The sequence below is a fragment of the Anabrus simplex genome, chromosome 1 (assembly GCF_040414725.1).
Source record: "Anabrus simplex isolate iqAnaSimp1 chromosome 1, ASM4041472v1, whole genome shotgun sequence".
In the NCBI taxonomy this organism is placed as follows: domain Eukaryota; kingdom Metazoa; phylum Arthropoda; class Insecta; order Orthoptera; family Tettigoniidae; genus Anabrus; species Anabrus simplex.
The window spans coordinates 1,477,267,682-1,477,691,917 of NC_090265.1; the positions used below are offsets into that span (position 1 = coordinate 1,477,267,682).

Sequence of the window (424,236 nt, forward strand, 5' to 3'; positions counted from 1 at the left end):
TACTTCTCTGACATAGATCACAAGTGGCAAGAACCTTTCTGATTTCTCTTCCCATCTTGTCCCAGATAAAATTCTGTTGGATTTCAAACAGAACATTATTAGCACCATAATGTCCTAATTCCCTGTGGATGAACCAAATTAACTCCACACGTAGCGATTTGGGTACACATATAGCCCATTAATGTTCGCTACATTTCCTAGCTAGAAATCCGTCTAACAATTTAAAAACGTGTCTACCGCGAGTCACAGTAACCTGCTCACCTCCCTGAAGTACAGACAAAGGTTCCCTACATTCTTCGTCCACAGACTGTTCCACCAACAGGTTGCGTAATCTGTTTAGAGAAGGCTTATTGTCCTTACTAAGGCATGCACAAATTAAAATGCCTTCCTGTGTTTTCAGGAAACTTCCTTCATCACACAGTTTCTCATCTCTGGACAACAGATCAGCAAGGACATTGTCTTTTCCTTTTATATGCACTACAGAAAAATCGTACTCCTGTAAGGCCAGTATCCACCTACTAACCCTATTGGATGATAGCTTACATGTAGGTATAAATGAAAGAGCATGGTGATCAGTCCTAATCTCAAATTTTACACCTAAAACATACATCATAAATTTACTTAAGGAATACACAATAGCTAAGAATTCAAGCTCGTTAATAGAATACCGTTTCTCCGGTCCACTTAAACCTCTAGACGCTAATGACACAATTCCTAAGTCTCCTTTGTCATCCTCTTGACATAATACTCCAGCCAGACCATAGTGAGATGCGTCAGTGAGTAACACATACTTTTTATTTGCCACGGGGTACTTAAGAACAACTGCTTGCCTGAAACCTTCCTTTAAATCATTAAAAGCTTTGTGGTGACCTTCTGTCCACTTCCACTTACTGGCGGCTTTTAACAAGTCTCTAAACGGCTGAAGTAAGTTTGCAAATCTTAGTACGTAGCGTCTAAGGAAATTGCATAATCCAATATACGACCTTAATTCCTTGATATTTCAAGGGGTACTGGTATTCAATATCTTCTCAATGCTTGTACTCTCAGGCGTAACCCCTATCGCAGATACACGGAGTCCCAAAAATGCAACCTCCTGTCTACCAAAAACACACTTATCTAACTTCAAAGTACGCTCTAACTTAGTAAACACCTTCTCTAAGTGACACAAGTGCTCTTCAAAGGTCCTAGACGCAATCACAAGATCATCTGATACAACTGATACAAGCTGTACTTATGACTAAATGCTGTCAGAGGCCTGTCCTCCACTCTCAAAGGAATCTGCCAAAAACTACTTAAATCAACAGATGAAAACAATTTTTTACCCTCAAAGCCCTGAATTAACACTTCAATAGTCTGTGATTTTAACTGGTCAGCACAAATACGTCTATTCATATCTCTCCCATCAATACAAAGTCTGACGCTCCCATCACTCTTAGGCACAACGATTAAAGAATTTACATACTGGCTATGACACTTCAATTATCCCATCAGCTAACATAGCTTGTATGTGATCGTCAACTGCCTTGGCATATTTGTGTGGGATAGCATACCGTGGCCCGCTGAAAGGACTGTCATCCAGCACTGAAAAAGAATGTTCATAAACATGTGTTTTACCGGGTTTCTTAGAAAAAATCTCAGCGTGTTCACATAACACTGCCAACAATTCGTCCCTCTGGACTTCCTCTAATTTACTGTTACTCGCAGCTTCAAATAAGGCATCCTTCTGATCCTTTTTCAACCACAACTGGCATAAATTAAACCCCTCACTGGGTTTCTCCTCATATCTAGAAACCTCAATGACACTCCACATAGCACAAACATTCGTTTTCCTCTGAATTTCATTTTTCAGTTCGAGTTTGACATACTTATTTTCCCACTTCAGATTTACTGTAGCATCATCGTAATCTAACTGAGCCGATTTTAAAGTCAGCCAGTCACATCCCAAGATGAGATCAAATACAAGGTGAGGAATAACCAAACATACCTGTACTGAAATAAAACCCTCTATACAAATCAGCACCGCAACCTGCTTGCATATTTGTTTCGACTTTTTACCAATAGCAGTAATAATGAATGTAGACTTAACAGGCATCTCTTCTACCAAAATACTCTGTTTAACTAAAGAGTCATACCATTCTGAACTAATACATGATTTCTGACTTCCAGTATCAATTAACGCGTTAACATACGCCCCCCAAACTTCTAATTGAACCACAGGATTCACCACTTCATCACCCGAATCTAAATAATTATTATCTGGTTCACACATAAGATCTTCCTTAACATCTAGGTCATACGGCAATAGTTTCATAACACAATTCCTAACTACTTCCTGGTAAGGCTGGAATTCTGACCCATCATTACAGCCTGCATTTAGTTTAAAGGTTGCGATCGTGTACCTACACTTGGCTCGTTAGTAACTTGTCCCCTGACTTGTTGGGCATTTCCCGTTCTATTTTCAGGTGCTCCACCCCTACCGTTATTCCTTGGCTGAAACTGATTACGATTCTCGTAGTTTGGCTGTCGCCTATTGTCCCTTGGTTCACTATGAGGAACAAAATTATGTGAGTTTCCTGTTATATGCCAAATGTTTCCTAGTGCATCAAAACTCCCTAATAATTGGTCCATCTCCTGAATAGTTTTAATACTTTGCATACTCGCTGCTTCGCGTACCCTGTCTGGAAAATGTCGTAACAGTAATCTGACCACATCTGAATCAGCCGTCATTCCGTCTAAAATCAAATCATAACATGTGACAAAAAATACTCAGTCATAGAGACCCCTTCATTATGTTTGAATTTCCCAAATACTACCCTTTCTCTTTCACGGCTTTGAACGTTTTCGTTCCAGTATTTGTCTGTGAACTTCGTCTTAAATTCCTTCAGACTTTTCGTGTTACTTTTATAGACTGAAAACCAGGAACGCGTCTCTCCCGCAAAAGCATGATCAATAATATCGATCGCCTCTTCCCAGTCCATAAACCCTTCCTCAATCCGTTTCCCAAACCGTTTTCCTACTATTTTCAGAAATTCTAGTGGGTTAGTTTGTTTCCCATTGAACTTCGGTAATACGATTTCCTTACTGTAAATCCCTCCATGACTTTGCCTCTCAGTGTTACCTTGCTTTTCTCTTACTTCTCGTCGTATGCGTGCTTCTGCCATCGCTATGCGGTTCTCTACATCTTTATCTCTTCTTTCAGTTTCATTCACTACAGTGTTCTGTTTTTCTTTCAATGTCTTAATTTCCACTGTATTGCCTTCTACCATCGCAAACTTTTATCTTTGTTCCCTAGTGTTGTCTTCTATTATACACTTAACCGTATCGATATTGCTTTGTACCTGATCTTTAAATTCTTTTATTTCTTCCGTTTGGGTATCAACTTTATTATTAATACTTGTCACCTGTGTCTCTAACTCCTTTCTGGTGTTGTTGCTTTCTTTTTCCATTAATCCCAACAATTCACTCCTTTGTTCTACAAATTTCTTTTCTACCTCTTGTTTGTTTTGCTTAGTTGTCTCTTTCTGTTCCTCTATCTGCTTGTTAATTTTTCATTTTGTTTAAGTAATTCTTGTAACTGCTTGCTATGTTCGTCCATCCTTTTATTGGCTTCGACCTTGTGTTCATTCAATGCCTTACTTAATTCTCGTTTAGTTTGTTCTACTTTATTTTTAAGTTCTGATTTAGTTTGTTCTACTTCATTTTTAATTTCTGATTTAGTTTGTTCTACATCTGTTTTAATTTGTTCCAGTTCATTTTTTTATTTCAGATGTACTGTCCTCTATCTTACTCAACATTAACTGCATCATTTCAAGTAACTGAGCATTATTACTCTCAATGTTAGGGCTAACCTCCGCCTCGCCCCCCATCGTACTATCGTCTGAATCTAACGTAACTTCGTCATTCCTACTCTTATTTCCTTCGCTATCTTCGATCCTAATATCAGTTTCCTCCTCTACACATTTATCTACCTCTTAGAATTACTTACAGTACTACCCTTCAGCACGTGTCCACTACGCAGCGTCATGTCTTTCTCCTCTTGCTCAGCCATGTTACCCCCAAAATCAAACACACAAGAAAAATATACTGTGGATACACAACAGTTATCCCCAAACTACTGATTTTATCCTTCTATACCAGTACTTAATGATTTACGAGCCCCTCAGTTGTGGCGACAATATGTGACGTACCCACTTGGCCCACAGATGTATGACAAAATTATAACGTGGCGGGTCACTTTAATATTAAACTAAATAAATGATATGTCATTGTTTCTCCATAAACAGTATCCCAAGGGCGCCAGTCTTCAAGCTTATGGCTTGAAAACAAAAGTAGATAATTAATAATAATAATAATAATAATAATAATAATAATAATAATAATAATAATACGTAATGAGACTCAAAAAACTCCCAGGGGTGGGGTGACGGGACACAAATTCATTAAGTACACTAACTTGGAATTTAAGGATCATTAATAATCATTTCATAAAATACAAATTAAAATAGCTATTTATTAAGATGAAAAACGTGACGTAACGGCGTTTTAACGAAATCTGAACTTACGGAAGCAAAAGAAAAATTGAATGAGATTAATTTTTAAAAATGAACTGTTGCGCGAAGACTTGCAGTAACTTATGCCTTTAGCTCACCAATTGTAGACTGTTGTCTTGAAGCTGAAGATGGGTGGATCTCTCGTGCCGGCTGCTTCCTCTGCTGTTGGATTCCAGTCCTACTTCCTGTCTTTAACACATCCTACTGTACTCCTTACATAAAGTCGTAATGAGTCCTAATTTTAAATGCAAAACCACCATGGGTTATGTTCATGGAGAGAATACACTCGTATTCTTCCGTATTACGGAACAGTAGCGTAGCTAAATTCATAATAAAAGCTCTCCTCCCCTAACTAGTCAAAACCGGTCTCCCGTTGACTACCTCTCGTCGTTGAGATAACAAGTCCCAATGAGAGTAACTTTTGAGTAGAATATACTCAGATGCGAAGTGAACTAAGTTAAAATCTTCTCCGACGTGCAGACGTAGAATCGTAGTAAGAGTCTCTTCCAAGAGTGAGAATCAGAATGTCCAATAAGAATGTGAATGTGAATCTCAATGTGAATAAGAGTGCTAATGTCCTCTTCAGCTCTTGTCGGTGGTATATATCGGTTCAAGAGTCTCCTTTCATCAGCCATATCACATGGTCCAGTAAGATTCGAGGTCTCATCCCTTCTCCGATGTATTGCTGTGAATCCATCACGTTGCTTCATTTCGTTCATTCACATAGGCTGAACTTTCCCGCTGAAATAAAGCGTCCCGAAACGGAGTTTGAAAAGTGGGTGTTAATAATGTCTCAACTGTCTCTTCATGAGGTGGAGGGGGTAATATCTCTCGTAAACTCGATGACGTACTTTTCCTGGAACTGGGCTGAAATTAGCCTGCTGACTCTAGTCACCTCACAACGGCTATTGGAAAATTTACTGCAAGTTATAAATATGCATGATGTTGAAATACTTTACCCAATAATTTGTTCGTTCAGAATATTTTATAGCCGCGATACAAAGAAATGAAATGATGATTGAAATGGATGATATATACATATTAATTTAAACATGACCTATCAGTGATTAAATATACACATCTTATCAATTAATTACATAGTTCAATAATTAAAAACATGCAGTGATGTCCCAAACATCACACTGTAAGGTCTATACATTTCGGAGAAAGGTAAATTTTCAAGCAGGTTTTAGAAGAGGAATAATAGTACAAACGTATTGAAAAATTAAAATATGCTTCCGTAGGGGACCTAAAAATACGAGATGGAAATTGTAAGAAAATTATATGTGCACTTTTATCAGTTGTAGGAAGTGTATGACGGATTATACACACTGTAAATATATACAGCAATGATTTTTATAAGCATACAGTATATGTAGGGAAGGAAAAAACACGGAATTCAGCCATGCGCGGGCATCAGTACCGGTGGTAACAAAAATGTTGTCCAACATAATCTAACCGAACATAACAAAACAGGAAAAGAAAATGAAATTCACCTCTGGTATGTTCAGCTCCTTGATTGAATGGTCAGTATAGTTGCCTTCGGTTCGGAGGGCCCCGGGTTCGATTCCCGTCCGGATCGGAGATTTAAACCTTAAATGATTATTAAATGAGTGTGTATTTGTACTGTCCGAAAAATTCCTGAAACTCACACACAATACTATCGTTCACCACAAAAGCACGCAGTTTCCTGTACATGGCAGATGCCGCCCGACCTCGTAGGAGGGTCTGTCTTACAAAGGTTGGACCAGGATAGGAATAGTCACATGGAATTATTACCTCTACTGCGTTATTTAAAGGTCCAGGGTGCATGTCTACCGGAGGGATCGGGAAGCGCTACAAGGCCCTATGAATCTGAATAGTCTTCTGTGCATATTTTCATCTGGCCTATATACTTGCACGGTTTACACAATATTTGCGACTATTTATAGTTGTCCGTTGTTTCTAGGTGTCCAGTGAAAGGCGATCGCATCTTAGTCAACATGTCCAGGGGATTAAACATCAGGAAAATCTGCAAAGAAAAATCTTAAACAAAGATTATTAATAACGGAATCGCTAAATAAGGGAAGCAAAGACGAATTCCATGCGGACTTATGCAGAACTCTTGTGTCGGCAAATATTCCTTCAACTCACTTGAAAATTCTTCCTTCAAAAGTTGTTTACGAAAATATTGTCATTGGAATATTCCATCCGAATGAACTTTAAGAAAAAACTACCTGGACACTCTTTACGAAGACACAGTCAGGCGGATAAGGGAAGATACAGGAGACTCATACATCTCGATCTCTGTCGATCAGACTACTGACACTCTAGGTCATTATATTGCCATCCTGCCCACTTGATAGTCGAAAAATTACACCTCGACACGCCGTGATCGCCATATTTGATCTGCAGCAGACAGTTAAGTAAACCAATCAGGAGACAGTTGCTCAGTTTGTAAAAAAGGTCTCAAGGTGCTTTTCCCCAATAACATGGACGAAAATAAGGTGATTCTTATATTTACTGATGCAGCCGCCTACATGATTGCTACTGTTGAGTTGCTGAAAGTATTTTACCCTGCTTTGATCCACGTCACTTGTCTTGCTCATGCTATGAATCGCGTGGCTGAGCAGATACATGCCGAATTTCCTCGAGTCAACGAAAGATGATCTCCTCCACTAAGAAAATTTCCGTAAAGGCTCCCACACGAATCCAGTTGTTCCGCAATGAATTACCTGATGTTCCACTGCCACCAGAACCCATCCTTACGCGCTGGAGGACTTGGCTTCAGGCCATTTTGTATTACAGCGAACATTTTGATGTAATCAGAAGTTTTGTTCTCCCCCTAAATGAAGATGCCATGTGCATCACTTCGGCCAAAATGTTCTAAAGGATGTAAACATTTTTCAAGAAATTGCCTACATCAGATCCCATTATACTTTTTTATCCCTGTCATTTCTGCACTTGAGTCTTCCGGGAAACCTGTTGTTAGAAGAGGTGAAAGAAAAAATCAGCTTAGCTCCAGGCCCCGCTGGGGATAGTATTCGGAACAAGCTTAATAAAGTACTACAGAAGAACTCAGGACTGTCAAGGCTTCATGCTGTGGCTGATGTTTTGATTGGCAAAAATAACGTTGAATGTGACATCTCCCCACGTCTTGTGCCAAAATTCAAATACAGCCCTGTAACGGCTGTTGATTTTGAGCGTACTTTCTCAGCGTACAAGCTAGTGTTGTCAGACAAGCGGTGTAGTTTCACAACAGAAAATCTAGAAAAGTGCTAGTGATTTACTGTGCATCAAATTATGGGCAGTAACGTGCTTGTAATTCAATGTTTTTAATTGTTTAGGGATAAAATCTCAAAAATGTGGTGAACCATTGTGTATGTGAAATATTATATTAACTTGTTATTTCCTTATTGCTTGTATGCATTTAGAGTTATTATCAATTTAGAAAAATACAAATGGTATTTTGATTGATAAGTGCTCATTAAAGTACGTAAAATTGAAGCTGCCTAAAACATATTTTAGAACCTATTTTTACAAATTTTAGAGCCTATTTTAGGCACCTGAAATACAAATTTTAACTCCTAAAAATCCGAGGTGTATTGATCTGCTATTTCTCGATGTCTTTTAACTACTCTCCACTTGTCGCGTTCATTTCGATGAGAATGATGCAGAATGTGATCGCAACCGTGCATCCTCAAGTCTGGCTGAACATTGATCTGGTGCTTCCTCGGCATATATTTGAGCAATTCCTTCTCTGTTTCGCTCGTTCGCTAATGCCCGTTCTTCCTCAGATTGATTTGCAAGTACTCGTCGCACTGCTTTCGCTCCGCGAGTACGACTACCTAAGTTTGATTTTCTGCGAGGCATTATTTTGATGGAGTAAAGCAGATCGATTGCACTGAAAGAAACGAATTATAACAAAAACTCATTTTAAAACACGAACAAAGAAACAAAAATGAGAAATACTAACGAAATATTCAATTGAAACGCAGATGAATCGACACAGCTCAATTCCATGGCCAATTGCACTTAAAAAAACAGTTAAAAACGAAATGAAAGGGAAAATTGAACGGATGAAAACCATAACGGTATAAGTAGCATTTTGTTCATTAAGAGAAAAAGGAATTTAAACATCTTCAACACTCACATAAAGCATGCTATTTGTAGTTATACCAACCATCGCTAGAGCGCAGAATATTACCGCTATCACTTGTATCTCTTTGCTGGTGAAAGGATACATCTTCCCGGAGTTACACACTGCACTACCTCATTTTTTTAACAAACGTCACTTATACCGTTATGGTTTTCATCCATTCAATTGAAGAGATCCGATACTGCGAAAACTGAAGATATCGGCCAAAGAAAGACAAGAGCCACGAAGGACATGAGAATGATCGACTCCCTAGGCCTGAATACCTAATACCGTCGGGGTCGAAAAAGAACAAGGGTTGACCAAGGGAGGTCGGATAGGATAGATGAAAGTGAGGAGCCTGGCACAAGTAAGTGGAAGCAACGCCAGGGCTCAGCTAAGAGCTCCGTAATCGCCAACCTACGCTCCCAAGTAAAGAGCCCCTGGGGCCATTTACGTCCCCTCTTACGACAGACAGGGAGTATCGTGGGCGGTATTCTACCGCCCCTACTCACAGGGGGAGGCATAGTACATACGCACTTAGATCGACGCATTGTGTGAGCTGCGGGGGTCGACCGAACAATTTCCAGGAACGAAATCCGGTCACATGTTGCACACGAGTACGGCGTAGATCTGGTGAGAGGCCTATTCCAGAGTCCATTCGTCCATGACACTCACGTCCCACCCGAAGCTTCTTGGTGTGGGATGCCATCAGTTACAACTCGTGGTCACAGTTGTTTTTGCAGGGTAACGTAACCAGTGCCCGCTACCCTGCACATGTAGTTCTCCCCGTGCTACTGCAATTTCTTCGACAGGAAGGTGATGTGCTTATTCAACAGGACAGTGCACGTCCACAAACAGCTCCTGCAACGCAATCTTCTCTACGTGGTGTACAACAACTGCCCTGGCCACCATGATCACCGGATCTCTCTCCAATTGAACATGTATGGGACATGATGAAGAGGGAACTTACGCGTTCTCCAGAGCCTGCAAGAGCCATTGCCGAATTGGATCAAAAAGGTGCAAGATGCTTCGGAAAATCTGTCGCGAATACACGCCTGAATCGCCCTATCCAATACTGTGTATTGATGCAACTGTTTGGGACTCTTCGCTGTGACGTGCGTTTCATTTTGTCTAAATTTGTAATTATATACTCCTGTAGTGATGAACTACCTGTCATATCGCTTATGAATAAACTGATGTTGTTATTGAGAATGTTGCATGTTTTCTTCAGCTGCGTACATGTTTTATTAAGGTTTGGAAAGAGAAGCTGCAATTAAAGAAGAGGAATTTTAGTCCTTTATTTTGTTCACTATTTCTCCCTCATTCATCCTTCGCTATGGTCGATCTCCCCAGACTATACAGGAATTCACTTCACTCTGCTATGATGTGACAATATCACTACACTGAAAAACAGGAGGTAATACGATCCGCCTTGCCAATACTATACAGAAAAAACTGTTTAATACATATCATCTATTCGTATATGTTCTCTTCTTCAGTGAAAAAATATTTATCAAAATCCAATTACCTGATTTTAATGACAGAATTAATTAGATGTTCGGCTACCGGTATTACTAAAAACAAACAATTGAAATAAAATATATTACGCTAATAAAAGATTCCATTCAGATAACACTATACAATTGTTATCCAGTATGTTGTTGCTAATTAAAAGAATGCTTGTTGATCCAATGTTCTTATAGGACTGTGAATGTAGATCAGCTGTGGCTAGCAATGTATAAGAGGCGATCAAAATGTTTCCGTTCGACGAGCGTACAGTCCTGAATTGGGACGCCAATCAGGAAAAATCGCCATGAGCGCTGAGGAACTCGCCCCACCGACAAACCAGGTTGAAGATCGCCGTATGGTCAAACACTGTATCCTACTGGGTAAAGAAAACCGTAACCGCCTGCTGCACATCTTCGTTCGACAGGAAGCGTCGACAATTCAAGGCCTCTTCGAGGGGATCGAAGGCGTGATAATCGCATGGGGAGATATCAGGGTCATAGGGCGGGTGCTCGAGTGTCTCCACAACCCGCTTGTTGTTGTTGTCCGTAATGGATGAGGCAGGCCTCCCAGATCGACCCGCGTCGTGTGTCAAAATGCGACCCGCACGGAATTTGGTGCACCAGTCCACACCGGTGGTTTTCGACAGACATATTATTCTATACACAGTCCTCATTCTTCGGTGGGTGTACACCAGTGTTTGCCCTTCAGCAGCCAACAGAATAACAACACACTGGTCCGGTTTGGACGCATTTGGTAATAACATTGCCATATATCACGTGGCCGCATTTAACGCACGCACCTGGGCACGACACGACTGCCACACTAATCCTTTTGCCTCCATGTCCGGGCTTATATACCAGCATCGCAGTCGCTGCAGCAACGCCCTCCAACGGAAACTTTTGATCAAGCCTTATGTTACAGGTAACGAAAAAGTAGTAAGGTTGTGACCTATTTACACTTATTGGAAGAGTGTTCAAAACCTTGATAGAGAGAAAGGTCGCAGATTCATTATTGTTTAACATGTTCAAAAAGTAATTAATATATTCTCTTTCTCCCCATCAAGAGAAAAAATATTATTGGTTTTATGTCCCACTAACAACTCAGTATTTGACTGATTTCTTAATGTAAAGGGCATAGCTAATCAGAAGGTAACCTCACTATTAAATCTAAACCCTACCCGGCGTTCTCAGGTTTATTATTAAATACCGTACTTCACAAAGTTTTAATTTTAAGACTTCAGTGTAACTTTTATTTCATGTCTGATTGTGAGATTGCAAAAGAATATTATACTTCCAAAATGAGTTTACAAAACAATGAAGTATTAGCTATAGTAGAGTTGAGACGTCAAGGAATATGTATACTTACATGGCATAGCCCTCTTCAGGAATCCTACATACTCCCACCTTTGAGTCGTGACTAATTTCCAACGACTCAAACTAAAACAATAAATCAGAATAAAACACATGAGTAAAATTAAACAAAATGAAACAGTCACTGAAAGTCAATCACAATCATGTCGAAATCTAGTAGGTAGTTGCATTTTACGTCCACACCTAGTTCGAACACGTCCAATTACCCTACTACCTTCCACACTATTTTGGACAGTTGTCCCAACTCCACCACTCTTGCCGACTAAAAGTTCATCTTTTATAGATGCCTCCTTTGTACGAATTTCCAAAGGATATATCCTCTGGACTGGTCGGAAAAGGATCCCTGCTGCAATCTTCAGCCTCACCAGACGAATTTCTCCATCACGTCCTGGAATAAGCTGTGCCACTACAGCTAAAGGCCAATCGATTCTTTTGAGGTTGTCTGCTCCAATAAGAACAACTTCTCCTAGAAGCAATTAACGACTGTTCCTTAGGGCAGTTAATGCTAATTGACCTAAATATTATCTCCTAAATCGCTGACGAAAGCTATCTCTTATCCTTTGACAATTTCTGTTCCGTCGGTTAAGATGATCAGAATCCATGACATCATAGTCAGGCACGCCCATTTCTTTCATATCTAACAAAAACATATTAGGCGAGATAGGGGCTAGATCAGCACTGTCTTCTGATACATACGTGAGCGGTCGAGAGTTCATCACGGCTTCGCAATCACATAACACTGTTTCCAAGTCTTCATAGGATAGTGAAGCTTCGCCAAGAGTTCTCCTTAGCAGCTGTTTCAGCAGCCTTATTAGGCGCTCCCACGATCCTCCCCACCATGCTGCTGTGGGAGGATTGAATGCCAGTCAATCTGATAAGCATTGCTGTATTTGGAAATCTTGTTCCAGTCCAATAGACTGAAAGCATTGTGTGTCCCAACAAAATTTCTACCTTTATCTGTATATACAATCGAAGGTCTACCTCGGCGAGCTACAAATCGTCTGAGAGTTCGTAGGAATGAATCAACGGAGAGTGACGAGGTCAGCTCAAGGTGGACTGCATGGTACACCGCACAAGTGTATAGACATATCCACACTTTGCGATTGTTTCTCAAAAACAATGGACCAGCTAAGTCAATACCAGTAGTCTCGAAAGCAACTGCATCCCGCACTCGTGGCTCAGGTAAAGCAGGTATACAAACACTTCTCGCCTCATGTCTCCGATAGACAACACAACCAGCTAGAATGGCTCGAATAGTTTTTCTTCCTTTGAGGGACCAAAATCTTTCCATTAAATGGCTTAGAAGACCTTGTACTCCTACATGACAAGAACTGATATGTGTCCAGAGCAAAATCTTGTCAACAACAGGATGTTTAGAAGGCAGCACTGCAGGTATCCTGAAGTCCTCTAAATCTCTTCTTTCGGCTATCTTCGTTTTTAGTCTAATCATACCGTCGACATACATAAATACATACATTCATAAAGGGACACAACGTAGATAATTTATCATATTCTACTCCACTGAAAATCTCTTGTTGCACCAAACGAACAAGGTATTTCTCTGCCACATTGAACTCCTTCAGTTGAAGTTCACTTTGTTTCACCACATCTCTCCTTCTACATGAATTAATGAATCGTAATAGCCAAGCAATGACCCTTACAATTCTATAATAATCATTGGAGAAGTTGTAGAGTCGATCAGAATCACCGTCGTGGCATAGAAGTATTGAAGTGATAACCTTCCTTCTCTCCTGTCGTATAATTTCTTCATCCGGTTCTGGTGCTTCTGAAGGCCATTCTCCAAGTGGCAGTTTCAGCCATGGTGGGCCCTCCCACCATCTAGACTCAATCAACCGTACAGCAGAGCATCCACGACTAGGAAGATCAGCAGGATTCATATTGCCTGGTATGTGTCTCCAAGCTTCCTTCACCGTCAGACTTCTGATCTCCTGAACCCGGTTCCACACAAAGACTCCCCAGTTATCTTCTCTCTGTATCCACGTGTTGACAGTAGTAGAGTCACTCCAGAAGAAAGATTCTATGTCTATTTGTTCAAACTCCTTCTTCAAAGATGCAGTTAACCGCGCTCCGATGTTTGCAGCTAATAACTCCAGCCTCGGAATTGTCGTTCCTTTGAGTGGTGACACTCTAAATTTTGCTTTATCAGCTGTACATGTACACAGGAATTATATTCTAAACGCAAAAACACTGCTGCGGCATATGCAAACTTACTGGCATCACAAATGGTATGCACCGAACAACTTATTTTCATATCACTCATTCCCATGAGCCAGCGAGGTATCTTCACTTCTTCAAGTAAATGTTCTTGTAACCATGCCAAGAACGCGTTTTTCACATCATCTGGAACTTCTTCCTCCCATCCCCTTTCATGGCCCAGCATCGCTGCAACAAAAGCTTTGGACAAAGTGGCACAGGACACGTGAATCCAATAGGGTCAAATATTCTCTGTGCTATTGACAGTATAGCTCTTCGAGTGATCAACTTTATGTCTACAGATTTGTGGCCACTCACGGCTAGAGTATCAGATCTTCTGTCCCAAATAAGGCCTAGAAGAGGAATAGTAGTCTTATCTTTTAGGTTAAAGTCTGAATACTCCCAACCTCTCAAATCAAATTTGGCCTGTGCATATTTTCTCGTTGCTTCTTCCTGAAAACCGTGTAGATCATCAGCTGATTGTAAACTGGTTACGCAATTATCAACGTAAAAGCTTTTTCTAAGCTTCTTGATGGTAGCTGGAGAATACCTTCCATCTTCCATTCTTTCAATACGTTTCAGATGAAAAATCAATCACAGCACTCAATAAGAACGGGCTGCTTGTCACCCCAAACACAACACAGGTATGACGGAATATTTTCATTTCTCCCTCCATGTCAACCCAAAGAAATCTAAGGAAGTACCTATCCTCTTCACATAGACTAATTTGCAAGAATGCTTTTCTTATATCTGCTATCACCCCAATTTGGTAAAACCTAAAATGGAGAAGTAATGTAGGTATAATTTCAATTAGATTAATCCCTTTCTCCAAGCATTGATTCAGCGAAGGATAGCCACACTCTCTAGAAGACGCGTCGAAAACAGGTCTGACTCTTGTTGTACTGTTCCCCGTAAATACAGGTCGATGTGGCAAATAGTGCCCTTCATTCCACTGGGAGACAGGTACTTCTTCCATGATACCTTCTTGTACCCATTCATTTAGAATTTCATCATACATTGCTTTAGAACCATTTTCTTCTAGTTTTTTGAGGGTATGTTCCATTCTTCTTTTCCCCAAATTAAAGTTTCTAGGAACTGGTGGATGTCCTTCAATCCATGGTAATCTCACTTCATAATGGCCCTCTTCATTTACCTTAACAGTATCGAGAAAATAATCTAGTATCTAGCTCCCAAAGTTTGCTCACAGAATCAGTGTGAACGAACATAGACAGTGCTGTCATAGAGTTTGAAGATTTGTGTCCCTTTATCTTCCCTGTAATAATCCGTCCTAGATAAGTCTCAAGTGCGACAAGTCCACACCGTAGAATCTCTCTTCTTCCAGTGAGAAGTTTCCCTATATATATCCGCTCCAACTAAAACTTCAACTGGCTTACCTTCATCGTAGAGTTACAAAACTTCTTAACCTCACCTTGCAAGCGAGGTGTGTTTCTGGATTCATTACCTTATCCCCGAACAAACCATAAATCAGTGTCTCATCTCCGATGGGTTCATATCCCATACACCGAGCAGTGCTTTTCCTAATGTAAGAACGTTATGATCCAGGATCCATGAGAACACGTACTTGTTTTACCTTTTCTCCTATTATGTTCACTAAGAGAGTTTGTAGAAAAACCTGACTACAGTTCACGTTCGATAGAGAATTCTCAACTGTTACATTTTCTTTTAAAGTTGGTTGCTTATAAGTTCTGGGTCACATAACTGGGAAATGCTTTCCTTCACAAATTATGCATTTCAGAATAGTTTTACACTTCCTACTGACATGACCATTCTTAAAACAAGCAAAACAACAGTTCTTTCTATTTAAAATGCTCCTATTTTCATCAAACTCCATTTTCTGTGCTTTAAAACAAGCATTGCCTAAGTGATTCCCTTCACAAAATACACATGGTTTTTTGTTAGGCTTAACCCTCTTGGAGCCAAGAGCCGATCTGGTCGGCCGCTCCCCATCAGCTGGAAGAGGCCAGAGCTCCGCCTCCACTCTACTACTGTAAAGTGCCAGGCCTTTTTCAGTGGATATTCATGTATTTAAAAATTCGCGTATATCTACCCGTGTATAGCAAATACCGGCATGAAATTTTCTACATATCGACTACGTAGAATAAGAAACTGGTTTGGAGTGATATGAAGAGTCAAAGACGTTTTATTGTTGATTTATAGTTGTCGATAACGTTTATTTTTAGGAAGAGAAAAATATATTCGCACTTTATCTCTCAATGTCTACTTTGAAAAAACAATTTACGATACAAAGGAATATACGTAATTATGTACAATGTATTTCTAAATACAATTCTATAGAATAACTAATTTGAGAAAATATGAGAAAAATGAAAACGTAAAAAATAAAAATTCAAACATATGTGTTTGAGTCATCAGTCCATAGACTGGTTTGATGCAGCCCTCAGTGCCACCTTATCCTGTGCTAAACTTTTCATTTCTACGTAACTATTGCATCCTACATCTGCTCTAATCTGTTTGTCATATTCATACTTTGGTCTACCCCTACCGTTCTTGCCACCTACACTTCCTTCAAAAACCAACTAAACAAGTCCTGGGTGTCTTAAGATATGTCCTATCATTCTATCTCTTCTTTTCGTCAAATTTGGCCAAATCGATCTCCTCTCACCAATTCGATTCAGTATCTCTTCATTCGTGATTCGATCTATCCATCTCACCTTCAGCATTCTTCTGTAACACCACATTTCAAAAGCTTCTATTCTCTTTCTTTCTGAGCTAGTTATCGTCCATGTTTCACTTCCATACAATGCCACGCTCCACACAAAAGTCTTCAAAAACATCTTTCTAATTCCGATATCAATGTTTGAAGTGAGAAAATTTCTTTTCTTAAGAAAGCTCTTCCTTGCTTGTGCTAGTCTGTATTTTATGTCCTTCTTACTTCTGCCATCGTTAGTTATTTTACTACCCAAGTAACAATATTCATCTACTTCCTTTAAGACTTCGTTTCCTAATCTAATATTTCCTACATCACCTGCCTTCGTTCCACTGCACTCCATTACTTTTGTTTTGGACTTATTTATTTTCATCTTGTACTCCTTACCTAAGACTTCATCCATACCATTCAGCAACTTATCGAGATCTTCTCCATTCTCAGATAAAATAACAATATCATCGGCAAATCTCAAGGTTTTGATTTCCTCTCCTTGGACTGTGATTCCCTTTCCAAATTTCTCTTTGATTTCCTTTACTGCCTGTTCTATGTAAACATTGAAAAGGAGAGGGGACAAACTGCAGCCTTGCCTCACTCCTTTCTGGATTGCTGCTTCTTTTTCAAAGCCCTCGATTCTTATCACTGCAGACTGATTTTTATACAGGTTGTAGATAATTCTTCGTTCTCGGTATCTGATCCCTATCATCTTCAGAATCATAAATAGCTTGGTCCAATCAACATTATCGAATGCCTTTTCTAGATCTACGAATGCCATGTACGTGGGCTTGTCCTTCTTGATTCGATCCTCTATGGTCAGACGTAAAGTCAGAATTGCTTCACGTGTTCCTACATTTCTTCTGAAGCCAAATTGATCTTCCCCCAACTCAGCTTCAACTTGTTTTTCCATTCTTCTGTAAATAATACGTGTTAAAATTTTGTAGGCATGAGATACTAAACTAATGGTGCGGTAGTTTTTACACCTGTCAGCACCGGCTTTCTTGGGAATAGGTATAAGAACATTCTGCCGAAAATCGGATGGGACTTCTCCTGTCTCATACATCTTGCACACTAAATGAAATAACCTTGCCATGCTGGTTTCTCCTAAGGCAGTCAGTAATTCAGAGGGAATATCATCAATTCCAGGTGCCTTGTTCCTATTTAGGTCACTCACAGCTCTGTCAAACTCTGACCTCAAAATTGGGTCTCCCATTTCATCAGCATCAACAGCCTCTTCATGTTCCAGAAACAAATTATCTACATCGTTACCTTGATACAACTGTTGGATATGCTCCTGCCATCTTTCTGCTTTGTCTTCTTTCCCTAGAAGTGGCTTTCCATCTGAGCTCTTAATATTCATGCACCTAGATTTCCTTTCTCCAAAGGTTTCCTTGATTTTCCTGTATGCAGCATCTACCTTTCCCAGGACCATACAGCCTTCGACATCCTTGCACTTCTCCTTCAGCCATTCTTCCTTAGCTACCTTGCACTTTCTATCCACTTCATTCTTTAATCGCCTGTATTCTTTTCTGCCCTCTTCATTTCTAGCATTCTTGTATTTTCGTCGTTCATCAATCAGGTCTAGTATCTCCTGAGTTATCCACTGATTCTTAGTTGATCTTTTCTTCCTTCCTAACATTTCTTCAGCAGCCCTACTGACTTCATTTTTCATGACTCTCCACTCTTCCTCTACTGTGTTTCCTTCGGCCTTTTCATTTAGTCCTTGTGCAACATGTTCCTTGAAACAATCCCTCACACTCTTTTCTTTCAACTTGTCTAGATCCCATCTTTTTGCATTCTTTCCTTTCTTCAATTTCTTCAACTTCAGATGGCATTTCATGACCAACAAGTTGTGGTCAGAGTCCACGTCTGCTCCTGGGAAAGTTTTGCAATCCAACACCTGGTTTCTGAATCTCTGCCTAATCATAATGAAATCTATTTGATACCTTCCAGTGTCTCCAGGTCTCGTCCACGTATACAGCCGTCGTTTGTGGTGTTTGAACCAAGTATTGGCGAGGACTAAATTATGATCAGTGCAGAATTCAACCAGCCGACTTCCTCTTTCGTTCCTTTGTCCCAATCCAAATTCTCCTACTGTGCTACCTTCTCTTCCTTGGCCTACCACTGCATTCCAGTCTCCCATCACAATTAGATTCTCGTCACCTTTAACATATTGTATTAAATCTTCTATCTCCTCATATATTCTTTCAATTTCTTCATCATCCGCTGAACTAGTAGGCATATAGACCTGCACTATTGTGGTGGGCATTGGTTTGGTGTCTATCTTGGCGACAATAATTCTTTCACTATGCTGGTCGTAGTAGCTTATCCGCTGTCCTATTTTCTTATTCATTATTACACCAACTCCTGCATTTCCCCTGTTTGATTTCGTGTTGATAATTCGGTAGTCGCCTGACCAAAAATCCTGTTCTTCCTGCCAACGTACTTCACTTATACGAACTACATCTAACTTTAGCCTATCCATCTCCCTTTTCAGATTCTCTAACCTACCACAACAATTCAAACTTGTAACATTCCACGCTCCGACTCGCAGAATGTCAGTATCCATCTTCCTGATGATCGCCCCCTCTCGTGTAGTCCCCACCCGGAGATCCGAATGGGGGACTAGTTTAACCTCCGGAATATTTTACCCGGGAGGAAGCCATCATCAGTACATCCTTCATACAGAGAGACCTGCATGTCCTCGGGAGGTAGTTACGGCTGTAGTTTCCTGTTGCTTTCAGCCGTGTAGCAGTATCAACACAGCTAAGCCATGTTGAGTATTATTACAAGGCCGTATCAGTCAATCATCTAGACTGCCGCCCTTGCAACTACCGAAAGGCTGCTACCCCCCTTTCGATGAACCATTCGTTAGTCTGGCCTCTTAACAGATACCCATCCGATATGGTTGCACCTGCAGCTCGGCTATCTGCATCATTGGGACACGCAAGCCTCCCCACCGCAGCAAGGTCACATGGTTCGCAGAGGAGGAATTCAAACATATGTCACTAGTAAAAACAAGATAATTTTACTCACCGACAAAATTCGCGTGTATGTATCGATGTTTAGCAAATACTGACAAGAAATTTTCTACGTGCGGACAACACAGTATTAAAATAATTCTGAATTATTAAATAAGTAAAAAAATAGTAGTTGATATTATAATTTTTTGTTTTCAGAAAAAATAGTTCCTCGTTTTCGGTTGTAGTATAATAGAAAAATAATTTTACAATACAACAGAATTTACGAAATTAAGAAATGTATGGCACTAAAGCCGTGATTTGCTTTGACCTACTAAGCGACCGCTGCTCAGTTCGATACCTGCAGTTTACGAGGTGAATCATGGACAGTGAGACGGATTCTCTTAGTAATTATTCTTGATTTTCCAGACCGGGGTCGCCCTCTCACCCTCAGATATCTCCTCGATTGCAATCACTTAGTGTCACTTAGATTGAGTGAACCTCGAACCAACCCTCAGGACCAGGCGAAAATTCTTGACCTGGGCGGGAATCGAACCCATGACCTCCGGGTGAGAGGCAGGCACGTTATACTTGGCCCGCGGAGACCGGCATTTAGGTAATGATAGAGGACTATATGTGAATATAAGGTTTAGCAGAGAGTAAGTGAAAAGAAAATTGAAGTATGATATGGTCGGAGAATCAGACGGTAGGGCATGTTTATGTCCAAGAACATCCTTTAAGGAGACAGGAGGTTGAGGAATTTTGTCGGGTTCATTGGGACAAATTTCCACAAAATGTTCTCCAGAGAAATCATCATCATCAAATTCGTTACCACTAGTTTCATCTACCACCATATCAGAATAGCATTAGTCTGTTAGACACATTTAAACGTCTCTTCTTTAGCTGCGGTGATTCCGCGGACGTGTCCGGTATAATTTCGTCGCTACTCTCTGAACTAAATTCCCTATCGCTATCCGATAAATCATCCGCGTTAACTTCGCACTGTTCCAAATACTGCATTAATTTATTGTTATCAATACCTGCTGAAAAAATATCACGTGAACAATGTGCCATTTTCCTGTCACAAATCCGCTCACTGCAAGGAGCAATCTCTTACTGACCGGTTAGCGATATTTGTAAACACAGGAAACGGCTCTTGCGAAAGGTATAACACCCTCTTAGAACTGTCAAAGCAAGGCCAGGCACACAATAACGTGTAGCCCCTTTACTACAGGTTGTAACAAAAGTATGCACGTCACTATAGGTTGCCTCAAAATTATGTATATCACAGAAATTTAAGCCGGCCGATGTAATCGGCTCTGGCAACTTCCGACTGGATTGTTAAAGGCCGACCAGATCGGCTCTGGCAATTTAAAGGGCGGGTTCTCGCACTACCGCCTGGCACTAAGAGACTTAAATTAACGTGACCAGCTGCTGTCGGAATAGCATTATTATGACTGCTTGACTCTGCTCCTAATGCTTTGGTACTGCCTTTGGAACTACTTTCTATCCTAAACCCTTGGACTGCCATAGTGATGCGTTCCTCATTTTCAAATTCGCATTTCAGAAAATCTATTTGTCTATCAAGTCTGGTTTTACCATCAGGTTGAGCTGAGTTGATGTTACAGCTCTTTGCCAAGCTCGTAAGACTTCTTCAGTGAGACTCGATTCAACTAGTGGAAAGAGCATTTCAGTGTATTTCTCTTTGATTACCGGTACTCCTAGGGTTTCTAGAGCCGTTATGTGAGTCTCAATTTTGTCATAGAGAGAGGAAAGACTGACCTGCTTGTGTTTAGAATTCATAGTTAAAATCAATTTAAGTAGTTCCCTGACATAGAACTCTACTAACGCATCATCCCGACCAAACCTAGATCTCAAGCACTACATAGCCTTGCTATAGTTACAGCCTATAGAGGGAAAACTTTTCACCACTTCCCTAGCTCTAGTGTTTGGCTCCATGGCTTGTAACAAATATTGAAACTTATTGGAATCGCCTATGTCAGGATCATTTATTTTCTTAAATTGTCCCCAAAAGTTTAGCCAGCCCTTAATTTCACCACCGAACTTCTTTAACTCAAGAGCAGGCAATTTAAATTTCCTCTTGGTTACGTTTGGGTCAGAAATAGAATAATCAATAGCATTTAGAGACTTTTGCAAATAAAGGCTTATTCTCTTGTACTTGCCTGAGTATTCATCCGCGGCCTGCATCTTAGTAACCAAATCTAGTGCTTTAGTAGCTAGATTTTGTATCAGCAATTCTAAAATGTCTGCATCCAAGCTCGCCAGCTCCTCGAATTTCTCACGTAGCAATTCCAGATCAGCCATAATCTCCACATCGTCTTGAGCTTTGTCATTTACTCTAGAACTTCGTCTTTCTTCCAATATATTATATACACGAGTAAATGCCGCCCGTACTATCGCTCGTTTCTTCTTCAACGTATCCATATGCCTACAGATGGGCACTATCGACTGAAAACCACTATCGACTAGTCGGGCGATAGTCCCGTCAAACTATCGACTGAGTAGTCGAATGTTTTCAGTCGAACAAAAGTATTCATTACTCCCTGTCGAAAAGACTGAACAGTCGAATGATTTCAGTCGAATGAAAGTATTCATATAACGCAAGTAGTCAGTCCATGAAAAACATTCGAATGTTTGCAGTCGAAACTCTCCATATCAGAAGTGGAGAGCCGTACTTTTACGAATTCGACTCATTTTAACGCAATTTAACAACAATTAGAAATCACTTGTATAGACACCCATTAGAACAAAATTAATGTTATACTGAGTGACGTACAAATTTATTCAGAGGGACCCACGTTGAAAGCGGAGGAGTCCACTCCGCTCCTCATTAGGAATAAGAAGCTGCACCACCTGGATATCCCAGGTTCGTATTCCATTCACTGACAGCGGATATCTATCCTTAATGAAGTTTTCCATGGGGTTTTCTACATTCATTCCTGGCAAATGTCACAATGGTACTCTACATTGGGTGCATACCCCAATCGCGGACTTATATAATCACACTATCGAGGAATTCACAGTTGCGAAGGTTAAAATCCGATATACGCACCCGTTCGCACACGGGGCTAATAAATAGAGATGCCCTTAATGCGAATCAACATCATACGATTGGCCTTTCTTGGTGCTAAATGGACAGTGAAACGTAGAGAGACGACAATGAGGCTTTATTCCCGAACAATGCTAACAATAATAATATGTAAAACTTGTTGCTGTAGTACACAATCAAGATATACCGGTATATGAGAATAGCCCCAAACACACTACTACGCTACTACTACCGGTATATTTTCTAGATTATTATTATTATTATTATTATTATTATTATTATTATTATTATTATTATTATTATTATTATTATTATTATTATTATTATTATGCCTTATTTATGAATAACGTAATTAATATAAACACATATGCAACGGAATAAAAGAGCTCATAAACGACAAGAGAAAATCGCCATATTAAGTAGGTACATATAAAGTTAACATATATATTACATATCCGAAGTGACCATAAACCGATAGTTCCATTCGCTTCCGCGTCGCTGTGACGGTAATGCGACTGAATTCAGTCGACTTGTTTTGTGCTGACTGGACAGTGAAGCTTGGAGAGATCCGTGACGGGGAATGCGACTGAATTCAGTCGACTTGTTTTTTAAAATAGTCGACTGTTACGATAGTTTAAACTATCGACTAGTTCGATAGTTATCAGTCGATAGTGCCCATCTCTACATATGCCTGTACCGTTACGCATCAACTGGGGATGGATATGTTCCCAATATACGCAAGGTATGTTGCAACCTACAATTTTATAGAATCCTGTCGCGGTCGCCATATATTAAATCTAAAGCCTACCCGGCGTTCTCACGTTTATTATTAAACTAACTGATGTACCCGTGCTTCGCTACGGAATTCTAAATTTTATACAGAATTCTAGGTTAGGTAGTGTAAACGTTGTGAGCAAGATTATATTAAGTTGCATAGCTCTTAACGTTGCCCTAGAAACACGACGGGGAAGTCACCAACGTCTGTTCTCCTATGAAGACTGGGTTAGGGAAATTTCATTGTAATGGTAGGCCAGCTTGCCTACCGTCAGTCACAATCAAGTTGGGGAGTTTTCATTATAATGGCAGTCACTCACTCTCCACCTGCCTTAATAGATTCTCAGAAAGACTCTCTTAGTGGTTTTCCCAAATGAAATGAACATGGGTCATTACAATGACGTCAGTAGGAATGGCGCGATTAAAAGCAATACTTTCATATGAAATACTTGATCAAATGAAAAACACACATTTTCTCACTTTTAACGAACAGTACTACGCTGCCGAACTAACAGTCCAAAGCTACAGAGCTGAAATCACCAAGTCGCAGACATCTGTGATCCGTGAGCAATCTTCGTCCTTTTTCCGGTGGGGAAGTTCGAAGAGTGGATAGTCCCAGGGCAAAAACTACGCCCGTTTACTTATCTGTTTCCTGGGAGTAACCGATGAGTCGGAAAATCTCAATTCACTACACTGGGGGGAAAAGAACTATCTGACGTGGAGGCAATTTTTCCTCCAAGCCAGAGAAGAAACCACATCTTCGCTGCTAATTTGGAATAAAATGAATGTAGATTTAATAAAGGTGAAGGGGAAGAAGCTTTTCTTAAGAAACGTCTCTTTTCAGGGTTCATTTTTGAGTTATTTATTGAATTGTGGTACTATAATTTGGAAAAGGTCTAAATTGTAGTTCTAGACCAGTTCATACTACTACTACTACTACTACTACTACTACTACTACTACTACTAACTGAGCCTCTGACTTAAGTGCGCTCACTGCTCATTCAAAACAACGCGTCAGAGTAGGTATCGCATAGCTGGAATACTATGATGAACCAGTATGTTACGTACCAGCAGTATCAGAAAATGTATGAACCAGAGGACTGGCATGCTAAAGAAGAAAGTTATCTAACTCCTCAGCTATTTCCTGCCAATACTCGGTTAGGCTGTTATACTCGGTGTGCAGCAGTAATCCCATCTATCGGCGTTGAATGTCAGCATAATAGACAAAGGACATTACAACAAACAACGGTTAGTGTAATGTTATTGTTGATAAATTTTACGCGCTTTCGATATTGTAGGCCTTCACATTATTGTCTACCGGTCCTGAAATACCACTCTTATCATAGTCGGTACGGTATAACTGAATAAAACATAAGTGATCGGAAATTGTATTCCCTGCAACTTTTGTTATGTAGTACGTTTCCATAGGACCAAGAATATAGGTATTTAAAAATTAAATTTTAGGTGCCCTCCCCTAAACTACCATTTCACCCAAGGTGAATAACATTGTTTATAGTTTAAACTATAGTTTCTTATTCGCTGACTCTATATACCGATGTTCATTAAATTCTGTTTACCCATTTTCTCGGGGCTCGGCGTTGATATGGACTAAGCAACAAAAATCCAAATTCATGAATATCTGTGTTATCATAGCCGGTACGGTAAAAATGCATAAGACGTAAATGAAATAAAATTATTTATAGCCTAGATTGTAGCGACTCACTAACCGACTTTACATACCGGTTTGTATTAAATTCTCTACAGCCGTTTTCCCGTGATGCGTGTACATATATACAGACAGGCAAACAGACAGACAGACAGACAGACAGAAATTAAGGAAAAGTAAAAACTGCATTTTCTCGTTACTGTGGACATGATCGATACAGAAATACCATTATTTTCAAATTCTGAGCAATGTACAGACAAAACTCTTATTTTATATATGTATAGTTAGATACCGTACTTCACACTCACCAAAGATGTGGGCATGATTTTTAATACTCACCGAGTTCGATGGCTACAATCGCTTAAGTGCGGCCAGTATGCAGTATTCGGAAGATAGTGGGTTCGAACCACACTGTCGGCAGCCCTGAAGATTGTTTCCCATGTTCACACCTTACTTAAGGCTACGGTCACTTGCTTCCCATTCCTAGCCTTTTCTTGTCCTGTAGTTGCCATAAGACCAGTCTGTGTCGGTGCGACTTAAGCCAACTTGTAAAAAAAATTAAAAAATAATACTTGCGGTCCATATCTGTTCCCATGTCATCTTGCAGGTTATTTGGTCAGCGCTTAACTTTTTTCATAGAACATCACTTCAAAACAAGAATAATTAATTATTGATCAATTATAAACAACACACTAGTGTACCAGGAATCATACAAGTGGCAACGTGCTATCGCTGAGTTCACCACACTGTGCCGTGTAGGTAGCAGCACTATTGACTGTCTCGCTGAAAACCTCAAGCTGTCTGGTATTATAATAGACAAGTATTTGGTAACAGGAACTACAGTATACAGGAGCTCGAGGAATTCCTGGTAGAATAACTATAATGTTGTAACTGAGCGCTTGTATTCGGGAGATAGTGGGTTCGAACTCCGCTGTCAGCAGCCCTGAAATGATTTTAAGTGGTTTTCCATTTTTCCACCAGGAAAATGCTAGGGCTGTGCCTTAATTGAGGCCATGATCACTCTCTTTCTAGTCATTTCCTATCTCAACATCACCATAAAGAACTATCTATCTTGGTGCAATGTAGAGCAAATTGCAGATAAAAATAGTGTTGTGACCAAAATTAGTCTGAAAACGTGGAAAGTATTGAGAATAGAAGAAAGACATAAAAGAAAATAAGATGTGTATAACAAAAAATAGTCTGTTCAATACAGAGTATAAAGTTGTCTTATAGAGTGAAGAAGCATGTCTGATCGGATAGCTGTAAATGAAAAATGTAACATAAAAACTTCCCAGTCTGTCAAAAACACAACAATTGCAATAAAAATTATAACACTACCAACATATCTGTAGAGGCATGATTTTTTCGCATTAATTTTTGAACGAATTTGCGAGAAGGATACTAATTTTCGCGTTATATCGCGAAAAAGATATTGCTGTATCTCTTTAATTTCGCTTTAATGAAATTATAAAATTAATCATTAAAGGTTTCATTATTGTGGTTCTGAATTATTTATGTGAATGGTAGATGTATAAATTACTAGTAAGCATCCAATAATATTTAATTTTTTTGATTATGATTACATAGCACTTACATTACAGTATCATTGGGCCATCCTACCCATTCCTTACTTTGTGGAAAGATAACATAGCACATGTTACAATGCAGCTCTCTTTCATTAGACGTCTCCGCTCATTGACAATCAAATTGTACTTCAAAAGAATCGCTCTGCATCAACGGATAAACAGGGAACCCAAATAGACTTTAAAACAGAATTTGCAAATTTCAGGTGCATTAATTTTAATGCTAGCAGTGACTGAATTATTTCAATTTGTTGACCGGGATATTCTTCAATTTGTTTTCGCAGAATATCTTTAAGAGCAAGGTACCCAGCAATAATATCAGACTGCTTCAACATTTTAAAGCCAAATAATTTTTGTACTTTTTCACTCAGTGACGAAACATTTGTATAGTTTGATTGAGCTACATTAGTGGATGAAAAAAGTCATTCAAAAGTCCAAATAAAATGTGGGAAGGTCTCCGGATCTTAACCAATAGAAAAAAGAAAAGTATTTATCAGAAAGAGGTCTTATAAAACCTAGTCTTACTATCACTGATCGTTGAACGTGGAGGTTTAATTGATAGACTGTACATACCTGGTACATATTTTTGAAGCCATTTACGGTCTGCAGGGTCGTCTTCCTTCTCCAGCGAGATGTTGGCTTTGAGGAGCATCGCTGTTGCTTCGTGAATAAATTCTATTTTTTCACTCTTAGCTTTCTTTTGCATATCTAATGAGAGTTCTATTGTTGGATGCCGTTTCACTGTTGGAGTGCTGAATTTACGTCCTGAATGTTCCTTATTTTTTAAACAATGTTTTGAGACAGTACCCTTTCTCTCCCACTCGATACGAACATTACAAAATTTATACATTAAAATATTGCTTTCCGAAACGTATAAACCTTTACTCGCAAATTGTTTAGCTCTGCTGTGCACCTTAACACTTGTCGAGCGAACCATCTTCGCTACTGTCTGTGATCAATTTCTTAATTTTACCTGACCACGAAGCCGAAATACACCAGTCAATTGTGCTGCTTGTAGACGTCATTAGGGATTTCAGGATTGCACACTGCTGTGAGGAGACAGACTGGGGTGGGATTACCAGCCACCACAAGAACAACATTCCAAACATTTCCTTTGGCAAGAAACCTGGAGCCAACCCCTTTTCTCTGAAGCCATGTCTTATAGAGATTTTCCAGAACATTAATGATAACATATTTCTTTCCTGTTGATGAACATTTGTTCGCTCTTCCTTTTCTTTTCATTCATAATGGTGGAACGAAATGTCAAGTTCGTTATTCACTATAGATTTCGCTGTAATGACGCGCTTATCGCGAAATACGTTAATTTCGCTTTAAAATGGCCTCATCGCTTTAATTCACAAACATTATATCCGTATTTTCTTAACCAGAAACATATGATTCGTAAATATATCGCAAAATCGTTTCAAAATATTTTTGTCGCGTTTATCGTTAATGCGAAAAGTCATGCCTCTACATGTCTGTAAAAATTACACACAATTATACAAAGAATGGCATTTTTTTATCTACAAGGACATCTTCAGATTCTATCAAATCACTTAAATCATGGGTATGTATGTACAGGAAGTATTGTTTACGTCGCGTAAACTAGTCAGTGATTGAGAGTTAGGTGATAATATGAACAAGTATTGACAAATAATGATTTACAAGTATTAAAAGAATGAAGAAACTTCTGTACACTTATGTACTTATCTAGACTGCCGATGCTGAGTCCGTTGTCACCGATCATTATTTGTCAATACTTGTTAATATTATCGCCTGACTCAATCATTGACAAGTTTACGCAACGTAAACAATACTGTACACAAATACGCATGTTTTAAGTAATTTAATAGAATCTGAGGATGTTCTTATAGAACGAAACATGTCATTCTTTGTATAATAGTGTGTATTTTTACAGGTATGTTTATAGTGTTATAATTTATATTGAAATTGTTGTGGGTTCGACATACTGGAAAGTTTTTATGTTACATTTTACATTTTACGAAGTCGACAATGGAAAGTATGGCTCCCCTCCTAACCAGAAAAGGAAAGCTGTAAATGAGGTAACTGACGGTGAGTACCGTAAAATCCTCTTAAAGAATAATGTCATTGCGTGTAGAAAAACTATGTGATAATATTTCAGCTTAGCAGAACGGTTCTGTCTTATAAGGTTCAGTATTGCATTTACTATATCAATGAACTAGCTGATGTACCCCTGCTTCGCTACAGAACTCTCAGGAATACTGTCTTTGCGGCTTTCCCATCTGAAGTCAACATAGATCATTACAATTACGTCAGTAGGAATGTAGCGATTAAAAAGAATGTTTTAATATAAAATACTCGATCAAAAGAAAAGCCGCACATTTTCTCACTTTTAACAAACAGTACTACGGTGTCGATTTAACAGTCCAAAGTCTCAGTGCTGGAATGACCAGGCCGAAGACAGCTGTGAACACTCCTCTGCCATTATTCCGTTAAATGTGCACACGGCTCAGCCCAATCAATGCCTCAGCGAAGGGATTGAATAGCTGGAATGCTATGATGAACCACTGTGTTACGTACCTGTAGTATCAGAAAATGTACGAACCAGAGGAATAGCATGCTAAATAAGAGATGTAATTCCCCAAACCCCATCTACTTCCCGCCAGTATTCAGGGTAGGCTGTTACGCAGCAGTAATCTCATCTATCGGAGATGAGTGTCAACAGACGATAAAAAGCCCATCACAACAAACGATAAGGAATATTAAAATCTTTGCAAACGATGGTCATGTATGCTATTGTTGATTAATTTTATGAGCTTTCTCTATTGTAGGCCATCACATTCGGTTTTCTTTCGACTCTGTAATATTAGGGCTTCTTATAAAATTATTTATAGTGTACATACCGATTTTCATTAGATTCTGTTTACCTATTTTCTCGTGACTCGGAGCTGATATGGACTTAGCAACGAAAATCCAAATACATGAATATCTCTGACATCATAGCCGGTACGGTAAAAATGTAAAAGACATAAATGATCGTAAATGTATTACTATATAACTAAAGTTATTTGTTCCTCGCGTCGCAAGACTTAAAATGAGATTTGCCTCCTCCTTGTTCAACAAAATTGATGCTATTGTGGCAATTGGCCTAAATCTAGGGAAGAACCTGAATTTTGAAAACTTCGTTCTTGATGCTATTCTAGGGCAAAAGATGCACCTCTATGTTCTGGATTTCAGCTTTCTAGGTCTTTTAGATATGGAGATTTTATGACTAGTGAGTGGTATTTGGTTTTTATTATTAATGCAGAAGCGTACAATATACAAAAGAATTACATCAAGTTGGCAAGAAATAGTTCTAGCAAGAGCATCTCTGCTCAGCACTGATTGCTATGAGTTCATTTAAAAAAACTTTGTATGTATTTGGTCCTCTTATATACCGGACTATTTCTAAAATTAACAATTGGTCTAATACGAATTTCTTGTCATGAATTTTTGGTAGTGTCCTTAAATGAGGTATTTCTGGGCTCATATTAACTAGACAGTTAGTATATTTGGAGTCTAATAAAAAAGTTATGTTATTGAGAATTTGTTTAATTTTTTCTGCATAGATGACATGGGATCTTTTTTATCAATTCAAAATTATTGCTAGTTAGAAAATTCTTAGTCTTTCCAATACAATCTTGTCTTCCTATCAGCACAATAGTATTACCTTTATCAGCTTTTGTCACAACATTATTATTATTATCTATCTTATTCTTCAATAAGAGGAACTTGTTCACCAACTGGTACGTTAGCTATGGCCACTTCAGTTTCAGCTATTAACTTTACCAAATCTTTCCTATTACCATAATTCTCCTTTTCCCAATTGAATTTAGGCCCTTTACTTAATATGTTCAGTTCATTAATATCAAATTTAACTTGAGTTAAATTTCTAACAGGTTCAAAGAACTTGTGATTATTACACGGAATATTTACCTTCTTACTACCTTTAAAATGATTTTCTTTATTATCAAGTAAATTTTGGAACTTACCCAATGTCACTTGTTCCTTGCTCAAAATATTATACACTGAATTTTCTATGTTCTTCTGTAACCAGTCCCACTCTATTTTTGATGCTGTTTTGGCTATCATTAGATCTATTAAATTGTGAAATGTTGCCTTTTTATGTTGACCTGGATGACTGGAATCGTTTCTGATAGTAGTATCTGTTTGAGAAGCTTTTCTGAAATTGTTATTAACAGAGCTATAACATACCAATGTCTAAGAAGAATGATAATAGAGAGATAAATTTAATCCATCAAATCGCTCGTAACAACGGATATTCCAAAAGATTAATAAATAGAATGATAAATAAAGTGAAAATGAACCAAAAACAACTTTAATTAAAGATCGAAAAGAGAAAAAGATCTGCAGTTCTAACTTTTCGAAATAAGCACTCTTATCAACTGGCTAAAATTTTCGGAAAAAAGAACATCAATGTCGCATACAAAACGGATAATAATACTAATAAGGTAATTTTCAATTCAGATAAGATAGAGAATAAATGTATATTTAATAAATCAGGAATTTACAAATTAACATGCCAAGCATGTAAACAACGATACATAGGACAGTCTGGAATAAGTTTGGCTATAAGGTACAAAGAATATGTGAATGCAGTCAAAAATAAAAGATAATCGGCAACGGGAGAACAAATAGTTGAAAAGAATCATAAATTCACAGACATTTCTAATGATATGAAATGATTACATTCGGCCAAAAAGGGAAAATTAATGACTCTTTTGGAAAGCTAGAAATTTATCTTACACAAAAAAATAATTTTGAATCAAGTTTAAATGAGAGAAGTACGGAAGATAACCCACTGTATAGACTAGCATATGATCATTTAAGAAATGAAAAGAAGAAAAACTTGATCTTAAATTTATATAGTATTCTCATTCAGTTCAACAAAGCTTAATGTATTGATAATTATAAATATTATAAATATTAGAAAAATATTTCATAAGTTTTCTTTACTCATTGACATGGTATATTAGGACACAATACTTCTTTGAATTGTAAAAACAAAAGATTGTGTTATGTTGTTTCATTCTTTGATCTGGCCACTGATGAAGGGAATGGTTGAATTCCCGAAACGTGTTTGGTTGAATAAATAATTTCCTTTCATTAATAAGTGTATTGACAAGGCTGATTCAAATATAACTATTTTAAATATTTCTGTACTACATATAATTAGACACTTCGGTATATGTCAGTACAAAGTGTAATTGTGTCTAACTGTACGCGACAATTTTAAGACAATCTCCAAACGCAACGAGAGTGGAAGACTTGGGATTATTTTGAAGAGATGCCATGCAGCAGTTACACATAACATCACTGAAGGAGAATCACACATAGAACACCTTTGGACCGGTTTGCATCACAAGAAGTTACCCTGTCGACAACAATTGCAAGGTGTACAGGTAGGTGTGCATCCTATCTACAGTTATTAACAAACTATATAAGGTTATTAAGCTAAGATATCCATGTCAAATAACTCGTGAACAGTTTTAAAATACTGATATTCTGTTTTCACTTTCGTTAATGGTATTAGAGGGCTCATAATTGAACATACAGTACTTTTTATGCTTTTGATAGAATTAATTGGCACATACGTTTCCACATGACAACATTATTTTGAACCATATGATATGCTTCAATTTATTTATAATAACACTGTGACATAACTTTATTTAGCGCGCCATAGTGTCGCGAGGAGTAAAGGAAGGAACCCTGGATGGCCGTGCCATAGGCCGTGAGAACTATGTATTGCTCCGGAAGGAACGAATTCCTCGAGTTGGAATTGTGCCGCAAGCCGTGATTTCATTCATGTAGACCCCTACTACACAACAAGCCCAAGCGCAGCAACCTGGAGGGGTGTTACAAAGGAGAACGGTTTGTTAGACGAGGGTTCCCTCGAGGCTAGCATCCCCTTGAGATTATACATTCTGCCACAAGAAAGGAAGCGCTTTCACTTGACTCTAATTCTGTTAGTTGATTCTCACTCGCAGACTCGCTTGTACCTTACTTGACATTCGAAAATCGTGTCAGTCGCGCACTCAATGCCGCAATGTGTTATTAACTCGCTGTTTTGAAACGCCAAGTGGCGTAATTCGCAAGTATATTAGACATATGTATATGTGAAACTGTTGTCAGACCAATGTACAATCACCGTGAGTTAGCTCACAAGAGCTAGTGACGATATTAAGTATTATAAATATTTATAACGGTTCATGGATTAGGGTATTAACGTGTGCGAGCCGTGTAAGATATAACCGCTGTCAAGGACTGATTACAACCGGGATGGATCCCGTAATTAGTTCCGCACAGGCGGGACTCATCTCTGAGCTATAGTCACTAGTAGCCAAACACTAAGGTTGTAGTTGAGTGTACGATTACGCTAACCGGTGAAGTAGATATTCTGAATTAAATCCAAAAAATTCCAGACACGACCAGGATCAAGCAGACAGCCACCAGGATGTATCCAGAACTCGAGGAGAGGACCTTCATCCCTGTGCTATGTGCCGTCATCATGGGCTAGGTACGCATAACATAGCGGTCATGTGATTCGTCGTTGATGAAGAGATGGCTGCTAAGTTAAGTTCTTTTGTTCTATAAGCATGTGAAGTAATATTTGAAGAACTAGTTTAGGCCATTCTTAAACAAGTTAATTGTTACGTTTGAGCCAGTGCGGCATTTGCTTTGCTCAGTTTAATTAAAATTAAATACGTTCAGGTCTGTATGTATGATTAAGGTCCCAAGCTAAGTGCTATATATAAATCAGATGGGAACAACGGACAGAATAGGTTAGATATAGGTGTGTGCATTAGTTATTAGCATTTTATTCCTGTTTGAGTTGCTTCTTGATGGAGATGTTGGGGAAGATTCTTCATAATACCTAATGGGCTGCGCGCCAACAGCGTGACGATAGTAAACGGATAAGAGTAGAGACAGTATAGGTCAGGATGTTTTTATGCATGACGCATAATTTTCAGCTCGAAGGCGGTGTAATGGGAGAGCGTTCAACGTCGAAAATAGAACAGGGGTCTTAAAATGTGGTGGCAGGCAAGTTCATGTATGTAGCGTCATCCAACCAAGGGTCCTTTATATGTGAGGCCAGAATTGCCATGAGATGTTTACGGGACTGAAATGATAAGAGAAAGGCTATGAAAGCCATGATGATATATATGATTTATACGCCAGCCTGTTGTTATAAGATTAAATGTATGGGCTGTGAGCTATATTTGTCAGTGAGAACTTTGTGCCATTATGCGCATCAACAAGGTCGGCCAAGCCCCGTGGAGATAATTGTCTCCCAGGTAGGGAGAAAACCCCAAGTCAGCTGTAGGCTGAGGGCCGAGTTTACTGAGTGAAAGTCTTTAAAATGAATACCGTTATTTCCATGAATTGCCACCCGCAAACTCCAATTATTTAAATGTTTCTTGCTAACGATCTGATGTCCCCTGTCGTGTCGAGGTATATTGTAATGCTGTGTGAGACATGCAATCTTCGGAGCCTGAATATGTTGGGATCGACCTCCGGCGCCTCCATTAACTTCAGTGCATATTCTGTGTGTTTTATTTCGCAGGTGTGATTTATATATTTATCTTGTGTTTATTATTGTGTCCAGTGTATTTATTTCTGTGCTGTGATGTTTTCCTTTCTTGATTAACGGGGAAACATTGGTCCGATGGCTAATTTCGGAGAAGCGATGTTCTGTCCTTATCATCATGTGTACGGACCCGTATGATTAGAGTGTGTGTTGTTATGGAAGGGTAATTAAGATGCAGAACTGAACAAGTTGTTTGATATACTGTATATTTGTGTCCGAGTGATCGGAATGTATATGTGTAAATTAGGCCAGTTATTAGTGTATCGGATATTATTTTTGCATTTCATGGACGGTTTGAGATCGAATCATCGAGCAAAGAACTAGGGACTTAACGAGGTAGTCAACATAATGAAATAATGTAACCCATACATATTCCACGTAACATTTAAAGTTCCTCGGGTTCGTTACCCGTTTTCTAATTTGTAAACGTTTGTTAAAAATGTCAATTCATGTATATGTATCACTTTTTTTTACCAACATTATGGTCGGTTCTTCGCTTTGTTTGACAAATTGTTATTTAATTACTATGATTTTAATTCAGGTTTTTAGTTAAATAAATCTATCATACCCGATAACCTGCGTTCTCATTCACTAGTTTTATATGTACGTATTTCCTGTCCATATAGCCTACTTTTCGTATACTTTAGTAAGTAGAGATTTTAATAGTCCACATCCGGACGTAACACGCATTTCTACCCCGAGCTACGCCGAATGTAAAACAGGATACGGTGCAATTTCATACAATAACTGCTGATAATATACTATCAAGTTTAAGCTCGTAGTTACTGCTACCTCGCATAGATCGCAGCACAAGAGAAACGGTATCGAGTCTCAAGTGAGAGTCTTGCCCATCACTAGTTACCACTACATCCACTTTCATTATGATACAAAATATAGAACAGAAAAAAGAATACACAGAACAGAACATAAAGGTCCAATAATATTGCCTGAGGATTTTACACTCCATGTATCATCTGTCCACAATTTTTTATCGATATTTCTCCTCCTAACATCACTAAAAGTGATGAACATGGAATTCTGTTTGGTTGCCTTCTTACCAATTTTGTGAGAACAACACACGGGAAGTAACTTTCTTTCTTCGTACTCTTTTTAAAATGCACAAATTGTGACCTACCACCTTTTTCCAGGATATTTGAATGCAGTGGCGAAACTACTTGGAGTCATTTGAGGCAATGCCTACCCTAAAAAATAAGATTAAATTATATAAATATCGTATAAATTGTATTTGCTGTTGTTATTGTGTTAAAACTACAATAATGTCTATTTAATATGTATTACATGGTTTACAGCAGCAGGCTATGTACTTCGTTGATCGCCCGCTAGATGGTAACAGCGGGCTACTTGTTCTGACACGGAGGCAGCATACAACTTGACTCACCCAGGATGTTTTGTTTTGTTTGCGTTTCGCCAGTTTGTTGATTGGGAGTGGAGATGACACAGGAAGGTTAGGTTACCGCCCACGCCCCTCTTTCACCAAAGTCTATGGCCCGATGAGGCAAGCCTCTTCTGCTAATTTGGCTGTGTAGAAATTCCTAGCGCGAAGGCGACAAAGAAGTTCGTATTGTTAATTGTGTAAGTGCGCTCGGTATTATTTTGAGTTAGTAAACAATCAGTGCATTATTGGCAATATATGTGACAATTCAGACATGGAAAAGACCAATTCAATTTCTGAGATTCTGTTGTGTAAAACAAGACTGACACCATCTGGTTGAAACTCGCATTTAAATAATGAGTGAAGCAGGCCCCTGCGGGAACTTCACGAGGTTTCGGAACTCGGTAATGGATTTACGAAGAGAATTGTGAAGCCAAAAACGAAGGATGTATGCATAATTTAGATATTAAGTATTTTGACAGTAAAGTAGCTAGAAAATTTCAATTTTCTTGGTGTATACGATATTCTTGGTTTGTTGAAAGGTTTACGTGTTTTTTGTTTCGTGGTAAAAAGGAATGGACTTCAAATGGGATAATTGTTACAAAAACGTTCTTAGAAAAGCGGAGAAGCTTCTAATTGAAATAAACATATTCAGAATGAAGAGAAATTCTGTTTACTGGGGCGCTGAGGGATAGAACGTACTTTATCTGAAGGTGCAAGATTTCAAGCCGTTAAACATAACGAAGTCATAAAACAAAATCGGCTTGTGGTTGAGAGACTTGGTATTGTGTGTTTTCTTGGGAAACAAGAACTTGGATTTCAAGGTCTTTTTGACGGGGAAGACTTGATCAATAGGAGCAGTTACCTGAAGTTTTTAGATCTTCTTTCAAAACTGGGACAGTACATTCGAGATTATCTGCAGTTAACGTCGGTCTTTTACCACTACTAATAATAAAAGTAATAATGGTATTTGATTTACGTCCCATTAACTACTTTTATGGTTCTCGGAGACGCCAAGATGCTGGAATTTAGTCCCGCAGCAGTTCTTTTACGTGCCAGTAAATCTACCGACACGAGGCTGACGTATTTGAACACCTTCAAGTACCACCGGACTAAGCCAGGATCGAAACTGCCAAATTGGGATCAGAAAACCAGTGCTTCAACCTTCTGAGCCATTCAGCCCGGCACATCGGGCTTTAAAGGGACATCAAGCGAAATACAGAATGTTAGGTCTTATAGCGACGATGGGACAGGAAAGGCCTAGGAATGGGAAGGAAGACGCCGTGGCCTTAATTAAGGTACAGCCCCAGCATTTGCCTGGTGTGAAAATGGGAAACCACGAAAACCATCTCCAGGGCTGCCGACAGTAGGGTTCGAACCCACTATCTCCCGGTTGTGAGCTGACAGCTGCGCACTCCTTACCGCACGGCCAACTCGCCCGGTAAATGCAGAATGAATTGAGTCTGTAACTACCGTAATTCAGGAGATAATGATAGCAGAGTTAGATTCATGTGATTTCATTGGTATTCAAGCGGATCAGGCTTTAAATGTATCAAATAGATCTCAAGTCTGTGTACTTTTCCGGTTATGCTCAAAACAGGATCTCACAGAAAGATTCACAGGCTTTTCCGATTGATAAGACTGCATCGGACTTATTAATTGTTGATATTCTGCGAAAGTGAGCAGTAATTGATAAAATCGTATGTCAAACATTTGACGGGTGCTGCACAATGGCAGGATAGCATGGGGGAGGGTGTTCAGCATTACTTTAAGCAAGTTGCCGACGGGAAATATTTCTACACTGCTCACCAATTATACCTTGTTCTTCTCCATTGCTGCAAAACAATAAAATTAGTCAGGCTCTTCACTGATAAGCTGACAGCGTTTCATTCATTTTGGCAGATCCTCAAAGAGAGCTCGCCTTCTGGAATCCAAAGGATTCAGACTTTTGTACTACCCGTAGGAGCTTTCATTATAGAGCAGTCCACACATTGTATTTTCACACTATAATGATTTAAGCCAGGTTTTTGAAGATATTGCACAGAATGATGAGGGTTGGGACAGTGAGTCATACACTTCTGCTTCTGGGTTGGTAAACATACTCAGGAAGGCCCAATTCATTTATTTGCTCTGTCTCTATAGATTTGTTTTATTTATACAGACCATCTCCTTGTTCTACTGCAACATAAAACCACATCTGATGTAAATCTGTGCAATACTGAAATCAGGAAAACCACTGGTAACCTCAAGGAAATGCGATCACAAAACACAATATTCCTCTTGCGTTGAAAATGTCGTAAAATAAATAGTGAAATGTGGATGTCAGGACATTCCAAACACTCAAAATTCTAACAGTGAAGTCCTTGACACTTTAATTATTTAAATGGAAATATGGTTTGACGATTTTGAAAGCATTCAGTTTGTTGAATTGTTGGATCCAACTCGCTTCATAGTATACAAATAGAGCTTCCTTGCTATTAAACTGAACAATCTTATAAAAATATAGCCCTTTTTAATAGAGAAATACTGGAAAATCAATTGATAAATATTTGCTCCGACATAGAAGACCATTTGTCACCTCAACTGTGGAGAGACCGAGTGATTGACCATTTTGCAACCAAGAAAACTCGACATTTGGAACTGCTCTTCAAGAAGCTTTAAGCTAACATTTCCCGCCTACCCATTCTCTAACTAATAGCTTCGCCACTGGTTGAATGTAATTTTCAGTGGTCACATTTTTCAAATGACTGTATCTGTGCTGCTACACTGGATAATTCATACTCTGGAGCTGCGCTATGGTGGCAGCCCTAAATGCAGATGAATGCTTGATTGATAAGGAAGAAAAACGTGGCATATCCTTTCACCAAACAGTTGAGGTTGTTTAGTTTCTTCCTTATAATTAATGTTTACAGATACGTCTGCATCTTAAGATTTCTTATTCACAGATTACAGGGATATGAGAGCACTAACATCGCTCATTTGTGACAAGTGTATCAGAACTCAGAATTTGTTATTTTTGAGTTGTTGGCATGGAAGGAACTGCCTTGAGGAGCACTTTGATATGGTACAGCATCAGAACTCTATTTGCGATACACACCAGTAAAGAGCAGGCGTAATGTAAAACAAAAGCTTTTTACATTATATTGCTCTTCAATACGGAATTAAATTTATTACCTATGAAAGAGCACGTGTCGCTGTCGTATGCTTGAAATCTAGCTGCTCGGCTACTAGCAACATTGGCACATTTCAATTGCGCTGTGGCCAACATCGTGTTATCATCACAGGATTTTCATTAAGAATGTTACATTTCGTGTTAGAACGTTTGAGCTCCAGAAGAGTGACAGTTAATAATATTGCTGTTTGCATCAATAATGCACAACAGCTGAATTCTAAATGCAAGATAGCCATAAATTAAAATATGGTGCTCTTGCAACTAAGATTGTCCCAAGCCAAACGATCCTATTTTAAAATGTCACCTTCTTGCAGCAAATTATCTCTCACTTCTGCTGTACCATCTTTACTTATGACGTTAAGCCAACAAATATATATTATACGAAGACTTAGATTTGAACTATACATAAATATGACACTTTTGCTGAAAAAGAAATTATGGACTTACAAAAAAATGTAATATCTTGATGTGTGACATTGTTAAAATTAGAAAACACTACTTCCACATAAAACGAGGTTTATCAGAAGATGTATTTGCACTATTTCAGGATTCCTATGTAATCATGACAGGCCGAGGAGGGAAGATGGTAACTCTTGCCCTGGAATCCGTTTTAGATGAAAAACCTTCACAAGATATGCCCAGTACAATCAATGTTATCAACTATAATTTCTATGGCGATAATTGACCAACACGTTTATATTACAATGAAGTTTCTCCCTTTCTTAGAAAATGTTGCATATTTTGGCCAGGAAGTTAATGACGGCTTCATTCATGATGGAAACACAGAAATTTCAGCTTCAGGGAGTAAACATTTCATGGTACCTACCAGTGCTATTTCCTCCTCATCATCATCACCATCCGGTTCTTCGTCCTCAGACGGTGATAGTAGCAGCAGTCAATCATCATATGAAGACCGCGACAATGTAATTGGTGATGCGACATACAACCCACAAGAAGACAGTGATTTTGGTGAAGAAATTGGTCTTGGTGTTGATACCATAATGAATGGTATACTGGTCGCTTTTGACAGTGGGCCTTCTTCCTCATCTTGTACACAACCCTGGAGGAAATTTGATTCCATTGTGAGAGGAAGTCGTGCGAAGATTTTGACTAGTCCATTAAAAAAGGGCAACAAACGCAAACATAATGCAAAAACTTGGCGCAGGACAGGAATATTTTAAAGATGCTAGAAATTCTGAGAAGGCATACAAAATGGGATCAAAGGACAAAAAAGAGCAAAGAAAAATAGAAAACCCGCATGTTTGGATAAATGTAGGTTAAGATGTTCAACAAAGTTTAAGGAAGATCATTTGAAACTGTTTTCTGAATAATAGGGAATGTACAACATTGATAACATTGATAAGCAGAGATAATTTATTAAGAACAGTATGCAGGATATCATTCCCAGATATCGATATTGTACCAGGAAAGCCTAGGTCCTGGTCCATATCAATCGAAAGAAACGTTATTCCAGCACAAAAGATCCGACCGACGTACGAACATCTATGTAAAGAATGTTCCAGTATGTGCCAGACCCCACGAGTGCACTAGGCGGAGTCAAGTGACGTCACCTGTCGCTCGAAGCTCACCTCCCCTAGAGATATTTCTCGAAAAGAATTTTCTTTTACCAGCTTTTCAACGCCTTAACCAATTTCAACGGGACAAACGCCGAATCATAGCGGACGTCATAAAAGTTAATCCCTGTGAATTTCGAATTAATTCATCCCATGGTTGTTGAGTTATAATAATTTAAAGTTTAAAGAAATTACGCACTCACGATCACATGGCCAAGAGATGCTACCCCTTCCAGCGCTGGTATCTATATATGTCAAGGCCAGCTAGCAAGCAAGCCAGTACAAGGACGAGTATACAGCTGTGTGTGAGTGAGACAGAGGAGAGACCGACCCGCGTACAGTATGTTCGCGCAGTCACGGTGAAAGTACATGCCGTCGCATGTCCGGAACACGAAGTTATATCGCCGACAGAATTATAAAAGACGTCGCACTGTATTTAGTACATCGCGTCGCACATACAGTCTAATCCTAAAGACATTTAAGAATATAATACGAGTGAACTTATTGAAGTGCAAATATCAACTATTTAACGTTCACAGAATATGTCATTACGTGTAGACTTAGGTTACTTCAAATGATATTGAACTTCTACAGAAACTAATGTGTAGAATCACCAGAACTCATTTCTTTTCGAGTATTGAACTGTATTTCTTTATTCACGCCACATCAGTATACGACTTACAGTAGTAATTTGAGTGAAAACTAAGAACTTTTTCTGAGGTAATATGACGTTATAATAACAAGATAAGCAGAAAATAATCCTTAGTTACTTAATGACTGTGTTCAAAGACTGTGATTATCGACTATGATTTGCCTTTTCAAGTGTGAACTGTGTAATTATGAACGTTTCAGTAACGACTTTAAATAGTATTTCATACAGGAAGGACTGTGATTCTTTATTTAACGTCTTGAAATACAATTACGCCATAAATAGTGTTCAACAGTAAATGACAGTGTCAGTGATAACTACTCGCACTAAGTGAATTTTTCGTGTGCGAAAAATCAGCCTAACAAGCTGCAATTCTACATGATCCAGTTCCAGCCGTCATCACCTCATCGGGAACGTCAACATGGTGTGTTAAGGGAACATCGCCGATCCTGATTCTCCACGGAACATTCCAGATGTCCATCCTTCGACATTTTGTAGCAACATTTCTTTCCGTAAGTGAGTAGTAACAAACTGACTAAAATTTTTTCATTAATTTTGAACAGTGGAAACTTCAGTGCCGCGTGTGAACAAATATTTCAGAGTTCTCAGAATTTCTCAGAAGTGATTAATTTAATTTCAAATTTCATTTTTATATCTCACAGAAAGACTTTAGGCTTTTCTAGTGTGCTATATATCAAGGTTTACAAACTGAAAACTGAAAACTTTTAACAGAAATTTAATTTCTCATATCCACTTACAATTACAAGTGTGTGCTTAGGTTTAGAAAGACTTTAGGTGGAAATTCAATACCTCATATTCTCACATATGAAAGACTTTGGAATCAGTGATATTTATTCCATATTCATGAACAGAATTCAGGAAGATTACGTTCAAACTTTTAATTTCAATGCAAGATTTGAGTCCAATAATCATATCGCAGGGTGAAGAATTAATAAATTGTTTTGAAAAAAATTTTTAACCATCTATTATTCGCTCTGCGAGTCTATCCTACTCTGTATCGGCTCCAAAACCAAGTTCCACTCCCTGAGGTCCTACTCATGCCCTTTGCCCAAAAACTTTTCCTGGTACAATATATACATGTAGGTGAGAACAGGCCTCAGCGCAGAAACAATATGGCGTTTTATTTTCATCTAAATTAAAAACCTGTCCGGGTCTGCAAGCTAATCTTTATGAATAGTTTAGACATAAAGAGTCATCCACTGCATACAGTGCGTGAGAAACAGAACAAGGCTGCAAATGTTCTTATGGAAGGAGATAAAGGAGAGAAGTATCGTAAGCAACCAAAAATCAACAAAAGTACAACAGCAGGAATCAGGCAATTCATCGACTCCACACCAAAAATTGAGGGCCACTACACCAGAGCAAGTATATCCCAATACTTCATCAATGGGAGTAAGAAATTCATAAAGAATATGTAGCTCATTGTCGAGACAAAAATGTTGAGTATAGGAATTACACAATGCTTTATCATTTGTTTAACATTTATCTACCCAAGTTTAAAATTTCAGTTTTCATGCTAAAGAAAGATCAATGCAGACTCTGTACTGCTTACAACAATGCTGAGGGAAAGGAAAAGAATTAGAAGAAGAGTATAAACAACTCTTGGCTGAAAAATAACTATCTCAGGCTGAAAAGAGAACAGATAAAGAAGTGGTGACAGAAGATACCATTATTGCAGTTTGTGATTTGCAAGGTGTTATGCAACTGCCAAAAGGCGATATATCAGTCTTCTATTATGAATCAAAATTTAAAATTTTTAACTTCACTATCAACAATTTACAAAACAACTCCTGTCAGTGTTATGTCCGGGATGAGAGCAACGGACATGGAGGTGTAAAAGAACAGGTGACGTGTGTACTTTGATAGTTCAGAGAGAAATCTAGCAAAAATAAGGAGAAGTCCTTAATTTTTTATGATTTTTAACTTTTTACTTAAATGGTTCAGAAATTTCCATAAAAGGTATACTTCAGTGTTATTATATCAACACAACTTGAAGTAAATGAATTTTGTCTAATGACAATAACAACATCCTATCAGAAAATAATACTTAGCTTATATGTGGATTTCAGCAGCAAAACTGTCACAAGTCTGACAGAGAGCATTATAAAGGACTCTAGGAGATGACAGCTATTTACAGAGCTATTATTGTGTAGAATAATATTTGTAAATCTCCATTCTGTAAAAATTATTCAACAAAAGTATTCTAAAATATCCACCTAATTAAGTCACAGCACTTGTAAACTTTTGAACGTCTCTCCTGAACAATCATGACAGAGTTGTGACACATTTGTCACACATCTGTATATATATATCAGAATTTTAAAAGGATGGTATTTCTGTATCAGTCATGTCCACTGTAACAAGGAAATGCACTTTTTAATGTTCCGTAATGTCTGTCTGTCTGTCTGTCTGTCTGTCTGTCTGTCTGTCTGTCTGTCTGTCTGTCTGTCTGTCTGTCTGTCTGTCTGTCTGTCTGTCTGTCTGTCTGTATGCACGCGCATCAAGAGAAAACAACTGAAGAGAATTTAATGAAAATCGGTATGCAAAGTCGGGGAATAAATCACTACAATCTAGGCAAAAATAATTATATTCACGCTGAGTGAAATGGTAGGTTAGGGGAAGGACTAAAATTTAATTCTCAAATAGGGTAAACCATACAGTGATGGGCACTTTAAGAGGGCTCGAATAGTTTTATTTCACATACACCGAATAATTATGAAGATACACATTTCATTCATTGCAAGAGAATAGTGAATTGTTCCTAGATTTATGAGAATGTTATGTTAGATATTTATTGTCGCGGCCACCAAATTAGGCGGGTCAGAGAAATTACGCTGTTGCCAAGGCTATGTAGCAACTGGCGAAGAAATGTCCAACTGAACACATCATTCCTGAGCGCGGGGCAAGTTGATCTCTCTCAAGCTCCTGATGTTACTTCATACAATGCTTCAAAACAAATTATACTACAAGCTTCAGAAAAGACTGCTGATTTCAGCGGTATAAATATTTTCCAAATAAACCACTTCAAATAGTTATTAAAAATAAAAGCTTGAACGAGTAAATTTAAATCCGTAGAATCATGTATTGAATTTTTCAGTAAGCGGCTAAGTTTTTATTTCTTGAGCCAATAAAATTTTGTCTGCGGGAAAAATGTAAAAAATTGCCTTACTTATATTTTTTATCTGAAACATATTTCCGTGAGTCTTGTAATTTTCCTGGAAAATGGCCCGGAAAGCGATCATGTAAATTTCGCTGGCTGAGGTAATTCGGGGCGCGCGCGCCAGCACAGGCTGCTTGACGCCGTAAATACTTTCGGATTACATATTAATCAGTATCAGTTTTATTGCATTATAACTTTAAATATTTGAATACTGTATATTGTACTGAGTAATATGGGAAAAGAACTACTTTAAAGAATAGGTTAACATTAATTTACAATGAATTAAGAATCGGTTTCTTGCTTCAAGGCAGTCTAAGATTTCTTAGTCACTGTCATCACTCATCTCACTATCTGTCGAGTCGTCATTTACACTGATGATGAATGGCTCCATTCTTTCGTCCCTTACTATTTCCTTAGCCCAATCGTCTGTTTGAAAATTTTCCGCGCGATTGAATCACTTTTCCCAATCTGCAGCAGTCACACAGTCGATTGCTTCTGACGTGAGTTTTTCTACGTCCTTTATTTTGAATGTCTTGGTCATCTCTGCCACTTCTCTCTTGACTTGAGCCCAAATCAATTCACATTCACTATCCATTTTAACTGCACTTATGGTGCGAGCTCAACAGCTGCATGACAGGGAATGACTCGGGTAATGTGGCCTGGAGCGAATGGGCTTAAACTAGACAGCACTGCACGATCAGCGTTGCCAATCCGTGCTCGGAGGTAGGCGACCCTCAACCATCTGTCGCTTTATCGTTCCCATATCTGACGACAGCGCAATTTTTCTCACCCGCCTAATTTGGTGGCCGCGACAATAGTATTAATTGCTGACTTTCTATGAAATATTAATTTCAGAAATTCATTAAATGTCAGTGATGGGCACTTTGAAACACAGTGATGGGCACAGAGAAAAATACCTCCTAAGGAGTCGCAAAACCTATTATCTCCTTAGTTTAATCACTTCACTATAATCTACTATGTCCAAATAATTTATGCAGAAGAAAATATTCTCATCCTGTGATTAAATTCTGCTGGGTGCAAATCGTTTTCCACGGGAAGGCATTTCTTGTGGAATATCTTCTAACATATTTGACAGGAAACTCCTTGTATATTAGTATTAAGACTACCACCACACTGGAAACAAAGTCCAAAAGAAAATATTTCGGTGGATTTCTGAAGGGAATTGTTAGTTTTGCTCTCCAGCAAGAAGTTACTTGTTGACGCCCCGTAGAAACATCTTCCCGTGTTAATTTCGCCTGTACTCGTAGAAGTACTGCCTTGTTTACAATCAGGTACTCCTTTCCCCTCAGCCTGACTTTGCGTGTTCTGTTTCAAGTGTTCGTCACCATGATTCCTCTCACTAGATTGTTCATTGCGATTCTCAAATAGCAAGATCTTTTTACAGATGTAGCTGCAGTCATGTTGAGGTCATTGCTCTCTCGTATGAAGGCAAAATAGCTTTCCTTTTCTTGTTTCCCCTTTTATTCATCTTTATTTGGAAATTTTCTCCTCTCTTTTTCTCTTTCCGTCTTCCTTCTTCCTCTCCTCATTTGCTTTCGTGTCTTCCTTTTCTTTATGGATGTCTTTCCATTGCTTGGAAGTTATCAAATAAGGCATGCATTGCACATTCCGTAGATTTTTCCTTTTGCGAGTTTCAGGCCATACAAGACAGTTTTCCGTTTATTTAACATCCGAACGCTTCAACACACTGCTTGACGATGGTGTTCGTGGCTGAGGCGATTCATTAATGTGTAAAGGAGCTGTATTGAGTGTCCCGATACGTAGACAAACACACAACCACTACGATAACGGCAGTAAAATAAATGAAAACAAACTAGCTGGTACACAACTGAGCTAGTTCATAAGGAAAAATAGAAATCGTAATCAGACACCCTCATATATCACCCAAAGAAACAGAAAGAAACTTACCTGAACTGATGGAAGAGTGTCTCATCAAAACCCGTGGAAAATTATAAAGGTACCTGGTATCAAATTCTCAACTATTTGAAAGAAGAACAACATGTGTTTTCAACAAAAAAGGATAAATAGGATTTATTTATTAAATAAAATGAATTGAAATGGTAACAGGGAAAGCGTCAACGCAGGAAAATTAAAAAAGAAACAGTCAAAAATTAAGTTAAGTTAGCATACCAAAGGAAAAGTTAACATGACAAATCGTGGTTAACCAACGCAAAAGGAAAATGAACTAGTCATAACATTAATAAATATCTTGGACGCCTCATCATACTATAGTAAATAGGGTAATTCAAATAATTATTTGTTTATAATTATTCTTTAAAATATTACTACTTTAACCACGGAGTTCTCTCCAACAGGAAGGATTACAGGCAGTCCAGATAGAATTATCACAACGACGCTTCACACAGGTAGAAATTAAAACAGAATTTTAAAATTAAATAGCTCAAACCCGAGCTCAAAATTCCAAAGAACCAGGGAAATCATACAATAAAATAGAATCGTCACACAAGATAGTTAGTCCCCGAGAAAGCAGAAAAACATCAACATCCACCCTTTTTTTATCACCAATAACAATAATCACACGTCGTCATAGCAACGCACGAACACCGTGTACCAAGCATAACCAAAGGTTACAATGGGAACAATAGCCCGAACAACGAAAGAGAAAAGCATAATTTTTCACGAAAAGAACCAAGAATGAATCAAGAAAATTAAAATAAAGACAGAGATAAATTAAATAAAACCTCCGTCCTCTTGGTTAGAACTTAAATGGTTCAAAACTCAACCTAGTTGGGGTGATTTGATAAAGATAAAAAATGTAAATATTACATGATCTTAAAAAAATTTCTGCATGATTAATTTGATCCATCAGCTTCACCCCAGATCCATTTGGGAAATAATTTAACAACAAACTGAATAATACATTGCCTGTTAGTAATTCTGTTTTTTTTAATCCGAGATTATTACGACGGAAAGCAACTTGGAGTCCCACACGCCACATAATCCAGTAAATTTTGAAAGTAGATCCATACCCAAGAAATTCCATTTCATGAAGAGGCGGAAGGAAATCCAGAACTTGAGATGACGCCATAGCGCCATTTTAATACTCGCATAGATGATGAAATCTTCAAAATTTAAATAAACATACAGTCTGGTGACGCTCCCGTGAAGATGGAATTTACATTAGAAACATATTGAGGGCGAGAGAAGGAGCCCTCTCACAATTTTCTTCAGCCGTAGCCCATGATGCACGCCGAAATCCTCTTGCACATGAGACACACGGAACACAGGTCCATCTCCTACTACTCACAACACTATAATGGCCGCACTCACACTTAGCAAGGATGAACAAGGAAGAGCTCTTCCCGCAGAGGGCTCTAATTGGTTAGGGGGCGGAGCATCGTAGTACAAACACTCCGTGTAGAGGTCAGCACATACAAAAAGCTTTACTTGCCGTAGATTCAATGAAGATAATGAGCGCGATGCTCAGAGTACAGGTGTATTAAACTAAACAGAAGTAGGAAAGAAAAGGAATGAAGATAGTTTGACACAAATTTCAACGGCGATTGGCCCACAACCAAAACGTTTGGGGGGGGGGGAAGACGAATAAATATGACACCTCGGTGTCACTGAGGATAGGTTGTTTTTGTTTTATATATATACTTTCTCCTAAGTAGTTTGTTCCGCATTTGTTTCTCTGGTTTGCAGTTCTATATCCTGTCCATCAAACTCCGAATTTTGATCATTTCTCGCAGAAAATTCCTCATACAATCTGTACAATACAAAAAGTTCTTCACTATGTTGTTCTTCTTCAGTTACCTTCTCAATATTCTTGAACTGCCCAATTCTCTTCTCTCCAACAATACTGCAGAATTTTTGAAATGTCAGTAATTTGTTCTTCTCATCCGAATTATTCACATTTTTGTTAATATCGGTTGGAGTGGCAACACTGTACTTTCTTCCAATATATTTAGTGAAGTCTATGTTGTATGGGTTCCATAGAACAAAAACACAAACTCTAAAACCACTTTTCAAGGTTTCTGGCTTCATTATCTCATTCACAATCTTTTCCAGCACTGGAGCAAAGTCCTTTCTCGTGAGACCATCAGAAGGATGTTCACGACGTCAATTTAGCACTCCCTCTTCCCACTCACTCTTGACTGGCTGAAAAACAGCAAAAACCGCTGGTTGGAGAATTGTTGTGGCGTTCGGATATAACGCTATAAGAATTATCTGAAGTTTAATACAGAGCTCGCTAAACTGAAATGTAAGATGGTTCTTGTGACCATCCACAAAGAGTATCACTGGAAATTTCACTTGTGTTTTCACTAAATGGTGATGAAGGACGTTTGCGACAAATTCGAAGAACACTTCGGATCTCATCCAGGCCGAGTCACTGCAGCCTATGCCCCATGAATCTGGAACAGACTGTACAATCTCATTAAGCAGTCTTTTATAGTTAACACTATCATTGGAGGGTAGACTGAACTTTCGGCTCCAAATGCATACCTGCCAACTTTCCCGATTTAGGCGGGAGACTCCCGATTTTTACCGTTTTTCCCGCCTCCCGATTATTCTATTATTTCTCCCGATTTTAGCTTACTTTTTGGTGAACTTCAAACATTTTTCAAATCCCGCCCTTTCAGAATTTTTACGCCAGTGGCCGGAAGTCGATCACTCATTGGCCGCTTTCAAACGAAACATCGACGTTTATGAATGCGAGAAATGTTCGCGAATGTACGATGTTTATTGAAAACTTTATATCACGACGCGTGTATCGATTGTCAATCTCTCGTTCTCGCATTCTATGTTGGTGTTCGTTCACATCAGTCTAGTCGATTCCATTCTCTTTGGTCGATTCTAGAGACTCGTCGCTAGATATTAAGTGTTTCTTAGTAATTTAGGGACAGAATTTCAATGATAACTACTGATTCAAGATGGCGACTACTGTGTGTGAGTCTGTGATATCCGTAGTAGATAATGGTGTAAGATGCAGTGAAAAATGTGGCAAATGCAGAAGAGTTGTTAAAAATGGGATTCTGTGTCGTAAGTGTGATGAATGGTACCATTTTCGTTGTGCAAATGTTGTAAATAGGACTGATATTGAAGAAAGTGAGTGGCTGTGTCCCGAGTGTAAACAAACTGATAGTGAGGCAGAACAACAAGAAAGAGAGACTTACGAAACTATAATTAAGATTTTAGGAGTGCTACAAGAGGACTTATGCGCTCTGAAACATGAAAATGAAAGCTTAAAGGACAGAATAAAGAAACTGGAAGATAAAGAAGACATTGGAGAAGAAAGATCGCCGTGGACGGAAGTGACGCGTGGCCATTTTAGGCCTAATGTTAAACATATGGGAGAAACTACGTACAACTTAAAACCGGGAAAAAACTATTTGCAGTGCCAAAATAGATTTCAGTTATTGCAGCAAGTTCCAGAAGACACACCAAGTTTTCCAAATAATTTTAAATCCAGTGGAGGTAAGCCACAGAAGAAGAAAACCAACCGAAGGTCAAGATCGCCAAAGATTCATCTCTACGCAGACAGTCAAGGGCGGGGTATGGCAGAAGGCATCAAGGATGAGCTGCAGAATCCAGAGACTGAGGTTTTAGGACTAATAAAACCAGGTGCCAAAACTGAAGACGTCCTTTCAAGTTGTGATCCTGTGTTAGAGAAGGACAATTATGTGGTGATTGTGAGTGGTACAAATGACATTGCTGCAAATGAAGGTGAGGAATTAATTACGACTCTCAGGGGTAAGATTTCCAAACTACCTGACTCAAAAGTAATTGTAGTAAATGTGCCACCCAGGTATGACCTTTTAGAGGACTCATGTGTGAACAAAGCTGTACATGATGTAAATATAAAAATCAAGAGATTAAGTAAGAGTTTTAGAAATGTCTATGTAGTAGATACTTTAGGTCTTGGCAGGCAAATGTTCACTAGACATGGGTTACATCTAAATGGTAATGGAAAAGCAACTCTCTGTAGACAAATTACTACAATTATCAACAGAGATTTGCAAACTAATCTGTACTTAAGAAAACCCATACCACTAAACTGGCCAATACAGGGAAACTTGCCAGAAAACCCAGACTCTTAAATCAAGATTTATGTACAAGGATCTGGGTTCCAGGGAAGTTCTCAACTCATGAGTCAAACGTTACCCAATTGCAACAGTCAAGTTTTAGGGAGGAAGGAGGTCTGAGATTGCTCTTGGTAAACTGTCAGAGTGTAGTAAATAAACAATTAAAATTCGTTACATTGATGGAATCTTATGAGACGGATGTGGTGATAGGAGTAGAATCGTGGTTGAGAGAAGGGGTGGGTAATAGAGAAGTATTTCCAGAAGGGTATACAGTCTATCGTAGAGACCGAGGAGATAAAAAGGGAAGAGGGGTATTTATTCTGGTGAAGGAAACTTATTGTTCGCATGAATGGTTTACTGATGAAAGGGATGAAATATTAGGGATAAAATTAGTTTGTGATAATATGAAGGAGGTGGGAATTATAGCAACATATAGGCCTGGAAGAGAGGAAAGAGACATGGAAATATTTGAGAAAAAAATAGATTATACTCATAAAAACAATAATGATACGGTAATAATTGGGGGAGATCTAAACTTGCCTGAAGTTGAATGGAATGGAGCTGCAAGTGAAGCTCATGAATAGAAACTGGCAAATAAGTTAATTTGGGAGGGAGGATTTACACAAGTAGTACAAGAACCAACTCGTCTCAATAACTTGCTAGATGTATTCTTGGTTAAACCATGGGAAATTGTTGATAAAACTGAGGTAATTGAAGGAATAGGTGACCATAAGGCTGTAATAATGGATGTAGGACTTGTACCAAAAATGATAAATAAGAGGGTCACAAAAGACAAGAAATTATACAGAAAAACTAAAGTTGATGAATTTGGGACTTACCTTAAATCACAATTCAGTTGTTGGATAAGTGAAGGGAATAATGTGGATACACTTTGGGCTAAATTTAAAGGAATCATTTGGGAAGGAGAGAAGAGATTTGTACCTATTAAGAAGGGTAAAATGACCTCAGACCCTGTTTATTACACAAGGGAAATAAGAAAATTAAAAAGAAAATGTAGAATAGTAAACAGGAAAATCAAAGAAGGTAGGGAGAATAGAGAAATTAGAAAACAGCTAATGAGGGAACTGAATAGAGTGAAAAAGGAAGCAAAAGAGAATTATATGAATGGCATTCTTCAAGAGGGTAATGACCACAAAGGGAAATGGAAAAAGCTGTATTCATATATTAGGAATCAAAAAGGAAAAGGAATCCAAATTCCTACAATGGTGGGAGAAGGGGGTGAACACTATTTAACAGATACTGAGAAAGCAAACCTCTTTAGTAGGGAATTCCGAGATTCAGTAGAAGATTGTCAGGACTTGGAAACCGTAACAGAAGATAGAGAGGGAGAGACACAGAGGGAAACAAGAAGCTTCTCATTCACAAATGAAGATATTTTCAGAGAAATCCAACTGCTTCAGCAAGGAAAAGCAGCAGGAAGTGATCAAATTACTGGGGAGGTATTAAAGACAATGGGGTGGTATATAGTGCCTTATTTAAAATTTCTCTTTGACTATGTCATAAATAATAGTGTGATACCAAAGGAATGGAAGGAATCTATAATAATACCAATTTATAAAGGAAAGGGTGATAAAAGGAAACCAGAGAACTACAGACCAATCAGCCTGACCAGTATAGTTTGTAAAATACTGGAGAGTTTAATATCAAAGTACATCAGAGGGATATGTGATGATAAAAATTGGTTCATGCGGAGCCAGTATGGATTTAGAAAGAAATTTTCTTGCGAGGCACAACTGGTGGGATTTCAGCAGGACATATCAGATCAGTTAGATTCAGGAGGCCAGTTAGATTGCATAACCATAGATCTTTCCAAAGCCTTTGATAGAGTGGAACATGGAATATTATTAAAGAAATTGGAGGGAATAGGATTGGACGTAAGGGTTATACGTTGGATAAGAACATTTCTAAATTCAAGGGTTCAGAAAGTCAAAGTAGGAAATAATATATCACAGGAAGAGAAAGTCTGGAAGGGAATTGCACAGGGTAGTATAATCGGTCCGTTAATTTTCTTAATATACGCAAATGATTTAGGGAACAATATAACATCGAAAATAAGATTGTATGCAGATGATATAATTGTTTATAGGGAAATAAATAACATTGATTATTGTTCAGAATTACAAAGGGACCTTGACAGTATCCAAGAATGGGTTGAAGAAAATAATATGAAGATTAATGGAGGCAAATCAACTGTTACAACATTTACAAACAGGAGCTTTAAAACTGAATTTGAATATACTTTCGATGAGGTAGTTATCCCAAAAGATGGCAAATGCAAATACTTAGGTGTGAGATTTGAAAGTAATTTGCACTGGAAGGGTCATGTTGATGACATTGTTGAGAAAGCATACAGATCGTTACATGTCATAATGAGACTACTTAAAGGATGCAACAAAGAATTAAAAGAAAAAAGTTACTTAACTATGGTTCGCCCATTATTGGAATATGCAAACAGTGTTTGGGATCCTCACCAAGAATACCTAATAAAAGAACTAGATGGTGTGCAGAGGAAAGCAGCAAGGTTTGTAACAGGGGATTTCAGGAGAAAGAGTAGTGTATCAGAAATGTTAAAGGAACTTGGGTGGGAAACTTTAAGTAAGAGAAGGGAGAAAACTAGACTTATAGGATTATATAGAGCCTATACAGGAGAAGAAGCATGGGGAGATATCCGTGAGAGGCTTCGGTTGGAAAATAATTATATTGGTAGAACTGACCACAAGTACAAAATTAGATGGAATTTTAGCAGAAACGATTGGGGTAAATTTTCTTTCATTGGGAAGGGCGTGAAGGAGTGGAACAGTTTACCAGGGGTAGTGTTTGATCCTTTTCCAAAATCTGTACAGATATTCAAGAAGAGAATAAACAACAGAGATAATAAATTAAATGTTAGAGGGCATTCGACCAGTGCAGGATATTGTAAATAATAAATGTGTGTGATTAAATTAATTCCATCCCCTGGTCTAAGGAGTTTGGACAGCCCAAGTAGGGGACTACCTGTAGGGGTGAAGTACAGTGGGGACTTCGAGGGCCCTGGGACCGCTACGGTAGTTGTGAAGGCCCTTCAGGAACTCTGAAAAATGGTGGCAAAAGGGGCTCTGGTTAAGACGCAGCAGGTCGTTATGCTACTTAGGTTCCAGAATGGGTAAAATATAAATATGTAAATAAATTCAGTGTTAACTTTAATCTTATACCAGTTGTATAGTATTATTAGAAGTATTTTCACATACCGTACTGTATATGAGTTGACTATGTTTGTAAGATATTATAAGTAGAATTTTGTAAACAATATAAATTTGTTAAGGATGATGTGTGTGTTTAATAGAAAAAATTATTAGCGTAAATTGTATAATATTGTATTCTAGGAAAATTTTCTGCGTCTCCTGTTAATTTAAAATTTAGTGCTTGACAATAATGTATTTTAGTGTACCATTTGCCACCGAGGTAGACACCTCATTTGCAAATAAAGAGATTTTGATTTGATTTTGAACTACTAGTGACTTTTCTAGAGAATTTACGAGCCATTTGGAGACAATTCAGACTAATTTTTATTTATCTCAATATAAATAAAACAAGAGCTTTGTCCGTACATTGCTCAGAATTTAAAAAGAATGATATTTGCGTGCCGGTCGCGACCATCCATAGTAACAAGGGTATATGCACGTTTTAATTTTCCGTAATTTTTGTCTGTCTGTACATACGTGCGTACGCACGCTCATCGCGAGAAAACGGCTAAAGAAAATTTAATGAAAGTCGGTATATAACGTCGGGGAATAAGTCGCTACAATCTAGGCCATAAATAATTTTATTCACGCTGAGTGAAATGGTATGTTAGGGGATGGCCTAAAATTTAATTCTCAAATATTTGTTATTATTGGCCCTATCGATAAATACTACATAACTAAAGTTATATATTATAAAATTTCCTATCATTTACGTCTTATACATTTTTACCGTACCAGCTATGATGATATATTCATGGATTCGGATTTTTTTGCTAAGTCCATATCAGCGTCGGGGTACGTGAAAATTGGTGAACAGATTTTTATGTAAAGACGCGGAATATGAAACTACAGTCTACGCTATAAATAATTTTATTCACTCTGTTCAAAATGGTAGCTTAGGGGAAGGTGCCAAAAATTTAATTTTTAATTACCTATCTTACTGGGCACATTGAAAAGTACTACATAACAAAAGTTACAGAGAATACAATTTCCGATTATTTATGTGTTATTAAGTTTTAGCGTACCGACTACAATAATATTGGTGGTGATCGTGATTAAATTGTGAAGATAATTATAAGAATGAGAAAAAGTCATGAAAGAACAATTGCTTAAATAACACAAGTGGCTGTCATGAAAGAAAGGAGGACTCACTTGACATTAGATGCTCTAAATCACAGATTTGGAAGAAAACTAAGTGTGAAGGCCTCCAATATAGAAAGCTCATAAAATTGATCAGCAATAACATTACATTGACCATTGTTTGTTGTGATGTGCTTTGTGTAGTCTGCTGCCATTTATCTTCGATAGATAGGATTACTACTGCGTATTGAGTATAACAGCCTGCCTGAATATTGGCGGGAATTAGCTGGGAAGTAGGGAGTTAGATCTCTCTCTTCTTTAGCATGCCATTCCTCTGGTTTATTAATTTTCTGATACTACTGGTACGTTACACACTGGATCAGCATAGTATTCCAGCTATTCAATCCCTACTCTGAGGCAGTGATACGAATGAACAGTGTGCACACATAAACGGAATAATTACACAGGAGTATTCGCGGCTGTCTGCAGCCTAGTCATTCTAGCTCTGAAACTTTTGAACTGTTAGATCGACACTGTAGTACATTTCGTTAAAAGTGAGAAAATGTGCTGTTTTCATTTTATCGAATATTTCATATGACAACATTGCTTTTTAATACCAATATAAATGGTCCGTTATTGGACATTATAAATTTTCCAGCTAACTCATTCCTGGTTGCCAGCGTTTCGCCCTCGTGTGCTAGGCTGGGCTCATCAGTTGGTACCTAGCACACCTACCAAGACGCTGGCTAGTGCATACCATGGAGGCCATTGCATAGGCTAATTGTAGCCACCGGCAATGCCAATGCACTATGAGAGACTTTCTCATTATCAAAAATTGATGCCTGCTTGGCCTTCAGATAATATAGATGTTGATGCCCATAGGGAATCTGAAATATTTGTTCCGAATGAGTAAATTTATAATACCAACATAAGTGGTCCGTTATTGGACATTATAAATTTTCCAGCTAACTCATTCCTGGTTGCCAGCGTTTCGCCCTCGTGTGCTAGGCTGGGCTCATCAGTTGGTACCTAGCACACCTACCAAGACGCTGGCTAGTGCATACCATGGAGGCCACTGCATGGGCTAATTGTAGCCACCGGCAGTGCCAATGCACTATGAGAGACTGTCTCATTATCAAAAATTGATGCCTGCTTGGCCATCAGATGATATAGATGTTGATTCCCATAGCGAAACGCTGGCAACCAGGAATGAGTTAGCTGGAAAATTTATAATGTCCAATAACGGACCATTTATATTGGTATTATAAATTTACTCATTCGGAACAAATATTTCAGATTCCCTATGGGAATCAACATCTATATCAACATTGCTTTTTATCGCAACATTCATACTGGCGTCATTGTAATGACCTATGTTGACTCTAGTTGGGAAAACTATAAGGACAGTCTTTCTGAGAATTCCGTAGCGAAGCACGGGTTCATCAGCTATTTATTTGATCCAAATAGCATTGCGCTTTACATAATCGCACGGGCACTTGGTGCAATATATTAATCTATGCATTTGCTAAGTAGCCTAATGGCATCTAAATGCATGACTGATTCACACATGCGTTCATACTATTTTCAGCAGGATTATGATGGACCGATCATCGCACATACTTTCCGTGAGGGAATATAGGTGTAATTTTTAGCCTTATAGCCTCGTATAGCTAAAATCGGGCTTTGAGACAATAAGTATTATAAATATATTGTAGTACTGTATTGTGCAAGACATGTAGAATACGCAGTTTTGATCAATTGTATCTCCTGATTTCTCCTGATTTTTCCTGATTTTCATATCAAAATCTCCTGATGTTTGGTTTTGTAAAGTTGGCAGGTATGCAAATGTGAACATAACTGTCAAGGTTTCTTTTTCATTTCCCATTGAAACTTCATAAACATTTTTGAACTTCTTGGAACAATGACGTTTTGATTCTTTGGGCACAGTTGAAAGTGTGTTTCATTTGAATTAAACACTCTTGATGGGTCTTGGAGTATATCAAGCAAATTTTCTGATTTCAAATATGTTTCAATCTCTTTAAACTATCTTCTAATATCTGCTTCACTTACAGTATATTAGCACTAGCCTTCGTTACAGTCTCAGATGTTCTTTCTAATAGGACCGGATATCTCCGAAGGAAAGCTTTGTACCACCCAATTCCTGGTAGGTTATCCTTGTAAGGAGTTCTCCTTTCGTTTGATTTTCATAAATTCCTGCACACTGAGTTGAACATCTTTTCTTCGCCTAGGGAAACCTTTCTTGCTCAAGTCTATTCGCCAGTTAACCAAACTTTCTCTTCATTGTCGGTAAGGATTGGATTGGGACCAAATGTAGACTTAGGTTGTCCTTTAAGGTAACGCTGAAGTGTGGACCTAGGAACACAGAAGTTTCTTGCTGCAGTTTTTATCTTCTCTCCATCGTGTACCGCAGTAACTGCAGCCATGAGTCTTTCTTTTCTACAGGACTGCTTACATTTATTTGGAATTTTGGAGCTGGAATAAAACAAACAAACCTACGGAACTGAAGTAAAAAACTATAGTGAAAGACTTTATGAATAAAAATATATTACATCTTTTGCATTCAGTTAGCCTTATTTATGATGCTTACGCCCTTAAAGTACGTCTTTAGTGGAATAATATCCGCTTAAATAATCTGTTAGGATGATTCTCTTGATAAACTTAACGAAATATAAAAATAAGAGAGAATCACAGCGATGGGCACTGCCAAAATACCATTTTATATGTGTTCTATTGTTAAAATGCATACACTGAGGTCATAGTGAAAACATTGATGAAATAAAAATTTATAATGCTCAAAGGTTCATAAACTACACTGGGGGGCACCCAATGCCCATCACTGATTTCTCAGTTGCAAACAGTCACAGTTATGGGCACTGCGATTTGTAGGTTATTATTAGTTGGTTGAAGTTCAATAAGTATATCAAAACATAATTATAACTCACGATAATGTACTTAAACAGCAGATTCGGAATATATGATAGCATATTTGCTTACCTCCTTAATAACTGGATACACTCTTCTTAACAATTTGATAAGGATTCAGTATCAAACCAAAATGGATTCCACAACACTAACAAACAAATCATGCTTGTGCTCACTGCGTGGCCACAGACCATGGAGATTGCATAGGAATATACCTAAGAGTACTTTTGACACAGAGGAACAAATAATGGATGGATACCGCTGCCAGAAGGCTTACTTTTACATTCCTTGTAGTTACGGTGCCCATTACTATATTAATGCCCATTAGAGGCGGCAAACTATCGATAGTAATCGCCATCGAGATTTTCCGATATTATGAGCCCTACTATCGATAGCAATCGATAGTTTTCAAAAAGTGGAACGAATCATATCATTATGCATGAAAATAAAACATTCATTGAACACAATCCACAAAAAAATCAGTAGGAATTACAACTATTTCATTCTATGTAATTTCTGAAATTCAAATCGGAGTCACTCGTAAATCTTTTTAGCGGCACGTCCGAGACATTCTCGAGCCGCACGCGCTTGCCCATAACGTGACCGCCCGAGAAATTCTCGTTCAGCTGCAGTGTTCATTTTTGCGATCGCCCGACATTTTCTCGTGTACAGTAATATATTTGGAAAACTGTTTTACAGCATTCTCAACGGATGGCAGAAGAGTTTTCAATTGCTTTCGTGAAGCCTTTGGCGGAAAATTTGCCTTATTTTCTTTCGCCTATACGTTATACAATCTCTGACTCGCCAGCTGTCAAGGTAAACAGAAATGGCGAGCGCGAAACGGAAGAAATGTTTGTCTGACGACAAAATAAGTGTGAAAAATAAGCCATTATCAGGGTTGCCACCGGGAAAAATATTTTCGTACTAAATTTTCCCCTAAAAAATTACTAGATATGGAAAAAGTACTAAATATTTATTAACAATGGAATAGGGGTATTCATAAAGGAAGTAAGTTATATAAATCAAAGTATACTTATCAAAAATACACATTTAATAAATGAGAACAGAACCTACCGGTTTTCATCTTCATATTTTACTCTTCTCTTAATCCTTGGAAAACAATGCCAAAGCAATAAACTGTTTTGAAATGTGAAAATTATGTGCAGACGAATGTTTTAGTTTCTCCTTTGTCAGAAGGAGCCCATTCATCACACAGGATTGGAGTTTGTTTCTCAACTTGGTCTTATTTTGAGATGGGCACTATCGACTGATAACTATCGAACTAGTCGATAGTTTAAACTATCGTAACAGTCGACTACTTTAAAAAACTAGTCGACTGAATTCAGTCGCATTCCCGTCACGGATCTCCCGCGTTTTGCTCTCCAGTCAGCACTACTAAACAAGTCGACTGAATTCAGTCGCACTCCCGTCACAGCGAATGGAACTATCGGTTTATGGTCACTTCGGACATGTAATTTATAATATGTTAACTTTATAAGTACCTACTTAATATGGCGATTTTCTCTTGTCGTTTATGTGCTCTTTATTTCGTTGCATATTTGTTTATATTAATTACGTTATTCATTTATCATAACTATAATAATAATCTAGAAAATACAGTAGTACAATAGTGTGTTTGGCTATTCTCATATATATCTTGATTGTGTACTAGCCTACAGCAACAAGTTTTACATATTAATGTTAGCATTGTTTAGGAATAGAGCCTCATTGTCGTCTTTCTACGTTTCACTGTCCATTTAGCACCAAGAAAGGCCATTCGTATGATGTTGGTTCGTATTAAGGGCATCTCTATATTTGTTAGCCCCGTGTACGGACGAGTGCGTAAACCGGATTTTAATCTGCGCAACTGTGAATTCCTCGATAGTGTGATTATATAATCCGGGATTGGGGTATGTGCCCAAGGTTCAGTACTATTGTGGCATTTGCCAGGAATGAATGTAGAAACCCCCATGGAAAACTGGTATCCGCTGTCCGTGAATGGAATACGGAACTGGGATATCCAGGTGGTGCAGCTTCTTATTCCTAATGTGGAGCGGAGTGGACTTCTCAGCTGCGAACCTGGGTCCCTTTGAATAAATTTGTAAGTCACTCAATATAACATTAATTTTTTTCTAATGGGTGTCTATACAAGTGATTTCTAATTATTGGTAAATTGCGTTAAATTGAGTCAAATTCGTAAAATTACGACTCTCCACTTTTGATACGGAGAGTTTCGACTGGAAACATTCGAATATTTTTCATGGAATGACTACTTGCGTGATATGAATACTTTCATTCGACTGAAATCATTCGACTGTTCAGTCTTCTCAACAGGAAGTAATGAATACTTTTGTTCGACTGAAAACATTCGACTATTCAGTCGATAGTTCGAAGGGACTATCGCCCGAGTAGTCGATAGTGGTTTTCAGTCGATAGTGCCCATCTCTAGTCTTATTGGTAGTAACAGCAGAAAAAAACCGTTCTGTTGCATCAGAAGAATGTAGTGTAATAGGTTCCTAACTCTCTTACTAAATTTATAAACATATAAAAGTGTATTTAACTTGGAAAATATGAATATCTGCATTTAACATGAAAATTATGAAAATTAACATTCATTAAATAAAATACACAATCGTCGAACCCTGGACTCACACTTACTTCTTACCTGCTTACTTACACATACGTTATTTGAAGGGCGCCAGCTAACACTCAGTGCAGCAATAATAGAATGAGAATCTTGACTATCTCTAGGGTGTGGGGTAATAAGCTTACTTTTGACAACATACCATATAAGTTCTGGGAAAAGGAGATTGGCGTTCGGTTTCCCCATTAAATTTGAGGTTATCTAATTCTGTCATTGAAATAAAACTATGAATTCGTTTGATAGAACAAAATATATTCTTTAAATAATATATAAAAAATAGTGAGTCTTGTTGCGATAAAACAGATGAGAATATGAAATTATGACATTGCAACTGAAAGAAACTAGGCATGAATTTGAATTCTTCTTGACCGGACATTTAACAATTTATACGAAATATTTCCCTCACTGATTCACTTGACTGTACCTTCAACACTTTGAGTGTAATTACGACGTATTCCTTAAATCTGGTGTTAACTGTAGATGTGTCACGCCTAATCTGGGAATGTAACCATGTGACTGCTTCTTCTCCATATCATATGACCTCTTTGTAAGTCTGTATGGTATTACTTCTTTGCAAGTGTGTCCATCAGTTCACCATCCACTTCTTCTCTCTATATCTTCCGTTTAACTATTGACTCCCGTTGACTGACTGAGGCCACTCCATCTTCGTTCACTCCCCTTCACTGTGCAGCTTCCGTTTAACTAATGACTGTTCACTTATCTATTTTGACTTCTTCACTGTACTGCTTCCGTTAAATAATGACTGACGCTACAAGATGTAGCCACCTTTTATAGACGTTAGTTGACACAGCTACTGTTACGTCGAACCCGAAAATCTACCCGATAAAACGGAATTCGTCTGATAGTCACACAGGTGATGACTTTTATTATTTTTCACAAACTTAAAACTTTATTTACATCGTTATTTCTCGTACAAATACAGAAAACTGTTCTCAAAACCAAAGAGTACAAAATCTGGTGAGTGCATTCCACTTAGTCTCTGGATGTAACATACCTCCCACCTTTTGGTTTTCTTTATTCCCGTTACCAGAAAACCAAAATGAACCAATAAAATAATCTGACAGTCATTTCACCTTCACAGTTTAACAAGACAAGAACTTATCACAAAACTTAAGTCCTATATCGTGCAGGGAGTTTCACCAAACGTCCACTTTTCGTTTTCACTTCATCTTTTACAGCAGAAATAACACTTTCTTGCTCATTATCTCCATCATCTTCCACGTGTAAGGTATCCTGCGATGAAGTAATCTCCAGTGGGTACAAACGTTGAATGGGCCTGATGATGTCCCGTCCAGCAGTCTGCACTCGAACCACTCTTGTGTTACCATCTTTACCAGGAAACATCTCAATCACTTTACCCAAAGGCCAATCGAGTCTTTTCCTTTGATCAGAGCCTACTAACACAATGTCACCAATCTTTAGCATGCTTCGACACTTTCCTTTAACTTGCGGATGTACTAAAAGGCTCAGGTAATCATCACGGAACCTTTTCCTCAATTCCTCCCGTAAACGCTGCAGGTACTTGGCCCGTCTTCTGAGATCAGTCTTGTCAAGGCAATCCAGATCAGGGACTCCAATCGACCGGTTGTCCTGCAGGAACATTGCAGGAGTCAGTGGCACTAAGTCGCTTGGATCCTCAGACAGGTACGTCAAAGGCCTAGAATTTACCACAGACTCCACATCGCATAAGACAGTCAAAGCCTCTTCGTAGGTGAGAGAGGCTCTTCCCAATGTCCTCTTCAACAACTTCTTGACCATTTGAATGATCCTCTCCCACCATCCACCCCACCAAGCAGCCGTGGGTGGAATGAATTTCCACTGGATCCTCCTTGAAGATGTTTCCTCTTCTATCTTATGCCAGTCCAAAGAGTCAAAGGAATTCACAGCTCCTGTGAAGTTGGTCCCATTGTCACTGTATATAACTCTGGGTCGTCCCCGCCTTGCAATAAATCGTCTAAGTCCTTGAAGAAATGCTTCTGTAGAAAGGTTTAACACCAGATCAATATGTACAGCTCGATACACAGCACAAGTAAACAACAAAATCCAAGCTTTCTCTCCACCCCTTAAAATCAGCGGCCCAGCAAGATCAACCCCACTGACCTCGAAGACGGACGAATCCTTCACTCTATCTTCTGGCAATGGAGCAGGTTCTACATCAATTTTCTTTGACTCAAATCGTCGACATTTGACACATTTTGTGATCACCCTTCGTACTGTCTTCCGACCTCTTAAGATCCAGTATTCTTCCCTTAATATTCTAAGTAACACCCCAACACCCGCATGAGAATATTGTATGTGGTAGTCTCTGATTAGAATCTCTACAAGTTTGTGACTGGAAGGCAGAAGAATGGGATATTTAAAATTTTCCTCATCTTCTCTTTGAACAATTTTAGTCTTCAGCCTCAGAAGACCATCTTGGTCCACAAAGGTGCAAAGGGAGTTCAGTCGTCGTCTTTCAGTTTCGTCCAGAATCCTTGTCTGGACAAGACGCAGGAGTCTTCTCTCCGCCTGTGCTAGTTCTGAAGTAGAGAGATCACCCCCGCTTTCACAACTGCTACGTTTCAATGATTTTCCAACAAATCGCAGCATCCATCCTATGAGCCTGACAATTTGAAAAACTTGGAAAATCTTCTTAAGTACCAGGCATCTCCATTCTCCGCTGAGGAATTGATCAGTGATGGAGATATTTTTCTTCTCTCTTGTTTGATGATGTCATCATCCACGTTGACTTCTGATGTCGGCCATTCCCCTTCTGCCAACTTCAACCAGTGGGGCCCCTCCCACCATTTGGAGTCTATCAGGACTTCTACGGAACAGCCTCGAGATGGAAGGTCAGCTGGATTCTGCTCCCCAGGAACATGCCTCCAGTCTTCTTGTCTTGTCAGAGATCTAATCTCCTTCACTCGATTGTTCACAAATACTCCCCACGACTCATCTCTCTTGATCCAATACAATGCCGCTGAAGAGTCCGTCCAATAAAACTCGGAGATGTTCAAGTTCAGACTTTCTCTGACCAAGTTTGCTAGTCGACTACCAATACAGCATGCCAGGAGCTCCAATCGCGGCATTGAAATTTCCTTCAGTGGTGAAACTCTTGTCTTTGCCATGACCAGCTGAACAGAAACAATCCCTTCAGTACCGGCACAGCTTTGTATGAAGACAGCTGCAGCATAAGCACTCCGACTGGCATCACAAAATGTATGTAAACTCCAGGTTTGTTCAGACCTGCTTACTACGAAATGTCTCGGTATTTTCACTTCAGAAAGTCGCCAAACTTCAGCTTCCCATTTTCTAAACTTCTTCTGTACATCCTCTGGCAATGGATCATCCCACCCCATCTTCGAATTCCAGCTATCCTGAATGAGAAGTTTAGGGAATAAGGTCAGAGGACATGAAAAACCAATGGGATCAAAAATCCTCTGAGCAGATGACAAGATTTTTCTTCGTGTAACACATCCAGTCTCATTTTGAGGCCTCACATCACAGTACAATACATCTTCTTCCTTGTCCCATAATAATCCAAGAACAGGAGAAATCTTCTCAAACGTATTCTCTTTTCCCCTTGAGGTGTATTCCCAGCCACGTAGTTCAAATCTGGCTCCTGAAAGTAGTTTCATAGATTTCTCAACAAATTGGGTCGTATCCTCCTCTGTATGAAGGGATGTTACGCAGTTGTCGACATAGAATGAGCTTTTTAATAGTTGTGCTGTTTCTTGCAGTTCAGGAGGGCTGTTTTCTAAATGGAGATCGAGAACAGCACCCAACAAGAATGGACTACACTTGAGCCCAAATACAACTCGTCGATGTCGGAATATCTTGAATTTCTTCATGGAAGAATCCTCCCACCATAGGAATCTCAAGAAATCTCTGTCTGAAGGAGCAATAGAAATTTGCAGAAAGGCCCTTTTTATGTCCGAAATTACTCCAATTTCACGACGGCGAAACCTGATCAGAATAGGTGGAATTTGTTCCAGCAGATTTGGTCCTTTCTCCAGGCACTCATTCAGAGATGGACTTTCCTTCCCCCTGCAAGAAGCATCAAATACGGGTCTTAACGGTGTGGTTGAATTTTCTTTGAATACACATCTGTGAGGTAAATAGTGACATTTATTCTCAAGGTCTAGAAAGGGTACCTCTTCAATCACCCCTTCTTGAAGCCAATCCTGAAACACAACATTGTATTCCTGATACTTGTTGCTACTCAACAGTTTGTTAGTTGTCGTCCTGCACCTCTTCTCAGCAATTTCCAAATTGTCGCGGAGCTCCTCAGATACCTCATTCCATGGTAGATGGACTTCGTAACGGCCTTCCTCGTCGATTGAGACAGTCTTCTTAAAATGATCCAAGGTAGCCATTTCTATTTCTTTCTTCGATGTCTTCTCAGCAGGATCTCTAATTCCCAGGGTGTCCAACTTCCATAAATCAGTGATTGCAGTGTTCAAAGTCAACATCGACGATACCACCATACTGGATGAGTCTGAGAGACTGTTCAGAGATAGCCTCCCCATAACAACCCACCCAAGTCGAGTCTCAACAGCCACTGGTCCACATTCCATGCTTTTTATTCTTCCAGTGAGAAGTGTTCCGTAGGTGTCCGCTCCTAAAAGAAGTTCAGTTTCAGGCGTCCCTTCTCCAGAATCAGAGAGAAAGATTCTATTTTTTTCGAGTTCTTTCATCCAAGGACCACTTTGGATTCTAGGGACAGTACCACAAATAATCGGTTGATCCAATACAGGGATCTTACATGTGTACCTGCCATCTAAACTGCTCAACTGTATTTGATAATTAAAATGTAGATACCGGTACTCTTTTGATTCAGTTCCTCCAAACAGAGCATGAATCATGTTTTCAGATCCCGACGGTTCCAGTCCGATGGTATCTACCAGTTTCTTTAATATGTATGATCGTTGTGATCCACTATCTATGAGTGCTCTTACTACCCGATCCCCTTTTATTCCTGTGATCTTCACCAACAAGGTCTGCAGAAGAACATCCTGACTACAGTTTTGGTTACCCAAGGTAGCACTGGCACCTTCCTTTTCGTCTTGTGTTTCTTCCACATTTTCCTTGGAAATATTTGAAGGTAATGTTGGGCACATTAGAATAACATGTTTCTTTCCACAGAAGTGACACAGTACATTACCCTTACAGATCTTGGCAACATGACCAGGTTTCAAGCACTGAAAACAATACCCTGCTTTCATCAAAATATTCTTTCTTTCCACTAGAGTCATCTTCTGTGCCCTGAAGCACTCTTTGCTCTCATGAGATTTTCTGCAGAATACACATACATTTCCAAGATCTTTAATGTCTCCTGTGAACAGACTACTAGCAGTGGCCATGTTTTCCACTTCGTTTAACCTAGGTTTCTGCTTTGTAGGCTTCTGATTTGCTGTATTAAATCCTCCTTGGGCAAGTGCTACCCTCTGTTCACCTTCCACTTCATTCTTTAGTTGCGAGAGTTTGTCACAGTATAAATCCTCGGTAGAGTCACTAACAGGGTGATGGACAGAATTTCTAAGCCATATTCTCAGCAGGTCTTCTGGTAGAGATGACTCAACTAACGGAAACAAGAATGCTGCGTACTTGTCAGCAGTCATGCCCAGAGATTCAAGGGATCGAAGGTGGGATTCTAAGCGATCATAGAGCTTTAGGAGAGTTAGTCTTTGTGTTGAAGAAACATTTTGAATCACAAGTCCAAGTAGTTCACGAACATAAAATTCTACGAGTAATTCTTCTTTTCCAAATCTACTTTTAAGGCACTGAACTGCACTATCATAATTTTTAGCTGTTGGAGGGAAACTAGTTACCACCTCCCTAGCTCTACTTCCTTCAACAGTACATTGGATCAAATATTGAAATTTATCTTCCTTTTCTATGTCTGAGTCGTCATGAATTCGACGAAACTGACTCCAAAACCCTAACCAGTCCCTAACCTCTCCGGAAAATTTTCGAAGTTCGATTTTCGGCAGTTTGAGCTTTTTCTGTGAGAAACCTACGAAACCATCACTCGATATTTGATTTCCTTCATTGGTACGTTGTGTTAATACAACACACTCCATTCTCTGACGAGCTTCATCTACTTTATCACGATATTCATTCACTTTGTCGTATTCATTTGTGTATCGTTCTTCGTCACTGTCGTCGAGAAGCACTTCTAATATTTTCTCATCAGCATCCTTGAGTTCATTTTCTAGTCGTTCTAGTTTAGTGAACTGCAATCTTACCTTGTTGGGGTCTGTTTCCGCCATCACCGCATCGTATGTTTTCGTGAACATCGCACGTATTGGTTTTCGCGATTTAGTCAACTTATCCATTTCAAATTACTGCTTTGTTCACGTCCTGTCACGGTCGCCACTAATGTTACGTCGAACCCGAAAATCTACCCGATAAAACGGAATTCGTCTGATAGTCACACAGGTGATGACTTTTATTATTTTCCACAAACTTAAAACTTTATTTACATCGTTATTTCTCGTACAAATACAAAAAACTGTTCTCAAAACCAAAGAGTACAAAATCTGGTGAGTGCATTCCACTTAGTCTCTGGATGTAACAGCTACGTAATCTCCAGAAATAACAATGACATACTCCCACAACGCCTCAAACTGTTGCATGTACTGGTGAAATCCCCTGGGGCGGCTGAGTCTCTGAGCGCATTGCTAAAAGCTCACGATGACGTAGCCATGACGTAGCAATGACTTGGCAGAATAGCCAGCATTATTGCACAATGTAACGATGCCATATCCAACATCTGATATATAACAATTCTCACTGTACATGTATTGAGTGTTATTTTACACACACGTATATATGCATACATCTAAGTACAATCCTGCAAGCTACAAGCATTGCAAAATTGAATTGAATACGAATTATAACAAAATAACAGTAATCTCACAGATAAAATAATAATAATACGGACATAATTAATAATAACAATAATAATAATAATAATAATAATAATAATAATAATAATAATAATAATAAAATACAGATATTACCTTGTAACGGGATTTGAACTGTTACAGTAGTAAACATAAAATTCGTCAAATTTGGAAAGGTGTAGTCGCCTACAGGATTTTTAATTTCAAAAACACCGGGCGAATTGGCTGTGCGGTTAGAGGCGCGCACCTGTGAGTTTGCATCCGGGAGATAGTGGGTTCGAACCCCATTGTCGGCAGCCCTGAAGATGGTTTTCCGTGGTTTCCCATTTTCACACCCTGCTGAAAATCTTTTAAGTTTCTGTGGACTTAGTTAACCACTATTTCCTATCTAATTTCATTAACACTTTCTGTAATTACAGTCGGGAAATATATAGCTAACGGGATTATACTGATGAAACTGCCACCTCATTAGTAATTTTCCAGGTTCGCCATGTACAGATTTCTTAAAATAGGATCATGAAAATCCACCGTCCAAAAAATCTGTTTACAAACTTCAACATGGCTCTGAAGCTTCTTATCAATTTCTTTCTTGTTCTTTTGCTGCACTAGAAGAGTTTATAGGCTACTCTACCCCCGTAAAAGGTACTAGATTTCCATAAAAAGAACTAATGTACTAAAAATGATCAAGAAGTACTAAATCTAGTACTAAAGTACTAAAGGTGGCAACCCTGGCCATTATGGAAAAAGAAACTATCGTTGACTGTCGATAGTAGGCAACTATCGATGTCAGACGATAGTGGTCGCTATCGATAGTTTTCTGCCTCTAATGCCCATCACTGTATGGTTTACCCTATATATGTTATTAGTATGTATGTATGTTCAGTCCGTCAGTGATGCCGCTGGTGGGGTCCTCAACAGCTCTGCCATCAGCTGTCATAGATGGCCTAGGCATCACTGAAGAGGCATACTGGGGAAATGAGGAGTGAGGTAGTTTCCCGTTGCTTTCCTCACCGAGCCAGAGTTGCTATTACATATCAGTCTGCCAAGCCCACTGTAATGCATACACCAACCGGACCGGCCCTATGAGCAACATTTTCACACCATTCATAGCAGGGACTGGCTGCATAAGGATTGGCATTACTAGCATTGCTCATACCTCAGTCACTTTGATATTGTCAAAGCCAAGGATAAGACAGAGACAAATCTATGAAAGTAACAAAATTGATCTGGCCTATACCAGAAGACATAGTACACTGTAAACACTAGGTCCTGCCAGCAAAGGCGGATGATATTAGTGGCCGTATCTTAATGAAAATTGGTATGAAAAGTCTAAAATTAAGTTGCTATAATATAGCCCTTAAATAATTGTATTCACGCTAAGAAAAAAAGGTAGTTTAGGGGAAGGCCTAAAATTTAATTCTCAAATATTTATGTTATTAATGAAAATCAGTATGCCAAGTCGGGGAATAAGTAGCTATAATCTAGGCCATAAATAATTGTATTCACGCTGAGTGAAAGTGTAGTTTAGGGGAAGGCCTAAAATTTAATTCTCAAATATTTGTTATTAATGGTCGTATTGTTAATACTACATAACTAAAGTTATATAGTATTAAATTTCCGATCACTTATGTCTTATACATTGTTACCATACTGGCTATGATCACAGAGATATTCATGAATTTGGATATTTGTTACTAAGTCTATATCAGCGCTGAGTCATGAGAAAATCGGTGAAGAGAATTTAATTAAAATTGGTATGTAAAGTCAGAGAATACAAACTACAGTCTACGCTATAAATCATTTTATAAGGCACCTTAATATCACAGTAAAAAAAAACTACATGTGAAGGCCTGCAATATAGAAAGCTCACAAAATTGATCAACAATAACATTACATTGACCGTTGTTTGTTGTGATGTGCTTTGTGTCTTCTGTCACCACTCATCTCTGATAGATATGATTACTGCTGCGTACCGAGTATTTTTTTTTTTAAATTCTTTTACGTCACACCGACACAGATAGGTCTTATAGCAACGATGGGATAGAAAAGGGCTAGGAGTGTGAAGGAAGCGGCCTTGGCCTTAATTAAGGTACAGCCCCAGCATTTGCCTCGTGTAAAAATGGGAAACCATGGAATACCATCTCCAGGGCTGCCAACAGTCGGGTTCGAATCCACTATCCCGCGGATGCAAGCTCACAACTGCACGCCCCTAACCACACGGCCAACTCACCCGGTCGTACCGAGCGTAACAGCATGCCTGAATATTGGCGGGAGGTATTTGGGGAGTTGAATAACTTTCTTCTTTAGTATGCCATTCCTCTGGTTCATAAATTTTCTGATACTACTGGTACATAACACACTGGTTCATCATAGCATTCCAGCTATTCAATCCCTACTCTGAGGCACTGGTTGGAATAAGCAGTGTGCATATTTAACAAAATAATGTCAGAGGAGTGTTCACGGCTGTCTGCGGCCTGGTCATTCCAGCTCTGGAACTTTGGACTGTTAGATCGGTACCATAGTATTGTTCGTTAAAAGTGAGAAAATGTGCGGTTTTTCATTTGATCAAGTATTTTATATGAGAACATTCCTTTTAATTGCTACATTCCTACTGATAATTTTGTAATGACCTAAGCTGACTTCATTTAGAAAAACTACAAAGTTAGTCTTTCTGAGAATCCCGTAGCGAAGCATGGGTACATGAGCTTGTGATCTCCTCCCAGACCACCTTCCCAACACTTTGAGAATCATCCCTACTGCTTCCAGCTGTTCTGCGTGATGTATATACTACTTCTTCTCAGAAATGAATGTTTCAGAAATGGAAGCAGCAGTACGATGGCATGATTACCTCACTGAAGTAGCTGCTAGCTTCCTGTCCAGAAAGCTGAGGTTTGAATCCCGGTCTATTCTGGGTTGAGATTTTCATCTCAAAAATCGCATGGTGTCAGGAAGAGCATCAGCCTCTAAACTCCCTGCCAAAACCAAAATGAGCCTGAGTGGCTCCAGCAACCCCAGAAATAACTGGGATGAGCTGAAGAAAGTTTAAGGTTTAGAACCAGTTGTAGTCATCATCCTCCTACAAACCTTACACATTTTTAAGTAACAATCTGATGTCTTTTTCAAGATATTAAACTCGTCCTAGATGATACCAGCATAATCTTTACGAAGCATGTATGACAGTTACCTCTTACAACGCCCGCCTTCATAGCAAAACAGTTAGCACTATAAGTTGCCGTCCTCATAAGCCAGGGTTCGATTCCTGGTACTGTCAGAGATTTAAGAATGGCAAGAGGGCCGGTATGTGGTTAAGTGGTACATGCAGCTCAACTCCATTGGGGGTGTACCTGAAAAGAGCTGCACCACCTCAGGATGAGGACACGAGTTTATTTTACTTACCTCTTACAACAAGATAATTTATTATAATCCACCTATTCAAGTTATCATCTAATAACATGAAGTTATTGTCTAAACATTTCTTCAACTCTGTTGAGTTCAACCATCAATACGGAATGAAGTTCTTAGGGTGGCTAAGATAATGCACAATAACAAGAAAGTTAAAGAGTCGTGCAATAAATCACGAACCATATAGAAGGTTATCAAGGGAGAAACCAACAGACACGCAGTTGGAAATAAAGTTGCTGCCATAAAAAATAATAAGGGAATACAAATGAATGACCCTCATCATTTGGCTAATTATATAAATTATTTCTTTCTATCCCTACCATACCGTACAAACTTGAAAATGCAAATAAATCAGATGTATTACCAGAACTCCCAACCTTTGTGCAAAACTCTATGCAGTTAATTCCAGTAACAGAACTGGAAGTTTTTAAAATCATACAATCTTTGAAGAACAAAACTTCCACAGGTGTAGATGAAGTTCCCACAAAACTCATTAAAAAATGTGCTCCCTATCTGGTACAGCCTTTAACTTATCTCATCAATGAATCATTTTCTAGTGGTCAGTTTCCTAATCTCCTAAAAATAGCTAAAGTTATCCCAGTCTTTAAAAGTGGAAACTTATATGATTTACATAACTACAGACCAATATCAATACTTACTGTTATTTCAAAAATGTGCTATGAAAAATCGGCTTACTAAATTTTTAATCAAATATAACTTGTTAAATAATGCACAACACGGGTTCAGAGCTGGCAGAAGTACTTTGTCTGCTTTATCACATTTTACACAGTTGGCCGTAAATGCTCTTGATAATGATGAAACTGATAGGACTATTTCTTGACCTTTCAAAGGCATTTGATACTGTTGATCATGAAATATTGTTGCACAAATTATATCAGATAGGAGTTAGAGGAATTGTTAATGACTGGTTTAGATCATACCTGGATAAACGATCCCAGTTTGTTGAAATTACACATTGTAACAGTAAAGGGCATAATGAGACATATCACTCTCAGGTAAAAAGTATAGACTTAGGTATTCCGCAGGGTAGTATTTTGGGGCCTGTTCTTTTCTTGATCTATGTGAATGATCTTCCTCACAATAATCAAGTAGAAACAGCAGTTCTGTATGCTGATGATACAAACATAATTATTAATAATCCTGACCCTACGTCTATAGAAACTATAGCAAATACAGTCCTGTCTAGGTTAGAATCATGGTTCAGAAAAAACAAATTAACATTGAACTTTAAAAAGACCCAATACATGGAATTCAAGGCATCTAACCACAATGACAAAACTGCAAAAAAACACAACCTTATATTAAATGCAAATGCAATTGAAAATACGTTGACCACAAAATTTTTAGGTGTCCATATAGATGAAAAATTAAGATGGGATTGTCATATTAAAAAAATTGGGAAGTCTCTGAGTTCTGTTTGTTTTGCCTTAAGGATTTTGTCTAATAGTTGTAGTGAAGAATATGTTAGAATAGCATATTTTGGATATTTCCATTGAGTCATCACTTATGCTATTGGTCTCTGGGGCTGCTACAAATCAAATCTTGATGTTATTTTTCGAATACAGAAACGAGCTATCAGAATTATATTGAGACGTAACAGGTTAGATCATTGCAGACCATTATTTAAGAGACTAAGGATACTCCCAGTACCAAGCATATACATCATGCAATGCATTCTACACGTGAAAAAAAAATATTGATCACTTCAGAAAGAATTTTGACAATCACAATTACCAGACGCGAACAAGAAATAATATTTTTATCGAGCACAAGAGTAAAACCATTGCCTTGAGGCATGTAGACTGTTGGAATCAGATTGTATAATAAGCTTCCAAGTAAGATTAAAGTTATTAGTCCAGTCAGTTCATTTACCACAGCTTTAAAAAATCTCCTGCCGAGTAGCTGCTTCTACAGTACAGAAGAATAGCCTGCATGATGAAGTGCTGGTAATGATGCTACTACTTATTAACTTGTAAACTTTCTTAATATCTAGTATATAGCCTTAAAAATATGTTAATGTCACAATGACTATGTTCATGTTATTAACACCACACCAATATATTTTTATTTTGCCTTGTAAATATTGGTTATTAATATTATTTTAATAAATTAAGATGTGCTGTCCTAACATTGAGGTATTTGGTGTTTCTGTTTTTCTTCTTTTTCAAAATGTTCATTGTTGTGCATATATTATTGTTAGTATTAGGAAATCACTTGACAACTCCTATACTGTTGGCATATTTCAAAATATGTAATTGTACAGTCTATGGAAGCTAAATAAATGAATGAATAACCAGTAATGACAGTTACCTTTGTATCCACTTTCATTATGAGACAAAATACAGAAAAGAATTGGAAGTATATGAAGGCTATGATGATTCAGTATGTTGATTTACTTTTATGCTTTTCTTACAATTTACTTTATGTTGCACAAACACAGATACGTCTCATGACGATGATGGGATAGGAAAGGGCTAGAAGTGGGAAGTAAGCGGCCATGGCCTTAATTAAGGTACAGAACCAGCATTTGCTTGGTGTGAAAATGGGAAACCACTGAAAATCATCTTCAGGGATGCCGATGTGGGGTTCAAACCCATTATTTCCTGAATGCAAGTTCACAGCTGCGTGACCCTAACAGCATGGTCAGCTTGCTCGGTTGATTTAGAAACAGCAGTAGGACGGCATGATTACCTCGATGTAGCTGCTAGCGCCTTGCCCAGAAAGCTGAAGTTTGATTCTCGGTCTATTCTGGGTTGAAATCTTCATATCAAAAATCACATGGTGTCAGGAAGAGGAACGGTAAAACATTCACAGACAATGAAAACAAACCACCTGACAGATTTGAAATATAATCCTTACTTCAGTCACAATATAATGTTATAAAACAGCTATGATTATTTATTGTATTTATGTTGTACAGGCAATCACATAATACCTGTTTTGATACACAGTACTTAAATATCAAAGTCCTATTGTAGGAGGAGTTTCATACTGGTAGAGAATCTCTCAGTTCTCTCTTGATTTTCTATCATTTTATTGTTAGCCACACCTGCCAGAAATTTCAGATACTGTAACAAATGAAAATTATAACATTAATGTATCATCATCAGCATAATGTTGACAGTGAAATCACAGTTAAGAAATATTACAAGCAACTGAAGACTCAAAATACAGAAAACCTAAAAATGGTGGATATCCTTGAGACATAAACCCAAATTCTCCAGGTTCTTAGAATTGGAAAAGACTATTTGTTAGACTCCAATCAAAATACTTATTATTTTCTATGTCCAGATGGATATAAAGTCTTAACTAATCATTTTTACAAGTTGCTTTACGTTGCACCGACAGAGATAGGTCCATGGTGATGATGGGATAAGAAAGGGCTAGGAGTGGGAAGGAAGCAGCCGTGGCTCTAATTAAGGTTCGGTCCCAGCTTTTGCCTAGTGTGAAAATGGAAACCAGGAAAACCATCTTCAGGGCTGCCGACAGTGGGTTCGAACTCACTACCTCCCGAATGCAAGTTCACAGCTGCGCACCCATAACCGCATGGCCAAATCGCTCAGTAATTATTTCTTCATTAGTTAAAAAGACTGCTTAATGTTGGTGGTGATCATATCCAAGTATCCCTAAATGTTGGAAGTGCTCCATAATGAAGCACCCATATTAGCTTCATCACTGACTGTAGTGAAGGTTTCAAGTTGAGTTTATGATCTTGAATTGCACCAACATCACATTCAGCATTCTGTGTATAATCCCATCTTTTGAGTGTAGCCTTGGTTCTCAGCATTCCAATTCTTATCCTGCTGGGTCTTCCAGACAGGCTAAGAGAAACTTAAATGGCATTAAGTATGGTTTCTCCACAGCTAAGCTATGAGACACACAATGGGATGTAACAGCTCTCCACTCAACAATCAAGCGAAGTACCTATCTGTAATGAACAATGGAGTCTCTCACATCAGCAACTCTGAACATTGCTGGAAGGGGAATAACACAGGTATGACTGTTAGTTTCAATGTTGTGTTCATCTTTAAAAATGTGCTGCTTGCAGCTCCAATGTCCCACTAGGCAATATCTTCCCAGCTAATATCACGGCTGTCTTCAGCCACTGCTTAAGGGTCGCATACTTAGAGTGGGATGGCAGATGATTCAAACAAACTAATGAGGTCATCATGAAAGAGACCTGTAAGTCTGGTCATCATAAATTTCCATGAGGGAGATGTCTGCTCTGGAGATGACAATATGTAGGCCTGCCAGGTGGTACGACTCTGTGGATGACACTTTTGTCCTATGGCCACATGTTGCAGAAAAGCGGATCAAGTTTCTTCAGCATCCCGACAATATTCACACAAAAATCCAGTTCACATTAGAGAGAGAAAAGAGGAGGGAAAATTATCATTCCTGGACATGCTTGTGAGGAGGGAATCCCAAACTTCCATCCCACACAGTGTTTTTTCTTTTTTAAATTGGCTTTACGTCGCAATGACACAGATAGGTCTCATGACGATGATGGGACAGGAAAGGGCTAGGAGTGGAAAGGAAGCAGCTGTGGCCTTAATTAAGGTACAGCCCCAGCATTTGCCTGGTGTGAAAATGGGAAAACCACGATAGCCTCACATTGGTAGATTCACCAGCACATAAAAGAACTCCTGCGGGATAAAATCCAGCACCTCAGTGTCTTCAAAACCCATAAAAGTAGTTAGACGTGTTAGTTATGTTTCTGTCTGAAATTTTTATTTTACAAATATTCATGTTTTGTTCTGTTATAGGTCATACTGTACAGAAGAAACTTGCTTTTCATAACACATTATATTATTCTATCAGGCTTCTATTTCCATTATAAGATGTAATGTGCTCGGTAAGTTACGAGCTAGCTTGGATCATATGATGATATTAAAGAGTGACAAAATTATGCAGTGCAGCAGGCTGAACTGATGGGCCATGATGAACAAGAAGGGAAAGGGTGTTAGTAGGGAGGGGGGAGTGAAAAGTAATGGGAAACAGGACAACACTATGGCGGTACAAATCAGTCATAACAACACATGTTTATTCAGTTCAGATGGGATGGAAAAAAAAGCAAGTGGCATCATAATATTCCACACATTTGTAACAACAACCACCAAAAGAAATGTCCAGTGAAACAAATGATATGTGGTGTGATAACCACGAAACCAAGATAAAAGTGAGTTAATTTTCAACAAATGGGGGCAAGAAAGCCCAAAATAACATACTTAGGCTAATTACAACAGTGAGATTTTCTGATCCCATAATAAAAGGAAAATTTAAAAACAAGAGATTACACGTGATACCTAGACAAAAGGAGAAACAAGTCAGTTTGTGAACTAGCAAGCAGGCACAATTGAAGCCTGTTGAATCTTTCTCATAACAATCCAGACTCAAACAATGAGTGACCCTGTGCCAGTTGATAACAGTCTTAAAACATGGCTATCAAACGTGGCAAACTAAGCATGCTATATAATTGCTCGCAAGTTAATCTTAAGTCTTCTGAAAACAAAATCGATGTCCACACAACAGTTCCCAAAGATTTTTAATAAACAAGCATATTACCTTGGCTGACATGAGGGAGGGCAATTAGAATTCAAAGTCTTTGTCGGTCCATAAATACCTTTAAAAAAATCATGTGCTGGTTTCCAAAACAAACTAGCAGATTGTTCCAAGGTTGTATAAGATTACAACGTACACCTTTAGCTGGGAAAAGTCCCCAAAGTTTTAAAAAAGAACAAACCAGCTGCGCAGGCCAAGCAAAGCCATGGGATTTTGAGATAAAATTCTAATCTAGTCATTTGGACATTGGTGTGATGGAACTTCGGACAGTCATACCTAGGTTATCTACGTCTGCTAGAACTTGTCAAATTTTGTGGTGAATAACTTTTATTCAACTTGGGACCGGTTTTGACACATATAAAGTCATCATCAGCCACAAAATGAATCACACATATATATAAGCAAAGACATAATCAAAACTATTGTGGATACATATTGAAATATGATCATTAAAAATCTTTAACCATCCATTCACATCATGTTAAGAGAAAAGTTATTAGTAATATCAACACATAATTAGTATTGAATAGGTGGAACCTGACAGATATCTCATCTCTCTGATCTGAGTTCATTACAGAAACATCAATGCAGCCCATATCTTTGAGTACAAATACTGGGCAAGAATTCACCTCGTTTTATAGCGACCATGACATACACAAATTCGCCAATCACAGAGAGCTCATTTTCTGGAAAAAAGTAGATGGATTGATGCTTGTGGCATAAAAGTCAAATGATAGTACTTCCACATGAGGCGACAAGGTGGGTAAGGTCATTCGACCGCATTATAATGAAAGATTTGAAGTTGCCAGCAGACAATGGCAGACAATGCAGCACCTGTACTTGGAAGGAGCTGTTAAAGGAGTCTGTACTCTAGAGGAGCAGCCTTATTCAACACTTGGAAGTAGGTATAAAATGCACCTGCTGTCTTGCACTCTCACTGGCATGAAAAACACAACACACATTAAATGCTGAAGAAATTACTGTACATGTAATTATCTATTTAATCACAGTTTAGTACTTCATCCAATATTTTTAGGCAGGGGAGGTTGTTGGCTTTGTTTTGTTGGTTCACATAACAGCAACTGGTTATATAATAGGGGCACAAACATTAACACTAGTGCATGATTTGAGAGTTTATTTTTCCTGTGTTCTTGGGTGTGTTGTCCAAATCACATGCTCTTCACTTTCACTTTACCCCTTGACGCCGACCTCCATACGTCGTAGAGACCTCCTCATTTTCACACGCGGATGATCTCCATGCGTGGTATAGACCCATATAGGCCTGACTTCATTTTGTTCTAGCTTGTAAAGTTTTAAAGTTGTCGAGATGGAAATGGTATACCTCTACCTTCCTTGTGTGTATGAATCAGCCCAAATCAGTGCTCCTTTTTCTCTTTCTTGAAAGTTTGAAATAGTCTGACCTATTTCCACTTGACAGCATATAGGCTTAAATTTCTGCTGCATTCTAGCAAAAGTATGTTTCATTACAGGATGTTTTCTTATGTAGATTAATAGTATAAATCACCATCTTTTTCACTAATATGAATGTTGATGATATCTGGTGAGAATTCCCATCATTCTTTCAATGCCTTGAAACATCTTATGACACTTAATTACTTTGAAATCACTTTAATCACTTTGAAATATGATACTGATTGGTGTAGAAGCATTGCACTGTGCAGTTTGAATGTAAGAGAAGTAATTAAGTTTTAATAAATCAGACGATAACAGTACTACACCAGACTGAACTGAGCAAAGAAAGATTGGATGCATAACATAAGGAATGGGAGGAAATGGTGCACGTGACCAAATAATGAATGACAAAACACGGCAAATTATATGCTCTCTTCCTCATGAACTAATCGTCCCATTAACCTGAGATTTGTGCTAAATGAATCTTTGAACTATTATTCCTGGTTCCTCCACTCAAAGTTCCCGAGGTAACGATTATCCTAGTTTTCATTTCATTGTGAAACAACCCATGCACATACAAGAACGTCACTTTCATTCCGTATAAAATGTGGAAGGTCTGTTCTCCATTAGTAGACTATAAGGTAAATATAAAGTCACTGAATGTAAATTACATTCTTTAATAATAATAGTAATGTTATTTTTTACGTCTCACTAACTACTTTTATGACGGTTTTCAGATATGCTCAGGTGCTAGAACTTTGTCCCGAGGATTCTTTTACATGCCAGTAAATCTACTGACATGAGGCCGACATATTTGAGCACCTTCAAATACCACCGGACTGAGCCACTCAGCCCGGCTACTACATTCTTTTGCCTCTCTACTGTAAACATTTAAAAATAATCTGAGCCAAACTGTTGTAACAGTGAATTTTTAGAGAGATTGCTGCATTTTCCTAATGTTCACATCTGAATCACCTCCATTCGCAGGGTAAAGTGGCACTCAATTGTTCGTCGCTGAGGGGTTAACAATAACACACGACTCTAGGTTTTTGCCTTCACAGAACAACACTAGTGAACTTAAACATATTGCATTTACAGTGCTGCCTCTAGTCGACAAGTTCAATAGTAAACAACATAAGAGCTCACACTGCCTTTTCTACTTGCAATGCGGGTAAATCTACTGACATGAGGCCGACATATTTGAGCACCTTCAAATACCACCGGACTGAGCCACTCAGCCCAGCCACTACAGCATTGTTGTTATAATGAAGTATTGTTCCCCTTTCAATCACGTGTTTGTAAGACGTTTCTGTCATTAACGCAACTAGTTTTCTCCAGTAAACATGCCGTTCAGTCTTGAAGATGCTGCAAAAAGCTGTTGTTTTGGTGGAAGATGGAAACAGCATGCATTATGTTCAAAAGTGTTGTGAACTACACCTTCTTCATTAATTTGAGCATCATTAATCCGGACTTTGCTTAATCTGGACAGTCATTTAATAATAATAATAATAATAATAATAATAATAATAATAATAATAATAATTACATAAATGCAATTACAGTATAAAGCTGAGTTACGAGTGCAATGTTGTAAACTACGCAGAGGAGGAGATCGTTGAAAGTGTGATTGCTGCAGAAAACTCTGAAATGGACGCGAATATGACCAGGATGAAGCAGGTGATATTATCAACACTAAGCCGAAAATTAGTGAAATTAAAGGCCATCCAAACCTGTTATTAAATACATTGAAGATAACAATGATGAAAACACATCTGCATATCACAAACATTTGAGGCATCTGCATGAGTTAATTATTACAGAAATTAATATCAAAGGAAGACAACAAAAGATCAGCAGTTTCTTCAAACCAGTAAGCGTGTCAAGTGTGGTCAATGTTCTAATTCTGCACTCCACTAGTTATTCTGTATTTTGTAGGGTCTAATACTGTATTGCATTATATCTTGTATACTAAATAACATTTGTATTTCTTAAATTTAAAATATTGTACTGTACCCATTCTTTTTACTGAACAGTGTGTTTAAATATGTACCTTGGCTCATTTTGTAAGTTATTTTGTTTAATCCAGACTTTCATTAATACGGACAACCCAGAGCCCCAATTAGGCCAGATTAATGAGATTCTACTGTACTACCGTCACTGACTACATAGCAAAAATATGCTGAAGAAATCCTGTGGTTAACATTCCTGGCCAAGTGCTCAGTATTACAGACTATTAATCTCATGTTAAATCCCTATTGATGGTTGAACTTCTTACAAAATTGTACAAAACTATTTTAATCCTCCCAGTCAATACTATATTGAACCATTCTGTTCATGGTCAGAATGTGGTGATTCAATGATAATTATGATAAATATGTGAGACCACAAAGAAAGGACACTTGGTGGCATTTTATTGTGCAACATTATCTAACATTGCGCACTTTCCAGAAGAACTTGGCGTCAGAAGCGAGCTAAAGTTCCCCAAGATGCTTATTGAAATTTATTATCCCAAGCGAACCTCTTGAAGATAGCATGGAACGCGTGCAACTCTGTGAGAAGCCGCGTGGAAATTTATATTGGAGGGAAACTAATTACGCTGCTCACCCGTTACGTTGAGGCAGTAATTTGGAGCGGCGCTGCCAAACATCCTTCACGGCATGGAGGTGCGAACGTGGACCATCAGCATCATCCGGTCAGCACAACGACCACATCAAGGAGGGGGCAATCAAGTCATCAGAACGAGTTGCAGTTGACCATCACAGCAGACCAGGATGTCACCAGTCATCAAACTACAATTGCTGTCACCTATCCACAACGTTAACATGATGGCTTAAGTTAACCACGTCCATAGGGGAACTGTTCAGTATGATATCACACGACACAGGTCAGAACTTCCTATTTTTAGCATGCAACAACTCGCAGAATGATAGGTCCGTCATAGATAAATTTGGCCTTCCGCCAATATGTAAATACTTAGGTGTGACGGCACATGTGTAAATAGAGTTTATGTCCAGAACTCAAGCTTAGAAGGTTAGTTAAGGCTTGCATGGTGGTGTTCTCATTTATATTTTTGTTAGCGTCATAATTGTGTAGATGCAGTGTTTTTTATATCTGGAAGTTAAGGTCACGTACTTTCATTTATCCGAGACTTGAGCAGTCTCATTTGAATATTGGCAGGACAGACTGTTTAGGTATTAGCTTAGTGCATGAGCATGGTAGAATGTAAGGGTAGTTTGTGAGAAGAAGAATGGCATAAGATCTTCTATACTTCTTTAATGCACTCGGACTAATGTATTAAGGGGAACAGGTCATGTCTTGAGAAGCCCAGAATAACTGAGGAATATGTCCGTAATGCCCATAGTCTGGAGATAAGGCCCATGAGTAGCGTGATGAATAAGGATTACGTGGTAATTTGAATATGTGAGTGCCAGTCAGAGCACTAGGCTGGATTTACGTGAGAGTGCTAGTAACAGCACCAGGGTGAAGTAATGAAAGGGCCAATTGTATTTGAGTCTTAACTGGATTAGAACAGTGAATTTGAACTCTAAGGAATGCGTTGGCATGTAATAGTTATTATATAATAAGAGGGCAAAAATGGAAGAGTAGAGTAATGGGCTGAACGATGGGAGTGTTGACCCATGGTTTTGTTTACGAGATGTCGGCCGAGTGAAAGATTTATGGGATAGAAACATGGCTGCTCCTCTCGTACAAGAGCCGAGGGTGTTGAAGACTGAATGTAGGTCGTTCTGATGTCACGACACGAATGTCTGCTTTTGGGGGAAGAATACGGTTTATGTCAAGGGAGAACGGAGAGCGGTGACCTTTCTATTTGTTTAAATACTGCTGTCTGCAGGATAAAATCTCATACGTGATTACATGTGTGTCATTCAGATGTGTGCGTAACCATTCATATGTATCTGCACAGTGTAAATCATGTTTTCTCATAAGATCTGATGTCAGATTGTTGTTGGAGGTGAGAGTAGTCTCGTGTTCGATTCCCAGACGGTATAGTGTTTATTGCATGTGTAGTTTAGAGCTTATATTATTGTGAGTACTGTGGCATAGATTCACGTTAGGAACAGGTTAAGTGCCATATAAATATAATTTGGCCATTATCGGGCCTATGATTCAGTTTATTTCTTTTGACAGAGACAATGTGCTGGCTGTTGCAGTGTCAGGTGTTTCCACGAGGTCAGAAATCTCCTCCACAGGGACATCAATGCAAGGCGGGGTGCCTCTTTACCTCAAGAATGTATTTGATTTATTTTCTTTATGTCAATTTATGTCCATTATGTAATTATCATCGAGGATTTGATTTATATCAAAGTAATGTTATTGTAATAAATTGTTTGTGATACCGAATTTGCAGCTCAGTGATAGTTATTTCGGCTAGAGTTAGTTCACACCTTGCATATTTTACTCCTCTTCATTCATATTTTATTTGTCACGTTGACCCTTATGGTACCCAATATCCCCTGATCATGCTGTTGCGGCCGGAGCTGATGAAGAGGACAGTTGTGCAAGGTAAGCTATGTGCCATAGTGATTCACCTGGCGGTGAGTGTATTGTTCACTATAATGCACTTGGTCAGATCTCAGCATTGGCTTGACATTGACAAGGGCATTATAGGGCACAATATATTTTACGTCCAATTAAGATGAAACTTCACACATAAATATTTTATGTCCAATTAAGACTAAACTTCACATATAAATAGAAAAGTTTCAACCCGGCATTGGGTCATCCTCAATAAGACATCTATAATGAATTAAAAAACACACAAAATGAAACGTTAGTTAAAAACTTTTTAAAAAGCATGATGAAAGTTAAAAAACTCTGAAATGTATCACATCCGGGTCGAAGTATTTGTGTTTCCAAGCAAATCTGCCACAGGATAACATTTAATGACTACCTTTAATGATGAAAGTTATAAAACTCTGAAATGTTTCACCTAATTTGTCAATGAATATTTGTTAGACCAGATGGGACCCCAGCTTCCTCAAGGTCGAAGTGTTTATGTTTCCAAGCAAATCTGCCACAGGATAACATTTAATTACTTAATTAATTTAATTAATTATACATGTCTTACTGAGGATGATGAAAGTTAAAAAAACTCTGAAATGTTTCATCATCCTTTCTTAAAAAAATTAACAAACATTTCATTTTGTATGTTTCTATGTTTTTTAATTCATTATACATGTCTTACTGAGGATGATGAAAGTTAAAAAACTCTGAAATATTTCACCTGATTTGTCAATGAATATTTGTTAGACCAGATGGGACTAGGAGGATTAAAATAGTTTTGTACAATTTTGTAAGAATCATGGGAGACTACTGGCAAAAATGAGTGCAATTGGACTAGACAAAAGAGTGACTGAATGGATTGCTATATTTCTAGAAAATAGATCTCAGAGAATTAGAGTAGGCAAAGCTTTATCTGACCCTGTAATAATTAAGAGGGGAATTACTCAAGGCAGTATTATTGGACCTTTATGTTTTCTTATATATATAAATGATATGAGTAAAGGAGTGGAATCGGAGGTAAGGATTTTTGCGGATGATGTTATTCTCTATAGAGTGATAAATAAGCTACAAGATTGTGAGCAACTGCAACGTGACCTCGAAAATGTTGTGAGATGGACAGCAGGCAATGGTATGTTGATAAACGGGGTTAAAAGTCAGGTTGTGAGTTTCACAAATAGGAAAAGTCCTCTCAGTTTTAATTACTGCGTTGATGGGGTGAAAGTTCCTTTTGGGGATCATTGTAAGTATCTAGGTGTTAATATAAGGAAAGATCTTCATTGGGGTAATCACATAAATGAGATTGTAAATAAAGGGTACAGATCTCTGCACATGGTTATGAGGGTGTTTAGGGGTTGTAGTAAGGATGTAAAGGAGAGTGCATATAAGTCTCTGGTAAGACCCCAACTAGAGTGTGGTTCCAGTGTATGGGACCCTCACCAGGATTACCTGATTCAAGAACTGGAAAAAATCCAAAGAAAAGCAGCTCGATTTGTTCTGGGTGATTTCCGACAAAAGAGTAGCGTTACAAAAATGTTGCAATGTTTGGGTTGGGAAGAATTGAGAGAAAGAAGAAGAGCTGCTCGACTAAGTGGTATGTTCCGAGCTGTCAGCGGAGAGATGGCGTGGAATGACATTAGTAGACGAATAAGTTTGAATGGCGTTTATAAAAGTAGGAAAGATCACAATATGAAGATAAAGTTGGAATTCAAGAGGACAAACTGGGGCAAATATTCATTTATAGGATTGGAATAACTTACCAAGGGAGATGTTCAATAAATTTCCAATTTCTTTGAAATCATTTAGGAAAAGGTTAGGAAAGCAACAGATAGGGAATCTGCCACCTGGGCGACTGCCCTAAATGCAGATCAGTATTGATTGATTGATTTGATTGATTTGAAGAAGTGCTTAGTAGGCAGCCTTGGTGGCAAAGTCACGTTAGTCATTGCCCTTCTGTTCCCATGATGGTAGGTTCAATCCAGACTGAGGACAGTTGTATTTGAGGGTTTTTAAATGGGACAACTCCATGTCATTGGCTCCTGAAATGTCGAACTTTTGCAGGAAAACATTCTGACAGCCCAGAATCCCTGACAATCTATAGCAACTGACAGGATATTAACCAAATAACTTTATTATGAGTGCCCAGGAGTCCTTTCTCAGCAAGATAATGCTTGCCTGAACATAGCTCAGCTTAGCTAGCAGTGTTTATAACATGTTTCAGCATTTACTTGGCCTACTTGGTCACCTGATTTGTCAATGAATATTTGTTAGACCAGATGGGACCCCAGCTTCCTCAAGGTCGAAGTGTTTGTGTTTCCAAGCAAATCTGCTACAGGATAATATTTAATGACTGCTTGATTCCATGTTTGAGCATATCAGTGCATGTATCCAGGCACGAAGAATTCCAGCACTGTAGTAAAAGTAACCTCATTATGCATCACAGATGTGTGGTACGTTGTCATGATGCAATAATATTGAGCAATCACTTTTGTCTGTCCCTTCACAGAAATGAAATTTAGTTTGATTCTGACTGTTTTCTCTTGATACACAAATTTATCGTAGATGGTTACATGAATCATTTACTGAAAGACAAAATAGCAAGGTAGCATTCAGCTGGGTGGAAAAGATGAAAGCAGTTAGTCTTATGCTAATGGCATGGTCTTACTGGCAGATTATGTTAAAAACCTACAATCTCACCTCTTGGAAATAGAAAGAAATACAAGTATGATATGCAAACCAGCACTTCTAAGATTAAAGTTATTTATTTTGGGAAGGAACCTAGGAAGGGAATACAAAAATGAAGCATGAGGACTATTTTGAGAAATATTAAGTGTATGTAGGAGAAGTTGTATACTGAGCAGTAAGCTCTTAGCATCATACGGAGTAGTGACTTTGAAGACGAGAAGAATTTAACTCTGCCAGTGCCATGTCCAAAGCCACTGATGTAAAAGGAGGAGGTGAAGCTTTGCAAAAATGAAAATGGCTAAAATATACACAGTGATATTTGACTGAGCTGTATATTTTTTAAATATCAACCTATTGTGTTTAAACAACTTGAACAAATGCTAGCAATAAAGCAGAGACCGGAAAGTATCCGGGATAGCAGGCAGGGCTAGCTGCCCCAGGCTCTCGTCTTCAAGACCATGCTTTCACTCTCACTTTACTGGAGTGAAAAGGTTAAATAAAGACTAACTTATGAATGAACACATCTTATACAACTGCGAGTATGCACTCGGTTTAGTAATAGGCTTACATTGAAGCAACTAGAGAAGGATAGGTTACCTAGAAGATGACAGTAGAAACAAACAATCGATCTGCTTTACGTCGCACCAAAACAGATAGGTCTTATGGCAACAATGTATGGCAACAAAGGCTAGGAGTGGGAAGGAAACGATCGTGACTTTAATTAAGGTACAGTCCCAGCATTTGCCTGGTGTAAAAATAGAAAGCACAGAAAACCTCTACAGGGCTGCCCACAGTGAGGGTTCAAACTCACCATCTCCCAAATGCAAGCCGATAATTGAGTGACCAAAACTGCACACCACTTGCTCAGTCAGTAGAAACAGAAGAATTCACAATGTTGGTTACAAATAGAGGTGCTCTGTTCATTCAAGCACTACTACCGGTCACAGAGCTGACTGAACCCAGCATCAGTTCCACTTCCTTGTACTAGGTTTTCACTGTAATCTCTCTTATGAGACCACTTCGGTCATTTTTTAAATTTTTTTTCCCTTATATCAAGGTTTTTGAAGACTAAGGTGTCTCAATTTAGTCTAATTTGCAGTATTCCAAATTCTGTACCCTGTGAAGAAACATAAATTAGTTGTTCAAAGATACTTGCAACTAGATGCTGAGTCTCTTCACTGATTTACAACCTTCCAAAGTCAAGTTTGAAATGAAACAAGTATTGCCAGAATAAGTTCACACGTAGTAAACATAAAAGACAGGAGCATATCACAACATTGCTCTTTAGAAGGAGAATATATCTTCAGTTCTTCATAAAACACGCTAAAGGAGGGTGTTAACTATTGTCCACTTCCAATGAGCCAAGAAACAAAGTGATGAGAATCTTAAACTAATTTATTTCAAGAGGTCCACATACAATATTACAAATAATTTAGTTAAATTCAATAAGACACATCTTCATACCTCATCTGATACCATTAATCTTCCATCAGACGACAAAGGTACTTCCAATCCCATGCAGCTTCGTACAGCTACAATTATTTTGTGGTGCTTCCCCACAGATATACCAGAGTTACGAAATCCAGATTGAACGGCACACACGTGCTAAAATTAAAATAATAAATACAATACCATGTAAAGATTATAGTCCATACGTACCTCTCATACATTATCCACAAAAAAAAAAAAAAAAAAAAAAAAAAAAAAAAAATGCTAATTACCACAGACTTTGCTTTCTCAAGCGAAATGCACTGTATGTGAAGAATCATTGGTTCAAATTTAAGAACAAGGTCCCCTTCTGTAGAATCTACTTTACTCAAAAACTCCTCTACATTTACCAAATCATGGGTTGTGTACAGCCATTTGCATCCCTTTTTGCGACCTTCCACTGCACTCTGAAAAAGAAATGAATACTATCACTGCCAAATAACATGAGATGGTTAAAAAAAGAAAGATAAAAAACTATAGGCTTTTTATGCCAAACAATTTACTTAATGGGGCATATCAGGTGTATGTATAAGTCTTTTCTGGTTTCACTAAGAACAGCGAACAGTACGCGGCGTACGAATTTGACACATACGTCAGTTTGTTCACCTGACATTTACCTACCAATACACATGAGTTGAGGCCGCCAAACACTAGCGTCTGTGTTGTATTGTTCAGCGATCATGTCGACGTTTGTGTGGATGATAGGAAAACTTAAAACGGTCCACCTTTTCAATACAAAAATGTTATAGTTTATTTATAACATGTATTTGCACTTGGAACTAGTTTCAACGCTGTTTTGCGTCATCATCAGCCAAAATGTGGAAAATAGGCCAGCATGTAGGCATTTATATTACACAAGGCATTACATTAAACAACACACATCTTACAAGGAGATAAAAACAGGGACGAATATAGAAACAAATGAATCGTTGAGAAAGCAAAAGTTATACATATTAAAAATAACCTTAACCACACATCTTGCAGTGCGAAAGTGTTCTTCTTGAATGATTCCTGAATATAAAACACACGCGCACACATTTCTGAAGAGCCAGCAGGCAGGACAAAGTAAAGTGAAACCTGGAGAGTGAAGGAGAATTTCCTGCTGTGTATGTTTATCAGGAACTCAAGGGAGACTTCATTAGTTAGTCGGAACATAGGAAAAAAAATAAAAAAAATGATGAACTCTTCTCAGAAGAACTCTTAAGGTTTCACTTTACTTTTTCCTGCCTGCTGGCTCTTCAGAAATGGTGCCTGTGTGTTTTGTATTCAGGAATCATTCAAGACGAATATTTTCACACTACAAGATGTGTGGTTAAGGTTATTTTTAATATGTATAACTTTCCCTGTTTTTATCTCCTTGTAAGATGTGTATTGTTTAATTTCCTGTTGTGTATGTTTATCAGGAACTCAAGGGAGACTTCATTAGTTAGTCGGAACATAGAAAAAATGATGAACTCTTCTCAGAAGAACTCTTAAGGTTTCACTTTACTTTGTCCTGCCTGCTGGCTCTTCAGAAATGTGTGCGCGTGTGTTTTAGATTAAGGAATCATTCAAGAAGAACACTTTCGCACTGCAAGATGTGTGGTTAAGGTTATTTTTAATATGTATAACTTTTGCTTTCTCAACGATTCATTTGTTTCTATATTCGTCCCTGTTTTTATCTCCTTGTAAGATGTGTATTGTTTAATGTAACGCCTTGTGTAATATAAATGCCTACATGCTGGCCTATTTTCCACATTTTGGCTGATGACGACGCAAAACAGCGTTGAAACTAGTTCCAAGTGCAAATACATGTTATAAATAAACTATAACATTTTTGTATTGAAAAGGTGGACCATTTTAAGTTTTCCTATCATCCATTCTCAGTTCAATACGGACAAAAATGAAATTCTTAGGTTTAAATGACGTTTGTGTCTGAAAAAGAACATTTGCGGCACGCATTGCTTTTCTTATTTAATCAAAAGAAAAAGGCTGTGGAAAGTCATTGTTTGCTGCTAGAAACATATGGTGAACATGCTCCATCAATTAGAACATGTGAGACATGGTTTTGACAATTTGAACGTGGTGATTTCAATGTGAAAGACAGTGCACGCTCTGGACTCAAACTCAACAGCAAATGGCACAAGCATTAAATGTGTCACAAGAAACAATCAGCAGATGTTTACGATCAATGTGGAAAATCAATAAACTCAGTAAACGGGTTCCACGTAATTAGAATGAACGGCAAATGGAAAATTGCAAAGTCACTCGTGAAATGCTGTTTCAACGCCATGAAAGAAAATAATTTCTGTACCGAATTGTGACGTGTGACAAAAAAACAGATTTGATGATTGATTGATGTTTGTTGTTTAAAGGCGCCTAACATCGAGGTCATTGGCCCCTAATGGTACGAAATGAGACAAAATGAAATGACAACTTAAAAGTCCAAACTCCTCCGCTGACCAGAATTCAAAACATGAGGACAAAGAATGAATGGCTGGACGGATTTGCAGGCAACAAAAACCTATAAAGGCAAGCAAACCTATGGCGTTCCTCACATAAGTGGACCAACCACAGGGACTCGTACTATCCTGTGGAATTTCTCACATAGTGGGAACTGAGCATAGGTAAGGCAGAACCATGGTGTCGCTCATATATGGGTACGAATCACAGGTACTGTAGGACCCACCTCCTGATTCACACACAGCCGCTACTAATCACAAACCTATTGCGTACCTAACATAGTGGTACTACGCGCAAGTAAATGCAACCCAGGGTGTTCCCAGCGTGATGGTACTAATTACAAGTTTGTAGTTTCATGGTTCAATTGGATCATCCCTTGGTCGCCCCTTTCAGTCGCCTCTTACGACAGGTAGGGGATACCGTGGGTGAATTCTTCGTCTGCCTCCCCCACCCACAGGGGGTGCGTGTTTGGTCCGTGAGAGGTATTTTATTTCCCTCAAGTCCACTGGCAAGCCAGTTAGGACCACCCTATCCGCCACCTGGGACACACCATGTGGGAGTATCACCTCTCCCCCTGCTACACCAGCGTAGCAGGTTCATGGAAAAACAGATTTATTTTGAAAGCACGAAGCATAAAAAATCATGGCTGTTACCTGGCAAAGCTGGTCCTTCAACACCAAGGCCAAACTGCTTCGGCAAGAAGACCATGCTTTGTGTCTGGTGGGACCAGAATGGTATTGTGTATTATGAACTCTTGAAGCCCGGCGAAACCATTAATGCACAACACTACTGCCAACAAATTATTAATTTAAATCATGCATTGATTGAAAGACGACTGGAATGGGGCAGAATACATGGCAAAGTGATTTTGTTACATGACAATGCCCTGTCTCACACAGCAAAAGCAGTGAAAGACACTTTGAAATCGCTTGGATAGGACATCCTTCCGCACCCGTTGTACTACCCCAACCTGGCGCCATCTGACTATCACCTCTTTGCATCAATGGGGCACGCACTTGCAGAGCAGCACTTCAGCAATTTCGAGGAAGTTGGAAAACGGCTCGACGAATGGTTTGCAACAAAAGACAAACAGTTTTTCTGGCATGGTATTCATAACTTACCTGAAAGATGGACGAAGTGTGTAGAAGCTGATGGCCAATACAGTGGAACCTTGGATTGCGAGTATAATTCGTTCTGGCAACATGCTTGTAATCCAAAGCGCTCGTATATCAAAGCAAGTTTTCCCATAAGAAACAATTGAAACACGGATGATTCATCCACAACACAAAAATATTTACTCACATACCATTTCCGAAACAAAATATAACTTAAAACAAATTAAACTGCACTTTACCTTACAACAGAATAATTGTTGGTATGAGGTAGACGAGAGATGACATGAGAAGAGTTACTGTGTAGCACAAATTCCACTAATGGAATCACTGGTCTCTGTTGTCTCACTGGAATTGTTTCCTTTTCGTGCAACTTTAACGAGGAACCTGTCCAATGACTGTTGCTTTTGCCTTCTTTTTTTTTTTAAAGGATTTCATGAAAATGTTACTTTGCATTGTCATTGAACTGATTCATCGCTCGTACTGCTACAGCCTTATTCGGGTGGTGTTTTTCTACAAAATTCTGCACCGTTTCCCACATTTTGCACTTCTCCCAAATCTCATTTGAAGTGAGAGATTCCACTGACTTTTCCTCCTCCACTTCCCCGCACGAGACCTCCTCCTGTTGCTCGCGATGCAGGTCCATCAGTTCGTTGGTGGACAGTTCCTGGCAATGTTCTTCCACCAGCTCTCGAATGTTTACATCATTTATATCCCACCCCATAGTCTTCCCCAAAGATGCAATTTCATCGACAATCGGCGGCTCATTTTCACTAACAATCCCCTCAGAGTCATGTCCAAGAACACGGTCAGGCCACAGCTTTCCACAAGCGGAAGTGAAAGTTCTCTTGGTGACTCCATCCCAGGCTTGATGATATTCAAGCAGTTCACGATGGAGAAATGATTTCTCCCATACTCTCGGAGGGTAAGATTTGTTCCTTCGGTCACTTCGAAGCATCGCTGAAATAGTGCTTTGGTGTATAGCTTCTTGAAGTTTGAAATGACTCGCTGATCCATAGGCTGGAGTAGTGTTGGGAGGAAGGATCTTAACTTTAACGAACTTGAATTCCTCCAGTAAGTCGTCCTCAAGGCCTCAAGGCCTGGAGGATGAGCAGGAGCATTGTCTATAACTAACAAGACTTTGAGCAGCAGATTATTTTCTGAAAGGTATTTCTTCACTACAGGACCAAAGACCTCGTTCATCCGTTCAACAAAGGCACAGGGGAGGGGAAAAAGTAGGCACGCGTGACACTCGTATTGCGAAACCTCACTCGCTTATCAAGTTACAAAATCTATTTAAAATGTTTGCTCGTCTTGCAAAACACTCGTAGACCAAGTTACTCTCATTCTGAGGTTTCACTGTATTTTGAATAAACAAAAAATGAATTTCCCTTGAAAATGACGTGTTTTCTTTACCACAAAAACTGGCAAAAACTTATGCATACATCTGGTAATAGTTCAGTGAAAGTCACTGGCTTACCCAATGCAGCCACAGTTCAAGTCCCAGCAAATGCAAGTGGGATTTTTGATATGAAAAATCATGTTCCTATCATTTACTGTAGAATCCATAAAAAACAGAAGGTCCCATGGCTATGATCAAAATTTTGACACTCATACAACACTGAGTTTGCTAGCTTGCTTGCTTGTTTTAGATTTACTTAAAAGTTTTACACCTCAGTCCCCCCTCAAAGTTTGAGTATTTGAGACTTGTGCCTGTAAACTTTTGGGTAAAAATTAGGAGGAAAGTAAATGATTCCCAACAGTAACATTAGTAATTCTGCACCTTTTCCAGGTCAACAAACCTCACCAAAACATTTAAGTTTCTAAGGAACTCAAAGTACATCCGTAATAAAATTTAATAAAGCCTTGCCTCGAAGAGAGAATTTTGAATACTGGCTAATCACCTTATCATTTTTTAATTTTTTTTTTTTTTCAGCTGACAATTCTTTTCACTTACGAATGACTAAATGAAGTGAGATGTAGTTATCAGCAGTTCTCCATTGTTTACACAATTATAAATATGAAAAGACTTCCACCTTATCAATACTATTTATTGTAATTATTTACTACAGTACCGGTTTCGACCCCCTTTTTGGGTATCTTCAACTGAACAATACATTCACATATAGATCATGAAGCAATGATTAAAATTACTTTGGCTGGGGAATGCCATATGTTAACAAATGTTTGGTTACGTCCAAATGGGGCATGTCAAAACGGGAACTGACATGTATGTCACTATGTGTGACAATGCAATTATGTTGTTGTTTGAGTCATCAGTCCATAGACTGGTTTGATGCAGCTCTCCATGCCACCCTATCCTGTGCTAACCTTTTCATTTCTACGTAACTATTGCATCCTACATCTGGTCTAATCTGCTTGTCATATTCATACCTTGGTCTACCCCTACCATTCTTACCACCTACACTTCCTTCAAAAACCAACTGAACAAGTCCTGGGTGTCTTAAGATGTGTCCTATCATTCTATCTCTTCTTCTCGTCAAATTTAGCCAAATCGATCTCCTCTCACCAATTCGATTCAGTATCTCTTCATTCGTGATTCGATCTATCCATCTCACCTTCAGCATTCTTCTGTAACACCACATTTCAAAAGCTTCTATTCTCTTTCTTTCTGAGCTAGTTATCGTCCATGTTTCACTTCCATACAATGCCACGCTCCACACAAAAGTCTTCAAAAACATCTTTCTAATTCCGATATCAATGTTTGAAGTGAGCAAATTTCTTTTCTTAAGAAAGCTCTTCCTTGCTTGTGCTAGTCTGCATTTTATGTCCTCCTTACTTCTGCCATCGTTAGTTATTTTACTACCCAAGTGACAATATTCATCTACTTCCTTTAAGACTTCATTTCCTAATCTAATATTTCCTACATCACCTGCCTTCGTTCGACTGCACTCCATTACTTTTGTTTTGGACTTATTTATTTTCATCTTGTACTCCTTACCCAAGACTTCATCCATACCATTCAGCAACTTCTCGAGATCTTCTGCAGTCTCAGATAAAATAACAATATCATCGGCAAATCTCAAGCTTTTGATTTCCTCCCCTTGGACTGTGATTCCCTTTCCAAATTTCTCTTTGATTTCCTTTACTGCCTGTTCTATGTAAACATTGAAAAGGAGAGGGGACAAACTGCAGCCTTGCCTCACTCCTTTCTGGATTGCTGCTTCTTTTTCAAAGCCCTCGATTCTTATCACTGCAGACTGATTTTTATACAGATTGTAGATAATTCTTTGTTCCCGGTATCTGATCCCTATCATCTTCAGAATCATAAATAGCTTGGTCCAATCAACATTATCGAATGCCTTTTCTAGATCTACGAATGCCATGTACGTGGGCTTGTCCTTCTTGATTCGATCCTCTAAGATCAGACGTAAAGTCAGGATTGCTTCACGTGTTCCTACATTTCTTCTGAAGCCAAATTGATCTTCTCCCAACTCAGCTTCAACTTGTTTTTCCATTCTTCTGTAAATAATACGTGTTAAAATTTTGTAGGCATGAGATACTAAACTAATGGTGCGGTAGTTTTCACACCTGTCAGCACCGGCTTTCTTGGGAATAGGTATAACAACATTCTTCCGAAAATCGGATGGGACTTCTCCTGTCTCATACATCTTGCACACTAAATGAAATAACCTTGCCATGCTGGTTTCTCCTAAGGCAGTCAGTAATTCAGAGGGAATATCATCAATTCCAGGTGCCTTGTTCCTATTTAGGTCACTTACAGCTCTGTCAAACTCTGACCTCAAAATTGGGTCTCCCATTTCATCAGCATCAACAGCCTCTTCATGTTCCAGAACCAAATTATTTACACCTTTACCTTGATACAACTGTTGGATATGCTCCTGCCATCTTTCTGCTTTGCCTTCTTTCCCTAGAAGTGGCTTTCCATCTGAGCTCTTAATATTCATGCACCTAGATTTCCTTTCTCCAAAGGTTTCCTTGATTTTCCTGTATGCAGCATCTACCTTTCCCAGGACCATACAGCCTTCGACATCCTTGCACTTCTCCTTCAGCCATTCTTCCTTAGCTACCTTGCACTTTCTATCCACTTGATTCTTTAATCACCTGTATTCTTTTCTGCCCTCTTCATTTCTAGCATTCTTGTATTTTCGTCGTTCATCAATCAGGTCTAGTATCTCCTGAGTTATCCACTGATTCTTAGTTGATCTTTTCTTCCTTCCTAACATTTCTTCAGCAGCCTTACTGACTTCATTTTTCATGACTCTCCACTCTTCCCCTATAGTGTTTCCTTCAGCCTTTTCAATTAGTCCTTGTGCAACATGTTCCTTGAAACAATCCCTCACACCCTTTTCTTTCAACTTGTCTAGATCCCATCTCATTGCATTCTTTCCTTTCTTCAATTTCTTCAACTTCAGATGGCATTTCATGACCAACAAGTTGTGGTCAGAGTCCACGTCTGCTCCTGGGAAAGTTTTGCAATCCAACACCTGGTTTCTGAATCTCTGCCTAATCATAATGAAGTCGATTTGATACCTTCCAGTGTCTCCAGGTCTCGTCCACGTATACAGCCGTCGTTTGTGGTGCTTGAACCAAGTATTGGCAAGGACTAAATTATGATCAGTGCAGAATTCAACCAGCCGACTTCCTCTTTCGTTCCTTTGTCCCAATCCAAATTCTCCTACTGTACTACCTTCTCTTCCTTGGCCTAGCACTGCATTCCAGTCTCCCATCACAATTAGATTCTCATCACCTTTTAGATATTGTATTAAATCTTCTATCTCCTCATATATTCTTTCAATTTCTTCATCATCCGCTGAACTAGTAGGCATATAGACCTGCACTATTGTGGTGGGCATTGGTTTGGTGTCTATCTTGACGACAATAATTTTTTCACTATGCTGGTCGTAGTAGTTTACCCGCTGCCCTATTTTCTTATTCATTATTAAACCAACCCCTGCATTTCCCCTGTTTGATTTCGTGTTGATAATTCGGTAGTCGCCTGACCAGAAATCCTGTTCTTCCTGCCAACGTACTTCACTTATACCAACTACATCTAACTTTAGCCTATCCATCTCCCTTTTCAGATTCTCTAACCTACCACAACGATTCAAACGTCTAACATTCCACGCTCCGACTCGCAGAATGTCAGTATCCATCTTCCTGATGATCGCCCCCTCTCGTGTAGTCCCCACCCGGAGATCCGAATGGGGGACTAGTTTAACCTCCGGAATATTTTACCCGGGAGGAAGGCATCATCAGTACATCATTCATACAGAGAGAGCTGCACGTCCTCGGGAGGTAGTTACGGCTGTAGTTTCCCGTTGCTTTCAGCCGTGTAGCAGTATCAACACAGTTAAGCCATGTTGAGTATTATTACAAGGCCGTATCAGTCAATCATCTAGACTGCCGCCCTTGCAACTACCGAAAGGCTGCTACCCCCCTTTCGATGAACCATTCGTTAGTCTGGTCTCTCAACAGATACCCATCCGATATGGTTGCACCTGCGGCTCGGCTATCTGTATCATTGGGACACGCAAGCCTCCCCACCGCGGCAAGGTCACATGGTTCGCAGAGGAGGAATGCAATTATATGTCTATAATAATATGCTTTAAATCTTAAAATTAGTTTATAAAACACTATGTCCACTTAAAAATAACTTATAAGTATATGTAACAAAAGCAATATATGTCGGAACTCTTCATGCACATGAACGTTCGTGTCTTGCGTATTATTCAGTTCATCAGTTGACTTCTGTGCTCAAGTCTTTTTTCATAGTTGTACACTTGGTTGATGCTTTAGAGCTTGAATAATGTGATTTGCTTGTAAAATTATCTTATTATTGTATAAAAAATGTTGTCTTCCTATATGTACATAGAATAAAACATTTCCCAAATTTAAAAAGAGTACCAGGTGTATAGACACAATTAGGATAAAATGTATATATTCAGCTCTGCTGTGTGTTGAATCTTGTTGTTTTATGTTAATATATGTATTATGAACTCTTGAAGCCCGGCAAAACCATTAATGCACAACGCTATTGCTATTTGTAAAATTTGAGTAGCATTAGACTCAAAGTGGTGGCTCCTTTCCCATCTGTAGCTGTGCAGATGTGCTGAATATATACAATATAAAAGTTGCATGAAATATAATATCTGATCTTTTATGTTTTATGCACTTTTACTTTTTGAATAAAGATAACAGAGATATTTGCTATTATATTTTTCACAAACTTCCAAATATCTCTGGAAATATTTGTTCCATCTAAAACCTGTACAAAGCACACATTTTTATTTCACAGTATAATATTCATGAAAAATCTATTTAGTACCAAGTCCATCACCGACAAACATTCCTGACATGGAATGGTAACAAAAAAAATGGTGATGAAGGCTGTCATTGTTGTAATTGTCTTTATTAGGTGCAAACATATGAGGTGTTCAGCCCATACTGATCCGGAATATGATCAAGGTGACTATCAAAATGAGAACGAAAATGTGTAGAGAAGAAGAACAAATATTGCCAAACTGGAAAAAAACTAAATGTGATGTCTGCAATGACCTAAGGCCACAAAACTGATCAACAATAACATTATACTAACTGCTGTCACCTAGCCTACCACTCATCTCAACGGGTTGCAATTTTATAAAAACTACAGTAACCTGTCAACGTCAAGTACAAAAGCTACTACAGTCATATCAAATCACATGAGGCAATAAAAACAACTGTTGTGTTTACATATAATTAACTTGTCAATGCAACCAAGCTGAAATGATATGAAATGGTATGCGCATATTATACAAATAGGAAAATAAGCTTTGGGAAAACAATATTTCTGATTATATTAGACATGTTTGCGAAATGAATAACTGGTTTGATTGAAGGCAGTTTGGATTTAGGAAAGGTTACTCCACTGAAGCTCAACTTGTAGGATTCCAGCAAGATATAGGAGATATCTTAGATTCGGGAGGTCAAATGGGCTGTGTTGCGATTGACCTATTCGAGGCATTTGACAGGGTAGTGTAATATAACAAACGTTATGGACTTGTTTGTTTGAACTTGAATTTTGGGATGAAAAGAAATTGTATTCTGTTTTGTATTATTTCTATCGTTTTACAAAGATGGACACTAACATTGATTGCTATCCCCTCTGAATCTTAATTGTGGAGAAAAGAAAGGTATTATGAATGGTTGTAATATTTTTTGATGAATACTGATAAATATAAATATGAATAAAAATATATAAATAAAATTACTCAAAAACTTAATAAAATTAATAAGCATAATTAACCGAAATGTCCGTAGTATGGGCGCCAGAGTTCACCAGAATGGATCCCTCGAATTTAGATAAGAGCATGATAGACTTTATATCCCAGGGCGTGTACATAATGCTGCGTACTGGTACATCTGCTGCAGGTCTTACCTAACCTCCTGAAAACGACTAATTAGGTAGGAACTGCACCTAGGTTCATCAATAACACTGATTCTAAAATAGCTAACTATATTCTTAACAAATTTCGTGCATGAGCACCTCATCAACATACAGCATTATACATATAATACACACACAAAATATTGCTGGAAGACTCCATATTTACAACAACAACAACAATAATGAAAATCGTGGGAAAACGAAAGCGAGAACTAAGCTACCATTTGTAGATAGTCCGATGAACAATGTACATGTATGAAGATAAATACCCTTCACTGTCTCTATATCAATTCGATTTACCGATTCTCATAATCGGCAGTTATCACATCACACAGATACTGTACCTTGTACTACTATGTTCACATATTTTAACACACGTCTGTCGATCCTCAACATATAAATTTATGGAAAGTCTGAGATAGCTTTCACCAACATATAATGCTAGGCCGCCACAAGTGCTACAATACTTAATGTGCAAGCACTTTCCACAATCAGCCACTTTCCACAAACATAACAAGACTACGCTCTACGAACGTTTGAAGTCCAGTCCATTGCAGCCGTGTCACTCCAGTACCGTGTATCAGCACCACTTCCTTCCCGTACAGTGCGTCAGTTGTAGTTGTAGTTATCTTCCTTCTCGTTCCTTTACAATCACCTCTACAATCACCCTTACAATGTTTCTCATAATAATGTTCTAGGTTGCCGCCGTATGATCAACCTTTATAGACATCAACATCCCCCTCCTCTCAGATGATACGTCAGGATTGGTGCTTGCCCGCCAATCATGAGTGATCTCTAGTCAAGACCAAGCCCTGAACTACTTCTTCCTCCCAAGACAACAACAAACTCTCGGGAGTTTTACATGAATCACCAAACTTCCCTGGTACAACAACAAGCTCATTTCATCAGGCTGGGATATATACATGACTAATGTAATTTCCTGACACAAGTACATCACAACACACACTGGGGTAGCCAGATGACTCATTCAAATTACCCGAGTTATTAAAGCAATGTTTTCCCACTCGTGTAAAACAAATTACTCATACCTACATATGTGGATATCTTCCAGCTTACCAATATAAATGGCAAAATATATAAATGAAATAATAATAATAATAATAATAATAATAATAATAATAATAATAATAATAATAATAATAATAATAATAAATCGAATACTGACAATAATATCTCTAACTTCTACATATAATTCGGGGGTGTGATATATGTACTATCACATAAAGCCCTCTTGGTGAATCGATGATATCACATATTATGATTTACCATAAAACAGAACTTCATACATAACCTTATAATGGCATAACTGAACACATAATTTACTGTAATAATGATATATACATTGCGTCTACTGCATTGTATTCACACACACGAAATACAATTTGTCCAAACAATAATAATAATAATAATAATAATAATATGGCTATATACACACAACTCCGATTGTTTCATATACCATTGAACACAATCCCTTCTTGCTACTGTACACATAACTCATAATTGATAATATATACATCCAAGGTGCAGATCCTATCTCTTATATCTGCGAAGGCTATAGATATTAAATGTCCCAAGAACCTTATTTTCAGCGGTTAGGAGCCTATAAGCACACTTGCCTATTCTACTGTCCACAGTATACGGACCCTAATATAAATGAAAAACACTATACATTAACTTAACATTGGCATCGATAGACGAGGAATGCGTACCGCAATAAAATCTAACTACGTCTAGAATCCACTCTATCTCACACACAAACATTCATCCCATTCGGTTACACAAGAATTATACAAACTTTCATTCGGAACATTCATAACCAAGAAATCCCTCTTTCTGAAATGCGCGGGAATCTCACTACGTTTACTCTTCCACAAAACCATAATTAATGCAAGCAAACAAATCACATACCGTTTCATACATTCCACATCGATGTCACCCAGCACGTCGTTCAAATCATTCATACAACTCTCAGAATTAAATAAAACATTACACACTCGCTTTAACAGTCTTTCTTTCATCTCACGCACACTTCCATTCTCACTCACGTTCACTCCATTACTGAAATTCTTACCATAATACACTTTGAAATTGCTGTCATTACTACTTAATGACCCAACAATTAATCCATCTTCACCACCTTCCATATCAGCTCCTACTTGCACCACTTTCATGCCAACAACACTGCTACTTTCGACTCTCTTATCAGAAGTTTCATTAATCTCAAAGTCACCATTTTCACACATAATGGTCCTAACTTTACTCTCCTCACGTACACTTAAATCAACAAAAACATCCTCATGATGTATACTCCGTGAACACTCTTCACTCACAAAACAACCTTCATCAACTTCACAAAAAACTTCACTTTCAATTTCAGAAACTTCCACAAGATTATCGATCGCAACACCGCTATTACCATCACCACTAGCACAAAGTAAGTCATCCGACACATCATTCTTACCTTCATCACGCCCCCTATTCTCAAAATCTCCCTGAACACAAAACACATGGTCATACAATAATTCCTCTTTCACGTCTACCTCGTAACTTACCTGTTTCATTGCGTGAATAGGAATTTTGGTATCGGACTGCCTATCTGACCCAACTAAGAAGTCCGATTCCGGTTTAAATTACTTGACGTAGCTTGTTCACTGTTATCATTTCTCGGCACTTGATCTGGAGGTCTTTGATCCGTACGCCCCCTACTTTCTGATTCCCCTTGATTAGGTCTTCTGTCAAAATATTCCTGGTGATTAACTCCCTGATTAGACTGTCCGTTTCCCCTTCCGGAATTACCACCCTGATTCCCTTGCGTAGAATGACTGAAATTCTGATTATTCCTATCTCCCGCTACCTGATTACCTTGTCTCCCATTATCCCCGTAATTTTTACCTTCACTCTGCCTAGTCCTCCCCTGCCCTTCCAAAGCATCAAACCTCTCTAACAGCTGCTCTAATTCCTTGATCGTAACAATATTCTGCATACATGCAGCTAATCCGACCTTCTCAGGAAAATGCCTCAACATCTGGCGGACTGTATCTCTCTCCGATGCTAGACCTTCAATATTCTGGCTGATCAGAACATGCGCCAAGAAATATTCCGTCATAGACACACCTTCCTGAGGTCTATATTTGCCAAATAGCACGCGATCTCTTTCCCTTCCCTGAATAGCTTCACTCCAAAATTTAGAACTAAATTTCTCCCTAAATTCCTCCAAACTCGAAATACCCTGTCTATAAACTTGAAACCAGGATCTCGCTTCTCCAACAAATGCAATATCCAACATCTCATCAACCATACTCCACTCGATCAAACCATCGTCAAGATTCTTGGAAAACCGTTTCTCCACCGTTTTCAAGAATTCCATCGGATTAAACTGCCGACCATTAAACTTGGGTAATTCAGAGTCCTTCGTACAAGATACGTACCTATTACATATATTGCTACCTACTTGGATTTGACTGATCTCCTGCCTTAACTTTACATGACATGCTTTAATTCCTTCTTCAACTACCATTCTGGCATTTCCTTCTACTGACTTTAGGTCTTTCTCCAATTTCTCAGTCTTTTCATCTATTCGCCTCGCTAAAACATTCTGACTGGTTTTAATACTATCTGTTTCTTCGACTTTATCTTCCACTATTTTTATTCTCTTATCACATTCCTTGCTGTTTTCAACAAATTCTTTCCTAACTACATTAAATCGGCATTCAATTTTCTCAGTCAATTCCAAGCATTGAGCTTCTACCTTATTATTGACTTCCTGAATTTCCCTGCTTTGATGGTCAAATTTCTGGTTTAATTCATCTATTCTACCATTCACAGCACTGCTTAAACTATCAATTTTACTAGACAATTCAACACTAGCTAAATTTAACTCTGCACTCTGCTTCTCAATCTTACTGGACAATTCCGTACTAACTGAATTTAATTCACTATTAATACTGTATATTTCATTACTTAAAAAACTCAATTCACTCTTCAATTCTTTACTCTGACTATCAATCTTACTGGACAATTCAATATTATTATTATCGATTTTACTGGACAGTTCAACACTCACTGAATTTAGTTCAACACTCTGATTATCAATTTTACTAGACAATTCAACCTTCAACTCTTCATTCTTACTGTTTAATTCACCCTTCAATTCATTAAGTAGCGATTTAAGCATAATGAGCATTGAAGCCTCGCCTTGATCTCCTACGTTCTGAGTTTGAGACGGGTTACTCGGTTCCTCACCTATCGTTACCGATTGATCTTTCCTACTATCAGCCATTTCGCTTTTCTCACTTAGATAAACTCAATGTGGTGGAATTCTTTTGACTTCTCTTATCCTGATTCATAGTACTAGCAACTTTAACAACCTCTCTATTTCTCAGTCTTATAATACTCGACTCGCTACAACATTTCTTCATACTCCCACATACATATCACGTACATATAAAACACTTCACTGACATAGTTTGTAGAATTCCATCCACACCTGACAAGTGCACCTACGCTTATAAGCCTAACAGATGTACCAATCATTCAGCCACACGTTGGGAAGCCAATTGTAATATTTTTTGATGAATACTGATAAATATAAATATGAATAAAAATATATAAATAAAATTACTCAAAAACTTAATAAAATTAATAAGCATAATTAACCGAAATGTCCGTAGTATGGGCGCCAGAGTTCACCAGAATGGATCCCTCGAATTTAGATAAGAGCATGATAGACTTTATATCCCAGGGCGTGTACATAATGCTGCGTACTGGTACATCTGCTGCAGGTCTTACCTAACCTCCTGAAAACGACTAATTAGGTAGGAACTGCACCTAGGTTCATCAATAACACTGATTCTAAAATAGCTAACTATATTCTTAACAAATTTCGTGCATGAGCACCTCATCAACATACAGCATTATACATATAATACACACACAAAATATTGCTGGAAGACTCCATATTTACAACAACAACAACAATAATGAAAATCGTGGGAAAACGAAAGCGAGAACTCAGCTACCATTTGTAGATAGTCCGATGAACAATGTACATGTATGAAGATAAATACCCTTCACTGTCTCTATATCAATTCGATTTACCGATTCTCATAATCAGCAGTTATCACATCACACAGATACTGTACCTTGTACTACTATGTTCACATATTTTAACACACGTCTGTCGATCCTCAACATATAAATTTATGGAAAGTCTGAGATAGCTTTCACCAACATATAATGCTAGGCCGCCACAAGTGCTACAATACTTAATGCGCAAGCACTCTCCACAATCAGCCACTTTCCACAAACATAACAAGACTACGCTCCACGAACGTTTGAAGTCCAGTCCATTGCAGCCGTGTCACTCCAGTACCGTGTATCAGCACCACTTCCTTCCCGTACAGTGCGTCAGTTGTAGTTGTAGTTGTAGTTATCTTCCTTCTCGTTCCTTTACAATCACCTCTACAATCACCCTTACAATGTTTCTCATAATAATGTTCTAGGTTGCCGCCGTATGATCAACCTTTATAGACATCAACATCCCCCTCCTCTCAGATGATACGTCAGGATTGGTGCTTGCCCGCCAATCATGAGTGATCTCTAGTCAAGACCAAGCCCTGAACTACTTCTTCCTCCCAAGACAACAACAAACTCTCGGGAGTTTTACATGAATCACCAAACTTCCCTGGTACAACAACAAGCTCATTTCATCAGGCTGGGATATATACATGACTAATGTAATTTCCTGACACAAGTACATCACAACACACACTGGGGTAGCCAGATGACTCATTCAAATTACCCGAGTTATTAAAGCAATGTTTTCCCACTCGTGCAAAACAAATTACTCATACCTACATATGTGGATATCTTCCAGCTTACCAATATAAATGGCAAAATATATAAATGAAATACTAATAATAATAATAATAATAATAAATTGAATACTGACAATAATATCTCTAACTTCTACATATAATTCGGGGGTGTGATATATGTACTATCACATGGTTAAATAACTCTACTGATTACATAAAGTCTACCTCAGTGCATTCTATTACTCTGCTTGGGTACTACGGTAATTTGAGAAGCTCACTGTCTGTAACTTCTGAGTGGAGCGTGTTACTTGATTATGGACTCCTACATCATCTACTAATGAATCTGATAACTATTGCCCAGTGGCTGATAGCACACACGACTCTTGCCAGTGTGCATTTCATTCATTCTACGCAACTGTTCTTCCGCTGACTGTTCTTGTGACTGGTGATCATCACATATGACGCGGTGTCTTTTATGCTAGTCCTTCGACGAGGGCAGATGTGTCCAGTCATGCCTTGTCAACTAACAGTTAAAATGAAACTTACTAGTGCACTTCGTCCAGCTGGTGTTGAATGAGACTTGTACTTTAACGTATCCCTCTATTAGGGATCATTTTAAATTAAAATATGTAGTCTTAATTTTACGTAGCAATGCAAATGATGATTTGCAGTGGGTAGTAACATGCAGTAAGTCACTATGGAATTTTTCACCCACTTGCAAGTATCCTGTCCATTTTATTTTTTGTCATGAAATTTTATCCTTTTGTGCTTCTTATTGTTTCTAAGTTTATGTGAGGGTAGTGGAATGCATTTTTTAGGTTCCTCCCCTAGTGATGCCTGTGAGCGCCATATTGTTTTTAAATTGTGATACTGTATTATTATGATTTGGCATTTGAAATTTATTCTACTTAACTAATATTCCTTCTACATTTTAATTCTGTCTTTGCTTGATTATCCGCGACTTCCTTATATTTTTCTGCCTTCTGATGTAGTATTTCTTGATGTATTTACCGGTATGGTATTCCTTGCACTCGTGTCCCCAGTTTTATACCTTTTCTTCCTGCCTTGTTTTGGATTTTATTGCTAATTCTTCCCTCATTCTTGGTGCTGTACCTTGTATTTTGCACTGCTTAATCATAATTTGTATCCCATACTAAGCTTTTAAGATGTATTATTATTATTATTATTATTATTATTATTATTATTATTATTATTATTATTATTATTACCACCATTTTGGTTTCCTCTATCTTGGTTTATCTGGTTTCTCAGGGATCTTAAACCTTATTTCGATTTTACTTATCCCTGGTCTTACTTATTAATGTTTCACTTCATTATTTCTTATTGGGTTACGTAACCTTAATTGCCCGTACTGTACTATGTTTGAATGTGTTTTAATTATTTAAAAGAATTTTCCTTTGGTCTATTTGGGATTTTAAATTTTATCGATTCAACCTTGTCATTCTATTTGACATTTTAGTGTATACTGTAACCTCTACTGTTCAGAAAAGGGTGAAATTTATGTATTTACAATTGTAATTGCGTATGGATTTGTCATAGTTTTTGATGAAGCTCTGACACGTTTAAATTCCTTTAATTTGGTCTTACACTGCTGCTTCTTCTCTACGTTCTTTTGTTCATGCGTGTTTCGGTTTCTGTTCCTTGACTTTGACGTTCATTTTTCTTATGTGGGGATGTGGCTTCTGTTCTGTTTTTTGGGGGAAATTGTTACTGTTCTGGGGAACGAAAAGATTGATTTTTGATTTGCTGCATGAATTATTATTAATTTCTCCGTTCATATGATGTAATATTACCAGATATCAGTTGGTTCTGATGTAATATTTTTCTGTGTAAATTTGTTTGATTTATAAGTAATTATGACTTTTCTTCGTCACTTTTCTTTGGTTTCTGTCTCATTTATGTAGTAAGATCTTGCATCCCTACTTAGTATTTCTGTTTCTTTCTTTTTTGGTTTACCCTTATTGCGATATTATTTCTGCTAAAGTAAAAATTAATAGGTTTTAGGTACTAATTGTTTTTAAAATGCATGTCTTTCACATAAGTTCTAACAGTTATATGGTCTTGCTGACACTAATGTAAAGGAAATAAGTCATAGACATAAAGTAAGCAAATTAAAAACATATCATTGGATGAACTTCAAGTAGAGGTCTGAGATACTGAAGGCAAGTGCCGTGCGTAAAGGTCGAAAAAATGTTTGTAAGAAGACTGATGAAGATTTCTCAGTTCATGCGGAGCAATTGGACCTAATAAACAATAAGAAAAAATCCAATGTTAGCGCAAAGATTAAAGAAGAAAGGGGAGGACTGAACAACAAAGTAAAGGTTACTCACACTGTGCAGCATATAAATGCCATACTCTGAAGCATTTAAGCTTGTTTACGTCATGTGTATAACTTAACAGCGTTAAGCAAGGTCATACAATCACCAGAACTTATATGAAAGATACGCTTTTTAAAACAATTAGTACCTAGAAATACATTAGCACTTCTCCAACAGCATGTTCTGAAGCACTTATTTTACGAACCTTTATCATATTTGTAACGGCATTCAATTTGCCATAATACTAAAATACATGTGCTTTTATCATCTCTGTGTCTCATCATCATCTAACTTTTAAGCTTGACAATGTCATATTTGTTTATTTTAACTAAAATGTCATGTTAAAAATGTATTGTTTTAGGACCTATCGATTTAATTGTATAATTGAATGTTTATGGCTGAACAGCGTCGAAACTAGTTCGTTCGTAATCTGTTTACCCTCCAGGGTCGGTTTTTCCCTCGGACTCAGCAAGGGATCCCACCTCTACCGCATCAAGGGCAGTGTCCTGGAGATTCAGACTCTGGGTCGGGGAGAATGACCAGTACCTCGCCCAGGCGGCCTCACCTGCTATGCTGAACAGGGGCCTTATGGAGGGATGGGAAGATTGGATGGGACAGGCAAGGAAGAGGGAAGGAAGCGGCCGTGGCCTCAAGTTAGGTACCATCCCGGCATTTGCCTGGAGGAGAAGTGGGAAACCACGGAAAACCACTTCCAGGATGGCTGAGGTGGGAATCGAACCCACCTCTATTCATTTGACCTCCCGAGGCTAAGTGGACCCCGTTCCAGCCCTCGTACCACTTTTCAAATTTCGTGGCAGAGCCGGGAATCGAACCCGGACCTCCGGAGGTGGCAGCTAATCACGCTAACCACTACACCACAGAGGCGGACGTCGAAACTAGTACCAAATAAATTTTAAACCGTAATGTAAAAAACTGCATTGCAAAAGTATACTGTATTGAACAGGTGAAATCGTAAATTTTACTTAAATAAATATATATGTATTCTCTGTTCAATACGGACCAATCAAAATTAAGTTTCTAACCCTTAATTAATACAATATGTAAAAGGTGACGAGAATTTAATTGTGATGGGAGACTGGAATACAGTGGTAGGCCAAGGAAGAGAATTCAGATTGGGACAAAGGAATGAAAGAGGAAGCTGGCTGGTTGAATTCTGCACCGATTATAATTTAATCCTTGCTACACTTAGTTCAAACATAACAAACACCAGCTATATACATGAATGAGACCTGGACACACTGGAAGGTATCGAATAGACTTCATTATGATTAGGCAGAGATTCAGAAACCAGGTGTTTGATTGTAAGACTTTCTCAGGAGCAGACATGGACTCTGACCACAATCTGTTGGTCATGAAATGCCATCTGAAGTTGAAAATATTAAAGAAAGGAAGGAATGCAAGGAGATGGGATCTAGACAGGTTGAAAGAAAAGAGTATGAGGGATTGTTTCAAGGAACATGTAACACAAGGACTAAATGAAAAGGCTGAAGGAAACACAGTGGAGGAAGAACGGACAGCCGTAAAGAATGAGATCAGTAAGGCAGCTGAAGAAAAGTTAGGAACAAAGGAAAGATCAACTAAGACTCAATGGATAACAAGAATGCAAAAAATTAGGAGGGCAGAAAAGAATACAGGCAAATAAAGAATGAAGTAGACAGAAACTGCAGGACAGGTAAGGAAGAATTGCTGAAAGAGAAGTACAAGGATGTTGAAGGTTGTATGGTCTTAAGAAAGGTTGATGCTGCATACAGAAAAATCAAGGAAACCTTTGGAGAAAGGAAATCTAGGTGTATGAATATTAAGAGCACAGATGGAAAACCACTTCTAGGGAAAGAAGAGAAGTCAGACAGATGGCAGGAACATATCCAACAGTTGTATCAAGGTAAAGATGTAGATAATTTTGAGTATGAGTAAATATTCCATGAGATGTAGATAATTTGGTTCTGGAACAAGAAGACGCTGTTAATGCTGATGAAATAGGAGACCCAATTTTGAGGTCAGAGTTTGACAGAGCTGTGAGCGACCTAAATAGGAACAAGGCACCTGGAATCGATGACATTCCCTCTGAATTACTGACTGCCTTACGAGAAACCAGCATGGCAAGGTTATTCCATTTAGTGTGTAAGATGTATATGAGACAGGAGAAGTGCCATCTGATTTTCAGCAGAATGTTGTTATACCCATTCCCAAGAAAGCCAGTGCTGACAAGTGTGAAAACTACCGCACCATTAGTTTAGTGTCTCATGCCTCCTGCAAAATTTGAACACATATTATTTACAGAAGAATGGAAAGACAAGTTAAAACTGAGTTGGGAGAAGATCAATTTGGCTTCAGAAGAATTGCGGGAACACGTGAAGCAATCCTGACTTTACGTCTGATGTTACAGGACCAAATTAAGAAAGACAAGCCCACGTACATGGCGTTTGTAAATCTAGGAAAGGCATTCAATAATGTTCATTGGACCACGCTATTTGAGATTCTGAAGGTGATCGGGATCAGATACAGAGAAAGGAGAATTATCTACAATCGGTACAAACGTAAAAGAGGTAGCAATCCAGAAAGGAGTGAGGCAAGGTTGCAGTTTGGCCCCTCTCCTTGTCAATGTTTACATAGAACAGGTGATAAAAGAAATCAAAGGGGAGTTTGGAAAGGGAATTGAAGTCCAAGGAGATGAAATCGAAACATTGAGATTTAATACCAATATAGTTCGTCTGTTATTGGACATTATAAATTTTCCAGTTAACTCATTCCTGGTTGCCAGAGTTTTGCCACAGTGTGCTAAATTGGGCTCATCAGTTGGTAAACAGCACACCTCCCAAAGACGCATGGCTAGCGTATACCATGGAGGCCCCTGCATAGGCTACTTGGAGCCACCATCAGTGCCAATGCACTATGAGAGACTTTGTCTCATTTTTAAAAATTGATGCCTGCCTGGCCATCAGATGATATAGATGTTGATTCCCATAGGGAACCTGAAATATTTGTGATTCTTAGATCTGCTGCTGTATTTCACGAGTGATAAAGCCTCTGACAGGAGATGTAAACTTCCAAAACCAGTGGCGTATACTGAGGACTACCAAGGCTATCGGTGAAGCCCAAACCTCAAATGAGAATGATGGAAATCTAAAGCACATTATAATGTAAGCATCTGACACTTTGGTCCATTTACAAAACTTGAAACCAATGAGAAAAAACATCACACGTATTTCTGAGAGCAGGGCATCGGAGACTGATATCGAGTCCAAGCGCTGTGTCTCTCTCCTCCTCGCCTCACCTCGTGCGTCTGCTACTGGACGTCCGATAGGTGCGGGGACCGGGAGGGGGGATACGTGTGCTAGGCTTCGGTCCATCAGATCACCACTGCTAGCTATTAATCATGCGTTCATCATAGTATATACTTCCTCAGCTCATACTCTTAGATAACAGAGTGGCGGTATTTCCATCCCGTTTACTTCTACATCCTTGTAGGAAGACACTGCAGGTCTGCTGTTATAGGAGTAAAATAGTTTTCTTTTTATAGGTAGATCTGCTAAAATGAAATGCAATCTTTCAGGTTTACTGTTCTCTTGTGTTGGTTGAAATCGAACCCATAATCATGGAATTGATTACTTTCACCATGTTGGTTAATCCTGTCCGTATTGACTTATATTCAAATTTCTATAGAACACTTTCCCGCCTTGTCAATACTTTACATAATTACCTTTTTTTCTTACATGTTTCTAGAGCTAACTACTCTCTTCTTCAGCGGTGCCAAAACATCAATAACCTTTGGACTTGGTACATTGGTACATATACACTTATCAACAGAACAATTATATACAAATCTTGAAATTGTTAAAATGAGACGTCTAGTATCAAAACCGGCCAAGTCACTGAAGGCATATTTTTCAGCATGGAGGAAATACCTGTAGAGACAATGCAATAGACAATGCAATGATAGTCACAAAAGGTTTTTTCATAGTTATATCCTTGATGGTTTAATATTTAAGTTCTGCTGTTTTGAGAAATCTGACTGATAATGAACCCCTCTTTTCTGTTAATATAAATTTTGACTTGGCCGTTTTTATTGCAATTTTGTATAATTTTGGGCTTTTTTCTGAAACTGCATTCAATTTAAATTCCAAACCCTTGTGAAAAAAGGCAATTTAATGAAAATAAATTGACATTGTAGTTACCCTTCTTTATTGCAATTTTTTTTAAAAAACATTTCAGCATACATGGGATAATAATATATGAAGAAGAACATCAGAAAGCTGAGGAGAATACAAAATAGGATTTCTCTCACTACAATTTTGTAGTTCACTTACATCTTGACCAGAGTAAAAGAAAATGAATAGCAATAATAGTCACTTATATTAACAGAATCATTATTAAGATAGGTACTGTTCACACTACCAAGTAATATTGTTGTTTTAAGTCTTCAATTTGATGTTATTTATAACACAATGTCAGGCATTCCATGTGGACTGTTGATTCAGACTTCAGAGACAGTGTTGGAACTCTCATGACTAGGGCCCAGATTTTTAGTTTCTTAAAAACCACGTTTTAGTTTTTTTTAATAGCTCAAAATAGTTTTTTTGTTTTTGTCCTCCTGAAATAGTTTTTAATGATCATTTCAATCATTACTAAAGTTATACTATTCATTCAAATTTTTTGTACTTTATTGTAACCTTCACGCCTCTCTAGTACAAAACTATACCACTCATTTCAAAATATGGGACAGAATGGCTTAATGAAAGCACTTCAAACACATCATACCAACTGAAATTAAAAATAACAAAGAATATTTATGCGCAAATACAATAACTGGTTCATGTAGGTTAAATTTTTGTCACTTCCAGTGCATCAAAAAACATTGTTAATAAACTTAACCATGATAGGTTAATATTGTGTTTGGTCCATATTGACTAGTCTAAATGCCAGCCGGCAAAGAAATTGTTTAATAGATTTAGAATTTTTACCACTGAGGAAGGGAATGGTTGAGATTTCCCTAAACATGTTTGGTTTAATAAATAGTTTTTCTTTCATTTAATGAGTGTATTGATCAAGGTGGATTAAATAAACTATTTTAAATAGTTATATTATACATACAAGAAACATTTTCAGAAGCATAGAACACAGTTTTCACTTGCTGTTACATTGTACAACTAAATGCATTTCGAGATTTTTCAGAGTAAAACTTTTTCTGTTATCTCTCAAAATATTCTTATAGCAGGAAAATGTACGCTCCACACAACAAGAAGTCATTGGAGCAAGCGTCATTGAAGCAATAGCTCTCAGTCGCCATGGTACCTCGTCAGTAATTTCTTCTCCCTGAAGTACTGTATTGCAGACACACTGTTCATTGTTGAAAATCCAGGGTTCCGCTGTAGAATTTTGGTGAGCTTGAGTAAATAGGCTTCACCCACCTGTCCTGGTATTTCCTTCTTCGAAATGTAGTCCACAACTTCTATTGAATCGTTTAATGGCAACGATACCGACTCAACACGCTCAATAGCTGCAGGAATATCAGCAAAGTGTGCCCTAATGAAGGCAAGTGAAACAGCGTTCTTGTTCGTGAAAGCTGTTTTAGCCTTCACTATGCAGAGTGCATCATTGACATCAAAAGAATTTATAACATTTTTAATGTCTTCAGAGTGATTGGCATTTGTATAGGGCTGCATTGAGCCATGTCCCCCAACGAGTGATGATGGGTTTGGGAGGAAGAGGAGGTTGAGGCAACATTTCCTTGAATGTGAGAATGCGGCTAGGAGCTTTAAGAAACAACTTTCTCACAGAAGAAACAATACTGTTTACTCATGGAAAATTATTTCTAACCTCTTCAGCCAATCTGTGTAAGCCATGGGCTATGAAAGTTACATGCAGCATGTTAGGGTAGAAACTCTTCAAAACTTCACCAGCTTTGATCATATATGCCGCACTATCACTCAAAAGAAGTAAAAACTTGCCATCCTGTTTTTCTCTTGGCCAAAGAATGCGAAGAGCATCTCGCACAGTGCAAGCTATGGTCAGCGTATTCCACGACATGTTTGCGGAAACCAGCGCTTCACATAAACGGATATTACCGAGCTCGATAGCTGCAGTCACTTAAGTGCGGACAGTATCCAGTAATCGGGGAATAGTGGGTTCAAACCCCACTGTCAGCAGCCCTGAAGATAGTTTTTCCGTGGTTTCCCATTTTCAGACCAGGCAAATGCCGGGGCTGTACCTTAATTAAGCCTTTCCTATCCCATCGTCGCCGTAAGACATATCTGTGTCGGTGCGGCGTAAAGCAAATAGCAAAAAAAAAAAAAAACCAGACTTGACAAAATATAATTTTGCCATCTGTAGTAAAGTTCGGATCATTACCAATCCACTGGCGAATCAACCAACTTCGAGATGACTTGCCTTTAGGCATCGCTACTTCTGAGATGTGTAAGCTTCTTAAACTGCCTTCAATAATAAATTGATTTATAGGGAAAATTAATTTTAGTCTGTCGCATAATAATGTGTATAGAGCTAAACAGTGAACAGCGCCGTAGCTGGCGGTAGTCGACCGTTCACAATGAGAGATGCACTGAAGCTGGCAAGTTAGGCGGGCTTGTACCTGCTAGATACAGGTCAGTGAATGCCAGGGGGTTGTCTCTTGATTTGTGCTGTACGCTAGTGGAATAGTATCGTATCACCTTGTTTCGCTCGCACTAGTTATACTTACAAACCACTTCCAGTTCCAAACCATGAAGTCATTTCAAAAACTCGTGCATAATGTTTATTTTTTTTTAAAAATCATTCAATTTCATTAATATTTGGTACTTCTATTTCAAAATAACATAATACTGTCTTGAATAGCCCATCTAGTTTTTTTTAGGTTTTATAAGATTCGCGTAATTTACTCCAATGGTAATGAAATGGATAAGTAAGTTAAAATACTGCAGTTAACTAGCAAGGAATAAAATAGTTTAAAACCTAAAAATCCGGGCCCTACTCATGACCAATGAAAGCTGTTTCACTTGCTAACATAGTTTTATAAAACTGCAGTGATGAATGATTTTGCCATGTTGAGCCAAAGTGGTTCTCCAGGAGATTTGTTATGTCTTCTATTTTAGACACATTAAGAGTAATGCCTTTGATCACTGTGTGAGGTGTCATTTGAGCCAGTGATTTTCCTCTTTTACACAGACTTCAGTACTTCCCAAGATCATAATTGTAACATACCTCAACATTTACACAAACAGAATTTTGCACGAGAAACTTTAATAATCTGTAGTAAAATAAAATGAAATATTATTCTTACCACTCTCACTTTCGTTGTGATTTCCACTGTGATGTATCTCTTCTTCTTTTTCTCGCACTTGATGTGGAGGTTTCATCTATTGATTCCATTTTGTAGGACAAGGTATGAAAATAAATTTTTCAGTTCACAACTCAGAAAAATATACATGTGGTATTATGCAATAATGAGAAAGTACAAGCACACAGGGAATAGGATTGCTTTCGCACAAATGACATAAGAAGCCTGTGAATACGGAAATCAGTGTTGCAAACGAACAAAATATGAAATATTATGACTTCAAAGAATATATAAGGAACTATTTTGCCTACTGACATTATCACATTGTTGCGTAATGTAACAACACAAGATTCCAGACGATAATGCTGCAACATGACATGGCCAGTTATGAATTCACTGCCTGCATGACTTGGCCCATTCTGTTGCACGACCAAAAATTTGGTGCTCTGTAACATGAAGACATGGACAATTTTAAAGCATATTCTTGTTTCACCTGATAGTGCTATAGTTCTACTTCAAACTGATAACCTTAACTCATTTTCGTAAATTTTGTGACTTGGCCGGTTTTGATACTAGACGCCTCAAATATTTCTTTGTGTTTCAACTTACTTACTATGTCATTTATTACAGACTTTAAAATAGAAATTTTCAAATCATAAATGAATAAAATCTATTAAATTAGTCACTATATGCTAAAATTTTAAATCGGTAATTAAGTATAAGAAAATATGTAAAGTACTGACAAGGCGGGAAAGTGTTCTATAGAAATTCTCATAATCATGGGTAGCACACCTCCTCTGATCTCCCAAGGAAGCTAATAAACCAGAGAACGATGGGTACAACCTATTTTTTGCTAATTTGCTTCACGTCGCACCAACACAGATAGGTCTTATGGCGACGATGGGACAGGAAAGGCCTAGGAGTGGGAAGGAAGTGGCCGTGGCGTTAATTAAGGTACGGCCCCAGCATTTGTCCCCCTGTGGGTGGGGGCGGTAGAATAACACCCACGGTATCCCCTGCCTGTCGTAAGAGGCGACTAAAAGGGGCCCCAGGGGCTCTGAACTTTGAAGCTGGGTTGGCGACCACGGGGCCCTTAGCTGAGTCCTGGCATTGCTTCCACTTACTTATGCCAGGCTCCTCACTTTCATCTATCCTACCCGACCTCCCTTGGTCAACTCTTGTTTTGTTTTGTTTTCTGACCCTGACGCTATTAGGTTCGCGAGGGCTAGGGAGTCTTTCATTTTCATGCCCTTCGTGGCCCTCGACTTCCTTTGGCCGATATCTTCATTTTTCGAAGTGTCGGACCCCTTCCATTTTTCTCTCTGATTAGTGTTATATAGAGGATGGTTGCTTAGTTGTACTTCCTCTTAAAACAAAAATCACCACCACCACCACCACCACCCCAGCATTTGCCTGGTGTGAAAATGGGAAACCATGGAAAACCATCTTCAGGGCTGCCAACAGTAGGGTTCGAACCCACTATCTCCCGGATGCAAGCTCACAGTTGCGTGACAGTAACCGCACAGCCAACTCGCCCGGTATGGGTACGACCACTGGTAATGCTGTAAAATTAAAAATTTAATAATAATAATCCACAGCCTGTTTCCAATCATTTGACCAGGTCAGGAATGGAATGAATTAAGAGTACCCAGAGAAAAACCTGTCCTCCCTCCATTTTGTCCAGCACAAATCTCACATGGAGTGACTGGGATTTGAACCACGGTATCCAGCTGCAAGAGGCCAACGCACTGCCGCCTGAGCCACGGAGGCTAATAATAATAATAATAATAATAATAATAATAATAATAATAATAATAATAATAATAATAATAATAATAATGGTGACCTAATGAGGATGAAATGAATGAATGGCAAAGACATCATAAACACCCAGTCCCCAAGCCATGGGAATTAAGAGTACGAGGGGATTGATTCTGAGTATTGAACCGTGGCCATCAGATCAAAGGCAAGCATTCTATCCATTTAGCCACTAAGCCGGACTTCAGCTAAGGACTTTATTTTGTTAAACCTTAGACCATCATTTCCACCGATCAGGTGTTGATTATTGACAGTAGCTTGTGAAGCAGTCTTAACAACACAGCAGGCTACTCCATTGGCTATTGGCTGCAGCTCTAAACACTTAAGACTTGCCGTTCACTAAACCAACCATCGAAAAGGGGTAACCTACTGTAAGTCTAGTGGTAGTCCACATCTTGATCCGAGCATACACAACTGCCCAAAACACCAGATACTCATCAACAAACAATCCCTATATAATTCATGAGGAGCCTCTTCAAAATTAAAAAATTGAATGCAATGAGGTGTGTCTGCAAGTCTGATTGTGGGTTCCATATATTTTTTTAAAATAATAGCAAACACTGATATGTACGGTATATGAGAATCTTTGAGGAATTTTACACAGAGCTGATGCCCCACGGATGCTTTTTTGCTGCTTTCAACAGGATGTGGCTACCTGTCCCACTTCACGCAAGTCAATCTCACAAATTCATGAAAGAAGGGAAAAAAAGGACTGCCACCAAATGAATGTGGCCGCCAGGATCACCGCACCTAAAAACTTGTGACTTTTGTGACTTGTAGTCTGAAGTGATAAATGCACATAAATAATCCAGGAACATTAGGACTTGAGAATTGATGTGGCAGAATTATGCAAAGTGTACAATAACATGTTAAGGCACGTACAACAGTCCACTGAAGCACAAGGAATTCATTTTCAGCACCTATCATACAAGACAAGAACATTTCAGTGTGTGAAGACTTTTGCATTCGCTTTTCTTTAAATCTGCGGTTTGTATCTGCTCGTGGTGGGCCGGTTTTCTGTGCGCCACCCTGTAGGTCAATAGTACATGTTACAGTTCAAAATAAGGAGAGATTTTATCCTGTTACTGGTCACGTGCATTATGGAGGACTACGTAAACAGAACCACTAAATTGTGAGATACCTGGTGATAGTGTACAATTGTAAATTGTGTTCAAAATAAATATTTTGTTCTGCATACGTTCTGTACATAGCAAGTGATAGTCATTTCTTAACATTTCTTTTGAGGAGCTACTAACACAGTGGCACATTTTCCATAAGGTACTGGGAAATAACATATAGTGAGATACTCTTGTTTAGTATAGTATTTTTATCAGATTCAAAAAGTACAGAATATGTATCAAGCTGTCAAAAATGATCATAGTACGAAGGGCAAGGCATCTGGCTCGCTGAGGAAAGCAACGGGAACTTACAATGAGATACTTTTAATTGGTCTGGTATTTTCATCAGGTTTAAAAACACAAAGTTTCACTATCAAGCTATTAAAATGATTACAGTACCAAGGGCTAAGGTAGAGAATCTGACTCAGTGAGTAAAGCAACAGGAAACCTACAATAATATAATCTTGTGTAGTCAAGTATTTTATCAAATTTTAAAAATACACACTCATTATAAACTTACCAAAAATTATTACAGTTCCAAGGAAGCCTCCATAGTAAAGTTCAGTCAAGGCATTACATTACTAACTCTTCTTCAGATAAAATATTTACAGGATAAAACAAATTGTCTTAGGTATTATGACCACAGCACTTATTCTCTACTTTACAATACTTTATTTGTATTCGTCAATCTTGAAGCATTGCTTCCACTTCCGTAAATGTAGTCCTCAGAAGTCCACAACTGTGTGGTAACGCTGGAAGCAAGGTGCGGCGCACAGGGCTACTTTGCAATCTTCACACTCCTACCTAGATTCTCGTCCCTGTCCCATTTGGTAACACACAACACACCGCCGAGTAGGGTTTTCCTTACACACTATTGCAACAATATATGAGGGATAGTGAGGGGCATTGATTTCTGTTGGGGGAGGAGTCTTCGAAGGTCTGCCTGGCTGCGGTCTTTCATGTTTGTTGTACTTCATTATGTTCTCAATAAGTCTCATCTGGAATTCTTATCAGGTATTCTGACCTCCTGATTTCTTGTACAACAAGTAAGCATTTAGGCAGCATATGTCCAGCATATGACGGAAGTGCTTCTGGTTGTACTTCAGTTTTTTACGAGTACTTCAATAGATCACGAGATATGCATCACTCAGATTAACTACGCCCATCTGACAGTTGTAGTCAATAGCTAACTTTGGTTTTGTGGTTTCTTTCTCTCTCTCCCTACACGACACCATAGTATCATCATGTGTAGTGCTTATGAGGCACACATCCTTTTTATCCTTCCACTCCATTATCACGAGTTTCCCATTATAAACTGCCACTTTTTCTCCCTTCCTGAGTGTGCTGCTTTTTTATTTTTGACGGAAAGCCCTGTCAATTTTGACGCAACGTACCCACTGCATCTGTCTCCTTATCACACAGCTTTATCACACAACTTGTTGTACCAATCTGGGCTCGAGAACCAGTTATCCATTGTTACGCGATACCCTTTGTTTAGAAGTGGTGCCATGAGTTGCAAAACAACTTTTGAACCATATGGTTCATTTTTCAGACAGTCATCAAACAGGGTGTCTTTTCCTATATACATAAAAAAATTCCACACGTACTCAGACTTAGATTTGCACAGTTCAAATGATTTGATACCGAATCTTAAGTGCTTGGACGGTATGAAAACTTTCAATGACAAACGTCCCTTCCACAACATAAAAGACTCATCTACAGACACATCGCTTTCGGGTGTGTACACACTTCGGAATCTGCTATTCAAGTGGTCCAGAATAGGTTTCAATTTGTAGAGTTCTTCGGACCTCACATGGCTTCATTGTATGCTTTGTTATCAACCAAGTGTAAGAATTTGAGAAGGAGATAAAATCTTCTTTCAGAGAACACCTCCAAAAATATTGGGGTCTCTAATATCTATGAGAAAAGTAGCTCTTCTTGTCAGGTAATTGTTGAATGCCTTGTGAGAGAAAGAATGCAAGTAAAGTTATAATTTCATCTTTATTCATGTCAGTCCACTGATTCACTCTGGAATATAGTTTCAAGGTTGGTGTACTTTCTAAAAACTGTGGAGCATACCGGTTGGTTTCCCTACTTATTAGTTCCACTAATTCAGGAGTGATAAACAATTGAAAATATTCTAGCAGATTATTTAAGTCTTCAATTTGTACATTTAGTCCAGGTTGCACTATAAATGTAAATCTTGGCTGTTCAGATCCTACCTTTGTCCATACACTGAGCTGAATATCACTGCTAGTGCTACCGTCACATTCACTTGAGTCGCTTTCATCATTGCACTCGCTATCTCTTGACATCTCAACATTAGCCTCACTATCAGATGATACATCACTCTCTGAATTGTCACAATGTAATAAATCAAACAGTTGTTCTTCTCACAGACGTTTGCAAAATCGGCTTTCACCTGCCATAATGCATTATCTACCACTCTCAGCAGCCTGGCGGCCGGTACTGACTGGCTGCCAGCTGGGCACAGAACGAAAGCATTTCACCTGGTCACGTGGTTTTAGGAGAGTGCTACTGTAGGCAAAGCTCAAAACTAACATACATGCACAAAGGAAAGCAATCTCGGATCCTACGACGGAGTAAGTCGTCATACCCATCGCCAAAAGACATTTACAATGTGATGACAGAATATTCCATCATGGACACTTAGGAAGCCATGCGGATATGATGATTTATTCCATCATTACTGCTTGAAAGGTTAAGTGTGCTTACAAAATCAAATTGTAGTTTTGTATTATTACATGTTATATTAGCTTTGAGTAATGAAACTTTAATAAGTGAAACAACATGCAGATTTGGACCAGCACATGAAAGCAACTGTCCTCTAGCCAGCTGATTCAATCTGGCAATGCGCCTCAGCTGTTATACTCTTGCAGCATATCTGTCACATTCTATCTTACTAAATTCTTACTATAGCTGAATGGCTTTATTTAGTTCAAAAATTCTTACCTTTAACTAATTGAAAACAGAATCTAACCACTGCCACATTAGTATCTCTCTCTCTTTTTCTCTTACCCTCCATAGCCAACCCTATTATTCTCCTTTATTCACTCCGCTACCGAAACTAGTTAATAAGCACAGGGTGAAACTAGTTATTGAGCACCGGGTAAAGCTTCCAATGACCCTTTGCAAAGAATAATGTTACGTGCCAGCCATGTGGTAACCCCTTTTGGCACTTCCAGGAAGGGACCAGTGAGTCAGCAAATGGGGAGCTCCCAGCTGAAATGGAGGTCATGGCTGTTCTTTTCTTGTATTGTTCTTTTCGTCTGGTTTCCCCGCGAGACTCTATGAGTTGCATTGAGAATGTTCCATCTCTAGCCATATTGCGAATATTCCAGTACACATCACCCGAGCTATAAAAAGGAGACTAGCTATGAACAGTCAGTGAGTCAGTGTGGGACTCAGAGGTGGAGTTAGTGTTTGACTCAGTGTATTGGTGTTGTGTGTTTTTTTTGCTAGTTGTTTTACATCGCACCGACACAGATAGGTCTTATGGGGACGATGGGATAGGAAAGGCCTAGGAGTTGGAAGGAAGTGGCTGTGGCCTTAATTAAGGTACAGCCCCAGCATTTGCCTGGTGTGAAAATGGGAAACCACGGAAAACCATTTTCAGGGCTGCCGACAGTGGGATTTGAACCCACTATCTCCCGGATGCAAGCTCACAGCCGCATGCCCCTGACCGCATGGCCAACTCGACCGGTGTGTGTGTGTGTGCGTGTGCGTGCGTGCGTGCGTGTGTGTGTGTGTGTGTGTGTGTGTGTGTGTGTGTGTGTGTGTGTGTGTTGGTGTGTTGGTGTGTTGGTGTGTTGGTGTGTTGGTGTTTGATGGCTGGGCTGAGGGCGATAGCAGTGTGGGCTGTCGCTAGTGTTTCACCTAAGTCTGAACGAGGAGTGGAAATTGCTTTGGAGTGTCAAGTGAGCAGCGGACTGAAGATAATATAAACATGCTTTTATAGACCAGTTTGCATATGTATTGATGCTTCACCTTCTCAAGCACTTTGATTGTAAGAAGAATATTTTAGGAGGCGCATCCATTTACAATGGGAGCCACCGTGGCTCAGGTGGCAGTATGTCGGCCTCTCACCACTGGGTTCCGTGGTTCAAATCCTGGTCACTCCTTGTGAGATTTGTGCTGGACAAAGCGGAGGCGGGACAAATATACAAAAAAACCAAAAGTACATAGGTAAAACATAATATTAAAAACAACTTGTCCTTGACCAGATAAAAGGTTTAAATGTCTAAAGAGTCAATGGTTTTCTCTTCGTTGTCACTGTTTGGCACCTCTTGTACAAGATGCACTCATGGAAAGCCACTTAAAAAACTATCCTAAAATAAAGGGATCTTAAAATTTCTTAATAAATAATTAAAACAGTAGTGTGTAGCTATGCAAGTTCTTGTAACATTCAACCTTGATGTGATGGAAAGTGGAATTTCTTGCCAGATGAAATGGACTAGGCCTAATTGTGTTCAAGAAGGAAAGCAACTCTTTGTGATGTGGTTGCGTCCAAATCACCTGACACCCCTCACGGCTGCCTCACACCAGGCCTCCTACTGCGCTCAATGCTGCTTTCCTCCTAGTGTTGTTACTGTCCCCGCAGACGACAGCTAATAGTGCTAACCATTACACTACAGAGGCAGACATCAATTAGTGTGTGTGGTCAGTCATGGTTGAATAGAGTTGTGTATATGAGTGTGTGCATTTATTGGGTGATCCTGAAATAAATAAGAGTAATAAAACAGATAGTGTTTTATTCATAACCATAGTGTTATAACTTATATAATAACTCACCATGGATCAACATAAAATTTATTACTGTATTTGTAATAAGCAGAATGTTTAGAGCTATCAGTGATGAGACATGAAATTATATTGGTAGATGAATGTCTGCCCCCGCAGCATAATGGTTAGCACTATTAGCTGCCGTCTTCAGGGACCCAGCTTCGATTCCCGGTACTGTCAAGAATCTAAGAATGTGGTTAAAATGGTACATGCAGCTCACCTCCGTTAGGGGTGTGCTTAAAATGAGCTTCGGAACCTCGAGATAAGGATACAAGTTTACCTTTCCTTTTTTAATAGAGGAATAAGCTTGAAAGGAGTTTTTAAAATTAGGAAAGATAATATGAAGGCAAAGTTGGAATTCAAGAGGACAAATTGGAACAAAATTTTTTATAGGAAGACGATTAAGGATTTAAATAATTTTCCAAGGGAGATGTTCGATAAATTTTCAAGTTCTTTGAAATTGTTTACGAAAATACTATGTAAATAACTGATAGGGAATCTGCCAACCTGGGTGACAGCCCAGAATGCAGATCAGTGGCGTGTGTGTGGGGGGGGTGGACTGAGGTCCACCGGACATTGTTGAGAAGAATATTTAATGAAGAACAAATTAATAAGCATACCAGAAATTTAAGATTTTATTAATGTTTTAGAATTTGTGTTAAATCAAAATTATTTTATGTTTAATAATAAAATTTACTGGCAAAAATGACTCAATGGGTGCCCCAGCATCAGGAATATTGGCTAACATAAATTTAGACTATTTGGAACACACAAAGATTATCAATCAAATAGAGGGATTGGATTTTTGGACACGATATGTGGATGATGTTTACGCTATAATAGATAACAGACTCACCGATAGTAAAATTTTTAAAAATATATTGAATAATTTGAATTCCAATAGAAAATTCACTTTAGAAGAAGAAAGATCAGTGAATTTCTTAGACATAGTCACAACGAGAGAAGAAAAAGGATATTCTTTCAAAATACACAGAAAATCCCCTTTCACACCGACCACTATCAGGAATAACTTGTTACAGCCTCAGGCACAGAAAAGATCAGCATATTACAGTTACGTTAACAGATCGTTTAGTATACCATTGCCCAAATCAGAAAGGAATAAAGAACTATTGTTTGTCCGACAACAAGCCCTACTGAATGGTTTCAACAATAACATGATGGATAAAATAATTAATAAATTTTCGGAGAAGCAACAATCTAAATTAGCAATCGAACCTAGTAAAACTGATAAATACATCAAATTCACATATAATAATCCAAACATACATGTAATAACAAATTTATTTAAGAGAAAAATTTCAAAATCGCATTTTCCACCAATAACAACATGAAATAGAGTATTTTCAACCATGATACAGTAAATCTCTCTGAAAAAGATAATTTTTTATTCGAGAATATATAAACTTACATGCTTTGAATGCAAGAATACATACATAGGACAATCCAGCTGCAATTTTAAAGTAAGATATTTAGAACATGTGAATGCTGAAAAACATAGATGATTCTCAGCTATGGGAACACATAGTACCACAGGTCATAAATTTACCAACACAGGACAAGACCTCACCATCATAAAAAAATTTAAAAAGGGCAGCTTAATGAACACATATGAAGAACTGAACATTCATCTAGACCAACTTGTAAAGAAAAATGATAACCTTAATGAGGCTATAGAGTATAAGAACCCGTTATATGATCAAATTCTGGTGTATTTGAAAATACTTGAAAAAGATTACAAAATAAGAATTGGAATCTCTCCACCTCCAGATAGCCCTACGACGTGTTCCTCCCCCTTTGAAGCAGAAGGTAACAACAAGGAAATTAATGATACACCAATATCCCCTGCTCCTCCACCTCCTCAAGTATGTGAACAAGAAAGAACACATCACTACTACACCAGACAAAGACCATAAAAAAGACAAGAGATACTGTTCCAGAGGAAAGCAGGTTTAAAAATAATTGACAACTAGGAATTAGTGATATTATCATCTCCAATAGTAATAACAGCCACATTATGACAACAATTAGTAAAAAAATGTATAATTTTTAATTTATAAATTGGCTTAATTTTTAAAAAAATCTTTAACATGAACTTTTTAAGAAAAGAATATTCATTAGGACATATTCTCTATGGACTATTGTACAAGTGTTTCCTTGAAAACCGCTTTCAATTGTAAAAAGAATTTATATATTTTCTCATGAGTATTTTGTTTTTAATATTGTCATTTTATCTTCTTGTGCTATTTTTAAGGACACTTTCCCTCAAAGCATTGATACTTTGTCAATATATTAATTTTTCATCTAAACAGTGTTATGTGGCTGAAGATGTTAATAATATATGAAACATGTACCACTTTTAACCAATAAGTTGCCTTAAGCAACTAATGTATTGACAAGGTGGAAAAAAAAAAAAAAGGACAGAGAAAAGTCAACAAGGGTCTCCACGAGAAGAAGCATGTTTTGCAGATCAATGCTCTGTCCCAAAGACCCTGTCCATAAGACTGCAAGTTCTGTTTCAAGAGAGAGGCCAAACATGAAGAATCCTGCCAAGTGACCACGATGGGGTTCAAAGGAAACTGGAGCCATGATGCCTCTATGGAAACACAGAAGGATGGGGATCGTCACCTCCCTCTAGTTTTCCTGGCTTACCAGTCTGTAGTGCACAAGCCTACAGGATCCACACCAGCAAGAACATCGACTGAAGGAAAACTGTGCCTTCCAGGAGATTTAGCGTTTGGGCAACCTGAGGATTATCCTACCCCGACCAGTGGATACTGCCTGGATCTAATAAGGAGACCAGAGGATCTACATGCCGCTGTCCAGAAGAATTCAAGCATAGCGAGCGACCAGTTGAACGCGCCATACGACCAACAAATGGACACCATCAGAAATCATGAGAACGACCTAGGATGGCTGTAAAGAAGAGAGGTTTATATCTCAAGCTACAGAGGACGTGAAAAGACCCTTACCACATTCTGAGGGGATTACAAGACTTCACCTACCGAGTACGACGAAGGCCAAGATACAACATAAAGGTGGTAATCTAGACCAACAGGCACGATCAGGGGCGATCAGTTCTCGAAGGGGGTCAATGTTACGTGCCAGCCCTCTGGTAGCCTCTTTCGGTAATTCCAGTGAGTCAGCCGACCAGTGAGCTCCCAGCCAACTAAAGGCCATGGTTGGCCTTTCCAAGCATTGTTCTTTTCATCTGGTTTCCCCACAAGACTCTGAGAGTTGCACTAAGAATGTTCTGTCTCTAGCTGCACTGCAAATATTCTGGTACATATCACCTGAGCTATAGAAAGGAGGCTAGCCGTGAACAGTCAGTCAGTGGTGGAGCCGGCTGTCGCTAGTGTCTCACCGAAGTCTGAACAAGGAGTGGTAGTTGCAACGGAGTGTAGAGTTGTGTAGCTGGACTGAAGACAGTTGTTGGCTGCCATCGGGGTATCGTCGGGTATGGGGAGAGAGAAGGGGGTAGTGCACGCGCACACACTTCTGTAGACTAAGGACTACCATCATCAGCGACTGGAACATCTATTGTAACTGTAATTGGATCCATGTCAATGGACGTTGTTCGTTGTGAGTAGTATTGTCCTGCTGGTTAGCAATGTTAAGCTGTTGCCTTTTAGTTGTTCACTGTGTTTGAATGTGTGAATTACTGGACTGTCTCTGGAGTAAAACCAAGGAACAGTCACTGTGTGTTGTGTGGCCAGTAGCCTGTGTTCAAACTTAGATATCTGCATGCACCTGCAGAGTGTGGTGACTGGACTTTCTAGTGAAAGGCCTGCAATCAGGATTATCATGTAACGACTGTCCAACTGGAGGCCTGATGTGAGAGACTTATAAATAGGCATCAATTAGTGAGTGTGGTCAGTCATGGTTGAACAGAGTTGTCTGTGTATATAATGGTCTCCCATAAATCCAACCCCTTGTCCACGCCATGGGAGATGGGCAAGGTCATAAACGATGGTGATAATGCTTGTTGTTTAAAGGGGCCAACATCTAGGTCATAGGCCCCTAAAGGTACAAAATGAGACAAAATATAATGACAATTTAAAAGTCCAAAATCATCCACTGACCAAAATTCAAAACGTGATGATGAAGAATGAACGGGTGAATATGAATTTAAAACAATCAGTGGATCCGACCCGCAATGCCCCACATTCCCAGAAACTATCGTAAAAGAATATTATTATTGACCAAGGGACTGCTTCTAAAGCACAATCCGAATCGATGATGCTTCAAGGTCTGTCTAGGGAGGTCAAGTCACGAATGCTTCTTATGGAGCCGCCATATTGGGTCTTTACGCGAGCATAACCAAAGGCAAGTGTATTCGAATTTAGAGGATTTTGGTGCCGTACATTGAAATAAAAACAAAATACCAACTATTTTTAATAAAGAATTGAATTAGGCATCTACTTTTCATGTATATATAACTATAACTCTATAACACCCAAATGATATGAATATATTCACAGCTATTTGAATAGGAAGATAATTAACAGAGCCTTAAATTCTTTTTTTTTTTCTTTTTTTTTTTTTGAGAAACAAGAATCAACAGAAAAGCTCATGTCCTTACAATTTTGTCTTACTGTGTTTCTTATTAATATCATCTGTCAAATGCATAATCTTATTAACAGAAACATAGAAATCTGTACAGTACCTGTGTCATATTATGATTACCAGTACACTTCGCACTTCGATGAAATTCAAGCCATAATGAGGGAAAATAATATCCATATTTTTGCTATTAGCGAAAGCTGGCTTACACCGAGCATACCCTCTGGTATGGTACAACTTGACCGGTATTCCCTCTTACGTCATGATAGATCTGATGGCAGAAGAGGAGGTGGGGTGGCCTTGTACTGCAGAAACGATTTAAAAAGCCGGGTGATATGTGTATCATCTAACAATGCACAGCTAGGGCCAGAATTCATGTTTGTTGAAGTTATTATTAACCAACAGAAACTCCTTATAGTTGTTGTATACAAGCCGCCCAAAATAACAAATATGACTGAATTCGAATTTCGCTTACTTGACCTACTGCCTAGCTACGAGCATATTATTGCCGTAGATGACTTCAACATTAACCTGCTTACTAAAACGCACGAAACTAAACAATTTATTGACATGTTTTCTTCCTGTGATATGACCATCCTCCGTTTAGAGCCTACTAATACTTACACAGAAAACTACGAAACACACACGCTCATTGACCACATTGTGACAAATAACCCAAACAAAGTCATAACTCACGGCCAGATTCCAGTCCCAGCCATCTCCACTCTTGACCTTATCTACCTATCCTACTCCCTCCGAATGCCAAAATATAAACCTAAGTATGTTATTTCCAGAAACACAAAAGACATGGATATGGACGAGTTAAGACATGACGCTTACAATCTACCCTGGAATGACATACTCCTATTGCTAATAGACGCGAAAGTAGACAAGTTCAACTCCCTTGTAATCACTCTGTACGATAAACACGCCCCTAAGCGACAGATAAAAGTTACACGCCCATCTTGTCCCTGGCTAAATAGTGAAATAAAAAACATGATGGCCCACCGCGCTGCACTTTACCGACGCTTTAAACGAACTCATGACCAAAGTGACTTCGAAAATTATCGGGTTCTTAGAAATAGAGTTAAACAGTCCATTAGAAACCGTAAATTTACATATTTGCAAAACATGACTGCAAACATGAATTCTGGCAGTGCTTGGAACGTGCTTTGTTCCTTAGGCATAGGGAAACCTCGACAACAACCCCATGTGCCAGACATACCACTCGATAAGTTAAATGAGTTTTTTACTGAAGAAAGAACACCACCTAATGTACTAAATTCCCCAAACTCGGTACCCAACTCCGTTATGAACCCTTTACCTGACCAACAACATTTCATATTCCACCCTGTTACTGCTAATAAAGTTAACTAAGTATTATATTCTATCAAATCAAAAGCCAGAGGAGTGGATGATATCCCTATAACTTTCTTACACAACATTATTGGTGCTGTTTTACCAATTATTACCCACATTTTCAACTACTGCCTTAAAAACAGAACCTTTCCTTCACTATGGAAACTAGCTAATGTTATCCCTGTGCCTAAGAAACCTGACCCCTCCCTACCATCCGACTACAGACTAATTTCTATCTTACCAGCGATTTCCAAAGCACTCGAGCGTCTGGTTCACGAGCAGGTGTTGGAATACTTAAATAACCATTCTCTCCTAGACCCATTGCAATCTGGCTTCAAGAAGGGACACAGCACAGCAACTGCCCTGCTCAAAGTGACTGATGACATACGGCACGCAATGGACCAAAGACTAGTGACAATACTTACTCTCCTCGATTTCAGTAGCGCATTTGACACTATAAACATCCAGACTCTATTAAACAAGATGCAATCTTACTACTTCAATCAACGAACTATTAATTTATTTTCATCGTACCTCAAAAATCGCTCGCAACGAATTATAACCCTTGATCAAACCTCTCACTGGCGAACCAGGAAGGAAGGCACGCCGCAGGGTAGTGTTTTAGGCCCATTGTTCTTTATTTTGTATATAAACGACATTTCCTCTAATTTAAAGAATTGTAGCTACCATCTTTATGCGGACGACTTACAAATTTACTGTGACTGTAAGACCTCTGATTTGCCGCATGCCATAGCAAGCATCAATGCTGACCTTCAGCGACTTAACGCTTACTCCTTGAAAAATTCCCTCCTTCTTAATCCCTCCAAGATGCAAGCAATCATTATTGGCTCTCAAAAATTGTTGGCCACACTAAGATACGAAACTATTCCTTCAGTTATACTGAATGGTAGAGTTATCCCATTCAGCCAAACTGTGAGAAATCTAGGAGTGGCAATGAACGAAACTTTAAATTGGTCTGAATATATTAAGAATGTGTGTAAAAAAATATTTTCGATACTTCATTCGGTTAAAAGAAACAGCGATATTTTACCTTGTATAGTGAGAGTCAAACTCATACAAACGCTAGTGCTTCCCGTCCTCGACTACTGTGACGTCATTCTGGTAGACGCAACAAAAGAGCAGACTTCGAAACTTCAGCGAGCGCTTAAATGTTGCCTTAGATTTATATACAGTCTGAGTTATGATACACATGTCACCCCATACTATCACACTATTTCATGGCTGAAACCTGACAAACGACGAATGTATCACATACTGATACAGATATACAGACTGCTCTCTGAAGACAGACCACTATACATTTCATCCCAGCTTAAGTATTTGTCCTCCTTTCACAGCAGTAATACCCGCTCTGGTTCCTCCCTTTCTATTCCTGTTCACCGCTCGTCCATGTACAACAATTCCTTTGTTGTGGCGGGTTCTAGACTTTGGAATTCCCTGCTTGTCAGTGTCAGAAATTCCACTTCATTACTTAAATTTAAGACTGCTTGCCGAGACTATCTGCTGAATGCTGCTGACTAACTTGTATGACTGGAAAGAATGAATGATCGTATGAATGTGAGTTAGAAAAGTGTAAGATATTTTTGTGTAGGTTATTATTTATTACATAATATGTACTCAAACTCTGCTCTCAATGATGTGTACAGTGGTTAAGTGTAAGAGAAGGCCAAGAGCCCTAACTTCGCCACCTACAAAGGCATGATAAATAAATAAATAAATAAATAAATGAAATACTGAACTTGAAGTACTGTACTTAAAGTACTAAAAGACAGTTTTAATAAATCACCTTCAGCATTTTCTTTATTAAGAAAGTAATTCCCGATACTGTGTTTCTAAAAGGTTACTCCAGTATGCTGACAAGCACTGAATGGCTCTTGAGTTGAGTGCATTAAATTATGTATGGTAACTGTTGTTATCCATTCTTGTTGTATTTCTTTGGGTTCTAAGGCAAAACTACTCTGCACATGTGCAACAAGAGTAATGTTCTTAGCTACTCTTAACTAGTTTATTGATAACTCATGCAGCTATATAGTACAAAGTGGTGGTGGTGATTACTGTTTTAAGAGGAAGTACAAGTGGGCAACCATCCTCTATAAACACTAAGCAGAAGGAAACAAATGGAAGGGGTCCAACACTTCGAAAAATGAAGGTATCGGCAAAAGAAAGATGAAGGCCACAAAGTGCGTGGAAATGAAAAATTTCCTAGGCCTCGAATGCGCTAATGTCGTCGCAGTCGGAAAAGAACAAGTGTTGACCAGAGGAAGTCGGATGGGCTAGAATAGGTGAGAGCCTAACACAAGTAAATGAAAGCAATGTAAAGACTCAGCTAAGGGCCTCGTAGTCACAACCCAAACTGATTTCCCCCTGTGGGCGGGGGCAATAGAATAACACCCACGGTATCCTCTGCCTGTCATAAGATGTGACTGAAAGGAGCGTTAGGAGCTCCTAACTAGGGAGCGTGGGTTGGCGACCACAGGGCTCTTAACCGAGTCCTAACATGCATCATATAATAATAATAATAATAATAATAATAATAATAATAATAATAATAATAATAATAATAGTTAAGAAAATTAAAGCCATTGGTAAACAAGATTCCATAAGAAATAGAAATTCAGTCACTATTAAGTTGAGTTAACCTAGGTTAGGCTATTTTAGGGATTACATTAGGATATTATGTTAGGCTACAGTACGTTAAATTACAGTAGTTGGTTAGTGCAAGTGTTGTAATCTTTAAATATTTGTCCAGCCATATAATGTACTCCATAGAGCATTTAAGATGAATGAAATATAGCTGTAAATAATAACTACAGTACAGTATAAGACTGCTATTAACAATTGTTGTTATAATGATGGCAAGCTGGACACAAATTGCTGGTTTGAAGTGATAGGCCAGCAAAATTAACCAATTACGGTTAAAATTCCTGACCTTACCGGGAGTCGAACCTGGGACCCCTGTGACCAAAGGCCAGCACGCTAACCATATAGCCATGGAGCCGGACACATGAAAAGGAAATACTACTCTTACACATTTCCTGTTACTTTTCTTGCTTGCTTGGAAAAACAATTCTCTTTCTTTGGGAGGTTTCCTATTATAATTATGTCAAAGACTTGGGTGGATTAGGGACGTTGAAAATAGTTCACGTTCATCTGCCCTCTTTAGTTCAAATTGCGATTCTTTAAATTTATGCTAGAAGAAAATATTAAAAATTAAATAATTGAAGTTCAACCAATTCAATACATAAAAGAAAGAAATGTAGTAAATTACATTCTTATTTAAATGGGACCGGTTTCGACCCTAGTCCAGGTCATCGTCAGCCGTAAAAACAAGTAGGCGAAATCACACAATGTTTATGAATATTGGAGAAATGGGTCAGTTTCACACTCTGTCAGGCACAAAATATATAATATATAATATATAATATATAATATATAATATATAATAAGACCTATAAATATAAAACATCGTTCATATAAACATATTATTATTCAGGAATAATACGAATGTATAACTTCATTAACCGCGCACAAGACGGAATTATCTGTAGATTGCCATTTGTCATGCCTACAGTTTTGTACCCAATGAGCTCTCCTTTGCTTATTTCTCAGGAAGCGAAACATTCTAATTCCGTCAGTTGTCTTATTTTGACAATTCAGTGCGGCACAGTATCCCATTTTCCTTCTAATTACAAGTAATACCAAATACAGTAGAGACAATACACGACACTTCCGGATTTAGCCTTGTTAAAATAGGAAACAAGTCGCAAGTGGCGCTCCTAGTGGCTTGACCTGAAAATTCGTGCTAAATTCAAATATCAATGGAAATGTATACATGGAAATGGATAAATAAATTATGTCTAGAAAGAAAGTGTTAATAAGATATTAACTTTAAAGTTGCTAAAGCAATTCTGGACAAATGAATGAAGAATTATTTAACAGGTTATTATTTAAAGACTGAAATTAGACATATAATCAAGGTGTGAAATGAACTGCTGTGAAAGGGCTTGATCTTTCATTTATGCATTACTTTTTTAGCTTTAGAATTCCTGCCTGAACGTTCACAGCTAGATTTTTCTTTTTTCTCATTTAAAAGCATTGTATCATCATATTAAAACACTTGTCAACAAAAATATCGGCACATTCCTTACACACATGATTCAATGAATTTACATATTTTCTTCAGTGCTTGACAATGCATTATGGCATTCCAAACAGGGTAACTTGGAACACAACCAGCCACACTCATATGCATATGTATTTTCTCTGAATTAAATCAAACCCACAGATCACACCTACAACAACACATCAGTATTGAAGGTTAACTGCTGCAGGCAAATGTTCACTAGACATGGGTTACATCTAAATGGTAATGGAAAAGCAACTCTCTGTAGACAAATTGCTACAATTATCACCAGAGATTTGCAAACTAATCTGTACTTAAGAAAACCCATACCACTAAACTGGCACATACAGGGAAACTTGCCAGAAAACCCAGACCCTTAAATCAAGATTTATGTACAAGGATCTGGGTTCCAGGGAAGTTCTCAACTCATGAGTCAAACATTACCCAATTGCAACAGTCAAGTTTTAGGGAGGAAGGAAGTCTGAGATTGCTCTTGGTAAACTGTCAGAGTGTAGTAAATAAACAATTAAAATTCGGTACATTGATGGAATCTTATGAGACGGATGTGGTGATAGGAGTGGAATCGTGGTTGAGAGAAGGGGTGGGTAATACAGAAGTATTTCCAGAAGGGTATACAGTCTATCGTAGAGACCGAGGAGATAAAAAGGGAGGAGGGGTATTTATTCTGGTGAAGGAAACTTATTGTTCGCATGAATGGTTTACTGATGAAAGGGATGAAATATTAGGGATAAAATTAGTTTGTGATAATATGAAGGAGGTGGGAATTATAGCAACATATAGGCCTGGAAGAGAGGAAAGAGACATGGAAATATTTGAGAAAATAATAGATTATACTCATACAAACAATAATGATACGGTAATAATTGGGGGAGATCTAAACTTGCCTGAAGTTGAATGGAATGGAGCTGCAAGTGAAACTCATGAACAGAAACTAGCAAATAAGTTAATTTGGGAGGGAGGATTTACACAAGTAGTACAAGAACCAACTCGTCTCAATAACTTGCTAGATGTATTCTTGGTTAAACCATGGGAAATTGTTGATAAATCTGAGGTAATTGAAGGAATAGGTGACCATAAGGCTGTAATAATGGATGTAGGACTTGTACCAAAAATGCTTAATAAGAGGGTCACAAAAGACAAGAAATTATACAGAAAAACTAAAGTTGATGAATTTGGGACTTACCTTAAATCACAATTCAGTTGTTGGATAAGTGAAGGGAATAATGTGGATACACTTTGGGCTAAATTTAAAGGAATCATTTGGGAAGGAGAGAAGAGATTTGTACCTGTTAAGAAGGGTAAAATGACTTCAGACCCTGTTTATTATACAAGGGAAATAAGAAAATTAAAAAGGAAATGTAGAATAGTAAACAGGAAAATCAAAGAAGGTAGGGAGAATAGAGAAATTAGAAAACAGCTAATGAGGGAACTGAATAGAGTGAAAAAGGAAGCAAAAGAGAATTATATGAATGGCATTCTTCAAGAGGGTAATGACCACAAAGGGAAATGGAAAAAGCTGTATTCATATATTAGGAATCAAAAAGGAAAAGGAATCCAAATTCCTACAATGGTGGGAGAAGGGGGTGAACACTATTTAACAGATACTGAGAAAGCAAACCTCTTTAGTAGGGAATTCCGAGATTCAGTAGAAGATTGTCAGGACTTGGAAACCGTAACAGAAGATAGAGAGGGAGAGACACAGAGGGAAACAAGAAGCTTCTCATTCACAAATGAATTTTCAGAGAAATCCAACTGCTTCAGCAAGGAAAAGCAGCAGGAAGTGATCAAATTACTGGGGAGATATTAAAGACAATGGGGTGGTATATAGTGCCTTATTTAAAATTTCTCTTTGACTATGTCATAAATAATAGTGTGATACCAAAGGAATGGAAGGAATCTATAATAATACCAATTTATAAAGGAAAGGGTGATAAAAGGAAATCAGAGAACTACAGACCAATCAGCCTGACCAGTATAGTTTGTAAAATACTGGAGAGTTTAATATCAAAGTACATCAGAGGGATATGTGATGATAAAAATTGGTTCATGAGAAGCCAGTATGGATTTAGAAAGATATAATTGTTTACAGGGAAATAAATAACATTGAGGATTGTTCAGAATTACAAAGGGACCTTGACAGTATCCAAGAATGGGTTAAAGAAAATAATATGAAGATTAATGGAGGCAAATCAACTGTTACAACATTTACAAACAGGAGCTTTAAAACTGAATTTGAATATACTTTGGATGAGGTAATTATCCCAAAAGATGGCAAATGCAAATACTTAGGTGTGAGATTTGAAAGTAATTTGCACTGGAAGGGGACTACTTAAAGGATGCAACAAAGAATTAAAAGAAAAAAGTTACTTAAGTATGGTTCGTCCATTATTGGAATATGCAAACAGTGTTTGGGATCCTCACCAAGAATACCTAATAAAAGAACTAGATGGTGTGCAGAGGAAAGCAGCAAGGTTTGTAACAGGGGATTTCAGGAGAAAGAGTAGTGTATCAGAAATGTTAAAGGAACTTGGGTGGGAAACTTTAAGTAAGAGAAGGGAGAAAACTAGACTTATAGGATTATATAGAGCCTATACAGGAGAAGAAGCATGGGGAGATATCCGTGAGAGGCATCGGTTGGAAAATAATTATATTGGTAGAACTGACCACAAGTACAAAATTAGGAGGAATTTTAGCAGAAGCGATTGGGGTAAATTTTCTTTCATTGGGAAGGGCGTGAAGGAGTGGAACAGTTTACCAGGGGTAGTGTTTGATCCTTTTCCAAAATCTGTACAGATATTCAAGAAGAGAATAAACAACAGAGATAATAAATTAAATTTTAGAGGGCATTCGACCAGTGCAGGATATTGTCAATAATAAATGTGTGTGATTAAATTAATTCCATCCCCTGGTCTAAGGAGTTTGGACAGCCCAAGTAGGGGACTGCCTGTAGGGGTGAAGTACAGTGGGGACTTTGAGGGCCCTGGGACCGCTACGGTAGCTGTGAAGGCCCTTCAGGAACTCTGAAAAGTGGTGGCAAAAGGGACTCTGGTTAAGACGCAGCAGGTCGTTATGCTACTTAGGTTCCAGAATGGGTAAAATATAAATATGTAAATAAATTCAGTGTTAACTTTAATCTTATACCAGTTGTATAGTATTATTAGAAGTAATTTCACATACCGTACTGTATATGAGTTGACTATGTTTGTAAGATATTATAAGTAGAATTTTGTAAACAATATAAATTTGTTAAGGATGATGTGTGTGTTTAATAGAAAAAATTTTTAGCATAAATTGTATAATATTGTATTCTAGGAAAATTTTCTGCGTCTCCTGTTAATTTAAAATTTAGTGCTTGACAATAATGTATTTTAGTGTACCATTTGCCACCGAGGTAGACACCTCATTTGCAAATAAAGAGATTTTGATTTGATTTGAAAATATGTGTATCATATTTTAAGCAAGTTAAAATATGGATCGAGCAGGTCAGAAGATTATGAAGTACTATAAAAATATCTTTGTCACTGGAAGAACATATATGCAAACACAATATTACTTAAATTTTCTTGTCACGAGGGGAATGGGAGAAAGACCGCGCATTCTTCTCTATTTCATAGTTACTGCAGCCAAACACAGCACATACCTTTTCCCTCATGTTGAGGGGAGATATCAAGGAATGACACATGCTACTACTTTATTATGTCAACTCTCTGAAAACGCCTAAATAACACCGAAAACTTCACACACAAATACACGTGCTCTTATGACAGAATCAGTAGTTCACAGGTCAATCCGCTAGAGAGAGCTCTAATAGCTGCCCCTCGATATCTCGCTGAGTGTCTCTACTGTATTTGGTAATAATCACATCATTACATCGGGCACGCCCACATAACAATGATATTTAAGACCCAATATGGCCGCCACCGCAAAGGATTGTGGTACCAATATAAATGGTCCGTTCTTGGACACTATAAATTTTCCAGCTAACTCATTCCTGGTTGCCAGCATTTCGCCCCCGTGTGCTAGGCTGGGTTCGTCAGTTGGTACCTAGCACACCTACCAAGACGCTGGCTAGTGCATACCGTGGAGGCCACTGCGTAGGCTAATTGTAGCCACTGGCAGTGCCAATGCACTATGAGAGACCCTGGAAAATTTATAATGTCCAATAACGGACCATTCATAATGGGTTTTTTTTTTTTCGTGTGGCTATTTCTATTACATGTAATAAATATCATTTTTGGTCCGTATTGATAATATTAGATTGAAATAATAACATTAAGTTATTTATTAGACCACCTAATCAATACAAAATCGTCTTGGATGATTTACATAAATTTGTTAGCTAATAATGGGACATGTTTCGCCTTCCCTGAAGGCATCATCAGCCATAGTCTTAACCTTAAATTAAAAATAAGCGTCTAAATAACATGTAGTAATGAAATGAATTTTAAAAATCTTGAAGAGATTTGAAGTAAAATAACATTAAAAATAACAATGATGGTTTGAAAATACAATGTGATGAGATACAATAGTGGAAGTATTAACAAAATTAACATTAGAAGGCTGCTAAAATAAGTACAATGGATAAAACAACAGATTGTTATACAACAAGTAGTAAGATTGCATAAAAGTAAAGTTGATAGTCAAGGCGGTTATAATTAGACGATGGCGAAAAATCTTATATAATCAAAGTAAAGAGGAAAGAATAAAAGTTGAAGTTAGTAGAGAGATCCAAAGTTCATCATGATCTTGAAGATAAAAGACGAAAGTCAGATGCATATGGTGAAGTTGAAGAACAGTTTCAAATAGGATCACTATGGACCATCTCAAAATTTGAAGTGATGTTCAAATGTTGTAAATTGTGAGTTTGTAGATATTCTAGTTGAAAAAGCATATAAAAGTGGAATCTGTAAATGGAAGCAAGAAACGTAGAGTTAATTGTGTGAAAAGATATTTGAAAAATATTGAAGTAGAATCGTATGCACTTACCATTTGACGGTGACAAAGATAGCTTGTAATATTATGAGTTAGAAGAATTTGCAACCGTAGACGTCTTGCTACGTGTGTTATAACTGAAGTTTTGTGCTGGAGGGGGATCTGTTTGCGTTGACGTAACTATTGGAGGGGGGCTGCTATTGGTGGGAGGGAAGGAAGAGAGTGTATTACTGCGCGTGTTGTAACGGTGTAAGGCTATTGGAGGGAGCGATGTTCCGGTGGGTGTGGCTATGGGTTTATTGGTTGTATTTGAATTAGAGGTACTAGCGGCGGGGGAAGGGAGGGGGGTATATTAGCTGTAGGGGAGGTGGGAACTCTAATTGATGTGAGGTTGAAGATTTTTAAGAATTTGTTGGTGAGGGAAGTTGATTCTCGTAATAAATATAGGACTCATTTGACCATCTCTCAGAAATTACCCCCACTTGAATGGAGCTCATTTTTAAGGTACACTGACATCAAACTATCTTACGTATTAGACAAGAAACAGAAAACCCTAAACCATAAATTACTTTGTCTTCAAGAAAACAAATGTAAAACTCCTGACCAAAATACAAACAACAAAGTGTCCCCTTCCCATTTGACTAACATTCCCACTACAATCAACCTATCTAATGCAACCTTCTCTAACCAAGAATTAAATCTATTAGATAAAGGCATCAAACATAATTGGCCCAATCACAAAAAGGCAGAAGACATCATCACTACCATCGCTGAAACCGAAACTAATATCGATAAACAAATCCCAATTGATAAACAGAATGACGTACGATATGAAGTAAAAAAGAAACTCCCAACTTTGATTAATGAGATAACATCTAATAATAACTACAATGTCTCGAAACAAATTCTAAACCTGAAATCCAAAATCCATAACAACAACATAGTAATTACAAAAGCAGATAAAGGCAACACCATAGTAATAATGAACAAACAAGATTACATCAATAAAACTGAATACCTATACCTTAATTAACAAAGATCCAACAAACAAAATACAGCGTAACTTAAAGAACCTTCTTAAAAATTCTAACTTCATTTTAAATGATCAAGATTATCAGAAATTAACTGTAATGAACCCAAAATTACCTACAGTCAGATCACTGCCCAAAATTCATAAAAATGATGTCCCCATTCGGCCTATAATTAATAGTATCAATAGTCCTACCTATAAAACCTCTCAATTCCTACACAAATTCCTAAAAAAACACTTCAAATTTCACAACTCCAACCCCATAAAGAACTCGATTGAACTTTGTAATTCCCTAAATAATTTCAGTCTACAACCAAACCACGTTTTATGTTCTTTTGACATCACCAACATGTATACTAATATCCCTATCAACAATACTATTAACATCATAAAAAACAATCTGTTGAAACATAGCACATTGAGTAAAATCGAAATTGACGAATGGTTAAAATTACTTAATTTCGTTTTAGACAACAACTATTTTACCTTCAATAAGAAAATTTACAAACAAGAAGGTCTAGCGATGGGAGACCCATTGTCTGGAATACTAGCCGATATATACTTAGATAATCTCGAACATAGTAAGATTATTAATAACATCAACGGACTCTGTCTTTGGCATCGCTATGTTGATGATACCATAGCTATCATTGATAAACAAATCAACAACAGCAATAACATACTATCATTCCTCAACAACTTAGATAATAATATTAAATTCACTAAAGAAGATGAGTTCAATAACTCTTTGAACTTCTTAGATATCAAAATCACACGAGCATTGAACAAATTCGACTTCCAAATATACAGAAAACCCACCTTTTCTCCAACAACCATAAAAAATGATTCTTTACATCCCAACTCACATAAAAAAGCCACTTATCACAGTTTAATATATAGAGCATTAAAGATCCCTATGTCCTCTACTAATTTAAAGAAAGAATTACTATTCATCAAGGAAATAGCTAAATTCAATGGATTTAACACGAGTATGATTGATAAAATCATCAATAAAACCAAACTGAAACTAGCTACCAATTTAACCCCATTAAAACCCGTCAAACCAAAATACGCTAAATTCACGTTCACTAACCATAGCATTTACCCGATAACCAATTCATTAATGAAGCACGAAATAAAAATAGCCTACACAACAAAAAACACTAATCGTAATTTCTTCTTCAATCACAACTCTATCAACATCACAGACAATAGTTACTCTGGATCAGGAATATACAGACTGAAATGCTCTACATGTAATCTTTCTTATGTTGGCCAAACTGGCCGCAGCTTCTCTACCAGATATGCCGAGCATTACAATGCCCAAAGACACAACAAATTCTCCGCAATGGCCAACCATATGAGGGACACCGGGCATAAATTCACCACAATAGAACAAGACCTCCATATCCTAAAAAAGAGTCGATAAAAGCAAACTCATGACAGAATATGAAAACTTATTTATTTTCCTCGACCAACATTTTAATAAAGATAAAAATCTAAACGACACTATTGATAGAAAAAGCCCCTTGTATGAACAGATTCTTATTTTATTACGAGAATCAACTTCCCTCACCAACAAATTCTTAAAAATCTTCAACCTCACATCAATTAGAGTTCCCACCTCCCCTACAGCTAATATACCCCCCTCCCTTCCCCCCGCCGCTAGTACCTCTAATTCAAATACAACCAATAAACCCATAGCCACACCCACCGGAACATCGCTCCCTCCAATAGCCTTACACCGTTACAACACGCGCAGTAATACACTCTCTTCCTTCCCTCCCACCAATAGCAGCCCCCCTCCAATAGTTACGTCAACGCAAACAGATCCCCCTCCAGCACAAAACTTCAGTTATAACACACGTAGCAAGACGTCTACGGTTGCAAATTCTTCTAACTCATAATATTACAAGCTATCTTTGTCACCGTCAAATGGTAAGTGCATACGATTCTACTTCAATATTTTTCAAATATCTTTTCACACAATTAACTCTACGTTTCTTGCTTCCATTTACAGATTCCACTTTTATATGCTTTTTCAACTAGAATATCTACAAACTCACAATTTACAACATTTGAACATCACTTCAAATTTTGAGATGGTCCATAGTGATCCTATTTGAAACTGTTCTTCAACTTCACCATATGCATCTGACTTTCGTCTTTTATCTTCAAGATCATGATGAACTTTGGATCTCTCTACTAACTTCAACTTTTATTCTTTCCTCTTTACTTTGATTATATAAGATTTTTCGCCATCGTCTAATTATAACCGCCTTGACTATCAACTTTACTTTTATGCAATCTTACTACTTGTTGTATAACAATCTGTTGTTTTATCCATTGTACTTATTTTAGCAGCCTTCTAATGTTAATTTTGTTAATACTTCCACTATTGTATCTCATCACATTGTATTTTCAAACCATCATTGTTATTTTTAATGTTATTTTACTTCAAATCTCTTCAAGATTTTTAAAATTCATTTCATTACTACATGTTATTTAGACGCTTATTTTTAATTTAAGGTTAAGACTATGGCTGATGATGCCTTCAGGGAAGGCGAAACATGTCCCATTATTAGCTAACAAATTTATGTAAATCATCCAAGACGATTTTGTATTGATTAGGTGGTCTAATAAATAACTTAATGTTATTATTTCAATCTGGCTATTTCTAGCCGAATGCAGCCCTTGCAAGGCAGACCCTCCGATGAGGGTGGGCGGCATCTGCCATGTGTAGGTAACTGCGTGTTATTGTGGTGGAGGATAGTGTTATGTGTGGTGTGTGAGTTGCAGGGATGTTGGGAACAGCACAAACACCCAGCCCCGGGCCATTGGAATTAACCAATGAAGGTTAAAATCCCCAACCCAGCCGGGAATCGAACCCGGGACCCTCTGAACCGACGGCCAGTACGCTGACCATTCAGCCAACGAGTCAGACATTCATAATGGTATTATAAATTTACTCATTCGGAACAAATATTTCAGATTCCCTATGGGAATCAACACCTATATCATCTGATGGCCAGGCAGGCATCAATTTTTGGTAGTGAGACAGGGTCTCTCATAGTGCATTGGGACTGCCGGTGGCTACAATTAGCCTATGCAGTGGCCTCCACGGTATGCACTAGCCAGCGTCTTGGTAGGTGTGCTCGGTACCAACTGAAAAGCCCAGCCTAGCACACGGGGGCGAAACGCTGGCAATCAGGCATGAGTTGGCTGGAAAATTTATAATGTCCAATAACCGTCCATTTATGTTGGTATTATAAATTTACTCATTCGGAACAAATACTTCAGATTCCCTATGGGAATCAACATCTATATCAAGGATTGTGGTAGCGTGACCAGACCTCCCTAGACAGACCTTGGATGCTCGTTGTCTAAAGGGGTCCAAAATCCAGGTCATCGGCCCCTCATAATGGTACCTATTGTGAGTAAAACAGAACCATGATATTTGTTATGCTGCGGTACTAATCAAAAGTAGCGTAGACTCACAGTATTCCACACATTACGGTACTACTCACAGGTAATGTAATACACGCACATAACGTTTCTCACATTGCAGCGCCACTTACACACAACACAAACTTACGGTGTTCCTCACATAGGTGTACTTATCACAGGGACTCATACTATCCCATAGTGTTCCTCACATAGTGGGTACTAATCACAGGCAACCGAGACCCACAGTGTCACTCATACAGTGATACTAATCACAGGCAATGCCCAGGCCCATGGTGTTTCTCACATAATTTTCACACCAGGCAAATGCCGGGGCTGTACCTTAATTAAGGCCACGGCCGATTCCTTCCAACTCCTAGGCCTTTCCTATCCCATCGTCGCCATAAGACCGATCTGTGTCGGTGCGACGTAAAGCCCCTAGCAAAAAAAGTTTCTCACATAATGGTACTAATTACAGGCAACGTAAGCCTGTGGTGTTCCACATGTAGTGGTACTAATCATGGGTACTGTAAATACCATCCTGATTCACACTCTGTTGCTACTAGTCACAAAATTATTGTATACCTAATATAGTGGTTCTACTTGCAAGTAAAGGCGACCCATGGTGTTCCCTGTGTGATGGTACTAACTACAAGTAGTCTCTACGTTCTAATTCAATCCCTTGGTTGCCCCTTTTAGCCACCTCTTACGACAGGCAGAGGATACTGTGGGTATATTCTTCATCTGCATCCCTCACCCACAAGGGGTAAGTCATAAAAGCACGGAATTGCCTGGTGGGGTGTACAGTGGGGACTGCACGTATACCATGACCACTTCAGTAACTGTGAAGGCCCGGAAGGAACCCCAAAAAGTGGCAGCTAACAGGGCTCTGATGGTTACGATGTTGCTGCCTTATAGTATGTAGGGTTGGCTCCACAAAGGCTAAGGGGAAAAAAACCCTGATTAAAAATTACTTGTCTTCCAGAGCACGTAAGGCTGACACCCCACTCTGTAAATATTCAAGTTGTAAAATTTCAACAATAGAAAGCCAGATTGATTAATGGAGACAAACATGGCTTGGAAAAGGGCAATGATAATGGACAAACCATACATAAAAGGAAAAAAAATATAAAGCATAAGTCAGATTTATATACTGGAACCTGGAATGTGACATCTCTGTATCGCCCAGGAGCCCGCAAGGTGCTGTTGAATGAAACAGAAGCAGAACATCGTAGCTCTACAAGAAGTAAGGTGGACCGGAAGTGGAATTATAGAAATGCAAGAAGCTAGTATCCATAGTAAGAAGAAGCATGAGTTCCGCACAGGATTTGTGATACACCACCAGCTAAACCACACTGTAATTGGGTTTACAGTCTAGGACTATCAATACTCAGGATAAAGAGGAAATGTTTTAATCACTCTATAATCAATGCCCATGCACCAACGGAGGAATCTGAGGAAGAAAAGAAAGCATTGTTCTATGAACTTATGGAGAGAGCATATGATGGCTGCCTACACCATGACAATTAAAATAGTTGCTGGTGACCTAAATGCTCAGGTGGGAAGGGAACAAATATATAAACCAACAATTGGATCCTACAGCAAACATACCATAAGCAATGATAATGGAACGAGACTCGTATTATTTGCAGCACCTAGAAATGTGGTTGTGGGCTTATTATACCCACACAAAGACATACATAAACATGGACATTGCCAGTTAAAAACATAATTAACCAGATTGATCATGTGTTGATAGATGCAAGGCACAAGTCAGATCTCTTGGATGTAAGGAGCCTCAGATGCCCAAACATAGATTCAGACCACTTCTTGGTAAGGGCGTGAGTGAGCTAGGATCTCCAATGCATTCAAAGGAACCCAACCCAACATACCTAAATGCAATATAACAGCTCTAAAATCATCTGACCTAACGAGTTGGCTGTGCGTTTAAGGATGCGCAGCTGTGAGGTTGCATTCGGGATATAGTGAGTTTGAACCCCACTGTCGGCAGCCCTGAAAATGGTTTTCCATGGTTTCCCATTTTCACACCAAGTAAATGCTGGGGCTATACCTTAATTAAGGTTACAGCTGCTTCCTTCCCATTCCTACTCATTTCCTATCCCATCGTCGGCGTAAGACCTAGCTGTGTAGGTGTGATATAAAGCCAATTGAAAAAAAAAATATCCTCTAAAATTAAAAATCCCTGCCAGAAGAGTACAATACATATTCTTGAAGATGCTGAAGAGTGCAACAACATCAAATATCAGTGGGAAATGATTAAAAATCCATGGAGATGTCAGCAAATGCAACGCTGGAAACTTAAGCAAGAATATACAAGATCTCCATGGTTTGACGTTGAGTGCGAAATAGCAACAGTAGAGAAGGATGTTACAATCAAATTGTGCAAGAAGAATGATGGAAGTCTCTAAAGAAAAATGGAGGATTGAAAACAAGATCCATCAAAGAACAAAGAGAGAGTGGATGAAGGCAAATATCAAAGAAATTGAGCTTCTGAGGAATCCGAATGAGGCAAGGCAATTCTATAGAGATGTAAATGCTGCACAGAAACCCTTCTGTGGTAAAACTAGCCTGATAGAGGATGAAACAGGGAAAGCAATAAACATTTTTGAGGCCCGTATTGATGGATGACTTTATTTCTTATTAAGAAAGGATTTTATTCTCCACCTAATAAGTACATTGATATTATAATCCTTTCTTAGTAAGAAAAGAGAATGAAATAGGGAAAATCGTTAGTAAGGGGAACGAGATACTGTACGTGAAAGATGATGACAACATTTTGATGAACTCCTCATTATCAGAATTATACCAAGAGACTCAATAAATGTGCAAGGAGAAAATGACCCTGACAAAAATATAGGCCCACCAACTAGAGAAGAAGTGAGAAATGCCATGAAAAAATTGAAGAACAAAGAGGACAACAGGAACAGATGATATTCCAGCAAAACTGCTCAAGCAAGGTGGCAGTGAATTTTCTAAAAATAGTTACTTCAGTATGGAATGATGAGGAAGAGCCCCAACAATGTCCTATATATAAGAAAGGAGAATAATAATGAATAATATTATTGTTTTTACGTCCCACTAACTACTTTTGATGGTATTCAGTGATGTCAAGGTGATGGAATTTTGTCCTGCAGTTCTTTCACATGCCAGTAAATCTACCAACATGAGGCCGACATGTGAGCACGTTCAAATAACGGACTGGGCCAGGACTGAACCTGCCAAGTTGGGGTCAGAAGGTCAGTGCCTCAACTGTCTGAGCCACTCAGCCTGGCTAAGAAAGGAGATCAGCTTGAGTGTGATAGCTACAGAAGAATTACATTACTTAACTTGGGATACAAAGTATTCTCCAACGTACTACAAGGGCTGTAAATACAGTAGTGGCAATATTAACAGAATGCAATATTTAATGAACTAATAAGTATAACTGCATTACATTCCTTCAATGTAGTCACACCCAAAGTCTATTACCTTTTGCCAAATGTTGGGAAGCTGTTAGGAACCGTTGGCAAGGCATTCTCTGTTGATTACAGTGATGGAGGGCCCTACTGCGCGAAGTACAGATGCCACGTCAAGAAATCGGCAGCCTCAGAGGAGTTCCTTCAACTTCGGAACAGGTTGAAATAACAAGGACTCATGTCTGGTGAGTATGGAGGGTGTTCCAAAACCTCCAAATGCCACCGTAACAACAACAACAACAACAACAGCAACAACAACAATAATAATAATAATAATAATAATAATAATAATAGCATGTGGCCTCCGGAGAGGTCTGGTGCAGGTCTTTCAATTTGACGCTGTATAGGTGACCTGCGTCTATGAGGATGGGGCCCTACCTATGATGAATTCTAATGCTCAAGACTACACACACACACACACACACCCAGCCCCTGAGCCATTGGAATTAACTAATTAAGGTTAAAATCCCCGACCCGGCTGGGAATCAAACCCAGAATCCTCTGGACCATAGGCCAGCACGCTAAACATTTAGAGCTTGATATTGTTTCCGACAAGACAATGAGCGTTGTCATGCAACACGACAGGGCAATTGTCTCCCAATAAATGTGGGACATTTGCGCTGCATAGCTGGAAGCAGATGTTGCTCCAGAAATCGGCAATAGCAGTCACTGTTGACGGTTTGTTCCTCAGGCAGAGCATGCATAAGAATAACACCTTCATAGTTGTATGCCACGATCAGCATAAATTTCACCCAACTGGGTTCCTGATGAAATTTCTGTGGATGAGGCAAACCTGGATGTCACCATTCATTCAAATGATGCTTTAATTCAGGCTTGTAGGCTCGTGCCCATGTCTCATCAATGACAACAATAGGCTGCAGAAATGCGTCTTCTTCGTTGCGGTATCTGTCCAGGTGAATACCAGCCAGTGCATACCAGAGCCATTTCTGTACATCAGTGAGTTGATGTGGAACCCAATGGGATACAATTTTCCTCATGTTAAGACATTTCATCAGTATGTGCCACACCATTTCATGATTATGACCAACCTCTACGGATGATTCCCAGACAGTCCATCGATGGTCTACGGAAACGAGACCACTTACAATGTCAATTTTATCTTGAGGAACGGACGACCGACCTGTGCAGTGCAAATCCGCAGTCTCATTCTGACCCACATGAAACGCCTTGACCCATCATGCAACCATCCTATACGGTAATACATTCTTGCCATATGCTTCACGTAATCCTCGATAACATTCTGATGCAACCTTGATTTTAATCCACCAACGCTGATGACCTTTTGAAAACATGTTTTAGAGTGATGAAATCGACACTCTTAACTTCATTACATGTAACTAATCTCATTTTTAGGCCCGTATTGAACTATGCTATGATATATTAACAATTTGTTGGTTATTTTGATCCACCTTTTCAATACAAATTACAGTTTGTGTTGTTAAGTTGTAATGTTACAACACTAATTTACCGGGACATGTTTCGCTTTTATTCATAAGCATCATCAGCCTATACAATTGTCTCAAGGTTTGTCATATTTGGATTGTTGTTACAAATTTCATTACATTGAATGTAAATCTAATTTCATTGATAACAATATTTAAAACACAAGAATAATATACACATTAAAAATTATGACAATATGTTTTGCAATGTTAAAATGGAGTAACTCTTAATTCTAAAACACACTGACGTCCAAAACACAGTTTTTACAATTTGAAAATTTGGCTAAAAATTGTTTGCAATATTAAAATAAAATTGATTCAACTATAATTTTGGTATTAAAATTTGAGTCATAAATATAAATATTGGATGTTAATATGTAGGAGCTATAGTTTCTGAAGTGTGTTGGTTTCTAGAATACAGTAACATTTCAGTATTGAGAATTTTAGTTAAGAATTGTGCTCTCTAAATAATGTTATTTAAAAAGACTGTAATTTTGCATTATGCGTGATTAGTTTTGATGATAATCTAGAATTGAAGTCTTGGGTTCGTTGGAAAATGGCTTCTAGATTTGATGAAGCTTGCTGCTGCAGTTTGGCAATTTGATCAGAGGAAATATTGACATGTTTAATTCTTGTTTGTAGCGGCCAGACTCTCCGTTGGAAGTTGATTGTTTTGATGTAAGTTATGGTTAAAAGGGGGCTTCAATCCAAATTTTGAGTATCTGATTATGTTTCTTTCAATTTATAGAATGGAAGAAGCATCCCTTTGTCTGCTGCTACAGAATCTTGTGGACCTTATTGCGTTACTATGACTATTGTCTGTTGTGGCTCTACTCTTACAAGAATTAAACATGTCAATATTTCCTCTGATCAAATTGCCAAACTGCAGCAGCAAGCTTCATCAAATCTAGAAGCCATTTTCCAACGAACCCAAGACTTCAATTCTAGATTATCATCAAAACTAATCACGCATAATGCAAAATTACAGTCTTTTTAAATAACATTATTTAGAGAGCACAATTCTTAACTAAAATTCTCAATACTGAAATGTTACTGTATTCTAGAAACCAACGCACTTCAGAAACTATAGCTCCTACATATTAACATCCAATATTTATATTTATGACTCAAATTTTAATACCAAAATTATAGTTGAATCAATTTTATTTTAATATTGCAAACAATTTTTAGCCAAATTTTCAAATTGTAAAAACTGTGTTTTGGACGTCAATGTGTTTTAGAATTAAGAGTTACTCCATTTTAACATTGCAAAACATATTGTCATAATTTTTAATGTGTATATTATTCTTGTGTTTTAAATATTGTTATCAATGAAATTAGATTTACATTCAATGTAATGAAATTTGTAACAACAATCCAAATATGACAAACCTTGAGACAATTGTATAGGCTGATGATGCTTATGAATAAAAGCGAAACATGTCCCGGTAAATTAGTGTTGTAACATTACAACTTAACAACACAAACTGTAATTTGTATTGAAAAGGTGGATCAAAATAACCAACAAATTGTTAATATATCACTCTTAACTTCAACGCCACACATCATCAACACTATCAATTGGATGCCCGTCAAATGCATAGTACACATCGACAACAGTGCCACCTGACTGCTCCCATATCCTATTTGCTTGTTCCCGATCTCCTGTGAGTGTCTGGACTATGTTGCCACTGCTTTATTTACAGCCCTCGAATCTGACCGTCTTTTCTCAATTGTTCAGAGAGAGACTGGATCATATTTACCCTATGAAAGTCAACTATAGACCAGATCTTCAGCTTAAGGCAAATTTTGGAGAAGACAATCGAATCTAAGATTGGCATGCATCACCTCTCTGATTACAAAGCAGCATATGATAACTAGAACAGACAGAGAGCAATTGTATCATGCTGTGATTGAAATCAGAATTCCTGGAAAATTGGTAAGGCTGGTGAGAATGACAATGAGTGAGACACGAAGCAGTATACGAACAGAAGGAATGATGTCTGAGACGCGCTGGCATGTCTCCTTGTTAATTTTGCCTTGGAGAAGTGATGAGAGATGCAAACCTCCTGAGTAGGGGAACAATTTTCTATAGATCAGTGCAGATACTTACTCATGCTGATGATACAGATATAGTAGCAAGAACTATAAAGGTGGATAGGTGGGACGGTGGGTGGACGGAACAGGACGGGTCGGGACGGAACGGGATGGAGTCTTTGAAGATCTTCGGGAAAAGAGCTACAGAAATCGGAAAGCTTTAGCAATGGATCGAAATAAATGGCGGAAGATTTTTGAAGAGGCTAAGGTTTACAATGAACTACAAAGCCATAGAAGAAAAGATGTGTATGTATAAATGAGTGCATTTATTGGGTCATCCTGAAATAAATTACAGTAATGAAACAGACGGTGCTTTATTCGCAGGTACGAGATTGAAAATAGCACAGCTCAGACGACATCACAAGTAATAAACAAGGGTTGCCAACGTTGGGAAAATTAAGAGAATGTGAAAACAGATAATGGACAAAACATATATTGTTGGTTTTTAGACAAGAGAATTGGTCTGGAGAAGGTTGACGGTCTGATATACATAGAATATTTGTCTGGGCAGGTTAGACCAGTGGTATTCAAAGTGTGGTATGCGTACCACTAGGAGTATGCGGAGTCATCTTAAGGGGTATGCAAATTTATCGTAACTTGTTTTCGGTGAACAGTTCAAAAAAAGGGCTGATCCAGCTCCAAGAAGTCTTCACCACAGTCTGTCTTTAAGACCAAATATTAAAACAAATAGGAGAATAGACCTTTAATTACTTCAAACCGATTATAAGTTCAAACTATGAACATATTATGCTTTCATAAAATAAGGATTCTGGTCTAATTATTCCTTGAGCTTACCTCACAATACAGAATCACTCTACCAGAACAGGAACTTGTTGTAACAAAGTCATCTTTACTATTAATTAAATTAATCAAGTCTTCTATTGGTTTGTCAATAGAACCTTTCTGGCTTAAATCTGCACCACTGAGAATCTGTCGTTTTTGATTTCTGAACTCTAATGGAGTCATTTCAGAGCTAGTTAAAGTCTCAAGCCAAGTGAGTATCAATCATCACATACTTCATCTTTCATCTGCAAATAATACAAAATTATGTTAGTACAGTGATGAACCCAACTAAACATATACCAGTATTGTTAAAGAGCCCCATTACCAAACTTCCGTTGTGAGCATGTCTAAACCCATAGCAAAATTTAAATAGTGAGTAAAATACTTAAGTATTCCTCCTTATGTTTAAAAATGTATCAGGACTTGAGCAATAAGCTGAAACATAAGTATTAACAGAAAAATGATCCAGTAATAATTCATATACCGGTACCAGTAAAAATACATTGAGTAATTATCTTATTTATGAAGGAACAAGCTGAACAATTCAACTCGCACACTAGATCCGTGCCATAACTGGATACAGGACTTAGTACATGAAAACCAGTGACACAGTCCGTTAGGTGCGAAGTAAAATGAGTCACAAAGGAAGATAACAATATTCACAAATTAAACATCGTTTCTAAACGTTATAACGAACTAGTTCTATGAAAAAGCACGAGAATAACAATTTTTTTTTTTTTTTTTTTTTTTTGCTAGGGGGCTTTACGTCGCACCGACACAGATAGGTCTTATGGCGACGATGGGATAGGAAAGGGCTAGGAGTTGGAAGGAAGCGGCCGTGGCCTTAATTAAGGTACAGCCCCAGCATTTGCCTGGTGTGAAAATGGGAAACCACGGAAAACCATCTCCAGGGCTGCCGATAGTGGGATTCGAACCTACTATCTCCCGGATGCAAGCTCACAGCTGCGAGCCTCTACGCGCACGGCCAACTCGCCCGGTAGAATAACAAATATAGATGATGATGCTTGTTGTTTAAAGTGTCATCAGCCCACACAAAAACTTTAACAATGTTCCTAAATGTCTGACTGGTCACTATTCTTCCTAGCCTGCATGCAAGAGGTTCAACGGTTTGACTACGGGACCATCCGAAGAAAACTCCCGTATCCCAATCGCGAAAGATAGGTTAGGGACATTTTCTCCAAACTGAATTAAACGTGGTATAAATCAAACCAGTTAACGTGAGTATCTATTATAATTTAAACGTGCTTCCATTTCCTGACGCTCCTTTAGTTTAAAATTCTTATTCATCTTCCGGTCGTTGACTAGTATGTATTTAATACTTGCACTTGTAGATTAAGTTATGGGATCTTAGTTTGTTGTTAGACTGAAGAACTTATGAGATGATGAAAGTTTATTTATTTATTGCCTGGTAGTGATTGTAGTCTTGAGCGATTTCTGCCAATTAAAAAGCAGTCATCTCCGTACAGACCATGAAGGCCCCTGGAGGGGTAACGACTTCCACTATCCGTAACCCGGGTACTTGGTGAGGTTAGAGTGGTTGGTTAGCTCTACGCCCGGCTGCCTCTGCCCCCAGGAGAGGAACTAACCTGGTACTCATTTTTAGTGTAGGCTGAGTGAACCTCAGGGCCATGTGAACCGTAGGAGTGTGGATAAGGCAAGCGGCACTTGCCGGTAACTGAATATTATTGGCTATAACGTTTTGGTATTCGTTCGTGTATTTACGGAATTAGAACAAAATTTGATTGAAAGTACCTGTCATTAGTTGACATGACTTCTTCTTCTTCTCCTCTTCGTTTTTACTTGGACTCTGTTGCACTGCCTGCTCGATCTGCATCCGATGGCCACTTATAATATTGTTGTTGTTGTTGTTGGTGGTGGTGGTGATGCTACTTGGAATTTTATCTTAGATATTTCACCCAGTCTATAATCCCTTACTTGCTGAATAACACTAGAGTAGAACGCAGCCCGGAAGGCGGTTTCGTTGCGCAGAGAGAGACAGAAGTATGAGGTGCGGTGATGCCAGTGTGGCTACTCATAACAGCATGTATGTGTAAACATTTTTTCATCCAGTTATATCTTTAATTCCGAAGCGATGACCTATAATTTTTTCGGGCTTAAACGTTTCCTAAAAATCCAAATTAACTTTTAACATCAAACCCCGCGAAAGTGTTGGGGAAAATTTTCGAGATATCAAGGAAGGTAAATATAAGGTGAGAGAAATTAAAGGTGAAGGGCAGAGAGCATAACAACATGAATGTGTAAACATTTCTTCATCCAGTTATATCTTGAATTCCAAAACGATGACCTATATGTTTTGCGGGCTTAAACGTTTTCTAAAAGTCCAAATTAATTTTTAATATCAAACCCCGCGAAGGTTTTGAGGAAAATTTTCGAGATATTAAGGAAAGTAAAAATAAGGTGAGAGAAATTAAAGCCGAAGGGCAGACAGAATAACAACACGAATGTGTAAACATTTTTTCATCCAGTTATATCTTGAATTCCAAAGCGATGACCTATATGTTTTGTGGGCTTAAAAGTTTCGTGAAAGTCCAAATTAATTTTTAACATCAAACCCCGCGAAAGTGTTGAGGAAAATTTTCGAGATATTAAGGAAGGTAAATGAATGGTCCAGTTTCAATGCCGTAGGATATTCGCCTTTTTTTATACATATCAAATATTGTTGTACGCAGAACATTTTTATTGAAATCATCGAGGACCGTCACTGGCTTCTTCCTCTAAGGGTTCTTCTCTGGCGACCTGAACACAGCATTATTTTTATTTCCGAAGCTTGTTTTATCCTCTGTACTGTTTGCAGGCCGATACCACACGCGAGTGAAGTCTTCTTTTGAAGCGTGGCAACATGGCGTTCCTCACCTTCTCCACCTATGAACGCCTGCTGCTGCATGCTTACCAAATGCAAATACACTTTAAATACTATTTCCCTCGCCTGTCGACGGAATACTTGTCTTTTTGCTCTTCCTGGATCTATCGTACACATGCAAATAGTTCCCTAAATTCGTTGATTATGATATTTACAAATAAAACTCTAAACATTCACTCGTGACCCACACAAACAAGCACCTCTTGCTGAAATGATGCTATTGGCTCAGCGGAAAACACGTCATACTACAAAGCGCGCGAAAGTTACTGCGCAACCCTCTTCAAACCGCCTTCCGGGCTGCGTTCTACTCTAGTACAACTGAACGCTTCACTCCATGAAAAGCTGCTTTTGTGTTTTGAAAGTGTTACACACCACTCTATTCCACTATATCACTCTATAATTCCTTACTTGCTGAATAACACTGGTACAAATCAACACTTCAATCCATGAAAAACCGTTTCTTTGAAAGGGACACACACTACTGTATTCCACTATAGCACTCTCACTGAATACCCCACAAATATGTTGAATCACCCCAATGGAATAAGGAGCATATGAATACGATCCGCCATACACTACATAGAACTTTATAACACAATATATGCTTCATCCAAAAACGTATTTATGACTCTGATGATCTCAGCAGAAGGATTACATAGCAAACAAGAAACACTGGTTGAAAAAACCTGCTTGAGTCGCATAAGACTACTAATAAATTTCCTACGACGATTGACATATATAGGACACTGAAAAAGATGATTCGCATCTCCATTATTTGCACCACGAACAGTTTGAATCCTGCGTTAAATGGAACCGAAATTTATATAGGGGTGTAAGGACATGATTAAAACGCAACCTAATGATGTTAGTGACATGTCTTCTGGAATATAATCCTCTCATAAACCATGGTTTTACCGGTATAGATGTTTGTATATGATAATAAAAAGTACCTTTGACTTATGCAGTCTGTCTCCATTCATCTTGCCATTCATTACGCGCTGATTGTCTAATTACAACTGCATAATCGGACGAAGGAACGATATTATTAGAATTCGGAAAAGGGATACGAGAAGCTTGTTTTGCAAGGAAATCCGCTTTGTTCATTACCCAAAATACCCACATGTCCGGGTAACCGGACTAATGTTATATAAATACCGGAATTATCAAGCATATAGAGAAGACTTTTAACGTTATATACATATATACATAGGTGAAACTTTATCTGACCCTGTAATAATTAAGAGGGGAATTCCTCAAGGCAGTATTATCGGACCTTTATGTTTTCTTATATACATAAATGATATGAGTAAAGGAGTGGAATCAGAGGTAAGGCTTTTTGCGGATGATGTTATTCTCTATAGAGTGATAAATAAATTACAAGATTGTGAGCAACTGCAACGTGACCTCGAAAATGTTGTGTGATGGACAGCAAGCAATGGTATGTTTATAAACGGGGTTAAAAGTCAGGTTGTGAGTTTCACAAATATGAAAAGTCCTCTCAGTTTTAATTACTGCGTTGATGGGGTGAAAGTTCCTTTTGGGGATCATTGTAAGTATCTAAGTGTTAATATAAGGAAAGATCTTCATTGGGGTAATCACATAAATGGGATTGTAAATAAAGGGTACCGATCTCTGCACATGGTTATGTGAGTGTTTAGGGGTTGTAGTAAGGATGTAAAGGAGAGGGCATATAAGTCTCTGGTAAGACCCCAACTAGAGTATGGTTCCAGTGTATGGGACCCTCACCAGGATTACCTGATTCAAGAACTGGAAAAAATCCAAAGAAAAACAGCTCGATTTGTTCTGGGTGATTTCCGACAAAAGAGTAGCTTTACAAAAATGTTGCAATGTTTGGGTTGGGAAGAATTGAGAGAAAGAAGAAGAGCTGCTCGACTAAGTTGTATGTTCCGAGCTGTCAGCGGAGAGATGGCGTGGAATGACATTAGTAGACGAATAAGTTTGAATGGCGTTTATAAAAGTAGGAAAGATCACAATATGAAGATAAAGTTGGAATTCAAGAGGACAAACTGGGGCCAATATTCATTTATAGGAAGGGGAGTTAGGGATTGGAATAACTTACCAAGGGAAATGTTCAATAAATTTCCAATTTCTTTGAAATCATTTAGGAAAAGGTTAGGAAAGCAACAGATAGATAATCTGCCACCTGGGCGACTGCGCTAAATGCAGATCAGTATTGTTTGATTGATGATTGATTGATTGATTGATTGATTGATTGATTGATTGATTGATTGATTGATTGATTGATTGATTGATTGATTGATTGATTGATTGATTGATTGATTGATTGATTGATTGATTGATTGATTGATTGATTGATTGATTGATTGATTGATTGATTGATTGATTGATTGATTGATTGATTGATTGATTGATTGATTGATTGATTGATTGATTGATTGATTGATTGATTGATTGATTGATTGATTGATTGATTGATTGATTGATTGATTGATTGATTGATTGATTGATTGATTGATTGATTGATTGATTGATTGATTGATTGATACCAATTATAAGATAGCGCATACGAAATCAGAGACTGCAACGCGCTCATCGCATCCATATATATCGTAACTTGCTTATAGTCATGCCGCTGAACAAAGAGTAAAGCTTGTTGAATAGCGAATAATTCCGCAGTAAAAATCGAACCATCACTAGGTAAACCATATTGTTTCTTGACATTTATTGAAGGTATACAGAAATCGGCTCCTACACCAGTGGTATTCTTGGCCCCATCTGTGTATATGTCTATGCTTGGAGATATGCAAGAAAGTTTCAATCTTTTAGCGGGCACATGATCTGGCTCCTGTGCACGAATGACGTCAGTATAGCTACTGCGGGTAGGCCAGATTATCTGCGGTCGATAATGGGAAACAGAATACGGTAAAGTATAGGGCATTAAAGTTCCACTTTGCAGTACTGTACCTTGGATTGATTTTAACGCATCGAAGGTATGATATAGAGCGGGCAGTCTTCGTAAACCTTGACGCCTTATGGAATAATACTCATGGAGGAGCTGCAATTTCGGTATCAAAGGGTGCCTCGTCAGAAAAAAAATTGTGTACATATTGCATAGCAAGCATTTTTCTACGTACATGTAATGGAGGTTCGCAAGATTCCACCAAAAGTGCATTTGTAGGCATTGATTTCAGAGCTCCTATACATGTGCGTAATGCTTGAAATTGACATATATTAAGAGTATTCAAATTCGTACTCGCTGCTAAGTCAAAGATATGTGCTCCATAGTCCAAGATCGATCTGATATTGGACTTATATAATGATATATTGCCACACACGGGTCCGCTCCCCAGCGTCTACGTGTGACAGCTTTTATTATCTGTATATACTGATCACTTTTCAATCGTAAGTAGTTAAAATGCTGCTTCCATGTAAACTTCTGATCTATAAATAATCCGAGATATTTATGATGACTAACTATGAGGATTTCATAAGGATCAAAGGAAATCGGTGTTCGATCATAGGTACGATGGTGTGTGAAGATCATCGCTCGACATTTAGCGATAGAAAGATGTAGTCCATGAGCATCCAACCACGTTATGGCCTCTCTAAGCGTATATATGATGTGCCCTCTACAGACTTGTAAATTCTCATGCGTATAATAAATCAAAAAATCATCTGCGTACGCCTGTATACGAGCATAACGGAGAATGACTGTTTCGAAATCCTTCATAAATATAGCAAGAATGCCGCTCAGTACATATCCCTGAGGCAAACCTGTACTCACCTGACGTGGTTGTATTGCATATTATGCTGTTTTAAAGTATAATGTTCGATATGTAAGCAATTGTCTAAGAATGCTAATAATCCCCTCAGGTATTTTAAGAGATGCAAGTTTATCCCATAGGATATTCAGTAGTACAGAGTCGTAGGCACTCTGAATATCTAGAAAAACCGCAATCGTGCAGTGTTTCCTGTGACGAGCTAGTAACAAGTCGATAACGAACATATTAAACGCATCATATGTACTACGTCCCTTGGAAAAGGCATATTGATATTGTGGCGTTAGACTATAATACTCCAGTGCCCATATAATCCTCCGAAGTAAAATCTCTAAAAAGACTTTGCGGATACACGAACCTAACACTATACCGCGGTAATTGTTCGGTTCAGAGGGTAGATGCCTATTTTTAAGAATAGGAATAAGAAAAATTCATTCCACGTAGGTGGCGTAATAAAATTTCGAAAGATGTCATTATACATCTCTAATAATACTTTCTTAGCTCTAAGTGGTAATAATTTAAGCATCTGCTACGATACATTATCAGGACCGGGAGATGAAGTCGAACAAGATAGAAAAACCTCTTCTAATTCCTGGTGGTCGCACGGCTGTAATAACACGAAAAAGCTTGTATCGTACGTGTCTTGTGAGTGGACATACTGAGGTACTACATAATCTGGAGTCACCCGGGCAAGAAAATCTGATAACACCTGGCGTGGTATTGTCATGGAAGGGGAATGTTGCGTAGCTCTTGTTATCGCCCTGATAGCATTCCACAAAGTTGTAATCGAAACTTCTCGAGTAAGGGAAGATATAAACTCTCGCCAAGCTAAACGACGTTTTGTGTGCAAAACCTTTCGGGTGTGTGCTATATGATGCTTGAGCCGGATATAATTTTGAGGTGTGGAGTGTTGCCTATATTGGTGGAACAAACGCTTACGAGTTTGTATCAGTAAATGGCATTCCTCGTCCCACCATTTAACTTTCGAAGGGCGCCTATAAGTTGGAGTGGGGGTTGCTATTATGGGGTGATGCAGATTAATATAATCTTTTAGAATCTGAAGTAACGCTTGATAAGAGAAAAGGTTGTCAGATATTCGTCGTAAATTATCCTCAAGGTATGCGGTATATAACTGCGGTTTAAATCTTCGTAATGAACGAACAGCGTTATTGTCAAATAAAGGCGAAGGTGAGGAGATAGTTCGGCCTACACCATATGAAATAACATTAGGAAAGTGATCACTTGAGTAAGTGTCACCTAAAGTGTGCCATGTGGTGATAGACAACATACTTCGCTTACATAGAGTTACATCCACTGAGCTGGGAGGAGCGGATGGCGCAGTAAGACGCGTAGGGGAACCGTCATTCAAAATTGCAAGAGAATGCTTGTTAACTGCATTGAGGAAATATGTACCTTGAGGTGTGTCCATACTTCCTCCCCACACAGTATGGTGAATATTATAGTCTCCCCAAAAAATATATGGCTCTGTGGCAAATTGCTGAAAAAATTGATCCCACCGCCGTTCAGTAATGGAAACGTCTGGTGGACAATAAATATTCACAAGCAGGATATGCTTATAATATATTCCTATAACATACGTAGAGGGTATTGCCTGAAGATGCGAATTAAGTCTATATGCCAAGGAAGAGTGAACCAAAAAGGCAACTTCACCATATCCTGGTCCGTCGTTACGAATAACATTATAATTAGGATACGCGATGCGATGCGCAGGGTCAAAACAAATTTCCTGTATTGCTAAAAATGCGTACGGTTTCCTGAATCAGATTAAAGAGTTCGTGACGTATATTCGTGGGACTCCTACAGTTCCATTGTGTGATTCTGATCATAGAACTGTATACAATCGTAAACCTTGTCCCTTAACTGATGTATATTATGAGCTATTGCTGGGTTATTACACAAAAATTGCACCAATTGTTGGGTGGATTGGTAAATGCCACTGTGTTGGTGGTCTCTTTGTCTTCGAAACGAAGAAATCGGTTGCGTCATAGAGGCGCTACTGGTGGAGGCAGGCACGTCTGTGGAAGTCACGATCCTCTGGCTAGGACTATTAGAAAAAGTTGCCACTCGTGAGGTATCTATCTCCCTACTAAGGGTATCTCTAATCAAATTATAATAACCATCCCGATCATAACCCGGGGCGGGCACAGGTCGCGGTGACTGCAAAATTACTTGCGTAAATTTTCTCTTTCGTGGATTCTCCGGTATAGTAGTCGTCACTTCCCTAGTTAATGGGGGAAAATTTTGGGAATTGGCATCAGAATTGTATTCAACAGGCTGGACTTTCTTCACCGCGTCGTTGAACGATACGTTATCAGTGCTCATGATCTTTTTAATACGTACTTGCTGCTGGTGTGCTGGGCATTCAGGGGCCCCGGGTAATGGGTTCCCTGACAATGAACGCATTGAAGAAATGTTTCTGTACAATTCGCCGTGCTGTGGTGCAGGGCGCAACGCCCACACCTTGGACTTGTCGCTCTACAATGTTTATCCACGTGTCCATACCTTTGGCATTTTTTGCAAATGATAGGGGCAAAAACATATGGTTCAACTTCTAAATGTACCTGATACTGTGAAACATACTGAGGAAGATTCTGTGCCCTAAAGACAACTTTAATAGATCCCGTTGGGACATACTGATTACCCTCTTTGCTAACAATCCTACGATTCAGGCGTTGAACGGATTTTATAGTTGCCGTAGACTTTAAATATTGTAATATAGTAGCATCAGGTAGGGTTTTTTCTACTCCCCTTATAATACCTACGCGTAATACATTGGAGCTGGGTATGTACGCCCTGAGCTTAAGTTCAGCTAATAAGGGATGCTTCAAGAATGAATTCGCTTGTACGGCATATACAAATTCTAGTTGTACTCTGTTTCTACCCTTCCGTGCAACAGATTTGATCCCCGGGATATTATGCTCATAAAAAGTTCTACCCAAGGTCATGGGATGCATATAACCAATATTTTTTGATGCGGTAGACTCCACGAAAATAATAACTGGACCATAATGTGTACTAGGTTAAAATTCTTGTGGATCAGTCTTCTGAACCTGATCACCAAGTTCTATATCCGCACACTTACCTTGCCTATCAGCATTATTCACTTTATCACTATTTTCCCTTGAGTTGTCTTCTATATCTTGCTCCATTTGAACTGTTTCTTCACGCTCGACTATTAACTTCGCGGTGTCAGGAGCCTCCTCAGCCCCACTGCTCGCTGCCATAGCCTACGACTTACACTCGTACTATCACACGTCAAGGACGTCCACGGTATCCTGTCACAGCGATTATCCACTCGACCACACTCTATCATTGCTGAGAGGGGGTGCTTATAATACTGCCTGCTCATTCCACATTCAAACGTGTAACACGACTTACAAACCATCTGCCACTAGATGGCAGCACCAGACGTACCAAGTCATTGCGTGAATACAACTAGATAAGCATACAAGCAAAATTTAAAATATGAAATTAACAGAAAAATTAAAGAAATTTACGTATAAAGTGGTGCTCTAGAGGGTTATAGCTCCAGGACTTTTCGAGAAAGAGATTTCGACGAACAAGAAAACCTGGAAAATTTGTCTGTATGGTACTTCCCTACATTAATAAGTAGAGCAATCCGCCAACAAATACAATGCCGTATAGTTTTTTCAGACCATACTGGGCGCAGTTTCTGAAAGTCATTCACCTGATTTTGAAGATAAATGGCCTTTTCAACACCTTCACCATCAACAATTTATTTATAATGTCCAGTGGTTTGAGTTGAGTATTACAATTCAAGCTGTTTACTTCATCGGTGTAATTTTTCTTCCAGATCTATTTCCTTCTTCATTCTGAATAGCACAACCCGAAGTCTTTTATTTGTTCTCTTTAAACTATCCATGCTGCTGTCATCCAACATATCAACTTGACAACCAACGTCACACGGTTCATTGTTACTAGTATTTAGGCCTACCTCTGTGTCCGTAAACGGAGAGTCGAATGGAAAGAGAAAGATAGAGAACCTGTCATTAGTTTAGATATAACTGTAAAACTGAAACAACTAAAGAGGCCCTACTTGCGTAATAATAATAATAATAATAATAATAATAATAATAATAATAATAATAATAATAATAATAATAATAATAATAATAATAACAGTATATTGACACAATTTTATACTACTAACAAACGTTTCGTAATGGAATCTATGACAGCATATTCTGTGTTGTACCTTCAAATTAACAGTACAATTGTCCCCAGAAATGATATTATTTAGTACGTAATACTTCAAACCTTATTATAACGTTAGGGTTTTCTGCAATGACGTTTGAAGAGCTCTTCTTAGACGTCTCTGTGCTTGAATACCTTCTCTTCCCCTTCGCTGAAATTAGCAGTTGTTTATAAGCTGGATAATAAGGGAAAAGGCCGAGTACAGAACCTGTTTTTAATTTTCGCGTTTTGCTGGTCACTTTGAAATCGTCATTTACGAAATGTAGGCTGCAAACCACGGAATAGTCAGAAGGAATCCATTTACTTCCCCTGTTGTTTCCTTCCCTGGATATAATACTCAACCTCTTTCGATGCAATTCTGTACTTGAAGGTATTTTCACGGCATTCTGGTTTCCCGTTCTTTGATTTGCAGAAAGGTACGCAGCAGAACACCGCTTTCGCTAAAAATAAGTACAGTACCTGTACTACCCTATTTCCCCCTATTTCATTCCGACAGGTCTGGAGCCGGTTGGTGCTGCCACCTGCTGTGGGTATTTGTAACCGGAGTGTTTCATTTAGTGCCATGTTAAAATCAGCAGGCAGTATAAGCAGCCACCGGATGCAGATCGAGCAGGCACTGCCGTTGAATACGATATTCTTCTTCTACTGCTTCTTGAAATGGATATGGGCTTGTTATATCACCCAGTTACAATACTACATTAATACTAGCATTTCTACACTTGCACAAAATTCCTATTAATTAGGACACCGATGATGTTCTCAAGATTATCTGATTGACAGGGACTTCTTCTTCTTCTTCTCTTCCTCTTCTTCTTCTTCCTCTTCTTGCTGATAGGTTTGTGCGTACTATTACCCAGTGACTGTATTTATGTATTATTGTCTCGTATTTGTTAAATAAGACTTGTTAATTCACACGCATCACACATTATGGCATTTTATTCACACATAAATTCATAATGTTCTTGTTAACACCAAAGATTAACTAGCGGTTGTATTCAAAAGCGAGGCATAGAGATTGAAGGTTAGAGTTACAAAGAATGTAGGGGTGTAAAACCTATGGTAACTGCTAAAACAAAAGAAGGTCGTTTGTTTACAATGTTAATTTGGTATGATCAAGACACTGGTTTAAAAGTGAAATAATGTGGGGTGATGGTTCAAATAATAAACATTGGCTGCTTGTTGGCAGAGGTATGTTCATTTTTATTAATTGCTTGAATAAAATACGTTGAGGGGAAGCATATTGAGGGCATTGAAAGAGCAGGTGGTTACTATCTCCGTTGGATGTCCACAGATACAGTATGAGAGATTAAAAATATTAAAGCTGTATTTGTAGTCAGGCGTTAATGCATGGTTAAATTTTAATCGTATGATATTAATTATGTGACGTCGAGTATAGGATCTGTTTAGTACCATGGTTTTGTAGGAATATAGGGTTGCAGCTGATAAAAGAATTTCCCTTTGGTAGGTACTTGCCGATCGCTGCCATAAATTTTGCCAAGATTGACGAGCTTCATGTTTGATAATTGGAAAATAATCTGTAATAGGTACTTTGATTTGAAGGGGATCTGATAAGGAGTTACTTGCTTCTTTAGCGGCTAGATCAGCTTGATCATTACCTGGGTGTGCAGAATGTCCTTGAATATACATTTAAGTAATATAGGCCCCGGAATCTTCGAATACATACAGCACTTGTTTAACTCATATAAATATCCATTGTAGGACAGCGTGGGTGTATGCAGAACGTGAGAACACTTTGGGAATCCGTAAAAATGTTTACTTTCTGAAACGCATGTTGTTGCACATATGACAGAGCTTGACGAATTGCAAATAGTTCAGCCGTGAAGATAGTTATATTATTCGGTAAGTGATACTGAAAACTTGTGCGTGTATTGCAATCAAAGAATGCTGCTCCTACCCCGTGTTGGGACTTCGCTCCATCTGTATATATATTTACGTCGTTTCTGCTTGGTGATATTTTAAGTTTCTTTACTGTTGGCATAATTGATGCGGAACTTTTTGAGGGTACGGTGATAAGGAGGAAGATTTAATAAAAATCTGAGGTTTAAAATTAAGGGTGTCGTATGAATAATCATGCATGATTAATTGTGGTGTTCTAAGGACAGAGCAGTGAATAATATGCAACTCTGCGTAAGCCAGATATATCGCTGGGTATCTGCCGTTTTTTGGAGGGCGTTTTTGCTAATATTCGTAAAGAAGTTGAAGTTTGGGTATAATAATGGAATTTGATCGAGTAAGGTGTTTCAGGATATATTTTTTTGCTAACATTAAACGTCTAATGAAGAGAGGGTATTCACTGGCTTCGACTAGCAGTGCATTCGTAGGGGTAGTTTTAAGGGCACCAATACAAGGTCATAATGCTTGGTGTTATAATATATCGTGTTGTGATAAAGTAGTTTTACGTGCTATATCAATTATATACGCACTATAATCCAAATAGGAGCGAATAGTAGCCCGGTAAAGCATTAATGTGGTTGATGGTTCTGCTCCCCATTTACGCCTGGTAACCGTTTGTAGAATTTTAAGGTAACCTGCTTTTCTACGTAAGGTTTGAATATGAGATTTCCAATTGAGGTTTCGATCAAGACGTATACCTATGTGTGTGTGCTGATTAGTAAAAGGTATGCTAAATCCGTCAAAACAAATGGGATTATTGTCAAATGTACGTTTATGTGTAAATATCATTGCTGCACACTTTGAGATAGAAAGTTCTATACCATGGATATTTAGCCACTGCAATACCTTGCTCATAACATGTGAAATCGTTTGTCGACATTCATCGATGTTTTTATGCGAAACGTAAATCACAAAATCGTCTGTAAAGGCCAATACTCGAGCTAATGGTGTTATTATTGTTTCTAATTCGCTCATGTATAAAGCAAATAATATTCCACATAATATTGCGCCCTGAGGCAAGCCATGAGAAGTTTGGCGACTCGGAATATGGTAGTGGGCGGATTTTAGTGTTACTGTGCGATTAGTAAATAATTGATGTAAAATGGAAATGAATTTAAAAGGAAAGCCATTCATGGATTACTTTTCCCATAAAATATGTAGCAATACAGAATCATATGCACCTTTTATGTCTAGGAATATGGCAATGGTAGTCTCCTGTCTCCACCGGGCTAACAAAATATCAAGGATTAATATATTAATTTGATCTTGTGTATTGCGCCCTTTTATAAAGGCAAATTGGTACTTAGGAAAAAGATTGTAGTAATTTAACACCCTTATTAATCGTCGAAGTAACATTTTACAGGAAGTTTTACGTATACACGAACTCAGTACTATCCCGCGAAAATGTTCTGGACTATCCGGTAGTTTATGAGGTTTTAATATAGGTTTTACTTAAAAATTGTTCCAGTGTACTGGGATGAGTACTGTGTGTAAAATATCATTAAAGTAATGGAGAAGAAGGAGTTGAGCCGTGAAGGAAGTAATCTGATCATATTACATGTCATGGAGTCTGGTCCAGGAGAAGAGCTATTTGTCGTTGATATAACAGTTTGGAGTTCGTTTAAGGTTATTGGTTGTGTTAAGATGGAGAAATAACAATGAGGTGTGTTTACTGGTGAAATAAATGGGGGTAGTGTATAATCAGGAGTAAGCGATTGAAGAAAGGAATCGAGTACGGCTCTTGGAGAGTGATACTGTGACTGATGTTGAAAAGTTCTTGTTATCATGCGTATAGCGTTCCATAAATGAGGTGCAGGGATATGTGAAGTTAATGATGATAGAAAAGTTTTCCGGGCATTTCAATTTTTAGTATTAAAAATAAGTTGGTTTTGGCAATATGACGTTTTAATTGTAAATAATTAGTTTGAGTCATTGATTATCGATATATTTGGAACAATATTTTACGACGATTAATTAGATCGTGGCATTCCTTATCCCACCATTTTTGTTTGAGATGGTAGGGATGTTGAAATGATTGCTTTACATGGGTGATACGTATTTAAATATTGCGTCAGAAATGTGAGAATGGTGGAAAATGCTATCGTACGACCTCGTTCACGTAGTAATACATGATTGAGGTATTCGCTATACGTATGATTGTTAAAGTTTTTGAAGGAACGTATATTACTTGATCTGTGGTTTGCTTCGTTATTAGGGATTTGCCAAGACCATAAGTGATGATTCTTGGAAAATGATCGCTCATATGAGTATCAGCTAACTTGTGCTATGTAGTGTATGGGACCATGGGTGTACAGCATAGTGTTAAATCCACGCCACTGGGAGGGGAACCTGGTGAAGAGAGTCGAGTTGGGGAACCGTCATTAATTATTATAATGTTATGTTGATGAGACGTGTAAAACAAATTTGAACCCTTTGGAGTATCAGATATACCGTACTTCCCCATTCTGTATGGTGACAATTGAAGTCGCCGAAAACGAAGACGTTTGGAAATTGATCAAATTGCGAAAAAAAATGTGACCATTGGGATTTTGTAATATAGACATCTGGAGGACAGTATAGATTAATAAAATAAATATTATATTAAATGAAACCTACGACACAAGTTTGAGGAATGTGATTATTAATAGTTAGGGGCCTATAGCTAAATGAATTATGGATACATGTAGCTACTCCCGCGTAACCGTCTCCATCTTGTCTTAGAATATGATAGCCTGGTATGGTAAACGAGAATTAGGTGTAAACCAAGTTTCTTGCATCGTAATAAGATGGGCCTGGGATTCTTGAATAAGCAATTGTAATTCATGCTTTTTTGGAATTGCACTCCTAACCTTCCATTGAAAAATGTTGATCATAAACGGTTAAAATGTTAGCTATATGATGCCGCAATTTGTATATTACGTGAGTGAGTTCGGGCTCATTTCCCAAAGATTGAATTAACAATAGAATTATGCGCTGAATTTCTTTTTGAAGATGTTCTTTGATATGGTGGAATATTGGGACCTGTGAGGTCGACATATTTCTGTTAACTCGATTTTGTGAGGTGAAAGTAGTAGGTTGCACTGTCACATTTGCTGATGACGTACTAGGTTGAGAAGAAAGTTGTTCTATAGGGGTATTTTCGTTACGAATGATTGACGTATAACCCCTTTATCGTATCATGGCGCTGGCGCAGGAGGCTGGGAATGCATTACTACCTGTGTAAACTTCCTTTTTCTCGGATTTTCTGTAGGAGGGGGAGCAATCTCCTGAGATAATGGAGGGAAATGTGTAGGGTTTTTTCCGGCTGATACACTGGAAGTGCTACTTTGGCTTTCGCTTCAGCAAATTAAATATATTCTGTACTCATGATTTTTTTGTTTAACTTGTTATTTTTTTCGGACACTCTGAGGAACCTGTCAAATGTTCCCTATTACAATATGCACACTTGGTGAATTGTTCCGTACATTGATTAGTGGCATGCTGTTGGTAGCATTTACCACATCTATGATTTTGTACCTTACAATGTTTTTCCGTATGTCCATATCTTTGACATTTCCTACATCTGATAGGTGTAAAGATAAAGGGCTCTACGTCAAAATACACTTTGTACAACGCTATTTGTTATGGTAAAGTTTGTGCACGAAATATGACCTTGATTGATCCTGTAGGTAGATACTCAGTTGTGTCGTTTTGTACGACTTTTCGGTTAAGTAGTTGGACTGCTTTAATAGGTACTGTCGTTTCTAGTTTTGGAGAATTTCATCGTCTGAGAGGTTTTTATCAACCCCGCGTATGATACCTACACAGAGAACATTAGAAGAGGGGATATATGCTATGAGTTTTAGCGTCTCTAATATTGGATAACGTAAGAGGGCATTAGCTTGAGCTGCTGTATGAAATGTTACTTGAATACGATTTCTGCCTTTTCGTTGCAGCGATTTTACATTTAAATCCTGTTCATAAAAACTTCGTCCGAGAGCCAAAGGGTGTAATTGGCCTGTATTTTTGTCCACGGTTAATTCCACGAATACGATGTAAGGACCATAATGACACTTATTATAATACTCAGGTATAGTGTTCGAAGGGGTTGCCTCACTACGCGGATCATGCTGTTTATTAGAAGAAAGATCCTTGTTGAATGGGGTTTGTCCTTGTTGAACACTAGTGGTTGATTTAGTTTGGTTTAGAGTAGCAGATTCTGAAGACCCACTATCAATGGATTCATTATCCATACGCACTTCGATTTCCTTATCCACTATTAACTGATCGCCTGTGAGGGGCATAAGCCCCCCACTGGAGGCAGCCATGGCGCACTATACTCTACACACACCCGAGAACACCAGTAACCATCACGCCGCACACGATATTACTACCACACAACTGTCGTGCCGAACGGCGAGCAAGCGACTATTGACAAGGACTTGCTGATGGAGTTAAGCAGAGAGTGCATTGACACACAGAATGTTTCCAAAGCACATAAATAGTTCACTAGAAAAAAGCGCTGTAACGGAGCGGTTGTTTACGGAGCGGAGGCTCCGGGCGCTTGCAATTAGTGCCTCCGGAGAACCTCCTATTGAATTACGAGCGCGTAGTTTAAACTTGGTACGGGAGAAATGAACGAGCATTTGTACAGGAATTTATAACTTGTCGCTATTAATGTGAGAAACTACGCCCCTCCGTTAATACTTTAGTTATTTGGCGATATTACAGATAGCATTCTTACGTACAAATATAATAATTATGTAACAGAACCTCCGATTGAATTACAAGCGCGAAGTGTGAATTTGGTACGGGAGAAATGAACGAGCATTTTCTCAGGAACTTATAACTTGTCGCTACTATTGTGCGAATCTAGGCCACTCAGTTAATACGTTAATTATTTGGTGAAATTACAGATAACATTCTTGCGTACAAACGTAATTATATATCACAACCTCCGATTGAATGTCAAGCGTGTAGTGTGAACTTCATACGGGAGGAATGAACGAGCATTTTCACAGGAATTTATAACTTTTCGCTATTATTGCGCGAAACTACCCCCCTCCTTTAATTTTTTTAAATGCTACTTGTTCGGGGCGTCGACCTATGAAGATCTTTTGCCCCTACTTGCACCATATGTGAGGAAACCTGCGTGTATTATGTAAATGGCGGAAGTGTAAAATGTTGAATGTGAGGAAAGGAACGTTATGTTTGACACAAACACCCAGTCCCCAGGCCAGGGATATTAATAATTTACAATAAGAAACCTGACCCGGCCGTGAATCGAACCCGGGGCCACCGTGGGACAGGCGGACGCGTTGTCCCCTACACCGCGGGGCCGGAGCTTAGACATCATTTGTACTATATTTTACAGCGCAGCACTTAGACTTGAACCGCTTGAACTCCTCCATCAGCTTGTAAATAATCATCTCATACTTCCGCAAGTCTTTCGCGTTTTTTACATATGTCCAGAAATTAAAAGCGAATTCCAAATTAATTTGAAACTACTGCATTCTAGCGCCATTATAATGGGAATATGTCCGTAATAATGATAATAATAATGAACGAAGTGTACTGTGTAAGTTCTGCACAGGTTGGGCCTGTACTTTTCTGAGAAACAGCTGAACCTATTTAGATATATTGTTTGTTGTATCTACAGGGTTTATACCTACAGGTATATGGAATATGTATTATATGTCGATATAATTACATTTTCTTGATAACAAATGAGAGGATGCATTAATTATTCTGAATGACTGTACGTTCTTTATTAACGGGTATTGTATGGAATATAGGTGATATAGGTCAATTTTTGTATTCGGGAAATAGTGGATTAGAAACCCACTGTCGGTAGCCCTGAAGATGGTTTTCCGTGGTTTCCCATTTTCACACCAGGTGCCGTAAGGCCACGGCCGCTTCCATCTCAGTCCTATCCCTTTCCTGTCCCAACGTCGCCATAAGACATACCTGTGTCGGTGCGACTCAAAGCCAATAGCAAAAAAATCAATTTTTGTGTATGTAGGTTTCGGTTTTTATAGGGCGCCTACATTCATGGGCGAAAGTTTGGAATTACAGCCCACTACGTCCTTACACTGAGAGCTATTGCTGCGAATAGGAGGCGGCGCTCCGGTTAACCTCCGGAGCTCCGAAACTGCTTTGCCTCCGTCGGTAGTACCGGAGATCACCGGAGGAGCGCTGTAATCGTATTATCCGATTCAGCCAATAGGAGGACCACCTCCTCTTCACAGCGCTACAAGAAAACGTAGCACATATATAACTGATGGTGATAGAATTACTTATATAATTCTTAGGATATATGGGAAACACACAAGGACACAAGTCTTCACGCTAGAGTGACCCACCTCAGCGACTGTTTACAAGACGAACTAGTCAGGGCCAATATTTAAGGTATAAAAAGGAGGTGTAACTACTGAGGGGTGAAACATTAAAGAATGTGGGACACTGGACAGAGGGAAAGTAATAACTGAACAAATGATGTTGAGGACATAGAATGAGGAAAGTGATGTTGATGTCGGAAACAACTATCCAATTCTCGTAACGCTGTGATGGCATGACGTCACCTACGAGATACATAAGGCTGGAAAATACAGCACACTAGACCAAATACAGTAGAGACAATACGCGACACTTCCGGATTTAGCCTTGTTAAAATGGGAGGCAAGTCGCAACTGGCGCTCCTAGTGGCCGAGCCTGAAAATTCAATTATCGATGGAAATGTATATACGGAAATATATATACGGAAATGGATAAATAAATTACGTCTAGAACGAAAGTGTTAATAAGATATTAACTTCAAAGTTGCTAAAGCAATTCTGGATAAATGAATGAAGAATTATTTAACAGGTTATTGTATAAAGACTGAAATTAAAATATAATCAAGATGTGAAAGGGCTTGATCTTTCATTTATGCATTAATGTTTTAGCTTCAGCATTCCTGCCTGCACGTTCACGGCTAGATTTTTCTCTTTTCCTATTTAAAAGCATTGTATCATCACATTAAAACAGTTGTCAACAAAAATATCGGCACATTCCTTAGGCACGTGATTCAGTGAATTTACATTTAAGAGGTGGACAATTTTCCTTTTAACTTGAATCCTACTAACAGAAAGAAAATCTATAAATTTAACCTCAAAACATTCAAAGTTTCTCTATAAGAAATACTTGCTATTACATTAGGGTAAAGCAAATTTGCACCATCTTAATGAACCCTTTGGTCCATATTGAGGGATACCTACCTTTCTTACCTATCAGCAAAGTTCATGCGATCTGTCTCTTGGGTCGTGTCGGGTTCTTCGTCACTTGCTGAGGTAAAGGTAGGGTTCAGTAATTCTAATCTATCTACTGGAATGAAAGGTCTATTTAAAATATTCCTATTTATTCAGGAAAATTCTGAAGCAATCTGATATGTCAACGGCATCATAGTCAATTGTGTCCACTGGACACCACCATCATTTTACATAAAGGTCAGAACACTGGTGTGAGACTTTAACGTAACTGCCTGACGGGCATTCATACTAGAAACCATTGTCTCAATTATTAATCATTTAAGAAAGGAAAGTCTGGAAATCCTTAAATTCGGCTTCCATGAGAGACCACATGTACCATCATAGTGATTCGTTATGGTCCAGCCCTCGTAACACGAACTCTGGACTCTGGGTCTAATTAAGGCAGTCCAATTGGCGTGTGCCACAGAATGGTTCTACGGCATGGACCCTTGATTGAATCGATGTGACCTGCGTCTATGTCATAGACCGACATCTAAACTTCTAAGTTACTTTAAAGACATTGTGGATGATGACCGCAAGGAAAATCATGCTACAATGGCACATGGACCTAATCTAAGTCACTGAGGTTGATGACCCCCTGACCATCCAAGTTTCTAGGCTGAAGGCTAAACACAATTAAGTTACATCGGTTGATGACCAAAGTTTCCACTTTACTATCCCCAGCACATTCACTGCTCGATCAATCAAAGTTCAATAATTACAAGAATAGAAATGCTCACAAACTTTGTGGCAGTAAAATCCATTTCCTTCGGATATGTCCCCTTAATCGTTACTTTACATTTAAATATTCCCCAGAAAACAAACTAAAATTTCCAGAATGCATCTCCAAGTTATTCGCTTGATTAAAGTTATTTCAAAATGCGGTTTCACTGAATTTAATAATTAAATAAATTTAAATGATTTAGCGAAATGTTAAAGAACAGTAAATTTTATCTCCGCGGACTCTGGTTTCTTCACAAATTTCTACGCAGCGGTGATGTGAATTCAATCTTGTGATGTTTATCTGGCTGGAAAAGAATTGTTACATAATTCATGTCCAGTTATATATCTTGTCTTCTGATCTCACACTTTTAAAATCTAATCTAGCCCTAACCGTTATTAACACTTGGATATCCTAATAATCTACGTACAAACCAAACAACTCGCCATATAATTACGATGTCATATCTCGTCATACCATTTATGAATTTTGCACACCCCTCACAGACAAACCGATCATCACAACCATCGCTCTATATTTTGGACAACCCTGAATTTGGTTACTCTGTTCCTTATACTCAAAGTTCGTGATTTCAAATGTTCATTACGTCCCAAATTAAACAAATTTTACAGTATTTCACAATACTCAGATCATTACCGGCTATGAATTTCAAATAAATCCAGCATTTTAACGTTTTCCCCGGCCGAGAATACAGTACAATCTCAATTCCACGCCTGTCCCGTTATCACAGCTGAGGCCTCTCGTCCCCAAGTTCGCTTGGCAGTAACATAAAACACCTGGTTTATTCCAGTTGACTGGCTTCTCAAAATGCTCTCTTTAAACTCTGCCGACAAAATTAAACAAATACGATATTCTGACCAACAAAATGCACGGATTAAGCTTCAAGATGCCCACACTAATTATACCCGTCGTCAATTAATACCGCTATGGATTTCTATGAATTTCTTTCCATTCCCAACATTATAAAATATACCTCGGGCTATCGTGTCCCGGCTTCAATGACAGGACTCTAACCTGATTCGCACATCTCATCTCAACTCATATAAAACATTCCTCGGGCTTCCATGTCCCGGCTTCAATGACAGGTCCAACCTGATTCACAAATCTCATATGAACAAAACTAACCTCTGTTTCCCAGTTCCACAATTATCATTGACAAAGAACTGGAATAAAATCCTTACTAGAAATCTCGACGTCTAATATCGCACAATGCATTAATCATGAATAACTTCGCATAAATGATATCGTATTTAATAACTTGATTTTTACGAGATAATGACTGAAACATTCTACTAGATCTTTTATTGTCAGTCAGACACAGTTTAAAATGGGCCTAGCAAAACGTTTCTCTCCGTGACCAAATTCATCACCCTAGATTCTCACCCGACAGCGCGCTTCCACTCGATTGAAAATGAGTGACCATGGATTTCTACATTACTAACGTCAAATTGCAGACAGGAAAAATTTACGTCGAATGAACATCTTAATTTGACATCACAAAATATAGGCAGTACACTCACACGGATGACGATCTACATTGGACGTGATATCACTTCGAAACCCTATTCAATAACTTTTTATAACATTATACGGCACTCGCAAGATTTCAAAAATTTATCCAAGTGGAAAATGAAACAAATGACTCTTTTAGTCGTATTCTCACATTTACAAAACTTAGTAGAGGTGACCACTGCGTCGTATATCCCCATTCAAATACAGTTTTAGAGATCATGAGGCAAGATATAAGAGGTAGTAAGATGGAAAGTCACCTACCTCATGTAGTCACACCATTGTTCGTCATAGGGCTCACCTGCGACCCTGGCATTTTATTTAGCCATTTTTACATTCATGGCTTTACAAACCATTTTTATATTTCTTCATGTTTCCTGGAATAAAGCATAAAAAAGAAAATACCCTTCACTTGTTTGCTGAGCGCACACGATGGACTATATTTTTTCCGCACACGAATTACTTAATCACATTAGAATTTATTCAGTACTTTTACCGTCCTATCTGGTACAATTATTTCACTCAAGAAAACTATCTCCTCATGGAGTCAAGACCTAGCCATAATGGCTAAAATCTGCCGTTGAACTCAGTCTACTTTTGTTGTTTGATTTCGCAGAGCAGCTCAACAATTTTTCGTCCGCTTTGTATCACAAATGCCGGAGAAGGAGACTTCGTCATGGCGTCCCTTCATATTTATAGCAGTTACCCCCTCTCTTCGGATATCTCCCTTCGCCACCAAGAAAATTTCTATAAATTTTCTGACTTAACTGAACTGTAATTTCAAGATTTTTGAAAGTGACTACATGCTTGCTACATTTCTGGCGGTAGTGTTCATGGACATTTAAAATTTTTACGGGTTCGATTTGTGAGATGATTGACCCCCTTTGATAGGCACTATATTTTTTTGACTTGGCTTGGGTCACGCCATGTACACGCGCTTTGAAATAGTTCACAAAAATGACTTGAGATTCTTCCGCCGTTGACACGTGTGGCTGACGTCACGTACCCCAGAGCGTGGGACCGAAGGTAATCACCCCCTCGTCACGTGTCAAATCCATGCTATCAAGAATCCAACTTTTAATTTAATTGTTAATTTATGCATAATGTTCTTAGGGCACAAAGGTCATGGGTTCAATATTGTTTCAACAAAATGTGTACATATCTTAAATCACCTATAATTTCTTCAGTGCTTGATAACGCACTACGGCATTCCAGATCGGTTAACTTGGAACACAACCAGCCACACTCATATGCATATGTATTTTCCTGAATTAAATCAAACCCACGGATTGCACCTACAACAACACAAAGGTATTGAAGGTTAACTGCTGCGCTATACAATAAAATAGGCTTAGTATATTTTAAGCCAGTTAAAATATGAGTCGCGCAGGTCAGAAGTTTAGGATGTACTAAAAAAATCTCGCGCCACTTGAAGAATATATATGCAAACACAATATTTACTTACATTTACTTGTCACGAGGGAAACAGAAGAATGACCGCGAATCCTTCTCCACTTCATAGTTATTGGAGCCAAACACAACACATATCTTTCCACTCATATTTAGAGGAGGTATAGAGGAATGACACACGCTACTATTTATGTCAACTTAATGTAAACGCATAAATAACGCCAAAAACTTCGCAAACAAATACACGTGCTCTTATGACAGAATCAGTAACTCTCAGGTCACTCCGCTAGATAGAGCTCTAATCTCTGTCCCTCGATATCTCGCAGAGTGTCGCGTATTGCCTCTACTGCATTTTCGAGATACTTCCGACAAGCGCCGCTAGGGTTCTCCTTACTGAGCTGTCTCGCCCGCTCATTACAACACGTTCCTGTACGAAAACCTATTAAAAATGATATAACTAGCAATTTCAGAAGACACCAAACAGATGTGAGATAAAAAATAGATCAATAGCACTTGTGTGACTTACTTTCCACAACGTATTTCTTACATTTTGCTCAAACGAAATAAGTATTTCGCGAAAGAAGCACAGAAGTCTATTAGCGAGTTTGTCACTTCTTCCCGTTTTCTCTTATACTGCCTCAGTGCATCCAATACACTGATCGACATTGCGGTCATAAATAACTTTGGGTTTAATCAGCGTCTTATAAATTATAAGCACTCCTACCTTTTTCTCTACACATCAGATGTTGCGACATTAATCATTAATAATATAATTTTTGTATCTTCTGATGTGGTACAGTTAGGCAGTGCAAGGATCTCAAATCTGTAGCCGGTAGGTGCTTTCCTATACCAGAGGATGCAAATTTTTAGCGTCGTTTCTCCGTATTTCACTTTACTTGCCGTAAGGTTCAGTTTGTTCTATCAGGAATAAAGCTCCTAGATGATCATTTGTACCATTATATTGAATTTGGTTTACAATTTAAGTTCAGATACCTTAAATCATTTTTCTGATTTCATAACCGTATCCTACTTCTCAACATAAAGACTGTTTTCGGTAATCTGGCATTGGGGATCATTGTAAGTATCTAGGTGTTAATATAAGGAAAGATCTTCATTGGGGTAATCACATAAATGGGATTGTAAATAAAGGGTACCGATCTCTGCACATGGTTATGAGGGTGTTTAGGGGTTGTAGTAAGGATGTAAAGGAGAGGGCATATACGTCTCTGGTAAGACCCCAACTAGAGTATGGTTCCAGTGTATGGGACCCTCACCAGGATTACCTGATTCAAGAACTGGAAAAAATCCAAAGAAAAGCAGCTCGATTTGTTCTGAGTGATTTCCGACAAAAGAGTAGCGTTACAAAAATGTTGCAATGTTTGGGTTGGGAAGAATTGAGAGAAAGAAGAAGAGCTGCTCGACTAAGTGGTATGTTCCGAGCTGTCAGCGGAGAGATGGCTTGGAATGACATTAGTAGACGAATAAGTTTGAATGGCGTTTATAAAAGTAGGAAAGATCACAATATGACGATAAATTTGGAATTCAAGAGGACAAACTGGGGCCAATATTCATTTATAGGAAGGGGATTTAGGGATTGGAATAACTTACCAAGGGAGATGTTCAATAAATTTGCAGTTTCTTTGAAATCATTTAGGAAAAGGCTAGGAAAGCAACAGATAGGGAATCTGCCACCTGGGCGACTGCCCTAAATGCAGATCAGTATTGATTGATTATATATTTGAAATCTCATCAATATATATTTAGATTTAACATGGATACTCGTAGCCTTTCCTTGACATAGAAACGAGACTTTAGGTAGGCTACTTCTTTTTTTGTTTGTGGGTGACGTAGATCAGTTATATGCTGAAGATATGGTAAGTTCATCGTTATATGAATCAGAAATTTTACTAATTTTTAATGGCAATGCGTCATTTCTTGGAGCTGGAGACTTGCTGCGTTTGAATTTTTTGTTGTGAACAGGATATACACTAAAACAGAAGGAAATTCGCTGGGGAGAATTCGTTTGATTGATACAGTGTTTACACTAAAATATGATGTATTAAAATGCAAGCTACATACACATACCTCGAAAGAGCTTGCTTGCCTTTCTCTCTTCAACCGCACTCCGAAGGAAAATTATGGAACGTCACATTTTCTTGCTTTTGACCGTTGTCCGAAGTACATAGAGGTACACAACAGTGCACTATTCTTTCCAACCTCACGGACACTCACCGACAGAAACAATACGCACAATAAATTGCATAAAATTAACACAACATCACAATTACTCCGTACAACACAATGTTGAAGTCCGCCAAGAGCAGAACAGAAACCTGACATCTTGCGGCCAAACCGTGAAAACGGTCGGGCCGTCTTTTCAGCGGCAAATTAGTTGCTTCTTCTTCTTCTTCTTGATGCTTATGGGCTCCTATATTTTTTACCCAGTCACTACACATTTAATATTGAAAAACACACGAGAAACTATACGATTCCATAAAGTCACACATGTGATAAAGCTGATTATCACGTAAAAAGCAGAAAAAACTATTATTAATTGCAATGAGATACAGAAGCAACTTAGAGAATGGATAGTACACACAGTTCGAATAAAAGCAGAAGCGAGAATGAAATTCACAAAGTCAATTGAGCGTCATCGAGAAATTGATTAAGAACCTGTATCGAGCCAGGGGAAGGGTCAGATAAAAAACAATGAATACTTGTAGGAAAAGGCATTTTCATCCGTATGTGATTATGGAAAAAATTACGGCGAGGATGCAAATAGACAGGATTAGAGTCGCCATCAGAATCACCACACACACAATAAGGCAAAGTAGCGAGCCGAAAACGATATTTATATTGAGGGGTAAGAGCATGATTGAACCGGAGGCGTATAATATTAGTGATATGTCGTCGTGAAAATGTTCCCTTATAAAACCAAGATTGTGAGGGGATGGATGGTTGAAGCTGATAATAGTAGTGGCCTTAGGAACGTGCTGATTGACTTCATTGAATTTGCCAAGCCCGACAGGCAGTTTCCTGTATACACGGGTAGTAATCTAGGGGTGATATAGCTATTGAGAGGGGAGCAGTACAGATTCGACTGGCTTCTTTAGCAGCAGAATCGGCGTGTTCATTACCTGCAATGTGAGAATGCCATGGGATCCAAACAAGCGTTAAATATACTCCATCACGCTCAAGTTGGAGATGTAAAGATTTTTTTGCTATTTGCTTTACGTCGCACCGACACAGTTATGTCTTATGGCGACGATGGGATAGGCCTAGGAATGGGAAGAAAGCGGCCTAGCCATAATTAAGTTACAGCCCCAGCATTTTCCTGGTGTGAAAATGGGAAATCACGGAAAAACATCTTCAGGGCTGCCGACAGTGGGGTTCGAACCCACTATATCCCGATTACTGGATACTGGCCGCACTTAAGCGACTGCAGCTATCGAGCTCGGTAAGTAAAGATTTAACATGGTATACATACCAATTGAGAGAGGGAGAAAAATATGTTAGAGGATGTAAAACACTTTGAGCATCAGTAAAAATTGTGACTTTGGGAATGGAATGTTGTTGGTATAAAGTAAGGCTTTTTGGATAGCAAATAGTTCGGCCGAGAAAATGGCAAATGTAGCTGGGAGGCGAAAATGTTCTACTGTGTGGGCATGAGGAATGTAAAAAGCAGCACCAACGCCTTGGGAATGTTTAGAACCGTCAGTATAGATATTCACAATACCTACTAAAGGGGTGAGGCGCGGGTTTTTCAAGGAGGGAAAGGGAGACTGGAATTGGTCGTGGATACGGAAAACGAAGTCTTATTAGAATAAATGACAGTAGGCATATAGTGAAAGAGATCAAAAGGGAAAGAATACATAGGGAGCGTAGATAGTTTAAGAAGAGAAGGTCGAAATTTATTCAAGGAAATATAAGCTGTGTATATAGCGAGAAATCTTCCATTAAACGGAGGGCGTGCTTAATAATATTCATATAAGAGATGTAGCTTCGGAAATAAGGGAGAGGAGGAACAAGCAAGGCGTTTTAGATAGTATTTCTTAGCTAGCTTATGCCGTCTAAGTTCTAGGGGAAATTCACCTACCTCCACTACTTCTGCATTGGTAGGGGTAGTCCTGAGAGCTCAATGCAAAGTCGTAAAGCACGAAACTGGATAGTATCAAGTATCGTAAGGGATGTAGGTGAGGCTGTATCTATGATAAGTACAGTAGTCAAAATTTGAGCGAATAGTCGCTTTAAATAATGAGAGGGTAGTAATGGGATTAGCACCCCATCGGCGCCGTATAACAGTTTGTAAAACTTGAAAGTATCTGTTAGCTTTTTGACTTAATGATGTAAGATGCCGTTGCCAAGTAAGCTTTTGGTCAAATATTATCCCAAGGTATTTGTAATGGGTGGTAAATGAAATATGATGCCCTTGGAAAGTAAGAGGGGAGCGATCATATGATCGCTTGTGTGTAAAGAGCATTGCAGCGCATTTATCAAGAGATAACTGAAGTCCATTATCATGAAACCACATGGATTCCTCACTCGTGACATTACTCATAAGTGTACGGGCTTCATCAATACAAGCATGGGGAGTGTATAAAACAATGTCATCCGCATAAATGAGAATACGAACATGCTGCGAAATTAGGTGTTCAAGAACACTAATATATAACGCAAAAAGAAGACCTCTTAATATATCTCCTTGAGGCAAGCCACAACATGGTATGACGGTTTAACGAGCGAAGTTTTGTAAGATAGTTGGGAAGGCGGCAGGTAACCACTTCGCAGCGAGTTTAGCCCGAAGCACCTGTAATGGGACTGAGTCATAAGCTTTATGTATATCCAAAAAATGGCAAGGGTACTTCCTTAAGGTGTTGGGCAAGAAGAAGGTCTGTGGTCAAAATATTAATAGGGTCATGCGTACTCCGGCCTTTGAGAAAAGCATATTGGTGTTTAGGGAGTAAATTATAATATTCCAGTGAACATAACAAGCGTTGTAAGAGTAGTTTTAAAAATGTTTTGCGACGGCAAGATCATAGGACGATACCACAATAATTCTCGGGATTTATAGGAGATTTTTGGGGTTTAGGAATAGGAATGAGAAAAAGTCATTCCACTGAGGAGGGGTGTGAGTGGTAAGCAAGATATCATTGTAAAAGTGCAGGAGTATCGACTGCGCGTGCAAGGGTAATAATCGAAGCATTTTATAGGTAATGTAATCTGGACCAGGAGAGGATGTGGATGCGGAATGAAAAACAGCTTGCAATTCACGTAATTGGAGGGGTTGAAGGAGGGTGGAATATTGGTAGTTTGGGGGATACTGAGGAATTAAAAAAGATGTAATGTATAATCCGGGAGTTATATGCGAAGTGTGAGAAGATATAAATGTTTTCCACGCAGCACGACGTTTCAATGAATGGAAAAAGGAAAGGAGAATATCTTGTGGTATGAGTCGGGGGCCGTTATGTGAGAAGGAATGTCACAACGTCCGGATGGCGCTCCATATTTGGACGGGAGGTATACGCGAGGTGAGAGAAGATATGTTTTCCACGCGGCACGACGTTTTTGGTTGAAAATTAATTTAGTTTTAGCAATATGATTTTTCAACCTGAGATAATTCAGACGTGTAAGGGATTGGCGATACGTACGAAATTAAAGTTTACGCTGTATAATGGGTCGATGAATATATTGAAAGGGACGGGGAACGGACGTAACAAATGGTTAACAAGGATGGTAAGTATCAAGATACTTGGTAAGGAGTGCCACAAGAGATTGATATATTAAGGGGCGTGTCCAGGAATGCTGAAAGTGATATTTTAAGTATGAGGAAAAAGTTTGACCATCAAAATTCCGTAAATATCAGATATTACTGGCAGGTGCATGAGAATGAACAGAGGGTACAGGTCGGCCAAAACTGTATGTAACCCAAATGGGTTAATGATCGCTTGTGAAAGTGTCCGAAAGTGTCGCCCGAGTAAGCAGAGATGTCAGGTTTGAGTGGCAAAAAGGAAGGTCGACTTCACTTGGTGGAGATTCAGGGGAAACAATTCTCGTTGGAGAACCATCATTAAGAAGAGTCAAATTGAACCGTTGTAAAGATAAAAGAAGATATGAACCACGGCGAGTATCGTTAGCCCCACCCCAGGCGGTATGGTGTACACTGACTGAGCAAATGTCATGGGATAGCGGAGCACTAATGCGCAGGTGCGTTGTCTGCGCACCACACGCCCCCTGTGCCAGCGGCAGTTGTATAGGAGACCTTGTGAGCAGTGGCTGTGCATGTGACTTGTGTAACATGGAAAGTCGTCGTGAGCTGACACCGTTAGAAAGGGGTATGGTGGTCAGTGCCCGACGGATGGGAAGTGCGATTTCAGAAGTGGTGCGGGAATTCGGCTTCCCACGACCAACTGTGTCCAGAGTGTATCGTGAATGGTTGAATGCGTGTGTCACCGTCCACAACAGACGAACGACCGGCCGTCCACCCACCCTCGATGGTCGTGACCGGCGACATCTGAGACGGATTGTCAATAGTGACAGACGGGCAACCGTAAAACAAATCACGGCTCACTTCCACGGCGTCTCACTGCAGTTCACAGGGCCAGAGGAGGCCCCACACGCTATTAGGTGACTATCCCATGACATTTGCTAAGTCAGTGTAAATTAAAGTCACATATGTATAGAATATTGGGTAAATGCTCAAATTGCTGAAAAAATTGTGCCCATTGTGTGACTTGTGCTATGAACATCAGGGGGACGGTACAGATTGATAAGGTGTAAGCGGTGATAAATAATACCAACAATGAAAGTGTGAGGTATAGGGTTTTGAATAGGTAAGGGTTGGTAGGGGAGGGAACGATGGATAAAGAAGACAGCTCCACCATACCCTGGGCCATCGTGACGCACTTGATTATATCCCGGTAACGAAAAGGTTGATTGGTCTGAAAACCATGTTTCTTGCAACGCAAGAATATGAGCACAGGTTTCGTTAATACTTAATTGAATTTCACTCTTTTTATTGAGTACACTCCTAGCAGTCCATTGAACTATGTTGATCATAAAGAGTAAAAATGTCGCGTAAATGGTCTCGCAGCTGGTAGATGGAGGGGGGGGGGGTGATCACCTAAAGCTTGGATTAATAGTAGAATGATGTTATGGATATCTTTCTGAAAGTGGGCCTTTTGGCGATAAACGGGATGTTCCGTATGTTCGGAGGGAGGGATGGGGGAAATAACATTAGCTGTAGAAGTCGAGGGTTTTGACTGCAGTAGCCATATGCGCAGTTCTATCGTACCCAGGAAGGGGCTGAGGTCTTGGCGATTGCATAATAACCTGAGTAAACTTACGTTTTCTCAGGTTCTCGACGTGTGGCGGGGAGGGTTCACTAAAGAGGGGTGGGAATTGTTGCGGATTTTGAGTAGGGAAATATATCGGGGGTGTAACCTTAGATTTTGCTTCTGGGAAAGATATGTTCTCAGTGCTCATAATGTTTTTAACATGTTGTTGAAGTTTATGTTTGGGGCATGTAACATGCCCTGTTGGTTGGTCCTCTTTACAGTGTGCACATTTTGTAATTCGTTCGGTACACTTATCTGTGGCATGCTGCAGGGAGCATTTGCCACATCGGAAAGCTTGTGCCCGACACAGCCGGACGGTATGGCCGGAGCGTTGGCATTTTTTGCACATAATTGAGTTGAAAATAAAAGCTTCAACATCGAGAAATACACTATAAAGTGAGACATATCGTGGAGGATGTTGTGAGCGGAAAACTACTTTGACAGAACCAGTGGGTATGTATTAAATGGATTCATTGATAACAGCTTTACGATGCAAACGCTGGACAGATTTGACCTTATAATCGGCTTTGCGGTGTTGGAGAATAGACTCTTCAGTCAAGTTTTTATCTACTCCTCTTATAATACCAACACGAAAGGTATTTGGGCTGGGTATGTATGCTCGAGCGTGAATAGTTTCAAGTAAAGAATGACACAAAAATTCGTTCGCTTGAACAGCGTAACTGAATTCGACTTGGAGACGATTTCTGCCTTTACGTGTTATTGATTTGTCTGGTAAATTCCTATCGTAAAAAAGTCGGCCTAAAGCCATATGGTGAAGTTGCCCGACATTTTTATCTGCTACTGATTCACCAAAACAATATATGGTCCAGAATGTTCCCGGGTATACACTTCCTGAATAACAGGAGGTGGTGGATTTTGACTACGGTGCGCTGTTTGCATGTCAGGAACTTGGTCTTGAGTAAGCTGATCGGTAGATTGATTATCCAGAGTTTCATCGTCCATTTCCACTTCAACCTCATTATCAATACTACTACTACTACCACTACTACTAAACGTTTTCATTCCTCCCCTGAAGGGGGAGGCGGGCCTCCCAGACGGTGACGCCGTCTCTCAGGCCGGGAGATTTGTTACGATGAAGGAGATGTGCGGAGAAGTTGACGGGGTGGGCGGCCTATATTACGAACTGTCCCGGCATTCGCCTTAGTGTAGGAGATTGGAATATAACGGTAAAACCATTCTCAGGAGAGCCGACGGGTGGGGACGGGCGTGAAGTCCGGCACTGTGCCCCAGACCCGTCTCCCGAATGCAGAGGCGTAGAGCCGTGGCCAACTTTCCTCTGCTCGGTTGGCTGGTCAGAGTACAGAGCATATGGGACAACAACCCACTCTGCATCTACCGGCCCATTATCAATAGGCAGCTGCGAATTGTCCAAAAGGACCTCCCCACCACACGAAGTACTCACAGCTAACGATATGCAAGAGAAACGAATCACGAACTAACACAACACGTCCACTAAGTAAACAACCCACACAACGCACAACCTGATCGGTTCGTAGCACAGTGTGAAATTAGTAGCTATGTATATCTCGTAGGCAACGGTGCCACTCTCGCAAGGCCGGTAGTAGTATCATGGGAAGCGCCATCTCTATCTGTTTGTGCGAATCATTGAACGAAACAGTCTGTCACTAATCATCTGTGGAAGATGTGTGTATGTGTTGTGTGATATACATTTTCGAAATTATGTATATGCAGGTTAGGCAATAACTTCAGAGTTTTTGTACATCGTTATTTGATGTATGTATTGTGTTTTGATCGGTTTGATATATAGGTGTGAAATGTGATTTTCAGAGATAAATTCATTGTCTGACTTTTATTTGACACTAATATTACTAATAGTGTGTTAGTATGTGAGTAAGTTTCTTGCGGAGGAGGCAAAAATGTGGAGAAACGTGTTGTAAACGTAAATATTTGACTGGTAAAATGAATCGTCCAATGGAGCTGGATATTTGGGGTGGAGATTGGGGATTGCCATCCGTAGATTTGCATTGTTTGCAGGTTATGGTAAGCTTTTTTATTTTCATTTTTCGCCCTGTACGTTAATTCAGTTTGTCGACATTTTTCTGTTATGAGGATAGTCTTATTGATATTTTTTAGTTGTGAAGGATTACACGGTGTTTTACACATATTTATATATACATTCTTAAATATAGTTGTTTTCTATATTTCTAGGCATATGCAAAATTTTCAGGCGTTCCTTTACAAATTCGTCCTACGAATAACCCATTCCGAACTCCCAACGGAACCCTTCCAGTTTTCAGGCATGGGAAGGTGGTGTTATCTGAATTTAACGAAATATCATCGTACCTGAGAAAGAAGGTAAGTGGTCTGAATTCCTTCTTCTTTTGACATAATATTTTTCCACTAATTTCACTAATACTTCCTAGGAGATAATAGAGACATGTAAACAGTCAACTATGTATATCCAGCAGCAAGTCACAAAATAGTTCCTGTCAGCTGACTTGTTTGTTCACAGGCATTGAGTGTTGGTGATGTAATATGCATAGCACGAGTTCCTGCCTTTTCAGGTTTATTAGCTGTCAATCACTGATCATTTGTTTATTAAATGTCTTAATATCAAATACAGTAGAGACAATACACGACACTGAGCGAGATATCGAGGGACAGCTATTGGAGCTCACTCTAGCGGATAGGCCTGAACGGTACTGATTCTGTCATAAGAGCACGTGTATTTTTGTGTGAAGTTTTTGGTGTTATTTATGCGTTTTCAGTGAGTTGGCATAATTAAATAGTAGCGTGTGTCATTCCTTGATATCTCCTCTCAACATGAGGGGAAAGGTATGTGCTGTGTTTGGCTGCAGTAATTACGAAGTACCGGGCGAGTTGGCCGTGCGCGTAGAGGCGCGCGGCTGTGAGCTTGCATCCGGGAGATAGTAGGTTCGAATTCCACTATCGGCAGCCCTGAGAATGGTTTTCCGTGGTTTCCCATGTTCACACCAGGCAAATGCTGGGGCTGTACCTTAATTAAGGCCACGGCCGCTTCCTTCCAACTCCTAGGCCTTTCCTATCCCACCGTCGCCATAAGACCTCTCTGTGTCGGTGCGACGTAAAGCCCCTAGCAAAAAAAGTAATTACGAAGTAGAGAAAAATGCGCAGTCGTTCTTCAGGTTCCCTCGTGACAAGAATATGTAAGTAATATTGTGTTTGCATATATATTCTTCCAGTGACAGAGATTTTTATAGTACTTCATAATCGTCTGACCTGCTCGACCCATGTTTTAACGGGCTTAAAATATAATACGCATATTTTATTGTATAGTGCAACAGTTAACCTTCAATACCGATGTGTTGTTGTAGGTGTGATGTGTGTGTTTTGAAATGTCACAGAAGCGATTTGGATAAAGTGTACAAGAAAGAAGGGACGTTACGCTTGTATAAGAATTATAAGATCTGTTCAGATCATTTCCAGGCCAGCGACTTTAAAAATCCTCGACTATACAGCCAAGGGTATGTTACATTTTTACTCTAATTGTACGTAAATATTCCTCAAAGCATCACTATCGACAACATTTTCAAACTTTTCTTTCTTTTATCCCTCTTCTCAGATTAAAGCCGAGATTTTATAGATTTTCTTTCTGTTAGTAGGCTTCATGTTAAGAGGAAAATTGTCCAGCTATTATATGTTAATTCATTGCATCATATATGTAAGGAATGTGCCGATATTTTTATTGACAAATGTCTTAATGTGATGATACAATGTTTTTAAATGAGGAAAAAAGACAAATCCAACCGTAAGATTTCAGGCAGGTATGCTAAAGCTAAAAAAAGTAATGCATAAATGGAAGATAAGCCATTTCACAGCAGTCCATTTCACACCTTGTTTATATGTCTAATTTCAGTCTTTGAATAATAACCTTTTAAATAATTCTTCATTAATTTATCCAGAATTGCTTTAGCAACTTCGAAGTTAATATCTCAATACCGGTACCACTTTCTTTCTAGACGTAATTTATTTATCCATTTCCGTATATACATTTCCATTGATATTTGAATTTAGCGCGATTTGTTCAGGTCAAGTCACTAGGTGCGCCACCGTCGAATTGTCTCCCATTTTAGCAAGGCGAAATCCGTAAGTGTCGTGTATTGTCTCTACTGTATTTGTTAATATACAAGGTCTCCCATATAAACGAAGACTGAATGCACGGTGTTTGTCCTCTGCGCTACGGGAGTGTCCTCGGCCAAACTTATGTCGCACGTGGCCACCATTCTTTAAGCGTGTATGAAATCTGACGTTCTAAAAGATGCTGGAATGTCGTCTTTCTTTGGTTATACAAGCATTGTGTCTGGTAACCACATTCTTCCTGACGCGAGTGAGTTCTGCCAATGTAATGTTTCTGATTTCATTGGTAATATTTTCTTTCAATTCCTCCAATGTGTGAGGATTTGTTTGATATGATTTTCTTTCAGTTTACTCCACAAGTAAAAATCGCACACTGTAAGATCTGAAGAACGAGGGGGAAATAGACCAGCACTGATCAGTCTCTCTGCAAACACTTCCGAGATTGTAAGGAGGGAATCTTCTGTTGCATGAGCAGGGGCTGAACCGTGTTGAAACCACCTACGCGATTTTTCTTCTTCTGTTAACTTATGGAAGAATGGCATCAAAATGTCATTTTAGTACATCTTTGCATTTACTATAGTCTCAAAAAAAAAAAAAAAAAAAAAGTATTCCCAGTTATTACTCTTGCACTAACAGCACACCAAACACCAATCTTCCTCTCATAATGTGGGACTTAATAAACTCCATTAGCATTTTCTGCACACCAATAGCAAGGGTTATGACTGTTCACACGACCATTTAGGGCTCCGGTAAAGAAGTAGAGAACTGGAAATAATAATAATAATAATAATAATAATAATAATATTGCATTGAAAATCACTCACTTGTGTTCAGGACTCCATTTATTATTAGGTCCCGAAATGTCGCATTCTTAGTGATTTTGTGGGTAATATTAGTAATAATTGCACGTATGAAGTATAAGGATGTATTCATGATACCCATCTTTGTTTCCAGCCCTCTCATACCTCGTGAGCATGATATTGATGAATATGATGACATATTCCACCATAGTTAAACTCTTCAATGCCAGTCCCTGTCTAATTTTGTACTTTTTGATGTCTTCGTTTTCTTCTTCTCCTGACTGGCTGTGCTTCTCTGATGTTATCTGTGATGCAATACACTTAGTCACATGAAACATCTCTGCAGTTCTTTGTACCAGTTTGCTCCCAGGTAAGAGGGTGCCATTATTTTCATGTTCCCTCTCAAAAATTCTCTGACGTTGAGAATAAATTCTCTACTTTCATTGGCTTCTTCCAAGCATTTTAAATGCTGCACCTGCAATGCACAAACTAAAAGAGAGCTTTTTCTCTCCAGAAACAATGCTAACAATACTGTACTACTATTTACAACACTTATGCCTGCCAACAAAATTTGCATCAATGCACCCACTGTAGGATTTTAGTTTGCTTTCTCATTCCTGGTTTTTGTTGCCAGTGCGAGAGTATTATACCTCTTACATACGTAATATTATGATTAGGCTATACCAGCTTACATTGAAAGTAATATCATCTATACTCTAATCATAGATGGTAGGAATTCACAATAAAATTAATAATAATATTGGTTTTTTGTTCCACTGACTACTTAAAAAGTTTTTGGAGACACACAGTAAAATTCCACTTAATAAATTCCAATTTAATAAATGACACTTAGGTAAATAAACTTAACTTCATTTCAGCAATCCGCAAGAAAGAATTACCGTAAGTGCTAGTGGTCATTAATAAAATTAAAAAGAGTGGATGCACAAGTCACGTTGATAAAAGTTTTGGTTTGTTGAAACGCACTGTTGTTGTTTGAGTCATCAATCCATAGACTGGTTTTATGCAGCCCTCCATGCCACCCTATCGTGTGCTAACCTTTTCATTTTTACGTAACTTGCATTTTACACCTCATCTAATCTGCTTATCATATTCATACCTTGGTCTACCCCTACCGTTCTTACCACCTACACTTCCTTCAAAAACCAACTGAACAAGTCCTGGGTGTCTTAAGATGTGTCCTATCATTCTATATCTTCTTCTCGTCAAATTTAGCCAAATCGATCTCCTCTCACCAATTCGATTCAGTATCTCTTCATTCGTGATTCGATCTATCCATCTCACCTTCAGCATTCTTTTGTAACACCACATTTCAAAAGCTTCTATTCTCTTTCTTTCTGAGCTAGTTATCGCCCATGTTTCACTTCCATGCAATGCCACACTCCACACGAAAGTCTTCAAAAACATATTTCTAATTCCTATATCAATGTTTGAAGTGAGCAAATTTCTTTTCTTAAGAAAGCTCTTCCTTGCTTCTGCTAATCTGCATTTTATGTCCTTACTTCTGCCATCGTTAGTTATTTTACTACCCAAGTAACAATATTAATCTACTTCCTTTAAGACTTCATTTCCCAATTTAATATTTCCTGCATCACCTGCCTTCGTTCAACTGCACTCCATTACTTTTGTTTTGGACTTATTTATTTTCATCTTGTACTCCTTACCCAAGACTTCGTCCATACCAGTCAGCAGCATCTCGAGATCTTGTGCAGTCTCAGATAAAATAACAATATCATCGGCAAATCTCAAGGTTTTGATTTCCTCTCCATGGATTGTGATTCCCTTTCCAAATTCCTCTTTGATTTCCTTTACTTCCTGTTCTATGTAAACATTGAAAAGGAGGGGGGACAAATTGCAGCCTTGCCTCACTCCTTTCTGGATTGCTGCTTCTTTTTCAAAACCCTCGATTCTTATCACTGCAGACTGATTTTTATACAGATTGTAGATAATTCTTCGTTCTCGCTATCTGATACCAGTCACCTTCAGAATCTTAAATAGCTTGGTCCAATCAACATTATCGAATGCCTTTTCTAGATCTACGAATGCCATGTACGTGGGCTTGTCTTTCTTGATCAGACTTAAAGTCAGGATTGCTGCACGTGTGCCTACCTTTCTTCTGAAGTCAAATTGATATTCTCCCAACTCAGCTTCAACTTGTTTTTCCATTCTTCTGTAAATAATACGTATTAAAATTTTGCAGGCATGAGATACTAAACTAATGGTGTGGTATTTTTCACACCTGTCAGCACTGGCTTTCTTGGGAATAGGTATAACAACATTCTGCTGAAAATCGGATGGCACTTCTCCTGTCTCGTACATTTTACACACTAAGTTGAATAACCGTGCCATGCTGGTTTCTCGTAAGGCAGTCAGTAATTCAGAGGGAATGTCATCGATTCCAGGTGCCTTGTTCCTATTTAGGTCGCTCACAGCTCTGTCAAACTCTGACCTCAAAATTGGGTCTCCCATTTCATCAGCATTAACAGCGTCTTCTTGTTCCAGAACCATATTATCTACATCTTTACCTTGATACAACTGTTGGATATGTTCCTGCCATCTTTCTGTTTTGTCTTCTTTTCCTAGAAGTGGCTTTCCATCTGAGCTCTTTTAATATTCATACACCTAGATTTCCTTTCTCCAAAGGTTTCCTTGATATTCCTGTATGCAGCATGTACCTTTCCTAGGATCATACAACCTTCGACATCCTTGTACTTCTCCAGCCAGTCTTCCTTAGCTACCCTAAACTTTCTATCCACTTCATTCTTTAATCGTCTGTATTCTTTTCTGCCCTCTTCATTCCTAGCATTCTTGTATTTTCGTCGTTCATCAATCAGGACTAGTATCTCCTGAGTTATCCACTGATTCTTAGTTGATCTTTTCTTCCTTCCTAACATTTCTTCAGTAGCCCTACTGACTTCATTTAGTCCTTGTGCAACACAATCCCTCACACTCTTTTCTTTCAACTTTTCTAGATCCCATCTTTTTGCATTATTTCCTTTCTTCAATTTCTTCAGCTTCAGATGGCATTTCATGACCTACAAGTTGTGGTCAGAGTCCATGTCTGCTCCTGGGAAAGTTTTGCAATCCAACACCTGGTTTCTGAATCTCTGCCTAATCATTATTAAGTCTGTTTGATACCTTCCAGTGTCTCCGGTCTCATCCACGTATGCAGCCGTCATTTGTGGTGTTTAAACCAAGTATTGGCAAGGACTAAATTATGAGCAGTGCAGAATTCAACCAGCCGACTTCCTGTCATGTTCCTTTGTCCCAATCCGAATTCTCCTACTGTATTACCTTCTCTTCCTTGGCCTACCACTGCATTCCAGTCTCCCATCACAATTAGATTCTCGTCACCTTTTATATATTGTATATATTAAATCTTCTATCTCTTCATATATTCTTTCGATTTTCTCATCATCCACTGAGCTAGTAGGCATATAGACCTGCACTATTGTGGTGGGCATTGGTTTGGTGTCTGTCTTGACGGCAATAATTCTTTCACTATGCTGGTCATAGTAGCTTACCCGCTGCCCTATTTTCGTATTCATTATTAAACCAACTCCTGCATTTCCCCTGTTTGATTTTGTGTTGATAATTCGATAGTCGCCTGACCAACGTACTTCACTTATACCAACTACATCTAACTTTAGTCTATCCATCTCGCTTTTCAGATTCTCTAATCTACCACAACGATTCAGACTTCTAACATTCCACGCTCTGACTCGCAGAATGTCAGTATCCATCTTCCTGATGTGTCCCCTCTCATGTAGTCCACATCCGGAGATCCGAATGGGGGACTAGTTTACCTCCGGAATATTTTACCCGGGAGGAAGCCATCATCAGTAATCATTCATACAGAGAGAGCTGCATGTCCTCGGGAGTTAGTTACGGCTGTAGTTTCCCCGTTGCTTTCAGCCGTGTAGCAGTATCAACACAGCTAAGCCATGTTGAGTGTTATTACAAGGCCATATCAGTCAATCATCCAGACTTCCGCCCTTGCAACTTCCAAAAGTTTGCTACCCTCCTTTCGATGAACCATTCCTTATTCTGGTCTCTCAGCAGATACCCATCCAATATGGTTGCACCTGCAGCTCGGTTATCTGCTTCTTTGGGACACGGAAGCCTCCCCACCACGGCAAGGTCACATGGTTTGCAGAGGAGAAACACACTATCAAATAAATAAGACCATTCACGATATAGAGATGGATTTATTACAATTAAAATCAAATGTTCATGAAATAATTTACATCCTTCCTACCGAAAAAATGAAATTACTAGGTGACCCTAATAATTTATAAACATTTAAATTTAAATTGAGTTGGATAAATTGTTTTAAGATCCTGACCTTTTACAATATGATATTAAATGAAATCACCAGTGATTGAATTATTAAGTTAGGCAAGAGGTGAAAATTGAAACTGAATTTTCACCTAAATCTTTGTGATAAAATCATTACCAGATTAAATACCATTTATCATTAATTCGCATCTAATTCATGAATAATAATAATAACACTTCTTTAAATCCAGAAAAATATCATTAATTGCAGAGCAGCAAACAATCAAGTTCATATGTTCAAGCAAGACCCTCTCAATAATAATAATAATAATAATAATAATAATAATAATGATGATAATAATAATAATAATAAATTTTAAAACAAATACAGGGTTAGAAAAAAAACCAAAAATGAAGCAGATAATTAGCAGAGTATAAGAAAGGGTAAAGACGAACCAAAGAAATTAATCTATAGATTTTAATTTTCATGGTAATGCCCATTTTTGACATTTTAAGTGGGTTACTTTACAGAAGCCGACCATCGTCATTTCACTGTAAGTACCGTCAAATGCTATTAGATATATTCATTAGGGTACAAGGAAGGAGTAGAGGTGCGAAAATACCAGGTTTTTGTACTATTACCTGACATATACAACATTGAATAGTACACTATGACCAGGAGATGTGTAACAGCTTTGTAGCTCTGTATGCAGAAGAAACTGAAACCTCTACTTATTGTCCTAATTTTGTGAGTGATTTTTTTTTTTTTGTGACCATTCATGATTCACACCAGTATCCTCTAAATGTTCTTTTGTTTAAACTTTTCCTCTGCTATTTTACTTAATAATAATTATTTGAGTCATGTCTTTCAGGATATCTTAGAAGATTTGTGATACGGGAGGTAATACTGTAGCAAACCAAAATGAATATCCAGAAATACACATATAATAAAGGGAGTACTGTCAAGAAACAAACTCAGGAAAAACGGTTAAAAGACAACACACTAATGAAATACGAACCAACCATAACAGGATAACTAAACACGTAATAAGCCAACCCACATGAGAGAAAAGGAAGAGCATGATAGCAGCAGAAATAACATTTAGTACAGAAAATGAATATCGCAGGTAAAATAATCATTAAGATTTATTCTGACCTTCACGAACCGACCAAATATTCTTTAATATCACGACCCCAGTAGTATTTGAAAATTCTTCATCCAGCTTCATAAACTTTCAGTATAACCTGAAGGTTACCCAAAAATAATAAATAGTTAATAAATTTATTGTAAAGAGAAGGAAAGTATACCAGCGTAAACCGCTACATACAGTAGCATTAAGATTAAAATGAAATTACGAGAACATTAAATGTAATAAATTAACTCACAAAAATTATTAATGTGAGAGTACAGAATGTTGGTAAGGTAATTCCCAAATTATGATCTTATGCAGAAGGCCAGTTTCAAATAGATAGACCTCAATATTATACAGCCATTCATTATATTCAAACTTGCAGATGCATCAATTAAAGTAAAAGAATTAGGATGCAATCAAAATACCACAACATTTAACTTTATGATTAGGAATTTCTTTTGATAACAGGATTTTTATTAATGTAGTTGAAAGGTACTGAGGTAAAGAGATTATCTTTCCTTTAGCCATCTTGAAAACAGAGGTGACACCAATGAACTATGTACTGCCATTACAAGGTTACACCAATTAACTTCATAATTTTTACGTTCCACAGCTGAATTAAACTTGATCAACTTGCTGGTTGAGATCAACATTCCTCAGATAAATTTTAAGAATAGAATATTACTCGCTTTTCACCTTCTTTAATAGTGTGGTGCATTACATACTTGTGTTTGAAGTGTAGAACCATCACGGTATGATTACTGTAACAGTTTAAGTTCAGGTCACCATAGTAAGATAGCTGGTATCACACGTGTTTTATGCCATTTGAATCATCCCAAGTCCATGAAGTAGTCTGATAGTAACACAAGGTAAACCATCTTCCCGTTACTTCCGCACTTGGCTCAAAGAATGGGTGTCCTTGATTCCGCTACAAAAATTACTACGACTGTAACCAGTTAGATCACTTTCTCGTCTCGAGAGGCATGTGAACGAGTATTCCGGCCAGAACGCATTCAGTTTAACACATTTTTTAAAAGTAATAGGACTCCAAAATCAATAATTAGTGATGGTTAATATGCAATATATAAGTAAGCAAACGAAGATAATATAGTTTGGAAAATATTATTGAAACACAATGAGTAATAAACTAAATTGACACTGGATTCCAAGTTCCATCCAATATGATAAATAAATAAATTAACTATTGTTATTCATGTCACACATTGTATGACCCTGAAGTGAGAACCTATAATATTCCCCCAGAAAGCCCTGATTCTAAGCCATGGCTGCAGTCGTGATAGCAAAGAGGAATGAGTCCACAACCATGTGTGAGGCAGAAGTTGCCAACCTCAAGAAAATACAAATAAATGCAAAAATGGAGTAACCCAATAAATAACACAGAATGAAATAGAACTACAAACAGTCACATGAACAACACGTAGGATCTTGAAATAAAATGCAGCAGTGCCTCTCCAAAAGAAGCAGGTGGGAGCCGAACTCACATCCGGGTGGGTCAATCCTCAAGACTTCAAAACCTGTAAGACTTATGAAAGGAAGCTATAGCTATACGCCGAGATAACCTATTCATTTATTCCAACTGTACTACAACACAAAGGGGTGAACTAGACCTTACTATCCCAGTGACATAATTCTCCTGTCAACTATTTGTTTGGGGATGATGGTCTCTACTCTCCCTTTGCCTGTGGATCTTGAAATCATCTGTGCCATCTAGAACAATGGCTGCTATCTTTATGCTCAGCTGGCCCTCAATACTTTCTTTTCATTACATCTTTCACAGCATCCTCTGTTATTTAATTTCCCCAGCTAAATCACTTTATGGGCATTGTACTTCTATATTTAATCATGCATGGCTTATACGAAGCGTGTTTTTTAAGTAAGGTCCGTTTTGTTGTAGACACTAGTAGTTCGCGCGCATATTGCAACGAGCGCATGCGTCGTGTACCGGCATGCCTCGGGAACAACTGTGCTCAGTTTCAGCTCTGTAGCTAACCTGTACGGTTCTGTTCTGCGCTTTCAAAATGTTAAAGACTATCAACTCGCCCGCTGCGTGTGAGGTTCGGTCAGTGATGCGGTTCGGTTTTTGTCAGCAAGGAACCTGTCTGCTGCAGAAATTCATCAACAGATTTGCAAAGTGTGCGGTGATACTGTTATGAGTAAAAGCAAAGTGCTCAAGTGGGTAGGACAATTCAAAGATGGCTGTGACAACGTCCATGATGAGGACCGCTCCGATCGCCTTTCTTTGATTACAGACGATTTGGTGGCTTCAGTTGAAGCGAAGATTCATGAGAGCAGGCGCTTCACAATAACAGGTCTCTCAAACAAATTTCCTGACGTGTCGAGATCAGTGCTTTACAACATTGTTTCTGAACCCCTAAAGTTTAGAAAACTGTGCTCCCGTTGGGTCCCGAAACTCCTAAGAGAGGACCACAAAAACCAAAGATTTGAGTGTGCGCAGAAGTTCTTGACTCGTTATGACAAAGAAGGTGACAGCTTCGTGGGTCAGATGGTAACTGGGGATGAAACATGGGTTTCGCATATCATGCCCGAATCGAAGCAACAGAGCATGGAATGGTGACACACACACACACTCGCCTGTAAAGGTGAAGGCTAAACAGACTCTGTCCCAGCGCAAAATCATGGTGTCGCTGTTTTGGGATAGGCATGGTGTTTTGTTAGTCGACTTCATGCAGCGAGGAACCACTATCAATGCAGAAGCATACTGCCAAACCCTGAGAAAGCTACGCTGAGCGATTCAAAACAAAAGACGCGGCATGCTGATAAAGGGAATTGTCCTTCTCCATGACAATGCAAGACCTCACACTGCAGGTCAGACCCGCTATTTAATGGACAGTTTTGGCTGGGAAGGTTTAGACCACCCAACCTCATCTTGCGCCGAGCGATTACCATTTGTTCCTCCACCTCAAACATCACCTCAGTGGCAACCATTACAATGATGACGATGACGTGAAAACGGCAGTGAACTCTTGGTTATCAGAGCAGGTGGCAAGTTTCTATGAAGAGGGTATTTTAAAATTGGTTACGGGGTATGATAAGTGTTTGAACAAACTTGGCAATTATGTCGAAAAATAGAGTGCGGTATGTACTTTCTGAAAATAAATTTACTTTTTTTTTAAATAACCTTTTACCAAGCTCGATAGCTGCAGTCTCTTAAGTGCGGCCAGTATCCAGTAATCGGGAGATAGTGGGTTCGAACCCCACTGTCGGCAGCCCTGAAGATGGTTTTCTGTGGTTTCCCATTTTCACTCCAGGCAAATGCTGGGGCTGTACCTTAATTAAGGCCACGGCCGCTTCCTTCCCATTCCTAGGCCTGTCCTATCCCATTGTCGGCATAAGACATATCCTAGTCGGTGCGACATAAAGCAAATAGCAAAAATAAAAAAATAAATAACCTTTCGTTGTGTACTTATTTTCAAACGGACCTTACTTAAAAAACACGCCTCGCATTATTCATATGTGTTTTTATCATCTCATTAAAATCTCTGTAGCTGCCAGTATTCTCTTTTATTCAAACATCTCTCATTAATATAATTCCACAGGTAACAAAACTTCTGGCCTTGGTGCCTTCAACATAAACTCATGGACTATGTCAGCACAACAAACAAGATACCTGAAATTACATGCAAACATGAGAATACCATGATCTTTAAACAGATTTCTCCTATTTCCCAAGACTCCCCGTTCAATTCTAACATAGGTCATTATTTGACTTCCATCTGTGGTGGACCTTGGCCTCTCCAGGCTACCGTGGAGATTTTTTTTTTTTTTTGATAGGGGCTTTACTTCGCACCGACACAGATAGGTCTTATGGCGACGATGGGATAGGAAAGGCCTAGGAGTTGGAAGGAAGCGGCCGTGGCCTTAATTAAGGTACAGCCCCAGCATTTGCCTGGTGTGAAAATGGGAAACCACGGAAAACCATTTTCAGGGCTGCCGATAGTGGGATTCGAACCTACTATCTCCCGGATGCAAGCTCACAGCCGCGCGCCTCTACACGCTCGGCCAACTCGCCCGGTACCGTGGAGATTTAGCAACCCATGTTGCTGTTGTAGAATCCATCCTGGCATAGCACTACTTGACTAATGAGGCCTTGTTACTCCTTCAGGATCGGAACTATCTCACCGCTGCGTAGAAAACAATGGTTCATCAGTTATTGTCTCTGTGATGGTACCAGTATAGTTGGTCCGTTATTGGACATTATAAATTTTCCAGCGAACTCATTCCTGGTTGCCAGCGTTTTGCCCCAGTGTGCTAAGTTGGGCTCATCAGTTGGCAAATAGCACACCTACCAAGACGCGTGGCTAGTGCATACCGTGGAGGTCACTGCGTTGGCTACTTGGAGCCACTGGCAGTGCCAATGCACTATGAGAGACTTTGTCTCATTTTCAAAAATTGATGCCTGCCTGGCCATCAGATGATAAAGATGTTGATTCCCATAGCAAACCTGAAATATTTGTTCCATGTGTCTTGGTAGGTGTGCTGTTTGCTAACTGATGAGCCCAACTTATCACACTGGGGTGAAACGCTGGCAACCAGGAATGAGTTAGCTGGAAAATTTATAATGTCCAATAACGGACCAACTATATTGGTATTATAAATTTACTCATTCGGAGCAAATATTTCAGGTTCCGTATGGGAATCAACATCTTTATCATCCGCCATGGTTACAATTTTCACGTTACCGCATGAATGTTAGTGGGTACAGCACTGCACTTGAACCTAGAACTTCCGGGGTTCCTGCTGTAAAAATTATCTGTAAGCGTTTGATGTGTTTACTAGCCTGACTGGAATTAGTTCATCCACCCATGGCAGGTATTTATTAGCAATGAATGGAAGTTAGTTTATCCATTCACATCACATATTAATTAGAACTCGTTAACTGCTGCAATTACTACGCCAAACTATTCACAGAGTAATATTACTGTACTGCGGTTTAAATCTTCCCACATTTATTCGTTGCTATAATTAACAACACTGAATTTTAGTGAAATGTTTGGTCACAAAAAGGAAATTACTAACATGTCTCCAATTCTTGATAAGTGACCTGCTCTCTTAGCTACCTAGATCAGGACAAGACTATTGAGCTTGGACCTCTGCTTTTATGGGGCAAAATCTCCACACACATGCTTAGAAAAACCCCGAACTACCAAGCAAGTGGTCGCGCGGTTTGGTTCATGTAGCAGTGAGCTTGCATTCGGCAGATAGTGGGTTCGAACCCCACTTTTGGCAGCCTTGAAGATGGTTTTCCGTGGTTTTCCATTTTAACACCAGGCAAATGCTGTGGCTGTATCTTAAGGCCACAGCCACTTCCTTTCCACTACTAACCCATTCCTATTCCACTGTTGTCATAAGACCTGTCTGTGTCAGTGCAACATAAAGCAAACTGTTAAAAAAAAAAAAGCAACCTAACAAACTGCTGGCGTTTTTTCTCGGTAACCTACTTTCCAGCAACAGTAAGGACTCTGCTGTTTATGTCGTACTTTATAATTGCAACTTTATAGTCGGGCATGTATGTATATTGGGTATTCAGCCCGAAGGCTGGTTTGATCCTCTGCAGCTCCGCCAACAGCTGTCGTAAATAGCCTAGGTGTCACTGTAGAGGCGTACTAGGTATATGAGGAGTGAGGTAGTTTCCCGTTACTTTCCTCACTGAGCCAGCAGTTGCTATTACATGTCAGTATGCCAAGCCCACTGAAATACATGTACCAACCGACCCTATGAGTCATATTTTCACACCATTCATAATAGGGACTGGCTGCATAAGGAATGGTATTACTAGAATCACTCATACCTCAGTCACTTTCATATTGTCAGAGCCAAGGATGAGACTGAGACCGGTCAATGAAAGTAACAAAATTGATATAGCCCATACCAGAAGACATAGTGCACTGTAAACACTACATCTCGCCAGCAAAGGCATATAACTATATAAATTACATACTCATAATCTTGACTTTTTATTCATTTAATTTGACTCCATAGGCCAAATATTAACCTTTTCATCAGTTTCTGACCCTGGAGTGCTTGAAATTATTTTGCTGTTGGCACTATGAATTCGTCTGAGAGAAATTTGCTGGATTCAAAGATATTAGAAGCTTGCTCTCTCTCACGGAATTAATTTCTCGCTCTGGAATTGGGGTGCGATACGCTTCCTTCAATGTTAGCTTGCTGGAGAAACTGAGCCTGCCTCTGCTGTAGACTACTGGTTCATGCCTTGGGAAATGCAATATATACACTAAATGCGCTGTGAATTGGGTCCTGGTATCGCTGTCTGATAGGGTTCAGTATAGATGACAAAGATAGTTGCATAATTAAATACTGTACCTATATTGGAAACAGAACGCCTGTGTTTCAGCAGACACTGACTCACAAATGAAGTCGCAATTAAACGAGATGTGCGGCAAGGCTGTATTCTGTCCCTGGCCCTGTTCAACACATACTGAGATTCCTGCTTTAAGGAGGTTCTGCATGATATAGATAGTGGCATCAAAGCAAATGGAGCGACAATTAACATCATCAGATTTCCTGACGACACTGTCCTTATGGCCAACAGCGCAAAGAACCTGCAGCATATACTATCAAGAGCGGTGGAGAAGTGAGAAAATCTTGGTCTAAACTTGGAAATAAAGAAGACCAAATACGTGATTCTGAGCAAGGGCCCTGTCGTAGATTCCGGCGTGTAGGCCAATGTAGGGGGGGGTTGAGAAAGTCACGTACCTTGGCATCATCATCAACGAGCAAAGGGACCGTTCCCAAAGAATAAAGTTCCGGTGTTGAGAAGGCCAGGGCAGCTTGTTCAAGCCTAAGTCAAGTGCTGTGTAGCAAAGAACTACCTGTGGAGCTTCGGGTTAGGATAGCGCGGTGCTGTGTATTCTCTATCATGGTGTACGGAGTAGAATCCAAAAGTCACCATGAAAATAGGATGATTTTAAATGAGATTTTACTGTCACAAGCTTATTATCAGCTGGGTAGACAGAGTACGGAATGAGGAGGTATTGACCAGAAAGTATGAGGAAAATGAACTGTGTAGGGCTGTTAAAATCGGAAAGCTCTCCAACTTTGCTCAGATCATGAAGCGCCCAGAATCTTACACCCTCCTGCAAATAATTATACAAAGGAAGATCAAGGGGAAAAGAGGTCCTGGTAGACGCCGCAAGTCTTGGCTGGAGAAGCTGCAACATGGTTTGCTATTTCATGCAGCGAACAACAAAACTATGATAGCCCGAGTATGCTCGCCAACGTCCAATGACAGACACGGTACTAGAAGAAAATATGCTATTGCAATTGGTTTCTATATTAAGACGTATTTACCACTAGCATTGTCAATTAGTTATTATTATTATACATTTTACTAATTTTCTAGATTACCTAGTGAATAATGATAATACCAAAACATTAATGAAGTCATATTATAATATTTTTTGTCTACCCCTTTATATGGCATGTTTACAACTGGTTGCCCTTTCTGATGTCAGTCTCAGTTGAGGAGTAATGAAGATATTTTTAAAATTTACATAAGTTCAATACCAACTTAACTGACTTTTGTATAATGTAGTTCTAGATAACGTAACATAAAATATGTACAGTCTTTGTCATGGTAACACTTGAAAATCCACAGCCTGTTACCAGTCATTCGACCGGGTCAGGAATGGAATGAATGAAGCCCCCATCTTGCGGCAAGGATAGGAATCTTGCCAGCTGCCAAAGCATGTCACACTCCTGGAGCAATGATTATTGAATGACAGATGAAATAAAATATTGGAGAGTGTTGCTGGAATGAAATATGACAGGGAAAACCGGAATACTCGGAGAAAAACCTGTCCCGCCTCCATTTTGTCCAGCACAAATCTCACATGGAGTGACCGGGATTTGAACCACGGAACCCAGCGGTGAGTGGCCAGTGCGCTGCCGCCTGAGCCATGGAGGCTCACTTCATGGTAACACTTAATATTTAAAATTACTTACAAACAGACATAAGATTTAAACACTCACAGACGAGCGAGCTTCCAAAGAGCCTTGTATCTTTCATTTAAAATTTTTTTTTTTTAATGTTATTTTTTTATTTGTTGAAGCTGACTTCTGATTCCTGTGTCATCAGCTGTGTGAAGTTTCAGCAACCATTCTTGTACCAGTACATAAGGTGTTGGATCCTACAAATTAGGCACACATTTGCCCTCGAGCCACGGCTTACCTACTACACCTACTGGCCATATAGAAGGTTCCGGTACTTGGATTTGTTCAATCATTGCTTTGAACTCTGATATCTGACTCCTTATCTGAATGGTCAGCATTCAGGCCTTCGGTTCAGAGGATCCTGGGTTCAATTCCCAGCCATGTCGGTGTTCCAACACACCACACTACCAACCACTACAGAAATGCGCAATAGTGAATGCAACCCTCCACGTAGTGTTATTGTCAGGAAGGGCATCTGGTTGTAAAACAGGGCTATATCCACATTGTGTGACACAATTTGCACATGTGACCTCCAGAAGTTATTTGAACTCTGAAGTATTGGCAGCACACTTTGAGAATTACAATTGGAGGAAATTGTCTTCAATCTGGATTTCAGATTGTCAGACACTCTGGATAAATGTACTCTGATTTATTTTCACCATAGAAGATGGGCCCTTTTTAATTGAAATATTACAAAAAATTTCCATTCTGTATGGCAATTTCCGCTTCCCTCAAATATTTTCCAGGACGTTCTCTTTATTCCTTACCCCCTGCGGGTGGGGGACGCACATGTAGAATACACCCGCGGTATCCCCTGCCTGTCGTAAGAGGCGACTAAAAGGGGCGACCAAGGGCTGACTGAATTAGAACCATGAAACTAATTTTGAATTGTACCATCACGCGGGGAACACCATAGGTTGCCTGTACTTGCGAGTAGTACCACTAAATTCGGTACGAAATAAGTTTGTGATTAGTAAGAATAAAAGCCTGGCCTGGTGGATTCCAGTACCCGTGCGTCGTACCCATGTGAGCAACACCGCGGGTCTGGGCGTAGCCTGTGAGTTGTACCACTATATGAGCAGCACCGTGGGTCTGCGTTGCCTGTGATTAGTACCCACTATGTGAGGAACACCACGGGAATACCGGCGCCCGTGTTTAGTACACCTAGGTTGGGAACCTTCTCGGTTTGCGTTGGCTATGAGTTGCGCCATTGTGTGAGTTACACCATAGGTCTGCGTTACTTGTACGTATTGCAATACTTGTGAGTAGTACCATCTTTTGTGGAACACTGTGAGTCTTCACTACTTCTGATTAATACCCCAACATGACACGTACCATGGTTTTATTTTACTCGCGACATGTACCATTCTGTGGGGTCTTAGACGTGGATTTTGCACCCCTTTAGACACCAAGCATCATTTTGCTTTATAAGTGGTTCCTTGGTCGGTAATAATGTTATTTTCGATCTGTTTTGAGTCTGATCCACTGGTTTTTGTTAGTTTTTATTGTTTTGTTGGGTTCCTGTCCATCCATCCATTCATTCTTCATGACGTTTTTTATTTTTATTTTGGTCAGTGGATGCCTTTAAAATTTTGGTTATTTCATTTCGTACCATTAGGGGCCGATGACCTTCGATGTTAGGCCCCTTAAAACAACAAGCATCATCATCTTTATTCCTTCAATTGCACAAATGCTTCTATAGGCATCAGTCAGACTAGTAGAATCTTTCTGCAAATACTTTAAAATTGTTCTGAATTCATCAGAAATATCAATAAGTAGTACTAGATTAAACACAAACTCTTGTGAACAAATATAAGAACAGAGACCTCTATACATTGAATGCTCTGTAGAAATGCTATCCTGATCATCTGAAGTCATCAGAAAATGTTCATACAGAACTTTGTAACTCTTTACAGTTGCGTCATCAGCTCTGTGAATGAAGCTACCTAGCTCACAGACAAAACTCTCCCTACATTTGCAATTTGCAGTCCTAGCTCATTTGCACTGGCATGTAGTTGATACTAATTCTTTGGGGATCTGTGGTTTAATGAAAATACTTTGTTCATAAAAATCACAAGTACATTCATGCCACTTAGCTTACAGTATGGCCAACACCTAGTTCCATTTTGTGACGCGGCCAGTGCCAAAACTTTGGACTAAGCAATTTCAGTGAACCAGATCTTTTATCCATTATAGAACTCATACCATCACTGCATACACCAGTCAAATTTTTTGCTGAAAATTCGTATGACAGACACGAGGATACAAGTAGTTAAGACGGGGTTTTCACTATACTCTCAGAAGCAGACCCCAGTTCCAACAATATAAAGAAAAATGTTATCAGTTCATACACCTGAATAATGCTGAATATACACTATTAAAACTGCTTTTTTGAGGAATATTGTTGTGGATTCATCTAACATAATCAGCAATATGGAATCAGTTGCAACTATTTCCTTACATAATTTTGTTTTTGTTTTTTCAAACTGATACAGTTAATTATACTGGCAGCTGATGTGCAACTTTGGAGGCATGTATCCATATCCTGTAGATCTATTAATTCTGGGTATTTGTTACAGGCTATGTTATATAGGATAGATCATGCGAGGCTATTGGTAAAAAATGATTGCAACAGGACTAGACAAAAGGGGGACTGAATGGGTGGCTGTATTTCTAGAAAATAGAACTCAGAGAATTAGAGTAGATGAAGCTTTATCTGATCCTGTAATCATGAAGATGGGAATTGCTCTAATACAAGGTGTCCTGGTTAAAGGTACAGTATAATAATATAAAATTTAATAACTTGAGAAGTACTGGAGATATTTATTGGCAGTTTGTTTCTACAACTAGGGTAACTCAAAATGTTTTCTGTGTTCGGTGGCGGTGGTACCACATGCGCATGCGCGTAACTGCATTGTTCACAAGAAGCGCGCCGTAACCATGTGTACTCCACAGCAGAAGGTGTTCTGTGTGCTTTCGCTCGCAGAGATAAAATTTGCAACACTAGTACAACGTAGATTTCGGCGTGAGTATGTATTGTTACCAACTGATGATGTTCCCACTTATGTAACAATCATAAAATGGGACAGGCGCCTTCGAGAATCTGGGACCTTGCTGTCAATGTTGGGGCGCCACACCAAGCACACAGTTTCAGAGGCTACTGTTGATTTAATCCGCGAGTCCTTCAAGCGGAGCCTTCGTAAGTAAATTCGACAAGCAAGTAGGCAGTTACAGTTACCTCGTTCAGCAGCACACGATGTTGTCCACAAAAGGTTGCGCCTTCAGGCGTACAAACTGCAGCTTCGTCAGAATTATTATTTCTTTTTTTTTTTTTTTTTTTTTTTTTTTTGCTATGGGCTTTACGTCGCACGGACTCAGAAAGCTCTTATGGCGACGACGTCAGAAAATTAAACCTCAGAACAGGCTGCTACGGAAGGCATCGCGGAGACAATTCTGGCAAAAATTGATGGAAACGGGGCATTCCTCGATTCGGTCTGCTTCTCGGACGAGGCTACATTTCATATGGAGATCTCAACCCCCCACGTAGTGATACAGTTGGAACGGGACTCTCCGAAAGTGAATGTGTAGTGTGGATTGTTGAAGGACAGGGTTATTGGCCCATTCTTCTTCGCGGAGCCTACATTTAATGGAACACGATACCTAGATATGTTGGAGCAATATGTTGTGCCACAACTTCTTCGTGACATGATCTTTCATCAAGATCTGCCATTATGCAGAAGTTGTGAGGGATTTTTTGAATCGCGAGTTCCCAGATCGCTGGATTGGGAGAGGTAGTCCATCAATTGCTTGGCCCCCTAGAGGCCCCGACATTATGCCACTTGATTTTTTCCTGTGGGGGTTTGTCAAGAATCAAGTGTACCAGACACCAGTTCGTGATCTATCAGATCTGCGTCACTGCATTCATGCAGCTATCGCAAATGTTACACAGAACATGCTGCAGAACACTTGGAGAGAAGTGAAATGCCGATTAGATGTCTGTCGCGCCACTAATGGTGCACATAGCGAGGTTTGTTAGGTATGTAAATAAACCTTGAGTTACCCTACTTGTAGAAACAAACCGCAAGTAAACAGCTCCACTAATTCTCAAGTTATTAAATTTTCTATTATTATACCTTTAACCCGGACACCCTATATAAGGAAATGTCTTCATTGGGGTAATCACATAAATGGGATTGTAAATAAAGGGTACAGATCTCTGCACATGGTTACGAGAGTATTTAGGGTTAGTTAGTAAGGATGTAAAGGAAAGGGCATATAAGTCTCTGGTAAGACCCCAGATAGAGTATGGTCCAGTTTATGGGACCCTCACCAGGATTATTTGATTCGAGAACTGGAAAAAATCCAAGAAAAGCAGCTCGATTTGTTCTGGGTGATTTTCCAACAAAAGATTAGTGTTACAAAAATTTTGCAAAGTTTGGGCTGGGAATACTTGGGAGAAAGAAGACGAGCTGCTCGACTAAGCGGTATGTTAAGCCAATAATGTTACAAACGTTTATTATTGTCCACCTATTCAATACAAATTAGTTCTTAAAAATTAAGACTTAAATCTTGTCATATTAAACTATAGGGACATGTTTCGCCCATTTTATGGGTATCATCAGCCTCATTCTCATACCTATAGTACTAAGCTCAGGATCTTGATTTGCTTTGACCAAAGTATTAAACATAGAAATGTATATTTTAAAGTTGAAGACACGTATTGTAGGTTCTCATTTGACAATTTACAGATTAAAATATGATTATGAAAGATGATTGTTGTTGGTGCACTCCTACGTTAAGATCTTTAAAGTTCTATACTAGCCAAAATGTCCTTATTTACAAGATCTGTAAGAATGTCCATGGCTAAAATTGTGGCCTCATGTTACATGTTAAAAGTTCTACTTAAACATGTTTGTGTTTGATATAGTGCATTAGATGGAATATGGTTGAAGGCATCCTATCTAGTTGAGGTCGTAAAATATATATAATTGGAACTTGAACAGTTAAATTATAGGGTGATGACATGGTTTGTCTTAATTGATTGCTTATAATGGGAGTTTGACATAGTGTTAAGCTGTTTAACTTGTGAAATAATAATTATTTCCTCTTATTTGTATAGGGAATTGACAGTCTTCTTATTTTTGTTGTAAAAGTGATGTTTGGTTCTCGACTGTGTTCATAGGATATAAACTTCATGGTTCTGATCCTGTTGAATTGTAATCACAATAATATTAAATTAATGTTGTAATGGTCCACCTTTCAATACTGTATATGCAATATTTTGATTTACATTAACTAGGGACTAGTTTCGGCCTGGGCTGGCCATCTTCAGCCTTATTATAAAACATCTAATAATGGTCCATATATATATGTCAGCCAGTATGCCCGATGTGGGGTCACCCATTGCTCAAACCAATTTAGAGTCCTTTCGAACATTTTTTACAACCTAATTTCTGATCTTCTGTAACCAGCCAAGGATATGCATTCAAGAAATTTTGTGATTGTTGATCAGTCCAGCATTTTGGATTCCAGATTCCAACCACAGTCCATCAATTTGTTAAAATAATTTAATAAAGTCGTTAGATCCTCTTCATGTATGGAACATAGACATTCGCTGTTTATTAAACTCAACTTGTTATAAACTTAAAAGACACTCAAGGTGCAGGAAGGGGTTGTGTTTATTAATGTTACATGATTATTGGTTGTTTTGGGGATAAAAACTTTGGCAAAGTTACTTTTTTCTAGATTAAGCGTTTGTAAACGTTTAGGCAATTGTTCATATAAAGGATTTTTTATTTTGATTTCGTCATTTAAGTTTTTCCTTATTGAAATGCTGGTCTAGATGGATATAGATATTTTCTAATTCTGTCATTAATTTTCCCTTTTCTTTTTTTTTTTCATGATTTTTAAGTCTTTCTCTATTGTAAAATTATGGCTGGATTCTCTCATGTGAACACTCATAGCAGAATTTTTATTGTGTTTTACAGCATTAACATGTTCAAGGTATCTTGTGAGAAAGCTACGTCCAGTTTGGCCAATGTATGAAAATTTACATTCTACACATTTAGTCTATAGATACCAGAACTTAGATAAGGTTATTGCTTGAATTTATGCTACTGTGGTTGAAAAAAAATGTTTCAGTTTGTGTTTTGTGTCCTTTGTAAATATTTATATATCTTTTATTTTAGATTAATATCTATTGTACATAGCTCAGATCTTTGTAATTCGGCGTTATGCTGTTGCTGATCCTGAATAAATAAATCAATAAATATTAACATCTTGTTTCTTAATAGAATTAGTTATTTGATAAATGGCTGGATTAGCGAATGTAAATATTGCAATTTTGGATTTCTTAGTTTTGCTTACTTGTGTTTTACTTTATTGATGATATGATTGACCATATCCATTTTGTATTCGTTAATTGAAGCCAAATCTTTTATGAATTTGAGTTCCTTTTTTAAGGCACTATCTGAAAGGGGGATTTTGAAAGCTCTATAAATTAAAGTAAAAAAGCCGCCTGCTTATGTGATTTTGGGTCGTATGAATAGTTTTTTATTGTTAACGGAGCGTGTGATAGTTTTCTAAATATTTGAAAATCAAATTTGTCTTCTAATTGTGTTATACTAATGTCTAGAAAGTTTACAGAGTTGTTAGATTCGTCCTCTTACGTGAATTTTATATTTGGGTCAATATTATTTTAAAAATCTAGGATTTTTTGACTATCATTTTGTTGACTATCTATTATGACAAAGGTGTCGTCAACATATCTAAGCCAAAGACCTTTTTGTGCCTTTTTATTTTGTTTTGCTGCAAATGGTTCATATAAATGTCAGCCACTATGACCGATGTGGGGTCACCCATTGCTAAGCACGTTTGATGGAAATTTTTTTTATTAAAGGTGAAATAATTATTAAGACAAATTTCAATAAGTTAATGAATTCTTCTATTTCACATTTGCTTAATCTACTATGTTTGGAAAGATTGAGGTTAATGATGTTAATAGTTTCATTAACCAGTATATTTGGATACATGTTGGTTATGTCAAATGAAACCATTTTATGATGTGGTTGTAAATTTAATTTTAGTTTATCATTATCACAAAATTCTATATAATTTTTGATCGACAATTCATTATTAAACTTATAATGTCTTTTGAGGAAGTAGTGTATAAATTTATATTTTTTATGCGTGGGGCTGTTTCTGCTATTAATTATAGGACATCTGGGTACATTAGTTTTATGTAAGTTGCGCAATGCCCTTGCCGTTGGTATCTTAGGGTTCATACTTATCATCTTTTGGTATTCTTGCTCATTAAACAAAAAGTAGAATTCTTAAGAAAAATTTTTTAATCCGCTGAATCATATTTATGTGATCTTTGTTTACTACAGTGTAGGTTTTGTCAAAAAAGAATTCCTCTGTTTTTTAATATAGTTATCTTTATTTAAAAATACTGTAGTTTCACCTTTGTCTGCTTTAGTAACAATTACGTTGTTATTGTTTAACTTAGTTTTTAGTGTCTTAATTGGTTTTATGAAAGTAGGATTAGAACTTTTTTCATTTCTCGTTATGTAATTTTGATAGATCTCCACTCTAAAGGAGATAATAATGGGGAAATTTTCAAGTGTGTATGGTATAGTTGTTACAGACATGCCAACAAGCCACTGCCTATTCACCAGCTACAAAGTTTGTCGAATTACGTCCTTTTCAACCACACTTCCTTTTAATTCCTTGCTTCGAATCTTTGGTCATTGATGTCAACAAGTACATACATATTCAACAACATTGCCAGTATCAAATGACAACAAGAGTTTAAACTTCGTGTAGACCAAAGGTTAGCCTGTCACATGTTTCAATCAGGATGACTAGATCTTAGAATTTTATAGACTCTTATCCTCAAAGGATAACATAAACTTTTGGTCTGATCTCAATTTCAAATGACTATACCCTAATTATTAGTTCTTAAGATTGAATCACAAGTCATTCTTCAAGATTTTAGACATTGTTTGAAAATATTTGAGAGCAAATTATTCTACCATAATTTTAAATTAATGTATTTTTATCAACTTTTCCACTATTAAGTCCTTGTTAATAAGGCATGCTACCAATGATTCTGTCTTATCTGGAATTTCAGTAAAATAAATTTAAGGTTGTAAAATGTACAAATAGTTTTTAAGCCATTAGTTACGAACATAAACCAACCTTTGAGATTCTAGATTGGCTGATGATGCTCTATAAAGGAGCGAAACATGTCCTGTATATAACGTCATATTAATGAGGGAACTCCAAAAATGTATTGAATAAGTGGTTTATAATAAAATATTGTTTGTTGTAATTAAACATACCACTTAGGCGAGCAGCTCGTCTTCTTTCTCCCAATTCTTCTCAGCCCAAACTTTGCAACATTTTTGTAATGCTTCTCTTTTGTCAGAAATCACCCCAACAAATCAACCTGCTTTTCTTTGGATTTTTTCCAGTTCATGAATCAAGTAATCCTGGTGAGGGTCCCATACACTGGATCCTTACTGTAGTTGGGGTCTTACCAGAGACTTACATGCCCTCTCCATCCTTACTACAACCCCTAAACACCCTCATAACCATGTGCAGAGATCTGTACCTTTTATTTACAATCGCAAGGCCGGATTAAGAGGGGGGCTAAAGGGGCTGCAGCTCCGGGCCCCGCGTGCCAAGGGGCCCCGGCCCTTGGCCGAACCTAAAATTGTATAAAAAGGCCTGCTGCTCCACCTCCGTGCATGTATATGAATATTTACGCTCGCAAAATATCGAACATGCACTCTTCCTTCCTTCTTATCAGTTGTCCGCTTTAGTATTTCATCACTGCTAGAATCAAGTCTACGAATCCTTGCTACTTACGCATTGTAATTATTGTAAAGGTTATTGATGATGAAAATGTAAATCTGGCAGGTTGCAAGTACGGGCAGAGGGTGGTGAAGAGGTCTAGGAAGTGTGTGGGAGGGGACAGGGGAAGCACGGTGGAATGCCCATGCTATACTATATCTTTGCATCAGGAAGATAACTTCCAGTTCATCTCTCATTATTGAACCATTCGTAAGTTACAACTGTAATGTTTTTGTAAAATGGATAGAAAATATCCTAGTGGTGCCAAAAAACGTAAGTTCTGTTTTGTATGTCGATTTGATAGTGATGATGAGACAAATGTAAAATATGTTTTGGCATTATGAAATATTAACATGAAAAATAGAGAAAAATTGTAGTCTATTTCAATACTTGCCTATTCATTAATTTAAGTGCAAGTAGTTCTATAACGACTTCAGTATGCTAGTCTTACGTGATGTTACGAAGAAGGGGCCCCACATTTTTAAACAGCCCAGGGCCCCCAAACACCTTCATCCAGCACTGCGATTTATGTGATTACCCCAATGAAGATCTTTCCTTATATTAACACCTAGATACTTACAATGATCCGCAAAAAGAACTTTCACCCCATCAACACAGAAATTAAAACTGAGAGGATTTTCCTATTTGTGAAACTCACAACCTGTCTTTTAACCCCATTTATCATCATACCATTGCCTGCTGTCCATCTCGCAACATTATCAAGGTCATTTTGCAGTTGCTCACAGTCTTGAGGCTTACTTGTTACTCTATACAGAATAACATCATCCTCAAAAAGCCTTATCTCTGATTCTACTCCTTTACTCATATATATATATAAGAAAACATAAAGGTCCAATAATACTGCCTTTAGGAATTCCCCTCTTAATTATTACAGGGTCAGATAAAGCTTCGTATACTCTAATTCTCTGAGATATATTTTCTAGAAATATAACAACCCATTCAGTCACTCTTTTGTCTATTCCAATTGCACACATTATTGCCAGTAGTCTCCCATGATCCACTCTATCAAATGCTTTAGACAGGTCAATCGCAACACAGTCCATTTGACCTCCTGAATCCCAGATATCTGCTATATCTTGCTGGTATCCTACAAGTTGAGCTTCAGTGGATTAACCTTTCCTAAAACCAAACTTCCCCTATTTATTATTACAGGGTCAGATAAAGCTTCGTATACTCTAATTCTCTGAGATATATTTTCGAGAAATATAGCTACCCATTCAGTCACTCTTTTGTCTATTCCAATTTCACTCATTATTGCCAGTAGTCTCTCATGATCCACCCTATCAAATGCTTTAGACAGGTCAATCGCAGTACAGTCCATTTGACCTCCTGAATCCAAGATATCTGCTATATCTTGCTGGAATCCTACAAGTTGAGCTTCAGTGGATTAACCTTTCCTAAAACTGAACTGACTTCTATCGAACCAGTTATTAATTTTGCAAACATGTGTAATATAATAAAGAATGCCTTCCCAAAGCTGGCATCCGACGCATGTCATACTGACTGGCCTGTAATTTTCAGCTTTATGTCTGTCACCCTTTCCTTTATACACAGGGGCTACTATAGCAACTCTCCAGTCATTTGGTATAGACCGGGCTAGTTGGCCGTGCGCGTAGAGGCGTGCGGCTGTGAGCTTCCATCCGGGAGATAGTATAGGTTCGAATCCCACTATCGGCAGCCCTGAAGATGGTTTTCTGTGGTTTCTCATTTTCACACCAGGCAAATGCTGGGGCTGTACCTTAATTAAGGCCACGGCCGCTTCCTTCCAACTCCTAGGCTTTTCCTATCCCATCGTCGCTATAAGACCTATCTGTGTCGGTGCAACGTAAAGCCCCTAGCATTTGGTATAGCTCCTTCATGCAAACAATAATCAGATAAGTACTTCAGATATGGTTAGTATATCCCAACCCATTCTTTTTTAGTATATCCGCAGAAATCTCATCAATTCCAACCGCTTTTCTATTTTTCAACTTTTGTATTTTATTGTAAATGTATTATCATATATAAATTTCAATACTTCTTTAGCATTAGTCACCTCCTCTGTCTGGACATTATCCTTGTAACCAACAATCTTTACATACTGTTGACTGAATACTTTTTCCTTTTGAAGATCCTCATGTACACACTCCCTTTATTCATTAATGATTCCTGGAATATCCTTCCTGGAACCTCTTTCTGCCTTAAAGTACCTATACATACCCTTCCATTTTTCACTAAAATTTGTATGACCGCCAATTATGCTTGCCATCATGTTATCCTTAGCTGCCTTCTTTGCTAGATTCAGTTTCCTAGTAAGTTCCTTCAATTTTTCCTTACTTCCACGGCCATTTCTAACTCTATTTCTTTCCAATCTGCACCTCCATCTTAGTCTCTTTATTTCTCTGTTATAGTAAGGTGGGTCTTTACCATTCCTTACCACCTTTAAAGGTATAAACCTGTTTTCACATTCCTCAGCAGTTGCTTGAGACCCATCCCAGAGTCTGTTTACATTTTTATTTACGGTTTTCCACCGACCATAGTTTCTTTTTCAAAACTCCCTCATGCCTGCTTTATCAGTCATGTGGTACTGCCTAATAGTCCTACTTTTAAGACCTTCCTTTCTATCACATTTATTTTTAAATACAAAAAAAAAACAGCTTCATGATCACTAATACCATCTCGGTTTCCCTATAGAGCTCATCTTGTTTTACCAGCACCACGTCCAGGATATTTTTCCCTCTAGTTGGTTCCATCATTTGCTGCTGTCCTTCCCATATTAGCTTATTTGCCATTTGTTGGTCATGCTTCCTGTCATTCGCATTTCCTTCGTAATTGACATTTGGTAATTCAGATTTCCTGCTATAATCACATTCCTTTCCATGTCGTTTTCCCACATAGCTGATTGAAAATTCATAGCTTGTTTCCAGTCATTCGACCAGGTCAGGAATAGAATAAATGAAGCCCCCATCTAGCGGCAAGGATAGTTATTGTGCCGGCTTCCGAAGTCTGTCGCACTCCTCTGGGGCAAGAATTAATGAATGACAGATGAAATGATATTGGAGAGTGTTGCTGGAATGAAGTATGACAGGGAAAACTTGAGTATCTGGAGAAAAACCTGCTCCTCTTCCACTTTGTCCAGCATGAATCTCACATGGAGTGACCAGGATTTGAACCACGGAACCCAGTGGTGAGAGGCCAGCGCGCTGCCGCCTGAGCCACGGAGGCTCTTCCCACATAGCTGATTATCTTATCAAATAATTCTGAATCAGTGTCAGCGCTACCCTTTCCTGGTCTGTATACTCCAAAGACATCAAGTTGCCTATTATATTTAGAAATGAGTCTTACACCTAGAATTTCATGCTTGTCATCTTTAACTTTTTCGTAGCTTACAAATGCTTCTTTCACCAGATTCAATATTCCCCCTCCCACCATTCGTATTGTATCTCTACGATACACGCACTGGACATTTCCTGACGCTGAAAAAACTGAAATCATGGCAGCTCCCACAGCGGTATGCCAACCGTGGGTCTCAGAGAATTGTCTGTACCGACAAGAAAGTCTTCAACATTAAATAGAGCTTTAACTGCCAGAATGATTAGAGTATATATGTCATGTTCTCAGAAGAGAGAGTTTCTAAGGTCTGTAGAAGTTGCCACCCCTCCCTCAGTCATGACTTGTGAGGTGAGCTATGGGGGCCCTACCAGGCTTCATTTTTGTGAAAAAGGCAAAAAAACCAGTGCCAGAGTATATGTGGAAACTGTTGGGTGGACCCTCTCTGAAGGACTTTAGTAATAGCATGTTTAACGATGAGCCCTAGACCTTCCAGGTAGATTCTGTGCCAGCATATAGGCAAGGATGACAGAACAGGGGTTGCAGGCCAGTATAGACTTCATCTCCACTGCTGAGTGGCCTTCTGGTAGCTTTGATCTTAACCTCCTGGACTTCCAACTGTCAGTGCTACAGGGAATATTCTGCAAGAAAAGGCACCCTTCGCTTGAAAGTTTGAAGCGTTCCTTGGTGGCAGCGCTGGCTGATTTCCCAATTTATAACTGTTCATTCTGTGGTAGACGACTAGCCAAAGAGACTCCAAGCCTTGTATGTATGCTTTCGTTGGACATTTTGAAGGCTGATTGGTGCAAACTGTAATGTATGTGTTTATAACATTAAAAGAAAATGGAAAAATCTCAAACCATTTTTCACCAGTAGTTTGCAACAGTATTTATGGCTAGACTAACTACCATAAAAAATAGGATTTGTGACACGCTTGCGTGGCATAGTGTGTCTGACTCGTAATCCTTAGTTTGAAGGTTGTTGTAACCACAAAGACCCATACACGCGAGGTTGTCAATTGTGTAGGCCCTACACTGTTTTATGTACAAATTTATGATTTTGAACAAAGCACTTCTACAAAGAAGAAGAAGACTGCAACATTGGCATGTCAACTAAACTCCACCTCCTAAGACTGCCTCTTTATATACATTGCCTGCCATGTGAGCTACTGCAACATTTGACCTACAGCACCCACTTCCCAGCCTATACAGTACTGTGCTCCCAGTCGGTGCGTCCACCTCCTGTTTTAAAGTGCGTGTTCTGCGTATCTATACTAGTTTTACGGGTTTATTCGAGGTATCCATAATGAATTAATAGTGGCGCTCACGAATCCTGCTGTCTTCTAGCCCGTAAACACACATCTTGTTATATTACCCCGGTTTAGGGAGAGGGACCGATATCTTTCAGAATTGTTGTAAATGTGAAGGGATGCATAAAACTGGATCGCAAGGGGCTGGTATACAATTCCCTGTATGCATCAGTTTTTGTTTGACCAGGCAAGTTGGATGTGCGGTTAAAGGCATGCAGCTGTGAGCTTACAGTCGGGATATAGTGGGTTCAAACCCGGTTTTCCGTGGTTTCCAATTTTCACACCAGGCAGTACTTTAATTAAGGTCATGGTTGCTTCCTTCCCACTCCCAGGCCTTCCCTATCCCATCGTCATCATAAGACCTGTCTGTGTCAGTGCGATGTAAAGCAGATTATTTTAAAAAAATATTGTTCAAAAAGTAGACTAGAGACAGAAGTACAAAACCTTTAAATGTTGCCAGGATGTCTTCCATACATCTATTTTGCACTTTTATCATAGAAGGTATAGAACATAAGAGTTTGTAAATAACATCCTAAACAAATTGTGTCATGAGCTATTATGCTGTAGAACCATCCTTAAAAGAGATACCAGTACATTGAGTTTTATGTTTCAGATTTCCTCAGATCCTAGTGATTTTTTAAAAAATAATTGTTGCCAAGGCCCACTATGGTCTTCTAACGAGACGTCACGTGGATGTGGGGTAAGGGGTGCGAGGGATAAGTATGGCTGCTGGGCATGCACCCATCTCAAGTCTCAAAGCCAGACAATAAACATCTGTTCTGACCGTGGTGACTCTTGCGAACTGAGGTGGTGTTGTGAAGTTTCAAAGTGGTTGTGCAGTCATGCTTTAGTTACAGTTACTATAAGTACTGCATAATGGACACAGTTTAATTATGAACACACATCTGTTTCAGAAAGCTCGCACAGTCTTCACGATCACGACTAATGTTTGTAGCTTTGAGTGTAGTAAATTCAATCTGTTACGCGTGCCGTACCTACAAGCTGCCACGATTTCTCATCAGGCCCAGATAGTACTCGCCCTTATCCTATACTTAAATACCAGTATTCATAAAAATCCACCCATCCATTCTTCCATAATGCTGTAATAGAAATACAGATAGACAAAAATTTACTGAACCTGCCATAGGTCATTATTTGTATTGTCCAGTATAAAAACAGAGTTGTTGTTGTTGTTTGTCCAACCCATGTCCCGTTCCCCTACGGGGTCAGGTAAGAGATGAGATGAATCTGTCGTGGTGGGTTTTTGTGACCGGATACCCTTCCTGCCGTCAACCTCATCAGAGGAGTTAATGAGATGAAATGAATGACGTGACATATGATAGTAGGGAGAGGGTGAAACCCGGTGCTGGCACATAGCCTACTCCTGTCGAATAGCACCGAAGGGTCTGCTTAAGGCTTAACGTCGCCATCCGACGGACGAATCCCCATCAACAACATCATATGCCCTCACACCATATGAGCACTGCGGAGAGGTTTGGAATTTAATCCAGGCTTTTGGCACGCAATCTAGTGATTAGAAATTATATACCACCACCTCCGCTACCCTGCTGGCCAACATTCTGATGGTGAAATTTTTTTCGACCAACGGGACTCGATCCGGCTGACCTCGGTGTCGGACCATTTAGACTTCAGCGCCTTAACGATCATGGCCACCATGCTGGCTCCAGTATAAAAACAGAGTATCAAGTTAATATTTTAAAAAGTATAGACAGAAAGATTTATATGTATACTGTAGATGGATAAATATTGAAAAATCTGAAAGTTTTGGACAGGGGGTGTGATTAATACATTGACTAGCTGCTCTCTTTTTAGTCGAATAGCTGAAATCTGAATCCCATAGATCCTAAATAGGAATTTTCATCTGAAATATAATGCAATGTGAGGAAGTGCATCGTGAATTAACTAAGTGCCTCCTCATTCCTCAACTATCTCCGAGTCTATCAATTGTCGTCTTCTTCTCTTTACCTTCCACGAAGTCCATTTTCCCTAAGTAATCTATCCTGCTCCATTTGCGTCTCATTACCCCACCTCCAAAGCTCATTTATCTGTACAGCTTCGTCCTTGAGTTTTTTCCTAATTTAGCCTTTAATTCCTCTGCAAATACCCTTCTGCCACTGTTCCCATCTGTATGTACAGACAGTCATTCTCGCACCTTGATGTTGTTACTTTTAAGGTATGTATAAGATATTCTAAATTTAACATGGCATAAATCTAAGTAATCCGAAGTATTAACATATGGTTGCCATTTACATTGGTAGAAACTCCTGTGTCGTCAATACAAATATAAGTTTCCACAGGGTGTGTCACTTTCTTTTCCCTGATGCCGAGTGTCCAAGGCATATTTCTGTGTAGATCTCATCTTAATTCTGCAACTGCTTTTTGCTTAAGAGATATGCACGAAATTCCTTGCAATTCCTTATAATTATACTGTACTAACAATACTCCTCGCAATGATTCCACATATAAGTTGCCCCTTTCTTTGCTCCAATGACCTTTCTTCAAAGAGAAAACATTCCACATTTGCATTAAGTTATGAGTTTCACGTAATGTGTTTGAAGTTACTTGATTCACTTCTGATGCGTCTGTAGATTAATGAACTTGCCATCATCTTTGCATTGATTCACATACTTCTTGAGATTGCTGAATTGATTGATGCACTTTACATAATCTGTGGATATATCCCTATCTAGAAGATATTTCACGGAAGGTTCTTTCTACCTTATCCCACTCCAGCGTTTTACTAAGAGACATCCACATGAAGCATGAACACTCTTTCATAAGCTCCACCCATATTTCCAGATATTTATGCAGCTGCCATGTAAACTGTTTACTTCTGTACAGAATTTGTCACACTCTTCATCAAGACCCTCCTTATGCTTTCCTTGTAGTAGAACTTTGAGATGCATAAATGCTCTACTACTAAGCTCGATAGCTGCAGTCGCTTAAGTGCGGCCAGTATCCAGTATTCGGGAGATAGTAGGTTCGAACCCTACTATCGGCAGCCCTGAAGATGGTTTTCCGTGGTTTCCCATTTTCACACCAGGCGAATGCTGGGGCTGTACCTTAATTAAGGCCACGGCCCTTTCCTGTCCCATCGTCGCCATAAGACCTATCTGTGTCAGTGCGACGTAAAGCAACTAGCAAAAAAAAAAAAAAAAAAATTCCCTACTTTCAGTTAGCATGTCTTCAACACAAAGAACAACTTTTAGTACTTCTACGCCTGAACTATTTTTCCTTTCGAGCTCCAAAATATAAGAGTGAAACATACTTGTGAGAGATTGCAAGTGCTATAAATACAACATGCTAGATTCGCATCCAAAAAACTTTCTAACACTGTTGGTGATTTACTCTGCAAGAGAAAAAATGTCTTGACCGCTGGAAATACATTGAGTGTAGAGATACCTTGAAAATAATGACATCCACCTCATCTTGTTATTCTTGTATTCATTGTCTACAAATTCACAATACTCCTTCGACTGTTCCATTTAGATGCTATAGATATGAAAGTACTGGTTTATCTTGAAAAGGATTTTGTCAGCATCAATATCCAAAGTGCCTGTTGCTTGATGAACACAGTTATTCAAAATATGTGCTGGACATCTCACACCATTTAAAGTTTTGTTATGTAACATTTTATTCAACTTTGCTAATACATTTCTTCCTTCAGAATCCTGTCATATCCCTCCAAACATTGAATTGCAATTTTCACTTGTGAATGCTATACATTTCTTTATTGGTCCTTTTCTTTAAATATTTTCTTTCACATGATGATTCTCTATCAGCAGTCTTATTAGGCTGGATTTGCAATTCAGTTAATTTGGACTACACTTTTCTAGTCAAAATATTGAAAGGTATTGGAAACAGCTTTATCGAACCATGGTTACTGTAAACCAGGGCCTCTCAGGGTGCATGCACTGTGCATGGTGCAAAAGATAACTTCGCTTGGTTGCCCAGAGTGCAGACCCCCATTCCTTGATGTGGAGCAATAGCGCTGTCTCTCTCTTTCCCCGCGCCTGTCTCACTCGCTCCCCCTGTCTCACTCTTCATCACTTGCTCCGTAGCGCTCCAAATCCAAGCCGAGCTTAGCAGAGTAGCCCAGAGACGAAGTGTTGGTCCGAGCCGAGTGGAACCGATGCACAGTGCACGGATCTCTTGCGCCTCGATTTGCACGCATGAGATTTTGGGCGTTTGAGAGGCCCTGCTCTAAACAGTGGAAACTCTACAATAACTTATTTAATTTTCTTCAATTCTTTTCAGATCATTTTCCAAAGAATCGGATGCCAAGAAAGAATTTATGATTGCTTCTGCCTTTGTTTGTGCACTTGAACTTCATTGCAATTTCAGAATCTGGGAACAGTTAACCTGATCTACACGTCATTACATTTCACTGTTATGGTGTTTAACGGTGAAAGTTCCTTCTTTTGCAGTTTACTTCATCTTTAACTTTCCTACCTGGTTTTACAAAGAAGTCTATTAATTTTGGTTGAAGAAGCTTCATTTTGCTGAAGAAGCTTCTTCTTAAATTATTTTCTTGTGTAACTGCAGGCAAAATCCTTCTTTTACGGTACACAGAGACAAATCTTCCTTCTTTAAACACCATGCATTCACCTTCAAAATCATCTCTACATCTTCAACTTAACAGAAAATTAAAATTTTCTTTTCAGCATTTCATCAGGTACAAGCATTGCACATACATCAACTCATTATGAAAAGCAGCAAAAGACTGAATGATGTTCTAAATTGGAAGTTAACATTGTACTGCAGTGCCACCTAGTGGCTTTTAGCAACAGTTTGGAAACAGAAAACATTCATTAGGCTCATGAAGAAATATTCTTTTATAACCGCATAGGATCACTTTAGTCAGTCCATCGTTCAGGTCTCTTTGAAGGGATTGTTAGGACTTTGCGGTCCTCCCAGTACATCTTCAGACGCTCCGATCCTTGTCCCCTTTCCTCGGTTGAAAATATGCATGTTGTTGGTTTGTTTTGTGTAAGGGTAAAGCGGAGGTTTGTATTCTTGAGTTTTGTATTCAATTTTATCTTATTTGCGGTGTCTTCTGTTGCAAGGCCTATTTCCTTCAGATCCTCTTTTACTTCTCTGATCCATTTACATCCTGTTGTGGTATTTTTTGAGACAAGATTGTGTTGTACTAGTTGTTTCAGAAGTCTCGAATCCTGCATCCTCATGATATGTCCAAAGAATCCCAGTCTCCTCTTACGCATAGTATCTGTAATGGGTTCCAGCTCTTGGTACATGACTTTGTTAGGTATTATCTGCCACTGTCCATCTTTCTGGTATATTTTGTTGATGCAGGTTCTTCCAATCCTCCTTTCAATTTTCTGAAGTCTGTCAGTCTTTGATTGTTTATTCAGGTGAAAAAGTGTTTCTGCTGCATAAGTAGCTTCCGGTTTTATAACTGTGTTGTAGTGTTTTATTTTTGCATTTATTTATTTACATTTTATGGCCTTCATTGGACCACTCTAGCTAACTTTATACAAATAATTTTTTAGTTTCCTGTCAGCCCAGTATTTCTTCATTCTCTCTGATCTTATCCTTCTTTCTTCATCGGAAATCACCCTTCCTATTGTCTGTTGATTCTGATTTGCAGTCTGGTTTGTTTATCTGTGAGTTTCTTGATTTTGTCGGTTTTGTTTCTTAGGTCTTCCACTGTAATTTGTAGTTCATCCATATCTTCCTTGATTTCTGTAATCCACTTAATGTTGCACTTCCTATTCCATAATTTTTCTATTATTCTCCTGATGATCCTGTTCTCTGGTGTGATGTCCAAAAAATGAAATGCGTTTCTTCCTGATTGAGCTCATTACTGGTTCTATTTCCTTGTAGACTGTTTCATTAGAAGCTACTCTCCAGTGTCCATCTTTTTGGTATGATTTGTTGATGCATGTTCTAATGATTCTTCTCTCTATCTTGAGTGTTTTTTCTATTTGTGCAGTGTTAGTTGTTTTGAAGATGGTTTCGCTTGCATGTGTTATTTCTGGTTGAATGACTGTTTTGTAATGTTTTAATTTTGTTGCTATTGACAGGCCTTTTTTATTGTAGGTATTCTTAGTGACATATTGTGCACTGGTCAGTTTATTTATTCTGTTATGCCATGCTGGCTTTTCGTTGAGGTTATATGTTATGATTTCTCCCAGATATTTAAATTTATCTACAATTTTGATTTCTTGGTTTCCTATGGCAATTTTGTTTATTAGTGGTGGGTCGGTAAACAGGATTACTGTCTTTTCAAAAGATATTCCAAGACCAATTTTCTGTGCTATTTCCTGTAGTGGTTTCCTGAATATTGTTGGACAAGAGAGCAAGGTCATCAGCAAAACCTAGGCAGTTTAAACTTATGCTGTCTTTGGGTCTTCCAATTCGGATGTTCTTTGAGTTACTTTCGTACCATTCACTCATTATATATTCCAAGGCACAGTTGAACAGCAGTGGTGACAAGCAATCTCCTTGTCTTAAGCCTGTTTTTATGATGAATGGCTCAGAGAATTCCCCTCTGAACTTGACTTTTGATTTAGTGTTGGTTAAGGTGAGTTCAATCAATTTGATTAATTTTGGATGGAGCCCGAAATTTCTTAATATTTTCAACATTGAAGGTCTATGGATACAATCGTAAGCTTTTTTAAAGTCCATGATGGTTATTGCAAGAGGTTTGTTTTTCTTCTTGTAATATGCTATGGCTAATTTTAAAGTGATGATTTGTTCTGCACAGCTTCTCCAAGGTCTGAAGCTTCGTTGGTATTCACCTAATTCTTCCTCTACTGGGCGAGTTGGCCGTGCGCGTAGAGGCGCGCGGCTGTGAGCTTGCATCCGGGAGATAGTAGGTTCGAATCCCACTATCGGCAGCCCTGAAAATGGTTTTCCGTGGTTTCCCATTTTCACACCAGGCAAATGCTGGGGCTGTACCTTAATTAAGGCCACGGCCGCTTCCTTCCAACTCCTAGCCATTTCCTATCCCATTGTTGCCATAAGACCTATCTGTGTCGGTGCGACGTAAAGCCCCTAGCAAAAAAAAAAAAAAGTTCTTCCTCTAGTTGCTCTCTGATCCTCCTGTATAGGATTCTGGAGAAAATCTTGTATGTGCAGTCTAAGAGAGAGATACCTCTGTAATTATCTGGATTGCTTTTATCTCCTTTTTTTTGTGGAGATTGCATTTATTGATATACATTTCTTTTTGGAGATATCCCATGTTAATTTTTGTGCTTTAGCTAATCTATTTGTTCTTGTTTGGATTGAGATTTTTTCATTTAGGTTAGGGCCTATGTGTTATTACTTCTCCAACATATTTAAATTGAGTTACTATTTTGATTTTATTACCATTTATGGTAACTTCTTTTAGTTGTGTTGGTTTTTCGGGCATAATTTCTTTTTTTTTTTTTCAAATGATATTTTGAGGCCAATGTTATTTGCAATGTTTTGAAATTCTGATATCTAGGTTTCTTCTTCTTTTATGTCCACTGCTAGTAATGCTAAATCGTCGGTGAAACCCAGGCAATTACTTTTGTTTTTGCGGCCAATATTTTTGGGGGACTTTTCCTAAACTATTCCCTCATTACCATTTCTAGAGCACAATTAAATAATAGTGGTGAGAGCCCATCTCCCTGCCGTAGTCCAGTTTTAATTTCAAATGACTCTGATGTTTCACCTCTAAACTTCACTTTTGTTTTGGTGTTAGTGAGAGTCAATTTTATCATGTTTATTAATTTTGGGTGTAGTCCAAGGTGTCTTAACATTTTAAACAGAGATTCTCTATGGATGCAGTCGGAAGCTTTCTTGAAATCTACAAATGTTATCACCATATCTCTGTTTCTTCTCCTGTTATAGTCGATTATCAACTTAAGACTCATGATCTGATCAGGACAGCTTCTTCAGGGTCTAAAACCTCTTTGATATTCTCCTAGTTCTTTCTCAAGTTGTAAACTTATCCTGTTAAGGATGATTGTTTAATATATTTTGTATGTTATGTCTAGGAGTGAGATTCCCCTGTAGTTATTAGGGTCGGTTTTGTCTCCTTTTTTGTGCAGTGGGCGAATGAGGGCTGTAGTCCAGAGTTCTGGCAGTTCTTCTTTAATCCAGATAGAGACAAGTTGTTGATGGAGGGCAGTTTTTGCTGATCTTCCTGCATATTTCCAGATTTCCGCAAAGGTCTGATCTTCTCCTGGCGCTTTGTAGTTTTTTAATTTATTCAGTGCTTGGTCGACTTCCTTTGTTGTGTGGGGGAATTGATGTTTTCTGATGGTGTTTTTATTGGGGTATTGGTGTCCAAATGAAGGAGTTCTGTAGGTTCCTAACAATTTAAAAGCTTGTTGAAATATTTAGCCAGAATTTCTGCATTGTCTTTGTTGTTATGAGCCAGCTTACCATTTTCATCCTTCATCAGTAGGGTCAGGGGTTCATTATTTGGAGCTGTTTTCTGAAGGTTTTGTGGTATTCCCTTGATTGAGTTTTATTGAATTATTCTTCAATTAATTGCAGTGTGCCCTTATGATGCTGTCTTTTTATTCTTGTTAAGACTTGAGTAGTTCCTTTTCTCTGTTTTACTAGATTTTGATAGGATATTTCTGATTTTTGGTGCTGATGTAATAGCCATGCCTGATGTCTTTTCTCCACAGTTTTGTCACATTCACTGTTCCACCATTGGTGCTTTTTACGTGGTTTAATTGGAGCCAGGTCTTCTGCAGTTTGTTTAAGGTTGTGTACTAAGTCTTCAAGTTTATCTGTGATTTTTATTTTTTCATTTGCTTTTTGGTATTTTTCATTGTTGATTAGCTGGGTAGTATCTATTTTTCTTTTAGTTTTAGGGGCTTGCTTTTGTAGTATCCTCTCGGGAGTGAGCTTATTTTTTAACTATGTAGTGATCTGAACCTGTGTCTATTCCTCGGAGGACTTTGACGTTATAGATCTCTTTGTGGTGGTATTTGTCCATGCAGATGTGATCCAGGTGCCATTCTCCTTTAGTGTAGTCAGGGTGTTTCCATGTTTTGAGTTTTTAGGTTTTCTATTAAAACTTGTAGATTTTGAGATTAAATTATGGTTTCTACACAGGTCAACTAGTGTATCTCCATTTTTATTTCTTTTCTTGTGTGCTGGCCATTTTCCGATGATGTCACGGTATTTTCTTTCTCTGCCTAGTTGAGCGTTGAAGTCGCCTATTAATAATTTTTCATGGTGTTTGGGGATGTTATCTTTGGTCTGGTCCAATAGGTCCTAAAATACTTCTGTTTCCTCATGGTCTTTTGAGGTCCTACTCGGCTGAATGGTCAGCGTACTGGCCTTCGCTTCAGAGGGTCCCGGGTTCGATTTCGGGCCGGGTCGGGGATTTTAACCTCTATTGGTTAATTCCAGTGGCCTGGGGGCTGGGTGTTTGTGCTGTCCCCAACATCCCTGCAGCTCACACACCACACATAACACTATCCTCCACCACAACAACACGCAGTTACCTACAAATGGCAGATACCGCCAACCTCATTGGAGGGTCTGCCTTACAAGGGCTGCACTCGGCTAGAAATAGCCACATGAAATTTAAAAGAATGGTCTTTTGAGGAGTTGTTTTTATCATTAGTGGGAGCATGGGTGTTTATTATAGTATAGATTTTATTAGGTGCCTTTAAGTTGAGCGTTGAGTCGTGGAGACTGTGATTTGAATTCTTGAACTGAGTTTATTATTTTAAGGGTGACCAAAAATCCTGTTCCAAATTGTTGTACATTTATAAAGTCTGTACCTTTGAGATTCCAAGGCATCCTGGTCAGTGTTTCTAATTTCTTGTAATCCCATTATGTCGGTGATCACTTTTAATTTACCGGTTTGCAAGAGTGAGTTTATATTGTGTGTAGAGAAGTAGGTTATCTGCTTTGGTTTGATTCTTGACTTTGTCTCGTTTGTGTATGTGGTACTGGGGTATTTCCGTGCCTCCGACTTTACGGTATCTTTTAAGTGGCAGCCCACCGTATCCGAATGCTGTCTTCTCTGAACTCTTGGTTCAGCCGGTGGAGTATTTCTTAAAAGACCTTGCATGGTTGACTGTCAAGGTGTCACCTGTGTGGGACTAGGTCCCGAATTACAATTCTGGATGTGATCCAGTGAGGTGATAATGAGGCCACTCCTCTGGAGTACAGACGCGTTGTGCAGCCGCCCCTAACCTGGAGAACAGACACTGCATAATAGATTCCGGTGGCATTTCCTCCACTGTGGGGACCATTACCCCACCTAAAGGGGCTCATTCGCCCGAAGCCGTTGGCCCCTTTAGGGAATCAGGTTATTTCCCGTCGCCCAACACTCGGCGTTGGCAGTTTTACAGCTGGGTGCCAGACCAGCAAATCCTCCTCCTTTCTCATTCTGGACTTGGGAGCGGACAATGGCGGAGTTGAAGAAATATTACTACACGTAAAAAATTAAAACTCATAACACATCGTTAGAGCATTGAATTTGGAGTTGATGACAATAAAATTGAATGTCATTGAATTAAAGTTGAAAATTGGTAGTATAATATTAATAAAAATTAACTTTGAGATACATCCTCCATAGCTCAGACGGCAGCCCGCCAGCCTCCCACCACTGAGTTCCGTGATTCAGATCCTGATCACTCCATGTGAGATTTGTGCTGGACAATGTGGAGGTGGGTCAGGTTTTCCGGTTTTCCCTATCATCTTTCAGTCCAGCAACACTCTTCAGTATTGTTTCATTTCATCTATCAGTCATTAATCATTGCCGCAGAGGTATGTGTGACAGGCTTTGGCAGCTGGCACAATTCCTATCCTCGCTGCTAGATGGGGGCTTCATTCATTCCATTCCTGACCCAGTTGAATGACTGAAACAGGCTGTGGATTTTCATTTTCAACTTTGAGATAACAATGCAGGCATTTAGCCATTTTCTTACAATCTGCCCTGAGACAGGAATTTTAACCCTGAAAAATAGGCTATGTCTGGGCAAAACTGGATGTATGGCAACCCTAGTTAACACCTCAGTCAGTTCTAATACCCTGTATCTTCTGGTTTTGCAAGATTCAGGTTTTAACATATTCTGGGACAATTTTTATTGCTCTGTCCATTGTTGCTTATACTACATGCTTTGGACAGAGCAGTAAAAACTACCCCAGAGTGTCTTGAGAGCTGAATCTCGCAAAGTTGTTAGATACGTGGTATTTGAACTAGTCCATCTGTATGTTTTTATGTCCAATTGCAGTTAAATATGATATTTTTCTTTTCTAGAATTTTAGTGCGGACTTCGGGCTTACTCCAAAACAGTGTGCTGAAGTGGTGGCATATTCACAATTACTGAAAGAAAAGTTGTACCCAGGGCTTCAGTATGTATGGTAAGTTAATTACATTCCTAAATTAAAGGCTCTTTTACTATAATAAATAAATAAAAAATGGTAGTGAGATTAGCATGGAGTGCTGGTAAGGTACCAGTGTTCTCCCCAGTAGCCGGGCGGGGAATACTACGTAAAAAATGAATATGATAACATTTCAATATATTCCCCTCAGAGCATTAACAATATCAGACAGGTAAACATTGTCTGCAAAATTGTATTATTTCAGTGTTACCACAAACAAGACATAACACTGTGTTCTTGAACTTTTAGTGTTCTTCTGCTCGTTCATAATCATGTAACACCGGTGCTTACTACTCGGTTGCAGTACGGTGGCGTGCAGGTTTGTGATGTCATACGGAATCAGTGCTCGCATGCAATTTCACGCCAGTCCTGACACTACTCACGTGCAACACTACACGACAGAGTCAAACTAAACTCCGATGTAATTCATACAATTATCCTGACAATAAAGGACATTTAAATAAACGTTTTACAGTATTTACATTTTAATTTTGAGCACCTAATGACTCAAATAGGTATTAATATTATGTAAGTAGCACATATCTAGATTATGTTAGCCGGGCGGTCTGTAAAAACAGCAGGGCAGTGCGCCCATTAAATAGGTCCTAGGGAGAAACTGAATACCTTCAGATTGGACTAAAGCAGTAATTGCACCTATCTCTAAGCAAGGGAACCGGAAGGATTGCAACAACTATCGAGATATCTCATTGATTAGTATACCAGGCAAAATATTCACTGGCATCTTGGAAGGTAGGGTGTGATCAGTGGTTGAGAGGAAGTTGGATGAAAAACAGTGTGGTTTCAGACCATGGAGGGGCTGTCAGGATCAGATTTTCAGTATGCGGCAGGTAATTGAAAAATAGACAGTTGTGTTTATGTTTCGTAGATCTAGAGAAAGCATACGACAGGGTACCGAGGGAAAAGGTGTTCACCATACGGGGACTATGGGATTAAGGGTAGATTCTTAAAATCAATCAAAGGCATTTATGTTGACAATTAGGCTGCAGTGAGAATTGATGGTAGAATGAGTTCTTGGTTCGAGGTACTTACAGGGGTTAGACAAGGCTGTAATCTTTCACTTTTGTTGTTCGTAATTTATATAGATCATCTGCTGGAAGGTATAAAGCAGCAGGGAGGGATTCAGTTAGCTATAAATGTAGTGAGCGGTCTGGCCTATACTGACGACTTGGTCTTAATGACAGATTGTGCCGAAAGCCTGCAGTCTAATATCTTGGAACTTGAAAATAGGTGCAATGAGTATGATATGAAAATTAGCGTTTTGAAGACTAAATTGATGTCATTAAGTAAGGAATTCAACAGAATTGAATGTCAGATTGGTGATACAAAACTGGAACAGGTAGATAATTTCAAGTATTTAGGATGTGTGTTCTCCCAGGTTGGTAATATAGTAAGCGAGATTGAATCAAGGTGCAGTAAAGCTAATGCAGTGAGCTCGCAGTTGCAATCAACAGTATTCTGTAAGAAGGAAGTCAGCTCCCAGATGAAACTATCTTTACATCGGTCTGTTTTCAGACCAACTTTGCTTTATGGGAGCAAAAGCTGGCTGGACCCAGGATATCTTATTCATAAGTTAGAAGTAACAGACATGAAAGTAGCAAGAATGATTGCTGGTACAAACCGGTGGGAGCATTGGCAAAAGGGTACTCGGAATGAGGAGACAAAGGCTAAGTTAGGAATGAACTTGATGGATGAAGCTGTACACATAAAGCAACTTCAGTGGTGAGGTCATGTGAGGCGAATGGAGGAAGATAGGTTACCTAGGAGAATAATGGACTCTGTTATGGAGGGTAAGAGAAGTAGAGGGAGACCAAGACGATGTTGGCTAGACTCAGTTTCTAACAATTTAAAGATAAGAGGTATAGAACTAAATGAGGCCACAGCACTAGTTGCAAATAGAGGATTGTGGTGACATTTAGTAAATTCACAGAGGCTTGCAGACAGAACGCTGAAAGGCATAATGGTCTATAATGATTATGTATGTATGTATGTATGTATGTAAATAAATATCACATGTTATATTTTCCCTTCTTGATTGAAAAATCACTCTATTGTCACAGTCTATTCTTTACAACACACAACTCGCACTCAGTTCGCTTAATGACTACACAGTTATAAGCAATACTGCAACAGTATTAAGAGAAACACATTGAAGCAATTTACTGTCAATTCCGACAAGTACAGATATCAACAAGTCTTCTCACTGAGTGTTCACGACACCATCACAAGTCAAGACTTGCTCCCCGGCCTCTTGGCCATCAGCTCGATATATATACCATTCGACAGATCGTCCAGCTTCTGGAATTGTTCTGAAAGGAGCGCACCTGAACGTACAAGGAACAATCGATTGACCGGCCAGATGATTGGAGTACTCCAGTGTAGAATAAATTCGAACTTTCAATTATAACACAAAAACCCGTACAGAATAAGTCTAAGCAATTCTGTGGATAATAAAGCATTACGGTAAGTTTCCAGAAATCTCCATATGTACCAGAATGATAGTGGAATATTCTTAATATATGAATATTACAGTGTTTTCCTACAGTTTTCGACTGAATAGAATTTGAGGTTATAATTTGAATTCACATATGTTTACAGGGAAATTGTATGTTGGTGCATGGATTTCAAGGTTATATGAAATTACAATACATATTTACAGGGAAATCATATGTTAGTGGTACTTAGCATGTAATAAAAGATAATTAAAATATATTAAACATGATAATTGAAGGTTTTACAAGGTTTAGGTTGGGTGTAAGATAGCGTACATACGACAGTAACTACTTTAGAAACGGGCTTGATGTAAACAAAGTTTTGGTTTTGTGGTTTTTGTTTCCAAGAATAAGACAAGACAGAAAAACTGGTTGAAAATATGTTTTCCAAATTCACATAGAAGTTCAATAACAACTTAACTGACCTATAATATAGTTCTACATAACATAAAATAACATAAAAGATGGCACAGTATTTGTCATGATAATATTTTATGTGAAAAGTGACTTACAAACGGCAATACAGTTCAAACACGTACAGTCAAAAGAGCGTACAGAGAGTCTTGTATCTTTAATTTTCTTGAAGCTGACGCTGTCTGATTCCTATCATCAGCTGTCCTGTGTTTCAGCAACCATTCTTGTACATAAGGTGTTGGATCCCACATAACTTGAGGCTCGAATAAGTTGATGAACATCAAACTAGGCACATTTTCAATCACAAGATGGTTCTTGGATAGTGCCATTATGACTTTCAAAGTGCTAAATTCCCTTTCACAGTTAGTGCTAGTTATTGGCAAGGTTAATAAAGCATCACGGTAAGTTTCCAGAAATCTCCATATGTACCAGAATTATAGTGGAATATTATTAAGGTCCACCTTTTCAATACAAACTGTACAATGTTTACATTACATTTACGTTCAGGGACTAGTTTCATATAACTGTAGGTCATCATTAGCCTTAAAGCAAATCAACACAAATACATCAAAGAAAATAAAGGATGTATAGACCCAAAGGTCTTAAAAACTGGTAGCGCAACTCATAGAATTGAAGTTAAGATTGGTTACATAAAATAAAATTCCATTGAAAGTTCAAGCAATTTAAGACACAGTGCAGTGTCAATGACATAAAAATGAAATATACATACCATGTAAGAAACTAAGGAATGTTCAAGAGATGCGCTGCACTATGGTAAAAAGTTGCACTTTGGTAGAGATTCATAATAATCCGGTGTGCCGCACTATATTAAAAAGTTGTTTACGATAGAGATCCTTAAATTGTTGGTCAAGGATGATGCATAGAAGTTCAATGAAGGCTGGCTCCTTAAATATGCTGCTTTCTATTCAAAGTTCAAATGAGCCGAAGTCACGCTGTCCTCTCAAGATATTAATATATTCAGTATACATGAATTCGATGCGTGTATTTAGACCTCCATGCGCAACAGTCATCTTTCAAGATTCTTAAAAACAGAAGAGCCTTTCTAACATTATGCATCGCATTCATGTATACTGAATATATTATGACCTTCCAATGAGTGCTGGATTAGAGTTAAAGGAAACATTGTAAGTTTATAGTAAAGTTGATGAAATCGTACGTCCAGTAATCATACGTCCAAGTACGTCAGTAATTCAAATAACTCGCTTAACTGAACAAATAAGAGACAACGGATGGAAGGTTCCGGTAAAATAATAAGCTCAGAATGGTATCTTCTTAAATTACGGTCGGTAATGGAATTTCATAGTACGAAAAATATAGTATTGAATAAACATTGCAGTTTCTTCAGGCAGAAGATGAATAAATGTAAATAAATGGTGAGGAACATAAACTACAGAAATGTGTAGCGGAGGCCATGGAATGAGTTGGATCAAATGGGCCAAGTTCAGTCTATATACGGTGGCCATACTTTATCTATCTAGTTCGATATAATGTGTTATGAAATAGTCGACTGGCACGTCAAACTAAAGGTGACGGATTGTTAAATGAATTCCTTTGCCGATGTCAATGATTTTAGGAGCACTCTGTATAAAAGAGGTTACTTAGTTAACGTCAAAAACATATGGGAGGCTACGGAACTTGGAAGAGTCTTCAAATGCAAACCGACTTTTATTATTGCAGTATAGTATTGGATTTTGTTTCAAAAAGGAACAATATAGTTAGTTGAGAAAGGATTCTGAAAGCTTTAAAAGTATCGCACACGATTAGGAAAGAATCACATAAAAAGCTGGCTTTAATTGCGAGATTATGATAAGTAATACGAATAACTTATTGTAAAGAGAAGAGGTATATCTGATTCTCTCCCAAAATACTGAGGTGAGTGTTAACTAATAATAGTGTGAATAGTATACATGTATAGTATAGCATTATACTAATATTCAGTATTCGGGAGATAGTAGGTTCGAACTCCACTGTCGGCAGCCCTGAAGATGGTTTTCCGTGGTTTCCCATTTTCACACCAGGCAAATGCTGGGGCTGTACCTTAATTAAGGCCACGCCGGGCTGAGTGGCTCAGACGGTTAAGGCGCTGGCCTTCTAACCCCAACTTGGCAGGTTCGATCCTGGCTCAGTCCGGTGGTATTTGAAGGTGCTCAAATACAACAGCCCCATGTCGGTATATTTACTGGCACGTAAAAGAACTCCTGCGGGGCTAAATTCGGCACCTCATCGTCTCCAAAGACCTTAAAAGTGGTTAGTGAGATGTAAAGCAAATAACATTATTATTATTATTATTATTATTATTATTATTATTATTATTATTATTATTATTATTAATTAAGGCTACGGCCGCTTCCTTCCCACTCCTAGCCCTTTCCTGTCCCATCGTCGCCATAATACATATCTGTGTCGGTGCGACGTAAAGCAAGTAGCAAAAAAAACCTACTAATATTATGTTGCAAGTTTCAGGTACCATGATGTCGAGTAACACGAAAGAAATATATAAGATGTTCATAAATCCCAGCATGATGAACTAATTCAAGAAGTGGTCCTGAGGGAATTGGAGAGTGTTGCGATGGATACCAATGGATAAAATTAAGACTGAGAAATGAGAGGTGTCGTCTGCCTGAAGTAAACAGCCCGATAAGTACCCAAAATAAATGTCTTATGTTTATCCTGCTATGTAGTTGCTTAAGGTAGAGTAGTTTAATTCCATGGTGTCAAAAATGTGACATGCCTAGACATGCAACTTGAATGCTACCATACAGTCGTTGATCATTACTTCATAACGAGTAGGAATGTTGTGATTTTACTGTGAATAATCCTGGAAATTATGATCTGCCGTACGCTATATAATGGGAATCTAAGCAGCCAATAGTGAATATCATACAGGTGAAATTTAGGCATGGATGCTGCATGTGTTAAGATAATGTCATGGTAAATGAACGTCAGTTTGATTTATAATTCAGATATGTTATTTGAAGGGAATCGTGAAGTGATTATATGTGTGTAAATTAGTCATCTACGATCGTATTTTCATATTAGGCGTAGTCTTCGCGAGTGTGATGGTAATATTATTGCGTTGGTATTGAGTTAATGTTTGTACCAGGATTAATAGTCTTTGTAAAATAATGTGCCTGAGTATGTTTAAAGTAAAAATGAGAATTCATTGAGCATGACATGTGTATAGGATAATAGAGGTTTTGTAATAGGATCATCGAATAATATGAATGAGTTGTTGTTTGGTTTGATGAGAAATGATTCATTGGGGTTATGCATTTAATGGAATAATGCAATTTTAGAAGTCCCGGTGATATTTTGTTTGAAGTAAAGATTGGTTTTTGTCATGCGTATGAATTTAAGGTAATAATGAGTAATCACTACTTAGGCACGAGTACGATGTTCGCGATAATGTTTTCGAGGTGTATTGAAGATGCTTGTAAGGTGATCGTCAAAGGTGCCTTAGTTTGAGATACAATATAGGTAATTGCGCATGAATATCAAAGGATGAGATAAGATCTTCGCTATTTAATGACACCATGCAGATGTGAGCCATGTCACAGATAAAATGTGTAAACATTACTTGTGAGTAGTGTGTAGATTGATCTTCCTGCTGGCTAATATTCTTCTAATAGATTATAAAGTTGGTGCTTAGAGTTGAAAGTAGATTTTTCAGGTTTCTTTCAAGGAGGATACTAGATGCTGCAGAGTCATCGGAGATTTAGAATTATTATTGTTGGTGATGATTCTATTTTCAGGGATTTATTATTTAGGTGCAGCTGCTGACTGAGTTCATAGGAGGTTGATTTCATTTTCATTGCGCGACCTTAATGTTTAGAAGGATCCTAACGTTGTCCTATGTTTTCTTGAATTACGTATTGCTATGAGCGATAGTGGTACAAACAGGTTATTGGTGCGTTCAAGTTGCTTAGCTAGATTTTTGATTATTTAAATGATGATTCTAAGAGAATAGCGGGATAGTTAGACATATATTTTGAGGTCAGTGAATATGAATACCAAGATAACGAGATTTCATAATTTTATTAAATAACCAGAAGACAGATGAAGTAAATGATGGACTTATATTTTGAATTAAGCCTTCAACAACATGAATGTTGGGTTTCTTCTTGATTTGTTGGCCAACATGTCTGATTGTGATAAGAATTCGATGATGTAAAGAGCATATAACTAACAAAAGTCAGGGATTAGGGTAGTTTTTTATTAATTTGACTTTCGATTACTACTCAACATCCATTTGTGTTGCTTTTTCCAATTAATTTTGTAATTTTTTCAGGTTATAAATTTCATTTTTTGTCCGTATTGAAGATCTACTTGTAGTACAAATTCTTATAATTTTGTTAATTAATTAATTAATTAATTGTATTGTATTGAATAGGTGGTAATTAACAAAATTATAAGAATTTGTATCACATGGTTAACTGCATCTGCAAAATGGTTATCCGCAGACAGTTTAAATATTTAAGTACAGTATATTACACCCAAGGTATTGTAATGGATACATCTGTTAACATAATACAATAGGCCTGATACCTGTCACCACAACCCTGAGGTCGATGACCTAGATGTTGGGCCCCTTAAAACAACAAGCATCATCATCATCACCACAACCCCTACAGTCACAGGTTTATGAGGGATTTACTCTTGCTACAAGTACTGACGTATTGACCTTCGTTCCTTCTTTTCATTAATTACGGGCAGGAGACAGTTAGACTTAGGTCAGATTTACGGCTTTATGGTTTCAAGGCTCTTTATACATATATCACTATTCTCGCATACCAATATCAAGGGTTGCCTAATCACTAGAAAAAACAAGAGTATACCTGTGTGAAAATCAATAAACATCATTATTTAGAAATGATCGGCAAAATTATCCGCACTGCCATACAGTTTGTATCCGCCAAGACGCTAACTTCGCAGATATCCTGCATCCATGCAGGGTGCTATCGATTACCTCACGTATTTGGTTCAGATTGTTATTGTAATATGCTGCAGCACAGATCCTGGTCAAAACCAGTTGTGGAGGTAAAGAGAGCTATTTCCTTAAAAATCTGGATTCGGGAGGGCAATTTTAGGAAGAATTTTTTGGCATTCAAAATCAACTTGTCTGTGTGTGGGTCTTCTTCTTCTTCTTTCTTCTTTTCTAGCCTATTTCAATCCACTGCTGGATATAGGCCTCTTCCATGTGCTTCCATCGTCTTCGGTCTTGAGCCACTTGGAACCAGCGTGTTCCAGCCAACAGCTTTATGTCGTCGAGCCATCTCTTCAGGGGTCTTCCAATGCCTCTCTTGTGTCCCCATGGTCTCGGCTGGACATCATGAGAGATGGAGCATTCTCAGAAAAAGGACTTTCAAGTCTTCAGCGGCTTTTTTCATATATCTGTGACGAAAAGCAGAGCATCATCATTGTCGTATTCCTTCTGGCCAGAGTAGCATTGAGGAAATTGTAAACAACTGTGCGACAGTGGAACCATTAATTTGCTCTCTCCATCTTTTCCGTTGGAACTATGAGTCAATTTGTGTTGCTTCCATAGTTCCGATGATGACGTTGGCCATTTAATGTCTCATTGCATCCATATTTTCGTCAATGGAGAACCAGATTTTCTTTCCCAACACTCCGGTACAAATCCTCTGCAGGGTTTCTTCATAACAGACAGTCAATTAAGTTTTCCTGAGTGTAGATGGAACCTTTTCATTAGTATACTTCTGCATAAACGTTCTGAGGGACTGGTTGTCCAGTTTCCAGAAAGGAATTCCTTAGTCTAAGATAGCTAAGCAGAGATCCAGAGAAAACTGAGATTGTCTGCTGGATTTGACAACCATTGTTGATATCAGAGAGATCATCTTCTACCCAGCCAGTTCAGAAATCCCTGATGTATGTTTAGCTGTTGCAGAATGTTGAATTATAAAGTAACTTTTTTCATGGTTAATACATTTTTTGCATATTTTTCAGTAGAGAATAGAACCATCAGTTGAAAGAGTGTCCGAATCAAATTCGCAGATGTATCTGTGTAGTTTACTACTTACCGATGAAGGCCTGTTCAATTTCGGCATGATAAAAATCTTACAGTGTACACTAACACCTAAAATACTTTTAAAAGTTCAGTAGCAGACCAAACGCTTTCCTTCAGAAAGCAAGAAATCCAACTCTGCATTGTCACAAAAGGAGTACTCTTATCAGCTCTGCTATGGTGGCCTAGACAAAAGGAGTGGTGTGAGAAAAAACTAGAATACTGTTGCATGAATGTGGGTCTGAGGGACAATAATAGCTGGACCTATAATTGGAGACATGCCCAGACATTCTTCTTTCATCCCTTCTCTCGCTGGTTAAACTGCAATAACCTTGCATTTTTCCACGAATGAGGACTTTGCCATTTAAAGATCTTTGTAAAGTTACATAAAGGTGGTGTTGGAATGAGGAAGAGAAATTTTCATCATCTTATAATTTTATCATAAAGTAGGGAATATATATCAGTTCCATGTGCCATTACAAGAAAAATGATACAAAGAATCTAAAATTGCCAAATTAGGGTAAAAAGCAACTCAAAATGTATAGTAATTCATAGTTCTTAAAATGCAAAATACTATAGACAAAAATGTCTAAATTGTAGATTGTTTGGTATCACTTTTCTTGTTGTGTAGAATTGATATACTGTATATATAAAATGTAAAGATAAAATGTCAAACAAGCAAAAAAAATTACCCCCTGGGGTTGGGGGGGGACGCAGATGAAGAATCCACCCACGGTATCCCCTGCTTGTCATAACAAGCGACTGTAAAAGGGGCCCCAGGGGCTCTCCACTTGGGAGCGTGGGTTGGCAACCACGGGGCCCATAGCTGAGTCCTGGCATTGATTCCACTTACTTGTGCCAGCTTCCTCACTTTCATTTATCCTGCCCTACCTCCCTTGGTTAACTCTTGTTCTTTTTCGACCACAATGGTATTAGAGCATTCGAGCCCTAGGGAGTCTCATTGCCACGCCCTTCATGGCCCTTGCCTTTCTTTATCTGTTACTTCATTTTTTGAAGTGATGGATCCCTTCTTTTTTTCTTCTTTTTCCTCTGTCTACCCCCTGTAGGTGGGGGATGCAGGCGAAGAATACACCCACGTTATCCTCTGCCTGTCGTAAGAGGCAACTAAAAGGGTTGACCAAGGGATGATTGTATTTGAACCATGAAACTACTTGTGATTAGTACCTTCTCGCGGGGAACACCATGGGTCGCCTTTACTTGCAAGTAGTACCACTATGTTAGGTACATAATAGGTTTGTGATTAGCAGCAACAGAGTGGTTCACTGTGGGTTTCCAGTACCCGTGATTAGTACCATTGTGAGAAACACAGTGAGTCTGGGCGTTGCTTGTGATTAGTACCACTATATGAGGGACACCACAGGAAACCGGCGCCCGTGATTAGTACACCTAGGTGAGGAACACCACGGGTTTGCGTTGCCTATGAGTGGTGCCATTATGTGAGAAACACCATAGGTCTGCGTTACCTGTGCGATGTACAATACTTGTAAGTAGTACCATAATGTGTGGAACACCATGAATCTTTGCTACTTTTGATTAGTACTGCAACATGACAAATACCATGGTTCTGCTTTACTAGCGATAAGTACCATTATGAGGGGCCATTAACGTGGATTTTGGACCCCTTAGACAACAAGCATCCTCGGTTCAGGACTATGCTTTAGAAGCAGTCCCTTGGTTAATAATACTATTGTTTATGATAGTTTCTGGGTCGGATCCACTGATTGTTTTAAATTCGTATCCATCCGTTCATTCTTCTTCACATTTTTTATTCTGGTCAGTGGATGATTTTGAATTTTTAAATTGTTGTATTTCGTACCATTAGGGGCCAAAGACCTAGATGTTAGGCCCCCTTTTAAACAACAAGCATCATCAAATCAAATAAATTAAGGTTTGATCAACTGACTAATGGGTTGAGAGTCTTAAGGCACTATAAGGAATCTTGCTGCTGATGATGATGCTTGTTGTTTTAAGGGGCCTAACATCGAAGGTCATCAACCCTTATAAGGAAGCAAGGCTGGATCCAGATATTCAGTGATTACATACTACTTGCTGGTAATTCACTTCTATGCACTTGACCTTGTTATGTTGGTTGTTTCATGGTTGGAAACCATGTGAGTTTTGCATTCAACACCTGATGCAGATGATATTTCACATGGTTCAGGAACCAAGGAATATATATGCCTTTTAATCCATATTTTTCAATTTAATGTGTGCTTCAAAATCACAGGAAAGTTATTTCTATTAATGTTTTGAAACCTTCTAATAACAGCGACACTTTCAGTCAGTAGGAGCTTTTCTATTTCCAGTAGGAAAACCCCTGAAGAACATAGTCTGATGTTTTTTCAAAAGTTTCCCTCCCAACTATTTTTCAGCTTTAAGGTAAATAGTCCTGTTTGGTAGTACTTGCTAAAATAACCCTGTTTTATCACAGTTCACAGTACTGTATATTTTGTTCATAACATTCCTTTAGGCCATGAATTTTCAACAACAAACTCTGCTACACGTTCCTCACATTTGATGCTTCCCCTTAAACTCTGTTGAAAATGATGGAATGCTTTTTCCTGAAACTTTCTAACCATACGTTGGATAGATTAGTCTGTCTTTCATAATGTCAGATCCCCTGATTATTTTTGCCCTGTCAGTTTCATTTATTTCATACTACAGTATGTCAAATTTCATTTGTTCTTGTTCTTTGGAATAATGTAGAAAGTGGAACTTTATGATACTTGTTGAGAATCTACATATATAAAATAAGAGTTTTGTCTGTACATTGCTCAGAATTTAAAAAGGATGGTATTTTTGTATCAGTCGTGTCCATATTAGCAAGGAAATGCACTTTTTAATTTTCCGTAATTTCTGTCTGTCTATGTATGTATGTATGTATGTACACGAATCACGAGAAAATGGCTGAAGAGAATTTAATGAAAATCGGTATGTAAAGTCGGTAAATAAGCTGCTACACTCTAGGCTATGAATAATCTTATTCATGCTGAAAGAAATGGTAGTTTAAGGGAAGACCTAAAATTAAATTCTCAAATTTTTAACTTATTAGTGGTCCTATCAACAAATACTACATTACTAAAGTTATACAGTATTAAATTTCCGATCATTTATGTCTTCTACATTTTTACTGTACCGGCTATGATAACAGTGATATTCATGAATTTGGATTTTTGTTGCTAAGTCCATATCAGCGCCAAGTCACGAGAAAATGGGTAGACAGAATTTAATGAAAATCGTTATGTAAAGTTGGGGAATAAGGAACTTCAGTCTATGCTATAAATAATTTAGTAAGATATCCTAATATCACATAGTCAGAAGAAAAAATGTGAAGGCCTACAATACAGAAAGCTCATAACATTGAACAACAATAACATTACATTGACCATTGTTTGTTGTGATGTGGTTTGTGTCTTCTGTTGCCAATCATGTCCGATAGATGGGATTACTTCTGTATACCGAGTAATTCTTTTTTATTTTGCTTTATTACGTCGCACCGACACAGAAAAGTATTATGGCGACGATGGGATAGGAAAGGGCTAGGAGTGGATAGGAAGCGGCCCTGGCATTAATTACGGCACAGCCCCACCATTTGCCTGGTGTGAAAACGGGAGACCACAGAAAACCATCTTCAGGGCTGTTGACAGTGGTTTTCGAACCCACTATCTCCCGGATGCAAGCTCACAGCTGCGCGCTCCTAACCCCATGGCCAACTCGCCTGGTCGTACAGAGTATAACAGCCTGCCTGAATATTGTCTGGAAGTAGCTGGGGAGTTATATAACTTTCTTCCTAGCATGCCATTCCTCTGGTTCATACATTTTCTGATACTACTGGTACGTAACACACTGTTTCATCATAGCACTTGAGCTATTCAATGCCTACTCTGAGGCACTGATTGGAATGAGCAGTGTGCATATTTAACGGAATAATGCCAGGGGAGTGTTCATGGCTGTCTGCGGCCTGGTCATACCAGCACTGGAACTTTGGACTGTTAAATCAGCACAGTGTTGCCAACTTGTATTTCCAAGATCCGCTAACTAATACTAAAAATCTGCTAAAATTCCGCCAAGAAATTCGATCTCAAATAATGAGCAATAATAATAATAACACTGTAATCAAACCTGAAATACTATACGCGAGTGAAACACTGGATCACCACAGAAAAACAGTACTTGAAGACATCCTGAAAGAGGAATGTAAAATCATCAGAAAAATTCTCGGCCCAAAACTGACTAACGAAGGATACAGACTGCAATCTCGTACAAAAACCGAGGAGCTCTCAAACCTTGCGGCCGACATAAGAAAAAGACACCTGAAATTTTACGGACACATCAAACGCCTCCCAGAAAACAGACTGACAAGAATCTTACTTGAGGCAACAGAAAACATCAAAACAAATAGGTGGACAACGGAAATCCACCGAGACCTGGAAAAATCAGGAATCAAAGTGGCTGACATCGCTGACCGTACCTGCTACAGAACGAAAATCAGCAAGTGGGAAGTAGAGTCAGAGACAAACCACAAGAAGAAGACAGGAGCTAAGTGGACAGAAGAACGAAGAACCATGATGAGAGAAAAATTGAAGGCTGCTGGGCAAAGAAGGAAATGCACAACTTCTAAGTGAGCTTTGCATGATCAGTTTTCTGGTCTTTTTCGCATCTAATAATAATAATTATTATTATTATTATTATTATTATTATTATTATTATTATTATTATTATTATTATTATTATTATTATTATTATTAACCCCCTGCCTGCGAGCCGGCGAGTTCAAATTTTTGGCGATTTACTGCCGGGTGCAAACTAGGTGAATCCCCTACCTCAAGGGCCACACACAGAACAGGCCAGTTCATTAAACAGTCTCCCTTCGTAGCATAAATATAAAATGCTACTCTCTCACAGTTCCATTATCTGTCGTCATTCGTCAACTAAGAGATAACTAACCTTTCTCCCCGCATTACAAATTTATGACACCATGAGCTCATAACATCAAATCCAAATAACATGTTTTCCTCATTTGACTGCTAGCTCCTGACAAATACGGAATAGCTCAGAGACAGACTGGAGTACAAATTTAAAAATATAAAATGGATAAAACACTAAATTCCGCTATAATAAATGTAGATTTCCGCCAAAAAAGCCTCTGTCCGCTAAATGATGTATTTCTCCGCCGACAGTCTTCTAATTTTGCCAAATTTAGCGGGAAATCCTCTGAGTTGGCAACACTGGATCAGCATCGTGGTACTGTTCATTGAAAGTGAGAAAATGTGCGGTTTTTCATTTGAGCGAGTATTTTATATGATAACATTGCTTTTAATCCCTACATTCCTACTGACATTTTTGTAATGGCCTAAGTTAACTAACTGTAGTTAGGAAAACCACAAAGACAGTCTTTCTTAGAATCCTGTAGCGAAGCATGGATACATCAGCTAGTATTTTTATATATATATTCAAGTAGTGCCACCTACACACTACAGTTTCATTTTCCATTCTGACACGTCACGATTATAATCTCCATGTCTATTGTTTTCACTGTGTCCATCTGTGATTTACGTATGTAATACATAGTGTCATTCTAATAAAAACCATGCTGACCTTATTACTTTCTGAAACATCGTGCCTTTTCAACAATACTGTAGTTGCTTAGAGCAGTCAGCTTTACTAATATAAAAGCATATCATTAGATACCTTTTTCAAGGCATGTAAAACAGTTTCTTAGATGACCACACTGTCAGGTGGATGTGTCAATACATCTGTTTGATTTTGAATGTTATTTCTTTCATGGACAACATCTCTGTTTGAATGTTGGGCCCTGAACTGAGCATAAAATGTTAGTTTTAATATTATTTAAATTAAATTCAACATAGCATGAAGTAAAATATTGTACATTAAACATGCAAAAGTATTTCACATATTCGTTTTGAAATTCCATCTAAACTCTTTTTGAAAACTTCACTTTTGGCCCTTATTGCATGAATAACTAAGTTGTATACCATGTCATTAAGTTTCTTATTCATTCACTTATTTCCATTCATTCAGTCAAGCCTTATTTCCTGTGTTCTTATTGAAATGGAATGGCGTATGGCTTTTAGTGCCGGTAGTGCCCAATGACAAGTTCGCATCGTTAACAGGATGAAATGATGTTGAAGACGACACATACACCCAGCCCCCTTGCCAGCGAAATTAACCAATTAAGGTTAAAATTCCCGACCCTGCCAGGAATCGAACCCGGGACATTGTATCATATCGTAGCAATTCAGTTAATGTTATTGTGTTTTGAACATTAACTGAATTGCTACGATATGATACAATGTTAATTTTTTGCCTGTGTTCAATATATTAGTTGTTTTAAGATCTTCGCTTATTGGCTGATGATGACACTTGAAATGTGTTGAAACCGGTCCCAATAAACAGGTTGTAACTACTTTTTAGTTCAACTTACTACGGAGTATTGAAAGGTGGATCCTTCCCTATAATATTGTACATCTTCTTATTTCTCTATTCAATACGGAACAATCATGAAGTTTTTAACTTTAAACTCTAAAAGTAGTTAGTGGGTCATAAAAACAATAGCATTGTGGTTCTTCTTCCTATTATTATTATTATCATCTCCTTTTTTGCTCTTTGACCAAGAAGTCGTTTTCGACAGTTCGGTCTCATCACTTTTGCTTTCTTAACACCACCTGGAAGACACGTGTAGGGCAGAGTGGTGGTTAAACCTACGGACATGAAGGACTCCTAAAAATTTTGAGTATTATCCCATGTTGTAAACTTATGGCCTTACTTAGCAATATGCTTAGCAATAGGTACTTCCAGATCCACACTGATAATGACAGAAGTAGAGTGTTTAAATTAAACAATGATTTACCTCAGGGATTAGTCCTGGCTCCTCTTCTTTTCGGTCTGTAGATACATATAACTTTCCAGACACATCTTCAAGAAAATTCACTTATGCTGATGACATTTGTTTGGTGACTCAGTGTTCTAACTTTTATGATGCTGAAAGTACTTTAGCCACTGATTTGGAAGTCTTGGGTGTATACTTCAAGAAATGGTGCCTGCAACTAAATCCTCAAAAAAGTTATATCTACATTCCACGTACGCAACAGACAGTCTTATTACAAACCAACAGTCAGATTCCGAGGTCAAGTGTTGCCGTTCTTCAATACACCAAAATACTTGGAAAGAACACTTGATAGAACTTTGACTATGAAGCAGCATCTCTCAAATGTAGCTGCTAAAGTTAAAACTAGAAATAATATTCTTCAGAAACTTGCTGGTACATCATGCAGAACCAACATTCATGTCCTAAGATCAACAGCATTAGCCTTATCATATTCTGTTGCCGAATACTGCTGCTGCTTCTGGATCAATAGTGTTCACACTAAAAAGATTGATGTACAACTTAATCAGGCAATGCGCATAATCACGAGATGTATTCAGAGCAGGAACACGCTATTGCTCCCTGTTCTCAGCAGCATTCCATCTCCAGTCCTAAGACGATCAGAAGATCTCCTGAAGGTATGGAATAACATTCAGCAGAACCCCCAACTATCTATTCATCCAGATATTACAAACACTGAACATAAACGACTGAAATCAAGGTAACCACCCTGGCGTACAGCAATCGATCTTGAAAGAACTTTTCATGTTAACAGTTTATGGAGATCCCAGTGGGATCAATCTTCAGTAGTCAACAAACATCTAGTTGGGAACCCTTCTAAACGTGTACAAGGATTTGATCTTCCAAGGAAACAATGGAGAATCATCAATTGGATAAGAACTGGAAAAAAGCAGATGTGGTTATCTATTGTGCAAATGGGGTTGGATTAGCTCTGCAAATTGTGATTGTGGTGCCCCTTTTCAGTCAATCCACCACATTGTTGCTGACTGCCCAATTCGAGCTTTTAAAGGAAAACTAATGGACATTCACCGCACATCGGATGAAGCAGTTGATTGGTTCAAAAAACTAGATCTAGAGTTGTAGTATTGTACGGACTTGTGACTATGCACATTTATCCTGAAACTATGTATATATGTACATACAAACAATAAATAAACAAAATGAATAAAAAATTTATTATTATATAAGGATTAGAAATATTCTAGACACGTTGCAAGAGAGAGAAGTATGATTTATTAAACCAGCAACTTTCTGACAGTGGACAAAGAAAATGCTGTAAAATATTTTCTGAAAGAACAGGATCATAGACAGTACACTGTTAAAATATACACATGACAGTTTTTCATTTTCCATTTTGGACAGAATACTGCCGACTACAGATCTCATTTTGTACTGAGATCACTGTGTCAGTAACCATAAAGTAGGATAATTTTCAAATCTTATAATTCACCAAAATAATAAGTATTTACTTGTACCTAACTGGGCAAGCATAAGTATAGGTAGTTTTATGGGTTTTTTTTGTATAAATTGAAATGGACAGTGTAATGAATAAGTTAAGGTCAGGTTTTCACCGACTACAAATTCTGTACTGGGCAGATTTCACCATATGTCCATAAGCAAGAACAATAAACAGTTCTTTATTATACACCAAAAGCAGTATCAGAAAGTTGTAGAGATCGGGCCAGCTAGGAAGACATCTGGGAGCGCATGCGCACTTTGGACTATCTGGCGTAGCGTATCCCCTCCTAACAGAGCCCCTGCTACAGGGACAGTTCAGTGCATAAGTTTACACTCAGCTGCCGCGCTCTGCTTTCTAATTTCCCGTTGAGTAGTGACTATGGTTAGTGGTGGTGTACGTTAGGCCTATCTGTGACAGTATGGAAGGCGTTAAAAGTAGCCTGCATCGTAAGGTGCTAAAGAGTCAGACTCGTGCAGCAATCTTGAACGTTATAGACTTGATGGAAAGGGAGGCAATGGAAGAAACGTTTGTGATAGATAGTAAAAAAAGTGCAGGAAAGAGTAGCAGCAGCTGTTGGAGTGTCAGAAAGTTCTTTGGTACGGATTAAGAGCGAAAAACAAAAGAATTAGGAACACCTATGGATAGTCTGTTTGAAACACCAAACAAAAACAGAATGCGCACACAGAATATTACTGGATTGGACGACTTTGACGAAGGTGCCGTACGTCGTATTGTTAGCAATTTTTATTTTGATGAAAAATGTTTACCCACAGTTTCAAAAATTCGTGCAAAGTTAGGTAAAGACTTAAAGTTCAAAGGATCCATAACTAGTGTCAAGCGAATTCTTCGATCATTAGGATATCATCAGAAAAAAAACTAACGCTAACAAGCGCATCCTAATGGAAAAACATGATAAAATACAAAAGGTTTGTTTATTTTAAAAATTCCCAGTATCGGGCGGAGGATAGTTGTACATGCTGGCGGTGAAATGGGTTTCATCGAGAGAACTGTCTGCTAATCTGGAAGTCTGGCAGCAAGAGTGGCGACTACCACGATGACATGAATAGTGACTTTTTTTAAGAGAATGAAAGATGAAAATGAAAACCTACAACCTGTTTTCCAGTCATTGACCGAGTCAGGGATGTAATGAATGAAACATATATAGGCTGTTATTACAATGGGGTCGCCACTCCCAAGGTGATTTATTAATGACTGATAAATGCAATGAAATGATAATGGAGAGTGTTGCTGGAATGAAAGATGACAGGGAAAACCGGAGTACCCGGAGAAAAACCTGTCCCGCCTCCGCTTTGTCCAGCACAAATCTCACGTGGAGTGACCGGGATTTGAACCACGGTATCCAGCGGTGAGAGGCCGACGCGCTGCCGTCTGAGCCACGGAGGCTCTTAGAATGAAAGATATGAAAGATAACTTCCACCTCGCAGTGTTCTCGTAATTGACTACGCGTCATATCACAAGGAAGTAGATCGTGCTCCAACCTCCAGCTCACGTAAAGTGACGATGATCTCCTGGATAGTGAATAGGAACATTCCACGCCGTGAGACGAGGTACAAACACAAGTTTTATGAGCTTATCAAATTGCACAAGCCGGCACACAAAACCTACGTCCTAGATGAACAGTACGGACACTCGGTAATTCGACTGCCCCCATATCACTATGAATTAAACAGTATTGAAATAATGTGGGCAAAAGTGAAGAACTGGGTAGCTTCTCACAACGTCACCTTCACTACTGACGACGTAGAGAAACTCACCACATAGAAATTCGCGTCAATATCTGCGGAAGACTGGAACATAAGGGATGGGGAACATTTTGAAGACATTATGGAGTCCTTTGCGATCTAGCTGGAAGCCGACGATACGTCATCCGGTGAGGACGACAGACGTGATGACGGAGGACTCAGTGGAATTGAAGAGGGGGTAGTGGACATAATAAAACAAGAATGTGCTCATTTTGTGAATAATTATAGTGTCATTATTTTATTATTTATTACTTCTAGTGCCATTTAAGTTATCTTCGTATGCGTACGTTGTTACTCAGCAAATGTAGACCCTTTATGGTGTTTCCTTTTATGAATTATATCTTGTTTCTGTACCTGAGAACAATTATATAATTATATATGTCATATCGTTAACTCACATTTCTTATTTTGCAAGAAAGCAACAAAATATTGGCATTAAGGAGCTAGTGACAAACGATCATTTAGTCTAACACTGCTTTCTCGCCTTAAAGCAAAAGTTATTATCTATTATTATTATTATTATTATTATTATTATTATTATTTCTTAATCTGCTTACCCTTCAGGGTAGGTTTTTCCCTCGGACTCAGCGAGGGATCCCACCTCTACCGCCTCAAGGGCAGTGTCCTGGAGCGTGAGACATTGGGTCGGGGATACAACTGGGGAGAATGACCAGTACCTCGTCCAGGCGGGCTCACCTGCTATGCTGAACAGGGGCTTGGTGGGAGATGGGAAGATTGGAAGGGATAGACAAGGAAGAGGGAAGGAAGCAGCCGTGGCCTTAAGTTAGGTACCATCCCGGCATTTGCCTGGAGTAAAACCACTTCCACGATGGCTGAGGTGGGAATCGAACCCACCTCTACTCAGTTGACCTCTCGAGGCTGAGTGGACCCCGTTCCAGCCCTCGTATCACTTTTCAAACTTCGTGGCAGAGCTGGGAATTGAACCCGGGCCTCCGGGGTTGGCAATTAATCACGCTAACCACTACACCACACAGGCGGATATTTTATTATTATAATTATTATTATTATTATTATTATCATTATTATTATTGTTATCATCGAGTTATTTTACATGACGTGGTTCAGGTTATGAAGCCTGGTGTTATAGCAAACCATATTCTACACTGTACATTTACAGCGTCGTAAAGTTAATTTTACATCAAATTATAATTTAAAAATAAGGACTACGCAAATTGATACACGGAAATGATATTGACAGCTACTGTAATAAGAGGTTCAATTATGTTCTAACTCCTTCAATCTATCTGCCATCTGTAACACTTCTATATGCATTCATTTCGGCTAGGTATGTCTGTAATTTACAGCCGGAAGGGAATTCCACTAACTGGAAATCTGCGGAGTGTTACATGTCAGTTATAACAAATATTTCGGGTCAACTGTACGTCGCCACAACACTGAGCAAAAAGGGGAAGTCAGCGTTCTCGCTCCCACGGCTCTGCTTTCTCACTCGCACACTTCCCCTCACCAGATGTCTTCCTAGCTGGCCCGATCTCTATCCAGTATTGCTGTAAGTAGATTTGTAAGTAAATATGCAAGCAACTGTGTATACACTTTTTTTTATGAACATCTTATACTATTGCAGGAGAGTAGGAAAATTTTCCTTGGCTGTCCCAAGTAGCGATCATTCCATGCCAAACATCCATCTGTAGAGCTTTCAAATGAACTTTTTTCTTGTCAGTTTATTTCTTATAATTGCACTTCAGAATGGAACAAAAGTGAAATTTATAGCGTATAAAAGTGAAAAAAAGCAACCAGCAAAAAGTTTCTCACCTTTGCCATCACTGCGATAGAAAATCTGGGTGTAGGTCTCTGCTAAATTGGATTGAAACTTTCTGTTTTAATGCACGAAAAATTTCGTCATGCATTTCTTTATTGCACCTCTTCAGTGCGGAAATGGTAGGGAAGAACTGCTCACGTACTTTACAATGTTGAACTGTATAACTGCTTTGTAATTTTAGGGGCAACCTTTAATGTGCCATCACATTATGCAACCTCTCCCTTTCCAGTAAACATAAGTTATCAGAGCAACAATTTATGATCCCTTTTGTAGTACCTGAGAGAAGTAGCCATCGTTCGCCATTAGTGATTTCTCTATATTTTTAAAGTACCAAACCCCATGGCACTGCAGCCCTTGAAGGGCCTTGGCCTACCAAGAGACCGCTGCTCAGCCCGAAGAACTGCCGATTAGGAGGTGTCGTGTGGTCAGCACGACGAATCCTCTCGGCCGTTATTCTTGGCTTTCTAGACTGGGGCCGCTATCTCACAGTCAGATAGCTCTTCAATTCTAATCACATAGGCTGAGTGGACCTCGAACCAGTCTTCAGGTCCACGTAAAAATCCCTGACCTGGCCGGGAATCGAGCCCGGGGCCTCTGGGCGAGAGGCAGGCACGCTACCCCTACACCATGGGGCCGGCATATTTTTTAAGTAACTTTTATATTTTTGCTGTTGACCAAAATTCAGGGGGTAAGTTTTTTTCTTACTGAACTCCGGGGTATATGCGGAACGCAGAGAGGTGGAAGAAGGTGCGGGCTTGAATGGGTCTAACTACAATATCAAGAAATGAATTAAAATTTTAACAAAGGATGTATTTCTTTCAATACAAAAAAAACTAACTTAACAAATTTCCACTAAGCGAAATAACAATCGAATACAATGCCAATCTTGAAACCAGACTTGGAAAAATCCAAGATTAATGAAGTTTACATCTTTGGGGCTTCAGGCCCTTAGTTTACACCTTCAGAAATACCGGATCCAGTTTACAAAACTTGATAACTCACAAGGTTTAAAGAGGGACGGACATATCCCGATTTAAGAGCACTTGCTCCAGAAATTACAATATTTAGCCTTCCAAGAGGCACCCTCACTATAACAAAACTTGTAAAAGAGCTTGCCCGCACTCGATTTCTTACAGCCCACTCAAGGCAACATTACATCAAAATATTACAATCTCTGGCCTCACGAGGCACAAATTACAAATGGAAATAGTATAACACAGGGGTATTTAGTACCCAACCTACCGGGCCTTTGCGAAGAGGAACAGGTTAATTAAATGGCCCGAAAACAAACAGAATGGAGGCGTACACTGCGCTCCCGGATAATGAAATATTAAAAACCTACAGGGCTCTCGGCCGATGAAACTGGGGCTTGTCCCAAACTACTGAGGTGGCTCGTATGGAAATAACTTTAATATATTACAGAAAAGAAAGGTTGCAAAAACGTAGTCACCTCAAACCAAGATGAAGGGGAGCTCGAGAAGGTAACTCACTCTCTATCCCCGATTTACAGTTAAAACTTTATGAAATTTTTACAGTAGCAGAAAGAAGATTTACATTTTAGAAAAGTTTGTTATATAGTTAAAGATTCGGATCTTCCCCTCGGATGAATTGCTTAAACAGCAAGAAAGATAGAATTTATGTGACCATTACCTTATAGAAAGACGGCGATCAGTTGACAAGGAAACACGAAAAGCCGCAACTTATATACACTCAGGGAAGTTTCGAGAGAATTCAGGACTAATCCAGACACGCCGAATCAATTTTTATTGGCAAATTCAAAGTGAACAAGAAATGCGGGATTAATTACAAAAATTTATGATTGGTCAGATTCAGAACTGGCGGAAGGAAAAAGAAGTGTTGCCAACCCAATAATAAATGAACATAGATTCAGTTATGGAAAACCTAGGAATACGAAACTTCTTTAAGTTATAAGTTCTTCCACCTTGCACCATAGTGCGTGATCGGAGTGTTTTGGTTGCGACATCTGTGGAAAAATGTTCAAACTTCTTGATGTATAGCGAAACAAAACAAGGAGAAATTCAATCAGTTTAGGAAACTTCACAATAACACAGTTACTTAATATTTAAGTAGTGACATCTTCTGATTAAAGTTCTAAGTTCATGTTGTATCAGTTTCACCTTTTGGTCGATAGAGGAGTTTTTTGAGGCGCTTATTTTGAATGAGCGGAGTTGAGGTGTACATCCCGGTACAGAAATTTTTTGCTTTAATGTACGAAAAATTTTGTCATGCATTTCTTTATTGCACCTCTTTAGTGCGGAAACAGTAGGGAAAACTGCTCACGTACTTTACAATGTTGAACTGTATAACTGCTTTGTTATTTTAGGGGCAACCTTTAATGTGCCATCACATTATCCAATACCTCTCCCTTTCCAGTAAACATAAGTTATCAGAGCATCAAATTATGATCCCTTTTGTAGTACCTAAGTGAAGTAGCCATCGTTCCCCATTAATGATTTCTCTATATTTTTTTAAGTACCAAACCACATGGCACTACAGCCCTTGAAGGGCCTTGGCCTACCAAGAGACCGCTGCTCAGCCCGAAGACCTGCAGATTACAAGGTGTCGTGTGGTCTGCACAAAGAATCCTCTCGGCCGTTATTCTTGGCTTTCTAGACCGGGGCCGCTATCTCACCGTCAGATAGCTCTTCAATTCTAATCACGTAGGCTGAGTGCACCTCGAACCAGCCTTCAGGTCCAGGTAAAAATCCCTGACCTGGCCGGGAATCGAGCCCGGGGCCTCCGGGCGAGAGACAGGCACGCTACCCCTACACCACGGGGGCGGCATATTTTTTAAGTAACCTTTATATTTTTTCTGTTGACCAAGCTTCAGGGGGTAAGTTTTTCTCTTACTGAACTGTACAGCTGCAGTCACTGTGCGGCCATTATCCATTATTCGGGAGATAGTAGGTTTGAACCACACTGATGGCAGCCCTGAAGATGGTTTTCCTTGGTTTCCCATTTTCACACCAGGCAAATGCTGGGTCTGTACCTTAATTAAGGTCACAGCCACTTCCTTCCCACTCCTAGCTCTTTCCTGTCCCATTGTAGCTACAATACCTATCTGTGTCAGTGCGACCTAAAGCAACTTGTAAAACAAAATTGTCTCATAACACATCTGACAGTATTCGTCAATGTTTCCTTCTTCAGTAGTTTGACGTTGGTTTCACTGGATGCAGTAGACACGGCAGCTTGAACAGCTGATGATTTTTGTTCCGCTGATGCTCTTTTAGTTGTGCAGCTTTATAGGAACCCCAATCTGGTACATGGCTGTGTTCTATTTCAGATATCACAGCTGCTCCGTTGTGAGCACTTGATGTTGTAATCATTGCAATGACCTTGTTTCCGTCAGTACATCTCCATCATACACCATTTGTGTTGTCCTGTGTTGCAAGAACATGTTGTGGCGGTCGAAAGATATAAGTTATGTCTCAATAATCAGAGTTGGATAGAATAGTGTTATGGTCAAGTACTTGCGATTCTTGGCGAAAGATAAACAACAGCACTTCAACAAGCAGGAAGCGAATGACTCAACCTTGATGGAGCACCGAGCAGCAGAACGCAGGTGTAGTATAAGAATTCTCCTCAGTTCAAGTTTCCGCAAACAGCGCAAACCAGTTCCCTAAACACTAGCGATGCATCGTACAAATAGTTTCGGGCCATAACCCAAGAGAATTCCGCGGTAGGTACAGAAAGAATACGATAAGGAAGGGAACATATATAGAGAACTGCCCAAAGAACAGGTTTCAATAACAGATATATTGTAACAATTCAAAAGAGATGACAAAATATTTACATAAAAATGGATAAATAAAACCTCTTCAGGTTTAACGCAAATCATGCAAGCAATTATATCTATCGCAGATACATCCAGGTACGAGAAAAAGCAGAATTACACAGTTGCTTCTTATTATCTTTAGTGTAAGCATCTAATATCTATTAACATCTATCATCAACATACATCAAAACGAGAACAAAGGGAACCATGGAAGTTACAGTTAGATTTTTTTTTTTTTGACTCAAGATATTTACAGATACAATAAAGGAGGAACTACTCTTGGTATCACCCTTATCTTTGGTAAACACAGATCGTGAAAGGAAGAACCACGCGAATTCTTATTATTATTGTAATAGACTTGGACATGAAACTTACAACCTCAACACACCTAAAAAAAAATTTAAATATAGATAATCAATCTCTTATAAGTAGTAGGAAGCATTCCCTAGACTAACGAGCGAACAGGTAGCATAACATCTTGTCCTGCAAAGCATTAGTACACGCGCTGGGAAGGGGTAATTACTAGAAAGTTCGAAATGTAAACAAGAGACATACAACAATTTTAGCAGACCAGAAAATACCAGTGTTTCTCATACAATCTGATTAAGTTGTACTAACAAGGGAAAGAGGGGGGGGGGGGGTGGAGGAAAGCAGGAAGTAAGGACCAAAGCAAGAAAAGAAAAATAAGGAAGTAACAACAAAAGGATGGGAAATCGAGCAGGAATCAGGCTGCCGAGTCTCCAACACGAAATGACGCGAAACAAAGTTCACCACACCACACTATTATATTGCCAGTCCAGAGCACTTTGGCCGCCACATTCCAAATAATAATGTCATAATTGCAAAGTTAAGTGCACCAAGGCTATGATAAGTCCTGAAGGGACTAAAGTTTGAATGCACACCTGTGGCAAAGCACAAGCCAAGAAAATAAGGCCTTTTATGAAAATGAGATAGTAATAAAAAGTATCTGCTCACCCAGTCAGTTTTGAAGTACGAAGTAAGTTAAAATTGACACGGTCCAGCCGTGTCCAGAGTCCAGCTCCCACTGCTTTTACAGAGTTGAATCACAGGTCCTCCATGAAAGAAATAAACGGGGAGTATATATATGGCAGGGGAGCGCTATCTAGAACTTACTAGAGGCCGATGACGTCACGGTGGATGCGCAAGGAGAGGCTACAGTCTCAGCAGTAGTAAGACATGTTGGCAAGCAGACGGTTCTTATCGCCGGGTAGTATAAGGAGCACCAAATCGGAGCGGAGAAAGTACCATCAGGTAAGAGAAAAAAGATCTCGTAACATATACTCCCACCACCCAGGAAAAATCCGAAGGATTGGTGCAAAGGATGATGAAGCAGCGCGACGGCAAATAGAGGGTGTTGGAGGCGGCACAGATGATCCAAGCAGTGCAGATGGCGCAGATCCCACGACGGTAGACAACGAAGGGAGCAGAAGAGGTAAACCCAGAAGAAACGTAAAGGTGCAAAGAAGAGACGATGCAGATCCAATGAGGTCCAGAAGCAGCGCCATCTCCGGGGCCGGCAGGATGATGCAGCAAAAGGGAAAAAAAAAGAAAGAAAGAATAAATAACATAAAGGAACAGACAATGAAAAAAAGGGGGGAGGGGAAAAGGAAGAGGACAAGGGAACGATCCAGATCAATTAGCCATAAATTACAATAATTAGTGGTCTGCCAGTTATTATGTTACAAAAGATAAAATTAGTCATAAAATGTTTTCAAAAAGGGGTGATAACAAGCAAAATCAATATAAGGGGTGATCAGGCATGAAAGAATTAGGCAGTGGGAGCTGGGCCGGGAGAGCAGAAACCCAAAACAATGAGGAGGAGAAAGAGCACTGGACAGCAAATAAATAGGAAAAAGGAAAAGAAATAGCACGAGTTATATAAGAAAAGGATAGCAAACCTGATCAATACCCAACTCCCACCCTACGAAAAAAAGAAAAAGAAAAGGGGAAACTAGGCATGGAACTGTTTTAATAAAGAAAAATGAGCCTTTTTAATGTCCGTAGGGGAATTTAGAGATTGAAGCTGAGCAGTATTAGGGGAAGGAAAGGAAAGGATCCGATAAGGGCCTACCCAAAGTGGGGAAAGTTTTGCAGAAAGATTTTGAGAGGCGGAACTAACGGGATGATTCTTAAGAAGAACCAGGTCAAACAATTTAAATTTAGATTTAGCAACACGGGAGTTACAAGTCCTCTCGTGTACCTCCCTAGCCTGAAAGAGCTTGTGATATGCCAGTTGCAACTGTGAATGGCTAAGGCGATGAGAGGGGGTATTCAAAAAGGAAGGTAAATCCCATGTGAGAGAAAGAGGGGTAATCAATTCACGACGTAAAAAGAGTTTAGCTGAGGTACAACCCGTAGAGGAATTTACAGCGGAGTTTAGGGCAAGAACAAAAGAGGGAAGTTCAGTATCCCATAGCTTCTGATTCTGGGAGTGAAAGATAGATAAGAATGTTTTCAGATTCCTATGGTAACGTTCAACAGTGTTGGCTTGTGGATGATAAGGGGAGGTACAGATCTTTTTAATACCCAATGAGAAGCAAAAATTGTAAAACTGTGCGGAAGTGAAAATGGATGCATTACCGGAAACAAGAATCTTAGGAAGACCCGTAAGTGGAAAGATGTGATTAGACAAAAGATTAATAACAATTTGGGAAGAAATGTTTTGCAAAGGCCGAACAATGAGCAACTTGGAAAAGCCATCTAATAAGGTGAAGATATAAGAATTGGATTTAGAGGATTTCACAATTGGGCCGACAATGTCAACATAAAAATTTTCGCAAGAATAAGTAGCCGGAGAAGCAGCATAAGTGCCATGAGGGAGATGGTTCAATGGCTTATGTCATTGACAGGAGGCACAAGAACGGACCCATGAAAAAATATCCTTGCGCATTTGGGGCCAAAAAAATTGGGAGGTAAGGCGGGCATAGGTCTTAGCTCTCCCAAAATGGCCCCCAGCAGGAGAATCGTGAAAATATTGAAACACCATAGACCGTAGACTGGAAGGGAGAACAAGGCGAGTAGTAGCCTTGGGGGTGGGCTTAAAAATGAGAAGTTGCTGTTGAAGACGAAATGGGCCAGAATAATTTGGGGAGGCAAGTTCACGAGAAATTTGTTGGCAATAAGGATCAAGCTGCTGATGTTGTACACACGATTGGAAAGAAAGGGGAAAATTGGTTAACGAGGAAACAGAAATGACAGAGTTGACGGGGAGGGAATCGAGCTCGGAGGCTTGAAGCTGATGGTCTTCAAATAAACGAGAGAGGGCATCGGCGACGGAATTATTGTACCCAGAAATGAATTTGAGAGGGAACTTGAAACGTGATAAGTGGAGTAACCAGCGACCCGTGCGACCAATTTTGGGGGCATTATGGAGAAGCCAAGAAAGAGCCTGGTTATCGGTACTAACAATGAATTCGCGATGGTCGAGGTAATCCGCGAAATGTTCGATAGAATAAGAGCAAGAGCTTCTTTTTCGTAGGTGGAATATTTACGTTCTACGGGAGATAAGAGGCGACTAAAATATGCAATGGGGAGTGTACAATCATTAACGGTTTGTTGGAGGACGGTGCCAATAGCAGTATCAGAAGCATTGGTTGGACAATTCAAAGGTGACATTAAAGTCGGGAATCTGTAGAAGAGGGGCATGAGATAATTTAGCTTTTAAGAGATTAAATGCCCTTTGTTGATGAGAGGACCAATGGAATGCGTTTGAGAGCATTCAATGGTTCTGCAATAGAAGAAAAATTAGGGATATACTTGGCGTAAAACCCAACCATTCCCACAAAAGATCGTAAGTGTTTTAAATTAGAGGGAGGTGGAACTTTATTAATAGCAGAGACTCGCTCAGGGTCAACGGAAATACCTTCAGAACTTAAAATGTGTCCAAGAAATTTAATGGAAGTTTGAACTATTAAAACTTTAGAGGGATTAACAGTTAAACCAACATTGCGAAGGCGAGTAAGGACTTCGCGAACGTGGGACAAATGAGATTCAAAATCAGGTGAAAAAATCAAAATGTCGTCAATAAAAGGAAAAAGGTACTTGTACTTGATATCAGAGAAGAGGGAGTCCACAAAACGTTGCATGAGCTGGGAACCTAAATTCAAACCAAAGGGGACTTTTTTAAATTGGTAGAGGCCATTAGAAGTAATAAATGCAGTATACCGAGAGCTAATGTCGTCCAACGGAAGCTGATTATAGGCAGAATTCAGGTCGAAAATAGAAAAAAAAAAAATTGAACCGGAAAAGTGTTGAAATGCCGAGTTTAATTTAGGCATAGGGTACGCATCATAAACAATTTTCTCATTGAGCTTACGAAAGTCTACAATAAACCTCGCCGAACCATCAGGCTTAACTACAAAAGCGGGAGAAGCATAATCCGAAGATGACGGAATAATAGTATTATCTAGCAACATTTTTTGAATTAACTGATTCAAAGCCTTCATCCGGGGCGGACTAAGAAAATAAGGGGAAGAGCGAACAGGAGTTGAATCGGTAAGATAGATATGTGCAAAAAAATTCTTGACGGTACCTAAGTTAGGAGTGATGACATCAGAAAATTCAGTGAGCAAAGCTTGAATCTGATCAGAATGAGTAGAGTTAATAGTAGGAAAAGAGGAATGTAAAATAGAAGGGTAATCATGGGTACTTATTAATGGAACAGACTTCTCAGAAAAGGGAAAAGAAACTTTAGAATGCTCCGAATCAAGAAGAAGACCAGTATAAGCAAAAAAATCAAAACCCAAAATGATAGGGCACGATAGATGCTCTGCAATCTGAAAAGAGAAAGGCCAAGAGAAGTGTTGCATTTTAATATGCAAGGAGACAGTACCAATTATATTCAAAGGTTGGTTGGAAACAGAAAGACAGCGAGTGGAGAATGGAAGATAATGGAGATGAGAATAAAGTTGGGTTAATGATTTATAAAATTGGAAACTAATAAGGGAAACAGCTGCCCCGGAGTCAAGGAGAGCGACAGAGGGAGAATTATTAGTAGTTACCAAAACATGACAAGTAGGAGGTAAAAACGAGCCCAAATCCAAACTGGATTGGGAAGATGCTGTCACAGAAGTAGGGTGAGTAATACGAGGCAGATTTTCCCCACTTGAATGTCTACTGCCTAACGATGCGGGTGGAAGGCGTTTCCCGAAAGCTGAGTAGTACATTGGCGAGCCAAGTGACCAGGCAGTTTGCAACGGTAACAAGATATGCGAGGGCGAACAGTGGGGGCGGGAAGTGTGGGCAAAGAAGAATGTGAACAGGTAGAAGTAATAGTTGGGGGAGGAACAGATGCATAAAACGAACGATCACCTAAAGAATTTATAGTGTGTTGATGGGCTAAATTGTAAAGTTGCAAAAGAGAAACAGGGGGAGCCAGGACATTAAAAATCATGCGAAATGAAGGAGTAGCATAAAACTGTATAATAGAAATTAATTCAGGAGTGTTATGTGAAATATTTAAGACATCACTATAAGTAAGGATAGAGTCAAGATAATCATGGGCAGGTTCATTTGGTAACTGATGACGTCTGATAAATTCGGTACTTAATTTATATCGTACTTCCAAGGGTAGAAAATAATTATGTACGGCGTGCCTCAATTCATACCAGTTGGAAAAGTTGGACATATTGTCAAACCAAAACGTAGAAAAAAAACAATGGTCTTAGTGGAAAGAAGACCAATTAATTGAGGAAAAGAAGCTACTTTAATATTTAAAAATTTCCGGACTGAAAATAACCAAATAGTAAGACTATGAGGATCTGTTGCTGATAATTGGGGGACTTCAAGTAATGATTGTTTTATAATCTGTACAGAATCTATTATCTGTACAGAAGTAGTAGGAGGAACAGGGAGATGAGAGTAGGGGGGGGGGGGTAGGGAGCCATAGGATATTGTAAATAAGTAGGTTTACTATCATCAGATGATAAATCAGGAGTATGATTGGTAAAGGGGGGGTATACAGAAGAGGAAGAAGAAAACGAAATTAAATTGGGTACAGAGGGATTGGGTAGAGATAAATTTTGCGGTATCGGAGAAGATAGCAAAGAAGAGTCTTCCCCTAGGGGGAAGTTATTGGAAAAGCAAGCCATTATACAAAGAATAATAGAAAAAAAAAAACGAAATAAGGGGACTTAAAATAGAGAGGAATCTGCTACCAAAGGTATAAGTTACCTCAATAATCAGAGTTCGATAGAATTGTGTTATGGTCAAGTACTAGCGATTCTTGGCGAAAGATAAACAACAGCACTTCAACAAGCAGGAAGCGAATGACTCAACCTTGATGGAGCACCGAGTAGCAGAACGCAGGGAAGCGTGTAGTATAAGAATTCTCCTCAGTTCAAGTTTCTGCAAACAGCGCAAACCAGTTCCCTAAACACTAGCGATGCATCGTACAAATAGTTTCGGGCCATAACCCAAGAGAATTCCGCGGTAGGTACAGAAAGAATACGATAAGGAAGGGAACATATATAGAGAACTGCCCAAAGAACAGGTTTCAATAACAGATATATTGTAACAATTCAAAAGAGATGACAAAATATTTACATAAAAATGGATAAATAAAACCTCTTCAGGTTTAACGCAAATCATGCAAGCAATTATATCTATCGCAGATACATCCAGGTACGAGAAAAAGCAGAATTACACAGTTGCTTCTTATTATCTTTGGTGTAAGCATCTAATATCTATTAACATCTATCATCAACATACATCAAAACGAGAACAAAGGGAACCATGGAAGTTACAGTTAGATTTTTTTTTTTTTTGGCTCAAGATATTTACAGATACAATAAAGGAGGAACTACTCTTGGTATCACCCTTACCTTTGGTAAACACAGATCGTGAAAGGAAGAACCACGCGAATTCTTATTATTATTGTAATAGACTTGGACATGAAACTTACAACCTCAACACACCTAAAAAAATTTTAAATATAGATAATCAATCTCTTATAAGTAGTAGGAAGCATTCCCTAGACTAACGAGCGAACAGGTAGCATAACATCTTGTCCTGCAAAGCATTAGCACACGCGCTGGGAAGGGGTAATTACTAGAAAGTTCGAAATGTAAACAAGAGACATGCAACAATTTTAGCAGACCAGAAAATACCAGTGTTTCTCATACAATCTGATTAAGTTGTACTAACAAGGGAAAGGGGGGGGGGGGGTGGAGGAAAGCAGGAAGTAAGGACCAAAGCAAGAAAAGAAAAATAAGGAAGTAACAACAAAGGGATGGGAAATCGATCAGGAATCAGGCTGCCGAGTCTCCAACACGAAATGACGCGAAACAAAGTTCACCACACCACACTATTATATTGCCAGTCCAGAGCACTTTGGCCGCCACATTCCAAATAATAATGTCATAATTGCAAAGTTAAGTGCACCAAGGCTATGATAAGTCCTGAAGGGACTAAAGTTCGAATGCACACCTGTGGCAAAGCACAAGCCAAGAAAATAAGGCCTTTTATGAAAATGAGATAGTAATAAAAAGTATCTGCTCACCCAGTCAGTTTTGAAGTACGAAGTAAGTTAAAATTGACACAGTCCAGCCGTGTCCAGAGTCCAGCTCCCACTGCTTTTACAGAGTTGAATCACAGGTCCTCCGCGAAAGAAATAAACGGGGAGTATATATATGGCAGGGGAGCGCTATCTAGAACTTACTAGAGGCCGATGACGTCACGGTGGATGCGCAAGGAGAGGCTACAGTCTCAGCAGTAGTAAGACATGTTGGCAAGTAGACAGTTCATATCGCCGCGTAGTATAAGGAGCACCAAATCGGAGCGGAGAAAATATCATCAGGTAAGAGAAGAAAGATCTCGTAACAATGTGAGGACATAATATGCAAAACCTGCCAAGTCCAATTTCTGATGTTTTGAATCTGTATACGCCCATATGTGCGCAATAAAGAAATCTTTATTAGAATTACTCATAAGCAAAACCTGCCATTTTTTGTTTAAATGCTTGTAGAAATTTGCAGTTTCAAGCATTAATAGCCAAGTTCATCAGGTCTTGACAAGGAAGAACCGCCAAGTCCACAGGATTCACAACTAAGTATTTTTTATTTTCCACGTTGTTGATACACTAAATTGCTTATTGGTTAAAAGTGGTAAATGTTTCGTATATTATAAAAATCTTCAGCCACATAACACTGTTTGGATAAAAAATTCATATAATGACATAATTTTAAGGACACTTCCTTTAAAGCATTGAAGCATCAGTTAGTTCGAGTTTGAAGGAGAGAATAAAGCATGAAAAAGATAATGTTGTAAAGATAAAATTGATGATAGAACTCAGAGTGCATCGCCTGAGGGCCTCAGCATTTGACGATGCACTGAAAGGCATTAAACCTGACCTGAAAGATTTGTCATTTGACTGTCAAAAAACATTCCAGTGCCAAAAGTTCCTGACCAGTCCTGCTATTACAGTAGACAGCTGTACGTTTATAATTTTGCGATAGTAGAGGGCTTTCCCCAATCAAAGCTGAACAAAGAAACTGTGTTGATGTACCGATGGTCATTGTGTGACAGGAACAAGGGTGTAAATGAAATTTCCTCTGCAGTGTATCATAGACTGTCCAGTACTGATTTTACAAACATCAGGTGCATTTGATTAGTAGCAGATGGGCGTGGAGGACAGAATAAAAACACTTATGGTGTCAATGTGTTCAAAATGGTTGTTTGAATCTGCTCCCACTGGTATTGAGAGCCTCGAAATTGTTTACCCAGTGACCAGACGCTCATTTTTACCAGCAGATCGTGTATTTGGTCACATAGAGAAATGTAGGATGCTAAAAGGTTTGTTTTGTCACCTATTCAATACATATAAATTTTACAATTTAGGAATTTATTATTGATTCCACTTGAGACATGTTTCACCCTTCATTGAGGGCATCATCAGTCAAATTATCTCAAGGCAAAAGTCAGGTACCTGGTTAGTAGTTGACATGCACATATTAATACATATTATTAATACACATTACACAAATTAAGTAAGAGAAACAGTTGTACAATAGTGATGGTTGAACATATAGGTTTATAGAATAAGAAGGCAGTACCAATGCGTAGAATTAAAATAGTAGAGTTCGGCAGTGGTGCTCCGGAGAACAGTTAACGCAATCATAGGAAAATATAAAGTTTTAAAAATATTTACATTATAACAATCAAGAGAGAAAGGGTGTAGTGCTCGGCATCAATGTTTGTAACCAAAAAATTAATGTCAATGGTTGGTAACTATACAGTATTTACATTGTCCAATTGAACAGTTGAGAATAAAGTTTTACAAATATTTACATTATAACAATCAGGGGAGAAAGGGTGTAGTGCTCGGTGTCAATGTTTGTAACCAAAAATTAATGTCAATGGTTGGTAACTATACAGTGGAAAATTCTAAATTCCCATGGAGGGAATTAGATATTTTTCACCAATAGAGCATGTCAAAAACATATCAGATGTAAGGCTTTTCAGGCGTTTGCTCTATTAACCAGCGTTTCGTCTTAGGTCTGACACTAGACTCGTCAGAGTGGGACGGGTCAGACCCTACCCACTGACGCTGAGTGTATGCAGGTGAGCTTATCAGAAGCCTATTTATGAGGCACAGTCTGATAACTGCATACGGGAGATAAATCTCCAAAATGGAATTATTGCCCGCCTAGCAATTCCAAATGGAAAATTCTAAATTCCCATGGAGGGAATTAGATATTTTTCACCAATAGAGCATGTCCTTTTTTTTTTTTGCTAGGGGCTTTACGTCGCACCGACACAGATAGGTCTTATGGCGACGATGGGATGGGAAAGGCCTAGGAGTTGGAAGGAAGCGGCCGTGGCCTTAATTAAGGTACAGCCCCAGCATTTGCCTGGTGTGAAAATGGGAAACCACGGAAAACCATCTTCAGGGCTGCCGATAGTGGGATTCGAACCTACTATCTCCCGGATGCAAGCTCACAGCCGCGCGCCTCTACGCGCACGGCCATCTCGCCCGGTATATAGCATGTCAAAAACATATCAGATGTAAGGCTTTTCAGGCGCTTGCTCTGTTATCTCCATTATCTCCCGTATGCAGTTATCAGACTGTGCCTCATAAATAGGCTTCTGATAAGCTCACCTGCACACACCCAGCGTCAGTGGGTAGGGTCTGACACATCCCACTCTGACAAGTCTAGTGTCAGACCTAAGACGAAACGCTGGTTAATAGAGCAAACGCCCGAAAAGCCTTACATCTGATATGTTTTTAACTATACAGTATTTACATTGTCCAATTGAACAGTTGAGAATTTTACAATTTATATACATATTTACACAAGAGCAGCTTGGTGAGCAAGGGTATAAAAAAATCTAGTACCAAGTGCGTCCTGTTGTTTTAAAGGTTGGAAGAAGAATGTAGCATTGACATTTCAGAAATTTGCAGAGTGGTTTATCTTAGTTAAAATCACCGGGGGTATGGAAATATTCCATAGCTAAATGAGGTTTATAGGCATCAAGCTGAAAGTTGTCTGGTTGCAGCACCAAGATCGGTACGGAGACTGGTCAGTGTGGATGGAGACTCATGGGTATTCAGTGCGTTTGAATGGCAACAATGATGACAGTTTTATTGTAGGTAATTGCTTATTAGGAATATGTTGCGGGTTGAAACTTTCGCTTATTCTTTTTGTTGACTTCTGTAGCTTCGAATGTTATGTGAAGACATCGGTGTGAGATGCCGGTGAGACTAAATTGATATTATTCCATGGAAAAAAGTATGACTGACCTCGGGATGAAGTTATTGTTTTTTGTTGCTGGTCTGGTGAAATAGAATAGAGTTGCTTGTGTTGTGAACTGCAGTGGAGAGATTAGAATGTATACGGTAACTGCAGAGTCAGAGCGTTGTTGCTGGGATGAGGCATCTTCTCATTCTGACTGCGAAGAGGAGCCGTAGTGGCACACCATATTCGTGCCGGTGTGCGCTGGGTTCTGGCGTGTTGTTGAAAGTTTTATTGTATGAAGTGGAAGTTATCTGTAATGAGATGTTAATAGTATTAGTTGGTGTGTAAGAAATGTTTATGGTAAGTAATTGCCGCCATTGCCAACCGCATGTGCGTATTACCGACTGAGCCTCCTTCATAGTCCACCAATACTCATAAACAACTCCCTCTCAGCGACACATCAGGTATGTAACATAACATTTACTCTTCATTGCTTACCATAAACCTTTCTTACACACCAACTAATACTATTAACATCTCATTACAGATAACTTCCACTTCATACAATAAAACTTTCAACAACACGCCAGAACCCAGCGCACATCGGCACGAATATGGCGCACCTCTACGGCTCCTCTTCGCAGTCAGAATGAGAAGATGCCTCATCCCAGCTACAACGCTCTGACTCTGCAGTTACCGTATATATTCTAATCTCTCCACTGCAGTTCACAACACAAGCAACTCTATTCTATTTCACTAGACCAGCAACAATAAACAATAACTTCATCCCGAGGTCAGTCATACTTTTTTCCACGGAATAATATCAATTTAGTCTCACCGGCATCTCACACCGATGTCTTCACATAACATTCGAAGCTACAGAAGTCAACAAAAAGAATAAGCGAAAGTTTCAACCCACAACATATTCCTAATAAGCAATTACCTACAATAAAACTGTCATCATTGTTGCCATTCAGACGCACTGAATACCCATGAGTCTCCATCCACACTGACCAGTCTCTGTACTGATCTCAGTGCTGCAACCAGACAACTTTCAGCTTGATGCCTATAAACCTCATTTGGCTATGGAATATTTCCCTACCCCCGGTGATTTTAACTAAGATAAACCACTCTGCAAATTTCTGAAATGTCAATGCTACATTCTTCTTCCAACCTTTAAAACAACAGGACACACTTGGTACTAGATTTTTTTATATCCTTGCTCACCAAGCTGCTCTTATGTAAATATGTATATAAATTGTAAAATTCTCAACTGTTCAAATGGACAATGTAAATACTCTATAGTTACCAACGATTGACATTAATTTTTGGTTACAAACATTGTCGCCGAGCACTACACCCTTTCTCCCCTGATTGTTATAATGTAAATATTTTTAAAACTTTATTTTCAACTGTTCAATTGGACAATGTAAATACTGTATAGTTACCAACCATTGACATTAATTTTTTGGTTACAAACATTGACGCCGAGCACTACACCCTTTCTCCTTTGATTGTTATAATGTAAATATTTTTAAAACTTTATATTTTCCTATGATTGCGTTAACTGTTCTCCGGAGCACCACTGCCGAACTCTACTATTTTAATTCTACGCATTGGTGCTGCCTTCTTATTCTATAAACCTATATGTTCAACCATCACTATTGTACAACTGTTTCTCTTACTTAATTTTTGTAATGTGTATTAATAATATGTATTAATTTGTGCATGTCAACTACTAACCAGGTACCTGATTTTTGCCTTGAGGAGATAATTTGACTGATGATGCCCTCAATGAAGGGCAAAACATGTCTCAAGTGGAATCAATAATAAATTCCTAAATTGTAAAATTTATATGTATTGAATAGGTGACAAAACAAACCTTTTAGCATCCTACATTCAGTATCTTCAATACGGATAACAATGATTTTTATCACTTGCAACACATAGAGAAAGTCATCAGGAAAAAGAAAACAGCATAATCCATCTTCAAGAGTATGGTGAAATTCACTCACAGTTTGGAAATGTTCATTTTATAAACAATGACTTCCATGTCAGCAAAGAATTTCAGAAACCACTGTCTGCAGGGAATTTCAAGATATCTCAAATCAAGAGAATAATACTGAGAAAAACAAGCAGTGGAGTTACAGTTCACGGTGAAGCACATTACGCACTGATCTATGTATCCCTAAAAGTATTCTCAAGAAGGGAAAGAGATTAAGGAACAGTACTCTTAATATTCTTCCTAATGGTGTCCAAGTGAAAAAACAAACTCCCAGACATAGACAACCTACTGAAAAAGCACTTTGGAATGGAATGGAGAGCCTCAAATTCTACAAGGAACTCATCAATACTTCCAAAGAAAATCAATCTGAATTAGTGGAAGATGAGCCTGCCTGACGGGAATGGGAGTGAATGTGTGCCTGATCTGAGAGTTTAAAACAATGTGAATGTTTTTTGATTGTCAAGATCTATTTGGTGAACCATAACTAATTCAATTAACCATTATTCTTGAATTTACAATTTTTAAAAAAAGCTTGTCATTTTTAAAATATTTCATTGTTAATGCAAAATACTTGATTGCAGAGACTTAGCTTCTCATTCATCTACATGACAGAATTCCAACCAAAACCCTCCAAGTCCAAAATAAAATCCATATTTACAGCACAAATAATAGGTATATGTTTATTTTTCTTTGCTCACTTGTCCAAAACACACAGTAAGTACAAATTGTAGAACAGAGGCACGTTTTTCTCAATTTATGAAAATTTTGTCAATGTGTACTTAGCGGCTTTTGCATATTATGTCCTCATGTAGCCATTGTATGTGCATTTCTAACCCTCCTTAGAAATGGTAATAAATTTTGTTCCAGAAGACAATGAAATTGCGAGTGGCCAGCCGAAAAACAAATATTTTTTTTACCATAGAAACATACAGAATGTAATTGTGACAATTGTGATGTGGAATTTTTGAAAACATGACATTAAGTTCATGTGCCTTTCCTGAAATGTGTTACAAAGTCCTTGTGGCATTGTTGAGACAAAATGTCTGGACATGAACCCATGTAATTAATATTGTATAAGAACTCGCTTTTGCTACTCTTACAGCATGTAATCTTCATGGGAGGCTTTCTACTAATTTTCATATACAGAAGGCAAAATTTGTTTGAGCAGGCCAGTCCAGCTCATTCGCCTGATATTTTTCTAATCGCGATGCAGTCTCCCTCGCTTTGTGGACAGGAGCATTATCATGCTGAGCATATTCTAAATTGTTGCCAGTATGAGAAGCATGGTAGTATCTAAAATGCTTTTGTAAATATCTGCGTTCATTGTGCCATCAACCAGAACTAACAGCCTGAACCCAAACCAGGAAAAACAACCCCAGATCATCCCACCTCTGCCTCCAAATTTCACATTCACCACTAAACACTCAGGTAAATACCATTCACCATGTATCCAACAGGTTCACACATGTCTATGAGTGGCACAGCATATGCAGTGACTCATCAGTCCATAAAACCTTCTTCTGCAGCTCTAAAGACCAATGATGGCATTGTTTGCACAAGTATTATGTTTTGTATTCGTTTGCATGATCAATGGCTTCTGGGCAGCAGCATAGCCCTGAAAACTTAGTCCTTTCTCTTCTCAACAGATCATTCTGTCAGTAACCTCTGTTCCTGACCTGCAACTGAAGATCTTTGCAATAATTGACAAGGATGTCTGACAATTGGTTTGTATAGTATGCTTTAAAGTTTGGCAGTACCCATTGGTTCATTTTTAGATCCACCACAGCAGTGATTGGATTAAGTGCTTCTCTGATGTTTTCCCTTCATGGTAATATCACTAACAGTGGACCTGGGCACATGTAAATTCTGTGAAATTTCTCTAACAGACTGCCCAGGCTTGAGAGTTCCTACAGCCGTGCCCCGTTCAAACTCCTCAGTTCTCTACATTACTCATTCTGACAGAAAATGTGTTTATGATGCACTTTTATACCCTTGGATACATAGCCAGATGTTGCACAGTGTGTGTTCAGTGGGGTATCCAGAGACTTTTGGCTACATAGTGTATTATTGGCAGCAGGCATCTTTACATTAAGCAAATTGCACTTGAACCCTTCTACACCGGTGACATCTTTGCTAGCAGAGTTGGTAGAAATCAAGTTTCCAATGCAATGGGAAGAAAATACAAGGGTAAAACACTGGGTTTAATGTGGACATGATAGCTGAGAAATTACTCATATCGAACAATAAAATAACCTTGGCTGAGAGTCTAACCAAACAATAGCAGCTATGTTTTAGAAATAAAATTAGTGGTTAGAAAAGTTCACTTCCCTATTTATTTAAAATAAGAATTATTCACCTACTTTCAAAGAGAAGATGAGAAATCAGTGAATAATTTTTATAAATTATGATATATCTCATCTCATTTTAGCTTTCAGCTTCTTCATAGTAGGGTTGGGGAGACCAGAACAGTCAATTGTTCTGAAACATTAGAAGCTTGAGGTGGAGTGTTTCGGTGCACTGTGCCGGGACACTGGACAGTAACTGCACAGTAGAGAGAACTTCGTGAACTCTGTTATAGGCACCCTGAAAATCATGTCTAAATGTTGTTTTTAGGATAAGAATGTTTTCATTCATTCTGAAATATACCTGTCACAATTACACTGGCAACAGATGTGTTTACAAATGTCACAGTGTTATTTTCACCAATTAAAAATATACTCCGACATTTGAAAAAATACTCGTCAGTACTCTATTTACCTACACAATATACAAGCGGAACTGGAGATCAAAAATAAAACTAGGCCTATACATGCAGAACACGAAAATAAAAATTGTAGGATGTTTAAGTTTCAAATGTCTGGTCATTGTGCTGGTTGAAGATACCTTTGCAGACAAAGTAGAAGAACATAAATTGCATGTCACTCTGTCTGGTTTTATTCTAGGGAAAAAAAAGTCTTAAACAGGACTCCAGTGTGACATTATCATAAGTTTACAGTCTTTTGTACAGTATATATTACTAGGCTTCAGTGAAAACACTCTTACAAAACAGAACGCATTAAGTTATCCGCATGTTCCGAAGGCCAGTTGCTGGTGCAACGGAACTCACAGAACAAAGAGGATACCGACAGAACACGGACCATTCCAGCATATGACGGCACACTGCCGGTATCGACAGTTAGCTAGTAGGTGAAGTGCATAGTGGCGCTTCTGACGGGACAGCGAGTCACTGTCTCCGTTTCGCTTGAGAATGTTCCAGAACAACTCACGCTCCGTGTTCCGGAACAGCGGATCATAACTGTGCACCGGCACACTGTGCTGAAACAGGGATATAGTGCCACCAACCCTACATCATAGGTACGGTATTCTTCTAAGGACTGACTGACAGTCAACATTAGAAACTGTATATTGTTTTTCCTAATGATTATATATATAATAGTCAAAATGCTTCCTCCTTCATAACATGTAGTTATTGATTGATTGATTGATTGATTGATTGATTGATTGATTGATTGATTGATTGATTGATTGATTGATTGATTGATTGATTTAGTTAGTTAGTTATTAGATTTGTTATAAAAAACTTCTTATGTTATCAGGTGGATAGATAGTAAAAACTATCTGGAGCTAACAAGGCCATGGTATGCTAAAGCTCTTCCACTTCCTTACAACTACTATTACCCTGGAAGGTATGAGAGAGAAGCAAAAAAGATGATAGAGGCCTTGTATGAAGAATATCAAGATGACTCCATGGTCGAGACAGCAGTGAGTAGTGGTTTACTGTAATGTGAAAACTGCATGTTGCAAATTATTTCATTAATTTTGTACATAATGTGCCTGATGCATGCTCGTATAGCAGAAAGTTTATAATATCAATGGTATAGCGGTAGAACTTTTGTTTATGAGGCTAGAATTATATTACATGGACTTCTTGCATCTTTTATGCAAAACGCAGCCATTACTTTCTCTCTCAGTATAAATAAAACACTGCTGTAATATCAAACAAAGGTCATTGCTAGATATAACATCCTGTGGGAGCTAAGAGGTACAAACAAGTGTGCCAAGACACAAAGTTCTGAACACCACAGCCTTAGCTCTCTGTTATTCTGCTACAGAATATGCCTGTCCTGTACATTACAGTATAGTATGAATCAACGTATGCCAGAAATGTAGACTCGGCTGTGACATGCATGATGATCACGGATTGTTTAAAACCAACTCCTATATAGAAGATATACTGTTTTTTCTGGCATTGCACACCTCCATGATTTGCTTTAGAAGTTGCTGCTGTTTATGAACGTCTTAAGGTTAACAACAGTGAAGCCCACCCACTGTACGGTTATCAGCCACCACTCTAGTCTAAAATGCAGAAAAAGTTTCCCCCATACTGCTAACCCTTCGAAGGATCTTGAGATAAATCAAGACTTCTGTTAAAATCAAATCCAGGGTGGATGAAACCACAAGAACATCTTCCAGCTGGCTGCAAGGACTGGGTAGTATGAGGTCTCTTAACTGCTTAAGAACTGGTGTTGGTAGATCCAGATCTCTCTTAAACAGTGGGGTTTCACATCATAGTTTGGTTTGGTAGTGTTCATTCATTAATTCATTCATTTATCCATCCATTTAATTTGCCATGATGGTGATGATGATGATGATGATGATGATGATGATGATGATACATAGGTCTTGCAGTAAATCCATCAGTACAGTGTAACCAATTGCAGCCTTCCAAATTACAAACTTAATGGATTGAGGTACTGTAATGTCATTAGCTTCAGTCACACACAGGCAGTTGTTAAAAAATGGTTGACAGGGATGTTTTTTTGTAAACACCCTATCATTAAATTCCTTTTTAAAACTCGCCACAGACTTCAGTATGGTTATGGAGATGTGTGGATGGGCTCTGGTAGTGTTAAGAGATCCAAAATAAACCCGCGGGAGTTCTTTAACGTGTCAGTAAATCTACAGACACGAGGCTGACGTATTTGAGCATCTTCAAATACCACCGGACTTTTTTTATGAACAGTGAAGGTAGTTCGCAGGCAACAACTATAGGGTTACTGTGGATACAGTTGTAGAAATACTTCATAGTAGGACATAGTGCACTACTGGAAAGAGTCAACAACATCAGTAAAGAATTTCTTCAAGATTATTTTCACTCAGTATTATATTAGGCCTTATTCATTTTAAATTTCAAGGCACCTAACTTTTCAATACGGCCATTTTGATCTTATATTTTGTTTTTGTATGTTTCGACTATAGAAAACCTGTGCTTGTTCTTGAACATCGACACAAACTCTTATTGTACATTGAACTTCGGCGACGCGAATGTGAACCCAGAACATAAAGTTACTATCAGGACTAAGCAGTGATTTAAAGAATGGTGTTAATTTTGTTCATTTTAAACTGGTGTTGTAAGAAGTGATTTCAGATCACGATTAATCATTTAAATCTTAACTCAATCATTCACAAGATATTTATATTTTCATGTGTACTGTGCATTGTTTTGTATGTTATTTTAAATATGTCAATGTCCGTTTTTTAGAGTTTTTTTGGCTGAAGATGACTTGGAATAAGCGTTGAAACCGGTCCCAGTTAATATTTAAATGTTGTCATTAATATTATAGCATTGTTTTGTATTGAATAGGTGGACCCATTATTTTCTTCCTATTTTATTCATAGTAAGAAAAATGATCAGAAGAAACCCATACGCATAGGTGGGATTTTCTAGGATTCAAAGGAAAATTAAAATTCTGTTGTTATATTCTACCTATTATCCACAGCACTGGCACCTTATTAACTATGCCATAACCAGGCAACACGACAGAAGAGATATTCTGATTACAAAGACTACTAGAAACATTGATGACTGTTGGACAGGCCATAAACTTCTTCTTAGTCGGCTCAGGATTACTATCCATCAGAAACCCAGTGTCCATCTCGTGCATCCTTCCAGAAGAAAATTCAACACTGTTAAACTTCACAATGAGGCTGTTGCCTCTGAATACCAGAATTCAATTTTAAACCACTTGTCACACAACCCAGTCAACAAATGACGTAGATTGTGAATAAGAATATTTATGCACCATTGATCATTTACATGAAATAGGTTTTGTCATCCAATACTACAATATTATTTCTATTATCTATATACAGGTATTAAAAGTCAATATTAACAGTTTTCATTTCTAAGAATTCCTTTATGTCATAAAATGGATTTTCCAACATCCAGTTATACAGTTTTCTTTTAAAATTATTGATGGACACATCCTGTGCAGAGAATGGTAATTTATTAAAAAATATTATACTATTTACTTTATGTGAGTTACCTGTTTTCACCAGTCTGTGTCTTGGGGCATCAATATTACCCTTATTACGAGTATTGTGTTGATGGATGTTTTCCCTGATGGTAAATTCATTCAGATGGTTTTTAACATACAATAATGAGATCAAAATATATAGATTTATAACTGTTAATATTTTAAGCCTGATAAAAAGGGGGCGACAGTGCTCAGAAGAACCAGCTTTACACATTACATGAACAAGCTTCTTCTGTATTAGCAGTACAATGGATCACACTACAAAAAATCATCAAGCAATCAGCAGAATGTGCTATTGGCTTTGAGAAAAGGAAAAGACAAGACTGGTTTGATGATAATAATGAAGCCCTAATCAACATTATCAATGCCAAGCAGGATGCCTTTTTATCCTCAGTACAAGATCCATCTTCTCAGTTGAAGAGATCACGTTTTCAAGAGCTGAAGCAGAAATGTCAGACCAACATTAGAGAAATAAAGAACAGCTGGTGCCAACAAAAAGCCAAAAAAGCTACAAAACTTGTCAGATGCCAGGGACCTGCAAAATTTCTGTGCTGAACTAAAATAGATTTATGGACCTGTCCGAGCTTCATCGGGAAATTCGAAAGCTGCCGACAACACCACCATTCTTACAGACAATCAAGACATTCTGAGACCCTGGAAAGAGCACTTCATTTCACTTTTAAACCACAGTTCCACTGCTGCTGAAAATGTTCTTCAGCATGTCCCACAACATCCTATGCAACCTTGGATGTCAATGCCACCAACCTTTCATGAATATAACAAAGCTCTTCTCAGTATCAAACCTAAAAAGGCTCTGGGACCAGACAATATTCCTCTAGAACTCATGCTTAAAGGAAGCCCACCTCTCAAAACGAGGCTCTTTTCTCTGATCCTAAAGATATGGGATACCAAATACGTACTTGCCAGCATGAAGAACTCTATCATAGTCACCATCTTCAAAAAGGGCGATCAAAGCATTTGTGGTAACTACCGTGTAGTGATGGGCGAATGATACGGAAGTTCGAGCAGGCTTGAGTCGGCCCGATACGCTACGTAGGCCCGATGCCGTATCGAACCTGTTCGAACTGTCAGGCAACACCACTCATCGATTAAGCGGAGCACGGACGGACTATTCGTCGTATTAGATTACTACTAGGTACACTCATGAGGGAAGACATACATGTGTTACACTCGGATTCAGTTGAAATTTGGTAGGAATATTTGTAGGAGGCAGTAGAATGCTAAGGTGAAAACTGCATGTGCCCAGCGCAAGTTTAAATGCCAAAATTGAGCAAATAAATAGTTGTAAAATTAGAAGTGTTGCAGGAGTATCGGAGCGTGGCGGAGAGGTAGGGAGGAGCGAAGCAGTGGACGTGAACCAACCAGGCTGTAACGAGCTGCGCCAGCAGCCAGGCAGCGTATAGTTAGCGCGTTCCCCTTAACTTCCTGATCATATGTGCAAAACGTAAATATGAAAACAGCACATGAAACAAGTATACAAAGGACGATGTTGGAACAACGATGCCAATAAGGTTTGAAAAATTCACTCCCGAGTTCTTGTTACTCATTGTAATTTTTCAAACCTTATTGTCATCGCTGTTCAAACATCATCCTTTGTACACTTGTTTCATATGCTGTTTTCATATGTACGTTTTGCACATCTGATTGGGAATTTAAGGGGAACGCGCTAACTATACGCTGCCTAGCTGCTGGCGCAGCTCGACGCAGCCCGGTTGGTTCACGCCCGCTGCTTCGCTCCTCCCTACCTCTCTGCCACACCCCGATACTCCCGCGGCACTTCTAATTTTACGAATATTTATTTGTTCAATTTTGGCGTTTAAACTTGCGCTGGGCACATGCAGTTTTCACCTTAGCATTCTACCACCTCCTATGAATATTCCTATCAAATTTCAACCGAATCCGAGTGTAACACATGTATATGTTCCCTCGTCAGTATATTTGTGTGTGTGTAGTGGTGAACACAATGTTCTCAGAGAACGGAAAAAGCATTTGTTAAGTCTTTCTGGCAGTACGAACAAAAGATTGGTAAAAGCAATTTTATGGCAAGCTATTTATTTCGTTAATATGTACCTTTGCATTTTACATTTTGTCCGCTTTTCAGAAATGTGTTTCTGTATAACTTTGTTGTGTTTTGCAGGCTTATTGTTGTTAATCGTTACTTTCAAGTACCGATAGTTAATATGTTTTTTGTATGCTACGAGTTATTATTTTCTCATTAATAATTAGTAATACATTATTATAATAGACAAATTTATTACTTCAGACAGAGCAGACAATGGCCGGTAGAAAAAGGTCATGGACTTGGGACTACTTTGAAGAGCTTCCAGACAAACGAGTAAAATGCACACGATGTGATAAAATATTAAAAAAGATAGTAAAAGTACATCGATGATGATAAGACACTTAAAAATTCATAATCTTCCTCCTTCGTCGAATGTCACCATTCCAAATGAGGGGGAGACACCTCCACATAAAACGGCGTCGCCATATGCAAGTGAAATATTCTTAATAGGCTCAGTTTTGTTTTTCATGAATAGCACAGTGGACGGCCACTGGCATTAGACCGGTAAAAGGCTCAGAATGTCCGCCTGGACAGGGTCTACAAAGTTACTCTACTGTTGAGGTATACAGTTCATACCGATTTTACGTGCGTAAGCATTACGTTATGGAACCATCAATTTATTCATTGATTGGCAATTAGTCCGTCTCTGAGGTGTAGTGGTTAGTGTGATTATCTGCCACCCCCGGAGGCCGGGGTTTGATTCCCGACTCTGCCATGAAATTTGAAAAGTGGTACGAGGGCTAGAACGGGGTCCACGGAGCCTCTGGAGGTCAATTGAGTAGTGGTGGGTTCGATTCCCACCTCAGTCATCCTCAAAGTGGTTTTCCGTGGTTTCCAACTTCTCCTCCAGGCTATTGCCGGGATGGACCTAACTTACGGGCATGGCCGCTTCCTTCCCTCTTCCTTGTCTATCCCTTCCAATCTTCCCATCCTCCCGCAGGACCCCTGTTCAGCATAGCAGGAGAGGTCGCCTGGGCAAGGTATTCGTCATCCTCCCCAGGTGTATCCCCCCCAGAGTCTGAAGCTCCAGGACACTGCCCTTGAGGCGGTGGAGGTGTTATCCCTCGCTGAATCAGAGGGAAAAACCGACCATGGAGGGTAAACAGATTAAGACGAAGAAGAAGAAGATGGTCTATTAAAGAAAACATAGCCGAAAACCAAAAAAATAGTTAGTGGGTCGTAAAGCCAATAACGAACAAAGGAGTTCTTTACTTCTATGGTCATGGCCCCAAACAGGAAATAAACATCCCTTACATCCTCGCTTTAAAGCGCTGGGGAAACATTAGGGCCAAGAAAGAATAATAATTTTATTGGCTTTACGTCCCACTAACAACTTTTACTGTTTTCGGAGACGCCAAGGTGTCGGAAGTTAGTCCCGCAGGAGTTCTTTTGCGTGCCATTAAATCTACTGACATGAGGCTGACGTATTTGAGCTAGTGATGGGCAAGCGATACCCGTGTTCGAGCGGGATCGAGCCCACCTGATACGCGCCGAGGTTCGAGCCTGTTCGAAGCAAGCTTGAGCAGTCACGTGACCGAAGGCGGAGTCCGACTCGGGCTACAGCTAATGATGGGCAAGCGATACCCGTGTTTGAGCGAGATTGAGCTCACCCAATACGCGCCGAGGTTTGAGCCCGTACGATGCAAGCTCGAGCAGTCACGTGACCGAAGGCGGAGTCTGACTCAGGCTACAGCTAGTGATAGGCAAACGATACCCGTGTTCGAGCGGGATCGAGCCCACCCATTATGCGCTGAGGTTCGAGCCTGTTCGAAGCAAGCTCGAGCAGTCACGTGACCGAACACAGGTCTGACCCCCCCCTACAAACTGGCATATGGGCGCTGATGCAGGGTAACGAAATGGAAGGCTAAAATGTAAAGGTGAGCTCCAATCGTCGTAAGCCTTGTGGACATGAAGAGGAGGTACAAAGCCAAGAGCAACCTGGACCCTGGCTTTCAAGTGAATAATTTATAATATTCTAACCGTGAACTAATGTTCTTCTTGTAGACTTTCTTCTATCTTTGTAGGCATAGTATGTAATTTATAATTAGTGTAGATGACCTGAAGTAGTTTAATCGATTATGCAGCAAATGCATAATACTCTATAGCAAGTGATATTGATAATTAAGACATTGCGATACATAATTATCCGAGAGTGATGTTCTAAATTTAACAATATTAATTAGCCTGTGTGTGATTAATTTATTATGATGTGCCGATCTTGGTAGTGTTAATAGATAGTGATATCAATGATTATTGGTGAACAGTGTAGAGAAATTCTTGTATGATATGCATTGTAATTTATGTTGATCTTTCTTAAGATATATTAACATGGAAGGAAATACTGTACCAACACGTGTGCATTGTTGCATGCGAATGTTAGGAGTCGTATTCTTGTGTCTAACTGTTTAACATTACCCATGTTACTGATAATTATAGTGCATTTATGTCGTGTGTTACATACTATATTTGGTCTTCGACACGGGTAAGTCGTGCATGTAATGTTGAGTTTATAATTGATATTCTCCATGTGAATTTATGTTGGTTGGTCTTTGTTGATGTGATATGATAATGAAAATAATGTGTTGATGAATGATAGTGTTGATACAAATGACAGGTAAGTTCGTATTGATATTGAATTGTTCTTCGAGGTGTGTAAAAGGTGCATAGTATGTCCTAATGTAACTAGTGTGTGTTAATAAATATGGCATAGAGTGCAGATAAAGTCATTCGAATTTATATCAGATTTATGTTGATCTTTTATAATTAAGATTGTCGTTCGAACCCATATGGTGTATTCGTATCGTGCATAATAGAAGCAATAAGCGTGTGTACTTTCAATTACTATCCATGTTTGAGAGTATATCCATCAAACTGATGTGATTGCAGCCCATAAGCTACCGATATTTGCCTGCTAAGTTAGATTTTTATGTGAATGATCATCACTGCTATACATTTTACATGTAAATGATTTATATCGAGACAAAATGCGAGTAATCTCATGTTCAGTTACGTAGTTACCACACATACCTGCGAGGATATTTGATTATAACCTAATCGTAGTTATTATTGAAGTAAGTTGTAGTATGTTTCGTAGATTAGATGTTATTATTTCCTTTATTTTAGTATGATTTTGTTTTCTTGTTATTATTTGATGTCATTCATTCATCATATCACCTGCACCTGGCGAGCCGAACATGTCCTCGGACACTCCCGGCACTAAAAGCGACACACCATTTCATTTTTTTTTTTTTCATATCATTCATTAATTTGTTGATAGATCCTCTGAGATATGTGTGCACATTATTATGTGTTTGATCTTTAATGCGTGCGAACGTCTTCAGCGCAGTTTTCATTTAATGTAGGCTAGTTTAGGTTCATTTTGTTTGATTTTCATATTACAGTACAGAAGAACATTATTAAATAAGGCTATGTACCAAAAGCAAATCTGAATGGTAAAATTTCATGCAATTTAATAAGCGCGATATAATATTACACAATACTCATGAGTATTAAGGTTTACGTTGTGTAATACAATAATTACAGCAGGATTTATGAACATTAATTAAGATGGTAATTGAAAGAAAAGAATAATATATGTATCAATTGTGAACCAGTGCTTGTATCATCATCATCATCGTTGACCAACTCCAGTTTCCCAGGTGTGGTATACGAGCCCCTTCCATTTTGTTCTGTCCATGAACCATTCTTTGTTCACAATCCGCTCCCAATCCGACCTCACTCCTCTACATCCTTCTTCACTAAGTCTGTCCATTTTTCTCTAGGTCTGCCCACTGGTCTCTTTCCCCTGATTTCTCTTTCATACTCCTTTCTTGCAGACCTGTTGGCACTAATTGTTTTCACATGACCAAACCACTTCAGTCTGGCCTTTTGGATCTTCTGGAGTAAGGAGTCTTCTAGTCCTACGTCTTCTGACTTTTTAATTCCTGATTTTATCCCTCCTGGTCTTCTGGATCATTGTGCATAGGAACGTCATTTCTGCTGCTTGGAGTTTCGAGTTGTCCTTTTTTGTTAATGTAGCAGTTTCCAGGCTGTATGTGAGGATAGAGGTGTAGTATGATGTATACAGTGTCATCTTGGTTTTGAGTGGTACTTGTTTATCCCATAGTAGCTGTCTTACTTGGAGGTGTCCGACTCGTTGGCTGAATGGTCAGCGTACTGGCCTTCGGTTCAGAGGGTGCCGGGTTCGATTCACGGCCGGGTCGGGGATTTTAACCTTCATTGGTTAATTCCAATGGCCCGGGGGCTGGGTGTTTGTGCTGTCCCCAACATCCCTGCAACTCACACACCATACATAACACTATCCTCCACGACAATAACACACAGTTAGCTACACATGGCAGATGTCGCCCACCCTCATCGGAGGGTCTGCCTTACAAGGGCTGCACTCAGCTAGAAATAGCCACACAGGGGCAAAAAAAACACTTGGAGGTAAAAAAGTATTGCTTTGCTGATTCAACTCTTTACTTCATATCTAGCTAAGTTATCCTTGGACATTATACTACCCAAGTACTTTAATTCCGTGACACTGTCCAGCTTAGTGCTATTTAGTATGATTTCTGGCTGATTGTCACCCTTTTGTACCTTCAACACCACCATATCGATAAGCCATGAAAACCGATAGTCACGGCATTACATTGTGATAGGATCAAATTAATAATTGAGTTCAATTTTATTGTTTCATATTCGGATATTTTACCTTAATTTCAACTCTTTGGTTTTGTCTAAGCAAAGTTTAGGGATATTATTTGAATAACTACATTGTTGTTCATTGTAATTTAGATATACTGAATCATCCATGATAGTATATAATGATATTGTGTTAATCAACATACATAAGATGACGTTAATATTTCAACCCTATACAATTTGGAAACGACGATTATAATTATATTATAATTACATGCGATCATGTGGTATATCAAAGAGTATAATGTCAAAATTAATCATGATATGAAACTTTATGGAATGATTTGATAAATCAAATTCACAATCTGGTTAGCCGATCGCCCAATAGGATTCCTGAAGCAATTTGATTTTATCGTCATTTTTAGATGTCAACTGATATGATGATATATGTAACGGCATTTAACTGTCACCAAATTATCAAATTATTATAATTAAAGAACCACCTTTCCAATACACAAAATCCTTATATTTAGGATGAAACCATTTAATCACAAATTGGACATGTTTCACTCAACTTTGTGAGCATCATCAGCAATAGTTAACATAAATCATTGGTGGGTCAGGGCCCTGATCCTGGTGTATATCACAAAAGAATGTCTAATATACATTGATAAAAATATATAAATTTAACACTTTAAAATAATCAATAAGATTATTTATGTCTATTAAAACAAAAAAAATTCATTAAAATTGTTTAAATGTAAACGGAATGGATGGCTTAGAAGTTAAAAATAGTATATGGTAATTAGATGTTCTTAAAAATCGTTGTCCAATATATCTACGCTCGATTGCATTAAACTGTTTGATAAATTCAGTTTTTCATATCAGGGTGAGTTCTTATTATAAACTATATTGCTGTTTTTTAAAAATAAAGATGATGAGAAATGCTAAAAATCGCACACGATGGTTGAAAAACGAAGTTCACTGGTGATAAAATGTTGTCTAGATCGGCATAAATTAGCCTTTATGGGAGTCCTTGCGTTGTAGTTTCAGCCGTTATTTTGTGCAGTAATGTGTTGAAATTGTTCTTCTAACGGAGAATTACTGATCTATTATATGGATTATAATAAGAACTCACCCTGATATAAAAAACTGAATTTATCAAACAGTTGAATGCAATCGAGCGTAGATATATTGGACAACGATTTTTAAGAACATCTAATTACCATATACTATTATTAACTTCTAAGCCATCCATTCCGTTTACATTTAAACAATTTTAATGAAAAATTTTTTTGTTTTAATAGACATAAATAATCTTATTGATTATTTTAAAGTGTTAAATTTATATATTTTTATCAATGTATATTAGACATTCTTTTGTGATATACACCAGGATCAGGGCCCTGACCCACCAATGATTTATGTTAACTATTGCTGATGAAGCTCACAATGTTGAGTGAAACATGTCCAATTTGTGATTAAATGGTTTCATCCTAAATATAAGGATTTTGTGTATTGGTAAGGTGATTCTTTAATTATAATAATTTGATACTCTGAACTCCAATACGGTTGAAAAGAAAAATGAGATTTATACATTGTAAATTTAACTGGCATTCAGACACCCTAGCTAGCTGAGGCATACAGTAATCTCAATAAATTCTTGTAGTAAGAAGAACATGTGCAAGACCCTGAGTGCGGAGCTCCATGACACAGACTGTACGGGTGCAGTGTCAGAAGAATTTCCTATTACTAATGGACTAAAGCAAGGTAGTGTGCTCACACCTACACTGTTTGCCTTGTACCTGACAGGTATGCTTTGAGACATCTGGCAACAATGCAGGTGTAGAAATCTGTTACAGACTTGATGGAGGGATTTTTAATCAGTCAAGACTCCGCTCTAAAAGACTTACCCATCTCACCTGGGTTACTGAACTGCAATATGCAGATGACGATGCTACTCTAGCTCATTCTCAAGAGGACTTGCAATTGTCATTCGATTGCTTTAAGGCTGCGTATGAGCATTTTGGTCTCTCTATCCACATTCAGAAAACTAAAGTTTTAGCACAACCTCCAGGAACTAATTTGCCGGACTTCATCATTACTATCTCGGATACATCTCTGGAACAAGTAGACTTCTTTCCCTGCCTTGGGAGTATTCTCTCATCTCGTACCTCGGAGATGGTTATAAAAAGTACAAGCTGTGCTTTTGGACGTCTATCTCGTAAAGTCTTTTCTAATAAAGACCTAAATATATCCACTAAACTGATAGTGTACGAAGCTGTCGTCTCCACTTTATTGTATGGATGTGAAACATGGACTCCATACTGCTGTGACATCAAGAAATTGGAATGTTTTCACCAGCAGAAGCTTAAGATAATTATGAATATCAAATGGAAGGATTATGTCTCCAATGATGTAGTACTTGAAAGGGCACAGGTGAACAGTATAGAAGCTTCCATCATTGGTCACCAGCTTAGATGAATTGGTCATGTCCAACGCATGGATGACAATAGGCTACCCCGACAGATATTATACAGTGAACACGTTTCTGGCAGGAGGCCATGTGGTGCACCTCTGAAACGCTGCAAGGATCAGCTCAAAAAAACCTTGAAGAGCACAAACATTGACCCCAGTAATTGGCACACACTTGCTGAAGATTGCCCTTGCTGGTGCGCAGTCACATCCACTGCTGTATTGTAGTTTGAAACTGAGCGTCGAAGACTGCGAACAGAGGCTCGTCTTATAAGAAAACTCAGACAAACTCAACCACGTCCACCCCCTTCTCTCGGGAGTGCCAAATGTGATCGCATGTTCCATGCAAGAATTGGCCTAATGAGTCATCAACTTCATTTACACAAAATGGACTGTACATGAATTGCAAGTGAAAAACGTACACTCAGATACGAGTAGTGGGCGACAATGACGATTATCCACAGAATTACAAGTAAACATTTATGTAGATATTTCCATCAAGTTTTAGTGAAAACTTGAAATAGATTTCTATAATAGATATTTCCATAAAGTTTTAGTGAGAAATTGAAATAAATTTCTATAATAGTACTTTATAGCATCATCTCACACTGAATTATGTTGAGCAGTTTAAACGCTAGTTAACTAATATTCATCATTAGTTATTCATATGATGGAGAATTATGCAGCACAGTTGCAAATTCATTCATGAAGGGAAGTCTAGAACTAACAGGTAATAGCTTACTGGCATTTTATGAATTTACTCAGCGTATAAAAGGTCTTTAAGTCTGGCTAATCATTCTTTAAATACTTCAAATTGAAGATATGAGACCGAATTTCCAAATTTCAATATCATTACTGAACCTCACACTATAGTTACATGTCAGTTTGTAATCATAATTATACAACTGAACGGGAATGGCGAGCACATAATAGAGCAGATTTTGGAGAGAGTAAACCAGAAGATTTAGAGGTCTATTATTCTGGTAAAGAAAAATGAAAAACTCATCCACATTACTATAATTCAGTTTCCATTTAAGAGATGGGCTTAATATTATATGATCTTTTTACAACAATAATGATAATTCCGTTTTCATACAAATTTTAAAAAGTTGTGTGGTTATATATGTTTTGTTAAGAAGGAAGCCATACTTTTTTTTTTTTTTCGGTGTCCACTTGGTTAATATAATATATACGTTTTTGGTTAGGAGTAACGGAAGTGAAACTCATTTTACAGAAAACTTTCTCAAAGTCTTAAAAGTGTCAATAACAGACTTCTACATTCTTAATGTATCTTGCTTGTTCATTATAACGACAATTCACACAATCATTCACATGTTTACACAAGGTGATACTGCATAAAAATTGGCCATCGTAGGTGACTTTCTTTCAAAATCATCTGTTCTTAAATAGAATGAACATATTGTGCAGGTGGTAGGATTCCAAGTATCATCTCTTCGGCCATCAGCTACCCACATTTTACAAATATCCTATTCAAGAATGTATAAAATTAAATGTTTCTTTGCTCGACAATTTTTGTTGAGATACATACACATAACTGTTTAAAAGTGATTTCATAGAATCTGAGGATGTTCTTGTAGAACAAAATATATCACTCTGCTTATAATTGTTAATTTTTACAGGTATGTTGTAGTGTTCTAAGTGTTATGTTTAGTATTTTGACAGACTGAAAAATTTGTAAATTATCTATATGGATGTATCAAAGTATGAATACAGTATACTGAAGGCAAATTGTGTGTATACTGTACTTTAAAAAAATGCAATATGGTATTCTATTATCCTTCTCCTCTGAAGTAAAGATTTGAAGTATTCATTTCAATATCTACATACAACTATGTAAACATTTACAGGATGCATCCTGGGATGATAAAGTTCTTGGTTTCTATTTTTATACAGTATCAGTATACCATGAAAGTGCAGCAAGAAGAGCTATTTACAAGGAAAACAACTTTCTCTACAAAGATTTCTAGTCAGATTTGTGAAATAAATGTGAAGATAATTTAGTAAAATTAGAAATTCATTACAAACACTTATACACAACCAAAATGTCTACTGTAGTCTTAATTTCTTATATTCACTACAATTGCTAAATGAATTGATCTTTATAACTGTTGCGTTAGATCAAATTTCTCTTCTCTGAGCCAAGGCCTAGTCCTTGGCCTCTTCTTAGCATTTTGCTGTATCTTACGTATTTGACGCGAATATTTTATTAAAGATGTTGCATTTATGCGTAGTTTTCTTGTATAAATGTACCTAAGTTGTTCTTTCTTTACTTCTATATAATTCTCAATGTTATGTGGCGTGGCTTGCTTCTTGATTGATTGCGTCCGCTTTCTAGAAGTGTCTGTTCATTTGTAAAATTGTTTTTATAGTGTTAGCGTTAACAATTCAAACTCTTATTTTGTCATATGCACTGCCATCACGATCATAACCGTTTTGTCTTTGCGCGATACCATATTTCTTTGACATTTTATAACTTTATGCGTTGTATTTAATTTCATTACCAGTAATTGCGTGCGAATCGACTTTATCAAATTACTCCTAGAACACACACTAGACGTAAAAATTATGGTAATTATTAAATTTCAAATCTCAAATTATCTTCTACATATTAAAAAATTTATGAAAACTAAAGTTGATCAGTCCGGCCATTCTATCTGGTCGATTTCCTTCATTTTTTAAAAATAGAAAGGTATTCATGCACAAATTTGTCATCAGGTACTATAAATCACTTAACTTCCGCCTTCCTCAAATTATTTGATTTTTTAAATTTGTTGTCTCTTTGAAGCAATCATATCTTTGGTTGTAATTGAGGTATGGAGTTTGTTTTGGCCTAAGAACACTCAGTGGATCAAGCTATTTCATTTCAGCTCTTAACTATTCAAATTGGTTGATTCTGAGGAAAGTTATGAGTGCACATTCAATTTGATGTCTCATTTCTCCAACATTTTTTTCTCATTGAATCAATCATATCTTTCGTTCTAATTGAGGTTCGCAGTTTGTTTTGGTCTAAAAACCCTCAGTGGATCAAGCGCTTTCTTTTCAGATAATAACTACTTAAATTTATAGATTCTGAGAAGTTATGAGTACATTTGTCTCTATGACGAAGATCTTCGAAGGACTTTTTAACAGTTGGGTGCGTAGTGTTGTTCCAAGGTACATTTAATTCAATTTCTTTCTGTGATGTATTTTCAAGTGTTTTGTTGACATAATATTACATTCTATTACCACAGCAGATCATGTGCTTTATTTCATTAACTCGAAACTTTGCAAATACATCTGTGAGGATAGTAACGAACAACACCATACTTTGTACATTGCGGGCGGAGCCAGCGGCAAACTTCTACTTCGTAATTAAATTAATCCAGTATTTTCCAAATTATCTAAAAATATTCACCTACACTCATTTTAACAACATATTCATTCTTTTGGGCCAGATATGTTGTTGATATTGTAAAGAGTTTGTGGTGTAGGAGGCAAATCAGTATTCGACTTGTAGCTTCTATACTAGGATTTATTATTGAGTTGCTTATTCTACACATACACATTAACACACAGGGAGAGATCACAGAGAACACACTTACACTCATAGAACAGGACACACATTTACACAGTATGTGCACTCTCCTATTATCAATGTTTATTTACACTTATACACACAGATTATTCTTACAAGCTAAAGAGTAACATTCCACAGTTCCCATACACATGCACTTGTATTCAATTGCTTCTACCCTAGGACAGTTCACTGTACACTGTATTCAAATGGCAGCTGCACACTTCACAGATCTCACGCATAAAGACACAGTCTTACATGCACACACAATATGGTCTTCTTTCTTCAATTTCCCATGTCGCGCAGCTGTACTATTTTGCCTTCGCCGTCAGTCCACTGTAGCACACTAATCCAACAGTCACAGCAGTTGACACATTTTACAGCACTGTCCTCAGCTGTACTTCCCATCGAGATTGCTGGCTATCAGTCACTGACTGAGCTCAGACTGAACTGGCTTGCAGCCGTCTGCTCGATTTTTATAAGGAGACCTAACATTCCAGAATGGTCCTGTAGCTAGATACACGTAGAAAACTCTTGAGTCAGAAGGTGCCACGTTCGAAGCTTTCGTAATTTCCATGCTGATTTCGCACTGTCGCTACGAGGGGAATGGGGAGGGGGCTGGCCTTGCACTAGACTGGTTCTTGAATGGTGTGGTCAAAGAGGAAGCACGCGGGCCATAGAGGATGGCAGGACGAGCCTGCCCAAAGTTGCAAAATTGGTATGGCAGACGCTTTAACCATTATAATATCTTTGTCATAATAGATCAGCAATCTGTTAACGCGACCACCACTCTTGTTAATTTAAATACCATAGATCCTCGCATAAAGTTCACTCTAGAGTCAGAAATCGATCAATGTAGTTTTTAGACATAACAGTTACTAGACACACAAACCCCCTTTCATTTACAGTAACATGTACAGGAAACTAAGCCAAACCTTGAACACAATTCAGCATGATTCATTACACCCTCAATCCCAAAAGGAAGCAAGTCCATATATTCATGAGCCAAGAACAATGGTTATAGCAAATATTTCATTAACAAAATTATCAACAAAATAAAAATAAAACCACCTCCAGTTTAACCAGAGAAATGAAACCTAAACATTTGTATTCTTCCTTCATATTCAACAGTAGTAATATACGGTATATCAGAGAACTGACGTCCTTAAAAAAAAAAAACCTAAATATAGCCTTCACTACTACTACTACTACTACTACTACTACTACTACTACAATCTTTTACAGTACACACACAGTCAACCATCGAAATAAATTCCTTAATTCAGGGATCTACAAATTATAATGCACTAGTTATGAGTCCACCTATATAGCGCAAACAGGCAGGAGCTTTACCCTACCTAGAGCACGGTAATGCCACAAAGAACAATCACTTTTCTCCAGTTTGGCAATACATGGCCGATTTTAATCATACTTTTTCCTGGGTATTTTAAAAGTTATGGAAAAGGGTCTCTTGCTCAATATTCCTGAAAATTGTTACATCCATTTAAATCAGTACTCCAGTCCTAATTATAATCTCAACAAAATCTCTGACAAACCAAATATTATTTTTGATGTTGATACCCCCTTATACAAAATATATATACCAATCATAATAAGCAATCCTAACATTTCTACAACTATTATTCCACCCCTCCTTTCCCCTCCCATTTCTCTTTTACCCTTCATCCCTCACTCCCAGCGCCAGCCTGTCTCTAGTCATACGTTCGGTACAGTACACGCTATCTAAGTGGAAGGACACCGATGAATCTGCAGAGGGGGTAAGTCACATTTTAAATACGTAACTGACATTCTTCCATCATTCAACTTTCCAACACCCTTTTTTCATTTTCCAGGTATCTAACTGGACATTTTTTAAACAATTGGCTTTACGTCGCACCGACACAGATAGGTCTTATGGCAACGATAGGATAGGAAAGTACTAGAAGTGGGAAGGAAGTGGCCATGGCTGTAATTAAGGTGCAGACCCTGCATTTGCCAGGTGTGAAAATCTAAAACCACAGAAAACCACCTTCAGGGTTGCCAACACTGGGGTTTGAACCCATGATCTTCCGAATACAAGTTCACAGCTGCGCGCCCCTAACTGCGTGACCAACTCGCTTGGTAACTGGACATTAAATAACCTACTGTGATCCATAATGGACAACAGTTCAAATTATACCAAATTGAATTGGGTTACACACTTCAAGCATTTCTTCTTCAATGTGATTTCCCTTTCAGTCAAATATTATGTTAGATAAACATCAAGAATATGCTTGAATTACCATAACATTCTTTTAACGTAGTCAGTACTTCATAATATCAGACTCCTCATGTATAACAACGGATTAAAATGTGAATTGTACCTTTTTTTATTTTTTTAAATTTTTTTTTACATATCTGTAATAATGCCGTATAGTTGTTTTTATGTTGTTACATTACAAGTATCTTAACATAGAATCGCATTATATGGACATTTCTCAAGACTTAAAATGGGCATTGGAACCCATGGTTTACACTTAATATCTTCATGTATAAACTAAATTGATGTATAATCTCTGCAGGATTATTTCATCAAATTTTTATTATCATAGTTTAAATCTTATTTCAGCTGTTTTTTCTTTACTCGTATATTAATATTGTAACGTGTTGGCGGGGTAAATAAATGAATAAATGAGTACAGAACCTGGTAGCAACCTATTTCTACGATTTATTAACTAAGCTCTACAATTACAGATTTACATACACACAGACGAAAGCCGAGATTACAACTTACATACGTACACGGTCACACACTTACACTGTTCGCGCTCTCTCTTAGTTTCTCTTATGTTCCATCTGCAATGACACACACTCACAGAGTCATCGATTATGTACACTACACTCACTCAGCCACTCGGTCACACTCGCTAGCGCTGTCACGGTCCACAGCCTACACTTCAGTCTCGCAGGTCGGGATAGTATCCGCTGTTCAGTCAATCCGTCGAACCCCGTTCGCAGTCTACACACGTCGTCACACAGTGTACCCTTCTTCGCCGCTCCAGAACACCCAAGGTTCTTCTCTAGCAGCCGGCCACAAGGGACTCACACACACATGACGTCGGGGGAACAGGAACGAGTCCTTGGCTCCAACAGGCAGGTACTTCATCAGGCTGCACTCTCCCAGGCCATCACTGACTGCGCTCCAGCGAACTCAATCTCGCTCTCACTCACTCTTACTCACTAACTCCGTCTAACTCTCACTGTAAAGAAAGAAAAGGATAAGATCCACCTTTTCAATACTATATATTACGTGAAAATTTTTACATTTCTGTTAAATCATCACGTTTATGAAATTTTGGTACTGGTTTCGACAAAACTATGTCATCATCAGCCTAGGACAAATTATACAAAGACAATAAAATACATTGGTCATGACTCTTAGAGTAATATCACAGTAGTAATTTAGGAAATATGCGTGATAAAACTAAAATATTTACATTTATCTAAGCTGATAGTCATTACTATAATAGTGGTCGTCTTTATAAGGTGTACACCTTAGTATTTATAATTAAAAAGAATGACCTCTTAAAAGAAAATTCTGTTTTTATATTATATATTTGTAGTAAAATATAATTATCAGCTTTTGAATTATTGTGTTTTTATCTGTTGAACAGTCTGGTTCATTTTTAGGAAGGCTTTATAGCCATGTTTGACATGCTAAAAGAAGTAAACAAACACTTAGTCATAAGTTGTTCCACTTGAGTATACACAATAGAACTTGAAGAATATTCTAATAGGGCTGCAATGTCCAGTATAACCAAAATAAATGAGTTAGTTATCACTGCAGGTTGATACTGACAAGCAAAGTGTTCATTGGAAAGTTCTATGTATCGGCTTGTCGTCATATTTTGTGTATATCGTATTAAGGAGTAGGTTGAACATAGTAAAGTAACCGAGGTTCTTGTTGAAATGGTGCATGAAAGAAGGATCTTGTGAAGCAAGTTGTAAGTACAAAAGTGATCAAGAAAGGTCCTGAACCAAGACGGAACCTATAAGAAAGAAAAGACGCGATTTAGAATTACGTAAAAAACTGGAAAAACATTATCAAAGCAATAGAAGACTCACCTCAGTTCCCAAGTTGATAGCAGATGTATCGGGGAGGAACTAACAGACTAAAAGTCGAGGGACGGGCGATCGGAGAGAGTAGGGAGGGGGGGAAATTTTTAAGTAGGAGGAAGGGGAAGCGCGGTAGAGGCGGGACTATAATCGCAGACGTGCCAAGTCTCCCGATTTGAGCAGGAGACTCCCGATTCTTCATCGTTCCTCCCGATCTCCTGATCGCTGAGTTCGATATCCCGATTTTCAGAGCAATGTCCGTAATTTTCGTATTATTTTAAACTCTCACGGATTTCCTTGTTCTATCGATATATGGCTGAGTATGGCTGGTCGATAGTAGTTCTAATATTGATACCAGATGGCAGTACGGGGCACGGTGGCCAGTCATGTGCTGCTCTTTGGTCTATAATACAGTCATTCTCTTTGCAAGCGAGTAACATTCTCTTTGGAGTAACCTAACCTCAGAAACATAGTCGTTCTACCCGGAGCAAGACCTGCAGAAGTGCTTGTGTTGTGCCTTAATATTTGTTTTGGTCAAAATGTCAAAAAAAGAAATATGATGCAGTGTTTAAAAGTGCTTATAGGGAAGAGTTTCCGTGTTTGAGTCAATCCAGAAAGGTACCAACGTTCACATTCTATACTATATGTAGGTTTGATTTTGCAGTTGCACATGGCGGGAAATGCGATATGCTCAAGCACATACAAATGAAAAAACATACGGAGAGTGTTCAGTGTGTAGAAAGAAACCAGAAACTGAACTTTTCATGTAAACACCAAGATGTAAATTCTGTGACGAATGCCGAGGCGTTATTTACGTCATTTATAGTAGAAAATAACCTGCCTGTAAATTGTGCCGATCATGCGCGGCCTTTGTTTCGCAAAATGTTTCCTGATTCGGAAATCGCTAAACGATATGGGCATGCTAGAACGAAAACAGTGGCTATCATTACAGAAATGTGCATGGAAGAAAGGGCGAAAATTGTAACACATTTGCAGGTGAATGCATTTTCTGTTGCTACTGATGGTAGCAATAAAAGCGACTTAAAGGTGTAGGCCTATCCCATTGATGTAACATTTTTTAAGCCTGAACTCAATGAATTTCAGAGTTGTCTACTCTCTGTGCCTAATTTAGAAGGGGATGCTACTGGAGGTAACATTGCCAATCTTTTGCTCTCAACTTTTCGGGAATTCTGCATTCCATTAAAAAACTGCCTAGCTCTTGGTGCTGATAATGATCCGGTAATGGTAGGATTAAAGAATGGTGTGGCAGGATGTTTGAAGCAGGAAAATAGTAACATAATCATCGTAGGCTGCTCTTGTCACCTAATTAATCTTGCTGCCGAGAAGGGTGCGGCATGCTTGCCCGTAAATGTAGATGAAAGTATAATTGATATATTTTATTATCTGGAAAGGTGTGCAAAGAGCAAAGAAAAGTTCAGAGAATTTCAGACTTTACACAGCACAGAGATCAAGGAAATTCTGAAGTATTTGCCTACTCGATGGTTATCACTAAGAAGGTGTTTAGATAGAATTTTGCTTCAGTGGGACCCTTTGGTTACAGTATTCAGGAGCGAAATTGAGAGTTCGGATTCTCAGATGGGAACTTCGAAGACTTACAAAATTCCTAAGCACAGTTTAAGTGCAGATGTGTCTTGTTTGTCTGAAAACGTTAAGGATTGTCATAACATTTCACCTCACTCCTCAGTTAAAAGGAAAAGACAGTCATCAGTTTCACTAAAAAAATGAAACTACTTATGACACTAAGAGCCATGCATTGTCACGTGAAGAACGACTTTTCATGTTCCTTTCATCAAATTTACATAAATCTTTTTGCCTTATTCTCTCAAGTTTTATGGATATCTTTGAGAATCCAAACGTAGCTCTTCAGTCAATTATGCCGCACATCCACTTATTGGGTCAGTTTTGGAGGAACTATTGAAGAATGTGATGGCAAATTTTGTGAAACCAGACGTTATTGAAAGATCCTCCTTTCTCCTTGATGTAGGTTATCATACTCCAGCAAATTAAAAGGATGATTGTGATCTGATGATAGGGAACTCTGCGTTTGTTTTAGTGAACACCTTGAAGTCTGAGGAAAAGTGCATATTCTTTAAGTTTGTTAGAAAGTGTTTCTCTTCATTGTGTAACTACACGGTACACTAATTTCCATTCAAAGATGAAGTTTTAATTAATGTAGAAGTTGCAAATATTTCTGCTATATATAAGGAATCATTTTCTAGCCTTAGACTTTTCATAAACAAGTGTCTGAACATTTTGACTAGTGAAACGGAACATTTGGATAAAGAAACTGATATTCTGCACTCCCAGTTCAGTAACTTTCAGCTCGAAGAAACAGACCTGGCAAAAGGAAGAATTGATGTTCAATGGGCATTGGTAGGTCAGATGAAATCAGCTGTTGGTGTACTTAAATATGACAGACTCTCTAAGGTGATGCTTGCTATTTTATCAATTCCACATAGCAATGCAGAATGTGAAAGGATTTTTAGCAGACAGACAAGGACAAAAACACAGTTCAGATCCTTGCTGTCTGAACAAACTTTGGAGAAACGTTTAACCTTGAAATCAGTTCAGCAAGGCAAGTGCTTTGAGCAAAAATTTAGTTCCGAGTTTCTGAAGAAGGCTAAGTCAGCTACTGGTGTGTTGACAACAGTTAGTCGTAATGCAGGTATGTCCAGTATTTAGTATTCACATGTAAATGATGGAAAATATATATGTGAGCAAATAGAATTGTTAATGTATTGAATTATCAGTGATGTGTCATAATACGTCACGATTCGCTGCTAAATTTCTCCTGATTTTTCACTTTTGAAAGTTGGCATGTCTGTAATCGGGTGGGCGCGGACGACAGTAGGGGTAATGTGTAAGCATGTTATTTATTGTTTTGAAGATTGATCGATTTTTGGGTATTTTAAGATTATTCAATATTTTAATGAACGTATCAAACAGAATTGTAGGTTTTTCAGAAAGGTCATTGAGATTAAAATTTGGATTATGGTACTGATCAAGTGAAATGTAAAATTGTTCAGTTAAATCAAGTACGGAGCCTGTGTTTATTATTTCAATGATGTGTATGTCATGGTCTAAGCCATAAAATTTGTGTTTATAGTCATTTATATGTTGACCTACTGCGGAAAATTTTCTCTATTTGATTGCGTTTACGTGTTCTGTGTATCTGATTTTGAATGATCTACCGGTCTGTCCAAAATATGTGCTGTGACAGTCGTTACAGTGAAATCTATAGACACCTGACTTTTCAAAGGGGTTGGAAGCGTTAATTGAATTAGAGTTGTGTAGAATGTCTAGGTTTCTATTATTAGTTCTGAAGGAAATGTTGATATTCTGCTTCTTAAATATGTTTGTAATTTTATGGATATTGCATTTGAAGGTAAAGGTTGAAAAATTTTAGATTTATTAGTTTCTTTAAGTAGGTTAGATTTTGGGCGATATCTGAACTTACTAATTGTACTTTCTATAAAATCTTATTGTAGCCATCATGGAATGAAATATTGTGTATAGTGTTTAATTCTTTATTAAGGTCTGATTTTGACATAGGAATATTGAATGCTCAGTGTACTAGACTATTGTAGGTGGCCCGTTTATGATTAAGGGTATGAATTGAGTCCTGTTTTATTGTTGTTGCGGTATATGTGGATTTTCTATAAATTTTATATTTAAATGAAGAAGGAAGCCTGGTGATAGTGAGATCTAGATAATTGATGGCATTGTTGACTTCGGATTCTAGCGTAAATTTAATGTCTGCATCGATAGTGTTTAGGTGTGTTAAAGTAGTAGCTGCGTCTATGGTACATTGGTCCAAAATTATGAATACATCATCCACATACCTGGACCAGAGGTGTATGTTGTTAAATGTTGCATTATTGTCTATTTTTGTGTGTTCTAAAAAGTCCAAGTATATTTCTGCTAAGATGCCGGACGCTGGTGAACTCATGGCTAGTCCGTCCTGCTTGTGAAATAGTTATTATTGATTAAAAGCTTCAAAATAGACATAAAATCAGATATTTCAAGTTGACTAAGTTGACTATGGGTGTGTAAGTTTTGAGGGGTAATATGTAAGAGTTTTACTGGTTTTATACTTGTGTACATATTAGTGATATCAAACGAGTGTATAGAGTGATATGGCTGAATAAAGTCATCAAGCTGTTTGATAAGTTGTAATGTATTCTTCATGGATTTTTTTGACTGAAAAGTGTAGTGTTTTTTAAGAAATGAGTGAATTGTGCTACTTTATACAAAGGACTAGGTCTATAATTTACAATAGGGCGTATTGGGACAGCAGTTTTGTGGATTACCCACCATCAAAGCGCAACCTAAAATTTGGTTTTGTGATAAATGCGTAAACTTTAATTTCCTCCAGGATTGCCTCCAGTAGTCCAGATTCATCTTAACATATTCCTGTTTAAGATATGCACCTTATTCAGAAGTGTTTTTGAAAAGGCGGCTACTTGATCGGGCTCTGAGTTAGAATTTTCCTTTTCCTTGCTAATGTCTTTACCAGCATGTGGTGTTACGTTAACGTGTTTCTTTTCTTTAACTTCTTTGGTTGTAAAGGGGTAGCTCTTGCTAAATTGAGAGCTGATTTTCTCATATGTAATTTTAGTTGGTATCGTCCACAACTACCTTACTTAACTACCTTGTCATGACTTCAAATTATGCCTGTTAAAATTTTCCTTACATTGTTTTTAAGTCGGCATGAAGCTGAAACTTGTACTATTGACACTATTGATATCTTAAATTTATTTACTATGTTAACCTTCCTCCTCTGCGAACCATGTGACCTTGCCGCGGTGGGGAGGCTTGCGTGTCCCAATGATGCAGATAGCCGAGCCGCAGGTGCAACCATATCGGATGGGTATCTGTTGAGAGACCAGACTAACGAATGGTTCATCGAAAGGGGGGTAGCAGCCTTTCGGTTGTTGCAAGGGCGGCAGTCTAGATGATTGACTGATACGGCCTTGTAATAATACTCAACATGGCTTAGCTGTGTTGATACTGCTACACGGCTGAAAGCAACGGGAAACTACAGCCGTAACCACCTCCCGAGGACATGCAGCTCTCTCTGTATGAAAGATGTACTGATGATGGCTTCCTCCCGGGTAAAATATTCCGGAGGTAAACTAGTCCCCCATTCGGATCTCCGGGTGGGGACTACACGAGAGGGGGCGATCATCAGGAAGATGGATACTGACATTCTGTGAGTCGGAGCGTGGAATGTTAGGAGTTTGAATCGTTGTGGTAGGTTAGAGAATCTGAAAAGGGAGATGGATAGGCTAAAGTTAGATGTAGTTGGTATAAGTGAAGTACGTTGGCAGGAAGAACAGGATTTTTGGTCAGGCGACTACCGAATTATCAACACGAAATCAAACAGGGGTAATGCAGGAGTTGGTTTAATAATGAATAAGAAAATAGGGCAGCGGATAAGCTACTACGACCAGCATAGTGAAAGAATTATTGTCGCCAAGATAGACACCAAACCAATGCCCACCACAATAGTGCAGGTCTATATGCCTACTAGTTCAGCGGATGATGAAGAAATTGAAAGAATATATGAGGAGATAGAAGATTTAATACAATATGTCAAAGGTGACGAGAATCTAATTGTGATGGGAGACTGGAACGCAGTGGTAGGCCAAGGAAGAGAAGGTAGCACAGTAGGAGAATTTGGATTGGGACAAAGGAACGAAAGAGGAAGTCGGCTGGTTGAATTCTGCACTGACCATAATTTAGTCCTCGCCAATACTTGGTTCAAACACCACAAACGACGGCTGTATACGTGGACGAGACCTGGAGACACTGGAAGGTATCAAATAGACTTCATTATGATTAGGCAGAGATTCAGAAACCAGGTGTTGGATTGCAAAACTTTCCCAGGAGCAGACGTGGACTCTGACCACAACTTGTTGGTCATGAAATGCCATCTGAAGTTGAAGAAATTGAAGAAAGGAAAGAATGCAAAAAGATGGGATCTAGACAAGTTGAAAGAAAAGAGTGTGATGGATCGTTTCAAGGAACATGTTGCACAAGGACTAAATGAAAAGGCTGAAAGAAACACAGTAGAGGAAGAGTGGAGAGTCATGAAAAATGAAGTCAGTAGGGCTGCTGAAGAAATGTTAGGAAGAAAGAAAAGATCAACTAAGAATCAGTGGATAACTCAGGAGATACTAGACCTGATTGATGAACGACGAAAATACAAGAATGCTAGAAATGAAGAGGGCAGAAAAGAATACAGACGATTAAAGAATCAAGTGGATAGAAAGTGCAAGGTAGCTAAGGAAGAATGGCTGAAGGAGAAGTGCAAGGATGTCGAAGGCTGTATGGTCCTGGGAAAGGTAGATGCTGCATACAGGAAAATCAAGGAAACCTTTGGAGAAAGGAAATCTAGGTGCATGAATATTAAGAGCTCAGATGGAAAGCCACTTCTAGGGAAAGAAGACAAAGCAGAAAGATGGCAGGAGCATATCCAACAGTTGTATCAAGGTAACGATGTAGATAATTTCGTTCTGGAACATGAAGAGGCTGTTGATGCTGATGAAATGGGAGACCCAATTTTGAGGTCAGAGTTTGACAGAGCTGTGAGTGACCTAAATAGGAACAAGGCACCTGGAATTGATGATATTCCCTCTGAATTACTGACTGCCTTAGGAGAAACCAGCATGGTAAGGTTATTTCATTTAGTGTGCAAGATGTATGAGACAGGAGAAGTCCCATCCGATTTTCGGCAGAATGTTGTTATACCTATTCCCAAGAAAGCCGGTGCTGACAGGTGTGAAAACTACCGCACTATTAGTTTAGTATCTCATGCCTGCAAAATTTTAACACGTATTATTTACAGAAGAATGGAAAAACAAGTTGAAGCTGAGTTGGGGGAAGATCAATTTGGCTTCAGAAGAAATGTAGGAACACGTGAAGCAATCCTGACTTACATCTGATCTTAGAGGATCGAATCAAGAAGGACAAGCCCACGTACATGGCATTCGTAGATCTAGAAAAGGCATTCGATAATGTTGATTGGACCAGGCTATTTATGATTCTGAAGATGATAGGGATCAGATACCGAGAACGAAGAATTATCTACAAGCTGTATAAAAATCAGTCTGCAGTGATAAGAATCGAGGGCTTTGAAAAAGAAGCAGCAATCCAGAAAGGAGTGAGGCAAGGCTGCAGTTTGTCCCCTCTCCTTTTCAATGTTTACATAGAACAGGCAGTAAAGGAAATCAAAGAGAAATTTGGAAATGGAATCACAGTCCAAGGAGAGGAAATCAAAACCTTGAGATTTGCCGATGATATTGTTATTTTATCTGAGACTGCAGAAGATCTCGAGAAGTTGCTGTATGGTATGGATGAAGTCTTAGGTAAGGAGTACAAGATGAAAATAAACAAGTCCAAAACAAAAGTAATGGAGTGCAGTCGAACGAAGGCAGGTGATATAGGAAATATTAGATTAGGAAACGAAGTCTTAAAGGAAGTAGATGAATATTGTTACTTGGGTAGTAAAATAACCAACGATGGCAGAAGTAAGGAGGACATAAAATGCAGACTAGCACAAGCAAGGAAGAGCTTTCTTAAGAAAAGAAATTTGCTCACTTCAAACATTGATATCGGAATTAGAAAGATGTTTTTGAAGACTTTTGTGTGGAGCGTGGCATTGTATGGAAGTGAAACATGGACGATAACTAGCTCAGAAAGAAAGAGAATAGAAGCTTTTGAAATGTGGTGTTATAGAAGAATGCTGAAGGTGAGATGGATAGATCGAATCACGAATGAAGAGATACTGAATCGAATTGGTGAGAGGAGATCGATTTGGCTAAATTTGACGAGAAGAAGAGATAGAATGATAGGACACATCTTAAGACACCCAGGACTTGTTCAGTTGGTTTTTGAAGGAAGTGTAGGTGGCAAGAACGGTAGGGGTAGACCAAGGTACAAATATGACAAACAGATTAGAGCAGATGTAGGATGCAATAGTTACGTAGAAATGAAAAGGTTAGCACAGGATAGGGTGGCATGGAGAGCTGCATCAAACCAGTCTATGGACTGATGACTCAAACAACAACATGTTAACCTTATTTGTATTTCATCATTGGCCTTGTTTTGTAACATCATTTTCCAATTCCTTTAATTCAGTAAATGTAGTGTTCACTGGGGATCACCGTTAATTTCGTTTTCCCAGCAATGCACTGCCTTCGCACGGACCTGGCAGGGTTTCCAACCACTTCCCATTTCCCTTCTTTTAGTTACGTTAATTAAACTGTTATTTATATGTCTACATTGTTTCCAGAGTGTTAACTTGGTGTGTATGTGTCATTTATTTTGTGCATTCTAAATTTATTATGTTTATTATTATTACTATTATTATTATTATTATTATTATTATTATTATTATTATTATTATTATTATTATTATTATTATTATTATTATTGTACCGGCTGGTACACCTCTACGCCGCACATTTAAATCTTCCACCAATAAGTACTCCTCTACAGGAGAAACTCTGAACTTTAAAAACTGGATCAACTCATTAGTTTCTCAGAAGATGTCACTACCATAAATTTTGTGATTGCAAAGTTGTCAGTACTGTGTGGATTTCAGCTGGTTTTGTTTTCCATTAATCAAGAAGTGTGGACATTCTCTCATAGATGACACCGCCTTAAAAACTATGATCATGGACCCTGGTGCGAAGTGAAGGAACTTTATTTGAAGAAATTTTGTATTCATAAGTTTTTCTCCTTACTAAATTTCGTTCTTTCATTGGTGGGTTGGCAGTATTAATCTTTTCCTTCTGCCGTTTTTTATTTTAACCAATCAAGAATTTCTGTAATTAATTTCCTACCAATCATATGTTTCTTCTCCGATTTTGTGTGTAACTTTTGATGCTAGCCCATAAAAGACGGTGGGTGTGTCTTAATTATTCATGAAAAGTCTCGAAACTTCCCCGAGGGTTTAAAAACTGCTGATTTTCACGGCTCCTGGCTACGTCAACATCTAGCTTAGTATATGGAAGTGTAGCAGGGGGCGGGTAGCACCTCTTCATTCGGGCAGCAGCTCTTCAACAAGGTAATGGCCGTTTAACATCTTTATTTCTTGCTAGCTCAGCAGTTTAACCCGCGGGGCAGATCCAAAACCTTTAAATGTAACCTATCTCTTGAAATATGTAAAATTCTTTCGTCTTTGTAAGACTTCATATATCTTTACTGTAATTCGGGGATAGAGAATGCTTTACCCTCTCGAGCTCCCCTTCATTTTTGATTTGAGGTGACTATGTTTTCATAACCGATTTTCTTCTCTTCATTAATGTGTTAAATCTTTTTCTTATACTAGTCACCTCCCTAGCTTGGGAATAGCCCCTGTGTCATCGGCCTAGTGCCTCTTCGGTTTTAAAAGGTGTATTTAGGAGTGCTAATTCACACCTCTATTCTTTTTGCACTTAGGGCCATTTAAGTTAACCTATTATTTTTCTATTAAGGCCTAGTAGGCTGGGTACTAGATACCCCTGTTTCATTGTAAATTGTGCCTTGATGGCAATCATGCGTAAAAGTCTGGTATTGCCTTGAATAGGCTTGAAAGATTGAGAGCGGGTCAGCTCTTTCTAGTGTTTTGAAAGGTGCCTCTAGGAGGCTTTACGTTACTAGGTGGGAGCAAGTGCTCCATGTAATTAGGGGTTTTCTGCCCTTTGATCAAATGTGTGACTTGGTAAAGTTGAGCTAGTTGCTTAAGGATTGTGAAATTGGGGCTTGAAGCCCAGAATTTTTATAGACCCCCGAACTTGTGCTTTCGTTTGTAAAGTTATCATTGTACCTGTTTTTTTTTTTAAATTGTTATTTCACCTAGTGAAAATTTGTTAAATCTTGTTGTCTATTGAAAATATAACCTTTATTTAAATTTTAATTCATCTTTCAGCGTTGTAGTTAGACCCATTCCAGCCCGCACCTTCTTTCACCTCTGCCTTCCACGGGTAATACCGTAACAATTATTATTATTATTATTATTATTATTATTATTATTATTATTATTATTATTATTATTATTATTACTACTACTACTTCTTTTGATGTTGTGTAACCTAGAAAAACCCAGATAAAATCTGACATAAGGGATCTTCTTTTTCAAAAGCTGGAGAAGTATGTGCTTTTAGTATCTTGAAGATAGACTTAAAATTTAAAATTTTTAAAATACGGTGGTCGGTGGAAACTCCTTAATGAATAACCTAAGTTGAGGTTGATTTTTTAAAGTTTTAAGATGTTGAAGGGAATCTGTAATGAAAGAAATTAAACATTTGTATTAAAAAAGGGAATAAAGAAAAAATCTTGTAAATATACAGTGGTGAAAAAGTATAAGGAACAATGAAAATGATTTACCTCCCAGCCGGTCCCGTTAAGTTTACTTCTTCCCTTACTCCGTGCCGTCAGCTGAATGAGTGTGTTCGTGTATGAGGAGCTTGAGGCGAAAGAGGGGAAAGTAGGGGAATTGTCATGGGGATGAAGCCAGTGGGAGGGAAACGTACGGGATGTTTCTCCGGATCCTTTTTAATGGCCTTTGTATATAAATCTAGGTTGGAAACCTCTTCCAACAGTATATTTATATTATCGATTATTTCATTTACATTCTGACTAGGGTTTTGTTTTTTATCAATCTCAATGTAAATGTTTTCTAAACTATTCATCAATTTACCCTTATTTAAAGTTTGCAAAATGGTTAAGTCTCTTTCTATTGGTGTAAAATGATGATTATATTCGGTCATGTGAAGGCTCATAGCTCATTGGTACCAAAGGCTATATTGAAATTAAGTATCTTAAAAATGTTATTGATCTGATAAATATTTCCGTTATTATAGGTGAAGGTGGCAAAGTTTTTCTTTTTATGCTCTCTTTTCAGCTGCGTTTGAGGTTAATTTTTTATTTTGTTTATGAATCTATCAATGTAGTATTTTGTATATCCGTTACTTATCTATATTTTGTAAATAAGTCTAATTTCTTTCCCGTGCGCATAGAGGCGCGCGGCTGTGAGCTTGCATCCGGGAGATAGTAGGTTCGAATCCCACTATCGGCAGCCCTGAAAATGGTTTTCCGTGGTTTCCCATTTTCACACCAGGCAAATGCTGGGGCTGTACCTTAATTAAGGCCACGGCCGATTCCTTCCAACTCCTTGTCCTTTCCTATCCCATCGTCGCCATAAGACCTATCTGTGTCGGTGCGACGTAAAGCCCCTAGCAAAAAAAAAAAAATTAATTTCTTTCTGAAAATCGTTCTTGGACAAGGGGATATTAAAAGCTCTATTTAACATGCTTAGAAAAGACCTTTTATGTGCTTCAGGGTGGTGTCAATCTGATAAAATGTTGAGATGTCAAAGCTAGCTGATGTCAATGTTTAGCTATGTTGGTACGGTAATCAATTTGCTCCAAAAGACGGTGAAGTGGGAATTATTATCCCTGTTGAAATATTTGTTTGAAGAAATGATCTAGTGTTACTTGTACGGTGCGTGTTATGTACGCTGGACTGCTCCAGCAACGCTAGCTTGACTGACCTTTCTACTTCTTGTAAACTCCTGTATGTCAGAAATGATGCCAAAGAGAATGTAGTTGTAAATCAGGAGGATCCAGAAATGGAGAATGATATTGCAATGACAGAGGTGGAAATGGCTGTTAAACAAGTGAAAACCGGAAAAGCAGCAGCGATGGATGAAATATGGGTGGAAATTGTAAAGGTAGCAGGATCTGTTGGTGTACATTGATTATATAGGCTGTTAAAGTGTATATGGAGGAAAAGAAAGTGCTTGATGGTTGGTGTGAAGGTGTAATAATACCAGTATTTAAGGTGACAGGAAGGTATGTGACAATTACTGAGGAATTACACTGTTGTCAGAAGTAGCCAAAATATTGGAGAGAATTGTAAAAAGGAGGATGAGAGGAACGGTGCAAAGAAATTCAGAAGAGCATTTTGGATTTTAACTGGGCAGGTCAACAATGGACCCTATATTTACCATGAGATTACTGATGGAAGAACAGTTGAAATAATGAAAAGGTCTTGTAATGGTATTCCTTGATCTAGAGATAGTGTTACAGTAATAAAGAAAAGGTGTGGGAAACCCTGGAAAGAAAAGGATGTGGAAGGTAATCAAGAGAACTAGTGAAAGCAATGTATAAGAATTATTGTTCCAGTTGTGTCTAGACTCCAGTGGGGAGAACAGATTGGTTTAGAAACCAAACTAGACTAAACCAGGGAAGTGTGTTGTCTCTATTTATGTTTATAATGGCTACAGATGCAATTCTAAAGGGAACAAAGGCAAGATATGGAGAGGATATGAAACTTTTGTTATTTGCAGATTACATAGTGATCTGGGGAGTCAACAATACAGTATGAAAATCAGTGTGGAGAAGAGCAAAACAATGGTGATGACAAAAGGAGAAAGGGAAGGAAAAATAATCATTAGTATCCATGACAAATCCTTGTAAGTTGTTGAATATTTCAAATATTTTGGAAGTGAAGTAATGCAAGATGCAAGGTTGGATAAGGAGATCAGCAGAAATGTACAAGCGGGAAATGTGTTTTATCAGCATGTAAGGAACCTGGCGTCGAACAGAGAAGTTCCTATGAAATGTAATGAGATAATCTACAAGATGTACTATACCCATATAGTAATGTATGCATCAGAGACAGCAAGAAATGAGGGTAAAATTCTGGCCAATCAGATGAAGTTCGTGAGGAGTATGGTGGGGAAGACAAGGAGAGACAGAGTAAGAAATGTTGAGGTCAGTCAGAAACGAGATAGGGGTAGAAAAACTGGGTGATAGGGTGAAGAAGAATAAATTGAGATGGTTCGGACATATGAGGACGGAGTGATAGGATGGAGAAGAATAAATTGGGATGGTTTGGACATGTTATGAGGATGGAGGAGGAAAGAATATAAAAACAAGTGTTGGAGGCTAAGATAGAAGGAAAGAGGGCAAGAGGGAGGCCCAGAGCAAGTTGGATGTACTCTGTCAAGAATAGTATAAGAAGAAAAAGACTCGACTGGAGTACAGTTAATGAAGAGGAGAGTGGTGGAAGAAGAGGCAACCGTGGAGAAGTGCCAACACCCTGGGTTGGCAGGAGCTGGTCAAGGGGAAATGAAAATGATGACTGTATGTTGTAGATTGATAACTTTCAGGTCTCTGTAACTCTTTGATTCATATGTACAGTGGATGGTCTGTTATGCGTGTAGTTGCAATGTATAGGCCTACAAATATAAATAATTTTAATCAATTAAAGTTTATTTCAGAAGCGTAATGGTTAGAATATTGCGGTGACATGACTCATATATGTTCTTGTATTGCATACAATCACTTATTAAAGATACTAAAGGTCTACGTGTGTTCCTCTTTAAATGATCTTTTGTTATAGTTATAGGTTAGATATGTTGTTGAAAATTATTGTTTTAAAGGGCATAACTTCAAGCTCATTGGCCTCTTTAATGTTCGTTATTGCCATTACTAACACATTGTTATTGTGCATGGCACTTCAGGTACACCAAAGGTAAGATTAGGTATTATCCGCTTTGGATTTTACCTCCATGAAATCATAATCAACAACAGCATATTATATCCATGTCTATGAAATCCTTTTCAACTCTTCAAATCAAGTTAATCTGATATTTCATATTTTCTTTTTCAGGTTTATGGAGAGGCAGAAAAATGCTTGACTGCACTTTCAGTTCGCTTAGGTGAAGCAGATTTCTTTTATGGTTCTCATCCTACATCTTTAGATGCTGTAGTATATGGTTATATTGCACCACTTCTAAAAGCTCCGTTTCCAAACCCGACTCTTCAAAACCATTTGAAAGCTTGTAGTAACTTGGTGAAATTTGTGGTACGAATATCTCAGCGATATTTTCCACATGTTACTCAAGGTAAGCATTGCCATCTTAGCAAACTCCAGTAATTATTCTACAGTGAATTGTAAAGCATTTTGGAATTTCTGAGTAAGATTTCCAAAATTCAGGAACATTTCATTTCCTTACCACATACTGTGACAGATATGGCACTCACCGGTTTTATTTTTATACAGCCTATATTGAAGTGTTTATTTCATTACTGCATAGAGTGACAGATATGGTAGACTATCAACAATAACTGGATGCGAGCAGTATATGTCATCTCTTGAGGGAGTAAGGAACTATTTGACATTCATCCCTTGTTTGTGTTGTAAGCAGTTGACTAGATATCTGACCACAAGAGAGTTCTATTTCATACAGTAATAGTTCAATTTGTGTTTTTATAAAATTACTGTGGAAGCATTGATATGTCAGGACATCTATTAAGAGGTAACTTTGAACATTTGTCTACTGGAGTAATTATAATCTTTCAAATTAGGTTTGTGACAGATATGGCACAACATGCAGTTGTGACATAACCTATTTCTTGCTACTGGAAGTATAACAGTCCAATATCTTTCCTTTCAGTTGGTTTACTGCAATGGATGTAGGAATGTTTTATGCCTCTTCAACTCTCGTACTAATTATACCCGACGGAAATATTGGTGACGACCCTGATCTACCAGATGATGATAGTGCATTACTTATAAAAGGAAAGAGATATAACATTCTTGCTTCAGAGTCAGATGATGATATTCATAAAATACATAACACAAGAAATAATGTTACTATTATATCAGAAACAGAATCGGATACAGATGATATTGAGGTCGGGCCTACTGAATACCTTGACCTTTATGACATTCTTCTTGCGGATAGGCTTGCTACAATCCAAAACAATTCAAAGGCAACAACCAAGGTGGAGAAGACTAAAATCGACTGGCATATAGGGAATCTGGTAAGAATGAAAGATGAATCAAAATTTACTGGACTGGGCGATTTGGCTATCCGGTTAGAGGCGCGCAGCTGTGAGTTTGCATCCGGGAGATAGTGGGTTTGAATCCCACTCTCGGCAGCCCTGAAGATTGTTTTCCGTGGTTTCCCATTTTCATACCAGGCAGATGCTGGGGCTGTACCTTAATTAAGGCCACAGCCGCTTCCTTCCAACTCCCAGGCCTTTCCTATCCCATTGCCGCCATAAGACCTATCTGTGTCGGTGCGACGTAAAGTCACTAGCAATAAAATTTACTGGAAATATTACTCTGCCTCAGGAAATTTTCGACCTTGATATTCCAGTAGAATATTTCCAATGTTCCTTTACTAGTGAGATATTTTGTTAAATCAGTGTAATTTCTGAAACCTTTTGTCATTTTCATAAATTAAAACTAAACTTCACTTAGAAGTACTTTTAATGTACTGGTATGCTATTTTCTGTTTCCAAGTTACCACTGATACCATCGAAGTATATTCGTTATTGCATGGTGTCCCATATATGGCACAAATCATAAACCAACAACAAAGATCTGCCACATGAAGTTCAGATATTTTAAACTATTTTTCCGAAGGTCAGGACACTATATTTAAGCAGTCAGAATTTTTTCAAGAAGGAAAAAAAGTCATGCAGTAAGGGGTTATAACTGATGACTCAATAGAGCATCCAGGGTTAAGAAAAGACTGCAGATCTTCTATTGGTGTTTCCTCCTTTCATTCCACATGTATGTAAGAAATATAATGAACTATCAAAATGTATTATTTCCCTTATGAAAAAAGCATTGGTAGTACCATATGATTCCGAAGAAGGCATAAAATCATTTTGGTATCTTTGAGTTTATCCTTTTATATATTACATATGCGGCTCACTATACAGAACAGCCGGTCATGTTTGTCAGATGACGCTGCAATTCAGCATGTAGTGGCGGAAGTGTGTACGGTAGTCAGCATGTGGTATAACTCAACTGCTGCAAATTATAATTGGTGAGATCAGCACGGCATGTTTCCCATTTTGTATGCATCACACTCATTACACTGATTGCTTGTGTAATGGGCTATAATACCAATACAATGGTCCGTTATTGGACATTATAAATTTTCCAGCTAACTCATTCTTGGTTGCCTGCGTTTCGCCCTCGTGTGCTAAGTTAGGCTCGTCAGTTGGAACTTAGCACACCACCCAAGACACAAGGCTAGTGCATACCATGGAGGCCACTGCATAGGCTACTTGAAGCCACCAGCAGTGCCAACGCACTATGAGAGCTATGTCTCATTTCCAAAAATTGATGCCTGCCTGGCCATCAAATGATGTAGATGTTGATTCCCGGGAACCTAAAATATTTGTCCCGAATGAGTAAATTTATAATACCAATATAATGGTCCGTTACCAAGAATGAGTTAGCTGGAAAATTTATAATGTCCAATAACGGACTATTATATTGGTATTATAAATTTACTCATTCAGGACACATATTTTAGGTTCCCTATGGGAATCAAGATACGCGCCTGTCATTAATGAATGGTTAAATATTTGAGTTATAGCATGTAAAATTTTGTCATTTATCATCTTAATTTCTATTCCTATGTTGTCTGTCCCTTTGGACTTTGATTTTATTCTAAATATGGCTTGTTTAACTTGCAAGGGTGTCACATGTGAAAAGTAGAATTTTTCTGTCAGGTGCGGGGAGTTGTAATTACTGTATAGTGTTATATGTTTCCTTTCTCCGTCAGTGGTATGTCCAGGAGTGGTAAAATATGTATTGAGGGAGTCCAGAGGTATATCAGTAGGATGATAGTCTCTTTGTTTACCTATTCCCCTTTGTCTTAGTTCTTTCCAAGCCATAGCAGGTCTAGTATTTTGTGTTAACAGGGTATGTGCATGTCTAATTCTAGCGTTGCGTACTGCCTGCAGTGTTTTATTTCGTAGCTGTTTAAATGAGTCAAAATTGTCTTGTGTCGGTTGTCGCTTAAACTTTCTGTGTGGCATCTCGTTTTGCCTTTAACTCCTTTAGCAACAGTTTTAGCCACGGTGCTGGGGCTCCTGTTACCCGTACCGTTTTCAGCGAGGCGTGTGTATTATAGAGCACTGTCAGATATTCGTTAAATATGTTTTTCTTCAATGTCAATGTCGTCAACTGTCAGTATATGGTGCCATGGAACATCAAGTGTGTCTTCAGTAAACATACTGTAGTCAATTTTAGAGAGATCTCTGAATTTAATAGTCCTTCGTTTTGTCTTTTGTGTCTTTAAGGAGTAGGATATTTATATTAGGTCATGAGCTGAAATTCCTGGTATAGATGTCTGTCCGTGTTTTAGAACTTTGTCCATATTCTTGACAATCATTAGGTCAATTATCGTGTGTGACGAGGCGGTGTGGTGTGTAGGGAGGTTTGCAAAATGCTCATATCACAAGACGTAGTCATGTTTATAAGCTGCCGACATTCGGCATTGTTGTTTCCGGTGTCTGTTTTAAAGTCACCCATGACAATTACATGTTCGTATTGCGGAAGTACACGTAACAATGCGTTCTCTACTTCCTCCAAATGTCCAATTGCAGGTGGCTTGTACACCTCACAGACAGCACATTTGTGATGGGCTACAAGTACTTCCAAAAGCAGGAACTCAGGTCGTCTATTGTATTTGTTATCTGAACATGCAATTATCCTGGGCTTTAACCTGGTTGTGACTATCGCTGCCACACCTCCTCCCCTCTTTCCTGCTCTGTCGTTCGGGAGTAAATAGTAGCCAGGTATGTTGAAAGTCTTTGAAGGGATCAGGTCATGAAGCCAGGTTTCGGTGATAATTCAAACATCAAATACGTCCGGGACAAGTTCTATAAGTTCATGGAAATGAGCCGACAATAAATGTACATTTAGATGAGCTACATGAAGACCTTTAAGGAAAGATGAAACTTCAGCTAGGAGCAGGTCTCTGGTTGAGAGAGAAGGACGGGGGGTTAATTCCAGGAGGGGTCAGTGGACAGTTGTCACAAGGTCATGTTCTGGTTGTGGAGTGTGGAGGGGTGAGTGAGGCCTTGAAAGGGATTGTGGCTGTGAAGTAATTAATGTCCGTTACTGTCAGAGGAGAGTGACCCATTAGTTTTTGCAGTCACCTTATGAAAAATTAAGTGAATGAATAATCTAACTACAATGGGCTAATCCAATTAAACTTAAAATGAAATATAGTAAATAGAGATCAGAACAGTCAAGTGAATTGTCCGTTTAGTTGCTATCTCTATCCTTCGGTAAGTCACACAGCTGGTTAATGTGCACTTTGCCCCCATCGTGTTTCTTAATGATGATATCACCGTCTGCAGTCCAACAGTTGTTTACATGGAAACGGTGAATGGCGGCCTTCAGTATGGAAAGTCTAGTGGACGTGATCTCTTCGCGGATGGTAACATGGGTGCCCTTCAGTCTCCTTTTGTTACGGAATATGTCCTGCCGTATACGATAGGAAGTAAACTTGACAATGATAGGCCGAGTTTTCCCCACTGATTTAGTCCCAACACGGTGACTTTTATCAATATCATTGATATTTATATTCATTCCTATATCTCTGAAGATGTTTGCAGCAAGTTTGTCAGTATTTTCTTGTGAGCTCTCCTGCACTCCAAAATTTCTAAGATTATTTTTCCTACTATATTATTCGAGAGAGTCACTTCTATCTTCGAATTCTTTGAATGTTTGTACATTTGTTTTTTTATGTCAGTTGTGTGTTTGTACATTTGTTTAGTTACTAGATGTATTACATTGAGGCTGAAGATGGCAAGCCAAGGCCAAAACTAGTCCCTAGTTTAGTAATGTAATTTAAATATATTGGAGTGCGATAGGGTCTCCTACGTATGCTCTGGCTAAATACCTAAGCAAATTGCTTCAGCCACACATAGGACGTACTGTGTCATACATCAAGGACCTTCGGTATTTCGTCAACAAGCTGTCAACCATAACCTTTCAACCTAATGCACTTTTGGTGAGTTTCGATGTGGAATCCTTGTTCACTAAAATGCTGATTGACTCAGCCATGTCTCTCATTGAAAACCTGTTCCCTGAGGACATTACTAAGCTATTTTACCACTGCATGACGTCCAGCTATTTCTTGTGGGGTGGGAATTTTTACGAACAGACGGACGGAGTGGCTATGGGAAGTCCACTTTCACCCGTAGTAGCTAATTTCTTTATGGAGCATTTTGAGGAGGAGGCTATTGCTTCGATATGGTGGAGGTATGTTGATGATGTATTTGTGATCTGGACAGAAGGTCTTGAGAAACTCCATCTATTTCTAGGCCACCTAAATCAGCAACATCCGTCAATAAAATTCACTATGGAGATGGAGTCGGACGGATGCCTTCCTTTCTTGGATGTTCTAGTAAGAAAGAAACCGGACGGCTCCTTAGGACATACCGTCTATCGTAAGCCTACCCACACAAATTGCTATCTTCATGCAGATTCTCACCACCATCCAGCACAAAAACAAGACATCCTCACGACACTCGCCAAGAGGGCAAGAGGAATTTGTGAGCCATCACATATCCAGATGGATATGGACACGCTCAAAGTTTCAACGTTTTTCAAATAAACGTATATCTAAAGTGCATTATTTTCTTCAATTTATTATTCTGTTCACCGTATTTTAAACAAAAAGTAGGTTTCTAAATATTTTACTAGGATCTAAAATGCATTTATTAGAAACATGCAAATCTATAAATGAAAAAACGAGGTGTGCATGATTCATTTTGTAAATACAGCGGAGAGGTGTTTCAAAGGGAGTATGCCCCTACATGTCGCAGAAAGAGTCATTCTCACATAATCTATCTTAAAATATCCAATCTATACAGTAATTTATATTTTACAGTACATTTAAATTATATATGGGATGGGTAGCACCCCAAGCCTTGTCTGTGTCCTAAAATCTAAAATCTAGCGCGTGTGCTTGAAGGTTAAGAATAACAGGACGTTTTGATCGCTTTGCGATCATCATCAGCTGCATACACAAAAGCTTAGATAAAAAGCATAAAGCAATCACATAGTTAAATCTTTGTTGACTTTAAAACTAACGTTAGTAAAGGACGAATGGGTTGGTGGTGGGGGGGAGAGGTATTGTGTGCCGGGGGGAGGGGGGGGGGGGGGTTACAAGGATGTTAAACTTAAAATGAATTTAAAATACTGTCTATGAGCTAAAATGTCTTTGGTATCATTTTAAGTCCCGAAAGCTTAATAAAATCACTTGTTGTTTAAAAAACTAACAAATTGGTGTTCTGATCCTGAAGAAATGTTTTTTGCTGAAATGTGCTTCTTCTTTACTTGACTTTTAGTTTTCTTCCTCGTCACTTTGAACTGTACTAAAAAGGTTGATCCTCTTGTTTATCCTTGTCTAAGTGGAAAGGGAGTATCCGCTGTTGGTTGAATTAAGAATTGTATTCATAAACATATCAGGTTGGATAACTTGTTGTACGATCTGTAACCGGCAGAAAGAAATTTGTGTCTATCAGTTAAAATCGCCAGGGGAAGTGTTGTCTAAGGAAATTGTTTAAAATAATGGAAATTGATTGAGAATTTTTGAACTAACCCCTGTCCAATTCACCTCATTTACTCCCCGTAATTATGGGTGTAGGTCTGTTTCTACTGTCCTCGACCGTGTAATAGCGATGTGATGTGGTCTGTATGGTAGCTTGATTCAGAGGGGGGAGGGGAAGCGAGGATGTATCGTCATTTGTTGTTTCTCGCGAGGAAGTGGCTTCTGGCTGTGACGTAGAGCCCTCGTGCTTGCTGGTTACAATTGCTAGGCATTTGATTCCTGCCTAATAAATTCATGTATCTCGGTATATGTTCGTATAAGGGATTTCTTTGTTCATCCATCTCATTTAATTAAATTATCCAGAAAATGTGAATATTTTCCAAACTATTCATCAGTCTTCTTGTATTTATTCTATTAATAATTACAAGGTCTTGTTTGATATCTGTAAATTTATGACCCGTCTCTTTCATATGTACTCCCATTGCGGAAAACCTATATTTTTCCACACTGATGTGTTCTTGATATCTTATTGCAAAGTTCCGTACGGATTGCTGTACATATGTGGCGTTGCACTGGTTGCAAATCAACTTATAAATTCCTGAATCCTGGAAACATTCTTCTTTGTTCTTATTAACCATGTTGTGGTTGAAAAACGTGTGCCTAGTATTATTGTTTGTTGAAACTCTACCTTGATGTCATATTTCTTAAATAAATTTCTAATTGCGTAAATGTTGGGATTCCACGAACCTACTACGTTGGCGTAGCAGGGGGAGAGGTGATACTCCCAGGTGGCGGATAGGGGGGTCCTAACCGGCTTGCCGGCGGACTTGAGGGAAATAAAATACCTCTCGCGGACCAAACACACAACTTCCTGTGGGTGGGGGATGCAGACGAAGAATACACCCACATTATCCCCTGCCTATCGTAAGAGGCGACTAAAGGGAGTGACCAAGGGATGATTGTCTTGCAACCATGAAACTACTTGTGATTAGTACCATCACGCGGTGAACATTATGGGTCACTTTTATTGCACGTAGTACCACTATATTAGGTACCAAATAAGTTTGTGATTAGTAACACACCGGAGCACCATGCAGTCGGCTTTTGCAGTACCTGTGTTTAGTACCCCCATATGAGCAGGACCATGGAATGATAGCTACCATGGTTCTGCCTTGCCTATGATTAGTACCCACTATATGAGGAACACCACGGGAACTCTTATGTGATGAACACCATAGGGTTGCGTTACCTCTAAATGGTGCCGCAGTGTGAGAAAAACCATAGGTCTGTATTATATGTCGAATTTCATAACCTATGAGTAGTACCATAATGTGTGGAATACCGCGAGTCTCTGCTACTTTTGATTAGTACCGCAACATTACAAATACCATGGTTCTACTTTTCTAGTGATAAGTACCATTATGAGGGGCCGATAACTTGGATTTTGGACGCCCTTTAGACTGCAAGCATCATCGATTCAGTTTTATGCTATAGCAGAGTCCCTTCATCAGTAATCCTATTGTTCTACGTCAGTTTCTGTGAATGTAAGGCATTGCGGGTCGCATCCACTGGTTGTTTTAAATTCATCTCCATCCATTCATTCTTCGTCCTCACGTTTTGAATTCTGGTCAGTGGAGAATTTTTTACTTTTAATTTGTCATTCCATTCTGTCTCATTTGGTACCATTAGGGGCCGATGACCTGGATGTTGGGCCCCTTTAAACAACAAGCATCATCATCATCATCATCATCATCATCATCATCATCATCAAATGTTAGGATTGTTGTAGTTGAACCTCGCATACTTTTTTGTTTTCCCTGACTGTTTTATTAAATTTGTTTGTTGTTTACATTTATGTTTAGTGATTAACCCATTAATAATTTTAAGACTAAAGCCATTAGTCAAGGCCTGTTGTCGGATAAAAACAAGTTCTTTATTTCTCTCTTTGTTGGTTAACAGAACTTCGAAGGCCTTATTAATAAAGCTATAATACGCAGATTTTTTCTGTGAGTCGGGATGTAGAGAGATATTATGAATGATGGTTGAAATGTAGACTTCCTATATATTCCAAAGTAAAATTGGTTTCCTTTTCTAGTTGTTGTAATGTCTAAAAGGTTGATCGAACTGTTTTTCTCTTCAATAGTAAACTGTATACAGTATTAGTATATCTAAGGTGTTCAGGACGTTCAAAATATTAAGACTATCATTGAGATCCTTATTAATTATAGCATACCGGTATGTGTCATCTACATAGTGTACCCACAAATCAAGCCCTTTAATGTGGTCTTTAATGCAAGAATGTTCCAAGTGATCCAAATATATATTAGCTAATATGCCTGAGGCTGGGGCTCCCATGGGGAAGCCATCTTGTTGGTATATTTTGTTGTTAAATAAAAAGTAGTTCTGGTTAAGTATGAATTTAAGGATTGTCATGAACTGTTCTATTTCGGGTGTGCTAATCCATTTGTGTTCTACTAAATTAGTTTTTATGATCTTAATAGTCTTCTCTATGGGGATATTAGTATACATGTCTTTTATATCAAATGAACAAGTAACGTGTGAAGGTTTGAGTTTGAAGTCCTTAATCGTCTTACAGAAGTCACTAGATTTTTTTACGGCAGTGTCAGAATAAAAAAACAGTTTTTGTGTTAAAAACTTATGAATGCATTGTGATGTTTTATATGTGGGGCTCTTACGGAAATTCATTACTGGTCTGATAGGTATTTTTTTTTTTTAATGCAACTTGGGCATGGCTCTTGCCGTAGGGAGTCCTGGGTTTATATTTACCAGCTTTTGTGATTCCTGCTAATTCTTTGAATCCATGAGGTGAGATCTTTATCTACGACCTTGATCTTATTATTGTTGAAAAAGGTTTCAGTTTTCTCAATATAATCGGTTTGTTTAAAATGACTATAGTTCCTCCCTTATCCACTTTAGTTACGAGTTCATCACTTTGCCTCATTTTGCATTGTAGTTCATTGTTTATCTAGTGTTATCATCTTTCTTAAATTCGTTTATTAGGGAAGGGATTTTTTTTCTTCGCTTACCTCAAGTCGTTCTGTATTTCGGCTGGGAGAATCTGTTTGGCTGCTTCGGTTTCTGGTAAAGTAAGTGTCAGCTACTTACTTTTGTTGCAGCTGTGCCAATTATAATTCGGGCCTTTGCCTAATATTTGTAATTCATGATCTGTGAAAACTGTTTTTTGATAAGTTTTTGACTGGAGGTGGGTATCTATTTTGTTCAAAGGTTGGTTTAAGCTCTAACTTATTCCCTTTTTTTGGATTATCCTCTTTCAGGTTCTCTAGTTTCTTGTTTAGTGTGACTTGTCTTTGACATTGGGTGAGCAACAGAGTGTTTATATTATTATTATTATTATTATTATTATTATTATTATTATTATTATTATTATTATTATTATTTTGGATGAGGCCTGCTAAGGACCACGTGCCAATTTCAATTCAGTTCTTCATACTGTGTTGTTTTCTCTTCTGCTCCTTCCAATATTCTTTCATCCTTTCACTATGCTATTTCCTTCTGTCCTCGGACCACTTCGCACCAGGCTTCTTGTTCAATCTTCCTTGGAATCCTTCCATACTTACTACCCTCTTTCTAAAAATTTCTCTATCCATAATTTCTTCTTCTCTTATGTTATTTCTTTCCAAATCTTTCCTTACTTCTTCAATCCAGCTAGTTGTTGCTTTTTGTCCCAAAGTTACTCGAAAATCTTTTTTGTTAATCTGGAATCATCCATTCTGTAAATATGTATATTATTAATATTATTAAAAAATTTTTTTTCATCCTCACTTTTCAGCATTAATGTGGGAGGGGCAAATTTTTGTAATTGTCTTCCAAACATTTTGTAAAAGTCTCTGGAATTAGTTTTGTGGTAGTTTTCTTCTGTTGAGTTGATTTGATTTTTCTGTGATTGTCTCTTGGTTTGCCTGATAATTTGTGTGAACTTTTTTCCTGAGATTTTTGAGGTTGGTTGCACTTTCTTTTGTTTTGTGTGTTTGAAATTTTAACCCCTTAACTGGGGGATAGTTTCATAACATCAACCAGCCAGTGGGTAATTATTCAGCGCAACGCGCACTTTTGGAATGGGTACAGTAGCGTGCGGCAGATGTAAATACAAAAAACAAACCCGTGGCACTACAGCCCTTGAAGGGCTTTGGCCTACCAAGCGACCACTGCTCAGCCCGAAGTCCTGCAGATTACGAGGTGGTGTGTGGTCTGCACGACGAATCCTCTCGGCCATTATTCTTGGCTTTCGAGACCAGGGCCGCTATCTCACCGTCAGATAGCTCCTCATTTCTAGTCACATAGGCTGAGTGGACCTCGAACCAGCCCTCAGGTCCAGGTAAAAGTCCCTGACCTGGCCGGGAATTGAACCCGGGGCCTCCGGGTAAGAGGCAGGCACGCTACCCCACCACGGGCCGGCGTAGATGTAAATACTCAACAGAAAAATATATTTTACTTGATTCATTTAAATTATGAGTGATATAGTAGAAATTCAATAGCATTATGTTATTACCGTTTTTCTTGTAAACCCGTAAATATATGCATATATACACAGTGTGTTCATACAAAAGTTAATTTAAAAAGTGTTTCTTTCATTATTATGATGACATTTTTCAAGTTTTCAGATATGCATCAATAGGTTCTACATACTTTCTGGTTCATAGGTCATTCAGAAATTGTGCACAGTGTGGTAAATGCGGAAGCAAGGGCAAGCACAAAGTGCCACGTCACATTCCTCACAGTAGTAGACAGTTTCCCGTCGCCTCTGGTTTGACAGGCACACAACACAACGTTTTCTTGAGTGATTCCTACATCCAGTCGGCGGATTCTCAGATAATTCAACGTCTTTCCTAACCAAGCCATTATCACGTCACATGGAACAGTTTAACATCATATACAGACCAATTTACAAAAAGTTATCAGAACATGGACAATGGAGTTCGCAGAACAATTGTATCATAGTAACAACAACAAGAACAACGATGACAACTCGCAAATTTAGTTATTTCAATGTACATATACAAAAATAAACTATTTATGAAGAATTTGGCGCGGAATGTACGAGGCAACATGAGACAGCTGTTGGACTGCCGCCTAGGCGCGAACTACCCGACTGGCATAAGACCGGATAGAAATGAATAGGACAGCAATAATCACATCTGATATGAATGGAATTTGTTTTAAATTACGATAGTAGATGGCAGAAGTGATTAATAATAGTCAGATGCCTATAGGAAGCTAACCCTACGTAAGAACACATTTAGAAGTACAAGAACGCCTAAAGGCGTCAAACCCAGTTAAGGAGTTAACCATGCCTGATGTCTTTCTTCATGAATTTTGTCACATTCTGAGGTCCACTAGGCATGTCTTTTACGTGTGTTCATTAGGGCTATATTTTCAGCTTGTTGCCTGAGAATTGGAACCAGTTCTTCTAAGTTATCTGTCAGTTTTATGTTTTGTGTGACTTCTCTAAAGTAAGGATTGGCTACTTACTTTTGTTGGAGCTGTGCAGATTATAATTCAGGCCTTTACCTGGATGGATGGAAAAACGACACATGATGACAATGAAAATGCTGAAATCATGGCAAAAGCATTCATTAAACTTTTGAATTATGAAGAACCCCAGGAACTTTTAGCAGTTAATACAGACGCCCATCAAAACCCCGCCTGAATTCTTAAACCCCCCAACAAGCCAAGAGGTGGAAACAGCACTCAAAGAGTTGAAAAATTATAAGGTATGCGGAGAAGACCAAGTTTTTGCAGAAATGTGGAAATATGCCAGTGATACAGTTCGAACATTCTTACACATGGCCCTAACAAAAATCTGGATAACAGAAAAGTTCCCCGAACATTGGACCACAGCCATAGTCCATCCACTCCACATAAAAGGATATAAAAGCAATCCAGATAATTACAGAGGTATCTCTCTCTTAAACTGCACATACAAGATTTTCCCAGAATACTATACAGGAGGATCAGAGAGCAACTAGAGGAAGAATTAGGTGAATACCAAGGAGGCTTCAGACCTTGGAGAAGCTGTGCAGAACAAATCATCACTTTAAAATTAGCCATAGCATATTACAAGGAGCAAAACAAACCTCTTGCAATAACCTTCGTGGACTTTAAGAAACCTTACGACTGTATCCGTAGACCTTCAATGTTGAAAATTTTAAGAAATTTTGGGCTCCATGCAAAATTAATCAAATTGATTGAACTCACCTTAACCAACACTAAATCAAAAGTCAAGTTCAGAGGGGAATTCTCTGAGCCATTCATCATAAAAACAGCCTTAAGACAAAGAGATTGCTTGTCACCACTGCTGTTCAACTGTGCCTTGGAATATATAATGAGCGAATGGTACAAAAGTAACTCAAAGAATATCCGAATTGGAAGACCCAAAGACAGCATAAGTTTAAACTGCCTAGGTTTTGCCGATGACCTTGCTCTCTTAACCAACAATATTCAGGAAACCACTAGAGGAAATAGCACAGAAAATTGGTCTTGGAATATCTTTTGAAAAGACAGTAATCCTGTTTACTGACCTACCACTAATAAACAAAATTGACATAGGAAACCAAGAAATCAAAATTGTAGATAAATTTAAATATCTGGGAGAAATTGTAACATATAACCTCAATGAAAAGCCAGCATGGCATAACAGAATAAATAAACTGACCAGAGCACAATATGTCACTAAGAATACCTACAACAATAAGGACCTGTCAATAGCAACAAAATTAAAACATTACAAAACAGTAACTCAACCAGAAATAACATACGCAAGCGAAACCATCTTCAAAACAACTAACACTGCACAAATAGACGAAATACTCAAGATAGAGCGAAGATTCATTAGAATGTGCATCAACAAATCATACCAAGAAAATGGACACTGGAGAGTAGCTTCTAATGAAACAGTCTACAAGGAAATAGAACCAGTAATGAGCACAATCAGGAAGAAACACATTTCATTTCTTGGACATCTAATCAGGACACCAGAGAACAGGATCATCAGGAGAATAATAGAAAAATTATGGAATAGTAAGTGCAACATTAAGTGGATTACAGAAATCAAGGAAGATATGAACTACAAATTACAGTGGAACCTAAGAAACAAAACCGACAAAATCAAGAAACTCACAGACAAACAAACCAGACTGCAAATTAGAAACAACAGACAAACAATAGGAAGGGTGATTTCCGATGAAGAAAGAAGGATAAGATCAGAGAGAATAAAGAAGTACTTGGCTGACAGGAAACTGAAAAATTCTTTGTATAAAGTTGGCTAGAGTGGTCCAATGAAGGCCATAAAATGTAAATAATAGTAATTACGTAGTGTGTAGGTGGCGCTACTTGTTGGAGGCTCAGCCAGAGTCATGTGAATATATATGAATATTCTCAACACCCCCTCTCGAAGGCTGAACCAGCTTCGACGTTTCAGTCAAGTGCTTATCCTTTGGTAGTCCCTTGGTTAATATATCTGCAGGCATCTTCTCAGTTGACAAGTATTCAAGATGGATGTACCCAGATGAAAGAACCTCTCGTACAAAATGATGTCGCACATCAATGTGCTTAGTCCGAGAGTGGAAAACAGGATTTCCAGCAAGCTTTTGAGCTCCAATGTTGTCGTTATATAGCTGTACAGTCGACACGCTGTTAATGCCTATCTCCCTTGCTAGTCGAGATTGTCGTATTTCTGGTTCTGGTTAATTTTCAAAACCAAGAAATTCTTCTTCAGAACTATCCGGATCTTTGATGCCATCTGTACGTTCTGTGTCTCTAGGAGTTATGTTTACATTGATGAAAGTATCAACTTGCTCTGGCTCTATCCTGGGATGATCTTCATCAAAGTGCTCTACATTTGGGTGCTGACTTGGAAAAATATCATCGTATTTTTGCTCTTTTCTGTCTCCTTTCAAAAACTTGACATCGCGTGAGATTTCCACTTTTCGTTCCTGCGGTATCCAAATTCTGAAACCTTTGGACTGCTCCGCATATCCAAGGAATATGCCCTTTTTTCCCTGAGGGTCGAATTTTCCTATGTTTGGCGATCGATTTAGGCACTAGGTTTCACATCCAAATCTCTGGAATTTACAAACACTTGGAACCTTTCCAGTCCAGGCTTCGTAAGGAGTTCGTCCACCCAGTTTACTCGTAGGGCATCTGTTTCTAATGTAATTCGCTGTTGAAACAGCCTCTGCCCAGAAAGAAGGAAGTGTAGGCATGATGCACATTTTGAGATGAGATATAGTAAATGTTAGGGTCAAGTCCGGACTGCATTAATAAACATCTGGCCATCTCGACGAGTGTGCGGTTTTTCCTTTTCGCTACTCCATTTTGTTCCGGGTTTCGCGGAATCGTCAGGCGTCGTAGGATCCCCCAGATTTTCAACAGTGCGTCGAATTGGGAACTCACGTATTCCGTACCATTATCAGTCTGCAAAATCTTTATCTTCGCGTTTTTCTGTGTTTCCAGACGTTTTTTGAAGTCCTGAAACTCATTAACGACTTCATTTTTCTGACGAAGAAACTTCACTTCGCACCATCCAGCCGACGAATGTGACGAAGTAACGCGTGTTTCCATTCGAGGAAACCCTCATTGGGCTACAAATATCGGAATGAATCAGTTCCCCTGGTTCCATTCTCGTATCGGACTTCTTCGGAAAAGGGGTACGTGTCATCTTTCCTTGGAGACAGATCTCGCATTCAAAATCCTCTTCAGTGTCCGATGACTTTCATTCCCTCTATCCTTTTATTCTTCACTGCCTCACGTAGATCTGTTATATTTAGATCTCCCAATCGAATGTGCCAGTCCATAATAGACCCTTTGCGCGTATCTTCTGCACGGGCAATTTTTCCCTGCTCCTCGGTGTACGACCCATTAATGTAATAAAGTCCGTCTTTTCTATGTGCATTGAATAAGGTACTATCGTTCGCATCTGTAACTCGAGCAGATGTTTTGTCAAACACTACGCGGTGACCCGTCTATGATCTTCCTGACTGAGAGTAGATTAGTACGCAGATCGGGTACGTATAATGTATCGCATAGGTTGCAACTTTTATCACAACCATCAACGTTCATTGACATTGTCACAACACCTTTTACACTTATTTTCGTAGAGCTGTTCGCTAACTTTAAATCATCAGAAACATCGGATTCTACTTGTGAAAAATAGTCCAGATTTTTACACATGTGCGATGTACAGCCGCTGTCGAGGCATCACATTGTATCTGCATCGCGGTCCGTCACAAACTTGCACGAGTTCAGTTCTGATGTAATATATAGCGAGGTACTTCCTTTGGCCTTGTGAGCATTGTCATGATCATTTTTACTCGATTTGCACTCCTTTGCCTTATGACCTATCTTTTTACAACGATACCAACAAAGAGATGTGGATCCTCCCTTTTCGCCTTTATCGACTTTGCTTGTGGGCTTTGTATAATTCTTGTGCTTGTATTTTCGTTCAACAGTCATACAGTTTTGCATCATGTTGTTCCTATCACTGCTCCTTGCGTGACTTTCTTTGACAATTTTAATGCGTAAAACCTCGGGCTTTGGAAGTTCGTTGCGAGATTCTATCGCGCACCGATAGTATTCGAAACTGACTGGCAAGCTATACAGAAGTAATATGGATAACAAATCATCGTTGATTGCCACGTCCATACCATTGAGCTTGTCTATGGCGTCGAAAAATCTCCGCAAATGATCGTGTATATCCCCATCTTCACTCATTCTTTGAAGCACGATCTGCTTTAATAATGTTGCTTTCCGCGCTGGCCCCTTCGATTGGTAAATCGACTCTAGTTTTAGCCACAGTTCGCGCGAAGTGACACAATCTTTTACCTCCTTCAATTCCGAGGGTTGAATCGTCAAGATGATATCTGACATTGCTTCACTGTCACGTTCTTCCCATTCTGTAATAGCGGCCGCGTTCTTGCTGACCGGTTCAGGTTTAACCTTCCCAGCTACGTACGCCCATGTACGTTAAGTTGTCCTTTGACAACGTCTTGATGCGCACCATACTTGAAGTGTTCATCTTCATACACTATTTCTTCGCAGAAAACACTTGGCTAAATGTTTAACTCAACCTCGCCAACCGTGCGCGACACAATATTTTCACGTGTCTTTTTTTCAGTGTATTTTATCACTACACATCTAATCACTTTCCAAACGTGCATCCTGGGCCCGTAACCTGTTGAAAAGGCACGATGATTCGGAAAGTAATAAGATCAGCATGGTTTATATTAAAATGACACTATTTATTACATATGTAAATCACAGTTCGATGCAGTGAAAACAATATACATGGAGATTACAATCGTGATGTGTCAGAATTGTAACATCTGCATGCTATTGAAAATATGAAATGTATAAACGGTGAGTGAAATAAGTATAAACACCAAGACTGGGCGCCACCTGTAAAACAGTTACAGGAATATATAACTATGTAGAGCAATGAGTAACTCCCTCTCCCAAGGCGACGGTCATCAGGCTGACGAAGCTCCAGACTTACTTTATAACCTTACCTGTTTACCCCTGAAATTAGATGTGGGTAGCATGCCAGGTTCATCCTCACTCCACTGATAAAAAGATTTACTGCAAGTTTCATACCATGACTTTACTCCCAAAATAATAAAAAAATATATAATAAATACCACAATAATCATCACTTGATGAGACCCACTCTTGATTGCCATCCACAAAGGCAACTTACAAACAACTACGAAAAAAACCCGACAAATCATTACTTGACGAGACCTACTCATTTGTCGTTTACAAAGGCAAGTATACACACTACTACCAACAACAAAATCATTATTTGATATAGATGTTGATTCCCATAGGGAATCTGAAATATTTGTTCCGAATGAGTAAATTTATAATACCAATATAAATGGTCCGTTATTGGACATAATAAATTTTCCAGCCAACTCATTCCTGGTTGCCAGCGTTTCGCCCCCGTGTGCTAGGCTGGGCTCATCAGTTGGTACCTAGCACACCTACCAAGACGCTGGCTAGCGCATACTGTGGAGGCCACTGCGTAGGCTAATTGTAGCCACCAGTAGTGCCAATGCACTATGAGACACTTGGTCTCATTACCAAAAATTGATGCCTGCTTGGCCATCAGATGATATAGATGTTGATTCCCATAGGGAATCGGAAATATTTGTTCCAACTGATGAGCCCAGCCTAGCACACGGGAGCGAAACGCTGGCAACCAGGAATGAGTTGGCTGGAAAATTTATTATGTCCAATAACGGACCATTTATATTGGTATTATAAATTTACTCATTCGGAACAAATATTTCAGATTCCCTGTGGGAATCAACATCTACAGTATATCATCTGATGGCCAAGCAGGCATCAATTTTTGGTAATGAGACCAAGTGTCTCGTAGTGCATTGGCACTGCTGGTGGCTACAATTAGCCTACGCAGTGGCCTCCACGGTATGCGCTAGCCAGCGTCTTGGTAGGTGTGCTAGGTACCAACTGATGAGCCCAGCCTAGCACACGGGGGCGAAACGCTAGCAACCAGGAATGAGTTGGTTGGAAAATTTATTATGTCCAATAACGGACCATTTATATTGGTATTATAAATCATTACTTGACGAGACCTACTCATTTGTCGTTTACAAAGGCAAATATACACACTACTACCAACAACAAAATCATTACTTGACGAGACCTACTCGTTTGTCATTTACAAAGGCAAATATACACACTACTACCACCAACTAAATCATTACTTTCACTAGATATACATTTCTTAACATACCTCCAGGTAAGAGTCCCACTACACTCACTACTGTTACAGAACAAAAATCGTATTCTGGTAAAGAAAAGTACGACGACTTTCTCTACGTACGGATGCAACCTTCTTTACGAAGAGCATCCCTTACCTTATTTACACACTTCATCGACGTCGTGAGTCCTTCCCGACTGCCACACAGGTTAGTGTGACGCCTCACGTTTCTCCAACTGAAACTGCATACTTGGCCGACAATTTCCTTTACCAAGAATTAGCTCTGTGCACAACCACACATCCACTACCGAATGTAGATTCGGTACGCATCACCACATCCACTGTACATTATCTCGTAGAAGAATTATAGTCTAATTATTATACAGAGTTGGAATTACAAATAAACACTTAGTAGCGTCTTTTACATAATGGCCACCAGAAACTCGTAGCATCAGCGATATTTAGCGTGCTCACTCCGTAGGTAAAATATACTTAAGAACAATAGAGCATCGCCTAGGAATCTGCGCAAAGTAGCTCCCGTACGCTGGTCCGAGTGAGAAACACACAGAATCAAGAACACAAACACAATCAGAAACAGAATCAGAGTCAGAATTAGAATGACTTTAACATTACAAATTATTTTACGAAATTTCTTAACCTAAAATTTGGGGATCGTACTTTCGTACGGTTACAGAATAGACAAAGAAAACGTAGTGTGCAGGTGATGGTGGCTCAGCCAGAGTCATATGAATATATATAAATATTCTCAACATTATTATTATTATTATTATTATTATTATTATTATTATTATTATTATTATTATTATTATTATTATTATTATTATTTGCCCATTAGACTTTATTATGCGGGCGTAACTTTTAACTTCATGAGCATGGGCAGTTTAAATTATACATGAGTATTTTAACTTCAGTATCTCTTTTTAAACAAAACAAAGGCACTAAGATGATGCATTAAGTGGTGGGGCTTGATCGAATGTGGGCCTGGACTTTAGCAAGTAAACTTTGAAAAAACTCTGGCTATTCACATGGTTATGTGCTTCGGCGACTCCCGGTGTTATGATCCTGCCTTGTTCCTTCCTAACCTTCTTTGTTACGCGCTTTTCCCTTTTATTCTGTTTAAATTATGTTCTCTCTCCTTGTTAGGCTGAGGATTGGAAATTCGCTAGATCTTTTCTTATTGTCTTACGTAAATCCTTTGTAAAAAGTCTATGACTCTGTTGTAATTATGTATTTTTCATTCAAACATTGTTGCTGTGTATTCAACACTGTGAAATATTAAGTTTATTTGGTTATGTTCCTAGTGGAAAGAATATATTATTTTGGTTAAATGTTACACTTATTTTTCCTTGTTCCCTCCACGGACACCTTATTAATCCCAGTTTGCTTCCAATTGGATTGCCCTTTGTTATATCTTTAAATAGTCGCATTCGGGTATATACTCAAACTCGTTACGAATTGGTGTACAGTGATACATATTCTGTCCGAAATACTCTAAACGTAACAGCAAGTAATAAAGCTTCGTCTTATACTGTCTCAAGGAAAATGCTGCAGTGGAGACTGGCTTTTCTATAAATAAATCAATGTTGCTAGAAAGCATGCATGAGGAGTCATTTATTGCACAAATCAAGTGTATGATTCCATTTTGTACTATGGAAGTGTCAGAAGCGTACCAATTAATCATAGAATGTTGTTATCGGTAAGATGTGCCCATAAAAAAAATACCAGGATTATATGGAGAAGTCAAGGTCAAAGAAGAGGACAGAAAAAAAAAAGCTGAGAAACGAAGAATAAGTGGTGAAATAAGAAAGTTAGAAGACGAAAAAAAAAAGTATGCAGTCACAAGAAAGTTGAAGATAAAATACGCCTACTTGAAACCAGAATTTTTTTTTTTTTACCAACATTGTGTGTTCATCAGTAATTTTAATAGTAATACTTTCAATATTCCTGTATAAATAAAATGTATTAACATTTATTATTATCTGGCAGATCATTATTAAATTGTATGTACTTTACTGTTCAAAATGTTGTATTTCCTATTTGAGTAGAAAATAGTGTGTACAAGTGTGTGTTGAACAGCTAATAGGGGGTGGAGGAGCATGTTAAAAATTGTACAAATGCCAAATTTTGGTCGGGGAAATGTCAGGGAAATTAGTTTGACTTTCTGGCTGGGAAGCCTGTAAAGCCTTAACAAAATTCTACTTCTGTAAGTGTAAGTAGTTTTGGGAAGAGCAAGCCAAAGCTGGTAAGTCCAGTGTAAGTGCTATATTCCTGCAGCAATTGCTAAGCAAAATATGAATGAAGCTTAGCAACAGTTGTTGCTATCCAGCTTTTGCTTGAAAATTCTTAAGGCAAGGCGTTAGGAGCTTAGAAATGCTACACATCAGTTCTGCGTGGCTGCTTTTATGAACATTCACAAGAACAAGGTATATAAACTGCGTCAAAATGCTGCAATTGAAGATTACAGGAAAATGTATAGATTTCATGAAGAGAATATGGAGTGACTAGGAGAGTACTTCCTAGACACAAGAGAAGAGATTTGTGGTGGTACACTTTCTTCCAAGGACCGCATGAAAATATTTTTGAGGCATGTATCCGATCCCGGTTACCAGAATAGTGAGGAGCAGAAGTAGGTATTCATCAGAGCACAGTAAGGTCATCAAAGAAGTTACTGGTAAAATACTGGACAACACCAACATATAGATTAAATTTCTATGTACACTAGAGGAGTTGAATGAAGCTCAAGAAAGCAGTTTGCCATAGGCATAATCAATTGTACCCATGTGCGTATACCAAAAATGAGAGCATATGGTGAGGAGTACATCAACCGAAAGGGATTTCCAAGCATAAATATACAGGCAACCTGCAATGCCAATGAAATGTTCACTAGCATAGATGCATAGAGGCCTGGAAGTGTGCACGACAGCATAATTGGTAAAAACTCAAATATACATGGTGCTGAAGAATTCTACATCTAATGCTTTGCTTTTGGGAAATGAAGGCTACCCAATATGTCCCTGGCTGATGACCCAGTGGAGGAACTGACATATTGAGTAACAAGGATTTTCTATAAGGAGCCCATTGTTATTGACAGGTGTTTTGTGCAGTGAAAATTGAGGTTTCCTATTCTACAGTACAAAATGCGGCAGGAGACACATAATATTCTGAAAGTGATTGTTGTACTTTGCTCCACAATACTGCAAAGTATATAAATGATTCAGGCTTGCCCAAATGAAGAGGGAGGACAAGGTCTAGAGGAACGCCACGTTGTAGGAAATGTGCTTAGTGATTTAGTGCTCAAAAACCAGATGGAATTACAGAAATGTTGTAAGTTTGTTATCGAAGAGTGAGACAAAATAATTGTTTTATGATATGCAATATATTATGTGCTTATGCATTTAAGCTTATAAATTCTTGCAAGTAAAACCCCTTTCTTTTGTAATATCACTTTCACTGCACCTGCACATCAAAATTTCATCCTCCTGTATGAAAGTTAATTTCAATTATTCAAGTGTAAGGTGATATTGCAATTTGCTTGCTGTCATATGCTTCATTTCCTCTGTCTCCAATAGAACTGTCCTTTTCTTCTTACTAGGTGGCCTCCACAAAGGGCAGTAAAGTGGACATAGTTCCCACAGACAAACACAGCTTCTAAAATAAAATAATGTGAATTAGCAACTTACATATTATAAACTAGTCTTCTATATGAGGCGTGTATTTCAGTAAGGGCCGTTTGAAAATAACTACACAACGAAAGATGATTTTCAAACACCACATTCATTTGCAGATTCTACATACTTTACTCTATTTTTCAACATTGCCGCCAAGTTTGTTTAAACACTTATCATACCTTACAGCTAAGTTTCGAATACCCTCATATATGTATATAGACAAGAAAGATGTTCCACCTATCAATACTATTTATTACGAGCAGATTCACATCAGTACCGGTTTCGACTGTTTACAGTCATCATCAGCTGATACATTATAATATTACAATCATTAGGCATTGGTGTGTGTCACGAAGATGTTGTTCATTAGAGCATCTCGATGTCTAATGGGGTTGTGGATTAGATATATTATATTGTTTGCGACTATATGGGGTTAAAACTGTGTCCAATACCAATATGGCAGTGAAAAGCTTAACTAAACTTAAAACAAATTGTACGTATACATTGAACACATTAAAAACACAAGAAACGTATTGTACCAGGAAAAAATGTTTATCTTTGAGGCGCTTAACACTAATTTGATGAGCATGGACTATATCTTAGGGTGTGGCTTAAAAACATTGGAGTTGGTACAGAGAGGGGTATAGTTCATCGAACTTAGAGGTTTTTATAATAATCTGAGTTTATTGATCATTGAAGACAAGTTAATATCACCTTCATACAGTAGAATTGAAGTGTCGTGGCTGGCTGGTAACTCCGGACCCTGTGATGGTCCTGGATACGGCCTGGGTAGGAACCACGCCCGCCTGGATGCGAAGTTCTCGAAGTTGTGGAATTAAGCGTTCTCAATTCTCCAGACGTACACATTCCGGGGTTCGATCTTTGAGACGTGATTCACACACAAGTTCCCCATACGGCACTCCACTTATTTGAAGCACTGTTAAATAGGTATGACCTTTAAATTATTGCACCTACTCGTACAATGAAATATGGCAAGTGTTGATTCAAACACTTCATTGAATCAAAAATGTTCATAAATCGTCACTTGAAAAACAGGATGATTGAACTGAATATTTGACCTTGTATTGGTCGAATTAATGTGTTAAAGTGTCAAGTTCATGACGTGAGCTTGCTAACACAGGCATGGTAAACTAGAATGTTCTATAGGGTTACCGATTATAGTCACCACAGTTCTCAATGCACAGTTTATGAAGATTCGGAACACATTGGCACATTTGCAATAAGCTTAGTAAATGAAATAGTACTCGGAAAATGTCTATTCCATCGATAAGCAAAGTAAATAATCATTAAAGAAAAATGGCACTTGGGAAAAGTCTAACTCTATAAATTGTGAGTTCACTTATAACACTGGAAAGTTCTATGTTCCCTCGGAACATGGCATGTGTACTCGGAGTTGTCACAGTCTACTATGTCGACACAAGTCTAAACACAAGTCCTGGTGCAGTACTCGAAAAGTATTTCATGTTTTCACAAACGAACGCAATGTTTGAAAATACCCTAAGTTCCACAGTTTGTCATGAAACATAAGTTCAATGTGGTACTTGGAAAAAGAAATCATACCATTCACACTAAAGTTTACGTTGCCACAGCTTTGTTGTAGAACACAAGTCCAACTTACACACTCTGAGAATTTCTATGTTCCTGAAATCGGTTAACGAAAGTACAAGTTCGAAATACAAGTTCAAACGTGGCACTTGCAGAAGTCACGACACTCACGAGAATTCTAAGTTCCTTCAATAGTCACCGGAGCACAAGTCCTAACGCGACACTTGAAGAAAATAACAAAGTTCCAACACTCGAATTTCAAAGACTTATCTGACTATAGGTTCAGTCCGCACTCGTAGCGCTCCTCCCGTCACCCGTGCTGCAGAGACGGTGGAGTGACATATACTGAATTTGTAGTCCAGATCGCCCTCCTTTTATACCAGATTGTGGGGAAGTATCTAGAACATAGGTATTATCTACCCCTATAACTCCTAAAGTACACGGTGGATTTTCGTAAGAATTTGACAGGTTGCGTCTATTATAATGGTCTTCACGATGGCAGTGTCAAAATAGCAATATTTTAACGCAAAATAGACTTTTGCAGATGGGCTGGGACATGACCATATATGGTCATGTAGAGCTCACTTGAGGCGGCTACGTCACTGACTGAGTACGTCATTGAGTTCGGCGGGCTGCCTATCTTCCGCCTCACACAAAGTTCAATAAACATACTTCGAACTTCTCTTCCGTAGCGGCGTTCCCGGTACAATATGTATAAAGCGCTTGGTGAGTTTGAACACATTAAAATATTAAAAACATGTGTGTAAAAAAACACTTGTTAAATTTACAAGTTCAAGCTTTGCAAAGTTCTTCCTTCAGGTTTCCTTGTTGGGTTCTTGTACATCTATGTTTACTTGGGTTTCGCTACAAACATATATGATATATACTTAGTCAAATAGAACATCTTCAAGAATTGTTTTTGAAACTGAACAGCATAAACATAGATGTACAAGAACCCAACAAGGAAACCTGAAGAGAGAACTTTGCAGAGCATAAACTTTTAAATTTAACAAGTGTTTTTTACGTAGGGTACATGTTTGTAATATTTTAATGTGTTCAAACTCACCAAGCGTTTTATATATATGTTTCTTTTTTTAATATGTTTAATGTATACGTACAATTTGTTTTAAGTTTAGTTAAGCTTTTCACTGCCATATTGGTCTTAAACACAGTTTTAACCCCATATAGTCACAAACAATATAATATATCTAATCCACAACCCCATTAGGCATCCGGATGCTCTAATGAACAACATCTTTGTGACACACACCAATGCCTAATGGTTGTAATATTATAATGTATCAGCTGATGAAGACTGTAAACAGTCGAAACCGGTACTGATGTGAATCTGCTCATAATAAATAGTATTGATAGGTGGAACATCTGCCTTGTCTATATACGTGCATCCAATAGATGTGGAAATGAAACTTACAATGATACCCTCTTCATAGAAACTTGCCGCCTGCTCTGATAACCAAGAGTTCGCGGCCGTTTTCACTTTAAAGACAAAGAAATATTAAAGTTTATTTTTTCCACCTATTCAATACATAAAAAGTGATTAATCTCAATCTGAAAGATGAAAAATCAGGATCCTCATTGTTCTTAATTGTGGTTGATTTAAAAAAAAAAAATTACATAATGAATGTGAGGATAATGTAGGAAATATGCGAGATGGTTGACAGTAGTTAAGATATTCTTAAAAATAAAGTCTTAATAAAGTCTTACAAACAAATAGTCATAATTTATACTCTTTCTTGAATGTCCTTGTCTAAAAATGTGGTAACAAGTTGCATATTGGTAGTTCTATAAGAACGCAAATTGCTACGTTGAATCTTGTAAAGCGGCGCCCTGTGTTGGTTGAGGGCATTGGAGAAAAGTTTGGATCCTACTTTTTTAATAATTGTGAGGTCTTGATCTATAGTGGTGAAATGATGTCCTGTTTCTTTCATATGGGAACTCATAGCTGAAAATTTGTTGTGTTTGATGGCATTAAAATGTTCCAAGTACCTAGTTTTGAAAGCTTCGGTCTGTTTGACCAATGTATGAGGCGCCACATTGTGTGCAATAATACCAATATAAATGGTCCGTTATTGGACATTATAAATTTTCCAGCTAACTCATTCTTGGTTGCCAGCGTTTCGCCCTCGTGTGCTAGGGTGGGCTCATCAGTTGGTACCTAGCACACCTACCAATACGCTGGCTAGTGCATACCATGGAGGCCACTGCGTAGGCTAACTGGAGCCACCGGCAGTGCCAATGCACTAAGAGACTTTGTCTCATTATCAAAAATTGATGCCTGCTTGGCCATCAGATGACATAGATATTGATTCCCATAGGGAATCTGAAATATTTGTCCTGAATGAGCAAATTTATAATACCAATATAAATGGTCCGTTATTGGACATTATAAATTTTCCAGCTAACTCATTCTTGGTTGCCAGCGTTTCGCCCTCGTGTGCTAGGGTGGGCTCATCAGTTGGTGGCTAAGCAGGCATCAATTTTTGATAATGAGACAAAGTCTCTTAGTGCATTGGCACTGCCGGTGGCTCCAGTTAGCCTACGCAGTGGCCTCCACGGTATGCACTAGCCAGCGTATTGGTAGGTGTGCTGGTACCAACTGATGAGCCCACCCTAGCACACGAGGGCGAAACGCTGGCAACCAAGAATGAGTTAGCTGGAAAATTTATAATGTCCAATAACGGACCATTTATATTGGTATTATAAATTTGCTCATTCAGGACAAATATTTCAGATTCCCTATGGGAATCAATATCTATGTCATCTGATGGCCAAGCAGGCATCAATTTTTGATAATGAGACAAAGTCTCTTAGTGCATTGGCACTGCCGGTGGCTCCAGTTAGCCTACGCAGTGGCCTCCACGGTATGCACTAGCCAGCGTATTGGTAGGTGTGCTAGGTACCAACTGATGAGCCCACCCTAGCACACGAGGGCGAAACGCTGGCAACCAAGAATGAGTTAGCTGGAAAATTTATAATGTCCAATAACGGACCATTTATATTGGTATTATAAATTTGCTCATTCAGGACAAATATTTCAGATTCCCTATGGGAATCAATATCTATGTCATCTGATGGCCAAGCAGGCATCAATTTTTGATAATGAGACAAAGTCTCTTGGTGCATTGGCACTGCCGGTGGCTCCAGTTAGCCTACGCAGTGGCCTCCACGGTATGCACTAGCCAGCGTATTGGTAGGTGTGCTAGGTACCAACTGATGAGCCCACCCTAGCACACGAGGGCGAAACGCTGGCAACCAAGAATGAGTTAGCTGGAAAATTTATAATGTCCAATAACGGACCATTTATATTGGTATTATATATTTGCTCATTCAGGACAAATATTTCAGATTCCCTATGGGAATCAATATCTATGACATTGTGTGCATGCGAGTCTGTATATGCCTGAACCTGTGTAAATGTTGTGCAGTCATCAATTGCAGAAATAGTCCGAGATATAAAACCTCAAAATATATCCATAACTTTCTCAAAAAACATTACAGTTTTAACAATAAATCCCCAATAAAAAATTCAGTATTTTTTTGTAATATTTTAAAAGAATTCACCTTATTACCCAACCACACTATCTGCTCTTTTGATAATACCAACATGTATTCTAACATACCGGTCAAGGAAACTGTAAATATATCAAAAACAACCTCACTAAACACAGTAAACTTAGCAAACTTGAATTAGAAGAATTCTTAAGAATCCTAAACTTTGTTCTAAAAAACAACTATTTTACTTTAGTGGTAAAATTTACCATCAAGATGGCCTGGCCATGGGAAATCCCTTATCTGGCATCGTAGCCGACATCTAAACTTCAACTTAACGCCCCGCCTAATCCCCCACCTCCACCACATTCACCTCCCATAATCTTACACCGTTATAACACCAGAAGCACAAGTATCAGGAATCAAACTACTGATTAACGCTATAACAGTCTTTTTCTTACCTCCTTTAATTTCACACACTTAATACATAATTCTCCTCTTATTGCAGACTTCAAACCACCTTTTCTTTTTCAACTCTATATATATATAAAATTAAAAAAACCACAGTCTCACCTCTCAGAAAATATTAACACAGCTACTTACCATCGAGCACTCTTCCTCACTCGTACATGCTTTGAAAGGACTAGACTTATCTCTTCACACGAGATCGGCAACAAACTAGCAACTTTAAATTTTATTTTAAACTCCATTTGGAGTAATCTGAAGATCTCTCCATCATTGTTCTAAGGTTCAAGCCCATTTAAACTCTAGTTTAATCCTTTGCAGAACGCCTTTTAGTAGAATTGACTGTGTTCCCATAGAACTGTATTGTTGTGGCTACTTATAAACACTACTATTTGCCATCAAGCACCCTTCCTCTTTTATATGTGCTTTAAGAAGATTACAGAATTATCCCATTTCACGAGATTTTTTTTAAAAAAAATTATTTTTAAAGCCCACTTAGAATGATCAAAAAATCTTTTCTTCGTCAGACTATTAAAGCTATAATTTGATTTCTTACACCCTCAACCTTTTAGTGGAATTGACTGAGTTCTTATAGAACTTTATTATTGTGGCAGCTTACTGTCAGGCTTTTCCCTCGCTCCTGCAACGTAGTTTGAAAGGGCGGCAGAATTATCTCCTCACAAAGGATTGACCACAGATCGGCTCTAATATTTATTTGAACTCCACTTGAAGCAGTCGGTAACGTTTCTCTTTGTTTTTGTTCTGAGATTTGAACTCATTTCTCGCTGCCCGCCGCATCCAATAGCATATAAACTTGGCACCCCGCTTAGACCCTCTCCTCCTTTAATCTCACATCGTTGTAGCACCAGTAGCACAAGTATCAGTCATTTCAATGCTACCATAGCAACTATTTAACACTATTACAATCAAAAATAAATGAAATTACACACATTTTCTCTCCAACTCAACTTTACGTTAACCAATTTAACATTAATAAAGAGGTTAGTGAATTTACACACATCGGTTTTTTCTTTGAACTCTCCTTTCCTTCAAATCCATTCCTTAATACGTAAACCAAATTTCCCTTTCGACTCTATACAAGAAGCTACAGTCGCTCCTTCCAGCTAATATTTAACACAGCTGCTTACCACTGAGCATTCTTCTTCACTCGTGCTTTAAGAAGACTACAAATTTATATCTTCATACGAGATTTACAACAATCTAACCACTTCATATATTATTATAAACCCCACTTGTAGTATCAAGCATTTCCCTCGCCCCTACAGCATAATTTGAGTGAGCAGCAGAAACGTTTCATTACTAGCTTTAAAATGTATTTAAACTCCACTTGGAGTAATCAGCAACATTCTTCATCATTATTCTGACGTTTGAACTGTTTAGGATCCAAACTTTTCTCCAACGCCCTCAACCAACGCAGGGCGCCGCTTTACAAGATTCAACGTAGCAATTTGCGTTCTTATAGAACTACCAATATGCAACTTGTTACCACATTTTTAGACAAGGACATTCAAGAAAGTGTATAAATTACGACTATTTGTTTGTAAGACTTTATTAAGACTTTATTTTTAAGAATATCTTAACTACTGTCAACTATCTCGCATATTTCCAACATCATCCTCACATTTATTTGTATTTGTTTTTTTTAATCAACCACAATTAAGAACAATCAGGATCCTGATTTTTTTATCTTTCAGATTGAGATTAAGGCTGAAGATGCCCTTAAATAAAGGGCGAAACATGTCCCTATAATTTTATCCACAGAATTTATTTCTTAATTAAAATCACTTTTTATGTATTGATTAGGTGGAATAAATAAACTTTAATATTTCTTTGACTTTATAGTACAATTCAATACGGACCAAAATATGAGAATTATAACACGTTTTCACTTTGTCGCCATCATTGTAGTGGTTGCCGCTGTGGTGTTTGAGGTAGATATTTAGAAATTTCATGATCCGCATTGAAGTGGGATTACAATAATTGAAATTATTAGGGGTCCTGCTATTCATTACAAAGACATTTATTAATGTGAATTGATCACATGTCGTTCACATGAGGTACATGAGCAGCCGATCACAAAAAGTGTAAAACAATGCATAGTTAAATAAAATGCGAAGTTAAAATAATTCTGTTAGTTGCTGTTAGTTAAGTGCCAAAACTAGTACCTCATATGAACGACATGCGATCAATTCACATTAATAAATTTCTTTCTATTGAATAGGACCACCCCTAATAATTTCAATTATTGTGATGTTTTAGGTGGCGGAATAGATGTAATCACTCGCCACAAGGTCAGGGCTGTAGGGTGGGTGGTCTAAAAATTCCCAGCCTAAAATATCTAATAAACCTCGGGTCTGAGCTGCAGTGTGAGGCCTTGCATTGTCGTGGAGAAGGACAATTCCTTTTGTCAGCATGCTACATCTTTTGTTTTGTATCGCTCTGCGTAGCTTTCTCAAGGTTTGGTAGTAGGCTTCCGCATTGATAGTGGTTCCTCACTGCATGAAGTCGACCAGCAAAACACCATGCCTATCCCAAAACACGGGCGCCATGATCTTGCGCTGGAACAGAGTCTGTTTGGCCTTCACCCTTACGGGTGAATGTGTGTGTCTCCATTCCATGCTCTGTTGCTTTGATTCAGGCGTGATATGCAAAACCTATGTCTCGTCTCCCGTTACGATCTGACTCAACATGTCATCACCTTCTTCGGCATAACGAGTCAAAAACGTCATCAAACACTCAAATCTTTTGTTTTTGTGGTCCTCCATTATGAGTTTAGGGACCCAACAGGAGCACAGTTTCCTAAAGTTTAGGTTGTCAGAAACAATTTTGTAAAGCACTGGCCTAGACACATCAGGAAAGGCGTTTGAGAGAGCTGTTATTGTGAATCATCTGTCCTCACGAATCTGCGCTTCAACTGAAGCCTTAAGAGATAAGAATTTCATAGTATTCCGTATTGAAGTGAGTTCACAATTAAAAGAAGATATGAAATGGTTCAACCTTTCAATACTATTAAAAAATATTAGTTTACATTCGTATTTAATTAAAATTGGTACCATCTTCGACCAGTATTCTTGGTCATCAGCAGCCGATCACAAGTAAGTGTAAAACAATGCACAGATAAATAAAATGCGAAGTTAAAATAATTTAGTTGCTGTTAGTGAAGCACTAAAATCTTTAGGGAGTACTGTGCGTTGAAGTTAGTCAATCACAAATAAGAAGCACAGGTAAAAAATGTGAAGTTAAGATGAAACCGTCAGATGCAGTTAACGAAGCATTATAACACACTATGGAGCACTGTTTGTTGAGTTTTCAGTGCTAAGTAGTAGTCTAAAATTAAATACGTATTTTACACTTTCACTTCAAGATACACAGTATAATTTTAAGGATCAGCACTGTAGCACTCCCAGCAGATCACTGCAGTGCTGAAACTGTAAAATACGTATTTAATTTTTGACTTCTTTTTAGCACTGAAAACTCAGCAAACAGTGCTCCATAGTGTGTTATAGTGCTTCGTTAACTGCATCTGACTGTTTCATCTTAACTTCACATTTTTTACCTGTGCTTCATATTTGTGATTGACTAAACTTCAACGCACAGTGCTCCTTAAAGATTTTAGTGCTTCACTAACAGCAACTAACAGAATTATTTTAACTTTGCATTTTATTTATCTGTGCATTGTTCTACACTTACTTGTGATCAGCTGATGATAACCAAGAATACTGGTCGAAACCAGTACCAATTTTAATTAAATAGGAATGTGAACTTACATTTCTTATTTTAATAGTATTGAAAGGTTGAACCATTTCATATCATCTTCTAACTTAGTAGTCAACTGAAGCCACCAAATCGTGTGTGATCAGAGGTGGGTGACCGGAGCAAGCCTCATCAAGGACGTAGTCACGGCCGTCTTTGAAGTCTCATACCCACTTACGCACTTCGCCTTCACTCATAGCATTAGCACCGTACACTTCGCAAATCTGTCGCTGAATGTTTGCAGCAGGCAGGTTCCTTGCCGACAAAAATCGTATCACTGGCCAAACCTCGCATGGGGCGGGCGAGTCGATAATCTTGAACATTTGAGCAAGCAAGAACAGAACCGTACAGGTTAGCAACAGAGCTGCAACTGAGCACCGTTGTTCCCGAGGCATGCCGGCCCACAACGCACATGCTCATTGCGATGCGCACGTGATCTACTAATGTCTACAACAAAACGGCCCGTACTTAAAAAACGCGCCTCTGTAAATCGTACCGTCTGTGTGTCTGTACATTGACTCCTTTGGTGAAATTTTCCTACTGTTTCCATTTCAGATGTAATAATGACCATTGCATATTTTTTAGCTTTGGTGTTTGTTTGTTTGTTTGTTTGTTTGTTTGTTTGTTTGTTTGTTTGTTTGTTTGTTGAGTTCTTATAACTTGAAAACTACTGGATATATTTCTACCAAACTTCGTATTTAGAATCCATCTACCCTTGGGTAGGTTTTAGGGCCAATATTATTTCTGAATCCCTAAATTGACTGGCAGTTTATATGAAACTGAGACTGTGATTTTGAACATCCACAAAATATACACATCCAGACTTAATGGAAATCTACCTTCCTTAACACGTTGGCTGCCAGAGCGGTACATTGCACTGCTGAGTGAGTGTCTCATGAGGTCATGGCAGTACAAAGTACTGCTGACAGGTGTTGCTATATGACTTTCCCTGCCAGGCCAGCGGACCGCTGAGCTGTTGAATTCACTATGCCAGCGTACCGCACTGGTCTCGGAGCAATTCCTGGTGTGTTTGGTTTCCAAAATATAGTCTTTATTTTTTATTAATCCAACCTCCTTTTATTGGCAATATGTATTTGTCCAATCAATTTAGCCATGCGCTTGGGTGTGCCAGGTTAGCTAACTCACAAGCTGAAGATTTTGGAGATTGTGCGTTTGAATACTACTTGCGGGAAATCTGGTTATGGTTTTCTGTGATTTCCCATTTTCACCCCAAGCTTATGTTTACCTAATCAATAGGCCAAACTGATTCCTCATTATCTCCCGAGTTCGAGAAGAAAACGGTTTCACTTTTGTAACTAACCTCTCTGTTCACTGGTAAAATAACTTAGAAATATCTCACAAGTATTTCACACACACGCTACTGTAAAACAATGAGTGCCTTGCGATTGTAGTCCTAAGTGCTAGTAAACAAATCGTGGCACGCTCTGTTATCTACAATGTGTACTAGCAAGCAATGCAAGCTTCTAGTACCACTAGAATGTACCGCTCTGGCCGTCTAGGCAAAACCATGCCATGAACTTTTCTGTGGGGCCACGGCGGTACCTCAGGGTGCTGAGAATTTTTATTGTATTTCATACGTGCATTGAACACTTAGGTGAAGTATCACTTCGAATTTTGTTTTACTGCATATTTACTACATGCATAGAAGAAAAAATGCTTTAGCCACCAGGATATTTCTTGCTATGTGTCCTGGCAGTCAATGTGTTAAAGGAAATCAATTTTTAAAATTTTTGTTCTCATGTGCATCATTTTGATAGGAGGATTGATAAAGGAGATATCATTAACGGACTATTTTACAGTACAAGTCCCAGCAGACTGGACTCAAAAGCGGGTGCATGTAAAGCGTATTGTTGATAACTTGAAAAACTACTGAGATATTTCAACCAAACTTCATATTTAACATCCACCTCTCCAAAGCAGGTGTTAAGGTCCATATCATTTCATATTCCTGGAAATAACTGGGAATAATAATAATAATAATAATATAAATCGTATGGCCTCAGCTACCGTATGCAGACATTTCAGTTTGACGCCATCTGGCTGTCTGCTCGTCAATTTCGACGTTACGTTTTACTCTAGGCCCACTAGATGGCAGACCGAATAAACCGAAGCTCTCTTGGGTGTCTATGGCTGATTTTGTCGGGTAAACACCAAATGTGTCACCAGAGATCTTTTACATGCCGACATCGTACGACATGGAGTGTCGAATGGACTTTTTCCGCCCTTCAAAAATCCTGCTACCTCTGCCAGGTTTGAATCTGCTATCTTGGGATCCAGAGGCCGACACTCTACCACTGATCCATAGAGGCAGCTAATAACTGGGAGTTTATAGAATAGAAACAGTGACTTTACTCTCTCACAAAATACACATGACCAACCTGAATGGAAATTTACCAACCTTAACCGAAATCTGTTTCTAAAACTTTTTTCTCATATGCACCTATTTGATAGGATTACTAAAGGAGATATCATTAACAGATTGTCCTACAGGCTAAGTTGCAGAGGACATTGCCCGAAAGATGTTTCATGTGGAGCACGTAATGACCGTGTGTCTGTACATTGACGGTTTTGGCAAAATTATCGTGCAGTTATCCGTTTCAGGTGTAATAATGACCGCCTGCATATTTTTTAACTTTGGTGTCTGTCTGTCTGTTCAAGTTCCAATAACATGAAAACTGCTGGATATATTCCTACAAAAACATGATATTTAGAATCCACCTCTCCTTGGGAACTTTTCATCCCAATATTTTTTCTCAATCCCTGAATTGACTGGGTGTTTATATGAAATCAAACCATGATTTTCCACTCCAACAAAATATAGAAGACCATCCTGAATGGAAATCGTCCTGCCTTAAAGGCAATCAGTTTCTAAAACTTTGTTCTCGTATACATCATTTTGATAGGAGGATTAATTTAGGAGTTATCATTAACAGACGATTTTGCAGTCTAAGTTCCAGCGGGCCCCAAAGTGGGTGAAATTTGTAATATACACATTCAGGATTGTGTTTTCTGGTGCATATGATGTCAAGTTATAATTTGGAGTTACTTTTTATTAAAAAGTTTATTCCCAATATATATTCGTTAAATTAGGTCTATCAAAAGACTTTATATAACAAACATTTAAGAATATGTTATTTCCGTTATTTTATGCCATATATGTATTTATTGTCCTACAGTAAATAACAGATGCTTATGAAAAATTGTACTTTTAGTCCGAGTCCCATGGAACTCTTGGTGTATTTCACTTCAAGATGGGTTAACGGGATGAAGTAAAGAGCCATTTTAGTCTTTTCGATAGAACAGATAATAAGGGAGGTTATCATCAACGGTGTATTTCATGATTCTTCAGCCACATCACCTCTTCAGTGGTCAGAGAAACAATAATATGTAACCGAGAAGCGAGTAGAATTACACACAATGTCGGACCTGGAACTGTTTCATTCTTTAATCATCCTCATTCTTTCTCAACTTTGCCGTTCTTTATTGTACTTCATGTTACTGCCACATGCATGCAAAAAAATGAGTTAACATGCCGTATTAAACGTTTGAATACAGACATGTAAATGTTATTACAGGATATTAGAATCATTCCGTATTGACGGTTTTCACTTTACAATGGCGAAAAATGAAAGTATCCTCCAAATCAATACATCATATATTCCGTCATTAGACGGAGTAAACAAGATCAGACATGTTTCGGCTCGTTTGAGCCATCTTCAGTGAAAAAAATTAGGGGGGTTGGAATAATATACATAATATGATTTGAAAAAATGCTAAAAAACATAATGAAAGCGCAAATGAAAAAACAAACAAAAGAGAGCCTGGAAACAAAATTAGCACAAATATACAATATTTACATCAATATGCAGAGCAAAAAACAACTTATTGTGACAAAATTCAGTGAAACAGGTGTTAATTTGAAATAATAATAGATACTAAAAACTGCGTTAACCTAAGAAACAAGGGAATGAGAAAACAAATGATGTAGATGGAAATGAATGAAAGTAGCACATGGTGAGGTTGTGGACCTCATAGTTTACAAACTATTGGTTTATAAAAATCACAAAACAGTTTGAAATCGCTGTCATAATCATCTTAGTGGAAACCCATCACCTCAAATTGGTCAGGAGGAGAGCGGGAGCAAACATTTTGAGAGAAACCAAGCCTGAATTAACCTGCAGGCGAAAAGCCTGTGATAAGGAGAAAAAAAAAACACCATGAAATTTAAGGCTTTAGAAATAGCAGCATTCTCAATATTTTCTCAATCTAGCGGTCCCTTTCTTCATTATTGTTTCATAATGTTGGCTGGTGTTTTGCCTTATTATAGAGGGTTGTCCATTTCATGACCGTATCGATGTTTAATCAAGAAGTAAGTATAAATAACCACCTAATCGATACTTTATTAATGCCTCAAGCAAAATTGAATAAAATTAAAACTTACAGGACATGTTTCGACCACTTAGTGGTCCTCTTCAGCTGTATAAATAAAGAACTGAAAAGAAAAACATTGACAATAAGCATAACAAATTTTGTGTTATCAAACTCGCATTCATCTCTGGAGCCACTAGATTCCCTTGTTTCTTTGAGAAAGCCAGGCCACTAGAGAGGACACCACCTACTGCACACCATTAGAACTTCATTGACGGTTTCCACTAGATTACTACAATTTACTATGCATCTGTCTTCCACCTAACACAGCTTCTCATATTTTTATATGCGGCTCTTCCGACCCCTCTATAATAAGGCAAAACACCAGCCAACATTATGAAACAATAATGAAGAAAGGGACCGCTAGATTGAGAAAATATTGAGAATGCTGCTATTTCTAAAGCCTTAAATTTCATGGTGTTTTTTTTTTCTCCTTATCACAGGCTTTTCGCCTGCAGGTTAATTCAGGCTTGGTTTCTCTCAAAATGTTTGCTCCCGCTCTCCTCCTGACCAGTTTGAGGTGATGGGTTTCCACTAAGATGATTATGACAGTGATTTCAAACTGTTTTGTGATTTTTATAAACCAATAGTTTGTAAACTATGAGGTCCACAACCTCACCATGTGCTACTTTCATTCATTTCCATCTACATCATTTGTTTTCTCATTCCCTTGTTTCTTAGGTTAACGCAGTTTTTAGTATCTATTATTATTTCAAATTAACACCTGTTTCACTGAATTTTGTCACAATAAGTTGTTTTTTGCTCTGCATATTGATGTAAATATTGTATATTTGTGCTAATTTTGTTTCCAGGCTCTCTTTTGTTTGTTTTTTCATTTGCGCTTTCATTATGTTTTTTAGCATTTTTTCAAATCATATTATGTATATTATTCCAACCCCCCTAATTTTTTTCACTGAAGATGGCTCAAACGAGCCGAAACATGTCTGATCTTGTTTACTCCGTCTAATGACGGAATATATGATGTATTGATTTGGAGGATACTTTCATTTTTCGCCATTGTAAAGTGACATGTAAATGTGCATGTATTAGTGAATGAGACATGTAATCCATTACAAATTCCTGTGCAAAGAATGGGTACAAATGCTAGTTCGAATATATAAAAGTTATTACAAAGTATGAATGGAGTTGTATTTACCTGGAATTTTACTAAAGGCTGGATTATTCTGATGCTCCAATACCTCCTGGGGTGTTTAACATCCATTATCATATTACATTTTTCTCAACAAAATCTTGCGTCTTTTACCATCATAACAAATTTTGTGTTATCAAACTCGCATTCATCTCTGGAGCCACTAGATTCCCTTGTTAGATTCATATGCTCTATGCAAATGAAGGCAACTGTAACTAATCAACATTCAGAAGTTAACAAGAATCACTATTGGCAGTGCGAAACCTCATAAAGTTGTGTTCTTGTCGGCAGTTGGAGGTTTCAGCCGTTACGAAAGACAGGAACTGAAACAGCTGACTACTGTGTACATGAAGCAATTGTTACCTTTCACTGGAAAATACAAGCTAAATCCTATTTTTATTATTCATATCATGCTCTAGCTTGTCCTTTTTCTTTTTTTTAATTTCTTCATGCATTTGCTATCTAGATTTTGCTGTTGCTGGAAGTCAATTAGCTGAAGAAATTGCTTCATATTTATTTGTTGGAGCTTCATACTATCATTGCATATTTCCTCAATGTATTTTTCTTTTGCTCTGTCAGACTCTCTTCTTACTTCATTGTTCAATCTCCTACATTCCACGGCATTAGTATTCTTGTATTTTCTTCCATCTTCTTTAACATCTTGCATTATCCATAGTTTCATAGTTGTTCTCTCTGTTTTACTAATGCTGTTGCTCAGCATGTCTAACAGGACAGTTTATATACACTGTACCAGTCACTTTGTGCTGTCATTCATGTCTGCCAACTTTAGTTTCAAGGATTCTGTTATCTGTTTCATGAGTGTTATCATGCAATTTTGCCAAGTTCCACTTCAGTTTTCTTTTAGGTTAAGGCGCTGGCCTTCTAACCCCAACTTGGCAGGTTCGATCCTGGCTCAGTCCGGTGGTATTTGAAGGTGCTCAAATACGACAGCCCCGTGTCGGTAGATTTACTGGCACGTAAAAGAACTCCTGCGGGACTAAATTCCGGCACCTCGGCGTCTCCGAAGACCTTAAAAAAAGTAGTTAGTGGGACGTAAAACAAATAACATTATTATTATTATTATTAGTTTTCTTTTACATTCTTTCCTAATCTGTATTTTCCTAATTCTTTCCTTATTTTACTGTTGCCACATTACTCTGTGATTGGTCAGACTGATTGTCAGTCAACACCCAGGCAAAACTACTCTCAAGCTGTTTGACTTATAAAGGTAAAATTTCGAATGAGATCCTAGGTGTTAAATAACAAAAGGTTGAAAAGTATTAACCCCTCAGGAATTCTGAGCATGCATTTCTGCTCACTAAGGGACCGGGCAAATTGGCCGTGCGGTTAGGGGCACACAGCTGTGAGCTTGCATCTGGGAGATAGCGGGTTCGAACTCCATTGTCGGCAGTCTTGAAGATGGTTTTCCATGGTTTCCCATTTTCACGTCAGGCAAATGCTGGGACTGTACCTTAATGAAAGCTACAGCCACTTCTTTCCCACTCCTAGCCTTTTCCTATCCCATTGTCGCCATAAGACTTAGAGATCAGGCCAGCTAGGAAGACATCCGGTGAGGGGAAGTGTGCGAGTGAGAAGGCAGAGCCGTGGGAGCGAGAACGCTGACTTCCCCTTCTCGCTCAGTTTGTGGCGACGTACAGTTGACCCGAAATATTTTTTATAACTGACATGTAACACTTCACAGATTTCTAGTTAGTGGAATTCTCTTCCAGCTGTAAATTACAGACATACCTAGCCGAAATGAATTTATTTACAAGTGTTACAGATGATAGATAGATTTAAGGAGTTAGAACATAATTTAACCTCTTATTAAAGTAGGTGTGAAAATCGTTTTCGTACTAATTATTTTAAATTATAATTTGATGTAAAATTAACTTTACGACGATGTAGATGCACAGTGTAGAATATGGTTTGCTATAACAGCAGGTTTCATAACCTGAGCCACATCTTGCAAAATAAGTCAATAATAATAATAATAATAATAATAATAATAATAATAATAATATACGTCAGGAATGAAACACACTATAAGAAAATTGAAAAACTCTCAGATACTATGCGAAAAAGGAGGATAATTTTTACGATCATCTTCTCCTCAGAATGAACTCTAATAGATTATGTATATATGTTCAGTCCGTCAGCGATTCCGCTGGTGGGATCCTCAACAGCTCTGCCATCAGCTGTCATAGATGGCCTAGGCATCACTGAAGAGGCGTACTAGGGAAATGAGGAGTGAGGTAGTTTCCCCGTTGCTTTCCTCACCGAGCCAGAAGTTGCTATTACATATCAGTCTGCCAAGCCCACTGAAATGCATGCACCAACCGACCCTATGAGCAATATTTTCACACCATTCATAGCAGGGACTGGCTGCATCTAATAGATTACCCGAACAAATCTTTGACTTCTTCCGTAACCGCAAAACAAAACCGAACTGGTTCAAAGAAACTGAAAAAGACTTGGTGGAATTGAAAATTACAGAAAATTCACTATTCGGTTGAACAGCTAAAGTAATAACTAAAGAAGAAAATGTAAGGTTCTAAAACAAATCTACATTAAAAGCGAATTTTTGTCTAGCGAGTTTCTCTACGTCGTCGATAGTGAAGGTGGTGTGAGAAGCTACCCATTTCTTCACTTCTGCCCACATTATTTCAATACTGTTTAATTCAGGATGATATAGGGGCAGTCGAAGGACCGAATGCCCGTTATGTTCCACGAGTTCATCTAGGACATAGGTTTTGTGTGCTGCCTTGTGCAATTTGATAAGCTCATAAGGCTCTTGTTTGTACATCATATCACTGTCTGGAATGTTTCTATTCACTAGCCAGGAGATTGTCACTTTCCGTGAACTGGAGGTTGGAGCACAATCTACTTCCTTGTTGTGATATGACGCGTTGTCAATCACGAGAACACTGGGAGGTGGAAGATTATGAATAAGCATATCTTTCACCCACTTCAAAAAATTGTCACTATTCATGTCATCGTGGTAGTCGCCACTCTTGCTGCAAGACTTCCAGATTAGCAGACAGTTCTCGATGAAGCCCATTTCCCCGCCACCATGTACAACTATAAATCATTTTTCCTTTTGACATGGTCGCTAATATACCGGATACTGAATCGTCAGACCAGCCTTTGCTGGATACATGGGACGTATGTATTGTGACCGTTCACAGTACTTTAGATACCATATCGTGACATCCCATATCAATAATATGCCGTTTTCCGCGTCATTCTACGACGTATAGCCGCAAAGCTAGCAGACCACAGCGCTGCACGGTATACGAACGATGCGCTGCTACTTTAGAGGACAAGAGGCTCTGTGCGCGTAATGACAAGGGCGAGTCATACGCTAGCCAGCAATTAGGATGTTTCTCTCTCATGTGCGAGTGAGTTGGAAGGAGTAGAAGGTCATCTGACAGCCCGCGAGCCATGCTTAATAAGTCGGGTTAACTTAGGGAGAAGTAACTCCCTAAATATTTGTTGGTGATTTTAGTGATACCAACCAAAATCTTCATTTGTTTCAGAATTTTCAATATTAATAACAATAATAAGAATCATGTGATTATTGACTTACGCATTTAATATTCATGAATAAGAGCTTGCCGTGATCAAGGAATTATTTAGTTAAAGATGACAACGAAACATCTTCCAGTTATTCAACTTATCATTGATTACGTGATTTGAATCGGTGCAGAGAATTACAGAACGTCGTCACAGGTCTGGCGAGGTGAGCCTATCCTGGAGTTTGGCAAGACGTAAGTCAATCATTGCACAAGTGGTAAATGACGCTTTGGCGATTATAATTAAACCGCCGATCCTAAGAGAATAAGATTCGATCAGTAAAATATGGAAGGTCAGAGCCATCTTTTGATATGCAGATCAATGCCGACGAACGGCTTTTTACGGAAGCGACCCCCGACATGAAGCCGTAGTTAACCCCCACTATTGGTTTTTCCTCTGTCTTACAAAAGAAATCGGACAGGAGACTACTTACCCATTATCTACTGTGTCTCCGTGCTGTTCAGACGTGTTGCTATTTTGCACGACCTGTGATATTGTGTAATACTTTCATCAAGTGATGAAGTACTGCAATTGTGAGATTTAACTAGCAGAAGTACTGCATAAATCATTATTTAAGCGCAGTGATTATTGACGTGCACTTATTGTGTAAATTTCGCGTATTTATAACATTTTGTATCATGGTGTAATCAACGAGGATAGTGAACGAGGAATAACCCACCTGTTATGAGCTGCATAGCATTCAAGCTACTGTAATATATGTTCGATGGATTCGTGTGTGGCTAGATTAATTCACTACTAGTCAAATACAGTGTTGTATTGTGGGAGCCCAATTGGAATTACAATTAGAATGTTGAAAAAGTGAATTTGTTCAGGAAATTGTGATTCACGCATAATAATAATAATAATAATAATAATAATAATAATAATAATTTGGGCAGCGTCTGCTGAAAGTACAAACGTGGATGTGAGTTGTCTTACATTGTGAGGGAATGTGAAATAAGCAAGTTAGTGACTCTTAACGTTGGATTACGGTGCAAGTGAATACGTCATAGTTCAGCATTATTGGGATAAATTTAACCATGCCTGAATGTAGTGTGTGTTACAAGTTGACCCAATTATAACCATAGTGTTTTCCCCTTTGCATATTGGAACGAGTGATCGCTGGTCTGGGAAGAGGATACACGAGTCACTTATCTACCCAGCATCTCATTGTGTTGGATACCTCCAGGATTATTATGCGTGGTGAAGTCTGCAAGATGAAGTTCATCCCGGAAACGAACCAAGGACCTCACGACATCAAAGGCAGCGAGATGATGGCTTAAGCTGTTATGAGTGTGCTGCCTCGGACAACAATGATCACCCTAAGATAAGTGCATTTTCAAGTTTACTATGGTTGAAAGTCATTTTCCCTCCTGTAAATAGTTAGAATTAGCATGTCAAGTAGATTAAAAATGTGAATGATGATCGCAGGCTGTTCGAAGGGATTAAAATTTTTAGCTTGTGTAGTAGGAAGTTTGTACTGGCAATGATGACCAGCAGTTAATTTAAAGCCCTTGGAAAGTAATGCATGTTAGTTATAAGATTCCTGTAATGATTTATTTTGTCTTCAAGAAGTGTTATGATGGATGGAAGTGGTACCCATCTAGGTAACCCCAGATCTTATGATAAAATGAGATGCTCTGCCTCTTCAAAAAAATACGAGGATGACTTGTATGTCATGTATAAGACGGAGCGTATGAGGAGTTCAAATGATGTTTTTAGATGCGAGTATAATTTCTAGATTGTGAATTTAATATGTACATTTTTCTTTTGATAGAGTGGCATGAATTAATATCCCTTATGTAATTATATGCGAGTGTTCGTGGTATTGAGTTGGAAGTGATGGTCGGTGAATATCTGTCAATTGATAATCAAGGCGATATGAATATGTGCCAGAGATAATTTATACAAAGCGTGAAGAATTGTACCACGCTAGTTACATTGAGATTAGGTTGAATAGAACCATGTGGGAAGTAACATGTTAGCGTTGAGCTTGAAGAAGCCGTGTTGGCCCGAATTTATATCGAGGCAGCTTATTAAAGAGAGATACCTTCCCCCGACTGTATGAAAGGGAGGCGTGCGGAAGTACCGTTACGCTAGAGAAAGTGCCAGCTGGATACAAAGGCTTAGGAAGCTGTGGGCACGTTACGAGCCTTGACTGTGGAGTGTTCGATGGCCATTTACTTTCTAACAATATCCGGCGGACATTTACGCATAGAGTAGCTAATTGTCACCGCGACTGAATTAATATAGTAGGAACAATAGACTTCCTCCCAATTTATTTTGTTCATTCCATCCGATCTAGAAATTTAAAACATGCATCCTGTAGTGAGAAGACTATGAGTTCGACCCCCATCCAGGGCAACGTGTATCATTGATATTATTTTTGGTAATGGAAGGACCATTCCCTCCATATAATCTTGTATATATGATAAAGGGTCATATTATATGTTTAGTAGTAGTTGAGTGTATTATTACATGTAAAATGTCGTGTTATTGTCCACGTGTCATCCATAAGCCCAGTATTATTATATGTTAATTGATCAAATAGTATTTTATTTTAATCCCGGCGAAACATGCCTATGCGATTAGTTATACCTTTGTAAATAATAATGAAGTTAGTTATTAGGGCTGAACATGACTTTCAGATATCTTGGAATGTGCTTGTCATAATAATCATACTGTCTTAATCCTTGATCGCGTAATGATATGATCACGAGAAATAATATCTCAAAACTCCAGTTCATGTATAGAAAGCTGGGATGATATCCAGTAGGGTGATCATTATAGTGATGTAGATGTTGATTCCCATAGGTTCCCTATGGGAATCAACATCTACATCATTTGATGGCCAGGCAGGCATCAATTTTTGAAAATGAGACATAGCTCTCATAGTGCATTGGCACTGCTGGTGGCTTCAAGTAGCCTATGCAGTGGCCTCCACGGTATGCACTAGCCTTGCGTCTTGGGTGGTGTGCTAAGTCCCAACTGACGAGCCTAACTTAGCACACGAGGGCGAAACGCAGGCAACCAAGAATGAGTTAGCTGGAAAATTTATAATGTCCAATAACGGACCATTTAAATTGGTATTATTGATCATTATAGTGCCGATTATTATATATAATTAATTGATTAATTAATTAATTAATTAATTAATTAATTAATGCCAAACAATGTTGTGAATAATAGAGGTAGTAACAAGTGAAAGGCCTCTGAATATCAGGATTATTGGTGTGGAATACTAATTCCACAAGCCAATTAAATAATAATTTCATTAATATGAATCCCGCTTTTTTGTGATCAAATGTTATACGGCACATTTGTTTTAGTTGTGGATGTTCTTTCTCAGTTGATAATAAATCTGATATTCATAAAACTTTAAAACATCATTCTTCTGATTTGTAGTGACGTTGTATTCCTCTTCTATATTGAGATCCCTAGTTATAAATAATTTATTAATGCCTTTTAGTCCGAACGTACCATTGACCTGAATGCTCTAATATTATAGCTGTGGTTATTCTGAAGTAGGGATGATGATGAGAATTCGATTCTAGGGCCGTTTGCCGAAGATCTCATCACGTATTTTCCATTCGGCCGATGTCCTCACGAATTATTATTATTATTATTATTATTATTATTATTATTATTATTATTATTATTATTATTGTGCACTGAAGCCCCGGACAGGCACAGTATATAGGTTTCATCCGTGTACACTATAGGCCTATCCTCCACCCTCTTCTGAGAAATATTTTTTCAAATAAACAAATCTTTTGTATTTTATGTCATGCTTTTCCATTAGGATGCGCTTATTAGTGTTAGTTTTTTCCAAAGATATCCTAATGATCAAAGGATTCGCTTGACACTAGTATTGGATCGTTTGAACTTCAAGTCTTTCTCTAACTTTGCACGAATTTTTGAACCTGTAGGTAAACATTTTTCAACTAAATAAAAATTGTTAACAATACGACGTATAGCACCTTCGTGAAAGTCGTCCAGTAATATTCTTTGTGCGCATTCTTTTTTGTTTGGCATTTCAAACAGACTGTCCATAGGTTTTCCTAATTCTGTCGCTTTTCTTTTTTCGCTCTTAATCCGTGCCACAGAACTTTCTGACACTCCAACAGCTGCTGCTACTCTTTCCTGCACTTTCTTACAATCTATCACGAACTTTTCTTCCACTGCCTCCCTTTCCATAAAGTCTATAACGTTCGAGATTTCTGCACGAGTCTGACTCCTTAGCACCTTACGATGCAGGCTATTTTTAACGCCTTCCATACTGTCACAGATAGGCCTAACGTACACCACCACTAATCACAGTTACTACGCAATGAGAAATTACAAAGCAGCGCGCGTCAGCTGAGTGTAAACTTATGCACTGAACTGTCCTTGTAGTAGGAGCTCTGTTAGGAGGGGATGCGCTACGCTGGATCGTACAAAGAGCGCATGCGCGACCAGGCGTCTTCCTACATGGCCCGATCTCTACCTGTGTTGGTGCAATGTAAAACGATTGTAAAAAAAAAATCTTACTAAGGGAGGGTTTCGAAAAACTCATACCTAGGGGGATGAAACAGGGTTAACACTAAAAAACAAAATATTTATTCTTCCAAAACCATTCACCGGATAGTTGAAATATCACTCAGCGATTGCTTCTTTATGTACTAGATGCTGAATAAAACCATTTAAGGGTTACATGGGGGTTAATACCTGAAAACAAAATTATTCATTTCTCAGAAACCATGTGACCTATGAGGTTGAAATATCACATGGTGGTTGCTCTTATATGTCTTATATTTTAAATAAAAACTGGTCTTAAAGTAATACACCTCTAAGAGGTTTTGACTGGGGTTTGAGGCCTAATGACAAAAATATTTCTGTCAAGCTGTTTGACTTACAAAGTTAAAATTTCAAATGATATCCTAGGTGTTAAATAAGTAAAGGGGGGAGTTAGATCCGTAAACAGAAATATTAATTCCTCCGAAACCGTCTAAGGTGAAGAACGTGAAGAGGATGGAAGAAAATTCCACATGGTGGTAAATTTTAGGTGTGAAATAGGAAATATTTCAAAATATCCTACCCCTGAAGGGTTAAATTATTCATCCCTCCAAAACTGTTGGACCTAAAAAGTTGTAATTTCATAAGTTTGTTTTTCTTTTATGTCTTAGATATTAAATAATAGACATTTTAAAAATCCCTCCAATACTGCTCCAAGTACAAAGTAAAAATTTAACAAGTTGATTGCTTCTATGTCCTAGTTGTTATATAGAGTTTTAAAACATTCCAGTTCTATGGGATTCAAATGGGGGTTAAATCCATAAATAAATATTCCTCCAAAACTCTTCGATGTATGGGCTCAGGATTTATTTTACAGGCTCAGCTGACAGTGGACTCTCCAAAATGTAAAAGTTTGAATTATAACTTTCAATTTAAAACCATAGGAAAGCACAGATATTTTCCTAGTATTGCTGTAAAATTTATGAAAAGGATAGTATATATATCTAGCATTCACATTGAGCTGCCTTTTCTGATGGCTGGTGGAGTCGGCAATTGAAAATTCTGAAATTTAGAGCTAGATCTAGTGTGCTCCTTTTTAAGGGGCTAGAAGTGCTCATTACTTAGATTTCCTGGTTAGAAGGTTCCATTCTCTGAAATAGCTCTTTCTAAAGCCCCAGAAGTCTGGCTGAACAAGTAAACATTGATCAGCTGTAGGTACTTTAAGGCAGAAACAGGTTCCAGGAAGGATATTCCAAGAATCATTTAATAAAAAAAAAGCAGTGTGTAAGTGAGGATCTTCAAAAGGCAGTAGTATTCAGTCAGCAGTATGTAAAGATTGTTGGTTACAAGGATAATGTCCAGATAGAGGAGGTGACTAATGCTAAAGAAGTATTAAAATTTACATATGAGAACAATTACATTTACAATAAGATACAAAAGTTGAAAACTAGGAAATCAGCTGGAATTGATAAGATTTCTGGGGATATGCTAGAGACAATAGGTTGGGATATAGTACCATATCTGAAGTACTTATTTGATTATTGTTTGCATGAAGGAGCTATACCAAATGAATGGAGGGGTGCTATAGTAGCCCCTGTGTATAAAGGAAAGGGTGATAGACATAAAGCTGAAAATTACAGGCCAGTAAGTTTGACATGCATTGCATGTAAGCTTTGGGAGAGCATTCTTTCTGATTATATCAGACATGTTTTCAAAATTAATAACTGTTTCGATAGAAGGCAGTTTGGGTTTAGGAAAGGTTATTCCACTGAGGCTCAACTTGTAGGATTTCAACAAGATATAACAGATATGCTGGATTCAGGAGGTCAAATGGACTGTATCGTGGTTGACCTGTCCAAAGCATTTGATAGGGTGGATCATGGGAGACTACTGGCAAAAATTATTGCAATTGGACTAGACAAAAGTGACTAAATGGGTTGCTATATTTCTAGGAAATAGAACTCAGAGAATTAGAGTAGGCGAGGCTTTATCTAACCCTGTGATAATTAAGAGGGGAATTCCTAAAGGCAGTACTGTTGGACCTTTATGTTTCCTTATATATATATATATAAATCAATATCAACACTTTGATACACCAGGAAAATTACTAAATTTAGTCACAGAACTTGATCGGCAAAAAATTCTTATCCTTGCCCTGCAGGAAACTCGATTTACTGATGATGCCACCTTGGATTATGGAAATTACCGTATATTCAAAAGCAAAACAGACCAAAAGATTCTAAATAGGACCCCTTTATTTGGCATGAGCTTCGTAGTACATAAAAGTATACTGAACTCGATGCAAGAAGTTAATTCCATCAGCCATCGCCTAATGACCATGAGGATTCAGTGTGCCAATAAAAAATATACATTAATAAATGCACACGCCCCTACAAATATAGACAACAAGAAGAATCCCCAAAACGTGAACAAATTTTGGAACTGACTTGAAAAATTGATGTCAAAAATTCCAAAGGATGACTTCAAAATCCTCTTAGGCGATTTCATTGCACAAATCGGCCGAGAAAAGGAACACAGGAAAACTGTCGGACTCTACCCGGCGCACAAATTTACGAACAAAAACGGCTCAAGGCTCATTGAACTATGTCAACAGTGCAACCTTAAAATCATGTCCACATCCCTCAGGAAGCATCCCAAGAAACAAAAAACCTGGAGGTCCCCCATTGAATCCATTGGAGAATTTCAGATTGATCATGTAGCTATCTCGTATCAGCTACAGAAAGAGGTACATGATGTACAAGTGAGAAGAGGAGCAAACGTCGACTCTGATCACTATCTCACAAGAGTTAAAGTAAAATTTACTCCAAGAAAATACCACCCCAAGAAAATCCAACAACAGAAATTTGACATAAAACAGATTCCTGTTCCGGATCTAAAAGAAGCATGGGAAAATCAACCAGCGAAAACATGGGAAGAATTCCACACCAAAATCATAGAGAAGGCACGAGAAATGGTACCCTTAAAAAGGAATGCAAAACACCCCTGGTGGAACTCAACATACAACCAAGCCCTAGAGATAAGAAAATCCGCGTTTCAGAAATACAACAGTAGAAAATCCCAGAAAACTCAACGAGAATTTTATGAGACCAGAAAACAAGTATCCAAAACCATCAGGCAAGAGAAAAGAAAGCACCTGAAAGAACAACTGTAGTCAATTGAAGAAAAATTTAGAATCCACAACACAAGGGATTTCTACAGAACATTCACAGAAAAAATCTGAGGATACATTCCACAGAACTTATGTTTTAGTAAACAAGACGGAAAATTGGCGCTTACTAATAAAGAAAACTGCCAAGAACTTGCACGGTACTTCTCAGAACTTCTTAACTGCCCCGAGCCCACTGAAAGATTTCTTGAAGAAGCATCCAGTTTCACTCACCCAGAATCACCTCCACCAAACCAGGAAGAAATTCAGAGCCACATTAAACGACTAAAGAACAACAGAACCTCAGGAAAAGAAGGGATTGTTGCAGAATTCCTTAAGAATCTTGGTCCAAATTCACTCAAGGAACTTACAGAAATCATACAGAAAATCTGGAAAAATGAAAAACTCCCAGAAGACTGGAAATGTGCCTTGATTCACCCACTTCACAAAAAAGGAGACAAAACTGATGTGAACACCTATAGGGGAATCTCCCTCCTTGAAGTCGGCTACAAAATTTTCTCTGCATGCCTGTTGAAAAGAATACAAGAACAACTAGAGCATAAAATTGGTGAATATCAAGCTGGGTTCCGCCCTCACAGATCATGCACTGAACAGATCTTCAACCTCAAAACCACTCTAAAATTCAGAGCCCTCAGAAACCTTCCAATCATCTGTACCTTCGTAGATTTCAAGAAGGCTTATGATTCAGTTGATCGTCAATCTCTGTTCAGCATACAGAAAGAACAGGGACTAGACTCCAAAATGCTAAACTTGACCAAACAGACCCTCACTGACACAAAGTCAAGAGTGAAATTCATGGGAGAAATCTCAGACGAATTCCTGATAAAAACTGGTGTCCGGCAAGGAGATGGACTATCACCCCTCCTCTTCAACCTCGTACTAGATAAGGTGATGAGGGAATGGGAAAACGAACTGAAAGCACAAAATAGCTGGACCCCAGTAAACATCAGGACACGAAAAAACAAGCTTGAAATTCCATGCTTAGCCTTCGCGGGTGACCTGGCCCTTTTGTCCAGCGATGAAGTCACAGCAATAAAGCAAGTTGAAATTCTCCAAGAATGTGCCAGAAAGGTCGGACTTCATATCTCCTTCCAGAAAACTGAATTTTTCTGTGCAAAACTAGACATCCATAGTCTCAATACAAAATACGGACAAATCAACAGAGTCCCTCACGTCAAATACCTGGGCGAAATCCTCGAACCAACCGGACAAGAGAAAATAGCCCAAAACAACCGTGTCCAAAAACTGAGAAGAGTTTATGGGAGAACAAGAGAAATCTACAACAAAAAATGTATGTCTCTCCACGTTAAGATTAAACATTACAATACTGTAATCAAACCGGAGGCTTTATATGCAGGGGAAACTCTAACGCTTCATAGATAGGGCGAACTGGAAAATATCCTAAAAGAAGAGCGAAAAATCATGAGGAAAATTTTAGGACCAAGACACACGGGAGAAGGGTACCGCCTCCAAACCCGGAAATCCACAGAAAAATTATCTAATATTGCGGCAGACCTCAGGAGAAAAAGGCTAAAATTTTATGGACATGTTAAGAGGCTTCCAGAAACTAGACTAACCCACCAAGTTCTTGAAAGAGTTGACGAACTGAAGAATTATCCTTGGATACAACAAACAAAAGCGGACATGAAGAACGCACAAATTCTCTGTGAGGACATTTTGATTCGAAATATATATAGAAAGAAAATTGACAATTGGGAAGTTACTCAAGAGAATGAAGTACCAAAAAGAGCAGGTACCAAGTGGACGGAAGAAAGGAAAAGGATCTTTAGTCAACAGATGAAAGCATCCTGGATCCTCCGCAAATGAAATCATACATAAAGCTTCGTGTGTTCCGAAAGGGACCATTCACACATAATAATAATAATAATAATAATATATAAATGATATGAGTATAGGACTGGAATCGGAGATAAGGCTTTTTGCAGATGATGTTATTCTGTTTGGAGTAATAAATAAGCCTCAAGATTGTGAGCAACTGCAAAATGACCTTGATAATGTTGGAGATGGACAGCAGACGAAGTATGATGATAAACGGGTTTAAAAGTCAGGTTGTGAGTTTCACAAATAGGAAAAATCCTCTGTGTTTTAATTACTGTGTTGATGGGATGAAAGTTCCTTTTGGGGATCATTGGAAGTATCTAGGTGTTTATATGAGGAAAGATCTTCATTGTGGTAATCACATTTGGGATTGCACATGGTTCTGAGGGTGTTTAGGGGTTGTAGTACTGGGCGAGTTGGCCGTGCAGTCAGGGGCACGCGACTGTGAGATTGCATCCGGGAGATAGTGGGTTCGAATCCCACTGTCGGCAGCCCTGAAGATGGTTTTCCTTGGTTTCCCATTTGCACACCAGGCAAATGCTGGGGCTGTACCTTAATTAAGGCCACGGCCGCTTCCTTCCAACTCCTAGGCCTTTGCTATCCCATCGTCGCCATACGATCTATCTGTGTCGGTGCATCGTAAAGCAACTAGCAGAAAAGGGGTTGTAGTAAGGATGTAAAGGAGAGGGCATATAAGTCTCTGGTGAGACCCTGGCTAGAGTATGGTTCCAGTATATGGGACCCTCACCAGGATTACTTGATTCATGAACTGGAAAAATTCCAAAGAAATGCAGCTTGATTTGTTCTGGGTGATTTCCAACAAAAGAGTAGTGTTCCAAAAATATTGCAGCGTTTGAGCTGGGAAGACTTGGGTGAAAGAAGACGAGCTGCTCGACTAAGTGGTATGTCTCACTTAGTTTACTAAAGGAGTATATTTATTACCCCACCTATTCATTCATTCATACATACATACATACATACATACATACATACATCATTATAGACTCTTATGCCTTTCAACATTCAGTCTGCAAGCCCCTGTGAATTTACTAAACGTCGCCACAATCCTCTGTTTTCAACTAGTCCTGTGGCCTCATTTAGTTCTATATCTCTTATCTTTAAATCATTAGAAACCAAGTCTAACCATCGTCGTCTTGGTCTCCCTCTACTTCTCTGACCCTCTATAACAGAGTCCATTATTCTCCTAGGTAACCTATCCTCCACCATTCGCCTCACATGACCCCAAGAAATTCAACCTCAATGTTTCAACCATTCTAGTCTATTGGAAACTTGTTTTGACAACTTCCCCAAGCAAGTATATGCTCGAATTTTCTTACGAAGGAGATCCACTCCATTGTTAGATGTGCCGTTTTTAGAATTTTATATGACACAAATTTTCTTTTGGACAAAGATTTTAAATTTGTTTACTATGATTTTAACATGTGTTGTATATGTGTTGTCTCAACATCATATAAGTACTATTTCTTAGTGTTATTACTGTAAGAAATCACAGTTCAATTTTTATAAATTATGAATGTCAATGTCCTCTAAACAATGCTTGTTTTAAGATTAAATAAGGCTGATGATGCCCAATAAAAGAAGGGTGAAACATGTCCCCATAAAATTTAGAATTTCTATGTTTATTTAACCACATAACATGGTATTAATTGTATTGAATAGGTCGGGTAATAAATATACTCCTTTTGTAAACTAAGTGAGATCGCTGTTTTCAACGCGGAACAAAAATTAGAGTGATGGTTGTAAGTGGTATGTTCTGAGCTGTCAGCAGAGTGATGGCGTGGAATGACATTAGCAGACGAATATGTTTGTCTCTTTAAAAGTAGGAAAGATCGCAATATGCAAATTGCAGCAAATATTCATTTATAGGAAGGGGAATTAGGGATTGGAATAACTTACCAAGGGAGATGTTCAGTAAATTTCCAATTTCTTTGAATCATTTAAAAAAAGGCTAGGAATCAACAGATAGGGAATCTGCCACCTGAGCGACTGCCCTAAATGCAGATGAGTACTGATTGATTGATTGATTGATTGATTGATTGATTGATTGATTGATTGATTGATTGATCATATTAGTTGTATTGAGATTATCTCTTTTTCTGTTATTTTATGATTTCTGGATTGCATATGAAGCAGAAACAATATCCAGAGAAGTGAGTAGGATCCAGGCAGCAGAGATAAATTTTCTGATAAGTATGTTCAGAAAAAAGAAGAGTTATGTAAAGACCACAGGGATTGGAATAGCTAAGCTACAGGATGGAATATAAACCAGTAGAATGAAGGGTTTTGACAAGATTGAAACAATGATAATGCTTAGAACATTGTTCGAATGGAATGTGATCGGTACAAGAGACGAAGGGGTAAATCAGGAAAAAGGAGGGAAAGTAAAGAAACGATGTAGAAAAGTTATGTAAATTGGCTCAAGAGGTTCATAAAGTAAAGACGTAAGAATCGGCAGAAGTGGAAGTCACTGATACATTATCCTACCCTCATCAGTCAGATGATAGATGCAGAATAGTATTCGTAGTTTTATGGAAGAAAATTCTGTAAAAAAAAAAGTTCATCTTAGATGCATGATGTAAAACAGATGCTTATGGCTCAGATGAAATGCATACCTTTTGCAGCAAAATACCATTGCCAAAAAATGTGCATGAGGGAGAAGCCGTAATTTCAGATTTTCGAGATGTAACTACATGTTTTTTCTGCCCCCTATCTGTCAGGCTCTATGAAGGTTTTGGCACTAGACTTTATTTGTACTAAGATCTTACCAGAAAATGAATAATTGTTTAAAAAAATGAAATTCGCCATTTGGCAGCGAATGTTATTAACAGGGTAGGATATTTTGATGCAAATTTCAGATGAGAAAGGGAAGGGAAAATGTGCTCAAGTAAGGTTAAAAAATAGGGACAAAAGATGCTGGTTTTTTCAACTAATTCAACGGTTTCTCTGTCATCTATTCTAGTTTATTGAATTACAAACAGTACATCAAATTATCACTCATCAAAAGAAGGAAAAAAACATGAAGCTGTTGTATTTCAAGACATTAAGCATCTCTACTTTTTTTAAAGTAAGTCTGTTTTTATTAGGAGATAGAATGTCTTTTTAGGTGCTAAAGCTTCTTTCGACATCCACAGAAACCAGAGGGAAATTGCGCCTGCGTCGGCTGGATCCAAAGAAAGCACAAACTCTCTCATTTTGTCAAAATTCTCGCACAGCATAGCAGTACACTCAATTCATGATCCCCAGCGAGTAATGACCGGGAAATTTGGAAGGGGCAGACCAGTGGTTTCGCTGTAGGCAACAACACGACTCGGAGCTTTCAGTAGAATCTTCTTCAGGGCAGAGGTGAATTGATGTGCAATGTTGTTATGTATTCACAAAGCCTGTGAAGGGCATGAACCAAGCATGTCACATGCTTCAACTTAGGAAATAAAGGTTACATTTGGTTAACAGCTGAAACCCTGTATGGAGCTTGGTCCGTAACCACAAGAAGTTTTTCAAACTCTATACCAGTAGGCCAGATTTTTTGGCAGAAGTACATAATTGATTACATTACTGTACTGGCATTGGCTTTCTGCAGCTCATACATTTTTAACAATATGGGCTTAACGTTCTTCCCTGCTAAGGGAAAAACTAAAATGTTCAAAACATATCGTTCCATTAAGTCTATGGTTTCATCCACAATGATTGCCACATCGCAATCAGACACGTTCTCCTTGATTCTTTGTATGGTTTCTTGGTAAACATGCTCCATGTAGTTTTTTCTTAAATTACTGTCATTGGGCATTGACATCTTTGTGTATTTTTCAAGAAATCCCTTGAAGGCTGGATGGTTCACCTTATTGGGTGGAATTCCTGCTTGTATAAGAGCTGCACACAAATCAATGTTTAATTCCTTCACATTTTGGTTTTTTGAAGAACTCTGTTGAAACGCACTTCGTAATAGAGGTTGCCACGATTTGTTTGCTTGAAGAATCTTATTCATTTCATGCTTAGTGCTGGAAATGTGTTGTTTGATGCAATCTCACTGGTGTTTTTCATCTAGCAAAATTCTTGAATCAGAAACAGTACATCGCATAACAGTTTCATTAGTGTCTATGAAATCTTGTTTGAATTCCTGAGCCAGAGCAATAAATCGGGCACTGGACACCTTTGGCTTGGTAAAATTTAGTAGTACACTTGTTTAGTAATGTAACAGTGCTAACACCAGTTCACTTGCTAACTCAATGTGACTATCACACAACTCACTCTTGCGCTTACTCGCTCACTTGCTGTTCACACTCTCTTATAACACCGCGATAGTTACCAGAATGTACTCATTCATGCTGGAATTGCAGTCTCAGCAATTTCTAGTAGCTTCAAGCAGAACCCAGGCTCAATTCTCGGAAGTACGCGGGTGCAGTTGCTGACATCTCTGCGTCACCAGCCTCCGCCTCCGTGCGGACGTCTCTCACAGTAACAAACACACATTCACGAACAGCAGGCTACTGATTCTGGTGGGATAGAATCACTCGTCAATTGCATTATTGCAAGCTACATTATGGTGGTAAATCGAGAGAAAGAGGTTTTGTCGAACACACAATTATTTTCCATTGTCGCAGGTGTGCTTTCAACTCCCGCGCGGTGTTCACTAGAAAAGGTAGGCTTACTATTCGCACGAACATAGCAAGCTGAGGAGACGTTATTTGAAAGTTAAATATTTTATATTGATTAGAAATCTTATAGAATAAATTGGAATCAAACTTAAAAGAAAAAAAGGAGGAATTACGGGCATTGTTGGGGGAGAAAAAAGGGATAATGGTCCCAAAAAAAAGGAAGAAAGGTGCGTGAAAAATGCCTCTTTTTGCTACTAGAAACAAAATTTCACACTGGTATCTTTCCGACCAGCTTCAATTTACCCTAGCAAAAAAGTGCGCACCTAAAAATCCTAACCCTGGTTATTAAAACCAATAATTCTTACAGAATACATTGACAAGGAAAAAGAAACATTCCCACAGTTCAGCAGATGGTTGAAGCTGAGGTTTCCAACACTTCCGCAACTTAACAGTAACTTCTTCCATTCTAAACCAGTGCTACTGCTCTTGTGGCATCTTCTGAACTTAAAGGAATCTTTACTTGTCCAACGTCCTTCTGAAACTGTAAGAAGGCTCTCGAAAACTTGTGCTTTCACTACACGATATACAGGATGCTGGTAAACAATGAATCAATTAAACAACAATTATCATAAAGTGTTATTGTATGGAGACCACCAAAGGCATTACAGAAATGGCATAGATATTAGAATGGCAATAATAATAATAATAATAATAAGCATGTCATATTAGTTAACAGCTGGTAATTAAATTAAAATTTAAATAAAATGTTAAGTTTTTGTAAAAAGAACAGGTTTATGTGATTCTATATATTAACTTCCTTCTTGAAATTGTTACAGAATATGAAGCCAAAAAATCTGCAGAGGACCAAGCCAAGTCGAAGAAGGAAGCGGAATCGGATTTTCCTAACAAAAGGAGGAACCAGTTTCTTGCTGGGCTGTTTGCAACAGTAGCCATGACTGGTTATGCCCTCTCAACTGGTTTAGTAGAGGTAATGTTCTGTTATAATCCTACAGTACTTTGCAAATTAATCAGAACAAGATACTTTTTTAAAGTAATTTTTCCAATGATTGGCAACAGTGTAGGTTGCACCTTGCGTATTCCTATATCCGATGCTCTATATACATTCTTTGCACTCTTATTCATTGGTAATTAATCAGTGTGACAATTGGTTTGTTTTAAAAGTGTATTTAGTTTGATGTGTGTCACTTTTGAGGAATTTTGAGGTTTCCTTGTGTGGTTAGTAATACCTATGTCTACTGTGGATACACTCCAACAATACTTCCACGATGCAAAGAGAGTTAGCTACTAAATTTTATGTCGATGAAGGCACTATAAATAGAATTATTCCGTGCAGACTGGCTCAGTTTCACCAAAGGAAAGTTCACCTCATAACTCCCTTTCTCATTCATTCAATTCTAAAATTCCAGCTTTCACCAAAATAGCAAGACCACACCTGCTGCTGTACAAGAAACCAATTCGTCCTTTGACTTGCAAGTATTCATAATCAGTTGTGTGTATAACTTGAACTGCATTATGCTAGAAATAAAATAATCAGAAACTGCTGGAAAAACCTTGAAAAATAAGTTGGGCGTTGTTCTGTAGCATAACATTGGGCTGAAGACATTAATCACTGCCAATTACATTTTAATGAGATGAATTGAACAACAAGCAAGACATGAACGTTCATATGCATGAAGTGCTCGCATATATTGTATTCATCTTGTACATACTAAGTTAGTTTTAAGTAGAGATGTGTTTTATCAAACTAATTTTAAGACCTTAAACATACCATTTTAGACATACAATGCATTGTTGTACATAGTGACATATATGCCAGTTCACGTTACGACATGCCCCATTTGGATGTGACCTAATGTTTATTTAAAGTTAAAAACTTCATGATTGTTCCGTATTGAATAGAGAAATAAGATGATGTACAATATTATAGGGAAGGATCCACCTTTCAATACTCCGTAGTAAAAAGTAGTTACAACCTGTTTATTGGGGACTGGCTTCAACACATTTCAAGTGTCATCATCAGCCAATTAGCGAAGATCTTAAAACAACTAATATATTGAACACAGGCAAAATATTAACATTGTATCATATCGTAGCAATTCAGTTAATGTTCAAAACACAATAATCACAGTCAAGAGAGTAAACAGAACATCACTATCTTGCGCCGAAAACAAATATATTTGAAGTTCATAAGCAGATCAAGTATGCACTTATGTAAAGTCGTTGCTAGGCAGGTCTTGTAGGCATTTGTTTCTCCGGCCGAAGAGTAAAAGAGTTGTCAATGTGACTTGAGACCGACAAGGTCATCTCCATTCGAGACGACAACTTTTTTGTTACAAATGTTACACGTTTTATTCGTAGTATTGACGGTCTCACTACACTCCTCAGCATAGTGTTTTATTTAACAGTCAGCAAGATCTATTAGACGAGAGGACTTTGCACCTCAATGTGTTTTTAACTCACTAATCATGATCACTGTCACTTCACATCATTACGTTTTTTAATTTGTTTGTATATTATGTAATCATTGTTTTACTACTGAAGATGGCCTTGAGATTAGGCTGAAACATGTATAGACTTTGCTTCATCTAACAGATGACTTGAATTGTATTGATAGGAAGATTTTATAAATATTTTCTTTTGTAAAGTGAGTAAAAGGTGACGTGAATGAAGTCTTAGGAAAACAGTGTAGGATTTAATTTCGTCAAAATCAAAGTGGATATATAGGTTTTAAAATAATTTAAAACGTTAAAAAAGAATAAAGCCAAATAAAAATATGTTAAAAAATGGGAAGAAATAATGAAAGAAACACGAGGTTCAACTCGAAACAACTTGCCGTAGTAATTGATAAAGAAATGATAAATAGAGAAAGGGGGTGGGGAACGTTTATTAGAGGGTGGTGATGGTGGTTATTGTTATTAGAGGAAATACAATTGGGCAACAATCCTTTATATAACACTAATTCGAAGAAAAAAGAGGAAGAGAACCGACACTTTGAAAAATGAAGATATCGGTTAAAGGAAGACAAGGGCCACGAAGGGCGTGAAAATGAAAGACTCCCTAGCCCTCACAAACCTAATAGCATCGGGGTCGGAAAAGAACAAGAGTTGACCAAGGGAGGTCGGACAGGATAGATGAAAGTGAGGAGCCTGGCACAAGTAAGTGGAAGCAATGCCAGGACTCAGCTAAGGGCCCCGTGGTCGCCAACCCACGCTCCGAAGTTCAGAGTCCCTGGGGAATGGAGGGTGGGAAGAAAAGAAAAATGGAAGGGATCCGATACTTCGAAAAATGAAGATATCAGCCAAAGGAAGACAAGGGCCACGAAGGGCATGAAAATGAAAGACTCCCTAGCTTTGGCTTTATTCTTTTTTAACGTTTTAAATTATTTTAAAACCTATATATCCACTTTGATTTTGACGAAATTAAATCCTACACTGTTTTCCTAAGACTTCATTCACGTCACCTTTTACTCTTCGGCCGGAGAAACAAATGCCTACAAGACCTGCCTAGCAACGACTTGACATAAGTGCATACTTGATCTGCTTATGAACTTCAAATATATTTGTTTTCGGCGCAAGATAGTGATGTTCTGTTTACTCTCTTGACTGTGATTATTGTGTTTTGAACATTAACTGAATTGCTACGATATGATACAATGTTAATATTTTGCCTGTGTTCAATATATTAGTTGTTTTAAGATCTTCGCTAATTGGCTGATGATGACAGTTGAAATGTGTTGAAACCGGTCCCCAATAAACAGGTTGTAACTACTTTTTACTACGGAGTATTGAAAGGTGGATCCTTCCCTATAATATTGTACATCTTCTAATGTTTATTATCGTATGGCATTCCTTTGACAATACAATCTTAATCATAGCTTCATCACATAGATATGTATGTATGGTTCAGCTGAAGATGACCTTATGTAAAGGGTCGAAACCAGTCCTGTAGCATAATAAGTGCAATAAACAAGTATTTATAGGTGGAAATCCCTTCCTATTTCTAATTGTGTAATTCATCAATACGGAAATGAAGATTATAGATTACGATAAATAGAACTATACCGGATATTCGACCAGCCCCTTGCGATCCAATTTTATACATCCCTTCACATTTACTACAATTCTGAAAGACATCGGTCCATCTCCCTAAATGAGGGTTATATAACATGATGTGTGTTTACGGGCTAGAAGACAGCAGGAATCTTGAGCACCACTATTAATTAATTGTGGGTACCTCAAATGAAACCGTAAAACAAGTACAGATACGCAGAACACATGCTTTAAAACAGGAGGTAGACGCACACATCGGGAACACGGTACTGTATAGGCTGAGAAGTGGACAGAAGTGGGCGCCGTAGGTCAAGTCTCGCAGTAGCTCACATGGCAAGCGGGCGGGGAGATATGTGATAATGGACAGTGATCGAGGTAGGAGATTCAAATCACACATAAATATTTTTCTTAACAGCCAGTTGCCTGGAATGTGGTAAGGTTGCATACTCATACCTGCCAACTTCTACGGTTTGTCCATAAAATTTACGGAAATTGCAGCATTTTACGGTTTTACGGATGGACGGTGTCATTTTATGACTTCGCGGACAAAAATTTGAAATGTTAACATTAGATAATCGCTCCACTTCCGTACAATCGATTGTTTGCGTGGGTCGAAGCACGCTCGGTCTTGGCAAGACAGACTACAATATATCGTAGTCTGTCTGGGTCGAAGGCAAGTCCACGATAGTCGATAACTCATTCTTTGATATGATTGGTATTTTTAATCATGTGATGTTTGTGTCGTCGTTGCAATTGAATTTAAAGCCGGGATAACAATTCTTCCATGTGAATCTTAGGTGTCAACAGGCTCTGCTCCGCAAATTCTTTGTTCCGCTCCGTTCGTTGGATTGTGAAGTGAAATGTCTGAGAGTTATAGGCTGCTCTTTCCCTTTTCTTAATATTTTTTTATACAAACTATTATGATGCTCCCTTCGCTTGTGATTTAACCTATATTCTTTGACCACGTGATTGTTGTTCTTTGGTGGCCTTTTGAGGTTATGACATATTTTAATGAAGGGTTCGAGGTTTTGTGTTATAACTTTGTGCTTCGCAGTTTCCTGTATTCGTTGGACTAATTACACTCGTTCCATTGACTCGGTATACCGCTATTAGCGAAGCCCCTTAAATTACAAAGAAGAAGAATAATTACATTCGTTCCACATGTGTGTGTTTTTTACCATGTGCACATTCTTCATTCACGGGGTTGGCGTAGTGTTCATTTAATCTTGTAAGGCTTTGTATGCTTTGCCATGTATTAATGAAGTGTTTGACTGCCTTGAGTGTTTGTTATAATTTTATGTGACGTTCAGTGATCAATGTTTGAATGGATATAGAGACATTTTCATTTTTTCTCGGACATTTTCATACGCTATATTCCTATTATAGGTTATCATGAATAAATCCAACAAGAAACAGTACTTCCAGACATTTAAAGAATCATATTCTGTTGATTTTCCGTGCATACTAAAATCAAGAAAGGGAGAAAAATTTGCCTTTTATACGGTATGTGGGTGTGATATTAATATTGCACATGGTGGAAAAAACGATTTAAGTAATCATGTGAAGTGCGGTAAGCACGTAAGTTACGTAAATTTTAAGGAAGATGACAAGAAAATCAACACCTTTTTTGCCAAGTCATGAAACGTTGACCGTGACGTAATTAGGGCTGAGTGTCTGTTTACTTCCTTTTTGGTAGAACACAGCGTGCCTTTAAATGCAGCTGATCATGCTGAGGCTTTATTTAAGATGATGTTTCCCACATCAAAAGTTGCAAAGAAATACATTTATGGTCGCACAAAAACGGCATGCATTGTAAATAAAATGGCAAAAAATGCATCATCTGAAGTCGTTAAGTGCCTTCAGAATGGACCATTTTCTTTGGCAACTGATGGAAGCAATGATATGAATGCCAAGTTGTATCTTATTGTTGTTACATTCTACAATATTCCGCGAGAAAAAGTAGTGAGCACTGTGCTATCCATACGAGCGTTAGAGGGTGACTCAACAGGGCGAAACATAAGTAACCTGATGTTATCACAGCTGAATTCTCATAACATACCAATTGAAAACTGTGTGGCTTTCTGCTCTGACAATGCTCCTGTTATGATAGGACACAAAAGTGGGGTTTCACCAGTTCTGAAGGAAGTTCGACCAGGTATTGCTGTCACAGGTTGCATTTGTCACCGGATTAATCTAGCAGCTGAAAAAGGTGCTGGAAGATTACCACTTAAAGTGGATAAGATCCTTGTTGATATATTTTATTTCTTAGAGAAGAATACCAAAAGGAAAGAACGCCTTCAGAAATTTCAGAACTTGCACAATAAAGAGGCAAAGAAAATTCTGAAATGTGTACTAGGTGGTTATCTTTAGGCAGATGTTTGGATAGACTACTGGACCAGTGGGATCCGCTTCTTTCTTTCTCCAAGGAGAAAGTAATATTATGTAGTACCCAAAACATTTCCACAAGCTTGACATCTTTCAAAATACCTAGAGTTGAACAAAGTAGATCCAAAGAGTATCAGAAGAAGAGTTTTCTTGATTCTGCTACTACACATGCCCCTAAAAGAATAGCATATTCTTCCAAATGTGACAAACCCATCCTAAAAAGCAAGACTTCTGCTACAACACTTGAGGAAAAATTGTTTATGTTCCTATCCTCAAACTTGAACAAGGCCTTTTGCACTTTCCTTCATGTGACTATTCCTGTATTTGACAAATTCAATGTTGCCCTTCAGACCTTCCCCACAAGTTCACTTTTTATTAGAACTTCTAATGGATTTGCTAAAGCAATTGTTCACTAAGTTTGTTAAGCCCAAAATTGTCAAAAGCTCCTCATTGCTTGAAGTTGAGTACAGCTTGACTCAAAATCAAAGAAGTGATGATGAGTTAGTTATTGACATTCAAACTTTGAACATAGTGAATGATCTCCAAGGTCCAGATAAATCTCTTTTCTTTTCATCAGTGAGAAACTACTTTTGTACTGCCTGTGACTACATCATCAACAAGTTTCCACTCAAGAATGATATGTTAACGCATGCTCAAGTTGCTAGGTTAGACAAAATTGAAGATGCACAGTTTTCTTCCATTCGTTTTTTCTTGGAAAAATTTCTTATCATGTTATGCAAGGAAGAGAATGAAACTACAGAGGGGGTGGTGAATGAGCTTCAGAGGCAGTTCACAGCTCTTAAGGTAGATGACACTGGTTGCAAATCAAGATGCTGCGACCGGGCGAGTTGGCCGTGCGCGTAGAGGCACGCGGCTGTGAGCTTGCATCCGGGAGATAGTAGGTTCGAATCCCACTATCGGCAGCCCTGAAAATGGTTTTCCGTGGTTTCCCATTTTCACACCAGGCAAATGCTGGGGCTGTACCTTAATTAAGGCCACGGCCGCTTCCTTCCAACTCCTAAGCCTTTCCTATCCCATCGTCGCCATAAGACCTATTTGTGTCGGTGCGACGTAAAGCCCCTAGCAAAAAAAAAAACAAAAAAACTAAAAGATGCTGCGAGTGATTCCAGTTGGGCACAAATATCAAGAATTCGTGGAGCCGATGGACTTCTTAAGTATAACCGAATTTCTAGGGTAATGCTCTCTATTCTCATCATGCCCCATAGCAATGCAGAATGTGAACGTGTTTTCAGCCTTGTGAAGAAAAATAGAACAGAGTTCAGGTCTTCCATGTCCAATGAATCTCTGCAGTCTAGTTCTATTTTGAAGACCAGGCGTTCTGGTCCCTGTTATGACAAAATATTCTCTCAAGACTTTTTACAGGAAGCTAAAAAGGCCACAACTATGATTTAAAGTCGAACTAGCATGTGATTTGCAGTGTGTATTATATTTTTTCTTGCCTGTGTTACGCTAAACAAGTTTTATTGTGTAAAGCCTTTTTCAATTATCACGTATCTGCTTAATTTATCAAGGACGTCCTGTTATGTATGCTCCAAACTAATATTCACCACGCCTGCTGCTGTTTAACATGGATTTCTTGATTGTTATTTTCATCTACAAATCATTGGCCTATGATGTAAGTAGATTTGATTTCATTGAATTATTGTATTTTGTATCCCAGAAGTATTATTATTTTCATCAAGCCAGGGTATGGAAAATTCTAAATTCCCATGGAGGGAATTAGATATTTTTCACCAATAGCGCATGTCAGAAGTTTCAAAAACATCAGGACATTTTTGACAAGCTGGGGTATTACAAGTGATGAAAATCATTTTTCGTCCGTATTGAAAGTTTCATAAACTGTATATAGGATAATATCTTTTGTTTATTTCCACCTATTCAATACATTACAAGAAGTTGGCATTTATTTTAAAACATTATTCAGATGAGACATGTTTCGCCTCTCACTTTGAGGCATCTTCAGTCATTATCAAAAACCTTATTATTTTACCAGGCATCTGGTTAAAGATATTCAAAAATGTGTTTGATGATTATAAGAGAGGTAAGATTTATGTTAGTTATAAACATGTACATGAAGTAACTAGAAATTCAATATATTGATAAAAACGTATGTAGTTCTTTGTTGAATAGGACTTGTTTGATTCCACTATAGTAAGAGAAGGTGGCTTGAAGCCATAGTCGTTAATAGATGTCTAATACATAGTGGAAGGCATAAAATATCAGTTCTATGAGAATATACATTACATTCAAATGATACTAAAAACTAGTGGATTCAAAGGTAGTACATATAAAATGTTCAATGAAATAACTATTGATCTAATAAAATGATAAACACATATGTAGTTCTTTGTTAATTAGGACGTCGTAAGATTGTACGGCTTAAAGCCGTAGTCATTAATAGATGTCTAATACATAGTGGAAGTCATATGAAATCAGTTCAATGAGAATATATAATACAAACAATTGATACATAAAAACTGGTAGATTCATAAGAGGTACATTTAAAAATGAAGGCGTCATGTGACTATAAAAGACAGTTGATGGCTTAAAGCCGTAGTCAAGGTTTGAAATGTAGGTCAAATAACTGCTAAATATATGGTAAAAAGATATAAAGTCAAAATATACAGCTTAGTATAAAAAATATGAAGGAAAAACATTCCAATTGCTTGACAAAAGTTACTTGACGTTGGCATGCGTATGTCCGTGATATTTATTGGTCAACATTTCGTAGGTTATATTAGATTTATTCAGCAAGATTGCGTTGACAAGAAGTTCACCAGATGTTTATAGTTGGCCTAATTTGTAAGAAGAAAGTTGCAGAGATGATGATGGGTGGAAATTCTCAACGTTGGTATGGTTTTTTTGACGTGAAGGTTGGAGAGCTGTTGTGTTCTTCTTCGATGACAATATATTTTATATAACGTTGGTTGTAATTAATTTATACTATTGAAGAGTATTATGGAAGTTTGATGAAGCTGTTGAATTATTGTTGTTATAGAATGGTTCTGAAATGAAGAAAAGAACTGTAGTTAATTTGACGAAAATGAAAGAAAACATGGGAAGGTTTTGTTTAAGTGTTGTTAGTGAGAAAATGTTGGTGCTTACCTATGGCGTTGTAGGCTCATTTAACAAGCTGTGTGAGGCGCTATTAGGATACTAATGGTCACTAAAGGTTTTTACTCCTTGTGTTGTACGTATGTCGTCTGGCTAGAGGGGGGTGGGTAGGAGGGGGCGGAGTTGTAGGCTTGTGATTCGTGAACGGGAGGGAGTTGTGAATGGTAGGGGAAGTGGAGGGGCGTGTATCATTTATTGGTTTCTGAATGGCGCGTGAAGGGGAATTACGTAAGATGGGAGGGGGAGGGGGGTATGATGTATTTGTTGATGTAGGGGTGTTTGTTGATACTGTTTTGAAAATATTAAAAAACTTTTTGTCCTGAAGGTTTACATTATTGAATAATGTTACTATTTGGTCATATAAAGGGCTTCTATTGTCTATTGGATCATTTAAATTCTTATTAGCATTGAATTTTTGGTCCAAAAATATGTATAAATTTTCGAATTCGGTCATAAGTCTACCTTTTTTTACTGTTTTTAAAATTTGAAGGTCCTGTTCAATTGTGGTAAAGTTGTGCCCCGTTTCTTTCATGTGATTGCTCATTGCTGAGTGTTTATTATGTTTCTGAGCATTGAAATGTTCTGTGTACCTAGTTATGAAGCTTCTTCCTGTTTGTCTGATGTATGAGCTGAGGCACTCATTACATTTTAATCTATAGATACCCGAGCCTGAGTATTTATTATTTTCTGAATTTATTGTATTATGGTTGAAGAACATTTTTTGGTTTGAATTTTGAGTTTTGAAAGCTATTTTGATCTCTTGATTTTTTAAGGTGTTGGTTAATTGGTGTATGATTGGGTTGGTGTATGTAAAGGTTGCGAACTTTGATTTTTCATTTTTTATTGGGGAGAGGTTTGTGGATAGTTTCAATTTAACTTTATTGATTAGTTTGTCTATGATAGAGGGATTATATCCATTAAAAGTGGCTATTTCTTTTATTGTATTTATTTCTTTTTTAAAATTGGTCGCTGAAAGGGGGATTTTTAGAGCTCTGTACACCATACTATAAAATGAGGACTGTTTGTGTGATTGTGGATGAAGGGAACTTTGTTTAATAGTTATAGGTGTGAATGAGGGTTTTCTGTAAATTTGGAAATCAAACTTATTGGAAGTTCTTGTTATTGTGATGTCAAGAAAATTAATTGATTTGTGGTTCTCGTCCTCTTTAGTGAATTTAATATTGTTATCCAGATTATTTAAATAAGTTAATATGTTTTCACTATTGTTGAGGTTTTTTGTCAATTATTACTAGCGTGTCATCAACATAGCGTAGCCAGAGATTTAATCCATTGATGTTATTTATTATTTTGCTGTTTTCGAGGTTTTCCATATAAATTTCAGCAAGTATTCCGGATAAAGGGTCTCCCATGGCCAGGCCTTCCTGTTTGTATATTTTATTGTTGAAAGTGAAAAAGTTGTTTTGTAAGAAGAAGTTTAGTACTTTTAAGAATTCTTCTATTTCTATTTTGCTTAAATTGCTATGTTTGAAAAGATTGTTTTTTATTATTTCTATAGTTTTTTTAGCGGGAATGTTTGAATACATGTTCATGACGTCGAAAGAGCACAATGTGTGATTAGGTTTTAAGTTAAATTTTTTTAGAGTTTCACATAGTTCTATTGAATTTTTGGGGTGTTTGTTATGGAATTTGAAATGTTTTTTGAGAAATTTCTGGAGGAATTGTGAGGTTTTATATGTCGGGCTATTTTGGCTGTCAGATCACTACCGAAGGTACATAAAAAGGACGTTCCCATTCGACCAATCATAAACAGCCAAAATAGCCCGACATATAAAACCTCACAATTCCTCCAGAAATTTCTCAAAAAAACATTTCAAATTCCATAACAAACACCCCAAAAATTCAATAGAACTATGTGAAACTCTAAAAAAATTTAACTTAAAACCTAATCACACATTGTGCTCTTTCGACGTCATGAACATGTATTCAAACATTCCCGCTAAAAAAACTATAGAAATAATAAAAAACAATCTTTTCAAACATAGCAATTTAAGCAAAATAGAAATAGAAGAATTCTTAAAAGTACTAAACTTCGTCTTACAAAACAACTTTTTCACTTTCAACAATAAAATATACAAACAGGAAGGCCTGGCCATGGGAGACCCTTTATCCGGAATACTTGCTGAAATTTATATGGTAAACCTCGAAAACAGCAAAATAATAAATAACATCAATGGATTAAATCTCTGGCTACGCTATGTTGATGACACGCTAGTAATAATTGACAAAAACCTCAACAATAGTGAAAACATATTAACTTATTTAAATAATCTGGATAACAATATTAAATTCACTAAAGAGGACGAGAACCACAAATCAATTAATTTTCTTGACATCACAATAACAAGAACTTCCAATAAGTTTGATTTCCAAATTTACAGAAAACCCTCATTCACACCTATAACTATTAAACAAAGTTCCCTTCATCCACAATCACACAAACAGTCCTCATTTTATAGTATGGTGTACAGAGCTCTAAAAATCCCCCTTTCAGCGACCAATTTTAAAAAAGAAATAAATACAATAAAAGAAATAGCCACTTTTAATGGATATAATCCCTCTATCATAGACAAACTAATCAATAAAGTTAAATTGAAACTATCCACAAACCTCTCCCCAATAAAAAATGAAAAATCAAAGTTCGCAACCTTTACATACACCAACCCAATCATACACCAAGTAACCAACACCTTAAAAAATCAAGAGATCAAAATAGCTTTCAAAACTCAAAATTCAAACCAAAAAATGTTCTTCAACCATAATACAATAAATTCAGAAAATAATAAATACTCAGGCTCGGGTATCTATAGATTAAAATGTAATGAGTGCCTCAGCTCATACATCAGACAAACAGGAAGAAGCTTCATAACTAGGTACACAGAACATTTCAATGCTCAGAAACATAATAAACACTCAGCAATGAGCAATCACATGAAAGAAACGGGGCACAACTTTACCACAATTGAACAGGACCTTCAAATTTTAAAAACAGTAAAAAAAGGTAGACTTATGACCGAATTTGAAAATTTATACATATTTTTGGACCAAAAATTCAATGCTAATAAGAATTTAAATGATCCAATAGACAATAGAAGCCCTTTATATGACCAAATAGTAACATTATTCAATAATGTAAACCTTCAGGACAAAAAGTTTTTTAATATTTTCAAAACAGTATCAACAAACACCCCTACGTCAACAAATACATCATACCCCCCTCCCCCTCCCATCTTACGTAATTCCCCTTCACGCGCCATTCAGAAACCAATAAATGATACACGCCCCTCCACTTCCCCTACCATTCACAACTCCCTCCCGTTCACGAATCACAAGCCTACAACTCCGCCCCCTCCTACCCACCCCCCTCTAGCCAGACGACATACGTACAACACAAGGAGTAAAAACCTTTAGTGACCATTAGTATCCTAATAGCGCCTCACACAGCTTGTTAAATGGGCCTACAACGCCATAGGTAAGCACCAACATTTTCTCACTAACAACACTTAAACAAAACCTTCCCATGTTTTCTTTCATTTTCGTCAAATTAACTACAGTTCTGTTCTTCATTTCAGAACCATTCTATAACAACAATAATTCAACAGCTTCATCAAACTTCCATAATACTCTTCAATAGTATAAATTAATTACAATCAACGTTATATAAAATATATTGTCATCGAAGAAGAACACAACAGCTCTCCAACCTTCACGTCAAAAAAAACCATACCAACGTTGAGAATTTCCACCCATCATCATCTCTGCAACTTTCTTCTTACAAATTAGGCCAACTATAAACATCTGGTGAACTTCTTGTCAACGCAATCTTGCCGAATAAATCTAATATAACCTACGAAATGTTGACCAATAAATATCACGGACATACGCATGCCAACGTCAAGTAACTTTTGTCAAGCAATTGGAATGTTTTTCCTTCATATTTTTTATACTAAGCTGTATATTTTGACTTTATATCTTTTTACCATATATTTAGCAGTTATTTGACCTACATTTCAAACCTTGACTACGGCTTTAAGCCATCAACTGTCTTTTATAGTCACATGACGCCTTCATTTTTAAATGTACCTCTTATGAATCTACCAGTTTTTATGTATCAATTGTTTGTATTATATATTCTCATTGAACTGATTTCATATGACTTCCACTATGTATTAGACATCTATTAATGACTACGGCTTTAAGCCGTACAATCTTACGACGTCCTAATTAACAAAGAACTACATATGTGTTTATCATTTTATTAGATCAATAGTTATTTCATTGAACATTTTATATGTACTACCTTTGAATCCACTAGTTTTTAGTATCATTTGAATGTAATGTATATTCTCATAGAACTGATATTTTATGCCTTCCACTATGTATTAGACATCTATTTACCGGGCGAGTTGGCCGTGCGCGTAGAGGCGCGCGGCTGTGAGCTTGCATCCGGGAGATAGTAGGTTCGAATCCCACTGTCGGCAGCCCTGAATATGGTTTTCCGTGGTTTCCCATTTTCACACCAGGCAAATGCTGGGGCTGTACCCTAATTAAGGCCACGGCCGCTTCCTTCCAACTCCTAGGCCTTTCCTATCCCATCGTCGCCATAAGACCTATCTGTGTCGGTGCGACGTAAAGCCAATAGCAAAAAAAAAAAGACATCTATTAACGACTACGGCTTCAAGCCACCTTCTCTTACTATAGTGGAATCAAACAAGTCCTATTCAACAAAGAACTACATACGTTTTTATCAATATATTGAATTTCTAGTTACTTCATGTACATGTTTATAACTAACATAAATCTTACCTCTCTTATAATCATCAAACACATTTTTGAATATCTTTAATCAGATGCCTGGTAAAATAATAAGTTATTTGATAATGACTGAAGATGCCTCAAAGTGAGAGGCGAAACATGTCTCATCTGAATAATGTTTTAAAATAAATGCCAACTTCTTGTAATGTATTGAATAGGTGGAAATAAACAAAAGATATTATCCTATATACAGTTTAAGCTGGGGTATGTCGAAAATCCTTAGATTTTTCGTTGCGTGTGAGTTTTACTGATAGGCCTTTTCAAAATTTGGCAGGTATGCATACTTGATAGCTTCCAAGGACTGATTTGTTTATTTGACCCTGTAAAAGACCGATGAGGTGATCACCCATGGTTCCACACCATACATTCATGCCCCACTCTACCTGGAAAGCTGTCCGTCGCACCCAATGGGGATTATCCACACTCCAGTAATGCATATTATGGCGATTAACGGTTCCATTGTTGCGGAATCGTGCTTCGTCCGTAAATAGAGAGTCGCTAGAAAAGCAGGATCAGTGTCAACATGCTGGAGGATCCATTGACAGAATGCCACCCAGGTATTGAAATCATGACCATGGAGCTTCTGGTGCAAGTGCAGATGGACCGGGCAAGTTTGCCGCATGCTTAGGGGCGCGCGACTGAGCTTGCATTGCAAGACAGCTTCATTTTCCGAAACGACAGAAGTCGAAACTGCTATACAGAAACTCCCCAACAAAGTTCAAAATGACGTCAGACATGAGGTAAAAAAGAAAATTCCGTACCTTGTAAAAGGTTTAAAAGTTTCCCCAAAGTAGAAATAAACCCACTTCAAGTTTATCACGTAAAATAAAACAAGAAGAAATCGTAATTACGAAAGCTGATAAGGGGGGGACAATAGTAGTTTTAGATAAGGAGGAATATATTAGAAAAACTGAAAAAAATTTCAGCAATAGCACTTTTTCAAAAATAGATCGAGACCCCACAATTAGTACTCAAAAACAGTTCAAAACAATACTAAAAAATGCAACCTTCATTTTAAGTGAACAAGATGTCCAAAAACTGATTAACATGAATACCAGTCTTCCAACTGCAAGGGCCTTACCCAAGTTACACGAAGAAGGAATACCCATAAGACCAGTTATAAACTTCCGCAGCAGTCCTACTTATAAAACATCGCAGTACATACATACATTTCTAACCAATCCTTACTTTTTTTACAACAAAAATCCAATAAAAAATATCGTAGATTTTTCCAAAGTACTTAAGAATTTTAAATTAACACCGCATCATGTAACGTACTCCTTTGATATCAAGGACATGTATACAAATATTCCAGTGTAAGAAACAATAAAAATTATTACGAAGAATCTAATAGAACATAAGCAACTCAGCCTACCAGAAATAAAAGATTTCATTAATATACTTAAATTTGTTACGAAACACAATTATTTCACTTTTAATAAGAAGATACATAGACAGGAAGGCCTCCTTATGGGAGCTCCCACTTCTGACATTTTAGCCAATATTTATCTAGATTATCTCGAACATACCAAAATAATAGGACAAAAAGAGGGTCTCAATTTATAGATACGCTTTGTAGACGACACTTTTGTAGTAATAGATCATAGAGTGAACAACAGTGATAATATCCTCAATAAATTAAATTCATTAGATTCTACAGTAAAAATTACTGTAGAAGATGAAAAAGAAGGTTCCATAAATTTTTTAGACATAAATATAAGACGGGATAAGGAAGAGTTTGTTTTTAACATCATAGAAGACCCACTTTTACTCCTATCACGATAAAGAACTGCTCATTGCGTCCGGCACCACAAAAAAGATCGGCTTACTACAGTTGCATATATAGAGCATTTAATATAGCCCTCTCCCACACAGAATGATAAAAAGAACTGCTCTTTATCCGTAAACAAGCCCAATATAATGGCTTTGGACTAAATATGGTAAACAAAATAATCGGACAATTCAAACAGAAGTTTCACACTAATCTAACACCCGAAATAAAGAAGATAAATACGCCAAGTTCAATTTCAACAATCCTAATTTATATACAGTAACGAATTTGTTCAGAAAACATAACTATAAGATCGCGTATTCAACCAGAAATAACACAAAGCAAAAATTCTTTAATTACAATAGTGTTAACTCGCTAGGAAAAAACAAACATTCAGAATCAGGAGTTTACAAATTGAAATGTCATCAGTGTGAAAAAACTTATGTTGGACAAACTGGACGTAGTTTTACGGTAAGATACTTAGAACGTGTCAATGCTGAAAGACAAAAAAATTTCTGCGATGGGCCAACATATGAGTACAACCGGACATCAGTTCACAACTATAGAGTAGGATTTGACAATATTATGCAAAATAAACAAAGGAGCTCTTCTAAATACATTAGAAAATTTATATATTTATTTGGAACAACAAAGTAATCAGGATAATAACGTGAATGATATAATTGACAACAGGAATCCTTTATTCGAAGGGATATTATTAAATCTTGAAACATTAAGCAAAATAAACAACACAGATAGTAAAAGAAAGAAAACGAACTTCCGCCATCTCGTATATCCACTCCCCCTCCCCCTTCTAAAGCCGAAACCGTGACTGTAAGCGACATGCCTCCTCCCCTCTCCACAGCCTTGCCTCCCCTGAAGGTGGAGCAAGCATTAGAACACACACATCATTAAGGCTGCTTCAAACATAGGTCCTCCAAGGTCACAGTAGGAATGGATTTTGACAACAGCAAGGTATGAATTTATTTTTATATACTAAGTTTCCTAGTACAGACACATTTTTTTTAAATCAAAAAAGGAAATCCCCCATTTATTTTATTTTATTTTATTTTATTTTATTTTATTTTATTTTATTTTATTTTATTTCATTTATTTTATTTCATTTATTATTAGCAAATGGCAATCAGCTTCTACTGTAGGTTCCGTAACTAACCCAATTCAAGATATATTATGTAAGTTCAAAAACAAATAGCAGCCACCTTGGAGGGAGTGAATGAAGTGAACACTTAACAATATTCAGAACATTGTCAAAGGAAAGACATACATTTTTTCAAAAACATTTTACTGGAAGACAAGCGAAATATTTTAGTGAAAAAGTGCTGGATACTTTTTAACAAGTGTTCAAACGAATAGAAATAGTTTTTGAAATAGGCTAACTATAAGTATATCCATTCAATCTCATTTCACAAACCCATTTAACCACCACATTGTTTTTAATTCATTTTAAGTCAATTTATATTTACGTAGTATTTAAGCAGAACAAGGTACCTGATCATAATGTACTTAAAAAGATAAACACTTAGTGAATCACCTAAGCTATGTAACAGCTGAAGATGTTCCAAAAAAGAACGAAACATGTACTGTGTGTAATTAATTAATTTGCTAAAATGCAAATATAAGTATCAAAAAGGTGGAAGATTTTTATTGTTGTAAGTCTTTGTGAGCTTGCATCCGGGAGATAGTGGGTTCGAATTCCACTGTTGGCAGCCCTGAAGATGGTTTTCCGTGGTTTCCCATTTTCACACCAGGCAAATGCAGGGGCTGTACCTTAATTAAGGCCATGGCCGCTTCCTTCCAATTCCTAGTCCTTTCCTATCCCATCGTCACCATAAGCCCTATCTGTGTCGGTGCAACGGAAAGCCACTAGCAAAAAAAATGCAGATGGTACGGGTGAAACCGGTGGGTATGCAGTATCCACATAAAAGACGCTCTGCTGTTGTTCGTCTCCTGTGCAGTGGCCCGTGTGCTAGTATGAGGGTTACGCCGGATAGCGTCAAACACGACCTCTTCATTGTCAGCAGACGTCATGGGATGATCTCGAACAGACCGTGTCCTTCCCGGGGATGCAGTATCACGTAGGTGTCTTTCTACACTCCGAAATGTCATGCCTGTTGGTTGTTGTCTATCCGGATAGCGTTCTTGGTACAGGCGTTTTGCCTGGTATGTATTCTCTCTAGCTTCTCCATAGATAAGTAACATATCCACATACTCGTCGCTGGAATACATATCAAGGCAGTGAATAAACTTTGTGTTGTGAATTGCTTTGAAGGAGGGGAGTTTGCGCCGCTACATACTTGCTGTTGTTATCATTCCAATGGGGTATACTTTGCCCTACCTGTGGTCTACGAAGCTTGGAACGTGTACGACGTAGCTGACTGGCCACAGACCATCATCTCCTCATCCTCGTCCAACCCAGCGCCATACCCAATGCAACGATACATACGGCCTTTTATAGGGTCAAAAAAACAAATCAGTCCTTGGAAGCTATCAGGTATGCAACCTTACAACATCCCAGGCAACTGGCTGTTAAAAAAAAATTCTTAATGGGATTCGAACATCCTACCTCAAGCACTGTCCACTATCATATATCTCCCCACCCGCTTGCCATGTGAGCTACTGCGACACTTGACCTACTGCACCCACTTCCCATCATATACAGTACCATGCTCCTGGTCTGTGCATCCACCTCCTGTTTTAAAGTACGTGTTCTGCATATTTGGACTCGTTTTATGGTTTCATTCGAGGTACCCATAATGAATTAATAGTAGAGCTCACAATTTCTGCCTTTTTCTAGCCTGTAAACACACATCTCGTTATATTACTCCAGTTTAGGGAGAGGGACCGATGTCTTTCAGAATTGTAGTAAATGTGAAGGGATGCATAAAACTGGATCGCAATGGGCTGGTGGACCACCTGGTATAAGAAACATTTTGCCACCAAAGATGTCTCCTTTCAGTGCCTAAAGTTCTGCTGTCTATTCATAATACAATTAACTGTTCCCTTACCGTTTTTTTAGCCATCCTGCTATAGTATGGATAGTATCTCGCTGACGGCAGTGAATAACCTGACTCTATAAAGAGGTCGACAACTTTGGGCGGAGGAGCTTCTGTAGTTGGGTGCTGATCCCTCAGTGGTGGAAATGCTACTAAAACCCAGCAGGCAGCATCTGTTTTCTAAGCCAGGGATGGCATCATTGAAACATGGCAGTTAGTTTTTAAGAAATGCCTTTAAGTGTGGTGAGCCCATCTCATTAATAGTCTATATGAAGCACCAGAGTAGATGAGAACAAAGATCTAAGGAGTACGCCAGAAGTGACACGCATCTCTTGTGTCTTCAGGGAGGTGTGAGTAGTGGACGGAAATCAGATCCACAGTACAACCCAGGTGCTCCATGAATAAGGGTGATGAAGGAAGTAGTAGTATCTCGCTGAATTCCAGTTCTTTTGCTGTTACTTTGTCACTTTCAAGGAATCTTTGACTTGTCTGGTGGAAATGAGACTCGGCTGCTCTCGTCGGTCGGGGGCATGCCAAAGACTTGTGATCCTGAATGATGTATATGAAAGAGAGTCCCAGTGAGCTATTAACACTAATGGTTTGAGGACCTTGGTAAATTTATTAATCCTAGCTGCCTGAACACATGGAGAACCATGATCAGAAGCTGCCTCTGTGGTGTAGTGGTAGAGTCGATGTCCAGATACCTGATAGTGCGTTCAAACCTGGCAGAGGTAGTCGAATTTATGATGGGCGGAAAAAAAAAAGTCCATTCTGCACTCCATGTCATGCGATGTTGGCATGTAAAAGATCTCTGGTGACACATTTGGTGTTTACCCTACAAAATTAAATACAACTCAGCCACAGGCACCCAAAACTGATTCGGTTTACTCTGCCTTCTAGTAGGCCTAGAGTAAAACAAAACGTGAAAATTAATGAGCAGACAGCCAGATGGTGTCAGATTAAAATGTCTGCACACAGCCATATGAGTGTTGTTGTTGTTGTTGTTGTTGTTGTTGTAGTTGTTGTTGTTGTTGTTGTTGTTGTTGTTGTTGTTGTTGTTATTATACTATGATCAGAAATGTTCCAGTATTTTATTTCATGACAAAGTATATCATTCAAGGATTTTAAAATTCCAACATTGAACTAGGTTGGCTTGGAGGCATGAAAATTATTCAGATATTTCTGGAAGTACTAAAATCATCAAATGCTATTCATCTCCAGACATCAAAACAGGTCTTATTGGATGGGGCAATGTCTAGTTAATGGTTGATGTGGAAAAAAGGTCCCACCAATATCATCCTTCTGTAACCTATGTCCTGGTGGAGCATAACTTCTTTTATGTGGTCTGCCTGAGCCTAATTGAAGAATTGTTTGCATACTGTAGATTTCATCTTTCTACTGCAATAATTCATGGTTTCTTAAATGGCTCAATTCTGTTGTTTTCTGAAACAGGTTGTGTTTTACTCCAGAAACATAATGAGATGTTCACCTTAGCTTTACTAAATGTTCATGAATAGTTCATAGAATTTACTAAATCTGTCGTTAATTTTTGGATCAGCCGCTGGAGTTCTTAAAAAAAAAAACAAGTTTTGTTGTGGTTGAAATTACTGGATGTTTCAAACCACCTTCAAATTGTTCACTTGCTAACAGTATACTTCATAAATTATGCTATATGTCACATGGTTTCTAGAAAAAATACCTTTCATGTTGGAAATCCAACTTGCTCACACATATTTAAACCCTAATAAAATCACACAGCTGCTACTGATTTTGACACAACTTTGCATCATCATCTGGAGCAGTTTCCAACCACTGGCTGGGTCTGCTTGGAACATAAGCCTTTCCATCGTTTTCTGTCCATTCACCCCACTAACCTACTACGCTGGCGTAGCAGGGGGAGAGATGATACTCCCATGTGGCACGTCCCAGGTGGCGGATAGGGGGCTCCTAACTGGCTTGCCGGCGGACTCGAGGGAAATAAAATACCTCTCGTGGACTGAACACACAACCCCCTGTGGATGGGGGGTGCAGACGAAGAATACACCCACGGTATCCCCTGCCCGTCGTAAGAGGCGACTAAAAGGGGTAACCAAGGGATGATGAAATTAGAACCGTGATACTATTTGTAATTAGTACCACCACACATGGAACACCATGGGTCACTTTTACTTGCGCGTGGTACCACTATGACAGTACCTTTGATTTGTACCACTATATGAGTGACACCATGGGTGAGCAACACCCTGGTTCTGCCTTGCCTATGATTAGTACCCACTATGTGAGGAACACCACGGGATAGTGCGAGTCCCTGTGGTTAGTCGAGTTATGTGAAGAACACTGTAGGTTTACGTTGCCTGTATAGGTTTGCGTTGCCTGTAAATAGCGACACAATGTGCGAAACACCATAGGTCTGTGTTACATGTGCGCATTACATTACCTGTGAGTAGTACCATAATGTGTGGAATACCACGAGTCTACGCTACTTTTGATTAGCACCGCAACATGACAAATACCATGGTTCTACTTTCCTAGTGATAACTACCATTATGAGGGGCCGATGACCCGGATTTTGGACCCGTTTAAACTACAAGCACCATTGATTCAGTATTGTGCTTTAGAAGCAGTTCCTTGGTCAGTAATACTATTGTTTAATGCTAGTTTCTGGGAATGGAGGGCATTGTGGGTCGGATCCACTGATAGTTTTAACTTCATATCCATCCATTCATTCTTCGTCCTCACGTTTTGAATTCTGGTCAGTGGATTATGGATTATGACAGTATTAAGGATTATGGATTTTTAATTGTCCTTACATTTCTTCTCATTTTGTGCCATTAGGGGCCGATGACCTCGATGTTAGGCCCCTTTAAACAACAAGCAGCATCATCATCATGTCCATCCACCACTTCTCTTCTCTCAGTCTAGTCCAGTCCCCTCCCCTTGCCTCGATGCTCTTCTTTACACCTTTCAGCCTTCTGTCTCTCGGTCTTCCTCTAGGTCTCCTTCTCTTCATCTCCATTTCTAACATCTTTCCTGGTATCCTTTCTTCTCCCATTCTCTTAACATGTCCATACCACTCCAGCCTTGATCTTTCTATCTTTTTGTTTAGGGGTACCTCATTTACCATCTCCCGAACTCCCTAATTTCTTTGTCCATTCTTGTTAAACCTACTCGACACCTTTGAAACTCCATTTCCACTGATTGTATTCTACTTTTATCCCTCTCCTTCAGCACCCATGTTTCTGATTCATATGTCGGAATTGGCACAAAATAAGTCTTGTAGATAACACCTGTACATCTCTGTGGTACATCCCTGTTCCATATCATTCCTCCCACACTCTTAAAGAATCCATTTGCACACCTTCCTTTTTCATTGATCTCCATCCTGTTTCCTCCATTTTCTTCAATTACACTTCCCAGGTATTTAAAACTCTCAACTCTTTTCAACTGCTCCCCTCCTAATGCCATGCCATTATGCACTCGGTTCTTGTTTCGTGTCGTTACCAGCACTTCACTCTTTTGTGGTGAGGACTTCATTCCATAAGATGACACAACTTCATCCCATACATTGAGCTGTTCCTGCACTTCACGCTCATGGTTTCCCCATATTAATAGATCATCTGCGAACAGCATTGCTTTCATTCTTCTCTCTCCAATGATCTGTGCTACCTTCTGTATTATATCATCCATCACCACTATAAATAGTAGAGGTGAGAGGGCACTTCCTTGGTTTACACCATTTGTTAACTTAAACCATCCAGTTCTTTCGGTTCCGACTTTAACACAGCTTTTGCTTCCATCGTAGATATTTTTCACCCTTGTCACTATCTGTTCATTTACTGCTTGTACTCTCTTAGTTTCCCAGATCTTGTTTCTACGGACACTATCATATGCCTTCTCTATGTCCATGAAGGCCATCACTAAATCTTCCCCATACTCATAGTGTCATTCTTGTAGCTGCTCACTGTGAATATGAGGTCAGTATTTGACCTTCCTTGTCTAAAGCCATACTGTTCTTCTCTGAATTATTTTTCTACTGACTTTCTTATTTGCTTTTCCAGTACTTTTTCATATACTGTATCTTGGCACAGTGACACATCAGGGTTATATCACGGTAGTTCTGACATTTTCTTCTGTCTCCTTTCTCAAGGATGGGTACTATTACACCCTTCTTCCAATCTTCCGGTACTTTTTTCTCATTCCACACTACCCGCATCATCCTGTATAGCCACTGTATACCCATTTCCCCTGCAGCTCTTATCATCTCCACACTTAACTCATCCACTCCTGGTGCTTTTCCCAGTTTCATCTTCTTCACAGCTTCCTCCACTTATGCCCGAGTTAAGGCCTCCATTTTCTTTTACAAGATACAAGTCGAAACATGTTTGAATTTTATTGCTCCATCTAATAATGGAATTATGTTTTGTATTGAATTAGGAGAATACATTTAATTTTTCCTATGGAAGGTCCTCCATTTTCTCCTAACACCTGTCATCAGTTTCCTCAATATAATCTTCGCTTAATCCAACCACATTCAGGAGGTCCTCAGAATATTCCTTTTTCTCTACTTGGTTACCATTTTTATCCTCTGTTCTGTCCACTTCACTCTGCCTACTCTTTTCTTTTATTTCTCACCATTCCATACAATATTTTCCGATTGTCTTTGCTATCTTCCTCCATCATCTGTGTCTACGTCTCCATCCACTTTCTCCTCTCCTCTGTAACCACTTTTTTTAGCTTCCATCCGTTTGTTTGCATAGTCTTCTCTTGTCTCTTGTGTTCTTTGTTGGAACCACGCCCGAAAGGTCTCGTTTTTCTTCCCTACTGCTTCTTTCACTCTGTCATTCCACCATGGTGTCTCCTTCCATTTCTTCCTTCTGCAGGTCCTTCCACATGTTGTTTCAACAGCTTTTACCAACTTTTAAATCTTTCCCATTCCTCCTCTCCTGTCCTTGATTCGCCTGTTGGTAATTTCTTCCTTATTAGTTCTTGATACTCTTCCTTGGTTTCCTTCTCTTTCAATTTCCATACTTTTATTTTCCTCTCCTGGTCTTCTGCATTTTTTCTTTCTTTCGGTATTTGGAGATTCATTACCAACAGCCGGTGGTCACTTTCTAAGGCCACTGATGGTATTACCTTCACATATGTGATGTTCCTTTTCATCTCACAGTCGAAGAGCATATAGTCCACAACTGATTTCATTGACCAATCCCTGCTATACCATGTTATCTTGTGGTTCTCCTTCTTAAACCATCAGTTTCCTACCATCAATCCATTCCTCTTGCAAAACTCCAGCAATTTATTTCCTTCATCATTCCTCTTTCCCTAACCTTCTTGTCCCAGCACATTCTCGTAGCCCCTCCTGCCCATACCTACGTGGGCATTTAAATCTCCCATGACTATAATGTGGTGGCCATTTAGCTGTTTCTGCAGTTGATCCTCTAAATCTTCCTTCTCTTGCAGAATGCAGCCTACCTGAGGGGCATACACTTGAAGTACTTCCAAGATCTTTCCTTGTATAAATATTTTTATTTTCATAATTCAGTCACTCATCCCTTTAACTTCTACTTTCAGTCCCTTTCTCACTACTACTCCCACTCCACTATCCCTTCTTCCTTTCCACTCCACTACAGCCAGAAACCATTCCTCAGTTCTTTATTACTTTCTCTTCACCTTATCTCTGACAAACCTAGTATATCTGTTTTCTTTTTCTCCCTCACATCCACAATTTCCTCCACTTTGTTAATGTTGTAATATTCAGTGCTCCAAATCGTAGTCTGCTGGCTAGTCTTCTGATATATCCTTCCAGCTTAATGTTCCTTTTCTTAAAAGCAACTTTTAATCCATCACCGGCTTGCTGGGCCATGTTTCCATCAGTTACTGCACATATTTAAAATAAACAATAGCACCAGTAGCACAGTCCATCCGTTACTGCATATATTTAAAATAAACAATAGCAACCAATAGCACAGTCCATCAGCTACTGCACATATTTAAAATAAACAATAGCAACATTAGCACAGTCCATCAGTTACTGCACATATATTTAAAATAAACAACTTTGCAGAGAGGCTTAATTGTATATATTGAAATATGCCTGGAATTTTCCAGACAACTTAAATTTGACAACCATTGAACCCTGACCCAGGTCTAACAATTAGGGCCGTTCCTTTGATTTGCGAGATGTAGGGCAAAAGTAAATTGCAGGGTCAGTGATGTAGGTAATTATTTCACAGCAACTCTGACTTTTTGCATATCACTGTTACTGTACTGTTATCCTACTAAAAATTTGAAACAAAAGGAAAGCATTGTATAATAATATAACAACTGACTTCATAATACACAGATTGTATACTACTTGGTATGTGTTAAATACCATTTGTCACCTTTTGTGTGGTGTCAGACTGTTCTAATTAGAACAATCTCCAACCTTTATAGTAGAATCTCACTGTCTGCATTTTGCATTGAGAGGAAATCTGTTTAATTGAATCATAATCTGACAGTTTTGCACAAACCAAGATTGTTATCAGGTGGAGACTGTCCGAAAGTCTTTTTCTTTGTGTTGGATATGGCAAGATTTGCACCTCAGGGGGGCCCTGCTAACTATGTTCTCTAATTTTTAACATGTCTTCCATGCTCTTTATTTTTTATTTCCTGCAAACCTTCTTACTTTCTATTATTCTCTCATATTTTTATAATACATTTACAATAATTTACAATAATTTCCATCTCCAGTGGGATAAGTTATTGTCCTGAACACGTTTTTTTTTTTCCCCACCACCTTAAATGTGGTTTCCATAATAAGTTTCTTCAGCTCATAGATGATTTGCTTCAGTACCATATCCAGTCTCCAAGTAAGATCAGTTTCAGATGAGACCTCTCAACATAAGGTAAAAGTTGTCAAATGAATAGCATTCTGCTTGTCACTGTTCAGAAGATTGAAAGAATGCTAATTCTATGCATTGATTACTTGATTGTGACGGTTACTAGCACTGGTAGGCTTAGGAAATATTTGTGTAAAATATGTCTGAGAAATTGATTAAATTATGACCATTATCACTATTACAGTATCATCTTATATTGGTGATGTGTCTTACAAAATGTTTCTAAATATTGAATCCCGAGAATGAATTAGGAATTGTAAACAGGTTATTTTTCCTGAAGGAAATCTCTCTCTTCCCATTACAGCGCAGGGCCTGGGGCAACTGCCCCACTTGCGGCACCCTCAGGAGGGCTAATTTTTAAGATGTCTTCCATGCTCTTTATTTTTGTGTTCCCTGCAAGCCTTGTTGTGCCCTATTCTTGTTCTCTTCTGATTCCAGGAACTTTTGGTTGTTTGAATCTAAAATAGTCCTTGTTTCCTGTTTATAATAATCCTTCATTTTCCATACCTTAATATTGTCTTTCTCCATGTGATCTAGTTATTCCTCTCCCTCTGTAAATATAGGTAACTTGGATCATAGACCTCTTTCACTCAAATATCAATCATATCAATATCAATCTCCTTCTTAACCATCACAACGGTACAACTTCAAAAGTATATACAGGAAATAAAATATTGTGCAATATTGAGTTTTCATTTAACTGAACTTCATTTAAAATGCAGGTGGTTGTGAACAGAATATCGTGCAGAATGTAAATCACGAATAGTTTTTCTCTGTGGCAGTTTTAATTGATGATTATTTTAAACATTATATGCTCCATTTGCACATATACATAATACGCAGGTGTTACAGATATGAGCACAGAAACTGAAATTGTTTTGCCTTTTATGTTTTAATGCAAAAAAAAAAAAAATTATTTGTAGTATTTGCTTGTAATGGTCACTGAAGTAGGAGAATATATTATACCTAGGAAGTATACAACATATACTCTGAATGATCCCAATTTTATTGATTAAAATGGGAAAAACTGGAATGTGCCATTTTTGAAGTTTTCTCTGATAGCTCAGTGCTTAACAATTCCAGATTCCCCTTCAGTGTTATTGCCTTTGATCCTACTATTAACTGAGAAGAAAATTGAAATCATCATAACTTCCGTACATTCTGTTTCTACACTGTTGTTGGTTTTATTATTCAGTTCGTCATGTAATGTTTCTAGAATTCCTCTTGCCAGCCTTCTCCTTGCACCCTGAATTCTTTTCCTGACTTATGAAATACAGAAGAGTGTAATATATGTTAATATGTATTGATTTGCCAGAAGCCAAATATTTTCCAGTCTTGTTTTATTACAAGTCTGTTCACCTGTACAGGATCCTGCCATTGCAAATGGGTATTTCCATCCTGGTAAACCATTAGAATGTTCACATTCTATAGTAATTGTATAAGTGGAAAGGAATTGCCACTTTTTTATTTTCATTGCTTCATTTATGAGAATATGAATTACATTGTAAGTAGATAATCATAAGCACTTTTCTTCTTTCATCAGGTTTCATCAAAAGAAGATGAACTTCAAGAACATATGCAGGAACACGAGTATTTATTTGACGGTGGGGAGAGCACAGAGGATTAATAGAAGTTTCTGTCTCTTCTTTATATGCAAAAAATGCTGAAGTATGTCTGTTACCACATTCAGTGTTATTTTTTGATCTCGTTATAGCTGTGTAACATGGGTGCAATAAAGATATCTGATGAGATATTTGCATTTTGAGGATATTATTCGATTCTTCATATTACTTAGTTCATTTCATGTTCAGCCTAGTTAAACTAACCACACACACACATTCCCACCCTATTTGATAGCAATTGATGCTTGACTGAATGTCCCATTAAAATATATCTTTCATTCTTGTAGGGAAATTAATGTTTTTGCAAACTTTTGAAGATGAGACATTACTATGCAGTCATATTCCAGATACATTGAAGAGTGTCCAGCTTAGAAACAAGATGAGGGTTTACTTTTAATTGCAGTTGATATCAACTTGGAATAACTGTTAGTCATGAAATTGGTTTGAACTGAGCCAGTTATAAGAAAGTGAAAATATCCAAAAATATTTTAGATTAATAACCGAGTTATGAAAGTGAATGAACTCTCAGCATAATATTCAAGGAACATAGAGAGGAAGGGTTATGAAAAGCAGAAACTGAAACTCTTCCGGCCTCTGAAACCTAATACTGTCAGGATCAGAAGAGAATAAAAGTTTACCATGAGAGGTTAGATAGGAATGCTGGCACTGGTACATGGAAGCAATTCTAGACTTAACTGAGATCTGATGGTTTCAACTCTGAGATGACACAGTATGAACTTGACGAATGTAATAGATATGAAATATACTATGACATTTTATCTAGCCTTCATTGGTGCCATCTTAGTTCCAAAGTAGATTCCATACTCTGTAGTAGAAAATACTCCCATGTTGTATCCTGCCGATTTCCTTTCTTTTCCTGAAATTCTGCATGTCTTCAAATTTCTGACTTTTATAATTCCTCTTCCCTTTCTCTTTCCTCTATCACTTTTTTCCATATTTTGTCTTTTTCATTTCGGTAACCAAACATTTCAGTTGTGTTCCCACTTCGTATTTCCAGTATTCTTGCCATGATTTTTTAGCATGAGATATAAGTAATATATCATTAGAATGATCACATACCTTCCTATCTTCTTCCTGGGAAACAAGCTTGTCAAAAGGTGAAAGCCTTTTGGAAGTTCCAAGGGTAGTAGTCTGGTTGATTGACTGAAATTACCTGATAGCTTAGTAATGTTGATACTACCGCATGACTGAAAGAGACAACTAAATACAGCTGTAAATCCTTATGGTATGTGGGTTACTTTGTATAATTGTATCAGAACTTCCTTCTAGGGAAAATAATTCCACATTTGGATCTCTAGCTGGAGACTTCATGTGAGGGAGAGATCATCACTGACATTCTGTGAGTCAAAATATGGGATGTTTAAAGGAAGATGGATAGATTGAAGTTATAATTGCTATGCATTGCATGTAAGCTTTGGGAAAGCATTCTTTCAGATTATATTAGGTTTGCAAAATTAATAACTGGTTTGATAGAAGGCAGTTTGGTTTTAGGAAAGGTTATTCCACTGAAGCTCAACTTGTAGGATTCCAGCAAGATATGGCAGATATCCTGAATTCAGGAGGTCAAATGGACTGTATCGCAAATGACGTATCTAAGACATTTGATAGGGTAAATCATGGGAGACTACTGGCAAAAATGAGTGCAATTGGACTAGACAAAAGAGTCGCTGAATGGGTGGCTATATTTCTAGAAAATAGAAAGAGAATTGGAGCAGGTGAAGCTTTATCTGTACCTGTAATAACTAAGAGGGGAACTCCTGAAGGTTAAATATATCAATGATATGTGTAAAGAAGTGGAATCAGAGATAAGATTTTTTTTTTTTTTTTTTTTGCTATTTGTTTTACGTCGCACCGACACAGAAAGGTCTTATGGCGACGATGGAATAGAAAATACCTAGGGATGGGAAGGAAGCGGCCGTGGCCTTAATTAAGGTACAGCCCCAGCATTTGCCTGGTGTGAAAATGGGAAACCACGGAAAACCATCTTCAGGGCTGGCGACAGTGGGGTTCGAACCTACTATCTCCCGATTACTGGATACTGACCGCACTTAAGCAACTGCAGCTATCGAGCTCGGTATAAGATTTTTTGCAGATGATATTATTCTATACAGAGTAATAAATAAGTTACAAGGTTGTGAGCAACTGCAAAAAGACCTCAGTGTTGTGAGATGGACAGTAGGCAATGGTATGGTGATAAACGGGGTTAAGTCAGGTTGAGAGTTTCACAAATAGGAAAAGTCCTCTCGGTTTTAATTACTGTGTTGATGGTGTGAAAGTTCCTTTTGGGATCATTGTAAATACCTAGGTGTTAATATAAGGGAAGATCTTCATTGGGGTAATCGCAAAATATGATTGTAAATAAAGGGTACAGATCTCTGCACATGGTTATGAGGATATTTAGGGGTTATAGTAAGGATGTAAAGAAGAGGGCATATAAGTCTGTGGTAACAGACTAAGGGAGAAAGCGATACCATTTATTTATTTATTTTCATTTTACCCAGCTAAAACTTAGGAATTATTTAAAAAACAGGTTGTGCAAATTTTTAATTATTAACAAAATTATTATTGAAAATACGCACAAAATGTTGTTTGTCACAGCTAACCGATTTGTATAGCGCCACAGCAAGTAGTGGAGACTTCGCAAATGCTATGAGGAAGAGTAACAGGGGTATATTTTTTTGCCAAGGTCATGGACACCGAGGTATGATTCACCTGCTTGCCGCATGCATTTGTCAGTCTGGCAGTCTCTTTAATATTGTCTCTTAGTTTTTTATAGTGTACTTCTACTTAATTGCAATACATGTGTAATATTGTTTCGTTGGTGAAAGTTTTATTGTATAGTATTGAATCAAAATCTCAAGAAACTATTATTGCCGCACTTAAGTTAGTAAACTGTCAACCTTTACCTCTCTGTCGAAATTCGCTCAAAGAGCATCAAAAACTTACCATTTTGTATCTTTTTTGTTCATTTCTGATGTGTATACCCCCCCGCCCGCTATATCCCTCAACCCGGCTACTTTCTGTTGTCTGTATATTTTTTTACACCCCCACTTCTAATTCCCAATCGCAGCCACTGTCTGGTAAGACCCCAACTAGAGTATGGTTCCAGCATATGGGACCCTCACCAGGATTATTTTATTCAAGAACTGGAAAAAATCCTAAGAAAAGTAGCTTGATTTCGGACAAAAAAAGTAGCGTTACAAAAATGTTGCAAAATTTGGACTGGGAAGTATCTATCATATTTTCTTGCGTTTATAAACAAAAGCACGTGGTCCTTTTCGTAAACAATAGCAGGTGGTACTAGAGGTCAATGACCTCAGATCCTCACGCAGGGAATCCCTCCATCTGCTTGGTCTCCCTCTATCTCTTTTGCTAACTACCTCCAGGGCACATAATGCTCGTAAGATAGAATATTTAGGAATTATACTAGCATCTAACGGTAAATAGAAAGAACAAATACGACTATAAAAAATGTAAGGACTGGCTGCTCTATCTAGCGCAAGATGTTTGGAGAGGAAGATGCTAAATACCGAACATAAAGTGCAGAAAAATATTCTAAACTTGCTTGTAAAATCCAGAGCATTGTACAGGGCACTGAAGAAGGAAGTAAAGAACAAGATGTGTAATTGATATGTTCTGCAAAATAATAATGTGGCTACGAGAATGTACAGCTGATAGTGGTTTGAATTCTATGTTAAGACTAGCTGACCTGACAGATGCCGTTCTGTCAAAAATAAATGACAATGGAACTAACTTAAATTCAGTCTGTACTACATGCAAAAATCAGAATAATGCAAATGACTACAAGATCAAATGTGTTCATTTTCTACTGCTACCAAAAGTTAGTAACAAATTACTGGAAAGACGTGTTTTCATTACCTGCAATATTAATATCTTGATTGTGAATAAGGAAATGCTCTAATAGGTCACAGCATATCACTACCCAGAAATAACCCTGATTGACTGTAATGTAGATGGGAACTGTTCAGTAGGTCTTCAAATCCTTCACAGAGCCATAATTATCCCCCGTTGCAAATCAAGTAATTTGATAAGTTGATGGCGTGAAGATAATGTGGCGAAACTTACTCCTCTTTCTTTGTAGGAAATAACAATCATGGAAAACACTGATTCCAGTCAACACTAATGAAGATGTTTTTCATTGTAAAGCTTTAATGAACACTATATTTTTTGTTTGATTACCTGGCGCGTAAACAAAGATGGTTTTCCAACACGGGAACAGGCAACATTCAATTGGCCATGCAAGAAACATGGGTTTTCAAGATTAATGCCACAAACATTCAATGACTGCCCCTGGGATTTATTTATGGTCATAGCAAAAGCGAGCCGCACTGGAAACTGCAGTCGTTTAAATTCAAATGGTATGTCAGTCGGAATTGTAGGGGCGCGTGGTATCAAGACGTCTTCTCCTTTATACTTCCTCATTAGAATGGTTGCTTCGATCACATTGTCCAGTAATGTTTTCACTGCTAGCCGTGTGCCATTACAAAGATGCGGTTGGTTGATATGTTGCAACATTATGATCACTGATCCGACCTTTAATTGAAGAATGTGAGGCGGCAGTCCTGGCAAATGCAGTGAGTTCAAAAATTCGGGTGTATAGTTGATGGCATCATCTTGGTTTGTAGCGGAATCAACTGATTTCTATGTTCTCAATTCACCGGCAATTTCATTTTGAATTTTGAAATTTAATTCATTTACATCCATGTTTTTGGCAGCCAGTATAGCTTGTTCGCTCAACCAAATATGATCTCTGTAATTTTGAGCAATGTTTGGGAACACCTCTTGAATGAGTTCGGTTTTGGATTCAGTAAACTGACAAAAATTGTCAGGAAAAGTAATGCAGCCAGTCAGAACGTCTGAAGGGAATTTGCCATTACCAATGTCAATTAGTTGTTTTGAAAATATCTCTCCAGATGGATCATTTTGCAATTCGACGCGCATATTCTGGCTTAAATTTAGTATCTTGATGTGTTTCCACAAAACTGATGACTTTAAACGTGCATTAAGGTCATCAGCTGGTGTTGACTGCGGAATCGCTGGCAATGTTTGATGAAAATCTCCTGCTAACAAAATTATCGCTCCACCGAATCGGTTTTGATTGTTCCACAGATCTTGCATGGTTCAGTCTAATGCCTCTAAAGACTTTTTATGTGCCATGGTGCATTCATCCCACACTATCAATTTATTTTGCTGCAAAACCTTTGCCATTGCAGAGTTCTTCGATATGTTGCAGGTTATATAGATGTCGATTCCCATAGGGAACTTAAAATATTTGTCCTGAATGAGTAAATTGATAATACCAATATAATGGTCCGTTATTGGACATTATAAATTTTCCAGCTAACTCATTCTTGGTTGCCTGCGTTTCGCCCTCGTGTGCTAAGTTGGGCTCGTCAGTTGGGACTTAGCACACCTCCCAAGACGCAAGGCTAGTGCATACCGTGGAGGCCACTGCATAGGCTACTTGAAGCCACCAGCAGTGCCAATGCACTATGCCTTGCATCTTGGGAGGTGTGCTAAGTCCCAACTGACGAGCCCAACTTAGCACACGAGGGCGAAACGCAGGCAACCAAGAATGAGTTAGCTGGAAAATTTATAATGTCCAATAACGGACCATTATATTGGTATTATCAATTTACTCATTCAGGACAAATATTTTAAGTTCCCTATGGGAATCAACATCTATATCATCTGATGGCCAGGCAGGCATCAATTTTTGGAAATGAGACATAGCTCTCATAGTGCATTGGCACTGCTGGTGGCTTCAAGTAGCCTATGCAGTGGCCTCCACGGTATGCATAGCCTTGCGTCTTGGGAGGTATGCTAAGTCCCAACTGACGAACCCAACTTAGCACACGAGGGCGAAACGCACGCAACCAAGAATGAGTTAGCTGGAAAATTTATAATGTCCAATAACAGACCATTATATTAGTATTATGTTGCAGGTTGGAGTTTCGTTGCTTTGCATATTCAACGGCAATTTTAGCGCTGAATGGGTTGTTCGACCGCCTTCCAACAATGTAGCTACAATGCCTGATGAAGCAAGTGTGAGTGCAATTTCATTGTGTGAGCGAATTATTGCTAATATCAATGAAATTAAGAACGTTTTTCCTGTACCCCTGGGAGCATCCAAGAAGTAAATCCCTTCAGTTCCATCATTTACAACTTTCACTAGAGTATCAAATACATACTTTTGTTGTTGGTTCAACAGCAGAAGATTTATTTGCACTGATTCTCTTAAAGCATCAAGATCGAACCGTTTTTTTGCGTTGCAACTCTTGATTAAAAGCGTTGTGCATCGGGCGATTGGGCGCTGCCATGCCTAATTGAGATAATACTTTGTTTGACATCATCAACCACATGTTCTCAATAATATTATCGCCACATTGTACATTTCTTCACTGATTTATAAATTTGGATTTCCTGTTGTGATGCACATTTGATGTAAGATATCACATATATCATCTTTGTATTTAACCCATAAATCAGTTGTCCAACTCGTTGGCTGAATTGTCAGCGTACTGGCCTTCGGTTTAGAGGGTCCCGGGTTCGATTTCCTGCCAGGTCGGGGATTTTAACCTTCATTGGTGAATTCCAATGGCCCGGGGACTGGGTGTTTGTGCTGTCCCCAATATCCCTGCAACTCGGACACCACACATAACACTATCCTCCGCCACAATAACACGCAGTTACCCACACATGGCAGATGCCGCCCACCCTCATCGGAGGGTCTGCCTTACAAGGGCTGCACTTGGCTAGAAATAGCCACATGAAATTATTATTATAAATCAGTTGGTTTTGATGGGCAGCTTGTTGATATAATTATAGAAAACAGTGTTCGTATTTGATGAGGTTGTGAAGAAATTACAGCATCATTGAGAGTTTGATCCCAATGAGCGTCATTTTCTAACAGTTGCAAACACAGACAGGCTTCTTTGTAAGAGCCACACAATTCACCATTAAGAGTTCGTAAATGATGGAATGATGTTGGGCCTCGAACATTGACTAATAGCAATCGCAAATAAAAACACTCATCGTTGCTTGGATGGACTGAATAAATTCGACCTATTGCATCGGTGAACTATACATTTGGGTAACCTGGAACTGGTTTTTCCTTGTTTCCGTCGTTGAAATTTCTTTGAGGATTGATTCCAAGTATAATATTTTGGCATTTCGGAGTATAGCAGTGTTCGGGCGAAATCTTCATTGTGACACAATTTAAAAAAACTGGTCAAGGTTGTAGATGGTGGTTCAACAGCTCATTGTAATGCGTTCTGAGCCGTAAAATACGCTCTTTGAACATTTTCTAAGTGTATGGCTAAGTGAACAACAGTGGGGTGTCTTTCATGAATGGGAAAAGAAAAAATGTGCCAAATTGCTTCATTACTGCTAACGTAGTGGCCCATTTGTTATTGGGTAACTTAATCGTTGGAATTCTCTGCACTAACACCAATCACAGCCATGTCACTTCCTTTGGTTACATATTTACAAATGTATTTGATAGATTTGATGGAAAGGCAAGATTCAACATTGATGTGCACCTTGAAAGTCTTTGATAGGATTGGTGAATATGGAACAATCCAACGATTATCAATTTCAATGTATTGTTGATTTACTTTGACTATTGTTGGTCTCAGATCAAAAATTAGATGTACGGCTTTTCATGCGTTTGCTCTATTAACCAGCGTTTCGTCTTAGGTTTGACATTAGACTCTTCAGAGTGGGATTCCATTCGGTATTGTTGATCTTCCGTTGTCTGCAGTCGACTGGCGACAATACAGTGGATAATACCAATATAAATGGTCCATTATTGGACATTATAAATTTTCCAGCTAACTCATTCCTGGTTGCCAGCGTTTCGCCCACGTGTGCTAGGCTGGGCTGGGAATGAGTTAGCTGGAAAATTTATAATGTCCAATAATGGACCATTTATATTGGTATTATAAATTTACTCATTCGGAACAAATATTTCAGATTCCCTATGGGAATCAACATCTTTGTCATTTGTCAATACAGTGGATATCCTTCATTTCCGGTAATTGTTTCTGGTACTAATGCCCGTGGATAACGCTTCGAACATTTACCATCCACCATACACGGTGAATTTTGATGAAGTGTTCCACAGGGACCGTGAATCATGTTTTTAATAACTACCTCATGCAAGCCTGGATCTACTTGTACATCAGGGATTTCAGCTGATATCACTTCATCAACTTCATTTGGTCTTATATTCTCAACCAACCAAATCAGAATATGTGCATGAGGCAATCCACGTTTCTGCCACTCCACAGAATACATCCAGCAGTACGTCTCCCAAACACGCTATTTTTCACAATGAAATCCATTAAAAATTTCCGCTTTTGTTGGAAGACTCTAGCCGTAATGTCATGGCGATCAATGGTTGATTGGCCAGGGAATAACTCTTGTTTGATTTCTATCCACTGCGGATTGCACGTGAATGTGATAAATAAATCTGCTGTGCCATAATGACGAACATACGACATGGCATCTTGAGCATATTCATGCATATGTCGAGGACTTCGATGTCTGTTGCTGGAAGAATGATCATCTGGCCGACATTCTCTGCATTTCCATCACTGTTAATCACATCTCGAAGTTGAATATACTCTTCAGAACAGAGTTTGCTCTGGTTCAACTTGATGAATGTCAAACGCTCTGTTTCAATTTTGGCATATCAACAGCATATTGGTGAAATAATTGCCCACATTTCAATGAACGGTGTGTTTCATACACACGCTGTAACTGATCATTCCGGCAAAATAAAACAATATCACAGGCTTCCGGACTGACTTTTGTTGGTTTTGGCACCTGTAAATAAATTGTTTTAATGATGGTGATTGAACTTGCATATAATACATATAGTAGCTGATACAAAATATCCAAATTTATTATTTATATTTCTTGATACTTCCTTGAAGGAATCCATTGATTGGTCGGCTTGGTATGCAGACGCCTCGGAATGTCTGCGTCATTGTTGAGAATGTGTCTCAGGTTGCTCCAAGGCTTCGGACTCCCCAATATCCAAATTTATAATTACCTGTAAGGGTATTTATCATCTTGATCGAGAAGTGATAACCATCTTCACCTTGCCAGAATATGATGGGATATTGTAGCGCATCGTATGAACGGTGTGTTTCATACACATGCTGTAACTGATCATTCCGGCGATGTAAAACAATATCACAGGCTTCCTAATTTTCTCTAGCTATAACAATTGCAACTTCATCAATTGTTGGCGCATTGTAACGTCTTGCATGTTGGCCCACAGGAGTCTTATCAGCTCTGATTACAATTTTGTGATTATCGGAAGGCATGAGATCCAATGCAGTTTTGAACAATGTAATCAACTGATTGTGTTGATGAAAGAAAGTTTGTAATTGTTCTACAATAGACCTCTTCACTGAACTGTTATGTGCACAACACAGATCAGTTTAGTGTATTGAATTGCCCATGAAATAAATTTGCAGGAATTTGTAGTCACCATCTAACACCGGCAACAGTGAACCTGCTCTCTGATATATTTGGCCTTGTATCTGTAAATTAAGGAGAACAGGTTTATTATTTTTGTCACAAAAGCTATAAAATAAAATAAACAAAGCAATATGGGGATAAGTCTGTTCGTTATATGTTACCTTGAAAGTAGGCATGAAATTGTCCCAAAGTACATTTGTTGCCCCAAATGAAGTCATTTGAAAGCACTTGTTATATTTTTTTATATTTGTAAGGAAATGTATGGAATCTGTTCCTGTTCCTGAAACCAATGAGTACAATGGATCAGGTGGTGAAATCAATGGCACTAATTTCACTTTGCCATTTGCGCAACACAATCCAGTGGCTTCGTTTTTGTATTTCAATGCCTTACAATTTTGGCAAACTGAGTTCATAGATCCAATAGCAACGCGTTGGTAGGCACTGTAGTCAATTGAAACATCGTAACTGAAAGCAGCTTGATTCAAACTTGGAAGATCATTAACTAAATGACGCGCTGCGCGGGTTTGTGATATCCGAATCCGTTCAGTTTCATTTCGCTCTTCACGTTGTTGTGCAGTCCAATTAGACTGAAAATTACCTTGGCTTGTAGCATTTCGAGTTCTTTGACTGAAGTTGCTCCGCCCGCGTCTTATAGGCAGCATGAGTCTTGAAATGAGTATACTGTATATGGAAGCACATACAAAATAAACCAATCAACCAATGAACTTGTTTGTTGAGAAGCGAAGATTTAAAAACAATCAGGGTAGACAAAGGTCTCCAACTATAACAAAACACAACACTGCATGCAACTGTCTAGAGAGCGTATGTTTGGGAGATCCGTACCGACAGTTGAGGTAGCCAGACAGCAAGCCAGCCAGCCGAGTCACGCGCGAAATCAAAACCCAAGGAGACATTCTTCCTGTCACAAACTGAAAACTAATCGAGATAACTTGGGGTTTGTTTTAAAAATAACTTCCATATCTGAAGACCATTTTTTCATCGCTTTGACCCCCATGCAAATTCAGTAGCAAAGAAGTTGGACAGCTACTGACTTTTTCATGCCTGCACATAAAAATATCTGAACATAACTGAAAAGAAACATAAATAGTGCATCTTCTTATCATTTAAATTTAAAAACAAACTTATCTATGTCAAGCTGAAATATTCCTTTACCAGCAGTGAAGAAATTACAAATATAGTGAATATAAAATAGGAGTTATGACATAAGTTCTTGAAAATTTTGCATTCCATTACATTAACATTTTCACACTCAGTTATTTTGTAAACTTGTTTTTTGTTAACGGCATCAAATACGGCTTGAAATTTTGTACATAATCCGATATTCACCCATTTTAACCGATAACATTGAGATTTGCGGACATTTGGCAAACACGCTGGATTAGAGGAGGACAGCGCTGAGCGCAAACATGGAAGAAGGAAAGAGAGACAAACACTTTGAATAGAAAAAGAGAAATGGGGCTTTTCCGTCTTTCCTGGCATTTTTTCCAATTTTTCTCTTCGTAAAAACCTTACTCGGACTTCGACGAATATTTGAGGAAAAAGAATTAGTTGAGTTGGTCCAGCCGTTCACGAGTTTTGCGCTTAGCAACGCATTTAGTGATTCATTTTTATTTATATAGATATAGGTATACAAGCAGTGTAGCTAAAAAGGTAATAAAACATTGGTTAAGATTAAAGAGAGACACGGGAGGGAAATACTGAATTTAGCATACCAACATCAAATGAAACATCTCCAGGAAAAAATTACTAGGTAACCAAGGTGAAAAGATGTTAAATGTTCCCTCTATCCCTTTTGCCAACCACCTTCGAGGCACATAATCCTCATAAGATAGAATCTTTAGGAATTATACTAGCATCTAATAGTAAGTGGAAAGAACAAATAAGACTATAAAAAATGTAAGGAATAGGAGACTACTGGTATAAAGAGATTCAGATGAAGAAAAGAAGCTGAGTAAGAAAGTAACTATTCGAGTGAAAGGTATTGAGAAGTAGATGATCGTGTCAGAATGTAGGACCAAAAGAACATTGTTGGGATTCTGTGAAATTAACAAAAAGGTGTCAAGAAAGAAGGAAAGACGAATAGAGAAGTAAGAGGTATGGTGTGGTGGTAAATAGGTATCTGTAAGAATAAGTGTCAAAGAGAGAGACATGAAGGAAATTGTTGTTTGTTATGTGGAGAAATAATAGATGAGGCACATCTCATGAGAATTTGTAGGATGACAGACTCACTTAGGGCCGGTATTATAATAAAGGTTTAAACTGAAGATCAAGTTAACCTTTTGGGGTCCAAATATTTCCTGCCTGCATCTTGCACGGGTCCAATTTAACATTAGGCAAATATGGGAAGGAAATACATAAGTAAAATGGTGAATTTATACATTTAACTTATGAACTTCACATTTCTTTATTATCTATCATGTTAAGAAAATTACAGGAAATATTTTGCGAAGGTGTGGTACTTCTGGAGGCACTTGTTTGGGTACAGTCATGGGTTCCCTGGACAGGTCTCACCATAAAATGATGTCTCATTTTTGCCTCCTTTCATTTTCCTGTCAGAACACATGGTAAAGTCCTTAGTTTTTTTTGGCCTTGAAAACATCTATGATATGTAGCTTCCCATTCAGGCAAAGTACTACTGATCTGCATTTAGGGCAATTGCCCAGGTGGCATATTCCCTGCGTGTTGTTTTCCTAGCCTTTTCTTAAATGATTTAAAAGAAATTGGAAATTTATTGGACATCTCCCTTGGTAAGTTATTCCAATCCCTAACTCCCCTTCCTATAAACAAATATTTGCCCCAGTTTATCCTCTTGAATTCTAGCTTTATCTTCATATTGTGATCTTTCCTACTTTTAAAGACACCACTCAAACTTATTCGTCTACTGATGTCATTCCACACCATCTCTCCACTGACAGCTCGGAACATACCACTTATTGCAAGTAATCATCATTATGAGTCCGTATTGAAATTCAATGTACTTCTTAAAATTACAAATTATTTATTATATCATCCACCTATTCAGTACAATAAAATCCTTTTGATTACGATTCAAACTTTTTGACTACCTCATTTTCGTAAGATTCCAGCTATTTAAACTAAGCGGCGTTAATCTGTTCTTCTAATTCCACAACATCAATAATACAACTAAGAAGGGAGTCTAACATCGGTTTCAACAAATAATTCTCGTCAATGGTAACGTAGAAATATCTTTTAATGACAGGCTGTTACTATAAAACATTAACACAAGTTTTTAACCAGATTTTCACAACAGTTGCAATCAAATGGTACTTAATTCACAACAACCATTGTCTGAAAGAGGTTAAGATGGAATGAGTTTCCTAAAAGGTTTAGACGTAGTAATTTATTAGGTTTTAACATTTCACAATACCTTACAATACATTAGAATTATTCAATGTACTTTTTCTAGTTAGTCCACAATCACAGCCTAGCTATTGATTGTTTATAATTTTAAATTTGCCACAACTGTTTGTAATTTTATTATATAAATCTGTAAGTAGTTTTTAAACGATGTGATAGTCTCATAGACAGTAAGAACAATATCAGGATCCTGATCTAACGTAGAGGTGATATGCTGGCTGATGATGCCTGAAATATAGGCGAAACATGTCCCATTAGAAACAAATGTAACAAAGTTCTAATCCTAATTACAAGGATTTTATTGTATTGAATAGGTGGATGATATAATAAATAATTTGTAATTTTAAGAAGTACATACCACTAAGTCGAGCAGCTCTTCTCCTTTCTCCCAAGTCTTCCCAGCCCAAACTTTGCAACATTTTTGTACGATACTCTTTTGTCGGAAATCACCCAGAACAAATCGAGCTGCTTTTCTTTGGATTTTTTCCAGTTCTTGAATCAAGTAATACTGGCGAGGGTCCCATATGCTGGAACCATAATCTAGTTGGGGTCTTACCAGAGACAAATATGCTCTCTCCTTTACATCCTTACTACAACCCCTAAATAACCTCATAACATGTGGCGAGATCTGTACCCTTTATTTACAATCATATTTATGTGATTACCCCAATGAAAATCTTTCCTTATATTAACACCTAGGTACTTACAATGATAGCCAAAAGGAACTTTCACCCCATCAATGCAGTAATTAAAACTGAGAGGTCTTTTCTTATTTGTGAAACCCGCAGCCTTACTTTTAACCCTGTTTATAATCATACCACTGCCTACTGTCCATCTCACAACCTTATCGAGGTCATTTTGCAGTTGCTCACAATCTTGTAACTTATTTATTACTCTGTACAGAATAACATCATCTACAAAAAGCCTTATCTCTGATTCCACTTCTTTACACATATCATTGATATATTAAAAAAACATAAAGGTCCAATAATACTGCTTTGAGGAATTCCCCTCTTAATTATTAAAGGGACAGATAATGCTTTGCCTACTCTAATTCTCTGAGATCTATTTTCTAGAAACATAGCCATCCATTCAGTGACTCTTTTGTCTAGTTAAGTTGCACTCATTTTTGCCAGTAGTCTCCCATGATCTACCCTATCAAATGCCTTAGATAGGTCAATCGCTATACAGTCCATTTGACCTCCGGAATCCAGGATATCTGCTATATCTTGCTGGAATCCTACAAGCTGAGCTTCAGTGGAATAACCTGTCCTCAACCCAAACTGCCTTCTATCAAACCAGTTATATATTCACAAACATGTCTAAGAAAGATTGCTTTGCCAAAGCTTACATGCAATGCATGTCAAGCTGACTGTCCTTTAATTTTCAGCTTTCTGTCCATCACCCTTTCCTTTATACACAGGGGCTACTATAGCAACTCTCCTTTCATTTGGTATAGCTCCTTCATACAAACCATAGTCAAATAAGTACTTCAGATATGGTACTATATCCCTACCCAACAATGATGGGGTGAAGAATGAAGAAGGTGACTGCGATTTTTCATAGTATTCTCATAACAGTGCTATGGAATACACACCTCCTAATACAGGAAAGAAGCCGGTAGCTTTAGTGAACATTTTTCAAATATATGTATTAAAAGGCAGAGAATAAGCCTGAAGTAAGTTGCTAGTCTTTCAGGGATCAAATTATCATGGGACAAAATACCCATAAGCGCAGCCGATGGAGTGGCTGTGATGAAAAGCAGCTGAAATCCCAGCACATCGGCATCTCCGAAACCATGAAAGTAGTTAGTGGGACATTAAGTCAATTACATTATTATTTGGTTGTCATTGTTGTTAACATTGAAAATTGAGAATTTGCATAATGACAAAGATAGTGAAAGGTCACAAAAGGACTGGAAGATTCCAGGACTCACAAACCCTATCAAGAGGTAAGCTGGACAGGAAAGATGACAGGGAGAAGTGTGGCAAAAGTACCAGGCTCATCTAGGATCCACAATTGTCATACCTCACCATGTCCCTAAGGGATAATTCATTTATTATTTACATTTTTAAAAATATGTATACTGTTACCACAAAGTTCCATTAAGTTCTTGCTATTTTTCTCTCATCTCTTTTGCCTGGAATTTTCTTTCCGAGTGTAATATTCACATTCCTCTACTTTTCTCTGAAGATTTCTCTAATTTTTCGTATAGCGCACATCTACACCTATGTGCTCCCATCTGCTCACTCACTATTTCTAATTTTCAACTCTACAAACCCTAAATAGCATATATCTTTCCTATGAATACAAATTCATTAAAAAGCCTTTTTCTTTCTGCCAGTTCTCATTTTTATACTGTACACATTTTACCTACTTTTTGTACATGTTATCTACCATACCTTTTGGTCTCTTCATTTATGGTGTACATGTACTCTGGTAGTTTCTTAATCAAATCATTGATTCCTTCTATTTTCTCATCACGATCACATTTTAATTCTCCTCTATCAAATTTAATATATATTACTGATTCTCTTTATCATATAATCGTGTACACTTGTACTATTGTGGTGAGCATTAGCCTTGTGCATGGAACAATTACACACTTCCATTAACCTTTTTCTTTTCTTCCTACACCACTTGCAGGATGCCATAGAGGCATAGACATTCATTTGCTGGTGAGTATAATGATTATCTTTTTTTGAGTACAGTATTGCCAATGTATTCTTAGATGCGTAATGAAACAAATTCGAGAACCACAAACTATGCTGCTATGCTGACACCTCAAATCAACCATATCTCCTGATTACTGTAGGACCAGGCAGTCGGTTCTGTGACTGCCGCATTTTTTTAATGGTCTTTTTTAATTAGATTTGTGTCTTTGTTGCGGGTTCCTGTGGACAGTACATCAGCTGATCAGATGCTACATTTTCCCTGTTGTTGAGGTCAGTATGGCACTTCTTCATAATAGACTCTAGAATGTCCTTGTGTCATTTTTCTTGTTCTCCCTAAGTGACATAGCTGGCCCATCAAAGATATTGAATGTAATATGGACTTCAAAGATTTTTGTTAAACGATCCTGCAATTTTCTAGAAATGTATGTTAAATGATCCTGCCATTTCACTCTCAGTATTCTTCTAAGACAGTCATCATCATCATCATCATCAGTGTCCCACTCCAGTTGCCCGGGTGTGGTTAACAAGCCTCCTCCACTCCTTTCTGTCCTTCCACTTTTCCTGCTCCATTATTTCTGCCACATCCAATCCACTTCTCTAATGTCCTTCCATATCTGATCTATCCACCTTCTTCTTGGACTTCCAACTGGTCTCTTTCCCTTAATTTCCCTTTTCAATTCCCTTTTTGCTACCCGTTCCTTTCCCATTCTTTTTACATATCCGCCATCTCAATCTTGCTTTCTGTATCTTCTGTACTAACGCTTATATATTTAGTTCTCTGATTTTAATATTTTGAATTCTATCTCTTCTTGTCTTTTTAACCGATGTTCTTAAAAATGTCATTCTACTGCTTGGATCTTACTATGTTGTCTCTTACCAGTTACCAGCGTTTCTAGTCCGTATGTTACAATTGGTATGAAATACTGTTTATATAATGTTAATTTCGTTCTCTTGGATACTTTGTCATCCCCTAAAAGCTCTCTGACTTAATGATAAAATGTTGTACCCTTACTTAGTCGGTTATTAATTTCAGTGTTGATTTCATTACTTCCATTAATAATGCTACCCAGATATGTAAACTGTTCTACATTCTCTAACCATTCTCCGTGTATGTTCACTTGTCTATTCTTTTTCTCTTTCCCACAGTGCAGGAGTACAGTTTTCTTTTTACTAATTACCAATCCAAACTCCTTCAGATTTTCATAACAAATGTCCAGTCTCCTTTGTACTTCCTTTTCTCCTTTTCCCCAAATCACCACATCATCTAAATACCAAAGCATTCACTTCATCACTATTGATACTCTGTTTTACACGTTTTATGATTTCATCCATCAATATAATAAACAATAATGGTAACAGTGCACTTCCTTGCTTGAGACCCTTCTTTGTATAAAATGTTTCAGAGTCATCACTCCCCACTTGTACACTGCTTTTACTCTCATGATACAATTGAATGATTTTGGTACATTCCTTTTCAGTAGGCATTCCCATACATGTTTTCTCTTAACTGTATCATAAGCCTTTTCCAAATCCAAAAATACGAATATGATTTCCTTGTTCCTTTCCAGATGTTTTTCCATTATCACTCGCACTGTAAATATCAAGTCTATTGTTGATCTATTCGGTCTGTGTTTTTATTATATCCCTCAGTCTTTTGTCTATGACTTTCTCCATTATTTTTAGCCCAGGTGATAATAGGGTTATACCTCTATAATCTTCACATTTCTTCCTATTTTCTAATTGAACAGTGGTACAATGCTTCCCCGTTGCCAATCTTCAGGTATCCTTTCATCCTTCCATATGGCATTGAGAGCTCTGTATAGCCACTGTAATCCAATGCTTCCAGCTGCCCTCATTATATCAGCATTGAATTTGTCTTTTCTACTTGCTTTACCTTTGGTCATTGCTTTCACTGCCCCTTCAAGTTCCAACCATGTTCTCGGGTTCTCTTCTTTTTCTCCGACTATTATTTCCATTTTCTTATCTCCTTCTTCCTCTGAGCAGTCATCCTCATTATAAAGTTTTTCAAAATACTTTGCCATCACCTTCTGAAGACCCTTTTCATCACACACTATGGATCCATCTTCTGTCTGTAATGGCTTGATTTTTCCTTGATTTATTCTTTTTGATTTTATTACTCTGTATAACAGTTTCTGATTTCCTCAACTATCTTGCTCAATTTTGTTGGTAAACTCTCCCCAACATTTCTCCTTTCCTTCCTTGATACTCCTCTTTACTTGTAGTTTCAATCTTTTTTATTCCACATGTAACCTTTCTATCTTATTCTCATCCCTCTGATACGTTTTTTGCTTTTCCTTATCCATTTCTTTCTTCACTTTGTTCCTTTTATTTCTTTTTTTATTTTGTCTGTCTACCACCGTGTCTCCTTTCCCTTAACCTTTGCTTTTGTTTTCCTGTATACCTCAATTGCTGCTTCCACAAATGTCTGTTTTAAATTGTCCCACTCTTCTTCTCCACTTCGTATTTCCATGTTAGGCAACTGCCTTTTTATACAATCTTGGAATGCTATTCTTTTATCCTCCTCCTCCAATTCCAAATCTTGATCTTTGGTTTCTCTTTCAATACAATTTTAGGGATTTTTACTTGTTTTAATTCCACAATTAATAATCTATGATCACCTTCCATACTTTCACTGAGGATTATCTTCATATTCATGATGTATCTTCCTCAACCTTGGTCTGTCATTATAAAATCGATGAGTGTTCCATACTGTCCATCCCAACTATATCGGCTGATCTTATGGCTATTCCTCTTCATAAACCATGTGTTCTTTATTATCAGGTTATTTCTGATACAAAAGTCCAACAGTTTCTCTCCATCTTTATTTCTATCGCACCGGGTGAGTTGGCCTTGCGCGTAGAGGTGCGCGGCTGTGAGCTTACATCCGGAAGATAGTAGGTTCGAATCCCACTATCGGCAGCCCTGAAGATGGTTTTCCGTGGTTTCCCATTTTCACACCAGGCAAATGCTGGGGCTGTACCTTAATTAAGGCCACGGCCACTTCCTTCCTACTCCTAGGCCTTTTCTATCCCATCATCGCCATAAGATCTATCTGTGTCGGTGCGACGTAAAGCCCCTAGCAAAAAAAAAAAAATATTTCTATCGCCATACCCATGTGGGCCCAGAACATTCTCATACCCTATTGTCAGTTCCCACATGAGCATTCAGATCTTCCATTATCATGATCCCATCTCCAACAATATGTGTTTCCAGTTCATTGAGGATCTCTTGTTTTTCTTCCATGCTACATACTGTCTGTGGAGCATACACCTGTACTATCTTCAGTAGTTCCTTGTTTTCATGTATGTGCATTATTATAATTCTTTAATTTACATACCGTACTGAACTTCAGCTATTGGTTCAAAATTCTGATTCACTAAAAATCCCTCTCCATTTCTTTTGTCTTTACCGTTACCCATCCAGTACAAGGTGTAACCCTTTCTTAGTATCTTCATTCTTTTTCCTTTCCATTTTACTTCACTTAATCCCAGGATGATGTAGATGTTGATTTCCATAGGGAACTTAAAATATTTGTCCTGAATGAGCAAATTTATAATACCAATATAATGGTCCGTTATTGGACATTATAAATTTTCCAATAACGGACCATTATATTGGTATTATAAATTTACTCATTCAGGACAAATATTTTAAGTTCCCTATGGGAATCAACATCTACATCATCTGATGGCCAGGCAGGCATCAATTTTTGGAAATGAAACATAGCTCTCATAGTGCATTGGCACTGCTGGTGGCTTCAAGTAGCCTATGCAGTGGCCTCCACGGTATGCACTAGCCTTACGTCTTGGGAGGTGTGCTAAGTCCCAACTGATGAGCCCAGCTTAGCACACAAGGGCGACACGTAGGCAACCAAGAATGAGTTAGCTGGAAAATTTATAATGTCCAATAACGGACCATTATATTGGTATTAATCCCAGGATGTCGAGTTTTCATCTCTCCATTAGGTCAATCAATTCATTTTCTTTCCCATTCAGTGTTAAAATATTTGTTGTTCCAAATCTGGTTTTCTTCTCTGATCTAACACTTGCACGAATATCAGCATTAACATCATACTGTGCAACTGTAGTCAGAGACTTGTCAATTACCGGGCGAGTTGGCCGTGCGCGTAGAGGCGCGCGGCTGTGAGCTTGCATCCGGGAGATAGTAGGTTCGAATCCCACTATCGGCAGCCCTGAAGATGGTTTTCCGTGGTTTCCAATTTTCACACCAGGCAAATGCTGGGGCTGTACCTTAATTAAGGCCACGGCCGCTTCCTTCCAACTCCTAGGCCTTTCCTATCCCATCGTCGCCATAAGACCTATCTGTGTCGGTGCGACGTAAAGCCCATAGCGAAGGAAGGGAGACTTGTCAATTCCATTTCCATTTTTAAACTTCCATCCGAGGCTTGTATTATAGTTGAAAGCAAGTACAAATATACTCATCTGCTGACCTGCTAAGCCTAATGCATCAGGATTTTCTTTCGGGGTTTACTCCCTTAGCCTTTGAAGATCCCTCTTCTGCACAAGGCAGTGTGGCTTCCTCTTTTAATTTTCCCCAGAGAGGATGGGTTGCCTCATCCACCATCTTTGCCATTCCGAAGGTTTCCTTCTCTGCCTAAGATGCTGTTAAGGTCTTCACCCGTAACCCTGGGCATGGGTTCCACGTTATACCCCGTGAGACTGGGTCCCTGCCTGAACTTAGCTCTCCTTCACACCGGCCTACTGATGTGGAGGATACCCACCCCCGCAACGTGGATGCGCCAGACAAGAATTACTCAAGTGAAGGATAAGGAAGATGACCCTATCTCCCTTGAGCCGGGTTAATGGCCTTTGCCTGCTTTAGAGGAATTCTGAACACTACAGAACAGTCCCGAAAGAATGAGAACCCTTACGGAGGGTACACGAACCACTGGACCATTAGAGAAATATGTCGATCACTCCGGAACACTAAAGGAGCATATATCAACCAATCAATGCTCACCTGCAGTTAGTTCAGTACTTCAGTTGGAAACCGAGAGGTATTTAAATGTAGTACACAACTTAGTGCAATTGATTGTTGAATAACTTGAAATGAAATGAAATGGCGTATGGCTTTTAGTGCCGGGAGTGTCCAAGGACATGTTCGGCTCGCCAGGTGCATGTCTTTCGATTTGACTCCCGTGGACGACCTGTGCGTCGTGATGAGGATGAAATGATGATGAAGGCAACACATACACCCAGCCCCCGTGCCACAGAAATTAACCAATGATGGTTAAAATTCCCGACCCTGCCGGGAATCTAACCCGGGACCCCTGTGACCAAAGGTCAGTACGCTAACCATTTAGCCATGGAGCCGGACAATAACTTGAAATATTTGGTGTTATTATAAAGCTGAAGTAAATATACAGATATTGTGTTGTAATATGGAATTTTTTTTATTAAACGTCAACGATTAAATAGCAGTAAAGGACATCAGAGTGAAAATAGAATGAGGGAATCACCCGGTAAAGTGTCAATGAGAAGCTACTTCCACAGCAGAGCAGTTCATCGTCCGGTGCTGTGCGCAAGTATCAGGATTCTTATTTTAAGTTCAGATTTACATTTACTGAATCTGGAAATCGTTAATTTCCTGAGTGTGTTGTATGTGGGGGGAAAAATTAAGCAATGAATGATTCCAAGCAAACTAAAGAGACACTTGTAAACAAACACATTCACTTGGAAAATAAAGATAAAGCTTATTTCAGTCGTTTACTCTCTTCTCAAATTAAAGAAGGCAAGGCAATGAATAAAATAATCACAACTTCAGAAAAAGCTCTATGAAGTAGCAGAAATAATCGCCAGGAATGTGCAGTCACATACATCAATAGAAACTTTGATTTTACCTGCTTGTAAAGAAATAGATAAATCCATGTTAGGAGAGGCTGCCGAGAGTGAGATATCCAAAGTACCTTTGTCAAACGATAGAATTGCTGATGTCAGTTGATATTAAAAACTAGTGGAAAAATTACATGATCGTAAAAAATGTGCACATCCACTGTACGAATCAACAGATATTACAAATATCAATTAATGAGCTACATAATATTTTTAAACGAAGAATAACTTACTGAACAGTTCCTGTCCTGCAAAGAATTACATCTGACGTCAGCAGGATCATACATTTTCTATGACAGCGACGGTGGAGGAAAATGGACTGAGTTGAAACAATTGAATTTCAGTGTGTACTGATGGAGCCCCAACAATGACTGGTCGAATGAGAGGTTTTACTTCAAGGTTGAAGCAAGATTTTCCGCAAATGGGATCCACACATTGTTTTTACACCAGGAAGCTTTGGTGTCAAAAACCATTCCTTCAGATTTAAGGAACGTAATGAGCTCGGTGGTTGAAATGGTTAATTACATTAAAAGTAGAGCTCTAAAATATACACTTCTCAAAATCATGTGTCACGAAGCAGGAGCTGTTCATGAAACTGTGGTCCTTCACACTGAAATTTGCTAGTTGTCCAAAGGAAGTGTACTTTCCAGATTTTATGAACTTAGAAATGACTTATTACAAATATTTGCCATAGAAAATCTTGAGTTCGCTGACCTCATTAGCGAAGAAATTTGGTGTTCAAAAGTTGCATACCTAGCTGATATTTTTGGACATTTGAATAATCTCAATGCCAGAATGCAGGGAACGAACGTGAATATTCTTAAATCAACTGACAAGCTGAATGGGCTCTTAAGAAATATTCAGCTGTGGAAGTCAAAAGTTGAAAAAAGATATCTTGAAATGTTTCCTCTCACAGCTGATATCGACATCTGTTCAGTCTGATTTTAGAACATCTTTCTGTTTTGGAGAATAAACTGCAGGAATATTTTCCTTCTCTCAACATGAAAGAATGTGAATGGGTTCGCAATCCCTTCGCCATTACTGCTGAGGACATAAAACATATACCATTAGGAGAGGTAGAAGAACTGACTGAACTTCAAGCCGATCGAACTTTGAAGCAGATATTTAGGGAAGAAACACTATTTCAGTGAAGAGCGAGTTCTCAGTGTTATCAAAGCATGCCATATCTATATTAATACGGTTTTCAACATATCTGTGCGAACAGGAATTTTTGGCACTGACCTGCACTAAAGTTAAGAAACACGAGCAACTTCTTTCTGTAGACCAACAGTTACGTGTGTGTTTTTCAGCGATTCCTCTTCACATCGAACAGTTATGCAAAAGTAAACAAACCCACATTTCCCACTAAACTGCTACAGTAGTGTAATATTATTGACAGAGCATCCTTTTTTGAGTTCTTACTGCATGTAGGCTTACGCTATTCTGTAATTAATAGTATTATTAAAATATTGAATACACAAGCAACCTTTTTGCGGAACAGTCCAACAATTTCAGGGCACACCCTTTGAGAACCCCTAATCTACCACACATTAATCGTTTAGCATGTGTGCTGTGCCCTATTTTAAGAGTTTTTTCAGTGCATTATTATGATTCTTTAGATAAACATTATAAATATTATTCAATGATAACACAACATATATACTGACAAAGCTCAGTCATCGTATATCACTTTTTTTTTAAAATTAAAATAAATTTAAATTGAAATGGTGTAGGTTACTGTAGTCACATCATAGTTTGTGACTCAAGGGCAATGGTTGAGTGGCAAGTAAGTGGTCCTGAGAGTCGGAATACCAGTTGCTATGGCATGGGAGTGGGCATCTCAGCCATATTCTGAGTCATGGCCCTCTTTGTGCTCATGCGGCTAGGACTATCAAATCGACCAGAGGTCCCTAACCCATTAGAGGAGAGATCCTCACTAGGACTATAAGAAAGTACTGTTGCATCCTGCTTCATAAAATTTACCGAGTTCAGAACATTTTAAGCAAGCATCGGACGTATGGGAGTAATGGAGTCCCACTTCCATTTGACAGGCGACAAACGCTGTGGAAACAACTTGGAAAACAAAATGGAATTTGATGGGAAGCTATCAGTATTAATGTGGTTTACGGAAGAAAGTAGGACTGGCTGAATCTGTAAAGAGGATGTGTCTGGATGTGTTAGTAGTTAATGGTATTAGAGTAAGGGGAGATAATGAGGATAAGAGAGAGGAGATTATAAAATAGCCTTAACAGGTTTTAAAAAGGGAAGGAAGAGTGAAGCAGGACTGTTTATTAGGAATACTATTGCACACAACATAGTTTCTAATAGGCAAATACAAGAGTGAATTATGAGGGCAGATTTAGCTGTTGGAGGAATTAGGATGAGAATTGTCTCAGTCTAATCACCTTGTGAGGATACAGATGAGGATGAAGTTGACAAGTTTTATGAAGCACTGAATGACATTGTCATAGTCAACAGCATGGAGAGGATAGTGCTAATGGGCAATTTTAGTGTGAGAATTGAAAATAGAACTGAAGGATACAAAAAGGTGATAAGTAAATATGGTGAATATATTTATGGAAGCAAATAGGAATGGGAAGCGTTTACTGGACTTCTGTGCTAGTATGGGATTAACAGTTATGAATACATTCTTCAAACATAAGGCCATTCACTGCTAAACATGGGAGGGTATGGACACCATATCCATATAATAACCGATTTTGAATTCAGGAAATCTCAGTTATTTCAGGAATTTTTTGATGATACAGACCGCTGTTTGAACTGTAGTGAATCAAGTACTCCAGGACAGAAAAAGAGAAATCAATCTGCAGACGAATATGAATAGAAAATCTCCAAGGAAAGAAATACATGGATATGATTAGTGAAAAATTCCATACAATAGACAATTAAGCAGATTCAGGACATGGAAAGGGAATGGGTGGCCTACAGGGATGCTGTAGTAGATACAGCAAGGGAAGCCTAGTGACAACTGTGTGTAAAGATGGGAAAAAGCAAACATCTTGGTGGAATGATGCAGTGAGAGCAGCTTGCAAATGTAAAAATAAGGTGTATCAGAAATGGCTCCAAACAAGGACTGATGCAGACAGGGAATTGTACGTAGCTGAAAGAAACAAATAATTGTTGAATCCAAGAAGACGTCGTGGGAAGATTTTGGTAATAATCTGGAAAGGCTTGGTCAAACGTCAGGGAAACCTTTCTGGACTGTAATAAAGAATCTTAGAAAGGGAGAGAAAAAGGAAAATAATGAGTGTTTTGGGTAAAAGGGGATCACTGGACAGGTAGAACAAATATTTTTTATATCTTATCAATGTAAAAGAAAATCTTTCCGGTCACATCATGCACAACCGAGCTCGTGGGAAGGAGAACAATGATGTTGATGAAATTATGTTTGAGGAAGTGGAAAAAATGGTAAATAAACTCCATTGTCATACAGCTGCAGGAATAGATGAAATTAGACCTGAAATGGTATGAAATATAATATAAAGGCAGGGATGAAATGGTGTCATATAGTAAAAGATCAGCATGGGATATTAGTAATGTACCTACTGATTGGAAAAAAGCAGTAATTGCACCCATCCACAAGCAAGGGAACAGAAAGGATTGCAACAACTATTCAGGTATTTCATTGATAAGTATACCAGGCAGCTGCTCTCTGCCATTTTGGAAGGGAGGGTGCGATTAGTGGTCGAGAGTAAGTTGGATGAAAACCAGTGTGGTTTCAGACCACAGAGTAGGGATAGTAGCACTGTTACAGACTGTCAACTATTCTGAGTATATATAATAGCGTGCTGGATACTCAAGGACATCCACATATTCTGAATCTGCCTTTTCTCGAACAAATTTCGGCTTCTGACACTATCATATCGGAAAGAAAAACTAATTTTTGTGAGGCATTCGACAGAGGTTTTAGACTTAACTTTAACAGTGCACATTCAGTGTACCACAGAGGGGCTGTCAGGGTCAAATGTTCAGTATGCATCAGGTAATTGAAAAATGCTATGAGAGGAATAGGCAGTTATGTTTATGTTTCATAGATTTAGAGAAGGCATATGACAGAGTATTGAGGTAAAGGGTGTTAGCCAAAGTGGAGAACTATGGAATTAAAGGCAATTGGGCTGCAGCGAGGATTGATGGTAGAATGAGTTCTTGGTTCGTGGTACGTGCAGGAGTAGGAAGAGGCTGTAATATTTCACTTTTGTTGTTCATAGTTTACATGGATCATCTGCTGAAAGGTATAAAGTGGCAGGGATTCATTTAGGTGAAAATGTAGTAAGTAGTTTGGCACAATCTGCTATTACGACCAAGTCGTTGGCAGAACTTGAAAACAGGTGCATTGAGTATGATAAGAAAATTAGATTTTCCAGAACTAAAGTGATGTCAGTAGGTAAGAAACCTAAGAGAATTGAGTGTCAAGTTGGATATACAAAGCTGGACTGGTAGATAATTTCAAGCATTTAGGATGTGTATTCTCCCAGGTTGATAGTATAGTAAATGAGATTGAATCAAGGTGCAGCAAAGTTAATGCAGTTGTGATCAACGGTATTCCGTACGGTGGTCAGCTCCTAGACGAAACTGTCTTACACCAGTCTGTTTCCAGACCAACTTAACTTTACGGGAGTGAAATCTGGGTGAACTCATATCATGAATAAGATCTAACAGACATGAAAGTAGCAAGAATGATCGCTGGTACAAACAGGTGGAAACAACGGCAGGGGTGTACTGGAATAAGAAGATAAAGGCTAAGTTAGGAATGAACTTGACTGATGAACTTAACTTACTTGACTTAATTCCTGTTGTTCTCCATCTGGTCCTGTTGACAGCCAGCCTCTTTACCTCACTCCAGGTCTTGCCTTCTTCCTTCACTTCCATATGAACTGATATACACCACGTTTGCTTGGGTCTCCCCCCCTTCCTTTTACCCTTCATGTTCCAGTCCAGTGCCTCTTTCTCAGTTGCTTTATTCCCCTTCCTCAGTGTATGCTCGATCCATTTCCATTTCTGCTGCTTTATCTGTATGGCCATCTCATTCTCTCCCATCCTACTCCAGAGTTCATGGTTGGAGATTACTTCTGACCAGTAATGTTAAGAATCCTTCACAAACAGTGGTTAACAAAGGTCTGCAACTTGGATGTAATTACTCCAGTTACTTCCCAAGTCTCGGACCCATATAATAGAACAGACTAGACGTTACTTTGCAAGATGCAGAGTTTGGTCCCGATAGATATTCTGTTGTTCTTCCACACCATATGAGCCAAACAAAGACATCATTTGCTTTTTGAATGCACTGCAAGACATCTTGTGCAGCTCCCCCGTCTTTGGCAACCACTGCCCAAGTAAGTGAAGCTACCCACATCCTCAGTAGAGTCATCATTGAAGGCAAATGGGTCTAATTTGTTGATGTTAATCCTTAGGACCTTGGTCTTCTTTGAACTGATCATTAGTCCCACTTTTTTCTTTCCTCTATTAAATCTTTGTGGTTTGCTTGCATTTCCCCATATGCCTCAGACAGGAGACACAAATTGTCAGCAAATTCCAGATCTTCAAGCCTATTGACTAATCCCCATCGGATACCATGTCTCACATTTCAAGTTACGTTCCGCATTACCACATCAATCACAACCAAGAACACAGTTGGCGACAGGATACACCCTTGACAAACTCCTGAACGTACAGATATAGGCTCAGATACATGGCCCCATGAATGACTCTACATGTGTAATCATGGTACATTTCTTGAATGAGATCGACAATTTTTCTTGGCACTCCATAATGCTTCACTTCCTTCCATGTGGCTTCTCTGTTGATCAAGTCAAAAGCTTTCTGAAAGTCAATGATCACTGCATAGAGGCGAGATGACCATTCGGCACACTTCTCCAGAATTATCCTCAAGGTGTTTATTTGATCGAGGTACATGCGATTTGGACGAAAGCCTGCGTGTTCTCATTGGAGCCTCAAGTTGACATACTCTTTCTGTTCAGCAGAATCCTGGTAAAGACTTTGCTAAGGATTGAGAGAAGCGTAACGCCCCGCCAGTCGTTACAATTTGACGTATCCTCCTTTTTTGGCAACTTCACCAACAATCCACATCTCCAGTCTGTCGGCATTTCTCCAGTAACCCATACCTTCTCGAATAGAGGCTGCAAAATTTGCAGTGGTGTCCATATCAATCTTCATGACTTCTGATGAAATGTTGTCAATGCCTGCTGCCTTACCAATATGCAACTCTCTCAATGCCTTCTCGATTTCCTCTACTGTTGCAATACAGGTTTTAATCCTTGGGTCAGACTGAATTATCATCATCATCATCATCATCTCCTCTTCTGTTTCTTAATCGTGCTATTTAAATGCATACAAAATCCCTGTTTGTCTTCTTCCTTTGCTGTCTCAGTGGGTGCATAGCACACTATCATCACAACATTTCTGATATTGGTCTTCACTTCCTTCCACATGGCTTCTCTGTTGATCAAGTCAAAAGCTTTCTGAAAGTCAATGATCACTGCATAGAGGCGAGATGACCATTCGGCACACTGCTCCAGAATTATCCTCAAGGTGTTTATTTGATTGAGGTACATGCGATTTGGACGAAAGCCTGCGTGTTCTCTTAGCCTCCTTGTTCATCAATATACCCATACCTTCACAACTCCATCGCCCTCAGGTCTTCCAGAATATATAAATGTAGCTCCATCATGGGTGGTCAATTCCCCAAACTCGCTCCATCTCACCTCACTTAACCTTAAGATGTTCAGGCCATAACTCTCCATACATGCCACTGCCTGTCGTAGTCTTCCACTTTAAACCTAACATTGTTTCTTAGTCTTCCACTTTCCTGCAGAGTTCTCACATTCCATAATCCAATCTTTGTTACCTTTTTTTAAGCCAAAAATCATTATCTTTGGATCGGTCCAGTTTCTCTTTGATGATGTTTCTGTAATGGCTTAATTAAGGTTGTGCGAGTTATTGACCCACAGCACCCAAGCTTGGTGGTGGAGCTGTCACCTGAAGCCTCCAGGCATGCTGTTTTCTGTTGGGGTTTCCTCCCTTAGCCTTTATCGGTCCCTCTTCACCACAAGGCAGTGGTTTCCCCTCTTCGTTTAACCCCATGAGGGAGGGTTTCCTCCTCCGCCAACTTTGCCATACCAAAGGTCTTCTCCACGCCTCAGTTCCCGTTAAGGACTGCAGCAGAGCGCCATTAGCTGTTACTTTTCAGGGTTCCTGTAAGGCCATCACAGCTACGAGGGGTTGGACTTATTGGGGACCAATTGATGAAGCTTTACACATAAATCATCTTCGGTGGTGGGTTCATGTGAGGTGAGTGGTGGAGGATTGGTTACCTAGGAGAGCAATAGACTCTGTCATGGAACGTACGAGAAGTAGAGGGAGACCAAGCCAACAGTATTTAGACTCGGTTTCTAATGATTTAAAGATAAGAGGTATAGAATTAAACAAGTCCTCAGAACTAGTTACAAAAGAGGATTGTGGCAGCATTTAGTAAATTCACAGAGGCTTGCAGACTGAATGCTGAAAGACATAATAATAATGATGTATGTAAAAATATGAAATTGAAAAACCAGTACATGCTTTCATGTCCTTTCAGTACCTTACTTTAAAATTGCATATATTTACTTAACCTTCAAGTCCAAAGCTGAAGTCCTATTATGTGTAGGCCTATTTATGAACTAATTAAACGTCAAGGAGCATGTGACACTTAAAGACGTTTACCAAATGGTTGGCATTTGCAGTGCCATAAACTCTCCAACATTGATACAGAATTGCTGTATATGGTTGCTATAAACAATAGTACCATATTTATGAGGATGAAATCCTGGTGGGCAAGAAGACAAACAGTTGAGATCTCGCGGTCCTTAGTGGCCCTAATGATGAGATATAAATTAAATTAGAACGTTGAGGAGGATTGGAATACTGAAAGCATCAGCCAGGGATGTTTGATGCCCCTACGGCCACTAACTCATCGATATTGTTATAGAATATTGTGTGTTGGATATCAAGAAGTACTGTAGATTTGCAACAATGATATATAATTACTTAATGTGGTTACTGTCAAAAATATAATTCTGTATTTTCTTTCAAACACTCTGTGATGTTTAGAAGTTTATAAGTATGGTATTACAAATATTTAAATTACACTTCAGCTTTGGACTTAAAGGTTAAATATATATGCACAGGATGTCCCAGAAGGAATGTTCAGTATTCAGGGATATGATAGGAACTATCTCTTACTCTTTGATGTTTTATTCTAGCCCAACCTACCTAGTTGCTTTCAGCCTCTTTGCTTGGCATGTCTTTCTGCCATTAAACTAGCCCATTGAAGGCGCAGTTGTGAGTAAAGTAGTGCGAGGGATTGAGAGTGTATCAGAGAGAAGCATTGGTTAACTGTGCTTATACACGTGCTGGCTATGCCACACATCTACAGTAATGAAAAATATGCAGATATGGTGTATGTTTATGGCTTCTGCGATGAGTGTTCCTGCTGCTATCGAGAAATAACACTGGCGCTTTCTGATATGTCAAATTGCTGATCGTAGAGAGCTTACCAGAGTTTTCAACACATTTAAAAAAACCAATGCAAAACCCATGGCGCAGCAGCCCAGAAGGGCCATGGCCTACCAAACGACCGCTGCTCAGCCCGAAGGCCTTCAGATTATGGGGTGTAGTGTGGTCAGCATGGCAAATCCTTTCGGCCATTATTCTTGGCTTTCTAGACCGGGGTCGCCATCTCACCGTCAGATAGCTCCTCAATTGTAATCACATAGACTAACTGGACCTCGAAGCAACCCTCAAATCTAGGTAAAAATCACTGACCTGGCCGGGAATCAAACCTGGGGCACCCAGATAAGAGGCAGGGACACTACCCCTACACCACGGGGCTATAAATTTCATTTTTGTTCCATATTGAAGTGCAATTATAAGAAATAAAAGGATATCAAGATGTACTGTACATTTGCAACAGTGATATATAATTACTTAATGTGTTTACTGTCAAAAATATAATTCTGTATTTTTTTTCAAACACCCTTTGATGTTTAGAAGTTTATAAGTATGGTATTACAAATATTTAAATTACACTTCAGCTTTTGACTTTAAGCTTAAGGTTGTATTTTAATACAATATATTAACTAAATAATATTACATCAGTCTTGAACTAGTTTCAGCCACTTAGTGGCCATCTTTGCCTGAGATCCTGTCAACTTAAAGACATCATATTACGACAAGAAGATCATAACCTTAATTGTTGTTATTATATGTATTTTAATAGCGTACCTGCCTCTTACCCGGAGGCCCCGGGTTCAATTCCCGGCCAGGTCAGGGATTTTTACCTGGACCTGAGGGCTGGTTCGAGGTCCACTCAACCTACGTGACTAGGAGCTATCTGACGGTGAGATAGCGGCCCCGGTCTAGAAAGCCAAGAATAACGGCTGAGAGGATTTGTCATGCTGACCACACGACACCTCGTAATCTGCAGGCCTTCGGGCTGAGCAGCGGTCGCTTGGTAGGCCAAGGCCCTTCAAGGGCTGTAGTGCCATGGGGTTTGTTTTGTTTACGTATTTTAATGTTATAATTATTCCTTCAACATTGTCTTTGTTTGGTATACATATGTTTTAGTTATCACGTAATCGGTTTAATTTTATTTGGCTGAAGATGGCCACTAAGTGGCTGAAACTAGTCTCAAGACTGATGTAATATTATTTACTTGATAAATTGTATTGAATAGGTCCTTTCAATTTATTTCTTATATTTTCAACAAATGCGTGAAATAGATATTCTTCCAAGTCCCATTTTTTTCCTGCACGTTTAGTTCAACAACCTGTGCAGAAACAGCAACACATTGTTGAAATTGTGCAGCGTAGTCCTACTACCAGCACACAGCGATTTTCTGTATGTATCAGTATCCCACGAACACATGTATGGCAAACATTACATACAGAAATTGTACCCATTTTAAAACGTGAAAGAGGTTGGATGGGTAAGACACATACGTGTATGCCACTAGCCCAAAAACAAAGGTACATTAAATCTGTTCTATCTCGGAAACCATTTGGAACATGGCATATGTCCTTAAGTTTTTTGTTTCATATGATCGTTTATGTCTTATCCCTGAATACTGACCATTCCTCCTGGGACAACCTGTGTATATACCATATATGGAAGTAGATTTGATGCACAGTGCCATGGAAAATGCCAAGATGTTGATCTAAAGAATCACAATGAGAAAGCCCTTCCTTGAAAAGGGTCATAATGTGTATGTTGTATTATTTATTTACATATTTTACGCCTACATTGGAGCACTGAAATCAATACATTTGAGTTAATTTCTTCTTTTTCTTCTCCCAGAACTTTCTCATCCTCTCCGACCTGGAAGCCCTTTGTGTGTCCGATATAGTATATTGTTTCCGTTCAACTGTTTTTAGTTTGAGACTTATGCTTTTGTTCTTCAAAATCCTCTTCTCTTTTCTGTCTTTGATTTTTTGCCGAGTTGTACCCAATTCTTCCAAATCATCCTGAACTTCTTTGAACCAATTATTATTGATTTTATTCTTCAAAAAGTAATCAAATAGTTGTTTCAATATCCTGGTGTCTGATAATCTAGATATGTGACAGAAAAAGGAAATTGAAGGACTGAGAGCCATAGTGGGCCAAATCCACCAAACGTCGAAATTCAGTTAATGCAATCTAGAGGTTCATCTCTGACTTAGGTATTATCTCTCCAACTGGGCTATCTCTACGTCTTCCCATTTATGTGCTACAGGGTCACAAAATATCAAACAAATTGAACTAGCCACTGGAGGTAGTGCCATAGTGGGCCAAATCCGCATGACCAATCCCTCGCTTGCTCTGAGTCACGTGATATGCGTAGTATCATGGCGGACATCGGCCACGAGGAAAATAGAAGCAGTGATTTGACATGCAGCAGACCCTCCTCCGTCCCTTAATAAGAAGTAGCGTTTATTTTTACATGAGGAAATTTCGGATATATAATGTAGGAATACATAACTGTGAGGATAAAAAAGGGTACATATACTTGTAGGGTGAAGATACAACACAAAGGGGCCCCAACAGAAGTATGTTAATGTATTCTGTATTACCTGAGGAACGTCAGCACAACAGCAAATCGTTTAATACCCTATTCAGACACTTGTGGTGGTCAGAATAGGAATCAGTATATTGCATCTTTGTGGACCACATTATTTTATTATTCCCAATTTAAAACTATTGATCATAAGTTCCTAGAAGCTGGCCATTCATATTTGCCTAATGACAGAGATTTTAGTACCATCAAAACGTCAAAATGTAAGGCAAAATCACTGCTTTCGGTACAAGATTATGTGACCTTAGTTAAGGAATGTGGGGGAAATAAGCCCTTTAGTGAGAAGAAAATGGAACAGAAAGAATTTGTGAACATTAAGGAGCTCTCAAAAAACTTTGTGATTCGTAAGGAAACAGTAGATGGGGAGAAGGTTGAGTGGCTCAAAATTAGGTGGTTTCGTTTCCAGTCTAATGAACCTCTGAAGATTAAGTTCAGGTACACCCTCTACAAAATGGAAGAATGGAAAATCCTTGATATTTCACCTTCTCGTAAGGGCAGCCATCTGTAAAGGTAACAACTTCAGTACCTTCACCATGAGAACTGATTCCTGCTTACACAAGACCTATTAATCTGATAAAAGCTAAATATGATGATTTAATTGGCATGCTTCCATTCATTCCACCAGTTAATCATAAGTTTTTTAAGGATTTGCAATATTGTAATGTAACTACAGCAAAATGAAGTACCTTACAGTGCCATGTGGAGTTGGCCCACTGGCGTATTGTTAAAATTCATCCTTTCTGTTTAAAGCCAAATTGGGCCAAATCCACTCCAGTGGAAAATGATGGTATTCATTTAATTTTTATTTGTATTAAAACGCCAGATTAACTTTGTATTTTGCTTTGTAGTGATTAATGGATCTCTTAACTATAATATGCAAATGTTGTAGTCTCTGTAATCTGTGTCTGTGAATTATAGCAGTGACTAAACTTTAACCTTAATTTTCTCCATTTTTAAAAAATGGCATTTGGCCCACTATGGTTCTCAGCCCTTCAATTCTTCTTTTATGCATTGTAGATATTATTGATTCACGTTCATGATAGACAATGTTGTTAGGCAACAGTGTCCACTGTCCATCAACTTGGTGTTTTTTTATTAATAATTGTTCTAAGAATTCTTCTCTCAGTTTTCTGTAATTTGTCTGTTGTAGATTTTACATTTAATTTGAATAAAGTTTCACTAGCATACGTTGCCTCTGGTTTAACTTTGGAATTATAGTGTTTCAGCTTAGCGTTTATCGAAAGAGATTTTTTTATAGGTTGGCCAGGTAAGACTTTGTGCTTGTTTAAATGTAGCTGTTCTGTGTTCTATTGCTTCTTTTTTCATTTGTGTTCCACGTTATTATTTCCCCAAGATATTTGAATTTCTGAACAATTTTAATCTCTTTATTACTGTTCAGTTGAATAACTGGTAAATCAACTTTAAAAAGTTGGCATCATTTCTGTTTTTTCAAATGAAATTTGTAATCCCATTTTTTTAGCTATAATTTCTAGTTGTTCAATTTGAAATTTAGCCTCTTCTATTGTATTTGCAAGTAAAGCTAAATCGTCCGCAAAAGCAAGGCAGTTGAGTTTAATATTTCTATCGATCTTTATAGTTGGTTGGCATTTCTTGTTCCATTCACGCATAACCTTCTCCAATGCACAGTTAAATAACAATGGTGAAAGTCCGTCTCCTTGTCGAAGTCCAGTTCACGTCTAAATTTAACTTTTGCCTTCGTATTTTTAAAAGTCATACTAATGAGGTTAACAAGTTTTTGGTGTAAACCAAATTCTTTAAGGCTTTTTAATAATGATTCACGATGAATACTGTCGTATGCTTTTTTTAAATCTACAAACGTGATGACTAGACCCTTACTTCGAACTCTTTGGTGCATCATTATCCATTTTAACCTAATGATTTGATCTGGACAGCTTCTACCTGGTCGAAATCCTCCCTGATATTCTCCAAGTTCTTGGTCAAGTTGATTTTGGATTCTTGTGTATATAATCTTGGATAAAATCTTGTATGCAATATCAAGTAAGGATATCCCCGATAATTATTTGGATCGGAGCGATCACCTTTCTTATGCAGCAGGTGGATTATCGCTGTATTCCATTCCTCGGGAAGCTTCTCTGTGTTCCAAATATCAATGATGTATTTATGTAGGTTTTGAATAGTCTGATCATTAGCATTCTTCCATATTTCTGCTACTATTTGATTCTCTCCTGCTGCTTTGTAGTTTTTAAGTGCATTAATTGCTGTTTTCACTTCATTGTAAACTGGTGGTATAATCTTTTGTAATGGAGTTTTATTTTTTGGGTTAGGGTCAAATTCTAAATGTTCCACAGGATCCTCACAATTAAGTAACTCTTTAAAATATTCTGCAAGGATGTTAGCATTATCCTGATTATTGTATGCCATTTTTCCATTTTTATTTCTTAACATAAGTGTGGGAGGGGTAAGCTTAGATTGATATTGCTTGAATGTTTTGTAATAGTCTCTTGTTTTATGCTGATTGAATGTTTCCTCTATAGTGTTAAGCATTTCCTTTTGATAATTTCTTTTAATTGTCCTCATTTCTTTAGCTGTTTGTCTTCTGGCATTAATTAGTTCTTCTCGAGATTTTTCTGTTTTCCTCTGTTGATCATTTAATCATGCCTTGTGCCTTGCTTGAATTGCTTTGTCACATTCCCCGTTCCACCATGCACGTTTCTTTCTCCTTTTAATTGGAGCGATTTCTTCAGCTATGGTTTTAAGTTTGTTGATTATCATCTCTAATTTGTCATTTAAAGGTGTTTTGGATCTCTCTAAATATAATTTATTATTTATTAAGTAACTGGGATCATAATTTCTCATTGCTTTGAGATGATTACGTTTGTGTTTCCTTTTTGGTGTTAACTTGATTTTTATTTTTGAGATATACTGATCCGAGTCAGGAGGACTCTGACATTATAAGTTTCTTTATGATAATCTTTATCCATAGCAACATAATCAATCTGAAACTCTCCCAATTTTACGTTAGGGCATTTCCATGTCATAAGTTTATGTGGTCGCCTCATGAATCTGGTGGTTTTAAAAACGAGTCCATGATCTGCACAAAGTTCAATTAATCTTTGCCCATTTTTGTTCGTTAATTTATGAGCTGGCCATTTTCCTACAACTGTGTGATACTTTTTTTTTCTCTGCCTATTTTAGCATTGAAATCTCCAAGTAAGATTTTTATATGCTCATCAGGAATCTTCGATAATATGTAATCAAGTTTCTCCCAAAAGTTTTCAATTCCTTCTCTATCTTTATTGTTTTTGTCATTTGTTGGTGCATGGACATTTATTAAAGTATAAGTTTTATTCCCTACTTTAACTGTTAGAAGTGCCATCCTCGAAGAGTTTGAAGTACTTATTTGATTATTGTTTGGTCGGTATAGTACCGTATCTGAAGTACTTATTTGATTATTGTTTGGTCGGAGGAGCTATACCAGATGAATGGAGAGTTGCTATTGTAGCCCCTGTGTATAAAGGAAAGGGTGATAGACATAAAGCTGAAAATTAAAGGCCAGTAAATTTGACATGCATTGTATGTAAGCTTTGGGAAGACATTCTTTCTGATTATATTTGACATGTTTGTGAAATTAATAACTGGTTCGATAGAAGGCAATTCGGTTTTAGGAAAGGTTATTCCACTGATGCTCAACTTGTAAGATTCCAGCAAGATATAGCAGATATCTTGGATTCAGGAGGTCAAATGGACTGTATCACGATTGACCTGTCTAAAGCATTTGATAGGGTGGATCATGGGAGACTACTGGCAAAAATGAGTGCAATTGGACTAGACAAAAGAGTGACTGAATGGGTTGCTATATTTCTAGAAAATAGATCTCAGAGAATTAGAGTAGGTGAAGCTTTATCTGACCCTGTAATAATTAAAGAGGGGAATTCCTCAAGGCAGTATTATCGGACCTTTATGTTTTCTTATATATATAAATTATATGAGTAAAGGAGTGGAATCGGAGGTAAGGCTTTTTGCAGATGATGTTATTCTCTATAAAGTGATAAATAAGTTATAAGATTGTGAGCAACTGCAACGTGACCTCGAAAATGTTGTGAGATGGACAGCAGGCAATGGTATGTTGATAAACGGGGTTAAAAGTCAGGTTGTGAGTTTCACAAATAGGAAAAGTCCTCTCAGTTTTACTTACTGCGTTGATGGGCTGAAAGTTCCTTTTGGGGATCATTGTAAGTATCTAGGTGTTAATATAAGGAAAGATCTTCATTGGGGTTAATCACATAAATGGGATTGTAAATAAAGGGTACAGATCTCTGCACATGGTTATGAGGGTGTTTAGGGGTTGTAGTAAGGATGTAAAGGAGAGGGCATATAAGTCTCTGGTAAGACCCCCAACTAGAGTATGGTTCCAGTGTATGGGACCCTCACCAGGATTACCTGATTCAAGAACTGGAAAAAATCCAAAGAAAAGCAGCTCGATTTGTTCTGGGTGATTTCCGACAAAAGAGTAGCGTTACAAAAATGTTGCAAAGTTTGGGTTGGGAGGAATTGAGAGAAAGAAGAAGAGCTGCTCGACTAAGTGGTATGTTACACGTCTTGAGTCTCATTATGATAGCCGTATTGGAGTACAGAATGTAAAAGTTTCAAAATTTATTTCAAGTATTGGAATGGTGGTTTTTAAATAAATTTGTTTGAAACTTTTACATAAGTTGTATGTTCCGAGCTGTCAGCGGAGAGATGGCGTGGAATAACATTAGTAGACGAATAAGTTTGAGTGGCGTTTATAAAAGTAGGAAAGATCACAATATGAAGATAAAGTTGGAATTCAAGAGGACAAACTGGGGCAAATATTCATTTATAGGAAGGGGAGTTAGGGATTGGAATAACTTACCACGGGAGACGTTCAATAAATTTCCAGTTTCTTTGAAATCATTTAGGAAAAGGCTAGGAAAGCAACAGATAGGGCAGTCGTCCAGGTGGCAGATTCCCTAACTGCAGATCAAGATTGATTGATTGATTGAGGATTTCTTTCCTTTCATCTTTACTTGTGTGTCCTAAATTAGTACAGAATGTTGTCTTCTACAGGAATAGTTTCCTTTTGTCTTCTTTACTTGCATCTCAAAGTAAACTGTGTATTGATTTTGAATCTATGAGTTAAGATACATCATCATCCCTTTCTATTTCAGAGATGGCCTCGGCAGAGAACCAAGCTACTTGCACTTTTATCAAGATCTTCTTCTACTAATAGGCAAGATGTTTCGTGAGATCCTATAGCAGTATGATGACCATATTCTTCACCTTAATGATTTAGGAAGAAAGATTTGTTGATACACACTCAGGTTGCTGCTTAGATCTGATGTTGAAATTTAATGTGAAAAAAAAAAAAACCAGTAAAGCTTGTTCAAAGTAGAACGTGATTAAAGAAATTTGCCCATGGAATACTTTTTGTTCCGGAAGGTGTACAGAGTTACTAATTTTGTATAATGCAGAATTTCAAAGCAGATACAGATAGGTGTATTTAAAGAATACAATGAAATATACTTGTGCAGTGTGGAAAAATACAGAATTGTTGTGTATACAGTATTTTTGTACATTCCTCATATTTATCTTGTAGCTATAGAACTGATGTCATTGTTCAGACAAAATGACATATGCATTTTTGTATGTGGCTTGTTCAATTAAAAATATAGACTGGTGTCTAGAAACTACACTGTATGTATTGGACAATATACTCTATGTTGTATACAAGGAATCGGTATACAGAAACACAACATAAATTTATTGCTTCAATAAGTTTTTACACAATATGTACATAAATATAACTATTTTCTTGAAGCTGGATGAACTTGCATGGGATTAATGATATTAACAGTAGGCTGAGGGTCTGTTGAAATATACACTTTATACACAAATCTATCTTGAGTAGATAGTCTGTCAAATAAGGGAGAGTTCAAGATAGTCGAAAACTATCTGCCTTGTAGAATTACTAGCGTAACTTGCAATGAAAGTTCGTACCAACAGAATGCTAGTAATTGCCGTAGGCTTGTCAGGAACTGACATAAATATTCACAATTAGTAGAATACTAATGTTGATGTCGGAGCATAAGTGAGGACTGAGGGATGAGTAGAATACTGGCATCGGGGCTCAACGTGGCTACAGGAAGCGGGAGGTGAGGCAGTGCCCAGAGGTGAAACCTCACAACCAGAATTCAGTCCACCTGTTCGATACACATGTTTAAGAGGGATAGCTTCCATGTTCGACTTGCAGTGTAATCTGACGTTGGACACTGGGGAGTCCTGGGAAGTAGCGGAATGCTGCTCCTTTTATAGCGCTGGTTGACGTCACAAGCAAGCGCACTGCAGTCACCTCGTAGAGTCTGGAAAGATCCGGGCTGCGGCGTGTTGCGGAGCTATCAGGTGCAGAGCTGAGATCGCGAAGGACACACAACACTCTACATCCCAGTAACAGCATACTGACAGTTCAAGAGAGTCTACAGATGATCACCACCACTGGGGCACCCATTCCAACACTGAGCAAGTTTCTCTATAGCCTCTGCAAAGGGGGATGCTGGTTAAATCACTCTTCCACAGCATTATGGGCTGTTGATTGGTAGTGAAACACTTTCTCTTCAGGACTTTTGCCAACAAACCAAAGATGTGATAGTCACAATGGAAAAATCTGGTCTGTAAGTCAGCAGGAAAAAATAGCGTAGACTATCCATTCTTGCATTGGTAGCATGTAGAGATACATTATTCATTATTGTGCAGCATAAATACATCTCGTGACAGATTTCCCAGCCATCTTTTTAAATGATCCTTTGAATTTCTGTAACATGTCGCCTTAACATTGAGCACTGATTGTGGCACCAACTGGTATTTTCTCCAACAGAAGAGGTCCACTAACATTGAGGAACAGTGTCGACAAGACCTTACCAGCCAAAGAAGATGACTGTGCCTTCTTTGATCTTGGTGGAGATGATGTCTCCATTCCTGACTCATCCTAATGGTGGCAACCAGTTTCATTACCAGTCACAATTTGTTTCAGGAAATGTTCTCCGTCCTTGTAGTATCAGCAGAGATATTCCAGGCGTGGCTTTCTGTTTGTCGAGATGCCAGGGTACCCATTTGGAATACATTTCCCAACACACCAGTTCCATGTGTACTGTATAATGCTGTATATGGATCTGATGTTAAGGTTGACTGCTGCTGACAGTCTGTATATGGTTCTATGGCCATTATCCTTCATCATGTCCACAACACCAATCTTTCCTTGTGTAATTATGGGTACCTATCTGCTTTGCATACCTATCCACATCAAAACTGGGCACATCACTTGAATACAGGGTAATATTTTGTTAAAATGGAAGCCATTTTCTTTTCATTTTTGACCTAGATAACATATAACCTTTAAAGTTTCCAGGCTTAACAGCTGAGAGAAGTGGATGTACGATAGATAGAATCCAATAAGAGAAATCCAGAAAACATTTCCACATTTATTAAGACACTGAATACAGAATTTTAACATAAAATGGTTTTACACTTGCTTATTCTTAATCAGTAACATTTTGCAAAACATAAACAATATTGAAATTATATACACGTGATAAAAGTGATTTTGTAGAATCTGACAATGTTCTTTTAGGAACAAAACGCCATTCTGTTATTATTTCTTACAAAATTGTACAAAATTATGTTGATATCCTCCTAGTCAATACTATAATATTTTACATCCAATCAAGATGAAACTTTACGTAGACATAGACATGTTTCGACCCGGCATAGGGTCATCCTCAGTAAGACATATATAATGAATTACAAACATCAGACACACAAAATTAAATGTTAATTAAACATTTTTTTCTTAAAAAGTGTGATGAAAATTAAAAACTGTGAGACGGTGATCGTTAAAACAGTCTTGAGCTGGAGGCCCCTTTGTCTCACTGTTTTGCTTGTTTGTTGCTTGTTGTTTAAAGGGGCCTAACATCTAGGTCATCGGCCCTTTCAATGTTTTTGTTGTCCCCTGGTGTAGTTTAACTAGTGTGTGTAAACTGTTGGCTTGGTTATTATGTTCGGACATGGGCTGATATACGTAAGCTTTTATTGAAGTTGAACCATCTGATTTCTAGTCAGTGAAATGGATAATAAAAGTCAAATTAAGAGTTGAAAAATGGTGACTAACAGGAAAACATTTAAGGTGAGTTATGAAGAACAAAAATTAACTTACGTTACGTGGCCCGCTTGTACCACCCGTGTTCTCTGACAAGTTAATTTTCGGGTCGAAACATGTCTATGTCTGTGTAAAGTTTCGTCTTAATTGGATGTAAAATATTATTGACTAGGAGGATATCAACATAATTTTGTATAATCTTGTAAGAATTTCAACTGTCAATACGGATCTAACATGAGATTCATAGTATGTAATTCTGTTATTAATGAAGGGGAAATGTAATGAATTTGGTGTCAAAAATAGATTTTTGGAAACATGTTTTCTGCAATCTGTACAGTGTAATTTACATTGTGTATATATTTTGTAGTTATAAAAGGCATATATTAGTTTTTTACTTAAAAGTTTTTAAAGTAATCATTCCAAAAAATAATACATTTTTCATCACATAATGCCATATAAATAAAAAATTAAATAAGTAATCATTACAAATATAGTTCTGTGTGTTCTACAATGTGTATGAAAAAATCATAGCTCTGGGACTTATAATTTTTTAGGAAAAGCTAAGCATTTTTTCATATTTGAATATAGTAACCAAATTTTAAATGCATTTTTATCTAATATACATTTTTGGCAGAATCTGAAGCCTTTTCTCCAAAGCTATAAATCCCAGAGCTATGATTTTTTTTTAGGAGTTCATAACACATTGTGGAACATATGGAACTATAAATGTAATGATTACTTATCTAAATTTTTATTTATAGGGTATTATATGATGAAAAATGCATTATTTTTGCAATGATAAGTTCAAAACTTTGTAATTAAAAATCTAATATGAATATGTAGCCTAATTTATTATCCTTCAGTATGCATATTGTACTGACAGTTTCATACAGTAAAAAAATGTCAGATGAATTGCATCATTAGAATTCTTCTTATGGCTTTCATGCAGAAAAGGGCTTAACTGTTAAATATTTTATAATATTTATCTACATAAATAGTGGAAGAACAAAAAGGAAAAAACATAAAACATCATAAAAGACCAGACAGAAATTGACTACAGTGGTCCAATGCAGCCATAAAAGTGCAATAATATTAATAAAATGTATCTACATGCCTTACATCTAGGTCTCTCATTATATTTTTCATTTATGTGTATCACTTGCATCCAACCAAAGATTTCACTTGCCAAAGTATCTTCTTTGCACAAGAATTTAATGTTGCTACATTGTACTCATTTGAACATATCCAATACATACCACTGTTGCTCAGGAGCGGCTGTACCTTGTGTGCTGAAGTGCTGCAGCACATTGTCTATTTGAAAAATAAATTACTTTAATAATATTATCTACAATCAAATACAGTGCAATGTAAAAGACGCCAGCCAAAGAATAACAAATCATTCAACTCCCCTCACAACCATGTTAGTCGTGCGCTCCATGCCGGGTGCTGGCTGTGCAGATCACAGCTCAGCGTGGCTCAGCGAGAATTTCCAAGCCTTTTGCCACAAAGCAGGAACTCTGCCGTTTGCGCATACGTGCCTGACTTCTTTGATAGGCTGTGGAAAGAACAGCCAAGAAATCACTTCACAGTGAGTCTTCGTTCGACCACATCGAGGCAGCACTGATCACACCAGCATTTTGACCGAAATGAGAACGTGGCAGGTGACTCAGCGGTAGTATTTACGAGTGGATCGTTCAAAGCAAACGGGAAACTAAATACTGTAGAGGAAGCCATCACCTGCAGGTCTTTTAATACTCCCAACTTGCCTACTCCATAGCCACATTTGTAAATCGATGAACTATTAAAAAATGTACTTTTTATGTTGTCAAAATAAGGACATGATATTGTGATGTCCATTACTTACAAAATGTCTAGTTTATAAATTTCACTAAGTAAACTCGTGTCCTTATCCTGAGATGGTGCAGCTCTTTTCAGGCACACCCCTAATAGAGGGGAGCTGCATGTCAACCACATACCAGCCCTCCTGCCATTCTGCCATTCTTAAATTTCTGGCGGTACCGGGAATCGAACTCGGGCCCCTGAGAACGGCAGCTAATAACACTAACCGTTACACAACGGAGGCGGCCATACATTTCACTATAACAACATAACATGTACTTTTGCATTACAATGTTGCTGATTTTATTTTAATGATTTTTATAACGTTGCGAAGTTCTGTTTCTGCGCGCTCACACCAAGTGTTTCTGGGTTCGTGAATGTTTTGTGATCGAAGGTATTATTGTGTGTTTAATTAGTTTTGTATGAAGAATGTGTATACGTGCTGGGGTTGTGTGCGTATTTGTTCAGTATGAAAAACTCAGTGGAGAGTCTCTTGAAAACCACATATATTTCTAAATATTTTTATTTTTGGACGGGGGATGGGTTACAGCACACAACTGATTTTCTGCACCAGCCACCACTGCTGTTGCTTCTACTTTCTCCTCTACTCACTGGACACATGTCTCGGACTGACAATGTTCAGTGCTGTTACTAAAAACACAAATCCATGCTGCCCTCTCTTGTTTGTCCTGTGGTCCTAGTAGACAGTTAGGGAATTTTGATAAGGAAAGCCCAGTAAACCCTCTTCAAAAAGAAGAAGAAGAAGAAATAATGGCGTATGGCTTTTAGTGCCGGGAGTGTCCGAGGACATGTTTGGCTCTCCAGGTGCAGGTCTTCTGATCTGACGCCGTAGGCAACCTGCACATCGTGATGAGGATGAAATGATGATGAAGACGACACATACACCCAGCCCCCGCGCCAGCAAAATTAACCAATGATGGTTAAAATTCCCGACCCCGTCAGGAATCAAACCCGGGACCCCTGTGACCATAGGCCAGCATGCTAACCATTTAGCCATGGAGCTGGACACCCTCTTCAAAGAAAATGGCAGACAGGCTAGAGAAGCACCAGGCTTGCTGAATATCAAAGTAGGCCAAGGCTCGAATGAGTTTCTCAAAACAGATCATGAACAAGATTAGAAAATAGGAATGCAGGAAACAAGTTATTTTTCCTAAAAGTTAAATCATGTGTAAATCTTATGAATTACAGTCATGTAAGCAAAATATTTTAAAGTTATTGAAGGTAAGAAGAAAGAAAAGAAAAATACACTCAATATGCGAAATAGTGTTGCAATTCAAGTGTCATACCAATACAAATTTATAATACAAGGTCGATCAAATATAAAATGAATTTCTGTTCCTGAACATCAACAGTTGGTAGGACTGGCCCCGCGCTTCTGCTGTGCTTAGGCAGGACCATTAGGAGTGGGGAGAGCGTGCTGTTAGATATTTCACGCTGTTTCATCAGTAACTCTCACGGTGTTGGAGCAACAGGTGCACCCCTCCGCTGCGCAACGCATAATTGTAGAATTTCTTGCTCGTGAAGGAGTTACAGTGGCGGAAATTTGTCAGAGATTGACTGCACAGTTCAGTGATCAAACATTGTCAAGGACGCGTGTGTTTGCCTGACATAAAAAGTTCAAGGAAGGACAAAAACGTGTTGAAAATTAGTAACACAATCGTTGTCCTCGGACCAGCATTACAGATGAAAATATTCATGTGGTTAAAGACATTATTGAAGACAATCGACGGGCGAGAGTATCAGAAATTGCAGAACAAGTCGGAATTAGTTATGGGAGCTGTCAAGTAATCATCACAAACGACCTTCAGTTCCGTAAAGTGTGTTCCAGAGGGGTCCCTCGCCTTTTGACCGAAAATCTGAAGTTGAGACGTTTGGAGGTCTGTCAGAGGCTTACAGCAAGGTTTGCGGAAGAAGTGATGTAACCACAATGACGCACAAAAAATCCTGTCAACCTGTGTACATGGATTTATTTACTATTATTTACAGATTGAATGTACACATAACCTTAATCACGGTTGTCACAAACAGAATGTACACGTCGACAAGCCGCCATTTTAACAACTGCCCATCACAAAATCATGGAGGTTACAACCTAGAAACATAGTTGAAACAGTTGACTGCTTACAAACATGTCACAAAAACATGAGGTCACAAGTATACTCATGCTACAACATAACTCTACTAAACAATAATTCGTAACTACCGTCAAGATCGCCTCCTTATATATGTGCCTATCCAGTCTTCTAGGAAGGTACATTTTCTCATAAATTCTAAGGGTGCTTAACAACATGGTTATAATGTATAGAATATTCCACCGAGTTCTCGTCTACCTAATACCATTCTGGATGTTACAGTGTGTTTCACAATTCTGTAGCAGATCACACACCATATACAGGTAACAATAAATTATATAATATCAATTTACATTAACTGAACTCATATGCATATTTATGTACAGCACATGTCTCATGACATAACCTCACAAACAACACGATCGCATTTTATGTATATATGATGTAATAATAATAATAATAATAATAATAATAATAATAATAATACTAACTGGATGTAAACCCTTCACAGCCATACAAGTAATAACAATAATAATTCGAGCTCGACACCTGCATCATCCACCCATGGGTGAGAGAATATTGTTTTCAGGTTATATCAGTTTATCTCACTCGCGCATTTTTGAGTTGGATCGTCACCTGCGACAAAATGTGGGTCCACCACTACACTCCCGAATCCAAACAAGCCAGTAAGATGTGGCGGAGGAAAGGGGAGGCAGCACCGGTGAAAGCCAATACTCGACTGTCAGCTGGCAAGGTTCTTGCAACCTTTTTTTTTTTTTTTTTTTGATCGCCGAGGCATTTTGCTGATTGTGCGTTGCTCATGCAAAAAATCAATCAATGCTGGTTACTGCTGCAAGCTGTTGAACAAGGCAAGGTTTGCATATCACCGCAAAAGATGAGACAACCGATTCGACAGGTCATCCTCCTCCACGACAA

General features: G+C 38.3%; 2 protein-coding genes across 7 annotated transcripts; one reads left to right on the plus strand and one right to left on the minus strand.

Moving 5' to 3' along the window:
• Nucleotides 1-73,239: 73,239 nt before the first annotated feature.
• On the minus strand, nucleotides 73,240-149,495 carry LOC136858427 (tRNA wybutosine-synthesizing protein 3 homolog). Of its 4 annotated transcripts, none has more exons than XM_067137962.2 (5): nucleotides 149,350-149,495; nucleotides 147,589-147,821; nucleotides 86,426-86,482; nucleotides 86,052-86,192; nucleotides 73,240-73,474 (listed from the first exon to the last, which is right to left on the minus strand). In XM_067137962.2, exons 2-5 carry the CDS (start codon nucleotides 147,757-147,759, stop codon nucleotides 73,376-73,378), a joined length of 468 nt encoding a protein of 155 aa, XP_066994063.1. In that variant the 5' UTR covers nucleotides 147,760-147,821; nucleotides 149,350-149,495; the 3' UTR covers nucleotides 73,240-73,375. The 4 variants fall into 4 exon arrangements, with proteins under 4 accessions (XP_066994063.1, XP_066994060.1, XP_066994061.1 ...); XM_067137959.2 differs by having other exon boundaries at nucleotides 86,309-86,482; nucleotides 149,350-149,494; XM_067137960.2 differs by lacking the exon at nucleotides 149,350-149,495 and adding an exon at nucleotides 149,003-149,150 and having other exon boundaries at nucleotides 86,309-86,482.
• Nucleotides 149,496-180,279: 30,784 nt separating this feature from the next.
• On the plus strand, nucleotides 180,280-416,857 carry LOC136858425 (metaxin-1). 3 transcript variants are annotated; one of them, XM_067137955.2, is made up of 8 exons: nucleotides 180,282-180,671; nucleotides 180,840-180,986; nucleotides 221,709-221,812; nucleotides 262,840-263,005; nucleotides 296,121-296,355; nucleotides 351,736-351,887; nucleotides 378,532-378,656; nucleotides 416,388-416,855. In XM_067137955.2, the coding sequence occupies exons 1-7, from the start codon at nucleotides 180,591-180,593 to the stop codon at nucleotides 378,613-378,615; spliced, it is 969 nt and encodes a 322-aa protein (XP_066994056.1). In that variant the 5' UTR covers nucleotides 180,282-180,590; the 3' UTR covers nucleotides 378,616-378,656; nucleotides 416,388-416,855. The 3 variants fall into 3 exon arrangements, with proteins under 3 accessions (XP_066994057.1, XP_066994056.1, XP_066994055.1); XM_067137956.2 differs by lacking the exon at nucleotides 378,532-378,656 and having other exon boundaries at nucleotides 180,280-180,671; nucleotides 416,388-416,857; XM_067137954.2 differs by lacking the exon at nucleotides 416,388-416,855 and having other exon boundaries at nucleotides 378,532-378,739.
• The last annotated feature ends 7,379 nt before the right edge of the window (nucleotides 416,858-424,236 follow it).

Excerpts from the sequence above, each read along its gene's own strand:
- LOC136858425 (XM_067137955.2), top strand. The coding sequence starts at position 180,591 with ATGAATCGTCCAATGGAGCTGGATATTTGGGGTGGAGATTGGGGATTG. Across the intron at positions 180,672-180,839 it reads TGCATTGTTTGCAGGTTATG|GCATATGCAAAATTTTCAGG; the intron begins GTAAGCTTTTTT and ends CTATATTTCTAG. Across the intron at positions 221,813-262,839 it reads CCAGGGCTTCAGTATGTATG|GTGGATAGATAGTAAAAACT; the intron begins GTAAGTTAATTA and ends TTATGTTATCAG.
- LOC136858427 (XM_067137959.2), bottom strand. The coding sequence starts at position 147,759 with ATGACTCCATTAGAGTTCAGAAATCAAAAACGACAGATTCTCAGTGGT. Across the intron at positions 86,193-86,308 it reads TTGAGAAAGCAAAGTCTGTG|CACGTGTGTGCCGTTCAATC; the intron begins GTAATTAGCATT and ends TTTTAATTTTAG. Across the intron at positions 73,475-86,051 it reads GATTAATGGTATCAGATGAG|TATCTGAAATTTCTGGCAGG; the intron begins GTATGAAGATGT and ends CATTTGTTACAG.